This window comes from Macaca mulatta, chromosome 16, assembly GCF_049350105.2.
Source record: "Macaca mulatta isolate MMU2019108-1 chromosome 16, T2T-MMU8v2.0, whole genome shotgun sequence".
Taxonomy (NCBI): domain Eukaryota; kingdom Metazoa; phylum Chordata; class Mammalia; order Primates; family Cercopithecidae; genus Macaca; species Macaca mulatta.
This window is the reverse complement of record NC_133421.1, coordinates 3,469,596-3,964,293: the sequence shown is the minus strand read 5'-3', so window position 1 is coordinate 3,964,293 and position 494,698 is coordinate 3,469,596. Positions and strand designations below refer to the sequence as shown.

The following is a 494,698-nucleotide window of genomic DNA, read 5'->3' as shown; positions in this document are numbered from 1 at the left end:
TATTCCAGGAGGTGTCATACCAGGATCTCCAAGAAAGCAGCTGGGTTCAGTGTTCTTTTGTTGACCCTTGTTTGGGGTTTCTCTGGTTGGCTGGCTGACATGCATGTCGTGTGTTGCTTATATGAGAAGGTGAGGGTTCTGTGTGGTGTAGATGCTGTCAGTCAGCCAGGCCTTGCTTCTCACAAGGGGCGTTTCTGGGTAGAACGTGGATCTTACTCACCCTGGGGTCTGTGTGGGCTCAAGGAGGATCCCATCTCCCCTTATGTGTCTGGTACAGGATCAGATGTGGCCGCCCAGCAGCTGTGCACGTTGGGAGGAGGAGGGTCCAGGTGGGAAAAGTCAAGAGCCCTCTGGAAGAAGGAGCATTTCAAAGGTGCAGCAGTTTTATGGCGATAGAGGGGTCCCCTCAGGAAAGGGTCACGGCCACATGGTTTTTAGGGAATTTGGTGCACAGGAGACTTGGTTTGCTGGATGGGCGCTAACCTCGGTGAAACCCAGAAGAGGCTGAACAGAAGGAATTGGCTTCTGCCTCCGGCGGGCAGCGCTGATGGTGTTGAACCTTCCTAGTAATCCCGAGTACACAGCTCGCGGTGTGAGTGCCAGCACAGTATGAGAGGCCTGTGCGGCGCCCGCCCCACTGACGACGGGCGTCACGCGTGCCCGGCGTGCCTGCTCTGCTCTGTGACATTCACATTCACAGCGGCTGATGTTTTAAATTGCTGGTTGGAGCAGCTCATGCTGCCTGGCGGAGGCTGTGCTTTGTGCTCCAGGGACTACGTTGTGACTACGGAACGCCCTTGCCCCTCGAGGGGCCCTTGGAGGTGTGGCCTGTCTGCCGCTCTCAATCCAAGCAGAAGCTTGGGGTTCCTGAGGGAAGAGGAAGGCTGTGGGTGCCTCCCTCACTGGGGACCTGAGAGGAGAAGGGCTAGAGGAAAAGTACAGTCGGACTTGGCAGAACTGGTTCACAAACGATGCTCTGCGAGGGCCGGCAGGTGTGGCCCAAGCCTCTTTTCCACCCGCCCCAGGGGAGCGAGACACAGGAAAGAGCACAGGCTTCCCCGTTCAGACCTGGGTTCCCGCCAGTTCCATTCCTTGCACGGGGTAAGTCTGTTTCCTAAGCCTCGTCTTCCTCATGCCAAAGATGAGGACGCTCGCTTCAGAGTCAGAGCTGCGCTTAACTGCGAGGACTGAGACCCCGGAAGACGCTGGAAACACTGGCTCCTCTTCTGATTCTTTGAATTTTCCGTTTCCATTCAGAAAACCTTCCGTCAGTGGACTCAGATGAAAAGGCTGAGACCTCACATGTACGCCTGAGGTGTGAAGTACCACCCTGACAAGGAGCAAAACCCATCCTTCGTGGGATGCAGGGAGGACGGGGGGCCGGTGTTGATGGTCCACCTTCCACCCATACTGCCTCATTGAGTAACCCCGTCAGCCTGTGTGATGTTCCTGCGTGGTGGTGGCTGAAGGAAAGGGAAGCTCAGAGAGCGTCCGTGACCTGCTGTAAGGTTATCCACAGAGCTCGGTCATAGAAATGGGATTCGAACTCAGGTTCAAGAAGCCAAGACTGGGCTCTTGTGCCAGAACTCAGAAGTCTATGGCTGCTCTTCGTGTGGAAGACACACTTCCAGGCTCGTCTGACCCACCTCTAGGGACGGCGACTGCAGTGATAGGACACAGGGAAGGAAAAAAACATCTTTCACCTTCACAGTTTAGCACTTTAAGGTAATATTATCTTCCAGCCTATGATCAGTGAGTGACATGTAGTCAGCGGAATTACTTAGAATTCTTCATTTATGCTACCAGATCTTCACGGAACTTTGTATTTGGCAGCAGTGCAGATAATGAAGTAGTTAGTGAAAGCGCAAAATAAAACGTCTAGTCAAAGTACATGTTGGACCAGCATCAACAGGAAAGAACTGATTATTAGGTAAATTATTCTTTGGCAATACATAATTGTATAATGAAAGAGAGGTTTAATTCTTCTTTTTTTTTTTTAATAAGGCAGCTCCAAATATTTCACTTACGGAACAACACAAAACTGATGTGCTTTTTGAGCTTCCTGGAGAAGGTAGCAATTGCCAGAGAAACAGCCAGACCTCCTCCCCAGGCAGGGCGCGTGAACTCGTGTCAGTCTGGGAAGAGGAAAGGCTGCCTGCCATCTGGTGGACCCATTCAGGGCATGTGGCCCCAGAATCTAAAAACCAGAGCCAGGAAGTTCCCAGCTGGGGCACTTGGCTGGCCCGAGGAGCCAGTCAGGCCCCAGGGAAATGGCAGCTTGTGCTGTCCAGAGAGAATGAGAATGCCGCCCAGAGGGCACTGCTGAGCAGGCCCCCTCCTGGGACACCGGTGAGCAGGGGCCTGTGGCCAGAGACTGGCCATTTGGAAACTGTCTCCTGCTGGGAAAAGGGGAGTCCCCGTCTGGTCTGACACAGGATCCTTACCTCACACGTTTGTCCCAGGATTCCTGCCTTCAAGGCCAAATGTGGGGTTGTTTTGAGACAGAATTTCACTCCTGTCGCCCAGGCTGGAGTGCAATGGCGCGATCTCAGCTCACTGCAACCTCCGCCTCCTGGGTTCGAGTGATTCTCCTGCCTCAGTCTCCCGAGTAGCCCAGATTACAGGCACCTACCACAGTGCCCAGCTAATTTTTTGTATTTTTAGTGGAGACAGGGTTTCACCGTGTTGCCTAGGCTGGTCTCGAACTCCTGACCTCAGGTGATCCACCTGCCTCAGCCTCCCAAAGTGCTGGGATTCCAGGCGTGAGCCACTGCGCCTGGCCGCCCAAATGTGGGTTTATTTGGGGGCTTCATCGAGCAAACTCTGGCCGTATTCAGTGAGAGCTCTGGGTGAGCACAGACGACGACTTCATTCTCTTTTTTTTTTTTTTTTTTTTTTTTTTTTTTTTGAGACGGAGTCTCGCTCTGTCGCCCAGGCTGGAGTGCAGTGGCCGGATCTCAGCTCACTGCAAGCTCCGCCTCCCGGGTTTACGCCATTCTCCTGCCTCAGCCTCCCGAGTAGCTGGGACTACAGGCACCCGCCACCTCGCCCGGCTAGTTTTTTTGTATTTTTAGTAGAGACGGGGTTTCACCATGTTAGCCAGGATGGTCTCGATCTCCTGACCTTGTGATCCGCCCGTCTCGGCCTCCCAAAGTGCTGGGATTACAGGCTTGAGCCACCGCGCCCGGCCTGACGACTTCATTCTCAAAGGAAACCTCTCATCCGGGCGCAGTGGCTCAGCCTGGAATCCCAGCAGTTCTGGAGGCCGAGGAGGGCAGATCACCTGAGGTCAGGAGTTCAAGACCAGCCTGGCCAACATGACAAAACCCCGTCTCTACTAAAAATACAAAAATTAGCTGGGCATGGTGACGGGCGCCTGTAATCCCAGCTACTTGGAAGGCCGAGGCAGGAGAATCGCTTGAAGCTGGGAGGTGGAGATTGCAGTGAACCAAGATCACACCACTGCACTCCAGCCTAGGTGACACAGCGAGACTCTGTCTCAAAATAATAATAATGAATTAAAAAATAAAAATACAGTGGAGTGGCTTGTGTTCAGCTCCCCCTAGTTATTGCCGTGCTAAAATAGGTGCCCAGTGTTGCTGGATCTTCTGATGTTTTGAGGGAAGCCAGAAATCCAGATTTGTGAGAAATTTGCTTAATTGTGAACCCTGACAATTAATTATTTTATTAAAAATGTATGGGGCCGGGCGCGGTGGCTCAAGCCTGTAATCCCAGCACTTTGGGAGGCCGAGACGGGCGGATCACGAGGTCAGGAGATCGAGACCATCCTGGCTAACACGGTGAAACCCCGTCTCTACTAAAAAATACAAAAAACTAGCCGGGCGAGGTGGCGGGCGCCTGTAGTCCCAGCTACTCGGGAGGCTGAGGCAGGAGAATGGCGTAAACCCGGGAGGCGGAGCTTGCAGTGAGCCGAGATGGTGCCACTGCACTCCAGCCTGGGTGACAGAGCCAGACTCCGTCTCAAAAAAAAAAAAAAAAAAAAGTAAACCAGCTGGGCATGGTGGCTCACACCTATAATCCCGGCACTTTGGGAGGCCGAGGCAGGTGGACTGCTTGAGGCCAGGAGTTCGAGACCAGCCTGGGCGACACGCCAAAACCCCATCTCTATGAAAAATACAAAAGATGAGCTGGGTGTGATGATGCGTGCCTGTAGTTCCAACTACTTGCGGGAGCTGAGGCGGGAGGATTGCTTGAGCCAGAGAGGTCAAGGCTACAGTGAGCCGAGAGTACTGTAGCATTCCAACCCGGGTAACAAAGTGAGACCTTGTCTCAAAAAAAAAAAAAAAAAATTGCAGTAAACCATTTGTTAGTGACCACTTCTGCCACCAGGGGTAGAACTGCCTGTGCTCTCGCTGCCTCCACTACCCTCTCCTCCCTGCAGCTACTGGTTGGCTTGCTGCCTGTGTTCCTGTTTTAGGTTCCTTCCTACCTCTTGAGGAATCCCAAGGAGTCTACCCATGGGCCCGCTTGCCCTTTCTCCCACTGCCGGCTGACCTCATCCACGCCAGTTACCTCAACCACTCCTCATACATTCATTGTGCCCAGATCCAGACCCGTCCTGAACTTCCAACGTCCTCATTCCTCACCCCCTGGCCCATGGCCGTGTGAAACTCTTCTGAGAGTCTGCACCTGCTTCTCCGGTCGCCTTGCTGACCATCCACCCAGCTCTCCAGAGTACAAACCTCTGTTCTTCCCTCTCCTTTCCCACCAGGTCTAAAGTCTTCCACTAAATCCCACCCGTTCCACCTTAGAAACGTCTCCCCAGTCCAGCCCAATAGAGCTTTGTAATGGCATCAACGAGTTCTGGGGAGCTTCAGAGTAAAGAAGTAGAAAGAGCAGATTTAGGTATTGTGGGCAGAGAACAAGATGAAATCTGCTTTGGGGAGTGAACTGGAAGCTTTCAAAAGAAAGAGTAGGATGGGAAATAACATCCCACAGGCAGGGGAGTTAGCTGAGATCAAGAGATGTGAGATCCCAAAGAATGGGAGGCCCTTTCTGATACAGGACAAGCCAGCATTTTCCCCCTTTGACAATTTCAAGGTTTTTTTTTTTTTATTCTTAGTCTGACGATTTTATTTTTAAAAAGCAGGACAAGCCGGGCGCAGTGGCTCATGCCTGTAATCCCAGCACTTTGGGAAGCCGAGGTGGGCGGATCGCTTGAGGTCGGGAGTTCGAGACCAGCCTGACCAACATGGAGAAACCCCGTCTCTACTAAAAGTACAATAGTAGCCGGGTGTGGTGCGTCATGCCTGTCATCTCAACTAAGTCGGGAGGCTGAGGCAGGAGAATCGCCTGAACTGGGAGGCAGAGGTTGCGGTGAGCTGAGATCACGCCATTGCATTCCAGCCTGGGCAACAAGAGCGAAACTCCGTCTCAAAAAAAAAGCAGTACATTTTCATTACAAAAATCGTAGAAGGCTAGGCACTGTGGCTCACACCTTTAATCTTAGCACTTTGGGAGGCTGAGTCGGATGGATCACTTGACCTCAAGAGGTCAAGACCAGCCTGGGTAACATGGCGAAACACCATCTCTACAAAAAATACAAAAATTAGTCGGGCATGGTGGTACACGCCTATAGTCCCAGATAGGAGGCTGAGGTAGGAGAATCACGTGAGCCAGGGAGGTCGAGGCTGCAGTGAGCCATGAGCGCACCACTGCACTCTAGCCTGGGCGACATGAGACCCTGTCTGAGAAAAATTTTAGAAAATATTGAATGACACTAGAATTATACTATTCAAATTATTTTACATTTTGTTGTCTTTGTATTTTTATATGTATATTTTTTTACATAGAAAATATGGATCATATGGTACCTTACTGTTTTATAATCTTTTTCATTTAGTAATATAACTTCTTTCTTATTATAAAGTTAACATGTTTCAGAAAACTTGTAAAAATAAAAATTAGTGGTAGCCACACTGCCCAATGACAAGCCCTGCTAATACTAGCAACCCTGTTTTCTTCACATGCTGTCGGTTTTGTGAGCATTGCTTCAGCAAGCCCACTGTTCCTGGTCGGAAACTTGGATTTTCTGGTTTTCACTTTCCTTTATTTATTTTTATTTTTTTGAGATGGAGTCTCGCTCTGTCGCCCAGGCTGGTGCAGTGGCTGGATATCAGCTCACTGCAAGCTCCGCCTCCTGGGTTCACGCCATTCTCCTGCCTCAGACTCCCAAGTAGCTGCGACTATAGGCGCCACCTCGCCCGGCTAGTTTTTTGTATTTTTAGTAGAGACAGGGTTACTCCATGTTAGCCAGGATGGTCTCGATCGCCTCTCCTCGTGATCCACCCGCCTTGGCCTCCCAAAGTGCTGGGATTACAGGCTTCACTTTCATGATTGGTTTCATTTTCATTATTGTAAATAGTGCTTTGGTGAATATCTTTGTATGAAAATCTTTTTTTTTTTTTTTTTTTTTTGAGACGGAGTCTTGCTCTGTCACCCAGGCTGGAGTGCAGTGGCCGGATCTCAGCTCACTGCAAGCTCCGCCTCCCGGGTTTACGCCATTCTCCTGCCTCAGCCTCCCGAGTAGCTGGGACTACAGGCGCCCGCCACCTCGCCCGGCTAGTTTTTTGTATTTTTTAGTAGAGACGGGGTTTCACCGTGTTAGCCGGGATCGTCTCTCGATCTCCTGACCTCGTGATCCGCCCATCTCGGCCTCCCAAAGTGCTGGGATTACAGGCTTGAGCCACCGCGCCCGGCCTGTATGAAAATCTTTATGGCTGGGCACAGTAGCTCACCCTCTAATCCCAGCACTTTGGGAGGCCCAGGCAGGCAGATTGCTTGAGCCCAGGAGTTTAAGACCAGTCTGGGCAACAGAGTGAGACCCCATCTCTACAAAAATATAAAAACTTAGCCAGGCATGGTGGTGTGCACCCATAGTCACAGCTGCTTGTGAGCCTGAGGTGGGAGGATCCTGTGAAGCCAGGAGGTGGAGGTTGCAGTGAACCGTGATTGTACCACTGCACCCCAGCCGGGGCAACAGAATGAGACCCTGTCTCAAAAAACAAAATAGAATTAAAAACAATAAAAATCTTTATGCATTTTTCTTATTTTAGGATATATTTGCAAAAGAATTCCTGAGGCAGAAGATAGGACTCTTTAAATAAAAAGTCTCTTCCTGTGTGATGAATTTGCTCATAAAACAGTGTGCTCATGGACATTTCCATGAGTCTCTGCTTTCACCACACCTCTCGATAGCACCAGCAGGCTAGTTTTGAAAAATTCTTTATCAATTGATAGGCAAGAAATGATTTCGTTGTTTGAATTTGATTGTGGTATTGGCAAGGCTCAACTTTTCTATATTTCTTTTTTTTTGAGACGGAGTCTCGCTCTGTCGCCCAGGCTGGAGTGCAGTGGCGCGATCTCCTCTCACTGCAAGCTCCGCCCCCCGGGTTCATGCCATTCTCCTGCCTCAGCCTCCCGAGTAGCTGGGACCACAGGCTCCCGCCACCGCACCTGGCTAATTTTTTGTATTTTTAGTAGAGACGGGGTTTCACCGTGTTAGCCAGGATGGTCTCGATCTCCTGACCTCGTGATCCGCCCGCCTCAGCCTCCCAAAGTGCTGGCATTACAGGCGTGAGCCACCACGCCTGGCCTTCTATATTTCTGTGTTAGCGCTCATACATCTATTGTTTGATTCGTTTCTGTTCAGTTCATTTTTCTATCCAGGTGCTCTTTTTCTTACTGAATTGCAGGGCCACATCTTGCTAAGATATCCCTTCATTTTGCTGGGTTTTCAATTTTTTTAAATTTTATTTTATATTTTGAGATGGAGTCTGGCTCTGTTGCGCAGTCTGGAGTGCAGTGGCATGATCTTGGCTCATTGCAACCTCTGCCTCCCAGGTTCAAGCAATTCTCCTGCATCAGCCTCCCAATTACAGGCACGCGCCACCACTCCTGGCTCATTTTTTATATTTTAAGTAGAAACAGGGTTTCACCATGTTGGCCAGGCTGGTCTCGAACTCCTGACCTCAGGTGATCCACCGCCTCAGCTTCCTGAAGTGCTGGGATTACAGGCCTGAGCCACCGTGCCTGGCCTATCCCTTCATGTTGTCATTTCAGGCTGGAGTGCAGTGGTGCGGTCTCGGCTCACTGCAAGCTCCACCTCCCAGGTTCACGCCATTCTGCGTCAGCCTCCCGAGTAGCTGGGACCACAGGCACTCGCCACCACACCCAGCTAGTTTTTTGTAGTTTTAGTAGAGACGGGGTTTCACCGTGTTAGCCAGGATGGTCTCCATCTCCTGACCTCATGATCCGCCCGCCTTGGCCTCTGAAAGTGCTGGGATTACAGGCGTGAGCCAGCACGCCCGGCCCCTTTTTTTCTTTTCTTGAATGATGATTTTGTTTTGTTTTTATAGCTTTGAGAGGTAATCAAATCTACCACACTGTGTCTTTATATTTTCTTGGTTTGCCTTTATGGGTGGAAACTCCTTCACCACCCTAAAGCTGAAAAATGTTTTCCTATATTTTATTACGGCTATTTTGGTTTTATTTTTTACATTTAGCATTTGAATTTACATTGGTGTATGGTGTGAAGTTTAAGGACCTGTCTTTAACAAATGGTTCCGCATTGTTTCAGGGTAGCTCATCAGAGAGGTGGCTGGGAAGCTCTAGCACTCCCCCCTGAGGTGTCCCTGATGGCACAGGGACTGGAGCAGGCTGGGCAGCAGCGGTGTGTCCTCTCCCAGTGGGCCCTGGGGCCTTGGGGAGAGATCTCATAGTGCACCTGCAGCTGAGCCCTGGCTCTGTGGCATCTGCTCTGGGCTGTGCAGCCAGTGACCAGACACCGCTCTTGGCCTTGCCTCCGGAGAGAGCCTCATTCCTGGCATAGGCCGCTGAGCTCTTAGGCTTTCAAGATTGGACCCTACAGCCTTGCATTTGGGTGTGAACTGGGGCTGCTGGGACATGGACCTCAGTCCTTTGTGTGGGGCATGATCGCATTGCAGCCCGTCAGTCCTGGGAGGCGCCTTCCCTATCACCATGTCCCCACCCCTGCGTGATCCAGCGGACTCTTGACTCCCATGGCAAGACTCCACCCTGCTTTACTCATAACTTCTGCCCAGCCCCACTCCCTTGACCTGAATTGGTTTTGCTGTCATAAAACCACCCCTTTTTTCTGTAAAGGAATCCCTGACATCCTCGTCCATCTCCTGTGCCTTTCCGCTGGGTCAGCCTTCTCCCGCCATGCTTCTAACCCGCTGCCACCGGCAGCTCCACTCTAGCTGCAGGGCCTGACTGGGCTCTGGTTTCTCAGAAGAGCTCAGAGGACCTGGCTCCTCCCTCTTTGCTTCTGAACTGCATTTCTTTCCTTATTACTCAGTGTCCACACCCACGGTGGCTGCCTGGATAAAAATCTGCCCCCTTCTCCCGTCACCTTTCATGCCAGACAAAAGCCCCAGTAAGTAATGGCGACCTACCCAGGTCCGGCTAGCAGCTCTCCATTCCTGAGGGGCCTGGGGCAGAACGGGGTCGTGTGAGCTCCTGGACCCCAAGTCTGATTCCCTTTCCCTGTCTTCCCGCTCATCTGCTAAGCTTGTTGATTGGGTGCCACTAAGCAAAGTGAATGATGATTCTTGCCTGTAACTAGGAGGGGTGGAGTTCCCTCTCCATCTTCACCCACTTCTGGGAGGCTTTCAGGGACTCACCACCCCACACTTGATGCCTGGCCCAGACAGCCAAAGAAGAGGACCAGGCCGCTTCTCAACCCAGCTGACGCTTGGCAGCTTTGTGACCTCGGATACACCTTCTCTTGGGAGGCCAGGCCCCGTGATCCTAACTCTTCAGCTATGACATCATGTGAGGCTACAATTTTTTTTTTTTAAGAGACAGTATCTTGCTATGTTGCCCGGGTTGGTTTTGAAATCCTGGGCTCAGGCGATTCTCCTGTCTCAGCCTCCCAAGTAGCTGGAACTTAGGGCGTGAGCCACCGCACCCACCTTCTGGAAAGGACATGAATAGGGAAGTGGAACTTGATTGGACCTGTTCTGTGAGCTCAGGAGAGGTCCTCTGACAACTCACTTGGGGTGGGGAAAGGAGGTAAAGAGTCCTGTGGAAACCTCTGGCTGTGGGGACCCCAGTTCACTGATGATTGAATGGGTCTACCTCTGTCGAAGGAGTTCAGAGTCCCACTCATCATTCAGACTGGGGGAATCAGGCTCAGCTGACTGGCCCAGCCTTAAATCCACTGAATTTCTTTTTATCTCTACATAGAAAAACAGGATTACAGTCGCTTCTCAGTGTCCAGTGAGGATTGGTTCCTGGAGCCCCCCGAATACCCGTCCAGGGGTGATGCTCAAACCCCTTATGTGTAACCTACACGCATCCTCCCTTATATCCTTTAACTCATCTCTGCGCTCCTCAAATACCTCATACCATGTAAATGCTGTGTAAACAGTTCTTGTGCTGTGTTGGTTTTTTAATTTGTATTATTTTTTCTTGTGTTTTTAAAATATTTTTCTTTTCCTGAATATTTTTGATCCACGGTTAGTTGCCTCCATGGGTGCGGAACCCACAGACACGGAGGCTGCCTCTACTCAAACGAGCACGGCGGCGCCCTCTGGGTCCTCCTGTGGTCCTGTCTCTGGTGCTGCGTCCGCACGGCGGCGAACAGCAAAACTCATCTTTTGCAAATGATCACTGTGGAGCGGAGTTCCGCTCTGTGACCTTTCGTCCCACTCTGGCTTACCAGAGGTCCCCTGGCCGTGGCCACAGCATACCTAGCCTAGTGCTTGGCATCTCAGGCACACAATAAATCTTTATGAAATGGATCTTCTCTGGTATGTCTCGAGTGTACTAGTCTTCTGTTGCTTCCTCTTCGTCCTGCAGCCAGCTTCCTCCCATGGGTCTCGTTTTCATGATGGCATGTGAAAAGCTTCTCAGCTGCTTGCAAACGACGAGACGTCAGGCTTGAAGGGTTGGGACACCTTCTGGGACCTACTGTGAACACCTGTACTTTTGGCTTCACGCCCTTTCCCCCATCTCATGACTCAGGCTTTGGAGGGGTCGGCACTGATTTTAGAAGCTCTGGGAGTTGATACTTTGTTGGGTGAGTGGTGGGGGGATAAGAAGACAGTTTCACTAAGGGGATGTCTCTGGCTCAGCATATTAAAAAATTGGGGAATTGGTGCTTCTTATTGTGGTTGGTGAACAAAGAATAAAAGATTAAAAAATTGGAGGACATAACGAAATTTGAACTGGGGGGTGGGGTGCACAAGACCTGGGGAGGAAGACTGAAAATGGAAAGCGTCTCTTGAGAAAGTCACCATGATGGACAGCCAGCTTTTCTCCTGCTCAAAGGTACTAAGCACCTAGAAGCCATGAAGAAACTTAGGAACAGCTGGGCGCGGTGGCTCATTCCTGTAATCCCAGCACTTTGGGAGGCCGAGAGGCAGGCGGATCACTTGAGGTCAGGGGTTCGAGACCAGCCTGGCCAACATGGTGAAACCCCGTCTCTACTAAAAATATAAAAATTAGCCAGGCGTGGTGGTGCATGCCTATAATCCCAGCTACTCCAGAGGCTGAGACAGGAGAATCACTTGAACCCAGGTGGCGGAGGTTGCAGTGAGCCAAGATCACACCACTGCACTCTAGCCTGGGCGACAGAGAGAGACTCCATCTCAAAAAAAGAAAAACTTAAGGAACACCTTTTTAGAGACTGCTGGCCTTTGGATAATTCCCCAAACCTGCTAACCTTTCTGCTGAAACCAAAAAGACTTACTTCTCTTTCTCCTGAGTGAGTACAGTTGCCAGCTTCTATCCTGGCTCCACCCGACCCGCTTGGACAGGAAGCTGGGGCTAAAATGCTGAACAGCCCTCCTATTCATTCCCCTCGTCTTTCAGACCCTCACATCCCTGTTTATAGGTATCTCCCACCCCCACTGTCCATTCCCCAACTGGGGAAAGCTTGGTTGATGAAGTATTCTTTTTGGCCATTTTCAGGTTCCTGTACGCAACAACAGGCCCAGAAACAGCCTCCCTGCCTTCTTTTTTTTTTTTTTTTTTGAGACAGAGTCTCTCTCTGTTGCCCAGGCTGGAGTGCGGTGGTGCGATCTCGGCTCACTGCAACCTCTGCCTCCTGGGTTCAAGTGATTCTCCTGCCTTAACCACCCCCAGTAGCTGGGATTACAGGCACCCGCCACCACGCCCAGCTAATTTTCTTTTCTTTTTTTTTTTTTTTAAGTAGAGACAGGGTTTCACCACGTTGGCCAGGATTGTCTCGAACTCCTGACCTCAAGTGATCCACCTGCCTCGGCCTCCCAAAGTGCTGGGATTACAGGCGTGAGCCACCGCGCCCGGCCTGCAGCCTCCCTTCTAAACCCTTGTTTTTGCCTAACATCCCCTGGCTGCTGTCCCCACATGACCCAAATAAACAGATGATCATGTGAAGCCAGGAAGGCTGTTTGTTTTAAATAGCAAACATCTCCGCTAAGCTCTGGAGCAGATGGGGTATTGGGGGCAATGGAGAGGCTGGCATTCAAATCCGTGTTCACTCTACTCTTACCTCCTGCTTCCTCACCCCTGAAGCCAACAGCGTCTTAAGAATACTGCTTTTCAGAGAGGTGCCTACTTAATGGTATAGACCTGGGCAATGACAAAGAAGAGTACAGAGAATTAAACCTCAGCCTTCAGCAGAAACTCCAGGACTGCCCGAGTGCATGGCCACCTGAGGACAGCAGGGACAGCTGGACGGAGCACTGCGCACCACGGCGCTGACCTCACACAAAATAAGAACTTGCCCGACAGCATTATCTCAGGTCACTATCACATACAGATGCGGCTCCACTTAGGACGGGTTTCACCAGCCATAATCGCATCCCAAATCGAGGAGCGCACGCTAGATTCTCTCTTTTACAACCATTGCTAACTTGAAAAGTCCTGTGTCGAGCCATCACAAGTCAGGGACTGTCTGTATACTGTTCAGAGTCCCTGTTCCACTGCCGCCTATAATATATATTGCCTTTTAATTTCCCATTTTCTCTAGTTGTGCAAAGGCCCAAGCATACTGGTGGCAAGTGGCAGACACCTTAAAGGAAGCAATGTTGGAGCCAGCACAGATCTAGCCCTCCCAGCAAAGGGGCATCCATTCCTTGGGGAAGAACTGGGCTGTTCCGTTCTAATCCGCCTTTGCTCCAGCTTCGTCATAAGCAAAATCAGTGGTACCTACCTGGACATTTGTGTGTGTGGCGACCTCTCCATGCTCGCCTCTAGATGCTGGGGCATTAAATGTGAAAAGATCAGAGGCCTCTGTAGATTAGCGCTGGCAAACAGCCCCCTTCCTGTGGTTCACGAAGTTCTTGATTTCCAGGATCTGTGCAGATTTTTTCCCCCCAGGATGCATTACGATGCCCTCAAAGGAAAGGAGCAAAGCCAGCAAACATTTTGCCCTCTTTCTATGTTTCTAGCTCTCTTCCAACCAGTCCCTAAAATAGGAACGCTCCGAGGGTGCCATGTGACGGAATGGATTGGCAGGGCGGCCTGCCTCTCCGCCTCATGAAGGTTTGCTTTCTGGTTCTGTGTGATGGCGAAGCCGCGGCTGTGGAGTTCTAAACCCACTGACACTGACTGCCCCTCACTTCTTGGACCGGTTAGCAAAGAAAGGGGCCTGGGGACAGAACTGAGGGTACTTCCCCCGCACTGGCACAGCACAATCGACATGCTCCGGGATGCTCCAAAGAAGTTTTCAGCCTCCGGGGGTCTATCGCTGCCGCTGTACCAGTGGGGTTCGTGTGGCTTCCACCGAGGAAGCAGAACAGCAGAGTGGGGTCTCAGCTGAAGATTTTTGTTGCCCCAATCACAGTGTATTAAGTGGTCAGGGTTGCTATTCCTCCCTGGCATTTTTCTAATTGCGGGCCCTCCCCCAGAACTGGCTTCAGAGTCGTCCCTGGGGTCAGGGGGAGTGCTCCCCCTTTGGGGGAGAGGAGCAGGTGGAATACGGAACGACCTTAGACGAGTCCTTGGCCGTCTCGGCCTCAGTTTCCTTATCTGTGAAGTGAGAGGATTTAGGGCCCGCCGGCCTCGAAGGACTAACTCTCCGACTGCACCCGGGCTCCCCTAAACACTCGCGCCAGGAAGAAGCAGGCGGGCGGGCGGGCGACGGGGTCCCTCCCTCTGGGAAGCGCGGTTCCAGCCGGACGCAGCGGACCCCGCCCCCGCGTCCCGCCCACTGCCGGTCGCCAGGCGCGGGGAGGGCCGGGCTTCCGCCCTCCACGTTGTTGTTCCCGATTTGGGCCACGCCCCCAGGGCCTTGGCTGCGGGCGCTTCGTGTTCCCTGCCCGGGCCCCGGCCCCAGAGCAAAGGGTGGCCCATGGGGTGGCACAGTCCGTGTCTCCACCCACATCGAATACGCGTGGACAAAGACTGGGGTTTAGGGGAAGGAAAGATAAAGGTTTGGTTTTAAATGGAGGGTGGCGAAAAGGAATGGGGAGGCTAGGGCATGACTGCGGGATTTCCCTTACGGCGTCCCACCCTGGGTTCGCCAAGTGGCCCCATCCGCACCCGCGAATGTGACCTGCAGACACTGGCCCTTTAAACCGAAGGCTGGCGGCGCGGGGTGTCCATGTGGAGCTGCTCCATGCCGTGTTGTCCTGCCCGCCCATTGGCCCGCAGCCCGGTGACGTCGCCTAATAGGATGCGAACGCACTGCGGGGGGAGGAACGGAGACAAAACGCGGAGCCGGACTCTCGCTCCGCTCCTTCCGCTGGTTCTCTGACAGTCTCCAGCCGCCGGCAGCTCCGCCCAGGGGCGGATCCCGGGGGAATTGCGACAGCCGGGCGATTGCGGGATTTAGGTCGCGAGTGGGTGGAGCGTGGAGACCCAGGGTCAGGCCAGTCTCTGCCATTCCCAAGGTTTCCCTGACCCGGAATATCCTGATTGGAGCTCTGTTAAATCTTGAATTGTTCATCCTTCCCTCCCTCCAGCAGGACAGATTTCGTCGTGAACGACCCAAACGCGCCGCCCCGGCCCAACTTGTGGCTTGCAGCAGGGGCGGGGCCAGCTGGAAAGCGGAACCACGGCGCGCACACCCGGCTCTGACCTCTCCCTCCCTGCCCGGGCCACGTGTGCGCGCGCCGGCTCCGGTGGGCGGGGCCAGCAGCGCAGGACCCGCCCCTCCCTTCGCGAGACGCCGCGGCCCTGCGGGCGGGGGCTCCGGTCCGGGCTTTGGCTGTGGCCCCGGTGTAGTAGCGGGGGCGGCGGCCGGGGGCAGCGCGGCTCCTTCCCTTGTTGTGTGTGTCGGTGCCTCCTCGCCATCTTGTTGCAAAGCCCTTTCTTGTCGGCGGGACTCCCGGGGGCCGCGGGGCGGGAGGCATCGGAAGGGAGGTAGAGAGGGAGGGGAAGAAGGGAGGCAGTGCCGCCTTTTTTTTTTTTTTTGCACCCATTTTTTTAAATTTGCAATTTTATATTTTGCAAATATTTTGAGAGACATTGATTTTTCTCCCCGTGCTCCCCCGTTCTTCCCTGCGGAGTGCACTGCGCCGCCCAGCCCTGTCGCCCCCCGGAGGTGATCCCTCCCTCCTGCCTGCCCGCCAGCCTGACCTGTGCCCGGCTCGCGGGCCGCAGCCTCGGCCCCGGCGCGCCCCCGGCAGCTCTCGGCGCGATGAGCATAGAGACGCTACTGGAGGCGGCCCGCTTCCTGGAATGGCAAGCGCAGCAACAACAGAGAGCACGTGGTGAGCGGCCGGGCTGGGCCCCTGGGGCACCGGGGAAGGGGAAGCGAGTGACCCCGGTCCCCGAACCCACGCGAAACCGCGGACAGGGCCCCCTCCCGGGCGGCCCGCGGAACCTGGCAGCGCACGGCTCCCCGCGAGAGCCGCCGCCCGGGGAGGGGTGATGTGGGCAGTGAAATTAATTAATGAAGTCATTAACATGCAGCGAGGGACCTGGCTCCTGCGGGCGCCACCCTGGCTGCCTGGCACTCCTGTGCCCCTTCCGTGGGGGGCTGCTTTTGCGTGGGCCAGCGGAGCCCTCGGTGGCACTGAGGATGTGTGAGCCGGGGGGTGGGGTGAGGAATGGTGTTGCGTGGGGGTGGCAGGCTCGCGTGTGCGTGCGTGTGTGCACGGGGGATGTGTGATGTGAGCCTCGGGAAAAGCAGATGAACGGACGTGTACACGGGCGTGTGTATAGCACACGAGTGGGCGTGTGTGTAACGGAGTGGGGGTGGGGACTACTCTACGCCGAGCAGCTCTTCGGCTTCCCTGGCCCCGTGGGGAGGGTGCGGGGGGCGCTCCCGGCAGATCTACGCGCCGCTTGGGGCGGAGGCGGCCTTTGCAGAATGAAATGACATCGCGTGTCTTATGATCCTGGCCAGCCCCGCCTGACCCCGCCTCCCAGAGCTGGGCTGGGCCGCGCGTCCGGGGTTTGGGTGAAAGCCGGGCTACTTGGGCGTTTGCGAAATGGCCCGCGGGTCGCTGGGGGGCAGCCCCCGGGTCCCCCTCGCTGCGCCCCGCTTTAGCCAGTGTGGAATGTGGCGTGTCTGCGCGTTCCAAACCCGCTCTCGCCTGGAATGTTGCGTGTGCCTGCGTTCCGAGCCCGTTGGTTACACCGGGTGGTGACGTGGACGGGCTCAGCCCCCGACCACGTGCACCGGGGACACTCCTGCTGGGGACGGCGCGGCCCGGCCCCTCCTCACCGCCTCGCGCTCGGCTGGGGGCGGGGCTTGGGCGGGGCTGGCAAGGGGCCTTGCGCTGGGTTGGGCCCGGGCGCGGGCCCCGGCCTCTGGGCACCTCCCAGGGAGAGCCTTTGCCCTGCGAGGGAGGAGCCGAGCTCACCTGTCGGCTCTCGCCCCTAACCTCCTGTGTTTGATCCCGAGAGCAAGGGAAACCCTCAGAATCGCAGGGCGACGAGACATTTAGAGCTCACATTTTTCCACTGACCCCCAGAACGTTCCAACCATGCCCCCTGGCATCACCCGGGGCCACGCTGGAATGAGCCAGGTTGAGAAAGAAACTTCGGCGCTTCCTCTAAAGGGAAGAGACTAATGACTCCCATCTTCACGCGCCCTGTTGGTGGTCCCTGGCTTCAGGGTGCTGCAGAGGGGCTGGGGGGAAAGATCTTCCTTTTCCAGGGTGCTGCCAGAGCCTCGGCTCTGGAACGGTGTGTGTGCAGGACCCGGGGACTCCTGTGCCCTCCCCGCCCCCCAGAATCCCCCGGCAGGGTTGGTTGTGGTGGAGAGAGTGCTTCGCCCTCCTTTCCTTTCTCTCTGCCTATTGTTGCTTCAATGATGAGTCATGCAGGAGGTAGTAGTGTGTTGTGTGCGCGCGCGCCGCCGTGTGCTGCCGCCGCGGCGGGCAGTGAGGGGGGGAGCGGGGAGCGGCAGCGGGCAAGGGGCGGGGGAGCTGCGGGGCCGCCGGCCTAGTCGGGGCGACCGGCCTCTCAAGGTCAGGAGTCACTGGAAATATGTGAGACCCAGATGCCTGGGTTTTGCAGAAGTGATGGGCGGGGACGTCACCAACACTCCCCGCCTGTTGCCTTGGGGGTTCAGAGCAGGGTCTGGCAGTGGAGAGTGCCCGTGGTGACCAAGAATGTCCTACGTTTGGGCACAGGGGTCAGGGGAAGACCGTGCACAAGGTTCGGAGAGACTAAGTCACCTGCTGCCGCCACCAACACATTGCAGTTCGAGTACCCACTGTGTTTAGGCCGAGTTCAGCGGCCTGGTCACCGCTGCTTGGTGTTGGTCAGAGGTCTTTGGAGATGAGTGGGTGCGGAAAGCCGGATCTACTCAAAAACTCATGTACAGGTGGCCAGAACCGGTCCCAGCAGTTTCACCTCCAGAATTCATTTTCTTCTCCCTCTTGACGTTCTGTCCTCTGAGCTGGGGCAGGACGAACGGGAGGGAAGGGCATGGTAGGTGAACCTGCTGACCAGAACGCTTTCCCAGGACCTAGGACCAGCTCTGGACAGGGATCCTCTTGTCCATTCTCCCTTTCAACCGCAAGCATGGGTTTCTGACCTAGACCAGCCAGTTTGCTCACATGAGGACCCTGCAGATGTGTGTGCCTGTCAGAGAGAGAAGAAAGGGCAGAGCTATCCTGGTGCTCAGCTGGAGGGCCTGGCATGGTCATTCCAGTGTTGATGGAGGTGGCTCAGAAGCAACTCTTCTGCCCTGTTTGGAGGGAGCTGGTTGGAGTGTCCAGAGGCTCCTGACCAACTCTCCAAGGCTTACCCTGGGCCTGCCTTAGACACCAAGCCCCTGTTTATCGAGCAGACGGGAGAATTCCTGTGGCTGCTGGGGCCCACCAGTGTGGACTCCTCCACCCCTAGCCCTGTGCCTGCAGAGCGCCTGGGCCACAGTCGCTTGGGAAGGTTGAAGGGAGCACACTGCCCATGCTCTTGAGTGTGGGCTGGAGCCTTGGCCCCTGGGTCACTGCAGAAGGGCCATGCTAAATTCTTTGGGGGCAGCTTCTGGGTGGAGCCCAGGGAGGCATGTGAGGGGGCGCACTGTCTGGTGGATGCACAGAACGTTCTTTTAAAGAGCCTAAGCCCAGGGTGCTCCTGAGGGAGCAGCAGCCACCACCAGTTTGGCGGTTCTCCAATGCACAGGGAGAGGGTTGCCGCTGGGTGGGAAGGGGCAGGAAGCTCTGGTGGGCTGGATCTGGCCCCGGGGCAGCTCCTCTTCCTCACCACCCCTGGAACTTTCTCATGCTGCTCCAGGTGTGACTGGGTCGTTCCTGGCACCTGTGAGGTGTACCTGCCTGGTTCTGGGTGAGAGAGGGCAGGTGAGAAGGAGGTTGCTACCTCCCAGGTGAGCTTTGGGTTGCTTTAAAATATGGGAAATGGGGGTTGGCTTGCACTCTAGGGTCCCGCCTGTCCTTGTGACTCAGGGAGGGCCCTGATCGTCCCTCTGCCTATAGAGAGTAGAGCACATGTCTCAAGGCCAATGAAAAGTTAGGTCTATCAGCCAAAGGGATGGAGGTGGGGGCTGTGTTAAGCCCTGGGATCCAGAGTCTTGTCCTGGGGTAGGGGAAGGGGCTGGGGACAACAGAGGCTGCACCCAACTGAGAAGGGCCCTGTCACTGGAACTCAGCAGGCTGCTTGGCCAGTGCAGTCTGTGGGAAGCGGAGCGCAGGGCTGGTTTTCTCCCGGGCGGTAACCTAAGGTAACCTCCAGTGCCCCGCACTGGAGCAGGCCTGCACCGGCCTGGCATCGCCCCTTCCCGAAGGGCTAGTGAGATCTGGAAGAGACCCGCTGGCTGGCCCAGCTCCTGAACTCTGGCTGCTGGGAAACCACTGAGGCTTCCCCTCCCAGGACGCTTCCCCCTCCGCTTCCTCCTCGGCCTCTTCCCTCTTCGGGAGGGCGGGGCTGGGAGCAGGCCTGGCTCACACCCAGTTGTTGATTGGCCAAAGGGCCTGAGACCTCAAGTTTTCTGAGGCCTCTGAGCCAGTAAGAGTGTGGGAGATGGGTGCTCCCCTCCTCAGGGGGCTTTGGCCGACTCCAGTCCCCCGCACCACCCGTTGCCCAGGTGTTTGGGGCGTGTCCACCAGCCCGAGCTGTCTGCTGCGTTCGTCAGCGGAGCGGGGCATCCGGGGCCAGAGGAGAGGGCTGCTTGTCATGGCGGCTCCCTGGCCTGGGGGCTGCAGACTCCAAGGGCCTGGGCCAGCCCCGTAGCCAGGGAACCAGAATGGTGGGGCCTGGGAGAGGACGGGGCAGGCTGGAGATGGAGGTGTCTCCCCTTCCCCTGTTCGCAGCCAGCTCCTGAGTGGGCCTTGCCTTCCTGCTGGGCTTTCAGCAGAGATGCTGAGCGGATGGTGGGGTGCACTGCCCTGCTCAGCCCCTACTGAAGAGCCCAGTCTCTTCTTGTTTGGGAGAAATGGCCGCTGCTGTGCCTCCTCCTCCTCAGCTGCCCTCTCTCACCCTGAACCAGGCAGGCGCACTTTCCCCGGTGCCTGGCTGGACTGCTTGGGTATTTGTGGTGTCTCAGGCTGAGCGGGTGTCACTGAGGATGTCAGAGGACGCGTTGGGCCCGGAGGACAGGACATGCTGGCGCTGCTGCTGCTGATGGTGGGGATGTTGAGGATTTGGGAGAAATGAGTTTCAGCACGACAAGGGTCAGAGAGGGACTCAGTGTGTTTGTTGAATGGTCCCTGAGGAAAACAGGCATTGGGATCTAGCCTCGGGGTCAGGAGTGCTGGGCTGTTTCCACATGTGTGAAATGAGGGTGGTGTCCCTGTCCTGCCTGTGATGTGACGTGGGGCTCTTGTGACGATCCAGGGACTGTGAATGTGTGCGAGGCACTTCCTTGTGAGCACGGCAAGCGTCCTCCAGGGGTCAGGAGGCTTGCTGTGGGACCTGCAGCAAATCACTTTGCTCTCTGAACTTCACTGCCTTCATCTGTGCCATGCAGACACTGCCTGCCCTCTAGAAGGTGCTTGGTAAACATTGTTAAAGGCCTTCCACGGAAGCTGGGATCTGTCAGCACACCCCCTTCTCTGGTGCGAAGTCTTGGGTGGCTGGGCCTCTGCCCGCCTCTCCCACCTCGACCCTGTGGCTCCTGACCCTCGCTGCCCTCACCTGCCCTCCTCCTCACCCTACAGGCTGGCAGGTGGCCTGCAGCACCCTCTGACAGCTCTGCTCCACCCTTCCCTTCCACGGCCACCTGTCTTGCCTGCAGCCCGGACTCTCAGCCCCCGTGACTGTCCTCCTGTTCCCTGCTGGCAGGGACCAGGTCTGCTTGATTTGTTCACTGCTGTGCCCCCGGCGCTTTCCCCTGTGCCTGGCTGGACTGGTAGGCTATTTGTGGAGTCTCTCGCTGAGCAGGGGTATCACTGAGTACTGACTGGGCTAGGGTCAGAGGATGCGTTAGGACTGGAGGGCTGGGGCCCTGCTGAGACCCCCCCCCTTGTGTTCTCTCTGCGTAGAGGAGCAGGAGCGGCTTCGCTTGGAGCGGGAGCGGGAGCAGGAGCAGAAGAAGGCCAATAGCCTGGCCAGGCTGGCACATGCCCTTCCTGTGGAGGAACCCCGCATTGAGGCACCACCCCTGCCTCTGTCTCCGCCGGCTCCCCCGCCCGCACCCCCACCACCACTTGCCACCCCTGCCCCACTGACTGTCATTCCTATTCCTGTGGTGACCAACTCCCCTCAGCCACTACCCCCACCCCCACCCTTGCCGCCAGCAGCCCAGCCTCTGCCCCTGGCGCCTCGTCAGCCAGCCCTGGTTAGCACCCCTGGACTCAGCATTAAGGAGCCTGCCCCCCTGCCCAGCAGGCCACAGGTGCCCACCCCTGCTCCCCTACTGCCGGACTCGAAGACCACCATTCCACCCACGGGCAGCCCCAAGCCTTTGCAGCCCCTCCCCACGCCTATCCTGACCATAGCACCACACCCTGGAGTCCAGCCTCAGCTGGCCCCCCAGCAGCCGCCCCCACCCACCCTTGGGACCCTGAAGTTGGCACCAGCTGAAGAAGTCAAATCCAGTGAACAGAAGAAGAGGCCAGGGGGGTGAGTGGGGTGTGGCAGGGTCGGGCTGCTGGGATGAGTAGGAGAGCTGCCCATCCCCTGGGCTGTGTGCAAGACAAGGTACCCTCCCCGGCTGGGGCTTCAGAGGTGTCCTGCCTCTCCAGCCTAGAAGTGCCCCCTTTATTTGAACACCGCCTCACTGTGCCCATCTCTATCCCGGGAAGGAACGTCCCATTACCCCCTGTTGCCAGGCTTCTGTGTTTTCTAACGCCCTCCAAGGCTGAGGCTTATGGCATTCCCAGGCCTCTGGACAGAGTATGGGCCACTTGGGTGAGGGCGGGGGTCAACCTGCTGCTTCTGAGTCCCAGGAGCCCTCCTGTCTCCCTCCTGGTGGGATGGAGGGTGACAGAGGTTGTGATTTATGAGCAAAGACGTGCCCTGCAAGGAGTGGGCGCAGCATGGCACAGGGCGAACATCTCCCAAGCTGCTTTAAGACAATGCTGGGGACTGGCCGGGCGCGGTGGCTCAAGCCTGTAATCCCAGCACTTTGGGAGGCCGAGACGGGTGGATCACGAGGTCAGGAGATCGAGACCATCCTGGCTAACACGGTGAAACCCCGTCTCTACTAAAAAAATACAAAAAAATAGCCGGGCGAGGTGGTGGGCGCCTGTAGTCCCAGCTACTCGGGAGGCTGAGGCGGGAGAATGGCGTGAACCCGGGAGGCGGAGCTTGCAGTGAGCCGAGATCACGCCACTGCACTCCAGCCTGGGCGACAGAGCGAGACTCCGTCTCAAAAAAAAAAAAAAAAAAACAAGACAATGCTGGGGACAAACAGCCTGTGGCAATTTTGGGGGGTGGCGGCGCGGGTCATCAGGAAGGCCGTCTCATCGAGTCCTCCCTGAGCCTCCTGTCTGTCTGGGTTTCAGGATCGGAACCAGAGAAGTCCACAACAAATTGGAGAAGAACAGGTGTGTGTGTGCGCGTGTGTGGCCCGGGCCCCGCCGGCCCTCGGCCCTAGCTCCCCCGGGCCCTGCCTCCCCCCCATCCCAGCCCCGCCCCAGGCACCGCTGACCGGCGCTCGCCCCTCTCTCCAGGAGGGCCCATCTGAAGGAGTGCTTTGAGACCCTGAAGCGGAACATCCCCAACGTGGATGACAAGAAGACGTCCAATCTGAGCGTGCTGCGGACGGCGCTGCGGTACATCCAGGTATGGGGCCCGGAGGCCGGCGCCGCGCAGCTTCCTCCGCCCTCCCTCCGCCGCCCCTCCCCCGGCCGCGCCCCGCCCCGCCCTCCCGCCCCGGCGGCTCCCCCGCGCCTCCCTCCCGCCTCCACGCGGGCGCTGAGCACATGGCCCGGCTGACGTCAGCGGGGCTCCCTGCCCGCGAGGGCGCGCGTGCGCAGAGGAAGGAACGGTTCCCCTCCCCCGCCGCTCCCGAGCCCCCGCAGCCTTAGTGTCCCGGGGGCCGTGAGGCGCGCACCGTGACGCTTGGTGCGAGTCCCGGTGGCGGCTCCCGTTCGCGCGTGTTGGTGCAGCCGCTGGAGGGAAGGGCATGGGGCGGCCCGACGCCTCCTCTCCGGCCGCAGAGCCTGGGCGGGAGCCCAGATTTCGCCCGAATGTGTGTCGCTATTTGCGGGGAGGGTTGGGCGTGGTCCCCGTCCACGCTGCGGCGCGGGCCGAGCCCCATGTGCCCCGGAGGAGGAAGGTCCTCTCGGAGCGCGCGTGGAGGCGCCACGGCCCGAGTGTGGGGTTACGCCTGGGGCGGGGAAAACTGCGATTTGACTGGGCGGCAAACAGCCCCGGGGCAGCCGAGCCTGAAACACGTCACGCTTTCCTTCCTCCTGGGCTAAGAAAGGGGGAAGGGGGGTCCCTTTTTTCGGGGCCCTCCCGGCTGCGCGTCTCCTCCCTTTGGGCGTCGCTCCCTCTGCAGCGCTGGGGCCGGGGGCGCCGCCACGTCAGGCAGTTGCCATGGCGGCCTGAGCTTCGGTTTCCCTGGAAACCGGCGGGGCTTCCGCGCGCCGGGCCGGAGGCTGTGGGGGATGGGCCGGCGGCCGCCGAGACGGGGAGCCGTTGGGGATGGAGGGACGTGGGGCTCCCAGCCCGCGTGGGGCGAGGGGGCGGCGAGTCGGGACTCTCCCTGTCCACCCGCTGAGGAAGCTGCGGGGGCCGCGCGGGGTCACGGGCCCCGTGGGAGGGGTGGCGAGGAGGGTCCAGCGTGCGAGGAGCCAGCCGCGGGGCGCCGCCCCTCCCCCGGCCTCGACCGCGGGGTCACGGCCCTGAGGTAACCGGAGCCTGACTTGCTGAGGGAGGGGCGGAGGCGCTGCTTGCTTCGCGACTGCTCCAGGCGGGCGGCTCCCTCCCTGCCTCCAGCGAACGCGCCCTTCCGCCCGCCCTCCCGGCCAGGGGGCGGAGCTGGCGCGCCTCCAGGCCGCTTCCGGGCAGCGGGGAGGGGCGGGGCCGGGTTCGCGGATTGGCTGTCGCGGGCGGGGGCGGTGCTCCCGAGTTGCGGAGGGCGGTGCGGCTGGCGAGGGTGACGCAGGGAAGCTGCGGCCGCGTGGGTGCGCGCGTGCTTCGGGGTGGGGCCTCGGGGCGCCGAGCGGGAGAGGGACCCGGAGGCCGCGACAGGCCGGTGGCTTATTTCTGGAATGGTTTTGCAGAACGTGGGCTTGGTTGTAGTTTAGTCGCAGGGCTGGCTGAGGGTGTTCGTGCAGACACTTCGCGGTAATCCCGACATTCACGTAGCTATTATTTTTGAGAAATAGGAAGGACGGCATGGCGAGTTCCTCTTTGCAGATACTACTTGCAGAGGGCGCCTTGCGTAACGTGTGGGTTTGGAAATGAATCGGAAGGAGACTCAGCGGCAGCCGCAGAAGGAAGCTCTTGAGGAGCTGGGCCCGCTGAAGTAGGAGCCGGGGTGGGCCCCAGGCTGTCCAGAAGGGACACCCATTCTGGTGCTGGTCACAGAAGCAGGAAACTACAAACCATTTATTCAGTTATTCATTGAGGTGCTTGTAGCGAAGTCTCTGCTTCTGGGCAGATGGTGGCGAGCAAGTAAAAAACCTGGGTCTACGCTCTCCCAGGCTGGGCGTTGTGGCAGATGATGAACAAGTCACTCTACAGAAGACGGCCGTATGGGCATAATAGGAACCGGGCGGCAGGATCTGTTCTGGGGAGGGAGGATGGCTGTTCCTGAGGAAAGGACATTGAGACCTGCAGGATAAGTCTGGGTGGGACGGAGCCAAGTGGAGGCCAGGAGCCCAGGTGCAGCCCAGCAGGAGGGAACAGGATGCTTTTTGGAAATAAGCCAGGCACGATGGCTCGCACCTGAGTCCCAGCTACGCTACTCGGGAGGCCCAGGCAGTAAGAGCGCTTGAGCCTAGGGAGTTCGAGGACAGCCTGGGCCACAGAGTGAGACCTCCGTCTCTAAGAACAAACACGAACATGGTCAGGAGGGTTGTCACTCAGAGATGGGCAGAGTCAAGAGCTGGTCCTGGAGAGACCAGTGGGGCTGTGAAGACTGGGGGCTTTGTTTGTATGCTGAGAGCAGGAAGCTGTGGGAGGAAGGCAGTGGTCCCCAGCCAGAATCCAGAGTGGCTTGGAGGTGGCCAAAGATTTGAAGACAGCCACAGAAAAGTGGACAGAGACAAGAAAAATAGGTACCAAACTGTGCATCCAGGTAGTCACAGAAAGGAAATGGGTTTAGAATGAAGCAATGTGGGTTAAAGTTAGACCCTGGGGAAATCTTGCAGGGGCCTCTAGGCCTGTGAAGAACTGGACTAGGTGAGAAGAGGAAGCTTTTGATCCATGTCACTCCCTGGCCCAGAACTACATCCTGCCCACAGGTGGGTTGAGTTCAGGACTGCTGCTTCCAGCTGCCAGCAGCCAGATTCAAGTGAGAGCTGACTCACCTAGGGCCCCTTGACACAGCCTCAGAGCCAGGTAAAAAGCCACACGCAGGCTGGGCACGATGGCTCACGCCTATAATCCCAGCACTTTGGGAGGCCGAGGCGGGGCGGATCACCTGAGGTCAGGAGTTCGAGACCAGCCTGGCTAACATGGCAAAACCCCGTCTCTACTAAAAATACAAAAATTAGTCCTGCTTGCTGGCATATGCCTGTAATCCCAGCTACTAGGGAGGCTGAGGCAGGAGAATCACAGAACCCAGGAGGTGGAGGTTGCAATGAGCCAAGATCTCACCACTGCACTCCAGCCTGTGTGACAGAGTGGGACTCTTGTCTCCAAAAAACGAAAAGTCACACACAGGTGTGTGTGTGTGTGTAGGGGCAAGGGAGTTTCCTACTGTCTTCCTAGCAGAAAATGGAGAGAAACTGTGAAGGCCAGAATGACAGAGCGGGCTGTGTGTGGCCTGGGACTGGCAACAGAAGTGTCGAGCTTCCGGGTTTCAAGCCAGTACAGAGCATGGCTCTACCTGGATTATGTGCTGCAGGCCCTAATGGTTAGAGACACCTGTCACTGGTGAGGGCAGGAATCTATGCAGGAGGGAGTGTGGGAAGCTGGCCTCACTGGTGGGTGGGGTTGGAGACTTTGCCAGGCCTAGTCAGGAAAAGCTGCTACAGAACAGCAAAAGTGCTCCTAGCACAGCGATACCCAACCTTTTTGGCAACAGGGAGTCGTTTCCTGGAAGACCATTTTTCCATGGAAAGGGAGGGCGGGACTGGTTTCGGGATGGAAGTGTTCCACCTCCCAGCAGGCATTAGGCAGACTGTCCTAAGGAGCACACGAAACCTAGACTCCCGGGGTGCACGGTTCACAGGAGGACTCCTGCTTCTGTGAGAATCGAATGTCCCACTGATCTGACAGGAGGCTGCGCTCAGGTGGTCCTGTGCCATCGCCGCTCACCTCCTGCTGCAGCCCTGTTCCTGAAAGGCCACGGACCAGTACCTGGGGTTTGGGGACCCCCGCCCTAGGGCATGAAAGCAGGGAAACCTGGGTCTAATGGGTTACTGTCATTCTCCCTGTGATTCAGGGAACAGACAGGACAGAGGTGGAAAGGAACATGGTCACCAGGAGTCGGGACAGCACCCTTCCAGATCCTTCCCCTGGGGTCGAGTAAGCACCCTGTGCGTAGCTCTTCCTGGCCACCCGTGGGCTCTGGGATCTAAACAGACTATGCAGCCATCCTCACCTTCATTCACAGCTCGGACAGGGACAGTGTGTGTTGAGACAGAAAGACAAAACATATATATGAGAGAGACTTTGTATGAGCCAGTTCCTGATGAAGTCCTATCTGACAGCCTCGTATTTACTGCCCAGGCAGATGGGGCTCTTCTCATTTCACCCCCCCCTTTTTTTTCCTGAAACACAAAACTTAATAGAAATTTTGTTTGCAGTTCTTAGCGTTCTTAGTGTAAGCCGATCTGGGACCCATTGCCCACCAGAAGTGGCCCAGTCCTGGTGCAGGGAGAAAGGGAGGGTAGAGTGGGAAGAACCCCATTTTTCCTCAGGGCTAGGGGGCTGGAGACGCTACCCCCTTCTGCCTCTGGGCTCCAGGAAGGAGAGCAGATGGACTCTCAGGCCTATGGCTCCTCCTACACACCACTGCCCCCCAGGTTGGAGGAGAGTGAGAGATATAGGGAGAGAAGGGGACAGAGGCAAGAAAAGATGTTGATGAAAAAAGACGAGAACCAGGGGTGAGGGCTGACGGATAATCAAAGATAAAACACCAGTAGGCTGGGCGCGGTGGCTCATGCCTGTAATCCCAACACTTTGGGAGGCCAAGGCGGGCAGATCACCTGAGGTCGGGAATTCAAGGCCAGCCTGACCAACATGGAGAAACCCTGTCCCTACTACAAATACAAAATTAGCCGGGTGTAGTGGCGCATGCCTGTAATCCCAGCTACTCGGGAGGCTGAGGCAGGAGAATCGCTTGAACCTGGGAGGCAGAGGTTGCGGTGAGCCGAGATCATGCCACTGCACTCCAGCCTGGGCAACAAGAGTGAAACTGTTTGAAAAAAACAAACAGTTTAAAAAAAAAAAAAAATTGAGAGAGAGTGGGGGAGGGGAATAAAACAAAAATCTACCGCAAATGCAAACCGGCCTGGAAGATGGTGTGGTGCCCGGAAGGTCTTGGAGGCTGGAGGATGTGAAATACAGGACGACAGTGGGGGAGGTAGGGGCTCAGATGTGGTCTTGGAGCACGGGCAGATAAGATCTAGGGGGTAAGGAGAGGAGGATCCATGTGTGACGAGGGCAGACTGGGTTCAGAGAGGAAAACCAAGGCCAGCTGGTGAGTTGTGTATGTGAAAAGCCCGCGGGCCCTGCACCTGGGCATGACCAGTAAGCCTGGGAAGCTAGGAGGTCAAGAGCAGGCCAAGAAAGGGACTCGGAAGGCAGCAAGGACACACGTGTTGGCATTGCTGGTGGACACAGCGGTTATGACATGCTTGGGCAGAAAGCTGCCAGCAGGGAGATCTGTGAGACTTAAAAGAGTAGGATTTAAGAGTGTCAGGTCGGAGCACAGGAAAGACCTTGAATGTGGAGGGGAGCTGGGTCATGGGACGCAAGAGCCATTTCTCATGGATCCGTTTAGCCCAAGTACAGGTGTAGACGGGGGCACATTCCTAGGCTTGGGGGTTTTTCAGCCCGGGGAGTCTGGAGGGCAGTGGGCAGGGTGATGGGGAGCAGCATGTAGGTGGAGCCTTGTCGAGAAGCGTCGTGCACAGTGGAGAGTCGTCCAGGAGGTCGGGGAGCAGGTGCGGACCAGCAGCCAGGAAGGAGGCGATCCCTGGACATGAGACGGGGCGAGGTTGTGTCACTGCCTATTGGGTCATCCTCCAAGGATGTTGAAGTTACCAGGGAGACAAGTGAACCAGGAGGTCGAAGCGGAGGATCCTGGGGTTCTGTAGACGGTAGCTCGTGGCATCAGTGACCGAGCAGAAGTGTAGAAAGTGGATAGGCTGCTGGGGGAGGGATGGGGCCAGAGGCGGAGAAGCCCTGAGGATGAGTTGTGGAGGACATGGAAGGACCCGCATGCCTGGTTGAGCTTGCTCCATTGGGGCCTGTCCCAAGAGCCCACACTCCCTGGGAGGAGTGGAGCGAGCCTACACACGCTGGGCCCCCCTGGGCAGGGGCATGGACCAGGACAGGTGTGGTCTCCAGCAGCCCCCGTCAGGCTGGGTCCCCTGGTTGCCACAGACTTGCCTCTGGGCCAGCTGACAGGAGAGGTTTGTGGGGACTTTGGGCCCCAAGGCTGCTGCTCAGGGCGTTCTGCTGTCCCGTACTCTGTACCCCAGTCCCTGAAGAGGAAGGAGAAGGAATACGAGCATGAGATGGAGCGGCTGGCGCGGGAGAAGATTGCCACGCAACAGCGGCTGGCAGAGCTCAAGCACGAGCTGAGCCAGTGGATGGACGTGCTGGAGATTGACCGCGTGCTGCGGCAGACGGGCCAGCCCGAGGATGACCAGGCCTCCACCTCCACCGCCTCTGGTGAGCCCCAGCCCCCGCGCTGGCCCCACAGTCCTCAGATGTTACACGTCAAATTCCAGCCTCCCTGGCCAGGCTCTTGCCTACTAGAAAAGATGGCCCCAGTCCCAGCCCCATCACATTCCCACGCCCCCATGAGCATCTACGCCTCCAGCCGCTTGCTTCCCCCGCCCTTCTGACCTGCTCCCTGCCCCTGTTCCCCACAGAGGGTGAGGACAACATAGACGAGGATATGGAGGAGGACCGGGCGGGCCTGGGCCCACCTAAGCTGAGCCATCGTCCCCAGCCGGAGCTGCTGAAGTCCGCCCTGCCACCCCCCAGCACCACCCCTGCGCCTGCGCCTCCACACCCGCACCCGCACCCCCACTCCGTGGCCCTGCCTCCCGCCCACCTCCCCGTGCAGCAGCCGCAGCCGCAGCACAAGACCCCTCTGCCGGCCCCTCCTCCCCCACCGGCCGCCCCTGCCCAGACACTGGTGCCAGCTCCGGCCCATCTGGTGGCAACGGCTGGGGGCGGCTCCACGGTCATCGCCCACACAGCCACCACGCACGCTTCAGTCATCCAGACTGTGAACCACGTTCTGCAGGGGCCAGGCGGCAAGCACATCGCCCACATCGCCCCCTCGGCCCCCAGCCCTGCTGTGCAGCTGGCACCTGCCACACCCCCCATTGGCCACATCACAGTGCACCCTGCCACCCTCAACCATGTGGCCCACTTGGGCTCCCAGCTGCCCTTGTACCCGCAGCCCGTGGCAGTGAGCCAGCCCGTGGCAGTGAGCCACATCGCCCACACCCTCTCGCACCAGCAAGTGAACGGCACAGCCGGCCTGGGGCCCCCGGCTACTGTCATGGCGAAGCCGGCCGTGGGGGCTCAGGTGGTGCATCACCCCCAGCTGGTGGGCCAGACCGTGCTCAACCCTGTGACCATGGTCACCATGCCCTCCTTCCCAGTCAGCACGCTCAAGCTGGCTTGAGGACGAGGCCACTCAGAGGCCCCCAGTGGGGACAGGGAGGGGGACCTGTCCCCCACTCTCTCACCCACCAGCTCCACACATTCCAGCCAGGCCCAGGCCCGCCCCCCCCACCCACCCCCAGGCCTCCTAGGGGAAGGGGGTGCAAAGACTCTGAGCCAAGGGAGGGAAGGGCCACCCAGGGAGATGGGCACCGGGCAGGGGGCCACCCTACTGCACTAGGACTTGGTAAGATGACTCTGAGAAAATGCGAGACTCTGGTGGAACGTGCCACCTGTCCGGCCCAGCGCCAGCCCCAGCGCCGCTCCTGCTTCCCCTCCCTGCCCTCGGAAATGAGTGCGATGTGGACATCACGCTCCCTGACTTCTCCCCTGCCCTGCCCCACCTTCCTGTGCTGCTGCTGCTATTGCTGTCTGGTGAGGTGGCCCAGGCCCCCGGCTTTCCTCCGGAGCCTCAGTGTTTTCTTCCCAGGTCTTTGCAGGGGAAATGGGGGAAGCAGAACCGAAGCCACTTGGCCCAGAAAGCTGCCGACTGGGGTGATAAGGGGCCCTGCTCTGAGCACAGGTGACAGATCATAGGAAGTGGCTGGTCTGGAGTCCCACCCGGACAGGTGGGGCCCCAGCCTGGGGCTCTCTGACCCGGTTGCAGTCACTGTGATTCGTTACCGTAGAAACTACTTAAAATGATTCTCTACCAACAATAAACCAAACCCAGCCACTGCCAAGCTTCCTGTGTCCTCAACCCAAGCCCTGCCACTGGGCTCTGGACCTCAGGAGGGCAGGCTGAGGTGGGGAAAGAAGGACTCGGCTGTCCTGCCCCCTTCCCTGTCTCCTGCAGCCTGGGTCTGGATGGGACGAGAGCCACTGGGCATCTGTCCCCAGTCCCTAGCTCTGGGCTTGGCTCTTGGCTTCCAGAAGGCAGCAAAGAGGGACGCTGTCCTGCGTTCAGCCCCTGATCTCTGACCTCTGCTGAGTGCCGGGCACTCCTCCGAGGGACAGGTGGGCCTGGCGGCCTGTGGGGTTTGGGCGCCTCCTACAGTCTGGGAGACATGGACCAGCAGCTGGTCTTGTTTCCAGGAGCATAGAAGCCACATCGTTGAGGCATCAGAAAGGTAAAAAAAACGCAGTGGCTTAGCTAAGCCCTAAGCCTGTCTCCAGACCGACCCTGGGGCCTATACAGAGCAGGGCTGGAGCTAGGCCTGCTGCTTCTGCTCCAGCCCTTTGCCTGTGTCCTCCTATCCCCTCAACACCCGGCTTCTCCAGGGGGCATTTTTGAGTGGGCCCTCCCCGGGGAGCTGCTGGGCAGCACCTTTCTCTGAGAAAAGGTCCTTGTTGGGTCAAGGACAGGGCTGAACGTGGAACGGGCAGGAGTCAGGGGCTCTGTGTTAGGGCGTGGCTTTCTCTGCCTCTGCCTGGGCCGCCTGCTTTGGCCTCTCCTTGTATGTGGATATTTATTACAAGTGGCCTTGTGTCAGACACGCTCAGCTCCCCACCTGGACACACACCAGTGGCCTTTCAGTGTAGCGGGAGGAAGCCAGTGTCCCTGGGTGTGAAGTTCACACGGATGGGCTGGGGCAGGGGCCTGGGCAGGCGAGGGGGCCAGGAGGGAGGGGACAGAGTTGAGGATTTCCTGGAGTGCCCTGCAGGCACAGAGGAGGTCAGCAAAGGTCTTGAATAGATTTTCTTTTGAAATAATCCTTAGATGCATAAGAATTCCCTTCCCATTCCCTCCTGGTCCTGGACATCTCCCAGGGGACTGTTTCCTTATTTCTCTCTCCTGGTGTGGGTAAAGGGACAGTTACAAACCAGGTCATCACCCTCAGAGGCTGAGCCCTGTACCCACCCCAGCACAGCCACCTCCACCAGACCCCCTGGCTCTGGGAGAGCCAGCTTTGCTATTCCCATTGTGACAGCGATGGCAGGCCTGACCCACCGGACGGTCAGAGTAGCGTGTGGAGCTCGCCCCTCCCTCAGCCTGCCCACCTCTCCCTGCATCCTGAGGCCAGTGGCCCCCGGGCCTGCACAGATACCTCATCATCCACCCGCTGCCCCTCCCCGTCCCTGTCCCCCAGCAGTGGGGGCCTGCAAATCTAGTGCCGAATGACTATGTCCAGATTAGTGACGATGGGTGTTGCTGTTGTTCTTGTTGTCGTTTGTGAACGCTGTGATGCTGTGTGCCCAAGTGGGCAGCCACCACCCAGCCCTTCCTTGGGCGTCTCCCCCTGAGAGCTGTCAGGACCACATCTGTCCTCACCCTGTGGGACCGCCTGCCACTCCCTCCCTAGCCCTTCCAGCCTGGGACACACACACAAACACACACACACGCACACACACACATCTTACCTCTCATGCGTGTTTTACCTTTTGATGTTCAGAGTGGCTCACTGGCTGGGAGTCCTTACCTCGGGGAGAGGGGGAGGTTGGTTCCTTGGGGGGGCCAAAGGCAGGGAATGCCTGGAGGGTAATTTGGGGGGTCACCATGACCCCTTCTTTCTCCAGAAACAGCTGCTTCTCCCCCCATCCCAGGGTCCCACCCCCAACCCCCAAAGAGGTGGCCCTTGTTTACAGTGAGGACTCGGCCACTGTGTCTGTTTCCTGAAATATAAACTGTAGCGACCCCAGACTGTAGAGATTTTTATGTGTTTGGATACATCTGCTGTGTGGGAAAAAAAAACAAAAACAAAAACTACAAAAACCCTAATTTTGTACATACTGTATTTTTACTATTGAACTGTATTCTAGTGGCTGTTCATGCTCCAAGACTTTAGTTACCGAGACATGAATACTATCCATGTAATAAGCACTTGCCTGGAATAAAATATAAAATTGAAATAAACCTGCACTGAAACCTGAGATGGAGCTGCCAGCCTGCAGCATCTGGGTCATTTTATTGCAAAAGGAGGCAGAGGCCTGTAGGGAAGCGTGCGGCAGGAGCGGCGAGATCACCTGTCTCAACCCTGTCTGCCCAGCAGAGTCCTCCAGCAGCTCTGACCGGGTGCCTCGGCCGCTCTGAAAATGGCAGTTCTGGTCGGTCTGAAACTTCTGCAGAGTTTCCTATTTCCTCAGACCATTTTACAAGTATGATCTTGTTTCATCTTTCAACAGCCAAGTGAAGTAAATAAGCAAGACTTAGCCCCATTTTGGCAGATAAGGAAACAGGATTGAGGTGGCCCAGTGACTTGTCGAGGCCACACGGCTAGCTGGAGACTTCGTTGGAGCTGCAGTCAGACCTCTCCACTGGGTACAGAGTTCTCACCCAGCATCTGCCACCCTTTGTGGCACCCGGGGCCAGTGCTAGACTCGGATCCAGTAAAAAAGGTACAGGGGAGTTGCCCCAGGATCTGGGCACAGAGGGCGAGAGCTTCCTGAGAAGCTGCTGCCTGGGGTGTGGTTGTGACAGGTCAGCCGGGGAGTCCATACAGCTGGCCTCTAAGGGAAAGGAACAAGGGGGAGAAGAGGCTGGAGGTCAGGGGCCACAGAGCCGTGTTCTCAGCCGGGCTGGGAGCCCCTCGTCCCTGCGGCTGTCTTCTCCCCATGGGCAGGCTGTCTCGGGAGGTGGCCGTGTGGGAAGTGAGGTCAGGGGGCCACTAGCTGGGCCTTGCTGGAGACCAGGCTGGCTGAGGGGACCCAGTTTCTCATTTCCACCCTGACAGTGCCTGTCTGACTCCCAGTCCCCGCGGGGGAGACTGCGCTGCGTCTCTTCCTGAGGTGGGGTGGGTAGGGGTTACCCTTGCGGAAGGGAGTAGTGTCTTGGATCCTGTTCTCTGAAAGGGTTGACTTCGAAAAGTTCAGGCCGGGCGCGGTGGCTCACGCCTGTAATCCCAGCACTTTGGGAGGCCGAGGCGGGCGGATCACCGGAGGTCAGGAGGTCGAGACCATCCTGGCCAACATGGCGAAACCCCGTCTCTACTAAAAATACAAAAATGAGCCGGGCGTGGTGGTGCCGTAGTGTCAGCTACTCAGGAGGCTGAGGCAGGAGAATCATTTGAACCTGGGGGGCGGAGGCTGCAGTGAGCCGAGATCCTGCCACTGCACCCCAGCCCGGGAGACAGAGCAAGACGGTCTCAAAAAATTTTTTAAAGTTTAAAATGAAAGTTCTGAATCCAGCCCTCCCCACTGCGCCTGCCCTTTTCACTCGTGAGACGCGGGCTCCCTCTGCTGGTAGCTCCCGGAAGAGCTGGGTCACGTCCATTGGCCCACTAGTGCCGCTTTAGGGAAGCGGTAGGGTGAGGGTTAACCCTTCCTGGGTGCTTACTCTGTGCCAGGCCCTGTGCCCACTGGGAACACGAATGAAGACCCTCCCCTGGCAGTGACGACTTGGCTGTCATCTGAGGGCTGTCACTAACTCTTTAGGCAGAAGCTGTACTCAAGGCTCCCCCTCACCCACAGCTCAGGTGGAGCTTGTAAGAAAGGGGCCTGTGGTCAGGATAAAGTATGAATCCAGGTGCGTCCGTTTACCAGCTCCTGTTCTGTAAGAGACCTGACTTTCCAGAGTGCGAAGGTTGCTCGAGATGGTGTTTCGAGAGCCCGCTGTGCCGCTTGCTCTTCCTGCCCCCAGCTGTTCCGTGGCTTGGGCTTCGCGATTCCCTCTGGTCCCAGGATCCCAGTCCAGTAGTCTGGGGGAGCAGGGCAGGATGGAAGTGTGTGAAGGCACTGGGTTACTCCCAGGCTAGGTGAAATTCCCTTTAGGTGGTCGCAGCAAAGGGAATTCTGATTCCTCCAAGCAACAGAGTCAGCTGGCGGGTGGGGGGTGTTCCCCGGAGGGGCTCATCAAGTTCCCTGGCCCCAGAGCTCTCTGTGTCAACTGGTTTCTTTGGGCAGCTCTGGCCACTAGTCTGTATTCTTTCCTAAAAGCTGGGTTCAGGGCCAGGTGCAGTGGCTCCAGCCTGTAATCCCAGCTCTTCGGGAGGCCAAGGTGGGAGGACTACTTGAGGCCAGAGTTCAAGACCAGCCTGAGCAACATAGTGAGCCTCTGCCTCTACCAAAAAAATTTAAAAATTAGCCATGGTGGTGCGCCTGTAGCCCTAGCTACTTGGGAGGCTGAGTTGGGAGGATCGCTCAAGCCTAGGAGTTCAAGGCTGCAGTGAGCCATGGTCATACCATTGCACTCCATCCTGGGAGAGACAGCAAGACTCTGTGTCTGTCTGTCTCTCTCTCTCTATATATACACACACATATATATGTGTGTATATATACATGAAATAACGCTGGGTTCAGCCTGCTAGGACCATGGGCTGGGGGGTCTTTAGCTTTCAGTGAATGGACAACACGCCCTAATGTCCAGGAAGCCAGTGTCCTCTAGAACAGAAAACATGTTGGGTGACTGGTGTCTTCTCCCTGGAGCCATCGACGATGGGACCAGTAGCACTCCGGTTGGGGAAGGGCAGGAAGAGAGGTGGAGACCTGTTACAGCTGGGCCTGTCCATCGCTCAGCAGGGTCTGACTCCTCCTGACACTCGCCTCAGGCCTCTCAGACAGTGCTCAGGGGGTGAGAGCCACAGGGCAGCTCCGTCACCACCGGCTGCAGTGGCGTAGTCAAGCTCCAGCTTCTCGTTGCAGCCTGGTCAGGAGGGCAGGCAGGGGGTAGGGATGGGACAGGGACCTTCTCTCATCCACAGGCTAGAGGGGCCACTGGTCATCGTGAGATGGGGCCATGACTCTGCGGTAAGGTCCCCTGAAGGGTGCTGAGTACTTGAGGTTTGGCTATCAAATCACCCTGACTTCCTGACCAGCCCACACCCTCCGGACTGGCGGCTGGGGTACCTCTCTCTTGGAAACTTTAGTTCTTTTTGCTGTCTTCGCCTTTTGGGGCTGGCCAACTGTGGAGCTTAAAGAAGGCATGTGGTCTCTCAGTGTCCAGTCCCGGAGGCATCAGTGTTGACAAATGCTGTTTATTGGTCTGTTACACAGAAGAGTATAGTTTCTGAGGCAAAAACCATACACACTCTGCTCCTCACAAAACCACAGAGTTACTAAGGCAGGCACACAATGGCCACACGTGCTTGGTGGAGGCCAAGGACTCATGGACAACAAGGATGGACAATGGGACGGTCTGGCCCCCAGACAGGCTGTGCAATGCTCGGGGGCAGGGCTGGGCTGGGCAGGCTGTCCTGGGTGCAGAAGGGCTGCGGGGCCCTTTATCATGTTTCTCAAATGCAGAAAGTCTGTCAGACTTTGGTGGCTGTGGACAGGCCCCAGCCCCAGGCAGGGCCTCCAGGTCCCAGGGCAAGGCCTAGCCTGCATGTGTTGGGGTGGAGGAGGAAGTGGGGATGGCCAAGCAAGCAGCATGCCTAGGCCTGGGGGCAGGAGCTGTGCCCTTCCGGGCACCCCCGTGTACACAGCTCCTCCAGGGGGTTTCTGGGTTCCTAGGCCTCTTGGCATCCTGAGATGCATGTGGAAGGCAGAGCTAGCTTTGCTTCTCCCCAGGGACAGACGGGACACCCATGCATCCCCTGCCTTCCACAGCCCCAGGGACACAGCAGATGTCTGCGACAGATAATGGGCTGCCCCAGAACTGAGGCCTGTCCCTGAGAGGAGACCAGATTGCTCCCCTACACAATCACCCTGGGATTCCTCAGAGCAAGTGCTCCGGTCGCATTCCAGATCATCCACTGGCAAGAGCGTCCCTTACACGTGGTTTTCAGAGAAGTACCTAATGCAGAACGCAAGGGTGGGGTGGCAGGAGTGAGGCTGTACAGATACACAGAGGTACACTGCACAGGGCCGGGAGGCCTGGGGGTCACCTCAGGTGGCCAAAGGCAGTGGCAGTGCTGCTGAGGTGGGCTGCTCCCGCCCAGGGCCCACATCGTCTGACTGCCCCAGAATCTCAGGGGAGCGGCCCGAAGGCGCCCCAGGCCTCCTGCACCCAGGACATATGCCTAAACCGGCAGCATTTCTGGCGGCTCCAGCTGGGGCTGGTGCACACACAGTATACTGGGGCTGCAAAGGGACCCTCAGAAGGGACGCAGCACAGAGCCTCTCGCCCTCTGCCACCCCAGCTAAGTAGGGCCCAGGCCACTGTAGCCCCTGTTAATCCTATGGGGCCCCAGGTTCACTCATGGGCCACAGTCCAGGCTGAGGCCGCAGGTGGCAGTGGGACTATTCCCAGATGTTTGAGAGAGGAGCAGAGTAGGTGTGTCCCCCAAGGCAGCTGCTCCCTGAGGCTGACCGCTCCCATCCCGGCCCTGATCTGAGGGCATCCTGGCCCCTGGCTTGCCCTGCAGGGTCAGCACTGCTGGGAGTCGGATCCCAGGCTCACAGTCACTTTGTTAGGAACAGAGGTGGGGTCGGCTGGTGGCTGGGGCGGTCTGGGCGGTGATTCCCTTGCACCTCTCCCTGCCGGAGCCCAGGCGCCCGAGGTCCAGGCTCTGCACGGCTGCTGCCTCCTGGCCCCAGCTCACTTGTTCTCTATGAGCAGCTGCACCTTGTGGACGAGGTCCCGGGCGAGCCGCAGGATCTCCTGGGCATCGTGATGCTCAGCGCGTTCTGGGGGGAAACATGGACAGCTGTAGGGAGGCCCAGAGAAAGGGCAGCAGACTGGGAGGTGGCTGACTACCTTGCTCTGTTTCCATCTGCTCTGCTAGATTCTGGACATCCCTGCCTTTGGGGAAGGGCCCCCAGAATTCCTGAGAACCCTCCAACTGTGTGCAGGGCAGAGGTGGGGGCCTCCACACCCCTGCTGGGGGCAGCCGGGATGGCTGGAGCAGCTCGTACCGTTGAAAAACTTGATGATGTCAGTGAAGTCCATGTTGTTGTCGCGGATGACCTCTCGGTAGACCTCCACCAGGGCCAGGGCGATGAACAGGACAAAGTGCTCCGACGAGATGTGCCTGGCTGCCCAGATCACCTCCCACACAGCAAACACATCCTCGTACAGCAGTTCTGGGGATAGTAAGCAGCTGCTGCTCACCTGTCCCAGCCGCATGTCTGGGGCTAAGGCTGGGATTGAGGCTGCGGTTGGGGCTGGGGCTGAGGCTGGGGCTGACACTGGCTGGCCTGGCTGGCTGCTCATAGGGCCTCTAAATGGAGCCAGTTGAGGAGTCAGAGCTTCAGGAGCCAAAGTCCTGGGATTCTCTCCATGACACAGCCTGGCTCAAGAATGGGGGTTCTGTACCCCATACCAAGGCCCTGTCCTTTTCTTGGGTAATTTCTGCACACTGAGTTCCTGCAGACTCTGTGCCTGCACTTCAGCCGGGCAGCTCCGTCACGGGCCTCCCATCTTGGTGCTCAGGAATGCTTTGGTTTGAAAAAAGTTCCCCGGCTGGGTGCGGTGGCTCAAGCCTGTAATCCCAGCACTTTGGGAGGCCGAGACGGGCGGATCACGAGGTCAGGAAATCGAGACCATCCTGGCTAACACGGTGAAACCCCGTCTCTACTAAAAAATACAAAAAACTAGCCGGGCGAGGTGGCGGGCGCCTGTAGTCCCAGCTACTCGGGAGGCTGAGGCAGGAGAATCGCGTAAACCTAGGAGGCGGAGCTTGCAGTGAGCCGAGATCCGGCCACCGCACTCCAGCCCGGGCTACAGAGCAAGACTCCATCTCAAAAAAAAAAAAAAAAAAGAAAAAAAAAGAAAGTTCCCCAAACCATGACCTATGAGAGTTGTAATTGTCAACCCTGGTGGCACTTTGGGAGATTTTCTTTTTAATTTTTTCTTTTCTTTTTCTTTTTTTTTTTGAGACAGAGTCTGGCTCTGTTGCCCCAGCTGGAGTGCAGTGGCACAATCTCAGCTCACTGTAACCTCACCTCCACTACAGGCACCCGCCACCACGCCCGGCTGATTTTTGTATTTTTAGTAGAGACGGAGTTTCACCATGTTGGCCAGGCTGGCCTCAAACCCCTGACCTCAAGTGATCTACTTGCCTCGGCCTCCCAAAGTGCTGGGATTACAGGTATGAGCCACTGCACCCAGCCAAAATTTTTCTTTCTATTTTAGAAATTAAAGACAGGGTCTGGCTATGTTGCCCAGGCTGGTCTCAAGTTCCTGGGCTCAGGCAGTCCTCTCACCTTGACTTCCCAAAGTGCTGGGATTACAGGCATAAGCCACTGTGTCTGGTCAGGGGGCATTTAAGAACACACAGGCCCAGGCAGCCACAATTAGTAAGTCTGGGACTGGGTGGGGCCCAGGGTACTCGTAGTTTTTTAAAGCTCCGCAGCTGGTTCCAAGGTCCGGTTAGGATTGAGAACTGTTGGCTTTGGGGAAGAGGGAGCTCTTACTGCCCCCACCTCAGCCCCATGATCCAACCCACTTCTTACCCCTCTTAAAATCCAGCAGGAACCAGCGATAACAGAAGTAGAAGTGGGTGTAGTCTCCATTCTGATGCATCAGCTCAAACAGCTCTGAGTCCAGGATCTTATGTAGGTGGGAAAAGGGAGAGCCCTGAGCTGATGCTTCCTCTCTGGCCACCACTCACCCTCCGCTCACGCCCAGGGATGCACGCGATCCCCAGACCTGGCAGTGGGTCTGTCTGTTGCCCCGTGGTGTGATTCCCAGACCTGGCAGTGGGTCTGTCTGTTGCCCCGTGGTGTGATTCCCAGACCTGGCAGTGGGTCTGTCTGTTGCCCCGTGCCCCGCGGTGCACTCTCTCCCCCTTGGATCTCCTTGTGGAGGCTGGGTTGCTCCCTGCTACCCCTCCCATCACCCGTCTCTCAGGGCTGCTTTATTTTTAGGGTTATACGATTTTCTGGGTATCTGATGTCATCAGCAACCCCTACTGTTCGCCAGAGCTTTCATGGGCACGAGCATTCACACACACTCCTCCTCAAGTTCTAACACTGAGACCATGGTTCTCTGTTTTTTGTTTTTGAGTCGGAGTCTCGCTCTGTCTCCCACGCTGGAGTGCAGTGGCGCGACCTTGGCTCACTGCAAGCTCCGCCTCCCGGGTTCGAGCGATTCTCCTGCCTCAGCCTCCTGAGTAGCTGGGACTACAGGCGCCCCCCAACGCCTGGCTAATTTTTGTATTTTTAGTAGAGATGGGGTTTCATGATGTTGACCAGGCTGGTTTCGAACTCCTGACTGTCATTCGCCCGCCTCAGCCTCCCAAAGTGCTGGGATGACAGGCCTGAGCAGCCTTGCCTGGCCAAAACTATGTCTTTTAAAATGAAAGAAATTAAGTTTCTATGTGAAGTATGTTTTTGGAAAGCTCCCTAGCCTTCCTGTGGACGATGGACAAGCCCGGCTCTGCCTGCTCCCGTGCCCGTGGGTGGCAACCGGCCTCACCTGGATGAGGGAGCGCATGTTGGCAAAGTGGGTGTCCATGGCACCCCCGTTGGGGAAGTTCTGGCTCATCCTCTTCATGAGGTGGCTGAAGCAGCTGTAGGCCAGCTGATCTGAGGGGAGACCGGGGTAAAGCTGGCAGGGCAGGACACTCGGGACAGGGCTGGCTCCCATTCCTGCTCTTCCAGACCTGGCCAGCCTCTCGTCCTTTCTCCAGCTTCTGCAGCCTAGTCCCATGTCCCATCCCTCGCCGTTGTCGAGGGTGACCAGGAGAGGTGCCCAGTCCCATGTCTCCCATCCGTCACCGTTGTCGAGGGTGACCAGGAGAGGTGCCCAGTCCCACGTCCCCCATCCCTCACGGTTGTCAAGGGTGACCAGGAGAGGCGACCAGTCCCACGTCCCCCATCCCTCACCGTTGTCGAGGGTGACCAGGAGAGGTGCTCAGTCCCACGTCCTCCCATCCCTCACGGTTGTCAAGGTTGACCAGGAGAGGTGCCCAGTCCCATGTCCCCCATCCCTCACCGTTGTCGAGAGTGAGCAGGAGAAGTGCGCGTCCCACATCCCCCCATCCCTCACTGTTGTCTAGGGTGACCGGGAGAGGCGCCCAGTCCCACGTCCCCCCATCCCTCACTGTTGTCTAGGGTGACCGGGAGAGGTGCTCATCCCTCATCCCTCACCGTTGTCGAGGGTGACCAGGAGAGGTGCCAGCAGATCGCACATGCCCTGCACATAGCCCATGTCCAGGTGCTCCCACACATAGCTGAAAGGTAGGGGCAGAGTCACTGTGGCTGTGCCCCATTCTTCCCTCCCTCCGGATCCCTGGGGAAAAGGCCTCCAGAGCCACCTGCCGCCCGGAAGTCAGCCTTTCCCTGACCCTAAGCCATGTACTGTGCACCCCCCACAGGGAGACAATGGGGAACAACCCACAGGCCCCCCCAAGGCACTCAGGACTTAGGGAGAGACAAGGCCGTCATGCCTGGTAGGTGGGCGCGGGGGCGGGGATGAGGGACAGCTTCCTGAAGAAGCGGCTGAAGGGGAGTCCGGTGGACCTAAGGATGAAGAGGGGCGGGGAAGGGGTGTTGCAGGGAAGAAGCTCTCCAGGCAGGGGGAGCCAAGTGTGATTCAGGAGCAGGAGAGAGGAGCAGGGCACCTTCCGGACCTCATGTTTCAGAGTAACTGGCGGGAGCCAGAGTGCGGGGGCAGGGTCCCGCCTCCCACCCTGAGCCCCGCCCCACAAGGCACCTGCACATGACGTCTCTGAGCCTGTCCAGGTTGGGGGGCGTGAAGTACCAGTAGTTGCGGTCACATCTCTGCACATCCTTGTCTATGCGGTGCAGGTTTAAGGCCACAGTGTCCAGTAATTCTATCTGGAAGAGGGGAGGGCCCTCAGGCATGAGACCGGGCAGCCCTTCCCAGGCTGGGGACAGAATGTGCCCCAAGAAATGCAGCAAAACAGGGAATCCCGAGACCAGAGCGAGTCCTCTGGGGATGCTGAGAAATGGGCTCAGAACTCCCTTCCAGGGCAGTCAGGGCACCCCGCCTTCCACCCTGCCAGCCCTTCCCCAGCTCTGGGATGTCAGGAGGGCCTCTGGGCGGCTGGGAACAGCGCCTGGGGGGCATGTACGCACAGTGTAGGCAGCTGCACACACAGCTGCGAGCTCCTCCCCCGCCTCCAGTTCTCCGGCCTGAGGAGGCTTCTCCTGGCTGGGATCCTGGGGCTCCGAGAAAGTGTGAGCTGCAGGGCCGAGCCCACTGGAGCCTTCCTCCCCGCCGCCGTCCTCCTCTTCGAAGACTACGCTCTGCCCCTCATCTAGGCTTGACTGGATGCCCGAGGCCACGGAGTAATTGCGAGAGGAGGGCAGTCCTGAGTCTGGGGAGTCGAACTCCACGGAATGCTGCTGCTCCACCGCAGCGGTGCCCGGAGTCCCGGCTCCTGCTTCCTGCTCAGGCTTTGGTCTGGAATCTTCGGGGTCCTGGGGCCCCGGGGGCTCCAGTTCATCCACAGAGATAAACACCTGGTGGGTGAACACAGGGCGGCTCCACCTTCACTCTAGCACCTTCCCGCAGCCGCCTCGGCCAGAAGGGAGCTGGAATGCAAAACTCTTCACACCCCCTCTCCCACCACAGCCCCCAACACCGTCGCTGCCACGGAGCACCAAGCCAGCTTCCGACCCAGCCGGCCACGGAGAGCAGCCTCTGGCCAAACATGAAGACGCCGCCTTCAGCCCTGCTCGAAGCAACAGCTCCAGGTCTTCCTGTGGCTACTGAAGGGAAGAAAGGGAGCCAGAGGGCCGAACGCTCAATGGCCAGTTTGAACTAAGTCTCATGCTCAAAACGCCTAAAATCATGAGAACAGGAGGACGTCCTTAGTGTTTTGGTGTGGCTGCCAGGACACCCTGGGTGGACAGAAGGCTAAAGGTTTTAGGAAAAACAAGTGTTTCCTTAGTTTCAGTATTGAATGTTCAGCAGGACAAGACAGAAGCATTCTGTGACAAGTACCTAGTCAGCTCCATTAGCCCTCGGGCAAGGGGAGACGTAAGAAGGAAAAGCAAACGTTCTACCGACTAGACACAGTCCACCACCGTGGACAAGGCACGGGGAAGAGAAGAGACGCACCGAGACTCTGGGATTTTTCTTTCTCTATTTTGACCATGTAGGGAAAGCGACGGTAAAAGCAGTTTCTACTTTGGGCAGGAAGCATGAAGTGCTGGGTAAGGCCACAGTTCTGTGGCAACTGGATATGCCAGTGAGGAAGGCTACTGCTGTCCATGAGCTCAGCAGCCGGGCAGTGGCACAGACTAAGATTTTTACAAAACCAGAGAGAGGGAGAATGTGTTCCTGAATAGGGGATTAAGAACAAAGCACATGGGAAATGAGAATGTGCCTTGTTAGTTCTATTTCTTTCTTTCTTTTTTTTTATTTCTGAGGCAGGGTCTCACTCCATAGCCCAGGCTAGAGTGCAGTGCAGTGGTGGGAGCACGGCTCACTGCAGCCTCAACCTCCATGGCTCCAGTGGTCCACTCACCTCAGCCTCCCGAGTAGCTGGGACCACAGGCGCACCCTAACACATGCGGCTAATTTTTGCGTTTGTTGTAAAGACAGGGTTTCACATGTTGCCCAGGCTGGTCTTGAACTCTTGAACTCAAGCAGTCCTCCAACCTCTGCCTCCCAAAGTGTTGGAATTACAGGCATGAGCCACCACACCCAGCCAGTTAGATTTAACTTCCTTCAACTTGCATTTTCTGTTAATGTTAGTAAGGATTTAGTAAAGTAACAAGAATACACAATAAAGAGGCAATTTTAAAGAAAAAAGTTGGTCAGGCGTAGTGGCTCAAGCCTGTAATCCCAGCACTTTGGGAGGCTGAGACGGGTGGATCACGAGGTCAGGAGATCGAGACCATCCTGGCGAACACCCGTCTCTACTGAAAAATACAAAAACCTAGCCGGGGGAGGTGGTGGGCGCCTGTAGTCCCAGCTACTCGGGAGGCTGAGGCAAGAGAATGGTGTGAACCCGGGAGGCGGAGCTTGCAGTGAGCTGAGATCCAGCCACTGTACTCCAGCCCGGGCGACAGAGCAAGACTCCATCTCAAAAAAAAAAAAAAAAAAAAAAAAAAAGGAAGTGTCCTTAAAAAAGAAACTTATCAGTGTTCGTTGGGCCAGGCAGTCACAGTTTAGAACTTGCCGTTGGAAAGGCAGGAGTGATGCCGGAAAGAGCTACTCTCTCGTGCTCTGAGCGAGCTTGGCATAGTCCTGTGTAGTGAGAGGCAACACCGTGGGAGGAAGGATCTCGCCAGTCGACACCAATGGGGCTGCTCTACGGGCTCCCCTATTCTCAGGCCCACAGCTCTCAGGAAGCCTCTACAGTCAGAGGATATGGGTGGAGAGGGGAAACTGAGACCCAAAGACGGGAAGTTCTTGCCCAGAAACATTCATCTTGTCAGTAGTAGATCTGGGACTAGAACCCAGCACTGCCTGTTGCTAGCTTTGAGGTCTTTCTACAAGGAGGAGGGCTTCCCTAAATCCCAGTAAGTCCATCTTTCCCTCTAGTTGGCTAAAACTGAGCACAATGCACTCTCTCACTTTATTCCTACAATACCCAGAGAAATAGATGGTAGAGGCACAGTTAGCCATTTCCAGTTGGAGAAAATGAGACACAGCCACATTAGGCCTTTCTCGCAGGGCCCCACCAGTTCCCAGAGGTCAGGCTGGTGCCCAGGATCACTGTGCATAAAACGCGGGTGGTACCCAAGATCCCCAACCCTCCAGGCCCCGTGTGGCTCACATCGTTGCTGATGGTGGAGTCTCGGTGGATGAGGCGCTGCACGTGGCTGTCGATGCTGCTGCCTGAGGAGAACTTGGTGCGTGTGGCTGGGTGGGCCTCCCGCTCCCGCTGCCTCACCACCACCTCGCAGGCCTTCCACTCTGCCAACACCTGCTGGTACCTCGCTGCCACCACTGCATCCACCTGTACTCAGACCACACCACGACCATGGGGGGAGCGTGCACCAGGCCCTCCCCTTCAGGAGCTGGGCCTGCACTGGACCTTGGGTCCTGAGTCTCAGACTCAAGACGGGCCTCGGGGTAAGGGCGGTCGAGCTGCCCTGCCGTGCTTCTTTCTGGCTGGGAAGGGGCTGAGGCTTCCAAGGTCCCTTCCCTGGCGTCCCCTGGCCCAGCTCCCCATCTCACCAGCCCCATGGGAACAGGCTCCTTTTACCTGCTCCATCTCCTTCTTGCTCATGCCGAACGTGTAGTGGCCGAGCAGAAAGGGCCAGACGTCCTTGCGGATCTCGTGCTCTATGCCTCCGTAGTAAACTTGCCGCAGCAGCTCCAGCTCTTTGTAGTTCTGAGGGACCCGGGGAGTCAAGACCGTGCGGCCTCCACAGTCACTGTGGCCCAGCTCGGGGAGCCCCATCCCACAGAGAATGGGCTGGGCCGGGGCCTCTAGCGACTGCTGAAGCTCAGGCAAAGCCTGCTTTGGGGTGGCCACATCCTCCCGTGCCCCGGCTCACAGCGGGATGAGATCTCGTTCTGCTCTCCTTCCTTATGGGGCAGGACGTGGCACCCGGAGAGAGGCCGAGCTTTATCCAGGATCACAGGGCGATGTGGACGCAGGACAGCTTCCCAGTCTAGCCCCCTTCCCGTGTCAGCCCCATGCCCAGATGCAAGAGATTCTGCCAGGACCCCGGTCACTCCGTGGCAACGGCCCTGGCCTGTCAACCGCGCCCACTGCCACATTTTACCCTGAAGCCCTCACTCCTGCCCGCCCCAGCCCCTCGACCTGTGGCTCTGGAACCCCAGGGTTGGCACCTTTTTGTCCTTCTGATACTTGCTCCACGTGTCCTTGGTGAGGCCTGCGGAGGCCCCCGGGGGCCGGTCAGGTGGAATAATGCTATGGTGCACCAGCGCTGACAGATGGGTCCGCACCGTGGACAGGTGGCGGCAGTGTGCCAGCCCTGCAGTGGGCAGCAGTGGGCAGCGGGGGGCTGGGACCGACCCAGGGCCACCCGCCCCCAGCCCACCACAGCCTGGCACGCCCCACACTCACAGCCGTAGAAGGCCCGGGACACGATCTGCCTCTTCATGCTCTCACACAGTAGCCTGAGCGGCAACCTGTGGGAACAACCCGGCTTAGCGGGGAGGGGCTGCGGCCCCTCTGGTGGGAGGAGAGAGAGAAGGGAGGAGGTTCTGTCCTGGGGGGCAGGTAGGGCACTGGGGAGGGTGCAAGGAGGAGGAGCCACAGCCCAGCAGCCGTCAATGGGCGCCCTGTCCCTGCCTGCCACCCCGGATAGAGCTGCGGTGGGGCCCCCGCCTGGCCCCCAACCACCTGGGGATCTTGGTCAATGAACTTCACCTGTGTGAATCTTCGTTTCCTCATGTGAAAAATGGAGACAGGCACCGGAGGGTCAAGATTAATAAACAAAAACGAAGTAAAGGTAAAAGAGAACACCTCCCATAAAAGCCATTCACTCACTGCCCTGGCACACGGCAGGTGGCTGCTGAGTGTCCGCAGGTGGACGGCCTGTCAGCAGGGTCTGTGTGCACATCGGGAAGGGGAGCTCATGGGGACTGAGCCGATGATGTGCCGGGCACAACTCTGGACATTCGCTGGGGTTTTCTCCTTCTGTCCTCACAAGTACCGTAAGCAGCAAGTAGCATCACCCCATTTTACAGATGAGGAAACTGAGGTTCAGACACATAGAGGCTCACGGTAATTCCGTAACTTGCAAGTCACGTGGGTAGCAAAAGTGAAATTTGAACCCAGGTCTGTCCCACTCTAGAGGCCACCCTGTCGTGCAAGTGACACGGCCTTTAAGGAAAGATGGACACACACGTGGCCGGACATGCTAACGGGAAGCTGGAGCCGAGCGCTGCCCACTCACCGGTCGGGGATGCAGCTACAGTGGCTGGGGGTTGCATGTGGGGAGCTGCTGGAGGAGCAGGAGAGGCAGGAGGAGCCCTGACTGCACAGGGGCTCCAGGTGCCAGGCTGGCAGGCTGGGCCCAAAGCCCTGCATCTCAATCATGTCACCAGCATCTGAGGGCAGGAAGGATGGCACGGTCAGAGCCCGAGAAACCTTCTCTCCCAGCACCCTGCAGCAGGCCCACCTCTGTGCCCAGAGCTGCAGAATCAAGTCACCCACGGGTGGAAAAGCACAGAGGGGGGACTGCCTGGTCCGGAGCCCAGAGATGGAAACGGTAAGGAGAGAGGGCGCCTGACACGTCCGAGCCTCCAGCAAGCCCGGAGAGGGGCAGCCGGGGGTCGTTCTGCGTGTGGTAAAACACTTGGACTGAGTCTTGGGTGACTGTGCCTATAGCTCTATCCTGCGGCCAGCAAGCCCTTGCTTTTCCAGAGGGAAGGGAAAGAGAGAGAAGGAACCAAGACCTGAGCTCCCCGAAGTGCCACCAGCCTGCAAGGATTCAGCTTGCTCCTCTTGGCAAACTCTGAGATGCTCAAGGTGTCCAGGGAGTCCCCACTGTTCAAAGCCCCTGAGGAATCTGAGTCACCTGCCCGTAGGCCTGACTCTTCTAGGGGAGTCTAGATCTGGTGGCCAGTGGCTACGGATGAGCAGTGCCCCGTGCCCAGGCCAGGCACCCCTGCTGCCAGCTCCCATGGGCCCTTTCTGAATTCTACTCCATCCCTGCCTAGCCTGAGAGCTCTTAGCATGGTGGCCTCCCGAAAACACCAGCGAGTTGGATGGAAGCCACAGGTCCCACGGCTACGAGGCCACTGAGGGAGTGGGGGTGGTGGCTGGGCACAGAGGCGGGGATGGGGGTGGTGGGGGGCACAGAGGCCCACCATCCAATGTGACAGAGAAGAACAGGCCCAGTTGCAGCCTCAGAAGATGACTCCTTGGACACAGCTATGCTGCCAGCAGACAGGGCCTGCTTGGCCAGCCCAGGTGGTCTGAATCAGAACTCAAGACCCTTGAGGGCTCCCAGGGTCCAAGTGGGGCAGGGCACTGCTTAAGGGGGACTCTGGCAGGTCCATTGAGCCACAGAGATGAAGCAAAGTGAGAGAGGAAGTGGAAGCACTGGGGGTGATGCCAGGAGGGAGGGAGAGAGTGGAGAAGAGTTCGGAAGAACAGGGACGGAGAGCCGTGTGTGCTGAGGGGGTCCTGCGGGCAGCGGTTTGCTTGGCTGACTCAGCCTGGGCCGGGGCCCACTGTGGCCTGCTGCAGGCGTGGGCCTGGCTTTGGTGGGAGCTGGACTCCAGCTCTGGGTGTGCCTTGGTGGGGAGGGCTGAGCTGAGCCCCTTCCAGTTCCCTCAGTGGTTGCCCTGCCTTGGCCGGGGCTCTCTTCCCAGACCCACAGCCGTGAGGTTTGCAGATATCTGGCGCTTCAGCTCCACCAGGAGGCAAATTAAGGGAGCACACGTGGTGAGGAGGGGCTGCGGCTCTGGGAGTGAGGGCGTTGCAAGCCATGCCTGAGACTCTGGGAAGAAGGAGAGGGCACAGGTGCAGTAGGGCAGGAGCCCAGCTCAGGCCCCTGCAGCAGGAAGGAGAGAAGAGGACAGTCCCGGGAGGAGCCGGGGTGGGAAGAGGCCCAGCCAGGCAGGCAGCAGGCAACAGGCGGGCAGGCAGGGAGGGCAACAGGGGCGAGGGCGGGGGTGGGCAAAGGGAACCAAGCTCATGCCCAGAAAGGAGGCCCAGCCAAGGCATGTCTCCTGGGTCAATGCTCTTCACCTTAATCCTCCAGGAAGGAGCTGAACCAGCCACATTCGAACACTGTGTCTCTGAACGAGCCCAGTGCAGACAGCTGGGGCTATGGCGTGACTGAGTGAGGGCGCAGGCTGGACGGGGGGGTCTGCTGGGTCGGCTTTGACTCTGACCCTCTCCTCTGAGCATGAGGAAAGTGTAAAGCATGAAAACAGTGTGACGAACCCCACAGCCCCTAAGACTCCGAGTGAAAGGTGCGTGGCCTGGAGCAGAATTAGAGTGAATAGCATCTCTGCTCTGTGGGGAGGCAGCAGGAAAAGGAAGGGGAGAGGAAGAGGGAGGGAGAGGAAATCTGGACACCCCGCCACTGATTCACATGCACAAGTCAAGCATGTTGCAGGCCTGAAAAGCAACAGCTGGCAGAACGGACTCAACAGTGTTGTCATTATGGACTGGAGTGCAGGTGGGGGGCCCCCATTCCCCAGCCCTCTCCCCAACCGCCTGCTGATTCTGCTCTTACGCCTCCTCTCCTTTCCCAAGTATTAGGGGCCCAGAAGTTCCACACTGGGTTGGCCTAACTCCTGAGTTCTTGAGAGGATACACAGATGAGCCCTGAGGCCTCTGGACCCCTGGAAGTGGGCCTGGAAGTTTCTCTGATCCCGGAGGCCTCAGCCCTGAGACTAGTCAGGGATAGGCTTTCGATCACCGAGTCTGTCAAGGGCTCTGCTAGGACCCTCCAGTCTCTAGCCTGACTACCAGTTCGTGGGGGAAGAAGTAGCTCTGTGGGTGCCCTCAGAGCTCAACCTTCCCACACTGCTCAGTCAGTCCACTGTAAACAGGCAACAGCCCCAAGTCCAGGTTTGCAAGGAACCAGATGGCAGGGGTGTGTGCAGGCAATAAACATCAGAAGCGGGATGTTCCCACCTAGGCCTGGCCTACAGGCTCACATTGAAAGGGCTGGGAGGGAGGGTGGGCATGAGGGCAGGCGCCTGGCAGTAGGAGGGCAGCTGGCAGCGTGTGCGGAGGGTGTGCTGGGTGTGTTCTAACACAGACCAGGCCGCCCTGCCTGCCCGGGAACTATTACTGGTTTAGTGGCCAGCTAAGGAACTGGGCTTCCCGGCAGAACTTTGTGGAAGCCTAAAGGGAGTGTGACATATTCTGAGGGCATCCTCTGCAGGGGCGGGGAAAGGGAGAAGCAACTGGTTGTGTAGCTGGGAATGGGTGGGGATGGGGAAGCTCCCCTCGTCTCTGGGAGAACTGGCCTCAGCCTCTTCCTACCCATCCCTTCCTGGAGCACCCAGCCCAGTCCTCATAGGTCGCCTGGCTGATTGCTTGCTGGAAAGAGTAGGGCTCCCTCTCTACCAAGCCAGCTCTGTGCTAGGAAAGATGGGTGGTAGGCAGAGGAACCCTGAGAGGCTGAGGGTACCACGCTATCACCTCCAACAAAGGGGACCTCTCCATTCATGGACCCTGAGGTTCATGAGGGCAGGAACACAGCTGTCTTATATCCCTGGCACAGGCGAAGAGACGGAGCTCTGGGATAGTGAGGAACCTGCTCAAAACCGTACAGGGAACCAGGGGCATATCTGGGGCGGGAGCTCATGTTGCCAGGCCCTGAGCCTGGCCCCTTCCTGGACACCATGCTGCAGCTATTTCTAGATTGCATGCCAAAGCACCAGGCCCTGCCTGCTGGGGCCCTCAGGCCTCCGGGGAAAACTGAGCCCTGGGGCCCTTCCCCTGGCAGCCCTCAACCCCTTGCCTGACCCAAAGCTGCTGCCCCTGCCCCAGGAAGGACCCAGTACCTCCGTCCTATTTCTGTTAAGTCAGGAGTCAGAAGCACCAGGCCCAGAGGCTGGTCTTCCCAATCAGCAGAAAGACTGGGAATTTGCCAGCCTGACCCCCGGAGCACGAATGGGCTCAGAGAGCCACTCAGGGTGCCCAGGAGGCAATCAGATCATCAGACCTTCTTATTAGCAAATCCTCTTCCTTCTCAGGCACAAAGTGCCCTCCTCGCAGCCTGGAGCTGCCTGCCCTGGGCCAGCCCCTTTACTTGCCAGGGCCTGTCTGGCCTCCTTCTGCCCTCCCTGATCTGCCCCCGATGGAAGGGAACTGCCCTAGGTGCAAGTCCCCTAATGCCAACACTGCCGTTCGCGCCCCTGTGGTGGGTGGCAGGTGGGCCCGGGAGGGAGGGTGGGGATGAGGTGGGTCAGGGAGAGGGAGGGATAAAAACCTTTCATCGGATTGGGAGCTGTGAGGTTCCGCGAGCAGATCATTGAGAGCATTGCGTGCAGTTTATCCTCCTCTTCCTCATCATCGTCCACCGAGGCCGCGCGGCTGGCCGCTAGGTGGTGGTAGTTAATAGTGACTGCTCAAAGAGAACAGCAAGAGGCAGAGGCATGAGGACCCTCATCCCTGGGCAGGACGGACTCCCTCCTTAAGGGGAGTGGAATGGAGGCCGGGGTCATCGTGATTCTGCAGGGCACAAAAGAGGGGAAGGGAGGGGACCAGAAAGCTCTTTGGATGATTTTCCTGGGACAGTGTGGAAGGAGGTGAGGGGCTGGGGCAGCTGCAGAGCCTCACTCTTCGGAGGCAGCCTCTCTAGGAAGAACAGAAGAGAGAGAACGGAGGTGGGGGGATGTGAGACGACCGGGACTGTTTGGAACGGGCTGGCAGCCCAGGAGGCCATCGGCCCTCGCACAGGCTGGGCATGGCGGCTGGCAGATGGGTCCTGATCATTCTCTAGCTCCTCTCAGGCTGGACCAAATCTGAAGATTACTCCAAATCCCCCTTTTCAGACTATAAATTCCACTTTCTTCCCTCCCAGCAAAAGGAAAGGGTGTCCCCAGAGCTGTCCTCAAGGAGCTGGCGTCGCCTGGTGGAGTTTCAGCCTCTTGGTGCCCTGGCTTGCCCTTGGGGAGACGGTCCTTGAAGTGAAGTGACCAGGACTGGGAAATGGCAAAGATCGAAGAGGGGAGGCAGAGACTGGAGAAGCTAAACCAAGCAACAGCCTGAGATCAAGCACCGAGTGTGGAGACACATTCTGGCCAAAGATGTGTCTCCTTGTCAGGTACATCTGGGAGCGGGGACATCCCATGCTGTGTGCCCTCTGAGCCTGGGGGAGCTGTCTGTGCTGCGGCTGAGCGTGCGGTCTGGGCAGTCTGGTCCCTACTACAGAGACAACTTGTTGACAACCTTTGGGCACAAGTTAGGAAATGTAGGGAGCGGGTGTTCTTGTTGGCAATAAACGCTCTGGGCTGCCAAACTCCGCAACCTTATCTGTAAGAAAAGCAGGTCTGGCCCACGGAAACCTAGGGGTAGCAGCAGCACTCTGACCAGAAAGGGAACTTTGGTGTTGGTAGATGCACAAAGACAGACGGACCCCTTTGGGCCCAGGGGTGTGTGTCCAGGGTGGGGCAGGACGCACACGGGCCAAGCCACCTTTCTACCTGCCAGTCCCTAAAGTCCCCAGGGAGCCCCCAGTTTGTCTCTGATGCAACCTGCTACTTCAGCTAACGCTCATCAGTAGTTGGTTTGAGGAGGGCTCTGGCTCTAGGGGAGTCAGTGGACAATTTTCACCATCCAAAAAGAAGCGCCGGGCTGGGCGCGGTGGCTCACGCCTGTAATCCCAGCACTTTGGGAGGCTGAGGCGGGTGGATCACAAGGTCAGGAGTTCGAGACCAGCCTGGCCAATATGGTGAAACACCGTCTCTACTAAAAATACAAAAATTAGCCGGGTGTGGTGGTGGCACCTGTAGTCCCAGCAACACGGAAGGCTGAGGTATGAGGATTGCTTGAACCCGTGAGGCAGAGATTGCAGTGAGCTGAGATCGCGCCATTGCACTCCAGCTTGGGCGACAGAGTGAGACTCTGTTTCAAAAAAAAAAAAAAAAAAAAGAAGAAGTGCTGGTCCCATACCCGGGCTGTCTTCTGGGGGTCGGGGAGCAGGTGAAGAGCAATTGAGGGTTCCCCACCTTCTACTTCTAGTTTCTCCACGTATTTTACCCCTGGACAGGGTCTAAAAGGATAACTAAGAGTCTTGTGTAGTGCCGCCTAGGTCTGCCGAGCCGAGAGTCCTGGGGTGGAGAAGTGGGGAGGGAGCTAGGTAGAAGAGACACGCCTTTTCAAAGGCAGTATCTGTGGGTACAAGGGCCAGCTGAGAGGCTAGGCAATGAGCCTCTGGTGTTAACCTGGCCTGGTCGGTGGGCCCTGCCTGCTGCCCTCCTGGGTGACGCTGCGCTCCCTGCCTCCCCGAGCATCTTCCTCTCCTCCCCAGGGATGAAGCTCGGGACACTCACTGTGCTCATGCCTGTGGCCGGGGTAGATGATCCGGAACACATAGTCGGTGGCCCGCCCCGCGCCCATCTCCTCCATATCCACAGAGCGTATGCTGCTGCGTTTCCGTAGCTTGGGAAACACCTTCCCCTGTGGAAGGAGGGGTAGGCGGTCGGGCTGTCTAGGGTAGAGTCTCATCCAGGATTCCACACAAGGCTGCTCCCGAGAACTCCACGTGGGGAAGGAGGGAAGGCGGGCAGAGAACCCCCCCCCACACAGCCCTTCCCCAAAGCCTCCCACCCAAGTCACCTTCCCCTGCTGGGTCCACAGCGGAGGCTCCAGCTGTCCCCGAGGCAGCAGCCCATTCTCCAGACAGGACAGAAAGGACAGCAGGTGTCCTCCCTGCGGGAAATGCAGCGGCGGCCTCTGGATGCCATCCTGGCTCACCAGCACGAGTGTGCCGCCGCTCTCTGGGGGTGAATGCGGAGAGTGGGGCTGAGGCCCTTTCATCGGCTCTCACAGCCTGCCGGCCAGCGCCCCCAAGCTGGGTAGGAGGCAGATGGCTAGGCCACAGCATGGCCTGGGAGCCCCATTAACAGGGATAGGGGGAGGACGAGGAGTCTCACAGGCCCCATGCACAGAGCGCAGCTGGCAGAAGGCAGCCTCCCCCTTCCCACCCGAGCGAGGACAAGGCGGGCTTACTTTGCTGGTGGCAGTGGATGCACACCACCTGGCTGAAGGGCACCACCAGGGCATAGTCCCAGTAAACGCTAGAAAGGAACCAGACTGCTGTCACCGTGTCCAAAGACCTGCCATCCTTCCTTCCTTCCGTCTCCTGGTCCTACCACCCCATGAAACTCCCCTGAAGATAGGATGAACACAGCCAAGAAGTGCACACAGCCAGCCATGACCCGAGATCCGTGCTGCCCGCTCAGCACACGGACAGCTGTCGGTCTCAGCCGCTGAGAGCTTGGCTCAGACAAACCTCTTCGTGGCCAGGCTTGGCTCCGTCCTAGAGAGCTTGGGAACCACTCCGGGCAGCCGCTCCATGCTATTCTTGGCATCCAGATAAAGAGTGAGGTTGGCCTCCTGGAGCAAGTAGCGTTTCTCCATCCCCCTGCCTGAGGTCAACCCCACTCCCTGCCCTGGCTCCTGGGAGCGAGTCCCAAAGCCCCCACCTCTTTTCCAGCTCGGAGTCCCCCAGAGTCCCGTTCATGAGCTGGTTGGGGGTCCACTTCAGAGTCAGGCTGTCTGCAGACTGGTGCAGGGAGAGGTAGCCAGGGACCGCCTCCATGTCCTCCTTCTACAGCGGGAGACACCGGAAGACAGAGACGATGAAGGGCTGAGAGGCTCTCGGGGATGGCCTGTGAAAAATGAGCTCCCACTGGGAGGAGGGGAAGCAAAGCTGGGCTAGTCATGGGGTCCTGGACTAGGGGCTGGGCAGAAGCACGAGAAAACAGGACCCAGGCAGCAGCTCTGGGCATGTCCTTTCCCTGGTCAGCCTGGTGCCACTGGCTCTCTCCTGCCAGCCTCCTGGATGCCAGGTCCATTCCAGGCCAGCCGTACCCACGCTGTGGACTCCCCTCGCCTGCTGGCTGCCATTGCTGCCCCTGCCCACTCAAGGCTGGGCGTGAGGCGTGTGAGACAGGGAGCTGGGAAGCTGGGGCCGTTCTCCCCCGCTCTCTCTCGTCAAGCTCCTCAGGAAAGGAACGGCCATGGCTAGAGGCTTTCAGTCGTCTCATTCTGGGACCTGCGGGGAGGGGTGGCAGGATGAAGCTTTCCTACCGGCTGCACCAGCACGTGGTTCTTGCCATAGAGCAGCCGCGTCCGTGAGTTCTGGTGCAGGGACTCCACACACTCGCGCGCACAGGCAGCCAGCCTGTCCTCCGACGCGCTGCCGCTGGAGTGCCGCTTCCGGATCTGTGTGGAAGCTCAGGGCTCAGCCTCCGGTCTTGGGAAACTGGCCTCAGGGCTTGAGAACCCTCAGGCTTCCATGCTGACCCCAGGGTCCTTCCTGCCCCTGGTTTACTCCCAGCCACCCTCTGCTCTCCAGCCCGGGCCAGCATGGGCTCCTGGCATTTCTGTTAAGTTTTATTAACAGAATAAAACTTTATTAATTTTATTAACAGAATAAAATTAATAAAATAAATTTGTGTGGAGAAGGCTCTTCTCAGGTGGCCACCATCTTGGGGCATCTCTAAGGCCTGTCCTGTAGAGAGGCCGGTTTCCCGTCCCTACAGGCCCACGGGCATGACCCAGATGAACCCGAGGGGTGGGGAGGGGCACCTACCCCCAGGGCTGGGCGCTTTGCAGGGGAGTCCTGGCGAGCAGGCGGACCCCGGATGCGGTGCCTCTGGACCAGCTCATCAGCAGAGGGGTCAGTCCAGTAGTGATCAGCTGTCTTGAGCTTAGTGTATTCCAAGGCACAGGGTCCCACTGTGGAGACAGAGACAGCCAGCTCAGACGATGCTCCCTCAGCACCTGCCCCGTACCCACCGTGGGCCTGGCACAGGCCCCTGTGCTCTCAGGCTCACCTAGAAGAGAGGCCAGGATCGGGCCGAACACGGGGTCTGCCAGCAACGCCTCCTTCTCGTAGTACTTGCTGCCAGGAGACAGACAGACAGTGTGACTGCCGAGGCCCCAGGACTCGTTCCAGGGCAGTCAGGCTCACCAGGTAGGGACGTCCCCACAAAGACCAGATTCAGATCAGTCACCAAGAAACAGTGAGTCCACAGGGACTGGGCTTCGGGAGGTGCCTGGCATAGCCAATGCCCTGAGGGCAGTGGAGGGGATGGGGAGATGGAGGGCTGCCTACAGGCTGTCACGCAGGCAAGTATCCCGAGGGCTGGGGCTGAGGGACTGTTGGGAGACGGGTCAAAGGAGGGGCTGCTTGGGGAACAGGGCAGCCACTTGGGGGACAGGGCAGCCACTTGTGGGACAGGGTAGCCACTTGGGGGACGGGGCAGCCACTTGGGGGATGGGGCAGCCACTTGGGGGACAGGGCAGCCACTTGGGGGACGGGGCAGCCACTTAGGGGACGGGGCAGTCACTTGGGGGACAGGGCAGCCACTTAGGGACAGGGCAGTCACTTGGGGGACAGGGCAGCCACTTAGGGGATGGGGCAGAGTCACCTGCAGTTTTCCGCCAGGTACTGCACAACCTTGTCCAGAACTCTGTCGATGAGCGCCGTGCGCACCCATATGTGTTTCAAGGCCTGAGGGCTGAGGGCCGGAGCCTTCCCGCTGGCTGAGCCCTGTCTCCGCAGCACCTCCTGGCTGGCCCCTGAGGGTTTCCTGCAAAGGCGGGGAGGGCTCCAGGAGTACAGTGGTCTAGGGGTAAACCCCAGAATGCTGGCATCGGGAGTGGGGCTTGGTGCCCCAAGACGGGAACATAGAGAACTGACTGGGGTTGGGAGTTGAAGGAGGGGTACAGAGCCTTGTACCCACAAAGAGCCAATCCCCACCCTCAGGCTGATCCCTCACCCAGAGGCCCTGCAAGGAACAGGCCCAGGATGCCAACTTTCCAATGGGCCGTCCTAGGAAGTAGCAATTGCCAAGTGGGAAGAGCTGAAAGGAGGGAAGAAGGGGCTAGCCCAGGGCTCACCTGCCCTCTGCTTGTTGCTGCAGCTCCTGTACCTTGTGGCAAATCTCCCCTGCCACTGGGCACGTCTTCCCCACCTTGGTGAACAGGGCTGCCATCTTGTCACTGCGCAGGAAGCCAGCGGCACGGCGTCTCAGCTGATGCAAGAGGCAAGCCTCCACCGCACCTAGGCCACAAAGGAAACAGCATCTGAGCCTGGGAAGGACGGGGGAACGGGGAGAAAAGCTCCTCTTCCCCATACCTGTGGGGAAGCAAGGGGTAAGGGCAAGCCCTGACCCTTATTAGAACCAAGGGCAGGCCAGGAAGATACTCTGGCTTCCTTCCAAAATTCCCCTCCCGGTCCCTCGGCTCCTGCCCAGGGGCGAAGAGCTTTGACATGCCAAGCTGTCCCTCTCCCTCGCCTGGTGTGCACACGCCTCCCGTATGCAGCCTCACCCCTGGGGGTCATGAGGACCAAAGCTCCCGCTCAGGGTGGCGTGAGCGGCTCCAACCCCGACAGCAGAGCACGGCACCCACAGGACGGGGCTGTGAGGGGCACCCGACTCAGGAGCCTTTCTGGAGGGCACGGAGGATGCGGTTGCTAAGAAACAGGGCTCTGCAGGAGCTAAAATATTGATGAAGTCACTGCAGAGCTCGGACCCGACAGTGGCCGCTGGACTGAGGAGCCCGGCAGCTGAGAGAGAGAGATTTCTCTTTCCCATGCTAGGAGGGCTTCCCTCCATCCATTCATGGTTTAGGGTTAAGCTTAGTCTCTGTCTGGACTTTCCACAGACAGACCCTGCAGGAAGAAAAGAAGGGCTTGGTGGGAGATGGCGGGAGCTCCCCTGGGCCCAGACAGGCTCTAAAAATAGGAGTGTGTGTATTTGTGGCGCAGAGGGGCTTCTACATGATTGGGCCAAACTAACTGTTTTTTTTTTTTTTTTTTTTTGAGACGGAGTCCTGCTCTGTCGTCCAGGATGGAGTGCAGTGGCGCGATCTCGGCTCACTGCAACCTCCACCTCCCGGGTTCACACCATTCTCCCACCTCAGCCTCCCGAGTAGCTAGGACGACAGGCGCCCGCCACCACGCCCGGCTAATTTTTGTATTTTTAGTAGAGACGGGGTTTCACCACGTTGGGCAGGCTGGTCTCGATCTCCTGACCTCGTGATCCACCCGCCTTGGCCTCCCAAAGTGTTGGGATTATGGGCGTGAGCCACCGCGCCCGGCCGGGCCAAGTTAACTGTTTTACAGGTGAGGAGGGAAAGGCCCAAAGAGGGGAAGAAACTCGATCACAGTCACATAGTGGCAGAGCCACCAGGGCGAGGACCCAGGACTTCAAACCTTGGCCCAAGCCCCTTTCGCCACGTCCAGGTGTGTCTGGTTGGGGGCAGGGACATTGCAGGGAGAAGGAGGTGGTTTTTTCACACAGACTGAAAACAGTGAGTGGTGTGCTGGAGACAGAGTCAGACAGAACGAGGTCTGAGCTTGGCACGATCACTTGCTATGAGACTCAGTTTTATCCTCTGTGAAATGGGAAGACTTCTTAGGGCTAGTGTGAGACGTTACATGAGACGGAGGATGTGAAGTTCCCGACACCGGGTCTGGCTCTCAGGAGGCGCTGGGTCTAGGTCAGTTCCTGACTCCTCACCCTGTTTGTTCAGACACAGTTCCACAGCTAGCCTCTAAGAGCTGGGTTTTAGCAGGACTCTCCCCGACAGGGAGAGGAAGAGGATGTGCTGGAGAGAGGATCCAAGGCTGCCCCACAAGTGGGTGGAGATGCTCCTCTTAGAAACGGGGAAATTGAGGGCCATCAAGTTTTTTGTTGGTTTGTTTGTTTTTTAAGATAGGGACCCACTCTGATGCCCAGGCTGGAGTGCAATGGTGCAATCTCAGCTCATACCAGCCCCGACCTCTGTGGTACAGGTGATTCTCCCACCTCAGCCTCCCAGGTAGCTGGGACTACAGGCACGCACCACCATGCCCGGCTAACTTTTTACGTTTTTTTTTTTTTTTTGTAGAGGCAGGATTTTGCCCTGTTTCCCAGGCTGGTCCTGAACTCCTGGGCTCAAGCAATCTGCTTGTCTCAGCCTCTCAAGGTGCTGGGATTACAAGCCTGAGCCACCATGCCCGGCCCCTGTCAAGTTTATTTTGACTAATACTGTTAGAACATGAAACCTGGAGTTAGGAAATAATTACTGAAAATAGGACTTCTCACCTGTTTTTTCGCCTTTGGTTTTAGTTACTGACTAGCAGCAGCCACCACCTGCCTATGAAGGAGTTTTGCTTGGTTCTCTGTTGGACTGAAGTCAAGAAGGGAGAGAGAGCCCCGGGGGCCAATCTGGAGGGCAGCCAGCTCAGCGAGAACATTCCAGGGCTGGGGAAACAGGCAGGTCCCTCCTCCTCCTGAGGGCCGCCTGCTGGAGCTCTTCACTGCCCAGGCCTTAGAGGGTTTTGTTTTAAGCACAGCCCTTCCTTCACAGTGTGTCCGTACATTTACGCGCATGTGCATCCTGACAGATGTATGCGCACCTATCCTGTGTATGGGGCACGGGCGAAATCTTGTTTTGCTTTAAGACAGTCTCGCTCTGTCACCCAGTCTGAAGTGCAGTGTTGCCATCTTAGCTCACTGCAACCTCCACCTCCCAGGTTCAAGCGATTTTCCTGCCTCAGCCTCCCCAGTAGCTGGGATTACAGGCACACGCCACCACGCCCGGCTAATTTTTGTATTTTTAGTAGAGACGGGGTTTTGCCATGTTGGCCTGGCTGGTCTCAAATTCCCGACCTCAGGTGATCCACCCGCCTCGGCTTCCCAAAGTGCTGGGATTACAGGTGTGAGCCACCTCACCCGGCCCACATGGGGAAATCTGGCTTAAGTGTCCACATGCTCCTCTCCATGATCAGTCCCCCTGGTCCCTGGAGGTCTTGTGTGGCCCTGGGATATACAAGTGAATGACCCTTTTGTCCCAGTCTCTTGGTCCTGGGCTGCTGCAGCTACAAGTCTGTGCCTGTGGAAAGGGGGTGATCATTTCCTGGGGTTGCACTTCCCATTCAGAGTGGGGAGAGGAGCAGCACTGAACAGGGCAGACAAGCAGCAGGTGGCACATGTCCTGCAGGGATCACGGGCCTCAGTGGTGTGACTAATTGCCGGGATAATGAGTCATTTGCGTCCCCACCTTCCCTAGGCGATCGCAAATGGAGCCAGGCTGGGGAGACTGGGAAGCGGCCGTCCCCAGCACGCCCCATCGTGGCGTGGCCATCGGGGTGGCCTCGCCTACCTTCCCAGCCAGTCTCTGAGCACAGCCAGGGGGTTCTCTCGGGTGAGAGGAGGCATTCCTAAGCAAACACAACTAGGGAATAACTGAGAGAAGCCAGGCATCACGCTCAGTCCCCCCTTTACCCCACGGTCCCTAATTTCCCTCTGTGCAACCCAGGCAAGGTGCCAGGCAGTGTCTGGGGAAAGAGAAATCCCTCTCTCGCATCGTCTGTCCAAGCAAAGACCCGGTTAGAGCCGGGAGCGGTGGCTCATGCCTGTAATCCCAGCACTTTGGGAGGCCAAGGCGGGCGGATCACGAGGTCAGGAGATCGAGACCACGGTGAAACCCCATCTTTACTAAAAATACAAAAATCAGCCGAGCGCGGTGGCGGGCATCTGCAGTCCCAGCTACTCAGGAGGCTGAGGCAGGAGAATGGCGTGAACCCGGGAGGCGGAGCTTGCAGTGAGCCGGAGATCGTGCCACTGCACTCCAGCCTGGGGGACAGAGCAAGACTCCATCTCAAAACAAAAACAAAAACAAAAGCCCCGGTTAGGCCATTAGACCAGGCATTATGGACTCAGCTCTGCGGGCTCCCGTCCAGTAACTGTTCACACTGCACGTCTTATGCCATGCCCACAAGGTGTCCCCCATCGACAGTGTGTACGTACAATGAATATGTTATCACGTGCAGTGTGTAGGCAAAATAATGATAATAACACCACTACTTGAGAACTACTACCCTAGAGGACTTTGTGGATGGGCTTCTGGGGCTCCAAAAACCCCCTCCCTGGGGCCGGGTGAGGTGGCTCAGACCTGTAATCTCAGCACTTTGGGGGGTCAAGGCGGGCGGATCACGAGGTCAGGAGATCAAGACCATCCTGGCTAACACAGTGAAACCCCGTCTCTACTAAAAAATACAAAAGATTAGCCGGGCGTGGTGGTGGGCACCTGTAGTCCCAGCTACTCGGGAGGCTGAGGCAGGAGAATCGCTTGAACCCGGGAGGAGGAGGTTGCAGTGAGCCGAGATCACACCACTGCACTCCAGCCTGGGTGACAAAGACGGTCTCAAAAAAAAAAAAAAAAAAATCTTAAAAACAACAACAACAAAAAAGACCCCCTCCCTGAAATTGCGGCAATTTGAATGCAAATTGTTGATGTGCTCTAGAATGGTTAGATGACTGCTTTTTTTTCCTGGATAGGGGGTCTATGGTTCTCAGCTTCTGACCCAAAAAAGATTAAAGGGATTTGAGACCGGGTCTCACTCTATTGCCTGGGCTGGCATGCAGTGGTGCAACCACAGCTCACTGCAGTCTCAGCCTCCTGGGTTCAAGCCATCCTCCCACTTCAGCCTCGCAAGCAGCTGGGACTACGGGCTTGGGTCACTAAGCTTGGCTAACTTTTAAAAATTTTTGGTAGAGACTGGGGTCTCACTATGTTGCCTAGGCTAGTCTCCAACGCCCAGGCTCAAGTGATCCTCCCACCTCAGCCCTCCAAAGCGCTGGCATTACAGGCATGAGCCACTGAGCCCGGCTCTGAGACTTCTGAGTCGAGCAGAAACCCAGGCCTTCTCACTAATCGAAACATACATGGAGATAGAAACACACGCCATCCCATATCTAGTGAATACCAAACTCAGAACTGCCTGCGAAGCCGGCAGCAACACTGTGCGCTTCCCCGGGGAGGTGTCTCACAGACACACGGAGTCGGGACTGTGAAGGACGCTTCCCCAGGGAGAGTCCCCGTGACAGCCCAAGCTTACCCCTCTCCTGACTGGGGGCCCCGAGCACCAGGCAGAACTCCAGGGCCTTACTCCCCTTACTCCTTCCTTCCCCAGGTCCCCACTATGACCCCACCTCCCAGGGTGGAGGGTGGTGGCAGGAGATACTTGTGGGGCTAAAGCACCAGGTTGGCTGAACCCCCCTGCCTGCTGACCGAGCTGTCTGGGCCCTGGGCTCCCACCTGTGAAGGCTTCAGGACCCCTGAGCCAGTGGGTCCCAGCACCACCTATGGCCACCCTGGGCGCACCACAACGAGGTGACAACCTTGACATCATTTGGCTCATTTCATATGAGAAAAAATGTGAACTAATTAATAAAAACCAACACTGGTTGGCATGGAAAGGTTTGGGCAAATGAATCAAAACGGAGAAGAGAGAAACATGACTTTAGTGGCTGGGCGCGGTGGCTCACACCTGTAATCCCAGCACTTTCGGAGGCCGAGGCAGGTGGATCACCTGAGGTCAGGAGTTCGAGACCAGCCTGGCCAATATGGTGAAACCCCGTCTCTACTAAAAATACAAAAATTAGCCGGGTGTGGTGGTGGGCGCCTGTAATCCCAACTACTCGGGAGGCTGAGGCAGGAGAATTGCTTGAACCTGGGAAGCAGAGGTTGCCGTGAGCTGAGATGGCGCCATTGCACTCCAGCCTGGGTGACAAGAGCAAAAACTGCATCTAAGTAAAATAAAATAAAATAAAATAAAATAAAATAAAATAAAATAAAAAGAATAATAGTCTCCAATCCCATGCAGGTTGCTGCAAATGCCATGAATGCATTCCTTTTTATGGCTGAGTAGTATTCCACTGTCTTCATATATCACAGTGTCTTTATCCACTCGTTGAATGATGGGCATTTGCCACCCTGGTTTTCTGGTGGCCCTTGGAGTCTGGGCCAGCTGAGCCCAGGTACATTCTCTACCCTGTCACCCCATCCCATCCTGCTGAGAGCAAGGCTCAAAGAACTGCAACTCTGAGTGGGCAGGAGCATAACTACATTTAACCCCAGCACACTGTTGGACACCCCTACAGAGGTCTGGTGCCATGTTCCCAGGGAACGGCCAGGAACTACAGACCCAGACTAGCCCTGGGGCTCCCTTCACCAGGCCCTGATATGACCCCAAAGTCAAGTTATGCAGCTTAACAAATTCTAAGATATGGGGCCCCTATCCCTAACCCTTACACCCTGATTTCACCATTCCAAGAGGCCCAATTTAGAGTAGAGAAGACACCAGGAAGACAGAGATGGAAGGGACATGGGGCTGGAGACCACAGATGCTGATGGAATCCTATGGGTGCCCCAACCCTTATACCCCGATTCCACCATTCTAAGATATGGGACCCCTGTCCCTAACCCTTACACCCCGATTCCACCATTCTAAGATATGGGACACCTGTCCCCAACCCTTACACCCCGATTCTACCATTCTAAGATATGGAGCCCCTGTCCCCAACCCTTATACCCCGATTCCACCATTCTAAGATATGGGGCCCCCAACCCTTACACCCCGATTTCACCATTCCAAGAGGCCCAATTTAGAGTAGAGGAGACACCAGGAAGACAGAGATGGAAGGGACGTGGGGGGCTGCTGAATCCACTAATATATTGCTGGTGGGAAGGCGAGATGCTGCAACCCGTACAGACACAATATGGCACTCTCCATTAATGTTGCAAATGACCTCTGACCCAGTAACCCCTCTTCTGAGAATCCATCCTGCAGATATAACTGCATGATTATTTAGTTATAACAGCAAAAGACTGGAAGCCATCCACATGCCCATCCATAGGGGACAGGTTAAGTAAATACGGTACATCTCTAGCAGAATATCATGCAACTCTGAAAAAGAATGAGGATGCTCTCTAGGAAAGAATAATGGAGAGCTCACCAACAGCAAGATGCAGAATGGCATAATTGCATGACACCTTTGAATTACAAAAAGGGAGGTATGAACAAAGAATACAATCTTTTTTATTAGTATAAAAAACTTGGCTGGGTGCGGTGGCTCACGCCTGAAAACCCAGCACTTTGGGAGGCCAGGGAGGGCGGATCACGGGGTCAGGAGATTGAGACCATCCTGGGTAACATAGTGAAACCCCGTCTCTACTAAAGAAAAACAAAAACAAAAACAAAAACAAAAACAAAAACAAACTCTAGGCCGGGCGCGGTGGTTCACATCTATAATCCCAACACTTTGGGATTTTAGGCCACTGCTCTCGGCCTAAAAGAGGACTCTTAAAAACATGTACTTATACCTTAATTGCACCAACAGAATTAATAACAATTCCTTTATATTATCAAATTTCCTTACTGAGTTCCTGATGTTCAAATTTCAGATTTTCCAGATGCTCCAAACTTCTAGAAACACAGATTCCCAGAAGGAATCCTGGGGAAGGCTTGTGGAGGCTTTATAGGAAAGGTTGTAAGGTCACTTTTTTTTTTAGACCAAGTCTCGCTCTGTTGCCCAGGCTGGAGTGCAGTGGCACAATCTTGGCTCACTGAAACCTCCATCTCCCAGGTTCAAGTGATTCTCCTGCCTCAGCCTCCCAAGGAGCTGGGATTACAGGCGTGCACCACCAGGCCCAGCTAATTTTTGTATTTTTAGTAGAGACGGGGTTTCACCATTTTGGCCAGGCTGGTCTCAAACTCCTGACCTCAGATGATCCACCTGGCTCAGCCTCCCAAAGTGCTAGGATGACAGGCGTGAGCCACTGTGCCCAGCCTAAGCTCACTTTCAAAAATACAGCAGATATGGGATAGTGTGGTGGTTCACACCTGTAATCTCAGCACTTTGGGAGGCTGAGGCGGGTGGACCACTTGAGGTCAGGAGTTTGAGACCAGCCTGGGCAACATGGCAAAACCCCGTCTCTACAAAAATACAAAAAATTAGCCGGGTGTGGTGGCGCGTAGACCTGTAAACCCAGCTACTTGGGAGGCTGAGGTGAGAGGATCGCCTGAACCCAGGTTGAGGCTGCAGTGAGCTATGATCATACTACGGCACTCCAGCCTGGGAGAGAGTGAGACTCCATCTCAAACAAAACGAAACAAAACCAAACAAAATCCAAAGTAGAATGTGATTGAGCACCTACTGCACACTCAGATCCATGCTGTGTGTGTTGCCTGCATTGCTCTTCTATTCCTTACATCTGCCTTCTGGGCTGGGCTCAGAGATGAGTAACCACGGCTACACACTTCGTGGCACAGCCGGGACGTGAACCCAGGTCTCTGTGAGCCCAAAGTCCCAGCTATGAACACCCCCACATGCCCTCCGCGATGCCCCAAGATAGACTGACGGGAGTCAGCTCCTTCAGAGAGCTCCCTTCTTCCTCTTAGATCATTTCTGGATGGAAGGCAGCAGTTAGACAGCAAGAGAATGAGCTATTCATTCCCTGTGGGTGGGAAGGAGGAGGAACCCGTTCTTCCTTTTTGTGGAGGTGGGGTCCTTGTTACCCAGGCTGGTCTTGAACTCCTGCAAGGGATCCTCCCGCCGCAGCCTCCAGGAATCCCTTTTACTGAAAAGAGACAGGATGAAGACTGCCTGGAGTCCACATCTCAGAATGTGCTGAAATATCGCTGGCTGCAATATCCCAGGGGAGAGGCAAGCCTTCCCTAGCACCGGCTTCTCTCCCAGCTTATTAGCATCTCCTTGCCATTCCCTGAAGGAGCTCACTGCAGGGCAGACCGTCCTGGCTAATGAAAGCTGCCTAGCAACAGGGAGCTGGTTAATAAAGCCTGATGTTATTCCCAGCTCCACAGACTCCACCCTTCTCGAATTACAGCTCATCCTCAGTCTGAAGCAACCCTCCTGTTGACCCATTTGCACACAGGAGGGCAGGGAATCTGGTGACTGAGGAGGCAAGCTGGTGTCTGCCCCAACCCCTGGGGGGTGGGGAGGCTGAGGTCCTAGGAGATATGATTGGCCTGAGAACCTGCTCTGCCTGGCCAGAAGCCTCTCTGTGAGACTCTGAAACCTGCTCTACCAGCCAAAGGTTAAAATGCAAACTCAGTGCCCAATCGGAATAGGGTAAATAAAACACTATGGACCTCGGGCAGTGGTATGCACCTGTAATCCCAGTTACGTGAGAGGCCAAGGCAGGAGCATACCTGGCGCCCAGGAGTTTGAGACCAACGGGGCAACACAGCAAGACCTCATCTTAAAAAGAAAGAAAGAAAGAAAGACTGGGTGGAGGCAGACACTCCTAGAACTGAGCCAGAGGGGAGAGCAGGCCCAGAGACATGATGGGTTGATGCCTAAATTACCCCAGATCCCTGATGGCAACAGAATAACTGTGCCCTCTCTAAGTACATGCATGACTACTTCAGATGCAGAGTTCAAGAGTGAAACGTACGACAATTTGCTGTTGAACCCTGCCCTTGAGTGTTCTGCCCACAAATGCACGTTAAAAGCACTCTTCCCTGGCCGGGCGCGGTGGCTCACGCCTGTAATCCCAGCACTCTGGGAGGCCGAGACGGGCGGATCACGAGGTCAGGAGATCGAGACCATCCTGGCTAACATGGTAGAACCCCGTCTCTACTAAAAATACAAAAACAAAATTAGCCGGGCGTGGTGACGGGCGCCTGTAGTCCCAGTTCCTAAGGAGGCTGAGGCGGGAGAATGGCGTGAACCCGGGAGGCAGAGCTTGCAGTGAGCCCAGATTGCACCACTGCACTCCAGCCTGGGTGACAGAGCAAGACTCCGTCTCAAAAAAAAAAAACAAAAAACAAAAAAAAGCACCTTCCCCTCCAGGGGAGGGGGTGACAGGAGATACCAGCCTACATTTTAATTCAACAGTAAGTCTTTATATTAAAATTAAAAAAAAACCCAAAAACCATATTATAGAGAAAAATGTAAACTTGACGTGATGTTTTAAGATAAAAAGGATAATAGGATATATCAAAGATCCTCCCCCACAGTGGTCGTTTTTGGGTTTTGTTTAAAAAAAATAAAAAAATAAGGCTGGGTGTGACGGCTCACACCTGTTATCCCAGCACTTTGGGAGGCAAGGTGAGCAGATCACCTGAGGTCAGGAGTTTGAGACCAGCCTGCCTAACTCGGTGAAATCCCGTCTCCACTAAACATACAAGAATTAGCTGGGTGTGGTGTCAGGTGCCTGTAATCCTAGCTACTCGGGAGGCTGAGGCAGGAAAATCGCTTGAACCTGGGAGGCGGAGGTTGCAGTGAGCTGAGATAGCGCCATGGAACTCCAGCCTGGGTAGCAGCGCGAGACTCCATCTCTAAATAAAATAAAAAACAAACAAACGAGACAGGGTCTCTCTCTCTCTCTCTCTGTTGCCCAGGCTGGGGTGCAGTGGTGCAATCATAGCTCACTGCAGCCTTGACCTCCTGGGCTCAAGTGATCCTCCTACCTCAGCCTCTGGAGTAGCTGGGACTACAGGTGTGCACCACCATGCCCAGCCAGTTATTTATTTTTTTGTAGAGGCTGGGTCTTGGAATATTGCCCAGGCTGGTCTCAAGGGATCCTCCCGCCTCAGCCTCCCAAAGCACTGGGATTACAGGTGTGAGTCACCATGCCTGGCCCCACAGTGGTAGTTTTGAGTCCATTCTCCAAGCTCCACCCTCCATGCCAGTGACATAGGTTCTGATCCTCGGGCCTGGGAACAGCACACACAGACCCCCTCACCAGCACCCACCGCCGCCAGCCTGGTTTGCCAGCGAAACTTCCACCCCAGGGACGTTTCTATTTGCAGGGGCCTACTGCATACCCAGCTTCTGGACAGACAGGTTCAGGAACAACCACAGCAAACACTCCACAAAGCATCTTTCTAGCCAGTCCTAGGAGTCTCGCCCCTCCCCTGGGGTCAAGGGAATGGGGATCCGGCTGCAAACTTTCCCGGGTTTGCCCGTGGTCAGGTCTTGACCCAGTGATTCTCCAGGAAGGCTCTGTGTTTTCCGTTTAAATGTCTGCATTCTAAGAAGCTCAGAGAAGCTCGTATTGCCTAGGCCTGGCTCTCCTCAGTCACCCGCTATCCCTCCTCTGCCAAGAACCATGGGTCAGTGTGGAGTCGAGGGGCCCAGTACACAAGGGTTCCTGGAAACTAGGGACCGTGGTGTCGCCGGGCTTGTAATCCAGTCTCCACAGACTTCACTCTGCTCCTGCCCTCTCAGCACGTTCTCTATCCTCCCATTTCTCCCACTACAAAGCTGAATTCCGGACGTGGCTAGGGCAGTAGCAAGGCCTAGTTTAAGTCTGGATCAACTTGAGCCTAAAAATGCATTTCAGAGCATTTTTCCAGGCACTGAGGGAGACTGGCACAGCAGAATCTCCAGAAAGGCAGAGAGGGGTGGTGTTTTTGATCCATACCTCGCTAGTCTTCCCTCCCCCTCCCCTGCAAGCATCTCTCATGATTCCACCATGCAATGCATGGAAGCGGCTTTGCAGGCAGAGGAAAAAGATTGATAATCAATGCTTTCAACGAGCCTCAGTTTCAGTCCAAATTGGGATATATCTCACCACTGAGCACCAATTTTGACAAAGAATAAGGATTCCTCTATCCATGGGCCCTGAGACAACCTGGCCTGACTTAGCCTGATACTGTTGGAACCTCTCCTGCTCCTGCTCTCAGTGACTGTACCGAGCCCAAAGCAGAGGCAGCACACTGGCAGATGCTGGCAGATGTCTTTTGTTTGGCCCACACAATTTTTTTAAAAATGGGAATTAGCTGTCAGTATTTAAAAAATAGGAAATTTCTTTCTCTCTCTCTCTTTTTTTTTTTTGAGACGGAATTTCGCTCTTGTTGCCCAGGCCAGAGATCTCGGCTCACTGCAACCTCCACTTCTGGGTGGAAGCAATTCTCCTGCCTCAGCCTCCTGAGTAGCTGGGATTATAGGCGTGCGCCACCACGCCCGGCTAATTTTTCTTATTTTTAGTAGAGATGGGGTTTTGCCATGTTGGCCAGGCTGGTCTCGAACTCCTGACCTTAAGTGATCCGCCCACCTCAGCCTCCCAAAGTGCTGGGATTACAGATGTGAGCCGCCCCAGCCAAAAATAGGAAATTTCATATAAAAACCCAGACTTCTGGCTTCAAGTGAGATGAAAATAAAACAGAGGCCATGGGAAGCCTGGGCCCAAATTCCTGCAAGAGCCAAAATACGGGCTGCCCGTCTTCACACAGGGCAAGTGCCGCCGGGTCACCTCAGTCTCCGCCACTGCCTCACATCCCGCTAGCTTCCCCTGCAATCCTTTGTTGTCTGGCTCTGTAAGCACTGAATTTCCTAGTGGTGGCACTAAGGCACCTCCTGAGGACTGACAGCACGGGGCTCCTCTTGCTCCTGGGCAGTTTAGAAGCCTGGAGACTCGAGGGCCTTATTCTCTTCCAGTTACTGAAACTGACTGAAAGGAGAAAAACCATTCCTTTGGAGTACGATATCCCTGCCTTCTGGAAAGAGCCCTCAAAGTGGGGTCTCAAAGTGGGGTCCCCAGACCTACTAGAATCAGAACCTCTAGGACTGGGACCCAGAAATCTGTGTCTTACCAAGCCCTTCAGGTGACTCTGATGTATGCTAAAACGTGAGAATTACTATCCTGGGGAACTAAAAATATGCAGATTCTTCATCCCTGAAGATCTCGATTTAGGTGGTCTGCAAAGGGGGCCAAAGAGGATTTCTTTTTTTTTTTGAGACGGAGTCTCGCTGTGTCGCCCAGGCTGGAGTGCAGTGGCGCAATCTCAGCTCACTGCAAGCTCCGCCTCCCGGGTTCACGCCATTCTCCTGCCTCAGCCTCCCAAGTAGCTGGGACTACAGGCGCCCGCCACCACGCCCAGCTAGTTTTTTGTATTTTTAGTAGAGACGGGGTTTCACCGTGTTAGCCAGGATGGTCTCGATCTCCTGACCTCGTGATCCACCCGCCTCGGCCTCCCAAAGTGCTGGGATTACAGGCTTGAGCCACCGCGCCCGGCCTGCCAAAGGGGATTTCAAAAGCTTCCAAGTTGCTTTGGACTTGCAGCCAGATTTGAGAGCTACTGACCCTGAGGACTCATCTTTTCCCCGCCCCAGGCCAGTGTCCTCAGCTCCAGACCCGCCTCCCATCATCCTTCAGTCCCTCACTCACCACATAAAGCAATGATGTGCTGCTGTCTTCATGCACAAACTTCAGGCAGAAGACAAAAGGGAGAGCCTTACTACTCTCCAGGGCCCTGGTGGACTGACTGGAGGGGAGCTGACAGCTTCTTCTCACGCTAATGGCCTGAATGTGAGATGTCCACAGCCTCCTCCTGCCTCATGCCCCTTTTCCCTGCTTCTCCCAGGGCTACCTGTCCGGAGCTGCGCGCCCCGGCCATAGCGAATAATAATTGACGATTGACGCCTGAGCTAAATACATTTCCATTCTATACCTCCTCCGGAGTTCTACCTTCTTCCCCTGTACTATTATCCCATAAAAGATGGCGCTCTTCCTGCTTCTTCTTCACCCACTTTTCCCGCGTCTGCAAAGAGATTATTTGACAGCGCAGGCGCAACATGACGTCTGACCGAAGAAACCGAAACCTACCTGGCCACGCCCACCGCGGAAAGATCATCACCGCCCTAGCCCAACCCCTGCCCCTCCTAACATATAAAAAGCATTGTATTGCCGCCAATAAACGAGACTTGATCAGGATACTGTCTTGTCTCCATTTCTCGTGTCTCTTGTTCCCCAAATTCCCACCCCCTCTTCCAGGGCCTGCTTTGACGATCCCGCGGGTCGGGACAGCTACCCACACATAGCGCCCATGCACAAGCTGTCTGCACCGTTTTATTCTGTTTTCTCTAGTGTGTGTGCTTTGATGAAGCCCAGCACCAAGCCACGCATAACTGGGCTGCCAGCACAGCCCTTCTGGCGACAACAGACACTGGCAAATGTCAAGAGAACATAGCACAGGAGGAAAGGAAGAGAATTCTAATACTTTTTTTTTTTTTTTTTTTGAGACGGAGTTTTACTCTGTCGCCCAGACTGGAGTGCAGTGGTGCGATCTCGGCTCACTGCAAGCTCCACCTCCCAGGTTCACGCCATTCTCCTGCCTCAGCCTCCCAAGTAGCTGGGACTACAGGCGCCCGCCACCACGCCCGGCTAATTTTTTGTATTTTTAGTAGAGACGGGGTTTGACCGTGTTAGCCAGGATAGTCTCGATCTCTTGACCTTATGATCCGCCCACCTCAGCCTGCCAAAGTGCTGGGATTATAGGCGCTTGCCACCACGCCCTGATAGTTTTTATATTTTTAGTAGAGACAGGGTTTCACCAAGTTGGCCAGGCTGGTCTCGAACTCCTGACCTCAGGTGATCTGCCCGCCTTGGCCTCCCAAAGTGCTGGGATTACAGGCGTGAGCCACTGTGCCTGGCTGAGAATTCTAATACTCTTCAAAGCTGCTTATCATAAGACTGGCAAGCTTTTTTTTCCCCAGAGCATAGGTTCTGCTGAGAAAAACTGAGGTCAGGCTGTGTCTTGTAAACCTGGGAATCATTATTCCATCATCTCAAAGAACTAGGAAAACCTTCCCAAATGGACATGGCGTGAACACAAGTCCTACAAACCTCCCTTCAGCCTCAACACCCCAAAGGAGGAGAGACGAACATTGTTTGAGCACTTACAATGCTACGAACAAATGAACATTTACACGCATCATCTCAATCCCCACAAAAATTCCTTCAGGTGGGAATCATCACCCTGTTTTTAGAGGAGCAAACTGAGGGTGAGAGAAGTTAAGAAACTTGACCAAGATGACTTAAAAGGCAGGACGCCAGGATTCAAACGCCAGTCTGTCACTCAGACTCTGCTCAGAGGCTGCCTCTCCCTGACTGCCCTCCCACATCTGTTTTTTCTTCCTAGCTCTTATCACGTGCTAAGTTGTTGGATGATATATTTACTTGTGCATTTGTTTCCTGTCTGTCTCCCCAACAGAATGCAAGCTCCTGTGGCAGAGACTCTGTCCATCTTGTCACTGCCATTTCCTTGCACGATGAACAGTGTCTGGCACCCGGTGAGCCCTCGGTGGGGATCTGCTGCTGGATGGGGGGGGGGCAGTTTGATCTGCTGCACCACATTGCCGTCCAAAAGCATCCCTTTCTTTGTCTGTTCTTTCATTCCTTTCCCTCCACAAACCCCAACACCAATCTCAGAGGCCAAGGAATACAACACAGAGAAGGCGAATGGTTCCCTGTCCCTTCAGATGGGGGGTTGAGAGGAAGCTCGAATTCCTAGAAATCCAAGAAAAGTCTGTGTGTAGAGATAGGCTTGCTCCTACAAAGCAAAAGTCTTCACGCTGAGAAGGAGGCAATGGTTTGTAAGGGACTCTCTCCTTTCTGGGGCTGGAAGGCATGGCCACCCCTCCTGGCCCATGTTCAGGCTCTTTTGCATCCAGTCAAGTGTTTGGGATTAGGATGATGGAGCAACACGTGTGCGATGATACAGAAAGGGAAAGTGGCACAGAGCATCCAAAAAGCACAAACCCCTCTCTGAAGTTAAAATCCAAATCAGTCAGAGCACTGGTTCCTGAACTCAAATGACCTAGGGCAGCGGCTCTCAAAGTGGGGTCCTCAGACCTACTAGAATCAGAAACTCCGGGATTGGGACCCGGAAATCTGTATTTTACCAAGCCCTTCAGGTGACTCTGATGCATGCTAAAAATGTAAGAATTACTATCCTGGGGAACTAAAAATACGCAGATTCTTGACCCCTGAAGATCCTGATTTAGGAGGTCTGCAAAGGGGGCCAAAGAGGATTTCAGAAGCTTCCAAGTTGCTTTGGACTTGCAGCCACATTTGAGAGCTACTGACCCTGAGGACTCATCTTTTCCCGGCCTCAGGCCAGTGTCCTCAGCTCCAGACCCGCCTCCCATCATCCTTCGGTCCCTCACTCACCACATAAAGCAATGATGTGGCTGCTGTCTTCATGCACAAACTTCCTGGTGACGGCCTCCTCCATGATTTGCTTCACCTGCGGACACATGGACAGCATCACTGCTTTTGTTATTATTTTTCCTTTTCAAAGACCTCTGGGCAAACAAATAGTTTGGTTCTGCCCTTCTGGTCTGAAGTCACTTTCAGACACTTGCAGAGATGACAGGGATGAGAGGTGTGGGAAGGCAAAGTTTCTTCAGCACAGTCTGATTCGAGTCTTTTGGAGAGGAAACCAGGGAAAGCAATGCCAAAAACCCATCAAACAATGAGTGCATGTTCCAGCCCAGGTGGAAGTGCCCCGCCTTGGAGAACGGGAATAGGATGCTGTTTGCTCATCTGTTCTCAGGTGGAGAAGGGCTTCTGGGCAGACATACCGTCCTTTAGAGACAAACCATCTTGGTCCAGCCTGCAGACAAACAACCTGCCCCTCCTCCTTTTCTCCCTATTCTCTGAGGTTAGGGGTAGGTCTCATACCTCCGGGACACCCAAAAGCCCGGCCTTCTTTCCACCTAGGGTCTAAAACTCTAATGTTTGGGGTTCCCACTTGGATGTAAAAGTTCCCAAATACCTTGTAAGGTAAACAGTCATTTCTATTTTTTTGAGACAGAGTCTCGCTCTGTCACCCAGGCTGGAGTGCAGTGGCACGGTCTCGACTCACTGCAGCCTGTGCCTCCCGGGTTCAAGGGATTCTCCTGCCTCAGCCTCCTGAGTAGCTGGGACAACAGGTGCATGATCGCCACCACGCCCTGCTGATTTTTGTATTTTTAGTAGAGACGGGGTTTCACCATATTGGTAAGGCTGGTCTCGAACTCCTAACCTCAGGTGATCCACCTGCCTTGGCCTCCCAAAGTGCTGGGATTACAGATGTGAGCCACTGTGCCCAGCCGGTCATTTCTTTCTTTAAGAAAGCACTTAAAAAGAAACCTTTTTAATTGATGTGCAGTAAACATATAAAATAACTTATGTCACAATTATACAGAGGGGTTAATTTTCACACAATGAATACTCCTGTGAAATCAGCAACTACAGCAAAAAACAGAACATGTGACCAACACCCTCACCTCATCACGTTTCCTTCTAGTCACTATTCCCCCTAAGGGTACCCACTCTCCTGATTCCAACACGATAGTTTTGTGGGGTTTTATACGTTTGTTTTTTTTTTTTTGAGATGGGAGTTTCACTTTTTTGCCCTAGCTGGAGTGAAGTGGCGTGTTCTCAGCTCACTGCAACCTCCAACTCCGAGGTTCAAGCGATTCTCCTGCCTCAGCCTCCAGAGTAGCCGGGATTACAGGCATGTACCACCACGCCCAGCTGTTTTTTTTTTTCTTTTCTTTTTTTTTTTTTTTTTGTATTTTTCGTAGAGACGGGGTTTCTCCATGTTGGCCAGGCTGGTCTTGAACTCCCGACCTCAGGTGATCCACCCACCTTGGCCTCCCAAAGTGCTGGGATTACAGGTGTGAGCCACAGCCTGGGTTTTCATACTTTTCATAAGTGGAATTACTCAGTGTGTAGTGTTTTGTGACTAGTTTCTTTTGCTCACCTGTGTCATTCTGAAATTTGTTCATGCCGTGTAGAATTATAGATTGTTCAGGCCGGGCGCGGTGGCTCAAGCCTGTAATCCCAGCACTTTGGGAGGCCGAGACCGGCGGATCACGAGGTCGGGAGATCGAGACCATCCTGGCTAACACGGTGAAACCCCGTCTCTACTAAAAAAATACAAAAAAAACTAGCCGGGCGACGTGGCGGGCGCCTGTAGTCCCAGCTACTCGGGAGGCTGAGGCAGGAGAATGGCGTAAACCCGGGAGGCGGAGCTTGCAGTGAGCTGAGATCCGGCCACTGCACTCTAGCCTGGGCAGCAGAGTGAGACTCCGTCTCAAAAAAAAAAAAAAAAAAAAAAAAAAGAATTATAGATTGTTCATGCTCCGTGGTGTGAGCGTACAAACAACTGGCGATTGGGTGGTTTCCAGTTTGGGGCTGTTATGGGTATTGCTGCTATGAACACTGAGGACATGTCTTCTGGTGAACAAATGTTTTGGATTTATATTTCTAGGCAAGGAATGTCTGATGCATACACTTTGCTTTATTAGATATTGCCAAATTGTTCTCCAGAGTTGGTTATACCAGTTTATACTCCCATGGATGAGGTTCTGGTGGTTCCCAACATTTAAGCCAAACACTGTTGATGTCCTGGGGGAACCTGCTAGCAGGCAGATACTAGTACTGGAGATTAGAGAGATTACCTAGTGTAGAATGTTACACATAACGTAAGCCCTGGGTAGAGCTAGTCTTCCCCATTCTTTAAACAGGAATGTAATTTCTGATGCTGCCCAGGTTGCTAAGACCCTTAGTCAGGACTGTATAGTTCGGAGGGTGGTAGAACCTCAAAACGCTGGGGAGGCGGGAAGAAGGACCTAGAGGCTCCTCCCTGCTGGAAACTGCTAATGGTTAGTGCTCAGGTAAAAGGGGAACAGATCGATTTATGCACTCTGAGCTGTTAAAAGCTTCCTAGATGGTTGGGCATGGTGGCTCATGCCTGTAATCCCAGCACTTTGGGATGCTGAGGCGGGAGGATCACCTGAGGTCGGGAGTTCGAGACCAGGCTGACCAACATGGCAAAACCCCATTTCTACTAAAAATACAAAAATTAGCCAAGCATGGTGTTGGGTGCCTGTAATCCCACCTACTCAAGAGGCTGAGGCAGAAGAATCACTTGAACCTGGGAGACAGAGGTTGCAGCGAGCCCAGATCGCGCCATTGCAATCCAGCCTGGGCAACAAGAGTGAAACTCTGTCTCAAAAAAACAAAACAAAACAAAACAAAAAAACAAAACAAAAAACTTACTAGATTACCTCCCAAGGATGTTTGCATTCAACAGAGGATAATGTCACAGCTAAAGACCTGGAGGCATCTGAAGCAGGCTGATGGGGCAGATTTTTGGGTTAGGAGGATCTGCAGATGCCCCTAGAATTATACCAGTGGTCCTTTGTGAAAGGCCAGCCTGGTCTACCAATATTCCTGTTATTTCTCCTTGCAGAAGGGACAGGATGTTTCTCTAGAAATCAAACACTGGGCTGGGCGTGGTGGCTCACGCCTGTAATCCCAGCACTTTGAGAGGCCAAGGCGGGTGGACCATGAGGTCAGGAGATCGAGACCATCCTGGCAAACACGGTGAAACCCTGTCTCTACTGAAAATACAAAAAATTAGCTGGGCGTGGTGGCGGGCGCCTGTAGTCCCAGCTCCTTGGGAGGCTGAGGCAGGAGAATGGCGTGAACCCAGGAGGCGGAGCTTGCAGTGAGCCGAGATCGCACCACTGCACTCCAGCCTGGGGTTGGAGACCGTGTCTCAAAATAAATAAATAAATAAATAATAAATAAATAAATAAATAAAACACTGAAGGAGGAAAGGAGAAACACTGAGTTCAGAGCAGGTCAACTTTTGTCAGGTATGATACGTAGCTGTGGCATATTCTGACATTTCTCACATTTTCTTAGGAATCACTTTTTGAGCAGTATACTCCTAACACTGTTAGAAACAGTATAGTTTCTAACACTAGTAGAAAAAGTCATCATCCTCTTAAAAAATATTTCCTGGCCATTCACAGTGGCTCATGCCTGTAATCCCAACACCTTGGGAGGCCAAGGCGAGGTCAGGAGATTGAGACCATCCTGGCCAACATGGTGAAACCCCATCTCTACTAAAATACAAAAAATTAGCTGGGTGTGGTGACATGTGCCTATAGTCCCAGCTACTCAGGAGGCTGAGGCAGAGGAATCACTTGAACCCGGGAGGTGAAGGTTGCAGTGAGCTGAGATCGCACCACTGCACTCCAGCCTGGCAACAGAACAAGACTCCATCTCCAAAAAAAAAAAAAAAAAAAGGATTTCCCATTATCTGTGACTAACCTCCAAAACTGAATCACACCTATAATCCCAGCATATCCACCTCTAGTGTGGGTACAGGTACTTTTCTATTTTGTTTGTATTGTTCAAGTCTCTGTCACTAGACTGCTTCCTTTCAGAGGAGAATCAAGATTTCTCTTTTCTTTTTTTTTTTTTTTTTTTTTTTGAGACGGAGTCTTGCTCTGTCACCCAGGCTGGAGTGCAGTGGCCAGATCTCGGCTCACTGCAAGCTCCGCCTCCCGGGTTCACGCCATTCTCCTGCCTCAGCCTCCCGAGTAGCTGGGACTACAGGCGCCCGCCACCTCGCCCGGCTAGTTTTCTGTATTTTTTAGTAGAGACGGGGTTTCACCGTGTTATCCAGGATGGTCTCGATCTCCTGACCTCGTGATCCGCCCGTCTCGGCCTCCCAAAGTGCTGGGATGACAGGCGTGAGCCACCACGCCCGGCCCATAAGATTTCTCTTTTCACTGGGGAGAGCAGAATTGGGTTTAAATGCTGACTTGATACACCCCTGGCCTAAGAAAACCCTTTCTTGGCGTCTTCACAGCAAAGACTCAAAGAAGCTTCTCCCACAAGCTGGAAAGCTGATGGCTTCAACTACATCTTTGCCAAGGGGAGAGGTGGGAACAAACTTTAGGGCATAGTAGCCAGGCCATGGCTAACACATGAGAACCATCTAGAGCTTTCCAGGATTTTTTTTTTTTTTTGAGATGGAGTCTCGCTCTGTCGCCCAGGCTGGGGTGCAGTGATGCTATCTCAGCTCACTGCAATCTCCTCCTCCCGGGTTCACGCCATTCTCCTGCCTCAGCCTCTCGAGTAGCTGGGACTACAGGCGCCCGCCACCACCCCTAGCTAATTTTTTGTATTTTTAGTAGAGACGAGGTTTCACTGTGTTAGCCACTATGGTCTCGATCTCCGGACCTCGTGATCCGCCCGCCTCAGCCTCCCAAAGTGCTGGGATTACAGGTGTGAGTCACTGCGCCGGGCTGGAGTGCAGTGGTTCGATCTTGGCTCACTGCAACCACACCTCCTGGGTTCAAGCGATTCTCCTGCCTCAGCCTCCTGAGAAGCTGGGATTACAGGTGCCCTCCACCATGCCTGGCTAATTTTTGTATTTTTTTTTTTTTTTTTCGGTAGAGATGGGGTTTCACCATCTTGGCCAGGCTGGTCTCGAACTCCTGACCTCGTGATCTACCCGCCTCAGCCTCCCAAAGTGTTGAGATTACAGGAATGAGCCACCGCGACCGTCTGCTTTCCAGGATTTTATGAGAGCCCAGACCCTTCCCCAGCCCTGAAACTCTAATTAGGGCTCAGCTAAGGTAAACTTTTTTTTTTTTTTGAGACAGAGTCTCACTGTGTCGCCCAGGCTAGAGTGCAGTGGCACAATCTCGGCTCACTGCAACCTCCACCTCCCAGGTTCCAGCGATTCTCCTGCCTCAGTCTCCCAGGTAGCTGGGTTTACAGGCACGCGCCACCACGCCTGGCTTATTTTGGTATTTTTAGTAGAGACGGGGTTTTGCCATGTTGGCCAGGCTGGTCTCGAACTCCTGAGCTCAGGTGATCTGCCTGCCTATGCCTCCCAACGTGCTGAGATTACAGGCGTGAGGGAAACTTTTATATATAAGGTAGGCAGCATAGAGAGGAAGAAATCTAGACTCAGAGAAGTTAAGTAACTCACTCAAGGTCACACAGACTAGGTCCAGACTATTCCAAAATGTATGCTTTCCAAACACCAGGCCTGGAAGTCTCCAAAATCAGCACATTTATTTACCAAACAGTCACGGAGTGCCTACAGTGTGCCAGGCACTGGATACAAGGTAGTGGACAAAACAGAGGGTCTCCCCTGGTGGAGTTTACTTACCAGGCGGAAAACAGCCATAGAGGCAGGCAGGGGAAGGAGGCCCAACGCATTCTAATCTGCGCTGCGGGTTTGAGCTCTCCAGCTCTCACATGGGAGTGAGTCATTCATATGGGCACTGCCCCCCACCCGAAATGGAAATGGGCTTTTGGGCAGGGTCAGGGTAAACGGAGTTAGTAGAGGGAAGGACTGCTTCTCTTTCTGAAGTAGGGGGGCTTCCCTCAAAAGGGAAAAACTTCCGAGTGTTAAAAACCATTCTCAAACAAGCCCCTGGTCCCTGGGTAAGGAGGTGGGCGTGGAGGGAGAAACTGAGGTGTGCGGTGAACCCCTCTGGCAGCGAGCACTCCATAGCTGGAGGCACAGCGGAGGGGCAGCGTTGGACAAGGGGGAGCTCAGCCCGCAAGACACCCCCTGAGGACAAGGGGAAGTCGGTCCGCACGACACCCACCTGCGCCGCGGGAGCCCGCGCGGGGCCCCGCCCCCTCCCCCGGCGGCGCGGGCACTGAATGGGCAGCTCCGGCTCCAGCCGTCCCCACCATCCCCGCCACCCCTCCCCCGGCCTCGGGCTCCCAGTGCCGCTGCCGTCACAGGGCGGGGAGCTGCGGGGCTGAGAAGCAAACAAGCCCGGAGCGCCGGCCGGAGCCCCCGGGCCGAGGGGCGCTGCCCTCCCCCATCCGAGAAAAGGGAGGGAGGCGCAGCCCGTCCAGGACCCTCCCCTCCCGGCGCACGTTCGGCCCGGGTGCCCGCGCCGGGGGGTGGGCGCGAACCTTTCTGCCCCCTGGGCCGCGCGGGCCAGGACACGAGCCCCCCGGGGTCCTTGCCTCGACTTTACCTCCTTCTTCACGTTCCACAGCAGTTTCTCTTTGACTGCGTCCTCTGCGCTGCCCATGGTGTGGCAGGAGGCGGCGCCGAGCGGCCCTCGGAGCCCCCGCGCCCCCGCCGCCTCCGCGACTCTCGGCTCAGCGCCCCACGCGCAAGGCGGAGCCCCCGCCCGCCGCGCTCCCGGCCCGCCGCCGCCGCCGCCGCAGCCACTGCCCGGTGCTCGGCTCCGCAGCCATCTTCCGAGCCCCGCACAGACGTCAGGCGGCAGGCCCGGCCCCTTCCCACAGCCGGAGGGGGGTTGCGCACAGCGACGGGGGATCGGGGCGGGGAGAGGCCGTGCGCGCCTAGGGGCGGCAGACCCGGGCGCGCGCCACAGGGGTCGCTGTCATGGAAACGCACCCGCTCCCGCTGGAGGGCGCGAAGCCGCATTGTGAGCGCCGGCCCTGGGGCCCGCGGCCCGGCGGCTGAGAGCGAGCCTCGGTCCCGCTCAATGTCCCCTGACTTCTCCCTGCTCCCTCTCCCGACGGGACGGAAAGGGCCGGGGCTCGGCCACGGGATCCCCTGCGGTCTGACCCTGGCCACGGCGAAGCCGGTGCAGCCTGGCCCCGTGACCCCTCTGAATCCCCGTCCGGCCGTCGCCAAGTTTCTGGGAAGATTAGTGGGAGCGCAGCCGCCGGAGCCCGAGGGCCGGAGGGTCGCAGCCAGTCCCCCTCGCCGGGTCGCCACGTCCCACAGGGTCCTTCCCTGCCGCTCCGTGGGAGGCGGGGCGCGGGTTGGAGTAACAGGGACGGGCGTGAGCTGGTACGGAACCGGGCAAGGTGAGAGAAGTGTCTTCCACGCGATTCCCAAGCCTCGCTAGGGAATTGAGGGAGAAGAAAGGTTGCTCAGAGTGATAAAGAACACGCCATTGCAAATGGAAGAGCAACATGCCCGAATCTAGGTGACAGGAAGGGCTTAGGCCTTTTCGGCACGAATGGAGCCTTCCAGTCAACATGTTTCTATGTGATGCAGTTTTATGGCGCAAAAAAAATGACAATGCAAGGGGCACAAACAGCCCTGCTGGACCAATAGCCCAAGCCTCGAGAGTCTACATCGGGCGCCTTCAAGCCTCCAAACCACACACTACAGCGTGGGAAAACTTCCCATCGTGGCTTGGCAGAGCGACTAACGCGGCGCGCTTTGGGGTGGCTGGAAAAGACCGTCGCGGGAGGGCGCAGGGAGTCCCGCCCCACTGAGAGCCCGCCCCCTTGGAGGGGACAGGAAGCGTTCGTCCTGGCCCGGAAGCAGTGTTGACTGTACACGCGCGCTGCGGCATGGCGGCTCACCGCCCCGGTCCGCTCAAGCAGCAGAATAAAGCTCATAAAGGCGGGCGGCATCGGGGTCGGGGATCTGCACAGCGGGACGGCAAGGGTAAGAAGATAGCGTAGAAGGAATAAGGGCTATTTGGCCATTATTAACTCTTTTTCCCCATGCACAGACTGAGCTTTCTGTCTCCCGTCTGGGCTCCACGCGAAAGGCCCTTTCTAAGGTGGGCGGAGAGGAGTCCCTTTTCTTGACCTTGTTATGGGGTCGATCACACCAGCCCCTTCTTTTTTTTTTTTTTTTTTTTTTTTTTTTTTTTTTTTTTTTTTTTTTTTTTTTTGAGACGGAGTCTCACGCTGTTGCCCAGGCTGGAGTGCAGTGGCGCGATCTCGGCTCACTGCAAGCTCCGCCTCCTGGGTTCACGCCATTCTCCTGCCTCAGCCTCCTGAGTAGCTGGGACTACAGGCGCCCGCCACCGCGCCCGGCTAATTTTTTGTATTTTTAGTAGAGACGGGGTTTCACTGTGGTCTCGATCTCCTGACCTTGTGATCCGCCCGCCTCGGCCTCCCAAAGTGCTGGGATTACAGGCTTGAGCCACCGCGCCCGGCCCACACCAGCCCCTTCTAATATGCCCTTCAGGCCGTCTAGCACTGAAAACCCTAAGCAAGAAGGTGAGAAAAGAACTCAGCAGAGTCGACCAGAGGCATCGCGCCAGCCAGCTCCGAAAGCAGAAGAAGGAGGCGGTGAGAGGAGCGGGATTTGGGAGAGTGCGGCTTCTCTGCTGTTCTAGGTGGCTATTGCCTGGAACTGGAAAATGAGACCGGGTGGGGGTCCAGGGATAGAGCATAGCCCTAGAGCACGTGTCGAGCCTGCAGGTCTAGCATTTTTTGCTTTCGTCAGAATTCCTGCCACCCCGCCGACATACCTGTGGTCTGCTACCAGAGAGATGCTGGTTGTGGGTAGAGGGGGCATCTGTGGGAGTGGAAATTCAATGCTGGCGTGAAGTACTGACACGCTGAGATGTTCTCGGATATCTTTCTATTTTCAGGTTCTGGCAGAGAAGAGACAGCTGGGTGGCAAGGATGGCCCTCCTCATCAGGTACTGGTGGTGCCCCTGCACAGCAGAATTTCCCTGCCAGAGGCCATGCAGCTGCTTCAGGATAGGGACACTGGAACAGTACACTTGAATGAATTGGGAAACACCCAGAGCTTTATGCTGCTATGCCCCCGCTTGAAACATCGGTGGTTTTTCACGTCAGCAAGGCCAGGTTAGAGTATACACCAATATTTTCTATTATGTTTGAGTAGTGGTAATTTTTTTTTTTTTTTAGTATAATATGCTGGTGCCAGCCACCTCTTCTTACTGTGTCTTCTGTCTCCAGGGGATCTGCATACTGTGTTAGACATGGCTAAAGTAGCTGATACCATCCTGTTCCTTCTTGATCCACTAGAAGGCTGGGACAGCACCGGCGATTACTGTCTTTCCTGCCTCTTTGCTCAGGGCCTTCCCACCTATAGTAAGTGAGTTAGCATTTATTGTGCACCTATAATTTGTCAGGCACTATGCCTGGCATTTTATATAGAAGTACAACTGACGGATCATATTCAACTGATGGTGGGATGTATACATATGGATTAAACTTGATCCATTGTTTACAGATTATCACTCAGTGTGTCTTTTTGTTTTTGGTTCTCCTTTGCCCAGAGAAACAAGGATATGAAGTTTGATTTCACTGTGAAATTCCTTCAGGGTAGTTAAGTGTTGGGTTTCCCAGTGATCTCTGGGCTTGCAACTGAGCTATTAGGTTGTTTGTGAACTGCGGAGGGATTTTTATGTAATGAAGCAATAGGTCATGAAGCATTTTCTCTTTTGCTTACAGCACTAGCTGTCCAGGGGATTTCTGGCCTCCCACTGAAGAAACAAATAGATGCCAAGAAGAAGCTAAGTAAAGCAGTGGAGAAGCGCTTTCTGCATGACAAATTCCTCTTGTTAGACACTCAACAGGAGGCAGGGATGCTGCTTAGGCAGTTGGCTAACCAGAAGCAACAGCATCTTGCGTTTCGAGATCGGCGGGCCTACCTGTTTGCCCATGCTGTTGATTTTGTTCCTAGTGAAGAGAATAACTTGGTGGGCACCTTGAAAATTTCAGGCTATGTTCGAGGGCAGACTGTGAATGTCAATAGGTTGCTGCATATCGTTGGACATGGCGATTTCCAGATGAAACAGATAGATGCCCCTGGAGACCCTTTCCCTTTAAATCCTAGAAGAATTAAACCCCAGAAGGACCCAGACATGGCAATGGAGGTAAGACTGATATTCTTAAATCATGTTCATGTGAAAGTTGGCACAGGAAGGAAACTTAAATTCGGAGAAGGTAGTCTGTTCACTTAGGTGAATGAGGAGACTGCTAGTCTGAAGTAAGGCAATAGTCAGTTATAAATATGTTGATAAATCACATTTATCCAGCACTTTCTGGGTACTCTGCACTGCAACTGGCTCTGAGTTTATAGAACACACTCAAGACGTGGTTGCTTTCCTCAAGGGACTTAATTGGGCTGGAACAAAATGGCGTCTGTGAAATAAAGATTGAGATAGCATATGGTTAAGGTGTGCATCAGCAGTGGAAGTTGAAAAAGTAGACTAGCAAGCTTCACAGAAGAGATCAGACTTGAGCAAGGTGTTGAGAAGGATGAATATGATTTATGAGTTGAAGGATAAAGGAATATTCTAGAAGATAGAGACAGAATGAACCTAGGCACAGTGGTGGATCAAAGGGTTTATTTGAACCTTGAAAAATCAGCTTGATAGCAGTGAGGTATGTAATAAATGGGTAGGAGTGGGAGCAGATTAAGAAAGACCTCAAGAGCCAAGCAGAGACTTAAAATACCCTGGAAATTAGAAAATGGCCATTTGAAAAGTTTTGACAAGTTTTAGCATTCTGTTGCATTCATCTTCTACATGAGGACTGATATTTCTGGGTCTTTCTGGTTACTATATTAGATTTAGGAGATTTTTGGTTCATGGTTGGCTATCACCTGCTTTTGGTTTTCAGATTTGTGCTACGGATACTGTAGATGATATGGAAGAAGGCCTTAAGGTCCTAATGAGGGCAGACCCTGATAGACAGGAATCCTTGCAAGCAGAGGTTATCCCAGATCCAATGGAGGGAGAGCAAACCTGGCCCACTGAGGAGGAGCTGAGTGAGGCAAAGGGTTGGTATTGGTAAACTTGTTTGTAATTCATCTGACCTGGAATTGTGGATTTTCTCTAGCTGTTCCAAGTGAGGGCCCTATAGGATAGAGTGGGATGGGGATATAGTTGAAAGTCTTTCCTCACCCTCAAATGCTGTATGTTTTCAGTAAACAAACATTACACACAGCTTTGTTCCATTTCACAAAATTATTTGTGTTAATGTTTCATCGTGAACAGATAAACAACTTTGCATTCATTGCAGGGATTATTTAGCTGTGTAAGTATTGCTAGTTGTGAGGCAGCTGAATTAAATTTGGAAGTAGTTCTATTTACAGTGTCTGCCAGAATTTCCCATGTTGGCAGCAGTATCTGGTACCTTGCCTAGGTGAGAATAACCAGAGGGATAGGGAAAGGAAGTCTATAATTTACTTAATTTGTTTGGGCTTTTACAGATTTCTTGAAGGAAAGTTCAAAGGTGGTAAAGAAGGTCCCCAAAGGAACATCCAGTTACCAGGCTGAATGGATTTTGGATGGTGGCAGCCAAAGTGGTGGGGAAGGAGATGAATATGAATATGATGATATGGAACATGAGGATTTTATGGAGGAGGAATCTCAGGTAAGGAAATGAGGCCTTAGGCTAATTCTGCATCTAGCTCCAAATGTAAGGCAAAATGCAATTGTGATCTTGAGGGGTGTGTATGGTTAGTTTTTTGTTTGTTTGTTTGTTTGTTTTTGAGATGGCATCTCACTCTGTCGCCCAGGCTGGAGTGCAGTGGCACGATCTGGGCTCACTGCAAGCTCTGCCTCCCGGGTTCACGCCATTCTCCTGCCTCAGCCTCCTGAGTAGCTGGGACTACAGGTGCCGGCCACCACGCCCGGCTAATTTTTTTGTATTTTTAGTAGAGATGGGGTTTCACCGTGTTAGCCAGGATGGTCTCGATCCCCTGACCTCGTGATCCGCCCGTCTCGTCCTCCCACAGTGCTGGGATTATAGGCATGAGCCACTGCGCCCGGCCGTGTGTGGTTAGTTTCTTAGGAATGACTCTAGTTGCCAGGAATGAGGTTTTTGTTTTTATACTTTAGACTGTATTAGAATTTATGTTGGTTGGGAATAGGGATCTAGTACAATTATTTTACTCTTAGCTTATTGGCCTTTGGGGTAGAGACAGGTGTGGATTTCTTCTGAAATAACTGTAATCCTTTATTCTACAGGATGAGAGTAGTGAAGAAGAAGAGGAGGAATATGAAACTATGACTGTCGGGGAGTCTGTGCATGATGGTCTGTATGATGAGAAAGTGGATGAAGAAGCTGAGGCAAAAATGTTGGAGAAATATAAACAAGAAAGACTGGAAGAGATGTTTCCAGATGAAGTGGACACCCCCCGTGATGTGGCTGCTAGAATTCGGTTAGTCAACAAGTCTATCAACAAGTCTAAATTAAATCAATAGGTTTTTAAAAACTTGGCTCAGAGCTGTGTCACTGTGATGCAAAAGAAGTGAAACACATTTTTCCTGCTCCTGAAAAGCTAACGTTTAATATGGGAAGCCAAGACATACATACAGGAAATGGTCATATATAATCAAGTTCTAGACTGTGGTATAGACTAACGTTACAGGACTTTGATGAAGGAGAAATACTAAGGTTAATTAGCAAATACTTCTTCCCAAAGGAGCCAATACTCAATTGACTTACATAATGTTTGGAGATTTTAGGGGGTTTGGGTAGAATAGCGGAAGTAGAAGAGTGAAGATGTAGATGATTATATCTGTTCTGGGGGTGAGTGACTAAAGCCAGTGAATTAACTTTGGATGTTAGGGAGGTAAGGCTATGTATTAGGTCTTTCTCGCATTGCTATAAAGAAGTACCAGAGACTGTGCAATTTATAAACAAAAGAGGTTTAATTGGGTCATGGTCCTGCAGGCTGTACAGGAAGCATGGTGCTGGCATCTGCTCAGCTTCTGGGGTGGCCTTAAACAATCATGGCAGAAGGCAGAGGGGGAACAAGTCATGTCACACGGCCAGCGCAGGAACCAGAGAGCAAGGCAGGAGGTGCTACACACTTTTAAACAACCAGATCTCATGAGAACTCACTCACCAAGGGGGATGGTGCTAATCCATTCATGAGAAAATCTCCCCCCTAATGCAGTCACCTCCCACCAGGCTCCACCTCCAACACTGGGGATTATATTTCAGTATGAGATTTGGGCAGGGACACACACCTGAACTATATCAGGCCATTACCAAGCATCTTTTTTGTCAGGTTAAAAAGCTCCCTGACAGGTAACAGGGAGCCACTGTAAATACTTTGTCTTTTGTCAATGGGAAGCTTGGGTTTGGTTCTGATAGAACTCGTTACAAGCTGTTTTGGAGTGTGGTCTTGGTTGAAGCTGTTGGGTTGTTTGGAGAGAGAGTGATTGGAGTTCTTTTCAGCTAGCTCCTTAGCCATTTTAGCAGTGACGAGTCTATATAGCACCATATAAATCTGACTTAATTTCTTTAAAATCTTCAATATCCTAGATTTCAGAAATACAGAGGGCTTAAGAGCTTCCGGACATCTCCATGGGATCCGAAGGAAAACCTTCCTCAAGATTATGCTCGGATATTTCAGTTTCAGAACTTTACTAATACTAGGAAAAGCATTTTTAAAGAGATTGAAGAAAAAGAGGTTGAAGGAGCTGAGGTATCTATCCTCCTTGTTCATCTTGTATGTTGCTTTCATTTGTCAACATGCTCCCTACTTTATTCCTTCTCTTGGCATGAAAATACGCTGCATTGGGGGATTAGGGGAGCCCCTGAGTCATTGAGTAGAATGATACTGGGAACAAAGAGGTATCAACTATGTTAAATGAAAAAGCGTGATCTGGGTAGTGAAGCATCTTGAAGGGTGAGTGTAGGCTTTAAAAAGGTCATCTGAGAGACTCAGCATATTTGGAGGAAGCTTCCTCATTATTGGGACTTTGAAGGGTAACTCCATGATTGCTTTCTGCTTTCTTATGGCAGGTTGGCTGGTATGTCACACTTCATGTCTCTGAAGTCCCTGTCTCAGTGGTCGAGTGCTTCAGGCAAGGAGCACCCTTGATTGCATTTTCTTTACTACCTCACGAACAGAAGGTAAATTAGTGTCTTGTAGGAAAATGGGAGGTTATGAAAATGGGAGGTTATGAAACTTTGCAGCTGCTTCTGACAGTCTAAAATTTTGTTTATGTATGACTAACATTTTGCTCATTGGGATGCAGAAAATCTCCCTTTATGATTAGGAATTGGAGAATAATGGAGAAGTCAGTGATGGTTTTATTCATGTTGTCTGAACCTGTCTGAAACATCGGTGATGCAATCTCTGGGTGATTCTGAGACTTCTCTAAGTGTGTTTTTCAGACCAGATTTTGAACAAGGGTTGGCAGCCATTAAAATAAAGGTTTGGCTGGGCGCGGTGGCTCACGCATGTAATCCCAGCACTTTTTGGGAGGCCAAGGTGGGCGGATCACCTGAGGTCGGGAGTTTGAGACTAGCCTGACCAACATGGAGAAACCCCATCCCTACTAAAAATACAAAATTAGCCAGGGGTGGTGGCATATGCCTGTGATCCCAGCTACTTGGGAGGCTGAGGCAGGAGAATTGCTTGAACCCGGTAGGCGGAGGTTGTGGTGAGCCAAGATTGCGCCATTGCTTTCCAGCCTGGGCAACAAAAGTGAAACTCCATGTCAAAAAAAAAAAAAAAGTTTGTGCCAAGGTGCAGATCTCTTTTCTTTTGGTGGCCAGTAGTTGTGTATGTTGTGGGGGTATGTGATAGTTCTTTGATGGGTTTTGGTAAGGGCTCAAGAAGAAGGGGCTTGAATGAGTGTGGTTTTGAGATTGTGGTGAGTGAATGCCTTGAAGGCCACTGATTTTTGTGTGGCAGATGTTGAGCTCTTTTCTGTTAGATGCAGGAAGGTAGGTTAGCATTGAAGGGTGCCTGAACGCTCCTACGTTAAGCCTACATTAAGCCTACGTTCGGCTTAAATGCCAGTCATTGGTGGAGGGAAAGGATGAACCTGTGTTTCAGCATCTGCACTCCCCATTAATTAGCATTGTCAGTTCTTAGAATGAGTCTGAATCTGCTAGTTTGGTTTGCCTTCTTTCAGTTTAGGCAATTGTATTCCTAGGCTATGAAGATTTTTATTTTTCTTACTTGGTCCCCAGATGTCAGTATTGAATATGGTGGTGAGGCGTGACCCTGGCAACACTGAACCCGTGAAAGCCAAAGAAGAGCTCATATTCCACTGTGGATTCAGGCGCTTCCGAGCCTCACCTTTATTCTCTCAGCACACTGCAGGTTAGCAGTGGGGAACCTGGGTTCTTGTCCATCTTGTCTTTTGGGAAACTGACTTGTGGAGGGGTACAGAATATGGTTTCAAAATCTTACATCTCTGGATTAGAGGTATTTTCAGTACTCTGGCTTAAGAGCCAATGATGTTTTTACTCAAAATGTCTGAACCTGTCTGAAGCATCCCAGTGATGCAACCTCTGTGTGATACTGAGGCTTTTTTGCCATGAGTATTTGTTCCAGAGCAGGTTTTGAGTAGAAGTTGGCAGCTCTGTAAAAAGGGTATTAGGGTGGGTGAAGTGGTGCAGTGGCTTACACCCATAATCCCAACACTTGTGGCATTAGAATGGGGAATTGGAGACCAAAAAAACTAAGGTTTAATCATATATATATATATATATATATATATATATATATTTTTTTTTTTTTTAATTTTTTTTGAGACGGAGTCTTGCTCTGTCGCCCAGGCTGGAGTGCAGTGGCGAGATCTGGGCTCACTGCAAGCTCCGCCTCCCGGGTTCACGCCATTCTCCTGCCTCAGCCTCCCGAGTAGCTGGGACCACAGGCGCCCGCCACCACGCCAGCTAAGTTTTTGTATTTTTAGTAGAGACGGGGTTTCACCGTGTTAGCCAGGATGGTCTTGATCTCCTGACCTTGTGATCCACCTGCCTCGGCCTCCCAAAGTGCTGGGATTACAGGCGTGAGCTGCCACCACGCCCGGCCTGGTTATTTTTTATTTTATTTTATTTTTTGGAGACGAGTCTTACTCCATTGCCCAGGCTGGAGTGCAATCGTATGATCTCGGCTCACTGCAATCTCCGCCTCCTGGGTTCAAGCCGTTCTCCTGCCTCAGCCTCCCAAGTAGAGTAGTTGAGACTACAGGCACGCACGACCATGCCCAGCTAATTTTTGTATTTTTAGTAGAGATGGGGTTTCACCATGTTGGCCAGGCTGGTCTTAAACTCCTGGCCTCAGGTGATCCGCCCACCTCGGTCTCCCAAAGTGCTGGGATTACAGACGTGAGCCAGCGTGCCTGGCCTTTTTTTTTTTTTTTTTTTTTTTTTTTTTTTTTTTTGAGACGGAGTCTCTCTCACTCTGATGCCCAACTGGAGTGCAATGGTGCCATCCAGGCTCACTGCAACCTCTGCCTTCCAGGTTCAAGCAATTTTCCTGCCTCAGCTTCCCGAGTAGCTGAGATTACAGGCGCCTGCCACCACGCCTGGCTAATTTGTGTATTTTTAGTAGAGACAGGGTTTCACCATGCTGGCCAGGCTGGTCTTGACCTTAGGCGATCCTCCTGCCTTGGCCTCCCAAAGTGCTAGGATTATAGGCGTGAGCCACTGCACCTGGCCAATCATTTTTTTATTGTTTCAAAATGGTTTTGATTTTTTTTTAGGATGAAATAACTATTTTCATATTTTAGACAGTTGGGAAAATAAGGAATAATGTAAAAGTACAATTATCTTAGAGAAAATTCACTTTTATTTTATACATTTTCATGTGGATCTCTGTTTTTTTTTTTTTTTTAACAGAATTTGGATTGTAATTGTAAATATGGTGTTAAACATTGCATTTATCATTTAATTAATTTTGATCAATTTTCCATAAGATTAATTAGTTTATGAGACTTTTAATGCTTTATTGTCATTTGGATATATTCCAGTGTATGTGATGTACTGATATTTATTTGAGCTTCTACAGGTGAGGACTTAGGCTATTTCTAATGTTTTGCTCTAAATTAGATCTGTGTGCATAAAACTTTATTTACTTCTCTGCTTATTTCATAAAGGCAGATCCTTAGAACTGGAACTAAATCAAAGTCTTAGTTCCAGAGACTGAGGCAGGAGGATCACTTGAGGTCAGGAGTGTGAGACCCCTGTCTCTACAATTTTTTTTTCTTCCCGATACAGAGTCCAGCTCTGTCACTCAGGCTGGAGTGCGGTAGCATGATCTCAGCTCACTACAGCCTCCATCTCCTGGGTTCAAATGATTCTGGCGCCTCAGTCTCCCAAGTAGCTTGGACCACAGGCGTCCGCCACCACGCCCAGCTAATTTTTGTATTTTTAGTAGAGATGGGGTTTCACCACGTTGGCCAGTCTGGTCTCAAACTCTTGACCTCAGGGATCTGCACACGTGCCTTGGCCTCCCAAAGTGCTGGGATTTTTAGGGATGAGCTACCATGCCCGGCCTCTACAAAAAAAATTTCATTTTTGGGGAGATGGAGTTTTGCTCTTGTTGCCCAGGCTGGAGTGCAGTGGCAGGATCTTGGCTCACTGCAACCTCTGCCTACTAGGTTCAAGTGATTCTCCTATCTCAGCCTCCCAAGCAGCTGGGATTATAGGCGTGTACTACCATGCCCAGCTAATTTTTGTATTATTAGTAGAGATAGGGTTTCACCATCTTGGCCAGGCTGGTCTGGAACTCCCTACCTCAGGTGATCCGCCTGCATCGGCCTCCCAAAGTGCTGGGATGACAGGCGTGAGCCACTGCACTCTGCCAAAATTTTTAAAAAACTTAGCCAGGTGTGGTGGCATGTGCTTTGCAGCCTCAGCTACTTGGGAGGCTGAGGCGAGAGGGATTGCCTGAGCCAGTGAGCCCAGGAGTTTGAGGCTCCAGTGAGCTGTGTTCACACCACTGCCCTTTAAATATTTTAATGAAAGCTACATTGAAGGTAGAACATCACATACAGTCTAGGCTCCAAGATTCTGACTCCAGATAAAAAAGTTACTGATCGGGCGCCTGCAATTCCAGCTATTCGGGAGCCTGAGGTGGGAGAATCGCTTGAACCTGGGAGGTGGAGGTTGCAGTGAGCAGAGATGGTGCCATTGCACTCCAGCGTGGGCAACTAGAGCAAGACACCATCTGAAAATAATTAAAAAGTTACTGATACAGCCTGGCACTGTGGTTCATGCCTGTAATCCCAGCACTTTGGGAGATTGAGGTGGGCGGATCACAAGGTCAGGAGTTCGAGACCAGCCTGGACAACACGGTGAAACCCCGTCTCTACTAAAAATACAAAAATCAGGCCGGGCGCAGTGGCTCAAGCCTGTAATCCCAGCACTTTGGGAGGCCGAGACGGGCGGATCACGAGGTCAGGAGATCGAGACCATCCTGGCTAACACGGTGAAACCCCGTCTCTACTAAAAAATACAAAAAACTAGCCGGGCGCAGTGGCGGGCGCCTGTAGTCCCAGCTACTCGGGAGGCTGAGGCAGGAGAATGGCGTGAACCCGGGAGGCGGAGCTTGCAGTGAGCTGAGATCCGGCCACTGCACTCCAGCCTGGGCGGCAGAGCGAGACTCCGTCTCAAAAAAAAAAAAAAAAAAAAAATCAGCCGGGAGTGGTGGCGGGCACCTGTAATCCCAGCTACTCAGGAGGCTGAGGCAGGAGGATGGCTTGTTCCCGGGAGGCGGAGCTTGCATTCAGCTGAGATCACGCCATTGCACTCCAGCCTGGGTGACAAGAACGATACTCAAACTCAAAAAAAAAAAAAAAAGTTACTGATAGGACTAGACTATCTTTTAGGTGTATTGAGGCAGAGAAAATTTTTGAGAACTGGTGGATTAGAGAAGTAGAAGCTGCCGTAGGTTTAAGAGTTGCACTAATCCAGCTTTTCACAGGCCTCTATTGCCTCTGGTTTCTCAAAATGGTTTTGGTTTTCATATTTTAACCCTTATGGCAGCGGACAAACATAAATTGCAGAGATTCCTGACTGCTGACATGGCCCTGGTGGTGACAGTCTATGCACCAATCACTTTTCCTCCTGCATCTGTGCTGCTTTTCAAGCAGAAAAGCAATGGTAAGTTGAGCCACAGAGATGAACAGACCCTGCAGGCCCTTAATAGGATGAACACTGTTTTCTCTTCTGTATTTAGATTTGGGAGCCAAATGGTATGGAGAAGGTAATGATGGTTTTCAAAATACAGTAAGTCTTCACTTAACGTTGTTTTAAGTGAAACAGTGTATAGCCAGTCTTCAAATAACTGCCTTTTGTTCAACATCCTTTCCTTGTAACAACTGATGAGAAAAAATACGGTTTTGTTATACATCATTTCTCTTCAAGTACAAGTTTTCAAGAACCTATTGACAAGGTTAAGTGTGGACTTAGCAGTTTACCAATCTTAGCCTCAGATTGGGCTAGGGCAGGGATGACAAACCAGGCTCTTACGTGGGTCTTTAGATGGACTGGGGCAATAAATGAAGACTTTGGCCTGTAAATTCCTAAATAGCTTCTTTGCTTTTGTGCTTTAGGAATGCACAGCCTCATTGCTACAGGCCATCTTATGTCAGTAGATCCAGACAGAATGGTCATCAAGAGAGTCGTTTTGAGCGGTCATCCTTTCAAAATTTTTACTAAGATGGCAGTAGTACGTTACATGTTCTTCAACAGAGGTAGGTATGAAGGAGGAGGATGGGATCTGATTGCCTTTGTGGTATGAAGGTTGGGTTTACATTTTGTGGGTAAATATTTCATCTTGGTGTTTTATGTGTTTGATTCTAAGAGGATGTGCTGTGGTTTAAACCAGTGGAACTGAGAACAAAGTGGGGCCGGAGAGGACATATCAAGGAGCCTTTAGGTAAGGAAACATGGGATTTGGGACCATGTCTACGTTTCTGCAGTGATGCTAAATGACTATTGGGTTGGAAGTCATTGCTTTAAAATTTTCTACTTTTAATTAGACTGACTTGTTCTGTTTTCTTTCTAGGTACCCATGGCCACATGAAATGCAGCTTTGATGGGAAGCTAAAATCTCAAGACACAGTACTGATGAACCTCTATAAACGAGTTTTCCCCAAATGGACTTACGATCCATATGTACCAGAACCAGTACCCTGGGTGAAAAGTGAGAGTTCTTCAGCAGTACCTCAGGAGGGCATGGAGTAATGGATTCAAAGAGATTCCTTCTTACTGGTGCCAGCCAGTAGTCAGGGATGGGAGGCACAAGTTGTGATTGGGCAGTTTATTTTCTATGTCAGCCTGTCAGTCTGCTGCCCCATTTTGCAAGACTTTTTTTTAGCCTTGACAAAATGTCTCAGTTAAGTATGAAAGTTTTTCTACTACTTAGTCCAAAAAAACTATTAAATCTTAATGAAATAACCACTCCATTAAGAATCTGATAACTAAGAGTTGACTGACTAGGAAACAAAATGTCTTCAGTATCTAAAGACACTGAATCCCACCATTTCCTTTTCTGTAAATTAAACAGAAACAGACTGATAAGCTGGCCTTTCAGCCTGCTTCACCCAAGTTATGGAGGAGGTTAAGTCTACATTTCCACCACTAAGCACAATACAAATGTTCTTTACTTCTGGGGAAACAGTTTGAAAATGTTGAGACAGCACAGCAGCCACTCCAACACCAGCTGTAGGTTCAATGAGTAGTTTCATCCTCTCCCACACCAGCTGGGTTGCACGCTGTTGATATGGAAGGGAGTAGGAATTAGTTATAGGGGAGTCTAGTTGGTTTACTTATAAAGGTCAGATGAGAATATATGTCCAGTTTGAATTTTCTTATCACTGTGTATACATGCTTCCCAAAGCTTTTCTTTAATTCTAACTCTGCTTCTGTCAAGAGGGTTGTCATTAATACATCTAGGGTACCCTCCCATGTCATGAAGTTACCTTGTCAAGTTCCCGTGGGTCACTTGCTACTCCTAACAGAAGGTTCTTCTGCCTAAGAAGTTATACCATGCTTTGTTATTTCTTTTCCTGTTGGAGCCTTACCTTAATTTCATCCTCTGTAACAGTGAAGATATCATCCACAAGGTCCCTGATAATAGGCCAGGTGTTCAAGCCAATGCTGGATTTGACACCATCTGCTATGGTGTCTGGAGGATAAAGATTGGGCATCAGTTCCCCCTTCAGCTTGGACTGGTAGCAATCATCTGCATTCAAGGGTTCAGCAGCATATACTTTCACACTAGGTTTCAGAGCCTGGGAAGAGGAATATTAAGACATCTTACAACAAACCACAACATTGCCTGTATGTCTAAAAGAAAATAGGGGCAGGGTGTGGTGGCTTATGCCTGTAATCCCAACACTTTGGGAGCCCAAGGCAGGTAGATCAGCTGAGGTCAGGAGTTCGAGACCAGCCTGGCCAACATGGTGAAATGCAGTCTCAACTAAAAATACAAAAATTAGCCAGGCATGGTGGTGGGCACCTGTAATCCCAGCTACTTGAGAGGCTGAGGTAGGAGAATCGCTTGAACTCGGGAGGCATAGGTTGCAGTGAGCTGAGATCACACCACTACACTCCAGCCTAGGCAACAGAGCTATACTATCTCAAAAAAAAGAAAATAGGAACAATAAGTAATACATTTCTGCCCAAGTAAGAGCCTTTCATTTTATGGATATAATGAAAATATTTTCAAGCACTTTATAAATAAATTATATGTCTGATACTAGCCTTCCATTGCCTGGATCGCATCTGATTCTCCTGGTAATTTGAGAAAAGGGTAGCCTCTTGGTATGGATAGTAGCTTGATGACATGGAATTCAGGGAAAAGACTTATGGTGTCACTTATGGTAACTGCTTTTGTGCTGTAAAATTGTCATGGATTAAGAAGAGAGTTGGCCAGGTGCAGTGGCTCACACCTGTAATCCTAGCACTTTGGGAGGCCAGAATAAGGATTGCTTGAGCCCAGGAGTTCAAGACCAACCTGGCCAACATAGCAAGACCCCATCTCTTAAAAAAAAAAAAATACTAAAAATAATAAATAGCCTAGGTGCAGTGGCTCACGCCTGTAATCCCAGCACTTTCGGAGGCCAAGGCAGGCAGATCATCAGGTCAGGAGTTCAAGAACAGCCTTACCAACATGGTGAAACCCCGTCTCTACTGCAAAAAAAATGCAAAAAAATTAGCGGGGTGTGGTGGCGTGTGCCTGTAATCCTAGCTACTCAGGAGGCTGAGAGGAGAATTGCTTGAGCCCGGGAGGTGGAGGTGGAAGTGAGCCAGGATCGTGTCACTGCACTCCAGCCTGGATGACAGAGCAAAAGTCTGTCTTGAAGAAAAAAAAAATAGTAAATAGAGTAGTGAGGCAGAGACGGGCCTTCATCTCAAGTCCCAAAGGAATAAGGGGAAGGAATGGTAATGTGTGCAGAATTTTGAGCACGTGTATACAAATCATTTATGATGTAAAATAAATCCTCTGCTTGAAGTAGGGAATCTTCCAGAAGTTGCTCACCTTAATTGTAATTGCTATTCCAGCAATCATTCCTCCTCCACCTACAGGTACCACCAGTGCATCCACCAAAGGAACCTTTAGTGAAAAGAATAAAAACTGTAAATGGGCCTATTAGTAAGCAATTTTATATTTAATGTGTACATATAAAATAATTGAATATAGCCCAACAGCTTTACCAGTAGCTAACCAGGAAGAACTCGGCTATTTTACCTGGTTCAGCACTTCCAGGGCAATTGTCCCTTGTCCAGCTATCACTGCAGGCTCCTGGTTGGGATGTACCATGATGCCTTCTGTTTCTTCTTTAACTCTTTTTGCAACATTTTCTCTGGACTGAAAGTACATTAATTTAGTTTAATTGATTTGTATTTAATAGAGTCCCCAACAAGTTCCGTTTGGTCATTCAACATTTTATTGACCATCTACTTTTTTCAGACTTTGTTCAGGTACTAGAGATATATATGTTAATAAACAAAATATCTCTTCCCTCAAGGGGGTTATATTATATGGTAGAGATGGGGGAAGTAAATATATGGTATGTCTAAGTGCAATGGAGTAAAATGAAGGAATTTATTTCATATAGGGTAGCCAAGAAGAGCCTCTAGTAAAGTGACATTTTAAAAGATCTGAACAAGTGCTGTGGATGTCTAGAATATTCCAGGGAGGGGATAACAGTGCAAAGACTACAAAGTAGGAGTGCTTGGCCTTTCTGAGGAACAGCTGTAAAGGTTAGTATGGCTGGCACAGAGAGGGCAAGAGAAGTAATAGAATATGAGGTCAAGGCTGGGTGCAGTGGCTCATGCCTATAATCCCAGCACTCTGGGAGGCCAAGGTGGGCGAATCACTTCAGGTCAGGAGTTCAAGACCAGCCTTGCCAACACGGTGAAACCCTGTCTCTACTAAAAATACAAAAATTAGCCAGGTGTGGTGGCGCGTGCCTGTAATCCCAGCTACTCTGGTGGCTGAGGCATGAGAATCTCTTGAACCCAGGAAACAGGCTGCTGTGAGCTGAGATCGAACTACTGCACTCCAGCCTGGGTTGGACAGAGCGAGACCCTGTCTCAATAAAAGAAGATGAGGGGCTGGCCGCGGTGGCTTACACCTGTAATCCCAGCACTTTGGGAGGCCAAGGCAGGCGGAACATGAGGTCAGGAGTTCGAGGCCAGCCTGGCCAATACGGTGAAACCCTGTCTCTACTAAAGAATCAAGCCGGGCGCGGTGGCTCACGCCTGTAATCCCAGCACTTTGGAAGGCCGAGGCGGGCGGATCACAAGGTCAGGAGATCGAGACCACGGTGAAACCCCGTCTCTACTAAAAATACAAAAAATTAGCCGGGCGCGGTTGTGGGCACCTGTAGTCCCAGCTACTCGGGAGGCTGAGGCAGGAGAATGGCGTGAACCCGGGAGGCGGAGCTTAGTGAGCCGAGATCGCGCCACTGCACTCCAGCCTGGGCGACAGAGCGAGACTCCGTCTCAAAAAAAAAAAAAAAAAAAAAGAATCAAAAATTAGCTGGGTGTGGTGACACACGCCTGTAGTCCCAGCTACTCGGGAGGCTGAGGCAGAAGAATTGCTTGAACCCGGGAGGCGGAGGTTGCAGTGAGCAGAGATCGTGCCATTGCACTCCAGCCTGGGTGACAGAGGGAGATTCTGTCTCAAAAGAAAAAAAAAAAAAGATGAGGTCAAAAAGATAGGAATGTTTGAGTTCATCCAGGGCTTACATGATTGCAAGAACTCTGGTTTCCACTGTGTATGAGATGGGAAACCAACAGAAAATTTTGACTTGAAAAGAGACGAGTTCTGACTTTGTTAAATGGAGAGCTCTGTTGCTCAAAAAACCCTATAGTGGGGCAAGGGTGGATGCAGTGAGACCAGTTTGGCTACTGAATTGAATATAGGTGAGAATTGATGTTGGTTTGAATCAGGGTGGTTAACGGTAGACCCAGAAGCAGTTGGGTTATGGAAGTATGTTGAAAGCAAACTGAGATTTGGATGTGGAGTATGAGAGGGTTACCAAAGATGATTCCTGGCTGTGTGCAGTGGGTCATGCCTGTGAGCCTAGCATTTTGGGAGGGCAAGGTGGGAGGATTGCTTGAGCCTAGGGGTTTGAGACCAGCCTGGGCAACCGTGAGACCCTGTCTACAAAAAATAAAGGAATTAGGTGTGGTGGCATGCACCTGTAGTCCTAGCTACTCAACAGGCTGAGGCAGGAGGATCCCACAACATAGGAAGACTCCATCTCTAACAACAAAAAAAAAAGTTTTCAGAAACACAAAGATGACTCCAACTTTTTTTGTTTGAGTAACTAGAAGAATAAAAATTGCCATTTACTAAGATGAGAAACCCTGGAAGGGAAGAAATATAGGGAAGTAAGATCAGGAGTTTGGTTTTAGATGTAGTTTGAGATGCCTTTTAAGACATCAAGTGGGAAAATTAGGTAGCTGTTGGATATAAAAGACAGCTGTTAAGGGGAGAGAAGTTGGAGTTGTTAGACCATAGGTAATAATTTAAGCAATGAGACTAATGAGATCTTGTGAGTGTAGATAGAGAAAAGGTTGAGCATGTAACAGAAATAAAGAGGAAACCACAAAGGAGGCTGAGAAGGAGCAGCCGGTAAGGTAGAAAGAGCCATTGGTCAAATGAAAGCTGTTAAGGTGGTACCAAACACTGCTCTCCTTACCTCATCACTAGGTTCACAGTATACAATTGACGCTCCGTAGGCTTGTATTGCAAGTTTTTTACAGTCTGGAGCTGTCTGGGGCACCACAATATAAGCAGGAATTCCTGGGAGAGGAAAACATGTTTGGTTACTACAAGTCAGGAGAATGTAGAACAGAAACTTATGTGGTCAGATGTGGTGGCTCACGCCTGTAATCCCAGCACTTTGGGAGGCTGAGGCAGGTGGATCACGAGGTCAGGAGATCAAGACCATCCTGGCTAACATGGTGAAACCCCGTCTGTACTAAAAATACAAAAAAAAAAAAAAATGGCCGTGTATGGTGGTGGGCGCCTGTAGTCCCAGATACCTGAGAATGAGGCAGGACAATGGTGTGAACCTGGGAGGTAGAGCTTGCAGTGAGCCAAGATCATGCCACTGCACTCCAGCCTGGGCGACAGAGCGAGACTCCTTCTCACAAAAACAACAACAACAACAACAACAAACAAACATGTTTAGCCAGGTGTGGTGGCTCACGCCTGTAATCCTGGCACTTTGGGAGGCCAAGGCGGGTGGATTGCCTGAGCCCAGGAGTTCGAGACCAGCCTGGACAACATGGTGAAATTAGTATTTTGTATTTGTAAAATAAAAAAAATTAGCCAGGTGTGGTGGTGTGCACCTGTAGTCCCAGCTACTCAGGAGGCTGAGGCAGGAACCCGGGAGGCGGAGGTTCCAGTGAGCTGAGATCACGCCACTGCTTCCCAGCCTGGGTGACAGAGCAAAACTCTTGTTTTCAGAAAAAAAAAAAAAAAATTAAAAGAAACTGATGTTCATATTGCTTGCAATCAGATGGAGATTTCTTTGGAAAATTACTTACCAAAGCTATCATCACTCTCATGGAAATTAAGGACATTTTTCCCCTCCTTTCTGATGATCTACCCAGGACCTTGAGAAATCAAGTACCTTCCAGTTTGGCAGCATAGGTGAGGGCCTGGCCATGGTTTCCACTGCTGTGAGTAACAACAGCTTTCGGCTTCCCTTCTAAAGCATCAGGAACCAAGCTTCTGACGGCATTAAGAGCACCACGGATCTGAAAAAGAGGGATGGTGAATTCACATATTTGATTAAAACATTGTTTTGAAAAGCAAGGAGCTTTTCTAGATTTTCTATACTTAACATGCACATCCAATCTGTTACCAAATCTTATCGATTTACCTTCTAAATATCTCACGTGCATCTTTATTTTTTTATTTTTTGTTTTTTTGAGATGGAGTCTCTGTTACCCTGGCTGGAGTGCAGTGGCCCGATCTCAGCTCACTGCAACGTCCGCCTCCCCACACCACACCTATCCCCAGGGTCGGGTTCAAGTGATTCTCCTGCCTCAGCCTCCCAAGTAGCTGGGATTATAGGCCCCTGCCACCAAGCCTGGCTAAATTTTTTTTTTTAAGACCTAGTCTCGCTCTGTTGTCACCCAGGCTGGAGTGCAGTGCTGCAATCTCGGATCACTGCAAGCTCCACTTCCTAGGTTCACACCAATCTCCTGCCTCAGCCTCCTGAGTAGCTGGGACTACAGGTGCCCACCACCATACCCGGCTAATTTTTTTGAATTTTTAGTAGAGACGGGCTTTCCCTGTGTTACCCAGGATGGTCTCGATCTCCTGACCTCGTGATCCACCTGCCTCAGCCCCACAAAGTGCTGGGATTACATGCGTGAGCCTCTGCGCCCGGCCTTTTTCATTTTTATTTATTTATTTATTTTTGAGATGGAATCTTGCTCTATCGCTCATGCTGGAGTGCAGTGGTGCAATCTCAGCTCACTGCAACCTCTGCCTTCTGGGTTCAAGCGATTCTCCTGCCTCAGCCTCCCAAGCAGCTGGCATTACAGGTCCTGGCACCAAGACCGGCTCATTTTGTATTTTTAGTAGAAAGGGTTTCACCAAGGCTGGGCGCTGTGGCTCATGCCTGTAATCCCAGCACTTTGGGAGGCCAAGGTGGGCGGATCACGAGGTCAGGAGATCAAGACCATCCTGGCTAACACGGTGAAACCCCATCTCTACCAAAAATACAAAAAGAAATTAGTCAGGCGTGGTGGTGGGCACCTGTAGTCCCAGCTACTCGGGAGGCTGAGGCAGGAGAATGGCGTGAACCTGGAAGGCGGAGCTTGCAGTGAGCTGAGATGGTGCCAGTGCACTCCAGCCTGGGGGACAGAGCGAGACTCCGTCTCCAAACAAAACAAAATGAAAAAGCGTTTCAAGGCCGGGCGCGGTGGCTCAAGCCTGTAATCCCAGCACTTTGGGAGGCCGAGACGGGCGGATCACAAGGTCAGGAGATCGAGACCATCCTGGCTAACACGGTGAAACCCCGTCTCTACTAAAAAATACAAAAAACTAGCCGGGCGAGGTGGCGGGCGCCTGTGGTCCCAGCTACTCCGGAGGCTGAGGCAGGAGAATGGCGTGAACCCGGGAGGCGGAGCTTGCAGTGAGCTGAGATCCGGCCACTGCACTCCAGCCTGGGCGGCAGAGCGAGACTCCGTCTCAAAAAAAAAAAAAAAAAAAAGTTCTTTTTTTCCCTTTTTTCCAACCGTATAAAGGCATTAATTTACTTCTCTGCCTGTCTCATTGGGTGGTCACAATCAAATTGATATGTGAGGGGGTTTGAAAACAAACATGATACGCTGAGAAAAAGGATTGTTACCTTAAAAGATCCTGTCTTCTGGAAGAGCTCACATTTGAAGAAAAGATTGCGCCCTGTTAGTTGATTCAAAATGGAGCTTGTTAGCACTGGTGTGAGGTGGATAGAATCTCGAATGTTGATATGAGCTTTTTCAACATCAGCAAAGGAGATGCAGTACTGAGCACACATGGTTCTGAAACCCAGGAATAAGAAAGGGGTCAAAGCAAAGTCCGAGACAATATGTTTATTGAAGAGATTTTGAAAATATGTAACAGAATAGACCTGGGGCCTGTGGTATCATGTGGAAACTCTCCATTACTGGAGTGCCAGAATTTCTCTAAAAGAGATTTGACTTGGCCGGGCGCGGTGGCTCAAGCCTGTAATCCCAGCACTTTGGGAGGCTGAGGCGGGTGGATCACGAGGTCAGGAGATCGAGACTATCCTGGCTAACATGGTGAAACCCCGTCTCTACTAAAAATACAAAAAACTAGCCGGGCGTGGTGGCGGGCGCCTGTAGTCTCAGCTACTTGGGAGGCTGAGGCGGGAGAATGGCGTGAACCCGGGAGGCGGAGCTTGCAGTGAGCCGAGATCACGCCACTGCACTCCAGCCTGGGAGACACAGCGAGACTCCGTCTCAAAAAAAAAAAAAAAAAAAAAAAAAAAGAGATTTGACTTGCAAGCTGAACGAAGCTTTTCTGGTGAAGCTTTGAGGGAAGTTAACTGATGATGATTACAGAAGACTAAAGCCCATTCCCCACCACACCACCCATCTCTTAGCACTGTTGGCACTGCCACTGATCTCCACCTTCCTTTTTTTTTCCTTTTCTTTGAGACGGAGTCTTGCTCTGTAGTCCAGGCTGGAGTGCAGTGGCATGATCTCGGCTCACTGCAACCTCCGCCTCCCAGGTCCCGGTTCAAGCAATTCTCCTGCCTCAGCCTCCCGAGGAGCTGGGATTATAGGAATGTGCCATTGTGCCCAGCTAATTTTTGTATTTTTAGTAGAGACAGGGTTTCACCATGTTGGCCAGGCTGGTCTTGAATGTCTGACCTCATGATCCACCTGCCTTGGCCTCCCAAAGTGTTGGGATTACAGGCGTGAGCCACTGTGCCCAGCTCCACCTTTCTTTTAATCATTGTTATGAAGCTACTTGAATGAACTGGATTCAATTTTTATATTATTTTTAATTTATAAATTTAATTTTTTAATTGTTAGTAAACATTTAATAAATTGTTTATTGATACAGAAAAAATAGCTAGACTTTTCCATTTAAATAACTATGTTCATTTTCTTTATTTCCCTCTGCATTTGCTTTTTTTGTTTTTTGAGATGAAGTTTCGCTCATGTTGCCCAGGCTGGAGTGCACTGGTGCAATCCTGGCTCACCACAACCTCTGCCTCCTGGGTTCAAGCGATTCTCCTGCCTCAGCCTCCCGAGTAGCTGAGATTACAGGCATGTGCCACCATGCCCAGCTAATTTTGTATTTTTAATAGAGATGGGTTTCTCCATGTTGGTAAGGCTGGTCTCGAACTCCCGACCTCAGGTGATCCGCCTGCCTCGGCCTCCCAAAGTGCTGGGATTAGAGGCGTGAGCCACCGCACCCAGCTCCTTCTGCATTCTCAATACACATTACATAATAGTTGAAGCAAGCATTTTGTTTACTCCTATTACATTTGGCTCAGTTTATTTACAATTTTCATAATTTTTTTTTTTTTTTTTTGAGACAGAGTCTCACTCTGTCCCCCAGGCTGGAGTGCAGTGGCGCAATCTCGGCTCACTGCAAGCTCCGTCTCCCGGGTTCCCGCCATTCTCCTGCCTCAGCCTCCCGAGTAGCTGGGACTACAGGCGCCCGCCACCTCGCCCGGCTAGTTTTTTGTATTTTTTAGTAGAGACGGGGTTTCACCGTGTTAGTCAGGATGGTCTCAATCTCCTGACCTCGTGATCCGCCCGTCTCGGCCTCCCAAAGTGCTGGGATTACAGGCTTGAGCCACCGCGCCCGGCCCAATTTTCATAATTATAATTTTCTTTTCTTTTTTTTTTTTTTGAGACGGAGTCTCAGGCTGTTGCCCAGGCTGGAGTGCAGTGGCGCGATCTCGGCTCACTGCAAGCTCCGCCTCCCGGGTTCCCGCCATTCTCCTGCCTCAGCCTCCTGAGTAGCTGGGACTACAGGCGCCCGCCACCGCGCCCGGCTAATTTTTTGTATTTTTAGTAGAGACGGGGTTTCACTGTGGTCTCGATCTCCTGACCTTGTGATCCGCCCGCCTTGGCCTCCCAAAGTGCTGGGATTACAGGCTTGAGCCACCGCACCCGGCCATAATTATAATTTTCAATAACTACATTAAGCTTCCACTTTCCACTGTGTTTATTGTAGTAGTTAAATATGAAGTTCCTCTATTTTTTCCTTATTACAAAATAATCTATCTTTATTAGAAAACCGAGTTAATCTGAAAATACAGAGATACAAAAAGAACATGAAAATAGACACTAAACCTTCCTACTTAAAGACAGTTGCTATCTAGTGGTTTACTTTTCCAGGCCCAACTACATGTGAAGACAAAACTCTTCGGTAGGTTTGGTAACTTGTTTTTATCAGACAATAATATGAATATCAGTGAATCTCATCAGTGAGTACATTTATCCACCTTTTTTTTTTTTTTGAGATGGAGTTTCGCTTTCTCACCCAGACTAGAGTGCAGTGGCATGATTGCGGCTCACTGCAACCTCCGCCTCCCGGGTTTTTTTTCTTTTTTTTTTTTGAGATGGAGTCTCGCTCTGTCGCCCAGGCTGGAGTGCAGTGGCCGGATCTCAGCTCACTGCAAGCTCCGCCTCCCGGGTTTAAGCAGTTCTCCTGCCTCAACCTCCGGAGTTGCTGGGACTACAGGCACCCACCACCACACCCAGCTAATTTTTATATTTTTAGTAGAGGCGGGGTTTCACTGTGTTGGCCAGGCTGGTCTCTAACTCCTGACCTCAGGCAATCCACCTGCCTCAGCCTCCCAAAGTGCTGGGATTACAGGCGTGAGCCACTGTGCCCGGCTTTATCCAACTTTTAAAATGACAAAAATACAGTAATTTAGCTGGGTGCAGTGACACATGCTGGTAGTCCCCTCTACTTGGAAGGCTGAAGCAGGAGGCTTGCTTGAGCCCAGGAGTGTGTTATGATCATGCCTAGGAATAGCCACTGTATTGTGGCCTGGGCAACCGTAAGCAAGACTCTGTCTCTTAAGAAAGAAAAAATCATAATTTTAAGTTTACATAGCTCAAATGAACATTTGGATTTCCTTTTGTTGTTGGCTGTAAGAACGACGTAATGAATAGCCTTGTTGCAAGATTTTTGTGTACCTCCCTCAGTCCTTAGGGTAGATTTCACCAAATGGTATTTTGTATCAAAAGGCATGCACATTTCTAAGACATCTGATACCCACTGCCAAACTGATCTCCAGAAGGGTCCTATATTACATCAATTTGTACTCCCAACAACAATTTTAATGGAATGCTTATTTTCCTTCATTCTTTCTATATCATTTTTATGCCACTTTAATTATGTCTAGTAGTTGTTTTATTTTTGAGACGGAACCTCGCCCTGTCGCCCAGGCTGGAGTGCAGTGGTGGGATCTTGGCTCACTGCAACCTCTGCCTCCCAAGTTCAAGTGATTCTCCTGCCTCAGCCTCCCAAGTAGCTGGGACTACAGGTGCCTGCCACCATACCCGGCTAATTTTTTGTATTTTTAGTAGATACGGGGTTTCACCGTGTTAGCCAGGATTGTCTCCATCTCCTGACTTCGTGATCTGCCCGCCTCAGCCTCCCAAAGTGCTGAGATTACAGGCATGAGCCACTGCGCCTGGCAATGTCTAGTAGTTTTAATTTACATTAATTACTAGTGATCAAACTTTTTTTTTTTTTTTGAGACAGAGTCTCGCTCTGTCGCCCAGGCTGGAGTCCAGTGGCCGGATCTCAGCTCACTGCAAGCTCCGCCTCCCGGGTTCACGCCATTCTCCTGCCTCAGCCTCCCCAGTAGCTGGGACTACAGGTGCCCGCCACCTCACCCGGCTAGTTTTTTTTGTTTGTATTTTAGTAGAGACGGGGTTTCGCCGTGTTAGCCAGGATGGTCTCGATCTCCTGACCTCGTGATCCACCCATCTCGGCCTCCCAAAGTGCTGAGATTACAGGCGTGAGCCACCGTGCCCAGCCGACTCAATATTTTTTAATGTCAATTATGCCCCCTCGGCTGGGCACAGTGGCAGGAAGATTGCTTAAACCCAAGAGTTCAAGGCTGCCGTGAGTTATGATTGCACCACTGCAAAAGCAAGACCCTGTCTATTAAAAAACAGAACAAAACAAAAAAAAACAAGAGAGCAAAAAATAGTTGGCTGGGCGTGGTGGCTCATGCCTGTAATCCCAGCACTTTTGGAGGCCAAAGCGAGTGGATTACCTGAGGTCAGGAGTTCGAGACCAGAATGACTAACATGGTGAAATCCCATCTCCATTAAAAAAGCAAAAATTAGCGGGAGTGGTGGCATGTGCCTGTAGTCCCAGGTACTAGGGAGGCTGAGGCAGAAAAGTTGCTTGAACCTGGAAGGCAAAGGTTGCAGTGAGCCGAGATAGTTCCACTGCACTCCAGCCTGGGCGACAAAGTGAGACTCTGTCTCAAAAAAACACAACAAAAAATCCCAAAAAACCATGCCAGGCCTGAAGACTCAATATTTTTATGAATAAATGTCAATTATGCCCCCTTGGCAGGGTGCAGTGGCTCATACCTGTAATCTCAGCACTTTAGGTGGCCAAGGCGGGTGGACTGCTTGAGCTCAGGAGTTCAAGACCAGCCTGGGCAACATGTTGAAACCCTGTCTCTACCAAACATACAAAAATTAGCTGTGCAGGTGGCAGGCGCCTGCAGTGGTAATTCTATGATAAACAGTATGGTACTTCCTCAAAAAATTGAACATCGAATCATCCTATGATCTAGCAACTCCATTCCTGCATGTAGACCCTGTCTCTCAATAACAACAACAAAACCCAAAATACAAAACACCCACTATCAAAAATGAGATATGTTTTGGAGGTTGTAAATAGTTAGTCCTCTTAGTTGCAAGTGATAGAACCTCAATCTGAACTACCTTAGTAGGCACAAGGTGAAGGTGTTGAGATTTACTAGCTTATGGAATCCATGAAGAGTTGAATAAACCGTTGTAATGGGAGGAATATGAAGCTTCAGGAACAACTGGAACCAGAGATTTGAGAGTTTCCCAGACTCTTAGTCTCTCACCTCTGCTGCTTTCTGCATGTCGGCTTCTTTTTCACTGCAGGCGAGTTGGTTCCATATGGAACCAACTGACACATGGCTGCTGACAGCTCGTATGTTTTACATTTTATGGCTTCCACACTGGAGGCAAATTTTCTTTCTCAGTTTCAGTTCAAAAAATTCTGGGTAAGGACTCTGGCCCATCTTGGCCCAGAACCAGTGGCCAGGGTATGAGGTCATTTAAGACACCAGTATGCAATAGTCAGAAGTATTTACATAAACATGAAAAAGAAACAGAATGAGATCTGTAACACAGTATCAGTTAGGTACATTTAAAACACATACATACATAAAATAACATTACATATTACTGAAAGATACATGTACATTCAAAGACATATATCAAACACATTGGAGTGACTACCTAAGGAGGGAGAGAAAGAACATGAGTGGAAACTGGAATGAAGAGAAAAAAGATAAAATGAGAAAGGCCTTGTTAATGACAGTGTGGATAAATGAGTATGACTGGCTCAATTCCCTGCACCTGAGGGGAAAATAGCAAAATAAAGGAGTGATGGAGGAAAGAAAACAAAGAAAAGAAAAAGTTTTTTTGAGTGGGAGTAAGGGGCATTTGCCAAGTGAAAATAAAGGGGAGAATGCTGGGGAGATGATTCCATACATGTTCATTCCAGGAACAGAAGAGACATATCCTGATAGTGGATTGAATGGGGGACAGAGGTGTGAAGAATAAATCCTGGGCCAGGTATGGTGGCTCACACCTGTATTCCCAACACTTTGGAAGGCCAAGGTGGGAAGATTGCCAGAGGCAAGGAGTTTGAGACCAGCCTGGGCAACACAGGGAAACCCTGACTCTACAAATCATTATTATTATTATTTTGAGATGGAGTTTCGCTCTTGTCACCCAGGCTGGAGTGCAATGGCGCAATCAGGGCTCACTGCAACCTCCGCCTCCCGGATTCAAGCGATTCTCCTGCCTCAGCCTCCCAAGTAGCTGGGATTATAGGCATGTACCACTACACCTGGCTAATGTTTTCTGTTTAGTAGGGATGGGGTTTCACCATGTTGGTCGGGCTGGTCTCAAACTCCTGACCTCAGGTGATCCACCTGCCTCAGGCTCCTAAAGTGCTGGGATTACAGGTGTGAGCCATCACACCCGGCCAAATTTTTTTTTTTTTTTGAGATGGAGTCTCACTCTGTCGCCAGGCTGGAGTGCAGTGGTGAGATCTTGGCTCACTGCAACCTCTGCCTCTTAGGTTCAAGTGATTCTCCTGCCTCGGTCTCCCGAGTAGCTGGGATTACAGGCGCCCGCCACCATGTCCAGCTAGTTTTTATATTTTTAGTAGAGATGGGGTTTCACCATGTTGGCCAGGCTGGTCTCGAACTCCTGACCTCCAGTGATCTGCCCACCTTGGCTCCTACAGTGCTGGGATTACAGGTGTGAGGCACCGGCTTGAATAGCTTGAACCCGGGAGGCGGAGGTTGCTGTGAGCCAAGATCGCGCCACTGCATTCCATTCTAGGTGACAGAGCGAGACTCCGCCTCAAAAAAAAAAAAGGGAATAGTAATAACTACTCTTAGCAGATCTTCGAGGTCTCAAGTAATGGCCCGCGGTGCTAGTCCGGGCCTAAAATTGTTGTTTTTAAAAAAAATTCCAAATACCTAGAATTTTTTGCTTAATTTGTGGCTATTCATTTCTAATTTTATTACTTTGTGCTCAGTAAAAACGACCTGTAGAATTTTTACTTTTAGAAACTGAATTCAGGGCTGGGCGCCGTGGCTCACGCCTGTAATCCCAGCACTTTAGGAGGTTGAGGCGGGTGGATCACCTGAGGTCAGGAGTCCGAGACCAGCCTGGTCAACATGGTGAAACCCCATCTCTACTAAAAATACAAAAAATTAGCCGGGCATGGTAGTGGGCACCTGTAATGCCAGCTACTCGGGAGGCTGAGGCAAGAGAATCGCTTGAAACCAGGAAGCAGGTTGAGGTGAGACAAGATTGTGCCACTGCACTCCAGCCTGGACAACAAGAGTGAAACTCCGTCTCAAACAACGAAAAACAAAAAACAAAAAAACTCAGCACCTTTCATTGTTAATCAGACCTAAATATGGTTGTCTTTCCTTTCATTTCTTTTTACCTGGTATTTCATGAATCCTTTAAATCTGAGAATTCAAAAATTTCCACCAACTTAGTAAATTTTCTTCTACTATTTGATTATTGCTCTTCTGCAGTCAGCTCTATTATCCCCTTCTGGAACTCATATTTAATTATTAATTTTTGGTACCCCTTCTCCATGTCTCCCATCTTTGTCTCTCAGTTTTTATCTATTACCTTTTCCTTCTGAGTTCAGGTAAATTTTCTTGAACTGGTTTAACTTTTGGCATATCTAATCTGCAGTTCACTGACACTGTTGCATTACATTGGCAGTGCCATTTGTCCTAAGAAAGTTTTCTTGTTTTCCATTATTTTTCCATCTTAAAAAAAAAAAAAATCATGCGATGGCCTCTCAAATTTCAATGTGAAACAGATTTTTTTTTTTTTTTTTTTTTTTGAGACGGAGTCTCGCTTTGTCGCCCAGGCTGGAGTGCAGTGGCCAGATCTCAGCTCACTGCAAGCTCCGCCTCCCGGGTTTACGCCATTCTCCTGCCTCAGCCTCCCGAGTAGCTGGGACTACAGGCGCCCACCACCTCGCCCGGCTAGTTTTTTGTATTTTTAGTAGAGACGGGGTTTCACCATATTAGCCAGGATGGTCTCGATCTGCCGACCTCCTGATCCGCCCGTCTCAGCCTCCCAAAGTGCTGGGATTACAGGCTTGAGCCACCGTGCCCGGCCGAAACAGATTATTTTTTAACACTTCTTCCTATTTCTCTCAAATCTGGTGGCAAAGGCTGTCATTTGCCCTGACCACTCAAATGATTCCTCTTCTGAACTGTTGGATCTTTTCATCCATCTACTGACTTTCTCCTTATGCTTAACTTTCTGGTGACAAAATGTCACGTAAAAGGAACTGAAGGAGTTCTGTCAGAGGTTGTTGCAATCCCTTCGGCTCAGACTAAGGAATAATTGGTAACTATTCTGTGATGGGTGTGTTCTAAAGGCCTCTGGGGCTGTGAAGGAGCAACAGGTGGAGGCAGGCAGCCTTGGGGAAGGGAGCTTCACCTCTGCACAGTTCTCCAAAAAAAGGTTCAAGTACCAGTCTTCTGGTCTAGTTAAATTTTAAAGATGGGAAATTAAAATGTCAACCTGAGATCCAGAGCAGTATTTTTTTTCAAGAATCCACAGTGACACAGAAACTCCCAAATTGACTTTTTTTTTTTTTTTTTTGAGGCGGAGTCTCGCTCTGTAGGAGACTCCTGGGCTGAAGCGCAGTGGTGCGATCTCGGCTTACTGCAGCCTCCGCCTCCCGGGTTCAAGGGTTCAAGCGATCCGCCCGTCTCAGCCTCCCGAGTCGCCGGGATTACACGTCCCAAATCGACTTATATACCTCCTGATGTACTCCCTTCCACACGATTCCAACTATATCGTATGTATTTTTTTAAAAGTCAGGGGGCGGCCGGGCACAGTGGCTCACGCCTGTCATCCCAGCACTTTGGGAGGCCGAGGCGGGTGGATCACCTGAAGTCAGGAGTTCGAGACCAGCCTAGTGAAACCCCGTCTCTACAAAAAATACAAAAATTGGCCGGGTTTGGCGTCGTGCACCTGTAATCCCAGCTGCTAGGGAGGCTGAGGCAGGAGAATCGCTTGAATCCAGGAGGCGGAGGTTGCAGTGAGCCGAGATTGCTCCACTGCACTCCAGCCTGGGCGACAGAGCGAGGCTCCGTCTCAAAAAAAAAAAAAAAAAAAAAGAGGTTTTGGGGATGTGGCTTGCTGTCATGGAAAAGGCTCTGGTAGGTACTGATCCGCGGTGTCACCCTGGGCAATTTACTTCCGTTCTCTGGGATTCAGTTTCCTAATGTTAGAGAGGCTGAGGCGGGAGAATGGCGTGAACCCGGGAGAAGGAGGCTGCAGTGAGCCGAGATCGCGCCACTGCACTCCAGCCTGGGCGACAGAGCGAGACTCCGCCTCAAAAAAAAAAAAAAAAAAAAAAAAAGGGAATAGTAATAACTACTCTTAGCAGATCTTCAAGGTCCCCAGTAATGGCCCGCGGGCTAGTCCGGGCCTGTGGCGGGCGAGCCCGGCCTAAGGTGTCCAGAGGAGCCCAGGCTGCGGGGTGTCTCTGTCAATCCGAGTCCCAGACTAGTACCAGTGTCCTCGGTGGCCACGACAGCAGCAACGGCAGCCACCGCCGCAAACGCCCGCCCGGCCAGGCAAGGCCCGGCCTCGCCTCACCTCAGCTCCCCGCCGCCGCGCCTCCAGCTCCAGCCTCCGCGAGCCTCCCCGGCCGCACCTCTGCGCACGCGCAGCGCCCGCCCGCCCCGCCCAGGCTCGCGCTCCGGTCCCGCCCCTCTGGAATCGGCGTTGGACGCTTTTTCTCCCAGCGCGGCCACCGTCGTTCGGCCAGGGAGGGCGGGAGGGGGCGGGGAAAGGCTGGGAGGTGGGCGAGCGCGCGCGCCGCCCGTCTGTGGTGGTTTCCTGGCTGCGCGCGGTGGTGGCGGAGTAGCTACGGCTGTAGCAGCAGACGCGAAGATGGCGGAAGGGCTGGAGCGTGTGCGGATCTCCGCGTCGGAGCTGCGCGGGATCCTGGCTACTCTGGCCCCGCAGGCCGGGAGCAGAGGTGAGTCGCGCCGCCCAGCTCCTGGGCCGGGCCTGCCCGCCCCGCCTCCCTCTCCTCCTCCCCTGCCTCCTCCCCGCTCGGCCCGCGGCTCCGAAGCCCCCGCCCCTTCCCCCGGCAGTAGGCGCTGGGGCCGCGGCGGACCCTCGCTGCCTTGCCTCTCCCGCGGGTCCGTGCGGGGTCGGGCTCGGCCAGTCCCGGCCGGCTCCGGGAGAGCCTGGCCCGAATTCCTGCCTCCACCCTCTTTTTCGCCGCGAAGGTGACTGTTCCCCTTTGCCCCAGCCCTCTCAGACCCGCCCGCGGATTCCCAGGCGTCGGGAGACACGGAAAGGAGTGGGGTCTGGTGGAGGCCCCGGGCGTATCGCTCTCCAGGCCGCCCTCCGCGGGCCTGCCCCGGCCACCGCTTTAGCGTCGGAGAGAAGGATTTGGGGAGAAAGGTTTAACAGCCTGCGACTTCCTTGCTGAACTTTTCCCCCCCAAGACAGGCTTCCGAAAGCTGCGCCATTGGAGGGATCCGGGACCTCTGACTACTCGGGTTTGGCCCTGGCATGTGTGGGAGCAGTTTTTATTAGAGAGAATGCTCAGTTTGCAAGTTAATTTCGAGTCTCCAGCCACGTCAGGAAAGTAAGAAAGATTCTAAGTGTCTCACCTCCCATGCGTTAGGCAATAGAGTTGTGTAGAATGCTAGCTGTGATAGGTGGCTTCTCTAGGTTTGCGGCCAGTCTGTGAAATTGGTTTTTGTTGATTAACAGAATTGGATGGTTAAGGCTGTTTTCTCCCGCTGCTCTAGAAAGTAGTAGGAAGAGCTCTCCCCATCCCTCCTCCCCCCCCACCAAGTTACAGAATGCCGAGGGTGAGGTATTCTTGGCTTAAACTGTTTTATCTTTGTGGATACTTCATGAACCTGTCTTTTAAACTTCTGAAAATAGTGAAGCACTTTCCTAAACCTGAGTCTCTTTTTTCAATAGTGAAGCACTATCCTAAACCTCAGTCTCTTTTTTTCCCGTTTTGTTACATCTACAAAAAGTAAATGTACGTGCTAGAGCATATGATTCCTATGGGCTTGTTTGCATTTATATTTAGAGAGCAATACTAGGATTAAAAACGTTTTTATTGTTATTATTTTTCGAGACGGAGCCTCGCTTTGTCGCCCAGGCTGGAGTACAGTGGCGCGATTTCGGCTCACTGCAACCTCCGCCTCCCGGGTTCACACCGCTCTCCTGACAGCCTCCGGAGTAGCTGGGACTACAGGCGCCCGCCACCACGCCCGGCTAATTTTTTGTATTTTTAGTAGAGACGGGGTTTCACCTTGTTAGCCAGGATGGTCTCGATCTCCTGACCTCGTGATCCACCCGCCTCCTGACCTCGTGATCCGCCTCTCTCGGCCTCCCAAAGTGCTGGGATTACAGGCATGAGTCGCCGCGCCCGGTCTATTGTTATTATTTTTTTGAGGTAGGATCTCACTCTTTTGTCCAGGCTGGAGTGCAGTGGAGGGATCTCAGCTCACGGTAGCCTCCACCTCCTGTGCTCAAGTGATCCTCCCACCTTAGCCTTCCCAGTAGCTGGAATTACAGACCTGCACCACAACACCTGGCTATTTTTTGTATGTTTTATAGAGACAGGGTTTTGCCATGTTGCCCACGCTGATCTTGAACTCCTGGCCTCAAGCAGCCCTCCCGCCTCAGCCTCCCAAAGTGCTGGGATTATAGGCGTGAGCCACTGCACCTGGCCTATGCTTGGATTTTATATAGCATTCCATTTGTGTACTTGATAACATTCTCACGAATTCTGTCACTTTTCCACTGAAATGTTTAGTGGTTACTTTTGACAATGGTAATAGATACTTAAAAAAAAATCCAGATACTTGCTTGTTATATTTGTCATCTTGTTATACTTGGTGTTCAGTAAGTTCATGGAGCTCAGAGAGTGTTTTTTTTTTTTTTTTTTTTTTGAGATGGAGTCTCTCGCTCTGTCGCCCAGCCTGCAGTGCAGTGGCGTGATCTGGGCTCACTGCAAGCTCCACCTCCCAGGCTCACGCCATACTCCTGCCTCAGCCTCCCAAGTAGCTGGGACTACAGGCACTCGCCACCATGCCCGGCTAATTTTTTGTGTTATTAGTAGAGATGGGGTTTCACCGTGTTAGCCAGGATGGTCTCAATCTCCTGACCTCGTGATCTGCCCGCCTTGGCCTCCCAAAGTGCTGGGAATACAGGTGTGAGCCACTGCTCCTGGCCGAGAGTGGTTTCTAAGGTCCTGTATTATTCTTAATTCTTGAGTTCCCAGTTCTTGGTATTTTGAGAGTATGTCACAATCTTTCCATCAGCATCCAGGGAAAGTTCCCTTATGGAACTTTTTTCTAATCATAATTCCATCATCACAGTAGCAGTTAGTGTCAGTATTCTAGTACGATCGTCTGAGCAGTAGTTTGGTAACTCTGCGAGCTACTCTCGGTGAGTTGGTGAGGATGGGTGAAGTTGAAGAATGTGGAAGGAACTGCTTACTGTTTAATTTACCAGCAGGTATGTTATTTGGTAATTGGTATCCTGAAGAAGAGAATTGTCCTGGTCAAGTTTAAAGTCGAGAGTCGCATTTTTTTTCTCCAGAGATATCCAGGACTGATGATTGTTATAATACCACCCTTTTTCTCCTTTTTTACTTTTTCCCGCTGCTGTTATGTTAGAAGAACTTAGCCACCCAGGAAAAAAGTTAAAGGCAGAAGAAAAAGCTGAGGTGGATTCACAGGCTCTATATGAAAAGGTTGTAGAGATCTTTTGTTCTGACAATAATGAGGTAGTTTGGGGTCTTGGATTTCTGAATATGACTGGGGTAACACATAAGGAGATGGGTTCCCCCATTTCCCTCACCCAAGTGTAGGTAGCACCAAAGCAATTAGGTCCTTAGCCTTGTGAATTGTTGAACAAGTGTTGTAAACCCAGAATTTCTGCTTCTACAGAAATGTCCTTCCTTGTCTACCAATATTAGCATTTGGATGTGTAATTCTTGCTTGACTTTTTTTTGTTACTTAACCAGAATGACAGTATTTCCCCCTCCTTCCTTCTTTATGCTTATCTTCTACCTTTCCCTCCCAAACTCTCTCCCCAACATAACAGAAAACATGAAGGAATTAAAGGAGGCCAGGCCACGCAAAGATAACAGGCGTCCAGATCTGGAAATCTATAAGCCTGGCCTTTCTCGGCTAAGGAACAAGCCCAAAATCAAGGAACCCTCTGGGAGTGAGGAATTCAAAGATGAAATCGTTAATGACCGAGATTCCTCTGCTGTTGAAAATGGTACTCAGCCCGTTAAAGATGTCTGTAAGGAACTGAACAACCAACAGCAGAATGGTCCTGTAGACCCAGAAAATAATCGGGGACAAGAATCCTTTCCTAGGACTGCTGGACAAGAGGATCGTAGTCTAAAAATTATCAAAAGAACAAAGAAACCAGACCTGCAGATCTATCAGCCTGGACGACGTTTGCAGACTGTTAGCAAAGAATCAGCTAGTCGGGTGGAGGAGGAAGAAATCCTCAACCAGGTAGAGCAACTGAGAGTAGAGGAAGATGAGTGTAGGGGAAATGCTGCGAAAGAGGAAGTTGTGAATAAACCAGACAGGGCTGAGACAGAAAAGAACCCAGGTGGTGACAGAGTAAGGGCTGCAAAGGGAGAAAAAGGAAAGAGAGTTGAAAAAGGGGAGGGGATGAGGAAAACCAATGATGACCCGGCCCAGGGGAAGCCAGGTTCTGCAAAGCGCTACTCCCGGTCAGACAAACGAAGGAATCGCTACCGCACGTGCAGTACCAGCTCAGCTGGCAGCAACAACAGCGCTGAGGGAGCTGGCCTGACTGATAATGGATGTCGCCGCCGCCGACAGGATAGGACCAAGGAGAGGCCACGACTGAAGAAGCAAGTGTCTGTGTCCTCAACCGATTCCTTAGATGAGGACAGAATTGATGAGCCTGATGGATTAGGACCCAGGAGAAGTTCAGAAAGGAAGAAACATTTAGAAAGAAACTGGTCTGGCCGTGGGGAGGGTGAGCAGAAAAGCAATGGTAAAGAAAATCGAGGCACTCTTCGTGTCACTTTTGATGCGGAAGCCATGAACAAAGAGTCTCCCGTGGTGAAGTCAGCCAGGGATGATGTGGATAGAGGAAAGCCTGACAAAGGCTTCAGCAGTGGGGGCAAAGGCTCTGAGAAGCAGGAGTCCAAAAACCCGAAACAAGAACTTCGGGGTCGTGGTCGTGGCATTCTGATTCTGCCTGCCCATACCACCCTATCTGTCAGTTCAGCAGGCTCTCCAGAGTCCGCACCTTCGGGGCCTCGGCTTTTGTTTGGATCTGGTGGTAAGGGACCTCGGAGTTGGGGCCGTGGAGGCACCACACGCCGGTTGTGGGACCCCAACAATCCTGATCAGAAACCTGCTCTGAAGACTCAGGCGCCCCAGCTGCATTTCTTGGACACCGATGATGAAGTCAGTCCTACGTCTTGGAGTGACTCACGCCAGGCTCAAGCATCTTACTATAAGTTTCAAAACTCTGACAACCCCTATTATTACCCTCGGACACCAGGCCCTGCCTCCCAGTATCCCTATACGGGCTATAACCCTCTGCAGTACCCCGTGGGCCCTACAAATGGTGTGTACCCAGGGCCTTACTACCCAGGCTACCCGACTCCATCAGGACAGTATGTATGTAGCCCTCTACCTGCCAGCACCATGAGTCCCGAGGAGGTGGAGCAGCACATGAGGAACCTGCAGCAACAGGAGCTGCACAGGCTTCTCCGGGTGGCTGACAACCAGGAGCTGCAGCTCAGCAACCTGCTCTCCAGGGACCGCATCAGTCCGGAGGGCCTGGAGAAGATGGCGCAACTCAGGTATGATGTGTTCTATTCTGGCTGGAGGGAAATGGGGATCAGCTGGAGGTGTATAGATTCCTATGGCTGAGGAAGGTAGAAACTTTTTAGCTGAGCCGCTGGGTATTATCTCCTTTTCCCTTTGTAAGGGAAGGACAGTTGGAAACAGAACAGAAGTTTTATTTTCTAGTCTTAGAAAAGATTATGCATCCTACTTTTTCTTTAAGAAAAAATTATCTTTAAGGGATCATGGAATCTTGAAATGTAAAAAGACTTTCTAGAATGCCAAGAAATGAACAGCATATAGCTTGCAGTGAAGATCTTACTTCAGTTGTTAAATTTAGGTGAAGACATATGGGAAAAAACTATTTTCCTAGACACAAGTATCTTTAGAATGACGTTCTGCTCTGCAGACTGGAAACCAGAGAGAGTAGTATGCCTACCTGGTCACAGTTTTGATTTCCTGCCAAGGGAGGTGGTTAATTTGCTGGAATCTCAAAACTTGGGTCTAGCCCTTTCCATGGTGTATTTGGAGCTGGAAGTTGCATGTATTTTATTCCAGAGCTGAACTGCTGCAGCTATATGAGCGCTGTATTCTATTAGATATTGAGTTCTCTGATAATCAGAATGTGGATCAGATCCTGTGGAAGAATGCTTTCTATCAGGTGATTGAGAAGTTCAGGCAACTTGTCAAGGATCCGAATGTTGAGAACCCAGAACAGATTCGGAACAGACTTTTGGAGCTCTTGGATGAGGTAAACTGTCATCTTTTTGTCCTTGGGGTAAAGGCTTCAGCATTCTGTAGTTATGGTGGATTTTTACTACCTGAAATACCGTCTTTTAGAACAGAATATCGACAAAAAAACTATGCCCTTTTCTTGGGTTCTGAGCCTACACTACTCCAGTTGCTTCCTTGGGACCGTAAATTACTGACAATTGGAGTTTTGAGGTTGAAAGCTTTCTGAATGCCTTGGCCTAAAAGAGAGAGAATGAGAATGTGTATATATGTGTTTGTGTTTGTGTGGGGAGAGAGAGTGTGTGTGTGTTCATGTGTTCATATCTTTGAAGAAGGCTTAGACTGAATTTGTCCTGCGCTCAAATTGGTGGCCACTAAATATTGTGCATGTCTCCCTTTTCAAATAGGATGTCTGAACATTAGCAGAACTGTGAAAGGGTTGTCTGCCCCGGTTTTTGGTGGATAGGTTGGATCAGAATAGGTTAATTCAGTAATTTCTTTTTTTCTTTTTATAGGGTAGTGACTTCTTTGATAGTTTGCTTCAGAAGCTGCAGGTTACTTACAAGTTCAAACTGGAAGACTACATGGATGGTCTTGCCATTCGCAGCAAGCCATTACGCAAGACAGTAAGCTACCTTCTTTATTTATCTTAAAATTTTCATTCATTTAGTAGGCATTTATCTAGTGTTATGTGCTAGAGACTCTACTGGGTGTTGAGGATAAAAGAATGAAAGGTATAGTTCAGTGCGGGGCAGATAGATTAAACCAACAGTTGTGGTGTCATGTGTACTATGGTAGTGGCATATAGCAGTGCTCCCCAGCCTGCCTTCTTTCTTTATTTTATTTTTTTCCCTTTTTTGAGATGGAGTTTCATTCTTGCCACCCAGGCTGGAGCGCAGTGGTGTGATCTCGGCTCACTGCAACCTTCAACCTCTGCCTCTCAGATTTAAGCAGTTCTCCTGTGTCAGTCTCCCGAGTAGTTGGGATTACAGGTGCCCACCGCCAAGCCTGGCTAATTTTTGTATGTTTTGTAGGATGGGGTTTCATCATGTTGCCCAGGCTGGTCTTGAACTTTTGACCTTTGGTGATCCACCCACCTCAGCCTCCCAAAGTGCTGAGATTGCAGGCATGAGCCACTGGGCCTGGCCAATCTCTAGCCTTTTTGGCGCTAGGGACTGGTTTCGTGGAAGACAGTTTTTCCATGGACGGGGATGTGGGGGCATTAGATTCTCATAAAGAGTGCATAGCCTAAGTCCCTCACATGCTTAGTTCGCAATAGGGTTTGCGCACCTGTGAGTCCTAATACCACTGCTGATCTGACAGGAGGTAGGGTTCAGGTGGTGTGGCTGGTAGTCCAGGGGAGTGGCTGTAAAGGAAGAGATTGGTTCAGGTTTGGATATGTTTATGTGCTAGCCCGCCCACCGCTCAGACCAGAGACTGATACCAGTCCACAGCCTGAGGGTTGGGGACCCCGGTATAGAGTGTTGAAGGGCCGTAGAGAGAAGTGAATCTAACTTAGCCTGGTGGGGCCAAGGAAGGCTTCATGGAGATTGTCAAGCTGAGTTTTGAAACATGACTAGGGGTTTGCAGATGGGAGGAGCAGTTTAGATAGAGGGTCCAGCAAAAGAGAAACAGGCATTGTTGGGAAAGTACAGGAAGTTCAGTGTGCTGGTGTTTGTAGTGTGGAGGGGCTATTGCAGGTGGAAGAGCTAACGAAGGGGGAAGTGACTAGGTCATAAGCTCTCATCTGCTGTGCCAAAGAGTTTGGACTTCATTCTGAAAGCTCCGGGGAACCATTAATTGCTTTTTTAGTAAATGGATAAGGTAGGTTTTTTCTTAGAACCGGTCACTTGGGCAGACTGGTGAGTTTGGATGGGAGTTGGAGGAGAGTGGAGATAGAGGAGTCAGGTTGTAGGTCTGAACTCAGAGGTCGTGGAGATGGGAAAGAGAAGACAGATTGGAAAGAAAAGAAATAGAATGGAAGTGTTGACTGATTTGGTATGAGGGATGGATGAGATTGGAGGCGTGGAGAGTCTGAATCATCTCCCAGCTGGTAGTCCAGGGGAGTGGCTGTAAAGGAAGAGGTTGATTCAGGTTTGGATATGCTTAGGTGGAAGTGTGTGTGTTGCAGGAACTTGAACAAATGAATATTGTGGTCTCTCTGGAGGTCAGGAGAAAGCTGGGCTGGTGTTACAGATCATGAGTCATCATGATATAGGTGGTGGTTGAGGCGAAAGTTGGGGTACTGGGAAGACTGGCAAGAGATGGGGGTTACATTTCAAGGTGGGGGTAGGTAAAATTGTCAAGTGTAATGGAGCTGTCAAATGATAAGATGACTAAAAAGTGTCCATTGGATTGGATGAACTTATCAAGAGTTAATTTAGTTGGGGAGACTGGAAGCTAGATTGTAGCGAAGAGAGATAAAGCAGTAGAGATTGCGAGAGAGTAATATAGACCATTCTTTTAAGCATCTTGGCTGTGAAGGCAAGGAGGGAAGACAGCTGAAAGAACATAGGGTTCTAAGAGAAGATTTTTTTCTTTTTTGTTTTTCATTTTTTTTTTCTTTTTCCTTCTGTACCATGCCTGGCCAGTTTTTGTTTTAAGATGGGAAACTTGAGCATATTTAGGAAGAGGTTAGAGATTCATTACAGAAAGCAGTGTGATTTATGGAGCAGAGGCTTCCTCTTGCCTTTTTGCTCCTTATGATAAATTACTACATACAAGCTTTCTTACTGATGGACAAATGTTTTTAGCTGGGCGCAGTGGCTCACTGCTTAATCCCAGCCCTTTGGGAGGCCAAGGCAGGCAGATCACCTGAGGTCAGGAGTTTGACATGAGCCTGGCCCAACATGGCAAAACCCCATCTCTACTAAAAATTCAAGAATTAGCCAGGTGTGGTGGTGCATGCCTGTAGTGCCAGCTACTCAGGAGGCTGAGACAGGGGAATCGCTTAAACCCAGGAGGCAGTGGTTGCAGTGAGCCAAGACTGCGTTATTGCACTCTAGCCTGGGCAACAAAGTGAGACTCTATCGCAAAAAAAAAAAAAAAAAAAGTGTTTATTGAGTTCCTCTTACATGCTTGGTGGCATTTTAGGCAGAGGCAATTCAGTGCAGATTGAAAAAAATTTAAAACGTGCTCCTGTTTCTTGGAGTTTAGTGTTTGATTGGGGGTGAGTGCAGACTGACTTTCGCCAAGGATGTTGGGGGTGTATACTGTAAAGGATTAACCTAGTTTTAAAGAATCCTGGGAGACTGAGAAAGTCATAGTTAAACTAAGACTGAAGGCTGAAAACATCAGCCAGGTGAAGGTGTAGGTGAAAATGCAAGGAGAGGAGCATTCTAGGGGAAGAGGACAATATACTTAAAGGCCTTGAAGTGGAAAACAGCACGGTGTGTTAGGGGAACTGAGGAGTCTGTCTGACTGAGGTACAGAGAGTGACCGGGAATGTGGTGCTGATGAAGTAAGCAGGGGCTCAATTGTCCAGGACTTCATGCTGAGGATGAAGAGCCTTTGAAATAATTTTTTTGTTTTTTTGGAGACCGAGTCTTGCTCTGTCGCCTAGGCTGGAGTGGAGTGGCGTGATCTTGGCTTACTGCAGGCTCCGCCTCCTGGGTTCAGCCATTCTCCTGCCTCAGCCTCCCGAGTAGCTGGGACTATAGGCACCCGCCACCACGCCTGGCTAATTTTTTGTATTTTTAGTAGAGTCAGGGTTTCACTGTGTTAGCCAGGATGGTCTCGATCTCCTTACCTCGTGATCCGCCCGCCTTGGCCTCCCGAAGTGCTGAGATTACAGGCGTGAGCCACCGCACCCGGCTGAAATAATTTGTTTTGTTTTGTTTTTCTCTCTTACCAAGATGACAAAGTGGATGTAGTATGGAGGCATAATCAGTTCTCTTTGTGCTTTATCAGTTAAATACAGAGGATTCTTAACACCTTTGGGGATGTTCATTCATAGAATTTGTGGAATAGTTAGGACTTAGGGGATATGTGATATGTAGTGATATGTAACTTTGCTGAGGTACAAATTTGAGTTACATGCTAGGTAGGAGGTTAATGTGCAGTAGCTAGTTTGCTTAGTGAGTGTGCCTTCCTGAGGGGTCAGTATCTCCTTCTCAATGAAGCTTTGCTCTTTGTTCAGTGGTATGTTAATTTCTTCCGTGTGCAGTGGAGTGGATTATATTGTGTGCTGTGAAGTGGTGTTCCTTAGGGAGATATTTTGGTGGGTACATGTCTTGGGATTGGTTTACTCTGTTTTCTGAATGACAGATGCCAAGCCTATCAGTGAGAAAACATAGTACTGCACAGTGTGGCATGTTGTTAATGTTTGATAAAACAATTCATTGTTTTAGGCGAAGGTAATATAATGCCGTGGTACAATTCTGTGATATTAACAGTTTGAAGAAAGACTGTAATGATGGCAATAAAAGAATAGGGTGGCTGGGCGTGATGGCTCACGCCTGTAATCGCAGCACTTTGGGAGGCTGAGGCAGGCAGATCACTTGAGGCCAGGAGTTTGAGACCAGCCTGGGCAACATGGTGAAACCCTGTCTCTATTAAAAATACAAAAATTAGCTGGGCATGGTGGTGCATGCCTGTCATCCCAGTACTCAGGAGGCTGAGGCACAAGAATCACTTGGGCTCAGGAGGTGGAGGTTGCAGTGAGCCGAGATCGTGCCACTATACTCCAGCCTGGGCAACAGAGTGAGACTCTGTCTCAGAAATTATTAGGGGGAGAAAAAAGAACAGAGTAAACAATTGTTTTCATATTTGTATGTCTCTTTATAGTTTATAAAATATTTTTACATTTATTTCCTCCAGCTACCCTATAGAGTAGTTATTTCTACATTCAGATGAAGAAACTGAGTCCCAGAGCATCTCAAAGACTTCCTTGAGATCAAACACTATTCCATAGAGTCAGGTCTCCTGACTACTAATATCGAAATGTTTTCTTTCATTTGCCTGGGACTCAAGAATCTTCCTTTATCTTTCTCAGTAAATTTTGTATCACACTGTTGACTGTCTTTTTGGTAGTCAGGTTTAGGCTGAAAACTTTATACTTTGTGGACTGCTAGTGCCTTACCAGTGCTACATTGTCATTTTCACCCCATCCCTGTCCTTTGAGGGTTGAAGTTAGTGTTTCTTGGCTTTTCTACTAACTGATTGTTTTTCCTGAAGGTAAAGTATGCCTTGATCAGTGCCCAGCGATGTATGATATGCCAAGGAGATATTGCTAGGTACCGGGAGCAAGCCAATGATACTGCAAACTATGGGAAAGCACGCAGGTACTTTTACCTCCACTTCATTATTTCTCTTCCCTATGTGGCTCTAAGCTAAGCCTTACTAAGAGCACTAGGCCACTCGAGCTGCCTCCCATATGGGTGTTCTACAGGTGTCCCTATTGGTCCCTGTAGTCATGCCTTACCTCTCCAGGGTTACATCTAACACTGTACCTTATATCTTAAGTATTAGGGCTATCAGGATGAATTGGGAAAAAGCTAATCTGGAACTAGCATTTTTTTACTGTTTTTCTGTTCTAGTTGGTACCTGAAGGCCCAGCACATTGCTCCCAAGAATGGACGCCCCTATAACCAGTTGGCTTTGCTGGCAGTGTATACGGTAAGAAATCCTGTGGACAGGGGAAGTGCTTTGCAGGAGGTATCTTACAATATGGAGTTTGATAATATCAGTTCCTGACGCTTCATTTCATCTCATCACTGTAGCCCAAAGAATATCCCCTCAAACTCCTTTCATTACAGTTACTCTCAGAATTAAGTTGTTAGGGATTCCTCACTTCACTTAACTCTGTGCTTTGTCTATCCACTTACCACTGCACTTAAATTCCTAAGGGAATGCTTATGCTCCAGCTAAACACCATTGTTTGTTTCTGACCAGAGCTTCTGCTCTGAATTTTGTCTTGATTCTCTTCCCTTTCTGTTGAACTAGACAACTCATTCTGTAAGAAAAATAAGGCTTACTTCTCTCCCTTAAAGTTTGCACCTAGCTCTAAGTAGTTGGATCTTTACTTCCTTTCCCCAGATCCTGTTACTTCTTTTAACTTTTTATCTAAGGTGCCTCCATAGCAGAAGCACAGTGAGCACCAGATTGTACTTCTCTAGGTCTAATCATTGTGCTCTCAATATGTCTCTAATGGAGAAGCAGGCCTTGGGAGCTGAGAGGGCTCCTAGGGAGAAAGCTGAATTCAAGGGGGAAAGTGGGGACCAGTGGTAGGTACCAGAGGTTCGATCATAAAAAGCAGATAAGATGCTCGTTTAGCAAGGAGAAAATTTTCTTTTCTTTTTTTTTTCTTTTTTTTTTTTTTTTTTTGAGAGGCAGGGTTTTGCTCTGTCACCCAGGCTGGAGTGCAGGTGATCCTCCTGCCTCCGCCTCCCGAGTAACTGGGACTACAGGCACACTCTACTGCACCCAGATAACAAAAAACGTTTTTCTGTAGAGACGGGGTATTGCTTTGTCTCTACAGGCTGGCCTCGAACGCCTGGGCCCAAGTGATCGTCCAGCCTCAGCCTCCCAAGAAAATTCTTAATAATTATGGGTTGAAATAGTTGATTAAGTAATGTGGTTTACTGAAACACTTCTTTCAGAATTTGTTGAATCTCTCTTTTCTGTTTTTACCTCTGTCTTATTCTCTGTGATGGGATTATGGGATTTTTTCCCGCCCCTCTTTGCAGCGTTATTTTTTCTTCCCCTTTTCTGTATATCCATCTTTTCCTCATTCCTTCATTGTAATCATTGAACAAAATGTTAATTAGAAAATACAATTAACCATCACCTTTATCTAGTGTCAGAACATTTTCATCACCCCAAAGGAGACCTCATACCTGTGCTTTCCATCCCTCCATCCCCTCAGCCCCTGACAACCACTCGTCTGATTTCTGTCTCTCTATCTGTACCTATTCTGGATGTCTCATGTAAATGGGATCATATAACGTATGACTTTTTGCAGTTCTCTAATGATACACGATGTTGAGCATCTTTTCATATGCTTCCCATCTACATATCTTATTCAGTGAGGTGTTCAGATCTTTTGCCCCAACCCCACTTTTTTGCCCATTTTTACAATTGAGTTTTTTCCCTTGTTTAAGAGTTCTTTGTATATTTTAGTTACAAGTCCTTTATCAGGTATGTGTTTTGCGTCTGTTTTCTTCCAGACAGTGGCTTGTCTTCGCGTTCTTCAGCAGTGTCTTTTGCAGAGCAGAAGTTTTAAATTTTAATGAAATCCATCTTATCAGTTATTTCTTTCATGGGTTATGCTTCTGGTGTTTTATTTAAGAAGTTGTCTTCAAACCCATGGCTAACTTAATGTTGTGTTACTTTCTAGGAGTTGTATAGTTTTATGTTTTACATTTAGGTCTGTAATACATTTTGAGTTACTTTTTGTGAAGTGTAAGGCTCGTGTATAGATGTATTGATGTGGGTGGATATACAGTTGTTCTAGCACCATTTGTTGAAATGACTATCCTTAAGGCCGGGCGCGGTGGCTCAAGCCTGTAATCCCAGCACTTTGGGAGGCCGAGACGGGCGGATCACGAGGTCAGGAGATCGAGACCATCCTGGCTAACACGGTGAAACCCCATCTCTACAAAAAAATACAAAAAAAAACTAGCCAGGCGAGGTGGTGAGCGCCTGTAGTCCCAGCTACTCGGGAGGCTGAGGCAGGAGAATGGTGTAAACCCGGGAGGCGGAGCTTGCAGTGAGCTGAGATCCGGCCACTGCACTGCAGCCTGGGTGACAGAGCGAGACTCCGTCTCAAAAAAAAAAAAGAAATGACTATCCTTTCACCTTTGAATTGCCTTTGCTCCTTTGTCAAAGACCAGCTGACTATATTTGCATGAGTTTATTTCTGGCCTCTCTGTTCCCATTGATCTATTTGTCCTTTGCTTAGTACCACACTGTCTTGGTTCCTATAACTATTTATGTTTTGAAGTGCAGTAGTGTCAGTCTTCCACTTTTGTTTTTCAGTATTGTATTGGCTATTCTGGATCTTTTGCCTTCCCATGTAAACTTGAGAATCAGTTTGTTGATATCCACAAACCTAGTGCGTATTAAGTGATAACTCGTTGTGGTTTCTTGTTGGATTCTCCTAGCAACTAATGATGTGCATCTTTTCATGTGCTGATTTGCTGTTGGGAGACATATCTGTTCACTTTAATTGCTCACTGAGAAAAATTTTAATTGTATATGTATATATATAAGTAATAATAATAATAATTATTATTTTTTTGAGATGAAGCCTCGCTCTGTTGTCCAGGCTGGAGTGCAGTGCTGTAGTTATCTCGACTTAGTGTAACCTCCACCTCCTGGGTTCAAGCTATTCTCCTGCCTCAGCCTCCAGGGTAGCTGGGATTACGGGTGCATACCACCACCCCCGCTGTTTTTTTTTGTATTTTTAGTAGAGATGGGGTTTCACCATGTTGGTCAGGCTAGTCTTGAACTGCTGACCTCAAGTGATCCACCTACTTCAGCCTCACACTGGAATTATATGCGTGAGCCATCACACCTGGCAATTTTAATATTTTAATTGTAAAATACTCATAAAATTTATCCTCTTACCCATATATACATGTGTGTATATATATTTAAGAGATAGGATCGCACTCTGTCACCTAGGCTGTAGTGCAGTGACACAGTCATAGCTCACTGCAGTCTCGACCTCCTGGGTTCAGGTGATCCTCCTGCCTTAGCTTCCTGATTAGCTGAGACTACGGACATACACCACCATATCCAGGTAATATTTTGATGTTTTGTATAGACAGGATCTCATTCCGTTGCCCAGGCAGGTCTTGGAACTCCTGGCCTCAAGTGATCCTCTTGCCTTGGCCTCCCAAACTGCTGAGATTACAGGCGTGAGCCATTGCTCCCAGTCACTTACTTTTTTTTTTTTTGAGACAGGGTCTCACTTTGTCACCCAGGCTGGAATATGGTGGCATGACCTCAGCTCACTGTAGCCTTGACCTCCCAGGTTCAAGCTATTCTCCTGCCTCAGCCCCCCAAGTAGCTGCAGCTACAGGTGCCCGCCACCTCACCTGGCTAATATTTGCATTTTTTGTAGAGATGGGGTTTCACCATGTTATCCAAGCTGGTCTCGAACTCCTGAGCTCCTCAGTGATCTGCCCACCTCAGCCTCTCAGAGTGCTAGAATACAGGTGTGAGCCACCAGCCCTGCCTATCTTACCCACTTTTTTTTTTTTTTTTTTTTTTGGAGAGAGGGTCTCTGTCACCCAGGCTGGAGTGCAGTGGCCTGATCTTGGCTCACTGCAACCACCCACTCCCAGGCTCAAGCGATCTTCCCACCGCAGCCTCCCGACCACAGGCACATGCCACCCCACTTGGCTAAATTTTTTGTGTTTATGGTAGAGATGGGGTTTCACTATGTTGCTCAGGCTGGTCTTGAACTCCTGACTTCAAGCTAGCCACCTGCCTCCGCCTCCCAAAGTGCTGGGATTACAGGCATGAGCCACCGCTCCCGGGCTGTCTTGCTCTTTTTCTTTTTTTGAGATGGAGTCTCACTCTGTGGCCCAGGCTGGAGTGCAGTGGCGTGATCTTGGCTCACTGCCACCTCCACCTCCCGGGTTCAAGTGATTCTCCTGTCTCAGCTTCCTAAGTAGCTGGGACCACAGGCTCATACCACCACGCCTGGCTAATTTTTGTATTTTTAATGGAGATGGGGTTTCGCCATGTTGGCCAGGCTGGTCTTGAACTCCAGACCTCAGGTGATCCACCTACCTTGGCCTCCAAAAGTGCTGGCATTACAGGCGTGAGACACCGTGCCCGGCCTGTCTTACCCGTTTTTAAGTGTAGCTTCGGTAGCATTAAGTACATTCATGTTGTAGTGCAACCAGTCTCCAGAATGCTCTTCATTTTACAAAACTGAAGCTGCGTATCTATTAAATAACATCTTCCCCTTCTCTCTTCCCACAACCTCTGCAACTACCCTTCTGCTTTCTGTTACTATGAATTTGGCTACTCTAGGTACCTCATGTAAGTGGAATTATGCAGTATTTGTTCTTTTGTGACTGGGTTATTTCACTTAGCTTAGGTCCTCATGGTTCATCCATGTTGTAGCATGTGTCAGAATTTCCTCCTTTTGGAGGGTGAATTATATTTCATTGTGTATGTATACCACATTTTATATGTGCATTCACCCATTGGTGGATACTTGTATTGCTTCCATCTGTTGGCTATTGTGAATAATGCCACAGTGAACATGGGTGTTCAAATAAAATCTCTTCAAGACCCTGCTTCCAATTCTTCTGGGTATGTACCCAGAAAACGAATTACTAGATCATTTGGTAATTCTCATTTTAGTTTTTTAGAACAACCATATTGTTTTCCATTTTATATTCCAACCTACAGCACGCAAGGCTTCTGATTTCTCCACTTTCTTGCCAACACTTATTTTCTACTTTTCTGATAGTAGCCATTGTAATGGTGGTGAGGTGATATCACATTATAGTTTTAATTTGTTTCCCTAATGATTAGCATTTTTTCATATGCACATTGGTCATTTGCATATCATATTTCCAGTCCTTTCTCCATTTAAAAATTGTTATTTTTTGTGTTGTCAAGATGTATGAGTTCTTTATATATTCTGGATGCTAGACCTTTATTAGATATATAATTTGCAAACATTTTCTTCCATTTTGTGGATTGTCTTTTCATTCTCTTGAGAATATCCTTTGATGCACAAGTGTTTTTTAATTTTGTTGAAGTCCAGTTTATCTTTTTTCTTTTGTTCCTTGCACTTTCGATGTCATAGCTATGAAACCATTGCCAAATCCAAGGTTTAGAAAATTTACCTCTTTATTTTCTTCTAAGAGTTTTAGACTTTTACCTCTTATATTTAGGTCTTTGATTAATTTTAGGTTAATTTTTATATATAGTATGAGGTAAAGGTCCAACTTCATTCTTTTACATGTGGTTATTACATTCTATCAGCACCATTTGTTGAAGAGACTGTTCTTTCTTCATTGAATAGTCTTGGTTCCCTTGTCAAAAGTCACTTTATATGTGGGTTTGTTTCTGAACTCTTAGTTTTCTTCCATTTTTTTATATGTCAGTCCTCATGCCAGTACCACAGCTGTTTTAGTTACTGTAGGTTTGTGGTAAGAAAAATTGGGAAATGTGAGTCCCCTAACTTTGTTTTTTATTTATTTATTTTTTCCAAGACTGTTTTGGCCATTTGAGGTCCCTTGTAATTGCATATGGATTTTAGGATCAGCTTTTTCATTTTTGCAGAATCATTGGAATTTTGATAAGGATTGCATTGAATCTGTAGATTGCTTTGGGAAGTATTGCCATCTTCAAAATATTAAGCCTTCTAATTCATGAACACAGGGTGTCTTTTTATTTACTTCCTTCTTTAATTTCTGTTAACCCTGTGTATAATAAGTTTTGCACTTCCTTGGTTAAATATGTTCCTAAGTATATCATTCTTTTTGATGCTTTTGTAAAAAGAATTGTTTTCTTTTTTTCTCTCTTTCTCTGTTTTTTTTTAAGACAGGGTCTCGGCCAGGTGGGTTGGCTCACATCTGTAATCCTAGCACTTTGGGAGGCTGAGGCGGGCAGATCACTTGAGGTCAGGAGCTCGAGACCAGCCTGGCCAACTTGGTGAAACCCCATCTTTACTAAAAATATAAAAATCAGCCAGTTGTGGCGGCACACACCTGTAGTCCCAGCTACTCGGGAGGCTGAGGTGGGAGAATTGCTCAAACCTGGGAGTTGGAGGTTGCAGTGAGCTGAAAGCGTGCCATTGCGCTCCAGCCTAGACGACAGAGCGAGGCTTCGTCTCAAAAAAGAAAAAAAAAAGAATGTCTCTCTATGTTGCCAAGGCTTGTCTTGAACTCCTGGCTTCAAGTGAGCCTCCTCCCTCTGCCTCCCAAAGTGCTAGGATTATAGGCCTGAGCCATTTTGCCCAGACAGAAATTGTTTTCTTAATTTCCTTTTTTCAGATTGCTCATTGCTAGTATATAGAAATGTAACTGAATTTTGTGTGTTGATCTAGTATGCTCTAACTGTGCTAAATTCCCTCAATGGCTTTTTGCCGTTTGGATTAAATTTTCTTTTTCACAGACCTCTGACCTAGATTAGCACTTCCTTCAAGTTCTTTTCCTCTATCCCTCTTTTTTCTGTCTGTCTCCTCTTCGTTGTCTGTTAGCAACATTTTCCCAACTTTTCTGCCACTTCCAGTCAGTCAGTCATTCTTTCTCTTCCAATCAGTGAATCTCAGGTATTTATTAAGAACACAGCACATGTACAGTGCTTTGCTAGATGCCAGGAATGATAAAACATTGACTTGCTTTCTTCCCTGAAAAAAAAAATGTGTTGAGAAAACAAGTGAGATGTATAGACAGTGATACAAATTAGACTTGATAACTGTGTAATTGATTGTTAGATGCACCATTATCTTCTGTCCACTGAGAAGAATGCTGCAAATTACAATAAGACACAACAATAGATACCGATTGTAAGTTGTATCTCTGTTTTGGAAATTTTTTTTTTTTTTTTTTTTTTTTTGAGACGGAGTCTCGCTCTGCCGCCCAGGCTGGAGTGCAGTGGCCGGATCTCAGCTCACTGCAAGCTCCGCCTCCCGGGTTTACGCCATTCTCCTGCCTCAGCCTCCCGAGTAGCTGGGACTACAGGCTCCCGCCACCTCGCCCGGCTAGTTTTTTGTATTTTTTAGTAGAGACGGGGTTTCACCATGTTAGCCAGGATGGTCTCGATCTCCCGACCTCGTGATCCGCCCGTCTCGGCCTCCCAAAGTGCTGGGATTACAGGCCTGAGCCACCGTGCCCGGCTTGTTTTGGAAATTTTTTAATATGAAAAAATATTTTGATAAAATACAGTCTCGAGTCAAGTGAGTAGGGTAGATAGAAATTAGTATGGATTGGAATAATAATAAAAACAGCTACCACTTAACTGTAATAGTGTGCCAAATATTCTGTTAAACTATATGCATTATATAAGTTTAATCTTTTTGGGAGACATATGTTGTAAACATCTCCATTTTGCAAGTAAGGAAACTTCTCTAGGTTAACGTGCTTAGTGTCATACCTAACAAATGCAAGACCAATTTCAGACTCAGGCATTTGACCTTAGAACCTGTGCCTTTAGCCATGCCAGATGAATACAAGATAGGAGTTTTGAAGGATCAGTAGACGCTGGGGAGAGAGAGAAGCTAGTATTTTAAATGTATTTTGAAACAGTTATGGAAAACAGTGAAAATGTACATGAAGTTGGAGAAAAAATGAGAAAGCCTTTTGGATATTCTTTCTACCTTTGTTTCAATGTTTTCCTTTTTCCTTCTTTCTGACCCACTTCCTTTTTCTTCTTCTTTTCCCTATTAATTGCTTATAAATAGACTTGCTGAATTTATTGAATAATATCCATAAAATGTTCAACTCAGCTACTAATTATTTATTTAAAAAAATTATCAATAACAATGACAACATCATTGATTAAGTACAGTTAAGTGTGAGACAGTGGCCAACTCTTCGTAAGCCTGAGGATACTCCTCCATTGGGTATTATTACTCCCACTGTAGTGTTGAGGATATGGAGCTCAGGAAGATTATTACATAATAATGTAATAACCTTGGAGACTTTTGTCCAAAGTCTCCAAGTCAACTCCTGGATTAGCCAGTATTTGGACCAAGGTCTGTCTGGTTTGTAATTTCGTGATTTCATTATACCATACTGACTGTCTGATAAGAATAGGAAATATAAAGTGAGTTGAACATCATACTTTCTCTAAGAACAAGTTGTAATTTCTGTGGTTTTTTTTTTTTTTTTTTTTTTTTTTTGAGAGGGAGTCTGGCTCTGTCACCCAGGCTGGAGTGCTGTGGCCGGATCTCAGCTCACTGCAAGCTCCGCCTCCCGGGTTTACGCCATTCTCATGCCTCAGCCTCTTGAGTAGCTGGGACTACAGGCGCCCACCACCTCGCCAGGCTAGTTTTTTGTATTTTTTTAATAGAGATGGGGTTTCACCGTGTTAGCCAGGATGGTCTCGATCTCCTGACCTCGTGATCCGCCCGTCTCGGCCTCCCAAAGTGCTAGGATTACAGGCTTGAGCCACCGCGCCCGGCCTTCTGTTTGTATTTTAAGAGGCTGTTCATTCCTTTCTCTCCTTATGAGTTCTTGGTTCTTGGAGCACCTTTGCATGTAAGATATAATACTGTGCGAGAAGAGATCTGTGATGCAGTTGCGATGGCTTCTCCCGTGGATAGCATTTCTGGTTTTGTTGTTGGAATTCCTCTCAGTTTGGGAGACAGGCTGGGAGAGAGAGTAGGATTTCCTGAGTCAGCTGCCTCTTGCTGGAGTTAGGAAGAGAATTGGTTGACTGAATATCTCTGGCCTCTTTCCACAGAGGAGGAAGCTTGACGCTGTCTATTACTATATGCGCAGTTTAGCTGCCAGCAACCCTATCCTGACTGCCAAGGAGAGTCTCATGAGCTTGTTTGAAGAGACCAAGCGGAAGGTGAGTGGGGATGTGGCAGAACCCTTCCTTCCTCGAATAATGCATTTATTTCCCTGAGTGTTGGTGTGTTCTGGCTCTGCGCAGTGGCAGGATCGTAGCTGGTGAGGTTTATCTGAGGTGCGATTATTGCTGAGTGTCTGTGTGTCCTCAGGGAATGACTCATAGCGTCCTTAAGTGGTCCCGTCAGACTGTGCTGAGGGATGATCGGTCAGCCCCTGTGCAGGACAAAACTGTGATCTTCAGGAGAGCTGTCAGGGGCCCTTGGATGTACATGTACATGCTCTACAGAATTGATAACTTTTATGAGACAAAGCAGATGACACTGCTACTTTGGGACTGTGGTACAGTCTTTTTATTGTCAAATAAACAAATACTGGTGAGGTGAGGCTTTTCTCTGAAAGCTGAATCTCAGGCGAATCTGAGCTCATGTGTGTTTTTTGTTTTTGAGACAGAGTTTCGCTCTTGTTGCCCAGGCTGGAGTGCAATGATGCGATCTCGGCCCACTGCAACGTCCACCTCCTGGGTTTAAGTGATTCTCATGCCTCAACCTCCCAAGTAGCTGGGATTACAAGTGTGCGCCACCACACCCAGCTAATTTTGTATTTTTGATAGAGATGGGGTTTCACTATTTTGGTCAGGCTGGTCTCAAACTCCTGACCTCAAGTGATCCACCTGCCTTGGCGTCTCTTAAGTGCTGGGATTACAGGTGTGAGCCACCACACCCGGCCATGAGCTTATGTGTTTGTATGTTTTATAGGCAGAACAGATAGAAAAGAAGCAACATGAAGAATTGGAACTGAGCCCTGACCAATGGCGGAAAGGAAAGAAGTCTACTTTCCGGCATGTTGGAGATGACACCACTCGCCTGGAGATCTGGATTCATCCATCCCATCCACGGTCTTCCCAGGGCACTGAGTCTGGGAAGGATTCTGAGCAAGAGAATGGGCTGGGCAGCCTGAGTCCCAGTGATGTAAGTTCCTGAAAGTGATACAATGAGCCCAACTAGCTCAGTAGGCCTGGGTGCCCTGGTTCCTACAGCTGTGAGGCACAGATACTTCCCTCTGATTGCAAGGAAGACAAACCACTTGAGGCTCCCTGATGGTCTTTTCTCTTCTCATGGATGCTTCGTCTTTATTATGTACTTCCCCCTCTCACCACTATGTGTCACTGCAGAATTTAGTAAAAGTAGGATTCGAATTTTTTTTTGTTTGTTTGTTTGTTTTGTTTTTGTTTTTTTGGCTGCTTTTTGTTCAGCGTCATCAACATGATGCTTTTTTAGGATTCTATGTGGGATTTTGTACTTATTTTTTCCTCTTGGTTGACCTTATATTCTGAGACTGAACTAAAGTAGCATGGATAGGTTGGTTAGTCTGATTTGTGATCAGCCTTCTATGGGATATCCTCTTTTTTTTTTTTTTTTTTTTTTTTGGGACGGAGTCTCACGCTGTCGCCCAGGCTGGAGTGCAGTGGCGCGATCTCGGCTCACTGCAAGCTCTGCCTCCCAGGTTCACGCCATTCTCCTGCCTCAGCCTCCTGAGTAGCTGGGACTACAGGCACCAGCCACCGCGCCCAGCTAATTTTTTGTATTTTTAGTAGAGACGGGGTTTCACCGTGGTCTCGATCTCCTGACCTTGTGATCTGCCCGCTTCGGCCTCCCAAAGTGCTGGGATTATAGGCGTGAGCCACCGCGCCTGGCTGGGATATCCTCTTATAACTCTTGGGCGGAGACTTTTTCCTTCAAGCTGGGAGAAATGACAGTAGAAAATCACAGGCTTGTTTAGAAGATTTCTCCTCTTCATTGACTTAGGAAGTAATTATCGACAGTGTGCCCGTCACTAAAGATACAGTGGACAAGATCTCTTGCTGTCTCAGTGCATTCTAGTGGAGGATGCAAGAGACTGAATAGGCAGTTATAGTGTAATTAATTTTGTTTTGGGGTTCACACCCAGTATATGAGAGCACATAGCCATGGGACCAAAGCAGCCATTGGTCAATTGAAGTATAAAGAACAAGTAGGAGTTAGCTCAAGAAGGAAAAGGGAGGTGATAGTGATTCCCAGGCAAAGGAAATAGCATATGCAAAGGGCTGAGGCTGGGGGGAGAGAGAGAGCACAGTAGGTGGAAAATTGCAGTGGCTGGTTCGTTGTGCCTTAAGGGTAAAATTCACCCAGTGGGTGGTATAAGCTGGGGCTAGATGTTGAAGGGTCATACAATAAATTATTTGACTTTATCCTGAAAATAGTTGGGAGCTATTGGATGCTTTAAATAGGGGAATAACGTCTGCCCTTCAAAAATACAACCCTGGCCGCTTTGTAAAATGTTTGGAGAAGAGTAAGACTAGAAATAGGAGACAAGGAGGGTGCTACGGTAGTTCCAAGTGAGATATGAAAAAGACTTGAACTAAGAAACGGCTTTGGAGGTGGGAAGAAGTGAACAGACACAAGCCATGTTATTACGGTAGAATCCAAAAGACTTGGTTGAACGTGGGGAGCTCAGGGAGAAGAAAGAGTCAAGGTCCAGTGTGGTGGCTGCCGTCTGTAATCCCAGCACTTTGGGAGGCCAAGGCAGGAGGATCGCTGGAGCCCAGGAATTTAGTACCAGCCTGGGCAACAAAACGAGGCTTCTGTCTCTACAAAAAAATTTTCAAAATTAGCTGGGCATGGTGATGCGGGCCTCTGCTCCTAGCTCCTCAAGAGTCTGAGGCAGGAGGATTGCTTGAGTCCAGGAGTTCAAGGCTGTTGATAGCTATGATCCAGCCTAGGTGCCAGAGCAAGACCCTGTCTCAAAAAAAAAAAAAAAAGGTCAAGAATGAGCCCAAGAGCATCAAGGCTGCACCATTACACCCCAGCCTGAGTGACGTGTGAGACCCTGCCTTCCAAAAAGTGAATGTATACAGTCACAAACAGGGTTGGTCTCTGTTGCTCAGGCCCGACCGAGTGCAGTGATGCGATCCGACTCCTGAGTTCCAGTGATCTTCCTGCCTCAGCCTCCTGAGTTGCTAGGACTATAGGCATGTACCACCACACCCAGCTCATTTTTTGTAGAGATGGAGACTTGCCCTGTTGCCCAGGCTGGTCTCAAACTCCTGGCCTCAAGCAGTCCTCCCGTGGCCTCCCAAAGATCTGGGATTACAGGCATGAGGTATCATGTCTGTCCCATTTTATTTCTAAATATACAAATAATATATGAATATAGTTTTGGTAAAAACTTGTAGATAGAATATAATTTAATTTGTTTTCTAAACTTGATGAAGCTATTTATATATTTTCAGCTTGTATATCATCCTTGGGTAATTATTTCCCTTAATTTTCTTTAAATTTAAATCTTTGAGTTTGGGCTTTTCGTTTTAGGCTACCAGCCCTTGAAGAAATCTGCAGTTTCTGGCCTGGCGCGATGGCTCACGCCTATAATCCCAGCACTTTAGGAGGCCGAGGCATGCGGATCACTTGAGGTCAGGAGTTCGAGACCAGCCTGGCCAACATGGTGAAACCCTGTCTCTACAAAAAAGTGAGCTGGGCGTGGCGGCGCACTCCTGTAATCCCAGCTATTCGGGAGGCTGAGGCAGGAGAGTTGCTTGAACCCAGGAGGCGGAGGTTGCAGTGAGCCAAGATTGTTCCACTGCGCTCCAGCCTGGGCAAAGAAGCGAGACTTTGTCTCAAAAAAAAAAAAAAGAAATCTGCAGTTTCATAACTTTTCATTTATCTAGCCAGGAAACCACACTGCCATTTTCACCTGCTTTCTCAGGCCCAAGTTGGCTTCCTATATTTTTTTTTCCCTCACAGTAGGTCCCAAGAGCTCAACTTGCTTTCTCTGTTCCTTGGAACACACACATTGATAAGAAGTAAGCATTGAGGATACAAAAATTAAAATAACCAAAAATGATTTGTAACCTCAAAGAGCACTGGTTCATGTGAGGAAGACATAGATGTGTCGTTATAGTTCCGTGTGGTCAGTACTGTGATAAAGGCAAGCATGAGAGGCTGTGGGAGCATGCAGTTGGAACACCTAATCCAGTCATGGTTAGGGAAGGCTGGGGCGAGGCCACATTTTGCAGCTTAAAGATGACATAAGGGCATTTCTACATGGAGGCATGAAAACGTGGATGAGGTGTGGAGGCTTTGGGAACTGTGAATAGTTCAGTATGGCTGGAGTCTAGAGTGTGAGAAGTTCTCCTGTGAGCGACTTGAGTCATGCTTGACATGTTCCTTTCCTCTGTTCCACATCCAGTCAGTACTACCTGGTTATTAGGAGGTGGATACTGTTGAATCCACTTCCTAATCGTAACTTGAAGCCATCCACTTCTCTCCTTTCTCACTGCTGCCATAGTAGTTCAAGCTATCACCATTTCAGTAATCCATATACTATTGAAAGAAGTCCCTAATGGTCTTTTCAGATTTATTCCTGGTCCTTTTCTGGCCTTTCTTTTTAGACAGTAACCCAAATGAATGAACTTCCAGATACCCATTTCTGATCATGCCACTCCCTTCTTGAAAGTGTTTAGTTATTTCTGTTTGCTCTTATAATCAGGTCTAAAATCCTCGACATAGTGCACTGGGCCCCTCATGATCTGGCTCCTGCTAGTATAAGATATCTTATACTTTTCATACTTTTTTCCTTCCTTTGTTAACTGTATTCCAGCCACACTGGCTTCTTCCTTGAAGGATTCAAGCCCTTTTCTGGCTCCTGGCTGTCGTACATCTCTCTGCCAGCAATGCACTTACCTCTCACTGGTGTTTCTGCCTTTATCAGTCACTTTCTTTCTTACCCTTCAGGTCTCAGCCTAAATGTCATGTTTTCAAGGAAGCGTTTCCTGATCCCTGAGACTGGCCATTTCGCCTTTGTAATACCACATTTCTGGTGTAAGTGCTTTTAAGTGTAGTTTTGTGAAGATCTTTACCTTGCTAGATTGAAGGCTCTGTGAGAGTAGAGTCACATCTGGCGTGTTCACTTCTTTGTACCCAGTGTCTGCATATGGAAGATTCTAGTTGATACACAAATGAGGGGAAAAGCAGCAAGGGATGAGGCTAGAGAAGGTAGCAGGGGCCAGGTCCTTCATAAATATTTTGAGGTTTGGCTGTCAGGTATTGAGGATTTTTAATATTTTTGGAGTTGTGTTGGTCATGTTTAAAAATCGATATATAATAATTGTACATATTTATGGGCTACGTGTGATATTTTTATACATGCATAGAATGCGTAATGATTAAATCGGTATGCAGAATATCCATCATGTCAAACATTAGTCATTTAGGTACTAAGGATTTTAAGCAGAGGGATGATATAATTGGATTTCTATAATGATCACTCTTTCCAATACTTCTAGTACTGGAACAAATTTATTTTGTTTTAAAAGGAACTTTCAGGTTGCATAACTAGTAACAATTCATTGTCTCTAAATTAAACAGAAATGTATGTATAGTTTAGGCTGGGTGCGGTGGCTTATGCCTGTAATGCCAGCACTTTGGGAGGCTGAGGTGGGCCAATCACCTGAGGTCAGGAGTTCGAGACCAGCCTGGCCAACATGGTGAAACCCTATCTCTACTAAAAATACAAAAAAATTACCCCAGCATAGTGGTGTCTGCCTGTAATCCTAGCTGCTCGGGAGGCTGAGGCAAGAGAATCACTTGAACCCGGGAGACGGAGGTTGCAGTGAGCCAAGATCACACCATTGCACTCCAGCCTGGGTGACAGAGGAAGACTTTGTCTCAAAAAAAAAAAAAAAACAGTATATATAGTTTAAAGTGGTAGTCACTTGTATTCTTTCCTTCAGAGACATCATTGTTAACTGATTGATGTCCTTCCAGACCTTTTTCTAAGCGTTTATAAGTATATACATGTGTGCACATACCTATAAAAACATGAAATGCATTTCAAAATTTTTTTTGAGAGACAGGATCTCCCTCTGTTTCCCAGGCTGGGGTGCAGTGGCATGGTCACGGCCCACTTCAGCCTCTATTTCTTGGGCTCAAGCGATCCTCCTGCCTCAGTCTCCTGAGTAGCTGGGACCACAAATGTGCCCCACCATGCCTAGCTAATTTTTAAAAAACGTTTTGTAGAGATGGGATTTCGTTATGTTGCTCAGGCTGGTCTCAAACTTTTAGGCTCAAGCGATCCTCCCACCTTTGCCTCACAAAATGTTTGGATTATAGGCATGAGCCACCAAACCTGGCTGAAATATATTTTTTAACAGAAAGGGGGATAGGCCGGGCGCGGTGGCTCAAGCCTGTAATCCCAGCACTTTGGGAGGCCGAGACGGGCGGATCACAAGGTCAGGAGATCGAGACCAGCCTGGCTAATACGGTGAAACCCCGTCTCTACTAAAAAAATACAAAAAAAAAAAACTAGCTGGGTGAGGTGGCGGGCGCCTGTAGTCCCAGCTACTCGGGAGGCTGAGGCAGGAGAATGGCGTAGACCCGGGAGGTGGAGCTTGCAGTGAGCTGAGATGCGGCCACTGCACTCCAGCCTGGGCGACAGAGCGAGACTCTGTCTCAAAAAAAAAAAAAAAAAAAGAAAGGGGGATAGTACTATATATAACAATCTGCAACTTATTTTTTAAAGTTATTATTTGGACATAAATTATTCCTGCTATAATGTAGTATATACATTCCTAAAAATTACTGTGCTATGCAAAATCATGCAATAAAAACCGCAGGGCTTGTGCAGAAAATGGAATTAGGAGCACCACCCTCAAAAAACTTTCTCAGTGACGTAATGAAAAAGATAGGAACCTGATTTAAAACTGTTGTACAATTTTATACATGTGAAATGGTTAAGAAATATGTACATACGGCCGGGCCCGGTGGCTCACACCTGTAATCCCAGCACTTTGGGAGGCCGAGGCAGGTATATCACGAGGTCAGGAGATTGAGACCATCCTGGCTAACATGATGAAACTCCGTCTCTACTAAAAATATGAAAAGTTAGCCGGGTGTGGTGGCGGGCGCCTGTAGTCCCAGCTACTCTGGAGGCTGAGGCAGGAGAATGGCGTGAACCCTGGAGGCGGAGCTTGCAGTGAGCTGAGAGATCGCGTCACTGCACTCCAGCCTGGGTGACAGAGCGAGACTCCGCCTCAAAAATAAATAAATAAATAAAAATAAATAAATATGTAAATACTACATTAAACATAGCACTTTACCGTGAAAAAGACATAAAGTTGGCCGGGTGCAGTGGCTCATGCCTGTAATCCCAACACTTTGGGAAGCCGAGGCGGGTGGATCACCTGAGGTTGGGAGTTCGAGACCAGCCTGACTAACATGGAGAAACCCCGTCTCTACTAAAAATACAAAATGAGCCAGATGTGGTGGCGCATGCCTGTAATCGCAGCTACTCAAGAGGCTAAGGCAGGAGAATCGCTTGAACCCGGGAGGTCGAGGTTGCTGTGAGCCGAGATTATGCCATTGCACTCCGGCCTAAACAACAAGAGCGAAACTCCGTCTCCAAAAAAAAAAAAAAAAAAAAAAAAGACATAAAGTTGACATGTGGAAGTGGACTTGAAAAGGGTTACGGCTTGTGAGTTATTGTGAAGTGGTAGAAGGAGGGTTACTTAAAATTTGATGGACAGAGGCCGGGTGCAGTGGCTCACGCCTGTGATCCCAGCACCTTGGGAGGCCAAGGTGGGTGGATCACCTGAGGTCGGAAGTACGAGACCAGCCTGACAGTGAACATAGTGAACATAGTGAAACCCTTTCTCTGCTAAAAACACAAAAAATAAGTTGAGTATGGTGACGTATGTCTGCAGTCCCAGCTACTTGGGAGGCTGAGGCGGGAAAATCGCTTGAACCTGGAAAATGGAAGTTGTAGTGAGCCAAGATCGCAAAATTGCACTCCAGCCTGGCAACAAGAGCAGAACTCTGTCTCAAAAACAAAAACAAAAAAACATTTGCTGGACAGTCGTAACAGCAAGTGTGGATAGGCGTGGCTCATAACATATGATCATGTGGTGAACTGGGCTAGCTGTAGATGTTTGGGGTGTGTGCATGTGTATGTTTTGTGTATTCCTATGCAGCTTGATTCAGCTGGATGCAGTTCTCTGTTCACCTGGTGTTTCTTGTAAACAAAATCACACATAAGCAAAGACAGAGGTTGTGTTATGCCCAGATTGTTCGTTTATATATTTATGGCAATGAAACAAATTCTCATTTTCAAAATGAACATTATAGCAGAACTGGGTGATTAGCCTTAATTGGAATTGTTCCTTTGACAAGTCCTAGAGAATTTCTAGCACAGACTACTTAAATTTAGATTCATGAGTAAACAAAGTTTGGCTTCAGGTGGTTGTTAGTAACAGTAGTAACATCCCAACTAGTTTGTTCTCTGCCAAGCATTTGCTTTGGATCTTTCTCTCGCTCTGAATGATTGCAGGAGGTTAGCTTGTGGGTTGTTGGTTTTTAGTCTTGAGATGTGGTTTGGGTTGAACATCCAGCCTGGGGAGGGACTGCCAGCCTCAAATGCAAGTAGCATCCTATTGAGATTCACATTTTAACTCTTCCACCTGCCACGCAGGCCCCTCCAAATCCGTGTTGCCACGGTTCTGGGCATTCTTTATTTAGCGGCTATGTTTTCTGTTCTTCGTCTCCCTTTAGAAACGGGATACTGCTTGTCAAATGAATTGTTGCTGACAGGGAGTTAATTAAGGATGTTAAATTACAACATCAGAAATCATTTTCACACTGAAAAGTCTCTGATAGAACTGCTGAGGATTTTTTAGATCTGATTGTTTTATTATCAGCATCTTGAATAGAATGTAATACATGTCTGTCTGCTGGGGAAGAAAGCATATAGGATTGGGAGTGGTTGATAGATGATAGACTGATAGACTTTTTTTCCTTTTGTTTTGTTTTGTGACAAAGTCTCTCTCTGTCTCCCAGGCTGGAGTGCAGCGGCATGATTTCGGCTCACTGCAGCCTCCACTTCCTGGGTTCAAGTGATTCTCCAGCCTCAGCCTCCTGAGTTACTGGGATTACAGGCGCGCACCACCATGCCCAGCTGATTTTTGTATTTTTAGTAGAGACAGGGTTTCACCATGGTGGCCAGGCTGGTATTGAACTCCTGACCTCAAGTGATCCACCCACCTTGGCCTCCCAAAGTGCTGGGACTGCAGGCGTGAGCCACCACTCCTGGCTTGTATTCTTTATATAGGTAGGAAGGAGCACAACCCTTAAAAAACTTACTCATAATAGAAAAGATAGGAACTCACATAATTCGGTTTCTACCTTTTTTATGCTCATGCCTATATATATATTTTTTTTTTTGCCCATGCTTTTTTATGCCTATTCCATCCATTATGCTCAGCTAAATACATAGAGACAAGGTCTTGCTATGTTGCCCGGGATGGTCTCAAACTCCTAGGCTCCAGCAGTCCTCCCCTCTCAGCCTTCCAAAGTGTTAGGAATACAGGTCTGAGCCACTGCATGTGGCCAATGGGTGTTTGTCTCTGAAACTTGAGGAAATCATTCCTGTCCTGGAATGATTGGGTTCACCATTCCCAGTATTTTCTCCAACCCACTCTGACTGTTCCTGCAACATGCTCGGTGCCGATTGTAGAAACTATGTCTTTAAACAAGATAAATGCCATTGTATATTTGGCCAAGCTCTTGTCAAACCTTCCTTCTCCTTGGCCTCTCTGAATGTTTTGTGGTTCTGTCTGGACTGTACCATAGAAGCTCCTAATCTCTATTATCCAAATAGAATGTAATATGTGTCTGTCTGTTTTCCTTTTTCTCTTCTGTTTCACCCAACAAATGAGTTTGTTTCCCTTGGTCTGTCTCCTTTTGCTCTTCTTCCTTCTGTTACGTATCATTATCTATTTTATTTCTTTGCATAATGTCTTTTTTCAGGACTTATTTAGGTCTGGAGAACTTAGTGCAGTTGCCCTTGAGTTTTTGGAGTAGAAGACTGTGTTCTGGGCTGAGTGCTTAAGCAGACTAAAGTTTATCCGTTCTGTTGTGCCAGTTTTGTGCTAGGATTGTAAGGATGAATACACTGTTGTTATTTTCTCTGATTGTGTAGTCTAGTGTATAGGTCAGCAAACTTTTTCTATGAAAGACCAGATAGTAAATTACTTTGTAGGCCATATGTTCTCTGTTGCCACCACTCACCTTTACTGTTGTACCACCAAAGTAGCCGTGGACAGTATGTAAATGAATGAGCATGGCTGTATTCCATTAAAACTTTATTTACAAAGACAGATGGTGGATTCAATTTGGCCTGTGGGCCTAGTTTGCCAACTTCTGTTCTAGTGGAAGAAATGGTTACATAAATAGAATACAGTATACAATTGATTCTTGTTATTTCTGATGGTTATGTTCTATAAATTCTATAAATTCACCACAAACACTGAATTAGTGAATACTGGATCATTGCTCCTAAGGGAAATACAGAATTATATCCTTTCAAGCCTCTGGTCACAACAGTTTATTCAACTGATCAATATCTAACCTTGTTTTTTGGGGAGTTTTTTTGAGACAGAGTCTCACTCTGTTGCACAGGGTAGAGTGCAGTGGCGCGATCTCTGCTCACTTCAACCTCCGCCTCCCGGGCCCAAGGGAATCTTGTGCCTTAGCCTCCCGAGTAGCTGGGATTATAGGAGTGCATCTGGCTAATATTTATTTATTTATTTGTTTATTTATTCATTTATTTATTTTTTGAGACAAAGTCTCACACGGTCGCCCGGGCTGGAGTGCAATGGCGTAGTCTCTGCTTGCTGCAACCTCTGCCTCCCTGGCTCAAGTGATTCTCCTGCCTTAGCCTTCCAAGTAGCTGGGACTACAGGCATGCACCACCATGCCTGGCTAATTTGTGTAATTTTAGTAGAGACGGGGTTTCACTATGTTGACCAGGCTGGCCTGGAACTCCTGACCTCGTGATCCACCTGCCTCAGCCTCCCAAAGTGCTGGGATTACAGGCGTGATCTACCACGCCCGGCCAGTTATATAACCTTGTTTTATGTGGGTTTCTGTTTAAACACACCTTATTTAATATGTATTGTTGATTCATTAACATTGAGCTCACTGCCTGACATCACTGTAACTCATAGCTGAACGAGGCTTGTCTAATACCCATTTTCCCCGTAAAACACATCACAGCCTTCTTGCACTTAGGAGTACTAGACACACTTCATCACACTCCCCAAGCACAATGGCGTGGGGGCCATGTTAGACAACAGAATCACCAACAAAAATGTCAGAAATGTGATACTAAATACACCACGAAAAGGATGCTTTTTTTTTTTTTTTTTTTTTTTGTGAGACAGAGTTTCGCTCTGTTCCCCAGGCTGGAGTAAAGTGATGTGATCTCAGCTCCTCCGCCTCCCAGGTTCACGCCATTCTCCTGCCTCAGCCTCCCGAGTAGCTGGGACTACAGGCGCCCACCACCACGCCTGGCTAATTTTTAGTATTTTTAGTAGAGATGAGGTTTCACCGTATTAGCCAGGATGGTCTCGATCTCTTGACCTCGTGATCCACCTGCCTCGGCCTCCCAAAGTGCTGGGATTACAGGCGTGAGCCACCGCTCCCGGCCAAGGACACTTATTTAAAGTATGACCTGAAATACAAAGGCAGAGAGTTGCTTTTTCTGACCTTCGTTAGCTAGGAACATGCACGTTGGGTGACTCAAATTTTGTGCTGCTCTGTGCATGTGTAAGAATGACTGTGAAAGCATCAGGAGTAGTGATTTTGGGGTTACGAGTAAGTTTTAGCGAGTAAGTTAATTCACAGTGCAGAATCCGTGAATAATGAGGGTTGACTGTATTGTGGTGGGTGCCAGGAGGGAGGTATGTATTGGGGACTGTGGAGATACAGAGAGAGGCTCTTGGTCCAGTCCTGGCAGAGGCATGGGTTGGGGTGAGGAGAGAGGAACGTGAATTCAGAAGGCTTCCTGGAAAAGTTACCTGGGCAGATTGGGAAGAGAGTGTTCCAAACAGAAGTAACAGCATGAGCAAAGACAGAAGGTGTGAAACAGCAGAGGGCTCACAGGGCACCTCAATCTGTGGTAATTTGGAGGCCGGTGTGAGAAAGTTGGAGGGTAGCGAGGAGGCTGAGCCTTCTGCCAGAACCACATTCTAGTTTGGTGCCATGGTGTGCACTTGGGAGGTGGTCAGCGGCTGATCTCCCATAATACACCTTAGGATTCTGGAAATATAATTTGTTTCTGGAATTTCTCATTGTTTACTTGTCGTGTCTGCATTGTTAACTGAGCAAAAGCAGCACTGTTCCATCCATTAAATTTGGTAGGGTGGAGGTTGACTGAATCTTTTACCCCACAGCTTGCTGACTTAAAAAGTTGAAGGGCTATTCTTTTAGACAATGCACTTAGGCACTTTGAACTCAAACATAGTAGTGTCTCTCTGTGTCTTGGTTGTTGGAGGAAATTGCCAATGGTTTGGGTTAAGTAGGGCAAAGCTTTTTTTCTTTCTAATTAAAAAAAAATTTACAGCTTTTTATTTTTATTTGATTTTTTATTTTTATTTTTTTGAGACGGAGTCTTGCTCTGTTGCCCAGGCTGGAGTGCAATGGCATGATCTCAGCTCACTGCAACCTCTGCCTCCCAGGGTCAAGCGATTCTGCCTCCTCAGCTTCCTGAGTAGCTGGGACTACAGGCGCCCGCCATTATGCCCAGCTAATTTTTATAGTTTTTAGTAGAGATGGGGTTTCACCATTTTGGCCAGGCTGGTCTCGAACTCCTGACCTCAGGTGATCCACCCATGTCAGCCTCCCAAAGCGCTGGGATTATAGGTGTGAGTCACCATGCCTGACAGCTTTTTAAAATTTACAGGATGGTCTCAAACTCCTGGACTTGGCTGAGCATGGTGGCTCACGCCTGTAATCCCAGCACTTTGGGAGTCTGAGGCAGGCAGGTTATTTGAGGTCAGGCCCCAAGACCAGCCTGGCCAACATGGTGAAACCCTGTCTCTACTAAAAATACACAAATTAGCCAAGCATAGTGGTGCATGCCTATAATTCCAGCTACTCAGGATACTAAGGCACGAGAATTGCTTGAACCTGGGAGGCGGAGGTTGTAGTGAACCAAGATTGCACCACCGCACTCCATCCTGGGTTACGGAGCGAGACTGTCTCAAAAACAAACAAAAACCAAGAGAACAATTTCCTGGACTCAAGCAATCCTCCTGCTTCAACCTCCCAAAGTGCTGGGATACAGGTGTGAGCTACCATACCTGGTCTTATTTTTCTGTTTTATCAAAGTAATACAATTAAAGTTACACCTGTAGGCCTTCCCTCCTGTGTGTAGAGAGAAACTTCTCAAGCCACATGAGTAGAGAAGAGCGAGTTCAAGAAATGTTAGGCATCTGATAGACCAATTGTTGTTTTAAAAGATTGAGTCTGAGGCCGGGCGCGGTGGCTCAAGCCTGTAATCCCAGCACTTTGGAAGGCCGAGACGGGCGGATCACGAGGTCAGGAGATGGAGACCATCCTGGCTAACACGGTGAAACCCTGTCTCTACTAAAAAAAAAAAATACAAAGAACTAGCCGGGTGAGGTGGCGGGCGTCTGTAGTCCCAGCTACTTGGGAGGCTGAGGCAGGAGAATGGCGTGAACCCGGGAGGTGGAGCTTGCAGTGAGCTGAGATCTGGCCACTGCACTCCAGCCTGGGCGACAGAGCGAGACTCCGTCTCAAAAAAAAAAAAAAAAAAAAAAAAAAAAGATTGAGTCTGAAAATGGCCTTTTCGTAAGGAAGCATATTGAACTAGTGACACCTTAGGGCATGGGGCATTAATTTGACGCTCCCGTGCATAGAAAGTGTATGACCTTGTTTCAAAGGCTGGGTTGTAGTTGGAAAAGTGCCTAGGCTGTAATGCTGGAGTTGGTTTCTAAGTTAGTGGGAATAGAGGTTGAAAGAGATCACACAGAGGAGTGATTGCCTTTTAAAGTTTTTTAATTGAAGAATTTTTTTTTCCTTGAGACATGGTTCTTCTGTGTTGTGTAGGCTGGAGTGCAGCAGCACAATCATAGCTCACTGCAGCCTCCATCTCCCAGGCTCAAGTTATCCTCCTGCCTCAGCCTCCCAAGTAGCTGGAACCACAGGCGTGTGCCACCACGTCTGGCCAATTTTTTTTATTTTTAGTAGAGAAAGGGTCTTGCTGTGTTGCTCAGACTGGTCTCAAACTGAGCTCAAGTGATCCTCCCACCTCAGCCTCCCAAAGTGTTAGGATTACAAGACGCCTGGCCTCTAAAGAACTATTTTCAATAGGTAATGTATTACGTAGGTGTATATGTGATTATATTTCTTTTCTTGCATTATTAGTAGTATATGATGCACGCTGTTACATTCACCTTCCCCCCCGCCCCATTACCACTGGACTTGGGAGATCCTTCCCTGAGTAATTGCCTCAGATCCATTGTATCTCTCTAGAGGCTGGCTGTTAACTTTCATAATTTTGTCTAGTATTTGTATGTCAGAGCCAGGATAGTGCAGAGCTTTGGAAAGTCCTGAGTTCAAGTGCTAGTTTTTTTTGTTTTTTTTTGTTTTGAGACAGAGTCTCTCTGTCACCCACGCTGGAATATAGTGGCACTATCATAGCTCACTGCAGTCGCAAACTCCTGGGCTCAAGCCATCTTTTTGCCTCGACCTCCCAAAGCACTGGGATTACAGGCCTGAGCCAGCACGCCTGGCCTGAAGTCCTACTTTTATCAGATATTAGCTGTGAAACTTTGGGCACGTTCTGTAACCTGGCTGAGCTTTAGTTTTCTCATCTGTAAGATGATGACAATGATAACCTTATTTCCCTAGGGCTGGAACTCATAGTTTCTGCTTGAAATTTTCCATGCTGCCTCTACCCAAATCTCTTGTGATTTTCTTAGAGGCTCTACTTTAAGTTGAGAATGACAGTTTTCTTTCTTTTTTTTTTTTTTGAGACGGAGTCTCGCTGTGTCTCCCAGGCTGGAGTGCAGTGGCGCGATCTCGGCTCACTGCAAGCTCCGCCTCCCGGGTTCACGCCATTCTCCCGCCTCAGCCTCCGAGTAGCTGGGACTACAGGCGCCCGCCACCACGCCCGGCTAATTTTTTGTATTTTTAGTAGAGACGGGGTTTCACCGTGTTAGCCAGGATGGTCTCGATCTCCTGACCTCGTGATCCGCCCGTCTCGGCCTCCCAAAGTGCTGGGATTACAGGCTTGAGCCACCGCGCCCGGCCTGTTTTCTTTCTGACTTGGAATATGTGGCTACACAAAGTTGGATAGTATATTTCCTTTTTGCATTTAATCGATAGACAAGCCAAGTGAAAGTTGGTTAGCAAAGGAGCATAGCTTCCCTGTGGAAAACCCAGGCCAGGTGGCCCAGAGCACAGAACTTTCACATGCTCCACTTGTTGTATTTGCTTGAGGGCTGTTTTTTTTTTTTTTTTTTTAAGTGTACAGTTTTTTGTTTTTTATTTTGAAAGTATGTTATGCAGGTGGCATTTTCTTTTCTTTCTTTTTTTTTCTTTTTTTCTTTTTTTGGGACAGAGTCTTGCGCTGTCACCCCAGACTGGAGTGCAGTGGCACGATCTCGACTCATTGCAACCTTCGCCTCCCAGGTTCAAGTAATTCTCTTGCCTCAGCCTCCCAAGTAGCTGGGATTACAGGCACCTGCCACTACACCCGGCTAATTTTTGTATTTTTTAAAGTAGAGATGGGGTTTCACCATGTGGGCCAGGCTGGTCTCAAACTCCTGACCTCTAGTGATCTGCTCGCTTCAGCCTCCCAAAGTGTTGGGATTACAGGCGTGAGTCACTGCTTCCCACCTAGTATTTTCTTTCGACTCATCATTTGTCTTTTCAGTGCCCCTTGCATAGTTTGTCCACCTGAGCTGCTGCTGCTATGAAAGCTGCCATGTGTGAGTGGTACACATCTAATTCCTCCACCCTCCCCCCAAAACAGTTATAGATCAGAGCATGGTTTTATAAGGTTTCCTTAGGCAAGGTGACTTGCTTTCTGTTGGAATGAGTTCTAATTCCTAGAGTTGTATCATGAGGCTTTAGGTTGATAGTTTGAGAGCCAGTACCCATTAAAAAGCTTCGAAAAAGCTTTTAGACCAGGCACAGTAACTCATTCCTGTAATCCCAGCACTTTGGGAGGTTGAGGCGGGAGAATTGCATGAACCCAGGTGTTGGAGACCAGCCTAGGCAACATGATGAGATGCCATCTCTAATAATAATAAAAATATTTTACTTAAAAAATACATAAATAAGTAAATACGTTGAAAAAGAAAGCTTTTGGCCTGGTTTTCTCTGTATAGCGCAAGCATTGATTTAATCTATAATGATAAAGAATAGTTGAGTGTCTGTGCTGGTAGGTAAATGCTTTATCTGTGATAACCCAGTTATTTCATTGTCTTGTAATTATATCATCATGACAGAGAAAGCCAGCTTAATTTTTTGGCCTCATGGATATAAAGACTCCATATCTTGCTGGAAACAGTGACTCACACATGTATAATCCCAGCACTTTGGGAGGCTGAGGCAGGAGGATTGCTTGAATCCAGGAGTTCATGACTAGCCTTGGCAACATAGGGATACCCTGTCTCTACCAAAAAAAAAAAAAATTAGCCAGATGTGGTGGGTGGTCCTCGTTACTCGGGAGCTTGAGGTGGGAGAGTACTCTGGGCTGGAAAATCGAGGCCGCTGTGAGTTTTGACTGCTCCACTTCACTCCAGCCTGGGTTACAGAGTGAGACCCTGCCTCAAAAGAAAAAGATTCCATATCTGTAAGGTGGGCATCAGAAAATTTTTTAGGGTTGCCGTGAGTTGACTTCATGTCTTTAATTAGTCCTATGCTTTTGTAAAGTAGTTTGCAGTACGTACCTCAGGCTATACTCTTCACTCTGGAAGCTCTTTGAAAAGTGTGTGAACTGCAGTTTGGCAGCACGTGATGACAGGAATTCATTAGAGCCCCTTTCTATGGGAAGAAGCAGATTGGTTTTCTTTTTCTTAGGCCATAAGAAACCGCTTAGTGAGATTACCCTCAAAGAAGGTCAGAACCAGAACCTGATTTTTCAGATGTTGATAATGTGAGGTGTGTTGCAAGGAGCAGCCCCTAGTAGGCAAGGACTGGAACTGCTTGCCCAGATCACTGCTGGACTGTAAGGCCAATGTCTTTGTGGTTGGTAGTGAGTGCAAGTTTCTCAAAAGTACATCGGCCCTACCTATAAACCCTTAACGCCCCAAATGACCTCGGTCACCAAACCACTTCAGGGCTTTATTTTTATCCTATCCGTTTTGTTTCAATATGTGAGGTTGGTTGCTTTCCTCTAACAGAGCAGAGTTCTCTGGGGGGAAGAAACAAGAATGCCAGGGTGCTGTTGAGGCTGGTTAAACACCAAAACCACACTCTTCATCTTGCTGGGGTTGAGACGTGACATAAGCCATGCTGCAAACGCCAGCTTCCACGCTGAAGAAACCTCTCGGTAGTCACTTCGTTTATTTTTTGTGTGCTGTGTTTTTAGGCAAGTAAAATATAGAGGAATAAATGGTGTACCTTCCCATTCTGCTGTAGATAGAAATCTGATTTTAAGATTGGGCACTTGCTTAAAATCTACCATTTCCCAGCTTAAGGTTTTTCATCTTCCCCAAGAGTGTTGATGAGAACTCTCAAAACTCACCAGGTCTCAGGAAGCCGGATTACCAACATATCCTGTTCGCGTGCGTGTGTATATTCTGTGTTACCCACAGGCCACTTTCCACCCCACGTGACCTTTAGTTACCATCCGGAAAGTCAGGACCCAGATACCCGTCAGAATTTCCAGGCCTTGGTTTGGTTTAGACATTTTAGAAGATGTTAACAGCAATAATTGTAAAAAGACTTTGAGTGGCACGCATGGTGAACAGAAAGTACCAGATCCTGAAGAGGGGGGAAAGGCGTTTTTGTGCTCTTCCCAGTAACGTGTTTGAAAATGAACATTCAGAAGAAAACCTAAAGCACCTGAAAGGCACAGGGGAAGAGAATGAGGTGATTAGAAGCCTAGCACATGCACCAGTTCTTAGGTGGGAAGGCTAAATTCTGAAGCTCATTTTTCATTCTGTAAGATTGTTTGATGCATTATTGGTGTTGTTTATAGCACACTCCATCACATTTTATTTTAACCAGCATCTCTAAATTAATGTAAACAGACTAATGATTCAGGTAATACCCTGGAACAGGGATGGGCAAAATACTGCCAGAGGCCTATGAGCTAAGAATGGTTTTTACATTCTTACATCAGGAGTTGTTCAAAAAGAGCCACACGTGACAGAGATGTATGTGGCCCGCAGAGCCTAAACTATTCTCTGTGACCTTTTACAGTAAAAATTTACCATTGCTCTAAAAGCTGGGAGAGGTGAATGCGGTTGAATGATAAGGTTCTTCTGTTAGGACATTGATTGTTAATGAGAGTGTTATCGCCTTTTGAGCAGACAATTCTTTTTTTTTTTTTTTTTTCCAAGATGTAGTCTCACGCTGTCACCCAGACTGGAGTGCAGTGGGGCGATCTCAGCTTGCTGCAACCTCCGCCTCCCGGGTTCAAGCGATTCTCCTGCCTCAGCCTCCCCAGGAGCTGGGACTACAGGCTCCCATCACCACGCCCTGCTAATTTTTGTATTTTTAAAAGAGATAGGGTTTCGCCATGTTGGCCAGGCTGGTCTTGAACTCCTGACCTCGGGTGGTCAGCCCCTTAAAGTGCTGGGATTACAGGCATGAGCCACCGCGCCTGGCCGACAGTTCTTCATTATGCAGGTCTGACCTTGCAGGATGTTTAGCATTCCTGGCTTCACTCATTACATGCCAGTAATGACCCACATATACTTCCAAACATTTCCTGGGATGGGTGATGATAATCTGGTTGAGAACCATTACTTTTGAAGCTTGACAAGATCAAAAACACTTTGTTAAGGTTTACTCCTTCATTTCATCTCAGAGAACCTGACTTGGGATTTGGATTTTGATGGCCCAGGGATCAACAATAGTGAGAGAGAATTTGAGTAGCTAGTGTAATAGGGAGAGTTTTCTTTCAATAGAGTAGAATACAAAGTTTTAAGGCAATCTTTTTTTTTTTTTTTTTTTTTTTTTTTGAGACAAGGTTTCGCTCTGTCACACAGGCTGGAATGCAGTGGCACGATCTCGGCTCACTGCAACCTCCACCTCCCGGGCTCAAGCAATCCTCCCATCCCAGCCTCCTGAGTAACTACAGGCACACACCACCATGCCCAGCTAATTTTTGTATTTTCAGTAGAGATGGGGTTTCACCATGTTGGTCAGGCTGGTCTCAAACTCCTGGGCTCAAGCGATCCGCCCACCTCAGCCTCCCAAAGTGCTGAGATTATAGCTGTGAGTCACCATGTCTAGCCTAGGAAATCATTTAATGTTGTGTTTGTTGTTTGACACCTATTTTAAGAATTGAGATTGATTTGTGATTTATGAAAGGTTTGTTTTGATGTTGCTGGTGTTGTGAAAAGCACATTCCTCTCCATGTGAGAGATGGAGTAGCCATCTTTGGCCTTAATATCCAGATGATTTTGAGTTCTGTGGGAATCTGTATGGTGTACTTGAGGGACTTGTTCAAAGCCAATGTAAAGATGTAGTTTTGGCATCTCATGAATAACCTGATATCCTGACTTAAGCCAGAACTCTGGCATTAGAGATTTTTCCAGCTTGGGAGAGTTGACTGAGAAAAGTCGTCTTTTGGCTCCTTACCAAGTTAGACAAGGGAGCAATCAGCTGCTGAGTTCCAGCCAACTGGAGTGTACGTGAGGGGTACTATAAATCGTCCCTTAGGATCCAGCTCGTCGTCTGTGAAGAGCCTTCCAAATAAGAATGAGACCTGTACCTTGGATCCCTGGTCAATCCGCAGCTGCTATAGGAAGGAATAGTGAGGTGATGTTACTGTGGGAGCGGCTCTCTTTATATAGTAACACACTGCCTGTTAAGTGGCATAAGAAGGCTGCACTACCCTTTTTGTTTTTCCTGCATTGCCTTTCTCACCAACTTCCTATATTGGTTTTTGTTTCTGCCTGTTCTCTTGGGGAGCTGTATCCATAGTTTGATCATTCTGTAAAATCCCTCTTTGCTCTTAAAGGTTCCAGAATTTCATTTCTACCCACTTTTCACCATCTTAGATGTGATGTATTTGAGCTAAGAGAGAGAATATGAAATCGTTGTTTTCTTGGCTCATGATCCTTCCCCAGTCTGTGGACTGTTTGTTTGACTCCAGGGGGAAACTCCAGGTTTTTCCCCTCTTGGAAGCCTTTCACTTTAGTCATAAATATTTAGTATTGAAGCGAACTGCGCTCTTTTATTCTCCCTAGTGTGAGTGTATAGACTCTCTAGACCAGAAAGAATTTAAAATACTATCTGTACCCTCTGTCTTTCTGATGTTTGAGTTCCTATAAAATGTATTAACCACACATTTTTATTTTTAAGAGCTTAAGTGGTTTTTTGAGTTGTCTTCCATCTTCTGATCCAAAATTTATTGAGCATTTATTATAGAAATCACTAGGCACCTCTCCTACTACTGTTTTTTCCGTATCCTTCATGCCTAGAACCATCAGAGAGCTATGTAACTAGGTAACATTGGGTACTAGTAGTACTGCTTTTAATGGTTTGTACTTCAGTGTGTCATCAGCCTGTATGAAGATAAATAAAATAGAGACCTAGAGAAGCATTGCTGTTTGTGTTGCATGATGTCTTTGTGGAAGCCTATGGAAGAAATTTCTGCTCTTAGTAGAAAATGGGTTTCTTTAACCTCATGCACATTTGTAGATTGTTATTCATAATAACAAATTTGTGAATTTTTAACCCAGAATAATTCTCTATTTTAATTGTTCCAGAGGTTGTAGCCAAACTTCCTTTCGTAAGTGTAAAGGGTGTGCATCTGGGATTGTGACTTTACTGTTGGTGGCCTCTTTCTCTTTTTCTCTTTGGCTCCTCTTTCTTGTTTTTCATTTATTTTATCTTACAGTATAGTGTGTACCTTTGTATCTTGCCTAAAATAAGTGGCTTCAAAGTTTTATATAGATATTTCTCTCTTTTCACTTGCCTGTTTTGCTGTAAAACCTCATCTGAGGCCAGCTAGTAGTCTCTGAGGAAATCAAGTTTTTCCCTGTCCCAATTCAGGTCATTTCCATAAATATTCATGGAGCACCTTTATATAGTAATTGTTAGTCTAGGTACTGCACATAGAAAGGTAAGTGATGTCAGTCCTTCCCTCAAAAACACAGTCTAGTAAGAAAAAAGGATATGTAAATAAATACTTGGAATAAAGTGTTATAAGTGTGATAATAGAAATATGTACACTGTACAGAGGTAAAAGATTAACTCAGGTGAACAGGTAGAATGACCTAGAAAGGTAATCTGTGAACTTAATTTTGAAGGTCAAAGAAGTGTTTTAGGTAGATGTGGTCAGCAGACTTTTCTGGCAGAAGGAACGACATAGATAAAAACATAGCATGGTTCGAAACTGCAAGGAATGGTTGCTTCTGAGACTCCCAGCCAAGATTCTATCATTAGAATGTCTTGGGCCATGGTATAGATGTCCACGTTGATGCTGTCTAATCACTCAGTTGGAACTGAGGATTCATCACAATGTGAATTGATTTGAGCTTTTGATTTGGCTCAAGCTTAGAAGTGAATCCTTCAAATAGTTCTTTCTCTGCTTTATTTTATGTATTAGCAAAGGTTGACTCACTCTAAAGTCATGCCTTCCATCATTCTGGGAAGCTTTCTGAGCCAAGCCCAGCTTGGCTTAGGAATAAGTTATGCTTTGTGTTGTAATCATTGGCACTAAGTCCTATTCTTGACTTACACACAGTAGGACTGCAGCTCCTGGTGTGTATGGGAAAGAGGAATTGCAATAATACTTGGTATGGGTTTACATTTTTCTGGGATGTTTTTTCTTGATAAAGATGCTAAAACCTTATTCTCGCTAATGAGATTTTGAGTTTACTTGTGCCACAAATCTCTGAGATGCTAGGTCCTAATTTGTCAAGCAAACTATGTTAACACATTTGACATTCTCTTCTGAGGAATTTCTTTGGCAGGTTTTCCTTTAGACTTCTGGACAGATCTATACAACTCTAAGACTTTTGAAATACTTGCAAGTGATATATGTCAAAAGGTTGAATAAGGCACTAATAGATGCCCTTGGTGCTCCTAGGAAGCTGTCACTTGTGGTCACTGCAGACCAGGAGTGAGATATTATGGATTGCATTCCTGAATTTCTTTTTGTTTGCAAGATTTCTTAATCTCTGTCCTTGTCTCTACATCCGTACAATGGGGATATAGCGTACACCATCAACGCGTCTGCTTTGTCCACCGAGTGGGAGCAGAAACTTGTTTATTATAGCACCAGTCATCGCATGTCTGCCGCCTCAGAGTTAGAATAATGGTGGGATTAGGACATATGGGGCAAAGGGTATTTATTGGCTGTGAAACAAACGCTTTTTGTGGAATAGTAGAAAAAGTTGTGGCAATTTAAAAAATTATCACAGAATTAAAAAGAAATCTTAGAAAAATATATATTCACAGAAAAGTGCACATAACAAAGCCATACAAGTGATAAATTGTGACAATGTAAGCATACTTGTATAACCAGCAGTTTTTTACTTGTATCACTGTCATTCTTCTCTTCCTTTTTTTTCCCCCCTTAAATTTATTTTTTTTATTTTTTTTAATTTTTTTTTGAGACAGAGTCTTGCTCTGTCGCCCAGGCTGGAGTGCAGTGGCCGGATCTCAGCTCACTGCAAGCTCCGCCTCCCGGGTTCACGCCATTCTCCTGCCTCAGCCTCTGGAGTAGCTGGGACTACAGACGCCCGCCACCTCGCCCGGCTAGTTTTTTGTATTTTTTTTTAGTAGAGACGGGGTTTCACCATGTTAGCTAGGATGGTCTTGATCTTGTGACCTCGTGATCCGCCCGTCTCGGCCTCCCAAAGTGCTGGGATTACAGGCTTGAGCCACCGCGCCCGGCCTTAAATTTATTTTTGAGACGGAGTCTTGCCCTGTCGCCCAGGCTGGAGTGCAATGGCATGATCTCGTCTCACTGCAGCCTCTGCCTCCCAGGTTCAGGTGATTCTCCTGCCTCAGCCTCCCGAGTAGCTGGGATTACAGGCGCCCACCACCACGCCTGGCTAATTTTTGTATTTTTGGTAGAGATGGGGTTTTGCCATTTTTGGCCAGGCTGATCTCGAACTCCTGACCTCAGGTGATCCACCCACCTCGGCCTCCCAAAGTGCAGGGATTACAGGCATGAGCCATCACACCCGGCCTCTTCCCTTGTAACTCTAAACTCAAATTTTTTTCTATACATTTAATGATAGCTGTAACAGAGCATTTTAAATAAATTAGGAAGAATTTAATGCCCATGTTTTCCTTGCTTTCTGGATTCTTGTTAAGATTGATTTTCATTGTTGAGAGACAGAGAACAAAGAGAGAATTTGGAAGATAAAGAATTGGATCACAGATAAAAGGTTTGAAGGTGTTTGCTTTGATTTTTGAACTACAGAGTTTGGGTCTGGGAACCAGCACAGAAAAGATTTGATTGACAAAAAAACCAGCTGGAAGCAGGCCTTGCCTCCAGTCACAGTGAAACTGAGTCTCACCAACAGTGCTGTGGTTTACAGCCTTCATCTCGAACCATCTGGCTGTTGCAGGGGAAGGTGACGTCACGGCCTGCCTACTCCTGGACATGCTTGGTTCGGCTCAGATGTGGAATCCCAGAAGTTGTGCACTGCCGTGTTTCTACCTTGCTTTTCGTGTCAAGGCGAATGTCAGACTGTAGCAGGCCATGTTGTTGTCTTTGTGTCATCCATTTGTATTCTCACAGTTTTCTTCTTTTTCTGCTGCTAGCTGCCAGGGAGGTCGAGTTGCCTCTGTTGATAAAGAGCAGATACAGACGTTCACATCCAAACCTGAATGGCCATTTTTAACTTGAAACACTTTTCCTGGGAGTTGATGCGCCAGAATCCTTCCCTTATTTGGTGCCTTGCTTAAATCCGAAGCTCGCACAAGGTAGCCAGAGCTCCCTGTGTGCTGGTTATTTGCTTTATGGTGCCCACAGCAGAGTGGTTTGTGAAACCGTCTTTGTGACCACATCTATCTTAAACTGAAGCTTCGTTCTCCTTTGGGTTCTTAGATTAGTTCGTGCTCCTCCCTTTCCTGCGAGATTCAGGGGTTTTCCTGTATTGTGTTAGGTAGAGAGAGGTTATATTTTCAGATATTTTTCTGGACTGTGCACAGTCCAGAAATATTAGTGTATGAATGCACATATATTCCTTGAACTTTTTTTTTTTTTCTTTTTTGAGACAGGGTCTCGCTGTGTCACCCAGGCTGGAGTGCAGTGGCACGATCTCGGCTCACTGTAGCCTCAACCTTCTGGGCTCAGGTCATCCTCCCACCTCAGCCTCCCGAGTAACTGGGACTACAGGCACCTGCCACCATAGCCGGCTAATTTTGTTTATTTTTTTGTAGAGATGAGGTCTCACTGTGTTGCCCAGGCTGGTCAAACTCCTGGGCCCAAGTGACCCCCTTACAGGCATAAGCTACTGTGCCTGTCCTTGAAGTACTCTTTGCTTATTCATCAGGCTCCTGTTGCTTTATTGCCGTGAAGAATAAACCTGTTCAGTTTTACAATTTTCTGTTTTCTCTCTTCTTACTGACATTATTTGAGGGTGCATGTTGTTACATGCTTCTGCCAACTTGCATGGTATTGTCTGGACTGGAAGTATTTATTTCCCGTAATCTCCAAGACTTCCCTGTTGGTTTGGCCTGGTGGTCTCTCGGTGAAAGACAGCTGAAACCAGTGGTGGGTTTTGCGTGGGGCTTTTGCTTTTGGTCTTTGTGTAAACATCTTCAGTGTCTGTCTTGGTTCTGCTAAAAAAGTTGCCTTTTGTTTGTTTTTGAGATGGAGTCTTGCTCTGTTGCTCAGGCTGGAGTGCAGTGGTGTGGTCTCTGCTCAGTGCAACTTCTGCCTCCCAGGTTCAAGCAATTCTCCCACCTCAGCCTCCCAACTAGCTGGGATTACAGGTGCATGTCACCATGCCCTGCTCATTTTTGTATTTTTAGTAGAAACGGGGTTTCACAGTGTTGGCCAGGCTGGTCTTAAACTCCTGACCTTAGGTGATCTGCCCATCTCAGCCTCCCAACGTGCTGGAATTACAGGTGTGAGCTACCGTGCTGGTTCCTTTTTTTGTTGTAGTTGTTGAGTTAGGGTCTTGCTCTGTCACTGAGGCTGGGAGTGCAATGGCGTGATCACAGCTCACTTCACCCTTCACCTCCTGGGCTCAAGCAGTCCTCCCACCTCAGCCCCTGGAGTAGCTGGGACCACAGGTGTGCATCACCACACCCAGCTAATTATTTTTTTGTAGAAACAAGGTCTCCCTGTGTTGCCCAGGCTGGTCTTAAATTCCTAGACTCAAGTGAGGTTGCCTTTGTTTTTGTTTTTGTTTTTTTCAGACAGAGTCTTACTCTGTTGCCCAGCCTGGAGTGCAGTGGTGCCGTCTTGGCTCACTGCAACCTCCTTTTTCCAGTTCAAACGATTCTCCTGCCTCAGTCTCCCCAGTAGCTGGGATTACAGGCATGTGTCACAACATCCAGCTAATTTTTTTGTATTTTTAGTAGAGATGGGCCTTCACCGTGTTGGCCAGGCTGGTCTCGAACTCCTGACCTCTGTTGATCTGCCCACCTCGGCCACCCAGAGTGCTGGGATTACAGGCGTGAGTCACTGCACCCAGCCAAGGTTGCCTTTTTTAAAAGGCGAAAAATAAAAGAGCTCAGTCTCTGGGCAAGTCAGTTAACCTGTGTGCTGTTTTCTATAAGGAAATGATAGTAGTACTAATCCTCACAGAATTGTTGTAAGGTTAACAGACATAAAGTGCTTAGAATAGTGTGCTACACACAGAAGATGCTATAGAAGATTTGACCATATATATATATATGTATATGTATATATTTTGTTTGTTTTGTTTTGTTTTTGTTTTTTTGAAATGGAGTCTTGCTCTGTCGCCAGGCTAGAGTGCAGTGGCGCGATCTCGGCTCACTGCAACTTCTGCCTCCCGGGTTCAAGCAATTCTTCTACCTCAGCCTCCCGAGTAGCTGGGACTACAGGTGCCCGCCACCACACCTGGCTAATTTTTGTATTTTTTGTAGAGATGGGGTTTCGCCATTTTGGTCAGGCTGGTCTCGAGCTCTTGACTTTGTGATCTGCCTGCCTTGGCCTCCCAAAGTGCTGGGATCACAGGCGTGAGCCACCGAGCCCAGCCAAAACCCTAAGTTTTCTAAACATCCAGAACAACCTTTACAAATACAGGTTTGCTCACGTCAGTTCCCTGCTGAAAACCCTTCCGTGGCTTTACCGAAGATCCCGTTCTTTAACAAGGACATGTCTGACGCGCCCTGCCTCCTCCTCCAGACTTTCTCTGACAGAATCAGTCATTTAGCCACGCCAGTCTACCATGTACCACTTTTGAGATCATTATACATGCTGTTCCCTTTGCTTAACACACATCAGGACATGACTCCCTCTCCTCTCCAAAACCAACTGTTTCTTCAGCCCTCCGTTTTCAACTCAAAGGTCTTTTCCTCTGAGAGGATATCTCGGATGTTGCTTCTGTGTATTTCCACAGCATCCTAGCCTTCCCCAGCCATGGCACGTCGTAACTGTCTGTGTTACCCACAAAACAAGGATTATCTCTGCCTTGTTCACAGCTTGTGCACTGTGCTTTGTACGTAAAGTGTGCCCAGTAGGTTTTTGTTGAATGAATAAATGTACGGGTCCATGTGTGAGGAAGTCTTCACCATCCCTCTTACGCTCTGTCAACCCGTTCGTTTATAAGATGGGTTTGATGGCTGAACACGGTGGCTCACGCTTGTAATCCCAGCACTTTGGGAGCCCGAAATGGGTGGATCACTTGAGGCCAGAAGTTCAAGACCAGCCTGGACAACATGGCAAAACCCCGTCTCTACTAAAAATACAAAAATTAGCAGGGCGTGGTGGCGCGCACCTGTAGTCCTAGCTGCTTGGGAAGCTGAGGCACGATTGTTGCTTGAACCCCAGAGGCGGAGGTTGCAGTGAGCTGGGATCGTGCCAGTGCACTCCAGCCTGGGCCACAGAGCAAGACTCTGTCTCAACAACAACAAAAAAAGATGGGTTTGAGCTTGTGTGTGTGCTCTTGGAAAACTCTTATCTGGTTGTCCACCTGATCACGCAGTGGGAGCTTCAGCCGTTTCCTCTTCTCTCTCACTTCCTGGAGTGCAGACACAGCGTGTCCCAGCTCCCCTACTATTTGGGTGGATGGGCATGAGAGTTCCCAGGCATGAGAGAGATGAGTCAGAAAGAAGAGTCATTCAGAAAGTAACCCAGTCAGAGCAACAGTGTTGCCCTTTGGCTGAACTTTCTTTCTCTTTTTCTGTGTACCTGGAGATGTTAAGCTGGTGGCACATTTGAGTTGGTTGTTACAGATTGTCACACCACAGCATAGGGATTCATAAATCTTAATCTGGCACTTTCCTTTGATGGGGATGTTTTGGGAAATGTCCAGGAGCCCTCTGACCTAAGTGAAGTGTCTGTTGGGCTCGGGTGTGTTCTGTTTCTACCCTGCAGGTGGAAACCTGGAGAGCCCCATGTATATTTCCCTGTAGCCTTTGGAGTGTGTGACTGTGTGAGAGCAGGAGTCTTGTTGCATTTGGTGTCACTTGTGCTATCATAGAATGGAATGGTGCTTACACAGAAGCTGGCAAGAAAAGTTGTATTTACTTAGAATTATGCATTGTGGGCTCTTAGCATTGGAAGAAATACTGAAAATTGGTGCTTCTCCTGTGGTGGTGAGAGGTGGGTGGATATGCGAATATTCTGGTGTGTGGGGGGGGTTCCTTTAAAACCATACTCTTCATCGCTACCCATCTTCCCCTCTTAGCTCTTGAGAATCATGACTGTTTCCAGTTCATGTGTGTGGTAGCTCTGAGGTGCTGTGCAGGGAGAAACATCTTTTGAGACACCAGGGTTGTAGATTATTTAGCCCAGGTATCAGCAGACTTTTTTTTTTCTGTAACGATCTGGATAGTAAATATTTTAGGCTACTTTGGGAGGCCAAGGCAGGCGGATCATGAGGTCAGGAGATCAAGACCATCCTGGCCAACACAGTGAAACCCCATCTCTACTAAAAATAAATACAAAAAATTAGCCGGGCATGGTGGTGGGCGCCTGTAGTCCCAGCTACTCAGGAGGCTGAGGCAGGAGAATGGTGTGAATCCGGGAGGCGGAGCTTGCAGTGAGCCGAGATCGCGCCACTGCACTCCAGCCTGGGCGACAGAGCGAGACTCCATCTCAAAAAAAAAAAAAAGGCTTTGTGGGCCATGTGCCCTCTGCTGCAGCTACTCAGCTCTGCCTTTGTAGGGGGAAAGCAGCCACTGACAATGTGTAAACAAATGAGTGTGGCTGTGTTTCAACAGAATTTTATTTATGGAAACTGAAATTTATATTTCATGTAATTTTCATGTCATGAAATATTCTTTTTTTTTCAATCATTAAAAAATGTAAAAACCATTCTTACCTCACGGGCTGTACAAAAACAGGTGGCAGGCTACATTTGACCCGTGGCCATAGTTTGCCAGCGTCTGATGTAGCCCAGTGGCTTCCAAATCTGGCGATCTTTCACAGTGACCTGGAGACCTTTAAAAATGTTGGTTCAAAGTGCCCCTCTTTCGTCCCTGAGGATTCTGATTCTGTAGGAGCGGGAAATCTGTATTTTTTACAAAAGCTGTTCAGGTGATAGACATACACTGAGGATTATGGAATTAGCAGTACTGATCTCACTCATTTAACTGTTGAAGAAACAGCCCTAGAAAATTGATGTGACTTGGTGATAATTAACAGCAAATAAATGGCATGACCAAAATTTGAACCCAGGTCTTCAACTCTTAAGATCAGCAGTCTCTGTCATATTCCTTCCCCCTAGTAAACACATGAGCAATAAATACAAAAGACGAACATATTTGTGGCTCCTTCTTTTCTTTTCTTTTCTTTTTTTTTTTTGAGACGGAGTCTTGCTCTGTCGCCAGGCTGGAGTGCAGTGGCACCATCTCGGCTCACTGCAGTCTCCACCTCCCAGGTTCAAGTGATTCTCCTGCCTCAGCCTCCTGAGTAGCTGGGACTATAGGCACACCCAGCTAGTTTTAGTATTTTTAGTAGAGATGGGGTTTCACTGTTTTACGGCATGGTCTCTATCTCTTGACCTCGTGATCTACCCACCTCAGCCTCCCAAAGCGCTGGGAGTACAGGCATGAGCCACCGTGCCTGGCCTCCTTTCTTTTTTTTTCTGTCTGTCTGTCTTTTTTTTTTTTTTCTGAGACGGAGTTGCGCTCTTGTTGCCCAGGCTGGAGTGCAGTGGTGTGAGCTCGGCTCACCGCAACCTCCGCCTCGTGGGTTCAAGCGATTCTCCTGCCTCAACCTCCCGAGTAGCTGGGATTACAGGCATGAGCCATCACGTCTGGCTAATTTTGTATTTTTAGTAGAGATGGAGTTTCTCCTAGTTGGTCAGGCTGGTCTCGAACTCCCGACCTCAGGTGATCCGCCCGCCTCGGCCTCCCAAAGTGCTGGGATTACAGGTGTGAGCCACTGTTCCCGGCCCCTTCTTTTCTTTATGTCTGGTGCCAGTTTCCGTTCTGAGAGCCAGCCAGGTACTCTGAGCTCAGCTGTCCCTCTGCTGGCTGGCTGGCTGGCTGTGTTTTCTGGAGCTGACTGCTGATTTAGCTCAATTTCCCTCAGTCGGCTGGCTTTAACTAGGAGAGAGAATGAAGTAACGAATTGCTTTAATATAAGAAGCAGCACTAAACTGCAGTGCAAAGTTAAGAGCCATTGTTTCAAGGGGTGCATTAGTTGGAAGAGGTAGTTTTAAAAGGCACATTTTACACTTAAATTCACATGTCTCAGATCTAGCCATCTTAAGTGGGACATCTGTATAGGAACTTGTGTTTAATTGAAGCTAATTGAGCTGTCATCCAGCCCTGAACAGTTCTGGAGTGGAGGAAGTAAAGGGTGAAGAACTGTTGCCATCCCGATTCTACCTCAGCCTCAGCGTGGCTCTTTGGTCCAAGTAAGGGACTTAAGGATTGATTTGCTTTATCTTCCTATAAGGCCTTTGAGTCATGCTATTTGGTTTTCCCATACTTTTTATTTACTTTTTAAAAATCTATATATCCTGGAAAGAGGAATGCCGAAAGTGCTGAGAATGAACCTCTTCTGTCTCTACTGAATGGTTACCACATTACTGATAGGCTTCCACATTTCATGTACCAGGCCCCCCTTCCCTCTTTTTTTTTTTTTTTTTTTTTTAATTCTCATCTCATCTCTGTGACAGGAAAAATGACAGTAAGGAAACACAGTGCCTCCTGGAACCTTCACAGGCCTTGTCTCAGGTGTGGGAGCATAAATGGCCAGCGGGCAAGTTGTATGTTATTTATCCTTGTTCTTGGACTATAAGCTCCTTGGCAGTAGAGACCCTGTCTTGTTCGTTTGCTCCTGTACCCAGCATAGGAACGCGGGGATGAGGATGACGTGTGAACAACATTACCAGTGCGCCCACATCCTCCTCCGCCTTGTGATCTCAGTGCTTGAGAGAGACTGATAAGTGGGCTTTGATTGAATGCTATGAAAGTCCTGGCCATTTGACTAACAGGTACTCATGAAATTTGGTCTCCACCTATGTTGTCTCATATCTAAGAGGATAGATCCCTTTTCTAAAATGCAACCAAGTTTTGTTTTTTAAAAAATATATGGGGCCAGGACCAGTGACTCATGTCTGTAATCCCACTACTTTAGGAGGGTGAGGCAGAGGATCGCTTGAGCCCAAGAGTTTGGGACCAGCCTGGGCAATATAGTGAGACCCCGTTTCTACAAAAAATAAAAAACTAGCCAGGCGTGATTGTGTGCGCCTGTAGTCCCATCTACTCAGAAGGCTGAGGCGGGAGGATTGCTTGAGCCCAGGAGGTCTAGACCACAGTGAGCCTTGATTGTGCCACTGTACTCCAGTCTGGGTGACAGAGCGAGACCCTGTCTCAAAAAAAAAAAGTATATAAAAATAGAAACATTCCATGCAGATAAGAGAATAATAATTTATGCCCCTCAAAATTACTTTAAAATGCACTTTGGAATTCCTTTAATACTGACTACCCTTACTATCCTTAAAATGATTCACTTTTCAGAACTTCCGTTTTTCACACAACTCTGTAAAAGCAGGAACCACTCTTTCGGAACTGAAGTTGGGCCTGTTTCAGAATCCCCTCCTCTTGCGTTGTTGTCTCTGAGCAGCTTTTCTCTCCTTCCTTGCTCCACAGGCACCAAGCCCTTAGACACAATTGTGAGGGATACTTTTCGAGGCTTGTGTAAAACATCTACTCCTCAGACTTCTTTAATTTATATTATTTCATTTCATCCTTTTAGTTCTGAGTTAGGTAATGTCAGTGGTAGAAATTCCATTTTACAGTCCAGGAACAATCCAGAATATTTTACTTACAATCCCACAGTTAATGACAGGACAGACTTTACTGTGTGTCCAGAGACCTACCCATCCATCTGCTGCCATTAGTGTCTCTTTGGGTTGAGCGCAGGAGTCCACAGTGAATTTGTTTTGGACTTGAACTAAGGAGACAGAAGACCCTTAGTCTTGGGATACACCCAAGGAGCATTTCTGTTTCAGTGAACAGTCCATAAATATGTAAGGAAGACGTGAACGCAGGTAAAGCCTCACAATTTGAGAAGTAACATCTATTTTCCATCTGAGCGAGAACCATCTAGATGTATTGTTAAAAATAAAAAAGTCTACCAGGCAAGGTGGCTCACGCCTGTAATCTGAGCACTTTGGGAAGCCACGGCTGGAGGATTGCTTAAAGCCAGGAGTTTGAGACCAGCCTGGGCAACAAAGTGAGAACCCTATCTCTACAAAAAATAAAAATAAATTAACCCTGTGCATGGGTATGTGCTTGTAATCTTAGCACTTTGGGGAGGCGAAGGCGAGAGATTGCTTTAGCCCAGGAGTCAGAGGCTGCAGTGAGCCGTGATGTTGCCACTGCACTCCATGCGGGGTGACAGAGTGGGACACTGTCTCTAAAATAAATAATAAAAATTAAATAGCTGTAGAAATGGAAGTCAGTCCATGGTGATGTGTTAGAAAGGAAGGAGGAAGGAAGCTCAGACTAAGGTTTTTGTGACTGTGGATTTGGTGTCAGTTAAGAGTTCTCCAAAGTATCTGCCTCAGTGCTAGTTGACTTCATATTGTCTCTTGTAAATGTTGTTTAGGTCCGATTTGATCAATATGTAACAAATCCACTCCCTCATGTCATACATCTTCTAGGATGTATCTGCATTTTTAGCTCCTTTCCTAATTGAAGTGTTATTGATGACAACAAAGAGAAAGTACGTTTAGCAGTGATGTTCAGGCTAAAAGTAAAGCAGTGGTTCTCATTAACTAAGGTTAGGGAGAATGTGTGTATAGTTTGAAAAAGTTATCTGAGATTTTCTTCACTCCCACTAGTTGAAAAGTAATGCATTGAAATTGACTTTTTGCAGTTAAAATATGGTAGTGGCAAGTATGGACTCAGGTAATTAGGTGGGCTTCATCTCCTCCACTAAGGGAAGGATCTTGGTGAAGTACACTAGAAGCACAGATGTTCCAAACCTCTTGGGGCTCTCATGTTAGTCCAGGCAGTGCTGTAGTTCAAACAGTATGAGTTTCCTACCTAATCAGGAAGGAAAACTTAAAAGCAAAACTTGAACGGCTTTTTAGTTGCTCTTATTCCCTCGTTAGCCCTTCATTGAATCAGCTCACCAGTTCTTTTCCTGAGATAGGTGTAGGATAAGAGAAAGAAAACTGTATTTGGAATCTGAAGACTTGGATTCAAGTTTTAACTCTGCCGTATACTAATGTAAAGTTGCTTAAATTTCTGAGTTGGCTTGGGGGATGGTATTTAGGCTTGAATGAAGTGAGTTAGTATCTTTTGTTTTTTGTTTTTTGTTTTTTGTTTTTTTTTTGAGATGGAGTCTCACTCTGTCTCCCAGGCTCCTGCCACCACACCCAGCTAAATTTTGTATTTTTAGTAAAGACGGGGTTTCACCATCTTGGCCAGGCTGGTCTCAAACTCCTGACCTCAATTGATCCACCTGCCATGGCCTCCCAAAGTGCTGGGATTCCAGGCCTGAACCCTGCACCTGGTCTCTTCCATTCTGTTGATAGAGCCCAGTGTCCCTGGCCCTGACTCACCTTGCTGTATAGACAGGTTATCTTCAGTGAAATATTCTGAGCTTTTTATCTATAAATCAATGTTAAGCTAGTATTACCGATTAAGTGTAACTCATTTAAAGCAAAAATAGAGTGAACATTCTATGCAGAGTTTGATGTTGGTCATTGGTAAAGTGGGAATGTACCCCTTTTCCACACTTGGCTTCCGTATGAAGTAGATGGAACTGCCATAGCTTCGTTGGTGTTCTGTTTTGCAAGAGGAGTAAACAGGGAGTTTTTCCTTTTGGGGCAGACTGCCCAGGGATACTGGACTCCTTGCCCTGACCACTGGGATCCTGGGGTCAAGATTCTTCACTTCTCTTCCTGGCTGGCTACAGAGCTCTGAAGATATTGCTTCTAGGAGACCAGGGAAGATGACAAGGAGGTTTAGTTTTTCGATTGTCTCTGCTTTCTTTGCATTTGAATTGAAATTTGTTTCCTTCCCTTGTTTTGCTGAGAAATCTTTTGGTTTTGATGGAAGTAGATTTTCTTTTTTTTTTTTTTGAGATGGAGTCTCACTCTGTCGCCCAGGCTGGAGTGCAGTGGCCGGATCTCAGCTCACTGCAAGCTCCGCCTCCCGGGTTCACGCCATTCTCCTGCCCCAGCCTCCCGAGTAGCTGGGACTACAGGCGCCCGCCACCTCGCTCGGCTAGTTTTTTGTATTTTTTAGTAGAGACGGGGTTTCACCGTGTTAGCCAGGATGGTCTCGATCTCCTGACCTCGTGATCCACCTGTCTCGGCCTCCCAAAGTGCTGGGATTACAGGCTTGAGCCACCACGCCCGGCCGGAAGTAGATTTTCTAGAACCTTGAACCACGATTGTAAATTGGGGGCTCATGGGCCAGATGTATCTGGCAAATGTGTTTTTTGGCTTCTTTAATGCTTATATTATTTTCATTAGTAGCCAACATGTAAAAGCCAGAGGATTTCACATAAAAATCCAGATTCAGTCAGGTGCAGTGACTCACACCTCTGTGATCCCAGCACTTTGGGAGGCTGAGGCAGGAGGATTGCTTGAGCCCACGATTTTGAGACCAGTCTGGGCAACATAGTGAGAACTCCAGTCTACAAAAAATTAAAAATTAGCCAGGTGTGGTGACACTACCTGTAGTCCCAGCTACTCAGTAGGCTGAGGCAGGAGGATTGCTTGAGCCCAGGAGGTAGAGGTTGCAGTGAGCTGTGATCACACCACTGTACTCCAGCCTGGGCGACAGAGTGAGACCCTGTCTCAAAACAACAAAACAAGCTGGGTGCAGTGGCTCACACCTGTAATCCCAGTACTTTGGGAGGCCAAGGCAGGTGGATCACTTGAGGCCAGGAGTTGGAGACCAGCCTGGCCGACATGGCAAAACCCTGTCTCTTCTAAAAATGCAAAAATTAGCTGGTTGTGGGGGTGCACGCCTGTAATCCCAGCTACTCGGGTGGCTGAGGCACGAGAATCACTTGAACTGGGAGGTGGAGGTTGCAGTGAGCTGAAATCATACCACTGCACTCCAGCCTGGGCGACAGAGCGAGATTCTGTCTCTAAAAACAAAAACAGGCCAGGTGCGGTGGCTCAAGCCTGTAATCCCAGCACTTTGGGAGGCCGAGACGGGCGGATCACGAGGTCAGGAGATCGAGACCATCCTGGCTAACACGGTGAAACCCCGCCTCTACTAAAAAATACCAAAAAAACTAGCCGGGCGTGGTGGTGGGCGCCTGTAGTCCCAGCTACTCGGGAGGCTGAGGCAGGAGAATGGCGTGAACCTGCAGTGAGCCGAGATCGCGCCACTGCACTCCAGCCTGGGCGACAGAGCGAGACTCCGTCTCAAAAAAAAAAAAAAAAAAAAAAACCAAAAAAACAACCCAGATTGCAGTTTCCAGCTTGGGCCCACATAGAGGATTTGGCTAAAACTGGGGTGGAATAGTCATAGGTTGCTACTGTCTCCATCAGCATACTTCATGCCTAGCCCTGCAGACACTTGAATTTGCAGCTCCAGACATAGAACATGAACTCTAGTTTTTAAAGCTGGCGAAGTACAATTTGATGAGTTAGTGGTGGGTTACCTTGCTCTTGGTTATCAAAAAAGAGTCCTGCTTTCCTAGCTAAGAAGGTAGAAAAATAACTCAAATAGAACCAGGGACTTCACTAGTATCCTCGCTCCTGTAAGAGTTTCATTTCCATGATTATGGAGCCAAGGTGGCTCCTAGATCCTCAGAGAGCTTTACATCCTGCTTATTCAGATTCACCACCTCATCCCCTGCACACAGGTGCCACTGCCGGCAGAGGGTGCTGTCTGCTCACTGAGCCTGCTGTCATCTTGGCTCAGCTGAGCGGCAGCTGTTGGGCATGTGCCCTGGGTCTGTGAGAGTTTGGGTATGTCCATTTGGTTCCCATCCCTAGTGCCCACCCCTTAGACCCTGGCCAGGTTATTGTGTCACTGGGGACTCTGTTCAGTAACAGGAAACTGGGGAAAGTTTAATTGTTTTCTCCTCTCCCTTTTTCCCATGCAGCTGAACAAAAGGTTCATCCTCAGTTTTCTCCATGCCCATGGGAAGCTGTTTACCCGGATTGGGTAAGTGTGCAGGATGTTTATTTTATTTTCCTACATTACAAGTCATTTTGGAATTTAATATTGTTAGCAACTGGACTGTGTTTGTAACTGAGGGCACAGGGTGTGAATTCTTAGAGGCCTCCACCTTCTCTTCTCTTCCCTTCATCTTCTGTCCTACTGTGATCATGAAATTTGGGAAATATTACTCTCTATCTCTCTTGTTTGTTCTTTCTCTACCTTTACTAAAACCCTTCTTTAAATACAATCTTGTCCCAGCCCCCACCCCAGTCCCTCTGGGTTTCTCTTGCCTCTGCCTTCCGGCTCAGTCTCCAGTGAATGCCTCAAGGCAGTCGTGCTAAATCCCTGGGTACAGATGTCAGGGGGTCCTCTTTGGGAAGAATACTGTCCACTAATTTTCCATCAAAAATAAGAGTAACATTTTCGCTCTATGTCCTTCTGACCCATATCCTTTCCTCCTGTGCTCAGTTTCCTGTGCCATATTGCTGATCTCATTAAATACCAAGCCTCTTACAGTTTCATCATTCACCATGGATTTCCATAGACATCTCAGGGAAGGTGGTATGTGCAAAACCAACACTTGACTGCTTAAATTCCTGGAAACAGATCGAGTTTTGAGTATTCCTTTATTCCTTGGGTGGATCCGAGTTCTTCCTCACTGTGTAAAACTAGTGATCCTACGCCCAACATAATGCCTACACACCAGAGCAGATGGATGCCTGGAGCCTCTTTAGTACAGGATCTCCCTGAGTGTAGGAGAGTGAGGAGCGGAGTAGGTGGCAGTGCCCCCAGACCAGTCTTCCACTCGACCCGTCTTCCGCTAGACCAGTCTTCTACTGGATTCTAATATTTTCTGAGTTGGAAGTTGTATTATGAGCTGCCCTTTGGGGTGATTTGTTTTGAATTATAGATACCCCAGTTATTGTCAGTGTTTCCCTTTCACTTCCCGTCATAACTTCGTAAGTTTATCTGTAATTCTCTAGAAGGCTTTCTTTTTTTTTTTTTTTTTTTTTTGAGACAGAGACTTGCTCTGTTGCTCAGGCTGGAGTGCAGTGGAGTGATCTCAGCTCACTGCAACCTCTGCCCTCTGGGTTCAAGTGATTCTACTGCCTCAGCCCGCCGAGTAGCTGGGATTACAGGCGTGCACCGCCACGCCCAGCTAATTTTTGCCTTTTTAGTAGAGATGGGGTTTCACCATATTGACCAGGCTGGTCTTGAACTCCTGACCTCATGTGATCCACCTGCGTCGGCCTCCTAAAGTGCTGGGATTACAGGCGTGAGCCACCGCTCCCAGCCTAGAAGGCTCTCTTAGTGGAGGTAGGGGCTATGTCACTTTCCACATACTGTTGTAGGTAACTTTTTTGAGAAGTGGAAAGGCTTGGTTCCACTGGAAGAAACTGCTCCACGGGCAGTGGACTAGAAAGTGTGCTTAGGGCCGGGCGCGGTGGCTCAAACCTGTAATCCCAGCACTTTGGGAGGCCGAGACGGGCGGATCATGAGGTCAGGAGATCGAGACCATCCTGGCTAACACGGTGAAACCCCGTCTCTACTAAAAATACAAGAAAATTAGCCGGGCGAGGTGGCGGGCGCCTGTAGTCCCAGCTACTCGGGAGGCTGAGGTAGGAGAATGGCGTGAACCCGGGGGAGCGGAGCTTGCAGTGAGCCGAGATCGCGCCACTGCACTCCAGCCTGGGGCACAGAGCAAGACTCCGCGTCAAAAAAAAAAAAAAAAAAAAAAAAGAAAGTGTGCTTATTACATATTCATTCAGTATCGACCTGGGTAAGATTGATAGTGATGGTCATTGCAAGCATAGTTCGGATTTCAAAATGACTTGGGAAAATTGGAAAAGGTACTAGTAGATGGATCTCTGTCTGTAGACATAACAGGTGGAGATATTCACTTAGGCAAAGTAAACTAGATGCATCACTGGTCCCATCTCCTGCCTCCCAACTCCACCGTCCTGCCACTGCCACCAGTTCAAGTTCCACTCTGGCAGTTTTTGCCTCACTGTTGTATTCCTAGAGCCTGGCATGTAGTATTTGTTGTATAAATGAATGAATTATAAAAAACGGATGGATTGCCAAGCACTGCAGAGAAACATGTAGTATTCTAGTAGGTTACTGTAGACCCAAGACAGTCACTAGTGAGTAATGTAAGGCTGTAGTTACAAGGTGGAAGTTACTTACATTTTTAAGATGATATCGGAATCATCTTAAAAATAACACATCAGAGTAGGAAATACCTTTGTGCTACTCTTAAAGTAACAGTTGATGGTACTCCTGCTTTTTATTTATTCTTTTTTTTTTTTTTTTTTGAGAGAGAGCGAGCCTGTGTGTGTTACCCGGCTGTAGTGCCATGGCTATTCACAGACATGATCATACCACACTATAGCCTTGAACTCCTGGCTCAGCCTCCCGTGTCACTGGGACTACATGCTCCACCACGACAACTGGCTTATTTACCTTCTTTTTTTTGAGACGGAGTCTCGCTCTGTCACCCAGGCTGAAGTGCATTGGTGTGATCTCGGCTCACTGCAGGCTCCGCCTCCCGGGTTTACACCATTCTCCTGCCTCAGCCTCCAGCGTAGCTGGGACTACAGGCGCCCACCACCACACCCGGCTAATTTTTTTTTTTTTTTGGTATCTTCAGTAGAGATGGGGTTTCACCATGTTAGCCAGGATGGTCTCGATCTCCTGACCTCGTGATCTGCCTGCCTCATCCTCCCAGAGTGCTGGGATTACAGGCATGAGCCACCGTGCCCGGCCTGTTTATCTTTTATAGTTCTCGTTTTTTCATCTTTCTCTCCTTTACTACTTTTCACTCAGTGTTTTCTTTCCTTTTTTCCTTGGCCTATGTTTGTTCTTTAAATTTTCCTCTACCATGTTGCCCTAAGTCGAGATTTCTCAACCCTTGGCACTGTCGACGTTTTGAGCCAGGTGACTCTGTTGTGAGGGGTGTCCTGTGCGTTGTAGGATACTTAGCAGCGTCCCTGGCTTCTTTCCACTACGTACCAGTAGCACACTCCCCCACCAAATGTGATGATTCAAAATATCTCCAGACATTGCCGAACGTTCCCTGGGAGACAAAATTGCCCCTCGTTGAAAATCACTACTCTAGATATTTCTTGCCCTGTTAGAGACTTTTGGGACTAAAAAAGTTATAAATCTTGGTGCAGAATGTAGGAACATTTAGGGTATATTTTTATCAGCTTATGCAGTAGTTACACCCTGATTTCCCCTCCACTTCTAAAATTCTTATATTTCAGCACATATTTTGGAATAAGTTTGGGAAAGGACCACAGTAATGATTAAAAAGCCAGATAATGACCGGGCGCAATGGCTTACACCTATAATCCTATAGCATTTTGAGACGCCAAGGTGGGAGAATCGCTTGAGCCCAGGAGTTCAAGACCAGCCTGGGCAACATAGGGAGAAGACTCCATCTCTCTTTTTAATGGATATAATAGAGAATTTTTTTTTAAAGCCAGAAAATGAGATCTGAAAGGAAAAATTAATTTTAAAAAACATTAAGGTAAAAAATATTTATTTAGAGGCAACTGTAGGGTGCCTACATGCTTAAATATAAAAGGGTCCTAACAGGATAGTCTTGATTTTTATGGAATGACAGTAAGGGAAATTGGCTTCTGTTGTAGCTGGAGAGATTTGGGTTAGGTGTAAGAAAATTTCACAGAAGGGAAGATGGTTGAGAATTTTCTTTTTTGGAGGCCTTTAAAAATGAATAGATTATCTCATTCGTCTGAGGTGGTTTACTGTGTTCCAGGTTATTTTTCAGGATCTCTTTTATTCCTGCCTATAACATATTCTGTTGTCAAAAAGGTAAAGCCAGCCCAGTTTCACCTTCATGAGAAATGACTTACGGTAGTTTTCATTGAGGAAAATGTATGTCAATTCTAGGCACTGCATTCCCTCTATGGGTTTCCTCTTATTCTGTCCTGAAGGTAAAATAAAATTGAGCCCCATCTTTATTCTGGAAGGCAGAAACAGAAATAACATTTCTATTGCAGGGAGAAAGGTATAGACGTCTGTAAGACTAGGAAAGCAATGATCCCAAGCCACACACAACATCGTGGACTGTTGCCTAATTACCAAGAAGATGTGAAATGTGGGCGGCGTTGAGAACGAATTAAGAGTGAGGAGATTGTAATGGGGAGCAGCTGAAGGCACATCACTCTCCCGCCTGCCTTTTCAGAAAAGCCCCGACGCTGTGCTTCCGGGCATGGTCTGCTCTATGCCTGGTGCTCCACAGTGCATCAGCATAGACTCGAATGCCTACTATGTGCAAGATAAGTCTCTCAGCTCCCAGCACTAGCTGACCAGAGGTTCAGAGCTTTAGAGGAAATACTCAGTGCCAAAAAGAGTTTGTTTTTCACTGCTTACTAGTTACAAGATCTTGAGAGTAAACAAGTCAAAGCTGCTGTGGGCTTCAACTAACCTGATCAATGGTTTAAAGAGATGATCTCTGAGGTCCATTCCAGTCCTTATGTTCTGTAGCACTATGATTTGTTTTTTTTCTCATTTCCACCCTGTCACATGGCTTAATTTTTTGGTTTTGTTCTTTTGCTCCTGGGTTTTTGCTATCTTGCTCGGTTTTTAAAAATTAAGAGGTTGAAAAAACTAACCTGGATTGTTTTCTGCAGAGAATGTTGTCTAGCCCAGCTGTGTTCCTCAGCATCTGAGGGCTGAGTCCTGCTCGGTTAGTCACCGTCTGAGTCAGTCCTGGGCCTAGGTCCCGGTGTTGTCTGAAAGATTCGTTTCTTGAAACTGCCATTCAAATGAAACAAGGTGTCCCTAGAGATCACTTCACAAGGCACCACTTTTGTCCGTGAAACACACGGCCCAAAAACGATGGTATCTTCTGAGGTTTTAAAGGATAGGGACAGAGTCATCTCGGATTCAGGAGAAGGACTCAGTCGGGGTGCCATATGGTTCCTGACAGACCCTTTCCTGGTGAGAGGCAGATCACACCTGTGCTCGGACTCCAGTGAGAGAGGTTAGGAAGCTGCAGCCTCTAGGCTCTGAATTTGTGACAGATAGTTTGCTTTTGCTTCCTATTAGCCTTGATCATAGTTACCACTTTAGTTTTTACTTGCTTGCCTAGTCATGCTATTTGCATAGCTTTAAAGTCTCTTGGAATTCAAAGACTGATGTATTTATTTTGTACTTTTAATTTTTAAAAACGTAATGTTTGTGCCTGATTCATTTTTTAAGTTAACAAATGTTCTTAAACACAAAAGTAAGATGTATTCATTATGGGATAAATCTTTTCTTTCTTTACAGTGCTCTTTGTAAAGTATTTAGAAAACTCAGCAAAGAGGAACAAATAAAAAATTACCCATATTTCTACCACCTAGAGAAAACACTGTTAAATTTTTTTCAATTTTTTCTACATATCACATACATACTTTTAAAAATTGCTTTATAACTATTTTTTAAAATATATTTTGAAGTTTCTCTCACATGATTAAAAATGTGATACAACTTTAAAAACTAGTATTCAGTTGTATGCATTTGCATCTTAATCATCTATTGTCGGGCGCTTTCGATTGCTTCCAATTTTTGGCAATTACAAATGACCACTTTTTATAAGTTTTCTCTGTTGCTTCTCTTCCTACTTTATTGCTGCGACTGCTGTTTCTTCTTAGATATAATTTTATAATTATTACATAAATATTATCCAGAAATCCTTAAAGAAGTACAACATTAAAACTAAAACTAAAATTTCTTTTAACTCTGTGTCCTCCAAAAAGATAGCACTAGACATTAGGGCGTGTATTCTTCCAGACCTTTCACTGCCTTTACCTGCTTACTTACATATGTGTCCATCAGACTTACTTACATATGTGTCCATCGGTAAGTGTAATTTTCTGTCTGTAACGCAGGGTGAAGCAAAGATGATTTCTCAAAGAGAAAGACATAAAACTACTTACAGGTAGTTTGAGGCCAGAATTAGATAGCAGTTTGGTTACAAAACTGGAAACCAGAAACCACCTACTGAGCCCCGAGGAGGGTTCCTCTCTCTCTGTGTGTGCCTCCCGTGGTTACTGCTGAACAAGGCTGGTTTTGCATGAGTAGATCCACCTTCCCTCGCATCTCACATTTGAAGTTACTCTAACTTATATCCTTCTGCTTTCAGTTTTTTCTTTTGTTTTAATCATGTTGAATTAGTTGACAGGCAAAGGGAGAATTTTTTTAAAAAAACTTTTTATAAAAAGGAAATGTGGACAGTTTGACCTGGTGCTCGTTCAAGACTTCAGTCTGACCCAGAGAGTGTTAATGGATCTGTTTCAATTCCTACCCCAGGGAAGAGGCTTCCTCAGACACAGCTTCGAAGCAAAACTGTCCCACGTGACACTTCTGTCCTGTCGTTCTGTGCTGGCTCTCTACCGCCTTTCAACACGGAGACACATGGCTCTGAAACTTGCCCAGCATGGCTGCTTTTCAAGCAGAGTGAACGCTGCTATTCTCGTAACGAGAAGTGCTAGCCCCCCTCCCCACCTCTGACCAGAAAGAGTACTGCACAGTGTCAGGATTTAAAATGAAACCTTTGTTATAGCCCATGGGGAAAAATGGATCTAGTCCAGCCCCAAACATATCACTCTCTGCCATTCCACATCTTCCAAGAGTTTTAACGGCTCTGACATTTTTTAGAGGGAAAAAAAAAAGAGTTTTGTTTTGTTTTGGAGGGGTGGGTACTTGAAATGGCATGTGGAGAAAAAAAGCAAATGCATGGCATCTTTTGTGCCAATGAAAATGAGGACAGCTCAGCAGAGAGGAGAACTGGAATGTAAACTGTAATTGACCCATAACTGTGGCACGACTTCTGGGCACCAGGGGGTCAGTAATAGGAGTTGCCATCCAAGAGCAAGGAGCGAAGATTGCCAAGATTCCAGAAAACCTGGAGTTTTGTAATCTGGGGAGTGCGCTACTCAATCGGGAAGGGCCAGGATGGGTGAAGCTAGAAGCACCTTCCTCTAGAACTTGAGACTGGTTTCTATCTTTTGAGAAGGATTACCTTCCTTGTGGCTTTTCAGAAGCTATTTATTAATCCAACCTGGAGCTTTTCCCCAACCCCACAAGTATGCCACAAGCAGCTTGTTTATTTGGGGTCTGGGGGACATGGTAAAAAATACTTTGGTGACCACGAATTGTTCGGCATAGCCCTAAGGCCTACGTGCCTGGTTACTCTCTCAAGCACCAAGCTTGAACTTGCTTTTTCTTTCTGAAGACTTCAGCTGTGGTTTGTTTCTGTTGCCAAAGAAGCTCCAGGCATGCACCGCTGTTTGGGATCCAGTGGCCACAGTTGGCAAGGAGTGATTTGAATGACCTCTCCTTAGGAGCCCTAGGTCACTGGCTAGATTTCTGCCTCCCTGCGTTACAGCCTCTTCCTGTATTGGGAGTGGCACTTGGCCAGGGCATTATATTTCCACTGGCCTGAAAACATACAGACCCCGATGAACAGAGGCTTGTGAGAGGGAGGACGACGGCAACACAGGAAGAACTGAGACAGATGACTGGGGGCCTCTAGGTCTAGGCATTCTTCAAGGGGAAATTTGGGATCCTCAGGTGGAACAGTCAGTATGATAGTGCCTCAGAAGACAACAGCAGAACTATGTCTGGTTACCTAAAGTAAACCCTTGAGTAAAAAATCTTTAGGCCGGGCGCAGTGGCTCATGCCTGTAATCCGAGCACTTGGTAGGCTGAGGCAGGTGGGTCACTTGAGGTCAGGAGTTCGAGACCAGCCTGGCCTACATGGTGAAACCCCCGTCTCTACTAAAAATAGAAACATTAGCCGGGCATGGTGGCACACACCTGTAGTCACAGCCCCTCAGGAGGCTGAGGCAGGAGAATTGCTTGAACCTGGGAGGCAGAGGTTGCAGTGAGCCGAGATTGGGTGAAAAGAGCGAAACTCTGTCTGAAAAAAAGAAAAAAAAATTTTTTTTTAAAGATACATGTTACTCTTTTAATTGAATTCAGTTTCATACCAGAGAGTTTAGGGACTATGAAGGTTTTAGGAAATTTGTTGAGTATTTAGAAAAGCTGATGGTTTCAGAGAGAAACTTTGATATCAGCTTGAATGCAGTTATTGCCAGGGGTGAGGAAATAGCATACCAAAGCATAATCACTCATAGTGATTTATCCAAAACTTGAGTTGTTTCCATCTCTGAACCCTGAAAACTCCTTTATCTTGAATTTGTTCAAAATTACAGGATTCCGGGAAGGTTTGTGAAAATAGCACAGAAATGTCCTAGGCAGTAGTTGTCTGGTGTGTGTGTGTGTGTGTGTGTGTGTGTGAGTGAGAGAGAGAGGGAGAAAAAGAGAGACTGAAAGAGAGCATTGCCTCACTGATGGGTTTGCTGTATCTGCAGGATGGAGACATTCCCTGCAGTGGCTGAAAAGGTCCTCAGGGAGTTCCAGGTGTTACTGCAGCACAGCCCCTCTCCCCTTGGAAGTACCCGCATGCTGCAGCTTATGACCATCAATATGTTTGCGGTCCACAACTCCCAGCTGAAAGGTAAGGAATGTTTAGTTTCTTCATCTAGAATATAGACAGATAGAGATTAATGTAGCTTCTTTCTACCATACCTGCCTCCCCCCACCCCACCCCAGAACACACACACCCTCCCCTTCCTACCATTGTCTCAGATATTGAGTTTACTTTGAAATCTATATGACTCTCCAGTGCTTGGGTGGGATGGAAGGAGGGAATCATGGGTATAGAGCTTAGTTTGCAAATGCAGAGATGCTGTTGCACATCTGGCCGCACAAAAGGCAGCAGCAAGGCCTCTTGAAGGCTGCAGACCCAGAGCCTCTCCCAAGGGAGAGGCATTGCTGAGATATTTCATTGCAGAGACCATACGCTTGGCAGGGATTGGGAATAGCTGTTTCTGGACTCATGTACCCTGTTTGTTCAATATGGAAAAGTCTAGTTCCCTATGGGATATCCCTAGTGGGAGCCTGCCAGGGAGTAAGAACCAAAAATTGATGAGCTTTGGTGATTCAAATCTGGAAGCACAAAAACCACCAGGCCCAGAATTTGGCTGGTATACCAGTGTGCATTCTGAAATGTTTTTCTGAATGTGTTGGGGTTTTTTTCATAGGGGGTCGGGTGGGTGTGGAAGTAGAGGGGAGAAGGGCAGATTGGCAGGGTTTTAAATGCTTTGATGACCAGGTCAGGGTCAAAGGATGTTACCAGGATTTCTTCCCTTCCCTTCCGTTCCCTTCATTTCACTTAGGTAAGGATGATATGGTATGACTTGATGGAATTATGTAGCACAGGGATGGCATTATTTTCTGTGTTTATTTGCAAGGGTGATTTGGTCCATGCTGGCAAGGAATCATTTCAGAACAGTGACAGAGAGCGTTTGGTCTCAGGGCAAGAAATGCCAGGAAGTGGGAATTGGCCCATAGAGACCCTGCTGTAAAACAGACCTGGTGTTTCTTGACAGAGTGCCGCTGGGTCTCTTGTTGCCCCTTTTCATAGCACTTTCTCTCACCATGAAGTCGGTTTATTTATCTCCCTGTTTGTACTTAAGGGTTATGCTTCACTTGCTTGTGGTGGGGGAGTGAGTATGCCACACTTTGCCTTGAAATGGAAATGTGGGTCTTTCTGGGACTAGGCAAGGTCCTCTCAGAGTGTGTCTGGGTTCTCAGTCACTTCTGAATCCTAGAGGATTTCCTCATCTCGTGCTGCCTGCTACAGCGTTTACAATTTCCAGCAGAAAGCAAGATCGGGGACTTAGATGCCTTTTTGAACTTGGCTAATTTTTCCTGAGATGGCTATTTGGGTAAATGGCCCTGAGGAAGCATCGGGTCCTAAGTGACAGCACTGGTTTTCAGGGAGAAGAGAAGAAAATTTGTAAAGTGCTGTGCTGGTGAGGCCCAAAGGGGAGGGACAGTCTGCACCAAGTAGGAAGCCCACTTGACTCTGGAAATGGGCCCTGAGGTGCCCTCCCGTTCATCTTCCTCCCCAGGTGCCCTCCCGTTCACCTTCCTCCCGAGGTGTCCTCCTGTTCATCTTCCTCCCCAGGTGCCCTCCTGTTCTCCTTCCTCCTGATGTGTCCTCCTGTTCATCTTCCTCCTGAAGTGTCCTCCTGTTCATCTTTCTCCCGAGGTGTCCTCCTGTTCATCTTCCTCCCGAGGTGCCCTCCTTTTGATCTTCCTCCCGAGGTGCCCTCCTGTTCTCCTTCCTCCCGAGGTGCCCTCTTGTTTATCTTCCTCCTGAGGTGCTCTGTTCATCTTCCCATCTCCACTAAAAACAACCCACAGAGTTCAGTGAGCTGCCTGTCTCAGAGCTGTAGCCTCAGCCAAGACATTGTTCCTGCACCAAATGACCTGTGGCTTCTTTAGGTGTGAATGTGAAGGACCTGCAGCCCTTGCCCATGAAGCATCTGTTTCCAGCAGCTTCTATTCCGTGGAAAGGAATACCTTGGCCTTTTAATAGGCCATCAGTGAGTCTTTTTCTTGTAGCTGTTGTTAAGAAAAGGTTAAGAAAATAAGGGTAGGCCGAGTGCGGTGGCTTACGCCTGTAATCCCAGCGCTTTTGGAGGCCAAGGCGGGCATATCACCTGAGGTCAGGAGTTTGAGACCAGCCTGGCCAACATGGCGAAACCCTGTCTATACTAAAAATACCAAAAATTAGCTGGGCTTGGTGGTGGGGACCTGTAATCCCAGCTTCTCAGGAGGCTGAGGCAGGAGAATTGCTTGAACTTGGGAGATGGAGGTTGCAGTGAACGGAGATTGCAAACTGTACTGCAGCCTGGGCAGGCAGAGCAAGGCTCCATCTCAAAAATAATAATAATAATAATTAAGAATTAAAAATTAAAAAAAAAAAAAGAAAATATGGGTAAAAGGAAGGTAAGATGGTGAGTACAGGGAAAGAAATTGGTTGTTCCCTGATTTGAGGCCAAGGTACTTTTTCTAGGACTCTTCCATGGTGGGTCATAATGAGCACCCTCTAGCCAGGAGAGACATGTACAAATAAAGCCCGTACTTGAGACCCTACTCTTCGTTACTGGTCTGCTTCTGACTCTCACCTCATTGTTACCTCGATGAGGTAATTGGGGCCAAGAAGAGTATGAGTTGAGGTGGTCAGAGGCTCCAAGGTGTTTCAAGGAGAAACGGCCCAGGCCACAGGATATAACACTCAGCGAGGACAGAGAGCTCTGTGGACGTGTTGCCAACTACCCGGTGTGCAGCTGAGGCGGCCATCCAGACCCCACTGTGTGGGCTGCCGTTGGGAGAGGGGCGAGCAGAGTCTAGACCCCACTGTGTGGGCTGCCATTGGGACAGGGGCAAGCGGAGTGCTCAGCAGGGCTGGCTGGTGGGAAGATGCACTTTTCCATTTCCCAGCACATGAGTCATCATCCTTGGTCCTCTGTGCTGTGCTTGCCTGGACAGTGGCAATAAGGGGGTGTTGTGGCTGAGTAGCAGCATCTGTGCTGGGGGTGGAGAAGGAAGGGGGTTGGGGAGAGGGTAAAGATTTAAATCCTTCACTAATCAGCAGCAGTTTGAATCACATTTTTATGAGTAAGGAAGTGATAAATCAGCCCTGCGTGTTCAACCCCCAAGTCCCGTCAGCCAGTGCCCTTCTAAAGGTTTCTCCCCTGGCCAGTCTGCACGCTGTCAGAGTTGCCACCCACCCTCAGGGCCCTGGCTGCCTGAAACCAGGAAGCAAGAGCCTGATGCTGCCTTGCCCTCCCAGGTGCTGGGGTCTGTGGTGAATTGGCAGTCGCTGCAAGCTACAGAACATCTGGGCCATCATTTTTCTTTCCGTTCCTTCTTGGACATGTCCTTCTGGGTGGGTGTTCGCACATGTCAGTTTCTGGACTCTGTGGAGGAGGAGCATTCCAGCCTGAAGCAGAAGTGATCTTGTGGCCCACCAGGCAGCTGAGATCCTCGCAGTCTCTACCTGAGTCTTCCCTGTAGATGTGGTGCCTAAGGAGTATGATTTGGAGAGCCACAGGGAGCAGATTCCTTTCTTTAAAAGTGTGTCCCTTGCTGATGCCTCTAATGCTGTCGTGAATCCTTTGTTCTTGTGTGTTCAGCGCCACCCTTGTATAACTATCTTCTTTTCACAATATCAGTAATCCAGGATGGAAATCATATTGTTGCTAACATTTTACTGTGATTACTTTTCAAGTGTGTAGAAAAGCTTTGGACACTGCAGAAGGCAAAATGAAAGGAAAAGTTTCAGTGGTGGTGAGAGAATGGCATCTTTGCCTTTCCCTAGGTTATGGTTTTCCCAGGAGCCCACTCCGCTCTTGGGCGCAGAGGATGTGAGGCCAGATTTGCCCCCCTTCCTACAGGGCGAAATAAGTTGAGTAATGCCACATGATTTAGCCAACTAAACTTTCCAGTTACAGCAGTGGTCTTAAAACTCATGGGTTCACGGGTGTTGGTGGAGAGACCTTGATCTGCTCTCGGATGGGCCCTATGCAGAGTCCTACGTCAGTGGATACGGAATTCTAGAATCCTCATACTGCACACTCAGGTAGTTGGGGATAGATAAATTTGAGGGATGGGACAAGGGACATTTGAGGACCTTGGCTTAGGGCCTGGTATTTATTCGGCATTCAGTAAGCATTTGCTGAGTGTATGGGTGAGGAAGGCAACAGTTCTGGGAAAGCCAGCTCTCACTGAGCAGTGTGTTCCTTACCTGGCCCAGGTCCAAAGCTGGTGGTGAGATAGGTGGTTCCCAGAGTGATGTCATGACTGGTAATCTCTCTAAGGCATTCCTGAGCCTGAAGGGAGGAAGGGCTTTCTCCACGTGCCTCAGTGTTTAACACTTCGGTAGTCATCTAATTGGTTGACGTGATGCCGGAGGGTGACCTATTGATCTAAACCACAAGTACGCCAAGAATTTTAATTTTTAAAATTTTGTAATTTAAGGAAATAAAACTCTAGTTTCTTGAAGGGAAGAATTGAAGCAGCATTGTTGTAGGGGAGCACTGAAACCCCCTTGCATCCCCCATCTGTGCCCAATTTGCTCCAATCTGGCCTTTTTTTTGTTCTTCCTTCATTTTCTCTCCCCCCCTCTTGTTCTCTCTTTTTCAAAAATGTTTTATAATTCCTGGAATCAAAACCATCTCAGGCACACACTGTTTTATTTTACTGTATTATTGGATTATACCGCCTATAAATCACTGGATGTTACTCATTGGCCACCATTGGAATAACTTCCCTTTTCTGTGCCCTGGCTCCCTCTTTTTCCCTCTACCAGTTTCGTAGCACATACATCCATTTCAGCTTTGCAGAGAAGCCCCGGTGGCAGCAAGAGGGCACCCAAGAGACACTTCTTGCATGTGCTGTTGGTGTTGCCTGCTTTTAGGGGATATTTGGGAGCTGGGATTGAGGTAGAGCCTGACTTGCATTCCTTTCATTATCATTTATGCTTGCTTTTTTTGGGCGGGGGGAGGAAGGGACAGCGTCTCGTTCTGTCGCCCAGGCTGGAGTATAGTGGTGCAATCTTGGCGCACTGCAACCTCTGCCTCCCGGTTCAGGCAATTCTCCTGCCCTAGCCTCCTGAGTAGCTGGAATCACAGGCGCCCACCACCACGCCTGGCTAAGTTTTCTATTTTTAGTAGAGACGGGGTTTCACCACGTTGGCCAGGCTGGTCTCAAATTCCTGACTTCATGATCCGCCTGCCTCAGCCTCCCAAAGTACTGGGATTACAGGCATGAGCCACCGCACCCAGCCTTATGCTTGCTTTGAATGGTGTTAGTAATCCTGAATTACAGGAGGTAGAGGGAGTGTCACATGTGGGTCTCTAGAGGGACAGAGAGCTAGCTAGCTACAGCTGTCTGTATAGGACTGATAGCTTTAACTTGTAGGTGTGGGGTGTTTCATGCCTCTGTTGTGACGGGAGGTGACTCTGGTTGAGTTTGGTTTGCAACCGAAATGTCCTTGTCTTCCAGCATACAGCCCATCTTAGAGACCTTCAGAAAAGCAGTTTGCTCCTCTGTGGTGATTCACTTCTGTCGTGAGTCTCTTACCCAAGCCGAATGTATGAAGTGCCTAATCCTCCGCTTGTCAGAACAGTTGTACAGGAAATCCACCTTTCATAAGAGGTTAGGCTTGAGTTAGCTGTGTAAACTGTCCCCCTCAGTCCTCCTCCTGTATCTTTGGTGGTGGAAACCCTTGGGCTTTTTCTCTACAAGGATCTGTGGGTAGATTTCCGTAGGTAGTGCTACCTGACCTTCATTTTCAGGATGCCTCAGTTTAGAGAAAATGAACAGAGCCAGCCTGCGCAAGGAATTTTGTGAGAAGTAGATTCAAAAGTCAGAATAGGTTAGGCTTTGGAAGGCAGGCCAGGGAAGGATGCATGCTTTAGCTCTGCCCTCTTTCCCTGTGGGGAGATAGAACTCTCGACAGGCCGCTTAGTGTAGACTGCTCTTGGCACCTCGGCCTATGGATCTGCCTGTAGTTCCCTGAAAAAGAAGTTAAAGAAGTGAGTATGTCAAGGGACCCACCTGTCTTTCTACCTCTGGGTTCCAGGGTCCTTGTTTTCAGAATGTATTTAGGCTAGGGAAGGAGAAATAGGAAAAGCCAAAGAAATGAGAAGATTGTCCTCTCAATAAAATTAAGCCTCTTATCATATCAGTTGAAGAAATGGTCTTTGTTTTGCCCCAAGATAGCAATGTGGTTTGGTGTCCATGGCTGCTTTGCTGTGGAGTGCAGAAATGCAATATCCCATGTTGCCCAGATTTCGTTTCTTTTGCCATTTTATAGCTTCTCAATTTGATTGTTTGTGGTTTTACTTTTTTTTTTTTTTGCCCCGACATGGACTTATTCTGAAGGAGAAACATTATTTGGGGGAATTTTGGCAGCAGGACACTTTTCTTTCTTTCTTTTTTTTTTTTTGTTTTTTTTTTTTGTTTTGTTTTGTTTTTCTGAGATGGAGTATTGCTCTGTGGCCCAGGCTGGAGTGCAGTGGCACAATCTCAGCTCACTGCAACCTCTGCCTCCTGGGTTCAAGCGATTCTCATGCCTCAGCCTCCCGAGTAGCTGGGATTACAGGCACAGGCCACCACACCCGGCTAATTTTTATATTTTTAGTAGAGACAGGGTTTCGCCACGTAGGCCAGGCTGGTCTCGAACTCTTCACCTCAAGTGATCCGCCTGCCTCAGCCTCCCAAAGTGTTGGGATTACAGGCATGAGCCACTGTGCTTAGCCTGGCAGCAGGACTTTCAGCTACCTTTTCAGAGCTCTACGTTTTCTAACTGTATAGCTTGGGTGTGGGTGTGGGACTCAGACCAGATACATACTGTGTGCTGAATTCACAGAGAAAGTAGGTATGTTCTAGGGGGATGGTGAGGGGCGGGAAGTGTTGAACTTTGGACCCTAACCAAGTAAATGCCTATCTGAGGAAGAATTGTGGTTTTTACAGGGTGTGACCAGTGATGACAGCCACAGCAATGACTTGGTGCTAATACATGATGACACTTTATAGTTCCTGCATATGTATTTTCCTTTGATTCTCTTGTCAGCCCTGTGTGACAGACTGGACAGAAATTTTGTGTCCTATTTCATAGATGAGGAAAAACGTATCAGAAAGGTTAAGCAGGGTTGCACAGCTAGTAAATTATACACAGGTGTCAGTTGTCCACCCTTTAATATCAGAAAACAGGAAGAAGCTTCTCTGGGCAGCTAGACAGTGCAAGGAATTCCCCCCAAATCCGAGCAGTCTTGTTCTCTGATGAAGAAAGTGACCTGTGAATCTGATCTGAGACAGGAAGAGGAACAGGAGTAAAGGTATGAGAGTTGGGGTAAGTCAGAATTCTCCCAAGTGACGTGAGAGTCGGTAGGGCTACAACAAACAAGCTAGCAGAAGGTGGTTGTTTGGGCAACTCGGGGCTGTCTGGCGTCCGTGTCCACTATTGTCATGAGTAGAGGAAGCCTCCCTCTCAAATGGAAAGCATAGTCCATGACTAGTTGGTGGAAGTGTTTATTCTTTCTCTTGGTTTAGAATATATAGTGTCTCTTAAAAAGGGGGTGGGCGGATTTTTTTAAGGAACATTGTTTTATATTTTCACCATCATGTCTAGTATCCCTCTTGTTTTAGAAAAGAGGCCTTTTACATGCTATTCTTAGAAGAGATTGTGCTGCTTTTTGTGGCCTGGGGAGAAGGTAGATATGTCATTGATACAGAAAATAGTGTGAGAGTATAAAACATCTGAAAGAAGGATAAAGTAAATGCACATATAACTACCGCCCAGGTTAAGAAATAGAGTATTGTCAGTCACTCGGATGTTCCTGTGTACTTCATCTCTGTATAGCTGTAGTTACCTCCCCAACAGGTAACTGTCATCCTGACCTGCGAATTCATTGCTTTGCTTTTCTTTGTAGTGTTATCACCTATTATGTGTATGTGTATATATATATGAAATATAATTTTGGGCCAGGCACGGTGACTCGCGCCCGTAATCCCAGCACTTTGGGAGGCCGAGGCGGGCAGATCACTTGAGGCCAGGAGTTCAAGACCAGCCTGGTCAGCATGGGGAAACCTTGTCTCCACTAAAAATACAAAAATTAGTCTGGATGTGGTGGCTCACGCCTGTAATCCCAGCACTTTGGGAGGCCGAGGCGGGTGGATCACGAGGTCAGGAGTTCTAGACCAACCTGGCCAAGATAGTGAAACCCCATCTCTACTAAAAATACAAAAATTAGCTCTACATCGTGGTAGGTGCCTGTAATCCCAGCTACTTAGGAGGCTGAGGCAGGAGAATCGCTTGAACCTGGGGGGCGGAGGTTGCAGTGAGCCGAGATCGTGCCACTGCACTCCAGCCTGGGCAACAGAGTGAGACTCCATCTCAAAAAAAAAAAGTTAGCTGGGCACGGTGGCACACGCCTGTAATCCCAGCTACTCAAGAGGCTGAATTGAAGCACAAGAACTGCTTGAACCCAGGAGGTGGAGGTTACAGTGAGCCAAGATCACACCACTGCACTCCAGCCTGGGTGACAGAGCAAGACTTTGTCTCAAAAAAGTCAAAGTAAAACGAAACACATAATTTTGCTTTGCTTGCATATAGATGGAATCGTGCTAATCATACTATTTATATTATTTTCTCCCTGGTTTGTTTTGTTCCATATGTTTGCGAGTTCTGTCCATGTTCACATGTGTAGCTGTAGTTCATTCATTTTCATTGTGGTAATCCTACATTTTAGTCACATTAGTTTATCCATTCTTCTGTTGATGGGCATTTCAGTTGTTTTCTCTTTGGGACTATTAAAAGCATTGAGTCTGTTGATGGTTACTGCAGTTATTGGTACATTGGGAGTTATATACATCTTCCTATATTTTAAAATGAATTTTATTGAAGTAAAGTTTACATACAATAAAGCACACCCATTTTAAGCATGCACTTCAGCCAGTTTGACAAATTTACATGCCCAAGTAACTAATCATCACAATCAAGATAGAGAATATTTCCATTATCCCAGAAGTTCTCTTTGTGCCCATCCCAGTTGATCTCCATCCCACCCCTTGCCCTAGGCGACTGCTTATCTGTTTTCTGTCATTCTGTGTTAGATTTGTCTTTTCTAGAGTTTCATGTAAATGGAATCCTAAGAGTCTGTACTCTTTGTGTCTAATGTCTGACTTCTTTAGCCTCAGCATAATAATTTTTAGATTTATTCATGTTGTTACATGTATCAGTATTTCATTCCCTTGTATTACTGAGGAGTCTGGATATTCTGTAGTTTTGTTTATCTAGTTACCTGTTGATAAACATTTGGGTTGTTTCTGGTTTTTGGCTATTATGAACAAAGTTGCCATGAGCATTTATATCCAAGTATTTTGTGGACATGTTTTCATTTCTTTTGTCTTAAGTACCTAGGAGTGGATTTACCGGAGCATATGGCATGTGTATCTGACTCTGTAGGAAACGCTAAACTGTTTTCTGTGGTGGTGGGACCATTTTATATTCCCTCCAGCAGTGAGAGTTCCACTTTCTTTATTTCCTTGTCAGCATTTGGTATTGTCATTTCTTTTTATTTTAGCTATTCTAGTGAATGTGCAATGCTATTTCATTTTGGTTTGTGTTTCTCTAATAACTAAGATTGAGAGACTTTTCATGTGTTTATTTGCCATTTGTATATCTTCTTTGTGTTTAGATCTCTTGCCCACTGCACTGCACCTCTGCCTCCTGGATTTAAGCGATTCTCCTGCCTCAGCCTCCTGAGTAACTGGTACTATAGGTGCTCGCCACCACGCCTGGCTGATTTTTGTATTTTTAGTAGATACAGGGTTTCTCCATGTTGGCAAGACTGGTCTCAAACCCCTGACCTCAGGTGGTCCACCCGCCTCGGCCTCCCAAAGTGCTGGGATTACAGGTGTGAGCGCCCAGCCCCACTTGTTTTTTTTTTTTTTGAGACGGAATCTTGCCCTGTTGCCTGTGCTGGAGTGTGCAATGGCGTGATCTTGGCTCACTGCAACCTCCACCTCCCAGGTTCATGCAATTCTCCTGCCTCAGCCTCCCAAGTAGCTGGGATTACAGGCTCACACCACCACACCGGCTAATTTTTTGTATTTTTAGCAAGATAGAGTTTCACTGTGTTGACCAGACTAGACTGGTCTCAAACTTCTGACCTCGTGATCCACCCACTTTAGCCTCCAAAAGTACTGGAATTACAGGTGTGAGCCACCGCGCCCGGCCTTTTTTTTTTTTGAGACGGTTTCACTCTTATTGCCCAGGCTGGAGTGCAGTGGCAACGATCTCAGCTCACTGCAACCTCTGCCTCCCTCGTTCAAGTGATTTCTCCTGCCTCAGCCTCCCTAGTAGCTGGATTACAGGCGTGCACCACCACACTGGGCTAATTTTGTGTTTTTAGTAGAAACAGGATTTTTCCATGTTGGTCAGACCGTTCTTGAACTCCCGACCTCAGGCAATCCGCCCGCCTCAGCCTCCCAAAGTGCCCACTGTTTTTTTTTTTATCAAGTTGTTTGTGTTTATTATTACGTCTTAAGAGTTCTCTATATAATCTGGACATAAGCCCCTTATCAGATTGATATTTTGCAGAAATTTTCTCCTGGTGCTTTCCCATTCTCCTGTCTCTTCTGCTTCTCTTTTTCTCCTCTCTTCTTTTGGATGGATGATTGTTCCCATTCCACCATTGTCATCGTGCCCTTTACTCCTTACCCCCAGCACTAGTCTTCTTTTCTTTTAGGGTTACCCTAGGAATTAAAGCATGCATACTTAACCTTGCCAAAATCAAAAGTTAATCAGATTTCCATTCTCCTCCTAACCAATACAAGAACCACAGAAAAACTTAAAATTTTATTTATTCAATTTATTTTCCCAATTTGCATGCCATTGTTGTCATGTATATTCTTTTTTCCTTTTGAACCCTATAAAACAAGTTATTGTTATTTTTGGTTTGGTTTATTTGTTTTTTTAATTAACATTTTGACAGTAAATATTTATTCAAACTCACCTATGTTTTTTGAGGCAGAGTCTCACTCTGTCACCCAGGATGGAGTGCAGTGGTGCAATGTTGGCTCGCTGCAACCTCTGCCTCACAGGTTCAAGCAGTTCTTGTGCCTCAGTCTCCCGAGTAGCTAGGATTACAAGGGTGTGACCACACCCAGCTTTTTTTTTTTTTTTTTTTTTTTTTTAAATATTTTTAGTATAGACGGGGTTTCACCTTGTTGGCCAGGTTGGTCTCGAACTCCTGACCTCAAGTGATCTGCCTGCCTCAGCCTTGTGAAGTGCTGGGATTACAGGTGTGAGTCACCGCGTCCGGCCTAAACTCACCTGTATATTTACTATTACATTCACTTTTGCATTTCAGACCCTCTATCTGGAATCATTTTCTTTCTGCCTGAAGTATATTATTTAGAATGTATTTAGTGAAGTTCTTTTGATGGCAAATTTTCTTCGTTTTTTTATTTGTCTGAAAATGCTTTATTTTACCCCTATTCCGGTAATAGAATTCTAGCCTAACAGTTACTTTTGCTCAGGCCATTGAAGATAGGTTACTACTGTCTTTGGGCTTTCACTGTTGGTGATTAAAGTCAACTATCAGTTTTGTTTCTGTTTTGAAAGAAGTCTGTCTTTTCGCTCTTGGTTCCTTTCAGGTCTTTTTAAAATCTTTGATGTTCCATAGTTTTGGTGATTGGTCTAAGTTTGGAGTTTAAAAAATTTTTCCTGCGAGGTATTTGTCGGGCTTCATGTAACCTATGGGGTTTGTTTGTTTGTTTGTTTGTTTTCCTATCAGTTTTGGAAAACTCTTAGTGTTCTTTTTTCAAATACTGCATCTCCCCGTGCTTTATCTTCTCCTTCTGTGACCCTGATGAGACATACGTCAGACTTAGTTTTTGATGTGTCTTAAACCTTACTTTGATTTTTCTGACTCCCTTCTTTTTGTGCTACATTCCAGATAATTTTCTTAACTGTCTTTCAGTTCATTGAACCTTTCCATAGCTATATCTAATCTATTAAATATGCCCCATTGACAATGCTTTTAATTTTAATAAATTTTTTATTTCCAAATATATATTTTTAATCAAATCCACTTTGACTTTCTTTATGGTTTCTTATTTCCCAAATATACTTGTGAGCTTGTCTTTTATTTCTCTAAAATATATTCAACATGGCATTTTAGAGACTCTATAATCTGAAATGGTGTATTTGGGGTGTAGCCTTGTGAGACCCTAGCTTTATGATAAGGATCTTGGCTGTGTCCTTGAAGCCTTGGAAAGCAAAGCTCGAGTTCATCAGGTAGCACATATTCTTAGGGTAAGGGCTGTTTGTAGTGCCACACTTACCTGTCTAGTTTACCATCTTTACTCAATCTCTGACCAAAGGATTTTACAGCTCACCAATGCTTTCCAAAAATTTTTAACATACTTTTTTTTCAGAATAATGAGCTATTTGATTGGGAGAATGGATCTAGGTGACTTTCTTTCTTTTCTTTTTCTTTTCTTTATTTTTTTTTTTGCTCTGCCTGTGATGTCTGTGAGCAGTGTGACTGGGCATCTACATCCAGGATGGCAAGGGCCTGTAGTTTGCTCTTCCAAAGATTAGTTTCTTTTCCAGCTCCTGCCCATTTACAGCTCAGTCTTATGGCAAATGGTGTCATTGGGCTCACATTTTTTTCATTTTTGCAAGAGAAGTCCAGTGTATAGAATACCACTTAGAGGGCTAATTGGATGGGGAAGAAAGATCAAAGGAGTGGAGAGGAAAGGCTGCAACTGAAGTGATAGAAGCCATTTATTGACAAAAAGATGTGAGTTAGAGATTTGGAAAAGAGTACGCTCTTGTTTCAGCTACATCACATTATATATCTGGTGAACCTTGCTGGCCCATGAAATCCTTTCCATTAGTCAGGGTTCTCTGTTCTTTTGTTCTTGACTACTGCTGTTCTTAGAGCTATTCGGTTTGCTTGTATGTCTCGGTTTCCTTTTCAGGAGGCCGATTGTTGGCTATTTAGGAATGCATTTACTGTAATTGGAGTGTTCTGGCTTGTTTAGTCCCCTCTTCACATACAAGACTCCTATCTTGAAGCTTATGTTCAGAAAATGCGCGTGTGATCCCTTTGCCCCAAGTGCCAACAGCAGATGCAGCAGTTGACACGCTGCAGGGAATTTCCAACTGCTGGGCAGGTTTCTGAAATCCGGACACGTGCTGTTCACACTTTGGCTTCTGAGGCAAGGATCAGTGGTTGAAAGAGGGGAGGAGCTGGCAGGGGACTGGAGGGAGAAAGATCTTATAATGCCTGCCCAGGACTTTAGGCTGTGTCAGCTTTCTGCATCTCTTCTCCAGCTGGAGTTGGCAGGGTCGAATAAATCACTGCAGAGCGGTTATGAGCCGAACTCACCAGGGACTTCTTTGAGGCACACCTGTGACGTCATCCTGTTATCACTGTCTGTTCCACATAACCTCTTTTCACCTCTCCCCTGAGAGAGGGTGATGCCCAGAACTCATGTCAGGGCAATGAGCAGAGGAAAATGTTTCGTAATTATTATTTTTGAGATGCCTGCTAGGGATACAATTGCAGGCTATTGACACATTCTTCAATATTCCTCATTGGAAGAGAAAACCCCTGTTTGCAAACATAGCCTGAATACCCCTTGTGGATGAAACTTCTTTTTAAACTTGGAAAGAAAGTCCTGAAACTCCTAAGTGGTCTCTTTTTGTACACCTTACCTCCCCTGTTCCCTCCCAAACACAGACACACATCACATACACAGAGTCTGCTGTGTTCAAAATCCTTCACTGACTTCGCATTTCACTCAGCGTAAAAGCGACATTCTTTACAAGGCCTTCATATATGCATCTCTTCTCTTGCCCTCTGCATTGCCTCTCTCTGACCTCATTCACTACTGTTCTCCCCCTGGCTTTGTTACTCTGCCTAAGCCACACTACCCTTCTTGCAAGTTCCCTGTTAAGCTGGAGACTCTCCCACCTTTGTCCCTTCGCATTAGTTGTTTTCTCTGTTTGGAATGTTCTGCATCCAGCCATCCGCCTGGTGAATACCTCACCTCCTATAAGTCTGCTTAATGTTACCTTCGTGAGACCTACACCAGCCATCCTCTTTAACACTGCTGCACTCTACTCCAAACCTGCACTCTTTATCTTCCCGTTCTATTGATTTATTTTCAAAATACGAGATAATTTACTTAATGTGCATGTGTTTGTTATTTCTTTCCCTCTACTATTCTGCAAGAATTTAAGCTCCCTGCTAATAGGGATCTTTGGTCTGTTTTATCCACTGATACATTGTGAACATCTAGAACAGTACCTGACCTGTTGTAACTTCTCAATAGACATGTGTTACATCAATTTCAAGTCAAAGAATAATTTGAGGTCAGGCGCCGTGGCCCATGTCTGTAATCCCAGCACTTTGGGAGGCCAATGTGGGTGAATCACGAGCTCAGGAGTTCAAGACCAGCCTGGCCAACATGGCGAAACCCTCTCTCTACTAAAAATACAAAAATTAGCCAAGCATGTTGGTGGGCACCTGTAATCCCAGCTACTTGGGAGGCTGAGGCAGGAGAATGGCGTGAACCCGGGAGGTGGAGCTTTCAGTGAATCGAGACTGTATCATTGCACTCCAGCCTGGGCAACATTGCAAGACTCTGTCTCAAAAAAAAAAAGATAATAATCTGTTAGCAGGTCAGCCTGTACAACAAAGATTGAATGGCAAGGGCAGGGGCATCTGTTAACTAGGTTATTGCTCGTAATCTTACTGTCTTTCCTTGTTTTTTGTTAAGTTGACTTTCTTGAAAGCATAATTTCCAAATGCATATTTTACATCCTGGCATTAAAGTAAAATCCATTAAATGTGCTTTGGTATCTACTGTTGTATTAATCCTTTCTCATACTGCCATAAGACATACCTGAGGCTGGGTAGTTTATAAAGAAAAGAAGTTTAATTGACTCATAGTTCCACAGGCTGTACAGGAAACATGGCTGGGGAGGCCTCAGGAGAATTACAGTCATGGCAGAAGGCAAAGAGGAAGGAGGCACGTCTCCCATGGCTGGAGCAGGAGGAAGAGAGTGAAGGGGGCGGGGCTACAGACTTTCAAACAACCAGAGATCCCAAGAGCTCCATCAGGAGACAGCACCAGGAGGATGGTGCTAAACCATCAGAAACCACCCCATGATGCGGTCACCTCCCACCAGGCCCCACCTGTAACACTGGAAATGACAATTCAACATGAGATTTGAGCAGAGACACAATCCAAACCGTATTAGCTCTTAACCCTGGAGTAAATATCTTTGGGGCTCTGGAAAGAAAATTTCTATAGAGCAGCATTAGTTCATCTGTTCTGGTCTCTTAAATCTTTCATCTTTTACTCTCTGTCCTTTCTTCCTGCCTAGAAATACTTTTGTATTTCCCTACTCATATATCATATTTTTACATTCACCTTACTGGAGCAATTCTGTCCTATTTATGTAAACTAAATGATTATTTAAAAGTATTTAACATTTTGGGTTTCATTGAAAGTACTAAAAAAGATAAAGTAGAAACCCACTTCTGTCAGTGATGTTCTTTCCTATACAATGTATAAATATTCAAGGAGTTTTTACACAGATGAAAAGATACTGAATATAAAATGTTTGATTCTACTATTTTTACTTACAAGTATACAAAGCTATAAAATTCTCTGTAAACATTTGTAATTTACATACAAATAAAAGTAATGGCAAAAAGTGCAGTTACTTTTGCACCAACCTAATGTACACTGACTCATGTTCTCATGAGTGTTGTTATTGTTGTGTGTATACAGGGTCTCACTGTGTCACCCAGGCTAGAGCGCCGGGGCATGATCATAGCTCACTGTGGCCTCAAGCTCTTGGGCTCAGGTGATCCTCCTGTCTCTCAGCCTCCCAAGTAGCTGGGACTACAGGTGCATGCCACCACACCCAGCTAATTTTTTATTTTTTGTGGAGCCAGGGGCTCGGGCTCACTGTGTTGCCCAAGCTAATCTCAAACTCCTGGACCCCAGTGATCCTCCTTTCTCGGCCTCCCAAAGTCTTGGGATTACAGGCGTGAGCCATTGAGCTTGGCTTCCCACGAATACGTTAACATTCATTTAATCATTACCCTCTCTGGGGACGTTTTCTTCTCAGGTTTCTAGTATTATAAATAATGCTGTAATTAACGTCTTTGTCCGTAAAATTTTTGTCTGCGGTTCATGTTATTTTATTAGAATAGGCCAAGCATGGTGGCTCATGCCTGTAATCATGCAGGCAGATCACTTGAGCCCAGGAGTTTGAGACCAGCCTGGGTAACATGGCAAAACCCCGTCTCTACAAAAAATACAAAAATTAGCTGGGTGTGGTGGTGCATGTCTGTTGTCCCAGCTACTTGGGAAAATGATGCGGGAGAATGGCTGGAGCCCAGGGGCGGAGGTTGCAGTGAGACGAGATCATGCCATTGCACTCCAGCCTGGGCAACACAGCCAGACCCTGTCTCAAATAAATAAATAAATAAATAAATGAATAAATAAAAACTATATTGTTATAAGTTCAGTTGTTGGGTGAAGAAGGGGTTTTGGCATCTTAATACTTTTGATACATGATGCTAGATTATTTTTTCTTTCTTTTTTCTTTTTCTTCCTTTTTTCTTTTTTTTTCTTTTAATAAAGGGTCTTGCTCTGTGTAACCTAGGCTGGAGTGCAGTGGTGTCGTCATAGTTCACTGCAGCCTCAAACTTCTTCTTGGGCTCAAGCAGTCCTCTCACCTCAGCCTCCCAGGTTGATGGGACTGTAGGCCTGTGCTACCATGCCCATCTAATTTTCAGGTATTTTGTAGAGATGAGGCCTCACTGTATTGCCCAGGCTGGCTTCAAACTCCTGAGCTCAAGCAGTCCTCTCACCTTGGCCTCTCAGAGTGCTGGGATTATAGGCATGAGCCACTGCACCCAACCTAGATTACTTTTTTTTTCTGGTTTTTTTTTTTTTTTTGAGACAGAGTCTCGCTCTGTCGCCCAGGCTGGAGTGCAGTGGTGCGATCTTGGCTCACTGCAAGCTCCACCTTCCCGGGTTCATGCCATTCTCCTGCCTTAGCCTCCTGAGTAGCTTGGACTACCGGTGCCTACCACCACGCCTGGCTAATTTTTTGTGTTTTTAGTAGAGGTGGGGTTTCACCGTGTTAGCCAGGGTGGTCTCGATCTCCTGATCTGCCACCTCAACCTCCAAAAGTGCTGGGATTACAGGCGTGAGCCCTTGCACCTGGCCTAGGTTACTTTTTGAAGAAGTTGTGCCAGCTTACACTCTTAGCAGTGTTTGAGAATGTCCAGCAACCACCTTCCTGTAGACATTAAGCACTTTTTCTTATCTTATCTTATCTTATCTTTTTATTTTTGAGGCAGTCTCTCTTTCGCCCAGGCTGGAGTGTGCTGGCGCGATCTCGGCTCACTGCAACCTCCACCTCCTGGGTTCAAGCTATTCTCCTGCCTCAGCCTCCCATGTAGCTGGGACTACAGGTGCCTACCACCACACGCAGCTGATTTTTGCATTTTTAGCAGAGATGGGGCTTTGTCATGTTGGCCAGGCTGGTCTCAAACTCCTGACCTCAGGGGATCCACCCACCTCCACCTCCCAAAGTGCTGGGATTACAGGCGTGAGCCATCGCGCCCAGCTGCATTAAGCATTTTAAATTTTTTACAGTCTTAAAAATACATGGAGACACAATGTAGGCCTTCATGTATTTGTTGAATAAATGACAGAATAAAACCTGTCCTTTTTAAAAATAGACTTTACATTTTAAAGCAGTTTTGTGTTCACAGCGAAATTGAACAGAATATACATAAAATTCCCGTGTACTCTTGTCCCCCACAACACAAAAACTTCTCCACTACCTATATCCCACACCAGAGTGGTACATTTGTTAGTCAGTGAACCTATATTGGCACATCATCACCCAAAGTTCGTAGTTCACGTTAGGGTTCACTCTCTGTGTTGTGCATTCTGTAGATAACTAGCTTATTTTTATACATCACTCTGAGTAAGTTTAGAGTCGTCATGGACTACATTGTCAGGGTTAAACCTTTCACCTCACCTCAGGTGATGACATGCCAGCATGCCAGGTGATGAATAGCTTAAGCTTGGAAGGTTGGCATGGGTATGTAGGTGAGTAGTCTTATTGGTTTGCCATTACAGAGAGCAAAGAATGTGGTTTCCTTATTTGGTTATCTTTTTTTTTTTTTTTTTGAGACGGAGTCTCGCTCTGTTGCCCAGGCTGGAGTGCAGTGATGTGATCTAGGCTCACTGCAAACCCTGCCCCCCGGGTTCACGCCATTTTCCTGCCTCAGCCTTTGAGTAGCTGGGCTACGGGAGCCCACCACCACGCCTGGCTAATTTTTTGTATTTTTAGTAGAGACGGGGTTTCACTGTGTTAGCCAGGATGATCTCGATCTCCTGGCCTTGTGATCCACCCGCCTCATGATCCACTGGCCTCGGCCTCCCAAAGTGCTGGGATTACAGGTGTGAGCCACCACGCCCGGCCTATTTGGTTATCTTATTTTTTACTAACGAATGAATTGTCTGCACCATAACAGAATGTTATGGGAGAAGCACATCTCTATATTGGAGTAAAAGCTCTTGGATTAAACCATCTATTGAGCTGAACAGCAAGAGAGTAGGCTGTCAGTAAGGGCTCAGGGTACCATACTCAGCCAGACATTTAAATACAAGTGTTACCCATAAGCTCTGATGGTCCTTTTCTTTGTTTATTCTTTGGCTTTGGAAGCAATGTGGAAGGTGGCTGAGGGGAGTCAGTGCACTTGGCTGTCTTGGGCTCTAGGTGATGTGCAGGAGGAGGGTAGAGTGTAATGAGATGTTATTGAAATTTCTTTCTTTTAAAGAATTCAGAGAGAGGTGTAAGGATAGAATAGAAAAATCATGCCCAGTTTAGAGTTGGACCGTGACTTTTCTGTTTTCCGGTAGTTGGAAGTATGGAGTGGTCAGCTGCCAAAAATGTGATCTCTCCTTTCTCTGAAGACTGTGTGGCTTCATGGTTATGAACTTTGCAATTGATCACATTTTGGTAAAATAATACATATTATACATATATTAGTTTTAATAGACTGATGAATATCCATCAAAACTTATCCATGATAGATACCATCAAAACTTAAAACATGATTTTCTAATTATACATGTTTTAAATTTTCTTTTTTCTCTGTATTTTTGTAGTTTTCTGTAAGTATCACAATACTTTAGTAATAAATGTATTTTTAAAAATTATGATAAAAAGAAACATTTGAAATTAGATAAAACTAGGCTCTAATTCTGATTGTGTACTTGCTGAGTTATGCAAATTACTTAACCATTTCCAAACCTGTTTCTACTTCCAGTACCTTGTGGATGGAAGACATTTAATAAATGTTTGCTGAATTAAACTTTCCTGCCATAGTATGTTTGCCACTGATTGCCAGTATTTCTCCCCTTCCCATAAAGGAAGATTCTGTTTCTTATTTTGAACTTGAATTTCAAAAGAACCAACCTAGGTTTTGAGGGTATACCAATTGTCTTGTTTTCTTTTGACATTACTGATTTTTCTAACTCTTCCTTCATTCCAAAAGAACTAACAACCTGATAGACCAATTAGGGAATATTTAGCTCATCTTGAAAATGCAATTATTTTAGCTTCGTAAAATGCATAAATCCCTCAACTAGAGTATCTCTCCATGGGGACAAGAGACTATATGATATTTTATCAAATTCCTAACAGTGTTCAAGGCTAACTCCAAAATTAGATGCTTATTCTCACAGAAAAGGGCCAGAAATTTTGAAAAAGTTAGGTGCCTAATCACTGATTGATTGAGTGAGTGATTTTCTAAGGTCTGAGAATGTATAAAATGAGTTTAGGCAAATAAATTAACAGATTGTTGATTTAAAAAAATTATGTCTTATAGGTAAATAATTGTGCCTTGCAAAATGTTAATACATTGGAATTATATTTTTAAAAAATTTTGTAAGACTTCCATGATGAAGTCATCAGGATCCCTTTGAGATGGTTATATTACAGTAGACTGCTTTGAGAAATCAGGGTTTAAATCTTCAGTCTACTTTTTTCCCCCCTTTTCTTAGCCCCAAACTGTGGGGACCTCTCTCTCTCCCTCTGAAGACAATAGAAAGCCAAATCTGTAAAACAATTCCTATTCCCTCACTAATGCCCTTGACCCCATTCATTGGATGCCTTGGTTGGTCCTTTCTGAGGGAGACTGGGGTAGCTGCTTAACCATCGTGGCACCTGCCATCCGAGTTTCCACCTTGCCCGAGGTCCCAGAAGGCCACACATTTCTGCCTGTTGGGAAGAGGCAGAAACGCCTCTGTGTGTGTGCTGTTTCTTTAAAAGAAAGGGTAGCGGAAGTGATGCTGCAGGGAACATCTGCACTCAGGGCTGAGGGGAGAGCGAGATGCGCTGCAGCTGGTGTAAGGCCCTGGCAGGCTGAGGCGCTGCTGTCTATGGGGGTTTACTTCTGTCTGCATTGAAACATGGCTTGGGAGGGGGTTGGTGGCCTGCTGCCAGCCTCAGTTAGCCTGCCCTTCTCTTTCCTCTTTCCTCCTCGCCGCCCCCCCCCACCCTCACTCCCCTCCCTCATGCTTTAAAGTCGCATTTCCAGGCCAGACGTAGAATTAATCTCTGGGCACTTCACATTGCTGGCAGCTGAAAGCAGGATGTGGGATCTTTTTTTCTCTCTCTTTCTCTCTCTGCGTCTTGGCTGACTTTTTTACCTCTCGAAGAATTTGGAAGGCCGTGAGATCCCCCCCCCCACACACAAGTACTGTGGAGTTTTTCAGCACGCTGATCACCCTGCTGCGGCTTCACCCTAATAGACTTCATATGTTGATGCAGTTGACATCAGTATCAAACTATTTTACATGTGATCTGGTGTATTTCCTGAGGAAATCTGCAAGATATTTATTAAGAACTAATAAAATAAACCTCTCCATGAGTTTTTAGGTAGTTTTCAATTTTTCATGTCTGTCTCGTTTCCTCTTATCAATGAGTTGCTATTTTCTCTCTCTACTCTGACCATCGCAAAAGGAAACAAAAATAAATGTTTTAAACTGTTCCTGAAGGGACAGAGAGAGAATAGTTCTGCCATGATGTATCAGCCGGGACTGTATTTTTAGTGCAGCATTGTAGAAACTAAAAATATCCTGTTATAGTAGATCCTTTTTATAGGTCTGTGTGTGTGTGTGTGTGTGTGTTTATAATGTACGCACAAGTGCCTTTGTGCATCGGCAGCCACTCTTCACATTACAGCTGGACTCCATTAGTCCTTGAAAATTAATGTAATCCTAGTTAAGAAAAAAATTAATTACTGTACCAGAGCTGTGTTTTATCCAAAGCTAGTGTTAGCTCCCTAGCTGGCAGCTGAGTTTGAGAGGCTCCAGGGCCCCGTGGAGTTGTGGCTTTGGTATCGCAGCGTTGGCTGCTGTGTTTTTCCTGTCGAGAGCATTCCTCAGTTCTTTAGGGCTAGACATGTGGCATGCAGAATGTAACCACAGACCCCTCTGCCTCAGTGAAATATTATGTTCCAGTCTGGTCATCCCCCAAAATGGTGTCCCCCACAGGTTTCACTCACCTGCCATAGCAGGTTTTCTTATCAGGTTTCTTTACAAAAGAGCTCCTTCAGCAGTGGTGTCTCTGTCCATGTTCTTGAGAGGAGAGACAACATTTATCAAAGTCCAGGAGACACATGGAATTTAACTGGGAGGATTTTGCATGGACAATTAAGAATGACAGTCACGTTTTGCCCTTACTTTTTGTTTAAGGATTTGACTAGTTTGTTTAATATACACCTTTTATTATAAATGAGTGTGTCAGCGTTGACTGCCGGTTTCTAGTCAGACTTCTCTGCACCAGCCCTGGGTGAGAGGCTGACTGGCTCGGCATGTGAGTAATGTTTCCAGCTTTGTCATCAGTGTTCTGGGATGAGATACAGGGCACAGCCGAGAAGCCGTGGCCGTCCACCTCGCCTTCACGTTGCAGCTCTTGTGCAATTGCCTGCTTTGTTGTTTGTTTTTCTTCTTCGGGAGCCTGGATTGGGGTGGGGGAATAAAGTGGGGTAAGTGGGAAGATTGCTGTTTCTTTGCTGGTCAGACTCTCCAGGCTCTCTGTGGAGAGTCCGGGCAGGATCCGTCTGACTTGGATTGCAATTCTTTTTTTCTGCTGAGCTGGGGCGTGGGCAGCCTAGGCCTGTGTAACTCGTGACAGGCCTCCCAAAGTGCCATGATGGCATGGATCCTCGTGGAGCTGTTGAGAACAAAAACAGGGTTAGTGACCTTTTGTTTCTTTTTGGGCATGGGTTCTGAGACTTATCTCTGGGCCTTATGTTCCTGCTAGTGACTCTAGGTCCCCTAGGCCTCTCCCCGTCATCCCCTGGCTGACAAATGGTTGAGCTCTCAGCTTCCTGTACTTGATCCCCAAACAGTGTAGTTCAGTAAAAGTAGTAATTAGGCCTTTTACAAATTTATTTTATTAGTGAAGAGAGTTGGTAGGTAATGGGCCGTAATTCTAACACAGCCAGTTTGGAGATTAATAAAAAATTTTAAAAGAGCAGTTTTTACCAGAGGCAGTGGGCCTGTTATTTCAAGTTCTCGGCTGAGCCGAAATCAGAGTGGCGTGGGACCCACGGTGGACTTTGTTGCTGGGAGGATGCAAAGCCACGTTCCTTTTTGTTACAGTCTGTGCAGTACCCATCCTTGAGGGTGTTTTACCCTGGCATTGGAAAAAAGGAAACCTTGTTTTCCAAGAACTCTGCTCTCTCTCAGCTTGATAAGCATTTGAAAATAAAAGCTGCACAATTGAAATTGGCAGTGCATCCTCATTCTTTTGTCTCTCTGTTTATTTTTTTCCCTCATCCCTCAACATGTGTGCTACAGCCCATGGTTATTACACCCTCAAGAATGATGGCCTGGAACTCAGCAAACTCGCACCAACGTCTGCCTGCCCTGCATTCTGTTGTTTGGAGCTGGCTGCGGCATCAGGGCCTAGCGCTGAGAGGCCGGGTGGATCAGCCTCCACAGCTCCATCTGTGGCACATTTCCCTTCTCCTCTGAAGCTGCTGCTTGGAATTTTGAGCTCCTCCAGAATCCTGATTGTCAGCTCAATCTTTCTTGTTAGTTTTTGTAGTTAACTTAATTGATTTGTTTACCTCTCCATTGGAGGAGCTCAAGAAGAAAGTGCTTGGGCACTCAGCAGAGCAGTTCTGCCTCTTGAAAAGATTCTTCTGAGGTAGGGTTTTATGATACTGACCCTGAGAAGAAAAAAGATGCTATGGTTTAGGCCAGGGTGACTGTAAGTCCTGGTTTGCCCAGGGATGGATCCTATTTATGAATTACTCATAGCACACCCCTTCACTCTCAGAAGTATCCCAATTTAGGAGATAAATTTTAGCATCATACTAGCTTAGATGAATTTAGCAAGAAATAACAGATAACCCACTCACTACAAACTGTTAATTCTTTGTCTAGAAATGTAATGGCTTTGTGAGGCAGCGCCAAACCCTGCCCTAAGCATTGCATGCAGATTCCACTGGAGTCATGCACATGTGACCTCAGAAAGCATTGCTGTGTTTCTGGCTCTGTGAGTGTGGACTGGCCTTCCCGCTTGAGTAGGTCCTGGTTAAGCCAGTTTTGAAACACCGTGTCACTTATTTGAGCATTCCTGGTTATCACTGCCTAGTTGGTTGAGTCAGAACCTGGAGTTAGTTTGGTAGGGTGTGGTTTCAGGTTTGCAGACGTCCCTGGTTGATGCCTGTGAAGGGTTGGTGCCTAATGTAACTGAAGAGGGTGTTACTTCAGGTTAGTAGTCCTTGTTTTCTCTTGACTGTTTGGACTGAACCTGGTATTACTGTTTCCCAAAGAATATTTTTGGTTTGAAAACTGAGGGTCAGCAGTTCGCAAGTGCCGAGCGTAAAGCCAACTCTGTGGTTGGTCTTGTGCCACTGGGTCAGCAGCGCCGCAGTCCTGATCGATTGATCTGCAGCAATGTGAAACCACCAACAGCAACTGCCAGACAACGCTCCACCTCACCCATTTCCCCGTCCACCCTGTCTCGCTGCCCAGATCCCCTTTCTTTTTCCTTGTATGTCTGTCTCACTCTTGGTTATGTATTTCACTTTTTTTGGGTCTATCTTTTTCCATCTCCCTGTCTCTTTCCATAACAGTTTTAATAATGTTTTAGTTAGTTCCAGCCTTTTCCCTGAATGGATCCCATTGGAAAATGCATTTGAAAGGAAACAGTTATACACTTCCCTTCCTTTGAAACTCTGTTGGCACCTTTTCCAGTGCAGTAAACCATACAACATGTATTTTCAAAGTTTCCAAACACAGACACGCTGGCGTTAAATTTATGAAAAAATATTTTATTCAGCTGTATGGTAACTGTGACTTTCAGAGATGCTGATCAGATTTGAAATTGGTACTGACTTTTGGAGCTCCAGCAGGTTTTCACATCTCTGCGGGAAATATAACCAAACTGGCTCTTGGGGAGTCTGTGATGCTTGGAGCCTTGGCTTTTGATTGGCAGGTTGGGCAGGAAGAGTTGGAGTGAGAGATGTGGATGTGGGGATCCCCAGCCACACCCAGAAGGAAACAGGGAAAGTCAGTGAGTCAGTGAAGAATATGGCATAGCCGTGTTGGGCACAGGAACAGAATGTAATTTCCGTCTATGCATAGCAGGTAAATTATTTTCTGTTTACTCCAGCCAAGGCTGAAGGTCAAATAACACCTTTTTTGTTTTTTTTTTTTAAGATGGAGTCTCGCTCTGTCGCCTAGGCTGGAGTGCAGTGGCGCGATCTCTGCTAACTGCAAGCTCTGCCTCCCAGGTTCACGCCATTCTCCTGCCTCAGCCTCCCGAGTAGCTGGGACTATAGGCGCCCGCCACCTCGCCTGGCTAGTTTTTTGTACTTTTAGTAGAGACGGGGTTTTACCGTGTTAGCCAGGATGGTCTCGATCTCCTGACCTCATGATCTGCTCACCTCGGCCTCCCAAAGTGCTGGAATTACAGGCGTGAGCCACCGCTCCGCGGCCCAAATAACATCTTTTTGTTATTTTCTTTAGGGTGCCAAGGCTAAGAAGAGTTATTTATTTGCTTTCAAAGCAGTGATGATGTTGCTGTTGTTAAAAATGATTATTACCACTCTTTTCCCTTTTATACCTATGCTATGTTCTGAAACACAAAAATATATATATATTAGAATTCATGTATGTATTTTTTATTTTTTATGATTATTAACTTATTTTTTCTTTTACCTTTGAACTGTTGTCCAGTCTAAGACATCCTGTTGTAGCATGTTCTATGCATTTTTTTTCTATTTTTTAAAGATAAAATCCAGCTCCTACAGAAAGTTCTATGTATTTGAGAGTCCATGGGTTTGACTGAGGTTGGAATTTGGTAGGCAAGCATGGTGATCCTTCTCAAGTACCCCGACAGTTTGTTCAGGAGATCCTTGGGAATGCTCTTGAAAGAAGCCTTTCAGAAGGGCTTTTCTTCCAGATTGCTCAAGCAGCAGCTAAACCGTGTCTTGGCTCACCTAGGTTTAAAAGTTGAGCATCCTACAGGCCATGTATCCCACTCAGTTCAGTTAACAAGGGTTTGTAAAGCACTCATTATATGTCTGTCTTCTTAGCTCTTAGTTTGCTTTTTTTTTTTTTTTTTTTTAAGTTTTTGCCTTTGTTGGCTGCAGACAGCGTTTTCAGAAATGCTGTATCTGTTTTCTCTCGGTTTGCTTGTCCTCTCTGCCTGTTTCTTGGGTTTCCTTTTTCTCGTGCAGCATCCAATATATCAGCATTAACTAAAGATACTACCTTGGCCCTCCTCTTTCTCTTTCCCCATTAGTATATTGTAAAATCTCGTCATTTCAACTGTCATCTCTGTGCACCCCCCCAAAATTTCTTTACTGCTCCGATCTTTTTCATGAACTTTGGCCCTCATTTCTAACTTTTTGTTGTATATTTTCATCTGGAATCACAAGCTTGTTCAGAATTGACTCATCCATAGCTGGTTTGCAGTAATGCACACCAGTAGTCCCAGCTACTCACGAGGCTGAGGAAAGATCACTTGAGCCCAGAAGTTTGAGGCCATACTGGGCAATATAACGAGATCCCCATCTCTTGAAGAAAGAAAACAAAAAGGTTCATCCTCTCCCTCACTTGTCAGGTTCCCCCCAGGAAGCAAACTCTTAAGATGGATATTTGCATGCAAGAAGCTGGATTGGGGCAGAGGGAGAAATTGAACTGTGTTGCAGCTATAAAAAGGGCTTACCCAGTCCTGCAAGGAGCTCTAGACCTAGGCTAACCCTTCAGAGTACTCCCTAATTGGATCAGAGGGGCTGAATCTTTGTACCCCCTCTCTCTCCCCACCAAGTAGTTGGATGTGGGTTACCTGGGAAGGTGCGGGGATTTGGGGGAAGTGCCTTTCTTTAGCTGAGAACAAGTCTCAGTGAAGGTCTCAGATGAGAGCTGCCACTGCCAACACTGGTGGAAGCAGTGAGTGCGTTAGTCTTGGAGGGGATCTGGGCAGTGCCCCAAGTAATCTACTGCCCCACCAAACTGGTTCCTCCTATGCGCAATAATATTTCTGTGATCGGTACCAACGTCCTCCATGAACTCGGGCTGTCTTGGCCTCAGTGTTTGTATTTTTAAGTTGAGGTATAATTTACATGAAACAATAATACACAGATATTAAGTGGTCAGTTTGATGAATTTTGACAAATGCCTACACTATTCTTATATTTTTTTCTTTTTTACCCTGTATGTTAGGAGTATTTGAAAGTAACAAGAGCTGGACCAGGTGCAGTGGCTTGTGCCTGTAATCCTAGCACTTTGGGAGGCCAAGGCAGACGGATCACTTGAGTCCAGGAGTTCGAGACCAGCCTGGGCAACATGGTGAAACCTTGTCTGTACAAAAAATAGAAAAAGTTAGGCAGGCATGGTAGCACACACCTGTAGTCCCAGTCACAGGGGCTCAGGAGACTGAGGCAAGAGGATCGCTTGAGCCTGGGAGGTTGAGGCTACAGTGAGCTGCGATCATGCCACTGCACTCCAGCTTGGGTAACACAGTGACACCCTGTCTCCAAAAAAGAAAAAAGAAAGAGAAAAGGCAGGGGACAGAGAGAGAGAACAGAACAAGAGCCATCTTGAAATAGCTTAAACAAGAAAGGAATTATAGTATAAAGAACTTTAGGATAAGGATAAAGCCAGGCCTGCAGAGGGGAATGGAACCAAGAAAGCCTCTTTCTTTCTTTTTTTTTTTCTTTTTTCTTTTTTTTTTTTGGTGGGGTCTCGCTCTGTCGCCCAGGCTGGAGTACAGTGGTGCTATCTCGGCTCACTGCAAGCTCCGCCTCCGGGCTTCACGCCATTCTTCTGCCTCAGCCTCCCGAGTAGTTGGGAATACAGGAGCCGGCCACCACACCTGGCTAATGTTTTGTATTTTTAGTAGCAACGGGATTTCACCATGTTAGCCAGGATGGTCTCGATCTCCTGACCTCATGATCCACCCACCTCGGCCTCCCAAAGTGCTGGGATTACAGGCGTGAGCCACCGCGCCCGGCCAAGAAAGCCTCTTTCTGTACTTCTCTTTTCTGCGTATTGCTTGCCTCTCTGCCCCCCTTTTCTGCCTGGCATATAGGCTCGTAAGGCATATACAAAATACCCTTACTATACACAATAATTGTTGTGTCACTTTTATATACATATATTTTTGTAAGTAGAGCTATCTTGGCCGGGCACGGTGGCTCATGCCTATAATCCCAGCACTTTGGGAGGCCAAGGCGTGTGGGTCATTTAAGGTCAGGAGTTCGAGACCAGCCTGGTCAGCATGGTGAAACTCAGTCTCTACTAAAAATACAAAAATTTAGATTGGGCACAGTGGCTCGCGCCTGTAATCCTAGCACTTTGGGAGGCCAAGATGTGCAGATCACGTGAGGCCAGGAGCTCGAGACCAGCCTGGCTGACGTGATGAAACCCCATCTCTACTAAAAATACAAAAGTTAGCCAGGCATGGTGGCACACACCTATAGTCCCAGCTACTCAGGAGGCTGAGGCAGGAGAATTGCTTGAACCTGGGAGGTAGAGGTTGCAGAGCCGAGATTGCGCCACTGCACTCCAGCCTGGGCAACAGAGCAAGACTCTGCCTCAAAAAAAAAAAGTTTAGCTGGGCGTGGTGGCATGCACCTGTAATCCCAGCTACTTGGGAGGCTGATCTCTTGAACCCGGGAGACAGAGGTTGCAGTGAGCTGAGATGGTGCCATTGCACTCCAGCCTAGGCAGCAGAGGGAGACTCCATCTCAACACAAAACCAAAAAACAAATAGAACTGTCTTACATCTTACTCTTTTGGTTTGTTTTGTTTTTTGAGACAAAGTGTCACTCTGTCATCCAGGTTGGAATGCAGTGGTGTGATCTCGGCTCACTGCAACCTCCTCCTTCTGACTTAACCCATCCTCCCACCTTGCCTCCCCAATATCCAGGACCACAGACACATGCTACTGTGCCCAGCTAATTTTGATGGAGTCTCACTTTGTTGCCCAGGCTGGTCTCCAACTCCTGAGCTCAAGCGATCCACCCACTTCAGCCTCCCAAAGTGCTGGGATTACAGGCTTGAGCCACCGCACCTGGACATCTTACTCTTTTTAATGGCTGTTTTATATTCATGTTTGCAGTCTTTTCCTGTCCAAACTGTATCAACGGTGAGTTTCATCATTCACATCATTTCACACCTCTTTAAACTTCCTAGAGATTTTTCACTTTCTTCTTCGGTTTCTAGTTGATAGCACAAGCAAGTCCTGTTAGACTTCAGCTCCTTGAAGGTCCAGTTTATGTCTGATTCATCTACACAAACTAAATGCCCAGCACAGATCCTTACATGTAGTAGCCACTTGGTGAATGCTGACTGTGTGAATATAAAGAAACGAATTGGTTCAGCACCATGTGAAGTACCGTTCAGATCAGCTCCAGCAACCCAGGCGCTGCAGTAAGCACTTTGGGTTTGGTGGGGTCTGCGCTGTGGACCCCGCCCTGTTGGGATTTCTAGGCTGGTGGGGCAGCTTGGTAAATTGTAAATCCTGTATGAGGACAGCTGTGAGCCACACGCCTGGTGAGTGTTACAGGTAGAAATACTGCCAGAATCCAGAGGAGGAGACCTATAGTACAGGTCTGGTATGTACTGGATCTTGAAGGAAGGACTTAGGCAAGGGAGAGGAAAGTCGTAAACTGTGGAGAGTGGGGTAGGAGAATGGCCATTCAGAAGCGTGGAGGCAGGTTTGCCATTTTGTTTTTTGACTGGTCATTTGCCATCTTTGGATGTGGGACGCTTTATTTATTTATTTATTTTGGAGAGACACGGCCTCCCTCTGTCACCCAGGCTGGAGTGCAGTGGCACGAACATTGCTCACTGCAGCCTCCAACTCTTGGGCTTATGCCATCCTCCCACCTCGACCTCCCAAAGTGCTTGGATTACAGGCATGAGCTACCGCACCCGGCAAGTGTGGGGCCCTTTTAAAGAAGCAAGGCAATGGTCTATAAATAAACCTGTTAGGTCTTTTGAGCCAGGCAGAAGCAGGTCAGCTCTGTCCTCTAAATGGAGGAAATCTCACCAAGAAAATAAAGTTGAACTGGTGCTTTAAAACCTGTCTGTTTGGCAGGGGGTTGCTAATCCCACGTTTATGGAGCTTTGTTCTCAGTACCAGTGTTAAAATATAAATGTAGCTTTTAAATCCCCTTGCTTTATAGCATACTGTTGTACTTTTTGTTGTAGAAATATTCCAAAAATGTGCCTAAATTAAATTTTACAATCTAGACAATTCCCCCTTTATATCCATACATCTGTGTTTATATATGTATATATTTAATTGCATATATATTTTAATATATCATTGGTCTTTTTAAAACAATCTTTTCTAGTGTATGTCACTTTCTCATTTATCTAGAGTTTTTCTTTAGGACTTTAGAATTCTTCATTCCTCATTCTGGATTGATCCCTCATCATCTACTGTAAAGCATTTTTGCATTTGGGTTTCTCTGACCCTTAGAGGTGTCATATACAGAATGTTGACTAAACAACTGCATTAAATATCAGATACTAGATATTAGATACCAGATATTAGACATCAGATATTAGATATCAGATATTAGAAATCTCTCTATTTAAAGAAACCCATCATGGATAATTTTGAAATAAAACTGATCATTTTCTAATTTAGTGGGGTTTTTTGTTTGTTGTGTTTTGTTTTTTTGAGTCACAGTCTTGCACTGTTGCCCAGGCTGGAGTGCAGTGGCACCATCTTGGCCTCGGCTCACTGCAACCTCTGCTTCCTGAGTTCAAGTGATTCTTGTGCCTCAGTCTCCCAAGTAGCTAGGATTACAGGCATGCACCACCATGTCTGCTAATTTTGTGTGTGTGTTTTTAGTAGAGACAAGATTTTACTATGTTGGCCAAGATGGTTTTGAACTCCTGGCCTCAAGTGATCTGCCTGCCCCGGCTTCCCAAAGTGTTGGGATTATAGGCATGAGCCACCGTGCCTGGCCTAGTGTTATTTTAATTTAGTTTTATAGATCTTTTTTTTTTTTTTTTTTGAGACGGAGTCTCGCTCTGTTGCCCAGGCTGGAGTGCAGTGGCGCGATCTCGGCTCACTGCAAGCTCCGCCTCCCGGGTTCCCGCCATTCTCCTGCCTCAGCCTCCCGAGTAGCTGGGACTACAGGCGCCCGCCACCATGCCCGGCTTGTTTTTTGTATTTTTTAGTAGAGACGGGGTTTCGCTGTGTTAGCCAGGATGGTCTCGATCTCCTGACCTTGTGATCCGCCCGCCTCGGCCTCCCAAAGTGCTGGGATTACAGGCTTGAGCCACCGCGCCCGGCTAGATCTTTTTAAAAAATATTTTGCTTTCATCTTTTTTATTATTATTATTATTATTATTATTATTATTTGAGAAGGTGTCTCCGCTGCCCAGGCTGGAGTGTACTGGCGCAGTTTTGGTTCATTGCAACGTCCGCCACCAGGGTTCAAGCGATTCTCCTGCCTCAGCCTCCCAAGTAGCTGGGATTCCAGGCATGCACCTCCACATCCAGCTAATTTTTGTACTTGTAGTAGAGAGGGGGTTTCACCATGTTGGTCAGGCTGGTCTCTGGTCTCAAACTCCTGACCTCAGGCGATCTGCCTGCTTTGGCCTCCTAAAGTGCTGTGATTTCAGGCATGAGCCACTGCTCCCCGCCAAATTTTATTTTTTTTTTTAGAGACAAGGTCTTGCTGTGTTGCCCAGGCCAGAGTGCAGTGGTGTGATTATAGCTCACTGCAGCCTTGAACTCCTGGATTCAAGTGATCCTCCTGCCTCAGCCTCCTGAGTAGCTGGAACTACAGCAGCATGCCACCATGCCCAGCTAATTTTATTTTTTATTTTTTTGTAGAGGTGGGATCTCACTATGTTGCCCAGGCTGGACTCAAGTGATTCTCCAGCCTCGGCCTCCCAAAGTGCTGGGGTTATAGGCATGAACCACTGCACCTGGCCTGTAGAGCTTCTTAAAACACAATGTGTCTATTAATGTATAACTTATTCCTATATATGGGTTTTGGAAAAATATTTTTAGAATTTTATATATATGTATTTTGTCTCACCATATAGATAACTTTAGGATACTATTTCTGGGGTATCTTTTAACAGCATGTAATAATAGGCTATGTGTTATAAAAAATATTTTCAGGCTGGGTGCGATGGCTCACGCCTGTGATCCCAGCACTTTGGGAGGCCAAGGCGGGTGGATCAGTTGAGGTCAGAAGTTCGAGACCAGCCTGGCCAACATGGGGAAATGCCACCTCTACTAAAAACAAAAATTAACCAGACATGGTGGCACATACCTGTAGTCCCAGCTACTCGAGAGGCTGAGGCACGAGAATTGCTTGAGCTCAGGAGGCAGAGGTTGCAGCGAGCTGAGAGTGCGGCATTATATTGCAACCTGGATGACAGAACTAGCCTCTGGGAAGGAAAAAAAAAAATATATATATATATATATGTGTGTATTTATATATTTGTAAGGTTATTGTTCACTTTTTTCTTTTTTTTTTTTTTTCTTTTTTTTTTTTTTTTTTTGAGACAGAGTCTCGCTTAGTCGCCCAGGCTGGAATGCAATGGCGCGATCTCGGCTCACTGCAAGCTCCGCCTCCCGGGTTCACGCCATTCTCCTGCCTCAGCCTCCCGAGTAGCTGGGACTACAGGCGCCCGCCGCCTCGCCCGGCTAATTTTGTTCACTTTTTTCATATACTATCTCTTGCATAGAGTCTGTGCTTTAAAAAATTATTTTTGGACTCAGTGCTGAGAAAAAGGAGTTGTTTTTCCTGAGGAATTGATATACTTATTCCTTTCTGATAATGAGAACTATACAGTTATTGGTGTTTCCTTTTTTGCTTTGGCTGACAGTAAATTTTAAGTCAAATTTTAAGTCCGTTTATGGTAGGCTGCTAACCCATGTGATTGACATTTTTTCTTTTTCTTGGTCTTGATTCTCTAATCTACTTTAACGTTATTTTATGTGATTTTGCTGTAAGTTGTCACAAATCTTTTGTGAATTGTGGTATAAAAGAATAAATATAAAAAATTTTAATCTAGTTTAAAATTAGATAAAGGCCAGGCGTGGTGGCTCACGCCTGTAATCCTAGCACTTTGGGAGACTGAGATGGACGGATCACTTGAGGTCAGGGGTTCGAGACCAGGCTGGTCAACATGGTGAAACTCAGTTTCTACTAGAAGTACAAAAATTAGCCAGACATGGTGGTGGACACCTGTAATCTCAGCTATTTGGGAGGCTGAGGCAGGGGAATGGCTTGATTCCGGAATACGGAGGTTGCAGTGAGCTGAGATTGCGCCATTGCACTCCAGCCTAGGTGACAAAGCGAGACTCAGTCTCAAAAAACAAAACAAAGAACTAGATACATACAACTTTAAAACAATGTATATTGTTTTCAATAAGTATATTGACAAATTGACCAGTCCAGCAGCTAAGTACAAATTTGGATGGGCTGTATTATTATTATTACTATTAAGGCAGAGTTTTACTCTGCTATCCAGGCTAGAGTACAGTGGCGTGATCTAGCTCCCTGCAACTTTTGCCTCCCAGGCTGAAGCGATCTTCCTGCTTCAGCCTCCTGATTAGCTGGGGTTATTATAGGCACATGCCAGCACGTCTAATTTTTGTATTTTTAATAGAGGCGAGGTTTTGCCATGTGGCCTAGGGTGGCCAGGAACTCCTGGGCTCAAGTGATTCGCCTACCTCACCTCCCAAAGTGTTGGAATTATAGGTGTGAACCACCATACCCAGCTGGAAGCATTATTATTGAAAGGTACGTCCATTCCACAGCTTCTAGGTCCGGAGACTAGCTGGTACCTTACCACGTTTCTAGTCACCTTCATTTAGTGCTATTTTCTCACTTTCTTCCTTGACACAATTGCTTTATCTAGCTTATTATTCTTCTGACTTCTGCTTTAAAACTAGATGCACCACAGTGGGTGGGGTTGGATGAAGTCATTACGTTCGCAATGGTCTGGACATCGGTCATGGATTGTAAGGCCTCAAGGAACCATTTTAGAATGAGTTTCTAGAGCAGAGTCAAATGAATGCGCAGATCTGGATATTCACAAGGTAGCCACCAAAAAGTTGTGTCTTATCATTGGTCTTGTTTTTCAGTACTGACCCCTTAAACTTTGTTTGATGACTCTAGTCTTTACATTCTGGAAGCTTCTTGAAAAAGCTAACTTCTCAGAAGGCCTCCAAGAGGTCCTTTCTGTTCTAGGTACCTTTCTGTCTCACCTGTCTCGGAATTGTTTTATTTTTGGCATTGTTTACAAACACTGTCAGACTTTTTAAAATCCTTAGCTGGGCATGGTGGCACATGCCTGTGGTCCCAGTTACTTCAGAGGTTGAGGTGGGAGGATCACTTGAGCCCGGGAGGTCAAGGGTGCGGTGAGCTATGACCATGCCACTGAACTCCAGCCTGGGCAACAGAGCAAGACCCCATCGCTTAAAAAAAAAATCGTGTAGGAAGCCATAGAATGAAAATAAATTGAGTTAATTTGTGAAAATGGAAGCTGAACACTTCCCCGCCCCTCTGCCTGCCGTGTCAATGGAGTTTCTCTGAATCAAGGTGTCTGCAGGCATTATCCCCCCCTAATTTTTACTTCTGGCTGAAAGTGCTCCTGAAGCTTCATACCAGCAGAGGTGGGTTTCAAGGTGTGTGTCTGAATCAGCGGCCAAATCTCTTCTTGCTTTATTAAAAGTGATGTAGCTGTATTTCTTCCTTCTCACTGTTACGGGAAAACTTCCTTCTAGATTGGCTAATGGGTATGCCTCTTAGGAAGCCTCTTTTGTATCACTTCTTCTCCACAACCTTAAACTTTTGACACGCAACACCTCATATCTGCTGTATGGGATTCCATAGGGACTACCTGTCTTGTTTAAGGAGCTACCATGCTTTTCTACTCTTCCTTTGCTTTTCCTCAAATACTGGGAGAGAGGCAAGCTTCCCCAAACGTCTGGCAAGCAGTGTAGAAGCAGAAACTCTGTCCTACAGGATCTGCTTGTAACTCTTCCAAATGAGATGCTGGAATGGCAGGCCCTTGCTCTCCTGGGCCTCATTACTAAGGGACTCGTCCAGTGCCAGCATGCTATTCTGCTGGCAGCAGCTCTGCTTGCCCGAGAGGGGATGTGTATTGAATAACTCTGGGCTCAGGCAGTAACCTGTGAGTGACAAAAATATCAATCCAGAGACACAGCTAAGGTGGAAATGGCCAAAGTGTGTTTTGACTGGCAACTTATTTATTTATTTATTTTCCAGGAAATCTATTGGAGTACCATTTCTAAAACTGTATGGGTATTTCCTGGAAAAAGTTAAGCACTCATTTAGAAGTATTTTCATTTTTTCTCGTAGAGAGTAGATGGTTTGCTGTCTGTCTTGTCAAGATGTATTGATAGAGCCCCCCAGACATGTCTTGGCCCTGGAGTCCTGTATAAAGAAGAAGGGAGAGCCAGGTGTCCTCTGGAGGGGCCCAGCACTTCTGGAGATCATTTTCTCACCTTCAGAAGGTGGCACTTGTGTCGTCATGCTGTACAGAGCTTTGGAATCGACCTGGCGGAGGGTTAGAATTCCCTACTCAGCCACTTGCCAGCTGCGTGGCCTTGATGACGAAAGTTTACTTACCCTCTCTGAGGTTGAGTTTCTTGGTTCATAAAGCAGGTTATCAGTGCCAATTCTCAGGGGTTTTCTGAGTGTTAGATACAATATGCAAAACACCTCGTCCAAGGCTTTGTTGAATACTGGGTGCTCAGTGGATGTCTACTTTTCTTCATCAAATTAGCCTCTAGTTATGAACCCTTAACACTTCAGGTCAGACTACTGTGTTTCTAAATGTCATTACTCTGTTTCTTTCTTTCTTTTTTTTTTTTTCCTTTTTCAGACACAGTCTTGCCCTGTCACCCAGGCTGGAAAGTGGTGGTATGATCTTAGTTCACTGTAGCCTTGAACTCCCGGGCTCAAGTGATCTTCCTGCCTTTTTTATCTTTTTCTGCTAGAGTTAGGGTCTCACTATGTTGCTCAGGCTGGTCTCAAACTCCTGGGCTCATGTGATCCTCCCCTCTTGGCCTCCCAAAGTGCTAGGATTACAGGTGTGAACTTGTTTTTGACATTCGAATGATTAAGTAGTTTGTTCCTTTTTAATGTTGAATAGTCTTCACTGTGTGGATATACCACAATTTGTTTATCCATTCACTTGTTGATGGATATTTGGTGTTTTTTCCTCCAGTTTTTAAGCTTCATGAGTAAAACTGCTATGAACATTCTTTGCGTGCACATATGCTTTCATTTTTGGGGAGTAAATACCTGTGAGTGATATAGCTGGGTCATTTGGTACTTAACTTTTTTTTTTTTCCTTTGAGATGGAGTCTTGCTCTGTTGCCCTGGCTGGAGTACAGCGGCACAGTCTCAGCTCACTGCAACCTCCAACTTCTGGATTCAAACGAATCTCCTGCCTCAGCCTCCCAAGTAGCTGGGATTACAGGCACGTCCCACCACGCCTGGCTGATTTTTGTATTTTTAGTAGAGATGGGGTTTTACCATGTTGGCCAGGCTGGTCTCGAACTCCTGGCCTCAAGTGTTCCACCTACCTTGGCCTCCCAAAGTGCTGAGATTACAGCCATGAGCCACCGTACCTAGCCTGGTGTTTAACTTAAGATACTGCCAAAGTGGTTATATCATTTATCTTTTTTTTTTTTTTTCCTTTTTTTTTTTGGACCAAGTCTCATTTTGTCACCCAGGCTGGAGTGCAGTGGTGTGATCTCGGCTCACTACAACCTCCACCTCCCAGGTTCAAGCTGTTCTCCTGCTTCAGCCTCCCACGTAGCTGGGATTACAGTGCCTGCACCATGCCCAATATTTTTTGTATTTTTAATAGAGATGGGGTTTCTCCATGTTGGTCAGGCTGATCTCGAACTCCTGACCTCAAGCCATCCACCCACCACCTCAGCCTCCTAAAGTTCTGGGATTACAGGCTGAGTCACCATGCCTGGCCTCATTTAACATTCTTGAAGCAGTGTGTGAGAATTTCAGCTACTTGACATCCTCTCTAGTGCTTGTTATTGTTTGTCCATCTTTTTTATTATTGCCATCCTGTTGGGTATGGAGTTGTATGTGTGATTTTCATCTGCATTTCCCTAATGATTAGTAATGTTGAGCATCTTTTCATGTACGTACTTGCCATCCATCTATCTTCTTTGCCCAATTTTTTTGTTTATTTTGCTAAGTTGAAAGAGTTCTTTATATACCTCAGTTCTGAGTCCTTTGTCAGATGTATCTTTTACAATTTTTTTTTCCCAGTGAGATAATTTTCTGTGGCTTTCCTTTTCATTTTGTCTTTTGAAAAGCAAACATGTTTGATTCGGATGAAATCACCTACTTTTTAGGAAACGTTTGATTTGTAATTACAGATACATTGGCAAAGGGGCTATTTATGAGAGTATTGCAGTTGATGCTGCCAATTAAAAAACACATATTGGGCCGGGTGTGGTGGTTCACACCTGTAATCCCAGCACTTTGGGAGTCCAAGGCTGGAGGATCACTTGAGGCTCAGGAATTTGAGACCAGGAGGTTGGGAGGCCAAGGTGGGAGGATTGCTTAAATCTGGAAAGTTGAGGCTACAGTGAGCTACGATTGTGCCACTGTACTCCACCTTGGGCAACAGAGCGAGAGCCTGTCTCATTAATAAATAAATAAATAAATAAATAAATAAATAAAATAAAATAATGTGTATGTGTTTCTGTTTGTGTATATCTCGGGCTAGGTGCAGTGGCTCATGCCTCTAATTCTTTTTTTTTTTTTTTTTTTTTTTTTTTGAGACGGAGTCTCGCTCTGTAGCCCGGGCTGGAGTACAGTGGCCGGATCTCAGCTCACTTCAAGCTCCGCCTCCCGGGTTTCTGCCGTTCTCCTGCCTCAGCCTCCGGAGTAGCTGGGACTACAGGCGCCCGCCACCTCGCCCGGCTAGTTTTTTTTTGTATTTTTAGTAGAGACGGGGTTTCACGGTGTTAGCCAGGATGGTCTCGATCTCCTGACCTCGTGATCCACCCGTCTCGGCCTCCCAAAGTGCTGGGATTACAGGCTTGAGCCACCGCGCCCGGCCCATGCCTCTAATTCTAGCACTTTGGGAGGCTCAGACAGGAGGATCACTTGAGGCCAGGAGTTTGAGACCAGTTTGGGCAGCAAAACAAGACCCTGTCTCTACAAAAAGTTTTTTTTCTGTCGTGGGGTGGGGGGAGGGGGGAGGGATAACATTAGGAGAAATACCTAATGTAAATGACGAGTTAATGGGTGCAGCACACCAACATGGCACATGTATACATATATAACAAACCTGCACGTTGTGCACATGTACCCTAGAACTTAAAGTATAATTTAAAAATTGTTTATAAGGAATACAAGGCTTAAATTCACATTTTTAAAAAAGGTATATGCAGGTTGAATCCCTTTTAGTCTCCACTTTTCAGCAAAGTTTACCTAAAATAAAATCCATTTACTGCTGACACTTAAAAAAAAAAAAAAAAAAGGTTTTTTTGTCCAGGCATGGTGGCTCACACCTGTAATCCCAGCAGTTTGGGAGGTCAAGGTGGGTGGATCACTTGAGGTCAGGAGTTCAAGACCAGCCAACATAGCGAAACCCGTCTCTACTAAAACTACAAAAATTACCTGGGCATGGTGGTGGGTGCTAGTAATCCCAGCTACTTGGGAGGCTGAGGCAGGAGAATCGCTTGAACCCAGGAGGTGGAGGTTACAGTGAGCTAAGATTGCTCCGCTACATTCCAGCCTGGGGCGACAGAGTGAGACTCCATCTCAAACATACAAAAAACAACAATAACAAAAAAAAAAACCAAACACTTTTTTGAGACAGAATCTTGCTGTCTCACCCAAGCTGGAGTGCAGTGGCGCAATCCCAGTTCACTGCAACCTCTGCCTCCCGAGTTCAAGTGATTCTCCTGCCTCAGCCTCCTGAGTAGCTGGGACTACAGGCATGTGCCACCACACCCGGCTAATTTTTTTTTTTTTTTTTTTGAAACAGAGTCTTGCTCTGTTGCCAGGCTGGAGTGCAGTGGCACGATCTTGGCTCACTGCAAGCTCCGCTTCCTGGGTTCACGTCATTCTCCTGCCTCAGCCTCCCAAGTAGCTGGGGCTACAGGCGCCCGCCACCATGCCCGGCTAACTTTTTTGTATTTTTTAGTAGGGACGGGGTTTCACCGTGGTCTCGATCTCCTGACCTCGTGATATGCCCACCTCGGCCTCCAAAAGTGCTGGGATTACAGGCATGACCCACCACGCCCGGCCAATTTTTGTGTTTTTTTGTAGAGATGGGTTTCGCCATATCGGCCAGGCTGGTCTTGAATTCCTGGCCTCAAGTCATCACCCGCCTCAGCCTCTCAAAGCGATGGGATTACAGGCGTGAGCCATTGTGCCTGACCTCCAAAAATATTTAAAAAAAAAAAAAAATCAAAATTAAATTTTTTTACGTTTATTTTTATTTTATTTTATTTTATTTTATTTGTTTTTGAGACAAGGTCTTAGTCTGTCACCCAGGCTGGAGTGCAGTGACATGATCACTCCACGATACTGCAGCCTTAACCTCCTGGGCTCAAACAGGGTCTCACACCGTGTTGCCTAGGCTGGTCTCGAATTCTTGGGCTCAAGTGATGCTCCCACCTCAGCCTCCCAAAATGCTGGGATTATAAGCATGAGCCACCATGCCTGGCCAAAAATAAATACCTTAATATCCATCTGGTTGATGATCCAAAGCAACCCTGAAAATGCCTAAGTAGTTTCCTTTAAGAAGAAAACAGTATTCAGACTCACGTTTGAAGCAGCTTTTTCCTCTGATTGCTCTTTCTTGAAGAATGTGCGTACCATTGGTTTGAGATGTGTACCTTCTTTTTGAGAAGCAAGAACAGTTTTAAACTGCTCACTCGGTTTCTGCAGTTCATTCGTAACCTCTCTTCACTTTCTCATCGCCTTCACTTTGTGCTGCTTGCCGTGGAATTTACTGATCCAGTGATTCATTGCCTTGATGATGAAGTTCTCTTGCTTTAGTCCTTGTTCTTCAGACAGTTCTGTCTTCAGTGAACTTTTCCTTTTTGTTTTTCCTTTTGGTTGCCCCTGACGGTTTCTTGTTCAAGCCTGGTGAGGAGCCACAACTGGGCATCTCCACCAGCTCAGGCCAGGCAGCAGAAGATGAGAACAAGGGGCTCCAGCATCTGGACAGGGTCGTCAGCTACTGTTAATTGAGAAAGTATCCCCCAAGTGACTGAGTAACCCTTTTCTGTGTAAAAGTTTCTGGAATGCTGTGTCAGATCTGTTTCGATTTTATTTGGATTTACTTTTTTTGTTGTGCTTACATGTTTAAAGCTTTTTATTTTGAAATAATTATAGATTCACAGGAAGTTGTTTTAAAAATGTACAGAGGGGTCTTATGCACGCTTCACCCCTCCTTCCCCATTTTTCGTGTCTTTCATAACTTTAGTGTATTATCAACATCGTGAAATTGACATTGGTATCCACTGACTTTAATCAGATTTCACAAGTTCTCTTGCACTTGTGTGTGTGGTTCTGTGCAATTTTATCACACATGTAGCTTCATGTAACTATTACCATAATCAAGATGCAGAACTTTCCCAACACTCAAAGCTCCTTCCTGCTCTATGCTTTAGAACCACCCCTACCCCCTTTCAGCCCCTAATCCTAACCCCTGGCAACCACTAATCTGTTTTCCATCTCTAGACATATATTATTTCAAGAATATTATATAAATGGGATTGTACAGTATATAACCTTTTGCAGTTGGCTTTTCACTAAGCATAATTTCCTGGAGCCTGTTCAGCTTACTGCACACATCAGTTGTTCATTCCTTCGTATTGCTGAGTAGTATTCCCTGGTATGGATATTCCACAGTTGTTTAACCATTCACCTGTGCAAAGACATTTGGGTTGTTTCTAGTTTGGGGCTATTATGAATAAAGCTGTTGTGAACATTTACATACTGGTTTTTTTCCAAATGTAAGTTTTCGTTTCTTCAGGATAAAGCCCCAGAGTTCAACTGCTGGATCATATCATAAGTGCATTTTTAGTTTTAGAAGAAACTGCCAAACTATTTTCCAGGGCAGCTATACCATTTTACATTCCGTCAGCAATGTACGTGTGATCCGATTTCCCAGCATCCTTACCAATATTTGGAGGTGGTACTGTTTTTTATTTTAGCCATTCTGATAGATATGTAATGAGATCTCATTATAGTTTTATTTTCCGTTACCCTAATGGCTAATTATATTGAACATCTTTGCTTGTGCTTATTTTCTGTTTGTATATCCTCTTTGATGAAATATCTGATTGTCTTTTTGCCCATTTTCTAAATGTATTGTTTCCTTACTGTTAAGTTTTGAGAGGTTTTTTTTGTTTGTTTGTTTTTTGGTTTGTGTTTATTTTTCTTTATGTGTTGTTTTTTTGAGACAGGGTCTCTGTCACCCAGACTGGAGTGCAGCGGCACTGTCACGGGTCACTGCAGCCTTGACCTCCCAGGCTCAAGTGATCCTCCCACTTCTGCCTCCCAAGTAGCTGGGACTGCAGGCGAATGTTACCACATCCAGCTAATTAAAATTATTTTTTTAGAGACACAGTCTTGCTATGTTGCCAGGGCTGGTCTCAAACTCCTGGGCTCAAGCAGTTCTCCCACCTTGGCCTCCCAACATGCTGGAATTATAGGCGTGAGCCACCGCGCCTGGCCGGGTTTTAAGAGTTTTGTATATAATCTGGTTACTAGTTCTTTGGCAGATATGTGGTTTGCAAATAGATTTTCCTAGCCTATCATTTGCCTTTTCATCTTCTTATAGGGTCTTTTGCAGTGCAAAAGTTTTTAATTTTTATGAAATCCAGTATATCAGTTTTTCCTTTTATGGATTGTACTTTTGGCAGTAAGTCTTAGAACTCTTAGTCCTAGGTCCTGAAGATTTTCTTCCATTTTTTTCTAAGAGTTTTATGGTCCTATGTTTTATATATAAGTCTTTGATCTATTATGAGATAATTTATGTATAAGTGTGAAAGTTAGGTCAAGGTTTTGTTTGTTTGTTTGTTTTGCATACGGATGTCTAATTGCTTCAGTACCATTTGTTGAAAAGCTCTTCCTCCTTTTAATTTTATTTTAGTAGAGATGGGGTCTTGCTATGTTGTTTACATTAGTCTCCTGATCTCAAGCAGTCCTGCCTTGGTCTCCCCGATTGCTGAGATTATAGGCATGAACCACCATGCCCAGCCCCTTTCTTCATTAACATAATATCAGGAAGAACGATTTCTCCCACTTTATTCTTTTTCAAAATTGTTTGAATTGTTCTACAACCTTTGCTTTTCCAGATAAGCTTTATAGTAAGCTTGTTTTATCTACATAAAACATTCCTAAGATTTTGATGGCTATTGCATTAAACGTATAGATCTATTATCTACATAAAACCTTCCTAAGATTTTGATAGCAGTTGCATTAAACAATTAACTGACATCTCTACAATGCTGAGTTTTTCAGTTCAGGAACATGGTAACTCTCCCCAGTTTTTCGGTTGCCTTTTATTTTCTGGGTTTTGTTTTTTGAGACAGAGTCTTGTTCTGTCACCCAGGCTGAAGTGCAATGACGCACTCTTGGCTCACTGCCACCTCCGCCTCCTGGATTCAAGCGATTCCCCTGCTCCTGCCTCAGCCTCCTGAGTAGCTGGGATTACAGGCACACGCCACCACGCCCGGCTAATTTTTTTTTTTTTTTTTTTTTTTTTTGTATTTTTAGTAGAGATGGGGTTTCACCATGTTGGCCAGGCTGGTCTCAAACTCCTGACCTCAGGTCATCTGCCCGCCTCAGCTTCCTGAAGTACTGGGTTTACAGTCATGAGCCACCGTGCCCAGCTTTGTCTTTGATTTTCATCAGCATTTTCAGATTTTTAGCGTAGCGTTTCCGTACGTTCTTTTAGACTTCTACCTGAGTATTTCATTTTCTTTGTTACTGTTGTAAATGATGTCATGTTTTTCATTTTGGCTTTCCACAGCATCATCATCTCTGAGCTCCTTATGCAGCACTGTGGTTGGAGTAGTCTGAGCTTTTCATGTTCATAGCAAAGGAGAGAGGAACAGTGGGAGTGTGAAGCTTGAGTCACAGGCATTTGAAAATCAGATATGCAAACAACGTGGGCATGAGAGCAGACAGAACTGGATTCAGATCCCAGCTCTGGCACTTTCTAGCCTTGTTTTGGGCAGCTCGTTTAGCCTCTCTGAGCCAGTTTCCTCAAATGTCAAAAAGGAGAATAATAGTTAGGCAATCCTTTTGTAAAACTTTGATATAATATATATAAATATTCTTTGCCCAACATAGGTCTCAGAATGTCTTAGTTATTATGTCTGGCCACAGTGGAATCATGTCATTCATAGTTAGATACACAAGTGAGAGAGGCACGTGTGCCTACTGTTATGAGCCGTAAACGCTTCTGGAACCTCTTTATGTTGCTGATTTCCAAGGATGTGAAGTCTTGACATAGCTCTTGCCCTCAAGGGGCTTAGAATTCTGTTGAGGAAACCTACTCTATGAATAAAAATTCCAGGACAAGGTATTGCTTGTTAAGTTCCAAATAGGTGGGCAGACAGTGTGGGTGCATCAAAGAACCTTCTCTGGGTTTTGTTTGCCCTTTTGTACCCTGTCCGTTGAGGTGGCTTCTGGATGTTGATGAGAGAATGTGTGGAGGTGGGAGAGTGTGTGTACAGATTTAGGGGAAGGGTGTCATTTGGGAATATGTAATTAATTTTTATACTTTCCCCAGTAAACCATCGACCCTTTTTATGATGTCATGAGGGATTCCTTAATTTTGCAGCTGCTTCCTGATTACGTCAGAGAGGAGCCTCTCACCCCACAGCCTGGAGCTGTACTCATACAAGAATTGGAAACAAATGAAGTGCCGAATATCTAATGGCTTCCACAGGGAGCGCCCGTTCAGACTTCCCAGGCCTTCTCTTGCTAGGTCTTCCTCAAGTATTTCTGACCCCCTGAAGTGTCTTTGTTCTGGAAAGACAGGACTTGGCCCGGAGCCAAGAGGGAGGGAGCCTGGGGACTCCTTGACACATACCTCTCTCCTTCCAGGTGTTTTGCAGTCCTGAGTTTCTGCCCCCTTTCTCGGATCTTGTTTGGTGAGTTGTTACTCTTCTTGAGTTTTCAGGATCCTCTGGAACCTGCTGAGATCCGTGAGTCTTTGACCTGCTCCAGCAGTCTTCACCCCCTCCTACCCGCCTCAGCAGCATTATCTCCAGCCTCTTTGGATTTTTTTTTTCTTTCTTTTGGTAGAGACAGCGTCTTACTCTGTTGCCCAGGCTGGTCTTCAACTACTGGGCTCTCAAGAAGTCCTCCAGCCTCGGCATCCCAAAGTGCTGGGATTACAGGCGTGAGCCAGCATGACTGGCCTCTTTTGATTTTCTTTCTGCAGTAATTTTCCTATCTGTGCACTCCTTTTCATTCCCTCTTCTACCTTTATTATAAGAAAGATGTTACGCTTACTTGGCATTATAAACTTTATGAAGTGCTTTACATGTAATTTATCTTGCTTCAAACAAGTTCATGCTCTCTTAGCTTCCCAACTGGTCTCCCTCATTGTTAGCTTTTTCCAGCTACCCTAATTAGTTCCTAAATGCTTTAGCTAGATGATCTTTATAAAATATTCACTCATTGCTTCATTCAAGAACCTTCAGTGAGTGCTCCCTCACTGTGAGTCAGGTTCATGTTCCTCTTCTGGCATTGCAGGCCCTATACTTTGTGGTTCCAGGCAGAGCACAGCACACACACTACTTTCATGACTCAAGTAGTACATGTGGTCCCCCCTGCATCCACCAACTCCATCATTGTTCGTCTCTTCCAGCCCAGCTTAGAAGTGGTCTCTTCTGGCCGAGCATGGTGGCTCACGCCTGTAATCCCAGCACTTTGGGAGACTGAGGCAGGTGGATCACTTGAGGCCAAGAGTTCGAGACCAGCCTGGCCAACATGGTGAAACTGTGCATGCCTGTAATTCCAGCTACTTGGGAGGCTGAGGTGGGAGAATTGCTTGAACCCAGGAGGCAGAGGTTGCAGTGAGCCACAGTCGCACCACTTGCACTCTAGTCAGGACGACAAAGTGAGAATCTGTCTCAAAAACAAAAGTCTCTTCCATGAAACCCTCTCTGTTACATACTAGCTGAAATGATTTCCTTTCCCTCTGGTGACAGAAACATCTTACTTCCATCTTCCTTATGATATGTAGTACATTGTCTTGAATTATAGTTACTTGAGTATGTATGTATGCTTCCTGTCTTCTTTATTAGATTATCATCTTCTTGCAGGCAGGATCCTACTTTCCTTTATATCCTCCACAATTGGGCACTCACGTGTTTTCGGAATTAATGGGAGAAGTCATTTAGTTAGGAGATTGGGATTTCCTTTGCCTCCACATCTCCCTACTTTCAGAAGAGCTTTGGAAGAAAATCCAAAGAGAACACTGACACGGAGGGCTCCTAGGAAGGAAATTGCCTTCCACCTCCTTCTGTCTTGTCTTCGTGCACTAGGCTGTTCTTGCATTGCTCTAAACAAATACCTAAGACTGTATCATTTATGAAGTAAAGAGGTTTCACTGGCTTATGGTTCTGCAGGTTGTACAGGAAGCATTTCGGCTTCTAGGGAGGCCTAAGGAAGCCTACAACTATGGCAGAAGGCGAAAGGGGAGCAGGCACTTTACATGGCGAAAGCTGGAGCAAAGAGTAGGGCAGTGCCACCTACTTTTCAAAGACCAGATCTCGCAAGATTTCAGTCACTACCACAAAGACAGCACCCAAGTCCTGAGGGATGCACCCCACCATCCAGACACCTCCCACCAGGCCCCATCTCCGGCACTGGGGATTACAATTCGACATGAGATTTGGGTGGGGACAAATATTCACACCATGTCACTTGACTGTATCAGTTTAGGAAAGTGTTATGACTTGCTTTACACTCAGTCGCCTCTGTTTGCCATTGTGCATGAATAATTCGCTTGGGTGTATTAGTGCCTGATTCTGCTGACTCATTCGTTCTTCTCCTCAGGGAATGACATGATGAAAAGACATCTCTGCTTCTGCTCTGAGATTTTGCTCTTGTCCGGTTCCTATGCAGCGACTGCTGCCTCTGCCTCCTCTTCAGCTAGCAGCTGCCACAGGGAACTCTGTGGCTCAAGCAGCAGCAGTTGAAAGATGCTCTCACTGCCCACTTCCTGTAGACAAGGAGGTTTTGGTGGGCTGCTCAGGAACTGTGCCAGCCTTGTGTCTGACTGGTAACTGACTCATGAGAAAAGCAGCCTTATGTCGGAAAGATAAGGGCCAACAAATTGCCTCCAGGTGGTGTTAGTTTGGAGGTGACTGACCATTCATTTCCTTTCTTTGGGAGGAGACAGTGGGGAGGGAATTGGTGAATAAGTGGTCTTGCCTGCATTTTTCTCCAGCTGTTAGTGAAGCATCTAGGCAGATAGTTGGTTCTCTGTGCTAGAATGGCTCATGGACCCCAGTGCCCTCAGAATCCCTTCTGCTGCTGTCAGAGCATTAGACTCATGTGTCATCCATTCTGCGTCTTCTCTTCATTACTCTTCCTATGCTCCTGCCAGGAAGCTGGCTGTGTGCACCAGGCGAGGTATGATAGTTCCATTGCTGCCAGATTTTTCTGTGACCAACCGAACTCCGTCCCACTGGTACTGGTTTCCTTCAAATCTCTCCCTGACGAAAACACTAGAATTGATCAGAAGCAGTGGTTCTGAGCCACCATCGCTTGGCTTGGCTTAGAGGGCCCAGGCAGGTGGGCCTGCCTCCCATCCCCTGCTCTTCCCTCTGCACCCCTCCTGCCTCGCTCCCATTTCCTGCAGGAGGATGCCTTGCCATCCTGGAGCTGTCAGGCACAGCTTTGCTTTGGCAGCGCCGTTGCACACGTACTGGTGGGAGAGGGGACATGTTTATCACTTTTCCTGGAGATTATCTGTTTAAGCACTTCTCTGACAGTTACAATAACAAGGGCAGTGTGTTGTGTTTCCCAGCAGAAGGACACTTGCTGTTGAAAGATGTATAGCACTAATTAGAAATACATAACATCCGGCCACATGGCAGCCTTCTCCCGGCCGCTCCATTTCCTGATTTCATGCAACTTTGACGACAGTTGGTTTATGTTTTCCATGAATATATTCTCAGAAAAATGAGAAAGTCTCCCCATTACATAGGAGCAAGAAGAATATTTCTGTCCGAGCAGGTATTTGGCCATAGGAATAATAGGAGCTGTGGTCACCTGCCCACATGTGGGAAGGGGCGGAACCAAGTTCAGACCTCAGGTGACTTTCTTAGTAAGAAATATTTCCGTCTGACTTCCTTAGCCAAAACCCTTACCCGAAACCCTTGAGCAAGTCTCTGCTTTTGGAAAGAAGGGGAAAGGCTGTTTCACAGTGTTAATGAGTTCCTCAGCTCCTGTCATGCTCCTGCTACCTGACACAAAGCCAGAGGAACCCAGGCGAATACCAAGGCAAACAATGCCTTTTCCTCCCCCACCCCGCATCACTTGTTGGCTTGGCCTAGCCCAACCCTAGGGATATATATGGGCATTCATCAGACTAGGGCCAGTTTCCTAGGTCTAGCCCCAAAGTGGGTGGACTCTGGGAATCTAGATGCTGTTTTCCTACCCACTGTGTAACGGTGAATGCTTTCAGGGAGTGGTGTCTTGCGGTTTCTAGCCTGTGGAAGCCTGCGTGAGGCCGAGAGCAGCCCAGGAAGATGCTGTGCACTTAGTGCTTGTCTCACTTGAGGCGCTGGATGCAGGTTGCCGTGGTTACTTGGATAAATAACAGTTTTCTTTACCCTATTGAAAGATTGCAGAGAGCATGTTTTACTTGTAGCCGTGTGCTCCATCATACCTAGTGCACAGTCTGGCACATTCTACACGCTCACTATATGCTTGAGGTACCACTGAGCCATGGAGAAGGGCAGGCCTTCCAGGAGGTGCTCCAGGTAACATGGCCAGTCAGAGGTCTGACCCCCTCGATTGTTTGTGAAATCTCCATCTGCTTGATTACGGCAGAACAGTTACTGGTTAACACACCACATCAGATGGACCAGACACATAAGCAGGCAGTGTTATTTCAAGCCTTTCTTTAGGAGGGGATTAGGGGATGGGGAGTCGAGGTGACATAACCATCACAAAGGACAGAGCAGTCATGAAGCTGCCTTCTAGCTGCTGCCTGGGAGGTGGCTGAGCACTTTCCGATCTATACCGAAGAGACTCCAGCTGTTGCTACCTTGCCTGGTCTCCAGACCTTATTGCAGGAGCCTTTAGAAAAGGAGCCAACCTGGAGTCCACAAAGACCACAGATCCCATTGTTCTTAAGCAGTCCATTCTCCCCTCTGAGCCCTAGCCCCCCATCTGGAACTCTGAGAGACAGTCTAGCCTGAGATTGCCGTTTGTCATAAATATAGAACTAGGCTCGCTGAAAGAAACCTCCCCTGTCTTGTCTCTGTCCAAGCTCATGAGAGTGTCTTATTGTAGCCTGTGCTTCACAAAATGCCAGTCTCTTGGAGCCAGGACACCCCACTTCATCCCTTCCAGCCTTCTGAGTGCAGGTAACTTCTGCTCAGTTGATGAGGGGGCACTAATGTTTATTCGGTGTCGGTTGCCAGGATGTGGCCTCCACTTGTCCTCTCCCAGCTCCCTCTGTTCTGGACTTACTCCCTTCTTCCCAGCTCTGTTGCTAGTTAGAGGCAGGGTGTTGTCTGGGCGTGGCAATGGCCTGGACTGAGCTGGGCGGTACTGACAGTGCTGCTGCCTGTGGGGAGGGTGAAGGGGAGAAGTTGCTAACTTTTCTTGACAACTTACATATCTTCCCCTTTCCTGCTTTCCATCCTCCCTCTTCTTGGCTCTTGGATACTTGTTTTCTTTCTAACAGAGGTTTAGGGCCTTAACAGGACAGGAATGATGAGACTGGTCTATTCTACTCACATGGATTGTTACCACTTCCTTAACTGCCTGCCACAGTTGAGTTGGAAAGTCAGAGGGTGACATCTGGGACCAGTGGGCATCTGCAAGGATGGTGGGAAAGCCACAATCAAAGAATGACTACCCTGATGCTCTTCGTTTGTTGGGCCCTTCTGAGCAGCAGCCTGTTCCTTCTTATGCCCAGTACTTTCAGAAGTGATTTGGGGCTGGCTTTGTGTACTCCAGTCATACTTGCTCCTGGGGCAAAGATGGTAAGGAATCACTGTGGTTGGGTAATGTCTCTTGGAGTAACAGTTTCAGTGAGGCCCCACTGACAAGACTGGTGAGCTGATGAGAGGGCTCCCCTTTGCTATTGAGGTTAAAATACAGGCAGGGACAGAGATCAGACATTTAGCTGATTATCCTTTTAGCACTTGGAGATTCTGAGAGTTCTCCTGTAATAGAGAGGGAATTAACAGATTAGCTGCTGCCAGAGCTAGTGAGCCTGGCCCCTGATTCTGTCTCCTGTGGGTATGTGGAGTCTCCTCGGAGGCTGTGTGGTCGACTGCTGCCTTCTGTGTGTCACCAGCTCCTCTCGAGTTCAGATGACGTGGCTTTCGGAGAAGGCCACTGATGAAGAGTAGGTACAGGCAGGCTTTTGGGAGTATGTCACATAGCTGCCACCAAAGAGTAATTCTGCCCACCAACAAGGTGGCTCCTTTCAGTGACCTGGAGCCAGAAGGAAGTTAGTTAGCCAGGCTGAAAAAGTAACGGAAAGAGGGTACTGGGATTGGGAGCCAGATTTATTTTTTAGCGCTAGGGGAAGGAATTTGTGAAAACAAAAGCCAACACTGATTAAGTGCTTATTATGTGCCAAGCACTGTTCTGCATAAAATTAACTCATTCCATGAAAGTAGATTGTGTCATGTGTGTTTTCTTAGGAGGAGGGTCATGGAGAAGGTAAGGATGGGACTAAAGTTTGGTGATTCAAGAAGATCATTTTTAAATGTGTATTTTTCCAATCTTAATTGATGACTATGCTCCTGTTAGTTACACACTAGAGAGACTGAGTTACTTAAATCTGACTTCTTGTTACGATAGCTTTACATTATCAGTAGGTAGCTAAAGGCAGAGACCATGTAGCTCCAGCTCAGACTGCCCTTCTTGAGGTAACTGTTGTTGTGATGTAGAATTGACAGAGGTGACCCTTGTCATCTTATTGAACACATATCCATATGCCAGACCTCGTGGTAAGTGCTTCACATGAGTCTGTACTTGGCCTTATGACCACTCTGAGAGGGGAATATTACTATCCCTAGTCTTCAGTGAGGAAAAGGAAGGTCGGTAACATGGCCAGTGATGTGCATCTTGTAAGGCAGGGAAAAGTAGCCCTTGTCCCCCTGGGGTGCTGAGAGTTTCATTTGCTTCTCCTCAGACTGCTTCTCAGAGGAGTGCCGCTCTGTGATCCAGGAACAAGCTGCAGCTCTGGGCTTGGCCATGTTTTCTCTACTGGTCCGCCGCTGCACCTACTTACTTAAGGAGTCCGCCAAAGGTAAGCAGGAGGAGTCCCCGGCCTGGTGGGCTTTCCAGTTGCCTGACCTTGTCAGACCTCACAGTGCCTTGCTGCTTTCTCGGTGTCTTCTCCCTGTAGTCTCCATTCTTCCTTTTACCTACATGCCCCTCTTCCTTTTGCCTGCCTAACTAGTCCCATTTCCTTTTACAGTCTGATTGCCTCTAAGGCCCTCTTCTTTTTGTAGACTCTTTCCTCCCTTTTTTCTTGTTTAGTAGTTAGAATTTTCACTGTACCTATAAGCTGCTGCATGTTCCTGCATCTTCAGGAAACCAGAAAAGTTAGTTTCCATAATCGTGTTGTGTTTTCCCCTTTATCTTTGTGTGGTACCTGGTGAGTTCTGTAACCACCGTGGACCGGCCGTCATGGGAGACTCACTTGACCAGATAGAGCAGGTGCTATTCTTAGCCCTTAGGTTGAGACAGCATCCCATATCCTTTAAGGCTGCCCTTAGAAGTCCAAGCCTGATTGCCATAGCAGTAGAAGATAGGGCTGAAGGTTACACCTTTCTTTTCTGCTCCTAGATCAATATTAGTGACTTAATCAGACCTCACTGTCGCCTCATGCCACACTAGCCTTGTGAATGCCTCCAGCTACGGAGGCTGCTTTTTTTTTTTAGGGACAGAAAGGCAACTTTTTATTTTGAAATAAGTTCAGATTTACAGAACAGTAGCAAGAATAGTGCAGACAACTCATATACCCACCACCCAGATTCCCCAGTTAACATTTTACCATGTGGCCTTACGTTCGTCTTCCCATACACACATACTTAAGGTTATTATTTTTCTTCTGAACAATTTGACTTTAAATTAGAGTTGCTGGCCCTTTACCCCCCAAATATTTGACTCTGTATTCCTAATAATAAGGATATTCTCTTAATGACAATTATCAAAATCAGAAGTCAACATTGATAAAATACTATTATTGCATTCACAGACCTTATTTAGTTTGTGCCAGTTGCCCTAATTTCTTTACAGCAAGGGGAAAACAAAGTTGTTGTCTTCTCTGGGATCCAGTGCAGGAGCACACATTGCATTTAGATGTCATCGTGTCTCTTTGGTTGTCCTTTAATTTGGGATGGTTTTTCGATCTTCTTTTGTCCTACATGTCCTTGTCTTTTTTTTTTTTTTTTTTTTTTTTGAGACAGAGTCTCGCTCTGTCGCCCAGGCTGGAGTGCAGTGGCGTGATCTCGGCTCCCTGCAAGCTCCGCCTCCCGGGTTCACACCATTCTCCTGCCTCAGCCTCCTGAGTAGCTGGGACTGCAGGCGCCCGCCACTGCGCCCAGCTAATTTTTTGTATTTTTAGTAGAGACGGAGTTTCACGGTGTTAGCCAGGATGGTCTCGATCTCCTGACCTTGTGATCTGCCCACCTCGGCCTCCCAAAGTGCTGGGATTACAGGCGTGAGCCACCGCACCTGGCCTGCCTTGTTATTTTTGAAGAATGTAAATCATTTGTACAGTGTCCCACAGTTTGGGTTTGTCTGATGTTTCCTTGTGATTAAATTCAGGTCATGCAGTTTTGGCAAGAACTCTGGTGCCATCTTGGTACTGTGCTGAAGGAAGGCTGGCAGGGCGGGCTGGAGGCCAGAGGAGAGGCTTCGGCCAAGCCACAGGTGAAGCAGAAGCAGTGGTGTCCAGGGGCAGACCCAGTACACTGGTTCTCTGTTTGTCCTACTTTTCAGAATCCTCTTAGGTGCTGGCGCTTCTCCTCGCTTCCGGGCCCGTCTTTCCTGTGGACTTGGTCTCCCTTCCCTAAGAGCTTGCTGCCGTCCCAGCGCCCCAGGCCTCACTCGGGGGCTACAGCAGACATAGGCCCAGTTCTCACCCTTTGCCTCTGCAGCTCAGCTGTCCTCTCCTGAGGACCAGGAGGACCAAGATGACATCAAGGTGTCTTCCTTTGTCCCGGACCTGAAGGAGCTGCTCCCTAGTGTCAAAGTCTGGTCAGATTGGATGCTCGGCTACCCAGACACCTGGAATCCTCCTCCCACATCCCTGGATCTGCCTTCGCAGTGAGTTGACCTGCCCATTGCTTTAGCACCACTGGCCTGGGCCTGCCCGTGTTCCTACATCTCCCCTCTTCATCCTGCTCTGTTTCTTTCTGCCCACAGCTTGCTTGCTTCTCTGTTTCTTCTTTACTTGAACTTTTTTTGAACACCTTCCCTGTCCTCTGATGTTTTCGATTATTTTTTCCTGTTCTCCAGGCTTCTTCCCTCTCCTCTCACACTCACTCTTTCCTCTCACTCTCCATTTTATTTGTTCTTGCTCTCCCTCCCTCATCCTCACTCCATATTGTGCATACTCACCATCTCTGCAGCTGCCTCTGGAGTCTGGATCTGTGTGGATATGTGTGAGACTTTGTTTCTTTCTCTTACTAGCTTTTCTGTGCATCTTGCTTTTTTTTTTTTGAGATAGGGTCTCACTTTGTCACCCAGACTGGATGCAGTGGCACGATCTCAGCTCACTGCAACCTCCACCTCCCAGCTCATGTGATCCTCCTGCTTCGGCCTCCTGAGTAGCTGGGACCACAGGTGCACACCACCACGCCTGGCTCATTTTTTGTATTTTTTGGTAGAGAAAAACATGTATTTTTTGCCATGTTGCCCAGGCTGATCTTAAAATCTTGAGCTCAGGTGATCCACCTGCCTCGGCCTCCCACAGTGCTGGGATGACAGGCATGACCCACCACACCCGGCCTTCTCTGCATCTTTAAGGCTCTTGCACTGCTACTTGTGCTGCCTTCTGCACTTTGTCTCCTGGCATGGCAGCATGTGGGGAGGCTGAGTGCAGGCACATTTCTCCTCCATTCACTCATGCCCTGTCTTCTCACCATGCCCCTGCCCTCTCACCATGCCCCTGCCCTTGCCCCCTGTATTCTCACTATGCCCCTGCCATTGCCCCATCTTCTCACCATGGCCCTGCCATTGCCCCATCTTCTCACCATGCCTCTGCCCTCGTCTCCGTCTTCTCACCATGCCCTTGCCCTCGTCTCCGTCTTCTCACCATGCCCCTGCCCTCGTCCCATCTTCTCACCATGCCTGTGCCCTCACCCCCTGTCTTCTCACCATGCCCCTGCCCTCGTCCCGTCTTCTCGCCATGCCCCTGCCCTCGTCTCCGTCTTCTCACCATGCCCCTGCCCTCGCCCCATCTTCTCACCATGCCCCTGCCCTCGCCCCGTCTTCTCACCATGCCCCTGCCCTCGTCTCCATCTTCTCACCATGCCCCTGCCCTCATCCCGTCTTCTCACCATGCCTGTGCCCTCGTCTCCGTCTTCTCACTATGCCCCTGCCCTCGTCCCGTCTTCTCACCATGCCCCTGCCCTCACCCCCGTCTTTGTGTGTCACTGTGGCATCTCTCAGAGCATTTGTGTGTGGGACAGAGCATTTGTGTATTGGGGGTGGGGGGCAGGTGTTGGAGTCTGTGTGTCTGCCTGGGTGTATTTACGTAGATCAGTTTATGTGTTTGTATGCCTTTTTCTTTTTTTTAGTTGTGGAGATAAATATATATAACATTTGCCATGTTAACCATTTCTAAGTTCAGTGACATAAATTACATTTACAGAGTGTTGTGCAACCCCATATGGTTACTTCTTTTATCTTTGTCTATATCTGTGTCTGGGTTGTGTCCGACTCTGTGCTTGTCTAGGTCCATTTGTCTGTGTGTCTGTAAGTCTGTGTGTGTCTTAGTGTCTGTGTCTGAGTGCAGAGTTCTGTGTGTCTGCCTCTGGGGGCCTGTCTGGGGGTCTTTCGGTGTGCCTATCCATGTCTGTCTGTGTTTACGTGTCCATGTGCATCCATCCAACTGTGGCCACGTGTGTTACCGTATGTGTTCATGTGGGATGTCCATATCTGTGTCTGTATTTGTGTCTATACCTGTTTGTGTCTGTATATCCTTGAGTATATATGTCTCTGTATGGGGTTCATGTGTCCCCATGGAGGTCTCTTTCTGTGTTTCCATGTCTCTGTGTCCGCATCTATAGCTGTGTGGTTTTTTTTTTGAGATGGAGTCCCGCTCTGTCGCCCAGGCTGGAGTGCAGTGGCACAATCTTGGCTCACTGCGACCTCTGTTTCCTGGGTTCAAGCTATTCTCCTACCTCAGCCTCCCGTGTCGCTGGGATTACAGGCATCTGCCACCCTGCCCGGCTAGTTTTTGTATTTTTAATAGAGACGGGGTTTCACCACATTGGCCAGGCTGGTCTCAAGCTCCTGACCTCGGCGATCCACTCACCTCGGCCTCCCAAAGTGCTGGGATTATAGGCGTGAACCACCATGCCCAGCCTTTTTTTTTTTTGAGACGGAGTTTTGCTCTTGTTGCCCAGGCTGGAGTATAATGGCGTGACCTCAGCTTACTGCAACCTTGGCTTCCCATGTTTAAGCAATTCTCCTGCCTCAGCCTCCCAAGTAGCTGGGACTACAGGCATGTACCACCATACCCAGCTAATTTTGTGTTTTTAGTAGAGATAAGATTTGACCATGTTGGCCAGGCTGGTCTGAAACTCCTGACCTCAGGTGATCCACCCACCTTGGCCTCCCAAAGTGCTGGGATTGCAGGTGTGAGCCACCGCGTCTGGCCTTTTTTTTTCTTTTTTTTTTTTTTTCCTTTCCCAGACAGAGTCTTGCTCTGTTGCCCAGGTTCGAGTGCAGTGGCATGATCTCGGCCCACTGCAACCTCCGCCTCCTGGGTTCAAGCAATTCTCCCACCTCAGCCTCCCGAGTAGCTGGGCTTATAGGTGTGAGCCACCAGGTCTGGCTAATTTCTTTGGGTTTAGTAGAGATGGGGTTTCACCATGTTGGTCAGGCTGGTCTCAAAACTCCTGCCCTCCAGTGATCCACCCGCCTCTGTCTCTAAAAGTGCTGGGATTACAGGCATGAGCCAGCATGTCCAACCTGTGTCTTTCTGATTCTGAGTCCATGTCAGTCTGAGTCTGCTTTGGTCCCATTCATGTCTGTGTCTGTGTCTGTGAGTATATGTTCCTGAATGTCTGTGTTCATGTCCATGTTTGTGTGTAACTGTGTCTCTGTGTGCCAGTCTGGATCTCTCTGTTAGAGGGGGGATTTCTGTGTATGTGGGTCTTCTTGTGTCTGCCTGCCTTGCCTTTTACCTACCTCCCTGTCTGTCTGTCTATCCTCACCTGTCTCTGCCTGCCTCTGCGTTTCTCCTTGCCTCTGCTTTTGTCTGCCTCTGCTGTGTGTGTGTGTGTGTGTGTGTGTGTGTGTGTGTGTGTGTGTGCGTGCGCGCGCGCGTGCGCCTGTATCAGGGATCAGCATACCATGGCCCACAAGCTAATAATGGTTTACATTTTTATATGGTTAAACAAAAAATCAAACGAGTACCATTTCATGACTCATGAAAATTGTATAAAAGTCAGATTTTAGTGTCCATAAAGTTGATTGGAATATAACCATGCTTATTTGTTTACACTGTGTCTATGGCTGATTTCACATTACAGAGCAGAGTTGAGTAGTTGCCACAGGCTGTGTGGTTCACACGGCCTAGGATATTTGCAATCCAGCTCATTACAGAAAAAGCTTGCTGACTTCAATCTCTGTCCATGTTCCATCTGTCACATTCTTCTTTGTGTTAGTGTCACTATGTGTGTTCATGTTTGTACAATTGTATCTTCATGTACGTGTGTGTAGGCTCCATCTCTGTTCAGCCCTGTTGACTGTTCATCTCTCCCTCCTGCTCACTTTAATTTTTCCCTCCCTCCCTCCCTTCTTTCTTCTTTCTTTCTTCTTCCTTCTTCCCTCCCTTCCTGCCTTTCTACCTTCCTTTCCCAGGATCTCGCTCTGTCACCCAGGCTGGAGTGCATTGGCACAATCACAGCTCGCTGCAGCCTCGACCTCCTGGGCTCAGGTGATTCTCCCACCTCAGTCTGTCAAGTAGCTGGGACTACAGGCGTGCACCACCACACCTGGCTAATTTTTTGTATTTTTAAAATAGAAATGGGTCTTTGCCATGTTGCCCAAGCTGGCTTTGATCTCCTGGACTAAAGCAGTCTGCCTCGGCCTGCCACAGTGCTGGGCCTCTCTTTCTTATCTCTACTCTTCCTTGGTGTCTCTGTTTTTCTCCGTTTCACCCCCACCATTTCTCGTTTCCCTCTTCCTTTTCTTCCCCTACGCCGCATTCTCTGAGTGTGGTCTTCGGCTGGTGCTTTGTACCAAAGCTCCTTCATGCTCTGTGTTATGCATTTATGTGTGTTTCAGAACAAGCATCTCCAGTGTTCTTCTCTGGAGAGAAGTAATGCTGGAGGATAGATTATGGAGACCCTGGCTACTGTGGAGGGCACTTTTGGGGAGTAGGGAGGGGAGCTTGTCTGACCTGGGGACCAGCTATGTGAGTCTCCTAGAGTCATGGGTGACCTCCAGAGGGAAGGTAAAGCAGAGATTTCTGGGCAACAGTTTCTGTGTAGACTGTGTAGTCTGATTCTTCCTCCTTTCTTTCTCAGTTTTTTCCCTGTCCTTGCCTCAGGATGCACCTCTGGACTGTTATTAATCTCAGTCTCCCCATGCCCTTCCCACCTCTAGCTCTGTCACTGTGTGGTCGGCACTCACAGCATCGGACAGTTCTCTGTATCCTATCTGTGGGCCCTCCTAGGTTTCCAAAATGCACTCCAGGCTGAAGCCTTGGAGCTCCAAGCTGTGCAGCTGGGGCCACAGAAAGGAACTGATGGATCTGCTGGCTAGGGGACAGCTGTTTCTCAGCAGTGATCCCCAAAGAGTTAACATCTACAGCCTCAAACTTTTCAGGCTATTAATCTCTAAGGAGGACTAGGCAGTTGGCAGTTTTGGGAAGAAAATGCCAAGAAAGGACTCAGTTCTCCAAGTATCTAAGCCACTGCTTCTGAGCATGCACAAGGGTCACTGAGTGTCCCTTCCTTACTCTCAGGGTAGGGAGGCAGACCATCTGTACCTGGAGCCTGGGCCTTCCCTGGGTCACCTCACCTCACAACCACCGGTCGCTTAGATAGGATTCACACAGCCCCTGTTTACCCAGATCCCGGGCCACAGGTCTGCTAGCTCTCTCACGCAGCATGTCTCACTTCATCCCTCCTCCCTCTCTCACTCCTTTTTGGCTTTTGTTTGGCTGAGGAAATGGAAAGCTCACACAGGAAGTGCTGGGTCTCATTTGCTTGAGATGCTGAGTCTGTTTTCTCTTTGGATGCTGCAGCAAATGGCTCGTTGCCGGCTCTGAGCTGCTGCCCATCTTTGGGCAAGGGCTCAATCTACAGGCAGGCACGTGGTCCAAGCTACAGCCATCCCCGGCTGGGCTTCACATTCTGGGCTACAGAGAGGCAGAGGGGGTTGGGACATTTGAGTCATATTTGCTTAGTCTTCTCAGACTTCTTCACGAGGAGAGCAAATCTGACCAAATAGTATATTGAATTTAATTGCCCAGCAAATACATTACTGTAGCTGTGGATACCACTTGCTCTCTCGTGAAGCCAGACTGGGCTAGAGAGATCAGTGTAATAGAGAAAAACGTCTCCTCCTGTGCTCTCTTTCTCTCTCTCTGCAGTTAGGATCAGCAGCTGGTTATCTCTGGAATGCAAGTTTAAGCATGAAAGAGAGGCTTTGCTATCCTGGGGCCTGACCCCAAGGCATGGCTATTTAAGGACTGGTGCCCCTGTTCAACAGAGCAAACCTGGCCTGACTACCACGGAGGGTAGTCCCACCTCAGAGCCTTCAGATCAGAGGACTGGAAAATGGAATCAGAATTGCATCTTCCTCCTTTTGTTTCCCATATTCTCATGTAGCTTCCTAATACTCACTGAGTAAATACTCTGAGAGATTGGCAAGGGTATGGTGCTTCTGTGGGTTTCAAACTTTATCTTGTGCCCACCGACCTTATAGATTGAAGAGGCTTTTCTTGTAAGGTCATAGAGAGTAACACACCCCAGTGGTTCTGTAGATGCCGAAACTGTGACCCCCCGACGCTTGTAAAGTCCTTCTTGCTGCTCTTCGTTTTGAAGGGTTTGGAAATGCTCTCGAGGGAGCAGGAAGGAAATGGCTGCTGTTTAGTGCCCTTTCTTGGCATGCTTTCATTGGTCTTTGCCTGCGTTTCTTCTTTGCAAAGATACATTTCTCTGATCCTAAGATAAGGTGACCAGAGAGCCTGTTTTTCCTACAAAGAGGAAGTCCCCTTTGCTTTTCCTCCAGAAACCCCACTTGCAAATGGTCCCTCTGACACGTGGGACCCTTCTTTCATTTCTCTTCCTTCGTTCCCTCCCTGTCTTTAATTGTTACCTTCTTTCCTTATGCAGTTAGAGAATCATTGCACAGCATCTTCCCCTCTCTGAGGGGAATTCCAGGCTTCATCATTAGTTTCCTTGGTTCTCTCCTCTTCCTTCCAGTCAAGTCCACAGTAGCAGGCACATGTGAAACACTTAGGGTGGTGATGAGAGTATTGCTGGCACTGCAGAGTGAGGAGGGCAGGATTGCTGGGCATGGGGGCCTTCCCTCACTGTGGCACTTATTAGATCTGTGTGCTAGAGCCAGCATGTATGGAAGCAAGTTGATTTCCCATTTGTACCCGTTAGGGATTGTAACAGAATGGCTTCGTAATCCTAGGAGTTTGTTGGGATAGAGGATTATAGCAGGATGTGGAGAGTGGTCTGGGGCCACTGTGAAAGTTGGTGTATTTAGAACAGACTGCTGTGTTTGGAGGGCCCATCTACTTGCCCCATCTGCTAGCAGAGTTTGTGTTCCCTTCCACACCAAGCCTCTGGTGAGAAGGGAGAGGCAGCCGCGCCCCTACTTCGGCAAGTGAGCACAAGCAAAGTCGTGCTAGAGAGTAGTAGAGCTACAGGCTTCATGAACCTGAGCATAGTGACCCCTTGCATCCCAGGACCTTTGGCAAGGCTAGGGCAGTGGGACAGCCTACCTCATTTCAGTCTCTGCCGAGGCCAAATCTTCACTTATCCTGATCTCTAGTTCTCAGTAAGTGAAAGAGTCAGGGGACTTTGAGAACATCCAAACCTAGCCCAGCTGTGGCAGTTGGTTTATTGCTTTCAGCTGGTACTTGAACCCAGGTCCTAGTCTTGGAGGCTTTCCCAGGTTTAATCCCCAGAGCTTTCTCTGCAGCTGTATGACACTGCGCTGACCCCGAATGAGGATAGGAAAATAGAACCAGTGCCAAGCCAGAGTCTCTTTTTCATTTGGAGTCTGGCTGTCTGCCCATGACCAGGGTTACATAATGGGAAACATAGCTGGGGCTCTGGAGAGCCCGCGTTTCACCAGGCTGCCCAGACCTTCGCATTCTGATGCTATATATCTTCCTAATTGTAGCTCGGATGCATTTATCACACTGTTGGATTGGAGTACTGTTTAAAAAAAAAAAAACTCTAGAAATTCTTGTCCTTGCTGCTTTTCCATGGTTCGTCTTCCATAGTCTACAGAGCACAGTGGAGAAGGGTCGTCAGGAGCCCTCTGAGGTATTGTCACGTAGGGAGAAAGAGGGAGACGTAGGGCATATGCAGTAAGCTGACTTCCTCAGGGAGCTTCCGTGTGTTGACTCTGTAGATGAGATAGAAATTCTCAAGTTAAAAACAACTAGTTCACTCACCTTCATAGGGCAGCTCTGAAATAAGAACTCATCCCAAGCCTAATCGGCACCCCTTCAAGGACGCTTAGTACGTCTTCCCAAAAGGGCATTTTAGGAGGTCACTGAGTAATAGTCCATCAGCACTTCCCTGAAGGAAGTGGTGGTGACTGTGGGAAGCCCCTTTGCTACCCTGGCTCCCCACCCAGTCTCCCTGGCTCCGGGTTGGGGCGTTAGCACTGCAGCCTGGCACCAGGGGGTTCCTCTTCCTTCAAATGCTGACTGGGGCACACGTGATCTCTCCCACGGCAGGAGCCCCTGTCCCCTCCCCACGCCTCCCATAGGACTCCTTGTGAGAGGAAGGGGTGTTGGCCTAAGGCTCCAGTCTGACCCCAGCAGGGTACAGCAGCTGACCCCAGGGAGAGTACTTTCCAGCTCTGGGCTGAGGTTATTTGGGTCCAGTGTGTGCTAAGCTAAGAAGACGTGTTGGAGTGGTTACAGCTAAAAGTTTGGAGAGGCAGGAACCGTGAGAATCCGCACCAGGGAGGCCGCCGAGGGCTCCCCTCATGCCGTGGAGATGTCAAGATCCCCTAGGGGCTGCTCTTTCCCAAACATACAGTGCTGATGGGTTTAACACACCACAGTGATACGACTGAGGCTGTACATACGAGTGTAGCTTTGGAGAACTGAAATAAAATAAGGCACTGACCCCATACATGTTGGGGGCAGTAGATGGTAGAGGTGCTCTGATACTTGAGAAATCCTGGAATGAGGTTACTGTGACCTATTGCTGGTCATAGGGTTCCAGCTGCCCTGCTTAGAACGTGGAGAGGTTTATATTCTTGCAGTAGGGCAGGATGACTAAGCTTCAGAATTTGACTTGCCCTTTTGGGAAAAATTGATTTAGGGTGAGTACTCTCCCAAAGGCCCAAGTTGGCTTGTTGGTATAAACGAGAAAGATAGAAGGGATTATCTTCACCTAAGTCTTATACTCTGTAGTGGTCGGTCACCCAGTAAACATCTTATTCTTAGAGGATGGTATCTTGCTGCTCATATCTTAACTCCTGGAATGGTGACCTTTGATACCTTTGTCTCTTCTTTGTATCATGTGGCATCTAGATGACACATTGTTGCTAGAAATCTCCAGGAGCTGCCTAGAATTCTCCCCATCTCCACCCCAACCCCGGGCCTATTGAGCTACCTAGCACTGAGGTACCAGAATCAAATCCTTAGCCCGCTGCAGACAGAGTTGGCATGACATCTTGACTTTCCAAGAGGCGTGCTGAGCCATTTCAAGCCCAGGTATTATTCTTATAACTCTGCCAGACTTACTGGATTCAAGTCCATTTCTGCTGTTAGCTGCTGACTTCCCGCAGTTTTCTCCAGTGGAGTGAGAAGTTCTCCGCGGCAACAGTGGTCTCATGTTAGCCTCTGACCCCTGTGTGGAGAGTTGTAGGCCAGGATGTAATGGCCCACAGGGAAACAGTTTGAAAAAGCAGATACTGCATGTCTTAGGTGTGGCTCTCCTGTTACAGCCGTTTGTCTGTCTTTGTCTGTACCACACAGGTATCCTCTTTTTCGGCTTCCTTGTGCCTAGCTTCTGTGCCATCTTGGCTGTGTTTCCAGATCTCCTCACTCCGGGAACCAGAAGACCCAACTTGTTTCCCATCTGTGCTGCTTCTCTGATCTTCCATCGCTCTGAAACACAATGCACGGCTTCTTCTCACTCAGCTCTTTCCGGGTTTGTTCTGCAGCTGTGGAGTTTGAGTGCTAGTGTTTAAACAAGCTGGTATTACACAGGAAATGGCCACCTCCACAGGCCCCAGCAGGCTTGTAACGTGGGGTCATTGTACTTGATATTAATCACCAGTCAGCTTGTTCCCCCAGTAAAATATGAAGGAGGGTATGAGTGCTTCGTCCTCCTTAGACTTGCCAGAAAGATGGACTGAGTCTTGGTCAGGCGTTAGTGCTCCGCTGTTTTCAGACTCTCTCCTCCTCTCAGTCCTGCCCCAGTGGAGCTTTCAGAAAAAGTCCTGCCTGACCCCTTCCCTGTGAAGCTGGCAGAGTCCCTTTCTGAGCTCTGGGCAAGAAGGTAGATTACTGTAGTTAAAGTGTCTCAACTGGCATTCCTTAATCTGTCAGGGGATGCTGCAGTTGGATAACCTCTCCTGTGAGAAAAGCCACATTTTAGGAACACAGAAGCCCATGGCCTGTCTGAGAGCAGGGCTTCTCAGTTGCCTGGACTTCAGCTACCTTTCTATGGCTATTTGCAGAACTCACCTCAGCCTGAAGGGTTAATCTGATTCCCCGAGTCCATATCCCCCAAACAACCAGCCAGGAGTGTGTGTTGGTTTGTTTCTGTGAAATGTGTTTCCCCAGTCACCTGGGCTGGCCTGGGCTGCATTGTATCGGCCAGCAGCTGCACTGCACTCAAACTGACAGATACATTAAACCTTGGAATTCTGAGGCAATAAAAAGTAAATTAACTCTTATTTTTTTCCTTTCCTGGTGGACTAAGTGAATGCATGTCTGTAGGGAAGCAAGTGAGCCTTGGTTCTGAGTGCATACTTGTAACTAGTCACTGCTGGTTTGTCCCAAACTAGGATCTGGCTTTCAGACTCCAGCCAGGGGTCTGCTGTCCTGGTGTGTGGTGTGTTCTGTGGGGTTGGGCCAGTGGGTCACCTTGCAACTGCTGATCCCTGCTCACTAATCACATCACAGCTGCTGAGAGACTCCCTGGCCATCATTCTGGGAGCCATAAACAGGCTCATTGGACCCAGTTTCATATTCTCTGGCTGCCTTGTGTCTGTCTGGGGAAGAATCCGCCCTAACTTTAGTGGGATATTGTGGGCTCTGGGAATTTCCCCAAAATGTACATTGAACCAGAACAAACCAGAAGGACCTGCCTGAGCCCACAGCACTCTAGAGGGTCCGTTTAGAATCAAAAGTTGTTTGAGATTATTTGGGAAACCTTTTGGGAAGTTATTTCCCAAGCATTTCCAAAAGAGTGGCAGCTCTTTACAGATCCTCACCCCACCCGAATTTGACTTTTGGCTCCTTGGCCCAGGCCAACCTTGAATCCATAGGGTCGAAGGACTGCTGTCGGGTGAAGGTTAGAAGGTGCTCCTGGTTGGGATGAGGAATTAAAGCAGGAAAACGTTAAACTTTTCTCCTTCTACAGACAGGAAATCCTATGTTCACCCACAGAACTGACCTCCCAGCCCAGAGGCCTGATTGGGGTAAGCTGAGGTGATGTTGCCCAGCTTCCAGGAATTACCTCATCCTTTTACAAATACCTTAACTTTTGAGTTCAGACATCTCACCTGGTTTTTCAAAGCACCTCTTCCTTTGAGTTTCCTAACACTCCCTCACTCCTGTAGAGAGTCACTGTGTAGCCCGTGGGTCTCTGGGTAGTTGTGTTCATGTCTGTGGTGTTTGATGAAAGGAGATAACTGATGACATGAATGTGAACTGAGTTTGGGTGATCCCCCTGAAACACCAGAAGAAGGCAGCTACTCACAACCAGAGTACAAGACCAATCGGAATTAACCAGAGCAGAAATGACCTCTCATTGAAGACTTTGTGTATTTCCTGGGTTCTGCACAGTCTAGCTTGGCTCTTGGACCACTTTTATTTATATTTCTGAGTTGGGAACTCTGGGCACTCCCTACGTCTTTTGGCATCAGCTGCTGTCTTACAAATCAACATTGAGGTAGGGATTCTCAGCCATCTTATTTTTGCAGTGAGTCTTAAGGTTTTGGTACAAGGTGGGTGGTAATGGGCAAAAAGGCATATGTGGGCAGGGGTCCCTAGTGGTGGCCAACAGTCTCTGGGAGGAGTCAGTTTTGGTTTATCTGAGCCTTAGGGGACAGGAGAGCATGGTAATGAGAACCACATGGTACCACATATTTCTTCATCTTGGATCCAAGATGGTAGGGGTGGGAGGATGAGAGAGGGATGTGGGGCCTCCCACTGTGGCAGCCGTGGGTAATTTTCGGCCGCCTCTCTCTGGCTGGGGATGCTGCTGCCCACACCACCCCCAACCCCCAGCTATGTCCTGCAGCAGCCTTGACCTGCACAGCACCAACCAGGGCCCCCAAGCCAAAAATTCAGCTGGGAGACTTTTCACCTTCTTCCTTCTCACTGTCGTCTTTCCTGTTTATTTTCCAAATTGCTGCTCTGCAGCCGAGCAGTGCCTGTTGGCCAAAGCTCACCAGTGCTGTGGGATCAGACTCAGGCAGTGGGCTCAAGTGGCCAGCAGGGCACTGGGGGAGGAAGCGGGGAACTGGAAGAGCCTCCCTGTGCGTCTCCCATGGGCAGCACTAACCTCGGAGGCGGCCCTGAGCAGTCCTATCACATCCGGTGCTTGTCTCTGCAGCCGGGACCGGAGGATAAACTATCAGGGCTGTGGGGCAGTGCATCATTCCTCTTATTATTTTCTTCTCTGCAGATGGGGTCGTGGAAAGTTCAGTTCCTTTTAACCCTCGAAGTTCTGTTTATTCTACAGCTGGTAGCCTGAATGCCGCGTTTCCCATTACATCACAAAGGAGCTCAGGCAGATCTCTGCACAGAAACGTGTTGCAACTGTTTATTTTTTTCCATATTTAAACATTTCTGACAGCCAAACCCGGCTGAGCCAAAAGATGGAGCTTTGTGAATGAGTCTGGTTGTCGGTGTCTGCGCTGAGAGAGGCTTTCAAAAACTCGTCCCTCCGGTGATTCTTCCCAAACATGTTCTTTTTCCTGGGTAAAGCCTGTGAAGCGAGTTACTTCTGCAGTACACGTGTGTTGATTATGTGCCGTTGTGTGATTAATGGGGCTGTGTTCTGCCTGGTTCCCAGGACACTCTTGAAAACAAGATGTTTCATTTCATTGCCTTTTCCTAGTGCAATGATTACAGTAAATAAACCAGTGCAGCCTCCTTCCACCTGGAGCCAGTCAGGGAGTTCCCATCCCTCTGCTCCACTTTCTTCCCCACTGTCACCTTCAGTGGCATGTGCCTCGAATGCTTTCTTTTCTGCCATCCCCCGAAGATTCTTAGTCTCCAAGAGAAACAAATTGCTTAGATCTGAGACCCCTCCCTAGTAGGACTCATAGGCAGTAACTCCACTGGGGAGATTCCAGGATGATTCTTCTTGGGTGTTTTTAGTGAGAGGGTCTCACTGTGTTGCCCAGTCTGGTCTTGAACTCCTGGCCTCAAGTGATCCTCCCTTCCCATGTTCCCAAAGTACTGGGATTACAGGCGTGGCCCACCACACCCAGCCCAGGATGATTCGTACAGCTCTCTTTACATACTGCCTCTTGCCACTCTAGCTCGTGAATCTAATTGTGAAGCTTGTCTTTGTAATTCTCCTATGGATCTCTCTTCTTTTAGAGTAAAACTCAGCATCCATAGGACACTATCTGTTCCAGACTCCTAGTTAGGTGCTTCCCTGGAGAAGAAAGCCACGTCTGTAGCCTTGGCTGGCCTTATGTCTTTACCACAATTTGGAGTATCCCTGGGTAGGCAGAAAAAAAAAAAAAAAAAGTCTTATGGATCCTCAACACCCACCAAAGCAGGACTCTGGCCCACAGTCAATTTTTGACAAGTGATGGTGACAGAGAAATGAACCTCTTTTTTTATAATTCTACCCTGAAATTTTAATTAGGGAGAGCCAGACTTCGCAGTTTCAAGGTTTCTTCTCAGGTTCAACCAGGACCTGGTGATACACAGTTAAGCCAGCCGTCCCAGTTTGCCCAGGACTGGGGGGTTTCTGGGGATGTTCAGTGCTAAAACCGGGACAGTCCCACACAAACCAGAATGGTTGGTCACCCTGTATCTAACCTTCCACACATGAGAGAAAGGAGAGGCATGGAATGGCTGAGACAGCGCTAATGAAGTGTGTAAGAGGCTTTACCTTCCTGTGAGGATCTTGATGGGCCAGGAATGAAGTTTTTGTTTGTTTGATTGATTGATTGATTGATTGATTGATTGCCTGCCTGATTGCCTGCCTATGTGTAGGGAAGAGATTTCTAAAGCATTGTAGGAGGAAAACCTGCATGACTCTTGCTGTATTGTGACTAGACCCGCCATGGCTGTGGCTGGGGGAGGAGAGGCTGGTGCTCAGTATGGCATATACTTGGCTGGACAGCGGTGGGGAATTCTGGGAGCAGCCTCAGGCGCTGGCTGTCTAGAGTGTTTGAGTGAGCGTCTCAGGCACACTGTCTGGAAAGATGACAGGGCCCTGCATTAGGCAACTGATTCTCTAAATTCTTTTTCCTCTCTGGTGAGGATTACAAACTCCCCCTAATCAATTTCCACTTTGTGTAGCTCCACATACACATACCTTAGATTGCTGCCTTGGGCACAGTTTTGTTTCCTCCCATTTGGGGTATGATTTCCTGGCAGATGCCAGCCTAGACAACATTTGCTGCAAGTACTTCCCTGCTCGCAAGTACTGAGAATTCTTTTTTTTACTGGCTCCTCTTTAGAGCTGCTCTTTTTTTACCTTATTTCTCACAGTGTTGCTGTGGATGTGTGGTCGACGCTGGCTGATTTCTGTAACATACTGACTGCAGTGAATCAGTCTGAGGTGCCACTGTACAAGGACCCGGATGATGACCTCACCCTTCTTATCCTGGAAGAGGATCGGCTTCTCTCGGGCTTTGTCCCCTTGCTGGCTGCCCCTCAGGACCCCTGCTACGTGGAGAAAACCTCGGATAAGGTCAGCCCCAGGCCAAACATCCCTCCCCATTTGCCCCTCCTCTTAATTCTCCAGACTTTTTTATTCTTGGGAAGTTTTCTGTGCAAATGGAACATGATTAAGTCATTGAGAAGGGTGTTAAGGGAAAATATCGACCTTTTAGCCGCTGACATCCAGCTCTGTGTCCTGAAAAAAAAAAAGCCCTCTCGACTTCCTTTGGTGTGTGTGTGTGCTCGCTGGCATGTTGTATATACGATCATTTCCTCACTTGTTTAAATAGTGCAGCTTGTGTTGGCAGTGCTCTCACTCAGCTCCAAATGGTTTGCATCATGCTCAAAGCACCCTCCTTTCTCCCCCCTTCCTCCCCCCGCCCCGCCCCACCACAAAACTCTGCACTAGGAAAACAGCCAGGGCTTTTTCCCTTCTCTAAGGAGGAGAGTGATAAATAGGTGACTAGAGAGAAGCAGACACCATGTGTTCACTTAGAAAAAAAACTTGTAGGAATATGAAGCATTCCCCGCTGCCTGGTTTCTATTTTCCTTCCTCTGAGGACTGTGTTTTAACCTGAACGTTTTTCTTGCCTGTCTGTTTATAGAAAACAAAGCCGATTCCCTGTTGCTGATGGGGACTGTGGAGCTCTTAGTCTCTGCTTAACAGTTGGGTTTTCAGCCAGGTAAAGAGTAGGGCAGTCCAGTCGGCCTCACCTTTCCCACGTGTAATAACAGTTACTAGGCTAGGGACATAGTAGCCACCGAGCTCGGGAGCGAAGTGCTGTGTGGAGGCAGGAAGACCCTGTGACTGACTTCTCTGCAGAGCAGTGAGCATCACGTCCCTTGAGGGACAGGCCTTCAGGGAGGTTCCGCAAATGTCTTCTCAGGAGAAAGTCTTTTGACCTAGATGAAGTATATACTAGGGACATAGGGAGATGTTAAAAAAAAAAAAAAAAAGTAAAAGTTCCAAACATGAACCACAAATATGAGAGGCTTTATATAGAATATAAAGTCTTGGCCTGTTGCAGTGGCTCACACCTTTCATCCCAGCACTTTGAGAGGCGGAGACGGGAGGATCGCTTGAGCCCAGGAGTTTGAGACCATCCCAGGCAACATGAGAAGCCTGTCTCTAAAAACAAACAAACAAACAAACTGTTTTTAGTATAAAAGAGTATTTGTTCACCGTAGGAAATTTGGAAAACACACGCAAATAAAAAGAAGAAAAATTATCCGTAATCCTTCTTTCTACCCAGAAGTAAGAGCAGTTATTTTGCGATCATATATAATCATATTTAATTTCTAGTATACACACACACACACTCTTTTCAGTAAAACTGGAGGTTATATTTATATTAATATATACTATTTGTTTTTCTTTCTTTTTTTTTTTTAGATAGGGTCTCACTCTGTTGCCCAGGCTGGAGTGTGGTGGCACAATCTCAGCTCGCTGCAACCTCCGCCTCCCAGGCTCAAGCAGTCCTCCTACCTCAGCCTCCCGCATAGCTAGGACTGCAGGCACCCACCTCCATACCTAGCTAATACTTGTATTTTTGAATAGAGATGGGGTTTCACCATGTTGCCAGGCTGGTCTCTAACTCCTGAGCTCAAGCGATTTACCTGCCTCAGCCTCCCAGAGTGCTAGGATTATAGGTGTGAGCTAACGTGCCCAGCTGTATATACTATTTGTAATCTGCTTTTTTCCTCATGTTTTTAATATATTCTTATATGGAATCATTTTTTATAGTTACCCAGAATTCTTTTATATTCCAAGATTTCTTTAACCCATCTTTGCTTTATTGAATCAAGAGAATGTTCCCAATTTTTTTACAGTTATAAACAGTGAATCAGTTTCTTGTAGCAGAAGTTGAGCATATATTCCCTTTGGTTAAATTGCTGTAAGTAGATTAAGGTTCTGGACATTGATATATCAAAAACTCATATTCTTTGGATGCATTTAATGGCTACTATATCTTGGGAATCAGAGAACCCTTCTTTCCCAAGAGGAATACTTATTTTATGCCTTTCCAACAAAAACTTAGAGTGAAATTCTGCTGTTCTAGTCTCAGAATGGGCAGATAATGGGGATTTGTAGTACGTGAGGCTGCGGACAGCTAACAAGTTGTTTTGTACGTGTGGGAGATGTTCAGTTAGAAGAGAGGCTGGATGATGTGGCTTGGGCCGGAGGATCCTCATACTCTTCTTTTGTGATCACAAGGTGGTCTTGATTCCAGAGGATGCTTTTGGGAGTTGGCTATTGAAGCTGTCTTTTAGTGTGGGACAGGTGCCGAGTAGAAGAGTACTAACCAGCTTCAGACTCTTCCCACGCCCCATCTACATCAGCTCTCCTAGCTCTAGTGTCAGATACCACGTATGTGTTCTGGCTCCAGGAGAGCACACAGCCAGCACACCAGCCCTCAGCCTATGTAGTGATCCACAGGCTACCTAGGCGGCAGTTGCGGCTCAGTGAGACTAAGGTAGGTCTCCACTTCAGGGACTGTGAAACAGGTATGTCAAATCTGACATGTCCAAATCCAAACTCCTGAATCCTGCCCCACCCGCTATCCACCATCCTGGTCTTCCTTTACCCTTTCACATCTTGGTAAATGGCAGCTTTGATTTTTGGGCTGCTCATGTCAAAATGCTTGGGGTTATTCTTGGCACTTCTTTCTCACACTTCCATATCTAATCCACTGGCAGTTAATGTCTTCTTTACCTTCAAAACACGTACAGGTACAATTCTCTCTTCCCACTGCACCCCGGTTCAGTTCGCTGAAATGCCTTCTGACTGGTTGCTCTGGTTCCTTTCCCCTTCTACTCTTCAGTCTGTTTTTAAAATATCAGTAAAATCGTGTCATTTCTTAGTTCAAAACCTTCTGATGATTGCTCTTATCACTTAGAGTAGAGGCCAAAGTTTTAGGCCGGGCGCGGTGGCTCACGCCTGTAATCCCAGCACTTTGGGAGGCCGAGGCGGGCGGATCACAAGGTCAGGAGATCGAGACCACGGTGAAACCCCGTCTCTACTAAAAATACAAAAAACTAGCCGGGCGAGGTGGCGGGCGCCTGTAGTCCCAGCTACTCGGGAGGCTGAGGCAGGAGAATGGCGTGAACCCGGGAGGCGGAGCTTGCAGTGAGCCGAGATCGCACCACTGCACTCCAGCCTGGGCTGGGCGACAGAGCGAGACTCCGTCTCAAAAAAAAAAAAAAAAAAAAAAAAACCAGAAAAATCTGCAAAAGGGCCAGGCATGGTGGCTCACACCAGTAATCCCAATATTCTGGAAGGCCAAAGTGGGAGGAGCACTTGAGGTCAGGATCTCTAAACCAACCTGGGTGACATAGTGAGGCCCTGTTTTAAACAAGTTTAAATAAACAAGTTTAAAAATAGCCAGGTGTGGTGGCAAGCACCTGTAGGCCCAGCTATTCAGGAGCCTGGGGCGGGAGAATTTTTTAAGTGCAGGGGTTCGAGGCTCATTATGATTGTGCCACTGCACTCCAGCCTGGGTCTCAGAACGAGACCCCGTCTGAAAAAAATAAAAAAGAAATTTGAAAAATATAAACATTTCCTCCAGCTTCTAGGGTTCATTACTAGGAAACGTAAAACATATCTCAGGTGCTCGTCTGTGGCAGCAGTGTGAGCAGTTTTATTACTGGTCGAGATTAGTCTCATGTTTGGTCCTGCCTTGATGCTTATTCTGCAGATATTCACTAAACACGTATTGCCAACACCGCCTGGGAGACCCAGACACGTAAGGCAACTGTCTTCCTAGTTTGAGAGAGAGTCTGTGCCATGTGTGAAGATGTGAATGGCAGCATCAGTGAATTTGAGGAGTTCTTGAGTTTTGTTGAGCTGGTAGTATCCAAGTGAAGGCATTGCTTCAAGAGCACTGATTTGGCATTAATGTTATCATTGTGTCTTTGAACCAGAAAAGTTTTCACCTTATATGCCTCTGAGTGCAAATACTCTCTTTGTTCCATTCTTTTCTTCAGTAATTTCTGCTCTACTGTTGTGTTAGATCTCCATTCTTTGTCCTATATGTCACTTTTTCTGTCATCACTTTAATCGGTTTTTGCTTTTCTTCTGCATTCTGGGAAGGTTTCTCAAGTTTGTCCTCTTTATATATTTTTATAGCATTGATTCTACTCTTTACTACTTCTAGTTCAGGTTTTAAGTCTGCTGTTGCATTATTTGTTCTCTTACATTGTATCTGACAACCTTTATTTTTTGCCTGTCTTTTAGTCAGTCAGTCCCTTTATATCTTTTTTTTTTTTTTTTGAGACGGAGTCCCACTCTGTCACCCAGGCTGGAATACAGTGGTGCGATCTCGGCTTACTGCACCCCCTCCGCCTCCCAGGTTCAAGTGATTCTCTTGCCTCAGCCCCCCGAATAGCTGGGATTACAGGGGCGTGTGCTGCCACACGTGGGTAATTTTTTTGTGTTTTTAGTAGAGACAGGGTTTTGCCGTGTTGGCCAGGTTGGTCTCAAACTCCTGACCTCAAGGTGATCTGCCGGCCTCAGCCTCCCAGAGTGCTGGGATTACCGGCATGAGCCACCATGCCCAGCCTCAGTCCCGTTATATCTGTCTTTGCTTTCTCATTCTTCTTTTAACATACTTCACAGAGTCTATAATTTGAAGAATTCGGTTGAAGGTCGGGAGCAGTGGCCCATGCCTGTCATCCCAGCACTTTGGGAAGCCAAGGCAGACAGATCACTTGAGCCCAGGAGTTTGAGACCAGCCTGGGAAACATGGCAAAAACTTGTCCCTACAGAAAATATAAAAATTAGCCAGGGTTGATGATATTACACCTGTAGTTCCAGCTAATCAGGAGGCTGAGGTGGAAGAATTGCTTCAGTCCTGGCAGTCTAGGCTGCAGTGAGCTGTGATTGTGCCACCATACTCCAGCCTGAGGGACAGATTGTTTTCTTGGACCTCAGCTTTAGTTTCTACAGCTTGATGCTTGTCACTTACATTTGTTTGAACAAAGAAAGATACACTTGTTTCAAACAGATTAGGTAGATTCTCACTGGCTACCTTCTTTGTCTACAGTATTTTTTTTTTCTTGGAGGTGGAGTCTGACTCTGTCTCCCAAGCTGTAGTGCAGTAGCATGACCCCGGCTCACTGCATCCTCCACCTAACAGGTTTAAGTGATTCTCCTACCTCAGCCTCCCGAGTAGCTGGGACTACAGGCGCCCGCCCCCACGCCCCATTAATTTTTGGTTTTTTTTTTTTTTTGAGACGGAGTCTCACTCTGTGGCCCAGACTGGAGTGCAGTGGCGCAGTCTCGGCTCACTGCAAGCTCCGCCTCCCGGATTCACACCATTCTCCTGCCTCAGCCTCCCGAGTAGCTGAGACTACAGGCACCCGCCACCTCGCCCGGCTAATTTTTTGTATTTTTAGTAGGGATGGGGTTTCACTGTGTTAGCCGGGATGATCTTGATCTCCTGACCTCGTGATCCGCCCGCCTGGGCCTCCCAAAGTGCTGGGATTACAGGCGTGAGCCACCGCACCTGGCCATTTTGTTTCTTTCTGTTTTTGAGACAAGGTCTCAGTCTGTCACCCAGGATGGAATGCAGTGGTGTGATCGTAGCTCGTTGCAGTCTCGACCTCCTGGGTTCAAGCGACCCTCCTGCCTCAGCCTCCTGAGTAGCTGGGACTACAGGCGCCCGTCACCTCCCCTGGCTAATTGTTTTTACTTTTTTATTAGAGACAAGGCCTCACTGTGTTGCCCAGGCTGGTCTCAAACTCCTGAGCTCAAGCGACCCTCCCGCCTTGGCCTCCCAGAGTGTGCCCACAGGTAATAGTTGAAAGCCCTCGCTCAAGTATAGAGTTTGTACACATTGAATATCCCTAGTCCAAAAATCTGAAATACAAAAGACTCTAAAATCCAAAGCTTGATTTCAGATTTTCCAATTAGGGATGCTCGACCAGTAAGTATAAAATGCAAATATTCCAAAATCTGAAACACTTGTGGTCCCAGGCATTTTGGATAAAGAATAACCTGTATTAGCAAGTCATTAACCTCAAGGGAGTGGGAAGGGGACCAAGTGGTGTGCAATGTCGATAAATGAATTTATTTTCTACGTTTTCTGTTCTGTATACAGTGGAGCTACTATATCAGAGCTAGTCGCTCATGTCTAGTTTTCAGGTTTTTTTTCCAGTCTCTTTCATATAAATGATATTGCAACGTCCTGTCACCTTCTTGGAGCTTTGGCCTACCATGTGAAGAAGAAATTCTGTCATTGGGCCACTTTCCGTTTAGTGTGGGAATTTGCCTTAGACCTCTCTGAACTGCTGTATCATTGCGAGTGGTACTGATTTATAGCAGTGAGAAAGCTTCCAAGTGGTGGTCTGCGTCTGCCTCATGAGCTGTCCTCACCCTTTGTGGTAGGCAAAGTAACGCCCCTCCCCAAAGAGGTTTGTGTCTTCTCTCTCTGAAACCTGCTACGTGTTACCTTACGTGACAAAAAGACTTTTGCAGATGTCATTAAGGTGTTTTTGTTTTTGTTTTTGTTTTCTTTTTTTGAGATAGAGTTTCGCTCTGTCATCCAGGCTGGAGTGCGGTGGCTCAGTCTTGGCTCACTGCAACCTCTGCCTCCCGGGTTCAAGTGATTCTCCTGCCTCAGCCTCCAGAGTTGCTGGTACTACAGGCACGTGTCTTCACGCCCGGCTAATTTTTGTGTTTTTAGTAGAGATGGGGTTTTGCCATGTTAGCCAGGCTGATCTCAAACTCCTGACCTCAGGTGATCCACCCACCTCAGCCTCCCAAAGTGCTGGGATTACAGGCATGAGCCACTGCGCCCGGCTGGGTTTTTTGTTTGTTTGTTTGTTTTTCTTTGAGATGGGAAGTCTCACTCTCTTCCTCTGTCACTCATGCTGGAGTGCAGTGGCATGATCTCAGCACACTGCAACCTCTGCCTCCTGGGTTCGAGTGATGATCCTGCCTCAGGCTCCCTAATAGCTGGGATTACAAGTGCATGCCACCACGGCCAACTAAGTTTTGTTGTTGTTGTCATTGTTGTTGTTGTTTTCTGAGACAGAGTTTTGCTCTGTCTCCCAGGCTGGAGTGCAGTAGCGTGATCTCGGCTCATTGCAACCTCCATCTCCTGGATTTAAGCGATTCTCCTGCCTCAGCCTCTTGAGTAGCTGGGAGTACAAGCACCTGCCACCATGCCCAGCTAATTTTTGTATTTTTAGTAGAGATGGGGTTTCACCATGTTGGCCAGGCTGGTCTTGAACTCCTGACCTCAAGTGATTCACACACCTCCACCTCAGCCTCCCAAAGTGCTGGGATAACAGGTGTGAGCCACTGTGCCCGGCTCTGGCTAAGTTTTTGTATTTTTGTACTTTTAGTACAGTAGGGTTTCACCCTGTCATGTTGTCGTCGTTTTCTGAGACAGAGTTTTTCTCTGTCACCCAGACTGGAGTGCAGTAGTGTGATCTCGGCTCACTGCAACCTCTGTCTCCTGGGTTCAAGCGATTCTCCTGCCTCAGCTTCTTGAGTAGCTGGGACCACAAGCACCTGCCACCACACCCAGTTAATTTTTGTATTTTTAGTAGAGATGGGGTTTCACCCTGTTGGCCAGGCTGGTCTCAAACTCCTGACCTCAAGTGATCTGCCCGCCTCAGTCTTCTCACAGAGTAAGCAACTGCATAACCACCAAGCAAGCAGCTCAAGAAACAGAATAAGATAAGGGCAATGAGTTACCATTTCCATTCAGTCTGTGTTGGGCCTAGTCAGTACAGTAAGACATGAAAAAAAAAAATGAAGTATTAATAAGACTCTTGGAAGGGAAAAAATAAAGCTGTTTTTATTTGTAGATAATAACATGATACATTTAGAAAATCCCCAAAAAGGATAAATTATTAGAATTATTCTAATAATAAGTAAATGTAGCAAAGTTGGTGGATATAAAGTCATTGTACAAAAATCAATCCCATATCTACATACCAGAATCAAACAAAATGAAGGTTTGGTGCCTGGCACGGAGGCTAACACCTGTAATCACAGCACTTTGGGAGGCCAAGGTGGAAGGATCACTTGAGTCCAGGAGTTCGAGATCAGCCTGGGCAACACAGCATCTCTACTAAAAATTTAAAAAATCAGCTGGGCTTGGTGGCCTACGCCTGTGGTCCTAGCTACTTGAGAGATTGAGGTGAGTGGATCACTTGAGCCCAGGAGGTCAAGGTTGTGAGCTATGATCATACATCTGCATTCCAGCCTGAGTGACAGAGCAAGACCCTGTCTAAAAAGTAAATAAAATAATCTTTGTATTATAAAATAAATGTTCACTTAGAAATATTTTTTAAAAAATCAGTGTTGGCCGGGCGCGGTGGCTCAAGCCTGTAATCCCAGCACTTTGGGAGGCCGAGACGGGCGGATCACGAGGTCAGGAGATTGAGACCATCCTGGCTAACACGGTGAAACCCCGTCTCTACTAAAAATACAAAAAACTAGCCGGGCGAGGTGGCGGGCGCCTGTAGTCCCAGCTACTCAGGAGGCTGAGGCAGGAGAATGGCGTAAACCTGGGAGGTGGAGCTTGCAGTGAGCTGAGATCCGGCCACTGCACTCCAACCTGGGCGACAGAGCGAGACTCCGTCTCAAAAAAAAAAAAAAAAAAAAAAATCAGTGTTAGCAGCCAGGCATGTTGGTTCACACCTGTAATCCCAGTACTTTGGGAGGCTGAGGTAGGAGGATCACTTGAGCCCAGGAGTTTAAGACCAGCCTGGGCAATATAATGAGACCTTGTCTCTATAAAAAATAAAAAAATCAGTAAGGTGTGGTGGTGTGCATCTGTAGTCCCAGCTACTTGAGAGGCTGAGGTGGGAGGATCACTTGAGCCAAGGAGGCAGAGGTTGTACTGAGCCTAGATTACACCACTGCACTCCAGCCTGGACCACAAAGGGAGACCCTTTCTCAAAAAAAAAAAGAGAGAGAGAGAGAGAGAGAAAATCATGATTAGCAATATGGAAAAGAAAAGATTTTCTTGATCCGCTACCCAGAGATAACTACTGTTTCTTGTTCCATGTTGCTCCATATGTTCCAACCTAGAAGGATGGATGATAGGTAGATGGATGACTGGATATAAGTGAAATTTTTTGCTTATTTGTTTATTTATTAGAGACGGGATCTCAGCTGTGTTCTCCAGGCTGGTCTTGAACTCCTGGCTTCAAGCAATACTCCCGCCTCAGTTTCCTGAATAACTGGGATTGCAGGTGCAAACCACCATGTCCAGCACTGATTTTTGCCTTTTTCTTTTTTTTTTTTGTTTTCTTTTTTGAAACTGAATCTCACTCTGTTGCCCAGGCTGGAGTGCAGTGGCGCAATCTGGGCTCACTGCAAGCTCTGCCTCCCGGGTTTGCACCATTCTCCTGCCTCAGCCTCCCGAGTAGCTGGGACTATAGGCGCCTGCCACCAATGCCTGGCTAATTTTTTTGTGTTTTTAGTAGAGACGGGGTTTCACCATGTTAACCAGGATGGTCTCGATCTCCTGATCTCGTGATCCAACCGCCTCGGCCTCCCAAAGTGCTGGGATTACAGGCGTGAGCCAGCATGCCTGGCCGATTTTTGCTTTTTAACTGAAATAGAATCAAACTGTATGTCTTGTTTTGTAATATACTTTGTTTACTTAGCAGTAAGCATATATTTCCATGTTTACCTATAACATGAATTTAAGAGCTGCACAATATTGTATGAATATATTATAATATTTGTTTAGTCCTTAATCATTAGACATTTTATAGGAAGTTAATGACTTATCTGTTTTGTAAACGATGCCATCTCAGGCAGCCTTACACGTAAGTCTTTTGTTCTTACCCTTTGAGATAGTTTCTCCTTCTTAGACCTCCCTCTCTATCATTTCATAGATATCTAAAGCGACTTAGAATAGTTCCCGAGGATAAACAAAGAAGGAAAAGTTCATATGAGTGGAATAGAATGCTCAGACCGAATTTACCACATCTTTCCCTCTGGATTGAATATTCTTCAAATCTTGGAATGCCCTGGATTCAAAGTCTAGAATTTGAGTCTTTGAAGTGAGAATATGATTTTTTTTTTTTTAAAGACAAATCCTTGAGACTTCAGAGTGCTCTGAGTGGTACTAAAGATACGTAGTCTTATCTACATCATTTAGGAGGTGTGTTCAAGGGCAAAAATATGAGAGTAGTGGCAGTGCAACATCTAAGGACCAGAGACTCCAAACTTTGGAGGCAAGATTGCTTATAAATGAACACTGACTGATGATGATGACTGGTATGTAAAAACCTGAAGACTAGTGAGCCGAGATCACGCCACTGCACTCCAGCCCGGGTGACAGTGTGAGATTCTGTCTCAAAAAAAAGGCTGGGCGTGGTGGCTCATGCCTGTAATCCCAACACTTTGGGAGGCCAAGGCAGGCAGATCAACCCGAGGTCGGGAGTTCGAGATCAGCCTGGCCAGCATGATGAAACCCTATCTCTACTAAAAGTACAAAATAGCCGGGCTTGGTGGCGCATGCCTGTAATCCCAGCTACTCGTGAGGCTGAGGCAGAATTGCTTAAATCCAGGAGGCAGAGGTTGCCTTGGTGAGCTGAGATCACACCACTGCACTCCAGCCTGGGCAACCAGAGCAAAACTCCATCTCAGAAAAAAAAACGAGGATCAGTTATGTGAGCATGCCTGCCTGCCTAGCCTTCCTAACTACCTACATACATACCTACAACCTTTGTCTCAAGTCTTAATAAATATAAAATTATATAAATTTAATATAATAATATAATAATAAATTATAATAAATATAAAATTCAAATTGGTTAGAAGAATGTAAACATTGATTTAAACTTCAGCCTGGGTACTTACTCTTTTTAGTTTTCTTTACTAATATAATCTCATATATGTAAAAGAATATATATTTTTACTTCATAATTGTATTTACTTTTATTTTATTTATGTTTTTGAGACAGGGTCTTGCCCTGTTGCCCAAGATGGAGGGCAGTGATACGATCATGGCTCACTGCAGCCTTGACTTCCTGGGCTCAAACAATCCTCCCACCTCAGTCCCTTGAGTAGCTGGGGACTATAGGCGCACGCCATCACACCTGGCTAATTTTTCAATTTTTTGTGGAAACGGGGTCCCACTGTGTTGCCTGGGCTGGCCTTGAACTCCTGGGCTTAGGTGATCCTCCTGCCTCGGCTTCCTAAAGTGCTGAGATGCTGAGATTACAGGCATGAGCCACTGCACCCAGCCCATAATTTTAGATATTCAAAACAATTTAAGGCCAGGTGTGGTGGCTCACACCTGTAATCCCAGCACTTTGGGAGGCTGAGGCAGGCAGATCACCAGAGGTCAGGTGTTCGAGACTAGCCCTGGCAACATGGTGAAACCCTGTCTCTACTAAAAATACAAAAATTAGCCAGGTGTGGTGGTGCACCCTGTAATCCCAGCTACTCGGGAGGCTGAGGCATAAGAACCACTTGAACCCGGGAGGTGGAGGCTGCAGTGAGCCAAGATTGCACCACTACACTCCAGCCCTGGCAACAGAGTGAGACTCTGTCTCAAAAGAATTAAAATAAAAATAAATTTATAGTTAATACCTTTACTTTTATAAATCAACTTTTACTAATGTGTATTTACATACAATGAAATGTATACGTTTGAATATGGGTATATATATACCCATGTCAAGATACAGAATGTGTATATATTCTGTGTAAGGGCCACTTCAATCAAGTTATAGAATATTTCCTCCTTCACACGATGTTCCCGAGTGCCTCTATCCCCCGTCCTACTCCCTGCCCCAGGCAACTACTGATATAATTATTCTCTATAGATTAGATTTGCCTGTTATAAAATTTCATATACATAGAATCATATAGTATATACTTATGTCTTTGTTTTGTCACTCAGCATAGCGTCTGAGTTTCACCCATATTGTGCATTATATTTTTTCAGTCGTTTATTGATGAGTAATATTCCATTATATGGATATATCACAGTTTATCCATTCACTTGTTGATAGATATTTTGGCTCTTTTTATTTTGGAGGGGTTATGAAAAAGATGCTGTGAACATTTATGTACAGGTCTTTTTGTGGTCGTATGTTTTCATTTCTCTTGGATAAATATCCAGGAGTAGAATTGCTTAGTCATATAAGTATATACGTAACTTTAAAAGAAGCTGCCAAACTTTTCTGAAGTGATTGCACCCTTTTATGCTCCCACTAGCAATGTATGAGCATTCTAGTTCTAGTTGCTTCACATTCTTGCCAACACTTGGTATTTCTAATCTTTATAGTTTTAGCTGTGCTAGTAAGCGTGAAGTAGTATCTCATTTCGGTTTTATGTTTTCGAGGGTTTTTTGTTTGTTTTTTGAGACAGTCTTACTGTCACCAATGCTGGAGTGCAGTGGTGCGATCTCAGCTCACTGCAGCCTCCATCTTCTGGGTTAAAGCGGTTATCCTACCTCAGCCTCTCAAGTAGCTGGGATTACAGCTGTAGTGTGCCACCACATCCAGCTAATTTCTTTCGTATTTTTAGCAGAGACAGGGTTTCACCACGTTCGCCAGCCTGGTCTCAAACTTCTGACCTCAAATGATCCACCCACCTCAGCCTCCCAAAGTGCTGGGATTACAGGCGTGAGCCACTGTCCCTGGCCATAGTTTTAATAGTCATTTTCCTGAGTAATGATGAGCATCTTTTTATGAGTTTACTGACAATTCTTACATCCTCATTTGGGAAATAGTCTAATCTGTTGGCCATTTTTAAACATTGGGGTGTTTTCTTACTGAGTTATAAGAGTCCATATTCTGGGCACAAATACTTGTTGGATATACATCCTGTGAATATTTCTCATGGTCTGTGACTGGTTTGCCTTTTTTTTTTTTTAAACTTTTTGTGAGACAGGGTCTTGCTCTATTGCCCAAGGGATCCTTCCACCTGAGCCTCCCAAGTAACTGGGACTACAGGTGCACGCCACCACACCTGGCTAATTTTTGTAGTTTTTGTAGAGCCATGGTTTCAACATGTTACCCAGACTGGTCTCAACTCCTGATCTCCAGCGATCTACCTGCCTTCGCCTCCCAAAGTGCTGGAATTACAGGCATGAGCCATGGCACTTGGCCTTCCAGTGGAATTTTAACTACACAGTAGGGACTTCTACTTTTAACTGCTTCAAATATTCCAGAATTGCTATCATTTAGGACAAAGGCTTTTGAAGGTTTGATGTTTTCGTAGGCTATTTTTCGTGGTATCATTATTGTTGGTGACAGGAAAAATGAAACTTTAGCTGCCTAAGAGTGAATTCAAGTGTTTCTTAACTACCAGTAAACTCAGAAATAACCAGATGAAATAATATAAAACCTCATTTGTAGTGAATGCTTATCTAGCAATACTTTTTTTTTTTTTTTTTGGCTCATGCATACACCCCTCTCTAAAGTGAAGAGAAGAATGATAAACTGTTCTTAATTCTAGAATGCAGAGGAAAACGTGGTTTGCATATGTGCAGCAAAAGACTTTGGAAGGTTGAAATTGCACAATGGGTGTAGGTTGAGCAATTGCTTAATAAGGCATACATGTTCGGCGGGGGGTGTCCTTAGCTCTTGTGCAATTAGGGAACTCCAGAGCTGCCTGAATAGGGGATTTCCTTTTTATTTCTCACATGCCATTTAAAAAATTAACTTCTTCCCTTCTTTTCAATGTTCACTCCTTTTTATTACTCCCTTGAATTCTTATTTGTGATTTCTTTCGTTTAAGGAATTACTCAAACATTTATGTGTCCCGCTTCTGTGACTTTGGTTAGAAATGCACCTGGGCCTGGTTCTACTGGTGGTGGGAGGAGAGCTTGCTGACGGTTTAGGGATTTCTAGTTCAGCTTCTTGTCGCCAGTACAATACTCAGCTGGTTCTAAGCATTTGAAATACAGGTTACAAATCAGCCAGCATTCCCTGATTTCTTACTACTAGAATTTTACAGACTTTGTAATGAGTCTGAGGTTTTTGCCTGTTTTGCTTTTACTGGTGACCAACACCTCCTGATGAAGATCATTTGCAGACTTTACTACAAAATAAAGCCTGACTTTAAGCTGAAAGCATAAGAGCCAAATAGGAAGATCCAAAACTAGACAGGATTGGTTTTGGCAAAGGAAAGTCCTTGCTTTCTGCCTTCTTCCCTTTGGCTTGCGCAGGCACACTCATGTTGGGGTACTTAGTAAGCATGCTTTTGATTGTGATTCTCTTCCACTTACCTTTGTGATAGGGGTACCAAAATCTGTTTATCCTCATCTTTGCTCTCTTCCAGAGAAACAGGAGAGGTAGTTGGGTCAGTGTGCCAGAAAAGCAGAAGTTAAGTATGTGGATTTCATAGCTGCATGTATGAGTGTTTGTGGGACAGGGAACTTTTAATGGAAAACATTTGTGTTGCATCGAAAACAGTGTGAGGCCTGGTTAGAGTCTGTCTGCTTTGTCTGTCAGTCTGTTCCCTACCAGCACTAGTCATTGTTCTCCTGGGAGTCTCAGGCATATTGCGGTTTCTTCTGCTCTTGCTGGCCCCTAATCTTGCCAGAGTTTTTGTGTCATGGGTGGCCCCTTGAGCAGTCTGGAGTAAGACTGCAAGGTTGGTGACTAATGGCTTTGAAGAAGGTACTTCAGCCCACATAGGGGCTTTGGGACCCTTTTTAGGTTAAGCCTTCGGAGGGGGAGGGTCTCCAGCACAAGCAGTGGAAGAAATGTGCTTAGATGCATACACACTTTTTTAAACCTTCCTCTTACTGTTAGCAAAGCATGAACTAGAAGAATGGAGACCCACCTGGTGACACCACGCCTGTAATCCCAGCACTTTGGGAAGCTAAAGCGGGAGGATCGCTTGAGCCCAGAAGTTCGAGACTAACCTGGGCAACATAGTGAGGCTTTGTCACCACAAAAAAAATAAAAATTGGCCGGGCGCGGTGGCTGAAGCCTGTAATCCCAGCACTTTGGGAGGCCGAGACGGGCAGATCACGAGGTCAGGAGATCGAGACCATCCTGGCTAACACGGTGAAACCCCGTCTCTACTAAAAAATACAAAAAAAAAAAAAAAAAACTAGCCAGGCGAGGTGGCAGGCGCCTGTAGTCCCAGCTACTCGGGAGGCTGAGGCAGGAGAATGGCGTAAACCCAGGAGGCGGAGCTTGCAGTGAGCTGAGATCCGGCCACTGCACCCCAGTCTGGGCGACAGAGCGAGACTCCGTCTCAAAAAATAAAATAAAATAAAATAAAATAAAATAAAAATTATCCAGGCATAGTGGTGTGCATGCTTGTAGTCCCAGCTGCTTGGAGGCTGAGGTGGGAGGATTGCTTGAGCATGAAAGGTCGAGGCTACAGTGAGCGGTAATCGTGCCACTGCATTCTAGCCTGGGTGACACAGCAAGACCCTGTCTCAAAAAAAAAAAAAAAAAAAAAAAAAAAAGAGGAGGGAAAGGCTTGCTGTTTGGGCTTGCCATTTCATTTGTAAATGCTTATTAAGGGATTCACCTGGGTGCCCAGTTTTGCATCTGACAGGCTGATGTCAGTCAGGTTGTGTGTGGTTGGATCTCTTTGGGAAATACAGAAGAAAAGGTGCTAATTTCCATGAGGATTGTGTCACTCCAAGATAGAAGGACCTATAATTTGAGCTCTTATTTTTTTTTTAAGAGGGAGTCTTTCTGTCACCCAGGGTGGAGTGCAGTGGTGCAATCTCAGCTCACTTCATCCTCCACCTCCCGGGTTCAGGCAACTCTCCTGCCTCAGCCTCCGGAGTAGCTGGGTTTACAGGCACCCACTGACCACACCCAGCTAATTTGTTTGTATTTTTAGTAGTGACAGAGTTTCATTATGTTGCCCAGGATGGTCTCAAACTCCTGACCTCAAATGATCTGCCCACCTCAGCTTCCCGAAGTGCTGGGATTGCAGGCATGAACCACAGCACCCGGCCTGAGCTCTTTCTAATCTCAGTGCCCCTGAAATTGACATTTGTTCATCATTTTTAAAAAAAAAAGGTAAAGAAAACAATAAAAGAGCAGCTCAGCTCAGTTTTCTGGGTCCCTAAGAAGGTACTCTACCAATGTGGTTTTCACATTTTCAGGTTTTTGGCTGGTGAATAAGATTGAGCAGAAATGCTCCTTCCCCTGATAACAATACATTCAAATGCGGGATCAGGAGCGTGTGGATTAAAACCAGACGGTGGATGATTAATACTTTTGCTTATAGAGGTAGACATGGCAGCTTCCTCCATTTAAATGAAAAGGCCTTTTCTCTGCATTTGTATGTGTGCATATGCTTACATGCTTGTGCCCTTTGAAGGTAAGAGCTGCGTCTCTCTACCATTTCCTTCCTCTCGAAGCACCCAAGAAGTACTAGAAGGACTAAGTGGTGAAGCAGAGGCGTGAAGCTCAGACACTGTGGCAGGAGTGGGATATGTTCTGTTCTTCAAGCTCACTGCTTTCGTAGCTTTCTGGGTACTGCTGTAACAAACATCTTTTTCCATGGAACCTACTTGCTCCCTGTGGTCATGTAACCTCATTATGAGAGACTTCCTTTTCCTTTAATCTGCTGTATCTTTGGAGGTGGCTGTCCTCATCATTTTATTGTTAATGACATGAAGAGAAACTTTATTTTCACATCGATAACATTTTTTCCCTTACCCACTGAAAACATGACAGAGATTTCTTGGTTCAGGTGCTGTGGCTCACGCCTGTAATCCCAGCACTTTGGGAGGCTGCAGCGGACAGATCACCTGAGGTCAGGAGTTTGAGACCAGCCTGGCCAACATGGTGAAACCCTGTCTCTACTAAAAATATAAAGATTAGCCGGGCACAGTGGCGCACACCTGTAGTTCCAGTAATCCCAGCTGCTCGGGGTGCTGAGGCAGGAAAATCACTTGAACCAGGAAGGTGGAGGTTGCAGTGAGCCGAGATCACACCAGTGCAATCCAGCCTGGGTGATGGAACGAGACTCCATCTCAAAAAAAAAAAAAAACATTTTTTTTTTCTCAGAGTATACTTTGTTTTTTTTCAGACAACATCTTGTTTTGTTGCCAATGCTGGAGTGTAGTGGCTCACTGTGGCCTCAACCTTCTGGGCTCAAGGGATCCTCCCACCTCAGCTTCTGAGTAGCTGGGACCACAGGTACACGCCACCACACCCAGCTAATTTTTATATTTTTTTTTTGTAGAGATGGGATTTCACCATGTTGCCCACGCTGGTCTTGAAGTCCTGAGCTCAAGCAGTTCACCCATCTTGGCCTCCCAAAGTGCTGTGATTACAGCCACCATGGTGTCCCTGTAATTTTTAATTAGAGGTTGGCAGGTGTTTATTATTAAAAATAGTTTCAGCATTCATTTTTACTAAGTTCTATGCACATTAACCCCTTCTGGCCAGCAGGCCTCTAGTTAGTCTAGGCCTCTGATTTCAGGTTGAATATACACTTTGCTCTTTGGAGAAACCAAGACCTCTGCCTAAATGAAACAGGACAGGTAAAGGAAGGAGGAAAATCAGGCTGAGATTTTGTACCTTTTTAATCTCTAAAGAAGGTTGTATTGTCTCTACAACAAGGAAAAAGTTGAAGGACAAAGGGCATAAAATTCCTTTTATTCCAACATAAATCTATGTCTGTCTTATACTGTTGTCTCTGATTGCAAGGTGAGAGTGGGCTCTGTCTCAGCCCCATCACACTCTAGATGTATGCATCCCCAGGTATCCCCAGTCACCACATGGAGTAGTGTTCCACCAGTTTACCCCTTTCCCACAGAGACTTTCAGCAACCAAGATTGGTGGGTTTGCATAAGTTAAAATTCACTCTTTGTTGTACTGTTTTGAGAAACACATACTTTCATGTAGCCATCACTACAATTAAGATATAGAGCATTTTCAACACCCCCAAAAATTCCCTCATGCAACCAGCTCCCTTCCCATCCCCAGTCGCTGACAACCTCTGATGTTTTCTGTCTCTATAACTTAGCTTTTTCCAGAATGACATATAAATAAAATCATACAGTACATAGAGCAGCGGTGTCCAATCTTTTGGCTTCCCTGGACCACATTAGAAGAAGGATTGTCTTGGGCCACACATAAACTACACTAACACTAACGATAGCTGATAAGCTAAAAAAAAAAACCTCAAAAAACATCTCATAATATTTTAAGAAAGTTTATAAATTTGTGTTGGGCCACATGGGCCACGGGTTGGACAAGCTTGATATAGAACTTTTGAGTTTGGCTTCTTTTCACATAGCATAATGCATTTGAGATTTATGCATGTTGTTGCCTGTATCAATCATACGTCCTTTTTTGTTGCAGAGTAGTATTCCATTGTGTACATACACTATGATTTGTTTATCCATTCGCCAGTTGAACATTTGGGCTATTTGTAGTTTTTGATGGTCATGGATAGAACAGCTGTAAACATTTGTGCATCAGTCTTTACGTTTCTTCAATGAACTTAAGTTTTCATTTCTCTTGGATAAATACTTAGGAATGGAATGGATGGTCTATATAAGAGAGTGTTTAACTTTGCTAGGAACTGCCAAACGGTTTTTTACAAAGTGGCTGTACCATACTGCATGAGCAGTTCCTGTTGTTCTGGCATCCTTATCAGCACTTGATCCTGTCAGTTTGTTTGTTTTTTTAAATAATTGCAATAGGTACCTTGTGACTTTAATTCACATTTCTCTGATGGCTAATGATGTTGAGCATCTTTTCATATGTTTATTTGTCATCTGTGTATCTTCTTTGGTGAAGCGTCTATTCACATCTTTTGCCTATTGTTAAATTGGATTATTTTCTTACTGAGTCTTGAGAGGTCTTTATATATCTAGGATGCAAATCGTTTGTCAGATACAAATACATTGCAGATATTTTCTCTCAGTCTGTGGCTTGTTTTTTCACTTCAGAGACTAAGTTTTGACTGATTAAATGCTGAAGGTTTCAGGCTCTCTTAGTAGAGGAACATAAGGAAATTGAGACCTTAGTCAGCAGAAAGATGTGAGGGCCACCCCTTTTGAAGCTGTTTATTTAAAATAAAAGAGGGGTATGAGGGGTGGGCCAAACTGAGTTGTCCAGACATATTTCTGAAGCTTTTTTCAGTTCTTTCTCCTGTCCCCGCCTATGATGTAGCTTCTGGGCTCTTACCTTCAACTGGGTTCCTCACTTCCTGCCATCGCTCCAAACCCATCAAGGCCTCTCCAGCTTAGGCTGACTCCAACAGAATACCCGAGAGGTCAGGCCAGCTTCTTGCCCATAGTCTATTCCAGAGTGAAGTAGTTTTTTGATAAGTAATCATTCCCCAGTTCTAAAGTGATAGCCTCCAAGGAGTCACTGCTTTGAAGAACTCCTTTCATCTCCAGCTGGACTCTTCCAAACAAGCATCGGCAGAGCCTAGTCAGGGCTCTGATACACAATGTTCTGCCATGAGAAGCAAATTGGCAGCAGCAGACAGGCCCCCGAGGCAATGGAATTCAGTTCTCAGAACATACTCACCATGGGTCTCTTTCGTGTTGCGTGGAATTCTTTCCACTGGGCAGCCACGTAGGTGTAGGGAAGATGTCCTGCCCCATTGGATAAAAGTCAAGAGAAGATACTGTGTGGAATCTTGTCACTTCTTAATTGCTGATCCCTGTTAAGTGTTTTTCTTAAACAGCATTTGCCACTGACTAGACATAGAGTTTCTTTTTCTTGTATGCATGTGACATGGATCACTAACACTGCGTGTGATGGTCGGAGGAGGCCTGCCTTAGTGCTGGAGATCTGTCCATGTCACCAGGACAGTGGAGCCTGGTCAAGGCTATCTGACCTCTGACCCCAGTTGGAGCAATGTGTTCAGAGAAGAATTTCTGAGCCTTCACGGATCTCAGTTATTTGCATGTCTTTTTGTAAGCAAAGCAGCAACTTGTAGGCAGGCTTAAAACTTTCTTTTTCTGTTCATGAAGGTACAGATTTTACTATAGACAAATAAATTCAATTGAATATAAAACTGTAATGTGGAATAATATTTCAGGCTTTAAAAATGGAGGGATGGGTTAAAAAGTTCTGCAATAAATCTGCAAATGTGGAATCTCAGGGAAATGATCCCATCTGGAAAACCCTGCTAGTGGTGCTGTGGCTGGTTTGTGGAGCAGTGCAGATTGTGGAGTGAAAAAAGACCCTGTAGTCTTGAAAAATGACAGGCTTCTTAATTGATGTCCATTTCAGCTGGTGCTGTGCCAGCTTATGTTGGCCTCGGTCCAGCGTTCCTGTAATTTGGGAGCCAGGTGTGAAGCATTTTTGTTCCATCTTGTTCCCCAGCATCTACAGAAGCCTCACCCATCTTACTTGAGGCAGCAGCACGCCGTAGGAAACAGATGTACAGGTAGAGGTGGAAGGAAGTGTCACAGCTGGGTTACGTGGGTTTTTTTCTTGTGTTTTTTTTTTTTTAATCCATCACACTCAAGTGAGATCTGGATTTGAGAGTTGGGGGAAAGGGTATTTCACAGCCTCGGTGTAAGATGTCACTATCAAGTGTCCTAATTTGACCAATACTCATTTGTGATTTTTAAAAACTTGTCTTATACTTTGTATAGGCAGAGATCTTTTGTGATTTGCCTTTGCCTCACTTCTGGGAACAGCAATATAAAGTGTAATAGGAAGAACATCTCAAGATGGCCATCAGAGTTGAATCTGATCACCTCCATAACCTCGAGGGCCAGGGGATATAACCACCTAGAGGTGAGCGGCCCCTGATTACATGGGGCGTAGCTGTGTTCTTTGGGGATGTTGATGAACACAGTAGACAGCGCCAACAGCATCTGTTCAACACATTGGTCTTGGGCCCTTGGTACTCTAGACTGGTGGTCCCCAACCTTTTTGGCACCAGGGACTGGTTTTGTTGAAGACAGTTTTTCCACAGATAGGGTTAGCAGTGGGTGGTTTCAGGATGAAACTGTTCCACTTCCTATCATCCAGCATTAGTTAGGTTCTCATAAGGAGCATGCAGGCTAGATTCCTTGCACGTGTGGTTCTCAGTAGGGTTCGCGCTTCGCTCCTGTGAGAATCTGATGCCGCTGCTGACTTGACAGGAGGTGGAGCTCAGGCGGTCCTGCTTCCTTCCACCACTCTCTTCCTGCTGTGTGGCCCAGTTCCTAACAAGCTATGGACTGGTACCACGGTCCACAGTCCCGGGGGCTGGGACCCCTGCTCTAGACTGGATGCAGTTGGCAGAAGAAGACACTCTTCCAGAATCTAAACTGTCTCCTTTCTAGCCCTCCTGCTAAACTGAACATGAACGAACAGGCAGTTCTGCCTTTTAGGATTACAAAACATGAGCAGGATCCTCCCAGTGGGAACGTTAAAGTCCTGTGGACTTAGAACTGAAATGTTGGAATTGGTGCTTTGCCACTGACTTACATTTTGATATAAGGCAAGTTTTAGCCTCCTAGGACTAAGAGCCAGCTCTCTTTCTTGGAGGGCCCAACCCATAAAAAGACAACTGAAGGAGTCTTTTGTTGTTTCTTTCTTTACCTGCATATCTCACACAGACAGAGCTGAGGACAATATTTGGCCTTGCCAGTGAGACCACAATGTCAGGGAGTGCCTACAAGCCCTGCCTAGGTTAATTTTTGCTCCAGGTGTATGGGGGTCATGGGACAGCCCTTGGTTCACTGGTGGCTTTTACCTGTTCTTCCTTGTGTTGTCAATACCAGAAGCTGCAAAATGTCAAATTCCAGAAGAGGCAGGAGGGTGAGGAGTTAGGAAGAGAGGTTAGTCCTATTCTTAAAGTAATGCTCATTCTATTTTTTTTAATTGTGATAAAATATACATAAGATAAAATTTACCATTTTAACTGTTTTTTTTTCTTTCTTTTTTTGAGACAGAATCTTGCTCTGTCACCCAGGCTGGAGTGTAGTGGTGTGATCTCTGTTCACTGCAACCTCTGCCTCCTGGGTTCAAGTGATTCTCCTGCTTCAGCCTCCCAAGTAGCTGGGATTACAGGCATGCGCCACCACGCCTGGCTAATTTTTTATTTTTTGTAGAGACGGGGTTTCACCATGTTGGCCAGGCTGGTCTTGAACTCCTAACTTCAAGTGATCCACTCTCCTCGGCCTCCCAAAGTGCTGGGATTTTAGGCGTGACCCACTTTGCCCAGCTGTTTTTACCAGTTTTTTAAGTACTACGGCATTAAGTACATTCAAACTGTTGTGCAGCCATCACCACCAACCATCTCTAGAGCTTTTTCATCTTCACCAACTCAAACACTGTACCCATAAAATGATAAGTCTCCATTCCTCCCTCCCCCCAGCCCCGGCAATCATCATTCTATTTACTTTCTCTATGAATTTTTTTTTTTTTTTTTTTTTTTGAGACAGAGTCTTACTCCACCGCCCAGGTTGGAGAGCAGTGGTGCCATCTCAGCTCACTGCAACCTCAGCTTTCCGGGTTCAAACAATTTTCCTGCCTCAACCTCCTGAGTAGCTGGGATTACAGGCGCCTGCCACCACACCTGGCTAATTTTTGTATTTTTAGTAGAGACAGAGTTTTGGCATGTTGTCCAAGTTGGTCTTGAGCTCCTGGCCTCTAGTGATCCGCCCGCTGTGGCCTCCCAAAGTGTGGGGATTACCGGTATGAGCCACAGTGCCCAGCTTTTCTCCATAAATTTGACTACTCTGTGAACCTCATATAAATGGAATCATAAAATTTGTCCTTTTGTGATTGGCTTATTTCACTTAGCATAATGATTTCACGGTTTATCTATGCCGTAGCGCGTGGCAGAATTTCGTTTCTTTTTAATGCTGAATAGTACTCTGTCATCTGCGTGTATCTGCCACCCTTCGTGTGTCCATTCACCTCTTAATGGACACTTGGGTTGCTTCCACTTTTTGGCTGTCGTGAATAATGCAACAGTGAACACAAATGTACAAATATCTCTTTGAGATCCTGCTTTCAGTTCTTTTGGGTGTATACCCAGAAGTAGAAAGTAGAATTGCTGAACCCTATGGTCACTCTATGTTTAATTATTTTATTTTGTGTTATTTTATTTTATTTTATTTTTTGAGATGGGGTCTCACTCTTTTGCCCAGGCTGGAGAGCAGTGGCGCACTCTCAGCTCACTGTAACCTCCACCTCCTGGACTCAAATGATCCTCCCACCTCAGCCTCCCGAGTAGCTGGGACCGCAGGCGTGCACCAGCACACCCAGCTAAGTTTTTGCATTTTTGGTAGAGATGGGGTTTCACCATGTTGCCCAGGCTGGTCTCGAACTCCTGAGCTCCAGCGATCCACCCACCTAAGCCTCCCGAAGTGCTGGGATTTAAGGCGCGAGCCACTGTACCCGGTCATCTACGTTTAATTTTTTGAAGAATCATCATACATTTTCCACAGCGGCTGTGCCATTTTACATCCTCACCAACAGTGCACAAGAGTTCCAGTTTCTTCACATTCTCACAACACTTTTGTTTTTTAATAACAGCCATCCTAATCGGTGTATTAGTGTGAAGTAGTATTGCACTGTGGTTTTGATTTCACATTTTTCCTAATGACTAGTGATGTCGAACATCTTTTCGTGTGCCTATTTGTTGTGTACATTTTAAATGTATAATTTCTCCTTACTCAGTTGATTGGCCTTGGAATGCCTGAGCATTAAGGTGTCAGATGTTGGCTCTGATCTCTTTTTTTTTTTTTTTTTTTAGAGATAGGGTCTCATTATGTTGCCCAGGCTGGACTTGAACTCCTGAGCTCAAGCCTTCCCAGTAGCTGAGACTACTGGTGTGCACCACTACGCCCACCTAGGCTCTGATCCTAACTTGCTATAAGCTACTTGTGTGGCCTATAACCTATAGCTTTTTTTGAGACGTAGTCTTGCTCTGTCACTCAGGCTGGAGTGCAGTGGTGCAATCCTGGCTCACTGTAACCTCTGCCTCCGAGGTTCAGGCGGTAGAGACATGGTCTCACCATGTTGGCCAGGCTGGTCTCAAACTCCTGACCTCAAATGATCCACCCACCTCAGCCTCCCAAAGTGCTGGGATTACAGATGTGAGCCATCATTCTGGCCCCTATAACCTATAGCTTTCCAAACCAAATGAACAAAAACTCTATCTCATATATACCTTCTTTTGGATTTTCTTTCTTTTTTAAGCAAAAATGAAATATGCGTGTAACCTCTCTGGGCTTCTGTATCTTCTTCAGTAAAATAAGGAATCCCCTAACTGCCCTACCCAGCTCAAAAAGCTGTTGTGAGAATTAAAGGAGATCAGCTCTATGAAGGCACTTTGTAAAGATTCTACAAAAATACAATTTAGGCCAGGCGTGGTGGCTCACACCTGTAATCTCAGCATTTTGGGAGGCTGAGGTGGAGGGCTCCCTTGAGGCCAGGAGTTCAAGACTAGCCTGGCCAACATGGTGAAACCCAATTTCTACAAAAAATACAAAACTTAGCTGGGCGTGGCAGCATGCGCCTGTAGTCCTAGCTACCTGGGAGGCTGAAGTGGGCAGATCACTTGAGCTTAAGAGTTCGAGAATCACTTGAACGTGGGAGGCGAAGGTTGCAGTGAGCTGAGATCACACCACTGCACTGTAGCCTGGGTGGCAGAGTGTTGGTCTAAAAGAAAAAAAAACAGACACTATCATCTTGAGCCATCAAATTCACTGTTACTGAAATTCTTTACCAAACATGAAGGCAGAACGAATTTACAGTCTTTTTCTCTTAGACCAAAGGCTGTATGTTTCTTTGGTAGGTAAAAGGAACAGAGCACAGGTGACCTACTTACTCCTATCTGTTCATCTCCCAGTATGGGGTTGCGTCCTCTGAAATAGGGCAAGGGTCAAGTCTCTGACTTGGTTTTTCCCCTGAAAGTGGTCACAAAGTCTGCTCAGCATTGTTTTGGGATGTAGATGCATTGGCCCCATCACCTGCCCATCTAAAGTAAGTATGTTATGTAATCTAACAGATATTTACCACTTAGCCTGTGCCAGGCACCAGAGTTCATGCTTCCACAGGCTTCACTAGGTTTTACTTAAGCATGTTTTTGCATTACTATTGTTTTTTGAGAATTATAACCTCCCATATATATTATTTTAGTTCATTTAATCATATCTTCTAGGCCCTTTTCTCCTGTTGTTTCTTTGTTTCAACAAAGAGAAATATTTAAGAAAGGAGCCCCGAAAGATTTTAGTTATTTTAAATATTTAAAACTAAAATCTGAATAACTAAAAAAGACAAAAAAAAAGTCATGGAATATATATTGAGATTTAGGTAGAGCATCGTTCATCTACTCAGGAACAGTTACAGACAGGTAGAGTCTACACTGACCCGAACTTCAGGGTGGATTGTGCTTTCCAGAAACTATTCCAGTTACCAACAGTCACCTAACTGAGTTCAGAATGGATGAGCAAGAATGGATTTTCCTCTCTATGGCTTCTTGTTTTTTGTTTTTTGTTTTTATTTCTGAATGTACATCAGCATCCTCTCTGTGGCTTCTGATGCAAAGGTATGCTATATGCTTTTTTTTTTTTTTTTTTGAGATGGAGTCTCGCTCTGTTGCCCAGGCTGGAGTGCAGGCGCGATCTCAGCCACTTTGGCCTCCCAAAGTGCTGGAATTATGGGTGTGAGCCACTGTGCCCACCCTACATGAGGTTTTTAGAACTCAAAGAGTTTAACAGGGTCTTCCATTTTTAGTTGTATGGTAGGATTAGATACACTGAACAACCTTCTCAATTAACACAACTAAAGTACTACCTATAGGCTGGGCACAGTGGCTCATGCCTGTAATCCCAGCACTTTGGGAGGCTGAGGCAGGTGGGTTGCCTGAGCTCAGGAGTTGAAGACCAGCCTGGGCAACATGGTGAAACCCTGTCTTTACTAAGAAGACAAAAAAAAATTAGCTGGACGTGGTGGCACATGCCTGTAGTTCCAGCTACTCAGAAGGCTGAGGCATGAGAATCGCTTGAACCCAGGAGGCGGATGTTGCAGTGAGCCGATTTCACCCCACTGATCAGCCTGGGCAGCAGAGCGACAGAGAGAGACTGCCTCAAAAAAAAAACAAAAATAGAAATAAATAACAAAATGCTAACTATAATGTAACGCATCCTGAGCTGGCATGAAAATGAGAAATCTACAGATCTTAAGAACTAAACGAACAAGAGATTTCTGAAAAGGAAGCGAGTGCCAAAGCTGGCTGGTGCTTGCCCTGATGATTTCTGTCAAGCCATGGAAACTTTGGGTGTACTCACTAAAAGCTTCTTGGACTATGGCGAGCAGGCCTGAAAGCGTGGGATGCGCGCTAGGTGAGGAATGATATCGGAGGCCTTTCCTAAAGCTGGGAATCCAAAAGAGCTTCAGGGTGAGGGCAAATTAGAAGGAAACCTCATGGTGAGCATTTTACGACCAACAGCTAACCCTCACCTGAGATTTTAGTCTGCTCTGAAAAACCTGGAGCAGCAGATGGTTTAATTTAGCGATCTCTGTCTGACATCGTCCCAGGGTAACCCGCAGAAGCAAAGTCCTCTCTGGAAACAAGCAGCTTCAACTCAGGCCACAAAGAATTCCCATGGATACTGTTCCATGGAAATCAGCCCACAGCCTTTAATATACTTAAAGTAAATAATTGTCATTTTCAACAGAGCTATCTTGTGAAGGATAAACAAAGGTGACCAGGCATGGTGGGTCATGCCTGTAAACCCACCACTTAGGGAGGTCAAGGCAGGAGGATCACTTGAGCTCTGGAGTTCAAGACCCGCCTGGGAAACATGATGAGACCCCATCTCTACAAAAAGGTTTTAAAATTAATGGCCGGGTGCCGTGGCTCACGCCTGTAACCCCAGCACATTGGGAGGCTGAGGCGTGCAGATCACCTGAAGTCAGGAATTCGAGACCAGCCTGGTCAACGAGGTGGAACCTCGTCTCTACTAAAAATACAAAAATTAGCTGGGCGTGGTGGTGGGCACCTGTAATCCTAGCTACTTGGGAGGCTGAGACAGGAGAATGGCGTGAACCCAGAAGGTGGAGCTTGCAGTGAGCCGAGATGGCGCCACTGCACTCCAGCCTGGGTGACAGAGCCAGACTCTGTCTCAAAAAAAAAAAAAAAAAAAACCCTCTACCTGTCATGTCACCTCTATTTCCCCCTCTTCCTAGCCCCTGTCAACCACTAGTTTACTTTCAGTCTCTCCAGATGGGCCTCTTCTGCTTATCTCATACTAATGGAATCATATAATTATGTGACCTTTTGTATCTGGCGTCTTCTGGTTTGCTTAATGTTTTATGGTTTATCCATGTCACAGCTCATATCAGTACTTCATTCCTTTTTATACCTGAATAATATTCCATTTTATGATAATTCCACGTTTTGTTTATCCATTCATCAGTTTCATAAGCATTTAGGTTGTTTGCATTTTTTGGCTATTATGAATAATGTTGATATGAACATTTGTGTATGAGTTTTTATGTGGACATATGTTTTCATTTCTCTTAGATATATATACCTAGAAGTAGTATTGTTTGGTCATATGGTAAACTGTGTTTAATTGTTGGAGGAACTTCCACACTAGACAGTTTTCCAAAGCAGCTGCAACATTTTACATTCTCACTAGCAGCAAATGTATGAGGGTTCAATTTCCCCACATCTTCACCAACACTTGTTATTATTGTCTTTTTTATTATAGCCATCCTAGTGTGTGTGAAGTGGTATCTCAATGGTGATTTTCACTTGCATTTCTCAGTAACTAATGATGTTGAACAACTTTTCATGTGTTCACTAGCTATTGGTATTTCTTTGGACTACTATTCAAATATTTGCCTACTTTTAAAATTGGGTTGTCTTTTATTGTTGAATTGTAGGAGAGAGAGAGAGAGAGAGAGAGAGAGATAGATTATTGAGTTGTAGGAGTTCATAGATAGATAGACAGATAGAAAGAAAGATTACATTGAGTTGTAGAAGTTCACAGAGAGACAGACAGGGTCTCACTGTGTTGCCCAGTATGGTTTTGAACTCCTGGACTCCAGCAGTCCTCCCACCTCAGCCTCCCACAGTGCTGGGATGACAGGCATGAGCCACCACCCCCAGCCTTGAGTTGCAGGAGTTCTTTATAGATTCTGGATACAAGTCCTTTATCAGATAAATGATTTGCAAATATTTTATCTCTCCTATGATTTTATTGTCCTTGCACTTTCTTGAATGTTTTAATTTTTATGAAGTGCAATTAATCTGGTTTATTTTATTTTATTACTTGTGCTTTGGTGTTATAAAGACATTTTTAAACAATAAGGACTGGGAGAAGCTGATGCGTGCCTATATTCGCAGCCACTTGGGAGGCTGAGGCAGGAGGATCGCTGGAGCCCAGGCATTGGAGTCCAGCCATAGTGAGATCCTGTCCCCCCACCAAAAACAAAAACAAAAACAAAACAGAGTTTATCACCAGATATCCCCACTAGAGGAAGTTTCTTTTACCTGAAGTACATGCTTTAGAAAAGTGTCCTGGATTTCAAAGGAATGGTGAACAATTATTGTAACTATAAAATTGGATCATATTGATTACAAAAGAACCATGGCGTTAAAGGTTCCTTAGAGGGGGCCGGGCGCGGTGGCTCACGCCTGTAATCCCAGCACTTTGGGAGGCCGAGGTGGGCGGATCACAAGGTCAGGAGATCAAGACCATCCTGGCTAACACGGTGAAACCCCGTCTCCACTAAAAATACAAAAAATTAGCCGGGCGTGGTGGCGGGCGCCTGTAGTCCCAGCTACTCGGGAGACTGAGGCAGGAGAATGGCGTGAACCCGGGAGGCAGAGCTTGCAGTGAGCCGGGATCGCACCACTGCACTCCAGCCTGGGCGACAGAGCGAGACTCCGTCTCAAAAAAAAAAAAAAGTTCCTTAGAAGACATCAGGGCCAGTCTCTTATCTAATTAAAAAATAGTCCTCCAATGTTCTCAATAGCCTCTGCTCCAGATGCTTCCCCAGAATTTACTCTGAGACAGTCACTATAAAAAGTTTCTTCTCAGGCTGAGTGAGGTGGCTTGTGCCTGTCATCTCAGCACTTTGGGAGGCCAAGGTAGGAGGATCAGTTGAGCCCAGGAGTTCAAGACCAGCCATGCAACATAGGAAGACCCTTCCTCTACAAAAAGTTTTTAAAAAAATTAGCGGGTATGGTGTGCACACCTGTGGTCCTAGCCATTCAAGTGGCTGAGCAGGAGGATCACTCAAGCCTGGGATCTCAAGGTTACGGTGAGCTGTGATTGTGCCACTGCACTCCAGCCAGGGTGACAGAGCAAGACCGCATCTCCAACAGAAAAAAGTTCCATCTCAAACTGAACACAGCCTGCCTTCCTATAATTCCCACTTAATGATTTTTAAAAGGTTTTCTCAAAATCACAAAGTCTGTTTTTTCTATATCTGATACACCTTAGTTGTACTTGAAATTCTCTTTACATTTTCTTTTCTCTAAGCTAAACAAACCAGTGCAATCAAATAGATTCTTGACCAGTGCTGTGAAATATTATAGAACTTTCTGTGATGATGCAGTGTTTAATACTGTAATGATGGAAAGTTACTATTTCTGCACCATCCTGTGTGGTAGCTAGCCACTGGCCACATGTGACTTTTGAATACTTGAAATGTGGCTAGTGCAACAGAAAAACAAATCTTGATGTAATTAAATTGAAATATCCACATGTGGCTAGTGGCTACTGTATTAAACACTGCAATTCTAGATCATTCTCCTGGCCAGATTTCTCTGTGCCACTACCAGCAGCATCAGATTCACCTGGGAACTTGTCATGTTTTAGGCCCTACCTCCGACTTATAAATCATAAAGAGTTGAGGGTGGAGCCCAGCAATCTCATTTAACACGCTCTCCAGGTGATTCCAGTGCACTAATACTTGAAAGCCAATTCCAGTTTGTCAAGGCTTCTGCAAAAAGCAGTGCTCAGACAAGGTCTGACATGCATGTATTTCACCTAAAGACAGCTTCAATTACTTTAAAAAAAAAAATTGAATACTACTTTCTAAATAGTGCATTGACTGCATGTTATAAAAATCAATACAATGTGGATATAGGTTTTTTTTTTTTTTGAGACAGAGTCTTGCTCTGTTGCCCAGGCTGGAGTGCAGTAGCACAATCTCAGCTCTCTGCAACCTCTGCCTCCCGGGTTCAAGTGATTCTTCTGCCTCAGCCTCCCAAGTGCTGGGACTACAGGTGTGTGCTACCACACCCGGCTAATTTTTTGCATTTTTAGTAGAGACAGGGTTTCACCATGCTAGCCAGGATGGTCTGGATCTCCTGACCTCAGGATCCGCCTGTCTCAGCCTACCAAAGTGTTGGGATTACAGGTGTGAGCCATCACACCCGACCTGGATATGAAGAATTTTAAAAAAATTAAGTGCGAGGCCAGGTGCAGTGGCTCACGCCTATAACCCCAGCGCTTTGGGAGGCTGAGGCATGCAGATCACTTGAGGTCAGGAGACCAGCTTAGGCAACATGGCAAAACCCCATCTCTGCAAAAAATACAAAAACTAGTTGGGCGTGGTGGCACACGCCTATGGTCCCAGCTACTTGGGAGGCAGAGGTTGCAGTGAGCCGAGGTCTCACTGCTGCACTCCAGCATGGGTGACAGAGTAAGACCCTATCTCAAAAATAAAGTGCCCATTACAGTTAAAAAAAAAAATTAATTAACAGGCACTTTCCCAACTGGGCGTGGTAGCTCGTGCCTGTAATCCCAGCACTTTGGGAGACTGGGGTGGGAGGATCACTTGAGCTCAGGAGTCCGAGACCAGCCTGGGCAACATGGTGAAACCCCATCTCTACTAAAAATACAAAAATTAGCCGGATGTGGTGGCATGCGCCTGTAATCCCAGCTACTTGGGAGGCTGAGGCAGGAGAATTGTTCGAACCCAGGAGGTACAGGTGACAGTGAGCCAAGATCACAGCACTGCACTCCAGCCTGGGTGACAGAGTGAAACGCCATCTAAAAAAAAAAAAAAAAAAAAAAAATGTTTTTTTAAAGCTCTTGGCACGGTGGCTTACACATATAATCCCAGCACTTTGGGAACCAAGGCAGACAGATCACGTGTGGTCAGGAGTTCAAAACCAGCCTGGCCAACATGGCAAAACCCATCTCTACTAAAAATACAAAATTAGCCAGGCATGGTGGCGCACGCCTGTGATCCCAGCTTCTTGGGAAGCTGAGACAGGGAGAATCGCTTGATCCCGGGAGGCCACAGTTGCAGTGAGCTGAGATTGCACCACTGCACTCCAGCCTGGGTGACAGAGTGAGACTCCATCTCAAAAAAAAAAAAAAAAAAAACTAAACTAAAAAACAGGCACTTTTCCGTAAGTTTCACACAGCCTTACAGTACTAGAACCCTTGATTGTCTCTTGATTGTCAGTCTGGCGTGCTTTCCATCTCTTAGGCTGTTTCATGAAATAGGCCTCACTGTTTGGTTTGGTGTCTCCCAGATGAGAAAAATCTGGTTCCTTGGCATGTATTTTACCTACCCCATTTGGGGGCTGTTTCTTCTGCCTTTTCTTGCACAACTTCCCCACTGTTGGGTGCCTCTTTAGTCACTCCCAATACCCTGGAAACATCTCCCTTTTTCAGGGTTTAACAGACTTCACCTGTGTAGTTACCCTCTTTTAATGTGACTTTTGTCCTCTTAGGCTTGAAACCTAGAAGAGGAGCTGGCTTGTTCTGCTGGCCTTGAGCCAGATGTCATAACTTCAGGCAGTGCCACGCTACACATCTCCAGCAGTTTGGAACAGAGAACAGAGTTAGAGATAAGATCGGCAGCTTTAGGTGATGGCTTTGTTTCAAATAAACCATGCGTGACCCAAGCCTCCACTTCAAATGGGGAATGAAATTGCTTTATCCTTTGACAGCTTGCTCTATGAAATACATTTATCTTCACTTAATTGCCTTAGATCCCAAGAGGCTACATACAGTAATTTCTAGGAGATAATTATATCAAATTTTAAAAATATGTGACTGTGGACATGAATATGTAACTGCAGTGGACAGGGAGGGAGAGAGGTGGGGGAAACCAAAAGTCCTGCTGAACTTGCTGGTAAGTTTCCGTTCTTATCCTTAGAGTTTCCTTGGGTCATAGACCACTTACTCTGAATCTGCTGATTCAGATATGGGATCCTTCGTACCCTGTGCTGCTAGGGTTAAAGCATCTTGTCTACTACTCTTGTAGCTGGATAGTGTTTTGCTCAGGCTCCTCCTGAAACTGGGAGGGGTCAGGCTGGTGGCGGACTTCCGGTTATATGTCTTCATTTAGTCCGGCTGGGCACAGTCTGTCTACACTGTAGGCCACAGCCACTGGGAGTTCTGGTTAGTGGCAGCTGAAAACCAGCAAACTTGTTGATTTTAAAACATGACTATTTAGATGTTAGGGATAAACTTCCTGTAGATGGGGGACAGGCTTCTTTATCTTGGCGTGTTTGAATATCCAGTTCTCATTTCCCTAACCTTTATATTTGAAAAAATCTAAAGTTTCACTGTCATTTTTACTAATCCCAGCCACTACCTACCTTTACCCTACTTTTTATTTCTTCTTTCTGAAATTCCAGGGTTTGTTTGTTTGTTTGTTTGTTTTTCCTGCCTCTTACTTAATCACTGTATTTCCATGTTGTGATATAATAACCCCTTAAAGACCAAAGGCATTTTCCAGGTGTGGACACAGTTCTGGGTCATCGCTCAGCTCTTTTTGTCTGCATCTGCCTTTAAGACTACACACTGAACAGTTAGATTGTGAGCTCCATGATACTCCTCTCCAACTGCCATCCCCAAATGTCTAGTGTGGTGCTCATGTCTTAACAAGGGCTGTGTGAGGAAGAGCCAGTGAAGCCTAGCTGAGTGACATGGTTGACAGGCAGTCCTGCTGTAAAGACAAGGAAGATCTGACTTGGAGATACAGAGGACATTTGGATTCGGTACTAAGATCCATGAATATCTAAGCCAGCTTGGGGGTCGGGGGGTGTGCCAAAACCAATCAAGGTGGGCTGACCGAAGCAGAGAATCTGTAGAGCCAAAGACTTTCCGTTCCCATCAAGTTCTTTCAAGGCCTAGTCCCATGGCGCTTTCTGCTTGCAGGGGTCATTCTCCAGGTGTCTTTTGTCCCTTCATTCTCACTTAGTCAGGGTCAGCCACACTCCAGTTCACTCAGAGGGAAGTGTTGCCTTTCTTTTAAACTCCTCCCCGAGAAACCTGACAGCTCTGATGAGTAAGTCGGTTTGCATTTGAAAAGGTCATGCTGGTGTGCCTCTGAGTACTGTCACATCATTTCTTGGAGTCACATCAAGGAGTTTTTTTTAAGGAATTACACTTTAGCTCACATCTAAAACATGAGCACCTGAATAGCAGCCTGGGGGGTGGTCATCAGGGTTAGGGTGTTTGTTCTAGTGTGTTTCTTTTGAGCTAGAAAAACATTTCTCCATATATCACCACCTTTGGTACTCCCTTCTGGAGAGCTGCTTTTCTCCTGCCTGCCCACTAGTCTGGTAGTAGTACCAAGAAGCTTTCCATGGTTAGTAATCTTGATTCAAACCACTTCTTTTAGTTGGATCCTTTTTTTGAGTCAGGGTCTCACTCTCACCCAGACTGGAGTGCAGTGGCGGGATCTGTACTCACTGCAGCCTCCACCTCCTGGGTTCAAGTAGCAGTCCTCCCATCTCACCCTCCCAGGTAGCTGGGACTACAGGTGTCTGCCACCACACCCAGCTAATTTTTTTATTTTTAAATTTTATTTATTTATTTATTTTGTAAAGAAGAGATCTCACCATGTTGCCCAGTCTGGTCTTGAACTCCTGGCTCAAGCAATCCTTCCAAAGTGCTGAAATTACAGGAGCGAGCCACCATGCCTGATCTTAATTTGATCTTTCAGGAGCAGAACCTGCCTATTTTTCCTTGTGTTTTATTTAATAAAAAGAACGTACTAAACTTATATAAGGACTTACCAAGAAGGATAATTGAAATTCTGGTGTCTTTAGACAAAAAAGCTAAAAAAAGAAAAAAAAGGTGAGGGCTTTTCAGGGATTGAATTGTCTTTGGCACATTTTTTGGTGGATTCCATGAATCCAACTATTTTGGTGTGTTCAGTGAAGTGTTCGCTGAATTTGACTTAGGACTCTGTGTGCGTATACGTGTGTGTGTGTTGAACATATGTGTCTGTTCCTCTGGAAAGAAGATCATTAATCCCAAATTCTGAATAGGGAAATGGAGACTTTCCAAGAAGGGTCAGGAGCAGGCGAAAAGAAAACATTTTGCCACAGATATTTAGAGTCAATGAGATAGGTCAGATGGAAATGAAGAAATGCCATGATTTACTTCTATTTCTTAGAGCTCACTGTATGGCTGACCGATAACAGTCACTAGCCACATTTGTCTACTTAAAATTAAATTATTTGGCCAGGCACAGTGAATCATGCCTGTAATCTCAGCACTATGGGAGGCTGAGGCGGGTAGATTGCTTGAGGCCAGGAGTTCAAGACTAGCCTGGCCAACATGGTGAAACCCCATCTCTGCTAAAAATACAAAAATTAGCCAGGCATGGTGTGCATGTCTGTAATCCCAGCTACTCAGGAAACTGAGACACGAAAATCACCTGAACCCCCCAGGGCAGAGGTTGCAGTGAGCCAGGATCACACCATTGCACTCCAGCCTGGTCGACAGAGCAAGACTGTCTTAAAATATATATATATGTGTGTGTGTGTGTGTGTGTGTATAATGTGTGTGTGTATATATATATATACACACACACACACACACACACATATATATATAGGCTAGGTGTGGTATCTCATGCCTGTAATCCCAGCACTTTGAGAGGCCAGTGTGGGAGGATTGAGTCCAAGAGTTCAAGACCAGCCGGGCACGGTGGCTCAAGCCTGTAATCCCAGCACTTTGGGAGGCCGAGACGGGCGGATCACGAGGTCAGGAGATCGAGACCATCCTGGCTAACACGGTGAAACCCCGTCTCTATTAAAAAAATACAAAAAAACTAGCCGGGCGAGGTGGCGGCACCTGTAGTCCCAGCTACTCGGGAGGCTGAGGCAGGAGAATGGCGGGAACCCGGGAGGCGGAGCTTGCAGTGAGCTGAGATCCGGCCACTGCACTCCAGCACCGGCAGCAGAGCGAGACTCCGTCTCAAAAAAAAAAAAAAAAAAAAAAAAAGAGTTCAAGACCAGCCTGGACAACATAGTGAGATCCCATCTCTACAAAAAATTTAAGTTAGCTTGGCATGGTGGTACGTGCCTCTAGTCCCAGCTACTCAAGGGGCTAAGGTGGGAAGATTGTTTGAACCTGAGAGGTTAAGGCTACAGTGAGCTGTGATTGCACCACTGCACTCCAGCCTGGGTGACAGAATGAGAACCCTGTCTCAATCAATCAAAACTTAGTTAATTACAATTAAATAAAATTGAAAATTCAGTTCTTCAGTCACACTAGTCACATTTCAAGTGGCCAGTAACCACGTGAGACTGATGGGTACTGTATTGTCAAGCATAATATAGAACATTTCCATTATTGCCATAAAGTTCTCTTAGACGACTTTGCTTTGTGATAAAGTCACTAAGTATAACTCAGTTATTAAGGTTGGGGTTGGTGGGGGTGGATGGGGAAAGAGGAGGTGTTGGGCAAAGGATACAGAGTTTTTATTAGACAAGAGGAGTAGGTTCTTATGATCTGTTGTAAAGCATGGTGACTAGAGTGAATAATGTATATTTCAAAATAGCTTAAAGAATAGATTTTAAATGTTCTCACCACAAATAAATAAGTATATGAGATGACAGATGTGTTACATTGCCCAATTTGATTGTTCCACATGTACACATTTATCAAAATATCACATTGTCCTTCATAAATATATACAATTACTCTTTGCCAATTTAAAATAAAACTATTAGGCCGGGTGCAGTGGCTCATGCCTGTAATCCCAGCACTTTGGGAGGCCGAGGCAGGTGGATCACCTGAGGTCAGGAGTTTGAGACCAGCCTGGTCAGCATGGCAAAACCCCATCTCCACTAAAAATATAAAAATTAGGTGGGTGTAGTGGCTTATGCCTGTAATCCCAGCTACTCGGGAGGCTGAGGCAGGAGAATCGCTTGAACCCAGGAGGCAGAGGTTGCAGTGAGCCGAGATCGTGCCACAGAACTCTAGCCTGGGTGACAGAGTGAGACTCTGTTGTCAAAAAAATAAATAAAGTAAAATAAAACTATTTTTTTAAAAGGTCAGCCGGGCACGGTGGCTCAAGCCTGTAATCCCAGCACTTTGGGAGGCCGAGACGGGCGGATCACAAGGTCAGGAGATCGAGACCATCCTGGCTAACACGGTGAAACCCCGTCTCTACTAAAAAATAAAAAAACTAGCCGGGCGAGGTGGCGGGCGCCTGTGGTCCCAGCTACTCCGGAGGCTGAGGCAGGAGAATGGCGTAAACCCAGGAGGCGGAGCTTGCAGCGAGCTGAGATCCGGCCACTGCACTCCAGCCTGGGCGACAGAGCCAGACTCAGTCTCAAAAAAAAAAGGTCTGGGATGATGACAGGGAGGATATTGAGAGGGAGGTACTAGGATTTGAATAGCTAAAGCCATTTAATTAGGAATGAATCAGCATCAGAAGCTACGGACTTCAAAGAGTGGTAAATTACAAGATTCCTGCTGAGATAATTTAGTATTGTATTTAGCAGGATTCAGAATATTATCTCCAACATGATCAATTTTCATGACCTTCTGTAAGAAAGTTTTCTACTCTTAGAAACACAGCCTCCTTTCATAGACTTTTTAAAAGTTATTTTGTCTTTATCTCTATGCCTTCATCATTAACACTTGCTTTTCCATTCTCGGTGTTTCATTTTCATTGATAAAACTTACATCAACATTTTCCATAGTGCTATCATGATGTATTGTTTCATTTGATTTCCACTACAGTTCTGCGAGGCATTGTCACTTTTTTTTTTTTGAAACGGAGTCTCGCTCTGTCACCCAGGCTCCAAGGTTGTAGCACAATGGCATGATCTCAGCTCACTGCAACCTTTGCCTCTTGGGTTCAAACAGTTCTGTCTCAGCCTCCCAAATAGCTGGGATTACAGGCGCGCACCACCACACCCAGCTAGTTGTATTTTTAGTAGAGACGGGGTTTCACCAGATTATCCTGGCTAGTCTCAAACTCCTGACCTTGTGATCCACCCACCTCAGCCTCCCAAAGTGGGCATTATCACATTTTACAGCTGAGAAGATTAAGAATTAGACTGATTTATCTGAGATCATATGGTGATACTAGGTCAGAACCTAAACCTATCAGTTTCTATTAGATTTAGGTGAATAAGAGGCCTAAACATATAGTTTTATCCTGTTAGATCAAGAGTCTAGACATAGGCAGTCCAGGGCTAGTGTTCAGGCTCTACCACTTGGCTTCCCCAAATTGGCAGACACTGGAGCTTAATACACAACATCCTACGATGTGGTCCCATCCCAAGATGGTTAGTAGAGCATCAGCAGGAAGCTTAATGGAGGAATAAAACAGAAAGGGTATGCCCCATACATTTAAAGAGACTTCTTCAAGGTTTTATGTAGAAGTTATATTTATAAACATCTCAAGAGTCACATGGCTGTCCTAGCTGCAGAGAGGGCTGAAAATACAGTCACCTGACTGGCAGAAACGTACCCAGCTATTAGCCAGATGTGGTAACACGTACCTGTAATCCTAGCTACTCTAGAGACTGAGGCGGGAGGATCACTGGAGCCCAGGAGTTCGAGGCTGCAGTGAGCCATGATCATGCCGCTGTATCACATCCCTGGGTGAAATATTGAGACCCTGTGTCTAAAACACACACACACACTCACACTCTTAGTTAAAAATCAGAGTTACTTTGCTAAAGAGGGGAAGACTGGATTGGGAGGTAACTGGCAAACTCTGCTCCAGCAGGTGTTTTAATATTTGGTCTGGGGCTTTCCCACTGTTTCATGTTGTCTCTGACTTGTTAGCTAATGATTTAGTCATCTAAGCCTCCAGGGCTGCCATTTTTTCCAAAGAATTAAATGTAAGTTCCCTCTCTCGCAGATGAATAATTACAATAAAAGCTACAGTTTACTGAGGACTTGCTTTGTCTTAGATATTATTCTAAGAATTTACATGTTTTTAAACTTTTTTTTTTCCTCCAGACAGAGTCTCAGTCTGTCACCCAGGCTGGAGTGCAGTGGTGCCATCTCACTCACTGCAACCTCTGCCTCCCGGGTTCAAGTGATTCTCCTGCCTCAGCCTCCCGAGTAGAGTAGTTGAGACTACAGGCACGCACGACCATGCCCGGGTAATTTTTGTATTTTTAGTAGAGATGGGGTTTCACCATGTTGACCAGGCTGGTCTCGAACTCCTGGCCTTGAGTAATCCACCCACCTTGGCCTCCCAAGGTGCTGAGATTACAACATGGTGAATCCCTGTCTTTACAAAATATACAAAAATTAGCCAGATGTGGTAGCATGTGCCTATAGTCCCAGCTTCTTGGGGGGTGAGGCAGGGCCATTGCTTGAGCCCGGGAGGTTGAGGCTGCAGTGACCTATGTTCCCACCACCCTGAGTGACAAAATGAGACCCTGTCTCAACAACAACAAAAGGCAATCTATTTAATGTGCCTTCTTGGTTTCTCTTCACTGTCCCCTTTCTTCTGTCACTCTCTCAGACCCGAGGCTGGAAAAAGAGATTGACATGGTTTAGGGTTTTAGAAATTTAGTTCCTGTAGCTCATGTAGGAACTTGCATGAGAAGATTGTGCTGGGGAATTAATGAGATGTCTGCAGAGAATCCAGAGGCTCAAAGTTTCTATATCTTGTTAATAGAAATTTGCTTTCCAAATACAATTTTGTATTTTCTCTTCTCTCCCACTCCCCCTGGTACTGAGTTGTAACAGGTAAGAGCACTATCCATTGATCGTCCCACACCTCTTCCCCATAGACACCTCAGTGGGACTGGCGCTTGAATCTACAGTCCACATGTAGCCAGGGTGACACATCTGCTGTTAAGTTGCTCTGAGGCTTGACTTCTGGTGTTCATTCAACATTAGATATTTATTAAACACTTACTATTTACCAGGCATTCACAGTGCTAGGGATTTTGTGGTGAATGAGACAGGCATAGTCTCTTACCTCACAGATTTTACGTTCCAGTTATGGGGATGCAGAGCAAACAAGTAAAGAAATAAGTAAGCAAAATAAATTCACTGGGCATGGTGGCTCATGCCTGTAATCCCAACACTTTGAGAGGCCAAGGCAGGAGGATTGCTCGAGTTCAAAAGTTCCTTCTTTTTTTTTTTTTGGAGACAGAGTCTCGCTCTGTCACCCAATGCTGGAGTGCAGTGGTGCCATCTTGGCTCACTACAACCTCCGCCTCCTGGGTTGAAGGGATTCTCCTGCCTCAGTCTCCCGGGTAACTGGGATTACAGGTGCCTACCACCACACCTGGCTAATTTTTGTATTTTTAGTAGAAACGGGGTTTTACCATGTTGGCCAGGCTGGTCTTGAACTCCTGTCCTCAAGTGATCCGCCTGCCTTAGCCTCCTAAAGTGCTAGGATTACAGGCATGAGCCACCGTGCCCGGCTGATTGGTTTTTATTAATTTACAAGTCTGCATGTGAATCTTTGTCAGCTACGTGCATAGCGGATCACCCAGTGTATAATTTTAAATTTATTTACAGCATTTTCTTTGCATAAAAATTTTTATGACAAATCAGCCATTTCCTTTCTGGTTTATGTCTTACTTAAGAAATCCTTTCCGGCTGGGCACAGGGGCTCATGCCTGGAATCCCCCAGCATTTTGGGAGACCGAGGTGAGCAAATCACAAGGTCAGGAGTTCAAGACCAGCCTGGCAATATGGTCTCTACTAAAAATACAAAAAAAAAAAAATTAGCTGGGCATGGTGGCCAGACACCTGTAGTCCCAGCTACTCGGGAGACTGAGGCAGGAGAATCACTTGAACCCGGGAGGCGGAGCTTGCAGTGAGCCGAGATTGCACCACTGCACTCCAGCCTGGGCGACAGAGCGAGACTCCATCTCAAAAAAAAAAAAAAAAAGAAATCCGTTCTGAGTGTGCAATATTGGCCATATATTGCTAATTGTTGAAGCTAGACGATGGTATCAGTTTTATTTATTATACTAGTCTCTCCTTTTATATATGTTTGAGATTTTCCATAATTAAAAAAAATTAATTAAAACAAGACCACTGGCATGCATTTAATAGCAAATATGCTTAAAGTTTTATTGTATATAAAATCAATTGTCCTAATCATAAGCCAGAGCTTATAATTTTGTGGGGTAAAAGGGTTACTTTTATCTCTGTATAAGACTTTGTCATTTTATCTTTTTTTAAAGACGAAGTCTTGCTCTTGTCGTCCAGGCTGGAGTGCAATGGCGCAATTTTGGCTCACTGCAATCTCTGCTTCCTGGGTTCAAGTGATTCTCCTGCCTCAGCCTCCCGAGTAGCTGGGATTACAGGCGCCCACCACCATGCCTGGCTAATTTTTGTATTTTTAGTAGAGACAGGGTTTCACCATGTTGGACAGGCTGGTGTCGAACTCCTGACCTCGGGTGATCCACCATGCCTGGCCCATTTGATCTTTTTTTTTTTTTTTTTTAAATCACTTGGTTGTTAGGTTAAAATATTACCAAGAATAATTGCAATTTTACATGAAAAAAAGGAAACCTTACATACCCTGAGGTCATAAAGAATATATAACAACATTTTTCTTCTAAAAGTTTTAGTTTTACTTTAGATTTTTCTTCTGAATGTTTGGTTTTCATTTTGGTTTTCCATTTATATGTTCATTCCATTTGGGATTTATTTTGTAAAGCAGATTTCCGTTTCCTAGTCCTCTGTTCTGTTCCATTGAACCAGTGAGCAATTGCCATATATACAGTATTTAGTCTTCCCATCCATGAACATGATATACTGTTAATTTATTCAGGTCTTTTATGCCCTTCAAGGATGTTTTGTAATATTTCCCATAAAACCCTTGCACAGATTTTGTTACTAATTTATCATATTTTCTAGTTAACTATTAATGGTATGAATATAAATGCTGTTTCTTTTCATCTTATATCTATCAACTTTACTGAGCTGTCTTGTTCTGTAAGAGTAACCATAATAATAGAAATTCTTTGTTTCTAACTTTAATAGCAATGCTTCTAAAGTTACATTAAATCTACTTGTCATAGATTTCTTTTTTTCTTCTTTTTCTTTTTCTTTTTCGTTTTTTTTTTTTTTTTTTGAGACAGAGCCTTGCCCTGTCACCTAGGCTGGAGTGCAGTGGCATGATCTTGGCTCATTGCAACCTCCACCTCCCGGGTTCAAGCGATTCTCCTGTCTCAGCCTCCCGAGTAACTATGGTTACAGGCGCGCACCACCATGCCAGGCTGATTTTTTTATTTTAAGTAGAAACAGGATTTCACCATGTTGGCCAGGCTGGTCTCAAACTCCTTACCTCAGGTGGTCTGCCCGTCTCAGCCTTGCAAAGTGCTGGGATTACATGTGTGACCAACCATGCCTGGCCCATAGATTTCTGATAAGTGTATCTTGTCAGGTTAAGAACATTCACTTCTATTCCTAGATAGCTGAGTATTTTTTTAAAATCACAAATAAGGGTTTAATTTTATTAAATATTTTTTCTTAATCTGTTGATGATCGTGTAGTTTTTCTTTTTAACCTGTTCATATGGGGTTATACATTAATAATTTTTTTTAAATAGGTTCTTATTCCCATTGCCCAGGCTGGAGTACAGTGGTGCGATTATGGCTCACTGCAGCCTCAGCCTCCCTGGGCTTGCCCCTCCTACCTCAGCCTCCTGAATAACTGAGACTATGGGCATGTGCCACCACACCTGGCTACTTTTTTGTATTTTTAATAAAGATGGGGTTTCGCCATCCTGGGCTCAAGCGATCCGTCTGCCTTGGCTTCCCAAAATGCTGGGGTTACAGGTGTGAGCCACCCCACCCAGCCCCGTAATAAAATTCTAATTTAAAACTATCATTTTCTTCCTAAAATAGTCAGTGTACTCTTCCAAACTTCAACATGAACATATTCTTGACTCATAGTTGTTTCGTGGGAGATAACATATTTCTTTCATTTTCTTAAAGGTTTTTACTCTGCTGCTTGCATGCCATTTTTCCCCTCCCTCCCTCCCTCCCTCCCTCCCTCCCTCCCTCCCTCCCTCCCTCCCTCCCTCCCTCCCTCCCTTCCTTCCTTCCTTCCTTCCTTCCTTCCTTCCTTCCTTCCTTCCTTCCTTCCTTCCTTTTTTGATGGAATCTTGCTCTGTCACCAGGCTAGAGTGCAGTGGCACGATCTTGGCTCAGTGCAACCTCCACCTCCTGGGTTCAAATGATTCTCCCAGCTCAGTCTCCCAAGTAGCTGGGACTACAGGTGCGCACCACCATGCCCAGCTAATTTTTGTGTTTTTAGTAGAGATGGGGCTTCACCATGTTGGTCAAGCTAGTCTCAAACTCCTGACCTCAAGTGATCCACCTGCCTCGGCCTCCCAAGGTACTGGGATTACAGGCATGAGCCACCGTGCCGGGCCTCAAGTTTACAATAGTGGGTATACAATGCTTGGAGAGGCTGTTAGAATAACAAATTGGCAGGATAGTGGCATACAGAATAAAGCATAAGGCAGTTAGAGTGGCATATAGCTTAGTACTGTTGAAATCAGAATCCATTGGTTTTTAATCTAACTCTAGAGCCATGCTGTCCAATAGAACTTTCTGCAGTGGTGAAAGTATTCTACTTTACACTGTCTGGTGTGGTAACTACTGGCCGCGTGTAGCTGTTGAGCACATGAAATGTGGCTGGTCTACCTGAAGAAATGATTTTTTAAATTGTGGTAAAATATGCACACATAAAATTTACCATTTCGTGCCCTCCCTGCACTTGGCCACTGCTGCCCTGTGCCAGCAGCTTGGGGACTGGGAACACTCGTGCCTCGGGTACGCCGCACCCTTGGCCAGACGCAGTGGCACATGGATGTGCCCGTGGGGCCTTACCCCGGGCATCGCCGCTGCTGCCAGCGCCCTTCGCCTGTGCCTCGGCGTGGCGCCCACACTCCCTTCCTGCAGGGGTCTGCTGGATACCTGCAGCTGGAGCGCAAAAGGAGAGATTTCACCTCTTCTGGGAGTAGGAAGCTCTACTTTGACACTCATGCCTTAGTGTGCTTACTGGAAGACAATGGGTTTGCTACTCAGCAAGCAGAAATCATTGTGTCTGCATTGGTCAAGGTCCTGGAGACCAACATGGGTATCGTCTACAAAGATATGGCCACCAAGATGCAGCAGGAGATCGCTCTTCAGCCAATAATGTCTCAGACTGAATGTGGAAAAGGATATGATTACTTGGGAGAAGTGTGAATTTTCAGCCCTCAGAGCAGAAAATGAGAAAATAAAACTCAAACTAAATCAGTTAAAACAAGTAATGGATGAAGTGATTAAAGTCCTAAGAGATACTAAATTAGACTTCAGCCTAGAAAAGAGCAGAGTAAAAGAATTGTATTCATTGAACGAAAGGAAGCTGCTGGAATTGAGAACAGAAATAGTGACATTGCATGCCCAGCAAGATCGGGCCCTCACCCAGAGAGACAGGAAGATAGGAACTGAGGTTGTTGGCCCCAAAACCATGCTTGAGTCACACAAGCTTGATAATATTAAACCTTTAGCAGGGTCTGTATTTACGTGCCTAACAGTAGCTCTGGGATATTGTCGCCTGTGGGTCTAATAAAGTGTCTATTTAAAGAGGGAAAAAAAGGATTTACCATTTCAACAATTTTTTAAGTGTACAACTCAGTGCCATTAAGTACATTCGCAGTGTTGTGCAACCATCGCTACTATCCATTTCCAGAACTTTTCATCATTCCAAATGCTGTGACCATTAAACACTCACTCCTCATTCCCCCTTCCCCTGGCAACTTCTGCTTTATAGCTCTATGGATTTCCCTCTTGTAAGTACCTCATATAAGTGGAATCATGCAATATTTGTCCTTTTTTTTTTTTTTTTGAGACAGGATCTCTCTCTGTTGCCCAGGCTGGAATGCAGTGTCACCATTACGGCTCACTGCAGCCTCCAACTCCCAAGCCCAAGGGATCCTCCCACCTCAGCGTCCTAAGTAGCTGGGACCACAAGCACGTACCACCACACCCAGCTAATTGTATGCACGCGTGTGTTCACGCGTGTGTGTGCTTGTGCATGTGTGCACGTGCGTGCGTGTATGTGTGCGTGTGTCTGTGTGTTTGCATGCGTGCACGTGTGTGTGTAGAAATAGGGTCTCCCCATGTTACCAGAGCTTCTCTTGAACTCTCAGGCCTCAAGCAATCGTCCCACCACAGCCTCCCAAAGTGCTAGGATTACAGGTGTGAGTCACCACCTTTGATGCACAAAAGTGTTTAATTTTGATAAAATCCGGTTGGCTTTTTTCTTTTTTTTTCTTTTTTTCTTGAGACTGAGCCTCACTCTGTTGCCCAGGCAGGTGTGCAGTGTCTTGATCTTGGCCCACTGCAACCTCCACCTCCTGGGTTCAAGTGATTCTTGTGCCTCAGCCTTTCAAATAGCTGGGATTACAGGGGCCCGCCCAGCTAATTTTTGTATTTTTAGTAGAGACGGGGTTTCACCATGTTGGCCAGTCTGGTCTCAAACTCCCAACCTCAAATGATCTACCTGCCTCAGCCTCCCGAAGTGCTGGGATTACAAACGTGAGGCGGTGTGTCCAGCCTGCTTATTTTTTCTTCTGTTTCCTATCCTTTTGATGTCATATCCAAGAAATCATTGCCAAATCTCGTGTCATAAAGATTTTCCCTTATGCTTTCTTCTAAGAGTTTTCTAGTTTTAGCTCCTTTTAGGTCTTTGGTCCGTTTTGAATTGGTTTTTGTATATGGTGTTAGGTAAGGGTCTGGCTTCATTCTTTTGCATGTGAATATCCAGGTTTTTTAAAGCTCTTTTTGTTGAAAAGACTATTCCTTCCATAAGATTGGAATTGGTCTTGGCACCCTTGTCAAAAGTCAGTTGACCCTGTATTTGTGAGAGTTTACTTCTAGGTTTTCTGTTCTATTCTATGCCAGTACCACACCATTTTGATTAGTATAGTTTTGCAGTAAGTTTTGAAATCCAGAAGCATGCGCCCTCTAACTTTTGTTCCTTTTCAAGATTATTTTGACTGTATGGAGTCCCTTAAGATTCCATATGAATTTTTTTTTTTTTTTTTTTTTTTTTTTTGAGACGGGTTCTCGCTCCATTGCCCATGCTGGAGTGCAGTGGCACAGTGTCAACTCACTGCAACCTCCATCTCCCAGGTTCAAGCGATTCTTGTGCTTTAGCCTCCCAAGTACCTGGGATTACAGGCATGCACCACCACACCCAGCTAATTTTTGTATTTTTAATAGAAACGGGGTTTTGCCATGTTGACCAGGCTGGTCTCCAACTCCTGACCTCAAGCAGTCTGCCCGCTTTTGCCTCCCAGAGTTCTGGGACTACTGGCATGGGTCATTGCATCCAGCTAGATTCCATATGAATTTTAAGATGTGTTTTTATGTATCTGTGGAAAATGCCATTGGGATTTTGATAGGAATTGCATTGAATCTGTAGATTGCTTTGGTTACTATTGTTAGCGTAACAATATTGTCTTCTAATTCATGAACATAGGATGTTTTTCCATTTATTGGAACTTCATTTTTAATTATATTCAATTTTAGGAAATTTAAATTTAAGTTTGGCTGTATTGTAGCTAATGGTCATCCTGTTGGCCAGCACAGCCCAAGAGAATTATCCTCAGATTTTCTTTTCTTCCTAAATCATAGGATTGTGGTGACATCTTCAGAGGCCTTGTAGTGTCTCCGGAAATCTGGATTATATGGATTGCATGGTTAGAAGGTGAATATACATAGGGATTTGGGTCCCTCCGGGTTATCTCTGTCTTGGAGATACAAGAGGGCTACAAGTCTTGCCACATCAGACTCTGTCTCCTTTTCTATTTTCCCTTTGGAAATGTCTGGTTTTCTCCAGAGCCAAAGAGAACTTGTTTTCCAAAAAATTAGCAAAAAGTAGACTCTGCTGTGGCAGGAATGGAACTCCTTCTGCCTCTTCCTGTTTCCATAGAGGAGGAGACCATAGTGCCCCAAATGGGGTGTTTTTAAAAGAAATTCCTTCTCCAAATGGAGATGCTGATTATTTTGTAGCAGTATATACCTTGGTCATCATTCTGATGGTGTTCTCATGGGAACAGCAATAAAAAGTGCCTTTAGGTGTCAGTCATGGTTGTGCTCCCAATTGCATTTTCCTTGAGGGTCAACAATCTAAGAGATGCCTGCACATTAGAAAAAAAAAAATAAAGAATAAACGCTGTAAATAATTAGTTAAACCAGGAAACCCCCTTTCAGTGTCCATTCGTTTTTCTGCCATGTGAGAAGTAATGGTAGGATGCGGAGGACCTGTGTCCTTAGTACTGTTCAGTCTCCCTGCTGCCCCCTTCCCTGGCTTCTCTCTAAAGACTCCTTGGGGAGATCTGCAGATCTCAGAGTAAACAGGAAACCTTACTAAGTAAAAGAGGGCGTCTTAGAGCCTAGAGGGTAAGAGACGTAGCTCTCCAGGAAGAAGATGCCTTTGGCCTCGGACAGCCAGGAGCAGTGGGTTTGTGGGGTTTTATATAAACACTGTGTTATGACTCTCTGCGGAGGAACCCTCCAATCCACTTTAGGCCAGAAATGGAACTTTGTTTCCTGGCCTCCCATGACTACTCCACATCAGTCTCTCCTGAAAAGAGGCTAGAATATCACTTGTGTATTCAGAATCGGACTAGCCCAGTAGTTAGCCAGTTCGCTAAAGCTGATTTCTCTACCTCACTGCCCTGTGGCCTGTACCCCACCCTTGTTGTCGCCCCTCTCTTTGTGCAGAGAGAACTTCTTTACGATAGCATTTGGGATTTCCCACACTACAGTTGATCTGTCACCGCACTACCGAAATGCCTCTGCCAACCACTTGGGTGTCCTGGTGTCAGAAGTTAGAAGTGTCCCAACTGTCCCACCCAGCCTCCTCAGCTCTCCTCTCTCTCTCCTGGGTGGTTCTGGAATGATACTCCTCTTGGATTCAGTGTGTGCATTCTGATTTGGGCGGAGCCTTGAGCTGTGCACAGGAGTGCTGGTAATGTCTGGCCTTCAGTGCTGCCAAAGGCAAAAAGCTGGGCTCTTCTCAGTGGAAAGCGCATAGTTGGATTGCTGGGGCAGTGTTAAATGGAGGGTGGGGTGAGCACATACCACTCTCTTCCTACTGTGTTTTCAGGAAGTGATTATAAAAGCAGCTATAAGTTTGAATGAAATCAAAAGAATGAATTGTCACCTTCCCCCAACAAAAACCAGATGAGCGCAAACATACACACAAACACACTCCTCCTCGGCGCTCCGTCCAGGATCCACACCCTGGCTCTGCCGGGCTTCACTTCGGTGCTATTTCAGAGCAAAGAGCCTTTATCATGCCATCTCCATTCTCTTCCCTGTGAGAGAGCTTCGTAGTCTTATGAATGAGAGCTCAACTTCCCTTTCGGCATACTGTGGGTTTCACTTCCCTATCCTGTCTTCTTCCAAGAACAGTATGGGCAGAAGTATATAGGTGGGAGGAATAACCAGTGCCAAGATTGCATTTGTCAGTTAGGAATTGGGGTTTCAGAACTGGTAGTAAAATTGTTTGCAGAGTTAATTGTCAGAGGAGTTTCTGTGCCATCAACACACTTCCATTCCTTCCTTCCAGCTGCCTCTTTCCCCATACGGCCTTTTGCCTGGTACCTCCATGGGGTTTAAGCCATATGGCTCTTAGGAATATTGTTTGGAGTCTCCAAAAGTGGAAGATTTGGCTGTGCAGCACACAGCACCCCTGGGTCTACTCCTCCCCTCTCAGCAGCTGTTTGCCACTGACCGAGGTGGCGACTGAGCCTATGTGTGTGGCCGGAGTCAGTGACAAGCATCCCACCCAGGCCTGGGGAAGCCCTTAGCCAGTGCGGTTCCTGTGGCAGCAGCCAAACACGCCAGAGTTCCTCATACCTTCAGGGCTATGGTGTAACAGCCAGCTTTATGCGGTAGCATTGTTTAGCGTTGGTTGACTTGACTTCTCTGTCCCCACCCTCTGTCTTTAAGGGAATCTGGCCATCATCCAGTAGGGAAGAAGTTGGCATTTACAGAGAGTGGCTTTCTGCCACCTCTCGTGTGGTAGGAGCCAGGACCACCTTCCATCTCTGCTTCCTACCCATGTGGCAAAGAGGAAGGGGCCCCTCTGTGCTCAGCCTCCCATTGTGGAGTTTCAGGTTGCCTAAGATCAGAATAAGGCTATCTGCCAGGTTATCTGCCCAGATAAACATTTATTGTTTACAGGGACATGTTTCAGCTGCTCTGGCTGCTCCCACTGGTGAGATCTTCTAGTGTCTTGAGGTTTTAAGCCAGTATATGGGGCCGACATCCAGACACAGAACTACTGGGGCTGGAGAGGCTCAGTGGCTGGCGGCTTCTAACTTTGCGTCGCCATGGCCCCCCGCCCCTTCCCACTGCCAGAGCTGGATTTACATCTCTTGTTCTTAGATCTGCCTCCTGGATATTGAAGCTGCGTCTACATTTTAAACCTTTCTAGCCTTTAGAATTTGGGGATTTATATGAGATCCAGTGTTAGGACACAGCAAGCTGAAGACTTCTTTTACATGGCAAAACCGGCTGTCTGACGCTGTGTTTTCCTTAACAGCTAATGAGACGGCTGTTTAGTGACAGCAACAGGGATTGATGCAGATTTTCTTTTTTTAATCCAACCAGGTCCAGTGCTTCCAAATACTGTCTTTTTATACTTTAGTGATGTGATTGATTTTCCAACATTTTATTATACAGCAAAGTTGAAAATTCTCAAATGAGCTCACTTATACCCAGTACCTAGATGCTGTCATTCTCGTTTTACTGTATTTGTCTTATCATGTTATGTTTATGTCTCTCCCTCTCTTCCCCATCCATCCATCCATCCATCCATCCATCCATCCATCCATTTTTTTCTTCTTTTAAATATTTTTTAATGCCTGTAATCCTAGCACTTTGGGAGGCCAAGATGGGCAGATTGCTTGAAGCCAGGAGTTCGACACCATCCTGGCCAACGTGGTGAAACCCCATCTCTACTAAAAATACAAAAATGAGCTGGATGTGGTGGCGGGCACCTAAATTCCAGCTATTCAGGAAACTGAAGCGTGAGAATTGCTTGAACCCAGGAGGGCAGAGGTTGCAATGAGCTGAGATTGCGCCATGCACTCCAGCCTGGGCAACAGAGTGAGACTGTCTCAAGAAAAAAAAAAAAAGAAAGAAAGAAAAGAAAAGACTAGCCTGGGCAACATGGCGAAACCCCATCTCTACAAAAAATACAAAAATTAGCCGAATGTAGTGGCAAGCACCTGTTGACCCAGCTGCTCAGGAGAACTGCTTTAGTAGCCCAGGAGGTCAAGGCTGTAGTGAACCCAAAATCATGCCACTGCACTCCAGCCTGGGTGACAGAGCGAGAGGCTCTCTCTCTTGCTCTCTCCTCTTGCTCTCTCCCCCTCCAACACACACACACACACACACACACACACACGCATATGTGTATATATACGTATGTGTGTATATATATATAAATGATCATATAATTATGTTATAATCCCTTATCTCCACCTCTGTCCCCAGAGGCAAGCTCTGTTCTGATTTTTTCCACCAAGATTAGATTTGGCTATTTTAGAACCCCATGTAAATGGAATCACACAGTAAGTACATGCTCTGGAGTAAGCCTTTTTTCATTTAGCTTAATCTTTTTGAGATTCCTCTATGTTGTTACATATATTAGTAGCTCACTCCTTTTTATTGCTGAGTAGTATTCCATTTTATGAATATGTCACAGTTTATCTGGTTGACAGTGAATCTGTTTCCAATTTTTAGCTGTTATGAATAAAGTTGCTGTGAATAGTTGTACACAAATCTGTTTTTGGACATGTGTTTTCACTTGACTAAATGCCTAGGATTCGAATTGCTGAGTCAGAGATTAGATGTGCATTTTTTATTAGAGATCCCCTAGACCAGGCTTGTCCAACCTGTGGCCCACAGGCTGCACACAGCCCAGGATGGCTTTGAATGCAGCCCGCCACAAATTCGTAAACTTTCTTAAAACACTATGAGCTTTTTTTGCCCCCCCCCCTTTTTTTTTTAAGCTCATCAGCTATAGTTAGTGCTGTTATATTTTATGTGTGGCCCAAGACAATTCTTCTTCCATTGTGGCCCAGGGAAGCCAAAGATTGGATACCCCCCTGCCCTACAACTTTTTCCGAAGATGAAGATTGCTTCACATCCTCATTGGTAGGTGTGTGGTGACTGGTGATACATCATTTTTGGCTTTAATTTGTATCTCCCTGGTGACTAATGAAGTTGTATACTTTTTGTTTTTTCAGACAGGATCTTGCTCTGTCACCCAAGCCGAAGGGCAGTGGCGCAATCACGACTCACTGCAGACTTGGCCTCCTGGGTTCGGGCAATCCTCCTGCCTCAGCCTCTCAGGTAGCTGGGACTACGGGTGTGTGCCACCACACTGGGCTAATTTTTTAAAAACTTTTTGTAGAGACAAGATGTTGCTATGTTGCCTATGCTGGTCTCCAGCTTCTGGGCTCAAGCAGTCCTCCTGCCTCACTTGCCCAAAGTGCTAGGATTACAGGCAGGAGCCACCGTGCCCGGCCGAAGTTGTATACTTTTTCATATGCTTACTGACCATTTTGTATATCTTCCCTATGAAGCATCTTTTCACATCGTCTGCCCATCTTCTTTAGTTGGGTTATTTTCTTACTGATTTCCTTATGTATTCTGGATGTAAGTAGTTTGTCAGATACATGTTTTGTGAATATTTTCACAAAGTCTGTTTCTTGCCTTTTCATTTTCTTAATATCTTTTGATAAACAGAAGGTTTTAATTTTCATGAAATCAATTTGTCATGCTTTTCTTTTTTGGTTACTTTATGAGGGCTCAAAATCCCAAGTGATAAGGATCTTCTACTTAGTTTTCCTGTAAGCTCTATACTGAGGCTGGGCCTGGTGGTTCACGCCTGTAATCCGAGCACTTTGGGAGGTCGAGGTGGGTGGATCGCTTGAGGCCAGGAGTTGAAGACCAACCTGACCAATATGGTGAAACCGTTCTCTACTAAAAATACAAAAAAATTAGCTGGGCATGGCTGGGCACGGTGGCTCATGCCTGTAATCCCAGCACTTTGGGAGGCCAAGGCGGGCGGATCACGAGGTCAGGAGATCGAGACCATGCTGGCTAACACGGTGAAACCCCGTCTCTCCTAAAATTACAAAAATATTAGCTGGTCGTGGCGGTGGGCGCATGTAGTCCCAGCTACTGGGGAGGCTGAGGGAGGAGAATGGCATGAACCCAGGAGGCGGAGCTTGCAGTGAGCGGAGATTGCACCACTGCACTCCAGCCTGGGCGACAGAGCGAGACTCCATCTCAAAAAAAAAAAAAAAAAAAAGCTGGGCATGGTGGTGTGTGCCTGTAGTCCCAACTACTCAGGAGGCTGAGGCACAAGAGTCACTTGAACCCAGGAGGCAGAGGTTGCAGTGAGCCGAGATTGCACCACTGCACTCCAGCCTCGGCAACAGAGCAAGACTCCATCTCGGTAATAATAATAATAACTATTATTATTATTATTATTATTATTATTATTATTATTCTGGGCCGGGTGCAATGGCTCATGCTTGTAATCCCAGTACTTCAGGAGGCTGAGGTGGGTGGATCACAAGGTCAGGAGATTGAAACCATCCTAGCTAACACGGCGAAACCCCATCTCTGCTAGAAATACAAAAAATTAGCCGGGCCAATTTTTTGGCGTGGTGGCGGGCACCTATAATCCCAGCTACTCGGGAGGCTGAGGCAGGAGAATCACTTGAACCTGGGAGACGGAGGCTGCAGTAAGCCAAGATCGCGCCACTGCACTCTAGCCTGGACGACAGAGCAAGACTTCATCTTAAAAAAAAAAAAAAAATAGCCAGGTGGGTGCCTGTAATCCCAGCTACTCAGCACACTGAGGCAGGAGAATCACTTGAACCGGGAGAGTGAGGTTGCAGTGAGTCAAGGTCACACCACTGCACTCCATCCAGCCTGGGCAACAGAACAAGATTCTATGTAGGAAAAAAAAAAAAAAAGCTACATTGAGCCAGGCACAGTGACCCACGCCTGTAATCCCAAGACTTTAGCAGGCCAAGGCAGGAGGATCCCTTCAGTCCAGGAATTTGAGACCAGTTTGGGCAACATAGTGAGATCCCCATGACTACAAAAAATTAAAAAATTAGCCCGACATGGTAGCCTATACCTGTGGTCCCAGCTGCTTGCAACCTTACAGGGCAAGGCTGCAGTGAGCCATGTTTGCACCACTGCACTTCAGCCTGGGCAACAGAGCAAGACTGTAGCTCAAAATTTTAAAAGACAAAAAAAAAGGCTATGTAGATTTAGCTTTTATATTTAGATCTATGATGTATTTGAAATTAAATTTTTGTTTGTTTGTTTGTTTTTGAGAGTCTCACTCTGCCACCCAGGCTGGAGGGCAGTGGCACGATCTCAGCTCACTGCAGCCTCTGCCCCCCGGGTTCAAGTGATTCTCATGCCTCAGCCTCCTGAGTAGCTGGGACTACAGGTGCATGCCACCACGCTCGGCTAATTTTTGTATTTTTGGTAGAGACGAGGTTTCATCATGTTGGCCAGCCTGGTCTTCAACTCCTGACCTCAAGTGATCTGCCTGCCTCAGCCTCCCAAAGAGCTGGGATTGCAGGCATGAGCCACTGCACCCCTTCCTGTTGTTCTGTTTTTTGAATCAGGGTCTTGGTCTGTCACCTAGGCTAGAATGCAGTGGCATAGATGACTCACTGCAGCTTCAACCTCCCAGGCTCAAGTGATCCTCCCACCTCAGCCTCCCAAGAAGCTAGAACTATAAGCAAGCACCACCACACATGGTTAATTTTTTAATTTTTATAGAAATGGGGTCTCACTATGTTTCCCCAGGCTGGTCTTGAACTCCTGAACTCAAGTGATACCCGTGCCTTGGCCTCCCAAAGTGCTGGAATTACAGACATGAGCCAGTGTGCCTGGTCTTCAAATTAATTTTGTTTGTGGTATAAAAACTAAAACTTTTTTCCCCCCATATGGATATCAAGTTATATCAGCACTATTTATTGAAAAGGCATTTCTTGCCTCTAGTGGATTGCTTTGGTACTTTTTTCAGGTATCAGATGAGCATATAAGCAGGGGTGTCTTACACTTTCTGTTCTTTTTGTTTGATTTAAAAATTCTTATGACAAACGCTAGAATCCTTATAGGAGTAAGTTTAATTTACATGTCAGTTTTGGGAGAATTGACATCTTAACAGCATTTTTGTAGTTTATGAACATAGTATAGCTAGCCGTTTACCTATGTCTTTTATACTTTTCATTGTACAGGTCTTAGACATTGTCTGTTTATTCCTAAATACATTTTATTTTTTATGCCATTATAAAGGTAATTGTTTCTAAATTGTATTTACCAATCTTTTGCTGCTAGAATATGAGAATACAATTAACTTTTATATATTAATGTGTCCTTCAGTCCTAAAGACATTTTTATTAGAATTTATTCTAGTAGTTATTTGCACATTCTTTGGGATTTTCTGTGTTAAACAATCATGTCATCTGCAAACAGAGGCAGTTCTTTTCCATTTTTATGCTTTCAGCTTTTTTTTTCTTGCCTTAATACAGTGTCTGAGATCTCCACTAGTGTGTTGAATGGAAACGGTGAGAGCGGGCATCCTTGCTGGGACCACGTATATCTGTGTTCCCAGCTACTTGGGAGGCTGAGGCTAAAGGATCACTTGAGCCCAGGGGGTCAAGGCTGCAGTGAGCTGTGTTCACGCTACTGCACTACAGACTGGGTGACAGAGAGAGACCCTGTCTCAAAAAAAAAAAAAAAATTAAAAGTCATACTGTTGGCTGTCTAGAAGTATTTCATTGTGATTGTTTTGTTTTGTTTTGTTTTTTGTTGTTGTTCTCATTGTGATTTTAATTTGCGTTTCGCTGATGAGTAGTGATATTAAGTGCCTTTTCTTCTGCTATTGGCCATTTGAATACCCTTTTCTGGGGAGTGCCTGTTCCTGATTTTTACCCATTTTTATTTTATTTTATTTATTTTTTTTTTTTGAGACGGAGTCTTGCTCTGTCGCCCAAGCTGGAGTGCAGTGGCGCAATCCTGGCTCACTGCAATCTCCGCCTCCTGGGTTCACGCCATTCTCCTGCCCCAGCCTCCCGAGTAGCTGGGACTACAGGCGCCCGCCACTGCGCCCGGCTCATTTTTTGTATTTTTAGTAGAGACGGGGTTTCACCGTGGTCTCGATCTCCTGACCTTGTGATCCGCCCGCCTCGGCCTCCCAAAGTGCTGGGATTACAGGCGTGAGCCACCGCGCCCGGCCTACCCATTTTTTTCTTGGATTGTCTTTTTTCTTACTGATTTTTGGGGTTGTGTGTGTGTGTGTGTGTGTGTGTTTCCAGTATTCTGAATATAAGTCCTATGTTGGATAGAAGTATTGAAAATATCTTCTCTCAGTCTGTGGTTCATCTTTTCAGGGTTTTTTTTTTTTTTTTTTTTGAGGCAGAGTCTCGCTCTGTCGCCCAGACTGTAGTACAGTGGCGCGATCTCAGCTCACTGCAACCTCTACCTGCTGGCTTCAAGTGATTCTCCTTCCTCAGCCTCCTGAGTACCTGGGATTACATGCACCTGCCACCACGCCCACCTAATTTTTGTATTTTTAGTAGAGACGGGATTTCACCATGTTGGCCAGGCTGGTCTCGAACTCCTGACCTCAAGGAACTCCTGACCTGGAACTCCTGACCCCACCCACCTCAGCCTCCCAAAATGCTGAGATTACAGGCGTGAGCCACCATGCCCAGCCACCTTTCGGTATTAACAGTATCTTTTTTATGAACACAAATCTTAGTGTAGTTAAGTCATATTTACAGTTTTTTCTTGGTTGGGTACAGTGGCTCCTGCCTGTAATCTCAACACTTTGGAAGGCCAAGGTGGGTGGATCCCTTGAGGCCAGGAGTGCAGTACCAGCCTGGGCAACATAGCAAGACCCTGCCTCTACAGAAAAATTAAAAAAAAAAAGAAAAATAGCTGGGCATGGTGGTGCATGCCCATATGTACCAACTACTCAAGAGGCTAAAGTGGGAAGACTGCTTGGGCCGAGGCAGTTGAGGCTGCAGTGAGCCAAGATCATGCCACTGCACTCTAGCCTGGGCAACACAGCAGGATTGTGTCTCAAAAATAAATGAATGAAATAATAAATAGATATATTTTTATTAAAAGTTAGTGCTTTTTGTGTCTTATTTAAGAAATGCAGCCAGGCACAGTAATCTTAGCACACCTGTAATCTTAGCACTTTGGGAGGCCAGGGTGGGAGGATTGCTTCTGTCCATGAGTTCAAGACCAATCTGGGCAATATAGCAAGACCCTGTCTCTAAAATTAAATAAATAAATAATTAGTCTGGCGTAGTGGTGCACATCTAGCTACTAAAGCAGGAGGATTGCATGGACCCAGGAGTTCGAGGCTACAGTGAACTATGATCATGCCACTGCACTCCAGCCTTGGGGATAGAGCAAGAACCTGTCCTCCCACCTCCCCACGCAAAAAAGAGAAATGTTTGCCTATTCCAAGACAACATATTGGAAGGAAGATATTCTCCTATATTTTGATCGAGAAACTGTATTATTTCACCTTTCACATTTAGGTCTGTGGTTCATTTTATTGAAAGATCAGTTTTCCCCACTGAACTGCAGTGATGTCACATCATAAGTCAGATGATTGTGTGTGTCTGGGTCTATTTCTAGACTGTATCTTCTGCCCCAAAGGTCTATTTATCTTTCCTTGTGCCATTACTATTAAATTTTTAAGTATTAGTTTGAAAGTTTCCAAAGTTTGTGCCTGTTTTCACATTGACTCTTCTAGAAAGATGTGTACCAAGTCCTTAGATTGGTATCCTGTTGAACTGCAATACTTTTTTATATGTGAGGTGATTTTTTTGTTCATCCTTGTTAGGGCCAGTCTATACTTGTTCATATTGACAGTTTAGATGGGCCTCTTAAGATTTTCAGGTGCAGACAAAGGGAAAAGAGGAACATTTGATTTATACTGCCAGTGTTAAACACTCTGTTTGCTAGAGTAGACCAGGTTTCTCAACCTAATGTTCTTATTTCGAGTTTTTTGCCTTTATTAGAAGCCATCCTTCTCAGCTGTGTCTTCTTCTGCCTCATCTGGCCACTCACACCAGCTATCAGTTAGCAGCCACAAAGTTTCTTCCAATACCTGCTGTGTTTCTCATCAACCCTGGTAGGATCCAGTTGTGCCCTTCTTTTTATTTGTTTGTTTGTTTGTTTTATTTTATTTTTGCCCAGGCTGGAGTGCAGTGGCATGATTTCGGCTCACCACAACCTCCGCCTCCTGGATTGAAGAGATTCTTGTGCCTCAGCCTCCTGAGTAGCTGGGATTACAGGCGCCTGCCACCACGCCCGACTGATTTTTTGTATTTTTAGTAGAGACAGGGTTTCACACGTTGGCCAGGCTGGTGTCAAACTCCTGACCTCAGGTGATCCGCCCACCGTGGCCCCCCCAAAGTGCTGGGATTACAGGTATGAGCCACCGCGCCCAGTCCCTGGTGCCCTTCCAACTGCATCACAACCCACCTTGGTTCTTGTCTTAGTTGCCCCAAGATAAGGGTATGAGTGTGGTGCTGCCACTGAGGTCTTGTCTGTATTCTCACTCAGCCTGAAAAGGGTTGAACATCAGTTGTCCTTTTTCTCACTCCAGTCCCACCCGCTGTTTGTCTTGCAGACAGTTTCCCAAAGTTTCTGGTATGGGGTTGCCTAGTACTGATGCATGCTTTCTTCATTTTTATTTATTTATTTGTTTTTAGTCATTTCAGTGGGAAACTGGAAGGATAGACAGAATAGAAGCACATTTTAACGTCCTTCTCATTAAACAAATCAATGCTAGTTTTGTTTTTGTTTTTTGGGGTTTTTTTTTTCGTTTTGTTTTCAGATGGAGTCCCGCTCTGTCACCCAGGCTGGAGTGCAGTGGCGCAATCTAGGCTCACTGCAACCTCGGCCTCCTGGGTTCAAGCGATTCTCCCGCCTCAGCCTCCCAAGTAGCTGGGACTACAGGCATGCGCCACCACGCCCGGCTAATTTTTGTATTTTTTTTAGTAGAGATGGGATTTCGCCATGTTGGCCAGGCTGGTCTTGAACTCCTGACCTCAGGTGATCCACCTGCCTCAGTCTCCCAAACTATTGAGATTACAGGCATCAGCCACCACACCTGGCCTCAATGCTAGGTTTTAAGAAATGAGCTTCTAGCCTTCCAGATTGAATACTTTGAAGGTCATTGTTCATTTGATTAAGGTAGGCATTGTACATAGAATGTGCTTTCATGGGTTTATGTGCATGGGTTTGTTACTTCATACCTAGTTCCACTACTCTCCTGTGACACTCGGGAGGAGATAATTCAGTGATTTCATGAAGATGCTCCTTAAGTCTTTCTGTGTTGGGTCTCAACTCTGTAGCCTGGATGTTAGTAGGGACGTTCCCCAAAGGTCCAGGAAAGGAAAGAAGAAAACAATGGAAGATCTCCAGAATGGAGTAGGAATGATTGTTTTGAGGCCGTGGGTTTTAGATGATCTACCTGTTTGCTTTCATTTGATAAGAATGCCACACAGCTCTCTTGGCAGCTGTGTAAGAGAAACCGGTCCTGGTAACCCAGAGACCCATGTAAGAATTTTGTGTTCTCGTGGAGTCAGAACCTGTTCCCAGGCCAGCTTCGTTGAAGACCCAGCTGGAGAGGAGGGATGTTTGCTGTATTCTTTGTAACTCTAGTGCATGTTATAATTTTCAGGAATTGGTAAGTAAATAAGAATATTCATTTAGAAATTGGGCCTTAGGCCCAGCATAGTGGCTCATACCTGTTATCTGAGCACTTTGTGAGGCCGAGGCAGGTAGATCAGTTGAGCCCAGGAGTTCGAGTCCAACCTGGGCAAATAGTGAGGCCCTATCTCTACAAAAAATAAAAAAAAAATTGGCCGGGTATGGTGGCACGCGCCTGTAGTGCTAACTCTCCACTACTCAGGAGGCTGAAGTGGTGGGGAGGATCACTTGAGCCTGGGAGGCTGGGAGGTGGAGGCTGCAGTAAGCCTTGATCATACCACTGCACTCCAGCCTGGGTGACAGAGCAAGACTCTGTATCTTAAAAAATAAATAAATAAAAGGCTGGGCACAGTGGCTCACACCTGTAATCCCAGCACTTTGGGAAGCTGAGGCCAGTAGATCGCTTGAGCTCAGGAAGTCAAAACCAGCCTGGTTAACATGGTGAAACCCCATCTCTACCAAAAATACAAAAATTAGGCATGGTGATGCATATCTGTGGTCCCAGCTACTCAGGAGGCTGAGGCAGGGGGATTGCTTGAACCTGGGAGGTGGAGGTTGTAGTGAGTCGTGATTGTGCCACTGCACTCTAGCCTGGGTGACAGAAGGTGACAGAATGAGAGTCTGTCTCAAAAAAAAAAAAAAAAAATGTTTGGAACTCATTATACCTGGCTTTTTTTTGTTTGTTGTTTTGCTTTTTAATACAGCTAAAGTATGCAGATTTATTTAGCTTTAAGTTTTATTCTCAGTTCTCTAGTGGAAAAAAAAAGCACCAAAAAAATTCAGTTTTTACATTTCAATTCAAATACAAGAACTTGGAACAGACCATAGACTTTTTAAGAGGAAAGTGATAATAGAGAATTTAACCAGGAAGACTTCTAAGCTTCTATTGTAAAGATACCTCCTTTTCCCAAGAGTTAGGCCTAATCAAGACTATACCTACGAATACGGAGCGGGAGGGGGTAAATCACAACTAAAGACCTTGGCACTTCTGTAAGAAATTTAAATAACAGGCAGACATATAGAGATTTGTAAATATGTACTTGCTGCCAGATAAACCACAGAGAAGATACTGTATTTGTGGTCCAGGGAAGTTTAAATATTTGTGGTCAAACTTAAAATTCAACATAAAACTCTCATCTGTGACGGAAGCTTTCCAGAAACTGCATGGAGAGGGTGTGCAAGCTGCATAAACTCTCAGAGGCCTCTTGTCTCACCGGGCTGAGGTAGAAAAGCCTGTTCTCCTTCCTTCACACTGTGTAGCTAACGAGCCCTTCGATCAGAGAAGGAGCTCCTTAATGCTCCAGCCACCCGCCCAAGAAGCGCACTCTAAGGACTTTTCGGGCCAGGCGTGGTGGCTCACGCCTGTAATCCCAGCACTTTAAAAGGCCAAGGCAGGAGGATCCCTTGAACCCAGGAGTTCAAGACCAGCCTGGGCACTATAGGGAGACCCCGTTTCTATAAAAAGTTAGCCCGGCATGGTGGCAGGTGCCTGTGGTCCCAGCTACTTGGGAGGCTGCATGAGCTATGATCACACCACTGTACTGCAACCTGGGCAGCAGAGCGAGATCCTGTCTCAAATAAGAAAGGACCTCTCTTTTTTGTGGCTTACTCCTTCAAGTCTGATCAAATGTTACCTTTCTTAGGGTCTTCTGTTCACCATCTTGCATATAATGTCTATACTCTTCCCCACCCTGCCACTCTCTGCTCTCTTACCCGACTGTTTTTCACAGTACTCCCCGCTACTATCTGCTTAGTTGATTCTCAGTCTCAGGAAAATGTTAAGCTCCATGGGAACAGGAACATTGTTTTATTCACTGCTGTATTCTGGTGGTTTGAATAGGGCCTGCCACACCATAGCATGTGCTTAATAAATATTTATTGAATTCAGTAGAATACATTTAGAACTCCGACTGTGAGATCAGCCTGAAACACCTCAAATATCTTACTTTCTGTTCTGTGACAGCTCTGTGTGCTCCTCTGATAAGGAGACTGGCACTGAAGGTGGTGCAGCAGCCTTCAGATGTACCAGGCAGCTCTTGCCATAACACCTAGCCTACACATTGAGATGGAATTAGAACCGTTTAATTTTCACAGTAAATATATATATAGCACTCTTTGTTTCTGGCCTTCAGATTTGTTGATGACCCTCCTGATACTGATTCCTCTGGGGTGGGAGTTCTTTCTGGGCAGCATGCAGACTGGAGCGCATGTATCCACTTTGCACATTATTTTGTGACATGTAAGTGCAGCCCATTTTGCCCACCTTTTTGTCATTTGAGACCCTGCTTGGCTGGGGAGACTGTTGTTGCTGACCACTCCCAGGCCCGTTGGACTTGATGATGGCTGATGGATTTGAGCATATCATCAGGGTCTTTCTTCTCTCTGCTTTTCTTTGCTGCTTTTGCTAGGTCTTTCCGTCAGTCCCCCCAACACAGGGTACTTTAGTGTTGATGATCCTTAGTATTTGGCATGAAATGTGCTTCACAAATGATGTTGATGATCTTTAAGATACCGTGTGTGCATGTGTCATAGTATATCACCACTTACATAAATATATCTATAAAAGGTATAGAGAGAGCTCATAGTTAATCACATATGTCAGTAAATGCAGAAATATCTCTGAAGAACATACCAGAAACTCGCAACAGGGCCTAAAAAGAGGTGGGAAGGTTTTGTTTTTAAAATTCAGCCTTTGTATTGCTTGTTTTTACCATGTGCCATGTTTCTAAACTACACATTACTAAACAGCTTCAGCTTCAGTTTGGCCTGGTACTTGATTCTGAGATGCAACCATATCTTTAGTGCCTCCCAGAACAGACGTTCTCATTGAACTCCTTTGGTACTTTGTCAGCAGCAATAGTGGCTTTAGCTTAAGTGACAGAATTAAGTGACAGCTTTTAGTTCTGTGTTGTCTTTTTTTTTTTTTTTTTTTTTTTAAGATGGAGTCTCACTGTGTCACCCAGACTGGAATGCAGTAGCTCAATCTCTGCTCACTGCAACCTCTGCCTCCGGGTTCAAGCAGTTCTCATGCCTCAGCCTCCCAAGTAGTTGGGACTACAGATGTGCACCACCACACCCGGCTAATTTTTGTATTTTTAGTAGAGACAGGGTTTTTCCATATTGGTCTTGAACTCCTGACCTCAGGTGATCCACCCATCTTGGCCTCCCAAGGTGCTAGGACTACAGGCGTGAGTCACAGCGTCTGGCCTTGTGTTGTCAATTTTTTAAAAGTTTAGGGTGTATATAGGTTTCCCTAGTATAGGCTGGTCCAGAAATTTTGTCTCTGTTTTTATCAATATAAAGCACTGAAACTATACTTCAAAGTAGTTTATAATGGTTTGCCTGTCTATATGTGTTCTTCAAAAGTAGAGTAAGCAGCACATGCAGTTATTGGATTCCTGTCTCTAATCCTATTCTTAATCTACTGCCTTGGAAATATTTAATAAAGAATGAGAAAGGCCATGCACAGTGGCTCACACCTGTAATCCCAGCACTTTGAGAGGCTGAGGCAGGCGGATCACTTGAGGCCAGCAGTTGAAGACCAGGCTGGCCAACATGGCGAAACCCTCTCTCTAGTAAAACTACAGAAATGAGCCAGGCATGGTGGCACGTGCCTATAATCACAGCTGCTCGCGAGGCTGAGGTATGAGAATCGCTTGAACCCAGGAGGTGGAGCTTGCAGTGAGCTGAGATTGCGCCACTGCACTCCAGCCTGGGTGACAAAGCGAGACTCAGTCTCCAAAAAAAAAAGAGACATATTCTAACAGCAGCATTTTGGTCCCTCTTTCAAATCTTGTGAGAATATACTACGTAGACTTGGTAATCAGGAATGGATCGGATGAGAGACGGTCGACTCTAATGCTGTTTTGCCGGGATACCCTGCAGAAAAATACATCTTCCTGTTCTAGATAGATGCCATAGCCTTGATTATGCTCTGTGCTAGTCATAAGAAAACTCAAGGTGATTTATTGTTTCTGAGGTTGAGTTTATCTCTGAAAAATGGGGATGTCATTAGTTATTTCATAACATTTTAGTAAGGATTAAATGAGATAAAATAAGTGAAAATGCCTAGGGGTTTTTTTGCTCTGTCGCCCGGCCTGGAGTGCAGTGGTATAATCCTCAATTCACTGCAACCTCCAACTCCTGGATTCAAGTGATTTTACCACCTCAGTCTCCCCAGTAGCTGGGATTACAGGTGCTCGCCACCCCGTGCGGCTAATTTTTTTGTATTTTTAGCAGTGATGGGGTTTCGCCATATTGGCCAGGCTGTTCTCAAACTCCTAATGTCAGAGTCTCACTTTGTGGCCCAGGCTAGAGTGTAGTGACACAATCTTGGCTCACTACAATCTCTGCCTCCCAGGTTTAAGCAATTCTGCCTCACCCTCCTGAGTAGCTGGAACTGCAGGTGTGCACCACCATGCCTGGCTAATTTTTGTTTTTTTGTATTTTCGCTATGTTGGTCAGGCTGGTCTCGAACCCCTGACCTTAAGTTACCCGCCTGCCTCAGCCTTTCAAGGTCCTGGGATCACAGGCATGAGTCACTGCGCCTGGCAAGATTTTTTAAAATGACAGTTTCAGTATGTGTTTTCATAGTGGGGGTTGGAGAGTGGCTAAGAAGACTCCAAAGAGGTCCAGTTACAATTCAGTCATACACCAGATTCCCATATCTTCTTCTGGATCATCCTATAGTTTCTGTAGCTATTTTCTGTAATTCCTGCAAATTCTCTGTAATCCTTTGTCATTTCCGTTTTCTACCCTCTTAGCTGTTGCCATTATTTCGAGGCATTGGATGTAAAAAAACAAAAACAAAAACCTGTTAGATTTATCTTGTAGGCCAAGGCTCAGAAATTAGGCAAGGTTCAGGTAGCTTTTCGGAAGGCAAGGCAGGTGTACTTAGTTACACTGTTCCAGTATTCTCCCGTAAGTGGAACTCTAAAGTGAGGGCTTGGGTGTCCTTGAAGGAGAACAACAAAATACCATTTTGGAAATAAAATTCTGCTGTCCTGGGTGTTCCAGCCCCTCCCATACTGGCCTCCTTTCGGCACCATTCCTTTCTGCAGTCCCACCCCGCTTGGCCCTGGCACACAGTCCCATGAACATGCCACCTGCCTTCTCTCTCTCTCTGGCCCCATCCATTGGCTGCTCAGTTTATTTTTTCCACATCCTCACCCTCTTCCAGCTCCAAGTTAAATAACCCTCACAGATGGCTTGTTCCATCAGAGCTGTTTAAGAACACAGGACAGTGAACTAGTGCCCAGAGGAGCTGCCCCAGCCCAGGACTGCCCTTCCTATGGAGGCTCATCAGCTGCCTAGAGCCCATAGAGAGTGAGCAGAAAGGCGGCAGGTTGAGTGGTAGAGTGTCTCTTTAACACTGTCATCCTCTAGCAGCTAACAGCCAGTTCTCACATAGATTTACAAGTCAGAACCTGGAGCCAGATACACTGCATACTCCATTTTCCACAGAAGACGTAGTACTTCGTAGCTGGCATTTCTCCCCCACTGTTTTACAGCATGGAAACCCAACAGGAAATGACAGTCCCCGTTTGTGTTTGGGATGGTGATTTCAGTCGTTACTGAACCTCTTTGTGAACTCCTGAGAGGTCTAGATCCCTGCCCTGCCTGACCTGAAGGGCAGGATTCCCAGCTGTCAGCGCACCCGTGGGAAGACAGGGAACGTCACATGCCTATCAGGAATCCTTCATAGAGTCTGGGCGCAGTGGCTCACACCTGTAATCCCAGCACTTTGGGAGGCCAACGTGGGCAGATCATCTGAGGTCAGGAGTTCAAGACTAGCCTGACCAACATGGTGAAACCCCGTCTCTACTAAAAATACAAAAATCAGCCAGGTGTGGTGGCACATGCCTGTAATCCCAGCTACTTGGGAGGCTGAGGCAGGAGAATTGCTGGAACCCGGGAGACGGAGGTTGCAGTGAGCCGAGATCATGTAGTTGCATTCCAGCCTGGGCAACAAACTGAGACTCTGTCTCAGAAAAAAAAAAAAAAAAAGACAGAAAGAAAGAAAGAGAAATCCTGCCTAGAGAGAAGATCCAGAATTTCACTCTTTCATTCCTGTCAGCAGAGACACGGAGGTTTCCTGTCTGCCTTGTCATCAGCTTTGGAACAGTTTCCTCCTGCATTCCCCCATGTATGTCGTGGCCTGTAAGCTTTGCCCCCTTCATGTTCCCAGCATCCTCCTTCCCTCTCTCATAATTGGCTGGGTCTGGTTAATTTTGCCCTTGTGACAGGACAGCCTTTTCCTTGTCCTCAGAGTTATTCCTGTGGGACATACGACCTCTCTGGTCATGGTCTGCCTCTTTCCCTTCCTTCTCGCTCTTTCCTCTCTAACTATAGCCTTTGTAAATAGACTCCTCTGAGGTCACTGAGGAAGGGTAGCATGTGCCTTTGCTGCTATAGGACTCTCTTTTCTCTCAGTAAGCAGAGTTCCCTTGAGAGACCCCCCTCCCTTCCTTTATTAAAAGGCATGTTGGTGGCTTATCGGCTTGAACTCTGGCACAACAGGGCATGGAACAATGGCATATGCAGAGTGCTTTGGCCAAAGGGAAATTAACTTTGAGCCAGAGACAGCACTTTGAAGAAACTTCCCTTGGTCAGAAAAGAGACAAGAAGAAAAGTGATGGGGTGGGAAGGGAAAATTCTGTGACAGAGAAGGTCTCCCTGAGAACTCAATTAGAAATCAGTGTCTCCTCCTTAAGCCTGGTTTTTCCACTGAGAAGTAAACTATTATTCTCTCTTCTCCTCCTTCATACCTTCTCCAAGATCAAGCATTGCCAAATAAATAACACACCCTGTTGCTTGCAAAGTAAAAGTTACTTGGATTGATAGATTTGTGCAGCCTTTGGGTGCCAAGTATCAGGAGCGAGCTTTGATTTCCATTTTCCTGTCCTCATGATGGACTTTACTCTTTACATTCAGTATAAAAGTTCAAGGCTGTGGTGCAGACAACTGTCAGAGGTTACCCACATACAGGTCTTAACATCTGGCAGTTACTAGTTTCCTGTATTCATTCAGCTCATCAAGTAATCAGCTGAGGTTTTGCACATATTATATCCAGTGAAATGAAATGAATCTGAATGATAGAACTCTTTTTAGGGCAGGTATTCTGAGAAATTTTAAATTTCAGTATTTCTTTTCTTGCCTGTAGCTTAGTCAAGCAGCCATTCAATTTGTGTTCCTCTGAAGGCAAATTTGTCAGAACTGTTTCTTTTGTCCTGAGGGCCTTAGGCTACTATAATACTACTATTATATTTACATAATTATAATATACTCTACATAGTATTATTTATTTATTTTTATTAATTTTTTTTGAGACAGAGTTTTGCTTTTGTTGCTCAGGCTGGAGTGCGGTGGCACGGTCTTGGCTCAGTGCACCCTCCGCCTCACAAGTTCAAGCAATTCTTCTGCCTTAGCCTCCCAAGTAGCTGGTATTACAGGCACCTGCCACAACACCCGGCTGATTTTTTATTTTTAGTAGAGATGGGGTTTTACCATGTTGGCCAGGCTGGTCTCAAACTCCTGACCTCAGGTAATCCAGCTACCTTGGCCTCCCAAAGTGTTGGGATTACAGACATGAGCCACCACACCCGGCCGAGTGTAATATTTTTTAAGTGAGAAAGACTTGAAGTAGGCTGGGTGTGGTGGCTCACACCTATAATCCCACCACTTTGGGAGGTTGAGGTGGGAGGATTGCTTGAGTCCAGGAGTTTGAGACCAGCCTGGATAACATAGTGAGACCCCATCTCTACCAAAAAAAAAAAAAAAAAAAAAGCTGGGCGTGGTGGTGCATACCTGTAGTCCCAGATGTTCAGGAGGCTGAGGTAGGAGGATCACTTGAACCTGGGAGTTTGAGACTGCAATGAGCCGTGATCACGCCGTTGCACTCAGTCTGGGCAACAGAGTGCGACCCTGTCTTCAAAAACAAAAGATAACTTAAAGTAGAGCCCTTTCTCAAAAGTGCCCTATACTCTTTGTGAAAGTGCCATTTCCTTCATAAGAGGCCATATTATAATACAATGAACTGAGCACAAACTTTGGAGTAAGACAAATCTGGGTTCAAAGCCCAGCTTCATCACTTCATCACTTGCTTTCTCTGAGCTTTAGTTTCCTCTTCCTGTCTCACAGGATTACCATGATAATCAAATGAAATAGCATAATTCCTAGTAACCATCTGTCACCACTTCATCTACACCACAGCTTTCCCAGTAAAATGGGATATTTGGGCCACCAAGAAACTGTGATCAATGAAAATTGCAGAGGATGTAAGATGCTGACTTGCTCTACCTGCCACTACCCTGAATCTTTTTTTTTTTTTTTCCAATCCCCTTAACCTCTTTAAAGAGCTTCTGGCATGCTCATGAGTTTTTCTTTCTAGAACTTTCCCTGCCCTGAATTTGTTCAGTATGCATTTTCACTTGTGAGGACTTCTTTTGACGATAAATACCCAAGTGCTTTAGAAAGTCTGGATGGTGGCCAGGCATGGTGGCTCGTGCTTGTAATCCCAGCAATTTGGGAAGTTGAGGCAGACGGAACCCTTGAGGTCAGGAATTCGTGACCTACCTGGCCAACATGGTGAAACCCTGTCTGTACTAAAAATACAAAAATTAGCCAGGTATGGTGGCGCACGCCTGTAGTCCCAGCTACTCAGGAGGCTGAGGCAGGAGAATCACTTGAACCTGGGAAGCAGAGGTTGCAGTGAGCTGAGATTGTGCCAGTGCACTCCAGCCTGGGCTACAGAGCAAGATTCCAACTGAAAAAAAAAAAAAAAAAAAGAATGTGTTGATGGTGATTCTCCTGGAAGGCAAGCCTGCTTTGTCTGTGCCACCACAGAGGTGTTGCTGGCAGACTAATCTTGAGACTACTTCTTACCTCTTTGTACCATGGCTCTTACTAAGGGGTCTTTCCTGACTTTAGATCTGGTGATAAGTTAGCCCAAAAGAGTGCGCTCAGTCTCCTGTAGGGTTGACAGGTTTGGTTTATACCCTCCAAGTGGCCCAAAGGGAGCTACAGGGTGTTGGAGATGGTCATGGGAAAGAAACAGCTCACAAGAAGAGCATGGGGCGAGAGCCAGCCGTTCCCCACTGCCTGCTGAAGCAAGCTCAGTGAGGCCGCTGACAGGAGTCCTCAGAACACTACCCAGGTGATTAAAACATCAGTATAAGTCTTTCCAAACTTCACAGAAAGCCAAAACTTAGTTTGGACACCAACAGAAATTTTCCGCTCTGGAGCTTTATAAACTGGTCCGCTGTTTCTTCCTCTGCTCTGTGGCCAGAGGGGAGCTCTGTGCTAATGATTCCATAAAACCCTCCAAGTCTTCCTGAGTGGCTTATCATATGAGAGTAACCTGTACCACCCTTTTCCATCAGAGTAATCTCTAGCCTCTCACTGTTAGTTCACATTCTGAATCTTTAACCCTTCCAGAAGGGCCAAGCCCAGCTCTTGGCACTGTCCCCTATGACAGAGCTGAGCTCCTCCGTCAAGCTCGGCGGCAGAACGATCCTTTCCTCCTTTCCAAGACGACTGCCCAGAATCACAGAAACCTGTAAGAATGGAAAGAGAGTAATCCCGATTCTGGGCATTCACCCAAAAGATTTGAAATCAGTTGGTTGAAGAGATGTCTGGACCCCCAGGTTCACTGCAGCATTAGTCACAGTAACCAAGTTATGGAATTAGTCTGAGTGTCCATCAACAGATGAATGGATAGAGAAAAGGTGGGACATACACACAACGGAGTACTATTCGGTCTTTAAAAAGAAGTTCTGTCGTTTTCAGCAACATGGATGGAATTGAAGAGCATTATGCTAAGTGAAATAAGCCAGGCACAGAAAGACACATACCATATGTTCTCACTTACATGTGGAATCTGAAAGAGTCCAGCTTATAAAAGCAGACAGTAGAGTGGTGGCTCCAGAGGCTAGGAAATGGGGAGATGATGGTCGAAGGGTTCAAAACCTCAGTTCCATGGGAGAAAGATGGGTGTGTGTTTTTCTGAGATCTGTTGAACAGCATGGTGAACATAAAAATACAGTACTGTACGTTTAAAATTGCTTTAAGAGGTCAGACGTGGTTGCTCACAGCTGTAATCCCAGCACTTTGGGGGCTGAGGCAGGATGATCACTTGAGACCAGGAGCTCAAACCAGCCTGGGCAACATAGTGAGACCCCATCTCTAAATTTAAAAAAAAAAAAAAATGAAATTAGCAGGGTGTGGTGGTCCACGCCTATAGTCCCAGCTACTTGGGAGGCTGAGGTGGGAAGATCACTTGAGCCTGGGAAGTCAAGACTGCTGTGAGCCTTGATCATACCACTGCACTCCAGCCTGGGTGACAGCAAGACCCTGTCTAAAAAAAAAAAAATTCCTTTAAGAGTAAATTTCAATTTTTCTCACCACAATAAAATGATAAGTATTTGAGGTGATGGATATGTTAATTAGCTGGATTTAATTATTATACATTGTATTCATAAAACAGATCACTTTGTACCCTTGTAAATATACACAAATATAAATTGTCAGATTATAATAAAATTTTATAAAGGACTAGGAATATAGATCTTCAGAATTATTAGCATCTTGTAGACAAGGCTCAGGATTTTGCCCACGAGCACACAAGTTATCAGACATAAGAGCAGTAATTACTAGACAAGCCTCAGTAATTTGCCTGAGAGCACACAAGTTAGGAGGCCATGACACTACTGTTCCACTGGGCCCTGCTTGTCCTAGACCTGTGGCTTGTCAGCCCCCCAGGAGGAGTGTACCATGCCCAGAAGAGTTCAGTCTTCAAGAAATCAGCTCTGAGAGGCTGCCTTTTCTCTTCTCCTATGAATTTCCAGGCTAGATGAGAGCTTTCTCCTCGGGGAGATGGTGAGGGTCTCTGTCTGAAACACCTGTGAATGTCCTGGATCATGGAGAGCTGTGGCAGTTAGAGCAGTCCAGCCCCTGCACTTACTAGTTGCATTCCCTGAGCAAGTTACTTCCCTATGCCTTAATTTCCTCACCACTGTAATGGAAGCAGCGACAGTATCTGCTTCATGAGGTTGTGGGGATCACATGAGTTGGTTCATGTGAAGCATTTGGCACAGTGCCTGGCATGTAGTAACCATCCTCTTGGTGTTCGCTGTGGCTGCGAAGGGTGAGTGAGGCATGCAGCAGGTTTTGTTACGTCCCGGAAGGCTGATGGCACTCCTCCAGGAAGGTAGCCCTGGTGAGCTGGTGAGAGCCCTGAATGAGGAAATCATTTTATCTGACTTTGGATCTTAGTTCTCCTGAGAATGTCATTTAATTTATTTGAATTTTAGTTTGCTCATCTGCATCATCTGGATGTAGTAACTACATCAAAGAGTGCAGAGGATTTTTAGATCCTAAAAGTGTCATGAAAAACTAAGGTAGGCTGGGTGCAGTGGTTCACAGCTGTAACCCCAACACTTTGGGAGGCCAAAGCAGAAGGACCACTTGAGACCAGGAGTTCAAGACCAGTCCTGGCAACATAGTGAGGACCATTCTATACAAAAATAAAAATGCAAAAATGAGCTGGGCATGGTGATACGTGACTGTCGTCCCAGCCACTTGGGAGGCTGAGGAAGGAGGATTACTTGAGCCCAGGAGTTCAAGGTTGCAGTGAACTTTGATCACGCCACTATACTCCAGCCTGGGTGACAGAGCAAGACCCTGTCTCAAAAAATACATAAATAGTAGTAGTGTTTGCACCTTTGAAAAATAGAGTTGCATTTTGAAGAGTCTACTAAAATTGTGACCATTCTGACCTAACCTTCCATCCTTTAAAGCAGTAATTCTCAAACTCAGTGTTCATGAGTACCTGGAACACTTGCACACATTCTGGCCAGGCGCTGTGGCCCACACCTATAATCCCAGCGCTTTGGGAGGCTGAAGCAGGGGGCTGTCTTGAGCCTATGAGTTCAAGACCAGCCTATACAATACATTCTGGCCAGGCGCTGTGGCTCACGCCTGTAATCCTAGCACTTTGGGAGGCCGAAGCAGGGGGATCTGTTGAGCCTAGGAGTTCAAGACCAGCCTGTGCAGTATCGCAAGACCCCATCTCTACAAAACATTTAAAAAAAAAATTAGCTGGATGTGATGGTGTGCCCCTGTATTCCCAGCTACTCGATAGGTTGAGGCTGCAGTGAGCCGTGTTCACACCACAGCACTCCAGCCTAGGTGAGAGAGCAAAACCCGATCTCATAAAATAAAATGTTTAAAAGTATACATTCTAAGGTCCTATCTCAAGAAATACTGATTCATTGAATTCAAAGTGGAATCCATAGCCAAGGAGTAGTGTTGGGTAAAAAGAAAACCAAGTTGGGCACAGTGGCTTATGCCTGTAATCCCAGCACTTTCTATAATCCCAGCACTTTGGGAGGCAAAGGACAGCAGATCACTTGAGGCCAGGAGTTCAAGCCCAGCCTGGCCAACATGGTGAAACCCCATCTCTAAAAAAAATACAAAGATTAGGCCAGGGACGATGGCTCACGTCTGTACTTGAACACTTTGGGAGGCCAAGGCGAGCGGGTCATTTGAGGCCAGGAGTTTGAGACCAGCCTGGCCAACATGGCGAAACCTCATCTCTACAAAAAATATAAAAATTAGCTGGGTGTGGTGGCACTTTTGCCTGTAGTCCCAGCTGCTCAGGGGGCTGAGGCAGAAAAATTGCTTGAATCTGGGAGGTGGAGGTTGCAGTGAGCCAGGATCGTGCCACTGCACTCCAGCCTGGGCAACGGAGCAAGCCTCTGTCTCAAAAAAAAAAAAAAAAAAAAAAGGGTAAAAATGACCCGGGCATGGTGACAGGCGCCTCTAGTCCCAGCTACTCAGGAGGCTGAGATGGGAGGATCACTTGAGCCCGGAAGTCAGAGGTTACAGTGAACGGAGATCTCACTGCTGTACTCCAGCCTGGGTGACAAGAGTGAGACTCTAAAAAAGAGAAAGGAAAAAATTGGGGTTCTGGAATCTGCATTTTTAATAAGCTCAGTGTGTGATTGTGATACAGTTGGTTTTGAAAAATGCTTTTTCATGTTCAGATGTAAAGAAGAGGGAACTAATATTCATTGAGGTGGTTCTGTATGGCAGCCATTTGTTGACTTACACCTTATCCCGAGCTATGAATAGACTAGTTCGCTTGTGTTGATAAAGCTTGTCTTGTCTCCAACTATGAGGCATGGGTTGTGTTTGTAATTCAGGACTCCAGAAACATAGAACCTAAAAATCCAACTTAAAATGGCTTTCTACCTCAGCCCAAATCTCAGAGAACGTCTCTATACTACATTTTTTAATATGCTGTGGGGGTTCTTCAGATGTGGATGTAATTTTTTTTTTCAAAGCATGACGTCAGTGCTTTGAAGAGCATTAAATCTCACTTCTTAGAGGTATGTGTTACCTTGAGCTGGTACAGCAGCCTCCATGGAGTTAAGATGAAGCAAGACATGCCCAGAGCGTGGCTTCTTGTGGTATCTGGTTTCACATGAGAAACTGGAGGCAGCCCGTCAAAGAGGAGTCCCTATTCCTCATTGAGTCCAAACCTCCATGAGGAGCACCACCCAAACAGAAGGTAGCATCTCCGAGTGTGTCCAGGTGTCTGTGTTGCACAGCTTCAGGGAGTATGATTGACACAGTATAGACAGTATGGCTGCACCCCCTCCGTGATGTCCTCTGGGATTGTCCTGAGGCTGCCGTCTGACCCCCATGATCATTCATCCACATTGTTCAGGTATCCACGGTGCATGTTAAATACTGCAGATAGATTTTATTTTAAGCACACACATAAACACTTACACTAGTGCCTCCCCTCAAGAATCTTACTTAGGAGAAAAAAACACAACAGATTAATGGGAGAAAGTTACTGAGAATTGTAAATAAAGCCAACTGATAAAATTCATGTAACATGGCCGGGCACGGTGGCTCACGCCTGTAATCCCAGCACTTTGGGAGGCCAAGGCAGGTGGATCACCTGAGGTCAGGAGTTTGAGACCAGCCTGACCAACATGGGAAAGCCCCGTGTCTACTAAAAATACAAAAATTAGCTGGACGTGGTGGCGGATGCCTGTAACCCCAGCTACTCGGGAGGCTGAGGCAGGAGAATCACTTGAATCCGGGAGGGGGAGGTTTCAGTAAGCCGAGATCACACCATTGCACTCCAGCCTGGGCAACAAGACTGAGACTCTGTCTCACAAAAAAAAAAAAAAGTATGTAACATAAACCTGAGAAGGGAATGCATTCTCAGATGAAAAATTTAGGATCCAAAGAGAACTTAATAGGTTGCAATGGGAGAAGTAAATGACAAGATGAAATCAAATAAGAATAAATGTAAAAACCTATCCTGGTCCAAAAAGTCAGCCACACGTAGTGCGTAGCATGCAGCACAATGGTAAATAATGAGATTTCTTCAGGCATGGGGAGAAGACCATGGTGAAGGAAAAGACGTGAAAGGGAATAGTTGGTGGAGGGCTTGTACTCCATAAAGGGAGATAGGATTTAGCAACATATGTGAAAACAATTTGGGGATTTGTTGATTAGAAGCTCACAATTGGCTGGGCACAGTGGCTCACGCCTGTAATCCCAACACTGGGAGGCTGAGGCAAGAGGATTCCTTAAACTTAGGAGTTCAAGACCAACTGGGGCAACATGGCGAAACCCTGTCTCTACAAAATATTTAGCCAGGTGTGGTGGCACATGCTTGTAGTCCCAGCTCCTCAGGAAGTTGAGGTGGAAGGATCCCATGAGTCTGAGAAGTCAAGGCTGCAGGGAACCACAATCTCGCCACTGCACCCCAGCCTGAGCGACAGAGCAAGACCCTGTCCCCCACAAGAAAAGGGGAAAAGCAGCTCACAGTTTATCAGTAGTGCAAGGTGGGGACAATGAAAGTAATGCTGTTAAGTCTGTTATTAAAATTGAGTATCCCCAACAGAGATGAGAGGGGATGGGCCACTCTGTGCTCTGCTACCAGGTCACGTGGGCACTCACTGGAGGAGACACATTCGTCTTAGTGAAAGTCTTAGTGAAGGAATAAGCAGGATGTTTAGGAGACAGTTGGAGTGAGGCACAGTTGAAGGAAGTGGGACTGTTTAGCCTAGAGAAGGTGTATAACACAGCAGACCTCACATAATTTGAGGCCAGCCAGATAAAAGCAGGATTAGAGTTTTTGGGGGGTTTTTGTTTTGTTTTACATGGCCCCAGAGAACCAAATTAGAAGCATTGGGAGGCAGATCTGGGTTTAAAAGGTGTAAACATTTCTACCAATTAGAAAAATCCAAAACTAGAATGGCCTTCTAGTAGGAAATGTGTCCCCTTACAGATTCAACACAATAACACCCCTCATACAGAATGGTCAGAAAAAAAGTCCGTTAGTGTAGATAATAAAAATTACTAGCTGGACGTGGTGACTCATGCCTATAATCCCAGCACTTTGGGAGGCAGAGGCAGGCAGATTGCTTAAGGCCAAGAGTTCGAGACCAGCCATGCCAACATGGTGAAACTCTAGCAGGTGTGGCAGCTCGCACCTATAGTCCCAGCTACCTGGGAGGCTAAGATGGGAGGATCACCTAAGCCCAGGAAGTTGAGGCTGCAGTGAGCCGTGATTGTGCCACTGCACACCAGCCTAGGTGGACAGAGAGAGACCCTGTCTAAAAAAAGAAAAATTATATATTTCTTCAATGTTAAGTAATGATTGATTTTAAAAACTACTCCAGGGCCTTGAGTCCTCTCCACCAGAAGTAGTCAAGAAACAGCTGAATCACTGAGGGGTATTTAGAGGAGGTTCTCTTGTGGCTCTGAATGATTATTAAGGTCTCTTCCAACCAAAGGGCAAAATCATTCACTTTGTGACATACACGTAGTGCAGATGTTGAGAGCTGCTAATGGAGTCAGAGAAGATGAATGAAGTGTGGGCCTAGTCCACATTTGCTGAAGGGATACCTGTGTCCTTGGGAGAGGTTAGCACGAGGTTCCTGTGGAGTCCTTTGCTGGACTGAAAGTCATGTGAAGTCAAGGACTGCATCTGTCTTGTCTTGTCTTGTCTTGTCTTGTCTTGTCTTGTCTTGTGTGCCCAGGATGTCTAGCAGTCCCTGTCACATAGTAGGGAGTTACGAAGTATTTGTGGAAGGTAGGCTGGCAGATTGGACAAAGGCTAACTGGCGTCTTGAAGGACTTTTAGGCTGGGCTGGGCGGCTCACACCTACAACTCCAGCACTTTGGGAGGCCGATGCAGGAGGATCACTTAAAGCTATGAGTGAGATCAGCCTAGGGGACATAGTAAGACCTTGTCTCTACCAAAAAAAATTAGCCATTAGCCAGGTGCAGTGGCTCACGCCTGTAATCCCAGCACTTTGGGAGGCCAAGGCAGGTGGATCACCTGAGGTCAGAAGTTTGAGGCCATCCTGGCCAACATGGTAAAACCCCATCTCTATTAAAAATACGAAAATTAGTCGGGCATGGTGGTGTGCACCTGTGAATCCTAGCTACTCGGGAGGCCAAGGCACGAGAATCACTTGAACCCAGGTTCAAGATAAAGGTTGCAGTGAGCCGAGATTGCACTACTGCACTCCAGCCTGGGCGACACAGCGAGACTCCGTCTCAATAAATAATAAATATATATTTGCCAAACATAAGTGGCGTACCCCTGTGGTCCCAGCTACTCTGGAGGCTGAGGTAGGAGGATTGCTTGAGCCCAGTTATTTGAGGCTGCAGTGAGCCTTGATTGCTAATAGAGTGAGACTCTGTTTCAAAAAAGAGAGAGAAAAGTTAAAGACCTTATCAAGCTTAAAAGAAGATGAGGGGGCCGGGAACGGTAGCTCAAGCCTGTAATCCCAGCACTTTGGGAGGCCGACGCGGCTGGATCATGAGGTCGGGAGATGGAGACCATCCTGGCTAACACGGTGAAACCCCATCGCTACTAAAAAAAAAAAAAAAAAAACACACAAAAACATTAGCCGGGCGAGGTGGCGGGCGCCTGTAGTCCCAGCTACTTGGGAGGCTGAGGCAGGAGAATGGCCTGAACCCGGGAGGCAGAGCTTGCAGTGAGCTGAGATCACACCACTGCACTCCAGCCTGGGTGACAGAGCAAGACACTGTCTCAAAAAAAAAAAAAAAAAGATGATGATGATGATGATGAGGGAATGAATTGATTGCTTAAATGTAAAATCACTGCAGGTTGAGGGAGTAATATGTGAACTTTCAGAGGTGCCAGAGGAAGCAGACAGCCTGCAGGGCATAGCAAAGGGGGTTGCCTGGGGACTGAAGTTCAGGATTAGGGAATAATAGCCAGAAGTGCCAGTTGTGATCTTTTGGGGGAGGGGTGGGTGGGCGAGGGTTTGCAAGGAGCTTGGGAAGTATTAAGAGAGATTGGGATTTCATTTTATAGGAAGGCTAAGCCCAAAAGAATTCTCCATCCTGACTTCCTCAGGACCCATCAGCCTGAAAGGAATGAAGGCGCAGTGTACTAGGTCTCTGCCAGGAGCTTTTCTTCTCCCTTGGGCTGAGAATTCTGCCTTCCTGAGTATCGCAGGTCATGGCAGCCGGGGAGGGAGGGGCGTGTGCGCTCTTGATACAGGGGGTCTTTTGATGTATCTGGTATGAATGTGACCCAACCCCCCACCTGAAACAGGGATTTTGCCTTGTTCTGTGAGGAGTCCCCAGGGTCTAGAGGACAGTGCCTCACACACACAGTAGGCGCTTACATTTTGCTGAACTGCATGTTGCCTAAGTATGTTGAAGACTATAGATGTCTCCGAGAGACCACTCTCGTGCCACACGTAGAATAAATACAATTAGGAGCAAATTTGGTAAAGGAGCCTAAACACAAACCTAAGGGGAGGCCTCCTGGACGTGGCTGTCTAGAAGGCAAACAGTGTGGTTCCGGGTGACTAGAGCCCAAAGTTCAGTGCCTCTGGCCCAGAGCTAACTCGCAGTGTAGAAACAGACTGTGTGGATATTTGCAGACTGAGACAGACGGGAGGACTTTTATCCCCAGGGGCTGAGCCTGCAGCCTCCCCTGCTGGTTCAGTAAGTGAGGGCCCCAGCGCCTGTGTTCCAGGTTTCAGACCAGCTGAAGCCAGCCAGACCTGAAAGGCTTGTGTTGGCAGTGCCAATATCCGTCCTTAACCCCTGCCAATGTGGGTGGCTGCTCTCAGAGCGCTCTGCAGGGGAAGCAGAATTGGACTGAAGCCCGAGCTACTGCAGCCTATAGCTTGCTCTCTGTGACGCTCTTGCCGCGGAGAATGTACCTTTCTGGTGCGGCCGGAGCCGAGAGCTCTAGAAAAGAATAGTTTCTGTCCGTGAAGGAGCAGTTCAAGAAGAGCAAGCGTACTCTGTCTGGCTTTGTTTGGAATATCTAAGCTCAGGAAATGCAGGTGGGAGAAAATACCGTACTGGGGATCTTCTCATCACTACTTTAATATTGGGAGACATGAGGCAAGGATCCAGCTGGGTCTTATTTAAGAAAGATACCAGGCTGGACACAGTGGTTTATGCCTGTAATCCCAGCACTTTGGGAGGCTAAGGCAGTAGGATTCCTTGAGGCCAGGAGTTCAGAGCAGCCAAGAGCAGCCTGGGCAACAAAGCAAGACCCCATCTTAGAATAAAATAAGATACTGTTGGCCAAGCAAAGTGGCTCACGCCTGTAATCCCAACACTTTGGGAGGCCGAGACAGGTGGATCACCTGAGGTCAGGAATTGGAGACCAGCCTGGCCAACATGGTAAAACCCCATCTCTACTAAAAATACAAAAATTAGCCCGGCGTGGTGGCACATGCCTGTACTCCCAGCTACTTAGGAAGAATCTCTTGAACCCAAGAGGTGGAGGTTGCAGTAAGCCGAGATCTCGCCACTGCACTGCAGCCTGGGGCGACAGAGCCAGACTCCATCTCAGAAAAAAAGAAAGAAAGATACAGTTGCAGGGTTTGCAGGGCCTCCTCAAACCTTCAACAATCCCATTAGCAAAGGCAGAGCCACCGCCCATACCCCACTGTGAAGGGACCTGATGGACAAGGCAATTGTGACTGTATTCCTGATATATTTACTAGTGGCACACTTACTCCGAAGCCCGGGACCTTGGAGCCTCTCTAGATTACTGGAGTCATGCATGTGTACCTCTTAGTTAGGTCCGGAGTCTTTCTGAAGAATAGGGAGAGGGATTGCTGAAGAGAGGCAAGGTCTTCCCTCCCCTACTTGGCCAGCCCAGTAGCCTGGATCTAGCACCTTAGTTCTGAATAAAATATTTCAGGCCCTGAGTGGTGGCTCGTGCCTGTAATCCCAGTGCTTTGGGAGGCCAAGGTGGGAGGATCACTTGAGGCCGGGAGTTTGAGACCAGCAATATAGCAAGACCTCAACTTTACAAAACAATTTTTAAAAATTAGCCAGGTTCCCGCTTGAGCTCAAGAGGCTGAGCCTGCTGCAAGCCATGATGAGGCCACTGCAAACTCCAGCCTGGACAAATTTTTAAAAAATTTTTTTTGCAGTTCCAATAGCCAGGTAAGCATTCCAGGGCCTCTCCCCTTGGCCCTAGGCTATGTGCCAGCCCCATGCTTCCCACCTTGCCTCTCAGACTGGCTTCCAAACAGCTCAGCCGTGTTAGGCAGTGTCCCTCCCACCTCTGAAGAGAGTGGAGCAAAGAGGGAAAAAAAATGACAGCTGCTCAATTATCGAGCACCTACTGGGCCCAGGCATCTCGCTGAGTATTTGATATGTATTCTCTCTGTCTTTTCTTTTCTTTTTGAGTCACGATATCACTCGTCACCCTGGCTAGAGTGCAGTGGCGTGCTCATGGCTCACTGCAGCTCTGACTTCCCTGGCTCAAGCGATCCTCCTACCTCAGCCTCCTAGTTAGCTCAGACCGTAGGTGTGGTGCACCACCATGCCCAGCTTTTTTGTTTGTTTTTGACACACACAGTCTCACTATGTTGCCCAGGCTTGTCTTACCTTTTTTTTTTTTTTTTTTGCAACGGAGTCTTGCTCTGTCACCCACGCTGGATTGCAATAGCACGATCTCAGCTCACTGTAACCTCCGCTTCCTGGGTTCAATCAATTCTCCTGCCTCAGCCTCCCGAGTAGCTGGAATTACAGGAGCCCGCTACCAACCCAGCTAATTTTTGTATTTTTAGTAGAGATCGGGTTTCAGCATGTTGGCCTGGCTGGACTCTCGACCGCAGGTGGTCCGCTGCCTCAGCCTCCCCAAGTGCTGGGATTACAGGCATGAGCCACTGCACCTGGCCTGTATTATCTTTTAAACCTCAAAAACAACTTGAGCAAACAAAGGCTCAGAGAAGTTAAGTAACTTGTCTAAGGATAAACAGCCAGGAAGTGGCAGCTAGTACTTGAACTCAGGTCTGTGTAACTATGAAGCCCAGGCTCTTTTCCAGCCTCCTGTATTGCCTTGTCTTGCCTCTTGCCAGAATGGCCCCGTTTTTTCTGCTTTATTTACCTCATTACTTCCTGTGTATGCTTCACAACTCCCCTGTTCCCCTGATTCTCCCTTCAGTTTGAACATCATCTCCTTCCTAGTAGCCAAATACCTGTACCTTTTGGGATCTTCAATAACCCTGTCTTGGGACAGTCTCCCCACCAGCACCAGGTCTTGCCATCTGACCACTTGCCAGTTTCCACCTCCCCCTCTCTGAGAGACTTCAGCACACACATGGTGGTTACAGGTGGGAACAGCAAGCATCTGTGCAATGGTGGCTGATGGATAATGGCCCTCGTTGCCTCTAAGAAGAAAACACAGCTGTTGGGACCAGACACATGGAATGATGTGGTTGCTGTGGGGGGACCAATGATGTTAGCATTTCATCTTGTGACCCAATGACCCTTCAGCTAGCACAGGCCAACCATAGGACGAGGGAGGGTTGGATCTGGACACTGGGATTAGAAATGACTGAGAAATGCCGGGTGCGGCGGATCACTTGAGGTCAGGAGTTCGAGATCGGCCTGGCCAACATGGTGAAACCCCTGTCTCTACTGAAAATACATAAATTAGCTGGGCATGGTGGCACGCACCTGTAATCCCAGCTACTAGGGAGGCCGAGGCAGGAGAATCACTTGAACCTGGGAAGCAGAGGTTGCAGTGAGCCGAGATCATGCCAGTGCACTCCAGCCTGGGTGACCAAGCAAGACTCTGTCTCAAAAAAATAAGAAAAAAGGGGGGCCAGGTGCAGTGGCTCACAACTGTAATGCCAGCAGTTTGGGAGCCCGAGGTGGGCGGATCACAAGGTCAGGAGATCAAGACCATCCTGGCTAACACAGTGAAACTCTGTCTACTAAAAATACAAAAAAAAAGTTAGTCGGGCGTGGTGGCGGGCGCCTGTAGTCCCAGCTACTCGGGAGGCTGAGGCAGGAGAATGGCGTGAAGGTGGGAGGCGGAGCTTGCAGTGAGCCGAGATTGCGCCCCTGCACTTCACCCTGGGTGACAGAGCGAGAAAGTAGCCTGTACTTAATGCTTCACATAGAAAGAGGCCCAGCTGTAGCGGGGTAGGCAGAGAGTGAAACCCTGTTTGAACTGATCCCTTGGACAGTATGCTCCAGGGCGTCAGGAGATGCGCCTGGTCCAAGGACGTGAGCTTTTTCCTCATGCTGTCCCCCTTTTCATTCAGCCCCTGCACAGGTTCTTTCTTCCACTCCTCTCTGACCCATGAGCCTCTTTCCCAATTTCATACCAACTTCTTCTGACTCAAAGTAGGCTGTGAATGTCTGTCTCCCCATCCTAAGCTACTGCCTGTGTCTTCAGAGTGACTGTGCATCCTTGTGGCCAGCTTCACTCCTGCCTTGTGGAGTCTGCTTCCTGCCAGGAGGCCCCTCCCCCTAGGAATGTGAATAAACCATTTCCTCTGTCCTCCCAGCTCCAGAGGATTCCCCGTGTGGTATTTTTTATTTCTCGTGTCTGAACTTCCATTGGCAGACCCCTTCCTAGGCTGGCCCACCCCTGGCTGCTTCCCACCCTTCAGTTTCCTCTGAGGGTGAGTAGTGCGTAACTAGAGGTTCCCAGTTTGTGAAAACACATTAGTCGGAGTTAAATTTCTTGTGGCCAATCCTGGAGGTTTGGCTCATTAAAGATGATAATTAACCCATTGCTAATTGACCTCAGAAGCCAGCCAAGCAGCCTGTATTTTACCAGCCTTGGTGTTGGATTTGTAGGCTATTTTAAGGTTTCTTAATAATGCCAGCAAGACTTCACGTTCCTGTCTGCATCTTATTTGCTCTAAGGACATTCTGTAAAATTAACAAGCTATAAAGTTTGATTGAAGGTTTCAACAAATGTGAGAATAATTGGCTCCATTTAGAGAAACAAGAAAAACAACCTGTAAACTTGAGTTTGTCAGGGGAAACCCATGTGATTGTTCTGTTTAACCAGAGGAGCAGTAGCAAGCTGGACTGTTAAGACTAGAAAAAAGAACTGGCTTATAGTACAAGTTTAAACTCCGATTTCTACAAACCAAAAATTCAGAAAAAGAAATTTTGCAGAATGACTAGTAACCATGGTTGTGCCTTCCAAGAGGGCTGTTTGGAGAAAACGGGGACCAGGTAACGACAGAGCGAGTCCCTCACTTCCTAGAGCTTGCATCCAGGGTCCTGGCTCTCCAGGCCTTGCTCATCAGTATGTGATACCTGGTGCTTAATTCCCATTCTCTGTCTCACCCTCCCTTCCTTCCATAAAGAGCAGATAGCTCGTTTTCTCTCCCCAACCCACTCCCCCACCCCAGGCATCTCTGTCCACACTGTGCTTGTTCCCTGCTGAGTAGCTGTGAAGAGTCACCAGTTTTCAGAGAACGCCATTTTTCTTTCTTTTTTTTTTCTTTTCTTTTTTTTTTTTTTGGAGACATAACCTCGCTTTGTTGCCCAGGCTGGAGTGCAGTGGTACAATCTCAGCTCACTGCAACCTCCACCTCCCAGATTCAAGTGATTCTCCTGCCTCAGCCTCCCCAGTAGCTGGGACTACAGGCGCGTGCTGCCACACCTGGCTAATTTTTGTATTTTTAGTAGAGATGGGGTTTCACCATGTTGGCCACACTGGTCTTGAACTCCTGACTTCAGGTGATCTGCCCACTTTGGCCTCCCAGAGTGCTGAGATTACATTCGTGAGCTACCGTGCCCAGCCAAGGAATGGCGTTTTTCTTTACTTCTCCACCTTTCCACCTTAAATACCCCAGAACAGTAACCCAGTCTTCTCTCTTGACCTAGAGGTTTTCTCCTTTGTTCCTCACTCCCCTTAGCTCCAGCCTCTACTTACCCCATGCTTACATTCTCTCTCTCTAAGGAACTGAGCCTAGGAGAAGACAGCCTCTTGTATCGCCTCTCCACATCTCACTTTCAGTTTTCCTTTCTGCTTGGTTCTTTGCGTGTGGACTTGATTAGAGTGATAACTGGAGCCCTGAAGCTAAAGGTTTCAGTTCCTGCTGCCGTGGTAAGCTGCCTCCGGCAGTCTTCAGGGGAAGGGAAAGGGGCTTTCTTTCAGCTCTTCCCTGACCTAAAGCCCCAGTTTTCTTTCCCAAGCTGATTGAAGTGATTTGTATCTGATATTTTGTCAATTAACTTGGGAATTCTTGACAGTCGCCTGCACAGTGAATCTCCCTCCAGAAAGGCCAGGACTGTGACTGAGAAGGTACACCGCAGAGGTCCGTGGGCTCCCCAGGGTGTTCCCTGGCTGGCAGCCCTTTTAGTCGCCTCTAGCCCCAGTCCAGCCCCACGTGCTAATGCAGCCCAGGAAGGGAGCCTCTCCCACCCAGCTCTTTCTCCTCTGGAGGATCCAGAGTTTGCCCCCAGAGCTGCGATACACATGCCACTTACATTCTCTGTTTTTCATTGATACAGAGTGGAAAAATGTGCTCACGAGCAGAGTTACTGTGGGATGATGTCACAGACTTCATCTGGAGTCCTTCCTCTCCAAGCAGGGAGTCCAGCTTTAACCCCTGTCTTACCAGGAAGTCCTCCTAGACCAAGCAAAGCTCATCTTGGAATTGGCCTAGGCGGTGATTTAAAAGGCTTCTTCCATTATGAAGTCTCTTATTAACCATGTTTAAACTGTTCTGTGCTGTTCTTTCCCTGACTCAAGTGCTGGAGGCTTTGTCTAGGAGAATGTTCCCATAAGTCTCCTACAGAACTCCGGCGTCAGGAGAGCTGTGGTCCTCTTCCCAGTGGGCCTGTCCCCCACGTTAAGGCAGAATGCTTTTGCAGACAGGCCAGTGAGCTACAGACAGGTTTCTCTGTGCCTCTGGGCAAGCCCTGGACATTCTGCCTCTCAGTTTCTCCATCTCCTAAAGAGCTCAAACTTCGCCCTTCTCACTCCCACAGTACACTTTACACAGCTTTGACCATCCTCCCTGCTGCTTGGATTGCAAAGGACAGAGGACACTTTTCCAAGACAGACAACCTTGCTCTCTCCAAGCAGGTAGAATCCTTTTCAGGCCTGTTAACACGCGGTCAGAGACCCCAGTGGATCACAGCCTTTTGCATATCAGCCAGCAGTGTCCTTGTCCTAGAGGAGGAACTAATGGCTATGGCAGACACAATCCCCAAGGAAACCAACTTCCTTCTGAATGGGTGGAAGTGAAAACCAGGAGAGGGCTACTCCTCGTTGCTTGTGTGTCCATGGAATAGACAATTCCCACTGACCCTGTAAGGATGTGCTGCAGGCGGCCTCAGGATGTCCACATCCCTGGGTCCTGCTGTGCCCTGGAAATCCCCATCTCCAGGAGTCCCACGTCCACACATGTGGCTTTTCTCCCTCTCGGCCGGGAACCACGCTTTCTTAGCCACTCAGCGTACCACGTAGCCCATGCTCCAGCGGCAGCAACGCTCCTGCCCGCCTGTCTGTGCATGCACCTGTGGCACACTCCTGTCCTGGGCAGGTTTCCTCTGCGCACTGAGCAGGGGTGCCGTTGTACCTCTCATCGTCCAGGTGAGGCCAAGGACCATTGTAAGCTTTTCCTCTGTCCTCTTCTCACCCCTTAGCTCCCCTCTCCTCTCCATTCAGTGGCAGCAGCCTCACACCAAAAAGGAAAGTCCTGGACCCGTTACATAATTCTCCATAGTGCAAGCAGTAGCTGGGGCATAAGGTCAGAGGTCGTGGTGGGGTCAGGTGGCTGACACACACTGTAACGACAAGGTGGTTAAAATTAGACCACAGAGAGGAAACTGGCAGTCTTGTGGAAATGCAGAAGTTTCCTATGCAAGTGAGAGGCTGGAGATGCAGGGAGCCACTGTGCGTGCTGCCTGCCAGGCTATTACTCATTTCGGCTCTGTTCTTTAATGCCTTTTAGCCCCTGCTTCTGTATTTCTAGCCTTCCTCATCACATGTTTGAATACACGCAATGGAACCATGGTTACCTGCCCTGGGCCAAAACAAGCTTTCCTTCTCCTTCACGGAGGTAAGCCCAGGACCGGGCACCCCAAGCTCAAGGGGCCGAACTTTTTCTATGCCCTTCTGGGAGGCCGAGAACCTTTTATGTCAACCTCTCAGGTGAAGGTGGTCAAAGTACTTAGCTTGAGATTCCAGCCTATAATGGTAACAGGGCCAATGGTGAGAGAAAGCAGAGAACACCTCTAGACGGGGTAGGAAAGCGGGGTTGGCTTTTGGTGAAGGTGGCAGAGGATGCAGCCACGGAGCACACAGTTGACTGGCGTGTGCCGCAGTTGCCTGGGCAGCCAGCCTGCAGAGCGGTGCTCATTTATTTCCACTGTCTTAGAGAACATGGGTCATGCCTGCTTCATCTGCTGTCTGTGGTACCCAGCTGAGCTTCCCTGTGCTGTCTTTACTGTGAGTCTACTGTGTGCACAGCTTGTCCTTACAATTCTTGCCAGTGACGTACAAAAACGATGAGATTTAGGCGGCTTTGCCACCAGATGGGTCGCTGTCCACATGAGAGAGAGAACACCTGCACCTGTAAAATGATGATCAGTTGTCTCCAGATTAGTCCTCCCTGTGTGCTGCAGATAGAAGGGGCCTCTTTTTTTTCTTTTTTTTCTTTTTTTTCTTTTTTTTTTTTTGAGACGGAGTCTCGCTCTGTCACCCGGGCTGGAGTGCAGTGGCCGGATCTCAGCTCACTGCAAGCTCCGCCTCCCGGGTTCACGCCATTCTCCTGCCTCAGCCTCCCGAGTAGCTGGGACTACAGGCGCCCGCCACCTCGCCCGGCTAGTTTTTGTATTTTTTAGTAGAGACAGGGTTTCACCGTGTTAGCCGGATGGTCTTGATCTCCTGACCTCGTGATCCGCCCGTCTCGGCCTCCCGAAGTGCTGGGATTACAGGCTTGAGCCACCGCGTCCGGCCAGAAGGGACTTCTTAATGTGAAGTTCTTTTCACATTAAGAAATGAGGATGCATTAAAAGAGAGGCCGGGGCTAGTCAATGAGGATGAAGGGGCCGTCCCGTGTGGCACATCTGGCCACTGATGTGTGTTTCCCATGTGGAATGGCCTTCAGCTTTCAAGCTCCAGATCCAGCAGGGCCCCTCTCCCTTGCTGAGCACTCAGCCAACAGGGAGAAGAGGATGCTGGAGGCTAGAGATGAAGAGAAGGGCACAAAGGGGCAAGCATGGCGGAGAGTGCAAGCCAAGCAGACGGGTGTGCAGGAGAGGGCATACGTGTGTGGTGCCTCCGGGAGGGGGCCCGACAGGTGTGGAGGAGAGGGCATGCATGTGTGGTGCCTCCAGAAGGGGCCAGACTGGGGGACGGTGGACCCTTCATCTGAGACATTTACACATTTGACTGTTGCTCAGGATACTGAGTTTCATCTCAGCTAAATCAGCCCAGGCTTCTCTGACAGCATGACTTGTGTGCTCACATGGCCACGTGGGAGCGGCTTGGTGTAAACGTCAGAAAGAGCAGAGCTTTGGTGAAACATCCCCACTTGTCTCTCTCCTGACAATTTCCTGCCTGACTCCAGTCTCTTGAGCATGAGGAGCTCTTAGATAGGGCAGGCACCTGTCAGGGGAAGTCCAAAATGATCTGGTTGAAATGAAACAGCCAAGAAAGCCCTTAGCATTCGTTTTGCACTTGGGCTGAAAATTCTCCTTTCGGGAGTCTGGAGCAGGGGTGCTGGGAGAGGCGTGGAGAGTGGCAGCGAGGGGCCCCAGAGAGCTCTAGGCTGTGAAAGTACTCCGCTCTTCCCTCTGCTGATTCTAGACCAGACTTAGAAGAATGTCATGTATTCTGTTTTGTATCAGGACTTTAGTCAAATAAATGTAAGGCACCTGTTACTGGTCCCTGGGGTTGTCTGCTGCCCCAGAGATAACCTAAGGAGAGACTGTGGGACCTTCCTTCCCTCAGACAGTCTTGGTCCTCGACCTGCCCTGGGCCCTCACTTACCACCTGACATGACCTGGTGCCCTCCACACCCTGTCATTCATTCTGACCCCCTTGCCTGGTAGCTTTGACACACTTCCCCTGTGCCCCTCAGCCGGCAAGCAACATCTCGTCTCCATCTTCCCTTTCAGAAAATGCTGTTTTTCTTCTCTCCCTCTCACCCTGTAGGTTATTGCAGCTGACTGCAAAAGGGTCACAGTGCTGAAGTATTTTCTGGAAGCCCTTTGTGGACAAGAAGAGCCTCTGCTGGCATTCAAGGGTGGAAAGTATGTGTCAGTGGCACCCGTCCCAGACACCATGGGAAAGGAAATGGGAAGCCAAGAGGGAACACGACTGGAAGATGAGGTACTATGCAGGAAGAGCCCGCTGTGGCAGAGGGAAGGCCCCCTCCCCATTCTACCCGTGGCTTCAGCTTCTACTCCTGCTTATTTATGAGCACAGAGAGCAGTGTCTGTGTTAATATGACCAGCCACCTTCTTGAGAGTGTGCTCTCCTGGTGCCCCTTCCTGCCAGTCCACCCCAGTGCCTCCATCCCACTCCGCTACAAGTTCCAGATGCTTCTTTTAATGCTGCATTGAGGAGAAGGGAGGAAAAGAAAGAAACAAGGAGTTGAATAATGTGCAGCTCTCGAGGCTTAGGAAAGGGAGAGAGAGGAGGGGTCAGGATCAAGTTTATAGATGTGTGGAGCCCAGTGCAGCACAGGCCTGAACTCCAGCCTGCAGCACACGTACAGGAAGAGCTGACATTGCTGGCCCTGTGTGGAAAATCACCCCTCCCCCGGCCTGCCCTCCCTCCTTGTTCCCTCCCTCCCTCCTGCACATCCTGATGTGATTAAGGAATTCTCCTCTTGTTTGTTTGCCCTTGGTTGTTCCTGTAGCCCTTGCTTCACTCCAGACTCGTTGTGTGTGTCTGTGTGTGTGTGTGTGTGTGTGTGTGTGTGTGTGTGTGTGCGCGCGCGCGCGCACATGCACGAGCCTGTGTACCCGCCCCTGCAAAACTCCACTGGCAGTTGCCCTGCCCTATATATCGCTATTGCATATACGTGTCTTTCTGGGGGTGATTGTTGATGTGGGTTTGTGTGTCAGTTTGAGTAAACACTGCTGCCAGCTTCCCTGCTGTCTGTGGGTTCTGAGTGGATGTGAGTGTGATGTTGTTGGAGCATGTATGCATTTAGTATCACTGCCAGCTGCCCTGCTGTGTGTCTGGGTGTGGGTAATTCTGTCTGGGTGTGTGTTCACACACACCTCACTTTTGCCTGAAGGTTGACTCTTTTTACCACACAGTGTTAAAGACAGGAGACTTAGGTGGGAAGGAACATGGGACTAAGGGAAGGGACGGAAGCGATTCTAGCCAGGGGCCAGGTCACCCATAGGCCAACACAGTCATTTGGCCCGCAGCAGTCTCAAGCGCCCGGTAGAGCAGGGCGGGGTACAGGGATGAAATCAGCAACAGGCCAAGGAAGCCAGATGTCAGCTGGAAGCTGTCGTTTGTGATCTGAAACAGTGATAGAGCAGCCACCTTTGGATCAGAGACGGAGAGCAGCAGAGTCTTGGACTGGCTTCATTAGAATAACTGGAGAGCCCCACCCCACCCCTGGTGACATAGAACTCAGCTTCCAGGACAGAGGTGGTTCCAGGGATAAAGCTGAGCCTGGGATTCCAGACTCTCCAGATGAAACCTGGGCAGGGAATAATGGGAAAGAATGAGCTGTTAGCATGGGAGGGGACAGCAGGCTTGCTGAGCTGGCAGGGTGTCCAGGCTTCAGGCAGGGCAGAGCAAGTGCCACCCAAGCCCTGGGCACTTTGTGGGGAAGCAGCGGTGGGCAGTGCCTCCATCAGCTATTTCACCCGCACTTGAAGGCTGAGGGCAGAGCCAGGTTAGTCCCAGGCTTGCCCCAAGATGCCCTCTGGCCAGTGGAGCCTGCAGTGCCAAATACAGTGAGGCAGGTGGGGCCCAGAGAGGGCCACAGCATCGAAGCCAGAGAAGGCCTTCTCTGCCCTCACAAGGAACAGATCACTTCTCTGGTCCCAGATCTTGGTAGTGCCACACTTTTTTTTTCTCGTTCTAAGGCTTATTGACCAGACAAAGGTTGTGACCCCCGCCAGGCTGCCCACTTCTTCCTTTTCCCACGAGTCTCCTGGGTTCCTTCATGTTAGTGGCCTCTGGGAAACTCTACTTACCCTAGTCTGTGTAATTTCATAACCTTGCACTTCCTCGTTTACTGTGAGAGCTGAGCGAACCTCAGACAAGCCTCTCTGACCCTGTTTTGACCTCCGTCAAGCTCACTTCAAGCCCCGTGATAACTTTGTATATCCCTAGTCAGAGCAGGCAGAGGCAGTGTTTCCCCACGGGCTAGGCAGGCATTCTGTCCCACTCACTGCAGTCGGGGTTAACCCCATGAACAAGGAAGTGAATGCGCAGTTTTCCTCCTTTCCATGGTCTGGGCCTCTCTGGATGTGAGTCCTGTGGCACTGTAGCATGCCTGTGTCAGATGAATGGTGACTGTGGACAACATCCCAGACTCCTGACATCTCTTAGGATAGTGACAGTTCTGGCCTCATCCTCAGATCTCATCTCTCCCCAAACTGCGAAACTGAATCACTTCAGCAGATTGGGAGAGGTAGGGAAAGATGTTTCTTCAGACATTGTTCTTTGTGAATAGAACACAGTTTAGTTGCTTCGGGGTGTTACCAAAAAACCCCTAGATTCTGCTCCCAAGACAAAGTATACCTCTGTCATCTACCCAGCCCCCCACCTAAGTAATCCCTTTCAGTCAAGCTGGACAGTTAGAGGAGAGAGCAGTCTGTACTCAACAGGTCTAGGGTGGCCTACAGCAGGTCTAACAATGCTGAGCCACTAAGGGCCGGATCTGAGCTTATGGTCTAGATTCAGGATGGCTTGGCTCAGTATTACTGGCAAGAGCATAAACTTCGGAGTCAGATTCACTTGGGCTTGAATCTCTGCTCTGCCTTTACTCGCTGTGTGACCCTGAGCAAGGTGTTGACTTCTGAACCTCAGTTTGTTCATGTATAAGATAGGGATGGTGATAGCACATATCTTATCTCACAGGCTGTTGTGAGGATTAACTGAGTTAATACATGAAAAATGCTTAGCCCAGTACCTGGCCAATAATAAGCACTGAGTAAGTGATACCTGTTGTCATCATTGTCATTATTATAATCCAGTTAGAAACAGGAACTTTCTACTAAATTATTCCCCGTGTACCCATGCTGACCCTGTCCCTCAAGGGAAGCTATCTTGGGCAGCTGCATGTTCTCTGTTGACCAAGGCCAAAAGTAAGAAAGCAAGGAATGGAGCCTAGGACCACCCAGGGAGTGATGGCTGCTAAGAGCTGAGGCTGCAAGTAGGGAGGTGCCATCCCTGGGGAATGCACCACCAGCCTGGCAGGAGACTCCTTAAGCCAGCCAGCCACCTCCTACCCTGCCCAGGCCCTGAAGGGCAGCTGAGCAAGGTCATGTCGTGTGAGTTGCTGTAAAGGGGTCCAGCAATCCTCACACCACCGGGCTAGAGTCTTAAAAAGAAACCAGGGCAAGGTCTGCTGAGCTGCAGCATCTGTCCCTGGTGCTGTCTGGGGCAAGGGAACTTCCACGCCTGATTCCCAGCTGTTGGCTAGAGTTGATTCCTATCAGATCGTTAGCATGAATTAGATTTAAATTGGGTGGTTTAACTTTCTCTATTGTTTCCCTCTTGAATCATTGGTGACTTCAGAATGAAAATAGGCCTAAAGTTTGACTTTGTGAGTGTGTACGAGGGAGAACACAGAGTGTGAGTACAAGCACGCAGGTGTACATGTGTGATTGCGAGTGACTTACGGTGTAACTCTCTGTGTGTACGAGGGAGAACACAGAGTGTGAGTACAAGCACGCAGGTATACATGTGTGATTGCGAGTGACTTACAGTGTAACTCTCTGTGTGTACGAGGGAGAACACAGAGTGTGAGTACAAGCACGCAGGTGTACATGTGTGATTGCGAGTGACTTATGGTGTAACTCTGTGTGTACGAGGGAGAATACAGAGTGTGAGTACAAGCACGCAGGTGTACATATGTGGTTGCGAGTGACTTATGGTGTAACTGTGTGTACGAGGGAGAACACAGAGTGTGAGTACAAGCACGCAGGTGTACATGTGTGATTGCGAGTGACTTATGGTGTAACTGTGTACGAGGGAGAACACAGAGTGTGAGTACAAGCACGCAGGTGTACATGTGTGATTGCGAGTGACTTATGGTGTAACTCTGTGTACGAGGGAGAACACAGAGTGTGAGTACAAGCACGCAGGTGTACATGTGTGATTGCGAGTGACTTATGGTGTAACTCTGTGTACGAGGGAGAACACAGAGTGTGAGTACAAGCACGTAGGTGTACATGTGTGATTGTGAGGACTTATGGTGTAACTCTCTGTGTGTACGAGGGAGAACACAGTGTGAGTACAAGCACACAGGTGTACATGTGTGATTGCAAGGACTTATGGTGTAACTCTGTGTGTACGAGGGAGAACACAGTGTGAGTACAAGCACGCAGGTGTACACGTGTGATTGCGAGGACTTAAGGTGTAACTCTCTGTGTGTACGAGGGAGAACACAGTGTGAGTACAAGCACGCAGGTGTACATGTGTGATTGCGAGGACTTATGGTGTAACTCTGTGTGTACGAGGGAGAACACAGTGTGAGTACAAGCACGCAGGTGTACATGTGTGATTGCGAGTGACTTATGGTGTAACTCTCTGAGGGAAGAGGCCCAGAGTATAAAAGAGAGCAGCTCCGGGGGAAGAGTGACAGCTTCTGTCTACCTCCCTTTGCCTGAGTAGAGGGAAGCACACACCAGGGGACCCTTTGCAAGGGATGGGCCCAGTCTGCATGGGTGAGGGACCACAAGGGCAATGTCGGGTTCAGTAAGTGCCGTGGGTTCAGCTAACTGTCTCCTCTTTCTCCTGGTCGGCTCCACCACCCAAAGGAGGAGGATGTGGTGATTGAAGACTTTGAGGAAGACTCAGAGGCTGAAGGCAGCGGGGGCGAGGATGACATCAGGGAACTTCGGGCCAAGAAGCTGGCTCTGGCCAGGAAGATAGCTGAGCAGCAGCGTCGCCAGGAAAAGATCCAGGTGAAGTCGGCCTGGGGAGCGTGGTTCCCACGATGGGGGTTGCTGTCCAAGGCGTGAGAGGATGTGGGCAGAGAGCAGAGCTGAGCAGGACACTAAGGAAGAGTTGCAGTGTTCTCTCTAGCTCTACCCGTTTTGTACTCTACCACTAAATTCTGGTAGCAAGTTTGGTGCCTAGAGTCTCCCTTGTCCTGGGCTCCAAGGCAGGGGTAGGGTCTTCTGAGAGCATCTGAGAGAAGCTGCTTCCCCAGTGAGAATCTACAGATGCACACCACACATACATGATCTTTCACACAATTTGAGCGTTTCAGAGTCTCCCTGAGCCTTATCCAGATATTCCTGGAGAGGCTGTGGATTCTCAGTTCAGAACACCTATTCTCAGGGAGAGGATGTCATGGCCGCAGTCTGCTTACCTGGATTCTCACTGAAATGGAAGACCCCTCTGGACAAGATACTCCCTACACCCTGGCAGAGAGAAACGCCTTAGTCTCCACAGAGGAACTTTGGCCTCTCAGCCCTCTCACGGGCCTGCGTCTTCACCCCCAGCAAGTGTTTCCTCCTGCCCTTCCTAGGTCTGTTCCCTTGTGCCACAAGCGCACTTCCCGTCCTCTAGGGCTCGGGGCAGACAGGAAAGATGCAGTCCCGCTCCCCGTTTAAAGGCGAACCATGTGCACAGGGAAGCGTCAAGCCACCCACTCAGCCTCTTTAAGGATGCCCATTTCCAACCCTCTCCTTTGGCACAGGGTTTGATGCACGTGATCAGGCAGACCCGGTGACGGTCTAGGCCCTGCTGCCTGAGTAGCTTTGTAACATGGGGCAAACTCTTCAGCTTCTCAGAGCCTGCTTCCTCGTCTGTAAAATGAAAGTGCTGGCCAGGCACAGTGGCTCACCCAGGAATCCTAGCACTTTGGGAGGCCTTGGCGGGCGGATCATAAGGTCAGGAGATCGAGACCATCCTGGATAACATGGTGAAACCCCGTCTCTACTAAAAATACAAAAAATTAGCTGGGTGTGGTGGCGTGTGCCTGTAATCCCAGCTACTCAGGAGGCTGAGGCAGGAGAATTGCTTGAACCCGGGAGGCAGAGGTTGCAGTGAGCCGAGATCGCGCCACTGAACTCCAACCTGGGCGACAGAGCGAGACTCCGTCTCAAAAAAAAGTGCTAGTGGCACCTATTTCCCAGAGTCACTGTGAGGCCTACATGGGATAGTGTATGTAAAGCACTTAGCATAGTGCATGGCACTTAGTATGTGCTCCATAAAGGGCCACCTTTGTCTGATATCTGTCTCATCACCCTGGCCAGGGAAGAGGAATGAATGCCAGTTGAGATCCGTCTGTCGCCCAGGCTGGAGTCCAGTGGTGCGATCTCGGCTCGCTCCAACCTCCACCTTCTGGGTTCAAGCGATTCTCTTGCCTCAGCCTCCAGAGTAGGTGGAATTACAGATGCCTGCCACCATGCCCAGCTAATTTTGTATTTTTAGTAGAGACAGGGTTTTGCCGTGTTTGCCAGGCCAGTCTTGAACTTCTGACCTTAGGTGATCCGCCCGCCTCTGCCTCCCAAAGTGCTGGGATTATAGGCATGAGCCATCACACTGGCCAAGATCCCTCATTCTTTTGTTTTCTTTTGTTTTGTTTTGAGATGAAGTCTTGCCCTGTTGCCCAGGCTGGAGTGCAGTGGCACAATCTCAGCTCACTGCAACCTCCGCCTCCCGGGTTGAAACGATTCTCCTGCCTCAGCCTCCCAGGTAGCTGGGATTACAGGCGCCTGCCACCATGCCCAGCTAATTTTTGTATTTTTAGTAGAAACGGGGTTTCACCATGTTGGCCAGGCTGGTCTCGAACTCCTGACCTCAGGTGATCTGCCCGCCTTGGCCTCCCAAAGTGCTGGGATTACAGGCATGAGCCACTGCGCCCAGCATCCATCATTCTTTAGACAGATCCACGGCCCTGCTGCCATTGGCGGCCCTGCTGCCATTGGAATCAGTGTGTAATACTGATCATCCATGTAATACCAGCATCATCCATTGTTGTGTGGCTGCCTCCCCAGCCCTGCTGTGGGTCTGCATGTAAACTTATGTGTGACCCTCAAAACAGCTTCATCATGCTTTTTTTTTTTCTTGCTTTTTTTTTTTTTTTTTTTTTTTTTTTTTGAGATGGAGTCTTCACTGTCACCAGGCTCGAGTGCAATGTCGTGATCTCGGCTCACTGCAACCCCTGCCTCCTAGGTTCAAGTGATTCTCCTGCCTCAGCCTCCCGAGTAACTGGGACTACAGGTGTGCACTACCACGCCCAGCTAATTTTTTGTATTTTTCATAGAGATCAGGTTTCACCATGTTGGCCAGGATGGTCTCGATCTCTTGACTTCGTGATCTGCCCACCTTGTCCTCCCAAAGTGCCCTCATGCTGCTTTTCTTGCTCTTCTTCACCATATGTTTTCCGAGAAGTTCTGTTTCTACCTTCATTTCTTGACTCTCAACCCAGCAGTTACGGAAACTGTTGTGTCAAAAATCACCAACATGGCCAGGCACGGTGGCTCACACCTATAATGCCAACATTTTGGGAGGCCATGGTGGGTGGATCATTTGAGGTGAGGAGTTCGAGACCAGCCTGGTCAACATGGTGAAACCCCATCTCTACTAAAAATACAAAAGTTAGCTGGGTGTGGTGGCGGGTGCCTGTGGTCCCCACTACTTGGGAGACTGAGGCAGGAGAATCTTTTGAACCCAGGAGGCGGAGGTTGCAGTGAGCCAAGATTGCGCCACCACACTCCAGCCTGGGCAACAGAGCAAGACTCCATCTTAAAAAAAAGGGAAAATCACCGATGATCTATCTTTATGAAAACTCAGTCTGTGTCGTATTTGACCTCCTTTTGTCTTTGGGCCCTAAAGCCAGCTTCCTTCAGCTTCACTTTAGCATGAGTGAATGACCCCTTGTCTTCTCTCTGTTCACCAGACCACCCTCCTGGGCTTCCTCACCACCATTGTTTTTTTGGTCCCCTCCATGCTTCCTTTTACTCATTAGCCTCAGCAAGCTGAGTTAGTGTTCAGCAGACATGTATTCAGTGGCCAGGCGCGGTGGCTTGCGCCTGTAATCCCAGCACTTTGGGAGGCCAAGGCCAGCAGATCACTTGAGGTCAGGAGTTCAAGACCAGCCTGGCCAACATGGTGAAGCCCTGTCTCCACTAAAAATACAAAAATTAGCCAGGCGTGGTGGCGGGCACCTGTACTCCCAGCTACTCAGGAGGCTGAAGCAGGAGAATCGGTTGAACCTGGGAGGTGGAGGTTGCAGTGAGCCAAGATCGAGCCACTGTACTTTAGCCCTGGGCGAGACTCTGTCAAAAAAAAAAAATGTATTCAGTGACAATAATAGTAGCAACTAGAGCATCATCTTAAATTCCACCCTGGCTTTTAATCCCTAGTATCTAATTTCATATTAAATACTGTTTATTCACACATTTATTCCCTCCTTTCCTCTCTTATTTCTATTGCCACTACTACTACTCTAGGTCAAGTAGCTGCTTAGAGGGTAGCAATCAAGGCCCCTGTGTTGCACAGCCCCACAAGGTGCCGTTTCCCTTGTTTCTGTGAATGGCACCTCCTGGAGTTTGTGGCACACAGTCTGCCCCCGGGGTTCTGTTCACTGCGCTGCCTCCATCATTCTTTTCCTGAAGGAGCCACTCCCCTGCTCAGAAATCATCAGGCCTTTGCTTGGCTTGTAAAATAAAGTCTAATTCCCTATTATTGGCATTTAAGGCTTTTCAATCTGTTCCCAGTCTGTTTTCCAGCCTCTTCTCCCACTACCCCATCCCTCATGAACCCTTACTAGTTATATGACATTGGGCAGATTATTTAACTTTTCTGAACCTGTTTCCTCATCTGTATAATGAAAGTAATGCCGGACACAGTGGGCACGTGCCTATGGTTCAAACTACTCAGGAGGCTGAGGCTGGATGATAGCTTGAGCCTGGGAGTACGAGGCTACAGTGTGTAGTGATCATGCCTGTGAATAGCCATTGCAGCATGGCAAAACCCCACCTCTTAAAAACACTAAAAAGTGAAAGTGGTAAAAGCACCAACATTAGAGCTGTCGTGAAGTCTCAGAATGAATCACAGTGCGTGTAAAATGCCTGTCCAGACACCAAGGCCCTCCTGCCTGGACAGTGACACTAACCTTCCTTTCCACTCCCTAGACATGCTCTGCCCTTTTCCACTCTTGGGTTTTTGTTCATGCTGTCCTTCAAAGCAAAGTGCCCTTTTTCTGCTCCATATATCTTGTTACCTGTCGAAATTCTATTCCTCCTTCGATCCCCAGATGAAACTCCATTTCCCCAGTGAGGCCACCCCTGGTCTCCCCCAGGAGGGATCCGTCTCCCTTTGCTTAGTGTTCCTTTGACACTCATCAGACTTCATTTGTGGACCTGCTATCATGTCTCATGTTACAGGTATTTCTGGACTTGTTTCCCACATTGTACTGTGAACTCCTTGGAATCGGGAGGCATGTCTTCAGCTCAGTTTAGCAAGTGGCACTGAGCATTTACTATGCTAGTGTCTGGGGGACACAGAACTAATCCCATTCCAGAGTGTAGTACAATGGTACAATGTGGTGGAGTCCTTGACAAGTGATTTGAAGTGTGAACGAGTGTCCATACAAAACGGAAGTCCAGGATGCCGAGGAAGCACATGCTGCCAGAATCCATCCCCTTCTGGAGCTTCGTGTTTAGCTTTTGCCTCTCCAGCGACCAACAGCACCTTCAGGATTGGAGGTCTCCTCCAACACTTGACTTCCAGTGCCCCTGGCAGGCCCTGTCCAGGCTGCCTGTTCTCCCGATGAGCTCCTGCTGAGGAGGCTGCTTAGGCCCAAGCATGGAAGGCCTGCTGCGGGCCAGCTGGAGCTGGGGTTACTGTGGCCCCTTTAAGAACAGGCCCCACATGCACCAAGCTGGCGGCCCTGCCTCCTGTCAGCCTCCTTCCTCCAGCCTCACAGCCACAAGAGGATTTCTCAGCAGAGGAAAAATTCCCCCCTTCCCTTCCCCCCCCTTTAATGCCCGGGGCCCTTCACTTCCATAATTCTTCATTTTCCAGCCTTGAACGTAAGCCAGACACATCTGTCTGGCCATATGCGTGAACCCTGGAGTCTGTGCCGAGGTGGCTGTAAAACAGGGCCGGTGAAGGCCCTTCTGGGAGAGCACACACATGTGTGCCCTCAGGCCATTGGCTTCCTGCCCAGAACCACGGGGGCTTCAGTGCTCCAAACCCATGCTAACCTTTTCTTATTTTTCCTCTTTTTGTTTAATTTAAGGGGGGAAAATCCAAGGAAAAGGTATAAATTGTCCTGGGAGTGGGGGAGAGGCTCCTAGCTAGAGAGGCCATTATTGTTGGCAGGTACCTGGGTCACACTAATACAATAAGGAAGAAAGGAGCATCGAGTGAATTAAGATTGGAGGGATGGGCTGTAAATTACACTGCTCTGAACTCCATCAGTCTCCAGGGTGTTAACCGAGAGGTGTAAGGCAAGTCCCCAGTTCCCAGCGCCTTTCACAGATATAGCAAAACAGGAACCACACATGTTTGGGGAAGGGGATATGAAGATGGGGTTGAAAAAAATCCTCCTGGCCCCCAGGATAGCTATAAAGTCCAAGTGAGATCTAGGGCTGTAACCACACCCCCACTTCCCTGCTCTTACCTAGACCCCTGGGCCTAAGCTCTTCTGCGAGCATGGGGGAGGTGAGGCCTGGCCTCCCTCTGCAGCCTGTCCCTCCCTGCTTCCGGCGTTGCACAGAGGCTGGTGAGTGGGGCCGACTGGAGGTCAGAAAAGGGGTGTGGGGAGCTCTCAGAGCCTGTGCAGCTGGAGCTGCAGCACCCAGGCAGGCCCCTGGATGCTGGGGGCGCCAAGTCCGCCCACCCAGGGCTTTGAGGCCACACTCTCCGGCTCAGCCCACGCTCTGCCTTGTTGCCTGAGACAGCTCCTCCTGTTGGTGCTGCCCACCTTGCTGCTTTTCTCCTGAGTTCTTTTCGTTCCCGTTGCCGTTCTTTGGAGTTGTTCAGAGACCAGGGCAGGGTACATGGTTTGGGAAGTTGGTCAGAAGTGTTTCATTCCTAACCAAACCCCCAGGGCAAAGCAGTCACTGAAAATGCTCCTCCAGGCATGAGGCGTGGCCTCTTGGCACCTCATGCTGGCGCTGGCCCTGTGAATCCCCCGCTTCCTCACTGCCTCTCTGAGGCTCTGCTGTGATTTGTGCTGCTGTCGGGCGGGGTCAGGTTTCCTGAGCAGTTGCAAACATCCCACCTGAAACATAACAGGCTCTTCCTCTGGCCACATCTATTGTTTCCCTCGGCATTATGGCCACAGTCTTGCTCTGTGGCCAGCAATGACATGTGTTCTGAAAATAGCTTCTCTCCCCTGTCCCCTTCCCGCCCACCCGCCCTCCTGAAGATGTAGTCCCTCCTTTGTGGAGGCCCCAGGAGTTCCACTCTAAATTTAGCTGCCGTCCATTCATACTGCCACCCAGCTAGGGGGGCTGTTGTGGAACAATGGGGTATGCACAGAGCCCCCCACACCTGTATGGAAGCTGGCGGAAGGCAGACACTCAGCCCTGGCTCCTGGCTGTCGGAGACAGGGTGGGAGCCAACACACCACCAGGCCGGGGGCACGTTCACGTCAAGGCAGGAAAGCACATCAGCCTGTAGAGTGGGCATCCGCCCTTCCCACCCAGGCCCGCTCCAGCCTCCCCAAAACCTGAGTGCTGGGCCTCCAGCTTGCTCCAGCACCATCCACTGGGGACCTGTCTTCCCACAGAGTGGCCAGGCCACTGTTTGAAACGCCCTCAGGCTCCTGCTCGGAGCAAGCTCAGAGGTGCCATGCTTAGCCCTGCCACTCCCTCTCCTCCATCAGGAAAGGGCCTTTTTAGATCAAGTTAGTTAAAGTTCAATCAGATTATCTTTAAGTGCCCTTCAGCTCTGAGACCCAGTGACTGAGCCCACTGTCCCCTGAAGTCCTGTGATACAACAGGTGGTATGCGAAGTATGACAGTGGAAACCACCAGAAAAGCAGGCAGTTCTCCTTGAGCACTTTACAGTCTAGTTTGAAAATAAGATCAGTCTTCCTGAAACAGTAAGAAATAGCAAACAAATTGCCATAGTTATATTTTAAAAGAATGCAAGAATATATTAAGTTCTGTGGTACATTTGGACATCCAGAAAAGCTGTTCTACGCAGCACTTTTTTTCATTAGCAGTGTACCCCAAACAAAGATGCTCTTCCTCCTGCTCCCCGGGGATGCTGCTGGTGGCTCTGCCCGGGGATGCTGCTGGTGGCTCTGCCCGCCTTCTCTAGCACACTTAATATCTGCCCCCTTTGGCTTCTGCTGGCCCAAGATGAACCATCAGCCAGTTCTTATCTCACTCACTGTTCCTTTTTTTATTTTATTTCCAATTTTTCATTTACACATCCACATAGTGAAGATATATATATACAATAAGTCTTTTAATAGAAATCAGTAGCCAGGCATGGTGGCACATACCTGTAGTCCCAGGTACTTGGGAGGCCGAGGCGGGAGGATCACTTGAACCTGGGAGTTTGAGGCTGCAGTGACCTGTGATCACACCACTGCACTCCAGCCTGGGTGACAGAGTTAGACTCTCTCTTTTTTTTTTTTTTTTTTTTTTTTTTTTGAGATGGAGTTTCTCTCTTGTTGCCCAGGCTAGAGTGCAGTGGCATGGTCTCGGCTCACTATAACCTCTGCCTCCCAGGTTCAAGCAATTCTCCTGCCTCAGCCTCCTGAGTAGCTGGGATTACAGGCGTGTGCCACCATCCCTGGCTGATTTTTGTAGTTTTAGTAGAGATGGAGTTTCGCTATATTGTCCATGCTGGTCTCAAACTCCTGACCTAAGCAGTCTGCCCACCTCGGCCTCCCAAAGTGCTGGGATTACAGGCATGCGCCACCATGCCCGGCTAATTTTTATATTTTTAGTAGAGATGGGGTCTCACCATGTTGGTCAGGCTTGGATGAGACTCTCTCTTTTTTTTTGTTTGTTTGAGACGGAGTCTTGCTTTGTTGCCCAGGCTGGAGTGCAGGGGCACCATGTCGGCTCACTGCAACCTCTGCTGCCTGGGTTCAAGCATTTCTCCTGCCTCAGCTGCCTCTCTGAGGCAGTGATTACAGTGGCCGAGATTACAGGCATGAGCCACCACATCCAGCTAATTTTTGTATTTTTAGTAGAGACGGGGTTTCACCATGTTGGCCAGGATGGTCTCGAACTCCTGACCTCGTGATCCACCCGCCTCGGCCTCCCAAAGTGCTGGGAGTATAGGCGTGAGCCACCGTGCCTGGCCTGAGACTCATGTCTCTTTAAAAAAAAAAAAAAAAAAAAAGCTGGGCACAGTGACTCACGCTTGTAATCCCAGTACTTTGGGGGACTGAGGCAGCAGATCACTTGAGGTCAGGAGTTTGAGACCAGTGTGGCCAACATGGTGACAACCCATCTCTACCAAAAATATAAAAATTAGCCAGGCGTGTTGGCTTACGCCTGTAATCCCGGCTACTCGGGAGGCTGAGGCAGGAGAATTGCTTGAACCCGGGAGGCAGAGATTGCAGTGAGCAGAGATCGTGCCATTGCACTCCAGCCTGGGCGTCAGAGCAAGACTCCATCTCAAAAAAAAAAAAAACATCAGTAGTTCTCTACTCCACCCCTCCTCATCCCCCATTCTGTTTCCTGGTGGTTTCCCCCAGATATTTATCCTCTGGATGTGTAGAAAATGAAAAACAGAGTTGGGAAGGAAGAAAAGCTGGCATTTGTTGAGTTACTAATATGTGTCGGGCACTTTGCTAGGTACTTTCATATATAAGGTGAATGTGGAAATTTCCTGTGTTACAAACCTTCTAATTTCTGTTGAAGAGACTGCTCTGGCCAGAGAGGCTCAGGGATGAATGATTCTTCACCCTGTAGAGGGAAGGAAGCAGCCACGGTCCCTATGGGAGCCCCTAAGCAGAAGGAAAACCTCAGAAGGCCCTCTCCTGGTCTTGCTCTGCTTCATGGTCCAGGTTCTCCAAGTGCCACACCTCTTGTGTCAGCTCATTGAATTGCTGTTTGTAATGCTCAGTGTCTCAGCTTTCAACAGTAAGCATCATAAGATCATCTCCACTGTAGAGAAGGAACTTAACCTGCAAGAGTTCTTCTGGAGACCCAAGCCTGTTAGCTTCCTCCTTAGGTATTATTGTGTATCTGTTTCCCAGTTCTCTGCCAGCTTGCTCCAGGAAACTCCCATACCTCAGAGAAAATTGGTTACTTAGCACCTTCCAGAAACAGAATTATTTTTCTCTCACACATTTTATGCCAACTCAAGTCCTTATTGCCACCAGTCTGATTGAGAGTGTCCATACGTCGCTTGAGTTCCAAGTGCACTATCCAGGGATCACTGTGGCCCAACCTTAGCTGCCGCTAGAAGGTTCCTGTGGAACTCTCCTTCCGGGTCAGCACACTTGACTCCATGCCAGGGCCAGTCTGTCTGAACCACAGCATTCCGATTGCACCCCCCTCACCCCCACCAGAGGCTTCTGCAGCTTTTTACTCATACAAACAAAAATAAACCTCACTACCGGCCTCTGAACTCCACAGCGGCATGCTTCCCTTGCTCCCCAAGTGTCCCATGGCTGCGAGTGGGGACTTGGCAGTCTCCCCACCAACATCACTTTTTCACTCCCTGCGCATCCTGTGTCCTCCTCTTACCGTGCGACCCAGAGATCGGAATGGGACGTGACGGCCGGCACAGGCGCCGTGCACAGCTGCCAGGAATCTGACGGGTAAAATCTGGAAAAGTTGGGAGGGCAGATGCTAAACACACACACACACACACACACAGCGCCACTCAGAAAGGGCCGGAAATGCAGACACCCGTAGAAGGGTGCCTGTGGACTCCAAAGCCCTCGTCGGCCTGCTGCTCTTTTTAAGGGGACTGAGCCAGTCTTGTGACCCAGGTGTGACCCCCCCAGAGGCCCACCGGTACCCCAGGAGAAGAGGGAGCAGCCTCATCTCATCTCCTGAGACTCCGTGAGGGCATGCGGGGAACAGGAAGCAGTTGTTTGGTGACTCACTGGGCAGAGCCAGGTTAAGGGAAGTTGTCTGCAGGCGTCCCTGGGACCGGATGATGGCAGTACAGCTCTGACCACCCTCACGGGGCTTGGCCCCACCCCACCCCCAGGGAAGTGGCAGGGCTGCCCTCTCCGAAAGGCTGCGGCCTATTCACCTTTCTAGCCGCAAGCCAGAGCTAAGAACCCGGGGAAGTTAAGAGTGTCTCTGGACCTTGCTTCTAGATTTTTCTCCTGTCCTGCCATCAGAACACACAGGTAGGCTCAGTTTGTCCCCAGCCTCCCTCGACCACTTGGCTTCAAGGCCCTCCTGCCTAATTGCCAGCAGTAGAGGTAGAATGGTACCAGAGCTTAGGAGCTGACTGTTCACATAGGGTAAAAAAAAAAATGGCAGCCAGTTCCACTTCCTTGATAGTCAGACCAGGCTGGACAGTCGTTTCTCAAGGCAGGAGAACTGAGATGGAAGTGGACTTGCGGGGCAGAGGCACAGTGCAGAGCTGGACCCCCTGCCCCTGTCACTCCACCTGCCACTGCTCCTGAGTCTCCCTGAGCCATGCTTATTCTGTCCCTGCTCACCCAGAAAGACAGATTTGAGAGCCACGGTATCAGGAAAGCATGCCTGGCAGCAGAAGAGCTGGACGGAGAGCGCATGGCCTGGGAAATGAGGAACGAGAGTGCTGATGCTCCTCCGCAAGAGGAGAAAGGGCAGAGAGGGGTTTACTGAACCTGAGTGGGGACCATTTCCTGTTCTTACAAAATGCCCAAGTCAGGTTTGTTGGAATGCATGTCACCCTGTAGGTGGCAGCCCTATGCAGAGTGTCAGTGAGCCGCCTGCCATGGGAAGGTAGCCCGCAGTAGTGGCACCTTGCCCTCATGAGGTGAGACCAGTAGGAAGACTTTAGCAGAGCGGGCCCCTGAGCTGCATTTCTCATGCCTGCCAGCGTCCTGTGGCCTGTGCCTTCACCAGCTGTGGTGGCAGTGGCAACAACAACTTACTCATAGGGAGAGGTCCCTGGCAGGTCACAGAGAAGCCACCCCCATCATTTGAAGGCATGCCCTTTCAGTTTTACTGTCATTGTCAGTGAAACCTGAGCAGCCTCCTCACTGACTGTTGGTGGCCAGGACCCAGCACTGTGGGCCCCATCTCAGTTGGCACGCACGTCCACTTCCCCTGCCCTGTGCCTGCATCTGGGTCTCTGCAAGTTGCTCTGTGGCAGAAGGCTATAAGAGGGTGTGACAGGGCTGGGACCTGCCCTCCTGGCCCGGCCAGGTTTGTGTGGGTGCCCTCTACCTCCCTGCTCAGGGAGCATGCTGTCTGGGCAGATGCCAGCAGATCAGTTCGAGTCTTGGCCGTGGTCCTCAGAAGAGGAAGCAGTACAGTAGTGGCCATGTTTTGTAGTGACAGACACCCAGAGCCTGTCTCGAAGGGCCGCTACCACACGCGTAAGGCTGTCAAGAGAAGAAAATCGGACTTTCGCAAATGTGCATCTCTCGGGAACTTCCTGAGATGTGAAAGTCCACAGGGAAGGCAAGCGCTGGGCCACGCGCTTGGTGAGAGGTGCTAGAGGAGGTGGTGGGTCAGTGGGGCCAAGGAGACTCTCCTGCTTTTACTCTTTTACCTACTTTTTGTTTGGTAGTTTAGCTTGCTCTAGTAAGCATATGACTAGGCTGTCAGTTGCTTAGTACCATGATATGGTTGCTGAAGAAGAGGCTAAGCAAAAAAAGTGACCAAGTCAGTTTAAAGAAAAACGTTGAGCCAATAGTAGTGTAGCTTGTACAGATTCGTGGCAAAGGAGCAGAAGTAGAACAGAAAAGACCAGTGTTTAGGAAACCACGCTGGACAAGGGCAAGGTGGTGGGCCATTGTGATCAGCCTGGGCGTTGCTGTTTGCAGACACGTGAGTTGGGTCTTAATTCATCACATCGCATGGTCTTCGGCTGCTGCTGCAGGAGAATCTCGCATTATTAGCTGTCAGTATCACTTTTTTGTGTAGCCTTTGAGTTTAAACCTCGTTGTTCATTGCTTTTGTGTTTTGAGACAGGGTCTCGCTGTCACCCAGGGTAGAGTGCAGTTGTGCAGTCTCAGCTCACTGCAGCCTCTGCCTCCAGGGCTCAAGCAGTCCTCCCATGTCAGCCTCCCAAATAGCCGAGACCACAGGCGTGTGCCACCACACCCAGCTAATTTTTTTTTGTAGAGACAGAGTTTTAGCATGTTGCCCAGGCTATATTTTGTTTTGTTTTGTTTTGTTTTAGCTGCACAGTGGAGTAAATCAAAATAACAGATTCTGTTTGCATATTCATGTCTAGATTGAAAAGTACCCCCTCTGTAGGCTTTCTAGATAATATATATGAAACCACCGTCATATCTAAGGAACCTAATTCTCCCTTGTTGAATTTTAGTCCCAGTCTTACTTTGAGAGACCTGCTATTTTGAATATCCTTAGGATCCTTTCTCAGCCCTAGGCAGGGTTTTACCATGCCATTCCTGGGGCCACTTGATCTCTGTTTTTATTGCAGTGCTGTGCTCAGCCCTTAGGCCTGTCCCTCAGGCCTAACTGGGGCTGGTTATTACTCTGGAGGGGAAGAGGCTCCTAGGGGCAGGATGCTGACACACCATAGTATCAGGGCCCCGGCTCACCCACCTGCTTGCTTGCTCACTGCCTGGCTCATTCACCACTCTGTGTCCCCGTAGGCTGTCCTGGAGGACCACAGTCAGATGAGGCAGATGGAGCTCGAAATCAGACCTTTGTTCCTCGTACCAGACACCAATGGCTTCATTGACCACCTGGCCAGTCTGGCGCGGCTGCTGGAGAGCAGGAAGTACATCCTGGTGGTGCCCCTGATCGGTGAGTCAGGCGGGAAGGGCAGAGCAGCCTTGCACGTGCACAGCAGCCCCCTCCACACACGCCCCACGGCCTGGGGGCCGGGCAGGCAGAGCCCTGCTGTGCGTGTGTAAGACGGGATTTGCAGGGGAGTAGGGAATGCGTGGGGCAAAGAAAATTGTTTAATAATCAAAGCAGTTCAAATTATCATGGCTGATCCATGGCTTAAACTGCTTGAGCAAATGGACTCCTGTGTCCCAGCAACCAGAGGCTGCATGAGCCCAGCCCTTGTTTTTATCCTTATAAAGCTTGCAGTAAAACAGCAAAGCTGGTTCCCGTTATTGGTAAACACTCAGCCCTGGCAGATAACGGCGGTGCTGCTGGGTGGTCTGGCAGGGAGGCTGGGAGGATTTTGAAGTGGTTAGATGCCTTTGGTCTGATTGTCTTGTAGCTTTTCATGATCATTCTGTTGGTTCGAGGTAGCATTCTTCTGGCCAGTGTCACCCTAAGGCTAGGCCAGCAGGAACCCTCCCGAGCAAGCCCTTGGCTCATGCCTGTGGATTCCTACCACTTGGGCCCTTCCACTGTCTGGGCCTTGGTGCTGGTGCAGGGTCAGCATCTCAGGACCCAGCTAGCTTGCTTTCCCACCCTCTAGCCAGAGAGGCCCAGCTGGGCCGTCTCCACAGGACCGTCTGGGTACCCTTAGTTCTTGGAGCTCTGTGGTGGGTCAGCGTCAGGGTGGGCTCTGGGCTCGGGGCTCGGGGCTCTGGGCTCGTATCTAGCTGATGGCCTCTGTGGAGGGAGAGGGTCTAGGAGATTATTGGGAGGCCCAGGCGTTTACACGTCCCCTTCTCAGCAGCTACTTAGAGCAAGTTTGAGAGCCTTGTCTTCTGGAAAAGCCACCAGACTGGCAGTCTGCCTGCCAAGCCACCTTTGACATCCATGCCAAGATGTTCCATTGGGCCTTCCCTCCCAGTCCCAAGTGTCTTAGTGCCAGATGGGGGTGGAAACAAAGGGCAGGAAACATCCGCCCCTGCAGAGGCTACAGAACCCTGGGGGGTTGTGGGAAACACGTTAGCACCACCTGAGAATGTTGGCACTGAAGCAGCCCTCCTCCCTGCCTCCACCCTCCCCGTCTTCCTTCCCCTCCCCATGTGGCCTGGCCAGAACCTCTTAAATCCAGGCCCTTAGACCCAAGGGAAGGCTTTCTGCTCTTCAACAGTAGAGCGGTTTCTGTCACCAAGGCAGGGCAGCAGAACAATCACGTTGTCCCAGGCTTTCCCTTTTCCCTCACTGGGTCCTGGGGCGGGGTGCCTTGCTGGGTCATATGTCTCTCTGCTTTCCTACCCAGGAGTTTTTCAGGGGAAAGAAAGTGTTTTGCTAGATGGTCAGGAAATGGTACAACTGAAAGAGGCTGCGGACATCTCAGGAGCCCCCTAAGAGCCGGAAGGTGCCTCAGACACCATTCCAGGCTACCAGGGTTTTTGGTCACCAGCACTGATTGTACCCCCTACTGTGGGCCAGTCTCCTTGTTCTTGAGAGATCCAGTGAATGGCAGAGCTGTAGCCCTGAGGAGCTTAGCGTTTAGTAAGGAAATCCGGATTTGGTGGGGAGGGAGCAAACGTATGAGAATACCCAGCAAATACACGCAGGACAAAGAGACGCTGCCTGAGGGTGCTGGGAACTGACGGTTGTGCAGCCACCATACAGGCCAGCCTCTCCGAACCTGCCTCAGCTGGGCAGGTCCCTGGACTCTCTCAGGGGCTATAAGAGGAGGGCTCCTGTTTACTGATGCTTTCCTTGGTGGACTCACGCCCTGTGCCCAGAGCAGCAAAGGGTTAAGCCGCCAACTTTCCCTTCTTGTTTCTGGTGCTCTTTAACCTGCTCTGTGCTCCATAGACCTGACCCCAGCATGGAGAAGCCCCGCCTGGTGCAGAAGCACAAACAAGCTTCCTCTTTGAAGCCTGTTTAGTTTGGAAGCAGGAAAGCAGATTTTGGGATAGAATACCCGTTTTTCCTGTTTGATGTTGTTTGCTGTACCATACACCCATCTACCACTGCTTCCCAACCTCAGCCATGCATTGTGTGGACACTGCAGCCTCAGGGTGCTGAAAGCATGGGCACTGTGTGTGTGTGTGTGTGTGTGTGTGTGTGTGTCCCACTGCAGCCTCAGGGTGCTGAAAGCATGGGCACTGTGTGTGTGTGTGTGTGTGTGTGTGTGTGTGTGTGTGTGTCCCACTGCAGCCTCAGGGTGCTGAAAGCATGGGCACTGTGTGTGTGTGTGTGTGTGTGTGTGTGTGTGTGTGCCCACGTGGGCCCTTTCCAGAAAGTGTCTCCGAATACCCAGACAGTGAGTGCCAGGCTCACCATGGAACAGCATGCTCACGCCGGCTCCCTGAGCCATGAATCACTGTACTAAGGAGAGGCCTCAGACCCCAAACTCTCCCAGAGCCCCCAAGGAGTACATATTTCCCACTTGACCTCAGGCTTTTGGCTGGAATTTTGGAAAGAATCTTCACCAGAAAATGAAGCCATGTCCCAGACACATAGGCAGGCAGACAGGCACATACACACACACACACACACACACACACAGACATGCACACACATGCATACACACACAGACACATGGATACGCACACATACACACACACGTGCAGTATCAGAGAAGGTAGATATGCCAAGGTTCTGGTTTTGAGGCATACTAGGGCCTTGCAGATGAGGCTGTGACTGCCCCTTCCTCCATGGTGGCCTCCCTGCACTCCGCCAGTGGGGTTGGGGGTAGAACTTTACCCCTCCTGGACTGCTGTGTGTGGGGGCCCAAGAAGTTGAGGAAGGACTCCTCCCTTTCCCTTGAGCCGCTGCGTACCCTGGCCTCTCCTGAGGGACCCTTCCACGTCGGTCTTACAATCAGGGAATGTAATAGAGGAACCAGATTTCTTCCTCTAAATACAGCAGCTCCAGAAGATTCCTTTAACTTCCTCCCAAGAGGAGGGCAGGGCCCAGGAGAAGAGACAGAAAGGGGGAAGAGCCCTGCGGAAGTTTCGGACACTTGTTGCCCCCACAAGCTCCCCTCCGGCCCTGGTTTCATTGGAAGACTCCTGCGGGGGAAGGGATGGATTCTGGTCTGGGAAGGTGCTGGTTGGGAAAGTGAATGGACTGAGGCCTAGGATGAAAGCTGATTGCTGAGGCTGATGTCTTGTGGGGCTCTGTCTCATCAGTGATCAATGAGCTGGACGGCCTGGCCAAGGGGCAGGAGACAGACCACCGGGCTGGGGGCTATGCCCGTGTGGTACAAGAAAAGGCCCGCAAGTCCATCGAGTTCCTCGAGCAGCGATTCGAGAGTCGGGACTCTTGCCTGCGAGCCCTGACCAGCCGTGGCAATGAACTTGAATCCATCGCCTTCCGCAGTGAGGACATCACTGGCCAGCTGGTGAGACCCCTCGGCCGGAAGGGAAAGCCCACAGCCAGCTTTCAGAACAAGGTCTCCAGGAAGGAAGGGCTGAAGGAGACCCATCAGCCCGGGCAGCTGAGGGCCAGCCACCATGGAGGCCCAGGTGGGGGAGCTCCTTCTCCCCTAAATCACTCTTAGCGCAGACCAGGCCAGACAGGGCCAGGGCATGCATGGGAGGGATCTCGGAGGTGGCCCTGCCCAGGGCCCCAGAGGCAGAGGATCCCGCCTCCTCCTCTGCATGGCGCCCCCTTCTGCCCAGTGATGCTTCTCACACGTGTCTTCCTCCAGGGTAACAACGATGATCTCATCCTGTCCTGCTGCCTCCACTACTGCAAAGACAAGGCTAAGGACTTCATGCCTGCCAGCAAAGGTACAGCTTTGCCCCTCTGCTTCGGGATCTCCCATCCCCCTGCCCTGCCTCGTCCTGCCCATCCTCAGCCCCTGAGAAGGGCTCCACTGACTCTGGCCTGGGAAGTCTAAGGAATCGGTGCTCAGGGCTGATGCACGCCTGAGGCCCAACCTCCCTGTCCTGGCTCCCCCAAGCCCCAGGGAATGCCAGGGCACCCTGGGCCAACTAGAGATGAGCCTAGCCCAGGAAGCCCAGCCCTAGGCCGTAAGGTTCTTCACCCAGCGTGCATCCATTTCCTTTCTTGGGTGTCCTCAGTGAGTTCCCTCTGACAGCAAGAATGTCTTTATGATTCACTGTAGCTGGTTCTGGCCGTGGTCTCCCGGGCCCAGCCCTCTGCAGCTCTGAGGGCAGCCCCCGGGGTCCCTAGGGCACACTTCCCTTTCTTGGCCATGCTCACCTTCCTACCTTCTCAGTTCACCACTGAATGTTTACCCTATTTCAGGCTTGGGGCAGAGGCACTTCCCCAGTGAATAGTGGGCTTTGCTTTCTGGTCTCTTTGGTCACGAGTTATAGCACTTTGAAGGCTGGCTAGAGTTGGAGGTAGGTGAGAGCTTGAGGACCGAACCCTCAGCCTGGTTTTCAAGACCTTTTGGGGTAAGCAGAATCTCATCTTTGGGCCATAGGCCCACTCTGGAGTTCTCACCCAAGCACTTGACCACCTCACCCTCAAACTGAGCTGGCTGGCCTTCATGAATCACCCCACAGGTCAGTGACACTCAGGTTTTCTGCTCCTGGCTCCCAGGATTCTGGCATTTTTTCATTTGGAAGGAATTCCTAGGACCTGCCAGCTCTGTGTCATCTGCAGAGCTGGCAGTTCTCACTTTCGTTTCTGTCTACCTATAAGTGGTCTCTTGTCGTTGCCTTTCCATCTCTGCTGCTGTCTCCTTTCTGTCGGTGTTTCTAGCCCTCGCATTCAGGCTGCTCTGGGAGCTGACTCTCCCTGCGTCTTCTCTCCACACTGACACAGCGCCTCACTCCTGCATGAGTCTCTTTACTAGGGGCTGGTTACGAGCCCACAGCTGCTGCTCAAGAGAGGTCCTGTCCTGCCACCGGGTTTGCATGCCATCTCCCTCAGGACCAGATAGGAGCATTAGAGTGATAAAAGGAGACCTGGCTGAGCCAACAGAGGAGCTTATGTTCTGTCCCCGGCAGCTGAGTGGTCTCTGAGCATCCTCTCACCCAGGGCCACCTTCCTCTCCCCTCTGCCCACCACAGCTCCTTGCCTGCCTTCACACTCTCCTTCCTCCTGTCCTCTTCTCTCACCAACACCAGCCCCACAAACCTCTCCCTCCCGAATCCTCCAAACTCCTCCCCAGGCTGAAAGCCAGTTCTCAGACTCTCTGCCTGGAGCTGGCAAGCCTGAGCTTCCAAGAGGGGTACCTCCTGAGAAAGAGGTAGGCAGGATTGCTGAAGGCCTTGCTGGGAAGTGTGGTTCCAGGACTGCTGGGCCGCACCCCAGCCTCAGAACGTTTTCTCAGAAAGGACGCATTTTGGCTTTGGCCCTACTAGTCCTCCCACCCCTGACTTCACCCCAAACAGCCAACAGGAACCCATTGCCATCCTGGGGACCGCCTCTATCAGAATTACATCAGCAATGGCTGGTGTAATCAAACCTCATTTGTCAGTGTGAATTCTTAGCAGATTAACTTGTCAGATTCACAGAGAAACCGTCACTAAATGTTTATGTGTAAACGATGTTGAATTTTAAAATCATGTGGATTATGGCGGATGGAGCCTGACAAGATGACAGTCTCTGGTTTCTAACAAAGTGAAGTCACCAGTGTCAAAACAGAGGATGTTTATTGTGAAAAATGTCTCCGAGTATCCACAGAAACCCCTGCAGACCCCTGCCAGCAACGTCGGGCCTTGGTTGGCTGACCTAAGGCCTGGGACGCTCCTGGTCTGAGGCCCAGGGCAGGAATGGTGGGGCTGGGACAGACGCAGCCAGCCAGCTGGGAGCCCCACGCAGCCCTGCATACCACCACCCCAGCCACACTTATCTGCAGAGGGGCCTGGCCCCGGCAGCTGAGTGGTCTCTGAGTATCCCCTCACCCAAGGCCACCTTCCTCTCCCCTCTGCCCACCACAGCCCCTTGCCTGCCTTCACGCTCTCCTTCCTCCTGTCCTCTTCTCTCACCACCACCAGTCGCACAAACCTCTCCCTCCCGAATCCTCCAAACTCCTCCCCAGGCTGAAAGCCAGTTCTCAGCCTCCCTGCCTGGAGCTGGCAAGCCTGAGACTGCTCAGGTCAGACATGGATATTTGCAGCCCCCCACCCCCGCCAGCCCACGCAGTCAGTGAGCACGGCAGGACGCTTCCTGTGCCTTGCTGTCTGCCGGACCTCCGTCAGGAAATGCCCAGCCTGGGACTGAGGAGTAGACCTGCCACCCAAGCAGGCATGCCAGGGTAGGCATGTCACTTGTGTGAGTGCTCGTCCCTGGCTTAAATTCTCTCCAATGTGTTAAAGATTAGGGAGTTAGGGAAAAAGAAGTAGTGGAGAGACTGTGCTATAAAAAAAAAAAAAAAAGTCATCTAAAAAGAATGAAAGATATCTGTGCCACTATAGAAAGATCTTTTAAGTATATACTCTGAAAGTGTGGCTAATACGATCATGATGATGTAGGAAAAAAAGCTTATACGTCCAAGTGTCTGTACTTGTAAATGTGCCTAAAGAAACCTGGAAGGATACACAGATCTTCCCGGGTTGTGTACAAGACGGAGAGCTGGGATCATCATCCTACCTCTGCTCTTCCTTTTTACTCTTCTGTTCTCTTAGAGACTTTTGCCTGTATACATGGATTACTGTTACTTAGCAGGGGTGATCAGCTGGCCAAAGCCTTGGTGTGCCCTTGGCACAATTCTGCAGAGACCCTTTCCCTCTCCTCTCCTCTCCTCAGGGCTCCCTTGAGCTAACCCCTCTCCCCACATCTGGAAAACCCTGGATACATTTTCTGTTCCATCTTTACTGGATGCTTAAAGCATCAACCTGCTGGCTTTCAGAGGGAGAGGACTTGTTAAAAAACAAAACAAAAGTGGGGTTTGGGGAAAGCAGTGTTGTGATCTGGGGGCCAGCCATGTGGTAAGGAGGAGTAGAGGGCAAGGGCCTGCTTCTGTTCCCTCAGTTTAGGGTCCTGGGAAACAGGTCTTTGGAGGCTGGCAGGGGTGGGCCGCTCTCAGGAACTAGGCAGAAGAGAGTCCTGTATGGGAGGCAGGAGTCAAAGCAAAAGGCCAGTGCAGCCCTCTCTAAGCCAGTAGGGGAGGGGCCCCCAGGGCTGAGAGCCCGGATAGAGGAAAGGACTTGTAGAAGGGCCAAAAAATAGCTAGCGTGGCACCCCCTCCCCAGGACCACATTCTCCCCAGGGTGAGAAGAGCAGCCAGTCCTCTGCCTCCTGTCCTCAGTGACAGCCGTCTGCTCTCTCGTGCCCACAGAGGAGCCAATCCGGCTACTGCGGGAGGTGGTGCTGTTGACGGATGACCGGAACCTGCGTGTGAAGGCGCTCACAAGGAATGTTCCTGTACGGGACATCCCAGCCTTCCTCACGTGGGCCCAGGTGGGCTGAGGGAGCCACACTGGGGCCCACCCCTGTGGAACCGTTCCTGAAAGGCTACCAGGCGCCCAGTGTAGCACAGAAGATGCCCACGTGCCTGAGCCACCAATCCACCCAGACAATAAACCATCCTCTTCCAACCCACGCCGTGGCCATGCTGTGGGGGAGCTGCTCCTCACAGAGCCCCTGCCAAGGATGGGGCGGAAGCTGCTGGGACCCTCCTGGGCTGCCAGGATTTAGCAGGGAGGTGGCTGGCTACAGCGACAGCAGCTGGGCAAGCCAGATAGGCCGCCCATGCTCTCAGCCTTTCTCCCTCCCCCGTCTCATTCCAAGGCTGGGGGAGGGCCTTCTCGCCTGGGGACGCAGCCACTTTCTCCAGTGGAGACAGGGCAGGGGTTCAGTTTCCATCAGATGCAGTGAAATCACAGGTCCCTTTCATCCTCAGAACCTCTGTCCTGAAATGTGTTCAAGAGGCTTTGGTTATGTCAGGAAGAAGTGCCCAGGGCATGTGTCCCCATCTCCCTGAGGCCTGGACTCGCCCATGGACCCAAGTTGGCTTTTAGACACCATGTCCCTAACAGCAGCCCTGGGCCCCCACCTCTTCTACCATCCACCCCAGACACACCACACACCCTTCCTGCTGCTCTTCTTCCTGCCTTTATCAGCCTGGGTCCCTCACACTTTGCCATTTGTTTCCCCTTGGACAGTCATGGGTCGAGAGGAAAGGGGCATCTGGTCTCAGGCCCATGCTCTCGGGTGGCCTCCACCTGCTCCCTCTCTCCTCACTGGCCTTTCTTTCAGTCTAGCTTCCTCTTCAGGAAATGCCCTCAGACTCTCCTCAGCTCCCCCTTCACCCCTCTCTGCCTGCCTACCCTCCCTCCAGAATAGCCCCTCATCCTCCTTTCCCTTCTAGTTGATCCTTTTCACCTCCCTGATCCACTTCATTTCTTCACTGCGGTTCCTCATCATAGGGGTTCTCACTCTGAACCTTCCCTCTCTACTACCCATGGCAGGAACTTAGTACATACAGCTCTCCCACCCAGGGCCTTCCACCCTCGGCTCCTATGCTGCGAGAAACTTCCAGGCGTGGACAGCCCAGCCTGAGGCATTCCAGTGCCTGGGGCAACATCGCCTAACCTGGTTTCTAGCTTTGCCCTCACTTCCGAGAACGGACACAGGGGCCCTTTCCTTGCCCCTTTAGCTGGTACCTCAGTGGGGAGGCTTCCTTACCGGGAATGAGTTCCTCCAACCCAGAGCCAGAGATGAGGACAACTTAGGGGAAGACAGGGTTTTAGGTGGAGCCAGGGGCAAATCTTAATGGGACCAGTGGGGGATACCCCAGAGCCCGTGGCCTGACTGCACAGCTCTGCCCTCCCTGAGGCCTAGGACTATGCCAGAAGCAATGGGGTACCGTGCAGGGGGGCCAAGGCCAATAGTTTGGGGTTAGGAGTCCCGTAGCGTCTCAGAAGACCGGGCTCTTTGGAGTACAGGGTCCCCGGCCTCTCCTTTAAGATTCTCTTCCCAGCTGGAAGGCCGATGACTGGGTGGTTGGGAGGGAGACCCATCTCTCCTTTCTGTCCCGTTTGCAGCACTGGTTTTGTTTCCTTAATAAATTTTTAGTTATGAAACATACCTGACCTCTTGCTGATCTGTTTCTGGGACTGGGGAGGGAGGCAGGTCCAAGCCTCTGCACCTGCATTGAGGGCGGCCCTTTCTGGCCACTCCACCCAGCGGGCGCAGCCCATGCAGGTCCTTGTGCAGAGGCAGAAGAGAGCAGCGGGGTCGGGGTCCTTGGTTACTGCTTTATTGCTGTTTGGTTCGAGTATAGAAAATGGAAGCGGCTCTGGAAAGAGCCTGTGTACAAGGTAGGAAATATACAAACGAAGAGGAGGGAGCTAAAGAGACCGCGTTCCAGCCCAGCCCAACCTGGGCTCGGGATGGCGGGGCCGCCGGGGCGCATGCAATAAATATGGTCCGGGGCCCCAGGGAAGGGAAGGGAAGGGAAGGGGGCACCGCGGGAGTGGGAGACCTGGCAGGCCAGGGCTCTTCGCCCTCTTGACTCCAGAACTCCCCGCCCTTGGTGGTTGAGGAAGGAAGGGTTGGCCCTGGGGCTAGTGCCACTTGTGCAAAATGAGGAACTTCACATTATCAGTCCCGGGGTGGGTGGGAGTGGGGGTGCGGGGGGCCCTCCGGCCGGCTCAGTCCCCTCCCCACTCCCCAACTCTGCCCGATGCTCCGACCCCAGCGGGGAGATTCACAGTGAGAATGGGTGTGGTCGCAAGGGCCGGAGGTAGGGCTAGGAGCGCCCCGACAGTGACACCCCTCCCCGCCTAAGAGCAGCGCGGAGCCGGGGGAGGGGGCCGACGAACCACAGGAAGAGGCGGGGAGGGGCCTGGGGTCTCCTTTGGTCAAAGCTGATATCAAAAATATAAATTTCCCTTACCCCGTCCCACCCCCGTCCCGGGGTTTTCCCCGGACCCCCGAGCTAAGGCACGAAGCAGTGAGGCCAGGTGAGGCCGCCGAGAGGTGGAGCCGCCACCGCGGCGACGCTGCAGTTGTCCCGGGCACGGCTGGCCTGCGCCGCCCCCAGCGCTCCCTGGGGTGCGGGCCAGGGCCGCGCAGCAGCGACAGAGCGGGCTGGCGAGGGGCGCTCTAGGTGGGAGAGAAACGGTCGATGGTCCGGCCGTCGGGCCCGGCCGCCAGGTGAGCGCCCTGGCTCAGCACCTCGGCGGCCTTGTCGGGGCTGAGGCCCAGCTCGGCCGTGAACTTGGCCAGCGGGTAGAGGCTCTCCAGCGCCACCTTGGGGTCGTGCAGGAAGTGCGTGGTCTGCGCCAGCAGCTCGGCCGCGGCCGCCTTGTCCTGCTGCTTTAGGCTCAGCTGCTCGGCCGTGAGGCGGGCCACAGCAAAGACGCCCTCGGGGAAGTCGAGCTTGCCCTTGCCGTCGGGGCCGGGGACGCCGGGGAGCCCCCCCAAGCCCGCCAGCGCCCCGGCCGCGCCGGCCGCGCCCCCCACGGCGTGCATCTTCATGTGGCTGATGAGGTTGCGTTGCTGTGCGAACTTGCCGCCGCACACCTGACACTCGTAGGGCTTCTCGCCCGAGTGGATGCGCATGTGCTCGGTGAGGCGGTACTGGCGCGTGAACCGCATGCCGCACGCGTCGCACGCGAAGGGCTTGAGGCCCAGGTGACTGCGCATGTGGCGCGTCATGGTCCCACGCTGCGTGAACTTCTTCCCGCAGATGGTGCAGGGGTAGGGCCGGGTCAGCCAGTGCGTCTTCTCGTGCTGCCGCAGCGTGGCCGGGTCCTTGTAGCTCTTGTCGCACGACGCGCAGCGGTAGGGCCGCAGCAGCTCTCCCAGGCCACCCGGTGTCCCGGCCACCTTGTCCCCGCCGCCTCCAAAAGGGGGCCCTAGGCCGGCAGCCCCAGCGGCCACTTCGGCCGCCTCGGCCCTGCCGTACAGTGCTTCCTCCTCCTCCACGTGAGCCTCCACGTGCGCGTTCAGCTGCTCAGAGCTGGGGAAGCCCTTGCCGCACGGGATGCACACGTACAGGTTGTCACCGAAGCTCTCGGGTTCGCCATAGGCCAGGTGCGGGCATGGGTAGCCCTCGAGGTGGCCGCCGGGCGGGCTGGGGTCCTCGCTGCTGCCGGTCTCCTCGCTGCTGCTCTTGTAGTCGTCGCCGTCGCCGCCCGCGCCGGGCCCGTCCAGGCTGCCAGGGTAGCGCGGCGGCGGCGCCAGGCCGAGCGGGGGCCCCCCGGGCGAGATGGCCGCGTCCCCACCACGCTCTTCGCAGCGCTCGCTGGGGGAGCCGCGCTCCCGGCCCAGCTCGTCGCCATAGCTACCCAGGCCCGGCTCGTGCTTCATCCAGCGATAGAGGAGACTAGGCCCGTCGGGGCGGCCGGGGGGCTCGGGTCCCGGGCTGCCGCTGCCGCCGCGAAACGGGTCGGAAGGCGGTGCGGCCTCCTCCAGCTTCTGGAAGGGCAGCGGCGGCAGGGACGGCAGGGCGAGCGGCGGCTCCTTGTAGGCGGCGGGGCCGGCGCTGGGAGGGCTGTCCGGGCGCGGGGGCAGCTCGCGCTCAGCCAGCGGCCGCTCTGGCGCCGCGGAGCCCGGGGGGCTCTTCTTGGACAGGTCCAGGCCACAGAGCGGGGAGCAGCGGCGCTCGGAGGCACAGAGTGCGGCGGCCGGGCCGGGTCCCGAGGCGTACAGCTCGGCGCAGTGCGTGTTGACCCCGGCCTCGGGGCCCGAGGGCGGCTCCGCGGCAGACGGCGGCGGAGGCCCGGCCGGGGACGGGTAGCAGGCCTGGATGACCGGCGTGGCGGCCCGCAGGCCCCGTCCCGGCCGACCGTAGGGCGCGTAGCCGCCGCCGCCGCCGCCGCCGCCCCGCAGGTGGCAGTACTTGCCGTGGCGCTTGAGGCGCTTCTTGCACAGCGCCACGAGGTCGGGGATCTGCAGGTAGCTGGCGGCGGCCAGCACGGCGCCCAGGCTCGGCTCAGCCCCCGGGGCCACGGCCGCGGCCGCAGCCGCCTCTGCGCCGTCAGCCAGGCGGCCGGTGTAGATGAAGTCCAGCACCAGGCGGAACACGGCCGGGCTCACCATGTCATGGTCCAGGTTGAGCAGGTTGTCATGCACCACCAGGGACTTGAGGTAGGCGCTGCTGGCCGCCAGCACGTTCTTGTGCGCGCGGAAGAGGGCGTTCTGCACCACGATGATCACGTCGCACAAGAAGCCCTTGGTGCGCTGGTTGTTGAGCTGCAGCAGCAGCTGCCTGGAGTGGCCGGGCGCCTCCATCGTGTCCAGCATCGTCTGCCCAGCACACTCTCCTGCGGGGACACACACCGGCCGGGTGAGAGCCGTGCGGCGCCCTGGCCGCCTGCCCCCTGCCCGGCACTTCTCCCCCTCCAGTTCCCCTTCCTCAGCTGAGCGGGGGCATCAGCCCTGCGGCCTGGGCACCGGCGAAGGACCGGCCGCCCTCTGGAGTGGGAGCCCAGGCCGGCCCGCCCGGACCAGGAGAAGGAGCGGGAGGTGAGCGACCGCCGGTGGAGGGGAGGCCAGGCCGGCCTGCATGCCCCAGGGCACCTGGCTGGGTGCTGGGGCTTCCGAGAAGACTGTTCAGGCGAAGTGACCCTTTGGGAGACAGTTACCCGATTTAAGTAAAATGTCCGCTTCAGGAAAAGTCATTCAGGGCGGAAAAGTTTGCCCAAGTAGGGAGAAAGGGAGCCGAGGAACCAGCGCCTCCCGCCTCGGGAGAAGTTGCCCCAGTTGGGGGAAGTGATTCGGAGGAGGGGAGCGCGGTGCCCGCCCTGGCGCCGCCCTGGCCGGGGGCTGTCAACCCTTGGTCGGGGCCCGGGCGGCGGCCGCGCGGGGAGCGGAGGCAGCGGCTGCCGTGGCGGGCAGAGCGCGAAGGCCGGGCCCGGCGCGGGGAGGGCGTTATATCGGGGCAGGAGGCTGAGGCAGGAAGCAGGTGGGGGGGAGGGGGGAGCCACGCAGCTCCCAGGGGAGGGAGGGGGCAGCGCCCCGGGCGGGCACGGCGCACAGCCGGCTGCGGCCCTGACCCGGGCCTGCGCCCCACCCGCGTCCCGGCCTCGGCCTGGGCCCTACACGCGCGGGCCCGGCGCCTCCCTCCGCGGCTCCCCCGGCCCCTTCTCCCCCGGAACTCCGCCGCCCCAAACTTGGGGAAAAGTTTTCCAACTGCAGACAGGGCGGGAGGAGTGCGCCGGCCCCAGGCCCTCGGCTCGCAGCTCTTCCTCGCGGCCCCCAAATCCGGCGGCAGAGCCCGGAGCGGAGCCCTGAGCTCCCCTGCCCGCTGCTCGCCCGCCCGACCCCGTTCCTCTCCTGGCCCGCGGGGCCCCGCGGCCCGTTACCTGCGGCCCCGGAGGGCCGGGCTCCCCTCCCCGCGGCGGTGGCAGCTCTTAGCCGATGCCCCACCCGCCGCTGCCAGGCCCCGAGCTGTGCCAGGGCAGCGCCCCTGCCAGCCCCGCCCGCCAGCTCCCCTTCCCTTCCCTTCCCCTCGCCTCTCCAGCCCATGTGCGGGCACAGCCGGCCCCGGGCCGCTGACCCCGCCGTGAACCCGGCGCGGAGCCGCGGCCCGGCGGTCCCGAGTCCGACAGGGACGACACCCGGAGCCCTGAACGCCAGCCGCCAGCCGCGATGGGGCACCCGCGCCAGAGGATGCGCCCGAGGCGGCCGACGCACGAGGACCGGGCTGTCTCGGGCCCCCGTCCCTCCCGGTCCCCGGCTCGAGGACCCACCTGGGGGGCATGTCGAAAGCCCCGGGCCCGGCTGCCGGCGGATCCAGGGGGGATGTGGCTGCGCTGCCCTCCGCCCGCCGGGCCCCCGGTCGGTCTGTCCTGCTGGTCCGTCCTCCCCGCGTCCTGGTCGCGTCTCAGCCCCGCCGCGCTTTCCGCACACTCTTATCTGGAGCGGCCCGGGCCGGCGGGCGCTGCTGCAGCTATAGCGCCACCTCGCGGGCGCGCGGGGCTCTGCGGGGCAGGCCGCTGCCTTCCTCCCGCGCACCTGAGCTGGAGGCGCACAGATGCTGAGCCGGCGGGGAGGGGCCCGGGCCCACCCCATCCGCAGGTTCGCCCTCCCACCTGTGCCCACCAGGGACCCCGACCCCGCACAAGCGAGCCCCGGAAACCCTGGGGCTTTGAGCTGAGCGCTCCCGTGTACGTATTTCTAGGCTCACAGCCCCAGTTCGGAAAAGTCCTGCCCGCAAACACCGGACTCGGGTGGTGGAGGAGAGGTTATCCTGGGCAGGAGTAGCCAGGCTCTCCTGGAACTCTCCGTAGACATTACTGTACACAGCACTGTCCACTTGGACGCACTCCCCAACACACCCACCCTCACTCAGGCGCATGGATTGGGTGTGCGCGGCATAAACCGGTTTGTCCCCAGCCCTCTCCAGGCACTGGTACTAGCAGGCGCGCACGTTTCCAGACGCACACCCGCCCCTTCCCGCGGCCCTGGCGCTCTGGGATACTCCAGGGGCAGCCACCTGGTGCCCTCCGGGAACCTGGGCAGAGGTGTTACCCACACAGCCCGCCCTCAACTTTCGGGTCTCCTAAAGGAACCCACGACGAGTCATCAGGGCGACTGGAAATGGCTGGACAGCGCCTCCGGGGGTCCGCAGAAGTAACCCCGGGGCCCTAGAATCCCCATGTACGCCGTTTTGAAGAATCCCACGTGAACTTTTTCTCCAACCCACCCGCCCGAAGGAAACAACAGGGGCGCCTGCGGCTGGGACCCCGCAAGGCCCCGCACCCCACGTGAAGGTCAGGTTTGTGTGGGTGACGTCTCTTCTGGGAGGAAGGGGACCCCGAATGGCGCGCCGCTGCCCGCACTACTATTCCGGAAGTGGCCCCGTGCGGCCCCGCCGCGCACCAAGCCTCCTGCGAACGCCGGATCTCCGCGGCCCACGCTCCGCCTCCGCCCCGCACCTCCTGACCCCCGCCCACACGCGGCGTGGAGGGGGGGGGGGTCCCCGAGAACTCCGCCGCTTCTGATTGGCTGCGCCTCCCTCCGCCGCGGAGCGCGAGGGGCTGGGGCGCAGCGTTACCATGGCAACCGATGAGGTGCGCCCGAATCCCGTCCCTCTGAGGCCTTGGAGAGCTTAGCAACCGTGCTCGCCGCCCCCCGCGCTGTCCTCTGGCCCTCATGGCCCCGCCAGAGGTACCGGCTGAGTCACCCGGCGAGGGGCAGCGGGCGCGGCTACCAGCGGCCCCCGAGCGACACCAAGGTCTCGGGCGCCCCCCGGAGGCTCCCTTTGCAGCGCAGGCGACTTCACCGCTTCGGTGCCTGGCGGAGGCTTCGGTCCAAACGAGTCCGCCCCATGTTCTGGATCCATCTTACCCACGCCCTCTCCCATGTCTCCTCATAGCATCCTCACTTTAGAAGCAGTGAGGTCCCAAAGAGGAAAACGGAGGCCTCCGGAGCTGCCGGTCTCTAGGGAAGTCGGACCCCGACATCTTGGCCGAGGGATGTGCGGCGGCCTGAGGTGGAAGTTACGGAAGTTACGGAGTGCTGAGGGGAGGTGGAGAGGCTCCTCAGAAGTGCTCCTAGAGCTGGGCTTTGACGGATGAATAGGAGTTCTCCCACCGCGCAGGAAGGCATTTGTGAATAATAGAACCCGTGGGACAAAGGCTAGCGGCAAGAAAACGGGAGCTCTAGGAGGCTAAATCCAGACTATGCAGGGCCTCTCTGACCCCATCTCTTTTATCTTTTCTCCTTTTGATAGAGTCAGATCCCCCCCACTTCCAAAGAGCCCCTCCGTCCCTTATATCTTTGTGCAGTGGAGTCTGTGCATTGCTAACCTGCCTCAGGGGTCTGCCGTACCCACAGTCTTTATTCTTCAGCTCCCCAAGTTATCTTACTATCCCTACCCCCCATTCTCAAGCCCTAATTGCATCTGTAAAGGAGGGTCTCACAGTCCTGCCCCAGCCCAGGCAGTGAGAGTACCTCCTTGCCCTCCCGTGGACTTAATTCTTCGACCCTTCTCTCCCTGCCCCGCTCTTCCGGCCATGCCATGCACAGCCCTCCCCATCCTGGTCCAGCTCCTCGTCTGAACACTCTCCTCCCATTTAGACCCTTCCTCCATCTCGATGGAGCCAGGCTGGGCCAGGACCATGCATTTCCCTGCTCCCAACCAGGGGAACTGCCCCACAAGTCATGGGCTCTCCTGCCAATTCTGGCATCCAGGAACACTAACTCCTCCAGGAAACGGTCCTCCTCATCTCCTGGGGGCCCCTCTTGGCCAAACTGCTGGTCTCCTTCACTTTCTATCACCCTAACATGAGCTCTGGGAGCGTCCGTCCTGCCACAGATGGTCCGAATGTGGGTCCTAGCTGCCAGGCTCTGGAGCGTGGCACTGACAGCCTTTCCTCTCTCCCTTGCTGAGGCTGCCCATTCCTCTCACTCCTACCTCGGGCGCGTTCCCCCAGCTCCCTCATAGAGGATCCCTTTGCTCATCATTTCTGGGGAGGTTGGCCCACCTTCCCCAACTTCTCTGCCTTCCCTAGGGTCTCCACTTCCTGGGTGGTACCCAAACCCCCGCTGGGCCTTCCCTCCCAGGCCCAGGCTCCTCCGCTAAAGACTCCTGGGCTACCTCGGGCTCCCCTGCTCTTCTTCTCCTGGCCCCCGATGCCACAGCCCTAGCTGCGCCCCAGGCCCCCAAGAGAATCCAGCTTCCTCTCCTGCTCTCCTGCCCACCCTGCAGGACAAGAGGGTGGCGACACCGCAGTGGCCTTGCGGGGTGTGACGGCAGAGCCCTCAGGTCCAGGAACTGAGGAGGGGGAAGGGGCTGCCAGGTGAAGACCCCCAGGAGCCGCGGGGCTCCGGAAGGAGAGCGTGAATAAGCACGAAGGGCCCGCCGCGCCCCCCAGCGCCGCCTCCCCGGCCCCCTGGCCCGCGGTTCCGGAAAATTAACCCCTTGTCAGCGGGGCAGGGGCGCGGCTCCCCCCACCCCGCCGCTGCTTCCGCGCCCCTTCCTCCCCTCCCGGTCGCCTCGGTCCCCACCCCCCGCCTCGCCACTATAAATAGCCCCTTTTCCCATTTCCTAAATTCCCCGCTGACGTCGGCAGCGCGTCAGTGTGTAGGAGCCGCGGCCGCATGAATGAGCCGCCGCACGAGTACTACGCGCGCCTATAAAAGCCGCCGCGCCGGCCTGGCTGCGGGAGGCGACCGGGCAGTGGCGACGCGGCCCGCCAGGTAAGCGGGACGGACCGGCCGCGGAGGGACAGATGTGCGGACATGGACGGGAAGGCGAGGAAGGGATGGGCAGGCGGCGGGTGGGGCGGCCCCTCCGGGGTGGGGACGGGGGCGGGCGGGGGGCACCGGGGTCCCCTCGCGGCCGTGGAGCCGGGGCCAGAGACGACACGAGCCCGCGCAGCACCTGCCGGCGCCCGATGGAGACGCAGCTACTTCGGAGGAGCATCGAGTGGAGGACCGACCTCGGAGACCCCCCTGGCTTTCTTGGGGCTCCTGCGCCATCCTCCCGGGAAAGTGGGGCGAAGGTGCTGGCGCCCCAGGAGATGCGCCCCTCCTCTCCCTCCCTGCGGCGCGGTGACTCAGCCTCGCTGCCCCGGCCGGCTAAGCGGCGGTGCAGGCGACAGACGGACGCCCACCCCCGCCTCCTCGGCCCTCCTGGGACCCCCGCCCCGCATGGCGCCGGGCGCCCCTCCCCGGCCGGTCCCGTCCAGCGGGTCCCGTGGCGCCCACGGCTTCCCGCCTCTGCGAGCGGAGCTGTCCTCTCAGGACCGGGGGGCGGGGCCTCGGCAGGGCCCGCCCCGCCCCCGCCCCCCGCCGGAAGTGCCCCCTCTGGGACATCTTTGACGTCACGGCCCTCTGACGTCAGGGGCCGCGTGCCTGGTCGCGAGCGCCGGGCGGGACAGGGCGGGAGACGCGGGGGAGGCGGAGCAGCAGCGCCCCCAACTGGGGCGACCGGGGCACCCCGCCCGGACAGCGCGCCGGCACCTTGGCTCTAGACTGCTTACTGCCCGGGCCGCCCTCAGTAACAGTCTCCAGTCAGGGCCACCGACGCCTGGCCCCGCCCCAGGACCGCGGCCCCGGCCGCCGCCGCGCCCCGGGACCCCCAGTCCCTGTCCCTCAGGGCCCCGCCCCCGGCCCGCTGCCCGCGCCGCCGCTGTCCGCGGTGCTGATCAACGCAGACGCCGCCATCGGGCCGCCCCGTCCGGGTCCCTAGGGACTGCGAGGGGCGGCGGCCCACGCGCGCTCCTCATCCCCCACTGCCCCACCCGGCCCCCCGCGGCCCTGACGTCAGCCCGCCCCGCGCCGGCGCCGTCCGCGCGTCCCGCCCCCGCGTCTCCAGGGCAACCGTGGCTTTCGATTGTTACTGTGGGAACTGGAGGTAACAGTCTACAGCCATGGTCGCCCCGCAGCACGCCCACGCGCCGCGCCACGCCGCGCCCCGAGCCGCGGGCGGGGGACGCGGAGCAGGAGGAGGCGGGGGCAGCGAGTCAACATCCCACGTGCCCGCGCGGGTGGCAGGAGGTGCTGCGCAGGGAGGCGGCCTCCCGGGGCTGGCGGCTGAGTCCACCGAGGCTCGAGCGCGCGCGCGGCCTGCGGAGTGCGTCTGGCGGCTAGACTGAGGCCGTGCTGCCCTCCCGGACAAGGTATCCCAGCCAGGGCTCGGCGAGAGAAGGGGTCGGGCTGGGACTCGGGTTCTTTCGATTTCGGTGGGAGGGAAGCCACTGGGACCAGGAGGCTTGGAACAAGGTTTGTCTCCTGGGGCCTGAAGACAGTAGAGGGAGGAGTTTTCTGAAATACTCCACAGCCCCGTTCTTCCAGGAACCCCCAGCTGAAGTGGGCGTTGGGCGAAGAGTAAACCCTTGAATCCCTTTCCTGATAGAGCCACAGCCTCTCCTCCTTCCACCCCCCTTTTCCCTCTGAGCTAGGAGGATAAGAAGGGTCCCTCTGGAAGCCAGTGCGCTTGTAAAGTTAACCTGGTCCCCGAAGCGTCTCAACAGATCAGCATGCCCACCTCAGCCTGTCTCTAGGTGTTGGATTCCAATTTGAGACAGTTCCTCAAATTAGCCCTAAAGAGGAGTGAATACCACAGGGGCTGAAGTCCTCTGGTGCAGGTGAAGTGTGAACAAGGACCCCTAAAAATATTGTATGTGTCGCCTGCCACTGCCAACATCACCCACTGCAGGGGATGTCTATTGAATATCAGGTGTGAGACTTGCCCGGAGATAGTGTTGGGAATGGTTAATGCAACCCAGCCCACCACACAGTAATCCAATTTTTCTTAATTTCTCACGCCCCACTCCCCCCGCTTCACTCCCCACCCCGCGCCTTTGTGAAGGACTTCTAAGACACTCGGTGCGGGTTTTCCAGTTAATCAACACCCACGTGCTAGCCACCCCACCTCCCCAGGGCCCCGAGGTCTTGCAGATTAAAACGCACTTCTTTCTGGGTTCCAGTGGATGTCAGTGGGTGGACTGCAGTGTACTGCTGGGTATAGTGCTCTGGGAAGCCGGAGGTTCAGCCTGGCATCAGCAGCAGCTGGTGGTTATTTAAGGGGCCATGTTCTGTTTCCGAGCTTTCTGTAAAACGGGATAATAATCGCTTCTCCTCGGCAGGTGCATTGTGAGGATTAAGTAGGATCATGTGAGTAAAAATCCGAAAACAGCAGAATGTTATTTTGATCTTAAGTATTCCGTTAGGCGGCCGGGCGCGGTGGCTCAAGCCTGTAATCCCAGCACTTTGGGAGGCCGAGACGGGCGGATCACGAGGTCAGGAGATCGAGACCATCCTGGCTAACACGGTGAAACCCCGTCTCTACTAAAAAATACAAAAAAGTAGCCGGGTGAGGTGGCGGGCGCCTGTAGTCCCAGCTACTCGGGAGGCTGAGGCAGGAGAATGGCGTAAACCTGGGAGGCGGAGCTTGCAGTGAGCTGAGATCCGGCCACTGCACCCCAGCCTGGGCGGCAGAGCAAGACTCCGTCTCAAAAAAAAAAAAAAAAAAAAAAGTATTCCGTTAGGCTACTACATGTTTGTGAGGGGGTGGTGTTGGGAGGGTACCCCAGCTCTGGGCACTTAGGCAGAATGAACGGGATGCGGGGGGTACACCTTGAGCGTTAGGCTATATATATTTATTGTCTTATATATATAATCTATATTATATGTATGTTATACATACACTTTTTCTTTTTTCTTCTGAGACGGTCTCACTCTGTCGCCCAGGCTGGAGTGCAGTGGCACTATCTCGGCTCACTGCAAGCTCCGCCTCCCGGGTTCACTCTGGGCCTGGGGCTTTTGAGGGGTTCCTTGCTAAGGGGGCTCTCTTTCCTAAGAGCTTTAGGAATTAAAGGAGGAATCAGAGGTAGAAAAGAGAAATGGTTGAGATGTTCTGAGAAGAGGTCAGAGTGTGGTCAGAGGGGAAAGAACCAGAGGATTGACCGTGCAATGTCAGGGTTGTTTAGCATCTTAGAAATCATTTAGGGGCCGGGCATGGTGGCTCAGGCCTGTAATCCCAGCACTTTGGGAGGCTAGAGGTGGGAGGATTACTTGAGCCCAGGAGTTCGAGACGAGCCTGGGCAATACAATGCAACCCCTATCTCTACAAAAAAGAAAGAAGAAGAAAAAAGAAAATTAGTTTTGCACACCTGTAGTCCCAGCTACTTGGGAAGTTGAGGTGGGAGGATTGCTTGAGGCTGGGAGGTTGAGGCTGCAGCGAGCCATGATTGCGCCACTGTACTCCAGCCTTCATGACAGAGTGAGACCCTGTCTCAAAAAAAAAAAAAATCTTTAGGGCTGGGAGACATGGCTCATGCCTGTAATCACAACATTTTGCAGGGGGAGCCGAGGCTGGAGGACTGCCTGAGCCCAGGAGTTCGAGACCAGCCTGGGCAACATAGTGAAACCCCATCTCTTTAAAAAAAAAAAAAAAAAAAAAGGCCGGTGTGATAGGTGGCCCCTGTAGTCTCAGCTAAGCTACTCAGGAGGCTGAGGCGGGAGGGTCACTTGAGCCCAAGAGGTTGAGGCTGCAGTGGGCCATGATCCTGCACCCGGTGACAGAGGTAGACCCTGTCTTAATAATAATAATCCAGCCTGGCCAACATAGTCAAACTCTGTCTCTACTAAAAACACAAAAAATTAGCCGGCCATGGTGGTGTTTGCCAGTCATTCCAGCTACTCAGGAGGCTGAGGCACTAGAATCACTTGAACCTGGGAAGCGGAGGTTGCAGTGAGCCAAGATCTCACCACTGAACTCCAGCCTGGGTGGCTGAGTGACACTCCGTCTCAAATAACAATACTAATGGTACCTACCTCGTTAAGTTGTGAGATTAAACATGAAGTTGTGAGGTTTAAGCTATATATATATATCTCTCTCCTAATATATATAACATATGTGTTTTATATATATATGTGTGTGTGTATATATATATAATTTTATTTATTTTTTTTCTGAGACATAGTCTTGCTCTGTCGCCCAGGCTGAAGTGCAGTGGCATGATCCTGGCTCACTGCAACCTCCCCCTCCCAGGTTCAAGCAATTCTCTGTCTCAGCATCCTGAGTAGTTAGGACTACAGGTGTGTGCCACCACCCACAGCCAATTTTTGTAGTTTTTTTTTTTTTTTTTCTTTTGGAGACAGGGTCTATCTAGCTCTGTCTCCCAGGCTGGAATACAGTGGCACAATCACAGCTTACTGCAGCCTCAAACTCCTGGGCTCAAGTGATCCTCCCACCTGAGCCTCCCAAGTAGCTGGGACCAAAGGTGCATGCCACCACACCCAGCTAACTTTTAAATTATTTGTAGAGAGGGAGTCTTACTGTGTTGCCAAGGCTGGTCTTGAACTCCTGGGCTCAACTGATCCTCATGCCTCAGCCTCCCAAAGTGCTGGGATTACAGGCATGAGCAATTGCACCTGGCCCTAAATTAGGCAACATTAAAGCGTTTGCTTATTACAATGTCTGCTGTACAGTTAGTACTCAATAACTGCTATTCTGGCCGGGCGCAGTGGCTCACGCCTGTAATCCCAACACTTTGGGAGGCTGAGGTGAGATCACTTGAGATCAGGGGTTCGAGACCAGCCTGGCCAACATGGCAAAACCCTGTCTCTACTAAAAATGCAAAAATTAGCTGGGAGTGGTGATGCACACCTGTAGTCCCAGCTACTCAGGAGGCTGAGGCAGGAGAATCACTCGAACTCGGGAGGTGGAGGTCGCAGAGAGCGGAGACTGTACCACTGCACTCCCGCCTGGGTGACAGAGCGAGACTCCGTCTCTGAATGAATGAATGAATGAATGCTATTCCTATTTCTATCCTTCGGACCTAATTTTCCTTTGCTATAAATTGAAAATGTTTAACCAGTGATTCTTCTGGGGAGCTTGCTCCCCTCCCTGGTGGGTTGCATGAGAGTCACACTAGGGGTTTTTTCAAATAACACACCCTCAGCAGAGACTTTTCTTCAACCCCTAAGGCAGTGGTTTTTCAAATACCCTGCTTGGGAATGATGGGGGCAATTTGCCAAAATACAGATTCCTGGGTCCCAGTGATTCTGACTCAGTACATCTGGAGTTGGCCCCATAATTCAAGTTGGTTGGTTTGTTTTTTTGAGACGGAGTCTCACTCTGCCACCCAAGCTGGAATGCAGTGGCACAATTTCAGCTCATTGCAACCTCCGCCTCCCGGGTTCAAGCGATTCTCCCACCTCAGCCTCCCAAGTAGCTAGGATTACAGGTGCATGCCACCACACCCAGCTACTTATTATTATTATTATTATTTTGAGACGGAGTTTTGCTCTTGTTGCCCAGGCTGGAGTGCAACAGCGCAATCTTGGCTTACCGCAACCTTTGCCTCCCAGGTTCAAGCGATTCTCCTGCCTCAGCCTCCCAAGTAGCTGGGATTACAGGTATGCGCCACCATGCCCAGCTAATTTTGTATTTTTAGCAGAGACAGAGTTTTTCTCTGTTGATCTGGCTGGCCTCAAACTCCCGACCTCAGGTGATCCGCCCGCCTCGGCCTCCCAGAGTGCTGGCATTACAGGCATGAACCACCGCGCAGGGCCAGAATTCAGGTTTTAACAAATGATCTGGATGTAAATGGTTCACAGACTCTGCGCATTGAGGGTGGGGAGAGGGCACAACCCCCTAAGAGTCTCTCTTGCTCCTGGACAACATGATGGGAAGTGACCTGTTCCACTTGTTGAGAACTAGTGGATCCCATGTTTCCCTCTAGCTTGGACAGTATAGTTCTCAGGAGGAATCCTCACCCCGACCAGGAGCCCTTCTGCTCCACCTGCTACTGCTGGGCTGTACCCACCCCACTTCTAATGTTAAGCCTTGGCTTAAAATTCACTCCCCAATATTTCTCCCCCTCTCTACTTTCATCCTCAATAATCCCAAGCAGCTGGGGTATGCAAGTCATTTTCACCTCTTGGGACTGTGCTCAAGGGGGCAGCCTATGATTGCCATGAGGATATGGGAGCCCTGAACTGCAAATCTATCATTTCCAGAGAAGCCAGAAATCTGAATTTTTCTGTGCAATTTCTGAAACTTTAAATCCGAAGTTTTTCTAAAATTCAATGGGTCAGATACCACAGTCTGTGTAATCAATCAATTCCAAAGTCTCCTCCTTTTGCTGAAGGAGAAGATTCCTTAAAACAGCAAGGCAGAAGCCAACTGAAGCAAGGGAGAACCACCTCCCACCCCTCCCCACACACACTTTCCACACCCAGTAACTGGGTCTCTGGGTGGATAATTCCTGTTTCTGTTTTTTTGTTTTGTTTTTAATTTTGGACAGCTACTACTCTCTGTAGTGAGGAACCTGGAACTTTCGGTAACCTAAGGGATGTCGGTCTGGTTGTCAGAAAAATGGGCTGGAGTATTTGTACTGTGTCCCTGACCACAATTGCCGCTCAGTTGCTTAGCTCCCTGGCAACTATGCCTGAGGGCTAAACAGGAGTTGGTGTGATCATCCAGAAAAAGAACAGGCTTCTTGTCTTGCAGAGGCAGAAGTCAGAAAACACAGTGTGTGTGTGTGTGGGTGGGGGGGCTGTCAGGTGGCACCGGACATGGGAGGCAAATCATGAAGAGTGGGCAATTGGCCAGGTGAGGTGGCTCACGCCTCTAATTCCAGCACTTTGAGAGGCCGGGACAGGTGGATTGCTTGAGCTCACAAGTTGGAGACCATCACACACAAGATGGTGAAACCCTTCTCTACAAAAAATACAAAAATTAGCCGGGCATGGTGATGTGCACTTGCAGCCCCAGCTACTTGGGAGGCTGAGGGGGGAGGATGGATGGCCTGAGCCCAGGAGGCGGAGGCCATCAAGACTGTGCCACTGCACTCCAGCCTGGGTGACAGAGTCAGACCTTGTCTTTTATTGATTTATTTTGAGACGGAGTCTCCCTCTGTCACCCAGGCTGGAGTGCAATGGCACAATCTTGGCTCACTGCAAGCTCTGCCTCCTGGGTTCGAGCGATTCTCCTGCCTCAGCCTCCCGAAGTAGCTGGGATTACAGGTACCCACCACCACGCCCGGCTAATTTTTTGTATTTTTAGTAGAGATGGGGTTTCACCACGTTAGCCAGGATGGTCTCGATCTCCTGACCTTGTGGTCCGCCCGCCTCGGCCTCCCAAAGTGCTGGGATTACAGGCATGAGCCACCACGCCTGGCCCAGACCTTGTCTTTAAAAGTAAAGAGAAGAAAGAGTGGGCAATCCTAGCTAGGTGTAGTGGCTCAGGCCTATAATTCTAGCACTTTGGGACGCTGAGGCAGGTGGATTGTTTGAGCTAAAGAGTTTGAGACCAGCCTGGGCAACATGGCAAAACCCTGTCTCTGCAAAAAAATATAGAAATTAGCCAGGCATGGTGGCGCATGCCTGTAATGCCAGCTACTCAAGAGACTGAGACAGAATTGCGTGAACCCAGGAGGTCGAGATTGCAGTGAGCCAGGATCTTGGCTACTGCTCCCCAGCCTGGATGACAGAGTGAGCCTGTCTCAAAAAAAAAAAAAAAAAAAGAAAGAAAGAAAGAAACTAACAATCCTCAAAGTATCCAAGAACAACTAACTACACTCCCCAAAGAGAAAACCAGCTGGATTGCTTAGGCCTTGGCTGTAGTCACTAAAGAATGGCATCAATCTCAGAAACCCTGAAGATGGGATCAATTTAGGAAGAGGCTGTTTGTTCTGTACTGTCTCTGGCCTCCACCCAAGGTCTGGCATCAACCACCCTTCAAGCTCATAGTTCAGCGAGGTTAGAGCACTTAGGGAGAAGTGGGGAACACAGCCAGGTTTTGAGAGAAGACCAGCACACAGCTCTCAGGGATCTGGATAGAGAAGACTAAATTACTGTGGTTCAGGCAGTCTTGCCAGGTGATGTCTTCCCAAAACTTCTCAGATGTATATTCCTCCCTGATTGTGCCACCGAGGCCTCCTTCCCTTCAGTTTGGGCCTTCAAACTTCCACCAATAACGTGTGAGTATGTGCCCCCATGCAGGAGCTTGTCCTGGGACTCACAACTGGAAACATCTCCCTGCTTGGTGCTGCCCAGAAGACCATGTAGATGGCCAAGAAACCGACTTCCATTATAAAATTGTTTGTGTGTGTACCAGGAAAAAGATGCTCAAAATCCAAATCACCACTTTATTATGTGGCAGTCACCATGGTGCCAGCCTCTGTCTTCCCCATGTCACCCTCCTAATCCAGGGCTCTCCAATCATTTTCTTTTTCTTTTTTTTTTTTTTTTTTTTGAGACGGAGTCTCGCTGTCGCCCAGGCTGGAGTGCAGTGGCGCGATCTCGGCTCACTGCAAGCTCCGCCTCCCGGGTTTACGCCATTCTCCTGCCTCAGCCTCCCGAGTAGCTGGGACTACAGGCACCCACAACCGCGCCCGGCTAATTTTTTGTATTTTTAGTAGAGACGGGGTTTCACCGTGGTCTCGATCTCCTGACCTTGTGATCCGCCCGCCTCGGCCTCCCAAAGTGCTGGGATTACAGGCGTGAGCCACCGCGCCCGGCCTTCCAATCATTTTCATGTTTGAGTTTCACAAGTCAATGTCCATTAAGGCCTTGTGCTCCCCTTTTCTTCAATACAAGGCAGGGTCCATATAATTTGGGTCTCAAGAATTGATAGTTGTCTCTTAACTGGTCCTGGTGAGGTGCACTCACAGCAGTGGAGGGCCCTGGGAGGGCACAGATGAGGGAGGCTACCCCAAGAGGGGCTGGATGTAGGAGCAGAGACATTTCTTGATCTTTCACTCTGCAAACTGGTCCAAGAACTTGAGGTAGGCCTGACGCTGGGCTGCAGCTGCTGGAATGAAGTGGCCACCAGAGTGGGTGAGGGTGATGGCTCCGGGGAATCGGCTGGCCAATTGCATACTCTCCGGAGAGGGGATGACTTTGTCAGTGTCCCCGAAAACATGGAGTGAAGGCAATGACAAGGGCCTTTGCAGGATGGATTCCTTGAACCCAAGGCCCCGGGGACAGAAACCAGATACCAAGATGATAAACCGTGGCAAGGGGAAGCGGGGATCGCCTGCCTGGCCCAGGGCACATATAAAGGCTGCTAGCGCAGCCCCTTGGCTGAAACCAAGAAGGCCGTCAAAAGGCCCCAGCCTGCTGAGTGCCTGCGCCACCATCCCCAGGGATTCCTCCAGGCCCCTGCATACGGCGGGCTCTTCCAATGCGGAGAAAACGTCCGCCTCCTGCTCTGAAAACCACCAGCCTCGAGGCTGCTCCTCTGGAGGGCAGGACCCTACAGCGGTATGGGGAAAGAGGATGGGATTAGGGCATGGGAGGCTCCAGGAAGGAAAGAAATGAGAAAGGGCGGGAGGGTTCCAGATGACAGGAAAAGAGGGAATCGAGGCGAAAGTCTGGGGGAAATGAGAGGCGGGGAATGGATTGGCCTGAACAGGAGACAGCGGAAGACGACGACGAAGGCGGAAGCCTGGGAGGACAGGCTGCAGTTTGAGCAAGAGGGTATGGGCCGCGAGAAACGAAGGGTGTGGACTGGGTGGGAGGAATGAGGGTGGACGCAGGGTGGGGGATGCTGAGGGGTGTCGAGGGGACGAAACATGAGGGAGAAAACTGAGCGTATTTCCGGAGCAGGGCTCGTCTCACCGAAGTCTGATCTGGCGCCCTCGGGGCCCGGGGCGTCGGGGACCGGGTGCGGGCCGCTGAGGCACACGAGCTCGGCGCGGGCCCGCAGCGCCTTCCTCAGCGCCCCGGTCTTCTCGCGGAAGCCCCGCTCGCTCTGCCGGAAGCCCGCCAGGCACAGGACCCGCAGGGGTCGCTGCGCGGCCATTATGACCGGCAAGGAGCGACGGAAGCACCGGAAGCGGTCTTTCCCCGACCGGAAGTAGAATGCAAAGGGCGGAGCCAATAGTCCGCAACACCCTGAAGGCGGGCCTTGGAGCGCCAAGGCGTTCCCATGACAACGGCAAAGGGCGGGGCGCAGCCAGAGCAAGGGCGGATACCTGAGGCCCCGGAGCTTGTCAAGGAGCAAGCGGCGCCACCTTCTTGTCTCTGCAGCTGCAGTCCTCGCAAGCCACGGCTGAAGGGGGATGCGTGGACCCCTCCTGCACCTGAGGTTGCAGACTTTGGTCAGGGTCTCGTTTCTGCGACCCTGCATTTCCCTCCGCTCCGCTCCTGTGCATTTCCCGTCGCGGTCGCAGGGCGGCGGCCTCGGCTCGTGTCGCCAGGGAGGCGGCCAGTGCCCAGGCGCGGTCTCTCCTCCCTCCGGGCAGCCCCCGCCTACCTTCCCCCGCGTGGGTCGGCCCGGGGTCTGGGGACGCCGGTCCAGGCCGTGGTTCACCGTCCAGGGCCCCAAGGAGCTGCCAGCGTAGAAGTCCATCGGGTAGGGCTGCTGCCAGGAAATGTCCCTCAGAGCCACGGCCGCCTAGGGGAGGGGAGCGGAAAATAGCATTCGCCAGTGTTTTTCTGCTCCTGGATTACTGAATTCAGTCCTCACGACGACGGCCTGTGAAGGGCACACTGTCCCCCACCACAGAAGGGAAATGTGTGGTTCGGAGAGGTTCAGGGCCTTGCCTAAGGCTACACAGCTAGGAGGTGACTCCGTTGGAGAAATCGAGACAGTCAGACTCCGGAATCTATGAACATAGCGAAATGTTGCCCACCCACACCACTCCACTGCAGACCTCGCCTTTGAGAACCACGTCTAAAGCCCACTCTCTCCCAGAGCTTGGTGTTACCTCATAGGGTGTCAGCAGAGGCTTGGGGAAGGCTGTGCCCCAGTCAATGGAGAGACGTGGACATGCCACCTGCACCCACCTGGAAAGGGAAGCCAGGTCAGACCCTAGGAAGGGCCTCCTCTGCCAGCAGCATGCTGAAGACCATGACAGTGCCCCAGCACACCCATTCATTAACAGGCTTTATGAATCCTAAAGTAAAGACAGTGACCCACTGCTGTTTGGAATACCGTGTTGTTGCGTGTTTTCTCCTGTTTCCTCTGCCGACAATGAGCTTTCCAGGGCAGCTCACTGGTGATAGTACCCCCAGAACCAAATTTAGTACCTGGTACAGGGCAGGTGTCAGCCACCACTCAAACGCATCTCACAAGGACAAATGTGATGGTGCCATTGCCTGTGAGCCCCAGAGTCCCAAAGCAGGGATAACCCAGTTAGCCCTCCCAGGGAGGTCTCTGTAAACATTAAAATTCCATGGCCATGGAAGCAATTCCTGTTGGCTCCAGCCTTTAAGACGAGATGGGCAAGACCCAGCTTCTAAGTTTCTTTAGCCAATCATAGCCAAGCAGGTAAGGTGGGGGAACTCACACATCCACCTCGGGAAGTAGGCCAAGCTTGCTGGGGAAGATCTCAGAGAGCAGCAGCCTCACGAAGGAAAGGCCCAAGGCTCGGAGTCGAGATTCCAGGTGCTGTTGGGAGAGGGAGACAGGGTGGGGGTCACCTAATCAAGCAAAGGTGAACCTGTGGCCTACAGGTTTTCCCAGCTGTGTTCCCAGCCACTGCCCTCCTCCAGAGGCTGTCCTGAGCCCACTGACCTCCAGGATCTTAGGACTGCCCTGGCGGCCCAGAGTGCCCAGAATAAGGCCCCAGGACTTAGCGGAGCGGGCGGTGGCTATGGCTTCCTGGCGAGCAGCCCGCATGCGCTGGTGGTCATAGTGCTCTCTGGACAGGACTTTGCTGTACGGGTCATACCTGGAAAAGCAGCAGTCAGGGTCACAGTGCAGCCACTGTGGGGACTACGACTGTGCACACAGCTCCTGACTCAGCCCCGTGGGCTCCTGAACCTTTAGGCCCCACGCAGGTAATTAGGAACAGAGGCAAGAGCGGGGATTGTCATTAGGAAGACCTGTCCCATAGCTGAGCAGACACAAGAGACGGCGGCTTTAGGATCTCAGTGGAAACCCCAGGAGACGGGTAGGCAACAGCAGCCCTGGAGCTAATGCCCAGATCCAGGGCCCGAGTGCCTCAGATCCTTAGGGCTGGTGGCTCAGTGGCCAGGAAATGGGGATGCAGCCCATTGAGGGCCTCGGTGGCGGGAGTCTCACCCCACACTAGCTGGTCAGCCCAGCCCGGCCCAGCTCATACCGGTAAGCGGGGACATTGGGGTTGGCAATCATGACAGACTCCAGATGGAAGCGGCCATCTCCAAGATACCTGCAGGGGTGGAAAGGAGGCTGTGAGTGTGGTTTGGGGCAGCAGAAGAGGCACTTGCTGGCTTAGAAGTCCACAGGGCTGGCGGGGCACGGTGGCGCACGCCTGTAATCCCAGCACTTTGGGAGGCCGAGGCAGGCAGATCACGAGGTCAGGAGATAAAGACCATCCCGGCTAGCAAGGTGAAACCCCGTCTCTACTAAAAATACAAAAAACTTAGCTGGGCATGGTGGCACGCATCTGTAGTTCCAGCTACTGGGGAGGCTGAGGCAGAAGAATCACTTGAACCTGGGAGGCGGAGGCTGCAGTGAGCCGAGATCGTACCACTGCACTCCAACCTGGGTGACAGAGCGAGACTCTGTCTCAAAAAAAAAAGTCCAGAGGACTGAGTTCCCGGCTGGCTGTGCTGTGACTCTGTGTGAACTGGGACAAGCCATCATTTCACCTCTTGGAGCCTTGGTTTTCTCACATGTGAGATGAGGAGTTTGAACTGGATGACTCTATTTACATAATGCAGAATCGAGCAACTGTCCCACCCCAAGCTTCTGGGGAAGAGTGAAGGAGCAGCCCGGCCACGGGGAGGCCACCTGGGGTTCTAGAGATCCTCATTTGGAAGTTGGGGAACAGCTTCTCCTTTACAAGCTCCATACAGATGTGGACAGTAGTGTTCAAGTAACCAACATTTCTGGCACTGTGGAAGACAGTTTTTCACAGACACGGGTGGGAGTGGGGGATGGTTTCAGGATGAAACTGTCCCACCTCAGATCATCAGGCATTAGAATCTCAGAAGGATCATGCAGCCTAGATCCCTCACAGACACAGGTCACGGCAGGGTTTGAGCTACGAGAATCTCACGCCGTGGTGGATCTGACAGGAGTGGCGCTCAGGCGGTCATGCTGGCTGGCCCACCCCTCACCTTCCACTGTGCGGCAGGGTTCCTAACAGGCCATGGGACCAGGGTTGGGGACCTCTGATCGATGCTGTACATGAGGTCGCAGGGCATACAACGGCTACTTTCTGCCCAAACTAGCTCTTGGGCCCAGTTACTGAGTTACAACAATAGCTACCTCATTTTCATTTTGTTGTTGTTGTTTTTTTCAGACAGGGTCTTACTCTGTCATCCAGGCTGAGTGATTCAGTCACGGCTCACTGCAGCCTCAACCTCCCAGGCTCAAGCGATCCTGTCACCTAAGCCTCCTGAGGAGCTGGGACTCCAGGCATGGACACCATACCCAGCCAATTTTCCTTCTTTCCTTTTCCTTTCTCTTTTCTTTTTTGGAGAGAACAGGGTTTCATGATGTTGCCCAGGCTGGTCTCAGACTCCTGGACATATGCAATTCTCCTGCCTTGGCCTCCCAAAGTGTTGGGATTACAGGCGTGAGCCACCGCGCCCGGCCAACAGCTACTGTGTATTGGACTTGTGCCTTCTATGTACCAGGCACAGACTAAGTACCTGAAGTGAATTAGTTCACGCAGTCCTATCTACTCATCCTCCAAGATACGTATAGTATACCTATTTTACAGAAGATACAACTGAGGCTCAGGGATGTTAAGAAACTTGCCTAATATTAAACAGCTAGGAAGCAGTGTATCTGAAGGTCAGCCCCAGGCTGTACCAAGTGTGCCCGTAGACATGCTGTCCCTGACAGTAGCTTCCCAGCCCTGCAGACTCCAGAGTGTGGAAGATAACCTGCCTGTGGCAGCTCCTTCTCTCCCTCTTGGAGGCCACACTTCATTCTGATGAATGGCTAACACTCAGGGTGTCCCTCCCTCCAACATACACTTTGAAGCCCCCAAGGGTAGAAACCGAGTGGTGCGGGCACAGGGGGAATGCAGCTCAGGGAGCAGGGCTGCCAGGTCTGGGCTGGGGAAGGCCCTGATGTGGACCTGTCTAGGGGCAGGGGTGTCAGGCCTGTGGGAACAGCCTCTGAAGTCCCAGACGTGGGACTGAGCCAGGGAGTGCCCCTCCCTCCCAGACATTAGTAAGGAACAGGGCTCCCTTCCCTGGTCCCAGCTGGGGGAGCTGTCGGCTCTCAGGCTGGCTGCATTCACACAACATTAAGCATTTCCATTACCTAAAATAATTAGGCGGCAGGAGACACACTGCTTCTGCTTGTTAGCTGTCCGGATGGTAAATTAATGGGGCTGCAGCCTGGGCGTGCCCATCCATCTTCTCCAATTATATTCCCACCATTTCCAGCCCACCCTCATCCCCCGCATCAGCCCCTCTGACTCCTGCCCCCACCCTGCACAGCTTTCTGGGTAGTGGACTGGGCAATGGAGAAAGCGACAGTAAACCTGAAGTCTGGTCCCTGTTTGGTCCCCACCTTGCAGTGTGACCTTGGGCAGGTAAGGAACATTAGATTTGGTTTCTTTCCTGGATGATGAACCTCAGGCTCCCTCCCAGGATACACTCATGTCTCTAGGATGTACTTGGCCCCCATTTTTAACTTACACAACGGCCTCCACCTCTTCGGGCAGTCGGGGGGATGTGCAGCCCAGAATCTCTCCAGGGGACAGGGGCTTGCACTGTGGGACACTCACACGGTACTCAGCTTTCAGCTCCTGGGCGGCTGCCTGTAGGAATGACGAGGGAAGGGAAGCCAGTGGCTGGGGCAGGAGAGCCAGGGCTGAGAAACAGCCTGGAGCACCTGGGGATCCAGCAACAGCCAGAGAGCGGCTGCTGTCCACCCTGCGGGAGGCCGAGGATCCTCGTTCCACTCACCTGCAAGGTCGACACAAACTGAATGGTGCTGACCAGGGCAAGGGCGGTGGCTGGGGGAAAGGTGAGGCGGAGCGAGTCCAGGAGGTGGGTAGTGTCTATCCGGATGTCCACAAAGACGTACAGCACCCGGAAGTCTTGGGCCGAGGTGTCCATGGGAACTGCGGGAGGGAGGAGTTCAGGGGCTGTTTGGGAGGCAGGAGCAGCAGAGGGCCCGGCCCAGGCTCAGGTCTCTGAGCAACCAGGCCCAGTGGCTTCAGCCTGGGGGTAAAAGGGCAGGGTAGGAGAAGAGGGGGTCACGGGTCCCCAAGAAGCGCCTTCTCAATCGGACTTCTCTGTCACCCGGCCAGGGCCTGGCCTGCTCTACGACCAGCAGTCTTTCAAACACCCGCATCTGGGACAGAGCACAGTTGCCAAGGCAACCAAATCCAAAGGAAAGATGTACCTGCAGAGCAGGCAGGCAGAGGCCACCCCAGAAACCAGGAGGGACCTCGTGTCTCCAAGCAGGACAAGAAGCCACTGCCGTGGGGAAGACGAGTGTGCAGCCTGCCCCCCTGCCAGCCCCGCCACTGTCCAGGTGTCCTGGTCCCGCCATACCCAGGCAACTGTGGCCATAGTGCACCAAGAAGTCAGCTCCCAGGGCCCTCGCCGTGAAGTCATCCACACAGCAAGCCCCATAGGTCACGTCACCCATCACCATCACTTCAGCCTCCGTGAACCTGTGGGGGGGGCGGACAGTGGGACAGGGACACAGGGAGTGGGGTGGGAGAGACCCAATGCTGGGAGGGTGTCTCAGGGCCCAGCTCCTCTCTCCCTACTTCTCCAGTTCCTTGGGTTGGCAGCTGCCACTTCTGCCAACAAAGAGTAGGAGGGGCACAGCTGCCACCTCCCCCAGCCTGGCAACCGCTCCTGGAACTGTTGCTGCACGAGGACCCTCATTCCTCTGCCCAGGCTCAGGCTGCAGGCGGGACCCCAACCCTCAGTCCGGCACACATGGGGTCAAAACACAGATGTCCCCTGCCCTGACTCACCCACCCAGAGCAGTGAGCACGCACATACACGCAAAGGTCCTCACTCTCACGCTGAGGCTGCGGTGGGCGTAGGTGTGGCTGTATGGATACACACAGCCCCCATCTCGCCTGGACCCCCCACTCCCTCCCCACCACAGGCAGGGCCCCCACTCCCTCCCCACCACAGGACCCCACTTCCTCCCCACCACAGGCAGGGCCCCCACTCCCTCCCCACCACAGGACCCCCACTCCCTCCCCACCATAGACAGGGCCCTCTCGCCTGGACCCCCACTCCCTCCCCACCACAGGCAGGGCCCTCTTGCCTGGACCCCCACTCCCTCCCCACCACAGGCAGGGCCCTCTTGCCTGGACCCCCACTCCCTCCCCACCACAGGCAGGGCCCTCTTGCCTGGACCCCCACTCCCTCCCCACCACAGGCAGGACCCCCACTACCTCCCCACCACAGGCAGGGCCCTTGGTGCCCAGGACGGGGGACCCAGGCACAGGTCCCCCACAGCACATGGCGCCACCTACATGCCTCCTGCCTCAGGAAGAGGAGGCTCTGGCCAGAACACTGCGGTGGGATCTGCTGCCAGGCCAGAATCACTGGGGGAGGGGGTGGGTGGGGAAGATGTGGGTGGGGAAGACCCTGTACCCCTAAACTCACCCTAGGAATGGAGGAGAACCCCCTCTTCCTTGGAAGAGACTCACACTTGGGGTGTGGAGCCTGGCTCAGTGACTGGGGTCCCCCCATCTTTCCCCTGGGGGTGTGGCAGTGGAAGAGTTGAGCTCCTGCTAGTCACCCCCTCCTCCACCCCCTTCCCCAAATCAGGCTGTGCCCAGAAGCAGATTATTTAGCTCCTTAGAATGCAGCCCAAGCATCTGAGTCAGCCAGAGCACTTAATTTTTTATAGATTAAAATGTATGCAAATTGGCCTGAGCCCCAGAGAGCATCCCCAAGGGGCAAGAGGGTAGGAGCAGGGAAGTGAGTTTGTGGTAACAGGATGGTGGGGGGAAGGAGGCAGCAGGGGAAGGGGAGGGGGCAACAGGGGAGGGGGAGGGGGAGCAGAGGAGGGGCAACAGGGGAGGGGGAAGGGGCAACAAGGGAAGCAGGGGGGAGCAGGGGAGGGGGATGGGGCAGCAGGGGAGGGGAAGGGGGAACAGGGGAGGGGAAGGGGGAACAGGGGAGGGGAAGGGGGAACAGGGGAGGGGGAAGGGGGAACAGGGGAGGGGGAGGAAGCAGGAGGGGAGGCAGAGGGGGGAGATAGGGAGGGGGCAAGAGGGAAGGGGGAGGGAGAGCAGGGGAGGGGGAGGGAGAGCAGGGGAGGGGGATGGGGAGCAGGGGAGGGAGGGGGATGGGGCAGCAGGGGAGTGGGAGGTTCCCAGCATGGGATGACGTCCCCTTTCTTCCTTCCCCTCCCCTGTTCCTGTGCTGATTCCAGATGGCTAAGCTCTCACCCTCCCCACCAAGGATGGCTCATTGTATTGCAGAAACTTAGAGTGACAGGGGTAGGATGTAGAGGAACTGAATACCTTCTCCCAGACACTCCGTGCTCCAAACCCATCCTTGCTCTACTTCCCCAAATGTGCCCGAGGAAAAGGTGCCCCCGGCGCCCCCACCGGCAGACCTCTCACTGACCACTCAGCACATTTCAGGGGCGGCTTGGAGAATTCTCAGGTTCCTCCCTGGGTCCTACCACCTGCTCTGGGTGCAGCTTTGAAGACGCTGGGATTGGTTTCTTTCTCTGTCCCAAATGTTTAGGGAGGAGAGATTTGCAGGGACACGCAGGGCCTCAACAATCTGGAGATTTGTTTCGGGTTTTCCCTTAGTGTGTGCGTGGCTGTGGGAGGGAAAGGGGGACGGCGGAGGTCCAGAAGGAAAAAATGCCCGCCACCAGGGCATTAACCACCCGGGTAATGAGCATAGGGGGTGGGAGCAGCCTGGCTCAGCCTCCTCTCCAGGGTCCCAAGCCTCACCTTTCCAAGATATCCACGATGGTACAGGCAAAGAGGAGGAGGCCTTCCGGCATTTGCAAGGCCACTGCGAGACAGAGCAAAGACGTGAGAGGTGGAGGGCTAGGAAGGGGCTGCAAGGGGGACGCTGTCCCATCCGGGCCAGGCAGCCCCTCCACCCCCACCCCAGCTCAATGATCACGGGCTCACCCTTCTTGGCCTGGGCTTGTTGGATCCTCCAGATGGTCTTGGGGATCTCAAAGTTGTAGTTGGAAGGCAGGACCTGGATTGCTGCCTGCAGCTGGGAGTTCTTCAGGATCTCAGGGGGGATCTGATTGGCCACGCGGCCCCGAGGGGCCCGAACTAGAATGGATATAAGGCCTGAGCTGGTGTCTGTCTTTGGCCGCAGCCAGACTGAGGTGGAATAGGGACCCCTTTTCAGGGTCTGTCGGTGCCCCTACTCAAGCATAGAAATAAAAAATTTTGAGTCATCTCAAGAAAAGTCCCAGGCATCTTAGCTAGCCCTATAACCAGCAATTAGGGAAGTCAGTAACTTGCTAAACAAGAAGATAATAAACAACAGTCACTCAAGTCAGAGTCATGAGATGTCTGGTTCCCCATAGGAACTAAAGATAACATCTTGACATATAGCCCTAAGTTGTTTTTCGGAAACCAGGACCCCCCCACCAGATGAAAAATGCCAACTAATTGCTGTCATGTAAGACCTAAGACAGACTGAAGCCAGAAAGTAGGTAAGAAATTTCCAGAAATTCCCCAGCCCTTAATTCACTTTAAAGACCCCCTGCAGCCCAGCCTTTAAAAACCCTTTGTGGCCGGCACCACAGCTCACGCCTGGAATCCCAAAGTGCTGGGAGACTGAGGCGGGCGGATCACGAGGTCAGGAGATCGAGACCATCCTGACTAGCAAGGTGAAACCCCGTCTCTACCAAACATACAAAAACTTAGCCGGGCATGGTGGCGGGCGCCTGTAATCCCAGCTACTCTGGAGGCTGAGGCAGGAGAAATGGCGTGAACCCGGGAGGCGGAGCTTGCAGTGAGCCAGGACTGCGCCACTGCACTCCAGCCTGGGCAACAGAGCGAGACTCCGTCTCTAAATAAATAAATAAATAAATAAAATTTAAAAAATAAAAACCCTTTGCTTGCAAGCCATCAGGGAGTTTAGGTCTTAAGCCTCAGCTGCCCAGTCTCCCTGCTTGGCGTCTTACAATAAATGCTTGTTCTCTCCCTGCAAATCTCAATGTCAGTGTTTGGCTTTGCTTTGTGAGGACAGGGAGACCCAAGTTGAGTTCAGTAACAAGACCCAGCTAAGCTGTTAACTCCACCGAGTTTAAGGGCCAGATCCAGACACCAAGGGGGTTGGCCCAGCTTTCGTTCTCACTGAATTCATCCCGAAGGTAGAGACAATTCATTAAGCCAGAAGGTAACCGGTATAATTTCCATGTTGTGAAATTACTGGGAATGGAAGACTTGAGCCCATGAATAGAATATGGCTCACCTTCTTCCTCAGGAGAGTAGAGGTGACACCAGGGGGCTAAGGAGCAAAGAATGAGTCTGAGTCCACATACTGCTCCTTGATAGAGAACAGCCCTGCGGGCCGGGCGCGGTGGCTCACGCCTGTAATCCCAGCACTTTGGGAGGCCGAGACAGGCGGATCACGAGGTCAGGAGATCCAGACCATCCTGACTAACACGGTGAAACCCCGTCTCTACTAAAAATACAAAAATTAGCCGGGCGCGGTGGCGGGCGCCTGTAGTCCCAGCTACTCGGGAGGCTGAGGCAGGAGAATGGCGGGAACCCGGGAAGGCGGAGCTTGCAGTGAGTGGAGATCGCGCCACTGCACTCCAACCTGGGCGACAGAGCGAGACTCCGTCTCAAAAAAAAAAAAAATAGGCCGGGCGCGGTGGCTCAAGCCTGTAATCCCAGCACTTTGGGAGGCCGAGACGGGCGGATCACGAGGTCAGGAGATCGAGACCATCCTGGCTGACACGGTGAAACCCCGTCTCTACTAAAAAATACAAAAAACTAGCCGGGCGCGGTGGCGGGTGCCTGTAGTCCCAGCTACTCGGGAGGCTGAGGCAGGAGAATGGCGTGAACCCGGGAGGCGGAGCTTGCAGTGAGCTGAGATGCTGCCACTGCACTCCAGCCTGGGCGGCAGAGCGAGACTCCGTCTCAAAAAAAAAAAATAAAATAAAATAATAATAATAATAATAATAATAAACAATAATAATAATAAAAAGAGAACAGCCCTAATAATAATAATAATAATAATAATAATAATAATAAAAAGAGAACAGCCCTGCGGAAAACCCAAGAGTCAGTCTAGCCAGCCCAGCCACCCTGGGAGAATGTCTCCTCACTCCCACCTCCTGAGGATGCCTTGAAGGTTTGAGCTTCTAGATATGAGGTCTATAAGCAAACCATTAAACATGAATACTAACTTAAAAGACTGCCCTCCTTACTCCGAATCCCACTGACTATGGCCACACTGGTTAATTCTTTCACACTTACCTCTCCTCATTTAAAAGGGAAATAAACATCATACACTGACTTAGTTGTCCCATTGCTCCTCCTTACTCTATTTTTTTTTTTTTTTTTTTTTTTTTGAGACGGAGTCTCGCTCTGTCGCCCAGGCTGGAGTGCAGTGGCGCGATCTCGGCTCACTGCAAGCTCCGCCTCCCGGGTTCACGCCATTCTCCTGCCTCAGCCTCCCGAGTAGCTGGGACTACAGGCGCCCACAACCGCGCCCGGCTAATTTTTTGTATTTTTAGTAGAGACGGGGTTTCACCGTGGTCTCGATCTCCTGACCTTGTGATCCGCCCGCCTCGGCCTCCCAAAGTGCTGGGATTACAGGCGTGAGCCACCGCGCCCGGCTCTCCTCCTTACTCTTAAGCCAGGAAAGATGGGAAGAACACTTGAGTCAGGGTGGTGGACGTACCAGTAAGGACAGAAAAGTGACCTTGTCCCTTAGGGACCAGTAGTCTAGCAAAGACAGGTTTACACATAATTACAACTCCTGGAGTAAAGGGGAAACCGTAGCGCTTAGCAAGACTGCAGCCCTTACTCTGGTCTCACCCTGTTCCCCACAATTCAGCTTATTATTTTTTAAGGCAGGGTCTCACTCCATCACCCAGGCTGGAGCGCAGGGGCGCAGTCATGGTCCACTGCGGCCTTGACCTCCTGGGCTCAAACGATAATCCTCCCACCTCAGCCTCCCCAGTAGCTAGGACTACAGGCACTGCCAAGACGCACAGCTTTTTCTTTTTTTTTAGGCAGAATCTCACTCTGTCCGCCAGGCTGGAGTGCAGTGGCACCATCTCATCTCACCTCAGCCTCCCGGGCTCAAGCAATTCTCCTGCCTCAGCCTCCCAAGTAGCTGGGATTACAGGCATGCACCACCACGCCTGGCTAATTTTTGTATTTTTAGTAGAGACAGGGTTTCAACATGTTGGCCAGGCTGGTCTTGAACTCCTGACATCAGGTGATCCGCCCACCTCTGCCTCCCAGAGTGCTGGGATTACAGGTGTGAGCCACCTCGCCCAGCCACACACAGCTATTTTTTAATTTTTTTGTGCATACAGGGTCCCCCTATCATGCCCAGCCTGGTGTGGAATTCCTGGGCTCACACAATCCTCCTCAGCCTCCCAAAGTGCTCAGACTAAAGGTGTAAGCCACTATGCCCTGCCCCCACATTAAGCTTAGTTCAACCCCGATATCTCTTTAGGAGCCAGTCTGAGGATACGAAAAGGCAAGAAATTAACTTATTCAACGAATATGTATTGAGACTGTACTGTGTGCCACAACTTCTGCTAAGGCCCCACACTATGATAGGAGGGATCCGCCCAGATTTGAGGCTTCACCCACCGTGTGGGCGGCGGTGGGGATGGTTCAGTGGAGATCTAGTCTGGCAGGCTGGGACCCTGAGACCAGATTTGAACGTTACCACTGCTATGGTTTCTGGTCAGTTGTTTCGAAAGCCTTGGACAATCAGCCTAGGCTTCCTAGGCCCATCACAGATCCTCCTCTGACAGGTCCCTAGTGGTCGTTGGGGTGTAGGAGCTGCTAACATTAGCCCTTCAATGTGTCCCAGGGGCCAGGAGGCACCTCCTCCTTCATCACAAAGCTATGATATGTTTACATTAACATTCCCCCAGTAGACTGAGATCTCTGATCCCAGTACCTGCACCCAGCGCAGGCCTGGCATTCGGTGGGCGCCTAGTTAATGCCTGGCGAATGAAACCTTGTGCCTCTTCCCTGAAAGCATTCCCTGAGGGAGCACTCGTAAGACGCCAGCTGCAACGGGCCTGGCCCCTTCCCTCCCCGTCGAGTCCGTTTTATCCGTCAATCTTCCTGCGTCCGTCTGCCCGCTAAGGCAAGGCTGTAGTTTCCGATTTGAGGATTCAGGGCTGCTCTCGGTCGCGCCCTAAAGCTGCAAAAGACTGGTACCCCTGGGCTCCGGTTGACAGCGACCCCCAGCTGGTGACAGCGGCCCAAGGCGACTAACAGCGGGATCTAGAGAAGACGCTGCCGCCGTTAAAGGGGGTCGGTCCTATCCCTAACTTGGGGGCCCCGCCCCGAGATGCGAGGTCTGGAGGGCGCAGCGTTGCAGCACCCACCTCTGCCAGGGCCGTTTCGGCCGCCCTGCTCCGCTGCCCGGGACACAACCAGCGCCGCCATCACTTGCCTGCGCACGTGGTACTAAAAAGACAGCGCTGGAAGAACGCGGAGAGCGCAGACATTGCGATCGATCGCCGATCGGTCAGCGGGGGGCGGGGATACCCGCTGGGCGGGGCCATAAAGGAGGAGATAGGAGCGGGGCTATACGGAGTTCCACCCCAGCCCAGAATGCCGGGACTCGGGATTCCCTGGTGGTCCCCGACCACTGCAGTTGCCCTCTCCCTGCGACTCAGTCTCCCACTCCTCTCCCCCCCGGCCGTGCACGAGCCTGCCACTCCCGGACCAGAGCTCTCCTATGTGCTAACTCCCTGCACGAGCTTTGCAGGCCGAGTCTTGTGAAGGGGGACACCCACCAGATCTTCCTTCAGACCCCCTGCCAGTCTCCCCCCTCCTGGTAAGCAGTGGCCGGTCACCCGGCCGCCGTGTGGGGCCACGTTCCCTACCTAGGGGGACCCCACTGTCCGGCAGGACAGAACTCAGGGACCACCAGCCCAACTCCAAGTTGAGAGTCTTGGTGCAGGTTTCTGGATCGTCCTTATCACCTTAAAAAAATTTTTTTTTTTTTTTTTTGAGACAGGATCTTGGTCTGTCGCCCAGGCTGGAGTGCAGTGGTGCGATCATTGTTCACAGCAGTCTCAATCTTATGGGCTCAGGCCATCTTCCTGCCTCAGCCCCCTGAGTACCCAGGACCACAAACGTACGTTCAGTTAAGTTTTTTGTTTTTTGTTTTTAATAGAGATAAGGTTTCACTGTTTTGCCCAGGCTGGTCTTGAACCTCTGGACTCAAGCAATCCTCCCACTTTGGCCTCCCAAAGTGCTGGGATTACAGATGTGAGCCACTGCACCCAGCCCTTATCACCTTTAGAATCCACCGTGTAGGCCGGGCGCGGTGGCTCAAGCCTGTAATCCCAGCACTTTGGGAGGCCGAGACGGGCGGATCACAAGGTCATTAGATCGAGACCATCCTGGCGAACACGGTGAAACCCTGTCTCTACTGAAAAAATACAAAAAACTAGCCGGGCGAGGTGGTGGGCGCCTGTAGTCCCAGCTACTCAGGAGGCTGGGGCAGGAGAATGGCGTAATCCCGGGAGGTGGAGCTTGCAGTGAGCTGAGATGCTGCCACTGCACTCCAGCCTGGGCGACAGAGGGAGACTCCGTCTCAAAAAAGAAAAAAAAAAAAAAAATCCACCGTGTAGACCCTGTAGAAGGTTCACATGGACGAAACTGCACCTTTGGGGAAAGCCCACAGCCTGAGGGTGCTTTCCTGGGAGGGTGGGCAGTTGAGGACTGTGATGTCTAACCCTTCTGGACCCTGGCCAACCTTTGCCTTGCCCCTCAGGGCTAGTCTTTCTCCTGATCACTGACAGAGCCCAAGAGACCCCAAAGAGAAGACAGCCAGTGAAACGGCTTTGACCTTTGGAAGAGCAAAGTACCTGCAGGACTGGCCCTCAGCAGACTGCCCCGCAGAACAATGGTCTGTCAGGGCTGACGGTCTACCCAGTCCCCTGGCGTCCTCCTCTTCTGTCTGTGGTGGTGCTGTGAGCACAGCTAGCCCTTTAAGTCAGCTCTGTGGCCTTGGGCTCCCCCAGAGGCCCTCCCTGCTTGGAAACCCCTAATTAAGGTGCAGGGAGAAGTGAAAACAAGCAGCCAGAGACAGGCCCTGCCTGGGAGGCTGCCCAGGGAGGAGAAATGGCCGGGCAGGCGGGGAGTGATCACCAAGGGTCAGTGCTCTGCCCCTCAGGCCATCAGCACTCTTAGGACAGGTAGCTGTAGACAGAAACATGACCACTGTGGGTCCCAGGAACACTCCCCTCCACTCGACAAGCGTCCAGACTGGACCTTCCCATCTCCCCTCAACTTCTTCGGATCCCCAGGGTGCAAGATCTGAATTCCAGGAGGTCACTCAGCCCCTCCTTTCTCAGGACTCCACTGCCCAGCCTGTGGACAGCCTTAGCTCTGGCTGCAGCATCGAGTTTCAAAGGGAAAGGATTGGCTCCAGCTGAGCAATGGCTTCTCCCTAGCAGGCGCCATATCCCTTGGGACCTTTCCCTCATCAGAGGTGGGGCCTGTGGATGGCAAAGGTCCCATCCTCTTGTAACATCACCCCGCATCCACTGTGCCTAATGAACTGCTCTGGCACCCATTAGGAAGCCAGATGATGCCTAGGAGAACTGGACGTGAAGAACAGATGTGAGAATGCTTCCTCAAGACCCCATAGTGCAGGACATTGGGGGCTGCCATTCAGCTTGGGCCGAGGACACCTCCATCTGTCTGTGGGGGTCTCCCTGCCTGAGTTACTCAGCAGTCTGAGTAATTACTGCCTGACAAGAAGGCGGGCACAGCGCACCCCCACATTCCACCACAACACCCGCCTTCACTCGTCCCCACCCCCTGGCTGGACTCCAAGGCAGCACCCAGCCCTCCTGAGGCCTGAAATAACTCTGCTTCTCACACTCACGCCCAGCCCCAGCCAACTTTTCCTAAGATGCTAGAGTTTGTGGGCTAGGGGGTCATGGGGAGGCGGCTTGGGGAGGTGGAAGGAGGATTATCCCACATTCAGTCCCTGAATCAGGCCCACACTTTATCGCTGATCTGTGATGTGACGTTGAGCAAGTTGTTCATCCTCTCTGGGCCTCGGTGTACTGACAGAGGACCTCTCAAGCCCCCAGTGTCAGGGCTCAGGCAGGCAGTGGGGTCAGCACTGCCGTGCAGCTGGTGGCTAAGAGAAGGAATGCCTCACCTTCTGTTCCTACCCCAAGAAGGACCAATCCTTTTTCGTTGTTTTTAACTGCTCCTGTGGCCATGGGCAGTGTGCCCAGAGTAGCAGCCATCAATCTTTTTTTATCTTTAAACATTTTTTTGAAATAGATATGGAGTCTAACTATGTTGCCCAGGCTGCTCTCGAACTCCTGGCCTCAGGCAATCCTCCCACCCCAGCCTTTCAAAGTGGTGAGATGATAGGTGTGAGCCCATGGTCCTCAGGAAGGACCAATCTTATTCATCTTCAGAACAAGGTTACTTCTCACCTTCAAGCATCTGCATGGAATGCCCTTCCCCCTTCTCAATGTGGTGAACTCAGCTCTCAAGACCTAACTCCAAGGGCACCTCTTCTGTGACTGTTTCCTGATTATCCCATAGTCCCTGGCAGAGCTAGCAGAGCCCTTTCTCAGTCTTTGTGACTTCTGTCAAACTCTAAGATGGTTTGTGGGTCTTTCTTCTCCCACGACACCTGAAGCTTCTGGAAGCCCAAGCCCAGAGCCTTAGCTCAAATCTGAAGCTTCAGTGCCACCAAATGCATGTTTGAGTGAATACGTCAGACTGGCCTTCTTTTTTTTTGTTTGTTTTGTTTTGGTTTTTTTTGAGACAGAGTCTCGCTCTGTTGCCCAGGCAGGAGTGCAATGGTGTGATCTTGGCTCACTGCAACTTCCATCTCCTGGGTTCAAGAGATTCTCCTATAGCCTCCCAAGTAACTGGAATTACAGGTGTGTGCCACCACACTTGGCTAATTTTTGTATTTTTAATAGAGACAGGGTTTCACCCTGGCCAAGCTGGTCTTGAACTCCTGACCTCAAGTGATCTGCTCAGCTCGGCCTCCCAAAGTGCTGGGATTACAGGTGTGAGCCACCGCGCCCAGCCTGAACTTTTTTTTTTTTTTTTTTTTTTGAGATAGAGTCTCGCTCTGTTACCCAGGCTGGAATGCGGTGGCACGATCTCAGCTCACTGCAACCTCTGCCTCCCGGGTTCAAGCGATTCTCCTGCCTCAGCCTCCCGCGTAGCTGAGCCTACAGATGCATGCCACCATACCCAGCTAATTGTTGTATTTTTAGTAGAGATCGGGTTTCACCATGCTGTCCAGGCTGGTCTCAAACTCCTGACCTCGTGATCTGCCTGCCTCCACCTCCCAAAGTGCTAGGATTACAGGTGTGAGCCACCGTGCCCAGCCCTGACCTTTTTGACCTTCCCATCATGTCACCTTTTCCTACAAGGAGGGATTCAATTGGATTTCTGCTTGGATGTCACCTGCTCAGAGCAACTTTCCTTCACTGCCACCCCTACCCCTGTGTCAGCTTCAGAATAATATTCTGCTTGTTTTCTTCTAAGCACCATCTTCCCATCTTCTCTGGACTTTCCTCATTTGGTCCCTATTAAAATGGAAACTCGGCCGGGCGCGGTGGCTCACGTCTGCAATCTCAGCACTTTGGGAGGCCCAGGCGGGCGGATCACGAGGTCAGGGGATCCAGACCATCCTGGCTAACGCAGGGAAACCCCGTCTCTACTCAAAATACAAAAAATTAGCCGGGCGTGGTGGCGGGCGCCTGTAACCCCAGCTACTTGGGAGGCGGAGGCAGGAGAATGGCGTAAACCCGGGAGGCAGAGCTTGCAGTGAGCTGAGATCCGGCCACTGCACTCCAGCCTTGGCGACAGAGCCAGACTCCATCTCAAAAAAAAAAAAAAAAAAAAAAGGAAACTCCTTGAGGACAGGGCAAAGACAAGCCTTTTTCGTCTGCTGAATTTTTAGCCACGGCAGTGCCCCACACATGCTGAGCCTTCGGTGAATGTGTGTTGAATGAGAGCCTTGGTCCATCCACTTTTCCTTCCCTTCGAATCCCTCTGATCTCAGGCCAGCAGAGGGTGCCGCCTCCACCCAGGATCTCGCCTGGCCCGAACCTTCTCTTCCCTCAGCCCAACAGGCCCCTGCGGGACCCGCTTTCCAAGGGGCGTCTCCTCTATTTTCCGCAAACCCCTGGAGGGGTCTGTGTGGACCAAGGGAGATCAGAGACCCCCCCCACCCGACCCAGGCGGAGACAGCCCACCCGAGCCCGCACGGGTCCTTCCTTCTCCCTGGAATTTGCAGCTGACCCTTCCCGAATGGCTTGCTCCTCTCCTCTCCCCACAAAAGAACAGTGTCCTGGGACTCGGGGTGCGGGGCAGCCGGGTTCGCTGGAGCTGCTCAGTGCGGGGAAGAGCCGTCGAGACTGGGAGAAGGGGCGCTGGCCAGGGAGGAGACGGGGCAGGGAGCGCACTCGCGATCCAGACTCTGGGCGGTCCTCGCGTCCCAGCCGCCTCTCCCGATGACCTCCAGCCGCGAAGGGCGAGCGGGCGGGGGCTGGGCTGCGGGTTCGGGCTCCGGGAGGCCTGCGGGGCCGGGGAGGGGCGTGGAGTGGCCCGAGGACCGGCTTGGGGACTGGGGCAGGTGCCTGGACGGACGCCGGCCGAGGATCTTCCCCGGGGGCGGGTGCAGTGAAAACACCTTGGGAGGCGGCGCCGCGCGGCTGAGCGCTGCTGCCCTGGGAATAGGACGGCGCTCGGCACTGCGAGCTGAGAGCACTTTCATAAATTTTGTATGGGAGGCGCTCCGTGAGCGGGGGCGGGGAGCGGAGCGAGAGGGAGGGAGCTAGCGAGCAAAGGAGGGAGGGAGGAGGAGAGGAGGGGGAAGCCGGGGTGGGGGGGAGGAAGGGAGGCGCCCCGCTCCGCCGATCGCTCGGTCCTGCAAACGCGCGCCGGGCGCTTTCCCCGGAGCTCGGCGGTGCGTGCGAGCGCCCTTTTGCAGCAGCCGCGGCGGCGGTGGTCCGAGGGGGCGGAGAGGAGGGGGCTGCGACCGGCCGGCCAGGGGGCGGCGTCCCCCCTCAAAACCGCCTGCAAAGTGCTCCGGGTGGCAGAAGCAGGCCGCCGGCTCCGCGGAGCAAGCCGCTCGCCCCGGGGCTGAGCAAGCGCGCGGGGCTGCCGGGCAGCACCACGGTTGCTTGCGGGCGCCGGTGTCCTCGGCGCGGGGCTGGAGCTCACCATGCCCCTGAGGGGCCGGGCCACCGGGCACGAGCGGATCCCCGGCTTGCCCCCGCCTCAACGCGCTCGGATTAGCTGCAGCTGGCGCCCAGGGATTTGAATCTGGACCCCGGGAGGGAGTGCGCCTAGGCCGACCTCGGAGCGGCGGCCCCGTGGCCAACATGCTTCGCAAAGGTGAGTTGGAGCCGCAGGGGCAAGTTGAAGTTGAATGCGCTCAGGAAAGAGCCGTGAGCCCTGGAGCCGCCCGGCGCTGGGGCTCTCGATCCGGGAAGTAGCCCCCGGCGGGCTGGTGGGTTTTGCCGGGCGCACCCGCCGAGGGGCTGCTGCTGGGGCTCAGCTCCCGTCGGTGGCCAGTTGTGAGACACGGGGTTTGCTCCATGGATCGAGTGGCCAGGCCTAGAGATCAGGCCCGGAGGGGTCAGTCGGAGACCAGAGTGAGCGGCCGGTGGTGGAAGGGGAGCCGGCCTCCTGGGACCTTTGCTTTGCTGTGATAAAGTTTTGCACTTGCAGGCTCCATCCCCTGCGCGGGCACACGCCCTTGCTTCTGCCGCTTTGTGGAGGCCGAGTCCGCACGGCGCTCCTGTGCAGCCAGCGGTCAGTGACCGCGCGGCCCGGGCGCTCCCCGCGCGCCCTAGCTCCCCAGACGAGGCCCGGACGCGGACGTCTTCTCTGCAGTCCTGCTCTGATCCCCAGGGATGGGCTCTGGGCACCCAGCTGCTGAGGGTGGGGAGCAGCCAGCGCCTGATGTCCAGTTCCTCAAACTTTCCTTATGCTGGGAGTGGAGGGACGCGAAGGCCGTGCCGCCAGTGTGCGCGACCGGTGCCCAGCTCAACTTGAGGACAGCTGGCTTCGCGACCACCTTAGCTAGACGCCCCGGCAGCCTGGCCCAGTACCGAGCGCGGCAAAGTTGGTGCGGGCACCGGGGAAGTTCCGCCGCGGCCCCACGTGGTTGCCACGCTGGGCGCCGTCCCCCGGGCCCTGGGAGGGCAAGTGATCACGCCGGGAGCCCACGGGCCCCGCCACCAGCTGTTCCAGCCTCTGCGTCTGCCTCTCTCCCCTCCCAGGTCCGAGCGGGCTGTGGCGCCCCGCCGGGATCTCCCCGCGCCTGGCCCGGCCGGGAGGCTGAGAAGCCGCGGGGCCTGCGGTTGGCTGCCCCGGCCCTGCGGGAGCCGGCTGAGGCGGGAGCTCAGGTAGCGGAGGGGCCTGATCCCTGCGCTCCGCGCTCCAGCCTTAATCCGCCCCTGTTTCCATGGCAACAGACCGAGGTGTCGTAAGCACAGGATTCTGACCTCACAGCAGGATGGGGAAGGAGAAAACGCGCACGGGGAGGGGGTGGAGGTGGGGGAGGTAGGGGAGGTGGGGGAGGGGGGGAAGCGAAGCCCTAAGATGGGCGGAGAGAAGCAGATGTGGAGGTGATGGCGGAGACCCAGATATAAGCAGGTCAGACAGGTGGGTGGAGGAACCACGCCTTTGGTGGGGCGGTAAAGGCCGTTTGGTGGTCGCAGCTTGGGCGGACCGAGGAAGCTGAGTTGCCCCGTCGTCTTGGAAGAGTCACAAACTTGCGTGTGACTTGTGCCCTCCACGTGGGTCGGTGCAGTGCAGGGGGAAACGCTGGCTGTCTTCCGCTGTGGTGTGGAAGAGTCTCTGGGGCTAGTTGGAGAAACCGCTTTGCAGACACACCCCAGATCCTCCTTTTCCCTGCAGAAAGGCACAAAAAGTCCTTTCAGCAACCGAGCAGTGCTGGCCAAAGTGTCTTTGCACAGAGAAGGTGCTTTTTACAGAGCTGAGCACGAGCCCAGGTCTGAGAAACTTGGGCCTGGAGCATGCAAACTTGCCCCAGTCGGGAAGACTTCCCGGGCACCTCTAAAGAGGCCGCCATGTCTGGGCTGCAGGTCTGTGATAGGGATAATGGAGAGGAACTGACATCTCATTTCCCTTTTGGTCTTTTGTCTTTTGGCAGTTTATAGTTAAAAATGAGCCACCAAGCAGCCCACGCACTTTATTTATATGGTTTAGGTGCCCAGGGAGGCTCCAGCAGCCTCCAAGAACCTTTCTCTCCCACCCTAGCTAGCCAGAGGCCCAGCTATGGATGAGCCCATTGCATTGTGGAGGCGGCTCCCGGGGGGAGCCTCCTTACCCTGCACAAGAGGTGGCCACTGGAGGCTTAGCAGTCACGTGTGTTTGCTACTCGGGCTGTTTTTTCCTTCCTGCACAGCCTGGTTGGCTGAAGAGGTTCCACCGATAGGTTTCCACCTGAATTGGCCCAAAGGAAGCAGAGAAGAGAAGCCCTTCACTAGGCTGGGCTCAGCCTGGGGACCTGGAGACTGCCCCTAGGACATTGTGTGGACAGAGGACTTGTGTTGGTTCTTTCCTGGGCAGGCAGTTTTCTCTCTTGGCCCCAGATCCTGATCCTTTGGATTTGTTTCTTCTGCACACCTGTATAGGACACTCAGATTCTCTGTATGGATTCTAGGTAGGCGCCCAAAGCCAAAAGCATGCCTGAGGCTAATGCCCAGGGAGGTGGCCATTCAAGTGTCTGCTTCTAGAATTATTCCCAAAGTCTCCAAGCAAAAATTATATAAGAGGCCAGGTGTGGTGGCTCATGGCTATAATACCAGCATTTTGGGAGGCCAAGGTAGGAGGATCACTTGAGACCAGGAGTTTGAGGCCAGCCTGGGCAACAGAATGAGACTCCGTCTCAAAAAAAAAAAAATGGAGTCTCACTCTCTTGCCCAGGCTGGAGTGCAGTGGTGCAATCTCAGCTAACTGCAACCTCTGCCTCCCAGATTCAAGCAATTCTCCTGCCTCAGCCTCCCAAGTAGCTAGGACTACAGGTGCACGCCACCATGCTTGACTCATTTTTTGTATTTTTAGTAGAGATGGGGTTTTGCCATGTTGGCCAGGCTGGTCTCAAACTCCTGGTCTCAAGTGATCCGCCCACTTCTGCCTCCTGAAGTGCTGGGATTACAGGTGTGAGTCACCGCACCTGGACAAAATTTTAAAAAATTATCCAGGTGCAGTGGCATATGCTGGTAGTCCCAGCTACTTGGGAGGCTGAGGTGGGAGGATCACTTGAGTCTGAGAGGTAAGGGCTACAGTGGGCCGACATTGTGCTACTGCCCTCCAGCCTGCGGGACAAAGCCAGACGCTATTTAAAAAAAAAAAACAAAAAACCAGACTGGGCACGGTGGCTCACACCTGTAATCCCAGCACTTTGGGAGGCTGAGTTGGGAGGATCACTTGAGGTCAGGAGTTCAAGACCAGCCTGACCAACATGGTGAAACCCCATTTCTACTAAAAATGCAAAACTTAGGCCGGGCGCGGTGGCTCACGCCTGTAATCCCAGTACTTTGGGAGGCCGAGGCGGGCGGATCACAAGGTCAGGAGATGGAGACCACGGTGAAACCCCGTCTCTACTAAAAACACAAAAAATTAGCCGGGCACGGTTGTGGGCGCCTGTAGTCCCAGCTACTCGGGAGGCTGAGGCAGGAGAATGGCGTGAACCCGGGAGGCGGAGCTTGCAGTGAGCCGAGATCGCACCACTGCACTCCAGCCTGGGCGACAGAGCGAGGCTCCGTCTCAAAAAAAAAAAAAAAAAAAAAAATGCAAAACTTAGCCAGTCGTGCTGGCACATGTCTGTTATCCCAGCTTCTTGGGAAGCTGAGGCAGGAGAATCACTTGAACCCGGGAGGCAGAGGTTGCAGTGAGCCAAGATTGTGCCACTGCACTCCAGCCCGGGAAAACATGCGACACTCCATCTAAAAAAAAAAAGATATAGGAAGTGTTTAGACATATCTTGCTATTTTTTTGCCTATAATATGCAGAGCCCTATGTGGGGTCCTGGACCTGAGGGAGTGTAATAATTTAATTATGATTCTGAAAAGGGTTTGAAAGATGAAGAAAGAGTAGCCTTCCCTAGATCCTGTGGGGAGGAGGGAAGAGAAGAAAACCTTTATCTTTCTGCAAAGGGCAGGGCTCATGGTCTTGATAATGGGGTGCCCTGTGCAGTGAGGAGTCCAGTGGTATGAAGCCCCAGAGGAGGAGGAAGGCAGGACCAGACCTTGGGCCATGAGGATCATCTTTCTGATTGGTGGTTGTCCTAGTAAAGCTGTCCCCTGGCACGACATTTTGGGAGGACTGGGGGGACTGCCTTGTGTCTCTTAATGAAAGGACTACTGGCCACAGCCCCACCTCTGTGAACTAGAACAGCCCTAGTGGGAGAAAGCTGCTGACAATCCTGGTAGCTGAAGGCTTCAGCAGCTGCCCTCCCTGCTTCTCCCTCTCGTGGCCTAGCCGGCAAAACCAGGGATATTAAAAGCAAGCCTCTGGTTGAGAGGTGAGAGGCAGGAGGGCAAGCGAGGCCCCGAGCCACCCTGCAACATCCAGGAAGGAAGGGCGGCCTGTCGGGGGTTTGCTTTGCCAGAAGTGGCCTGCTTAAGGTCGGCCCCATGGTTTTCATGTGTAGAGCTATAAAAACAGAATGCAAATCAAGAGCCTCTGGGCTAATACAGAACCTTTCCTTAAAGTTTTTGTCTTGTTAAGCAAGAAAATAGAGTGCCAAATAGGCTTTGTTAAGTGGCAGTCTAATTAATAATTTAAAATCTTGTAACTGTCTTTCATTAGAATTTATCTGTACATCAACCACAAAATCAGTCAAACACACTCATTTATAAGTTAATGCCATCCCTGAATAATTCAGCAAGAGCTAGATTAAGGCCTGCAACCCAGCAAGATGCATTTGGTTCCGTTGGTCTCCATGGGCAGATGGGCTGGGCTGGTGGCAGATTTGGGCTTCTCTTTTGTGGAAAGAAGGGAAGGCAAAGGGAAGGAGGGACCATGGTGACGTCAGACGGTTGCTTGACTTGAATCCAGAGCTCCTCTAGGTGTTTGGAGAGTCTTCATGTGGCCAGACGTGGGCAGGCTACATCTCTGCTTCTCTCTGGGGGCAACCAAGACTTGGAGCTATTAGTAATATAGCTGCCCTTAGCCCCAGTGACGAGGCGGAGAGAAGAGTGTTCCGTGGATGGCCAAGACACTCTTTTCTGTGCAGAGGAAGTATAGAGGGGAGATACAAGAGCCCTTATCAAGCTGTGAGGCTTTTTAGCCCAAATCCAGGTGCAGAAGTCAGATTTCCGTCTTCCCAGCCCATTTCTGTCCCAATCAAGGTAGGTAGCCTGGTGGAACCAATCTCACCAAAACAGCTTCTTTCTTTAGGAGCTTCTGGGCTGCTGCTCTCCTCAAAGCTCTGGGTCCTTATGCCAGAAAAAAAGAAGCCAAGAGGAGAGATTTTAGGGGAGCACCCTGACAGAGAGGAGAGGCAGAGCGAGTTGCTAAGTAAAGCCCATGCATGCATTTTCTCACCAGTAGCCAGAATAACAGCAAGGACAGCAGAGCGACGTTCCTGTGAGCTCAGACAACATAGAAAAAGTGTTTTGGTTCAGTTCCCACCATGCCAGCACGGAAACAATTCCTTACTGCAGAGTGTTCAGGTCCATTTTCAACAGGGAAACTGTTCATGACCCACACTCCCAGCACGAGCCCTGGTTCCTCCACAGTAGGAATGAGCTTCAGAGTTCCTGGCCTCCGCCTCGGCTTGCCAACCCGGAGCCCTCTGGGCGGGTACATGGCTCTGTTGAGGGAGACCAGGTAGACACCCGGAGCAGACACACGCTCCCTTCCGGGAGAGGTTCTTGGCCGAGTTTGAGAAGAAGAAGTCTCAAGAGGAAAAGGCAGGGGAAGGGGTAGGTGTTTGCCCCTGGCCAGTGGTGGAGTTGAAAGCAGATGGCATCGAGGAGGGGGAGTTGTGTGGGGCGAGTCCAACTCCAAGCTCTGACCATGTCTTTGGGATGAGGCTTGAAAAAGGACAGAGCGGTTCACTTGCTGGAGATGAGAAGGAGGGGCAGGCGTCGTGAAGGATGTCGAGAGCGGAACTGCCTGGTACCATCTGCAGTGAAGTAGTGGTTAAGGTTAAAGCAGAGAGGAGATGACAGGGAGGGAACAGATGGCCGAGGCAGCAAAATAGCTGGCGAAACGGGAGCGGAGCCTCCAGGGACGGCAGAAGCCAGGACCTCCACGCAGAGTGCAGGAAGCAGCCCTCTCCTCGGGGTGCAGTGGCCGGACCTCCCTGGGCAGAAGTGAGACAGAGACAGGAGTCAGGAAGGGACCCCAGGCAAGGGCCCCCCCAAGGCCTGGAGAAGAACTGAGGGAACCGGCAGCTCCAAGGCTAGGGCTTCAGGAGCAGGGGCCTCCAGGGATGTCGAACTGGAGAGAGGAGCCCACTGACTTGGTGTCCATCACTAGAATGAGTCACGGCCACCTCGGGCTTCACAGAACAAACCCAGCCAAGCCTGTTGCGAGGAGATATGGATGCTAGCTGGAAACAGGCAGCAGGCAATAACCTGCTCTTCCCCACCTGCACATCCCCGTCCACATGCTGCCAATAGCCGCTTGCGTTTACTGAGCCTCACTGAGGGTGCTCCATGCCTTATCTCATGCCACCTCACCACCACCCTGCAGGATCCGTCTGTGCTTATTCCAGATGAGGAAACTGAGGCATAGCTAGCTGGAGTCCCTTTCCCTGGGCCACCCAGCCAGCACACTGCTGAGTCAGGATGCAGCCCCCGCTCTGTCTGTCAAGCCCACCCTCCCCCTTGCTCTCTGGACCTCTGTGCTCCACTGTCTCACGTGCCCATCTGTCTTGATTTCTCTGACATTTGTTTTGTGGGGCGCTGGGCGCTGCTGATTCATTTCTGGCTTCTCACAGAGCTTGCTGGTGGTTCCCGTGCACTCCCCTCTGCGGTTCCTCAGGAACTTCTCTGGCTGGGATCTGGGACCCCGGGGGCCTGAGCTGCTGTCTCATATGCCCTCTCCTACTCCCTCTCCCCTGGTGTCTGGAAGACACAGTCCTCACCTTTGTCTCCTGCCCTGGTTTCTTCCTTGGGGACAGAGATGGGACAGTGGGGCCAGGAACCCTCCTGCCTGCGTTCAAGCCTCTGAGAAAGGCCCAGGGCCATGGTTTATTTGGGGGCTGGGCTCTGCTTGGGCTCTCAGCCCTGCCCATGGTTTGCTCTCCCTGGCTTCCCTTCCAGGGTGACCTGAGGGACTTGCTAGCATAGCCCCGGAACACACCGGTTCCTCCACCTATACCTGCCCCTCTAGCCTTGTAGTGCTCCCTACCTCCTGGGGGGCCTTCCCACAGCCCAGCCCTAGCCTGCCAGGCAGGATGGCAGCTGCAGGGCTCAGCTGTCCTCCAGAAAGAGCTTCTCCTGTCCCCTTCCAGCCACAGTTGAGTCCCAGAGAGGTCAACGCTCCCTGTGATTCTTTAGGAAAAGAAAGAAGGTGAAACAAGCAGGGAGTCTCGCCGATCTGAGGGTGCAGGAGGGTGGAATCCTGCCTCGGAGTGGAGGCCTCCTCTGCCGCGGTGAGGCACGTGCTTCCGAACCTGTGATCACTGTCTAACCAGTCAGTGAAGCGTGGAAACGAAACTGCAAACATTCCCTGCTCTCTGATTCAGGAGAGTCACTCTGGAGGCCTCTGTGCTGGCACAGCAATAAAGAGTTGGCACCACAGCGTATGTGTGTGTGTGTACAGAAGCACACCTGGCAAGCATGCAACAGGCTCCCTGGAGAGTGTGTACCAGAGGTCACTGTTGCAGAGCAGTACCCCCCAAGTGCACCAGAGCCTCTGTTGGCACCCACACCATCAGTCTACCAGCGGGGTTTGGCACCATGGCACGCTGGTGAGCCACTCAGTGGGGGCAGGGGCTCCCAGGAGTGGGCGGGCCAGCGCCGTGTGTGCTACATGTCAGGAACAACACTTGCTGAGTGGGTGTGTGGCTCGCCCTCACAGGGGGTGGGTGGGCACGACTCATGACTTGTCTGCCAGGGGACAGAGACCACTGCAGCCCCCAGCAATGGGCCTTTGGCAGCTTACTGAGTTGATTCCAGAGGGTGGTGGCATCATGGTGACAACCACATCAGCCAGGGTAGGTCTGTGGGAAATTGAGCGAGAGTCTCTCCCAAGTCAGGACAGAAGCTGGGCTCCCAACTGTCAGCCCACCGAGGTGGCAGGAAAGTTTGCTTCTGCCTCTAAAATCATCCTCACAGGGTTTGCTATCTCTTTCCGGGCACCAGAGCCAGCACATGGTGAAGAGGGCCTTTACATATGCCTATGTCAAGAGATTCATGAGGCCCTAGGGGGGAAACTGGCATTCTTCTGACCATGATTTATTTATAGGGCGATGGGATGATGGGGATATGGAGGCTAAGATGCCTCCATTAGTGAGACGCGCTCAAGGCAAGAAGCTTGCTCTGCATTTGACATTTAGTGGGACGACTGCTACCAGGGAGCTGCTGTTTCTTTTCGAAGGTTTTGCCTTTAATGTTCTATTCATGGGCTTGTCTGAGCAAGCTGGGAGAAGGAAGGAGCACATGTGGAGGTGGGCCTGGGGTCTGCAGCCGGCCAACCTCAGGGGAGGCAGGGCCCAGGGAGGTCACTCGATGGCCAGTGTGGGGCACCTGGGCAGGCCGGATGCTGGGGACAGCGGCTCTGCTCTGGCGCTGCAGCCCGGCCGCCCGCCTGCCCGCCTGCTGCCGCCTGTCGCTGGCGTGTGCCGCATGTGTCTCTCTGTCTCTCATCACACGCTGCCAGACTCCGCCTCTCACCACAGCCCTGTGGCAACCCTGGCTTTGGTCTTGCCACGGCCCTTTCCTTCCCCGGAACTGTGGGGCTGTGGAAAGATCACCGAGGCTGGCACCCTGAGGCTGCATCCGGCCATCTCTGGGGCAGACTCAGTAGAACCCCAGACATGTCTCCTCGTCTCTGGGCCTCAGTTTACCCATCTGTAATATGACTAGATCGATGGTCTTTCAAAGTTTTTTTTGTTTTTTGTTTTTGTTTTTGAGACAGAGTCTCGCTGCGTTGCCCAGGCTGGAGTGTAGTGGGACGATCTTGGCTCACTGCAACTTCCGCCTCCCGGGTTCAAGTGATTCTCCTGCCTCAGCCTACTAAGTAGCTGGGATTACAGGCACCCACCACCACAACCGGCTAATTTTTGTATTTTTAGTTGAGACAGGGTTTCACCATGTTGGCCAGGCTGTTCTCAAACTCCTGACCTCAGGTGATCCTCCCAACTCAGCCTCCCAAAGCGCTGGGATTACAGATGTGAGCCACCACGCCCGGCCTTTAAATGTTTTTCTTTTTTTTTTTTTTTTTTTTTGAGACGGAGTCTCGCTCTGTCACCCAGGCTGGAGTGCAGTGGCCGGATCTCAGCTCACTGCAAGCTCCGCCTCCCGGGTTCACGCCATTCTCCTGCCTCAGCCTCCCGAGTAGCTGGGACTACAGGCGCCCGCCACCTCGCCCGGCTAAGTTTTTGTATTTTTAGTAGAGACGGGCTTTCACTGTGTTAGCCAGGATGGTCTCGATCTCCTGACCTCGTGATCCGCCCGTCTCGGCCTCCCAAAGTGCTGGGATTACAGGCTTGAGCCACCTCGCCCGGCCCAAATGTTTTTCAATAGCAGGAGTTTTTTCAAATGGTACCTAATGTCAGAGCCCAGGGCAGGGGGGCCATGATCAGAGTCAGAGCCAGGGGGAAGAGCTTCCTCCTTTGGCCTCAGTGCCACCCAGGCCGCCCCTCCAGCTTGGAGGCTCTGGAGTCCCTTGTGGTCCCTCCTAGCAGGACATAGGAAACCACTGGGTGTGCTGAGCGTTGTGTGTTAACAAGGAGGACGGTCCGCTGTCCACAGGGCAAGGGGTTTGAGTTCTGTCACCTGTGGCTGGTGGGATGTTTCATCCCCTCCTTTCAGACCCCTTGCGGCCACTCGACTCTCTCCACCCGGATCGAGGAAGGGGTTGTCCACACTTGGAGTCTCCTTATTCTCACCTCACCCCTCAAGCCAAACCCTGCTTTTTCCCCGGCATCCACAGTCACTGCTCTGGCTTGACGCTAAACCCGACAGACCTTTTCCTTATCTCCTTGACCTTCTGGGGCACTGGCCCTGTTGGCCGTCCTGTTTCCCTGGCTTCCCTGATGGCAGCCTCCGTGGTTCCACGGCTGCCCCTCTCGGCCGTCTTGGCCAGCTTCCCTCCTCTTACCACTTCTCAAATGTGGCACCTCCCTGGGCAGCGCCATGCTTGGCTCCTGGGGCATTCATTGCAGTGGCCGGCCTTTGGCTGACTCCCCTGATATCCCATCCCCAGCCTCTGATGTCCAGAGCCACCTGCCCACCAGTCTCCTCACTGGTGGTCTCACAGGCCTCTCAAACCCAGCGTGTCTGAAATTGCCTCTTCCTCATTTTCCCCATCATGGCATCTGGCACCATTGCTCTCCAGCCACCCCCAGCTCAAGAGCTGACCCCTGACCTCCCTGCACCCTCCGTCCCTCGCAAAGCCTTGCCCTTCTCCCATGGCGCCCTTCCCACCTCCTCCACCACTGCCTGCTCTGCCTCCACCCGAGCCCAGGCCACCATCATCTCCTGACCCTGCCAGCAGCCTCCTGTCTTGCCTTTGCTGAAACCAGGTCTTACATAGTGGCGGGATTCCACAGTGCCCTGTGCTCTTGTCTCTCTCGTCTTAGAACCCCTCAGCGATTCCCTTTTTCATCAGGGGGATGGCCTGCCATGTCCTTCCTCCTGGCCCCACCACAGCTCTGACCTTTTCTCTCCCCACTGCTTTGAACTCTGAGCTCCAGGTCTACCGAACTTCTTTGGATTCAACTGAATGATGTTCTTTGTTTTTTGTTTTTGTGTTTTTTTTTCCTTTAAGATGGAGTCTTGCTCTGTCGCCCAGGCTGGAGTGCAGTAGCGCGCGATCTTGGCTCACTGCAACCTCTGTCTCCCAGGTTCAAGCAATCTCCTGTCTCAGCTTCCCAAGTAGCTGGGATTACAGGTGCACACCACCACACCTGGCTAATTTTTGTATTTTTAGTAGACACAAGGTTTTACCATGTTGGCCAGGCTGGTCTCGAACTCCTGATCTCAGGTGATCTGCCTGCCTCGGCCTCCCAAAGCATTGGGATTACAGGCGTGAGCCACTGCGCCCAGCCTGAGTCATGTTCTTTTGTCTTGAAAGATCTGCACAAGCAGCTCATTCTGCCTAGAACACTCCGTGGCTGCTTCCCCTGCACTCCCATCCTCAGGTCTCAACTTACACACATCTTCTGGGGAAAGTCCCTTCATGCCTTGAATGGGGAGAGTGGGGGGTCCTGAGAGCTCTGTAGTGCCCTGCACGTCCCTGTCATGGTACGCAGGCTGCCTTGTTGCAATGGTAATACTTTTACATGATCTGTCTTCCCCGCCGGATGGTGGTGAGTTCCAAGAGGAGACTAGAACTCCATCCTGTGCCCCTCCAGATCCCTCACGCTGCTCTCTGTCCTCCAGGGTTGGCTTGTCCAAGTTCAACAGTGGGCTTCCACACCCTCCCACTTCCAGCTGGGTCTGCCAAGGGTGAGTCCCCATGGGCATTGGGTGTCCCTCTGCAAAAGGCCACCCAAAGGTTTTCCCAGAAGCACAGCCTGAGTTTCAAAAATTCAAGCAAGTAGTTTATTTGGGAAATGATCCAAGGAAATGCCAGGAAGCGAGTGGGAGGGTGAAACAGAGAAGGGGAGAAGCCAATCAGGGACTCATTGGGTCAAGTAGTTACCACTGTGGGCACCAGAGCTTAACCCTGCTGCACAACTTTGGGATGCAGTCTAGAACCCGCACTTCAAAGTTATCAAACCCCAAGGATGAGGGAGCTGGGGTATTTATGTTCCAGGGTGAGGGAACTGGGGTATTTATATTCCAGGGTGAGGGAACTGGGGTATTTATGTTCCAGGGTGAGGGAGCTGGGGTATTTATGTTCCAGGGTGAGGGAGCTGGGGTATTTATGTTCCAGTGCCCACCGGTCACTGGCTGAGTCTTGTTCCTGTAGCGGTATTCATTCCCAGCACATTTGGCCTGCTCTGTTGGTGAGCAAAGCCAGCTCTGCTGCTAGAGAAAGCCCTGAGGCAAAGAAATGCAAGTCCTGGCGGCTGAAAGTCAGGCTGGTGTGCTGAAATGGTCAAAGTCAGGGCTGTGGGCAGGCCCTCGCAGTATCTGCTACACAGCCCCTGCCATTAGCTCTCCTGGCAGCTCTTTCTACCTCTGAGTTCAGAAAGAGCTCCCCCTCACTCAGCCCTGGGGGTCTGTCTGTGTTGGGGGTGGTTATGACTTTATCTCTTAGGCCTTCCTTGTTCCCTGCACTTCTGTCTTCCTCTTTATTCATCAAATTACTCAATCTGAAAATGCTCTTTCCTATCAGGACCCCACTAAAACAGCATCCTGCACAAAATAGAACATAGCAGGCCAGGCGTGGAGGCTCACCCCTGTGATCCCAGCACTTTGGGAGGCCGAGGAGGGCAGATCACTTGAGGTCACAAGTTCAAGACCATCCTGGCCAACATGATGAAATCCTTCTGTACTAAAAATACAAAATTTAGCCGGGCATGGCGGCAGGTGCCTGTAATTCCAGCTACTTGGGCGGCTGAGGCAGGAGAACTGCTTGAACCCAGGAGGTAGAGGCTGCAGTGAGCCGAGATCGCACCACTTCACTCCAGCCTGGGTGACAAAGCGAGACTCTATCTCAAAAAAATAAAAAAACAAAAACAAAAGAACATAGCACATAGCGACATTAGGTAAAAAGTGTTGGATCAGTAAACATGAGTTGATTGGATAATAAATGTTGATTGAATGATTGTACACATAGATTGGACCACAAGAAACTTAGTTCCAAAACCTAATATTCAAATTATTCTGTAACCATAAGAAAAATTAAATCATAATCTAGGGCTTTAAAAAAAAAAAGAGAGGGAGAAAAAGAGAAAGAAAAAATAGAAACAGTACCAGGAACCAGGAGGAAATGGGGAATTTTTAGTGAGGAGGATGTAGAAGAGTCCTACCACGCAATTTTCCCTGTGCAACGCCTCATTAAAAGCAGAAAACGCAGGTTTCATTAGCCCCAAGTTACAGATGAGGATACTGAGGCTCTGGTGGGGGCTAAGTAGCTGGGGCAGGGCCCTACGGCTGCTGCTGCCTCACCCCAGCCCAGGTGTGTTCCTCGTGGCCCCAGGAGGCCAGCAGGCATGGAAAGACTGGTCTTCTGGACCACAGAGGATGCCCAGCAGAGCAGGCACTGTGTTGGGAAAAGAAATAACCTCTCGTTTGGAAAAGTTTAGGGTTGTACTTGGCAGATTTGTTTGGAACAAAATTTGCACTATCGATTCTGTGGCAAATGGAAACCTCTCGTGGACATTCTCTGGGCTTCAGCGATCTGAAATGTTTAAACGAGGCCGGACCAAACATGACGAGATAAAATTGCCAGAGGAAGCTGAGCTCAGGTGGTGCCTAGGGTGAGAAGACTCTGCCTCTTTTGTCTTGGCTCCCATCTGTGAAATTGACTTGTTACTTTGAACTGCTTCCTCTCCTCCCAGGGAGGGCTCCAGGGGTGTTGCTCAGGCCTGAGGTTTAAAAAGAATCTCCCCTCCCAGCGAGCAAGCGACGAGCAAGCCACGAGGGAAAGAGGCCTGGCAACTTCTCGGGCCATGCTCAAGAGAACGCACCAGCCAAAGGGGACATTTTACCACTCACACGTGACTCGCGGGGCGGCAGTTAGCCCCGGGGCTGCCTTGAGATTGTAATGGTGATCATCTTACTGTAATTGGCCCACTGCCCCTGATGGACTGGTATTTCTGCTTTCATGGCCAATTCTGATTGCAGAGATTCATGGGAGCCCATTGGAAATGGGGGATTATTGCAAGGAGATGAGCGACCTGGATTCCCAAAGCCTCCAGGCAAAGGAGTAGCTCCAGGATGTACAGCCCTCCGTGGTCCCTCTCCTGGCCTCTCTGCTCTGGCCTTTCCCTGCACCCCACCAGCTCCTCCTCTTGCCCCACATCTAAAGCCAAGGACCCACCCACCCCTTGCTCTCCAACACCGCCTTTCACCTTCCCCTCCCCCAGCTAAGTGCCTCGAATTCCTGGCTTTCCCAGAAGGAAGAGCCCAGTGGAGCCAGCCATGTCATGACTCCTGTTGGACCATGTTACAGACCATAATCACCAACCAATTCTCTTTTTTTCTTTGAGACGGAGTCACGCTCTGTCACCCAGGCTGGAGTGCAGTGGCGCGATCTCGGCTCACTGCAACCTCTGCTGCCTGGGTTCAAGCAATTCTCCCGCCTCAGCCTCCCGAGTAGCTGGGATTAGAGGCACCTGCCGCCATGCCTGGCCAATTTTTGTGTTTTTAGTAGAGACAGGGTTTCACCATCTTAGCCAGGCTGGTCATGAACTCTTGACCTTGTGATCCACCTGCCTCAGCCTCCCAGAGTGCTGGGATTACAGGTGTGAGCCGCGGCGCCCGGCCTGATCACCGACCAGTTCTCTATCCATGGATGAGCAGACACCTTTTATCTTGTCAGCCAGGAGGGATATGGAAGGCTCTCTCCATGTGACCAACGTTATTTAACAACAATTAACTGCCTGCCTTCTGCTGGCACTGAGGATGAAGCGGTGAATACAATCCAAGGCACCGAGCACGGTGGCTCACACCTGTGATCCAAACACTTAGGGAGGCCGAGGTGGGAGGATCACTCGAACCCGGGATTTCAAGACCGGCCTGGGAAACATAGTGAGACCTCATCTCCACAAAGTTTTCTTTTTTTTTTTTTTTTTTTTTTTTTTTGAGACGAAGTCTTGCTCTGTCGCCCGGGCTGGAGTGCAGTGGCCGGATCTCAGCTCACTGCCAGCTCCGCCCCCCAGGTTTACGCCATTCTCCTGCCTCAGCCTCCCCCGTAGCTGGGACTACAGGCGCCCGCCACCTCGCCCAGCTAGTTTTTTTGTATTTTTTAGTAGAGACGGGGTTTCACCGTGTTAGCCAGGATGGTCTCGATCTCCTGACCTCGTGATCCGCCAGTCTCGGCCTCCCAAAGTGCTGGGATTACAGGCTTGAGCCACCGCGCCCGGCTTTTTTTTTTTAAATTAGCCAGGTATGGTTGTGGGTGCCTGTCGTCCCAGCTATTTGGGAGACTGAGGGGGGAGCATTGCTTGAGCCCAGGAGATGGAGGCTGCAGTGAGCCGTGATCACACCATTGCACTCCAGCCTGGGCAGCAGAGCAAGATTCCATCTCTAAATAAATAAATAAACGAATAGGCCGGGCGCGGTGGCTCAAGCCTGTAATCCCAGCACTTTGGGAGGCCGAGGCGGGCGGATCACGAGGTCAGGAGATTGAGACCATCCTGGCTAACACGGTGAAACCCCATCTCTACTAAAAATACAAAAAAATTAGCCAGGTGTGGTGGCGGGCGCCTGTAGTCCCAGCTACTCGGGAGGCTGAGGCAGGAGAATGGCGCGAACCCGGGAGGCGGAGCTTGCAGTGAGCTGAGATCCGGCCACAGCACTCCAGCCTGGGCGGCAGAGCGAGACTCCGTCTCAAAAAAAAAAAAAAAAAAATACAAAAAACTAGCCGGGCGAGGTGGCGGCGCCTGTAGTCCCAGCTACTCGGGAGGCTGAGGCAGGAGAATGGCGTGAACCCGGGAGGCGGAGCTTGCAGTGAGCCGAGATCACGCCACTACACTCCAGCCTGGGCGACAGAGCAAAATTCCGTCTCTAAATAAATAAATAAATAAATAAATTCCAAGTTTCCTGTTTTTATGGAGCTGACATTCTAGTTGGGGTGGAGAAATAGACAATAAATAACTATATATATATAGAGAGAGATGGAGTCTTGTTCTGTAGCCCAGGCTGGAGTGCAGTGGCAAGATCTCGGCTCACTGCAACCTCTGCCTCCTGGGTTCAAGCGATTCTCGTGCCTCAGCCTCCCGAGTAGCTGGGATTACAGATGCCTGCCATCGTGCCTGGCTAGTTTTTTTTTTTTTTTTTTTTTGAAGAGATGGGGTATCACCATGTAGGCCAGGCTAGTCTCGAACTCCTGACCTCAAGTGATCCACCCACATCGGCCTCCCAAAGTGCTGGGATTACAGGTGTGAGCCACCGCGCCCAGCTAAACAACTACATTCTATCAGGTGGGGTAAGTGCTTTGAAGAAAATTGATAGTTGAAGAACAGAGGGTGACCAGAGAGCAGTTATTTTAGGGAGATTGGCAGGAAGTCTTTCTGATAGATGGACATTCGAACAGAGGCCTATGCAGAGTGAGGGAGTGAGGGAGGGCACTGCAGACGTTAGAGCTGCTTCTCCCTGTGGAGGGCTCTCCTGGCGGAAGGAACGACAGCAGGTGCAAAGGCCTTTCGTCAGGATGTGCTTGGTACAGTACCTGGCTGTCTCCGTTCTGGGGCTGTGGGCAGGGCCGGCATTCTGTGTTGCAACCTGTGGAGTGGTTTGAGATTCCTTTGGAAAGTACCAGAACCAGAACTTGTGGTCGGTCCCAAGTCCATCAACCACTTGGCCAGGGGTTCAGGGACCAAGGCAACAGCTATGGCGGCGGGCAGGAGGAGGAGTAGCTGAGCTGGGGATCCCCCTTTACATCAGGGTCAGATGCTTCTCTCTCTCGGCTGTTTATGTGGCCCAGGCTGCAGTTTGAGTATAAGGTCAGAGATTGATTCTCATGAATCCTGCCTTTTCCTTTTTTTGTTTTCTGAGATGGAGTCTTGCTCTGTCGCCCAGGCTGGAGTGCAGTGGTGCGATCTCAGCTCACTGCAACCTCTGCTTCCCAGATTCAAGCAGTTCTCCTGCCTCAGCCTCCTAAGTAGCTGGGAATATAGGCGCGCACCACCACACCTGGCTAATTTTTTTTTTTTTTTTTTCCGAGATGGAGTCTTGCTCTGTCGCCCAGGCTGGAGTTCAGTGGTGTGATCTCGGCTCACTGCAACCTCTGCCTCCTGGGTTCACGCAGTTCTCCTGCCTCACTCAGCCTCTCCAGTAGCTGAGATTACAGGCACATGCCACCACGCCCAACTAATTTTTGTATTTTTAGTAGAGATGAGATTCACCATGTGGGCCAGGATGGTCTCAAACTCTTGACCTCGTGATCCGCCCACCTCAGGCTCCCAAAATGCTGGGATCACAGGCGTGAGCTACCACACTCAGCCAACGTTTGTACTTTTAGTAGACACAGGGTTTCTCTGTGTGGACCAGGCTGGTCTTGAACTCCTCACCTCAGGTGATCCACCTGCCTCCCACAGTGCTGGGATTACAGGCGTGAGCCACTGCGCCTGTCGAACCCTGCCTTTTTACTCCACAGCATACAACATAGAACTTAGTTCTGTGTACAGCCTTGTCTTTTTCAGTCACTGTCTCGTTGATACATCACCCTTTTCTCCCCATCTACACCGTTGGTTCCAGCCAGACCGGAACCCCTGGGCCCTGCAGTCATTTCCTGAATGAACTCTCACTATGCTCCAGGCAGGGTGGGAGCCAGTAAACCCTGGGCTGAGGCTCAGTCTGCAGGCCCAGGAAATTTACAACCTGCTAGGAGAGAGAAGCCACACGCTGGGTAAGTGAAAGGATGGTGTAGGTAATAAGGAAGGCACTTGCAAGCCAGGGGGAAGGCGGCTGGAGGAGAGGTACCTGCCCACCAGGTGCACCTGGGAGGCTTTGTGAGAGGAAGAGGGGCTTGACGGGAAGGTTGGAAAGGCTGGAGAGCAATGCGGCAACCAGTGCTTAGGCCACGGTCATTGTTCGTGCCACGGAGCGGTGGCGGATCAGTTAGTGGTAGGGCAGATTGGTGGGAGCCCAACTGTTGCAAAGCCTCAAGAACCAGGGAGGAGGAGGGTTGGTTGACTCAACAGCCACAGAATTTTTTTGAACTTCCCAAATGCATACCCAGGGAGCAGACACTCGAAACCTACAGATTGGCAAAAAGAAGAAAATCACTACAACCCCACAGCCCAAAGAGCAAAGTGTGGGAAAACTCATCCCTCCCAGGGCGTTCGTGCATTTCATAATCCGGCTACGCTTCCTTCCTACATTCACGCAGATGTACCCGTCTTGTTTAATTAACAGTATTTCTCAAACACCTTTCTATGTTGGTAATTCCTTTTTTTCAATGTGTCAAAATTTTATTTTATGTTTTCTTATGTTTGTAATTCTAAGCTTTTTTTTTTTTAGACAAGGTCTTAATCTGTCCTCTGGGCTACAGTGCAGTGGCATGCTTGTGTTTCGCTTCAGCCTGTAAGTCCTGGGCTCAAGCAATCCTCCCACCTCAGCCTCCCGAATAGCTGAGACTACAGGCGTGCACCACGATGCCCAGATAACTTTTTTTGTTTGTTTTAATGGAGTTTGCCCAGGCTGGTCTCAAACTCTTGACCTCAGGCGATCCTCCCACCTCGGCCTCCCAAAGTGCTGGGATTACAGGCATGAGCCACCAAGCCTGGCCTAAGCCTCAGCTTTTTGTTATTGTTGTTGTCTGTTTTTTTGGTTTTGTTTTGAGATGGAGTCTTGCTCTGTCACCCAGGCTAGAGTACAGTGGCACGATCTCGGCTCACTGCAAGCTGCACCTCCCGGGGTCAAGCAATTCTCCTGCCTCAGCCTCACAAGTAGCTGGGATTACAGGTGTGTGCCACCATGCCCGACTAATTCTTTTGTATTTTTAGTAGAGACGGGATTTCCCCATGCTGGCCAGGCTGGTTTCGGACTCCTGACCTCATGGTCCGACTGCTTTGGCCTCCCAAAGTGCTGGGATTACAGGTGTGAGCCACTGTGCCCAGCCAAGCCTCAGTTTTAATGACTGCACAATGCTCCATTATGGAATTTGCCAGCACCCTCAGATTGGCAAGACCACTGTTAGAGACCATGCCACAGCCAGCATCTGGCATCCTGGCCTACCCACTTTGTGAGTTTCTAAGCAGAAGCAGGGGAGCAGGATGAGAGGCCAAGGCCTTCACAGGGAGCTGGCTGGGTGGAGGCCAGAGCAAGAGGTCGGTGGCATCCATTGGCACCACCCCAAGCAGCCAGACGGGACTTGAATTACTATCATCCAATTATGTGGAGAGGAAGAGTGTGTGTGTGTGTGTGTGTGTGTGTGTGTGTGTGTGTGTGTTGGGGCTGTGAACATGACCTAGGTCTCCAGTGAAGCTGACTGTGTGTGTGTGTGTGTGTGTGTGTGTGTGTGTGTGTGTGTTGGGGCTGTGAACATGGCCTAGGTCTCCAGTGAAGCTGACTGTGTGTGTGTGTGTGTGTGTGTGTGTGTGTGTGTGTGTTGGGGCTGTGAACATGGCCTAGGTCTCCAGTGAAGCTGACTCTGTGTGTGTGTGTGTGTGTGTGTGTGTGTGTGTGTGTGTGTGTGTTGGGGCTGTGAACATGACCTAGGTCTCCAGTGAAGCTGACTCTGTGTGTGTGTGTGTGTGTGTGTGTGTGTGTGTGTGTGTGTGTGTGTTGGGGCTGTGAACATGGCCTAGGTCTCCAGTGAAGCTGACTGTGTGTGTGTGTGTGTGTGTGTGTGTGTGTGTGTGAGTGTGTGTGTGTGTGTGTGTGTGTTGGGGCTGTGAACATGGCCTAGGTCTCCAGTGAAGCTGACTGTGTGTGTGTGTGTGTGTGTGTGTGTGTGTGTGTGTTGGGGCTGTGAACATGGCCTAGGTCTCCAGTGAAGCTGACTGTGTGTGTGAGTGTGAGTGTGAGTGTGTGTGTGTGTGTGTGTTGGGGCTGTGAACATGGCCTAGGTCTCCAGTGAAGCTGACTGTGTGTGTGTGTGTGTGTGTGTGTGTGTGTGTGTGTGTTGGGGCTGTGAACATGGCCTAGGTCTCCAGTGAAGCTGACTGTGGGTGTGAGTGTGAGTGTGTGTGTGTGTGTGTGTGTTGGGGCTGTGAACACGGCCTAGGTCTCCAGTGAAGCTGACTGTGGGTGATCCAGAGGAGGAAAGTGTACAGAGGCGTTCATTTTCTTTGGGATCCGGGTGGCTTGTGGCATCAGAAAACTGTGGCTGGAGTATGAGGAGGGGCATACCCCTTCCTTCTGATTTGGGTCAGGGGATTTGTGTGATTCTGACATATTTGTAGACTTTCAACTGTGGCACTAGAAGGGACCTCATAGCTGGAAGATTGAAGCTCAGAGAGCTGCAGTGCTTTGCCCAACATCATACGGCAGTGGAAATGGTCAGCCAATGTGTTCCATAGAGCATGGCGGGTAACACACCCTTCATCTTTCCAGGACCCCGTCGCCAACCTCTTCCTGTACCTCTACCCAGCTGAGCACGCATTAAAAAAAAGAAAAGGCTGGGCACAGTGGCTCATGCCTGTAATCTCCGGATTTTGGAAGGCTGAAGCAGGAGGATTGTTTGACGCCAGGAGTTCGAGACCAGCTAATATGGCCAAAGCCAGTCTCTACTAAAAAAAAATGCAAAAATTAGCCAGGCATTGTGGCGCGCGCCTGTAATCCCAGCTACTTGGGAGACCGAGGGACGAGAATCACTTGAACCTGGGAGGCAGAAGTTGCAGTGAGCTGAGATCGTGCCACTGCCCTCCAGCCTGGGCAACAGAGCGAGAGATTGTCTCAAAACAAAAACAAAACGAACTTGGCCAGGTGTGGTGGCTCATGCCTATAATCCCAGCACTTTGGGAGGCTGAGGCGGGAGAGTCACTTGAGCCTGGGAGGTCAAGGCTGCAGTGAACCATGATTGCACCACTGCACCCCAGCCTGGGTGACTGAACAAAACCCTGTCTCAAAAATCCAGCTGGGCGCGGTGGCTGACGCCTGTAATCCCAGCACTTTGGGAGGCTGAGGTGGGCAGATTGCCTGAGGTCAGGAGTTGGAGACCAGCTTAGCCAACATGGAGAAACCCGGTCTCTACTAAAAATACAAAAAAATTAGCTGGGCCTGGTGGCATGCGCCTGTCATCACAGCTACTTGGGAGGCTGAAGCTTGAGAATTGCTTGAACCTGAGAGGCGGAGGTTGCAGAGAGCCGAGATCGCGCCATTGCACTCCAGCCTGGGCCACAGAGCAAGGCTCTGTTGCAAAAAAAAAAAAATTGCAAAACTCCCCCAAACATGACATTCCTAATTCCCCTTACCCTACCTATTAAAAGAAAAGAGGCCAGGCATGGTGGCTCATGCCTGTAATCCCAGCACTTTAGGAGGCCAAGGCGGGTGGATCACTAGGTCAGGAGATCGAGACCATCCTGGCTAACACAGTGAAACCTCGTCTTCACTAAAAAATAAAAAAAATTAGGCGGATGTGGTGGAGGGCGCCGGTAGTCCCAGGTACTCGGGAGGCTGAGGCAGGAGAATCGCTTGAACCCAGGTAGCGGAGGTCGCAGTGAGCCGAGATGGTGCCACTGCACTCCAGCCTGCGCGACAGGGCGAGACTCTGTCTCAAAAAAAAAAAGAAAAGAAAAAAGAAAGAGAAGGAGAGAGAAAGAGAGGGGGGGGTCTTGTTCTGTTGTCCAGGCCGGAGTGCAGCAGCGCTATCCCAGCTCACTGCAGCTTCAACCTCCTGGGCTCAGGCGATCCGCCCACCTCAGCCTCTTGAGTAGCTGGAACCACAGATGTGCACCACCACGCCAGCCATGAGCCCTGTGGCCTTTCTGGACATACCAGTGACTGTCCTTGCTCAATGGAGCCTTCCTCCTCATCAGAGGAAAGGACTTGGTAGGGAGGGCCTAATCCCAAAGGTCAGTGGCCAAGCCCTTCGCCTCTGAGTGGAGTGATTAAGCCAGAGCCAGGTTGAAATCCTGGGAATGACCTTTTTTCTCCAGACTTGAGTTCATCTATAAAATGGGCCTAATAATAGTACTTGTTCAGTCGTGAAGATGAAATAAGACAGTGCTTATAAAGCTCTCGGTGGCTGGATGTGGTGACTCTTACCTGTAATCCCAGCACTTTGGGAGGCCAAGGCTGGAGGATCACTTGAGTCCAGGAGTTTGAGAACAGCGTGGACAATATTGTGAGACCGCGTCTCCACAAAACGTGGAAAACATTAGCCAAGTGTGGTGGCGGGCACCTGTAGTCCCAGCTACCGGAGAGGCTGAGGTAGGAGGATCGCTTGAGCCCAGGAGGTGGAGGCTACAGTGAGCTAAGATCATGCCATTGCACTCCAGCCTCGGCAACAGAGCCAGACCCTGCCTCAAAAAATAAACAAATAAATAAAAATTTTAAAAGCTGTTGGCACTTTATTGTGGCCTGACCCAGAACGGGAGCTCAACGAACACTGCCATGCCTACTGCCAGTAGCAGTGGTAACTTCCTTCCCAGCGTACTTCATGGGCTGACCTTGCTACAGCCCACATCCCACTGCCCTTTGGAGTTTGGCCTCTCTGCATCCAGAGCTGTGTGAGCGGTCAGGACGGACACATGCCAGTCCTGGCCAGGGGCAGGAAACTCAAGACCAGCAGGGACAGGTCACCTAGAGTGGAGGGGGCCACCCTGTTTGCCAAGGACTATCCTTGCTCTGTCCTGAACCCTCTGCCCTCTCTGCCCAGGGCCAGGGAGAAGTCCCCTAAGGCGGTGCAGGCGGAACTGCGGAAAGCATTTTAAAGTGGTTTTCATTGGCTTGGAAAAGTGAGATGAGGGTGAAGGCCTCCCCAGAAAACTGGTACACCATCCAAGAACAGCCAGTCCACAGCCTTGACCTCCAGGCGGCCGCTTCTTCCTTGTCTCCGAAACAGGGTCTCCTTGATTGGAAAAGAAAGCCCCGCCTCAGCCCAGTGCCTCCACCTCCCGGCCTGCAAAATAGACACTGCTTCTTTGTTATGTTTTTTTTGTTTTTTATTTTTTATTTTATTTTATTTTGAGACTTAGTCCCGCTCTGTCGCCCAGGCTGGAGTGCAGTGGCGCAATCTCGGCTCACTGCAAGCTCCACCTCCTGGGTTCACGCCATTCTCCTGCCTCAGCCTCCTGAGTAGCTGGGACTACAGGCGCCCGCCACCACGCCCAGCTAATTTTGTGTATTTTTAGCAGAGATGGGGTTTCACTGTGTCAGCCAGGACAGTCTCAATCTCCTGACCTCGTGATCCGCCCGCCTCGGCCTCCCAAAGTGCTGGGATTACAGGTGTGAGCCACTGCGCCCAGCCTGTTTTTTATTCTTTTGAGACAGGGTCTCACTCTGTCACCCAGGCTGGAGTGCAGTGGCACGATCTCGGCTCACAGCAATCTCCGCCTCCCGGGTTCAAGCAATTCTCCTGCCTCAGCCTCCCGAGTAGCTGGGATTACAGGCACCTGCCACCACGCCCGGCTACGTTTTGTATTTTTAGTAGAGACTGGGTTTTGCCATGTTGGCCAGGCTGGTCTTGAACTCCTAACCTCAAGTGATCTGCCCACTTCGGCCTCCCAAAGTGCTGGGATTACAGGTGTGAGCCACCACACCCGGCCCAGACACTGCTTCTTGCCTGGTTCCTCTTGAAGTTAATGCTGGTCTGCTCAGGTTTTCCTGCTGCTTCCACGGATTGTGCCAAGCAGACAGGGGCAAGGGCTGTGGGGCCAGGCAGGCGGGACTCAGGCCCCTGCTTTGCCATTTACCAGGTGCCTGACCCTGGTCAGATGCTTTAAATCCTTCTGGCCTCAGTTTTGTCATTTGAAAAGTGGGGTTAATGCCATCTGCCTTCTGGGGCTTTGAGAGTTTGTGACAAAGTGGATGGAACATGCCTTCTTGTGGCAGAGCAAGGCCTCCGGGAGCCCCTGCTGCTGTTCCTCCTGCGTCACTGTCCTCTGTCACTGCAGCCATGGACGACGCCTCTTGGCGCCAGGCTTTGGGGGGACTCTGGGCACCGAAATGAAAATGCCACAGTCCTCTTCTCGGTGGGCTTGCCTCCCTGGCCTTTCTCCTCACTGTAGATCCCTCTTGCCTTGCCGTTTTAGGAGCCACAACAAAAGAGGCTGTGGGTGCCACCCGCCTGTATGCCAGCCTGCAGGGTCAGGTATCGGAGGCCTTCAGGACCCTCGTAGGCTGCCTTGGCATCTTTGCACCACGCTTATGCCTGGCCCCCATTCAGCAAGCAGATCCAATCCCTGGGAAGATAAGGGTGTGTTCTGGAAGCTGGCAGTGCCCCCTGGTGAAGCCCTCAGAAGCGTGGGGCGAGAGCTGCCACCTCCCCCACAGAGAAAGCTGGAATCGATTTCTCTCTCACCACTCCCTTGAAAAGAACAGCAACACAGGGGAAGGCCTGTTATTGGTGGAGGGTTTGTCCCGAGAGAGCAGCAGGCACATAAAAAAATAGCCGGGGCAACACGCCCGCCTCGGACCCAGCCTGTGCAGCCCAAAACGGGGCACAGATCCTTCCCGCCCCACCCTCGCTGCTGAGTTGGGTCTGGGCCCCTCCTGGTAGCCGGGGTATGGAGTACCCTGGCTGCTGCCCTTGCCTCCTCACCGGGACCTGACTTTCCCTCCGCCCCTCACTGGGAACTGGCCAGTGTTTTTACTAACAAGCTATAGCCATGTTACCATCTCAACAGAGAGAGAGGGGCTGGGGGGAGGAAGAGAGAGAGAGAAAGAGGGAGGGAGGGAGGGAGGGAAGGAGGGAAGGAAGGGAGGAAGGGAGGAAGGGAGGGAGGGAGAGAGGAAGAAAGAGAGGCCAGGCGTGGTGGCTCATGCCTGTAATCCCAGCACTTGGGAAGGCCGAGGTGGGCGGATCATGAGATCAGGAGATTGAGACTATCCTGGCTAACACGGTGAAACCCCGTCTCTACTAAAAATACAAAAAATTAGCCGGGCGTGGTGGCGGGCGCCTGTGGTCCCAGCTACTTGGGAGGCTGAGGCAGGAGAATGGCGTGAACCCGGGAGGCGGAGCTTGCAGTGAGCCGAGATGGCGCCACTGCACTCCAGCCTGGCGACAGAGAAGACTCTGTCTCAAAAAATAAATAAATAAATAAAAATAAAATTGAAAAAGAAAAAGAGAGAGAGGAAGAAAAAAGAAAGGAGGGAGGGAGGGAAGGAAGGAAGAAAGAGAAAGAAAGAGAAAGAAGGAAGGAAGATACTCCTTGCAGAAATGCTGCTGCAGTGCCTGCCAGGACCTAAGATCTCGTACTATCTATTTTTTAATAATTGAGGGTAATAAATATGTATTTCTTTCTCCTCACCACCCCCCATCCTCCGAAGCTTGTCAGCTCCCTGCGTCTCTCCTCTGATCAGACCAAGTCTTCCCCAAGCAAAAAAAAAAAATCCTTTAAGCAAAAAGGATTAAAGCCTTGAAAGTAGGTCTGCCTGAACTCCCCCCACTCTCTCCCCTCCCCTCCCCCGGGGTTGAAGTGAAGAGGCCCCTTAGGGGAGCCAGGGACAGGGGTGGGCTGATGCCGCAAACCCCGAGTGGGGACCTTAGCAGGGGAGGATCCCGCAGTCACCCCTTCCCACGGCCCTGGGGGAGGCAGCCTAGCCCCACCCAGGTCTCCACTGGCCATTAAGGAGGTGCTGCTCGAGAACAAGGGTGCCTTAGTCCCCAGCAGTACAGGACATAGGAAGGAGGCCTTTGGTCTCAGACAGACCCAGTTCTACCTTGCAACATGGCTGTGTGCCTCAGGGGCCTGTGTGACCTTGGAACAAGCACTTGAGTGTCAGTTTCCTCATTTGGAAAATGGGAATATAAATAGTGCCTACCTTACAGAGGATCAAATAAGCTAAACATAGTCCAGTGTCTGGCACATGGAAAATACAAAGTAAATGAAAGGCCAGGTGTGGTGGCTCACACCTGTAATCCCAGCACTTTGGGAGGCTGAGAGGGGAGGGATGACTTGAACCGAGGAGTTCAACACCAGCCTGGTCAACATAGTGAGACCCCATCTCTACAAAAAAAATTAAAAAGTAAATGAAAAACATTATTATTGTTATCTTTATCAAGTTATTCTCAGACACAGAGGGCAGCCTGTCACCTCTCCTATTCCATCACCCTCCACAGCTCACAAAGGCCTGCCAGCCACAACGGTTTTCATGCAGTATTCCCACCATCCCTCCAAGAGGGGTTGAAGGTGAGGCTGGGTGGTATGATTCAGAGCCTTGCCCAAGGCCACTGGACCCGTAGGTAATAGAACCAGAACCCTGCCAGGTGCAGTGGCACACACCTGTAATCCCAGCACTTCGGGAGGCTGAGCTGGGCGGATCACCTGAGGTGGGGAGTTCAAGACCAGCCTGGCCAACATGGTGAAACCCCGTTTCTACTAAAAATACAAAAATTAGCCAGATGTGGTGGCACGCACCTGTAATCCCAGCTACTCGGGAGGCTGAGGCAAGAGAATCACTTGAACCCGGGAGGTGGAGATGAGCCGAGATCGCACCATTGCACACCAGCCTGAGCAACAAGAGCGAAAATCTGTCTCTAAATAAATAAATAAATAAATAAAACACTAAAATTAGCTGGACATGGTAGCATGTGCTTCTAATCCCAGTTACTTGAGAGGCTGAGACATGAGAATCGCTTCAACCCAGGAGGCAGAGGTAGCACCGAGATCGTGCCCCCACACTCCAGCCTGGGCGGCAGAGAGAGACTCCATCTTAAAAGTAGGACTTTGTGTCCCTTCCCTGCCTCCTGTCCTGACATTCCTTCCTCTGCCCCATCCTGCTTCCCGACAAGGCACCCAATATCCTTGGCTCTGAGTCCCAGGAGCCAACACAGCACGCAAACTAGGAAAGGCCTGGCCGGGCTGGGGAGGGACACCTGGGGCAGCGGTGGCTGCTGCTTGGCTGACACGCCTTCTCCCCGACACAGCTGTCAGCCTTTGCAGTTCTGCTGAGGCAGCAGCCCTGGCCCAGGCAGGCTTCCCTCCCTCTGTGCTGGGTACATGCACACGGGGCTGGCTGCAGGTGGCCGGCCTGTGCCCCTGCACGCATCCGGGCCCAGGGCCCCTGGCCTGCCCCATGGTCAGCACTTGGCCACCTGGCCTCCAGGGCCCCACTGCCTGCCCCCCTGGGGACAGGCCTGCCCGGGCTGCTCTGGGCCCTAGGCAGGAGAAGAGAGGAGAGGCAAGGCTGTGAGGCCGGAGGGCAGGAAAAGCCGGGAGGGAGGTGGCTATTTATAGCCAGCTTTGCTTTTGTTCCTTTTCCAGCAATGCTTCTCTTTAAATAGGAGCAGGACTGGAGGCTGCAGTTCTTCCCCAGCCGCCTGCAGTCAGCACGCAGGAGTGTGTGCCTGTGTGTGTGTGGGGGGGGGCATGTATAGGGAGTGGGCACTGCAGTGTGTATTTGTGCATGTGTGCAGGGACAGGAAGAGGAGGCTGGAAGTTCTGTGTGCGTGTGTGTACGCCGCCATGTACAGGGTGGCAGTGGGTGAACAGCTCTTTGTGTGCAAGTGTTGGGAGCTGCATGTGCACATACGTGCACGGGGATGGGGCAGTTCTTGTGTGTGTGTATATGTGTGTGTGTGTGTGTTTCTTTTTTGCTTTTTTTCGAGATGGAGTCTTGCTCTGTTGCTCAGGCCTGAGTGCAGTGGCCCATCGGTTCACTGCAACCTCCGCCACCCGGGTTCAAGCGATTCTCCTGCCTCAGTCTCCTGAGTAGCTGGAACCCGCCACCACGCCCGGCTTTGTATTTTTTTTACAAAGCTTTTTATTTTTCACCATGTTGGCCAGGCTGGTCTCGAACTCTTGATTTCGTGATCCACCCGTCTCAGCCTCCCAAAGGGCTGGGATTACAGGCGTGAGCCACCGCGCCCGGCCCGTGTGTGTGTGTTTCTGTGATGAGCACACATTCAGTGCAATGTGTGTGTGTGAGCGCAAGTGTCTCGTGTAGACTGTGGTGTGAGCAGCTCTCTGGGGCGAGTGAACATCCCTGTGAGGGGCTGTCCAGTGGTCCCCGCCTTGGGTGTGAGAGAATATCTTCGTGCAGGAAAGGGGAGTGACTCTTCGGTTGTGCACAGCGGACTGGAACCCTCGGTGAGGGCAGGGCCCGTGGCTGTTCTGCGCGTGGGATGAGTGCGCAGAGAATAAAAGGGTTCGGGGGCTTCTTCGGCTGCCGGGAGAGTGCGTCAAACCCGCGCCCCCAGCCTTTTTAGGGCCCTCGCACAGCCCCACCCCCAACCCCACCCCCACCCCGGGGTCCCCGTGCGCGCGAAGCCGCCCCTGCCCCCGTCTCTGCTGCGAGGCCCGCGAGGCGAGCGGGGCCCGGGCGCTCCGGCAGCGCCAGCTTGGGCAGGAAAGCGCCGCGGCCACCTCGGAGGCCCCATCCCGGGGAGCCCAGGAAGAGGCCCCACGTCCCCCACCCTCCCCCTCGGCGTTCGCGTCTGTGAAGTGGGGGCAGGAAAGCCGCCGGGGCTCCGGCAGGGACCTGCGCGCTGGGCAGTGGTGGCCGGCCCGGGGGCAGCCGCGGGGAGGGGAGGCCCGACCCGAGCGGGGCGCGTGGGGTGCGCAGATCCTCGGCCGGCGGCTTCCGCGAGAGGGAACGGATCCCAGCTCCACGCGCTCCACGCGCAGTGACCCCGATTTCTCAGCGCGGCCCCCGGTTGTAGAGCCAGACGACCCTCCCGGGCGGGGCCGGTGCCCAAAGGGCGCCCTCGGCTCGGGTCGGCCTGCGGGAGGCCCTGGGGCGCCGAGTCTGGGCACCGCCCTCGCCCCAGGCCAGGCCCGGCCTCGCCCCGCAGCTCCGGATCAATACGACAGCCCTCCCCGCCCCTCCCCCAAAGGCCAAACAAAACATAGTAAATATTTAATCCGGGCCAGGGAGCCAAGGAGGCCTCCCCGCCCCCTCCGCCGCCGTCTGGCTCCCCTGCCAGCCCCGGCAGCTCTCCCTCGGTAATGAGGCCGGGAGAGGCAGGGATCGATCGCGGCCTGGGGCGGGGGTGGGGGTGGGGCGCCCGGCACCCTGGGGGTGACATCGCTGTCCGCCCCCAGGCCCCAGACCCAGGAGCCCAACCGAAGGCACCTGCGCCCAAGCTTTCCCAAGAAGGCCTGCGAGGAGCGCGCCGGCCCCCACCGGCCTGCCCCTGCCATCTCCCTTCTCAGAGGGCGTCAGCTGGGGCGGGGGGTGGTCTGCGGGGATGCAGGCCCGAGGAGGAGGGCTGTGGAGGGGGCAGGGACCTCCCAGCCCCGGCTCAGGCCTGACCTCCAAGTCCTAGTGGCCTAAAGCCAGCAGGGGCTTGGATGAGGCCTGGGTGGGGCAGGGGCAGCTAGAGGGGCCCTAGAGGGAGGCCGGCAAGGTATTCCTATACCTTCGTGTTCTGCTGGTGCTCCTGATTTCCTGGGCATTGCCTGGGGAATATCCTAGCGGGGATGGTGACGTCCTCACCACTCCTTCATTCATGCTGTGGATAACGACTGAGCACCTACTATGCGCCCGTCATACTTGTCGACTACCAGACAGTCAAGTTCAGACCTGCCGAGGGATTGCATTGCAGAGAGCAATAGTTAAGAAGTAAACACATGCGATGGATGATTTCAGATCGTGGTTAGACTCAGTATAGAGAATAAAACTCTTATGTGATATTGCACTTGGCCGGGAGAGGAGCCACATCCGCCGGGGTGGTCTTGGAGCTGTCTGATGAAGATGGGTTGGGGTAAAAGCACCCCAGACAAAGTCTGCAGGAAGTGCAAAGGCCCAGAGGCAGGAAATAATTTGGGAAGAAGGCCAGCGAGGTTGAGTGTGGTTAGGGAAGAAGCAGGGAGTGAGGGCCAGATCCCTGAAGGTCTCATAGGTCTCGGAGGAGTTGGGATTTTATTCTAAGTGCAGTGTGAACGCATTAGAGGTTTTCAGCAAAGGAATGACATGATCTGATTTACATTTTTAAAAGCCTCTGCTGGCTGCAGTGTGGAGAATGGAAGACAGCTAAGGGGGAAGGTGGGGAGGCCAGGTTGGTTGCGGGGGATGGTGCAGCAGTGTACACAAGGGATGCTGCTCCCCTGCCTGGCTTAGGTTATGACTCTGAAGTGGCCATTTACACATCTGCAGCTGGCAGGGCCCCCAGCAGCCAGGAATAGCCTGCTCCTGGGCTCTTGGTGCACAAAGTCCCAGCGGGCCTGGGCAGAGGCTGGGGTAGCCCCTGTCCTGTCTCCCTGACCCAGACTCCACAGTGGGCAGCCCAGGAAGTTTCTTTTTTGGGGGAGCATTAGAAAATGTTGACATGTTTTTTGAAACAATTTCAGATCTGATATCTCCGCCAGATTGAGTTTGTAACCAGCTTTATTGTTTAAGCCTGCTGGGATTTCATCAAAGGCGTCTGCTGTTTACCCAGAACCATTTCATTGGAGAAAACAGCAAACAGACCTGCATTTCTATCTGATTTCACTTTTTCCCTTTTCTCATGAATTTAAGTGCTTGTGAAAAGCAAGGCTGATAAGGCGAGCCAGGGAGGATCAAATCCGGAGGAGGGGGCTCGCAAGGATCTCAGCTGAGGTTTATTAATAGAGCAGAAAAAAGTTGGGGGTAGCTGGCCGCTTCTGGCGGGGAGGGCAGCAGCCAGCTGTCTACAGGGGGCCCTTGGGTGGGGGGAGGGGAGGTGGGGAGAGCTGCTGTTCACCCGTACTCTGCCCAGGATTTTTAGGCCATCTCCTGGTGTCTGTTGTCTACCAGTTTCTGGACTATTTCAGACACTGGCAGTGATAAAAGACTGAACATCAACTCTCACCTGGAAAGCAACAGTGACCTGGCCTCAGAGATGGGTTCAATGAGACAGATTCAAGCTTTCCTGGGAGAAGGCCGAGTAAGGAAACAGATCAAAAGGCGCACGGAAGGCAGATGAGGAGAGTACCAGGAAAATTGCCTTCCTGCTCCTCCCCTGCCAACAGTTGGGACTCAGCCCCTTCTCCTGCCAGGCAGCCTGAGCCAGGCCAGGGCAGGGCCCAGGGACACTTGTCACAGGCTCAGCGCTCCCTCACCTCTCCGAGGAACCTACAGCAGTGTTATCACCACCCGCCTAATAGCATCCAGGTGCCTCTAAGCGGGCCTGTTGACCCAGCAAATGGTAGCCCAACAGGGGAGATGCTGGCTCTGCAGCCTCTCAGGAGAAGGCGGTCTGAGAAATTTGGGTTAATATGCCTTGTTGTGTGCTTGAGCGACAGCTAGTTAAGTGCATGGGTTGCTTGGCATACAGGCCATCTTTCACCAGTTGTACATTAGACCCACTTATAAGGTCAATCGATTCGAACCAATTAGCAAGAAGATAAGGACTTGTTTATCTCTGACGGTAGATCTTGCAGCGAGCCATCTGAGGGGGATGATAATGATCCAGGGGTATTTCTTCAGCACGCAGTGCCAGGCGTAACTGTGTTGCTCTGCCGCCTTCCGGCAGGTGGGACTTCCAGCGACGGAGAGTCAGCTCCCTTATCCGGGGCATGACCCTACGAGGACGAGGAGAGTGAGCGAAGGACAAAGGTCGTTGCAGAGCCAAGCTTAGGTCCTCCTGGCTGTAGAGATTCCCCTGCCCATGCCTCCCTTTTTTTTTTGTTTTTTTTTTTTTTGAGACGGAGTCTCGCTCTGTCGCCCAGGCTGGAGTGCAGTGGCCGGATCTCAGCTCACTGCAAGCTCCGCCTCCCGGGTTCCCACCATTCTCCTGCCTCAGCCTCCCGAGTAGCTGGGACTACAGGCGCCCGCCACCTCGCCCAGTAGTTTTTTGTATTTTTTAGTAGAGACGGGGTTTCACCGTTTTAGCCAGGATGGTCTCGATCTCCTGACCTCGTGATCCACCCGTCTCGGCCTCCCAAAGTGCTGGGATTACAGGCTTGAGCCACCGCGCCTGGCCTTTTTTTTTTTTGAGACAGTGTCACTCTTGTCACCCAGGCTGGAGTGCAATGGCACTATCTCGGCTCACTGCAACCTCCACCTCTCGAGTTCAAGCGATTCTCCTGCCTCAGCCTCCCGAGTAGCTGCAACTACAGGTGCCCACCACCACGCCAGGCTAATTTTTGTATTTTTAGTAGAGACAGTGTTTCACCATGTTGGCCAGGCTGGTCTCAAACGCCTGTCCTCAGGTGATTCACCCGCCTTGGCCTCCCAAAGTGCTGTGATTACAGGTGTGAGCCCCCGCACCAGGCCCCATGCCTGCCTTTTGCAGTGAGAGCTCAGTGGGCTGCTGGGGCCTAAGAGGCTCATTCCATCACTGTGGGCTCTTAGCATGGTCCCAGGCCCCCTGTAAACACAGGGGAACCACACGCTCCAGACACAGGGCCTTGGGAATATTTGTGGCCATCTGTTGAGAGCCTCTGTCATCTCATTTCATATTTGTTTGTCTGTTTGTTTGTTTTAGAGATGGGGTCTTGCTATGTTGGCCAGGTTGGTCTAGAACTCCTGGCCTCAAGCAATCCTCCCACCTGGGCTTCCCAAAGTACAAAGTACTGGAATTGTATGCGGGTATGCACCACCGCCTACAGTCATCATTAAATCTTTATAAGCCTCCTTTTCAACCACCTTTCCCCCAATCCAACTATGTATTATCCCCTTGCCTAGAGAAGGAAACTGAGGTTTGGAGGTGGGAAGCAACAGAGCCTGCTTGTGCTGACCATGGTCACCAGGCCTGTCAGTGGCAGAGCTGGGATTGGAATCCAGGCCTGGCTGACTCCAGCATCTTCACTCAGGCTCATTGTCCTTCGCCTTCTGTGGAGTTAGGTAGAGGCAGGACCTTCTCCCAAACTGTGGGTTTGATAAGCTCGAAAGCTGGCAGGGAGGGGATGGAGCAGGCCCCTTGGCATTTTCTGACCTGAGAATTGAGACTATCTGGGGATGAGGCCGAGGATATTCAGGCCTTGGGCAGTATTTGCCCTGCTTTTGCCCGAGGAGGGACCCAGTGCTTCCCTGGCTGGGAGAGTTGGTGGGTCCGGGTGGGCTCAGTATGGGGGAGACGCAGCTGTGCCTCCAAGGCATCGGGTTGCTGGCCCACTGTCCCAGGACTCCCTCCTCACCATCCCTCTAAGGGATGGAATGAAAGCCACTTCGTCCTCTCCAGCTCTTGCCCATCACTTCCTTCTCAAGCCCCCAGTGCCTGTGAATTCCACCTGGGCACACTCTTCTCAGAGGCAGCAAAATCAGATCTTACTCCAGAGACTGGGGAAAGCAATCCACAGACTGGGACCTGGAGCGGCGAGGTTCGAGCGAACGAGTCCTGAGGAACGGGGTGGTTCCACGGGCACTGGGGGGCTGTGTTTTTCTTCCAGTTCTGCTGTGCTTGCTCAAAACTTGATGAGTTCTTCTTGGGAAATTGCTTCAGATTTCACAGCATTTTCCTCTTAATAGCCTTGGCAGTGGCGAATCCTTGACCTTTGAGGGTGGGTTTGATTTTTTGGAAAAGGCCAAAAGTAATTTGAAGTTGTGTGTTGCGAATACAGGGGTTGAACAATTTTCAGAATGTGATTTGTTTTTGTTATTGGAATTTTTTTTTTTTTAAGATTGAAGACACGATGGCACCCTAATGAATTCAGCCAGTTTTCTCACGAGAAAGTTCCAGAATTGTTTCAAGTAATGGCAGTGCTTTGCGAGGGGGGCTTGGGTTCAAACATGACCACTCTGATGAAGGGCAGGGGAAGGGAATGGATGCTTTATTGAACCGTTACTATGTGACAGACATTTTACACATATTATCTCAACTGCCTGAAATAAGTTTTAGAATAAAGCAGGTCTGGGGGGAAAAAAAAAAAAAAAAAAAAAAAACCTCATAAATAATTCATTATCTTTCTTACTCCTCACAGTAATCCTGTTAGAACAAGTACTTAGCCCATTTCACAGGTGATGACACTAAGGCTCAAGGAACTTAAATGACTTCCCCAGGACACATGCTTAGAAGTGTCAGGGCCAGGATTTGAACCCAGGTCTGACTGGCCCCCAAAGTCAAGGCTAATTCTTCTAATTCTTTTTTGGGTGTGTCAGTGCTGACATTCCCCACCCAGTCATACACACCTGTAGTTTCTTTTCTTTTCTTTTCTTTCTTTTTTTTTTTTTGAGACAGAGATTCGCTCTGTTGCCCAGGCTGGAGTGCAATGGTGCAATCTCGGCTCACTGCAAGCTCCGCCTCCCAGGTTCAAGTGATTCTCCTGCCTCAGCCTCCCGAATAGCTGGGAGTACAGCGCTCTCCACCATGCCCGGCTAATTTTTTGTATTTTTTTTTTTTTAGTAGACATGGGGTTTCACTATGTTACCCAGGCTGGTATTGAACTCCCGACCTCAGGCACTCCACCTGTCTCGGCCTCCCAAAGTGCTGGGATGACAGGTGGGAGCACCACGCCCGGCCCTCACCTGTAGTTTCATTATGTCACAGTGACATCATTCAGGCTGCATCCATTCAAAGAGAAAGCAGGTCATAAGAGAGTCATGTGTCAGGGTGAAATGCTGACTGTGTGCTGTGGCAGCCATCGTCAGCAGGCATCAGGGGACGCGTGGGTGACGATGGCAAGGCATGAAGTATGGTGTTTATTAGGTATTGGCAAAGGCCCGGGAATTGCAGATGCCAAGCTGTGATAAGTGGGAACTGCCTGTCTCAGCTCTCATCCAGCTCCAAGAGCTGAGCAGGCTCCCACTTCAGTGCCTTTGAGTCAACTAGACTCTTGGACAGAACAACACAGGGAGCTTTCCCGGCCACTGGTGGGACAGGCTCCCTCTGGATCACAATAGCGATAATAATAATAGCAATAATAGGTCATGCTGATGGAGCAGTCACTGCATGCCAGGCACTGTGTCCTTAAGCTTCAGTCCCTCTACATGCTCTTAGCCCCAAATTGGGGAGGGGGGCGGCTCTTTGTCCCCAGCTGGGTCCCCAGCCACACAAGTTGGCTCTCTCTGAACCCAGAGAAGGACTCTCTTTCTTTCGTTTTCTTTCTTTCTTTCTTCCTTTCTTCCTTTCTCTTTCTTCCTTTCTCTTTCTTTCTTCCTTTCTTCCTTTCTCTTTCTTCCTTTCTTCCTTTCTTTCTCTCTCTTTCTTTCTCTCTCTCTTTCTTTCTTTCTTTTCTTTCTTTCTTTCTTTTCTTTCTTTTCTTTCTTTTTGAGACGGAGTCTTGCTCTGTCGCCCAGGCTGGAGTGCAGTAGCGCGATCTCAGCTCTCTGCAACCTCCACCTCCCAGGTTCACGCCATTCTCCTGCCTCAGCCTCCTGAGTAGCTGGGATTACAGGCATCCACCACCACGCCCGGCTATTGTTTTGTATTTTGAGTAGAGACGGGGTTCACCGTGTTAGCCAGGATGGTCTCGATCTCCTGACCTCGTGATCCACCCACCTTGGCCTCCCAAAGTGCTGGGATTCCAGGCGTGAGGCACCGCGCCCCGCACGAGGACTCTTTTTCTGTGTGCGGTCCAACCCTTGCTCCTACGTGGCCCACGTCATGAGGGATCTGGGGGCCTGTGTGTACAAGGAAGGAGGGTGGGCGTGGGGCTCAGTACACATCTCTCCTCTTCTGGGACACAGCTCTCCCCGGACTTGTCAGTCACAGTCACAGTTGCAGCTACGTAAATAGAGCAATTCCACTTCCAGGGATTGTTCTACGGCTGCCCTCGTATCTGTGGGCAGAAACGCACATGTGGGAGCAAGTTCAGAAACTGGAAACAACCCGCTTGTCCATCAGGAGGGGATCCACTAGGTAGATGACAACAGCCCCAGTGCAGTGGGATTCTCTGCTGCGAGGACTGGGCGACCGCATGCACTGAGGTGGGGTGGATGCCAAGCTGCCTTGCGAAGTGAAAAAGCAGTGGTAATACACAGCACTACCATTTGGGTTCTAAAAAGATATACTTGTGTGTGATAGAAATTTTCTGGAAATACACAAAAGAAACTGTTAACAGTAGGATATCTCTGAAGAAAGACACGGGCCTGGAGGTGTCTGGGAGAGGAAAGGAGACTTACTTTTTATTGTGTACCCTTTTGTGTTCTTTGAAGTTGTTGTTTTTTTTTTTTCTTTTTACTATGTGCATGCATTATCTTTTCGATTAAAAAGAAAGTAGGGGGAGGTTCAACAAAAAAAACAAACTCGAAGTCTTTATCTGATTTGTCAGTCCACCTTTTCTTCCGTTTCCAGCCCGGTCCTACCACCCTGATTCTCAGCTCCTCTCCCTCCCCACAAGCCTATGCCTGCCCTTCCCCAGGGCATCCATTACGGCCTCTCACAGGTACTTAAAACCTATCTTTTTGCCTTGAAATACAAATAACTCTAATCTGGAGGGAAGGCTGAGCTTCACTGCACTTACAGAACAGACAGAAATCAGCTGGCACCGAGATGCTCAATAAATGTTTGCTGAATCGAATGGAATCTGCGACTCGGTTGGTTACACTGAGCAAGGTACTAATTGGCCAAGGTCAGGCATCCCAATTCCACCTGAGTTGGTGCTTCTCTGAATCTCGAGAGACTCGTTCCCCGGATGCTCTCCCTTTCCGCATTGTGGCCATGCAGGGGGAGCACTACACATGCAAGAAATGGTGGGTGTAGGGCTTGGTACACACCGTCTCCTCTCCTGGAGACACAGCTCAGAGAGACTGTAAGAGGTAGAGCAGAACAACAGTGTGATAGACAGAAAACCCAGCTTTGTAAAGATTCTGACTCAGAAGCGCATCTGTAGTGGACTCAAAAAGCTCCATGATAATCCCTTCCTTCCTTCCTTTCTTATGCTAGCTTGATTTTGTTACAGTAAGTTTTGTTTTTTGAAACAGGGTCTAGCTCTATTGCCTAGGTTGGAGTGCAGTGGCGTCATCACGGCTCACTGCAATCTCAACGTCGTGGGCTCAAGCGATCCTCCCACCTTAGCCTCCCAAGTAGCTGTGACCACAAGTGCATGCCACACATCTGGCTAATGTATTTTATGTTTTATAGAGATGAGGTCTCCCTCTGTCACCCAGGCTGGTCTTGAACTCCTGGGCTCAAACCATCCTCCTACCTTGCCTTAGCCTCCCAAGGTTCTGGGACTACAGATGTGAGCCACCATGCCCCGCCTACAAGAACTTTTTATTTTTTATTATTTTATTTCATTTATTTATTTTTGAGATGGAGTCTCGCTTTGTCGCCCAGGCTGGAGTACAGTGGTGCGATCTCAGCTCACTACAACCTTCACCTTCTAGGTTCAAGCGCTTCTCCTGCCTCAGCCTCTCAGCCTCCCAAGTAGCTGGGATTACAGGCTCCTGCCACCACACCTGGTTAATTTTTTAATTTTTAGCAGAGATGGGGTTTCACCATGTTGGTCAGGCTGGTCTCAACCTCCTGACCCAGATGATCCTCCAGCCTCAGCTTCCCAAATATTCTATGTATCCTTGATAATTAAAAAAAAGTTTTTTAATGTACACAACAAAATTTACCATTGTAATCATTTTAAGTGTACAGTTATGTGGCATTAAACACATTCACATTGTTGTACAAACTATCATGATGTGTTTTTTGGTGTTTTTTTTTTGTTTTTTTTTGTTTTTTTTTTTCAGAGACAGGGTCTTGCTGTCTTGCTGGGGCTGGTCTTGAATCCCTGGGCGTAAGCATACTTTCTCCTTCTTGAAATGACACTCAGACCAGGCACAGTGGCTCTCGCCTGTAATCCCAGCACTTTGGGAAGCCGAGGCTGGCGGATCACGAGGTCATGAGTTTGAGACCAGCCTGTCCAAAATGGTGAAACCCCCTCTCTACTAAAAATACAAAAATTAGCTGGGCATGGTGGCACACGCCTGTAATCCCAGCTACTCGGGAGGCTGAGGCGGGAGAATTGCTTGAAAACGGGAGGTGGAGGTTGCAGTGAGCCGAGATCACGACATTACACTCCAGCCTGGGCGACAAGAGCAACACTCTGTCTCAATAAATAAATAAATAAGTAAATAAAAAATATAGGACACCCCCACCCCCCGGCTTTCTGTTCTCAGCCAGTGTGATGCTCCGGCACCCTTCTCCAGCCTGTGATCCAGCATCTTGCCCTGGCTCTAGGGCCCCTCCAGCGTGCTCACCGTAGAGCCGTCTTGCCCCAGTAAGGGTTATGATGATAAGGAAGCATTTGCCTGCAATCGCAGTGAGTCAGAAAGTTTGATGATGTGCCTTCCAAAAAAAAAAAAAAAAGCCTCTATAATTTTTGGCCACATTAATAGAAGTGTGCAAATCTAGGACGGTGCAGGATCTGGCTTGCTGTGCGCTGAGCACCCACTGAGTCATCCTCTCCCTCGTCATCTTCCATCGGTTGAGTCCATCTCCTGCATTTCCTTTACCTCCATCCCCTCCTCTCCGTTTTCCCCCGCCGCCGCTAACCGTCTTAGACCAGGGTCCTGCCTCTCCTGCTTGGACTATTGCAGTAGCCTCCTGATTGGTGGTCTAGATTACTCTCTGGTCTCCAGCCTCCTCGCCGCCGCAATTAGGGGATGTTAGGGAACACGATGTGATCATATCACTTTGATTGCTTAAAATCCTTTAATGGCTTCCCACGGCTCTTGAAATAGAGGCCCCTGTTTTTAACAGGGCTTTTTAACTGACCTCGTGAGATCTGGCCCCTGCCTATCCTCCAGCCTCATCTCACACCAGTTTCTGCTCATGCTGACTATTTTCTTTCTGTTCCTCACATGTGCCTGTCACCCTGCGCCCTCAGGGCCCTCACACATGCGGGCTGTGCTGCCTGGAACGTTACCCTTGCCTCAGCCTGCTTCCCTGGACGATTCCTACCCTTCTTCTAGAGCCCAGCTCAAAGGATGCTTCCTTGGGAAGTGGTCCTGAGCCTTCCAGACAAGATCAGGTCCTCCAGTTCTATGTGCCTACAGCATCCGGCATCCGTTCATTCATTTCTCCATTCCTTCAGCAAGCGTTTAAGACATCAGGGGGTTCAGGCGTACTCCTGGGTGCTAGGGACACAGTGGAGAGACACCTCTAGAGAGGGGATGTGTTCCAGCACTGAGGACTTAATTCTTTCTTTTTTTTTTTTTTTTTTTTTTTTTTTTTTTTTTTTTTTTGAGACGGAGTCTCGCTCTGCCGCCCAGGCTGGAGTGCAGTGGCCGTATCTCAGCTCACTGCAAGCTCCGCCTCCCGGGTTCACGCCATTCTCCTGCCTCAGCCTCCCGAGTAGCTGGGACTACAGGCGCCCGCCGCCTCGCCCGGCTAGTTTTTTTTTTTATTTTTTAGTAGAGACGGGGTTTCACCGGGTTAGCCAAGATGGTCTCGATCTCCTGACCTCGTGATCCGCCCGTCTCAGCCTCCCAAAGTGCTGGGATTACAGGCTTGAGCCACCGCGCCCGGCGACTTAGTTCTTTCTTTCTTTTTCTTTTCTTTTTTTTTTTTTTTTGAGATGAAGTCTTGCTCTGTCTCCCAGGCTGGAGTGCAGTGGCGCGATCTCAGCTCACTGCAAGCTCCGCCTCCCAGGTTCAAGTGATTCTCCTGCCTCAGCCTCCAGAGTAGCTGGGACTACAGGCGCCCGCCACCATGCCTGGCTAATTTTTGTATTTTTAATAGAGATGGTGTTTCACCATGTTGGCCATGCTGGTCTCGAACTCCTGACTTCAGGTGATCCACCTGCCTTGGCCTCCCAAAGTGCTGGGATTACAGGCGTGAGCCATCGCGCCCAGCATGAGGGCTTAATTATTTCTGGTCAGAGATGTTGTCGGATCTTGTGTGGAAAGTCCGTGTGTGTGTGTGTGTGTGTCCCTGAACTCACAGACATCTGCAGTGCAGGCAAACAGGTGCTGTGATTTTGTTGACCCTGAAATCCCACTGGTTCAGAGCTAGCTAGAAGGATCCTTGGAAATGACCAGGCCTGGGGACCTGAAGGTTGAGACTCTGGTTACAAAAGATGGAAACAAAACCACTGGAACAGAGCAGGACTCTTACAGGCTCACGAAACGGACAGTCTCATCCTCAGGTGCATCGTGAGCCCGTGGTGTCTCCGGACATGGTTTCTCCTTCATGGCTTCTTGGCATGCCTTCCCGGAGTTGGCATCATTCTCAGAAGGATGCGGCAGCTCCAGGTTTCCATCTGTCCCTCCTCCCGGAAAGGGAGAACTTCTCTTCCCCCACAGGTTTGAACAAAAGTTGTGGGCCTGATAACATTGGCTCAGATTCAGCCCTGAACCAGTCCTGGAGGCCTGGGAGCAGGTGTTGACTGGGTACAAGCCCACTCCGGAAGGTGGGGGCTGAGCTGGCTCCATCACGGGCATGGGTGGAGAGCTGGGGGAGGGGACCAGCTCTCCCGAAAGAAAAGCAGGGTTCTGTGGCCAAAAGGAGGGGACCATATCATGGGTGGCCAAAGCTCCCTGTAAATGGTTGCCTACAGGTGGTTTGCTGAGCCTTTTTTCTTTCTCCTTCGCACCTGCCTGCGTTACTCAGAACCCCACTTGGTCCCCTTGTCACAGCAGCAGCCTCTGAGGCACCCACTTATCTGGTCCAGCCCCCTCATTTTGCAGATAAGGAAGCTGAGGCTTAGAGATGTCCTCAAGGTCACACGGCTCAGTTGCAGCAGAGCCAAGCCTGGAACCCAGGCCTGGAAACCTGGGAGCATCGTGTCATGCAGTGGCAGGGCCTGAGTCTGGGGTCGGTGGGCAGGGCCTGAGTCTGGGGTCAGCCTGCCGGACCTGACTCCTGGCTCTGTGATTGTTAGCTATGAATTTTTTTTTTTTTTTTTTTTTTTTTTTGAGACGGAGTCTCGCTCTGTCGCCCAGGCTGGAGTGCAGTGGCGCGATCTCGGCTCACTGCAAGCTCCGCCTCCCGGGTTCACGCCATTCTCCTGCCTCAGCCTCCCGAGTAGCTGGGACTACAGGTGCCCACAACCGCGCCCGGCTAATTTTTTTTTTTGTATTTTTAGTAGAGACGGGGTTTCACCGTGGTCTCGATCTCCTGACCTTGTGATCCGCCCGCCTCGGCCTCCCAAAGTGCTGGGATTACAGGCGTGAGCCACCGCGCCCGGCCTTTTTTTTTTAATGGCTGTCACGACAAACTCGGTAGTTTAAAACCAGAGAAATTTATCCTCTCACAGTTCTGGAGGCCAGAAATACGAAATCAAGGTGTTGGCAAGACTGTGCCCCTTACCAAGGTTCTTCCAGCTTCTCGGGGCCGTGGAGGTTCTCTGTGGCTACATCACTCCAGTCTCTGCCTCCGTCTTCGTGTGGCTTCCCTCTGTCTCCTCCTCTTCTGTCTCTTATAAGGAAATCTGTCATCGCATTAACGGCCCATCGGGATAATCCAGGATGATCTTATCTCAAGATCTTTAACTTAATTTACGTCGGCAAAGACGCCTTTTTCCAAATAAGGCCACAGGCTCCCGGGATTTGGGGGTGGACATACCCTTTTGGGGGCCACCATTCAATTCACTCCAGGGACCTCGGGCACGTCACTTAACCTCCGTGCACCTCAGTTTTGTCATCTGTAAAGTGAGGTTGATAATCATGCCTACTTCATCGAGTGGTCATGAGGATTAATACACAATAATCCTCGCCGAGTCCTTCACAGGGTGCTGAGCACTTGGTAAAAGCATTCAAGAGATGTTAGTTGTTATTGTTACTCTGCTGACCCCAGCTCCCGCCTGGTTTTCCTGTGACCTTCAGGAGATGGCTTTCTTCCACCGACAGGCCTGGTTCCTCTCTGCTAGTAGCAGTAGACACAAGAGAGGTGGTTCGAGTCTTGATGGAGACAAAGCTGTCAAGGTTATAGGCAAGTGTCTTCCTGCTTGTTGCTTAGTTGGGGCCGTCCTACTGTCCCTGAAGGCTGGGGTTCCTGAGGCCTGCAGCTGGGAGTCGGGGCAGCTTGAGGAGGTCTCCTGCCAATCACCCTCTCACTCTGGCTCTGGAGGCCGGCCTGGGAACCCTGTGATTTTTTTTTTTTTTTTTTTTTTTGAGACGGAGTCTCGCTCTGTTGCCCAGGCTGGAGTACAGTGGCCGGATCTCAGCTCACTGCAAGCTCCGTCTCCCGGGTTTATGCCATTCTCCTGTCTCAGCCTCCCGAGTAGCTGGGACTACAGGTGCCCGCCACCTCGCCCGGCTAGTTTTTTGTACTTTTTAGTAGAGACGGGGTTTCACTGTGTTAGCCAGGATGGTCTCCATCTCCTGACCTCGTGATTCGCCCGTCTCGGCCTCCCAAAGTGCTGGGATTACAGGCTTGAGCCACCGTGCCCGGCCAGGGAACCCTGTGATTTATAGTGATGCAATGCAAATTGCAGAGATTCCACACTTCCCCTGCGGCTGAGATCCCGTCAGCATCTTATCCCCCTTACCTGAGGCTCCTCCAGGGCTCATTTGGTGGATTCCATCGGCAGAGCACCTCCTCAGCCACCAGACGGCTGGCTTCCTACATCTATCACACCTGTACTGTGACAATGTAATTTTTATCTCTGGTTGTTTATTTCTCAGATGGAACTACTTGTAAATTCCAAGAAGAAAATATATCCCTATGTGTGACAGAACCAGCCCAGGGCGATTAATCTGGGCTTTTAAAGCCGGGAATGTAAACCCGGTTTATGTGGCTCCGTGCATAAGTGTCCAATAATCAACCATAGCCATTAATTGTCCCCCAGTGAAGCGGTGGACCCAGGAGGGGGTGGACTCAGTAGGATTTGATCCAGATGGATGGGAATGGGACCTTCATTTTCCGTCTGCCAGGCGGCTTGCAGGCCCTGGGGACAGAGTAGGAGGCAGGTGGCTTGATGCCAAGAGGTTCCAAAGGTAGAGGGAAGGCCCACATTTCCGGGCAGAGTTGACAGAGGGGGTGAGAAGAAGCAGGGGACCTAGGGCGTTGGTGCAGGCACACAGGGAATGAGCGCCTTGGTGCCAGGAGCACAGGCTTGTGGAGTCCATCAGGCCTAGGTTCAAATCCAAGCCCCACCACTTGCCAAGCACCTTCAGGGAAGTTCCTTCACCTGACAGGACAGTTTCATGATCAGTTAAAAAGGAGCAAAGTATATTTGCCCCAAACAGTCATCGAGAGAACCAAATGAGCAGTGTATGAAAAATGCTTGTCACATATAACGGGGTGTTCAGCCTAAGTGAGCTCCGTTTCTCCTGTTTTTCTTTTTTCTTTCTTTCCTTTTTTTTTTTTTTTTTTTTTTTTAGATGGAGTTTCTCTCTTGTTGCCCAGGCTGGAATGCAGTAGCAGGATCTCGGCTCACTGCAACCTCCGCTTTCTAGGTTCAAGCAATTCACCTGCCTCAGCCTCCTGAGTAGCTGGGGTTACAGGCATGTGCTACCACGCCTGGCTAATTTTTGTATTTTTAGTAGAGACGGGGTTTCACCATGTGGCCCAGGCTGGTCTCGAACCCCTGACCTCAGATGATCCACTGGCCTCGGCCTCCCGAAGTGCTGAGATTACAGGCGTGAGCCACCTTGCCCGGCTCTCCTGTTTTTCTTGAAGGCCTGGAGGCAGTGCTCAGGCCTGCAGAAGATGAAAGTCACAGAAAGAATCAGAATTCTCAAGTTGGAAGGAATTTTGAGAACATCTCATGCAAAGCTCAGCAGAGGTTTGGGGAAGTGACTTAGAAGCTGGGATGGAGCCAGGCACCATGGCTCCTGGCTATAATCCCAGCACTTTGGGAGGCTAAGGAGGGAGGGTCGCTTGAGTTCAGGAGTTTGAGGCTTCAGTGAGCTCTGATTGAGCCACTGCACTCCAACCTGTTTGACAAAGTGAGACCCTGTCTCAAAAGAATGAAAAGAAGCAGCAGCAGCTGGGATGGAACTCAACCTCCTCACTGTCATCCATGTCAGCTTCACGCCAAGCTGCTTCCATAGCAGAGCAGTGGCCTTGACTCGGCTGCTCAGGCTCCTACAGGGCACCTGGTGGGCCTCAGGCATCCACAGGCCCCTAGAACAATAGGTGCAGGTGCATTTTAGGGGAGAGAAGATCCATGGCCTTTATCGGCTTCTCAAAAGGAGCCGCCATTCAAAAGGATGAAGCACTTCTTTGGACTCTGTGCTGTTGTGACTAAATGGGGGAAGGGAAGGTGCTGCCCACCTGCATTTGGTGTATACAGCCGGCCTTGAGACATGATCTGGGAATTTCCTTGACCTCAGGGCTCCGGCCAGCCCTTATTCTAGCCTGGTTCTGCCAGGGGAAACCAGCTTACACGTCCCAGCCGGGAGCAGGGAGTGGGCCTTGGTGTGGGTGGAGGGAGTCTGTGGGCTTTGGCACTCTGGTTCCGATCCAGATTGGGTGGAGGCTGAAGGTTTTGTGGACCCTGTTATGAAAACGAGTCATGAGTCATGAGTACAGAGTTCGGTTCGGGACCCAGCGCCGTGGCTCGCACCTGTAATTCCAGCACTTTGGGAGGCTGAGGTGGGAAGATTGCTTGAGCCCAGGAGTTTGAGACCATCCTGGACACACCTGGTAAGACCCCCGTCTCTACAAAAAAAAAATAGAAAAAATTAGCCAGGTGTGGTGGTGCGTGCCTGTGGCCTCAGCTGCTCGAGTAGCGGAGGTGAGAGGATCGCATGAGCCCAGGAGTTTGAGATCATCCTGGATGCACCTCGTAAGACCTTGTCTCTACTAAAAAAAAATAATAATAATAGAAAATATTAGCCATGCATGGTGGTGCATGCCTGTGGTCTCAGCTGCTCAGGTGGCTGAGGTGGGAGGATCGCTTGAGCCCAGGAGGTGAAGGTTGCAGTGAACCTTGTTCCTGAATTAGGTGCAGGGTCTTGGGAAGGGTTTGTGGATGTTTCCTTAGTATCACTGTCAGTTGGCCCCCACTGATGTCATTACTGGACAAGTGTCCTCAGAAGAATGTGAGGTCTCGGCCAGGTGTGGTGGTTCACGCCTGTCATCCCAGCCCTTTGGGAGGCTGAGGCAGGTGGATCACTTGAGGCCAGGAGTTCAAGATCAGCCTGTACAACATGGAGAAACCCCGTCTCTACTAAATATACAAACCCCGTCTCTACTAAAAGCACATGCCTGTAATCCCAGCTACTGGGGAGGCTGAGGCAGGAGAATCGCTTGAACCTGGGAGGCAGAGCTTGCAGTGAGCTGAGATGGTGCCATTGCATTCCAGCCTGGGCGACAGGGCGAGACTCTGTCTCAAAAGAAGAAGAAGAAGAAGAATGTGAGGTCTCAGCCTAGCTCCACCACAAAATGGCCTCCCGGAGGCACCTGTCCAGTTTGCTGGTTGCTGCCCTGCAGGGTGCCCGAGAGAGAACTGGGAAAAACCCAGCCCTTCAAGGAGCTCACAGCAAAGGGAGCCCAGCCTGCGGCACACGGCGACTGTCAGCCACTTCCCCTCCCTGCGGTTCGCTTTACCTCCTGCTCAGCCACCCCTTTCCTCCTTCCTCTGGCTCAGCAAGCTGTCGGACATTCCTCACTCCATTTTCAGGGTTACCCAGCAACCTGGAGCTGTCGGGGAGCCTGGCGACCACCTCCGTACAGGAGGGGAGAGCTCCCTGCGTGGCATCCAGGGGCCGGGTGTTTGTAGCACTGCCCCTTCCCAGAGTTTCATTTCGTTTCTTTTCTCTTCTTCTCTTCTCTTCTCTTCTCTTCTTTCTTTGAGGCGGAGTCTCGCTCTGTCCCCCTGGCTGGAGTGCAGTGGTGCGATCTTGGCTCACTACAACCTATACTCCCAGGTTCACACCATTCTCCTGCCTCAGCCTCCCGAGTAGCTGGGACTACAGGCGCCCACCACCACGCCCAGCTAATTTTTTTTGTAGTTTTAGTAGAGACGGGGTTTCACTGTGTTAGTCAAGATGGTCTCAAACTCCTGACCTCATGATCCACCCGCCTCAGCCTCCCAGAGTGCTGGGATTACAGGCGTGAGCCACCACGCCTGGCTCTCTTCCCTTCTCTTCCCTTCCCTTCCCTTCCCTTCCCTTCCCTTCCCTTCCCTTCCCTTCCCTTCCCTTCCCTTCCCTTCCCTTCCCTCCCCTCCCCTCCCCTCCCCTCCCCTCCCCTCCCCTCCCTTCCCCTCCCTTCCCTCCCTTCATTTCTTTCCTTTTTCTTTTCTCTTTTCTTTTCAAGACTGAGTCTCACTCTGTTCCCCAGGCTGGAGTGGAGTGGCGTGATCTCAGCTCACTACAATCTCTGCCTCTTGGGTTTAAGCGATTCTTCTGCCTCAGCCTCCTGAATAGCTGGGATTACAGGTGTCTGCCACCACGCCCGGCTAATTTTTGTAGTTTTTAGTAGAGATGGGTTTTCACCATGTTGGCCATGCTGGTCTGGAACTCCTGACCTCAGGTGATCCACCCGCCTCAGCCCCCCAAAGTTCTGGGACTACGGGCATGAGCCACGGTGCCCGGCCAGTTTCAATACATAAATACTCACTCTTGTGTTGCAGTTGCCTGCTGTGTTGAGCACAGGAACATGCTGTGCAGGTTTGTAACTTAGGAGCGATAGGCTGTCCCGTACAGCCTAGGTGTGCAGTAGGGCTGTAGCATCTAGATTTGTGTAAATGAACTCTGTGATGTTTGCACAGCGACATGGTCTGACGACACATTTCTCAGAACGCGTCCCTGTCATTAAGGGATGCACGACTGTGCTTGTTGGGTACAAGCTGCGTCCCAGGCACTGCACTGTGGGTTCTAGAGCTTTCTAGGAGAAGAGCGGTCAAGGCTGAGGCACGGAGCTCCCAGGGCAATGTGCATGGGGACATCAGCCACAGCTCAGGCTGGGGCAGGCTCAGCTGGAAGGAGGCGGTGACACCTGTGAGGCTGCTCAGGGTGGACCAGGTCAGCCAATCTGCACAGGGCATGAGGGAGGGAAGGCCCCAGCACAGGCAATTTGCACACGAGGCAGTCGTAGGGCATGAGGGAGGGAAGGCCCAGCAGTCCCCTTTTCCTCGTCTCTGGAAAGACAGAGTTAGGCAAAGAAAAGAATACGAAGATGGAGTCAGCTTCATTTCTAGATTTGTTGTTGTTGTTGTTTGGAGACAAGGTATCGCTCTGTCACCCAGGTCGGAGTTGCCGTAGCACAATCACAGCTCACTGCAGTCTCGACCCCCCAGAGCTCAAGGGATCCTCCCTCCTCAGCCTCTCAGCCTCCCGAGTAGCTAAGACTACAGGTGTGCACCACTACACCCAGATAGTTTTAAGTTTTTTTGTAGGGACGGAGTCTCCTTATGTTTTCCAGGCTGGTCTTGAACTGGGCTCAAGTGATCCTCCCTCCTCAGCTTCCCAAAGTGCTGCCAATGTCCTGGGCACTAGGCTGCCAGGAAACTGGCTGTCTTGGGCAGAGGCTGGTCTCTTCTCTGTGACTACAGCCATTCCCTGTGGTGACAAGGGACTCCTGCGGAGCACTTCACCCCGTCGGTGCCTCCTGCCTTTCCTGCCCAGTGTGGCTCTAGGAAGCAGCCAGGAACAGGGGCCAGTTTTAGCCCCCTGGGAAACTCTGCTCCCCCTTTTTTTTTTTTTTTTTTTTTTGAGACAGAATCTCACTCTGTGGCCCAGACTGAAGTGCAGTGGCGTGATCTCCGCTCCCCGCAACCGCCAGCCTGAAGTGCAGTGGCTTGATCTCCGCTCCTCGCAACCGCCACTTCCTGGGTTCAAGTGATTCTCCTGCCTCGGCCTCCTGAGTAGCTGAGATCACAGGCATGCACCACCATACCCGACTGTTTTTTTGTATTTTTAGTAGAGACTGGGTTTCTCCATGTTGGCCAGGCTGGTCTTGAACTCCTGACCTCAGGTGATCCGCCCTCCTCGGCCTCCCAAATGCTCCACTTTGATAAGGATTTAAATAGGGTGCTGAGCGGGCCCATGAATTAATCTTTTGTGTTTGTTTGTTTATTTATTTTTACTATGAAAGTAATATATGTCATCTGTGGAAAGATTGGAAAGTTTAGAACGGTATAAAGAAGTGGGAGGGAGACAAATACGCAGGGCAGAGCCAGGCCCTATGGTTAGCATCTTAACATGTTCGCTCTCTAATGAATATCCGAAGCTTTAAAAAAGGCCATGGAAACATTAGTGTCAAAAGCTGCCTGGGATCCTATGGAATTGGAATTTGTCTTTTTAAGAAAACATATCAGGCCAGGCATGGGGGCTCATGCCTATAATCTCAGTGGTTTACCTAGGCGGGCAGATCACTTGAGCCCAGGAGTTCCAAACCAGGCTGGGCGCCATAGTAAGGTCCTGTCTCTACTAAAAAAAAAATAAATAAATAACAAATAGCTGAGCACGGTGGCACGAGCTTGTAGTCCCGGCTACTTGGGAGGCTGAGGTGGGAGGATCACCTGAGCCTGGGAGGTCGAGGCTTTGGTGAGCCGTGATTGTATCGCTGCATTCCAGGCTGAGTGACAGAGTGAGGCCCTGTCTCAAACAAAAAAAAAAAAGGAAAAGAAAATGTATCTGAGCCAAATGGATTAGGAGTGCTGGGATTTTAAGACACCCCCAGGCCAGGGTGTGTGGGAAAGGGACTGGGCCTTCACCTCCTGGCGCTCAGCATGGCTTCTCAGGGGCATCCCGAAAGGCTGGACAGGGTTTGCCTGAAGAACAGAGATTTCCTTCTCCACACAATGCCGGGTCTGAGCGCTTTCACGCTTGGCCTGCCTAGCAGTAAGTGGCAGTCAAGGGTGGAGGAGGAGGGACGGGGTGGGGAGGTGCTCTCCAAAGAGAAGGGCCGCCCCACTGGGCAACGGGCTGGACTTGGCTGGCCTGGTTTTTCCCCTTTTCTGTCCTGGTCTGTGCCTGGCACTGCTGAATTGCAGGTGAGCAATGATTGCTTCAGGAAGGCAGAGATCTTAGTACAGGCTGATGAAGAGTGCCATGGGGAATGCTACTTAGAGGGACAGAGGAAAGCTAAGGCCAAGACAGGCTGAGTGAGTTGGACAGTTAGGCAAAGCCTTGAGTGATACCCCCAACCCACAACCCCCCATTCAGCGTTTCTTTTCTTTTCTTCTTTGTCCTTTTTTTTTTTTTTTTTTTTTTTGAGACACGGTCTTGCTCTGTTGCCCAGGCTGGAGTCCAGTGGCTTAATTATAGTTCACTGCAGCCTCAACTTCCTGAGCTCAAGCAATCCTCCCACCTCAGCCTCCTGAGTAGCTGGGACCACCATGCCTGGCTAATTTTTTATAATTTTGTAGAGATTAGATGTTTTTGTTTTTGTTTTGAGACAGAGTCTGGCTCTGTCGCCCAGGCTGGAGTGCAGTGACACTATCTCAGGTCACTGCAACCTTGGTCTTCCGGGTTCAAGCAATTCTCCTGCCTCAGCCTCCTGAATAACTGGGATTACAGGTGTGTGCCAGCACGCCCAGCTAATTTTTGTATTTTTAGTAGAGATGGTGTTTCACCATGTTGGCCAGGCTGGTCTTGAACTCCTGACCTTAAGTGATGCACTCGCCTAGGCCTCCCAAAGTGTTGGCATTACAGGCGTGAGCCACCGTGCCTGGCCTCAGTGTTTCTTTAGGATTGTTGGAAATGGTGCTAGGAGGCAGTAGATGCAGGGGCCACACCTTCTGCTGGCTGGGCATAGCCACCACGTGGGGAAGCCAGGTAGCCCTCCGCCCTTCTCTGGGCCCCTCTGAGAGGTTCCCTGCACAGGTTACTGGAAGTGGGTATGGTGGGGAGCTTGGAGCGCTGTGGTGGGAATCTCCCCAGCAACTCTGGGACTTGTGCCTAATGGCAACAGCTTCCAGTTCCCCATGGAACCATTTCTTTCTCTGAGCTGAATGAAGGGCTAAGTATTTGCTAAGCACGATGCTCCATGTTGAGTGTGCATTACCTCACTAAATCTGCACAGCAGCCCACCCCCACCCCGCATTTTATGGATGAGCAAACTGAGAGGTTGCAAGACTGGCTCAGGGTCACATAGTCGGGCGGGCGCAGTGGCTCACACCTGGAATCCCAGAACTTTGGGAGGCCGAGGCGAGTGGATCACAAGGTCAGGAGATCGAGACCATCCTGGCTAACACGGTGAAACCCCTTCTTTACTAAAAATACAAAAAAAAAATTAGCCAGGCGTGGTGGCGGGCGCCTGTAGTCCCAGCTACTCTGGAGGCTGAGGCAGGAGAGTGGCGTGAACCCGGGAGGCGGAGGTTGCAGTGAGTCGAGATTGCGCCACTGCACTCCAGTCTGGGTGACAGAGCAAGATTGTCTCCAAAAAAAAAAAAAAAAAAAAGTATAACTAAGAAAATGTGAGTAGATTGTATATGTCATATAGCAGTTCAGCATAAAATGCAGGCATAGGCCGGGCGCGGTGGCTCAAGCCTGTAATCCCAGCACTTTGGGAGGCCGAGGCAGGCGGATCAGGAGTTCAGGAGATCAAGACCATGTTGGCTAACACAGTGAAACCCTGTCTCTACTAAAAATACAAAAAAATTAGCCGGGCGAGGTGGTGGGCGCCTGTAGTCCCAGCTACTCGGGAGGCTGAGGCAGGAGAGTGGCGTGAACCCGGGAGGCCGAGTTTGCAGTGAGTCGAGATTGGCCACTGCACTCCAGCCTGGGCGACAGAGCAAGACTATGTCTCAAAAAACAAAACAAAACAAAACAAAACAAAAAAAGGTCACACAGTCTCCGGCTGGGATCCAAACGCAGGCCTAATGCCAAGCAAGAGCTGTTGGCCACTATTCTCTCCTGCTGTTACCGGGAGGCCCGCTGCAGAGCCCACCTGGGCGCTTCCGCCTGGATGGCTGCTGCGGAAGGTCGGCCAAGCCTCTGCTCTGAAGGCTTCTGCTCCACGAGCCCCTCCTCTGGGGACAGGAGAAGGTGTGTGTGTGGCCCAAAGGCGAGCCCAGGTCCTGGAGAGGGAGGTGCCTCCCGTCCCCATTCTTGGGTTCCCCTGAAGTGCCGGGTTTGGATCCCAGTGGGGTGGGGACCCTGGAGGCCGTTTGCACTGGTGGGGGATCTTGGCCACTGATTTGGAGGCTGGTGAAGCGACGCCTGGAGACAGCAGGGGCGGCAGGAGCACGGTGGGGTTAAATGCAGCCCCGCAGGGCCTGGCAGCCGCCCCAACCTTGACCCCCACAGGCAATGGCGGTTCCTCCCTCCCCGAGGGCGCAGGAGGCGGGGTTGCGTTGCGCGCCGCTGCGGGGTGCGGGATGCGGGATGAGGGGTGCGGGGGGATGCAGGATGCGGGGTGAGGGATGCAGGATCCGGGATGCAGGATGCAGGATGAGGGGTGCGGGGTGCAGGATGAGGGGTGCGGGGTGCAGGATGAGGGGTGCGGGATGCGGGGTGCAGGGTGAAGGATGCGGGGGGCGGATGCAGGTGTGGGGTGCGGGGTGCAGGATGCGGAGTGAAAGATGCGGGGCACGGATGCAGGTGCGGGGTGCAGGATGCAGGATGCGCCCCCGACACCGGCTCCCACCCGGTAGGCCCGCGGCCGCTGGTTGGCTCTCGGGAGCGCCGCTCGCCCTATCACACACCTGCGCGGTTGCCAGGCAACTGGGACAGAGTTGTAACACCTCGGTGAGGGCCGGGATGGGTGTTTTATCTGCTGGCTGCTCCGGGTCTCTCCTCAGAAGTTGGGGACGGATGACATTGGTTTCCCTCCGCAAAGGGACCTCCTCCTGCCCCCACTTACCGGTCCCCTCCCGCAGCCCCAGGCCCCGCGGTCTCTGGCCAGGCCGCCCTGGGTCTCCCAGCCGCAGGTGGTTCCTGGGTCCCAGACACCCCGGGCGGGCGGGGTGGGGGGCGGCACTGGGCGGCTCTCGACCCCACTCTTGTTTGGGGAAAGTCATCCTCAGGGGGATGGGGACTTCTGCCTGAGACGAGGTGGTGGATCCAGGGAGAACCCCGAAGGTGGGGAAGGGCAGGCTCCAAGGTCGTCAGGGTCACCACCACCATTGCTGGCCTTGGAATGACCTTGGGGTGGAACGACCTCGGGGTGGCTGTGGGGTGGGTGCGGGGCGCCCTCGGGCCTGACTCAGCCTTTGTATAGCCTGGGTGTTCCCCAGACACTAGTCTCCGCCTCTCACCTTCCCAGCGTCTCGCCCGTCTGTGCGCACCTGCACTATTTTTGCACTTCTGTTTTCTTCCGCAGATTGACCCATTTTCACTTAGATAAATGTATTTTAAAAGGAAACTGGATACAGCATCCAGTGGAGAGGCAGAGTATCTATCACCTGCCATAAATAGAAAGTAACTGTAAAAACAAATACAAAGAAACAAAATGTGATTAAATGGTAGCACGGGGAGTCTGATCTCAGAGGCCACAATGGTAACAAACTGCGTATTAAGCACTTACTCCGAGCCAAGCACTAGCTAAGCACTGTACCTGGACTGGCTCATTTGATCTCATGTTATCAATGTTCCCGTTTCACAGATACGGATGCTGGGGTTCAGAGAAGCTAAGGGCTTTGGCCAAGAGCACATAGCCACTAAATGACGAGTCCCAGCTGAGTTCCACCTAAAGACTGGACTTTATTTTATTTTATTTTTTTTAGAGACGGAGTCTCACTCTGTCGCCCAGGCTGGAGTGCAGCGGCGCAATCTCGGCTCACTGCAACCTCCACCTCCTGGGTTCAGGCCATTCTCCTGTCTCAGCCTCCCGAGTAGCTGGGACTATAGGCGCCCGCCACCACGCCCGGCTAATTTTTTGTATTTTTAGCGGAAACGGGCTTTCACCATGTTAGCCAGGATGGTCTCAGTCTCCTGACTTTGTGATCCGCCCTTCTCGGCCTCCCAAAGTGCTGGGATTACAGGCGTGAGCCACCGTGCCCTGCCTGGGCTTTAATTTTAACCATGGCCTGTGCTGTCTCAGATGCGTGTCAGCCCTGGCTCCCTGCCCTGCAGGCTGGGTGGTGGTCTTTTTCCAGGAGTGGGGCAATGGTTTGAGCCCCAGCTGCAGTGATTTTTGCCCAGATTCAGGCTGGGTGGTGGTCTTTTTCCAGGAGTGGGGCAATGGTTTGAGCCCCAGCTGCAGTGATTTTTGCCCAGATTCAGGCTGGGTGGTGGTCTTTTTCCAGGAGTGGGGCAATGGTTTGAGCCCCAACTGCAGTGGTTTTTGACCAGATTCAGGGACTGTAACTAGGTACTCAGATAAACTGCACAGCTTCCCAACAGCCCTGGGAAGTACCCCACTGGAGCTCAGACACTGAGGCTCAAGGAGGCCAATGCACCTGCCCACAGTCACACTGCTGCTGAGTGGCAGGGCCAGGATGAGGGTCCCATTTCCTTCTGCAGCACCAACGCTACTTAAACCTCGTTGTAACTCCCTCAGCCTCATGCAGAGAGAAGATCGTTTCATTTTCAGCAAACCTCACAGTGAATCTGAGACTTCTTCTCACAGGGACTCAAATCTCCTTCTGGGGAAGTGTTCATTATTTGAACACAGACTAGGCCGTGGGCCGACACATCTTCAGAGAGGAGCCTGGTCTCTGGAACCATGACTTTCTAGGGGTGAGTGAAGACCCCTGGGGCCAGCCCCCTGCCCCCTTGGCCTCCTCATGGCTCAGCGAGACTCCTGTAGCCCTGGGCAGGGGCGTTTGTCTGACTTTGCGATTTGCCCTCCTGAGAACATAGTCCATCATTCCCTATCAACATGAGTGACTGCCTTTCTCACTCCAGAGCTGGCTCATTCTTACCTGAAAGAGAAAGAAAAAGGGTGCATTTGGAGAGGGAGGAAAATCATATGTTATTTTTAAAAGGCATTTTGAGTGAGTGCTGAATAGAGTTCAAGAAAATTGCCTTAAAGACCTGCTCTCTGCAGGGATGGTGTTTCTCATGGCTCCCAAGTATTTGGAAACTTAATTGCACATTTGTACGGGCTACTGTTTTTGTTTATTTCTGGTCTCAAGGGTGGGCTTTGAAGATTGTGCTCTCTGTAATGGTTTTCTTTATCTCAAATACATTTCGCACACCTGTGAGGTAGATCGTCCTGAAAGAAACTGTGTCACAATTGGCTCTCGATTCAATAAATCTGCAAATGGTGCAGGGTTCAGTGAGATGATGTGGCCTTAGCTTGCCTTGAGCCTCCTGTCACAGGGTGCAGCCTAATCCCCCTTCCACCAAAGCTTTCTGTTTTTCTTTTTCTTTCTTTCTTTTTTTTTTCTTTTTTTTTTTTGAGACGGAGTCTCGCTCTGTTGCCCAGGCTGGAGTGCAGTGGCCAGATCTCAGCTCACTGCAAGCTCCACCCCCGGGTTCACGCCATTCTCCTGCCTCAGCCTCCCGAGTAGCTGGGACTACAGGCGCCCGGCACCTCGCCCGGCTAGTTTTTTGTATTTTTTAGTAGAGACGGGGTTTCACCGTGTTAGCCAGGATGGTCTCGATCTCCTGACCTCGTGATCCGCCTGTCTCGGCCTCCCAAAGTGCTGGGATTACAGGCTTGAGCCACCGCGCCCAGCCCTTTTTTTTTTTCTTTTTTGAGACAAAATCTTGCTCTGTTGCCCAGGCTGGAGTGCAGTGGCGCAATCTCAGCTCACTGCAACCTCCACCTCCCAGGTTCAAGCGATTCTCCTGCCTCACCCTCCCGAGTAGCTGGGATTACAGGCCCGTGCCACCACACCCGGCTAATTTTTGTATTTTTGGTAGAGACAGAGTTTCACCATGTTGGCCAGGCTGGTCTCCAACTCCTGGCCTCAAGTGATCTGCCCACCTCGGCCTCTCAAAGTGCTGGGATTATAGGCACGAGCCACCACGTCCGGCCCCCCAAAGCTTTCTGCTGATGCTCTGAACTGCAGAGTCTCAGCTCACATCTTCACTGAAACCCTTTCACTACCCCAAGCAAGAAGCCAGTTGGGGGTGGGGGGAGACCCATTTCTGTGTGGATGTTTGGTGCCTTTTAGGTAAAGACGCTAATACGAGGCTTTTAGGTTAATGGTCGAACAGCTCCTCTCTGCTGGGGACTTCCTCGGCTTCCTGTACCATGTCTTCTCTCAAAACTAGAAAGTACATTTTGGGGTCAGAGCTGTGTGGTGAGCAAGGTAGGAATTAGATCACTACGGGTGGGGGCGCCACAGGTGCCAACACTCAGGGCACTGGGTACCCCTGGGCCTCTGACTTCTACCCCATGGAAAGATGGTAGTGGAAGGGCTGAATGCTTGGCCTTTGGCGACGAGTGAGCCTCAGTTTGAGTGCAGGCTTGCTCCTTCCCAGCTAGTGAAGGTGCTGGGACATCCCGTTTGCCCTTCAGCAGGCACCATGCCTGGGAAGCTGACCTATGCTGATGACACCAGTAGGCTCCTGCCCTCTGCCTTCAGGTTCAGCTAGTGGGAGAGAGAGGCAGGTGAGCAGAGGAAGAGAGGAGAGTGAGGAGGAGAGGGACCACTGGGTATCTATCCCCCCCTCTATAGGCTGGCACTGCCCCTGACCATAGGTCTCGCTCTGGTCAGAGCCCGTCTCCACCTGGCTTCTCTGTTTGGGTTCTCATTTCCAGGCCCTTTCTTTACCCTTTCAGACCCTGGGTAGTAACACCAGTGGTTTCTTGCCTGTTATTTATTTTTATTTTTTTATTTTTATTTTTTGAGATGGAGTGTCGCTCTGTCGCCCAGGCTGGAGCGTAGTGGCCGGATCTCAGCTCACTGCAAGCTCCGTCTCCCGGGTTTACGCCATTCTCCTGCCTCAGCCTCCCGAGTAGCTGGGACTACAGGCGCCCGCCACCTCGCCCGGCTAGTTTTTTGTATTTTTTTTTTAGTAGAGACGGGGTTTCACCGTGTTAGCCAGGATGATCTCGATCTCCTGACCTCGTGATCCGCCCGTCTCGGCCTCCCAAAGTGCTGGGATTACAGGCTTGAGCCACGGCGCCCGGCCTCTTGCCTGTTATTTACTATCCCTTTGGATGCCCTAGGCCCCACCCACACCTTTGTCAATCGTCCCTTTATAAAACTCTCCTCAAATTATCTAATGACACTCGGCTGACACAGTGGTCCTGGAAAAGTCATTTACCTCTGTAAGTTTTGGTTCCCTCTCATGTGTAAAACGGAGAGTTTGTTTTGTTTTTGAGACAGAACCTTGCTCTGTCGCCCAGGCTGGAGTGCAGCAGCACAATCTCAGCTCACTGCAACCTTCGCCTCCTGGGCTCAAGCCATCCTCTCACCTCTGCAGCTAGGTGTATGGTAGCTCTGTGTCCCCAACCAGATCTCATCTGGAACTGCAGACAAGTAGCTGGGACTACAGACACAGGGCACTGTGTCTGGCTAATTTTTTGTAAAGATGGAGTTTCGCCCTCTTGCCCAGGCTGGAAAGTTTTATTTTTAAACAGTTTCCATGTGTGGTGGTAGTGAGAACTAAATGTAACCTTTCCCCGCTCCTATGATAGATCTTTTTTTTTTTTTTGAGACAGAGTTTCACTCTTGTTGCCTAGGCTGGAATGCAATGGCGTGATCTCGGCTCACTGCAACCTCCGCCTCCTAGGTTCAGGCGATTCTCCTGCCTCAGCCTCCCTAGTAGCTGGGACTACAGGCATGAGCCACCACGCCCGGCTAATTTTGTATTTTTAGTAGAGATGGGGTTTCTCCATGTTAGTCAGGCTGGTCTCGAACTCCCGACCTCAGGTGATTCGCCCACCTTGGCCTCCCAAAGTGCTGGGATTATAGGCATGAGCCACTGTGCCCGGCCTAGATCTTTTTAACTAAATGTATCATTATACGCAAATTGTAACCTTGACCCTCAAGCTAACATGAGGGGCTGGGGCCAGGCCTCAGAGACAGAAATGGTGCGGACCGGTCTGGTCAGTCACATCTGTCCTTGGGCCAATGGGAGTCTCTGCTTTCTGTTCATGACCTGGTTTGGGTGGAGGACACCAGGGGAGCAGAATCCTGGGGAACTCAAGAAGCTGGGATTACTTTTTTTTTTTTTTTTGAGATGGAGTCTTGCTCTGTTGCCCACGCTGGAGTGCAATGGCATGATCTCGGCTCACTGTAACCTCAAGTGATCTGCCCGCCTCAGCCTCCCAAAGTGCTGGGATTACAGGCGTGAGCCACCCTGCCCAGACTTTTTTTTTTTTTTTTTTTTTAAGACGGTGTCTCACTATTGCCCAGGCTGGAGTGTAGTGGCACAATCTCAGCTCACTGCCACCTTCACCTCCCAGGTTTCAAGTGATTCTCCCACCTCAGCCTCCCAAGAAGCTGGGATTACAAGCATTTGCCACCACGCTCGGCAAATGTTTTGTATTTTTAGTAGAGATAGGGTTTCACCATGTTGGCCAAGCTGGTGTCGAACTCCTGACCTCAAGTGATGTGCCTGCCTCAGCCTCCCAAAGTGCTGGGGCCGTGCCCAGCCTAGTCTTTATTTATGGTTATTGGGAAACAAAGCAGCCACAGATTTTGTGCAACATGGTATCCCCCGAGAATGCAAAAGACAGAAACAGATGACACCCGATATGCCCGCTGGAGCAGCAGGTGGGGGTTGGACGCAGCTTGGTTCTGACTCCGCATTTTGTTTCGGCCGCGGCTTCATCTGCAGAGAGGAGACGAGTCCAGCTCCAGCCAGGCTCTCTCTGGCCTGGTCCCTCTGGAGTTTCATTTAGTCTTTGGGTTTGAGGATTCAGGAAACAAAAGAACTGCATAGAAAAATGGGCCTGTGGAGGAGTCTGTGGACAGTTAGCATTGATGCCAGTGCCCGTCTGGAAAGTGAGAAAGATGTGGATGGTGGGTCTCTGCTCTCCACGGGCTTGCTGCTAAGTCAGGAAGTTAACTTTTACTCAGGAAATGATGACAGCTCCGCACAGGCGGGAAAACAGGCGTGAGTCTGGGGCAGGCTAGGGTCGGGGAAATCTCCTGGGAGAAGGGAGACTTGACCTTAGGGTGGAGACAGAGGGTAGAGAGGGCGTTGCAGGGGAGGGGCCACAAAGCGGGAAGGGTCAAGGGTAGCCAGGCTGAAGGGAGCAGGAGACGTGGCCTGAGAGCAGGCAGAAATCTAATGGGGGGCACAGAGTTATTACTCTGGCTTATTCAGGGCCTTGAAGCCAGGCAGGGTGTTCGGAACAGGAAGTAGGACTCTGGGAGCACTCAGAGAGGGGTTTGATTTTACTTTATTTTTTGAGACAGCGTCTTGCTCAGTTGCCCAGCTGGAGTGCAGTGGTGTGATCACAGTTCACTGCAGCCTTGACCTCCTGAGCCCAAGTGATCTTCCCACCTCAGCCTCCCAAGTGGCTGTGACTATAGGTGTGTGTCACCACACCTGGCTAATGTTTAAACTTTTTTTTGTAGAGACAGGGTCTCTTTATGTTGCCCAGGCTGGTCTCCAACTCCTGAGCTCAAACAGTCCTCCCACCTCAGCCTTCCAAAGTGCTGGGATTCCAGGTGTGAGCCACCATGCCCAGCCAAGTACATGGCATGGCAGTTAGGCCTTCCTGCTCAGTCTCAGTTCTGCCTCTTTCTAGTTATTCCTTCACGTCTTTGAGGCTCAGCTTCCTCACGTATAAAATTGAACGAAACAGTAGTGTATTACTCCGTTTTCACACTGCTATAAAGAAATACCCGAGACTGGGTGATCTATAAACGAAAGAGGTTTAATTGACCCACAGTTCTGCATGACTGGGGAGGCCTCGGGAAACTTACAATCATGGCAGAAGGGGAAGCAAACACATCCTTCTCCGCAAGGCGACAGGAGAGAGAGCCTGTGAAGGAGGAACTGTCAAACACATATAAACCATCAGATCTCATGAGAACTCACTTACTATCACGAAAACAGCAAGGGGGAAACCGCCCCCATGATCCAATCACCTCCCCGCTTCGACACGTGGGGATTACAATAAGGGATACGATCTGGGTGGGGACACAGAGGCAAACCATACTAAATAGTATCTACCTTGCAACGGCCGGGCGCGGTGGCTCAAGCCTGTAATCCCAGCACTTTGGGAGGCCGAGATGGGCGGATCACGAGGTCAGGAGATCGAGACCATCCTGGCTAACATGGTGAAACCCCGTCTCTACTAAAAATACAAAAAAAAATAAGCCGGGCGAGGTGGCGGGCGCCTGTAGCCCCAGCTGCTCGGGAGGCTGAGGCAGGAGAATTGCGCAAACCCGGGAGGCGGAGCTTGCAGTGAGCGGAGATCTGGCCACTGCACTGCAGCCTGGGCGACAGAGCCAGACTCCGTCTCAAAAAAAAAAAAAAAAAATAGTATCTACCTTGCAGGATGTTTGGGGTAAGAGGTCGGGTAATGTGCATGATGTGCCCCCACAGTCACGGGCACACGGTAAGATCTTAGTCAAGGGCAGCCGTCATTAATATGCTGCAGAAGTGTGAGTAATTATGTGTAGGCTGACTTCTCTAGGGAGAGGGTCTCCTACAGCTTTCATGAGATTCCTTAAGGGGTCCCTGATTCAAAAAATGTTAAGCACCACTCACTGCTTGAGAGGTTTAAAAATAGAGGAGTGTTAGGCAGCAGAGAGCAGTGTTTATGTGAACTAAACACGGTGGTAGGAGCCTGGGGGCAGGGGAGCCGGTGTGGAGCCCTTCTGTCCCTCTGTCGGACCCACCGTCCTTCCCTCCATTCCCTTGATTATCAGGTGTGGCTGAGCACTGACTTGGACAGGCCCCCTGCTAGATGCCAAGGGCACAGAAACCAAGAACACAGTGTCAGTGGGGAAGGAAGCTGTGTCATGGCCAGTCTCCAAAGATGGCCCCCATCCCTCCTGCCATGCCTGTCCCATGAGGGCCCCTTCCCACGTGAAATCTGGGCTGGGTCTGCAGCTGAATCTAGCTGGTAGAATGCAGTGACCGTAAGGTTGTGCCAGTTCTGATCCTAAGCCTTAAGAAGGCTGGCAGCTTCACGCTGTGGTTTTAGGAGCTCTGCGCCACCAGGTAAAAAGTCCAGCTACCTTGCTGGAGAGATCATGCACAGAGACCACATTAAGAGGAGAAATCCTCGTCAGACACACTGGCTCACACCTGTAATCCCAGCACTTTGGGAGGCTGAGGCAGGTGGATCACCTGAGGTCAGGAGTTCAAGATCAGGGTGACCAACACGGTGAAACCCCATCTCTACTGAATACAAAAAATTTGTCGGGCGTGATGGCAGGTGCCTGTAATCCCAGCTACTTGGGAGGCTGAGGCAGGAGAATCACTTGAACCCGGGAGGCGGAGGTTGCAGTGAACTGAGATTGCACCACTGCACTCCAGCCTAGATGACAGAATGAAACTCCATCTCAAAAAAAAAAAAAAAAAAAAAAACAAAGCAGAAATTCTGAGACCTCTTGGGGAGAGAGAGAGAGAGAGAGAGGCTCAGGTGTCTACACATCATAACTCAGTCCCCAAATGACTCCAGCCCCTGCCACGATCTCACTGCAACCACATGAGAAACCTGGAGTGAGAGCAACGGAAGAACCATCCTACTGAGCCTGTTTGACCCACAGTCATGAGCTCATGAATTTTTTTTCATGGACAGGACTATTGTAGTAAGAAATGGTTTTGTTTTAAGCCCTCGTGTTCAGAGTGGTTTGTTACATACATGTGGAAATAAAGGACCAACCAAATAAGAACCGGTAAAGGTTATTTATTCAGAGCTTTTATAGCAAGGGAGCCAGCCACCTCACTCAAATTTTGGCAAAGAGTCGAGGCAGGCAGAGGAGTGGGCAAGTTTTACAGAGGAAAATGGGAAAACTTCTAGCATGCCCTGATTGGAGGCTGTTCGCTTAGGGAAGTTGGCGGCTGGCTAAGGGGAAGCAGCTCATCCACTGTGTTTGGCTAGGGGAGCGTATTTGGCTTTCTGTCCGGTTGGTCTGAAGTTGGAAGTGGGAACAAAAATGAGGGAAACTAATCAAGTCCTAGCTGTTCTGGGCGGACTGTTGCAGAGGTCCTTGTTTGGCTTTTTGGAATGTTTGCTAGAGATAGTGGTCCTGGCTGGGCGAGGTGGCTCATGCCTGTTATCCCAGCACTGTGGGAGCTGAGGTGGGTGGATCACAAGGTCAGGAGTTCGAGACTAGCCTGACCAACATGGTGAAACCCCATCTCTACTAAAAATACAAAATTTAGCTGGGCGGGTGGCGGGTGCCTGTAATCCCAGCTACTTGGGAGGCTGAGGCGGGAGAATTGTTTTAACCTGGGAGGCGGAGGTTGCAGTGAGCCGAGATCGTGCCACTGCACTCCAGCCTGGGTGACAGGGTGAGACTCCTCTCAAAAACAAAAGAGACAGTGTCCGGCCCCCAACGAGTCTGACTTGTAGACAACAGATTGGCTTCCTGGGCTGGTTGCTGCAGACAGTGGGTCAGAGTTCTATTTTTATATGTGGCCTGGCTCTGTCTGTTTGTGCCTCTAGTCTGTCACTCGGCGACAGATACCTACATGCAAACTGACAATTATGAGGCCAGGTCGAATGAACAGTGTTCTGGGTAAACCCCAAAGGGGACAATCCCCTTAGCCTGTGCCAAGTTCGAAGAACACTGTGCAACGAACCAGGCCGGTGCGGGAAGGAGGGGAGTCCCAGGCCCGAGATGTGCGGGAAGGAGGCGTATCCCAGGGAAAGGGGACGGCGTGACCCTAGACCAGGAGATGTGCAGGAAGAAGGGGCGTCCAGGGAGAGGGGACGGCGTGACCCCAGGCCCGGAGATGCGAGAGAAGGAGGCGTCCCAGGGAGAGGGGACAGCGTGACCCCAGGCCTGAGATGTGCGGGAAGGAGGCGTCCCAGGGAGAAGGGACGGCGTGACCCCAGGCCCGGAGATGGGAGGGAAGGAGGCGTCCCAGGGAGAGGGGACAGCGTGACCCTAGGCCCGGAGATGGGAGGGAAGGAGGCACAAGCAGGGAACATGAGCCCCCAAGCGCGCTGAGCTCCTGACTGCAGATGAGCGTTGGCTTCCAGCCCAGGGCAGAATCAGAAATCCTCCTGCAAGAAGGGTCACAGGAATTGGGAGTGACACCATCGGGCTGAGTTGTAGAAAAACCTCTCCGATAGAGAAGGGGGAGTGGGGCCAGGCAAAGGCAGGAAATGAGTGAGGAGGCAGCTGATCCGTCAGCAGCGAGGACGGCCAGCCCGAGCTGTGGGACTTGGTGAACCCGACTCAAGGGGAGAGGAGACGGCAGCGTCCTGGGTTTCTGGCAGACTGAGGCGGTGGCAGTCACTGAGAGGGTGGCCCAGGAAGAGGGGAAGGGTTTGGATGGGGTGCTTTTCATTTGGGGGAATGCTGAGGGGGAAGCCTTCAGAAGATCCTACAGGACCTGTGCAGAAAGCTGTTCGGACTTGGAATCAGCAGAGCGCTGAGATGAGGGAATCTGGAGCCACCAGTACATGCGCAGGTCACGGTGGCCCCCACGGGCTGTGGGTAAAATGAGAAGAAGAGGTGCCCGTGCCAGAGGCTGAGAAGGAACGTCCAGGATAGTTGGAGTGGTCCTGAGTGGGCGCTGTGTCAACGAAACTGGGATGGGGAGATTTCAAGGGGACTTTGACCTCAGGGCAGTTGAGGCAAGACAGGGACTGGAGAACGGGCGCGGTGGCTCACGCCTGTAATCCCAGCACTTTGGGAGGCTGAGGCAAGTGGATCACCTGAGGTCAGGAGTTCGAGACCAGCCTGGCCAACATGGTGAAGCGCCATCTCTACTAAAAAATACACAAATTAGCCGGGCGTGGTGGCAGGTGCCTGTAGTCCCGGCTACTTGGGAAGCTGAGGCAGGAGAATCGCTTAAACCTGGGAGGCAGAGGTTGCTGTGAGCTGAGATGGCGCCATTGCACTCCAGCCTGGGTGACAGTGAGACTCTGTTTTCTAAAAGAAAGAAAGACACAGACTGGAAAGTGTTGGGCTTGGGCAACGGCAGGAGTCTGCATGGCTGCCTGGGAGGAGGACGGCTGGAATTCCAGGTGTAGGACTCGGAAGAGGGAGCGGCCAGGGAGGAGGTGGCCTTTGGGGAAGTTTGCCTGTGGAGGGCAGGAGAGTGAGGCTGTGGCTGCAGGGAGATTTGGGTTGGGCAGGGTTTTGTGGTTCCAGGGAAGAGGCTCTAGCTGAGTCTACAGACAGACGTTGAGGCGCGGTGGGTAGCCAGGCGGGGAGCTGAGGATGCTGAGGGGCCCAGCTAGACCAGGAAGGCAGCTGTCAGAAGCCTTGGCCTCGGGCATAATCCAGGCTGCAGGTGGAGCTGTCTTGGCCCACATAGTGTTTTGTTTGTTTTGTTTGTTGAATTTGCTGCCAACCAATTGCATGCAAAAATCCTGATTCCCAGCCTCAGGCAAAATCGAAAGAGTTCACAACCCAGGACCCCCTCTTCCTTCCGGGAAGCAGCAGTGGGAGCCTGGGGCCTGCAGAGGGGCGGGGCTCCTGGGTTGCCACCTGTGCCACCTCCCAGCCCACCTCAGCCTCTTCTGTTTCCTGCGTGGCCTCTGAAAGCATTCGAGTTGAGATCTCTGGGTAAAGAGAGGTGAGAGAACGGGACCAGAGGCAGAGGGCCCATAATTCTGGGAGGGATGTGTGAGGATGCTGGGAAGGCCAGGGGCCCGGCCTGGAGGTGAGGCAGGGAGAGACTGGGCGACGTTTGGAAGGGTCTCTGAAGGCAGTGGGGGTGGGGTGAAGGTGGGAAGCACCACTGTGGAGAAGTGCTTTGGTGGTGGCAATGCTGGAACTGGCTAAAATGTTGAACCAGGAACCAGCAGTGGCTCCATTCCCATTACAGGATGACAGAACCGGTTCTGGAGAGAGGCAGAGGGCAGAGGACTCTCTGTCCTCTGGGCGCGTCCACACCCAACATCAGACCCTTGGCTGTGTTAGTGGGTGGGGGCAGTCCCTGGAACTTGGGGCCACACAGACAGGGACCCCCAAGACAGAGACTGCCCTTCCCCAGCTCAGGGACTCTCCTAGGCTAGGAGCACGCTGAGATTGCTCCACTGAACACTCCTGTCCAGGAAAGTTAGGCTGATGAGGGTCAGAATCCTCTCCCTCCCTTGGGGACAGGCCCTCAGGGAACGCTTTTCCTACGCCCCCTCCCTCCATCAGTTTCCGTCTGAAGCATCTTCTGCCTGCGCAGCTGTGGCCTTAGGCCCAGTTCTATTAGTTCCAGGTGGGGCTTGCTCTTGACAGGAGAGGAGGTCTCACTCCAGGGCCTCCCCAGGTAACAGCTCAACACACACCTCAAGACGGAAACATCCCATTTGGACCCTTTGGCAGAGTGTTAAGCTCTCAGTCGCGCTGGGAATCGTACGCGGCTTGGACACATGTCACTGTACCATGTCGAGTTGGAATGTAATTAGGCGCTGGTGGGGAAAATTCCATCTGTCTCCTGGGAATACCGGAATAATGAGCCATCACAGAGGAGCAGGGAGCTGGGCGGGGGGCTGTTGGCCTGAGCAGGAGGCTGGGCTCCTTCATTAGCACCAGAGCCGCTCTCCGTGTAGTGCTGTGCTCGTCTTGGCTGCGTCAACGAGCCTGCCCTGTTCTTGAGCAGAAAGCAGGAGCTCCAGTGGGGGGTCTGAAAGGGTGTTCTGGGCTTTGAAGCAAGGAAAGAGAGCAAGCCATCCCTCTCTGGGGTGGGGGGAAGCAGAAGCCGCAGTCTTCACCACAGGCATGTGGCCTTTTGCTAGACGGAGCCCAGGCGAGGGCGGAGAGTCCTGGGGCTGAGGGAGCCAGACTTCCAGCAAGAATGGGCTGGACGGTGTCAGTCAGCGCTGAGGACAGCGGGGGCCTGGCAGCCAGGGGTCTTCACCTGGAACGCAAACTGGGAGAGGCCCCAGACCACTCTATCTCGAGCCAACTCTCCTTTGCACCCCTGAGGGTTGCCCAGACCCATTCGGGGCTCCTGGCCCGCCCTGCTCCTCGGCGGTAACTGGGTGTTTCAGAGGGAGGCCTGCTCTGGCCTGCTTCCTGCTGCTTCCCACCCCAAAGGGCAGTGAGTCCATGAGGCCAGGGAGATGGACCCACCCAGAGCCTGTGTTCCCCACTCAGGACCAACTCTGTCCAGCTACAGGTATATTCGATTTTCTAGTAGACATATTAGAAAAGAAAAGCAAACTGTAAGCCGGGCGCGGTAGCTCATGCCTGTAATCCCAGCACTTTGGGAGGCTGAGGTGGGTGGATCACGAGGTCAGGAGTTCAAGACCAGCTTGACCAATATGGTGAAACCCCGTCTCTACTAAAAACACAAAAATTATCCGGGCATGGTGGCAGGCGCCTGTAGTCCCAGTTACTCAGGAGACTGAGGCAGGAGCATCTCTTGAACCTGAGAGGCGGAGGTTGCAGTGAGCCGAGATTGCACCGCTGCACTCTAGCCTGGGTGACAGAACGAGACTCCGTCTCAAAAACAAAAAAAAAAGAAAAAAAGAAAAGGAAAAAGAAAAGCAAACTGTAGCAGGTGAAATAAATTTTAAAAAACTTTTTTTAGAGACAGGTTCTTGCTCTGTCACCCAGGCTGGAGTGCAGAGGTGTAATTATAGCTCACTGCAGCCTCGACCTCCTGGACTCAAGCCATCCTCCCATTTCAGCCTCCTGAGGAGCTGGGACTACAAGCACACGCCAACGTGTGGCTACTTTTTAAATTTTTTGTAGAGATGGGGTCTTGCCATGTTGCCCAGGCTCATCTCGAACTCCTGGACTCAAGCAATCCTCCTGCTTCAGCCTCTCCAAGTGCTGGGATTCCAGGCATGAGGAGCCACACTGGGCCTAAAATATTTTTATATTTAACCAAATATATTCAAAATATGATATTGCAATATCAACATGAAATCAATATAAAATTATTCATGAGGTATTTTTATTCTTTTTCTTACTAAGTCTTTGAAGTGAGCACATTTCAATGTTTGTAGCCACATGTACGTAGCAGCTGCTATGCTGGACAGCACAGCCCTGGACTGTTCCGGAGGCTTAAGACCCCAGAACGCTTTTCTCAAGTGACTCCCACCTGCCTCCAGGACCTCCTCCCCATTAGAACTCCCAAGGGCAGGCTGGGCGCAGAGGCTCACACCTGTAATCCAGCACTTAGGGAGGCAGAGGCAGGTGGATCACCTGAGGTCAGGAGTTCGAGACCAGCCTGACCAACATGGCGAAATCCTGTCTCTACTAAAAATACAAAAGTAGCCGGGTGTGGTGGCGCCTGTGATCCCAGCTACTTGGGAGGCTGAGGCAGGAGAATGGCATGAATCCGGGAGGCAGAGATTGCGGTGAACCAAGATCGCACCATTGCACTGCAGCCTGGGCAACAAGAGTGAAACTCCGTCTCAAAAAAAGAAAAAGAAAAAAGAACTCCCAAGGGCAGATTGCACACTGAAGCTTGAGGGTTGGGAAGGGCCAAGAGCCTGGTTTGCCTCCAAGGTGGAAGTGCAAATTCCCATAGATTTGTTCTCCTTCTCACCTCAAAATCCGCTCTGATTCTAGAGGCCCAGGTGATGACAGCTATGGGCGCCGAGTGGCAAAGGCGAGCGGACACAGCCCAGAGGCAGCAGGGAGCCCCCGAAGGTGGCAGGCAGTAGGGATCCAGCAGAGGCAGGCTGGACAGGCCTGGCTGGCAGAGGGAGAGAGGGTGGGGGAGCTGCAGTCCACAGACAGGTTAATGGCTCCTACCTCGCCCACAATTGAATTTGCCCTTGTGAGCCTCCTGGCTTTGGGCAAGGGCCTCTCCTCCTGGGAGCTCAGCTGGACTCCCAGAGCCACAGGGCCAGGTCAGCCAGGCCTGATTCAATCAAGAGAAATGAAGGACACGGGGCTCACAGACAGCTCTGCGCCCAGAGGGGCCAGTGGCTCAGCCCAGAAAGATGAGTCTGGGGAGGGCCAATGGGAAGCCATCCCAGGTCCATCCCAGCTCTGCCTTCCTCCTAGGAACCTGAAGAGCCAGGACCCTCCTCCGACCATGAAAACACAGTTGACAAGCCAGGTACTGTGGCTCGCGTCTGTAATCCCAACTACTCAGGAGGCACAGGCAGGAGCATCGCTTGAGCCCAGGAGCTCGAGGCTGCAGTGAGCTATGATTGCACCACTGCACTCCACGCTGGGCAGCAGAGCCCTGTCTCTAAAAAAATAAAGTAGGCCGGGCGCGGTGGCTCAAGCCTGTAATCCCAGCACTTTGGGAGGCCGAGACGGGCGGATCACGAGGTCAGGAGATCGAGACCATCCTGGTTAACACGGTGAAACCCCGTCTCTACTAAAAAATACAAAAAACTAGCCGGCCGAGGTGGCGGACGCCTGTAGTCCCAGCTACTCGGGAGGCGCAGGCAGGAGAATGGCGTGAACCCGGGAGGCGGAGCTTGCAGTGAGCTGAGATCCAGCCACTGCACTCCAGCCTGGGTGACAGCGCGAGACTCCGTCTCAAAAAAAAATAAATAAATAAATAAAGTAGAGTTGGCCATGATCTGTGATATACTTCATTGCCCTCCCTACCTTCCCACATCTCTCTCTTTTTTTTTTTTTCTGAGATGGAGTCTCCCTCTGCCGCCCAGGCTGTAGTGCAGTGGCGCGATCTCGGCTCACTGCAACCTCTGCCTCCTGGTTCAAGCTATTTTCTGACCTCAGCCTCCCAAGTGGCTGTGGTTACAGGCACACCACCCTGCCAGGCTAGTTTTTGTATTTTTAGTAGAGACGAGGTTTCACCATGTTGGCCAGGCTGATCTCAAACTCCTGAACTCGAATGATCCACCTGCCTCGGCCTCCCAAAGTACTGAGATTACAGGCGTGAGCCACCACCCCTGGCCTTCCCATGACTCTTAAAAGGTGGTTACAAGATGATTTTAAATCAGAAAACTGGAAACTACGCCAGGCGTGATGGCAAGCACCTGTAGTCCCAGCTATTCAGGAGGCTGAGGCAGGAGAATCACTTGAACCCAGCAGGCTAAAGGTGCAGTGAGCCGAGATCACGTCACTGCACTCCAGCCTGGGTGACAGAGTGAGACTCCATCTCAAAAAATAAGTAAATAAAAAGAAAACTTCAAATTAGTCTTTTTTCTTTTTCTTTCTTTCTTTTTTTTTTTTTTTTTCAGAGAGGGTCTTGATTTGTCATCCAGGATAAAGTGTAGTAATACACCACAGCTCATGGCAGCCTGGACCTCCCAGCCTCAAGCAATCCTCCTGCCTCTGCCTCCTGAGCAGCTAGGACCGCATGCACGTGCCACAACGCCTGGCGAATTTTTTTTTTTTAGTTTTTTTTTTTTTTTTTTTGTAGAGATGAGGTCTCGCTGTGTTGCCCAGCCTGTTGGCAAACACCTGGACTCAAGTGATCCTCTTGCCTCAGCTTCCTAAAGCACTGGGATTATAAGCATGAGCCACCACGCCCGGCCTGCTTTTCTTTTCTCTTTTCTTTTCTTTTCTTTTCTTTTCTTTTCTTTTCTTTTCTTTTCTTTTCTTTTCTTTTCTTTTCTTTTCTTTTCTTTTCTTTTCTTTCCTTCCTTCCTTCCTTCCTTCCTTCCTTCCTTCCTTCCTTCCTTTCTTCTTTTCTTCTTTCCTTCTTTCTTTCTTTTCTTTTCTTTCTTGTCTTGCTCTGTTGCCCAGGCTGGAGTCCAGTCCAGTGGTGTGATCTTGGCTCACTGCAACCTCCGCCTCCTGGGTTTAAGCGATTCTCCTGCCTCAGCCTCCCAAGTAACTGGGATTACAGGCACCCGCCACCACGCCCTGGTAATTTTTTTTTTTTTTTTTTTTGTATTTCACCATGTTGGCCAGGCTGGTCTTGAACTCCTGACCTCAAGTGATCTGCCCGTGTCAGCCTGCCAAAGTGCTGGAATGACAGGCCTGAGCCACCGCACCTCGCCCCAGCCTACTTTTCTTTGCGTCCATGGGGTGTCCAGAGCACACTAGGACCAGAGTGGGAGGAGGGAAGAAGAATCGAAGAAAAGAGACTCCACCCTTTCTTTCCTCTTGGTCCCTTACATGTGTATCAAACCCAGCTCCCAGACCTGTATGAAATGTCGTCTCTGGGAGGCCCGTGAATGTGAATCAATTAGGGGACAAATTGCAAACTAGAGAGGCCATCACATGACTCCTACCTTGACTGCTCTCTCCTCTCGCGCCTCCAGGCTCTGCCCATGCGGTTCCTTCTGCCTGGAATGCCCTGCCCCTTCCTCCTCGAATGCCCCTTCCTCCCCGAATGCCCCTTCCTCCCGGAAGGCCGAAGGCCGGCTGAGCGTCCAGTCCTCCTCCCAGGTCCCCTCTTCCCTTCGTGACTTCTCCTGGTTACTCCTCCCCTCCTCGGCAGCACTGCTTTCTTCCTTCCTTGGCTGTTTCTTGAGCTTTGTAGATGGCTCCATCCGAGTGCTTGATAGTGAATCGGCCCATTCGATCCACAAATAATTGCTGAGCACCACCTAGGAGCCTGGCCCTGTCCTGGGGCTGGGGATGTCGCAGGGAGCGACAAGGGGAAAGACAATAAATGCGTCAACAAATAATTAAGCAAGATGCTCTCAGAGAGTGTTAAGTGCTAAAAGGGAAATAAATAGGGCTGGATACTTATGAAATTGAGAGTGGCTGGGAGCAGAGGGGCGGGGGCGTCGGCTGGAGACAGGGAGGTGACTTGAGCCAAGACGAATGTTAAGAAGGAGATGGTCCCCCAAAGGCCTGGGACAGAGAGGGCCCTGTTGGGGCAGAGAAGGCCCTGTAGGAACGAACAGTCCATGTGAAAACCCCGAGGCCAACGTGGTATGATTCCATTTGTATGAAATCTCTAGAAGAGGCAAATCCACAGAGACAGAAAGCAGATTAGTGGTTGCCAGGGGCTGGGGGAGGAAGAATGGGGAGTGATTGCTAATGGGAACAGGGTTTCCCTTGGAAAATGTTCTGAGCTAGATAGTGATGATAGTCGCGAATGTGCTGCATGCCAGTGAGTTGGACGCTTTAAAATGTTAACTTTTAGTTATTTATTTGTAATGAAAATTTGTATGTTACAATAAAACAAAACAGAGCCTCCAAGGCAAGAATGAGCTCGCTGTGGCCTAGGAACAGAGGCCGGTGCAGCTAGCGCTGGGAAGAGTGGTGCAGGATGGGGCTGGAGAGGGAGGTAGGGCTGCTCACGAGGGCGTCGTGGGCTGGTGAGGAACCTGCATTTTATTCTGGTGCAATGGAAAGCCACTGAAGATTGAGCAGGAAAGTAACATGATAGCACTTACTGTTTTTGAAGATCCTTTTGGCTGCGCTTAGGCTGTGGGTGGTGATGGGGCTGCAATAAAAACAGGGAGACCAGTGAGGGTGGCCACGGCAGGGGCCCAGGGGACAGATGATAGTGGCCTAGGGTGGGGTGGGATGGTGGGGACAGGGTGATGTGACTTTGGGATATATTTTGAAGGTGGGACCAATGGGACTTAGTGGATTAAAGGAAGAGATGATGAAGGAAAGGGAAGAATGGAGAATAACACCTGCATTTCCAGCTTGAGCAACCGAAATGTTGCAGGTGCCATCTGCTGAGACAGGGAGGCCCACACGGTGAACACAGTTAGGACAGGCGGAGTTTGAGCTGCTTATTAGATACTAACATGGCAATGCCAGGCGGGCAGGCGGGGGGACTGGTCTGCAGTTTAGAGCCAAAACACATGTCTGATCCCCACCCCCATGAAGATGGTATTTAAAACCTGGGCCTAGGCTGGGCCCAGTGGCTCACGCCTGTAATCCCACCACTTTGGGAGGCCGAGGCGGGTGGATCATGAGGTCAGGAGATTGAGACCATCCTGGCTAACATGGTGAAACCTCATATCTACTAAAACTACAAAAATTAGCCGGGCGTGGTGGCGTGTGCCTGTAATCCCAGCTACTCAGGAGGCTAAGGCGTGAGAATCGCTTGAGCACGGGAGGTAGAGGTCGTACCACTGCACTCCAGCCTGGATGACAGAGTGAGGCTCTGCCTCAAAACAAAACAAAATAAAAACCTGGGCTTGGACGAGCTCACCTGGGGACAGGTGTGACTACAGAAGAGAGAAGTTTCAAGGGCTGAACTCTGGGGATTTAGGATATGTGGTTGCCAGGCTGGGAAGAGCAGACCAAGAAGCTGCAGGCAGGCCGGGCGCGGTGGCTCAAGCCTGTAATCCCAGCACTTTGGGAGGCCGAGACGGGTGGATCATGAGGTCAGGAGATCGAGACCATCCTGGCTAACACGGTGAAACCCCGTCTCTACTAAGAAATACAAAAAACTAGCCGGGCAAGGTGGCAGGCGCCTGTCATCCCAGCTACTCAGGAGGCTGAGGCCGGAGAATGGCGTAAACCCGGGAGGCGGAGCTTGCAGTGAGCTGAGATCCGGCCACTGCACTCCAGCCTGGGCTACAGAGCAAGACTCTGTCTCCAAAAAAAAAAAAAAAAAAGAAGCAGCAGGCAGCAAGGTGGGACAAGACGACAGACCCAGGTCTCCGAAGAGAAGAGAAGAGTTTCCAGAGGGGAGGCCAACTGTGCCCAGTGCTGCCAAGGTGAGCAGATTGGGGTGAAGAAGTCACTATTGGATTCAGCAATACCATTGTAGATCTGCCTCTCTGGTGAGTCTGAGGACCCAGCACATAGTAGGTGCTTATTAAAGGCCAGAGGACCTGAAATGATTATTTTCTGCACTGCGTGCCATAGACTGCCCAGAGTATAAGGGTCTGAGCCAGAAACCTAGGATCAAGGGAAGTGGCCAAGGGGCCTGGACGACCCTTGGAAATAAAAGGAGCCATTGTCAGGCGGAGGCCGGGGGAGCCCAGCGGAGCCCAGGATTCCAGCTCGCCCACCGTTGTGTGTGTTGAGAGGGCCTCACCCTCGCTTCTTTTCCCTTTTGCCTCTCAGGAGGTGATTCATATTTCAATATATTCCAGCTGAAAAAGGATCCGATTTTGAGCAGGTGGTAAGTCAGTACATGGAAATTTGATATATTTTGACTAATGCAGTTTGAAATTTGAAAACTGCAGACAATTTTATTCAAGATCCATTTTTATACCAACTCATTACTGGGGGGGAAAAGGCAAGATTTCAGGCTTCCGGAGGAGGACGTGTGAACCCAGGCCTGTCACCAACAAGCCCCGCTAAGCGGGCTTGATCTGGCCGGCCGGCCCGCACGCTGCTGCCAGCTGCCTGCCTCGGCCGCTGCACGATCCTGCCGGAACTCTTTCTTTAGCAACCTCTTTTGAGTATCCCCCTGGGGTTACTAGTCCAATTTAATCTGACCTTCAGCCCCACCTCTGTCGTGCTAACTCTAGCAAGTCCCTAGGGCTGGCACTTAAGACAAGTTTTGTGATACCGACGATGGTATTACACAGAATTTCCACTTGCTTCCCCATCTGCCTTGTCCGTCTCCCCGGCCTCATGAGTGTGAAGCACAAGAAGAGGGAATTAATAATGAAAACAGGGGAGGAGGCCGTGCGCGGTGGCTCAAGCACTTTGGGAGGCCAAGGTGGGTGGATCACGAGGTCAGGAGATCGAGACCATCCTGGCTAACATGGTGAAACCCCATCCCTACTAAAAATACAAAAAACTAGCCGGGCGAGGTGGCGGGCGCCTGTAGTCCCAGCTACTTGGGAGGCTGAGGCAGGAGAATGGCTAAACCTGGGAGGCGGAGCTTGCAGTGAGCCGAGATCGCGCCACTGCACTCCAGCCTGGGAGACACAGCGAGACTCCGTCTCAAGAAAAAAAAAAAAAGGAAAAAAAAAAGAAAACAGGGGAGGAATGAAGTTATTGGCAAGAGAGCAAAGACACGGTTCATGGGATGTGGGGAGGGGTGCCTGGTGGGGCACTGGAGGGGCCGATGCTGGGAGAGGGGTCACTGTGCAGCAGCCTCCAAGGAGAGAGAAGTTTCCTCCCACAGTTGGAGGCCAGGGCAAGCTTGTTTGAATCCTGACTCCATCATTTTGGACAAATCACCTGGCTTTAGTTTTATTTTTGCTTTTGCTTTTGAGACATAGTCTCACTTCGTCTCCCAGGCTGGAGTACAGTGGTGCAGTCACAACTCATTGCAGCCTTCGAACTCCTGGGCTCAAGCGATCCTCCCTTCTCAGCCTCTCAGGTAGCTGGGACTACAGGTGTGCACGGACACGCCCGGCTAATTGTTGCTGTTGTTGTTTAGTTTTTGTAGAGATGGGTCTCACTGTGTTACCCAGGCTGGTCCTGAACTCCTGGGCTCAAGTCATCCTCCTGCCTCGGCCTTCCAGAGTATTGGGGTTACAGGTATGAGGGCTGCAACCCGCTGTCTCACTTTGTTTGTTTGTTTGTTTGTTTTTGTTGTTTGAGACAGTCTCACTCTGTCACCCAGGCTGGAGTGCAGTGGTGTGATCTAGGCTTAGTGCAACCTCCACCTCCCGGGGTCGAGTGATTCTCCTGCCTCAGCCTCCTGAGGAGCTGGGAATACAGGTGCCCGCCATCACGCCCGGCTAATTTTTGTTTTTTTAGTAGAGGTGGGGTTTCACCATGTTGGCCAGGATGGTCTCAAACTTCTGACCTCAGGTGATCCGCCCGCCTCAGCCTCCCAAAGTGCTGGGATTACAGACGTGAGCCACCGCGCCCGGCCCTGCTGTCTCACTTTGTTGAGCTTCATTTTTCTCAGGTGTAAAATGAGGATATTAATACCCTTATAATAATTAAGAGGAGACTGTTCAATGTGTGTGTGTGGACACCCCCAGCATGGGTAGGCCTGGCACACAGAAGGGGTTCAGCACATGTTAACCCCCTTCCCTTCCCCACGGTCTCCTCTTCTTAGGAGGCTCACGGGCCTTGTCTCTTTTGGGTAGCTCATGGTCCAGTTGGGAAGACAAACAGAGGAAAGTGTTGAATCTGTGTGAGAGCTCCCACAGCTGGTGATTTTCTGAGTGTAGAACTTAAGGTCGGCCGGGCGCGGTGGCTCAAGCCTGTAATCCCAGCACTTTGGGAGGCCGAGACGGGCGGATCACGAGGTCAGGAGATCGAGACCATCCTGGCTAACACGGTGAAACCCCGTCTCTACTAAAAATACAAGAAAATTAGCCGGGCGAGGTGGCGGCGCCTGTAGTCCCAGCTACTTGGGAGGCTGAGGCAGGACAATGGCGTGAACCCGGGAGGCGGAGCTTGCAGTGAGCCGAGATCGCGCCACTGCACTCCAGCCTGGGCGACAGAGCGAGACTCCGTCTCAAAAAAAAAAAAAAAAAAAAAAAGAACTTAAGGTCTTAGGAGCTGAATGTTCTGAAAGGTGTCTCGTCAGCAGATGTCAAGAGGACTTAGACTCGATCAATCTGATCTAAGGAAAGGATCAGGTATTTGAACCAAGTCGTGAGCACAAAGGTATTCATTCCAACGTTATTTAGTTTTAATTTAACTGACTCTTGAAAAGAATAAATAGATACAGTCACATGGTAATACATCAAAAGTTCCTGGCCAGGCGTGGTGGCTCACGCCTGTAATCTCAGCACTTTGGGAGGCCGAGACAGGTGCATCACCTGAGGTCAGGAGTTCCAGACCAGCCTGGTCAACATGATGAAAACCTGTTTCTTTTTTTTTTTTTTTGAGACGGAGTCTCGCTCTGTCACCCAGGCTGGAGTGCAGTGGCCGGATCTCAGCTCACTGCAAGCTCCGCCTCCTGGGTTCACGCCATTCTCCTGCCTCAGCCTCCCGAGTAGCTGGGACTACAGGCGCCTGCCACCTCGCCCGGCTAAGTTTTTGTATTTTTAGTAGAGACGGGGTTTCACTGTGTTAGCCAGGATGGTCTCGATCTCCTGACCTCGTGATCCGCCCGTCTCGGCCTCCCAAAGTGAAAACCTGTTTCTACTCAAAACACAAAAGCTGGGCGTGGCGGCGGGCGCCTGTAATCCCGGTTCCTCCGGGGGCTGAGGCAGGAGAATTGCTTGAACGGGGGAGGCAGAGGTTGCAGTGAGCCGAGATCGCGCCATTGCGTTCCAGCCTGTGTGACAAGAATGGGACTCGGTCTTAAAAAAAAAAAAAAAGTTCTCGACCGTGATGTTTCTCTCACCCCAGTCCCGGAGCTCCCCTGCAGCCCTCCCAGGAGGTAACTGTTAGCAATTTCTGCCATGATCATTTGTAGCAGTGAAAAATGAGAAACAATCTAACTCTTTCATGGATAAATAAATTACGATCTGTCCATGCAGTGGGATACTCTAAACATCGTGCCTGTGACCACATCATTCTTCTGTTAAGTGACTGAGCCTTGCCTCTGGCCTCAGGCCCTCAGCCTAGATGACTCCTTGTGGCTGGAACCCGCTCCCCCAGCCAGGCCCCCACTTGAATCCTCAGCCTTGAGACTCTCCAAGACTTCGCACCCCCACTGATGAGGGAAACCCCACAGTTCTCGTAGCTACCTGGATCTTCCGCTGTACTCTGCGTTAGGAACTACGTTTGTGTTTGGGCGTGGTGTTTGATGAGTGCCTGTTCCCCATTCGCCTGCACCCCCCTGGGCGGTGGGGCCCTCTGCCTCTGCTGAGCTCTCTGCTGCTTCCTTGGTACACAACCTCAAAGATAGAGGCCCCCTGAGAGCTGCTGAATGAATGGAATGGTCTTAAGTAGAAAATGCGGGATACAGAACTCCATATATAGCATGATCCCAATTTTATTTCTTTAAATAAAATTTTTATTTAAATTTTATATAGCTCCATATAAAAAGGGGAGTATTGAAATAAGATACAGCCAGGCTCTTGTCAATGGTTGTCAAGGGTAATGGGATGGTAGTGATTTTTCTTCCTTTTTACTTCTATACTTTTCATGTTTTCCACAACTGACAAGTCTTAATTAATTTAATAATAATTATTTCACACCTGTAATCCCAGCACTTTGGGAGGCTGAGGTGGGCGGATCACTTGAGGTCAGGAGCTCAAGACCAGCCTGGCCAACATGGTGAAATCCTGTCTCTACTAAAAATACAAAAATTCGCCAGGCGCAGTGGTGTGCACCTGTATTCCCAGCGACTCAGGAGGTTGAGGCGGGAGAATCACTTGAACCTGGGAGGTGGCGGTTGCAGTGAGCCAAGATTGCGCCACTGCACTCCAGCCTGGGCGACAGAGTGAGACTTTCTCTCAAAAAAATAATACTAGTAATAATAATTACTAGTATTATTATTTTGAGATAGGATCTTACTCTGTCGCCCAGGCTGGAGTGCAGTGGCATGATCATGGTTCACAGCAGCCTTGACCTCCCGGGCTCAAGTGATCCTCCCGCCTCAGCCTCTTGAGTAGCTGGGACTACAGGCATGTGCCACCACAGCCGGCTAATTGTTAAAACGTTTTAGAGAGATGGAGTGTCACTATGTTGCCCAGGCTGTCTCAAACCCCTGGGCTCAAGCCATCCTCCTGCCTTGACCTCCCAAATTATTGGCATTACAAGTGTGAGCCACCTCACCCAGCCCTGGCAAGTATTATTTTGGAAGTAAATAGTGATGACTGATATTAAATAAAAACCTCACAGGGAAAAATAGGGTTGGGGACTACATGCAAAGCCTATGCTAAATGCTACCTGGGTCCAACCTCCTGGGCCTGAGGTCAGAGACTGGCAGGGGCTGGTGGCTGGCCGGAGGTGGGTCCCTAGTGAAAGGGCGGCGCTCAGGCTGACAGAGAAGAGAAGGTAATTCAAGGCCTGGGACCGGAGATTCTCAGAAACTCTGCGGGCAGGATCTTGCTCTGTCACCCAGGCTGGAGTGCAGTGGTGTGATCATGGCTCACTGCAGCATTAACCTCGGGCTCAAGTGATCTTCCTGCCTCAGCCGCCTGAGTAGCTGGGACTACAGGTGCATGCCACTGTGCCCAGCTAATTTTGTATTTTTTGTAGAGATGGGTTCTAACTATGTTGTCCAGGTTGGTCTCAAACCCTGGGCTCAAGCAATCCTCCCACCTTAGCCTCCCAAAGTGCTGGGATTACAGGCATGAGCAACCATGTCTCACCTCAATTTTTATTTTTTAATTTTTGTTTATTTTTATTTTATTTTATTTTTGAAACTAGGTCTCACTCCATCACTGAGAATGTAGTGGCACAATCACGGGTCACTACAGCCTCTGCCTCCTGGGTTCAAGCCATTCTCCCACCTCAGCCTCCGAGTAGCTGGGACTACAGCGGCACGACACCACGCCCGACTAATTTTTGCATTTTAGTAGAGATGGGGTTTCACCATGTTGGCCAGGCTGGTCTTGAACTCCTGACCTCAGGTGATCCACCCGCCTCAGCCTCCCAAAGTGCTGGGATGACAGATGTGAGCCAGATATGAGCCGCTGTATTCGGCCTTAATCTTTATTTTTAGAGATGAGGTCTCACTCTGTCACCCAGGCTGGAGTGCAGTGGCACAATCATAGCTCACTGCAGCCTGAATCTTCTGGCCTCAAGTGATTGATCCTCCCATCCCAGCCTCCCAAAGGGTTAGGATTACAGGCATGAACCATTGCACCTGACCCTTTTTCTCCCTTTTAAGGAGGAAGACAAATTTTTCCACAAGTCCTTCAGCAAACTTTCTTTTGTGTCTCATAGGTCAGAATTGAGTCACATGCTCCTGTTTAAACCAACCCCGGGCAGTGAAGTACACAAAGACTCACTTCTAGCAGGAGAGGCGCACATGTTGCCTCTCAGGGAAATTTGGATCCTGATAGCCAAGAAGAGGGGGGTTGGGTGGACCTGTGCAGAATGAAAATGGGGGAGGGTGACCGGGCGCGGTGGTTCACAACTGTAATCCCAGCACTTTGGGAGGCCGAGGCAAGTGGATCACGAGGTTAGGAGTTCAATACCAACCTGGCCAAGATGGTGAAACCCCATCTCTACTAAAACTACAAAAAAAATTAGCTGGGTGTGGTGCTGAGGCAGACAATTGCTTGAACCCAACAGGCAGAGGTTGCAGTGAGCCAAGATCACGCCACTGCACTCCAGCCTGGGCAACAGAGTGAGACTCTGTCTCAAAAAAAAAAAATAATGGGGGAGGGTGACCCCCAGACCCAAAGGAGAAGCTGGGCAATGCAGCTCTGGGGAGGGCAGGACTCCAGGGTGGTGCCGGGGTCTTGGTGGAAAGATCTAGTGGACAGTGTCCCCAGGATGGTGCCACCAGGATGAAAGGGTCTAGACCCATTGCTTGCTTCTGGGTCAAGCTCCTGAGGCAGAGTCTAACCGGCTGATCCCGGCCGCTGCATCGATAGCCCTGCCTCCTGACTCGCCTGCAAGGGAACTCGGGAGCTGCTGCCCCAAGAAGGCAGGGAGAGGGGAGCAGGAAACCTCAGAGCAGAGACTGGTGGGGCACGGATGGGCACACCTGTCTCAGCTCAGAAACCATGCTGAGCTACAGGGGCCTGGCATCAGGGACGATTCTCATTTGCAAGCAGCAGACACCAACCTTGCCTAATGTGAGTGACAAACCAGACTTATTTCAAGGCTATTAGGTAACTCACAGCACCTCCCAGAGGGTTGTGGGCGACACAGGCAGGAGCAGGTGCCCCCAGTGAGGGCACAGACACCTCCACTTACACCTCCAATGTTCCCGCCGGTTGCCAGTCCCCGCTGGCTTTGCCACTGCCATGGATCCCGCCCGGTTCCTGGTTATTTGCGTCTCTGACTGCTAGTTCAGTCTGGGGTAGGTGTGCTGAGGGGCAGAGCCCGGCCGGGGTCCTTTGAGGCTGGGGAAGTGAGTTCGAGCCCCTGTCAGCTCCGACTGGGAGGGAATAGCTCATTTACATAAATGGAGAGCTCCGAAACAGAGGAGGAGGGTTTGGTGGCCAAGGGAGGGGCCAAAAAGAGCCACAAATTTCCCATAGCATCCTATCCTGCAGGCACAGGAAAGACGTGTCTGCTCGTAGAGACCAGGAACTGGGTCTCTGTGATCAGACTTAATTGGAGGGGGCCACACAGCCCCAGTAGCCCAGCCCGAGGTGAGAACCTGGGCAGAGGCTGGGTCGGCGGGCCCCGGAAACTTCTGTTTGCAAACACCTTCAACTTCGTCATCTTTCCTTGACTCTGCAGTACCCACTGGAAAACCCAGCCCTGGGTGAACCCTTCTCTGCCTCCCACTATACTGAGCAGCGAGTATCACTGGAGCGAGCCGCAGAGGCGGGGTGACCAGTTGCACTTGAAATGCTCCAATACTTTGGCCGGGCGCGGTGGCTCACACCTGTAATCCCAGCACTTTGGGAGGCCGAGGCTGGTGGATCACAAGGTCAGGAGATCGAGACCATCCTGGCTAACACGGTGAAACGCCGCCTCTACTAAAAATACACAAAAAAATTAGCCGGGCGTGGTGGCAGGCGCCTGTGGTCCCAGCTATACTGGGAGGCAGGAGAATGGCGTGAACCCAGGAGGCGGAGCTTGCAGTGAACCGAGATGGCGCCACTGCACTCCAGCCTGGGCACAGAGCGAGACTCCGTCTCAAAAAATAAAACAAAAACAAGAAAAGAAATGCTCCATCCCCCCCTGCCCACCGCCCAGAGGCACCCTCCGCCCATCTCCCGTGTGACTAGGGTATTACTCGCCCACTACAGGGAAGGCCTGTTCCGTCCTGTCCTCTTTCTTCTCAGACTCCCACCCTCGTCCCTACCTCAGCTGAGGACCCCTACATCATGGAGAGAGCAGAAGCCCCCAGAGGCAAGCTCCATCATCATCTCCGTGTAGTCCATTTTCCCGCCCTTACCAGCTCGGATCCCTCTAAGCTCCGCGTCTCATATTCTTCCTGCTTCTCACTCCTCCTGCATCAGTTTCTCTGTCTTCTCTTGAGTCATGCTGTCAGCATGTGAAAAGGCTCTAGTTTCTTCCATTTAAAAAACAACCAGGCCGGGCTCAGAGGCTCACGCCTGTAATCCCAGCACTTTGGGAGGCTGAGGTGGGCGGATCGCCTGAGGTCAGGAGTTTGAGACCAGCCTCGCCAGCATGTTAAAACCCCATCTCTACTAAAAATACAAAAATTAACCAAGCGCGGTGGTGGGCTCCTGTAATCCCAGCTACTCAGGAGGCTGAGGCAGGAGAATCACTTGAACCTGGGAGGCAGAGGTTGCAGTGAGCCGAGATCGCGCCACTGCACTCCAGCCTGGGCAACAGAGCCAGACTCCATCTCAAAAACAAAGCCAACCTTGCTTGACCCATGCCGCTCCAGGTCTTTCTTCGTTTCTCCGCTGCCTCTCATGGCAAAACGTCCTGCAGACTGTTCTCTGGGTGCTCAGAGATATCCACTATTCCCCAAACTCCCCTGGGGGTGTTCGTCCATGATGGCAGCTGGGCCCGTGACTTACTTTGACCAGTGAAATGTGAGCAGGAGAGATGTGTCGCTTGAAACAAAAGGGCAAGGGCCACGTCCCCAGGTCTTTCCCTTCTGCTAGGAGAGCAGCAGCTTTCTGGGTAGAGGGTGCCGTCTCGGCCCAGGTCCTGGAGCAGAGCCTCAGCCGTCCTGCAGAACCTGAGCCATTAGGATTCTGAGTCCCTCGTGATCTCAGCACGCCTCACATTCGATCTTCATCCCACTCCATATGCCTTCTGCCTCCGTTTCTGCCAGGAAAGAACTTTCCAGTGGCCTCCAAGTCGCCAAATCAATGGGGGGCTTCTCTGTCCTCACGTTAGTCCTCGGCAGCCCTCATCACGGTTGATTATCCCCTTCCTGAAAAACTTACGGCTTCGGTAAAGCCGCACTTTCCTGGCTTCCTCTCACCTCACTGGCCAGTCCTTCTCCGCGGCTGACTCCTCCTTTCCCCTCCCCAAAAGCACTGTGTTGTGAAAAGCCTCAATCCTGGGTGTTTACTATTTTGTGTTATATAATTTAATTTTTTTTTTTTTTTTTTTTTTTTTTTTTTGAGACGGAGTCTCGCTCTGTCACCCAGGCTGGAGTGCAGTGGCCGGATCTCAGCTCACTGCAAGCTCCGCCTCCCGGGTTCACGCCATTCTCCTGCCTCAGCCTCCTGAGTAGCTGGGACTACAGGCACCGCCACCACACCCGGCTAATTTTTTGTATTTTTAGAGATGGGTTTCACTGTGTTAGCCAGGATGGTCTCAATCTCCTGACCTCATGATCCGCCTGCCTCAGCCTCCCAAAGTACTGGGATTACAGGCATGAGCCACCATGCCTGGCCTCTTATATAATTTAATTTTAATTTTTTTTTTTTAAATAGAGGCTGCTCTGCCTATGGAGTAGTCATCATTCTTTAATTCCTTTACTTTCTTTTTTTTTTTTTTTTTTGAGACGAAGTCTGGCTCTGTCACCCAGGCTGGAGTGCAGTGGCGCCATCTCGGCTCACTGCAACCTCTGCCTCACCATTCTCCTGCCTCAGCCTCTTGAGTAGCTGGGACTACAGGCGCCCGCCACCACACCCGGCTAATTTTTTGTATTTTTAGTAGAAACGGGGTTTCACCGCATTCGCCAGGATGGTCTCGATCTACTGACCTTGTGATCCGCCCGCCTCGGCCTCCCAAAGTGCTGGGATTACAGGTGTGAGCCACCGCACCTGGCTCCTTTACTTTCTTAACAAACTTACTTTCACACACACAGAAAAAGAGACACACAGAGAGAGAGAGTCTCACTATGTTGCCAAGTAGCCTTTTTTTTTTTTCTTTGGAGACTGTGTCTCACTCTGTCACCCAGGTTGGAGTGCAATAGTGCAACCTCGGCTCATTGCAACCCCTGCTTTTGGGGTTCAAGCGATTCTCGTGCCTCAGCCTCCTGAGTAGCTGGGATTACAGGCATGCACCACCACACCCGGCTAAGTTTTGTATTTTTGGTAGACATGAGGTATCACCATGTTGACCAGGCTGGTCTCAAACTCCTGAACTCAAGCGATCCACCTGCCTCGGCCTCCCAAAGTGCTGGGATTACAGGAGTGAACTGCTGCTCCGACCTCATTCCCACAGATTTACACGCCCTCTCTGTGCCAACAGCTCCCAGGTGTACGGCCGACCTCTGGGCTTCAGTTTCGTACATCCAGCTGCGGCCAATTAAACATCTCTCTAAGGCTTGGGACGTTACGTGTCCTCAGCTGTGCCCTGGCTGCCCCTGAGCCTGTTTTCCTGTTTTATTCGTCCGGTCTCATAGTGATACCTTCATCTTCACTGTCATCTGGAATAGACTTGGGAAGTCGCCCCATGGCCCCCATCGCCTCCCTCACCCTGATCTCTCAGTGTGAGGCCCCATCCTGGCATCTGTCCAGTCCATTCGGCACTGTCTGTCTCCATGGCCCCTGCCTGCTTCAGGCCCCCAAGCTCTCTCCCAGCCACAGGCCTCCCTCCTGGCTCCCCCTCAAGTCACCCTCCAAATGCAACCTCCCAAATCCAAACCCACTCCTGTAGCTCCCGCCCCGGGCTCTTCAGTGACTCCTCATCACACCCAGAATTAGATCCAAACGCTTTCCTGCGGCGTTTCCGGCCATACAAGGCCCGGCTCCCGCTGTTCCAACCCCATCTCCTGCCCCTCTGCCCTCGCCCAGGCCAAGTTCAGTCCTGCCCCAGGGACTTTGCACCTGCTGTGCCCTCTGCCTGGAAAGCTATTCCTCAGCTCCTTCTTATCTTTTAGGTTTCAGTTCAGAAGTCTCCCAGAGAGGGAGGCCCTCCGAGAGCACGCCGCCTAGATAGGTCCCTGCCTTTGTCTCTATCTCAACCCTGTCTTTTTGTCCCCAGCACTTACCACGATCTGTCATTTGGGGCTTATCTGGTTCCTTTAGTTTGACTGCACCCCCAGGAGAATGTAGGCCCCAGGAGGGAAGGAGCCGAGCCTCCTGCTGCTGTGGAAGCAAGCCCAGAGCTCAGTCAGTCTCGTGAATGAAGGAGTGGGGACAGATTCAGAACCGGGCGATGGACAGGATCTGGGCTGTGCTCAGAGCTCTAGGTGCTGGTTCTGAATGCTTTTCACTGATCACAGGGAAGGGGCGGCTCTTTGGGGCTGGGGAACAAGTGCCCTGGCAGGGCATTCTGCACCTGCTTCTCAAAGGCAGGCTCCCAGCTTCTGTTTTGCATTGTTGACACTTTGGCCTGCCCAGCACCACGGCCTTCAAGAACAGAGGGTCCTGGCCAGGCGTTGTGGCTCACACCTGTAATCCCAGCACTTTGGGAGGCCGAGGTGGGCGGATCGCCTGAGGTCAGGAGTTGGAGACCAGCCTGGCCAACATGGTGAAACCCCGTCTCTACTAAAAATACAAAAATTAGCCTGACGTGGTGGCGAGCGCCTGTAGTCCCAGCTACTCAGGAGGCTGAGGCAGGAGAATGGCTTGAGCCCAGGAGGTGGACGTTGCAGTGAGCCAGGATTGCACCACTGCACCCCAGCCTGGGCAACTGAGACTGTCTCAAAAAAAAAAAAAAAAAAAAGTAGGTCCCCACCCCACGCCCTCCCCCTCACACCCCTCCTGGACCCCCAGGCAGGCCTCACAGACATTTGCCACCAAGGATGGTCCTGCCGCCACAGAGGTAACCCCGCCCCACTAAACACACCTTCGGTATCACTGGGGACTCAGTGGGCCTGTCTGCCTGTCTACCCGTCCGCCTGTGTCCACCTGTCCGCCTGTCCGCCCATCTGCCTGTGTCTGCCTATCTACCTGTCTGCCTGTCCACCTGTGTCTGCCTGTCTGTCTGTGTCCGCCTGTCTGCCTGTGTCTGCCCATCCACCTGTCTGTCCGCCTGTGTCTGCCTGTCTGTGTCCTCCTGTCCGCCTGTGTCTGCTTGTCCACCTGTGTCTGCCTGTCCGCCTGTGTCTGCCTGTCCTCCTGTCCGGCAGTGGGTGGTCCACAATTTGCTGTAGCTTTGGGGGAGGGGCAGTTGTCTCCACAAGGTGCCAAGCTCAGATGCAGGCCCCAGAGCCTTCCCTCAAACTTCCTGGGAAGGGCAAGTTGTCAGAAGCCCTCGGCCTTCAGCTCTGGAGTCTGTGCTGCCACAACTTAGATTCTGGGGCCCCCAAACCAGGGAGCAAATCTGCATAACAGGACACATTTTATGAGCCCTGGAAAGCAGGGGCTGCAGGAGGTAAAAGTAGAGGCCACGGGCCCTGGGCTTCAGGAGCACTGCCAGGGCCAGGTGGGGCTGGGTCGATGGGGAGAGAGGCCTGAGTAGAGAGGTCAGGGCGCTGTTTCCACCTGCAGCTGTAGCCTGGCAGGGACCCTCAGCCCTGGGCTAAAGCCCCTTCTTGGCATCTGATATGTCAGGTCCCTCTGTGGCGGGTTGGGGGCACCAGGGTGGATGGACTGAAATCCAGGGTCCAGGATCCGCTGGGGGTTGGGAGAGCCCTAAGCAGGTGGGGGGCAGTTCCCGCTGGTAACACTAGCAGTAACGTGATCATCACTGCTTAGGGAGGGCCACCCATACAACCAGCACGGGGCTGAGCAGTTCGGCGCACGGTCCCACTGAGTGCACCCGAGAAGCCAGCTGCTTTGACCCCCAGTTCCCAGACCTCAGGACTGAGTGACTGGCCTAAGGTCATCCCACTGCAGTGTGCTGCCACGGGGGCCGCTCTCAAGCCTGGGCAGTATGTGGGTCCAGAGCTGTCAGTGTGCCAGCTTCCAGCTCCCACCCCATGCGAGACCTTCGAAGCAAGGAGACAGGAGACCCGATGAGCAGAGGGTAGGGGAGCTGGGGGCTGCTCCAGCAAGGCCCCCCTGAGAACTTGGCGGCCTAATTAGCACGGTATTCCCAGCCAGGCCTGTTCCAGGGGCCCCGTGAGGCAGATGAAAGCTGAAAGGCTATTCCAATAAGGGGCCGCCCACTTCTCAGCTGAGAGAGATCCTGGTGTGCTGTAGGGACCTGAAGCGGGTACATAATTCAGCGTGTCGGGAGGAGGGCGGGAGTTGAAGGCAAAGCCAGAGTGAGTGCCAGGATAAGACCTGGGATGGGTGGCTCTGCTCAGAAGACGGCCCCGCCCCATTTTCAGGAGGGTGATCGAGGCACGCTGCAGGGCTAAGGGGGCCGGGCTGCCACCCCATCCACAGTCCCGAGACAGGCATGTGTTTCTGTGTGCATACCTGTGTATTCACGCACATGCATAGGTTTTGCACATGCACTCAGCTGTGAACACACGTATAAACACAGGCCTGCACGTGTACACGAGCACACAAACATACATGCTCAGACACGCGTGCAAACACGGATACACATTCACACAGAGATGCACACAGACCCCGTGCACACACACATTCACACAGAGATGCACACATTCCCTGTGCACACACACACACACTCAACATAGACACACACAGACTCCGTGCACACACACACACACATTCACACAGAGATGCACACAGACCCTGTGCACACACAGACACACATTCAACATAGACGCACACAGACCCCATGCGCACACACACACACATTCGCTCATAGATGCACACAGACCCCGTGCACACACACACACATTCGCTCATAGATGCACACAGACCCCGTGCACACACACACACACTCGCTCAGAGATGCACACAGACCCCGTGCACACACAGACACTTTCACACAGAGACGCACAGACCCTGTACACACACACACATTCACACAGAGATCCATACAGATCCTGTGTGCGCACACACACACACATTCAGATACGCACACAGACCCCGGGCATACATGTACATGTGCACATGACACGCAGGTACACACGCCACGCACAGGCTCAGTCTGGGCCCAGGCCGACCTCCTGGCTGCAGGGACTGAGCGGGACACCAGGTGTTTGAGAAGACACGTGCCTCGTGCCTGCCCGTGTGTCCCTCCCCGCCCTGCATTCAGGAGTTTTGTGGAGGGAGGCACAGGCCTTGGATGAGCCTGACCCCAATGACCTGGATGACTGACCTGTCCTGGTTGGTTGGTTTGTTTGGGACTGTCCTGGTTTTAGCACTGAAACTCCCACACATCCTGGGAAACCCCTCTGTCCCAGGAACCTGCCCTGGTCACCCTGCCCTGTGCCTCTGGCTGACCTGGTGCTGGATCCTCCTTCCCAGAACTCTCCTCGCTGTCTGGTCACCTGTGATTGACCAGGGAGCCTCAGGATAGAGCCAGGGCCTAGTCTCTGCTCTCACCCTGGAGGCTCTGAGGCTCCTCGCACTTGGTAAGCACCCCTCTGTTCATGGATCACCTGCTAGGAGCCAGGCCCTGGGCCTAAGGCTTCCTGAGCAGCACCTCTCAGTCCCCCTTCTGACTCAGAAAGGCCCTTCCTTCATCCAGCCGTTGTGACACAGCACCTGCTGGGTGCCAGTGCTCTGCGCCCTGAGGGTACAGCAGAGAACACAGCAGACAAAACCACCGTCCTCACAGAGTCAATGCTCAGAAGAGATGGAAAGTCAATAAGAAAAATAAGGAAATTGGCCGGGCGCGGTGGCTCACGCCTGTAATCCCAGCACTTTGGGGGGCCGAGGCGGGCGGATCACGAGGTCAGGAGATTGAGACCATCCTGGCTAACACGGTGAAACCCCGTCTCTATTAAAAAAATACAAAACATCCGGGCACGGTGACGGGCGCCTGTAGTCCCAGCTACTCGGGAGGCTGAGGCAGGAGAATGGCGTGAACCCGGGAGGTGGAACTTGCAGTGAGCCGAGATGGCGCCACTGCCCTCCAGTCTGGATGACAGAGCAAGACTCCGTCTCAAAATAATAATAATAATAATAAGGAAGTGATGTAGCATGTTATAAGAGGGGGAATTCTGTGGGGTAAAGTGAAACAGGGTGGCAGGGCACAGATTCACACCGGTCATCCCAGCACTTTGGGCGGCCCAGGTGGGAGGATTGCTTGAGGCCAGGAGTTTGAAACAAGCCGGGTCAACATAGTGAAACCCCATCTCTATTTTTAAAAAAAAGCCGGGCGCGGTGGCTCACCCCTGTAATCCCAGCACTTTGGGAGGCCAAGGCAGGTGGATCTAGAGGTCAGGAGTTCAAGACCAGCCTGGCCAACAAGGTGAAATCCCGTCTCTACTAAAAATACAAACATTAGCTGGGCGTGGTGGCGGGCACCTGTGATCTCAACCACTCAGGAGGATGAGGCAAGAGAATCGCTTGAACCTGGGAGGCGGAGGTTGCAGTGAGTCGAGATTGTGCCACTGCACTCCAGCCTGGGCGATAGAGTGAGATCCGTCAAAACAAAAACAAAAACAATAAAACACCAGGCTGCTCAGACAAGGCCTCAGGGAACTTGGGGCCCCTGAGGAAGAGGCAGGGACAGCTACGAATGGTGAGGTGAGGGCAGGAGCCCCCCAGACACCCTGGGAAGCACTCCAGGCAGAGGGCTAGGCACGTGCAAAAGGCTAGAGGTGGAGCATCCCTGGCATGAAGAAGGGGCATCAGGGAGGCCACTGCGGCAGGGGAGGGAACGAGGGCTTGGCAGCTCAGATCCAGCGGGGTCTCTGGGCCACAGAACAGACTTGGAGGGACCTTACTGAGTGAGATGGGAGCCACGGAGGGGTGAGCAGAGGAGCGTCGTGTTCTAACAGACTCTTGCTAGATCTCCCTGGCTACTGTGTTAGATGAGATGCAGGGGCAAGAGCGGGGCAGAGGGACCACTTAAGAGGCTCTTGCAGTGGTCCAGGCGAGAGGTGATGGTTGCCCAGACTGGGGTGGTGGCCATGAGAAGTGGATAGTTGCTGAATAGATTTTGAAGTTGGCCTGGTGCGGTGGCTCATGCCTGTAATCCCAGAACTTTGGGAGGTCAAGGTGAGCAGATCACTTGAGGTCAGGAGTTCGAGACCAGCTTGGTCAACATGACGAAACACCATCTCTACTAAAAATACAAAAATTGCTTGAACCCGGGAGGTGGAGGTTGCAGTGAGCCGAGATCGCACTCCTGCATTCCAGCCTGGGCGACAGAGCGAGACTCTGTCTAAAATATTTCTAAGGTGTTTGGCTGGAGAAGCTGAAACGAACGAGCTGCCTCTGACTGAGATGGATTATATGCAAGTGGAGGAGGCTTGTGGGGGAAGAGCAGAGCTCAGTTTGGGAGGCTTTCGTGTGGCAGATGGAGATGTGGGGGAGGCCGACGTCCGCAGACGAGAGGGCCACGCTGGAGCTTTAAATGACTGCCCCATTTTGCAGGTGAGGAAGATGAGGCTCACACAAGCGTGGGGACACACTAGTTAAGTTGAGGTCACGCCTGTAATCCCAACACTTTGGGAGGCTGAGCCCAGGAGTTCAAGACCAGCCTGGGGAACATAGTGAGACTCCATCGCTACTAAAAATAAAAAATTCACTGGCCGTGGTGGTGTGGGCCTATATTCCAAGCTGTCCGGGAGACTGAGGTGGGAGGCTCTCCTGAGCCCGGGAGGTTGAGGTTGCAGTTAGCTATGATTGTGCCACTGCACTCCTGCCTGGGCGACAAAGCAAGACCGTGTCTTAAAAAAAAAAAAACAAAAAACGGGGGAGCTAAGATTCAGCCTCAGGTCTTTCTGGCTCTAAAGCTTGTGCTCTTTCCAATGCCCTATGCCATGGACAAGGAGCCCTCCCTGCCCATCCTGCACACCCCACGCCCCACGTCCAGCAATAGGACGAGGGAAGCCCAGCTGTGCGCTGGCTGGCTTCCATGTCTCCAGGGCTGAGCCAGGCTCCAGGCGGGGCTGGGAAGGGGGTGAGGGGCCCACCAGGAAGTGGCCTGCGCTTGGGTGCAGCATGGAGGGACAGTGCCAAGTAGCCTAAGACGCCAGCAGCCCCAAGTGCAGCCGGCCTGGCCTGAGGCTGTTATCTGACCAGCAGAGAGCATTGGGTTAGCATCGATTGGTGTAGAGAGGAGCATCTGCCAGGGCTGGGAAAGCGGGGAAGGGGAGGGAGGGAGAGCTGTAGAGCCAGAGGGATCTGACCCGTCTCAAAGACTCAGAGAGCCCCACGGCCCTGCCCAGGGGGCTGCGGGGATGCCAGCCCATGGGACCACCCCGGCTCAGGCACAGGGCGGGGCAGTCCCTTTGGTGCTGGCAGATTGGGGTGAGCAGCTCGAGGCTTTGGGGCCTGTGAGGGCCAACCAGCCCTTCGTGGAGGATGCTCTACCCACCCCGTGCAGGGTGGATCTGCGGGCAGAGCCCTGGACTCCGCGGTCAGCTGGGTGAGGCCTGCTCGCTGCCCTGTCGCCAGCCGTGTGCTGTGGCCGGTGCCTTCCCCCGGTGGACCTCATTTCCTCCTTTGTGAACCGGCGCCGCTCCCGGGGACTGTCCTGAGGACTCTGGTACATACACAGTTAGGTCTGGGTCCGCCTTGGTTGGTCCTGTCCTGCTTCCAGGGCCTGGGAAGCTGCAGAGCACCCTCCGCAATGGCCGGCTGGCCTGGGCCTGGGGCAAGGGCCCTTCTGGGCTGGTACCAGTGGGGAGATCTCTGGCCATCCTGGCTCTGGGTTCCCCCAGCCCAGCTGAGCTGAGGTTACAGCCTCCTTGGAAGCTCTGTGTACTTAGAGCCTGAGAGGCAGAGCCAGGGTAGGAAGGGGCACGTCGCCCCTTTCCCACTACAGGCCTCCGCATGGGCTGTGGCCATTGCCTTTCCTTTCCCGCCCATTCTGGCAGGTCTGGCCTCGCAGGACCACGCATAGGCACATCTGGGGCTGCGGAGCGGACTGGGCAGGGTGCCTTCCCATGCTCAGGCCACCCACCTGAGCTGCCCCCATGCTCCCTGCCCAGGAAGCAGGGACTTGGGATTTTGCAGAAAGGAGGACCTCGACACAATACCAGCTCTCCTTGCCTCCTCTGTGCTGGCTGGAATCCTAAGGCAACTCTGTGAGGCAGGGACCCTTCTCCCTGGTTCGCAGATTCATACTCCAGGAGGTGACGGAACAATGTTGGCAGGTGGCACAGAGATGGCAGGGGTCTTTCCTGAGCACCCCCGCTTCCCACACACACCTCCAGGGGCCTACTCCAGGCCCCAGCACCTGGCCAGACTGCCTGGTCTCAGGAACCACCATCTGCTAGTGAGCCATGAGGATGCCCCATGTCCCCCCACCCACTCATTCTGGGCCCTCCCCACAGGCACCCCCCACATGCCGGAGCTCAGGCAGCAAGTGTTGAATGGAGAAGAGAATGAATGAGGTTGTGGAGATGCGGGGGAGCTCAGGCGTGTGGGAGGCCGGGAGGTTCGGGGGTAGCCGAGCAGTCAGCCGAGTGCGTGCCCCTGGAGGAGAGGAGGAGCAGGGGGACACCCCAGGGAAAGCGTGGGGGAGGCCCAGCCTTGCTCTCCTCAGTCCCCTCAGGCAGAGCCACCCCTGCCCCACCCGGGAGGGGAGGAGGAGGCTGGTGGGAGGGGTGCAGGGCTCCTCCACAGAGACTCTGATCCCTGCTAATTTGCAATCTTAAAATGCACCACAAAGGCGCGGCCCTCATTGTTAGTACATTAATCAGGCAATCAGTGGGTCGGGGCTCCCAAGGGCTGCATGGAGGGGCACGGGAGGAGCCGTGGCAATGCTGTGCCAGCCTCCCTGGGAGAAACCCAGCAGGGGGAACAGTCCAAGACTGGGGCACCCATTGGCTCTGGCAGGGGGTACTGGAGGCAGCGGAGCCGGCTGGGACAGCTGGTCCAGGTCTTGGACCAACTTCCAGGGTGCAGGAGCACTCAGCCGAGACATCCCCATTCCCCAGGAGGAGGGGCAGGGGTGCCTGGGAGGACAGCTTCCCTGGCATGGGTCCCCTGCATCTGAGCAGTGCTGAAGGTTGGTGAACGCTCCCTGGGACTTGGATCCCCGGCCTGGCCCCCGAGGGGCCCTCCACCGTTCTCAGGCACTGGGACTGGAGGGGCTGCCCACACTGGTGCCTGTGGCTTGTTGCCCGGCCCCCACCTCCAGGCCCCTGATCCAATGGCTTGTTCTTCCTTGAGACAGGGAATGTGAGCCAGGCCCTGCGCCAAGCCTGGAGCCCTCTCAGAGGAGGGGCAGGAGGGTTCCTGCCCTGGGTCTTCACCCCACCCCTGCTTTCTGACCCCTCCCACCCACGGCACACCCACAAGCCACATACCAAGCCCACACCTGGATTTGGGGGCCATTTGGCTTTCTGGCCTAAACTGGGGTCCTGGCCTGATTTCCCCTGTTCCCCGACATCCCTTGGAGGCACCTGCTTTGTGTCTGATGGGGAAATGTCTCTCCGTGGGACCCCTATTAGCTTCTCCGGGTGTCATTTCAGAGAACTGCATCCTGGGCCTTACAGAGATAACCACACAGCGGGTGGAGAAGGGCTCCCCACGCCCAGCACGCAGGGCAGTTCTGAGGCTCAGGGGAGCGTGAGCAGAAGCACTTTGTAAACTCCAGTAAGCTGTGCAAATGTCGAGTGGGATTAGCGCTGAGCCGGACACATATCACCCCCGTCCCCCTGCCGCGAGGCCTCTCTTGCTGCAGCCTGAGGGATGGAAATGGCTTTGTCTTTGCAGAATGGCCTGGTTGTGGCCCCGTCCCCAAAAGCCTGAGATGTGGGATGAGGCGCAGCGAACACCATGAACACCCTTGAGCTAGGAGGGGCACCCTGGCTCCTTCAGGGTGGCATAACGGGGCCACTCCCTGGGGGAGGAAGCTTCCTGCAGGTGCGGCCTTCCTGGAGGGTGGCAGCCCGAGCAGGGGTGAGGAGTGTGAGCTGAGAGAGACACGGAGTGTTGGCTCCGTGGCAGGTGCAGCTGGTGTGAGTTGGGGCCCCCTTCCAGCCCTGGGTGTGGAGGCTTCAGGCAGTGGGCAGGTTTCCCAAAAGTCAGGTGGGGTTTGGAGCCCAGGTTCCTCCCCCCTCACACCTCTGCCTCCCCCTGCAGGGCTGGGGCTCCTTGGGCAGGTGGAGGCAGGCAGCAGGGGCTGGAGGCCAGATCTGAGCCTCCAAGTGGGGACGGTGGACACTACCATCATCTATTCGTGGCAGGAGGGGAAACTGAGGTAGGAGGGGGAACAGCGGCAGCCTCGGCCCAGCCTGCGGGCTGTGCACTGGGCGGGACTGAAGTCACTGCAGAGGCCACAGAGAGCACGGCTTGGCCCAGAAAGGGTCCTTGAAGCTGTGCCACCACCACCACTGAAGTCATAACTCCTCTGAAATCGCAACCGAGCCCAATTATGCAAAAAAAAAACAAATTATGTACGATGATTTTTATGTGTTGGAAATGTTCAGTCGAAGCCGGGTGATTACAGGGGACGGGAAGCAGCTGCCACTCTCTGGGAGCCCATAACTCCCAACAGCTGGGAGCTGTCACTTATTTACGACGCTGTTTCTGCCAGGAACGAGGGGGTGACAGTGGCAGTGAGGCCTGCTGGGCCGGGAGCCTGGGCAGGCAGCGGCACGAGGCCGGGAGCAGGGCTGGCCCGAGAGTGACCAGAGGGTTGGTTCTTTCATCCCACAAGCTCTGGGCACAGCTGCAGCAGAGCCTCAGCTACCCCGGGCGCCCCGGTTCTCCCACGAGGCCTGGCTGGAAAGCTAGAAGCAAAGGGGCCGGAGCCTAGCTGGATAGGGAGGAGATGGCTGCCTGGCCCTCCAGGGTGGGGCCTGGAGGCCTGGAGCCAGCCCCCCCGACCTCGGCGCGCCTGCCTGGCCGCCTGGGGCAGCTGCGACCCTGGAAAAAGGTAGATAATGACGATCGTCCGTAATGAGGCTGCTCCCATAATGAGCGTGGGGCTATTATCCTACCACAGGCTGGACACATCCGAAAATAAATTATTTTAAGGATCCATTAACGAATGCCTAATTAATGCCCAATTAGAGGGAAGCTACAGAGGAAACGCTCTGGACAGTCTAGAGGCAAGGCCTGGTTTTGCAGCCACAGCCTGGGGGCTGGAGCGAGGTGGGAGAGGGGAGGGGCCAGAAGGCGGGCCGGGATTGGGGCAGCCTCCGTCTGACAGCTGGTGCCACCCCCAGGCCTTCACAGACAGGCGCCCTCTCAGGACGCCCTCTCAGCTCTGCCAGGGAGAACTGCTATTGTCTGTATTTTATTTTATTTATTTATTTATTTTTTGAGACAGAGTCTCACTTTGTCACCCAGGCTGGAGTGTAGTGGTGCAATCTCAGCTCACTGCAACCTCCGCCTCCCCGGTTCAAACGATTCTCCTGCCTCAGCCTCCTGAGTACTACTGAGTCTCCTAAGTAGCTGGGACGACAGGCACCTGCCACCCGGCTAATTTTTGTGTTTTCAGTAGAGACGGGGTTTCACCATGTTGGCCAGGCTGGTGTCGAACTCCTGACCTCAGGTGATCCACCTGCCTCGACTTTCCGGATTACAAGCGTGAGCCACCGCGCCCGGCCATGTCTGTGTTTCAGAAATGAGGCAACTGAGGCTTAGAAGGGGTGTTGCCTCTATGTTTTGAGGGCATGGAAGACACTGTAAAGGAGACCTTATTTGAGGTGAACTTTGGTGCCACACATGCATGCTCTGCTTGTGATTGGGAATGATTTAAATAAGGAGATCCTGGCCAGGCGCGGTGACTCACACCTGTTATTCCAGCACTTTGGGAGGCCAAGGCAGATCACTGAGGTCAGGAGTTCGAGACCAGCCTGCCCAACATGGAGAAACCCCGTCTCTGCTAAAAATACAAAAACTATCTGGGCGTGGTGGCACACACCTGTAGTCCCAGCTACTCGGGAGGCTGAGGCAGGAGAATGGCGTGAACCCGGGAGGCGGAGCTTGCAGTGAGCTGAGATTGCACCATCGCACTCCAGCCTGGGCGACAGAGTGAGACTCCGTCCCCCCTGCAAAAAAAATAAATAAAAAATAAATTAAATGAAATTAAATATAAAAATAAATAAATAGAGATTCCTCAGGACTCTACATGAGATATTTACTACGTTAGAGCAAGAGCCCCTCCCAGTATCTGTGAGTGCAAATAACAACAACCAGTGGCAGAGCTAGGAGGAGAGCAGGAGGCTGACGGCTGTGTCCCCGGGTCATGGCCTCCACCCCAGCAGCGTGCCTGGAGGAGCTGCAGCAGGTGGGGCTGGGGCTCAGCAGCTGTGGTGTGGAACTAAAGAGGTGTGGGGGTGATCGGGGCCTTCACCCCAGACTCACCTCCCAGCCCAGCAGAAATGGGTCACCAAGGAGGGGAGGCCTCTCGTCCCCGACGGGTTCCAGGCTTGGGCCTTGACCCTGGCCTTACTCCAGCCAGGGGCGAGGCTCTCACTGAGCTCAGCCAAGAGAAGGATGTGGTCCCGGCGGGCGCCGGAGGGTGCGGTGCCCGTCCTCACCTGCACGGCCCCTGACCTGGCTGTGCTCTCTCTCCCTGCCAGGGTGCTGTGTGGAATTGCTGCTGCTGCTGGTAGCTGCGGGGCTGCCCCTGGGTGGCGGCTGCCCGCGGGACTGCGTGTGCTACCCGGCGCCCATGACGGTCAGCTGCCAGGCGCACAACTTTGCGGCCATCCCGGAGGGCATCCCCGTGGACAGCGAGCGCGTGTTCCTGCAGAACAACCGCATTGGCCTCCTCCAGCCCGGCCACTTCAGCCCCGCCATGGTCACCCTGTGGATCTACTCGAACAACATCACCTACATCCACCCCAGCACCTTCGAGGGCTTCGTGCACCTGGAGGAGCTGGACCTCGGCGACAACCGGCAGCTGCGGACGCTGGCGCCCGAGACCTTCCAGGGCCTGGTGAAGCTTCACGCCCTCTACCTCTACAAGTGTGGGCTCAGCGCCCTACCGGCCGGCATCTTTGGCGGCCTGCACAGCCTGCAGTACCTCTACCTGCAGGACAACCACATCGAGTACCTCCAGGACGACATCTTCGTGGACCTGGTCAACCTCAGCCACCTGTTTCTCCACGGCAACAAGCTGTGGAGCCTGGGCCCGGGCACCTTCCGGGGCCTGGTGAACCTGGACCGTCTGCTGCTGCATGAGAACCAGCTGCAGTGGGTCCACCACAAGGCGTTCCACGACCTCCGCAGGCTGACCACCCTCTTCCTCTTCAACAACAGCCTCTCGGAGCTGCAGGGCGAGTGCCTGGCCCCGCTGGGGGCCCTGGAGTTTCTCCGGCTCAATGGCAACCCCTGGGACTGCGGCTGCCGTGCCCGCTCCCTGTGGGAATGGCTGCAGAGGTTCCGAGGCTCCAGCTCCGCTGTCCCCTGCGTGTCCCCCGGGCTGCGGCACGGCCAGGACCTGAAGCTGCTGAGGGCCGAGGACTTCCGGAACTGCACGGGACCAGCGTCCCCCCACCAGATCAAGTCACACACGCTCACCACCACCGACAGGGCTGCCCGCAAGGAGCACCACTCGCCCCACGGCCCCACCAGGAGCAAGGGCCACCCGCATGGCCATCCACCCGGCTCCCGGTCGGGCCACAGGAAGTCGGGCAAGAACTGCACCAGCCACAGGAACCGCAATCAGATCTCTAAGGCAGGCGCCGGGAAACAGGCCCCCGAACTGCCAGACTATGCACCTGACTACCAGCACAAGTTCAGTTTCGACATCATGCCCACGGCCCGGCCCAAGAGGAAGGGCAAGTGTGCCCGCAGGACCCCCATCCGTGCCCCCAGCGGGGTGCAGCAGGCCTCCTCGGCCAGTTCCCTGGGGGCCTCCCTCCTGGCCTGGACACTGGGGCTGGCGGTCTCTCTCCGCTGAGGACCCAGGGCGTCAGCACCCAGCACTGCCACATGTCCACCAAGGAACAGAATTTATTTTCTTCTTTTTTTAACCAGTGGAAGACCTGCTGGGTTTCAGGAAAAGGCTGGTAGAGGCTTCGGCTGCTGTCTGGACGCCTGGACCCTGCCATGTGGATTATAAACCCAAAGTGTACAGCCCTAGGCGGGAGGGGTTGGCGCATCTCAGCCGGCTGTCCCAGCCAGCCCCGCAGAGCACCCACGGACAGTGTCCACTCCGGCAAGGTGGGAAAAGGCACTCCAAGTGCCCCCTCCACTAGCAACAGTGGGACAATTGCCCCCAACGGCGGCACCGGGGCTCTGTGGAATCCCGATGGTTCGGAGCGGTCCGGAGGGCCCCGTGGTTCCTGGAGAAAGCAGGACACAGAGAACAAACGAGGCTCACCCACGAGGCTGGGCGGCCAGCAGTCTGGGCACACATGAGCAGGTGGCATCTTGGCTCTTGCCTGAGGCCACTGAGTCACCCTGCCCTGAATTCTACCCTACTCCACCTTCAGCCCCTCCCTCGGGGGTAATGCCTCTCATTCCTAATGTCTCAGGCAACCCTGGCAGACCCAGGCCCAACTGCTGGGATCCAAGAACCAATTACCAAAGGAAAGATCATCAGAGGCTGAAATTTAGAACTTCATCCCGGGCTATGAGGTTCTCACAGAAGGTGCAGTTTTATAACTACGTCCACTTATATATATTCACACTCTACATATAAATATATATATATACAAATGCACAGTCCCCTCCCACTCCGTCACCTAACTGTATGTCTTCTCATGTTTATAAACTATACAGAGAACTGTATTTGCTGAACTAAGGATTGTATCGGTGATTTCTAGCAAGAACAAAGTGATAGCATTTGTGTCTAGAATCCCAACCTGGCAATGATAGTCTCCAAGGAACCTGGGCTTGCCAAGGGCCTGGGGCAAGGTGTCAGCAGGGACGGTGAGGAAGGGGAGGCAGCAAGAGTCACTTTGGGGGACCAATATTCTTAGATATTTACAGCATTACCTTGTTTTTATATGCAACACAAGCCTGTCTGCCACTCTGGAGCACCCTGTCACCCCTGCTGTCGTAGCTGTTGGCTTCAGGGTGAGAAGTGAGAAGCAGCTTGTTGTATGTCAGGGAGCCAGGCCTTGAGGGTGAGCGAGATGGAGAAGGGGAAGGAAGGGGCTTTGGGTCTGGAAGCCAGCAGGCCAGGCAGCATCCGCAGTGTTAGTCCAAAGGGTTGGACCCTGTCGTCAGCCTCGCGTGTGGTCAGTGATGGTCTGGGCGGGCCAAGGAGACTCTGGGCTTGAGCCCAGGTCTCCCGCATGGCTCAGCTGCTGAATTTTTCCTTGAGGCTCTTTGGTGGGTGACCCAGCAAGGGCCCTGTGTAGGACAGCAGGAGGGAGGCGTCAGGGGGCCTTAGCAGAAGGAGAACGACGAGGGCATTTCATGAACCATCTCAGGCACTTCTGCATCACGGAAGACTCGGCCCTCCCAGCCGTCCTGGGGATGCTCAGGGTGCAGGCAGAGGCTCAGGAGGCCGGACTCAGGGGTCAGGAGCGGGGACTGGGGCAGGCGAGCCCGGACAGGGAAGAGGGGCTCCGATCAAAGCCAGCCATGCTGCTGGCCGGGGGCCCAGGTGGGCACAAGCTCCTTTGCGCTTTGCACAAACCTGAATCCCCCACCAGAGAGGATGTGTGTGAGGAGCCAGGAACACTGAATCCAATTAAGAGAGAAAAATAATAATAACAATAAACGATCTTGGACAAGAACCCTGTTTTTCATTTCCTAACCCCGCATTCCTGACAGGTGGCAGATCCTGGGCTTCTGTGGGTGGGCGAGCCTGGCCGGGCACAGCTCTAGGAACACAGCACATTTGTTGGCGGGAGGAGCCGCAGGGGGCAGGGGCACACTGACTCATGGGACACGTGAGAGCGTGCACACCCTAGTGCTCCATTTCGTGGCACTTCCCTCGCCCGCTCAGGACATGATTTCCACATTCTGGCTGCCCCGGGTCGGCACCGTCTCCGTGGCTCTCCCCGGAGGAGGCTGGTCCTGGGTCCTTCTGGCCTATTCCCAGGAGCCTCAGGAGCAACTGCTGAGTGATTGATTCTCAGGGGGCCGGGCGGGTGGCTGGTGGGGATGGGCAGCTGCAAGGGAACGGTCAGTTCCTGGGGTCCCAGGGGTTTTCCAGGAGGCCAGGGACCCACCTGGACAGCTGCGGGTGGGCTTGGAGACTGCGCATGCCTCTCTGGCTTCAGAGAAAGGAGAGGGTTCCCCAGATAGAGGGAGAAAACCTGTGTTTTCAGGCCTGGCTGGACAAATCCTCCTCAGTATGAGGCTTGGGGTGTTCACTAAAGGGAGTCCAGTGACTGCAGACCAAAGAATCCTCAGCCTGCATTGCTCCCTGTGGCCCACAGGCGCTGACCCAGGCCGGTGCCAGGGCCTGGCTGTCCCTTAGAATCCAAGGACGTTGTTACGTTGTTGATTTCATTTCCAACTTCAGACAGCAAGGCCCTCAGTGGGAAAATCAAGAGTCTAAGCACTTTATTAAATTTTTTTTTAAAGACTTAGGAAGTCCTGTAATATGGAAGTGAAATGTCAGTAGGAGAAATGCTAATGTTTTATAAGTGATCCGCCTCTGTCAAGCACAGCACAGTCTCTGGTTGCCGACTGTTATTAGAGGCAAGGCAGTGGGGGCCCAGGACGCCAGGTATTTTTAGCAGCTTTCTCCTCTAAGAGGTAGGGGGAATCAAGGCAGCTGTGATGCAGGCGACATCACTTGTCACTCAGCAGCTCATGCTACGCGGCTACGACAACACCATCGCCCCAAACATCAGAGCAACTGGACACATCAGGGGTGAGGCAAAGTCTTCTCTATTCACCAGCCCCAGCTCCCCGCGTCTTGTTCAGGGCAGGGAGATGCAGATTCCTGTGGTCTTCCCAGAGGCGGAGGCCACCCCTCCGCTGCCATTTTCCCCCACTGCTTTCCCTGGACCCCCTGGACCCCCAGATGGAACCATCTCTTCTCCCTCCCCACCCTCCTGCCATGGAGGCCTCCACTGTGGTCTGACGGGGACAGAGCCACCCCTGTCGGAGGGGCTGGGTGGCCACTGTGGGTCTCTAAGGCCTTTCACACACGCTCCCCGCCGACCCCAGAGCTTGGCTGGCTCTGCGTGGTTCATTCAACAAGGGATGATCAGGGCTTCCGCGTCCATCCAGTGGCCAGGCTCTGAGGACGTAACGTGAGAAGACGTGGCTCAGGGCAAGGAGCTCAGAGCCCAGATGAGGAAACAAGTATTTGCAACCGGTACGGAGTTGGTGCTCGCGTTCGCACCCCTCGGCCTCCAAAATGAGGAGCTCAGCTGGGTGGGGGCAGTGAGAGGGGGTTTCCAGGCGGAGGTGACACTCCAATGAGTCTTGGAGGATGAGGAGCCGTCCAGAGGAGAGTGTGGGGAGTGGGGCTGGAGGTGGTCACAGTACCGTGTCTGGGGTATCCAAAACCACTCCGGGCTTGAGGGTGTGGGAGACGCACCCAGGACGGGGCGGCCCAGGGGATCCTGCTCAGGGACTCCACTCTGCCGTGGAAGTGGAGGGGCTGTGTGGTCCCCCCGACCTGGGGTCATCCTCCCGCCCGTCCCCCCAGCCTGTCTATGGGCACGTGGTTTTCCACCGTGGCACCCTTGCCGCGGTTCCTCAGCAGTGGGTTTCATGGTGGAAACTTGCCTCCTGGGCTCAGCCAGATCCTCCCCTCGTGCCAGCAAGCTGGAGCGCTCGCTGGAAGTCTGCCTGGGCCACAGGCCCATTCCCAGACACCTGCTGCTTCCAAGCTGGGGAAACGTTCCATGGCCGCGCTCCCTGCTTCCCCCGCCGCCGGCCGCCCTCAGCCCCTCCTGGCTTCGGAGCAGCACCCCCTGCCTGTGCTTCTGCCTGTGCCGGTTCTGACCACCGACCAGCCCCAGAGCCCCTCCCACCAGCCACACCGTCTCTTCTCCTGCTGGGGCTGTTCACGCCAAGAGCCAAGAATCCCATTTAGCAAATGTTTACTCATCACCCAACTAATCACCAGCGCCGTGGTGAATGGGCCCCAGGAAGGCCTGTGAGCAGGTTTGGGGAAGCAGGAGAGCCTGGGAAGCCTCGTGGAGGGCAAGCTGCAGGGGCTGGGGTCAGAGAGAAGGAGTTTGCTGGGGAGGCTCCCTGGAGCCACCCAGCGCTCAGCAAATTCCCCTTTACATGCACGCTGGCTTCCCAGGCAGGCCCCACCAGCCCCTGAGCAGACCCACCTCTCTGCCAGGGACCCAGCTCCTCCAGGCCCTACTCTATGCTGACCTAAGGAGGCAGTCTTTCTCTGGGTTTATTTGTTGTCTGTTTTTGTTTCGTTTTTGAGACAGGATTTCACGCTGTCACCCAGGCTGGAGTGCAGTGGCATGATCATGGCTCACTGCAGCCTCTGCCTCCTGAGGCTCAAACAATCCTCCTGCCTCAGCCTCCTGAGTAGCTGGGACTACAGGGACACACCACCACACCAGGTTAATTGTTTTATTTTTCATTTATTTTTTGAGACAGAGTCTTGCTCTGTCGCCCAGGCTGGAGTGCAGTGGCGTGATCTCGGCTCACTGCAACCTCCACCTCCCAGGTTCAAGCAATTCTCCTGTCTCAGCCTCCCAAGAACCTGGGATTACAGGCACCTACCACCATGCATGGCTAATTTTTTTATTTTTAGTAGCGATGGGGTTTTGCTACCTTGGACAGGCTAGTCTCAAACTCCTGACCTCAGGGGATCCACTTGCCTCGGCCTCCCAAAGTGCTGGGATTGCAGGTGCGAGCCACCACGCCCAGCTAATTTTTTGTCTTTTTAGTAGAGATGGGGTTTCACCATGTTGGCCAGGCTGGTCTCGAACCCGTGGCCTCAAGTGATCCACCCGCCTCGGCCTCCCAAAGTGCTGGGATTACAGGTTGGGCCAGCGCGCATAGCTGGTGTTCATTGTTTGAGGAGGGGCGGGTGCACGCTTTGATGGAGTCCCTCCCAGCCCCGTTCTGAAGGCTCCTGACCCGGTTCAGCTCCCTGCCTTGCCCTCTAGCTTCACTTTCTTCTAAGCAGGAGTTCAGCCGTCAGCCACGACTCCATCCCCTGTCACCAATCCCCCACTATCAGCTCGTAATGGGCCAATTTTCTTTTACCTTCTGCCTACTTGGAAAATATCTCAAGAACCTTTGATTGTGCGTTAAAATATCCTTTACAATTCTATGCTCGGTATCTTTCTGCTCCTCTAATTGTCCCTTTTAACTCACCACGCTTTCCGTATAAATCTCCCGGTCTCCTCCTTCCCCGCCTGTTAATAAATATGAACTCTAAAAAATACACAAACATCTACTGTTGGCTAAATAACTCACGGCAAAATCAAAAGCTGGGAAGAGAGACTCGGCGCGTTGCATGGCCACCTGAGCACCCTCCCTCGCGTGGTCCTGCCTGTCTCTCCAGAGACAGCTGCTGAAGGCAAGGGAGTCCAGGCCCTGGAGAGCCCACGGGGTGAAGGGACCCTGGGGACCCTGGGGGAGAAGGGGAAGTGAGGCAGAGGGAGTAACTGTGCTGCCAGGGCGACAGGGCTGTCTCCAAGAGCACCAAGTGAGGGGTTTGGACAAAGGAGACCCTCGTGCAGGCAGCAGCGGCTGGTTTAAGTGGCATTTCAGTGGGCTGGCCGCCAAGGCCCCTCACCACCACAAGAAGTGGGTCAGCCTCCTCTGACACCAGCACCAGCCTGCATGGAGGGGGCCCGCCCTCATCTCTCTCCTCTCTGCCCTCATTTCTCATTAGAGCCGTTAGTTTCTAAGCTCCAGGAGGGTGGGGAAGGATGTGCCTTTGTGTCACCGATTCCTGTGTGGCAGCGTGCACACTAATGGCATGCCTGAACGGCAGAATTTGACATTGCTGCTGCAAGATGTGCTTGGGTCACAGTGCTTTCCAAATTGGCTGAGGCTCCGCGCCACCCCCTTCCTCCCTCACCCAGACGCCTCGGAGGCCCCGCCAGCCACTGCTTCTGCAGCTCCCACTGAGGGCCTTGGAAAAGAGAGTGGAAGCAAGAGATGTATTAAACTCTTCCATCTCTGTAAGCACCATTTCCCAGGAGACCAACTCTGAGGAAGAAGGTAACACAAGTGCTGGAGCCCTACACAGGTAGGAGGCTGGGAGGAGGCACCAGGCTTCGTGTCTTCTCTCCCCACCCCCAGCCCTGCTTTGGGCACAGTCACTGGCAAGACAAGAATGCCCTCTGAGTGGCAGCATCCAGGTGGCCACGCGCCACTCCAGCCAGAGAGATTGGAGGGATAATTGCCACGTAAGACTTGCCCAGTGACGAGAGGCCGGGGTGGGGACAAACCCTCAGAGGAAACAGTAGCACGGACTGGATGGTCAGGGGAAGGTGGTCTTTCAGCAAGATCCCAAAGGCTGCACAGGTACAGTCTCACTCGGAGAGAGAGAGCATAGCTCCGCGGGGCAGCCGTGTAGCCGAAGAGGCAGAAGGAGGAAAAGATGCAGACGGGAACCACGTTAGGGAGAGGCTTTTGCACACACACGCGCACACGCCTCTCCAGCACGGGGTCCTGCCTCTTTCCCTTGTGCAGCCTCATGCAGCCTAGTGTGGGACATTCACATAGTCAATAGACTTGGGTCGGGTGCAGTGGCTCACGCCTGTCATCCCAGCACTTTGGGAGGCTGAGGCGGGTGGATCATGAGGTCAAGAGATTGAGACCACCCTGGCCAACATGGTGAAACCCTGTCTCTACTAAAAATACAAAAATTAGCCGGGCGTGGTGGCGGACGCCTGTAGTCCCAGCTACTTGGGAGGCTGAGGCAGGAGAATGGCATGAACCCGGGAGGCGGAGCTTGCAGTGAGCTGAGATCGTGCCACTGCACTCCAGCCTGAGCGACAGAGCGAGACTCCATCAAAAAAAAAAAAAAAAAAGAAACAAAACAGATTTGAGCCCTGGCCATGTGCAAGGCCCCAGCCAGCCCCTGGGACTGCAGGGTGAACACAAGGGTCTCCCCGTGTGCAGCTGACATGCCAGCCAAGGAGGCACTGGTGGAAAACCAAATCCCCCTTTGTCTAATTGCTGGGGTAGTTGTCAGGAGAGGGGCGGCAGAGTCTGTCATGCAGCTGTCACTCAGGAAGAGTGAAGGGCGGGACTGAGCCCCTCCCTCCACGCACACTGGTGGCCATCTGTCAGGGACACAAGCGCTTGTGTGACAAGTGGGCAGATTCTGGGCTGAGCCCTGAGCAGCGGCATTTCTCACTGAGCCCTGGCCCTAACGGAGTTTGTCTGACTCACGGGGGTGGAGGCATCAAGGGCAGGGAGCCTCTAGTCCCACCCAATGCCTGTCCAGTGTGAGCTTCGAGGGTCTGTACTCCCATGGCCGGCTGGGGTGCACTGACGTTCTCCTCTGTACCAGGGACCACAGAGTCCCCAAGGTGTCTTTATTTTTTGTTTGTTTGTTTTTGAGACGGAGTTTAGCTCTTGTTACCCAGGCTGGAGTGCAGTGGCGTGATCTCGGCTCACTGAACCTCCGCCTCCCAGGTTCAAGTGATTCTCCTGCCTCAGCCTCCAGAGTAGCTGGGGCTACAGGTGCCCACCGCCACACCCGGCTAGTTTTTGTATTTTTATTAGAGACAGCGCTTCATGGTGTTGGCCAGGCTGGTCTCAAACTCCTGACCTCGTGATCCGCCCACTTCGGCCTCCCAAAGTGCTGGGATGACAGGCGTGAGCCACTGTGCCCTGCAATGTTTTTATTCTTTATCTCAAATCTGAGCCTCAGAGGCCCTGAGGTCCCTGACCCCTCATCTCGCTTGCTGCCAGGAGAGTCTCTCACTGTTTTATCTGTGGCATTTAAAGTGCCACCGGGTGTCTGACACTTTGCAAGTCTACAGTACAGGCTCTTCTGAATTTCCACACCAGCCACCTTTCCAGGAGCTCCTCCCAGGCTGGCCTCCTCGCCTGTGTCCAGAGCACTCAGAAAGGAGGCTTAGGTCTGGCGCAGCGGCTGACGCCTATAATCCCAACACTTCGGGAGGCCAAGGTGGGAGGATTGCTTGGGGCCAGAAGTTCAAGACCAGCCTGGACAACATAGTGAGATACCATCTCTATGAAAAATATAAAAATTAGGTGGACGTGCTGACACGTGCCTGTAGTCCCAGCTACTCAGGAGGCTGAGGCAGGAGGATGGCTTGAGCCCAGGAATTTGAGGCTGCAGAGAGCAGTGATCACATCTCTGTACTCCAGCCTGGGTGAAACAGCAAAACCCTGTCTCAAAAGAAAAAAAAAAAAGCCGGGCGCGGTGGCTCAAGCCTGTAATCCCAGCACTTTGGGAGGCCGAGGCGGGTGGATCACGAGGTCAGGAGATCGAGACCATCCTGGCTAACACGGTGAAACCCCGTCTCTACTAAAAATACAAAAAACTAGCCGGGCGTGGTGGCGGGCGCCTGTAGTCCCAGCTACTCGGAGGCTGAGGCAGGAGAATGGCGTGAACCCGGGAGGCGGAGCTTGCAGTGAGCCGAGATCGCGCCACTGCACTCCAGCCTGGGCGACACAGCGAGACTCCGTCTCAAAAAAAAAAAAAAAAAGAAAAAAAAGAAAAAAAAAGTTCATTGGCCAGGCACGGTGGCTCACGCCTGTAATCCCAGCACTTCGGGAGGCCGAGGCAGGTGGATTACGAGGTCAGCGGTTCGAGACCAGCCTGGCCAATATGGTGAAACCCTGCCTCTACTAAAAATACAAAAATTAGCCGGGCTTGGTGGCGTGTGCATGTAATCCCAGCTACTTGGGAGGCTGGTGCAGGAGAATCGCTTGAACCTGGGAGGCAGAGGTTGCAGTGAGCCGAGATCATGCCATCACACTCCAGCCGGGGCAACAGAGCAAGACTGCATCTCAAAAAAAAAAAAAAGTTCCTTAGCAAGCAGACTAAAACTATTAAAACAAAGTAAAAAAGAAAGAAAGAAAAGAAAAAGAAAAGCGTCTCAGACCCACCTTGGGCGGGTCCTACTTAGCACCATGCCCACGGAGGGGAGACTGGGCAGAGGTTGGGTATTCTAGTTGGAAGATACCGTAGCGGCGTCCCGGCTGCAAACTGCCAGGGTACAGCTGCTGGGACCGCCAAGCATGCCGGCTACCCCCAACCTCAGACTTCCTCCTTCCTCACTCACTCCACGCCACCCCAAAAACGAACATCCCTCCAGCCTCACAGGCGACACCTCGGGGAGGGATCTCCCTGTGACCACTTCTGCTGCAGCACAAGCTCCTCTCTCCTCCCCAGACAACCTCATGCTGGGCCCAGTGCTTGGTCTCGGGCTCCCCAGAGGCCACCGTAGGAAGCTGCCTCCTTTTGCCCATTCACCCTTCTCACTCAGAGTGGCTTCATTTTTTTTTGTTTCTTTCTCTCTCTTTCTTTCCTTCCTTCCTTCCTTCCTTCCTTCCTTCCTTCCTTCCCTCCCTTTCTTTCACCCTTCTCGCTCAGAGTGGCTTCATCTTTCTTTCTCTCTCCCTCCCTCCCTCCCTCCCTCCCTCCCTCTCTCTCTCTTTCTTTCTTTTTTTCTTTCTTTCTTTCTTTCTTTCTTTCTTTCTTTCTTTCTTTCTTTCTTTCTTTCTTTCTTTCTTTCTTTCTTTCTTTCTTTCTTTCTTTCTTTCTTTCTTTCTTTCTTTCTTTCTTTCTTTCTTTCTTTCTTTCTTTCTTTCTTTCTTTCTTTCTTTCACCCTTCTCGCTCAGAGTGGCTTCATCTTTCTCTCTTTCTCTCTTTCTTTCTCTCTTTCTTTCTTTTCTTTCTGAAATGGAGTCCCATTCTGTCACCCAGGCTGGCGTACAGTGGTGTGATCTCAGCTCATTGCAACCTCCGCCTCCCAGGTTCAAGCAAATTCCCCTGCCTCAGCCTCCCGAGTAGCTGGGATTACAGGCACGCACCACCACGCCCGTCTAATTTTTGTATTTTTAGTAGAGACGGGGTTTCACCATGTTGGCCAGGCTGGTCATGAACTCCTGACCTCAGGTGATCTGCCCGCCTTGGCCTCCCAAAGTGCTGGGATCACAGGCGTGAACCACTGTGCCCGGCCCGTATTTCAGATTTTTAAAGTCCCCTCACAGACACCACTGAGAAGTGCCCCCTGCGTGGAGACATGATTATAATCCTCACTTCACAGATAAAGAAATGGTCCTTCTGGTTATTCAGATTTGTGCTTCTGAGTCCAAGACCAGAGCAAGGCTCTTCCTCAATTCAGCCCTGTTCTTCCTTTTGCCCAAGAGGAAGAAACTGAGCAGTGGAGAGCCCGTCCCACATGGCTTAAGGCTAAGATGGGACCACTCTGGGGGAATCTTCCTTTTCATTCCCAGGAACTTCAAGCTCAGAAGAGCTGACGTGCAAAAGCCTTGGAGGGAAAGTCAGAAGATCTGTCTTCTTGCTTTTCCTAGTTCTTTCCGCTGTCCTGACCCCTCAAACTTGCCCAAACTAGGTGACTGGAATTGCCCTCCCAGTCACTGAGGGAGCTGCCGAGAGCTCCCCAGGTCTGCCTTCCTTCCCACCAAGAAAAAGGGGCAGTGGCAGAAAATTCCCAAACGGGCCAAGGTGATGGCCCCAGCTTCTTGACAGGTGTAGCTGAATCCTCACGTCTGAAAAGAC

The 494,698-nt window shown here is 50.4% G+C and overlaps 10 protein-coding genes, 3 long non-coding RNA genes, 4 other non-coding genes and 1 pseudogene across 34 annotated transcripts; 10 read left to right on the top strand and 8 right to left on the bottom strand.

Moving 5' to 3' along the window:
- Window positions 1–10,779: 10,779 nt before the first annotated feature.
- Window positions 10,780–13,319, bottom strand: LOC144335241 (uncharacterized). The gene is made up of 3 exons (XR_013405913.1): window positions 13,184–13,319; window positions 12,521–12,600; window positions 10,780–10,899 (listed from the first exon to the last, which is right to left on the bottom strand). It is a non-coding gene; the product is annotated as an uncharacterized LOC144335241 (long non-coding RNA).
- A 1,946-nt stretch (window positions 13,320–15,265) lies between these two features.
- Window positions 15,266–32,670, top strand: MNT (MAX network transcriptional repressor). Its single transcript, XM_015118218.3, has 6 exons — window positions 15,266–15,686; window positions 20,871–21,450; window positions 22,335–22,376; window positions 22,503–22,614; window positions 28,659–28,851; window positions 29,055–32,670. Exons 1-6 carry the CDS (start codon window positions 15,614–15,616, stop codon window positions 29,819–29,821), a joined length of 1,767 nt encoding a protein of 588 aa, XP_014973704.1. The 5' UTR covers window positions 15,266–15,613; the 3' UTR covers window positions 29,822–32,670.
- A 3,022-nt stretch (window positions 32,671–35,692) lies between these two features.
- Window positions 35,693–78,786, bottom strand: SGSM2 (small G protein signaling modulator 2). Of its 4 annotated transcripts, XM_015118211.3 has the most exons (24): window positions 78,545–78,786; window positions 71,916–71,991; window positions 56,061–56,223; window positions 55,589–55,750; window positions 54,992–55,059; window positions 54,748–54,893; window positions 54,243–54,377; window positions 53,636–53,760; window positions 53,160–53,227; window positions 52,767–52,927; window positions 52,481–52,607; window positions 50,416–50,550; window positions 46,411–46,564; window positions 45,576–45,640; window positions 45,338–45,483; window positions 44,745–44,873; window positions 44,313–44,495; window positions 41,659–42,045; window positions 41,273–41,397; window positions 40,708–40,790; window positions 40,034–40,143; window positions 39,070–39,166; window positions 37,531–37,698; window positions 35,693–37,302 (listed from the first exon to the last, which is right to left on the bottom strand). In XM_015118211.3, exons 1-24 carry the CDS (start codon window positions 78,599–78,601, stop codon window positions 37,214–37,216), a joined length of 3,159 nt encoding a protein of 1,052 aa, XP_014973697.3. In that variant the 5' UTR covers window positions 78,602–78,786; the 3' UTR covers window positions 35,693–37,213. The 4 variants fall into 4 exon arrangements, with proteins under 4 accessions (XP_014973697.3, XP_014973698.3, XP_014973699.3 ...); XM_015118212.3 differs by lacking the exon at window positions 50,416–50,550; XM_015118213.3 differs by lacking the exons at window positions 71,916–71,991; window positions 78,545–78,786 and adding an exon at window positions 69,132–69,535.
- Window positions 78,787–79,819: 1,033 nt separating this feature from the next.
- TSR1 (TSR1 ribosome maturation factor) lies at window positions 79,820–93,735 on the top strand. The gene is made up of 15 exons (XM_001086730.5): window positions 79,820–79,944; window positions 80,476–80,579; window positions 80,885–81,104; window positions 81,219–81,353; window positions 81,717–82,141; window positions 82,890–83,049; window positions 83,482–83,645; window positions 84,242–84,435; window positions 85,548–85,710; window positions 86,031–86,141; window positions 87,210–87,342; window positions 91,014–91,130; window positions 91,583–91,723; window positions 91,834–91,908; window positions 92,038–93,735. The coding sequence occupies exons 1-15, from the start codon at window positions 79,848–79,850 to the stop codon at window positions 92,214–92,216; spliced, it is 2,418 nt and encodes an 805-aa protein (XP_001086730.4). The 5' UTR covers window positions 79,820–79,847; the 3' UTR covers window positions 92,217–93,735.
- LOC114673316 (small nucleolar RNA SNORD91 family) lies at window positions 86,302–86,394 on the top strand. The gene has a single exon (XR_003724034.1). It is a non-coding gene; the product is annotated as a small nucleolar RNA SNORD91 family (small nucleolar RNA).
- LOC114673315 (small nucleolar RNA SNORD91 family) lies at window positions 87,466–87,560 on the top strand. The gene has a single exon (XR_003724033.2). It is a non-coding gene; the product is annotated as a small nucleolar RNA SNORD91 family (small nucleolar RNA).
- SRR (serine racemase) lies at window positions 91,655–109,495 on the bottom strand. Of its 3 annotated transcripts, XM_077969808.1 has the most exons (10): window positions 109,428–109,495; window positions 106,508–106,639; window positions 105,104–105,220; window positions 99,860–100,031; window positions 98,129–98,255; window positions 97,190–97,293; window positions 94,726–94,845; window positions 94,516–94,590; window positions 93,056–93,265; window positions 91,655–92,746 (listed from the first exon to the last, which is right to left on the bottom strand). In XM_077969808.1, exons 3-10 carry the CDS (start codon window positions 105,175–105,177, stop codon window positions 92,531–92,533), a joined length of 1,098 nt encoding a protein of 365 aa, XP_077825934.1. In that variant the 5' UTR covers window positions 105,178–105,220; window positions 106,508–106,639; window positions 109,428–109,495; the 3' UTR covers window positions 91,655–92,530. The 3 variants fall into 3 exon arrangements, with proteins under 3 accessions (XP_077825934.1, XP_077825933.1, XP_001087203.4); XM_077969807.1 differs by lacking the exon at window positions 106,508–106,639; XM_001087203.5 differs by lacking the exons at window positions 105,104–105,220; window positions 106,508–106,639.
- A 160-nt stretch (window positions 109,496–109,655) lies between these two features.
- Window positions 109,656–352,722, top strand: SMG6 (SMG6 nonsense mediated mRNA decay factor). 5 transcript variants are annotated; one of them, XM_077969801.1, is made up of 20 exons: window positions 109,656–109,812; window positions 110,295–110,433; window positions 112,920–114,678; window positions 115,220–115,412; window positions 115,909–116,019; window positions 120,569–120,675; window positions 120,931–121,009; window positions 129,773–129,883; window positions 130,641–130,853; window positions 165,598–165,659; window positions 174,044–174,189; window positions 224,109–224,225; window positions 226,084–226,252; window positions 240,282–240,483; window positions 325,829–326,005; window positions 330,634–330,780; window positions 343,551–343,704; window positions 346,902–347,113; window positions 347,423–347,504; window positions 350,972–352,722. In XM_077969801.1, exons 3-20 carry the CDS (start codon window positions 112,925–112,927, stop codon window positions 351,100–351,102), a joined length of 4,167 nt encoding a protein of 1,388 aa, XP_077825927.1. In that variant the 5' UTR covers window positions 109,656–109,812; window positions 110,295–110,433; window positions 112,920–112,924; the 3' UTR covers window positions 351,103–352,722. The 5 variants fall into 5 exon arrangements, with proteins under 5 accessions (XP_077825927.1, XP_077825926.1, XP_014973690.1 ...); XM_077969800.1 differs by having other exon boundaries at window positions 110,291–110,433; XM_015118204.3 differs by lacking the exon at window positions 110,295–110,433.
- On the bottom strand, window positions 177,179–213,684 carry LOC144335239 (uncharacterized). Its single transcript, XR_013405912.1, has 4 exons — window positions 213,515–213,684; window positions 195,725–196,395; window positions 178,333–178,513; window positions 177,179–177,837 (listed from the first exon to the last, which is right to left on the bottom strand). It is a non-coding gene; the product is annotated as an uncharacterized LOC144335239 (long non-coding RNA).
- On the top strand, window positions 266,670–284,151 carry LOC106993861 (mitochondrial calcium uniporter regulator 1 pseudogene; annotated as a pseudogene).
- Window positions 352,723–352,881: 159 nt separating the features above from the next.
- HIC1 (HIC ZBTB transcriptional repressor 1) lies at window positions 352,882–358,525 on the bottom strand. Of its 2 annotated transcripts, none has more exons than XM_015118215.3 (2): window positions 357,336–358,525; window positions 352,882–355,907 (listed from the first exon to the last, which is right to left on the bottom strand). In XM_015118215.3, the coding sequence occupies exons 1-2, from the start codon at window positions 357,655–357,657 to the stop codon at window positions 353,743–353,745; spliced, it is 2,487 nt and encodes an 828-aa protein (XP_014973701.2). In that variant the 5' UTR covers window positions 357,658–358,525; the 3' UTR covers window positions 352,882–353,742. The 2 variants fall into 2 exon arrangements, with proteins under 2 accessions (XP_014973701.2, XP_014973702.1); XM_015118216.3 differs by lacking the exon at window positions 357,336–358,525 and adding an exon at window positions 356,229–356,503.
- A 2,296-nt stretch (window positions 358,526–360,821) lies between these two features.
- On the top strand, window positions 360,822–363,229 carry LOC144335217 (uncharacterized). The gene is made up of 2 exons (XM_077969673.1): window positions 360,822–361,389; window positions 361,436–363,229. The coding sequence occupies exons 1-2, from the start codon at window positions 360,822–360,824 to the stop codon at window positions 362,182–362,184; spliced, it is 1,317 nt and encodes a 438-aa protein (XP_077825799.1). The 3' UTR covers window positions 362,185–363,229.
- MIR212 (microRNA mir-212) lies at window positions 361,523–361,632 on the top strand. Its single transcript, NR_032452.1, has one exon. It is a non-coding gene; the product is annotated as a microRNA mir-212 (primary transcript).
- MIR132 (microRNA mir-132) lies at window positions 361,892–361,992 on the top strand. The gene has a single exon (NR_032402.1). It is a non-coding gene; the product is annotated as a microRNA mir-132 (primary transcript).
- A 5,951-nt stretch (window positions 363,230–369,180) lies between the features above and the next one.
- Window positions 369,181–370,878, bottom strand: OVCA2 (OVCA2 serine hydrolase domain containing). Its single transcript, XM_015118203.3, has 2 exons — window positions 370,669–370,878; window positions 369,181–370,303 (listed from the first exon to the last, which is right to left on the bottom strand). Exons 1-2 carry the CDS (start codon window positions 370,850–370,852, stop codon window positions 369,804–369,806), a joined length of 684 nt encoding a protein of 227 aa, XP_014973689.1. The 5' UTR covers window positions 370,853–370,878; the 3' UTR covers window positions 369,181–369,803.
- Window positions 369,181–383,581, bottom strand: DPH1 (diphthamide biosynthesis 1). 7 transcript variants are annotated; one of them, XR_013405909.1, is made up of 14 exons: window positions 383,504–383,581; window positions 379,080–379,326; window positions 378,894–378,957; window positions 378,556–378,757; window positions 376,504–376,625; window positions 375,910–376,067; window positions 375,640–375,761; window positions 373,119–373,187; window positions 372,569–372,725; window positions 372,342–372,442; window positions 371,760–371,838; window positions 371,306–371,446; window positions 370,669–371,132; window positions 369,181–370,303 (listed from the first exon to the last, which is right to left on the bottom strand). XR_013405909.1 is itself a non-coding variant. In XM_077969806.1 (13 exons), the coding sequence occupies exons 3-12, from the start codon at window positions 378,944–378,946 to the stop codon at window positions 371,043–371,045; spliced, it is 1,092 nt and encodes a 363-aa protein (XP_077825932.1). In that variant the 5' UTR covers window positions 378,947–378,957; window positions 379,080–379,326; window positions 383,504–383,581; the 3' UTR covers window positions 369,181–369,859; window positions 371,025–371,042. The 7 variants fall into 7 exon arrangements, 2 of the variants coding, with proteins under 2 accessions (XP_077825932.1, XP_077825931.1); XR_013405908.1 differs by having other exon boundaries at window positions 379,080–379,232; XR_013405910.1 differs by having other exon boundaries at window positions 378,556–378,661; window positions 379,080–379,232.
- A 5,459-nt stretch (window positions 383,582–389,040) lies between these two features.
- Window positions 389,041–485,809, top strand: RTN4RL1 (reticulon 4 receptor like 1). Of its 2 annotated transcripts, none has more exons than XM_015118194.3 (2): window positions 389,041–389,522; window positions 482,699–485,809. In XM_015118194.3, exons 1-2 carry the CDS (start codon window positions 389,510–389,512, stop codon window positions 484,021–484,023), a joined length of 1,338 nt encoding a protein of 445 aa, XP_014973680.1. In that variant the 5' UTR covers window positions 389,041–389,509; the 3' UTR covers window positions 484,024–485,809. The 2 variants fall into 2 exon arrangements, with proteins under 2 accessions (XP_014973680.1, XP_077825925.1); XM_077969799.1 differs by lacking the exon at window positions 389,041–389,522 and adding an exon at window positions 480,708–481,044.
- LOC144335235 (uncharacterized) lies at window positions 393,959–396,917 on the bottom strand. The gene is made up of 2 exons (XR_013405903.1): window positions 396,525–396,917; window positions 393,959–395,472 (listed from the first exon to the last, which is right to left on the bottom strand). It is a non-coding gene; the product is annotated as an uncharacterized LOC144335235 (long non-coding RNA).
- Window positions 485,810–494,698: the final 8,889 nt, after the last annotated feature.

Coding starts and splice junctions, on each gene's coding strand:
- HIC1 (XM_015118215.3), bottom strand. CDS start 357,657: ATGGGGTGGGCCCGGGCCCCTCCCCGCCGGCTCAGCATCTGTGCGCCT. Junction 355,908..357,335: donor GCTTTCGACATGCCCCCCAG/GTGGGTCCTCGA, acceptor GTGTCCCCGCAG/GAGAGTGTGCTGGGCAGACG.
- DPH1 (XM_077969805.1), bottom strand. CDS start 383,564: ATGGCGGCGCTGGTTGTGTCCCGGGCAGCGGAGCAGGGCGGCCGAAAC. Junction 375,762..375,909: donor AGTTTGTGTCGACCTTGCAG/GTGAGTGGAACG, acceptor TCATTCCTACAG/GCAGCCGCCCAGGAGCTGAA. Junction 371,447..371,759: donor CTCTGCTGACACCCTATGAG/GTAACACCAAGC, acceptor CCCCTCCCCTAG/GCGGCCGTGGCTCTGAGGGA.
- SMG6 (XM_015118204.3), top strand. CDS start 109,725: ATGGCGGAAGGGCTGGAGCGTGTGCGGATCTCCGCGTCGGAGCTGCGC. Junction 165,660..174,043: donor AAGCTGTTTACCCGGATTGG/GTAAGTGTGCAG, acceptor CTGTATCTGCAG/GATGGAGACATTCCCTGCAG. Junction 224,226..226,083: donor ACTTAAGGAGTCCGCCAAAG/GTAAGCAGGAGG, acceptor TTGCCTCTGCAG/CTCAGCTGTCCTCTCCTGAG.
- OVCA2 (XM_015118203.3), bottom strand. CDS start 370,852: ATGGCCGCGCAGCGACCCCTGCGGGTCCTGTGCCTGGCGGGCTTCCGG. Junction 370,304..370,668: donor GGGCGCCAGATCAGACTTCG/GTGAGACGAGCC, acceptor ATACCGCTGTAG/GGTCCTGCCCTCCAGAGGAG.
- SRR (XM_077969808.1), bottom strand. CDS start 105,177: ATGTGTCAGTTGGTTCCATATGGAACCAACTCGCCTGCAGTGAAAAAG. Junction 98,256..99,859: donor AGAAGACAGGATCTTTTAAG/GTAACAATCCTT, acceptor CCTCTTTTTCAG/ATCCGTGGTGCTCTTAATGC. Junction 93,266..94,515: donor GAATAGCAATTACAATTAAG/GTGAGCAACTTC, acceptor TCCTCTTCCCAG/GCTCTGAAACCTAGTGTGAA.
- MNT (XM_015118218.3), top strand. CDS start 15,614: ATGAGCATAGAGACGCTACTGGAGGCGGCCCGCTTCCTGGAATGGCAA. Junction 15,687..20,870: donor GCAACAACAGAGAGCACGTG/GTGAGCGGCCGG, acceptor CTCTCTGCGTAG/AGGAGCAGGAGCGGCTTCGC. Junction 21,451..22,334: donor CAGAAGAAGAGGCCAGGGGG/GTGAGTGGGGTG, acceptor TCTGGGTTTCAG/GATCGGAACCAGAGAAGTCC.
- SGSM2 (XM_015118211.3), bottom strand. CDS start 78,601: ATGGGCAGCGCAGAGGACGCAGTCAAAGAGAAACTGCTGTGGAACGTG. Junction 56,224..71,915: donor CCACATCATTGCTTTATGTG/GTGAGTGAGGGA, acceptor TTTGTGGCCTAG/GTGCGGTGGAGGCTTGCCTC. Junction 37,303..37,530: donor CATCATCAAGTTTTTCAACG/GTACGAGCTGCT, acceptor GTTTCCCCCCAG/AACGCGCTGAGCATCACGAT.
- LOC144335217 (XM_077969673.1), top strand. CDS start 360,822: ATGTGCGGACATGGACGGGAAGGCGAGGAAGGGATGGGCAGGCGGCGG. Junction 361,390..361,435: donor GCCCCCGCCCCCCGCCGGAA/GTGCCCCCTCTG, acceptor CTCTGACGTCAG/GGGCCGCGTGCCTGGTCGCG.
- TSR1 (XM_001086730.5), top strand. CDS start 79,848: ATGGCGGCTCACCGCCCCGGTCCGCTCAAGCAGCAGAATAAAGCTCAT. Junction 82,142..82,889: donor ACCCAGACATGGCAATGGAG/GTAAGACTGATA, acceptor TTTGGTTTTCAG/ATTTGTGCTACGGATACTGT. Junction 86,142..87,209: donor TACTACCTCACGAACAGAAG/GTAAATTAGTGT, acceptor CTTGGTCCCCAG/ATGTCAGTATTGAATATGGT.